The 576,716-nt window shown below is 43.6% G+C and overlaps 2 protein-coding genes and 1 long non-coding RNA gene across 3 annotated transcripts; 1 reads left to right on the forward strand and 2 right to left on the reverse strand.

The window, feature by feature from the left end:
* Positions 1-75,289: 75,289 nt before the first annotated feature.
* On the forward strand, positions 75,290-94,523 carry LMNB1 (lamin B1). Its single transcript, XM_069753889.1, has 11 exons — positions 75,290-75,898; positions 78,638-78,794; positions 81,972-82,097; positions 83,384-83,554; positions 83,957-84,082; positions 84,168-84,388; positions 84,473-84,698; positions 84,776-84,880; positions 85,188-85,307; positions 86,170-86,277; positions 93,991-94,523. Exons 1-11 carry the CDS (start codon positions 75,540-75,542, stop codon positions 94,021-94,023), a joined length of 1,752 nt encoding a protein of 583 aa, XP_069609990.1. The 5' UTR covers positions 75,290-75,539; the 3' UTR covers positions 94,024-94,523.
* A 14,426-nt stretch (positions 94,524-108,949) lies between these two features.
* Positions 108,950-387,498, reverse strand: MARCHF3 (membrane associated ring-CH-type finger 3). Its single transcript, XM_069753900.1, has 5 exons — positions 387,232-387,498; positions 239,221-239,461; positions 209,972-210,176; positions 115,362-115,571; positions 108,950-112,443 (listed from the first exon to the last, which is right to left on the reverse strand). The coding sequence occupies exons 2-5, from the start codon at positions 239,403-239,405 to the stop codon at positions 112,285-112,287; spliced, it is 759 nt and encodes a 252-aa protein (XP_069610001.1). The 5' UTR covers positions 239,406-239,461; positions 387,232-387,498; the 3' UTR covers positions 108,950-112,284.
* A 116,725-nt stretch (positions 387,499-504,223) lies between these two features.
* Positions 504,224-514,855, reverse strand: LOC138657689 (uncharacterized). Its single transcript, XR_011317137.1, has 3 exons — positions 514,744-514,855; positions 508,788-508,892; positions 504,224-504,379 (listed from the first exon to the last, which is right to left on the reverse strand). It is a non-coding gene; the product is annotated as an uncharacterized lncRNA (long non-coding RNA).
* Positions 514,856-576,716: the final 61,861 nt, after the last annotated feature.

The following is a 576,716-nucleotide window of genomic DNA, read 5'->3' on the forward strand; positions in this document are numbered from 1 at the left end:
AGCACTGCGGATTTATCAAATCCGCAGCGGAAAAATCCGCAGAGGACCAGAATACGTGTGCACATTCCTAACCCTAACCCTACCCCTAACCCTACCCCTAACCCTAGCCCTAACCCTAACCCTACCCCTAACCCTACCCCTACCCCTAACCCTACCCCTACCCCTAACCCTAACCCTACCCCTAACCCTACCCCTAACCCTAACCCTACCCCTAACCCTAACCCTATTCTAACATTAGTGGAAAAAAAAAAATTTCTTTATTTTTTTATTGTCCCTACCTATGGGGGTGACAAAGGGGGGGGGTCATTTATTATTTTTTTTATTTTGATCACTGAGATAGATTATATCTCAGTGATCAAAATGCACTTTGGAACGAATCTGCCGGCCGGCAGATTCGGCGGGCGCACTGCACATGCGCCCGCCATTTTGGAAGATGGCGGCGCCCGGGAGAAGACGGACGGGACCACGGCTGGATCGGTAAGTATGATAGGGTGGGGGGGGACCACGGGGGGGGGGATCGGAGCACGGGGGGGGGAATCGGAGCGCGGGAGGGGTGGAACGGAGCGCGGGGGGCGTGGAACGGAGCACGGGGGGGCTGGAACGGAGCACGGGGGGGTGGAACGGAGCACGGGGGGGGTGGATCGGAGTGCAGGGGGGGTGATTGGAGCACGGGGGGGTGATTGGAGCACGGGGGGAGCGGACACGAGCACGGGGGGGAGCGGAGCACAGGGCGGAGGGGAGCCGGAGCAGTGTACCGGCCAGATCGGGGGGGTGGGGGGGCGATCGGAGGGGTGGGGTGGGGGCACACTAGTATTTCCAGCCATGGCCGATGATATTTCAGCATCGGCCATGGCTGGATTGTAATATTTCACCCGTTATAATGGGTGAAATATTACAAATCGCTCTGATTGGCAGTTTCACTTTCAACAGCCAATCAGAGCGATCGTAGCCACGAGGGGGTGAAGCCACCCCCCCTGGGCTAAACTACCACTCCCCCTGTCCCTGCAGATCGGGTGAAATGGGAGTTAACCCTTTCACCCGATCTGCAGGGACGCGATCTTTCCATGACGCCGCATAGGCGTCATGGGTCGGATTGGCACCGACTTTCATGACGCCTACGTGGCGTCAAAGGTCGGGAAGGGGTTAATAAAGGGGATGGGAGATCTACAATACCCAGATAGATTAGCGAAATTAGGATTATTTAGTCTAGAAAAAAGACGACTGAGGGGCGATCTAATAACCATGTATAAGTATATAAGGGGACAATACAAATATGTCGCTGAGGATCTGTTTATACCAAGGAAGGTGACGGGCACAAGGGGGCATTCTCTGCGTCTGGAGGAGAGAAGGTTTTTCCACCAACATAGAAGAGGATTCTTTACTGTTAGGGCAGTGAGAATCTGGAATTGCTTGCCTGAGGAGTTGGTGATGGCGAACTCAGTCGAGGGGTTCAAGAGAGGCCTGGATGTCTTCCTGGAGCAGAACAATATTGTATCATACAATTATTAGGTTCTGTAGAAGGACGTAGATCTGGGGATTTATTATGATGGAATATAGGCTGAACTGGATGGACAAATGTATTTTTTCGGCCTTACTAACTATGTTACTATGTTACTATGTAACCTCGTCACCTGAGGAAGGAAACTCAGAAGCCGCAGCCCTACTCACATCCACCAAAGGAAGCTCATGGACAGAACCAGCCGAAGTACCACTCATGACCACAGGAGGGAGCTTGACCACAGAATTCACAACAGTACCCCCCCCTTGAGGAGGGGTCACCGAACCCTCACCAGAGCCCCCAGGCCGACCAGGATGAGCCAAATGAAAGGCACGAACCAGATCGGCAGCATGAACATCAGAGGCAAAGACCCAGGAATTATCTTCTTGACCATAACCCTTCCACTTAACCAGGTACTGGAGTTTCCATCTCGAAATACGAGAATCCAAAATCTTCTCCACTATATACTCCAACTCCCCCTCACCCAAGACCGGGGCAGGAGGATCAACGGATGGAACCACAGGTGCCACGTATCTCCGCAACAATGACCTATGGAATACATTATGGATGGAAAAAGAAGCTGGAAGGGTCAAACGAAAAGACACAGGATTAAGCACCTCAGAAATCCTATACGGACCAATGAAACGAGGCTTAAACTTAGGAGAGGAAACTTTCATAGGAATATAACGAGACGACAACCAAACCAAATCCCCAACATGAAGTCGGGGACCCACACAGCGCCTGTGGTTAGCGAAACGTTGAGCCTTCTCCTGGGACAATGTCAAATTGTCCACTACATGAGTCCAAATCTGCTGCAACCTATCCACCACAGTATCCACACCAGGACAGTCCGAAGACTCAACCTGCCCTGAAGAGAAACGAGGGTGGAAACCAGAATTGCAGAAAAACGGCGAAACCAAAGTAGCCGAGCTGGCCCGATTATTAAGGGCGAACTCAGCCAAAGGCAAAAAGGACACCCAATCATCCTGATCAGCAGAAACAAAACATCTCAGATATGTTTCCAAGGTCTGATTGGTTCGTTCAGTTTGGCCATTTGTCTGAGGATGGAAAGCCGAGGAAAAAGACAAATCAATGCCCATTCTAGCACAAAAGGCTCGCCAAAACCTCGAAACAAACTGGGAACCCCTGTCAGAAACGATGTTCTCCGGAATGCCATGTAAACGAACCACATGCTGGAAAAACAATGGCACCAAATCAGAGGAGGAGGGCAATTTAGACAAGGGTACCAAATGGACCATCTTAGAGAAGCGATCACAAACCACCCAAATGACCGACATCTTTTGAGAGATGGGGAGATCCGAAATAAAATCCATAGAGATATGTGTCCAGGGCCTCTTCGGGACCGGCAAGTGCAAAAGCAACCCACTGGCACGAGAACAGCAGGGCTTAGCCCGAGCACAAATCCCACAGGACTGCACAAACGAACGCACATCCCGCGACAGAGATGGCCACCAAAAGGATCTAGCCACCAAATCTCTGGTACCAAAGATTCCAGGATGACCAGCCAACACCGAACAATGAACCTCAGAGATAACTCTACTCGTCAATTTATCAGGGACAAACAGTTTCTCCGTTGGGCAACGGCCAGGTCTATTAGCCTGAAATTTTTGCAGCACCCGCCGCAAATCAGGGGAGATGGCAGACAAAATTACCCCCTCATTGAGAATACCCGCCGGCTCAGGCAAACCCGGAGAGTCGGGCACAAAACTTCTAGACAGGGCATCTGCCTTCACATTTTTAGAGCCCGGAAGGTACGAAACCACAAAGTCAAAACGGGAGAAAAACAGCGACCAACGAGCCTGTCTAGGATTCAACCGTTTGGCAGACTCGAGATAAGTCAAGTTCTTGTGATCAGTCAAGACCACCACGCGATGCTTAGCTCCTTCAAGCCAATGACGCCACTCCTCGAATGCCCACTTCATGGCCAGCAACTCTCGATTGCCAACATCATAATTACGCTCAGCAGGCGAAAACTTCCTGGAAAAGAAGGCACATGGTTTCATCACTGAGCCATCAGAACTTCTTTGCGACAAAACAGCCCCTGCTCCAATTTCAGAAGCATCCACCTCGACCTGGAATGGGAGCGAAACATCTGGCTGGCACAACACAGGGGCAGAAGAAAAACGACGCTTCAACTCCTGAAAAGCTTCCACAGCAGCAGAAGACCAATTGACCACATCAGCAACCTTCTTGGTTAAATCAGTCAACGGTTTAGCAATACTAGAAAAATTATTGATGAAGCGACGATAAAAATTTGCAAAGCCCAGGAACTTTTGCAGACTCTTCAGAGATGTCGGCTGAGTCCAATCATAAATGGCCTGAACTTTAACAGAGTCCATCTCGATAGTAGAAGGGGAAAAAATGAAACCCAAAAATGAAACCTTCTGAACACCAAAGAGACACTTTGACCCCTTCACAAACAAAGAATTCGCACGCAGGACCTGGAACACCATTCTAACCTGCTTAACGTGCGACTCCCAATCATCCGAGAAGACCAAAATATCATCCAAGTATACAATCAGGAATTTATCCAGGTACTCTCGGATATTACGCTACACGGAGGTGAGACGACGAGACGTAGTAAACCCAATAGTGGACCCTCTGGGTCACGGTCCCAGAGCCCCCAGGGCGAGCAAACCTGATGGATGCGCCCCCTATACAGGGAGCGTTAGGAGCAGGCCCAAGGAGGATGGTCCCGCAACTGCCGGAGCCAAAGGGACGACTGGGTGAAGCAGCGGAGCAGGAACGCAGAGGGAGACGAGGCAGAGAGCTGAAAAGGAAAAACACAATATAAGGACAAGGCAAAACCAAAAACCAGCAGGAACAGGGAACAGGGGATAACCGGAGGAACAGGGAGAAACTGGAGAAACGGAACACAGAGAGTAATCCTAAGGATGGGCCCAAACACAACGCTGGCGCTAGCAGGAACGCTACAGCGAAGATACACAGGCGCTTACCTGAGGAAGCGCCGAGCAGAAATACCCGGTGGGCGCCGCCATATTGGAGGCAGAGCCACTGGGTCACAACCTCCCAGCAGGCGGAAGAGACCTTAAGGCGCATGCGCGGACCGCAGCTGCGCCGAGAAGCAGAGAAGCCGAGCCGACCAGAAGAAGAAGGGACGTTAGGAGCGCGCCAGCCGGACAGGTAAGTATCGGCGATCGTGACATCGGAAGATGTCATGCATAAAGGACTGAAATACTGATGGAGCATTGGAAAGCCCGAATGGCATAACCAGGTACTCAAAATGGCCCTCGGGCGTATTAAATGCTGTTTTCCATTCATCGCCCTGTTTAATACGCACAAGATTATACGCACCACGAAGATCTATCTTGGTGAACCAACTAGCGCCCTTAATCCGAGCAAACAAATCAGACAGCAGCGGCAAGGGGTACTGAAATTTGACTGTGATTTTATTTAGAAGGCGGTAATCAATACAAGGTCTCAACGAACCATCCTTCTTGGCCACAAAAAAGAACCCTGCCCCCAATGGTGACGACAACGGGCGAATATGACCCTTCTCCAAGGATTCCTTTACGTAACTCCGCATAGCGGCGTGCTCTGGCACAGATAAATTAAACAGTCGACCTTTAGGAAACTTACTACCAGGAATCAAATCGATAGCACAATCACAATCCCTATGCGGAGGTAGGGCATTGGACTTGGGCTCATCAAATACATCCCGGTAATCTGACAAGAACTCTGGGACATCAGAAGGGTTGGATGATGAAATAGACAGAAATGGAACATCACCATGTACCCCCTGACAACCCCAGCTGGACACAGACATAGATTTCCAATTCAATACTGGATTATGGACTTGTAGCCATGGCAACCCCAACACGACCACATCATGCAGATTCTGCAACACCAAAAAGCGAATATCCTCCTGATGCGCAGGAGCTATGCACATGGTCAGTTGGGTTCAGTATTGAGGCTTATTCTTGGCCAAAGGCGTAGCATCAATTCCTCTCAATGGAATAGGATGCTGCAAGGGCTCCAAGAAAAACCCACAGCGCCTAGCAAACTCCAAGTCCATCAAATTCAGGGCAGCGCCTGAATCCACAAATGCCATGACAAAATAGGATGACAAAGAGCAGATCAAAGTAACGGACAAAAGAAATTTCGTCTGTACCGTACCAATGGTGGCAGACCTAGCGAACCGCTTAGTGTGCTTAGGACAATCAGAGATAGCATGAGTGGAATCACCACAGTAAAAACACAGCCCATTCCGACGTCTGTGTTCTTGCCGTTCAGCTCTGGTCAAAGTCCTATTACATTGCATAGGCTCAGGTTTATGCTCAGATAATACCGCCAAATGGTGGACAGTTTTACGCTCACGTAAGCGTCAATCGATCTGAATGGCAAAAGACATAGACTCATTCAGACCAGCAGGCATAGGAAATCCCACCATGACATCCTTAAGGGCTTCAGAGAGACCCTTTCTGAAAATTGCTGCCAGAGCACATTCATTCCATTGAGTGAGCACAGACCACTTCCTAAACTTCTGACAATATATCTCTACCTCATCCTGACCCTGACACAGAGCCAGAAAGATTTTCTCTGCCTGATCCACTGAATTAGGTTCATCATAAAGTAACCCGAGCGCCAGAAAAAACGCATCAATATCACATAATGCAGGATCTCCTGGCGCAAGGGAAAATGCCCAGTCTTGAGGGTCGCCACGTAATAAAGAAATAATGATCTTTACTTGTTGAACTGGGTCACCAGAGGAGCGGGCTTTCAAAGCCAGAAATAGTTTACAATTATTTTTGAAATTCAGAAACTTAGCTCTATCTCCAAAAAATAACTCAGGAATAGGAATTTTAGGTTCTAACATAGGATTCTGAACCACTAAATATTGAATGTTCTGTACACTTATAGCGAGATTATCCATCAAAGAGGACAGACCCTGAATGTCCATGTCTACACCTGTGTTCTGAAACACCCTGATGTAAAGGGGAAAAGAAAGACAAAACACAGTGCAAAGAAAAAAAATGGTCTCAGAACTTCTCTTTTCCCTCTATTGAGAAGCATTAGTACTTTGGGCCTCCAGTACTGTTATGAACTGGTGATTCAGAACCACAATGGACCTGGTGAATACGAGCACAGAAAATGACCTGATAGTTGCTATTCACATAGGACGAGCTCTGAAACGTGGGAACTCTGCTGACCGCAATCCCTAATCCTATCACACCACACTAGAGGTAGCCGTGGAGCGCTCCTGACCAGACCTAGGCGCCTCGGGCACAGCCTGAGAAACTAGCTAGTCCTGAAGATAGAAAAGTAAGCCTACCTTGCCTCAGAGAAATTCCCCAAAGGAAAAGGCAGCCCCCCACATATAATGACTGTGAGTAAAGATGAAAATACAAACACAGAGATGAAATAGATTTTAGCAAAGTGAGGCCCGACTTACTGAATAGACCGAGGATAGGAAAGATAGCTTTGCGGTCAGCACAAAAACCTACAAACAACCACGCAGAGGGCGCAAAAAGACCCTCCGCACCGACTAACGGTACGGAGGTGCTTCCTCTGCGTCCCAGAGCTTCCAGCAAGCAAGACAAACCAATATAGCAAGCTGGACAGAAAAAATAGCAAACAAAAGTAACACAAGCAGAACTTAGCTTATGCAGGGCAGACAGGCCATAAGAACGATCCAGGAGAGAGCAAGACCAATACTGGAACATTGACTGGAGGCCAGGAACAAAGAACTAGGTGGATTTAAATAGAGCAGCACCTAACGACTTAACCTCGTCACCTGAGGAAGGAAACTCAGAAGCCGCAGCCCTACTCACATCCACCAAAGGAAGCTCATGGACAGAACCAGCCGAAGTACCACTCATGACCACAAGAGGGAGCTTGACCACAGAATTCACAACAATGTACATAGCCAGACAACATGAGCTCCCACATAATTTTAATTACCAGCAGAGGGCAATCCGATGTCTGAGGGCTGATGTTAATATTCTGGGAAGGAGCCAATAGCCATAAAGGTTCCCAGGTTATTTATATCGGCTCACAGCTGTTTGCTTACCCTTTACTGGCTAGTTTACAGGGGGACCCCAGAAAAAAATTGACATAGGGTCCCCCTATAAATTATAACCTGCAAAGGCTAGGCAGGCAGATGCAGGCTGATATTAATAGCCTGGGAAGGAGTTATGGATATTGGCCCCTCCCAGACTAAAAACATCAGCTCTAAGCTGCCCCAGAAATTATGCATGTTATAGATGTTCCAATTCTGGCACTTAGCCTCGCTCTTCCCACTTGCCCTGTAGTGGTGGAAAGTGGGGTTCATATTTGTGGGGTTGATGTCACCTTTGTATTGTCAGGTGACATCAAGCTCACGGATTAGTAATGGAGAAGCATCTATAAGACACCTATCCATTACTAAACCTATAGTTGTATGGTAAATAAAGACACAGCCAGAATAAAGTCCTTTATTAATCTTAATTAAACATACTTACTGCATCACCTAATCCCCGACTCCCTCGATCTCCTGCAGCAAAAATAAAATAATAAACCAACATAAATACTCCCTGTCCGCCGTAGTCCATTTAATAATGAGCGTCCCATGACGATCCATGAGAGTGTCCCATGATGATCTCCTGTGTAGAACAGTCACATTGGGAGATGTGACTGCTCCACAAGCCCTCTGGTGATACACTGAGAGGTCACGGAAGTTCGTGCTCTCACTTACAGCACCGCTGCGTGAGAATTTTCTCACGCAGAGGTGCTGCAAGTGACAGCGCGAACTCCAGTGAACTCTCTCACTGCAGCGTAGTGATACACTGCGGGAGATATTAGCTCCTGTCAGTGTATCACTGGAGCCGTGAAGAGCAGTTACATTTCCCAATGTGACTGTTCTACACGTGATTTTGATGTGGGACACTCGTTAAATGGACTACAGCGGCAAGGTAAGTATATGGTGGTTTATTTTATTTTTGTTGCAGGAGATCGAGCGCGTCGGGGTATTAAGTGTTTGGTGAGTATGAATGTTGTATGTGATTATGTAAATGTGGTTTGTTTTTTTACTCTTGAACACAGTCGCTGGATGATGGGACTACTACTGTCCCATCATCGGCTCATGCTGTCACTCTTATATGTGACAGCAGACATAGCCGGATGGGACAGTAATCTCATCAGACGATGCCTGGCTACACACACAGAGGCACCCGCAGACAGACATACAGACCTGCACACAACCGTGCACACAACCGCAGATACCCGCACACACATAGAGACACACAGACACCCACACACAGCCGTGCACACACCCGCAGACACACACACACACACACACAGACACCCGCACACACACAGAGATACACACAGACACCCACAGACAGACCCGCACATATTCTCCGCTCACACATAGTCTCCGCGCATACACTCTTCCTCCTCCCTTTCTGCAGTGTTTGGCACACAAATCCACAGCAAATCCACAAACCTTTTTACACCTGCATTTTTGCTGCGTATTTGACTGACTCAATGGAAGTTAATGGGTGCAGAAACGCTGCATATCAGCAAAAAGAATTGACATTCTGCGGAAAATAAAACGCTGCAAATCCGCTCTGAATTTTCCCCAGCTTGTGCACATCAGTTCTAGATTCCCATTAATTAACAATGCTTGGGCGATACATTGCGGATTTGGTACAATTCCATGCAGAAAAAATGCTGCGGATCCGCAATAAAATCCGCAACATGTTCACATAGCCTTAAAAGTCTTTTTAGCAAAAAACTCGGCACTCAGACTTAACTTAATCAGATAAAGTGATTTAATGGTGTCCACGGTAAATAACAGAAGAAACGTTTCGGTCCTATAATCGTCCTCCACTGACCAGGACACGCAGGCTCTATACCACAGAATGCAATACCGCCGGACTTCTACCCCTGAGACACTGGCTGTGTCCACCTATATCTATGACCTTAATGAAAACCCATAATCTTTCGGGTCCACTAACTTCTGTTCACGATCAAATATTGTGACTGCTGAAGGTCCGGCTATAGGACCGAAACGTTTCTTCTGTTATTTACCGTGGACACCATTCAATCACTTTATCTGATTAAGTTAAGTCTGAGTGCCGAGTTTTTTGCTATTATTCATGGTATTGGAACCTACTCTGGCACCTCCCTAACGGCTGTGCACACGTTTATTCTTATATATTTAAAAGTCTTTTTAGGCATATGCTGGGAAAAAAGGACAACTGGAAATAGCATTGTTACTTGGTGCTCTGAACCTAATAACCTTCTCTATAATCTAGGCAGGATTACATCATTGCCATGTAGCAAGCGAAAAGTAGTTTAGCATTTACTTAGTGGGGTATTATAGTTTTAATAAACGTTATTCTTTGCATAAAAAAGTCATGCAACATTCCAATTTCTCATGGTTTGCTCATGGTTGCAGTCCTTTAATGGAAAAACTTCAAGCCATGTGGATTCCATACTCGAACCCTGCAACTAAAATTCAGTGTTTTCGACTGAAGATTTCTAGACGATATTTATTTATTAATTTATTCTCATTGCTTAAATATTACCAACTTATTCTACAATGCCACGTGGATAACGTAACCATTGTGCTCCTGTACACAATGGTATTTACACTCTAATTTTCCTGCCTGACACACACACAAGGGCACATTTTATTAAATTTGAGACCATGTCACACATGATAGACTTAGATACATTGGCTCGGTGGACCGCATGATACATGACAGAATCAATATCATCCAAACCGAAAACAATGTTGGGACACAAAATAGTGTTATAGTATATAGTACTGGACCAAAAAAACAGACACTCCGCTAACCCTATAACCTAAAGAGGCATGGAGTAACATAGTAACATAGTAACATAGTTAGTAAGGCCAAAAAAAGACATTTGTCCATCCAGTTCAGCCTATATTCCATCATAATAAATCCTCAGATCTACGTCCTTCTACAGAACCTAATAATTGTATGATACAATATTGTTCTGCTCCAGGAAGACATCCAGGCCTCTCTTGAACCCCTCGACTGAGTTCGCCATCACCACCTCCTCAGGCAAGCAATTCCAGATTCTCACTGCCCTAACAGTAAAGAATCCTCTTCTATGTTGGTGGAAAAACCTTCTCTCCTCCAGACGCAAAGAATGCCCCCTTGTGCCCGTCACCTTCCTTGGTATAAACAGATCCTCAGCGAGATATTTGTATTGTCCCCTTATATACTTATACATGGTTATTAGATTGCCCCTCAGTCGTCTTTTTTCTAGAGTAAATAATCCTAATTTCGCTAGTCTATCTGGGTATTGTAGTTCTCCCATCCCCTTTATTAATTTTGTTGCCCTCCTTTGTACTCTCTCTAGTTCCATTATATCCTTCCTGAGCACCGGTGCCCAAAACTGGACACAGTACTCCATGTGCGGTCTAACTAGGGATTTGTACAGAGGCAGTATAATGCTCTCATCATGTGTATCCAGACCTCTTTTAATGCACCCCATGATCCTGTTTGCCTTGGCAGCTGCTGCCTGGCACTGGCTGCTCCAGGTAAGTTTATCATTAACTAGGATCCCCAAGTCCTTCTCCCTGTCAGATTTACCCAGTGGTTTCCCATTCAGTGTGTAATGGTGATATTGATTCCTTCTTCCCATGTGTATAACCTTACATTTATCATTGTTAAACCTCATCTGCCACCTTTCAGCCCAAGTTTCCAACTTATCCAGATCCATCTGTAGCAGAATACTATCTTCTCTTGTATTAACTGCTTTACATAGTTTTGTATCATCTGCAAATATCGATATTTTACTGTGTAAACCTTCTACCAGATCATTAATGAATATGTTGAAGAGAACAGGTCCCAATACTGACCCCTGCGGTACCCCACTGGTCACAGCGACCCAGTTAGAGACTATACCATTTATAACCACCCTCTGCTTTCTATCACTAAGCCAGTTACTAACCCATTTACACACATTTTCCCCCAGACCAAGCATTCTCATTTTGTGTACCAACCTCTTGTGCGGCACGGTATCAAACGCTTTGGAAAAATCGAGATATACCACGTCCAATGACTCACCGTGGTCCAGCCTATAGCTTACCTCTTCATAAAAACTGATTAGATTGGTTTGACAGGAGTGATTTCTCATAAACCCATGCTGATATGGAGTTAAACAGTTATTCTCATTGAGATAATCCAGAATAACATCCCTCAGAAACCCTTCAAATATTTTACCAACAATAGAGGTTAGACTTACTGGCCTATAATTTCCAGGTTCACTTTTAGAGCCCTTTTTGAATATTGGCACCACATTTGCTATGCGCCAGTCCTGCGGAACAGACCCTGTCGCTATAGAGTCCCTAAAAATAAGAAATAATGGTTTATCTATTACATTACTTAGTTCTCTTAGTACTCGTGGGTGTATGCCATCCGGTCCCGGAGATTTATCTATTTTAATCTTATTTAGCCGGTTTCGCACCTCTTCTTGGGTTAGATTGGTGACCCTTAATATAGGGTTTTCATTGTTTCTTGGGATTTCACCTAGCATTTGATTTTCCACCGTGAATACCGTGGAGAAGAAGGTGTTTAATATGTTAGCTTTTTCCTCGTCATCTACAACCATTCTTTCCTCACTATTTTTTAAGGGGCCTACATTTTCAGTTTTTATTCTTTTACTATTGATATAGTTGAAGAACAGTTTGGGATTAGTTTTACTCTCCTTAGCAATGTGCTTCTCTGTTTCCTTTTTGGCAGCTGTAATTAGTTTTTTAGATAAAGTATTTTTCTCCCTATAGTTTTTTAGAGCTTCAATGGTGCCATCCTGCTTTAGTAGTGCAAATGCTTTCTTTTTACTGTTAATTGCCTGTCTTACTTCTTTGTTTAGCCACATTGGGTTTTTCCTATTTCTAGTCCTTTTATTCCCACAAGGTATAAACCGCTTACAGTGCCTATTTAGGATGTTCTTAAACATTTCCCATTTATTATCTGTATTCTTATTTCTGAGGATATTGTCCCAGTCTACCAGATTAAGGGCATCTCTAAGCTGGTCAAACTTTGCCTTCCTAAAGTTCAGTGTTTTTGTGACTCCCTGACAAGTCCCCCTAGTGAAAGACAGGTGAAACTGCACAATATTGTGGTCGCTATTTCCTAGATGCCCAACCACCTGCAGATTTGTTATTCTGTCAGGTCTATTAGATAGTATTAGGTCTAAAAGTGCTGCTCCTCTGGTTGGATTCTGCACCAATTGTGAAAGATAATTTTTCTTGGTTATTAGCAGAAACCTGTTGCCTTTATGGGTTTCACAGGTTTCTGTTTCCCCGTTAATATCCGGGTAGTTAAAATCCCCCATAACCAGGACCTCATTATGGGTTGCAGCTTCATCTATCTGCTTTAGAAGTAGACTTTCCATGGTTTCTGTTATATTTGGGGGTTTGTAACAGACCCCAATGAGAATTTTGTTACCATTTTTCCCTCCAAGAATTTCGACCCATATGGACTCGACATCCTCATTTCCTTCGCTAATATCCTCCCTTAAAGTGGACTTTAGACAAGACTTTACATAGAGACAAACCCCTCCTCCTCTCCGATTTTTACGATCCTTTCTAAACAGACTGTAACCCTGTAAGTTAACTGCCCAGTCATAGCTTTCATCTAACCATGTCTCGGTTATTCCCACTATGTCAAAGTTACCTGTAGATATTTCTGCTTCTAGTTCTTCCATCTTGTTTGTCAGGCTTCTGGCGTTTGCGAGCATGCAGTTTAGAGGATTTTGTTTTGTTCCAATCTCCTCGCTGTGGATTGTTTTAGAAATGTTCTTACCTCCCATCTGAGTATGTTTTCCTGGGTCTTCTTTGTTCAAGTCTAATGTTTTTCTTCCCGTCCCCTCTTCTTCTAGTTTAACGCCCTCCTGATGAGTGTAGCGAGTCTTCTGGCGAATGTGTGTTTCCCAGGTTTGTTGAGGTGTAGTCCGTCTCTGGCGAGGAGTCCATCGTACCAGTAATTCACACCGTGGTCCAGGAATCCGAATCCTTGTTGTCTGCACCATCGTCTTAGCCAGTTGTTTGCATCAAGGATCCTGTTCCATCTCCTGGTGCCATGCCCGTCTACTGGAAGGATAGAAGAAAAAACTACCTGTGCATCCAGTTCCTTTACTTTCTTCCCCAACTCTTCAAAGTCTTTGCTGATTGTCGGTAGGTCCTTCCTTGCCGTGTCATTGGTGCCAACATGTATCAGAAGAAATGGGTGGACGTCCTTGGAGCTGAAGAGCTTTGGTATCCTATCGGTCACATCCTTGATCATCGCACCTGGAAGGCAGCATACTTCTCTTGCAGTTATGTCCGGTCTGCAGATGGCTGCTTCTGTGCCTCTCAGTAGTGAGTCTCCCACCACCACCACTCTTCATTGCTTCTTGGCTGTACTTTTTGCTGTCACTTGTTGCTGTGTGCCCTTTTCTTTTTTGCTTGCTGGTATTGCTTCATCCTTAGGTGTGCCATCTTCATCCTCTACAAAGATTTGATATCGGTTCTTCAGTTGTGTGGTTGGTGATTTCTCCATGGTCTTCTTGCTTCTTTTGGTCACATGCTTCCACTCATCTGCTTCTGGAGGTTCTCTGACACTTTTTTCACCTTCTGTGACCAGTAGAGATGCTTCTGTTCTGCCTAGAAAGTCTTCATTCTCTTTGATGAGTTTCAAAGTTGCTATTCTTTCTTCCAGACCCCGCACCTTTTCTTCTAAAAGGGCCACTAGTCTACACTTCTGACAGGTGAAATTTGATTCTTCTTCTGGTCGATCTGTGAACATGTAGCACATGCTACAGCTCACCATGTAGGTTGTCACATCTGCCATGTTGCTCCTAGATCCTGCTGACTTGCTGTGTGTTTTCCTTCTTGTGTAATCTACTCAGCCAAGCTCTCTTGCAATAATGTCCTACAGGCAAAAATTCACCTGGAATATGCAAATTAGCCTCCTCAAGCTTGAATCCCTGGTTTGGTGATGCTTTCCAAGAAGCTGGTCCCGGCTGTACCCAACGATCTTCTAGCTTAGGGAGACTCTTCGCTTTTCCCAGAAGGCACCTGGAATATGCAAATTAGCCTCCTCAAGCTTGAATCCCTGGTTTTCAAAGTACAAAGTCTAATGTATAAAAGGTATAACAATTTTACTACAAAATACTGACAATAACTCACATAATAAAAGAAAAGGCAAAGGAAAAATGGCGCACAGTGTAAAAAAAAATCTATTGCACAATTCCACAGATTAAAGTGTCGGGCATGAGATAAGAGATGTACAAGTTACATGCAATCTTTGTAATAATATAGCATTAACTAACAGCCAGATTGAAAATATTGCCTGATGATTACTCGGGAAGCCCACGCAAAATGCGCGTTGGGGCTGTTCTCTATTGCACTGCCACACATGGGTTACAATGGGTGAGATGTCCCTTTGTTTATTTGTGTCTGCCTTGGTCTGGTCTTATTGTACAAGTACCTTTGGGATTGCACTTTTCATTATATGTTACTAGCTATTGAACCTGTTCTACGCCCGGGTGGCGAGCATTTATATTGGTATATGGTCTCCATCCTGGTATGTGCTGCTCCATCCTGCATCCCCATCCTGTCATGTGCTGCTCCATCCTGCGTCCCCATCCTGTCATGTGCTGCTCCATCCTGCGTCCCCATCCTGTCATGTGCTGCTGCCATCCTGCGCCCCCATCCTGTCATGTGCTGCTCCATCCTGCGTCCCCATCCTGTCATTTGCTGCTCCATCCTGCGCCCCCATCCTGTCATGTGCTGCTTCCATCCTGCACCCCCGATCTGTCATGTGCTGCTCCCATCCTGCGCCCCCATTCTGTCATGTGCTGCTCCCATCCTGCGCCCCCATTCTGTCATTTGCTGCTCCCATCCTGCGCCCCCATTCTGTCATGGGCTGCTCCCATCCTGCGCCCCCATTCTGTCATGTGCTGCTTCCATCCTGCACCCCCGTTCTGTCATGTGCTGCTGCCATCCTGCACCCCCGTTCTGTCATGTGCTGCTCCATCCTGCGCCCCCATTCTATCATTTGCTGCTCCCATCCTGCGCCCCCATTCTGTCATGTGCTGCTCCCATCCTGCGCCCCCGTTCTGTCATGTGCTGCTCCCATCCTGCACCCCCGTTCTGTCATGTGCTGCTGCCATCCTGCACCCCCGTTCTGTCATGTGCTGCTGCCATCCTGCACCCCATTCTGTCATGTGCTGCCCTATTCTGTCACGTGCTGCTCCCATCCTGCTCCACCGTTCTTTAATCTGCTGCTCCAATCCATATGCCCCATACGCTGCTCCATAAGATGCTCCATAGTATATGCCCCCTATCAGGTGGCGTAAGTAACAAATAGCTGTGGCATGAAGTGCCACAGCCTCATGCCACAGCAATTTGTTACTTGCGCCACATGATTCCTTTCCGCCGCCATTTTCTTGGTCCTCCTGCTGGCGGAATCGGCGCCTGCGCAGTCCACGCTTTCCGGCGCCATTTTCTTGAAGACACACTTTTCTTCAAGAAAATGGCACCGGAAAGCGCGGACTGCGCAGGCGCCGATTTCGGCAGCAGGACAAAGAAAATGGCGGCGGAAAGGAATCAGGTGGCGTAAGTAACAAATTGCTGTGGCATGAGGTGCCACAGCTATTTGTTACTTACGCCATTCCTTTCCGCCCATTTCTTCATCCTCCTGCTGCCGGAATCGGCGCCTGCGCAGTCCGCGCTTTCCGGCGCCATTTTCTTGAAGACACACCTGCAGTGTATCTTCAAGAAAATGGCGCCAGAAAGCGCGGACTGCGCAGGCGCCGATTCCGGCAGCAGGAGGATGAAGAAAATGGGCGGAAAGGAATGGCGTAAGTAGCAAATTGCTGTGGCATGAAGTGCCACAGCATAATCAGGGCGCAAATATGTGCTCCCGACCCCCTGCTCCCGGCAGTCCGCGCCTTCCGGCGCCATTTTTTTTTTCTGACGCTCTATAATGTAACGCTAGGAGCGTCGCGCCTGCGCAGTCTATAAAGGCTTTGGACAGAGTGATGCTCCCAGACATTCCCTTTCCTTTTGTACTAATGATTTTGGTCATTTGACTTTTGGCAGGCTATCCTGCTCATCGGTGACCCTGTCACTTGATTGCGGGTCACTGATGGGTTGGCATGACTATCAGAGGTCTCTAGCAGACCTCTATGGTTATAATAGCCAGATTGCTATGAGAGCCGCCTGGTGGTCGACACTCATAGCAAGTGAGCATTTCTGCTACATACAAGCAATCTGATCATCACCTGTATGTAGCAGAGCCGATCAAAGTACTGCAGCTTCCAGCCCTTACCCAACCCGAGATCACAAAAAATGTAGATGCTATGGGTATTGGAAAATGACCCCATTATATTTTTATTTAACAAACTTTGGAATTTTTTTTCACCACTTAAATAAAAGAGAACCTAGACATGTTTGGTGTCTTTGAACTCGTAATGACCTGGAAAATCATAATGGCTGGCCAGTTTTAGCATTAACCCCTTAGCGACCGCCGATACGCCTTTTAACGGCGGCCGCTAAGGGTACTTAAACCACAGCGCCGTTAATTAACGGCGCTGTGGAAAAAGTGAATAGCGCCCCCCAGAGGCCGATTTTCTCTGGGGTCTCGGCTGCCGGGGGTAGCCGAGACCCCAGAGAACATGATTCGGGGGTTTTTAACCCACCCCGCATTTGCGATCGCCGGTAATTAACCATTTACCGGCGATCGCAAAAAAAAAAAAACGCGATCTCTTTTTAATTTCTCTGTCCTCCGATGTGATCGCACATCGGAGGACAGAGAAAAGGGGTCCCAGGTGGCCCCCCAATACTCACCTAGCTCCCCCGGTGCTCCTCGTGTCTCCCAGTGGGCGCCGCCATCTTCAAAATGGCGGGCGCATGCGCAGTGCGCCCGCCGGCCGGCCCCGTGAGAGTCTTTGGGGTCTCGGCTGCCGGGGGTAGCCGAGACCCCAAAGAGCATGATCGGGGTCGGTTTTACCGACCCCTGTTTTGCGATTGCCGGTAATTAACTGTTTACCGGCGACCGCAAAAAAAAAAAAAAAAGTAAAGTGTAATTCTCTGTCCTCTGATGTGATCGCACATCAGAGGACAGAGAAATAGGGGGATTCGGGGACCCTACAATACTCACCTGTGTCCCTGGATCCTCTTGCTGCTCCTCCTGGCCGCCGGCAGAAGAGAATGGCGGGCGCATGCGCAGTGCGCCCGCCATCTGTCTCCATCTGCCGGCCAGCAGGAGAACAGCAGTTGGGGCTAAAATTAGGGTTAGGGGTAGGGTTAGGGGTAGGGTTAGGGTTAGGGGTAGGGTTAGGGGTAGGGTTAGGGGTAGGGTTAGGGGTAGGGCTAGGGTTAGGGTTAGGGATAGGGTTAGGGCTAGGGTTGGGGCTAAATTTAGGGTTAGGGTTGGGGCTAAATTTAGGGTTAGGGTTGGGGCTAAATTTAGGGTTAGGCTTTTTTCACACTTACGTCGGTACGGGGCCATCGCAATGCGTCGGCCTGACATACCGACGCACGTTGTGAAAATTGTGCACAACGTGGGCAGCAGCTGTAGTTTTTCAACGCATCCGCTGCCCAATCTATGGCCTGGGGAGGAGGGGGCGGAGTTACGGCCACGCATGCGCGGTCAGAAATGGCGGATGCGACGTACAAAAAAAGTTTCATTGAACGTTTTTTTGTGCCGACGGTCCGCCAAAACACAACTGATCCAGTGCACGACGGACGCGACGTGTGGCCATCCGTCACGATCCGTCGGCAATGTAAGTCTATGGGCAAAAAACGCATCCTGCGGGCACATTTGCAGGATCCGTTTCTTGTCCAAAACGACGGATTGCGACGGAATGCCAAACGACGCAAGTGTGAAAGTAGCCTTAGGGCTAGGGTTAGGGTTGGGGCTAAAGTTAGGGCTAGGGTTGGGGCTAAAGTTAGGGTTAGATTTGGGATTAGGGTTAGGGTTTGGATTAGGGTTGGTATTAGGGTTAGGGTTGGCATTAGGGTTATGCTTGGGATTAGGGTTAGGTTTGGGATTAGGGTTAAGGTTAGGGTTGTGATTAGGGGTGTATTGGGATTAGGGTTAGGTTTGAGGTTAGGGTTGAGATTAGGATAAGGGGTGTGTTGGATTTAGGGTTTTGATTAGGGTTATGGTTAGGGTTGACATTAGGGTTGTTTTGGGGTAAGGGTTGTGATTATGGTTAGGGTTAGTGATTAGGATTATGGATCAGGTTGGGATTAGGGTTAGGGGTGTGTTGGGGTTAGGGTTGGAGCTAGAATTGGGGGGTTTCCACTGTTTAGGTACATCAGGGGGTCTCCAAACACAACAGCCAATTTTGCGCTCAAAAAGTCAAATGGTGCTCCCTCCCTTCTGAGCTCTGCCGTGCGCCCAAACAGTGGGTTACCCCCACATATGGGGCATCAGCGTACTCGGGATAAATTGGACAACAACTTCTGGGGTCCAATTTCTCTTGTTACCCTTGTGAAAATAAAAACTTGGGGGCTACAAAATCTTTTTTGTGGAAAAATATATATTTTTTTTTTATGACTCTGCATTATAAACTTCTGTGAAGCACTTGGGCACTCAAAGTTCTCACCACACATCTTTATAAGTTCCTTGGGGGGTCTAGTTTCCAAAACGGGGTCACTTGTGGGGGGTTACTACTGTTTAGGTACATCAGGGGCTCTGCAAACGCAACATAACGCCCACAGACCATTCTATCTAAGTCTGCATTCCAAAACGGCGCTCCTTCCTTCCGAGCTCTGCCGTGCGCCCAAACAGTGGTTTACCCCCACATATGGGGTACCAGCATACTCAGAACAAATTGGACAACAACTTTTGGGGTCCAATTTCTCTTGTTACCCTTGTGAAAATAAAAACTTGGGGGCTAAAAAATCTTTTTTGTGGAAAAAAAAATATTTTTTATTTTCACGACTCTGCATTATAAACTTCTGTGAAGCACTTGGGCATTCAAGGTTCTCACCACACATCTAGATAAGTTCCATGGGGGGTCTAGTTTCCAAAATGGGGTCACTTGTGGGGGATTTCTACTGTTTAGGCACATCAGGGGCTCTCCAAACGCGACATGGCGTCCAATCTCAATTCCAGCCAATTCTACATTGAAAAAGTAAAACCCTTCACTTCCAAGCTCTGCGGTGCGCCCAAACAGTGGTTTACCCTCACATATCGGGTATCGACGTATTCAGGAGAAATCGCACAACCACTTTTGCGGTCTAATTTCTCCTGTTACCTTTGTGAAAATAAGAATTTGTGGGCGAAAAGATCATTTTTGTGTAAACAAAAGCGATTTTTTATTTTCACGGCTCTACGTTTTAAACTTCTGTGAAGCACTTGGGGGTTCAAAGTGCTCACCACACATCTAGATAAGTTCCTTAAGGGGTCTAGTTTCCAAAATGGTGTCTCTTGTGGGGAGTTTCCACTGTTTAGGCACATCAGGGGCTCTCTAAACGTGACATGGCGTCCGATCTCAATTCCAGCCAATTCTGCATTGAAAAAGTCAAACGGCGCTCCTTCAACTCCAAGCTCTGCGGTGCGCCCAAACAGTGGTTTACCCCCACATATGGGGTATTGGCGTATTCAGGAGAAATTGCAAAACAAAATTTATGGTTACATTTCTGTTTTTACACTTGTGAAAATAAAAAAAATGGTTCTGAATTAAGATGTTTGCAAAAAAAAGTTAAATGTTCATTTTTTCCTTCCACATTGTTTCAGTTCCTGTGAAGCACGTAAAGGGTTAATAAACTTCTTGAATGTGGTTTTGAGAACCTTGAGGGGTGTAGTTTTTAGAATGGTGTCACACTTCATTATTTTCTATCATATAGACCCCTCAAAATGACTTCAAATGTGATGTGGTCCCTAAAAAAAAATGGTGTTGTAAAAATGAGAAATTGCTGGTCAACTTTTAACCCTTATAACTCCCTAACAAAAAAAAATTTTGTTTCCAAAATTGTGCTGATGTAAAGTAGACATGTGGGAAATGTTATTTATTAACTATTTTTCGTGACATATCTCTCTGATTTAAGGGCATAAAAATACAAAGTTTGAAAATTGCAAAATTTTAAAAATTTTCGCCATATTTCCGCTTTTTTCATAAATAATCGCAAGTAATATCGAAGAAACGTTACCACTATCATGAAGTACAATATGTCACGAAAAAACAATCTCAGACTCAGCGGGATCCGTTGAAGCGTTCCAGAGTTATAACCTCATAAAGTGACAGTGGTCAGAATTGCAAAAATTGGCCTGGTCATTAAGTACCAAATTGGCTCTGTCACTAAGGGGTTAAGTGAAGCTAGTTAACAAAAACAACTGTGGGATTGTACTTTTTTACAATTTCACCGCCCTTGGATTTTTTCCCCCCATTTTCCAGTACATGATATGTTAATAGTAATGGTGCCATTCAAAAGTACAACTTGCCCCACAAAAATACAAGCCCTCACATGGCCATTTTGATCAAAAAATAAACAAGTTATGGCTCTGGGAAGAATGGGAGCAAAAAATGAAAACGCAAAAAACAAAAATAAATCTGGTTGTTAGGGGGTTAAAGATGCTTGTCATGAAGGGGTTAAATAATATCTGCAATAGTCAGTGAAAGTGGTCTTATGTGTTGAATTTGGAGAAATCACTTGTTATATTACTTGTTTGAATGGTATTTTGCAAACAGTAAAACGTTTGTAAATTCAGGTAATAATTTTGCAAGTTTACCTAATTTACAATGGGAGAGAGAAGAAAAATCATTGTCTTTATCTTTGTGTCATATAAATGGTCTACAAATGATTACACACGCTTCAGTGTAACATGTTCCTATATTAATAATTTATCATGTTTAGTTAATATAGCGTTATCATATTCCGCAGCCCATTACAAATATTGTCATCACTGTCCCTATTGGAGCTCACAATCTAAATTCCCTATCATAATTATAACAATCTTTAGTTGTATAGCGCCAATATATTCCTCAGGACTTTTGACGGTGGCTGTACAAACAAAAACAGACAGTACAGGGCGACATTATTATTTATTTATATAGCGCCATTAATTCCATGGTGCTGTACATGAGAAGGGGTTGCATACAAAGTTATAGATATTGTTTACAGTAAACAAATTTACGATGACAGACTGGTACAGAGGGGAGAGGACCCTGTCCTTGCAGACTTACATTCTACAGGATAATGGGGAAGAGACAGAAGGTTGGGGGTGGAGCAGCTCTGGTGGTGGTAAGGCGGCAGATCGGGTGGTGGTGAGGTGGCAGAATAGTTATTGCAGGCTGTAAGCTTTCCTGAAGAGATGGGTTTTCAGGTTCCATCTGAAGGATCCGGGGGTGGTGGATAATCGGACGTGTTGAGGCGTGGAATTCCAAAGGATGGGGGATATTCTTGGAGGCGGTTGTGTGAGGAACAAATAAGTGTGTAATAGTGTAGGAGGTCTTCAGAGAATCGAAGATTACATGAGGGGAGATATTGGGAGATTAGTTCAGAGATATAGGGAGGGGACAGGTTGTGGATGGCTTTGTAGATCAGTGTTAGTAATTTGAACTGGATTCGTTGGGGAATTGGGGAGCCAGTGGACGGATTTGCAGAGGGGATAAACAGGGGAGTAGAGAGGAAAGAGGTGAATTAGTCGGGCAGCAGAGTTGAGGACAGACTTGAGTGGTGCAAGAGAGTTAGTGGGGAGGCCACAGTAATCGAGGCGGGAGATGATGAGGGCATGCACAAAAGATTTAGTAGATTGAGGGCTGAGGAAGGGACGGATTCTGGAAATATTTTTGAGTTGGAGGCGACAGGAGGTGGCAAGAGTTTGGACGTGTGGTTTGAAGGACAGGACAGGGCAGAGTCGATAGTTATTCCGAGGCAGCAGATTTCAGGTGCGGGAGAAAGTGTGATGCCATTTAACCATAATATATAGATGGGGCAGGGAAGATACTTGAGATGGAGGAAAGATGATGAGTTCGGTTTTGTCTACATTGAGTTTTAGGATGCGAGAGGTGAAGAAGGAGGATAAACACTCCGGGAGTCTGGACAGCAGAGAGGTGACATCTGGGCCAGAGAGGGAGATCTGAGTGTCGTCCACATACAGGTGGTACTGATAGCCTTTGGGACTTTATGAGTTGTCCTAGTCCAAGGGCATAGATGGAAAAAAGTAGGGACCCCAGGACAGAGCCTGGAGGGACACCAACAGAGAGAGGGTGGGATGAGGAGGTAGTGTGGAAGTGGGAAACGCTCAATGTGTAGTCGGAAAGGTAAGAGGTGACCCAGGACAGGGCAAGGTCTTCGATGCCAAGGGAAGAAAGAATCTGTAGCAGTAGGCAGTGGTCGACTGTGTCAAAGGCAGAGGACAGGTCGAGAAGGAGGAGCATAGAGAACTGTCTGTTAGCTTTGGCTGTGAGTAAGTCATTAGTAATTTTGGTCAGGGCAGTTTAGGTGGAGTGGTGGGGGTGGAAGCCAGATTGGAGGTTGTCAAGAAGAGAGTTAGATGAGAGTTGGAAAAAAGTTGAGCATGGACATGCTGCTCAAGGAGTTTGGAAGCAAACAGGAGCAATGATATGGGACGATAGCTGGGCATAGCGGTTGGGTCAAGGTTTTTTTTTTTGAGAATGGGTGTGATGGTGGCATGTTTGAAGGCAGAGGGGAAGGTACCAGAAGATAGCGATATGTTGAAGAGATGGGTTGGGGCTGGTATGAGCGTGTTAGTGAGGTTGGGGAGCAGGTGGGAAGGGATGGGGTCTAGTGCACAGGTGCTGAGGTGTGATTTGGAAAGGAGATAAGTAAGCTCTCCTTCAGTGATATTGAAGAGGGAGGTTATTAGTGAAGGGCAGAGGTCTGGTATATGGAGTGGGGTGGTGGAACAGTAGAGGTTTGCCTTGTTTGGTCAATCTTATTTTTGAAGTAGGTGGCAAAGTCCTCGGCAGAGATTAGGGGAGTTGGAGGTGGCAATGGTGGGTGGAGGAGAGAGTTGGGTGGAGGAGAGAGTTGAATGTGCTGAATAGTTGTTTTGGGTTGTAGGATAATGAAGATACAAGGTTTGTGAAACATATCTGTTTACCAGAGGTGAGGGCTAATTTGAAGGCAAGTGTAACTGACATATAATTGAAATACTATCAGTGAGGGTTTATTATCACAAGAGCTTAAATTTTCCTTTTATCAGATGCTCCTAGAGACAGAGGTCTTCCTTTGTCTAAACGTTATTGAAGATTTAAGGTACCGTCACATTTAGCGAGGCTGCAGCGATATAGACAACGATGCCGATCGCTGCAGTGTCGCTGTTTAGGTCGTTGTGTGGTGGCTGGAGAGCTGTCACACAGACAGCTCTCCAGCGACCAATGATGCCGAAGTCCCCGGGTAACCAGGGTAAACATCGGGTTACTAAGCGCAGGGCCACGCTTAGTAACCCGATGTTTACCCTGGTTACCGTTGTAAAAAAGTTAAAAAAAACAGTACACACTTACATTCCGGTGTCTGTCCCCCGGCGTCAGCTTCCCTGCACTGTGTCAGCGCCGGCCAGCCGTAAAGCAGAGCACAGCGGTGACGTCACCGCTGTGCTCTGCTTTACGGCCGGCCGGCGCTGACACAGTGCAGGGAAGCTGACGCCAGGGGACAGACACCGGAATGTAAGTATGTACTGTTTGTTTTTTTAAACTTTTACAAAGGTAACCAGGGTAAACATCGGGTTACTAAGCGCAGGGGTTACTAAGCGCGGCCCTGCGCTTAGTAACCCGATGTTTACCTTGGTTACCAGTGAACACATCGCTGGATCGGCGTCACACACGCCGATTCAGCGATGACAGCGGGTGATCAGCGACCAAATAAAGGTCCTGATCATTCCCCAACGACCAACGATCTCCCAGCAGGGGCCTGATCGTTGGTCGCTGTCACGCATAATGATTTCGTTAATGATATCGTTGCTACGTCACAAAAAGCAACGATATCGTTAACGAAATCGTTATGTGTGAAGGTACCTTTAGGCTATGTGCACACTTTCAGGTTTTTTAGTGTTTTTTTCGCGCTTTTTATCACGATAAAAACGCTATAAAAACTCATTAAAAATGCATACATTATGCATCCTCTCATTTAGAATGCATTCTGCATGTTTTGTGCACATGATGCATTTTTTTCCGCGAAAAAAACGCATCACGGTAAAAAAAGCAGCATGTTCATTAATTTTGCGGATTTTCTGCGTTTTTCCCGCTATTCTGTGCATTTGGGAAAAAACGCACAAAAAACGCACCAAAAACGCATGAAAAAACGTGAAAAAAACGCATGCGGATTTCTGGCAAAAATGTCCGGTTTTTGTCAGGAAAATTTCTGCAAGAAATCCTGACGTGTGCACATACCCTTACTAACCAAAATTCTGTCTCAAATTGAGTTAGAAATATGGCGCTCATGCCATGAATACTTTTTTACATGAGGCTGTGGCTCAATATGCACCACGTTGCACTAAAGAAAGCCATGAAGAGGAGTCTAATGTGTCTACAATATGTCAATGTTAGAATTCAGCGTGAACGGTGATACATTTAGCCTACCTTGTCAAATTCTAAGGCTGGTTTCACATTTGCGTTTAAAAATGCAGCGTTTTAAACGCTTCCACAAGTGGTGGAAAAAACGCATATAAACGCGTAAAAACGCAGCGTTTTTTAGACACATGCGGTTAAAAAAACGCCGCGTTTGTACGCGTTTACATGCGTTTTTTCCTGTGTTTGCGTTTTTGGTGCGCATGATGATAAATTTCACAAGAGAAAAATAAAGACACCACCAATGGGACTAATGAGGGCGTATATGTTGGGATCTCTATATATAGACCCTATGGCTACTGAAATTTTAACAGTTTGCTACTGTATCCTGTGTCATGATGGATCTTCGCATGGAGAACTTTTATTTCAACCTGGATTTCAGCTTCAAGCTGTTTCTTGTCTGTGCTTTTGCTTGAGAGCAAGACAGAAATCGCGAAAGATGGAGAAGGAGACAACGTAGGCATTTTTGGAGGCACCCCATTATCGAAGTACATGAGAGCCGTGGAGCCTATCACACGCTCTATGCCGAGCTAAATGCCAACCCGGAGAAATTTCATGAATATACAAGGATGTCGCAAGACTCGTTCCGGGATTTGCTTGCTCGTGTCCAATGAACCATACGGAGACAGGACACCCAGCTCCGTAGAGCGATTCCACCAGAGGAACGTCTGCTGGTTACATTAAGGTACGTTACAAATCTAAACCCAATGACAGTCCAAATTTTTTTTTCATACATGTATGTTTTGGCTATTTACCTATCTTTCTTTAGCGTAAACACACCATAAATAGAATAGATTGTAATTTTTTTTGTTTATGTTTTTCTTACAGATTTCTGGCAACCGGAGAGAGTTTATCATCCCTCCACTTCCAATACCAGCTTGGAATATCCACCCTCTCCGGAATAGTTGCGGACACCTGCCGGGCTTTGTGGAATGTACTCCGGGATGAGTTTATACCCCTACCCACCGGGGAAATGTGGCTTGAAATAGCTGAAAAATTCTGGAGTGTGTGTGATTTCCCCAACTGTTTAGGAGCGGTGGATGGAAAGCACATCCGCATTATCAAACCTGCCAGAACAGGATCGGAGTTTTTTAACTATAAAAAATATTTTTCTGTTTTGCTCATGGCAATAGCTGATGCGGATTGTCGCTTCATCGCCGTGGACATTGGAGCTTTTGGCCGTGGCAATGATTCCCAGATGTTCAAGAACTCGGATATGGGCCGACGTGTGTATGGCAAAAATTTCAATTTTCCCCCGCCACAACCTCTCCCCAACACTCAAGTTCCACCTCTGCCATTCGTTATGGTTGGGGATGAGGCCTTCCAGATGTGTGAAAACCTACTGAAGCCCTATTCCAGTCGGGACTTGAACCACACTAGAAGGATCTTTAACTACAGACTGACCAGGGCCCGAAGAACAGTAGAGTGTTCCTTTGGCATTCTGGTCGCTAAATGGCGCATTCTTGCATCAGCCATAAATCTAAAAGTGGAAACAGTTGACGAGGTGGTCAAAGCCTGTGTGGTTCTCCACAATTACATAATGACTAAGGAGCGACCCAACATTGAACTGGATGGACCAGTTGCACACCCACTGCCCGATTTCCAGCATCACCCGCTGCGGTCAACTGCAGCCGTTGGTCACATGCGGGACCAATTTGCTGCCTTTTTTGATTCAGATATTGGACGTGTATCATGGCAGGACAAGGTTGTGTAAATGTCCTGTTGTAATTATATCTGTACCAGTAATTTTATACAATGATAATAATATTTCTCATTAATAAACTTTAGTTTTGTTTGTGTTGACCATCTCTCCTATCTTTTTCCTCTCCAAACCAATTTTGTCCTAAAACTGGCAGTATTTGATCTGTCTTTAATATCATTTTTTGTATTCCAAAACCAGGTGTGGGTGATAAAGGCAGAGGTGATAGTTATGTTAACATCATAATTTACCTCTAATTGTTCAACTCCTTGTTTTGGTTTACAAATACTGATATAAAACACTGGCCACATACTGCTAGTAATGGCAGCCATTTTGCTTTATTGGTAAGCTTGTTGACGTCATTGCGTCAGGATTGTCTTCTCATGTATCCATTGGACACAAAATGGAGACAATCACTGTCACGCTATCTATACTCATCAAGTCAGGTGTCAGAAATAATGAATTCATGATAAACATATACAGGCTCATGAATTCACTATTTCTGACACCTGGGCAGGTATGTAGCGTGTGGCAACCATTGTCCCCTCAATTTGTGTGTAATAGATTATGTATAAAGAAGAGAAAATGGTGGTTATACAAAGCAGTTATCTACTCAACAGGTCAGGTGTCATAACTAATGAGTTTTTTGACACCTGACCTGTTCAGTAGAGGACTGCACTGTATTTCCACCATTTTCTCTTCAGACTGCCACACTAGGCACAGACAAAAAGAGATTATGGAGATAATACATGTAATATTTTTTGGCCCAGCTCATATCTGTATACTAAAGACACACAAAGCTGCAGTCTTTTTATTTTTAACTACTGGAGATATGATGTGGGCTAAAAAATGTGTGGCGACGTTTCTTGGCGCACGGTGTGTGTTGCCAGCGGCGATAGACACAATAAACCAAACATAATTGTGGCAAATCAAACTTTTTTTATTTGGTTAACAACTGAAAAAAAATATTTTTTACTGCGCCGGCTTGGGGTAGAGTGATGTAAAAGGTGGGTGTGAAGAACTGAGGCCTGGCTAACCGTGGACGACGCAGAGGTGGCAGGAGAAGGGGCAATGAAACTAGAAGGGTCTGGAAGTTCGGGGATGGGGCTTGACACATGAGAGGCTTGAGACGCACTGGAAGGGTGAGACAAAACTGACATTACAGACACATTGATAGGTGAAGGGGGAGGAGTGCTAAGAGTCCTCTGTTTTTTTTTTCTGGGTTTTTTTTTTGGGTTTGCCTGGTTGGGGGAGGTCTTGGTGGGCTCATATGCCGTGGCGTGATGGCGGGTGACCTGTCAGGGTCCGGCTGCACTGTGTCACAGTCCATAGCGATTGTCGAGCAGAGGGCCATGCCAGGGTCCTGCTGCATCGTGGTGGGGGCGGTCCGCAAAGCCATGCCATGGTCCTGCTGCATCGTGGTGGGGGCGGTTTGCAAAGCCATGCCAGGGTCCTGCTGCATCGTGGTGGGGGGCGTTCCGGAAAGCCATGCCAGGGTCCTGCTGCATCGTGGTGGGGGCATTCCGGAAAGCCATGCCAGGGTCCTGCTGCATCGTGGTGGGGGGCGGTCCGGAAAGCCATGCCAGGGTCCTGCTGCATCGTGGTGTCAGTGGAGGAGGTCCAAGCAGGAGCAGCGGTTGTCACGGTGGTGGCGGTGGGATGTCCAACTGCACTCGTCATGGTGCTGGCGCTGTAGTGGAGTCCGCCTGTGGAAGGAATAGAGGTGGCCGTCCAGTGGTATGCAGCAGAAGACGGCATTGAGGTTAATCGTGACAGTGAAGGCACAGTTGGATATGCCGCCACTGTCTGCTGGAAATACCGACTCTGCTGCATAGCCTGCACGTAAGCAGCATTGCAGGCCTGCATGACACTCAGCTGGAGATCAGGGTAAGGTGTTCCGACACGCCCTGCTCAATTTGGTTAAAAAAAAATGATGAGCTGGCCTCTGGAGGTCGGCTTTCACTTGATCAAGGCTTTTGGTGACCTCCTGGATACGGGCATTCAAGAGGTTATGTGAAACATCCATTCGGTCACCTAAAGCCTTAATTGCTTCGTGTAAAACCGAGCTCAAGTGCAAAAACTCGGGCATGAGTGACCTGTCCGAAGCCCTCTGCCGGGATGAGCCCAAAAAAAAGGGGGCAGTGGAAGAGGACTGCGAAAGGGGAAGACCTGATGGACCAGCTCCCTGGTCTCCAGTTAGTGTGTAAGGCCCACCTGCTGCTGCGCTGCTGGATGGCTGGGATGGGTCCGTGGCTGTCGGATGAAGGACCGCTCCAGAACCTGGGCCGACAGTCGTGCTGTATGTGCCGTGAAAAAAGGAAAAAGAAAATTAATACCAAAAATTAACCAGACGCAAAATCCTGTGGAATTTAAAAATACAGATTATGCCAATACAACACAACCTAATGCACGTGATAAATACTTACGTTCTCTGGGCAAGGACCGCTCTTAGAAATGCCAGAACTCGATGGTATTTGTATCGTCTGATCCTTGCTCCTGAACCACTGGGAACACGACTCTCTTCACGCAGGTCCTTGTTGAAGCGGTCCTTCATCGAACGCCAACGTGTTTTTACTTTGTCCACTGTTAAAAAAACCTTATGGTCAGAAAATTGACTTTTTGCCGTGCTCATCCAACTGTGTGTGATGAGAGAAACTCCGCAGAGTTTCTTTCATCACACAGAGTCGAGTGAGCACGGCCAAGGTCTCTGCTGCTTCACACTGCAGTGCAATACTTACCAAATGCAGTTCGGACCCGTGTCGTGGCGTTGTCCCAGCCATCCATGCGTTTACATAGACAGCAATACGTTTTTTTGACGCAATTGAACGCATGCGTTTTTTTTGCGGCAAAAAAACGCCTCTAGAAATTACTACATGTTGCATTTCCACACCAAAACGCAAGCATCGAAAAACGCATCTGTCGTCAAACGCGGCAAAACGCATACAAAAAAACGCATGCGTTTTTAATGTTCCATATAGGGAAAAAGAACTCTGTTGTGGATTCGGTGAGAGGCAAATGGGAGGGGCTTTTTCAAGTGAGGAATGGGAGGATATTTTGGAATCACCCCTCAGAGTCTCACCATCAGCCAATAATAAGATGACCCAATTATATATAATCCACCAGTCATATTTGACTACATTGAGACTTTGTCGGATGGGTCGATACTCGACGTCGGAATGTTTGCGTTGCCACTCACCTGACGCTGATTTTGCACACATGATATGGCAGTGCCCCATAATCTCTCATTACTGGAAGGAGGTGACGTCATTATTAGCTTCAATACTATCAATTCCAATTCCTCTTGAACCCTTAATTTGCCTGTTTGGAGTGTGGGACGAGGAGGCCTGGGACCACTATACAGGGATTTTTCTACGAGAAACACTTTTCTTGGCAAGGAAGTTGCTAGCTATGCGGTGGATTGGGAATTCACCCCCCTCCGTTAGGTCCTGGATTGAACTGGTGAATACAGTCGTCCCCTATGAGCGTACCCTTTACCAAAATAGGGGCTACCCGTATAAGTTCAGTAAAATTTGGGATAGATGGAATGCCTCTCATCTCACTCTGTGACCTGATTAAATGGGAGAAATGTGGTTTACCTGGTCCTTTGATCTGTAAATATTGCGCAATGGGAAAAGAACAAGATAAATAATGTATTTGGCTTTGGTCAAGTGGCGGTGTAGAAGCTTTGGAGGTTTAGTTGGGTTGTAGTTTAAGAACCCTATGTTCTGACTGTTTTTCTAAAAGTAAAATGATTGACATATGTATGTTCTGTCCTTTCCAATCCCTGTAATGTAATCACGCAGATTAATGACAAGGACAAATATGTATGCTGTAATTTTATTCTATGTTTAATAAATAAACGAATTTAAAAAAAAAAATATAGGGAAAAAACGCATGCGTTTATATGCGTTAAAACGCAGCGGCAAAAAACGCAAATGTGAAACCAGCCTTTTAGCTGTCTAAATTTAAGACAGTATTAAAGGATTTTTCCTATAGTTAAGCATTACCTCCTACCCATAGGATGGGGGTTATCTTACTGATCCTGAGAGCAGGGCTATGAATGGAGCATAGGTCAATCATGAGCACCTCTGATCCATTCATTGTCATTTTCTGAATGTTTTACTGTACTGCTATTCCAATAAAACACAAATTGCGACAATTTTTAACAGCAAAATAGGACACATTAATGAAGAAGTAAAAGTATGCTGTGTTGGCTAATGTTGTGCTCTGTCCTGCTAGAGAATGTCACAGTAATTCATACCATATGACTACATTATATAACAGCATATCTGGATGCACAGAACTGTTCCCAAGACAGAGCACACAGAAGCTGATGTGAAAAGCATGTGTGCACATAAGCAGGATAAGTGTATGTACTGTATGTATAAATGTATGTATCTATGTAAAGTTCTACTATTTTGTGTAAATTTACGCAGGTTCCAGAAATGAAACAAAAAGTTTTTGTCATAGTCTAAAGTCTGACAGTAGTCGGTCTGAGCACGGACTGCTAAAGCATAGCCCGGCCGCGACTCTCCCAACCTGAGTGTAATAGCTTCATATCATATGTATATTTCTATGAGACTGTCATGCTTGGGTATGGGGGACCCAAAGCTTGTACGTGCATTGTGGTCCGATCTCGAACCGATTTGCACGGATGTCTGAATGATCCTCTCGACTTCCAGCTATAACAATACTTAAAATGCCCAGTCATTCTTTCATCAAACACATAACATTGTTCACACGGTGCAATTTTTGCATAGGTTATTCAAAAGGGGGAGAGGGTGCAAAAAAGCAAGAAAAAGATTTTGTTGGTGTTTGGTCTCACATTGCAATGTGTGACCCAGGTCCTGTGCAATTCCATATAGGAATTGTAACTATGACTAGCAGGATGAAAGCTAGCCCACGCTCAGAATTGTTGGGGTCGCGGCATTAAGACACCCATTAATTAATGGACAATATCAGTCTAGGAATGAAGACTATAATTCCATCACAAAAACTCAGCAGGTCACCCCAGACGGCTGGTTGTTCTCAATTCCGGATCAGCAGCATTCCAATATTATCTTTCTGACAACACATATTTACTTGTTTCCTTTTTTAATTATGTATGCAAATGTAAAATGTTAAAGGCTCATTGTCACGCACACAGATCTCAGCACGTGACGTGTTTTGCGACTGCAACAATTAACTTATCTCCTCTCACTTAATATTGCACTCAGCCTTTGTAACAGACTGCAAAATGAATATGAATCACACCCCGACACAGTTCTCACACCCCACTACACAACACGCTGAAACCACTAATCAACACATGGGATAAAGAGTCCCCAAAATATACACTACTGTCCGACGACTGTCAAGGCCACACACTCTCTCAAAAGCTATGGATTCTTTACAGCATAAAAAGGAACAAAATTATGAAAGTTGTAGGCTTTAATATAAATAATACAGTTTTTACAAGAAAAGGGATTAACCCCTTTCTGTCATTGGAAGTACTATTCCGTCCATGTGGGGTGGGCCTAAATTCCCAAGGACGGAATAGTACGTCCAGCGAGATCGGCCGCGCTCACGGGGGGAGTGCGGCCGAGTGTCAGCTGCCTATCGTAGCTGACATCCGGCGCTATGTGCCAGGAGTGGTCACGGACCGCCCCGGCACATTAACCCCCGGCACACCGTGATCAAACATGATCGTGGTGTGCCGGCGGTGGAGGGAAGCATCGCGCAGGGAAGGGGCTCCCTGCGGGCTTCCCTGAGACCCCCGCAGCAACGCGATGTGATCGCGTTGCTGCGAGGGACTCCTTACCTCCCTCCCTGTAGCAGGCCCAGATCCAAGATGGCCGCGGCATCCGGGTCCTGCAGGGAGGGAGGTGGCTTACCAAGTGCCTGCTCAGAGCAGGCGCTTGGTAAGCCTGCAGTGCTCTCAGACAGATCGCTGATCTGACAGAGTGCTGTGCAAACTGTCAGATCAGCGATCTGTGATGTCCCCCCCTGGGACAAAGTAAAAAAGTTTAAAAAATTTTTTCCACATGTGTAAAAAAAAAAAAAAAATTCCAAAATAAAGAAAAAAATATATATATTATTCCCATAAATACATTTCTTTATCTAAATAAAAAAACAAACAATAAAAGTACACATATTTAGTATCGCCGCGTCCGTAACGACCCAACCTATAAAACTGTCCCACTAGTTAACCCCTTCAGTAAACACCGTAAGAAAAAAAAAAAACGAGGCAAAAAACAACGCATTGTTATCATACCGCCGAACAAAAAGTGGAATAACACGCGATCCAAAAGGCAGATCTAAATAACCATGGCGCCGCTGAAAGCGTCATCTTGTCCCGCAAAAAACGAGCCACCATCCAGCATCATCAGCAAAAAAATAAAAAAGTTAGTCCTCAGAATAAAGCGGTGCAAAAATAATTATTTTTTCTATAAAATAGTTTTTATCGTATAAAAGCAACAAAACATAAAAAAATGATATAAATGAGGTATCGCTGTAATCATACTGACCCGAAGAATAAAACTGCTTTATCAATTTTACCAAACGCGGAACGGTATAAACGCCTCCCCCAAAAGAAATTCATGAATAGCTGGTTTTTGGTCATTCTGCCTCACAAAAATTGGAATAAAAAGTGATCAAAAAATGTCACGTGCCCGAAAATGCTACCAATAAAAACGTCAACTTGTCCCGCAAAAACCAAGACCTCACATGACTCTGTGGACTCAAATATGGAAAAATTATAGCTCTCAAAATGTGGTAACGCAAAAAATATTTTTTGCAATAAAAAGCGTCTTTCAGTGTGTGACGGCTGCCAATCATAAAATTCCGCTAAAAAACCTGCTATAAAAGTAAATCAAACCCCCCTTCATCACCCCCTTAGTTAGGGAAAAATTAAAAAAATGTATTTATTTCCATTTTTCCATTAGGGTTAGGGCTAGGGTTAGGGTTAGGGCTAGGGTTAGGGCTAGGGCTAGAGTTTGGATTACATTTACGGTTGGGAATGGGGTTGGGATTAGGGTTAGTGGTGTGTCTGGGTTAGAGGTGTGGTTAGGGTTACCGTTGGGATTAGGGTTAGGGGTGTGTTTGGATTAGGGTTTCAGTTATAATTGGGGGGTTTCCACTGTTTAGGCACATCAGGGGCTCTCCAAACCCGACATGGCGTCCGATCTCAATTCCAGCCAATTCTGCGTTGAAAAAGTAAAACAGTGCTCCTTCCCTTCCGAGCTCTCCCGTGTGCCCAAACAGGAGTTTACCCCAACATATGGGGTATCAGCGTACTCAGGGCAAATTGGACAACAACTTTTGGGGTCCAATTTCTCCTGTTACCCTTGGGAAAATACAAAACTGGGGGCTAAAAAATAATTTTTGTGGGAAAAAGAAAGATTTTTTTTATTTTCACAGCTCTGCGTTATAAACTGTAGTGAAACACTTGGGGGCTCAAAGTTCTCACAACACATCTAGATAAGTTCCTTGGGGGGTCTAGTTTCCAATATGGGGTCACTTGTGGGGGGTTTCTACTGTTTAGGTACATTAGGGGCTCTGCAAATGCAATGTGACGCCTGCAGACCATTCCATCCAAGTCTGCATTCCAAATGGTGCTCCTCCCCTTCCGAGCCCTCCCATGCACCCAAACAGTGGTTCCCCCCTCCACATATGGGGTATCGGCGCACTCAGGACAAATTGGACAACAACTTTTGGGGTCCAATTTCTCCTGTTACCCTCAGAAAAATACAAAAATGGGGGCTAAAAAATAATTTTTGTGGGAAAAAGTTTTTGTTTTATTTTTACGGCTCTGCATTATAAACTTCTGTGAAGCACTTGGTGGGTCAAAGCGCTCACCACACATCTAGATAAGTTCCTTAGGGGGACTACTTTCCAAAATGGTGTCACTTGTGGGGGGTTTCAATGTTTAGGCACATCAGTGGCTCTCCAAACGCAACATGGCGTCCCATCTCAATTCCAGTCAATTTTGCATTGAAAAGTCAAATGGCGCTCCTTCGCTTCAGAGCTCCGCCATGCGCCCAAACAGTGGTTTACCTCCACATATGGGGTATCGGCGTACTCAGGACAAATTGTACAACAACGTTTGGGGTCCATTTTCTCCTGTTACCCTTGGTAAAATAAAACATATTGGAGCTGAAGTAAATTTTTTGTGAAAAAAAGTTAAATGTTCATTTTTATTTCAACATTCCAAAAATTCCTGTGAAACACCTGAAGGGTTAATAAACTTCTTGAATGTGGTTTTGAGCACCTTGAGGGGGTACAGTTTTTAGAATGGTGTCACACTTGGGTATTTTCTATCATATAGACCCCTCAAAATGACTTCAAATGAGATGTGGTCCCCAAATTAAAATGGTGTTGGAAAAATGAGAAATTGCTGGTCAACTTTTAACCCTTATAACTCCCTAACAAAAAAAAAAAAATTTGGTTCCAAAATTGTGCTGATGTAAAGTAGATATGTGGGAAATGTTACTTATTAACTATTTTGTGTGACATATCTCTGTGATTTAATTGCATAAAAATTCAAAGTTGGAAAATTGCGAAATTTTCAAAATTTTCGCCAAATTTCCATTTTTTTCACAAATAAACACAGGTAATAGCAAAGAAATTTTACCACTGTCATGAAGTACAATATGTCACGAGAAAACAATGTCAGAATCGCCAAGATCCGTTGAAGCGTTCCAGAGTTATAACCTCATAAAGGGACAGTGGTCAGAATTGTCCGGTCCATAACGTGCAAACCACCGTTGGGGGTAAAGGGGTTAAAAGAGAAAAATAAAGTTACACACAAATAAGCAAAACAGTTATAAAATAAAAAAGGAAAAATAACAGAATAACCTAAATATGTTCTTCTAAAGTTATTCTTCTGTCACTGAGGGTAGGAGAAAGGGTTTATAGATCACATATACTGTAGCTCTGGCTGACCCCATCAAGCAAATATCTTGCCATTGCTTAGCCTCTCTTTTATACAGTGGGTACGGAAAGTAATCAGACCCCTTTACATATTTCACTCTTTGTTTCAATGCAGCCATTTTGTAAATTCCAAAAAGTTCATTTTTCACATTAAAGTACACTCTGCACCCCATCTTTACTGAAAGAAAACAGAAATGTAGAAATTTTTGCAAATTTAATAAAAAAAGAAAAACTGAAAGTTCATTGCATATTAACCCCTTAATGACAGCCAATACGTCTTTTAACTGACCTGAGATATAAGAGAATAGCCTCCCCATACAGGTGACAATCCAGCAGCTGTCCGCTGTACACTATAGCTGACAACTTGCTGCATCAGCCACAATCAGTGTTTGCACCATCCAAATTTGTTTAACCCCTTAGATGCTGCTGTCAATAGTGACTACATCATAATAAATGGTTAACAGAGTGTGGGGGCTTTCTATTTATCCCCATCGGCACACTGAGATCATGATTGTGTGGTCCTGATGTTTCATGGCAATTCATGGCCAAATAGCGGCCAAAGGCTAGGTTCACAATGCATTAGTGCAGTCCGTTCAACACATACATTAAACGGACTGCGTTAACGCAAGTGCCGAAAAAGAACGCGATTGCGCTAGCGCAGATGCTCTATCTGTGCTAGCGGTGACGGACCCAAAAACGCTTCAGACTGCGTCCGAGGGTCCGTCACAGAATGACGGCACATCGCTAACGCATGCCGATTATGACATGCGTTAGCGATGCACTACATAATGGCAGTTAATGGGTGCGCTAATGCATCCGTTACCTAGTGTTAGTGCCGCTATGTAAAGGATGCCTTCAGCGCATTGCCATTAACGCAATGTGAACCCAGCCTTAGAGTCTGCTGGCTATATTAATCTGTTCAGAAGTTAGCGGCATTTAGATGGTAAAAATACACATTTTCATTTCTGTCATGCCACTTTGCATGAATTCCTGAAAAGCACCTGAAGGCTTAATAAACTACCTGACAGCAGTTTTCAATATGTCTAGGGGTGCTGTTTCTAAAATGGTATCACTTTTGGGGGTTTCCAATATATGGGACCCCTAAAATCACTTCAAACATGGATATGTCCTTAAAAAAATAAAGTTTGTACATTTCCTTGAAAAAATGAAAAATTACTGCTACATTTTTAAACTTCCTAAAATGCTAACAAAATAAAAGAACATTTTATAAATGGTGCTGATGTAAAGCCGACATGTGGGAAATGTTATTTATTAATGTTTTGCTATGGTATGAGTATCTTGATTAAATGGATAATCATTCAAAGTTTGAAAAGTGCTATTTTTTTAACATTTTTCTCAAATTTCTATTATTTTTTATAAATAAAGGCAAAACATATCAACCTAAATTTACCATTATCATAAAATATAGTGTGTCATGAAAAAACATTCTCAAAATCACTGGGATTTGTTGAAGCGTTCCAGAGTAATTACCACATAAATTGACACTGGTCAGACTTAAAAAATTTGGCTCCGTCACTAAGGTGTTAAATAACTTTTTGGTATATAACTTCCCTGCCATCCATAGAGTAATTAGGAGATGTTAAGCCTGGCCACAACGGTCCACCTGCCCAAGCTTTGAAGCTCCTTCTCACCAGGCCGGAATGACACTCTCTGTAGTCCCATTGATACCCACATTGGTTCTGAGTTTCTGTAATAAGAGTACATAAATATTATGGAACAGCTTCAGGAAGAACTGGGTCACTGGCAGGAGAGGTACTGGACCGTGAGTGCAGACAGACAGGGAACCGAAGGAGTGGACTGGAACAGAAGTGCAGCGCCCCAGGGTCCTGGTCATTGCAGTAATGTCATTCTTCCACCAGGGGGAGTGATATTACGTCTGAAGGCAATAAAGGAGATCACCTTACCAGGTATCACAAACCACACAACACACTTCACACTCCAGCCCGCCAGGGGGAGCCATGCTCCTATCTATTAGGGCACTCCTCACAATTAGGTAAAACTGGTGGTCTGGATAGGAAGTTAGGCAGAAGCTGACTGGGCTTCACCCAGGCAACACCTGTCAGGCAGACAGAGAGGGAGGAAGAACATCTAATAGCTGCTGACAGAGAGGGTCCCTGACAGGGGTGGGATCCTGTCAGAGGCCTAGACAGAAGGCCACGGAGCTGCGCCTGCTTACCAATGCGGCAGCATCCTAAGAAAGAGACATTGAAGGGAATTGCATTGCTGAGAGTGAGAAACGAAGTCATAGCAAAAGGAGAGGATACCAGGAGTTCTGCTCTGTAAAAGGCTGCCTCCTTTTTGAGGCGCAGAAGCCAGTAGCCGGAACACCGAGGGAGTCATCGTCTCCAAGCCTGGCTCCAGAGACCGACAGGACAGCTAGTTCCATATTAGCTGCCCGACCTTATACCCAGGAGGCACGGTGGCAACTGTGGGGGCCGGAGCATGATAGTGTCCCTGTAAAAAGCCTCAGGCCATCAGTCATATGGGTTTGTCCTATCCTTACCATCAGTGAGACAGAGAGAGAACGAGATATAACATCTAGAACATCTACAATAGTTGTGAGGACCTTACCGAGATGCACAGCAGGGAGGTACTACAAGACTCAGGCGCTAGAGGAAGGCTACTGATTTCCACCTGGATAAGGGGACTCTGGATTTGCCTTTAGACCGGCCGGACTCTGCCTGCCCTGTGATCTGGTGCTCTGGACTGTGGATGCTGAACCTTCAGTAAAAAGGTAAAGAGACTGCACCCTTGTGTCCTCGTTCTTCACTGCGCCTCACACCATCCATCATCTACACTCTGGGAAGCCCTGGGGATATACTTCACCTGTGGAAAGGTTGAAGACACAAAAGCGCACAGCGAGGTCAAAAATACTCTGTTGTAAAAAAAAATCACAGTAAATAAGCAAGTGCTAGTCAAAAAATGAAAAAAATACAGGGTATTTAGGTAATACGTTTTTTTGCAAAAAAATGTATATTACGCTGCTCCACCAATCGTCAAGGTATACCCATAATAGAGCAGTCCTATCTAATGTATATAATCCCTATCTGATGTATTTAAAAACCTGATCATCTGTATAGTACCTGTATAAGCAGGGTTCAGAGAGAAAATATCCATGTGGACATGCAGGATGGAACAGCTTCAATGCAAATGACCGACAGAGGAGTGGTGGACTCCCCAGTCTTGTAGAAACAAGAGAACAATTATAGAACTAGAAACACATGGGCTACTTGCACAGTGAACAAGTCTGTAGAAACCTGTTCACACCACCAAGAAACTTGAAGACACAAAAGCGCACAGCGAGGTCAAAAATACTCTGTTGTAAAAAAGTCACAGTAAATAAGCAAGTGCTAGTGAAAAAATGAAAAAAAAATACAGGGTATTTAGTTAATACTTTTTTTTTGCAAAAAAATGTATATTAAGCTGCTCCACCAATCGTCAAGGTATACCCATAATAGAGCAGTCCTATCTAATATATGTAATCCCTATCTGATCAGATCAGGGTTCAGAGAGAAAATATCCATGTGGACATGCAGGATTGAACAGCTTCAATGCAAATGACCCACAGAGGAGTGGTGGACTCCCCAGTCTTTTAGAAACAAGAGAACAATTATAGAACCAAAAAAGGTATACCATCTAGCTGCCATAACATCACCCCAGCGGACCCCTAAGCAGCGTCGGTCACCCTGACCGAATACCACAGGTGGCGTCACGACCATTATCCCTTTAAAGACCTTTCCCCCCCTTTTATCAACCGACGTCCCCACGGACCGGGTCAGCCACCGTGACATCCCCCTTGAGAACTGAAGGGCCCGGCTCCGAGTAACCCCTAGCCCTTGGGGGCGCTCCAGAAGCACAGGTGCGGACAAGTGGAGAATCGCAGGCATGGCCAGATACGGAACCACAGATGCAGACAGGCATGGAACCGCAGACGTGGCCAGGTACGGCCAGGTTTAGGAAAGGAAACTGCCACTGACAGCAAGCTTAGAGTAGGGACTGATACAAAACACAGGTTTGGAGACAGGTATTGATTCAGACACAGCTGGAGTGGAAAGAGGTGCTGATTCAAACACAGAAAGATACAGAGACAGAACCAATTATTAGGCAACAGGTTCAGGGAAAGATCCAGACTTAGATACAAACAGATTTGAGAGTAAGTCGTAATTCAGTGTACCACTTTTTTTGCGGTCTGTTACTGTAATTATATACAGCACTATTTAGCATTAAAAAAATATAAAAAGGCCACATATTTGCCAGTGTGGTATTTCCGTGACAGCGCTCATATATTGTAAGTCCGCAAGGACAGGGTCCTCTCCCTTCTGTACCAGTCTGTCATCGTAAATTTGTGTACTGTAAATGATATCTATAACCCTGTATGTAACCCCTTTCTCATGTACAGCACCATGGGATTAATGGTGCTATAGAAATAAATAATAATAATAATTCTGTCAAGATCATACACAGGTACAGAGTTCAGGCCTGGGCATACAGATCCAGGGACACAGGTTCAGACAACATCAGACACAGAAATATCATATAGAAAAAATGTACTCAGCCCCCCAAAAAGTAATTTTTATTAATAATATAAAAACATAAAAAGTATGAAGGAAAATATGATCAAATATAAATAGGGTCCCTGGCAGTCTTTCTGTGACTACCCACCCAGGTTTGTGTGCACTTGCACGTTACATTTTTCTTGCAGGGAATATGATGTAATGATCTGTATAGATCTAATGGTAACATTTTTTTGCGCAGCACTTGCACCTTCTATTTATAATTATATAGTAGATTAGCATTTCTTGGCTGCATATTTTTATATTCACATTTAGCATTTTGATGAAATTCCTCTGTAATCATGGTTTTGCACATGCACCTTATGTATCGATCATGTAATTAAGTTTTCATTTAGTGATTATACAGTGATTCATTTTAATACTGGTGTTTTTATTTGATCACACTTTCATTGTTGGGATTTTCTATATACCTATATTTTTGTACTTGGATTCGTCATTTTGTATTGGTGGGGTTACACATTGACAGCCACTCTTCTTTTTCATCTCCATATTGCTTGTATTTTCCTTCGTACTTATTATTAAATTAAAATTATACATTTTATTGGGCTTAGTACTTCATTTTTTTCTATAGGATATTTCTGAATTGTTTTGAAATTTGCCTTCAAATATCTGTAGTCCTCGTGTTTTAGGATTTAACATCAGTCACAGGTACAGATTCAGGATTCAGGCCTGGGCGTTCAGGTCTGGGCATACAGACCCAGGAAAACAGTTTCTGGTAAAGAGAGGACTTGACAATGGACAAGCTAGACACTAAAGCCCTTGATGTTGAACAAGCACCTCGAAATAGGGGAGGGTGCTTTAAATACTAGATGCCGCCCAGGTATTGGCTGGGAAACATGCACACTACCCCTTTAAGACACAGGAAGCGTGCATACACTATGCAAGATGACAGAACAGGAGCATGGCTGGAATGGTGAGTACATCGGCGTCCCTTCCAGGGAGAGGAGGAAAGACACTGGTATTAAAATAAGGCAATTGTAAACACCGTTTTTGGTAAAAAAAAAAAATAAGGATAAAAGCCATCCCACCAGTGTCAAGGTGTACCTCAATCAGGGAGGTCCTAACTAGTGATGAGCGAGTGTACTCGTTGCTCGAGTTTTCCAGAGCACGCTCGGGTGGTCTCCGAGTATTTGTAACTGCTCGGAGATTTAGTTTTGTTGACACAGCTGCATGATTTACAGCTGCTAGCCAGCCTGAGTACATGTGGGGGTTGCCTGGTTGTTAGGGAATCCGATGTATTCAAGCTGTCTATCAGCTGTAAATCATGCAGCTGAGGCAACGAAAACGAAATCTCCGAGCAGTTCCAAATACTCGGAGACCACCCAAGCATGCTTGGGAAAACCAGAGCAACGAGTATACTCGCTCATCACTAGTCCTAACCTCTAGTACTAGAGCCTTACCATGTGTCATTGTGAATAAGGGCAGAGCAGGACCAGGTCCTGAATGGATATCCAGCAAATTGAAAGCTATGTAAACGTTAGGTCCAGCTGGGTTGACACGTGGTAAGGTTTTAATACTAAAGGATAGGACCATCCCGATTGTGTTCATTTTGTTTCTGTTTTTGCTTTAGTACAATACAGATGTAACTTGTTATTGACTGAGTGGGCATGTGTGTGGGGAAGGTGGTTGTCAGGGAAAGCTGACAACTACGTATCTGATGTGTATAGCCAGCTTTAGGATTGAAGCCCTATCATGTGAATAGGCAGATGCCACCATTGGTGCTGTTGACACAATGAAGATTTTTAAAATTCTGGTTCATGGCAGCCTAAAACCAAATTAATATTTCCTATGGTGAAAAACATGATTTCCAATTAGCAATTTTCATAACAATGTACAGTATATGTGTATTCTTGGTTATTGAAAACAGGAGATATAGGTATGTTATATACCTATGGTTGAGATATGCGCGTGCGCTTGCCTCTTTGTCTGTGTCCTCCCTCCTCACATTTTGCCATTGTGGCACGGTGCACATGTCCGGGAGCCACGGTTAAGCATCCATGCTGCCAGCATCTGGTGCCAGCAGGGTCTGGGATGTGACGCAGACACATCAGGTGTGCTCGGGCCACTTCTATCACTTCTGAGTCGCCCGCCAGGGCCGTGGAGTACCCGGTACCGGGTCCGGTGTTCACAAAGGGATGTGATGGTGGTGACCCGATCCGTGGCCCTGGGCGCCCATGTAAAAGGGGAAAGTCTTTAACCTGTTCATGACCTTGGGATTTTTTGTTTTTCCGTGTTCGTTTTTCACTCCCCTCCTTCCCAGAGCCATAACTTTTTTATTTTTCCGTCAATTTGGCCATGTGAAGGCTTATTTTTTGCAGGACGAGTTGTAGTTTTGAACAACATCATTGGTTTTAGCATGTCGTGTACTAGAAAACGGGAAAAAAATTCCAAGTGCGGTGAAATTGCAAAAAAAGTGCAATCCCACACTTGTTTTTTGTTTGGCTTTTTTGCTAGGTTCACTAAATGCTAAAACTGACCTGCCATTATGATTCCCCAGGTCAGTACGAGTTCATAGACACCTAACATGACTAGGTTATTTTTTATCTAAGTGGTGAAAAAAAATTCCAAACTTTGCTAAAAAAAAAAAAAAAAAAATTGCGACATTTTCCGATACTTGTAGCGTCTCCATTTTTCGTGATCTGGGGTCGGTTGAGGGCTTATTTTTTGTGTGCCAAGATGATGTTTTTAATGATAGCATTTTGGTGCAGATACGTTCTTTTGATCGCCCGTTATTGCATTTTAATGCAATGTCGCGGCGACCTAAAAAACGTAATTCTGGCGTTTCGAATTTTTTTCTCGCTACGCCGTATAGCGATCAGGTTAATGCTTTTTTTAATTGATAGATTGGGCAATTCTGAGCGCGACGATACCAAATATGTGTAGATTTGATTTTTTTTTTATTGATTTATTTTGATTGGGGCGAAAGGGGGGTGATTTAAACTTTTATATTTTTTTCACATTTTTTTAACTTTTTTTTTTTTTACTTTTGCCATGCTTCAATAGCCTCCATGGGAGGCTAGAAGCTGGCACAACTCGATCGCCTCTGCTACATAGCAGCGATCTGCTGATCGCTGCTATGTAGCAGAAATGGAGGTGTGCTGTGAGCGCCGACCACAGGGTGACGCTCACAGCCACCGGTGATCAGTAACCATAGAGGTCTCTAGGACCTCTATGGTTACCATCCTGACGCATCGCCGACCCCCGATCATGTGACGGGGGTCGGCGATGACGTCATTTCCAGCCGCCCGGCCGGAAGCGGTAGTTAAGTGCCGCTGTCTGCGTTTGACAGCGGCATTTAACTAGTTAATAGGTGCGGGCAGATCGCGATTCTGCCCGCGCCTATTACGGGCACATGTCAGCTGTTCAAAACAGCTGACATGTCCCGGCTTTGATACGGGCTCACCGCCGGAGCCCGCATCAAAGCAGGGGATCTGACCTCGGACGAACTATCCCGTCCGAGGTCAGAAAGGGGTTAAAGGGATTTGGTGAATAGAGTTTATGTTCGTGACGCCACCTGTGGTATTCGGTCAGTGGGGACCGATGCTGCTTTAAGGGGTCCTCTGGGGTGATGTTATGGCAGCTAGATGGTATAACTTCCCACAGGTGAAGTGTAGCCCCAGGGCTCCCAGTGTGTAAATGGAAGATGGTGAATGGCGCAGTAAAGAATGAGGACACAGGTTTGCAGTCTCTTTACCTGGTTTACTGAAGACTTCAGGCAGCCACAGTCCAGGGTACCAGATCATAGGGCAGGCAAGGTACGACCGGCTTGGAAGCAAATCCAGAGTCCCCTTTACCAGGTGGAGTTAAAGGCCTTCCTCTAGCATGGTGGTGTTGTAGTCCCTTACTGCCTATGGCTTCAGATAAAGTCCTCACAGTTTTTCTCTCTGTCCCCCATATAGGATAGGACATAACCCGTATGACTGGTGACTTGAGCCTTTTTACAGGGACTCTAGCACGCCCTGGGCTCTATAGGTGTCGCCGTGCCTCCTGGGTATTAAGGCGGACAGGTAACTTGCAGTTCAGCTGCCCTGCCGATTTCTGCTGTAAGTCATAGAGTTCCTTACAACTTCGGTGGTCTGGCTACCGGTTATCTGCGCCCAGGACTGCCATTAGGAATTTTGGGGCCCCATACTGGCAAAATTTTCGGGGCCCCATTGAGACTCCGCCCAGGCTCCACCCCAGCCCCGCCTCCACCCCTTGAACTGTCCACAGTCAAAAGATTTTTAAAGCCGCCACCACGACAGGGTCGGGCCCTACCCTACTCTAACCTTTTAAACATTTGTTAAAGTATTCAATACAATTTAGGCATATTTTTAACAAATACCGCCACACCATGGCCGGACAACATATTACCACCACATAGTGACTTAATACTACAATACTGATCAGTAATAAAAAAAAACCACAATACTAATATCACCATAAGTGCCAGTATTCAGAGGAGATCTGTAATTAGTATGCAGTGTCTGTGTACAGGTAATACAGTGATCACCGGTGACATTATACACTGGTGCTCTGTATATAGTGTATGATGTAAAGGTAATTCAGGGATCACTGGTGACATTGTACACAGGACCACTGTATATAGTATTCAGTGTATAGCATCAGTGTACAGGTAACACTGACTCACCATTGACGTCTCTAGGTGAAGTCCTTCATCTTTGCTTTTAATCTTCATCTAGCACAGACCGCCGTCACTTCATCCAGCCAGGGCTCGTCTCTGCAGGAAATAACAGTTATCTAGAGCTCCGCTTGCAGAACACATTACTTATTTTTTCCCAAATTCTAAACTACAACAGATGAAGAAAAAAAGCAACAGTGTTGGTCTACACAGTAACAGGACCGCCCCACCCCCATTTAAAACAGTATCCTCAAAAAATAAAATAAATACATTACTGCAGTAATAATATCTTTTAATTAGCTCCTATGGTAACAATATTCCCCATCCTGGCCCCCATGTGTCTCATTCCTGGCTCCAGCCATATGTTCTCCCATTCTGCCCCCATGTGATGTCCCATCCTGCCCTATGATCTTGCCCCATCTGTCCCATGATCTTGCCCCATCTGTCCCATGATCCTGCCCCATCGGTCTCCATCCTGCCTCATATTCCTTCCCGATCTGTCTCCATTCTGCCCCCGCGTCTGCAATTCTGCCCCCGCGTCTGCAATTCTGCCCCCGCGTCTGCAATTCTGCCCCCGCGTCTGCAATTCTGCCCCCGCGTCTGCAATTCTGCCCCCGCGTCTGCAATTCTGCCCCCGCGTCTGCAATTCTGCCCCCGCGTCTGCAATTCTGCCCCCGCGTCTGCAATTCTGCCCACTGTGTCTCCATTCTGCCCCAGTGCGGCTACTGAACCCCTGATGAACCCCCGTTATATCTATGGGGGGGGGGAGGGAAACGCGTCGGGCATTGTTTGGGGAGATTGCTGACTAGCGCCTTATGTATCATCTGAACTCATATAACGGTGTCTCTGGGTCATTTGGATATAACACCACAACTTACAGATGAGTATCAATGTTGGGGGGACGTTATTATCTTTGTGATGACGGGGATGACTGTGTCTCTATACGAGAAGCATTGTTATTCTGAGGGCTCCATGCTTGCTGGTTTTGGGGGACGTATTACATTGCATTATGCACCCTAACATCAATGGTATTATTTATTGATCCATTTGTATACCCGGGACACCTGTTTACGGTTATCGACATTGCGTATTGACATTGTTCTTTAGAGCTTTATTCCTGTTTGAATCCATATAGTTTTGTTTTCCTGGGTTTTAGGAAGGAATACTTTAACCGGCATATGACTAATATAGCTGGTAGTACCCTATTATTCTGAGGCTGGAAGGGATGATTGTATCCTTATACCATAAATATGGTTGCCTATAAGGCTCATTTTCTGTGATTATAGGTGACTATTCACATTGTGCTTAAACATTGTAGCATTGTGGTATTCTCCATTTACTAATTTTTATACCCTGGAAACTATATATGGTTCTTTTTGGACAATATTGACTTCATTACATCCTGTTCACCCGTCTTTAATATATTTTCTGTGGGGCATACTCTATTTTGTTTACAGATGCCCGGTATATTATTGATTATATTATTATTTTTTCTATATAATACTTGAGACATTTTTCTCTTCATTACTTAATATTTGTTTTTTTTCTTTTTATTCATTGTGTGTTTTTATTGGGTGTTAGGGTGTATCGGGACATTTTTCTATCTTTCTATCCCCATTGTAGGGACGTACCCTAGGGTCAGTCGATGCTGAGTGGGGGCACCTACCGTTTCAAATTAGGGTGCCTACCCCCACTGCCAGGTAGTCTTTTTCCTATAGGGATTCTTTAGGACTTTTTTAGGATTCCTGCATTATAGGGAATTCTAGGGATTTTTGAGGGTAAGTCGACGCTGAGTGGGGGCGCCTACCGCAGTAAGTTAGGGTGCCAACCCCCACTGCTAGGCAGGGCAAAGTTTAGCGACTCCCTAGGACCTAAAAGGCACATAACTTGTTTTTTATAATTTATTATTTTTGGAAAGAGACCTTTTAAACTGTTTTCTAATAAAAGTTACATTTTAGGGATCCTTGTTTTTTCTAGGTTTTGTAGTGTGTTCTAGGATTCTGTCATTTTTTTTGTGGTTTGTTCCTTGGATTTTGGTTTAATCATTGTTCTTCATTATGTTTGAAGTTTTTAGCCATCATTAGCTTTTACGTTGAGTAAATTGCTGATCATTGAAAATCATTAAAAATATGAGGGAGAAAGCCCTAAAATAAATAATTATGCAAAATATGCTAACATAATTTTTAGAGCTCATGTATGCTGCAAAAGTGTACACATGGACAAAATTGTTGGTACCCTTCTGTTAAAAAGAAAAAAACCACAATGGTCACTGAACTAACTTGAAACTGACAAAAGTAACTTTCAATTTAAATTTACTGAATATCAACGAATCCAAATCAGACAATGCTTTTTAATTTGCAGCTCAACAGAAAAATAAAATAAAAACCAACACACTAATGAAAATGGCCTTGACAAAAACTTGCAATCAGTCAGTCTGCCCATTTAAAGGGTGAAAAGTAGTCCCTGTGCTTTTTGGCACCATGGTGAGTACCATAGTGAACATAGAGCAAAAAAAAGTAAGGACAGAGCTGTCTCAGGAGATTAGAAATGAAATTATAGACAAACATGTTAACCGTAAAGGCAATAATACCATCTCTCCAAACAGCTTGATGTTCCTGGTACTACAGTTTCACATTTTAGTCAGACGTTTAAGACTACTTTCACACATCAGTTTTTTGCTGTCAGGCATAATCTGGCGAATTTTGGAAAAAATGGATCCGTTGCAAATTTTGAAAAACTGATGCAACGGATCTGGTTTTTTTTCGCCGGATCCGAGTATGTGGATTTGCCGGATATTTTGGATTCTGATTTTGGATTCTGGGGAGGAGAGAGAAGGAGAGAGAGAATGCAAGATTTGTCGCCGGATTCCATCATTTTACCTCATGTTTCATCCATCGCTGTCTGTTTTTTTGACGGACAGAAAAAACTTTACTATGTCAGTTTTCTCCGGCCGCCGGAAAACGAATTTGACGGATCCAGCAAAAAAACGGATGAAAATTGAGGCCATCCGTCACAAATCGGGCGCTAATGCAAGTCTGAGAAAAAAACGGATCCGACGTCAACTTTTGCCGTATCCGTTTTTTTCAAAATTCGCTGGATTGTGCCTGACAGCAAAAAACTGATGTGTGAAAGTAGCCTAATGGGAATCTGTCAGTAGGATCAACACTCCTAAGCCATCCATATGGACATGTAGGTCATAGGAAGCTGAATAAAATGATAACTTGATTTCTGCAATCTAATGCCTTATTTTCAGAGAAATCCATATTATTCATATATGTAACTGACCTGTTACGATCTATGGGTCAGACTCAGATCTGCAGGAGAATCTGTCTCACAAAGTTATTTTAAATAAAAGGAGTGTTACCAGTGCAAGACATAACTAACTAACACAGAACAGTAGAACTGAACTCTGTCTCCTTGGTCCCCTTTCACACATCAGGTTTTTGCTATCAGGCACAATCTGTTCTTTTCTCATAGACTTGTATTAGCGCCGGATGGCCTCACGTTTCATCCCTTTTTTATGCCGGATCCGTCTAAAATGTGTTTTCCGGTGGCTGGAGAAAACATATAGAGGAACATTTTTTGTGTGCGGCGAAAAAACGCACAGCAGTGGATCCGGTGAAAATCGGATGAAAGTGAGGAGAAATGATGGCTCCGGCGACCGATCTCTCTCTCTCTCTCTCTCTCTGTGGGTGTAAAATAAATAAATAATAATCGGATTCAGCAGAAAAACGGATCCTTTGCATCAGTTTTTTACAATTAGCAACGGATCCGTTTTTTCAAAAATTAGCCAGAATGTGACTGACGGCTAAAAACTGATGTGTGAAAGAGGCCTTACAGATTTGCTGCAGCTCTGCTATTTTGCAACACTGGCTCACTGTGAGCTGGAAGCTGAGCGGAACCCGTAGATGTGTCAGGTATAAATCACACACAGCTCTGCAGTAAGATCAGAAGAGAGTGGCTATTACACATCCCACTGGTAATGCGCCATTTTATAACATATGAACTCTGGAGGCAAATTCTCATGCAGATCAGTGTCAGGCCCACAGATCTTATCAGCTCATTTACATACAAGAAATACTTGTATTTCTCTGAAATATGACATCGAATTGCAGATATCAAGGCATCATCTAAGGCTAGTTTCACACTAGCGTTTTGCTGAGCTGCGGACTTCCTCCTTGAAGCCCCGCCCATGGCCCCACCTCTCAGCTCTTCCTACATCTGCATGCGGCCTGCATACCTATCTTTAACATTAGGTACGCAGGTCGTGCGGATGCCTCCGCATGCGTCATTTTGACGATGCGGCGAACCGCATCGAACGCAGCTGGTTGGAATTTCTTTTTTTCTCTGCATCGTCAAAACAACGCATGCGGAGGCATCCGCATACATCCGCATGACCTGCGTACCTAATGTTAAATATAGGTACGCAGGCCGCATGCGGACGTAGGCGGAGCTGAGCAGCTGAGGTGCGGCCATGGGCGGGGCTTCACGGAGGAAGTCTGCAGCCCTCCGCCGCTCAGCAAAACGCTAGCGTGAAACTAGCCTTACTCAGCTTCCTATGACCTGCATAGACGACTTAGTAGAGTTGATATTACTTGCAGATCCTCTTTAAGGTCTATGGGACCGTAAATAATCTCCCCAACGCGTCCGCAAGAGGAAATTTGATGACAAATTGAAGAGATGGATAATACGAATCATAACCAAAGAGCCAGGAACAACTTCCAAAGAGATAAGAGGTGAACTCCAAGGTCAAGGTACATCAGTGTCAGATACCACAATCCGTTCCTGTCTTGGCCAAAGTGGACTTCATGGAAGACAACTGAAAAGAAAATGTTACCAACTGTGAAACACCCAAGCTGTAATGAGCTTGGTATTCGAACCACTATGCCGGAGCCCAAGAAAGACATGGAGGGGTGGGATTAGGAGCCTCACCCAATCTGACCACGTATATGCAGCAGCGTATGATACCAAGATCCGAGGAGAGACAAGTGAAGTGGTCCAGGTGCTAATTCAGGACTGACCTTGGGTAGGCGGCAGCTGACCCCCAAGGAACGGGGAGCTGGGGCGGCCTGAGGGAATGTCCAATAGATGCAGGCAGGCGGAGTAAGATGACAGGTATCACGGATACATACGGGACCAGCTGGTGAGAAGATGGACACTGGCAGGTGCAAGTTGGGTCAGAGGATAGGCAGGTAGGCAAACATGGCTAGTAGACAGGCTGGTATTCAGGAATATGAAAGCTGGGACCTGAGAAGGATGTTTAAGCACACACAATGTTGCAGAGGCACTTCCCACCTGATGGAGGTGCCTTAAATAATAACTGCTCCCCAGCCATTGGCTGGGGACACTTTAGGACAGGGCACGCTGTACCTTTAAGAAGCCGGGACCGAGCATGCGCACCCTAAGGACTGTGCCCGGCGATTTGCCAACAGTGAGCAGATCCTGGCCAGCTGCAGGAGAATGAAGAATGGCATTACAGAAGCTTGGTTATGTTTTGGGTCTGCTTTGTTGCATCTGGTACCATACAAAGTGTCTTGAATCTCCGTAGGGTAAAATGAAATCTTAAAACTATCAAGGCATTATCGAGTGAAATGTGCTGCCCAATATCAGAAAGCTTGGTCTGAGTTATATGTCATGGTTCTTTCAACAGTATAATGACCTAAAACACACGCTAAAAACCTCTAAGAATAGATAAGAGTAAAGCAATGTACTCTTTTGAAGAGTCCTTCTATGAGCCCTGACCTAAATCTTATTGAACATCTGTGGAAAGAGCTGAAAACTGTTGTCTGGAGAAGGCGCTCTTCACTCTTGAGACAGCTGGAGAAGTGTGCTCACGAGGAGAAGGCCAAAATACCAGTGGACAGGTGCAGAAATCTCATTGAGAGTTACAGAAATTGTTTGCAGTGATTGGCTCAAAAAGTTGTGAAACAATATATTAAGCTATGGGTACCATCAATTTTGCCCAGGCTATTTTCAATAGTTTTATTTTTTTTTATTTTCTTGCTAAACCACAATTCAAAAGCGGACTGATTTTCATTGATATTTAACAAATTTAAAATTACTTTTGTCAGTTTCAAGTAATTTCAGTGAATATTGTGTGTACCAACAACTTTGTCCATGTGCATTTGTGAACAGCTCTATAAATTGGCACACAGTCACTCTTCGGTTCCTTTTTAAGATATTCTCACTCATAGCAGTAAGACCTAATAGCAGGCTTTATACACTGATCCATAATACATCAGTGTGCATCAGGCCCTAATCAAAGGAATTTCCTAATTAGTTTATCTCTGCTCAGTCTTCGGATCTTGTGAAATTCCACATTAGATTGCAGAGAAGTGCCAGGTGATCGCTGGTTTGCACTGATGATACTGTCTGTAAAGCGCTGTGGAATTAATGGGGCTATATAAGCGAGTAAAGTAGAATAAATAGATGCCATGCAGCATCGTGGTAAACATGGGGGGAGCATACAATCTCTAAGCAATTTGACCGAGATAACAAGTACATGGAGTTTATATGTTATCTCCATGTTTGAATTTCCTCTGGTTATTCTGGTTTCCTCCCATAGTCCAAATCAATATGGCCGGTTTCACACGTCAGTGGCTCCGGTACGTGAGGTGACAGTTTCCTCACGTACCGAAGACACTGACTCACGTAGACACATTGAAATCAATGTGTCTCTGCGCATGTCAGCGTGTTTTCACGGACCGTGTGTCCGTGTGCATAAAGTCAATGGGTCCGTGTAAAACACGTACCGCACACGGACACTGTCCGTGTGCAGTCCGTGTGCCGTGCAGGAGACAGCGCTACAGTAAGCGCTGTCCCCCCAGCGTGGTGCTGAAGCCGCCATTCATATCTTCTTTCCAGCAGCGTTCGCTGGACAGAAGATATGAAAAATCCTTTTTTTTGTATTTTTCGTGTTTAAAATAAAGATCCCTGTCCCCTCCCCCCTCCCACCCCCTGTGCGCCCGCCCGCTGTTAATAAAATACTCACCCGGCTCCCTCGCAGCGTCCTCTCAGTGCCAGCTTCTCCTGTATGAGCGGTCACGTGGTGCCGCCGATAACAGTCATGAATATGCGGCTCCACCTCCCATAGGGGTGGAGCCGCATATTCATGACTGTAATGGTCGGCACCACGTGACCGCTCATACAGGAGAAGGTGCGGCGCGGAGAGGATGCTTCGAGGGAGCCGGGTGAGTATTTTAGTAACAGCGGTCGGGCGCACAGCGGAGGACAGAGAATGAACTTCAATCCAATATTGCAGCCAGCATGCAGCCAGCGGGTAAAGAAAGGGTGAATCAAACACCCGAAAACCCCGCATCTATGGCTGAAAATTGTTCCCTCCAAATTCAGGTGACAGAGTCCCTTTAAAGCTCTCCTGATGAGTATAGCAAGGCGACTTCAAAATATATGTTTTCCAGTCTTCATAAGGTGCACCCCATCTCTAGCAAGCAGTCCATCGTATAGGTAATTCACTTTGTGATCCAGAAATCCAAATCCTTGCTGATGGCACCATTGACGTAGCCAGTTGTTCACCTGCAGAATCTTATTCCACCTCCTTGCTCCATGGCCATCCACTGGGAGGATGGAAGAGAAGACCATGCGGATACATAGGTGCGAGAAAATTGCATCATCGCATTGCAAACACATTACACACGGATGACCATACAGAGAACACTTGTGCGACTCTCGGCAGGGAGACTCGGACCGATTTGTCATACGTTAAATATAACCCCAGCCTTATACTGAAGCTACAGAGGCAGGGACTGGGGTAAACTATATGCAGATGGGTAAAAAATGTGCTAAATGACAGGAAACAAAGAGTCAAAAAGCAAAAAGAAACAGCGTCCAATACTGGTGAAAAGTAGAAAAAAAAATCTTTATTCTGCCATGATACGTTTCGACCAGTATTAGTCTTTATCAAGTACTTAATATCATACTGGTCGAAACGTTGTATCATGGTGGAATAAAGATTTTTTTTCTACTTTTCACCTGTATTGGACGCTGTTCCTTTTTTCTTTTTGACTGCTGTATCTTCCAGTTGGGTTCCTTGGATTTGGAGCGTGTGTCCCTGCATTGAAGTGCGGTCAGCTTCCTTTTTTTTGTGTAGGAAACAAAAAGTAATTATAAATGGTATGTTCTTCAAATGGGATATAGTCAGTAATGGAACAGCAGGAATCTGTCCTAGGACCGATTCTTTTTAAAGGGAACCTGTCACCCCGTTTTTTCAGATTGAGATAAAAATACTTTTAAATAGGGCCTGCGCTGTGTTTGCATCTCGGCTTTGGGAAAATGGCCGCCACGATCTCTTCTGCGCACGCGCGGCATCCCGCGGCCATTTTCCTGAAGCCCCGTGCAGCAGAGCACTCCATCTGCGCACGCGCGGCCCCAGGAAGATGGCCGCCCCCACCGATGACAGGGGGTAATAGCGCAGATCGCGCGCTGCTTCTTCACGTGCACGCAGTGGAATCGTCACTGCGACATGCGCACACCACTACGCCACCAACGGAAAGCTGGGGAAGAAAAGAGCGATGTCACCACGCCCACCTGACCTGACCAGCCTGATTGACAGGCGAAAACGGCGACTTTGGTAATGTATTGCGCAGCATAGGTGGGGAATCAGGGTACACTACATACACTATTGTAACACACAGCTGTCATGATCCCAATGGCAGGGGATCACTAAAGGACAAGCACAGATACAAACAAGCTCTAGGGCGATGGAACCTGAGCTGACCGCGACCCTGAACCTAACACACAAATAAAAGTAGCCGGGGAACGTGCCTACGATGATCCTAGACGTCTCGCTCCAGCCGAAGATCTAACTTCCCCTATTAGAAGAAACACAGACCTCTCTTGCCTCCAGAGAAATCCCCCACAGAAATAGCAGCCCCCCACATATAATGACGGTGAAATGAGAGGAAAGCACATACGCAGTATGAAAACAGTTTCAGCAAAATGAGGCCCGCTAAAGCTAGATAGCAGAGGATACAAAAGTGAACTGCGCGGTCAGCGAAAAACCCTTCAAAAAACCATCCTGAAATTACTTGAACTCATGTGCCAACTCATGGTACATGAGGAGCAATTTCAGCCCACTAGAGCAACCAGCAGCAAGAATCACATATCTGCAGGCTGGACTAAAAACCAAATAAAGCAAAACACCAAAACAGGAAAATCCAAACTTAGCTTGACCAGAAGGTTCTAGGAGCAGGGAGCAGAGGTAACAAGACACACTGGATACATTGATAACCGGCGAGGAAATGCCAGCAAAGCCAGGTTAAATAGGAAACTCCCATATGCTGATGGAACAGGTGGAACCCAGAAACCCAGGAAAGACAAGTCACCCAGTACCATCAGTAACCACCAGAGGGAGCCCAAAAACAGAACTCACAACACACAGCGCAGGCCCTATTTAACAGTATTTTTATCTCAATCTGAAAAAACGGGGTGACAGGTTCCCTTTAACTTCTTTATTAATGATCTAGTGGATGGGATTGAGAATAAAGTGGCAGTCTTTGCTGACAACACCAAACTATGTAGGATGTTAAAATCTGCCCTCAGCACTACAATTTTACAAAATGATCTGGATAAGATGACTGAATGGGCAAACACTTGGCAAATGAGATTTAATATAGATAAATGTAGAGTAATGCACCTGGCATGGCGTAATACTATTATTGCATATACATTAAATGGGAGAATACTTGGGACTACAGAACAGGAGAAAGACCTGGGTATTCTGGTTACAAGTATGCTGAGCAGCAGTACTCAATGTCAAGTAGCAGCCGCAAAAGCACGCAAGAATTTAGGATGTATAATAAGAGAGATAAAACTCCTTTGTAAATCACTGGTGAGGCCACATCTACAATATGAATCCAGATTTGGGCTCCACATTTTAAAAAGAATATTCTGAAGTTAGAATCAGTTCAAAGGCGGGCAACTAGATTATTACAAGGGATGGAAGGCCTCTTAGGGCTCCTTCTCACTTGCGAGCAACTCGGATGAGTCTCGCATGGTTAAAACCCGGCTCTGCACCCAACACTCAGATCGGAGTGTGCGGGAAAACATGCAGCCGCACACTCCACTCCTCTGTGCCGGCAGCAGCTCCGGGGTATTGCCGTGCGAGACTCACCCGAGTCTCGCACAAGTGAGTATGAGCCCTTATATGATAAGGGGGGGGGAAGAATTGGGCTTGTTTAGTTTGGAAAAAATACGCCTCAGAGGAGATCTCATTTATATGCATAAATATTTGCGTGGTCAGTACAACGGACTGGCACATGACTTATTCCTTACAAAGACCGTACTGAGGACTAGAGGGCACTCATCACGGGTGGAAGAAAGGCGATCCAGCAGCTAAATAGGAAAAGGTTCTTTACAGTTAGAGCAATCAGATTGTGACGGTAGTAATGGCAGACACTATAACAGCTTTTAAAAAAGGGCTGGATGATTCCCTTGATACATATAACATTGAGACACAGATACCAGACACCCACATTGTCTAAATACCTTGCATAAAATTATGCAAAACAAAGCCTCAAAAAAAGAGGACAGCAAAGGAAACCAACTCCATATACTATCTAGAAAAATTAGGAGGAAAAGGGAGTACTTAGGTTAAAAAGAGTATTTTATTGTAATGTAATAAAGTGTAACACACAGTAAAAATTACAACAGGATGACACGAAAGATCATGAGTGCCATATACCCCATGTAGCTGCCAGTATCACATAAGTCAGGAAGGCATGCCATAATGAAAGTGCTAATATAGTGCAATAGTATGGTCTCGTTGAATAAATCCTTAGACAATAGCACTTCCCTACAGCCAGCACCAAACAAAATGAGTAGCACTAAAGAAAAAATGAAGTGCTGACCCAAAGTAACCATTTAATCATCAAAGCAAATAGCTGTAAATGGCTCTTACCAGCAGCTAACACCAGAATGGGGTGGATGGTACCAGAGGAATCCAACAGAGCCACCAACGTACGTTTCGCTTGTTTGTTTGTTGCTTTCTCAAGGGGAAAACTCTTACTGCACACAAGGACCTTTTTATCCTATTGGTAACTCATCTAATGCCGGTCACATGATGTGTCTCGGCCAATAGTTTTGGAATCTTGGCGCATGTGCCCTGCACTCCGCAGGTCCTACAGCGGCCGCCGGCGTCAGGCCCAATCACGCATGCATAAAAACATGTGTGAGAGGCTGGGAAGACGCCGCGGCAGATGAGGAGCAGCTGGATAGACAGGGCACATGCGCCCCACCAAATGCTCCCCTCAGAAGTTACCGCAGGACAGCCCCATATAAATAATTAAATTAATCATACCATAATATCAGACAACACTATTTGCATAAAAATACAGCATATGATAATTAATACAAAAGTAGATGCGAGTGCAAAATCTTCCGATTGATGCAAAGGGTTGGATCCAAATTCAATGGCATATTAAATTCTTCCAATGGGTCAAGTGGCACAGCTGGAGACGTATGCAAATGGGCATAAGATAGTTCAAGCACGGAGAGATTAAAACTGTGAATGTGACAATAAACCAAAGTAGAATAGCTAACATAAGAAAAAAAGGAACAGTTAAAAAATGGATTCAAACATGATCAAGGAGGCGCAAGAAGCTGGTAAACAGGAGGGCATAACACCCGATGGCGAGAGAAAAGGAACAAGGGGGAGGGAGGTAAAGAATATAATTACCCATTTATAAAAAGGGAGCAAAGCTTAAGGCCGGGATCACACATGCGAGAAATACGTCCGAGTCTCGCATGGTAATCCCCGGCCCTGCACCCAACACTCAGGAGCGGAGCTTCGGCTCCATGTATTGCTATGCGGCCGCACGCTCCGCTCCGGAGTGCAGGCGGCAGGGTCGGGGATTACCATGCGAGACTCGGACGTATTCCTCGCATGTGTGATCCCGGCCTAAAGCTTCAGTTAACCCTTTGGAAATGTTAAGTCCTTCTCAGTCCCTGGCTTACTAGAGGTAGGGATCCTGAGTAAATGACACGCAAACAAGGTATTGTGTGATCATATACAAGGGAAGCCCAGGAGCACATCTCTCTCTCTGGGCTTTGCCCTCTCTTTATATAGAAAGAATTATTCTTTTACAGACATGCGCACAAGCGCTCATATTTCACTATCTCTTACATAAACAATCTATACCAGTCTTTATCAGTAGAAAGTTACATCATCTGGAAGGTGAATGAAAGGCTGCTATTGAAAGAAGGAATGCACACATGATTACTTCCATAAAAGGAAATGTCAAGTCAGCAGAAATGTATCTTGTTGTAAGCGAGATTTCTCAGGAAGAAGACAAGATGGATTGCTTTAGTTCAGTCTGATCTCCACAATTCCCCCCTTTGACATTTTCTTTTATTTATTTTATTACCACAGGGCCAAAGACAAAGCCTTTATTTGGTATTACACATGTACATGCTTGTATTCAATAAGAGAATCAAATCTAGTATTAATTCTTCCGTTTAACTCTCGCAACCTTTTCTTTGTTTTGCAATAAGTACAGATATTACAAAGGGATAGCAAAATAAGCGCAATAATCAGTATTAGCAAAGGATAACATAAGAGAAGAAGGAAAAAAAAACTTTATACTCTTGCATCTATTACACAAAGTTTATCTGTGCATACTGAGATACTCTTGAGCACAATCTGGAATAGTACGTATATGACTACAATAATCATAACTATATGTATTATGCTCTGCATAATCCCAGCAACCCACCCACCGATTCCTCTGAACCAGTTGGCTGGGTTAAGAAAAGAAAAGGTATCTGACCACCAGCTATCCTTATTCTGGTCATTGTCTTTGTCATACTGATCTCTGAGTCGTTGTACGTCCTTTAATTTAAATGTCATACTCATAGTACTATTCGGGTCTATATAATGACAGCAGGTGGGTCCGATGATTTGACACATACCCCCTTGTGAGGCAGTTAGGTAATCCAATACCAGGGTATGTTGGTTAGTGACTATTATAAGCTGATTCTGTACAGCTATACTAGTGTTTAGTATATCCAATATATCCCAGATCTGATCATCTAGATAATCCGTGGCTCTAACTAATTTATCCCACATCTGTGTTAACATAGGATAAATAAAAATGGTACTAGCAATTTTGTTGGGAATTCCCATTTGTACTATATGCGGCCTCCCCGAGGGACGTGGTGAGTTATCTGCAGCTCTTTTATACAGTGTGTGCTTGGGCACGGCTTGCATATTCACTTGTTTATTTGAAATTATGAATGTAGCCGGGGTTAGGCGTCCTAATGTACAAGTACCCTTTATACCTACGGGAAGCCATTTATATGCTCCTTCTCCACATATCCAAAATGTACCCTCAGGCAGATCCCATAGAGCTGAGTGCTGCAATACCAATCTGTGAGCCAAGTCCACAAATCTAGATACATTCTGAAGCATACACCAAGAGGGTTTTTGTCCCAAGGGGCTACAGTACCCGGCTGCGGGATTCCCACATACAGGCATTCCTTTGATATACTCATCGGATTTATTACAAACCAGGTTCCCCAGCTTACTTGTACAACTGTTTGCATCACCTTGGGGGAACAATTTAGAATGTTTCCATTTTCTATTATGTATGTATCTTTCCAATACTACAGGTTTGACAGCATCAGAGGGGGGGACGGTTGTACTGAAACTAAGCTGTAGATTTTCTGTGGGGACCTGTCCTAAATTAGTTAATCCAGTCTTATTTCTAGGTACCCATTTTCCTCCCCTAAATGCTAAATATTGTAGATGTGTGTTACTCCCTGAGAGATTACCCTGCCACCAAGGAAATTCTACCCATCCCACAATCGGTATGGCGATTGTAGTATTCCATAGTCTAGTATTACCAGTTTGGTTGTTGGCCAGGTTGTCTGAACAATTAGGCCAAGCGAATATTTCTTCTGCTAATACGGGAACTGCTAGAAAAGGTATACTTGTGGCTGATACCGGCGAATGGGTACAGATCCAACAATCTGTCAGGGTTTGTGTATTGTTTAACAAGTCATGCACTAATTTTCTATGATGTTGTACGAATCTATTGTTCAAAGGGGCTAGAGAATTCAGTCTATCCCACGCCTCCGTTGAGGTTATCATTATTAACATCAATATCATGAGTTTATACTGCTTTTCTTGCAATGGCTTGCATGTATCCATGATGCCTTTCCTTCAAGCTTGACTGATGTAGGTGTTGTCAACAGGACTTGGAAGGGTCCGTCAAACCTTGGTTCTAGAGCCTTTCTGGTGTGTCTTTTTACATAGACTTGATCACCTGGTTCCAACTTGTGACTTCCTTCTGTGTTGTCAGGATCTGGAAGGGAAGCAAAAACTTGTGCATGCACCTTAGTTAATTGTTTCTGAAGATTTTGCACATAAGAAGTCAATGACTCAATATTTAACACAAGTTGCTGTGGAAAATAACATCCTAAATTGGCAGTCCTGCCAAACAAAATTTCATATGGAGACAGTTTAGTCTTACCCCTTGGGGTATTGCGTATTGAGTAAAGGGCCAGTGGAAGGCATTCTGTCCAAGGCTTTCCTGTTTCAGCCATGGCTTTCTGTATTTTTAATTTTAAAGTTCCATTCATACGTTCTACCTTACCAGAACTTTGAGGATGGTACAGAGTGTGTAACTGACTTTCAACACCCAACATTTTCAGTACATTTTGAAATATTTCTCCAGTGAAATGAGTACCCCTATCTGACTCGATCACTTCAGGGAGACCGTAACGGGGTATCAGTTCGGCAACTAGCTTTACAGCAGTGTTTTTAGCTGAAGCCTTCCGAACTGGATAGGCCTCTGGCCACCCCGAGAACATGTCCACACATACCAACACATACTCATACCCATTACTTTTTGGCAGCTGGATAAAGTCTATTTGTAATCGCTGAAACGGGTAGAGAGGTCGGACGTGGTGCTTCATAGGGGTCTTTGTTGTCTGTCCGGGATTATGTGTCAGGCATATAGCGCATGCAGCACAATAGTCTCTTGCATAGTTGCCAAAACCTGGAGCCAACCAGACTTGCTTTGCCAGTAGTGTCATTGCATTTGCAGACACATGAGTAGGGTGGTGCAGTCCACCAACTACAATCGGATACCAGGCTCTAGGTAGACATATTAGTCCATCTTTCTTCCAAATTCCCGCTTGTTCTTCTGCCCCTTCCTTTTTCCACCTGTCCCTCTCCTCTTCTCCTGCATCTTCCTGTGCTTGTCTCAGTCTATCTTCAGTATTTTCTGTGAGGTTTATAGTATGGACCTGTTGTAAGGGTTTGACTGCTGCTGCTTTGGCTGCTTTATCAGCCCTATCATTTCCCCTAGATTCCCTAGTGTCGAGTCTCACATGTGCAGCTACCTTGATTACTGCTACTTCTTTTGTTTCTTGTGCAGCCTCTAAGATCTGTTTGATCAGAGAAGCATGTTTTACAGGTTGTCCTGACGCTGTCATGTAACCTCTAGCTCTCCAGATTACTCCAAAATCAAACACAATACCATGTGCATACCTAGAATCAGTGTATATATTAGCTGTCTGATTCTCAGCTATTTTTAGAGCTTCAATCAATGCTGTTAGTTCTGCTTCTTGTGCAGACTGTTTCGGTGGAAGTGGTTCTGCTTTGAGAGTTTCAGATTCTGACACAACTGCATACCCTGTATGGAAGTTACCTGTGTCATCTGCAAACCTACTACCATCTATAAACAGCTCTAAATCTGGATTTTGAAGTGGTGTTTCGGATACATTGGGTAAGCCTACCGTTTCTTGTAAAATGAGCTCTGTACAATCATGTGTGTCTGTAGGGAAAAAATTTGCGTGTGGATCAGTGTCCTTATTCCCCCCTTCAGACTCGAGAGGTAGCAGTGTAGCTATATTGAGAGTCTGAAGCCTAGCAAATGTGATAGTAGAGGGGAGCAACAAAGAACACTGTAGCCGCAAATGTCTGGCCATGGAAATGTGTTTTGGTTGGACCTGGTTTAATATCCCATAAACATCATGTGTAGTTTGAACTGTGAGTGGATACTCTAGGACAATTTCTGATGCTTTGTCCAACAATAGTGAGACAGCAACAACTACACGTACACAGGTTGGCGCTGCTCTAGCTACGGGATCTAACCTTGCTGAAAGATATGCAATTGGTCTTTGTTTCCCTGCATGCTTCTGGGTAAGAACTCCTGTAGCATGGGAATCAACTTCTGCAGCCATAAGCTGAAACGGTTTGGTGTAGTCTGGTAGCCCTAACGCTGGAGCTGAAACAAGGGCATCTTTTAATTGTTGGAACGAAATCTGACCTTCTTTTGTCAACAAATAAGGTTCACTTTTTACACAGTCATACAGTGGTTGCATTAGTTGACTGGCATGTATAATCCATTGTCTACAATGAGACACTATTCCTAAAAATGCTCGTAGCTGTTTATGATTTCTAGGCTCATTCATCTGTCTTATTGCTTCAGTTCTTTGTGGTGTAAGATGCTTTTTACCTTGAGAAATGCAATGACCTAGAAAGACCACTTTGGTCTGACAAACTTGTAGCTTTTGTCTATTCACTTTACACCCTTCTTTTTCTAAAAAACATAGTAAACTCACAGTGGACCTTTTTGCAGTTTCTAGATCTGGGCAGCAAAGTAGTAGGTCATCCACATACTGCAAAATTACTACCTGTGGTTCGGGTTCAAACCTCTGAAGGACTGTTTGTAGGGCATTTGAATAAAGAGTAGGGGAGTGTATCATTCCCTGTGGAAGGCGTGTCCACGCCAACTGTTTGCCCTTAAATGTAAATGCAAACAAATGCCAACTATCTTGGTGTAAAGGAACCGAGAAAAATGCATTTGAAAGATCTATTACAGTAAATACTTGAGAACTGGCTGGTATCTGTGATAGTAACGTATGAGGATTGGGTACAACTGGGGTGATTGGATCTAGAACTTTGTTTATTTCTCTTAAATCATGTACCATACGATATTTGGGCATAGAACTCTTATCAAGAGTTCTCTTTTTGACTGGATACAGAGGAGTGTTAGCAGGTGATTGTATCTCTACCAAAACTCCTTTCTCTTTATATCCCTCTATCTGTTTTGTAATCGCTAGTTCCTGCTGGGCACTCACAGGGTATTGTCTGAGCTGTGGGAGAACAGTTCCTGGTTGCACAGATAGTTTTACAGGAGAGATATGCAATAGTCCCACATCGGTGTCACCCTGTGCCCACAGTGTTTCTGGGACCATTGAGAGGTCTAGATCTGTGGTGTACTCTTTTTCTTCAGCATAATCCTCAAAAGCCTGAATTCTAACATATTGTTCTAATGTTTCTGCATCATCAGGGATAGTCAGTATAACTGTGCCATCTTCCCTAAAATTGATGTTAGCTTCTAATTTCTTTAGGACATCAGTTCCTAACAAACATGTTGGGGCACCTCTGGCATACAAAAATCTGGATGCAAAACATTTAGGTCCTAATGAGACCTCTAGGGGCACAGTATATGGCAGTGTTCGAATTACCCCATCATAACCCTCAGCAAAAGTTGTTTGTTCTGAAATATCTTCCGGATTCGGAAGAAAATCTTGATTCAAAATTGAGGAAGTTGCACCTGTATCTATCAAAAATGGAATCTCTCTCCCCCCCACATTCACCTGTATCATAGGTCTTCTAGCTGGTAGGGAAGTTTGTAACACATCGAGTCAATCTGAATCTGGTATGGGACCATCTATGATGGTAGATTTCTGCTGGTTGTCCGTTTGGGGAGGGTTATTTCTGGTCACAAATTTGCCTGACTTTATATCTGCCAACTTCTTCCTGCACTCTCTTTGGAAATGACCTGGCTTTTTACAGTAGTGGCAAGGAAAGTTGTGTCTCACTCTTCCTCCTGTATTAGCTTGTGCTATTCTAACAGGCTTACGATTCTCTCTCATATCCATGACTATTCCTAAACATCGTTGTTTCACAATATTTGGTTGTTCAATTGTTCTCCAATCTGGAGTAGAGGATTTAAATTTTTCTCTGATTTTCGGATCTAGCCCCTCTATTAATTGTTTTGTAAAAAGTCTCCTTACTGAAGCATCAGTCAAATCCAATCCTTCATCCCTAAAGCTATTTTCTAATTCTTGACTATATTCTTCAATACTTTGCCCAAATTTCTGCATAATCACACCCGTAGATCCCCTTTCCCTCTGTTTTTCTCTCATGAAAATTATTAATGCCTCTGTGAACTGGGTACCTGATGCTTCTGTCTGTAAGGCACCCCCTTCTGCCACTGGTCTATTGGGCTGTAGGTGTGTCAATAATTCCTGAAAAAGTCCGGGGGACATTTTCATTCTACATAATTCTTCCCCGTCCGCCCAGACCCCAGCATGAGTCTGCATGATTTGTTGTATGTATTGTGCAAATCGGATGGGATATTGAGTGGGATCAGGCGCATTATGCAGGAGGGACATACCTTCAGCAGGGGACCAAGGAAAATACTGTCGGGTCTGGTGATATCTAGTTCCCATTACCCCGTCAGCACCAGGTTCCCTAAAGGGTCTTGGTACTACCCTAACAGGGGCAAGTACAGCGCCATGTCTAGGTGTACCACAGACTAGGCAATCATTTCTCCAATCTGGATTTTGTTGTCCACAGTGTGAACATACCCATCCTCCTACCCCACCAAGATTGGGATACAAGGCTGGAAATTGTTTTCCTCCTTCTGCTCCTCCAGATGGTACAAATGATTGGGCTTTTGGATCTAGGTAAGGTGGTGGGATTATGTCACAACTTTTTCCCTTCCCCATAATCCATTTGGAAGTGTCTGGATCATACTTCCAATTCTCCTCTTTAGCTGTTTTTGAGACCTCTATCATACAGTGTATGATTTCTTCCCACCCATTGTCTTTGATAATTCCACCTCGTTCTTTACTCAGTTTTTCCCATTCTGTACTGAACATAAGTGCTTCTGAAATTCCCAATTTTTCTCTTACCCTTCTAATCTGACTTCTGACTGTCTTCCCACATCTTTCCTGTATGATATCTGCTGCTTCCACTTGTCCTAAGACGGTTTTTGTCTGTTTATTTCCCATTTTTCTTTTTTTTTTTTTTTTCTTTCAATATTAGCTATTTCTACCCCAGGTGACGTTTGGACAATCACTTATCCTAGGTGATGTCTCGTTGCCTTCTCTCCTAGGGAGCTAAAATATTGAAGGGCTGATCTGCTCCATTCTTTCTAATGTGCAGAATGTACTTAAGTGCTATTATGCACGCAAACAGACCCAGCAACACCATACAGATCACAAAACTTTCTGTGTCAGTTAGCATACTTGTCCCAGGCTCATGGACCCGCGTCCTGGGCTCATTCTATCAAACCTTATCCAGAAATGAAGGAGGTTAAGCACTTAAATGAGAGTCAAGCATGGGCGGAGGTCTCCCCGAAAGGACGCAACCACATGACCCAGTTAGGCTGACTTCCGTGTATAAGGCTTATACTCCAACTATTTCGGCTTATTTTTCTACGCACTTTTGCTCTTCTTTCACAACATACCACAACCTTCACACTGTTCACACACTGCCAGGGACAGGACTCATAAATCTATACAATATAGTAACCCGAGTTTTATAGGTATCTACTCACTACTAGACTAACCCAGCGTGACACGGCTCATAGAGATTTTTCGGATAATACAAGGCAGATAAAAGAGAACTAATAATGTCTCTTACCTGGCCAGGTTTTTCAGTTCATTTGCCGTCCATTATCCCAGATCTCCATTGTCCGTATCCGCAGGTGAATCTCGAGCAAATACTCTCATCTCGGGTCCCTGTTCGGTGCGCCAAAGAAATGTTAAGTCCTTCTCAGTCCCTGGCTTACTAGAGGTAGGGATCCTGAGTAAATGACACGCAAACAAGGTATTGTGTGATCATATACAAGGGAAGCCCAGGAGCACATCTCTCTCTCTGGGCTTTGCCCTCTCTTTATATAGAAAGAATTATTCTTTTACAGACATGCGCACAAGCGCTCATATTTCACTATCTCTTACATAAACAATCTATACCAGTCTTTATCAGTAGAAAGTTACATCATCTGGAAGGTGAATGAAAGGCTGCTATTGAAAGAAGGAATGCACACATGATTACTTCCATAAAAGGAAATGTCAAGTCAGCAGAAATGTATCTTGTTGTAAGCGAGATTTCTCAGGAAGAAGACAAGATGGATTGCTTTAGTTCAGTCTGATCTCCACAGGTACCATAGTCTCTAATTGCACTATCCACTTAAGGTACCTTCACACATAACGATATCGTTAACGAAATCGTTATGTGTGACAGCGACCAACGATCAGGCCCCTGCTGGGAGATCGTTGGTCGCTGAGGAAAGTCCAGAACTTTATTTTGTCGCTGGACTCCCTGCAGACATCGCTGGATCGGCGTGTGTGACACCGATCCAGCGATGTCTTCACTGGTAACCAGGGTAAACATCGGGTTACTAAGCGCAGGGCCGCACTTAGTAACCCGATGTTTACCCTGGTTACCAGCGTAAAAGTAAAAAAAAAAAACACTACATACCTACCGCTGTCTGTCCCCGGCGCTCTGCTTCTCTGCACTCCTCCTGCACTGGCTGTGAGCGTCGGTCAGCCGGAAAGCAGAGCGGTGACGTCACCGCTCTGCTTTCTGGCCGCTGTGCTCAGTCATTGCAGGAGGAGTGCACGCAGAGAAGCAGAGCGCCGGGGACAGACAGCAGTAGGTAAGTATGTAGTGTTTGTTTTTTTTTACTTTTACGCTGGTAACCAGGGTGAACATCGGGTTACTAAGCGCGGCCCTGCGCTTAGTAACCCGATGTTTACCCTGGTTACCCGGGGACTTCGGGATCGTTGGTCGCTGGAGAGCTGTCTGTGTGACAGCTCTCCAGCGACCAAACAGCGACGCTGCAGCGATCGACATCGTTGTCGGTATCGCTGCAGCGTCGCTGAGTGTGAAGGTACCTTTAGCCTCTTTTTGTGCCAACAATTTCTTGTTGTTCCCTCCACTTACCCCCATATGTAAACTTTCTATACCCCTAATTCTGAGCGACCTCGCGTCACAATTATGGTGTATCTGAAAGTGGCGCGGGATCGTCTTCAACTCAGAGAGATCGACCACCGTTCTGGCAGCGCAAATGTCACAAACGTGTTCACGTACCCTAACTCTAAGTTCCCTAGCGGTAAGGCCTATATATACCAAAGGGCAAGTACATGTGGCATAATAAATAACATTACTCGTGCCACAAGTAATCCTGATTTATGTGATACTGGCAGCTACATGGTGTATATGGCACTCATGATCTTTCGTGTCATCCTGTTGTAATTTTTACTGTGTGTTACACTTTATTACATTTTCACAATAAAATACTCTTTTTAACCTAAGTACTCCCTTTTCCTCCTAATTCTTCTAGATAGTATATGGAGTTGGTTTCCTTTGCTGTCCTCTTTTTTGAGGCTTTGTTTTGCACCATGGAATTAATTGTGCTATATAAATAAATAATAATAAGCCCCCCCCCCGATGTATCCTGAAAGATGAGAAATAAAGGTGAGATTATACTCACCTGGGCGGGCGGTCCGATCTGATGGGCGTCGCGGTCCGGCACCTCCCATCTTCATACGAGGACGTCCTCTTCTTGTCTTCACACTGCGGCTCCTGCGCAGGCGTACTTTGTCCTGTTGAGGGCAGAGCAAAGTACTGCAGAGCACAGGGGCTGGGCCTCTCTGACCTTTCCCGGCGCCTGCGCACTGCAGTACTTTGCTCTGCCCTCAACAGGACAAAGTACGCCTGCGCCGGAGCCGCAGTGTGAAGACAAGAAGAGGACGTCATCCTATGAAGATGGGAGGCCCCGGACTGCTACGCCTATCGGACCGGACCGCAGCGGGACCGCCCCTGGGTGAGTATAATCTAACCCGTTTTTTCTCATCTTTCAGGATACATCGTGGGCTTATCTACAGCATTCCAGAATGCTGTAGATAAGCCCCTGTTGCCGGTGGGCTTAGCTCATCTTCCATTTTGGGGGTGACAGGTTCCCTTTAAAGGGACACTGTCACCTGAATTTGGAGGGAACAATCTTCAGCCATGGAGGCGGGGTTTTTGGGTGTTTGATTCACCCTTTCCTTACCCGCTGACTGCATGCTGGCTGCAATATTGGATTGAAGTTCATTCTCTGTCCTCCATACTACACGCCTGCGCAAGGCAAGATTGACTTGTGCAGGCGTGTACTACGGAGGACAGAGAATGAACTTCAATCCAATTATGCAGCCAGCGGGTAAGGAAAGGGTGAATCAAACACCCAAAAACCCCGCCTCCATGGCTGAAGATTGTTCCCTCCAAATTCAGGTGACAGTGTCCCTTTAAGATGGCGCACCCATGGAGATTTTCCTAGGTGAAGTAACTTCAATAAAAAGCCAGCTTTCTTTTTCCTGAAGCAGCTGAAAAAAAAGATGTCATTTGCACATACCTTAACCCCTATCTGACCTTGGACGGGATAGTACGTCCAAGGTCAGATCCCCTGCTTTGATGCAGGGCTCCGCGGTGAGCCCGCACCAAATCCGGGACATGTCAGCTGTTTTGAACAGCTGACATGTGCCCGTAATAGGCGCGGGCAGAATCGCGATCTGCCCGCACCTATTAACTAGTTAAATGCCGCTGTCAAACGCAGACAGCGGCATTTAACTACCGCTTCCGGCCGGGTGGCCGGAAATGACGGCATCGCCGACCTCCGTCACATGATCGGGGGTCGGCGATGCGTCTCCATTGTAACCATAGAGGTCCTTGAGACCTCTATGGTTACTGATCGCCGGTGGCTGTGAGCGCCACCCTGTGGTCGGCGCTCACAGCACACCTGCATTTCTGCTACATAGCAGCGATCAGCAGATCGCTGCTATGTAGCAGAGGCGATCGCGTTGTGCCTGCTTCTAGCCTCCCATGGAGGCTATTGAAGCATGGCAAAAGTAAAAAAAAAAAGTTGAAAAAAATGTTAAAAAAATAAAAAAAATATAAAAGTTTAAATCACCCCCCTTTCGCCCCAATCAAAATAAATCAATAAAAAAAATATAAAATCTACACATATTTGGTATCGCCGCGCTCAGAATCGCCCGATCTATCAATTAAAAAAAAGCATTAACCTGATTGCTAAACAGCGTAGCGGGAAAATAATTTGAAACACCAGAATTATGTTTTTTTGGTCGCCGCGACAATGCATTAAAATGCAATAACGGGCGATCAAAAGAACGTATCTGCACCGAAATGCTATCATTAAAAACGTCATCTCAGCACGCAAAAAATAAGCCCTCAACCGACCCCAGATCACGAAAAATGGAAATGCTACGAGTATCGGAAAATGGCGCAATTTTTTTTTTCTTTTAGCAAAGTTTGGAATTTTTTTTCACCACTTGGATAAAAAATAACCTAGTCATGTTAGGTGTCTATGAACTCGTACTGACCTGGAGAATCATAATGGCAGGTCAGTTTTAGCATTTAGTGAACCTCGCAAAAAAGCCAAACAAAAAACAAGTGTGGGACTGCACTTTTTTTGCAATTTCACCGCACTTGGAATTTTTTTCCCGTTTTCTAGTACACGACATGCTAAAACCAATGATGTTATTCAAAAGTAGAACTCGTTCCGCAAAAAATAAGCCCTCACATGGCCAAATTGACGGAAAAATAAAAATGTTATGGCTCTGGGAAGGAGGGGAGTGAAAAACGAACACGGAAAAACGAAAAATCCCATGGTCATGAAGGGGTTAAAGGGACACTGTCACCTGAATTTGGAGGGAACAATCTTCAGTCATGGAGGCGGGGTTTTTGATTCACCCTTTCCTTACCCGCTGGCTGCATGCTGGCTGCAATATTGGATTGAAGTTCATTCTCTGTCCTCCATAGTACACGCCTGCACAAGGCAATCTTGCCTTGCGCAGGCGTGTACTATGGAGGACAGAGAATGAACTTCAATCCAATATTGCAGCCAGCGGGTAAGGAAAGGGTGAATCTTGCCTTGCGCAGGCGTGTACTATGGAGGACAGAGAATGAACTTCAATCCAATATTGCAGCCAGCATGCAGCCAGCGGGTAAGGAAAGGGTGAATCAAAAACCCAAAAACCCCGCCTCCATGGCTGAAGATTGTTCCCTCCAAATCCAGGTGACAGTGTCCCTTTAATAGCCTGGAGAGGGACCATGGTTATTGGCCCCTCCCCGGCTAAAAACATCTGCCCCCAGCCACCCCAGAAAAGGCACTTCTGGAAGATGCGCCTATTCTGGTACTTGGCCACTCTCTTCCCACTCCCGTGTAGCGGTGGGATATGGGGTAATGAAGGGTTAATGTCACCTTGCTATTGTAAGGTGACATTAAGCCAGATTAATAATGGAAAAGCGTCAATTATGACACCTATCCATTATTAATCCAATTGTATGAAATGGTTAAAAAAACACACACAATATTGCGAAGTATTTTAATGAAATAAACACACAGGTTGTTGTAATATTTTATTGCTCTCTCAATCCACCTGAAGACCCTCGACCTGTAACAAATTAAAAATAATAAACCAACAATATCTCATACCTTCCGTCGATATGTCCCACGATGTAAATCCATCTGAAGGGGTTAAAATATTTTACAGGCAGGAGCTCTGCTATAATGCAGCTGTGCTCGTGCCTGTAAAACCCCGGGGAATGAAGGTAATGTAGGTCAATGACCTGTAGTTACCTTCATTTGCGGTGATGCGCCCTCTGCTGGATGTCCTCATATGAATTCGAGCCTGGGAACGTTTTTGAATATTTTCCCATGCTCGAGTTCATATGAGGACATTCAGCAGAGGGCGCATCACCGCGAATGAAGGTAACTACAGGTCATTGGCCTACTTTCCATTCATTCGCTGGGGTTTTACAGCCATGAGCACAGCTGCATTAGCAGAGCTCCTGGGTGTAATATTATTTAACCCCTTCAGATGGATTTACAGCGAGGGACGTGACAGATCATCGGAAAGTATGGGATATTGTTGTTTTTTTATTTTTCCTTTGTTACAGAGCGAGGGTCTTCAGGTGGATTAAGAGTCTAATAAAATATTACAACAACCTGTGTCTTTATTTTATTAAAAGACTTTGTAATAATGTGTGTGTGTTTTTTAACTATTTCATACAATTGGATTAATAATGGACAGGTGTCATAATTGACGCCTCTCCATTATTAATCTGGCTTAATGTCACCTTACAATAGCGAGGTGACATTAACCGTTCATTACCCCATATCCCACCGCTACACGGGAATGGGAAGAGAGTGGCCAAGTGCCAGAATAGGCGCATCTTCCAGATGTGCCTTTTCTGGGGTGGCTGGGGGCAGATGTTTTTAGCCAGGGAGGGGCAATAACCATGGTCCCTCTCCAGGCTATTAATATCTGCCCTCAGTCACTGGCTTTACCACTCTGGCAGAGAATATTGCACGGGAGCCCACGCCATTTTTTTCCGTGATTTAACCCTTAAATTTAATAGCTACAGCGCTCAAATTTTGCACATACACACTACTAACATTAGTAGTGTGGAATATGCAAAAAAATGGGGATATGACATGGTTTACTGCATGTAAACCATGTCTCATATCATGTCGGGTTTAGGAAGGAGAAATGAAAAGCCGGCAATTGAATTACCGGCTTTTCTGCATTATCGCGCTGAAGTAAATATAAATATATAGAGATTTCCCATTGATTTGCATTGGGTTTCGTATTTCGGCCGATCCCCCGACCCCGACTTTTCAAGATAATCGGCCGATTTCACTCGACTCGACTTTTGAGAAAGTCGGGTTTCGTGAAACCCGACTCGACCTCAAAAAAGGAAAAGTCGCTCAACCCTAGTCACCACTTCTGTATTTATCACCCACTCCAGGTTTCAGCTTACAAATACGGAGGTAAAACACTGACTAAATACTCAGCGTGTGCACGTGGCCGTGTTTCCACAATGTGCTTTTGGTGTGGCACTTTTGATATTGCATATTTACTGGATCCATTAAGTAAAATAGGTTACCTACGTTTTTTCAAAAATATGCAGTGTAAAAAAACTCACCACAACCTCATCATGGGAACATAGCCTGTGGGTACGAGCCCATGATCAGGAACTGCTGAGGGTTTGACACTGTGTATTTATGCAGCGTCCAGCATGATGGATGGGATTTCTATCCACTCTTGCGGATCACCCGCGAACACTGACATGCGTCACGTCTTTCCAGACGGCAGCATGTCAGTTTCTCTTGAGGAGACACTAGTCTCCGCAACTGAAATTTCACCTATACAATGTATTGAATGCTGTAAATCTGCACGGTTCAATGAACACACAAGGATTTCCCTGCGTTCAATAGACAGCAGCCATTTTGACGCAGCGAACATACGCTGCTAGTTCCGGATCGCAGGAACGTAGCTTTAGGCTATGTGCACACGTTCAGGAAAGTTTGCAAAATTTTCCTGAGCAAATCCAGACTACTTTTGCAGGAAATCCTGCAATGTTTGCATGTTTTTTGTGCGTTTGTTTTGCAGATTTTCCGCGATGCATTTTTTTCACGCCAAAAAACCTAACATGGACACAAAAATTGCAGAATGCATTAAAATTGATGGGATGGTTAATATAAGCGTTTTCTAAGCGTTTTATCAGCAGAAAACGGATGACAAAATGCGAAAAATCCGGAACATGTGCACATAGCCTTACAGTTTTCAGAGATTTTGCAGTTTGTTTGAAATGTTTTTATTAGCAGCCTTTAGGCTATGTACACACGTTGCGGATTAGGCTTAGGAATTTCTGGTGCAGATTCTGCCTCTCCTGGCAGAAAACGCACCTGCAGATTTGTCGCGTTTTTTGTGCGTTTCCGCTACTTCTTTTAGGCTATGTGCACACGTTGCGGATTAGGCTTAGGAATTTCTGGTGCAGATTCTGCCTCTCCTGGCAGAAAACGCACCTGCGGATTTGTCGCGTTTTTTGTGCGGTTCCGCAGCGTTTTTTGTGCGTTTTTGCTGCGCATTTTGTGCGGATTTGCTGCATTTTTTACCCCTGCGGTTTTCTATAATGGAATGGGTACAAAAACGCTGCAGATTCACAAAAAAGAAGTGACATGCTACTTCTTTTAAACCGCGTTTCCGCAGCGGATTTTCCGCAAAGTGTGCACAGCATTTTTTTTTCTCATTGATTTGCATTGTACTGTAAATCAATTGCGGATTTGCAGCATTTCTACACTGCAAAAAGTGCTGCGGATCCGCAGAGGATCCGCAACGTGTGCACATAGCCTTAGACTTGATGCGTTAAAGGGAACCTGTCACCCCGTTTTTTCAAGATGAGCTAAAAATAGCGTTAAATAGGGGCAGAGCTGGGCTTTACATTAGTGTATTTTGGAGCCTTTATTCCCCACCTAGGCTGCCAAAATACCTTTGTAAAGTCGCCGTTTTGGGCTGTCACTCACGCTGGTCAGGTGGGCGTGGTGACAGCGCTGTTTCTCCCCCAGATCTCCGTTGGTGGCGTAGTAGTGTGCGCATGTCCAACTGGCGAATCCACTGCGCAGCTTGAAGGAAAAGAGCGCGATCTGCGCTATGCAGCCGTTTATCGGTGGGCGCGGCCATCTTTGTGAGGCCGCGCGTGCGCAGATGGTTCTTCTCGGCTTCCCGGGGCTTCAGGAAAATGGCCGTGGGATGCCGCGCGTGCGCAGATCGCGATCGCGGCGGCCATTTTCCTGCAGCCGAGATGCGAACTCGGCTTCAGGAAAATGGCCGCCGAGATCGCCATCTGCGCACGCGCGGCATCCCGCGGCCATTTTCCTGAAGCCCCGGGAAGCCGAGAAGAACCATCTGCGCACGCGCGGCCTCAGGAAGATGGCCGCACCCACCGATAAACGGCTGAATAGCGCAGATCGCGCTCTTTTCCTTCAAGCTGCACAGTGGATTCGCCAGTTGGAGATGCGCACACCACTACGCCACCAACGGAGATCTGGGGGAGAAACAGCGATGTCACCACGCCCACCTGACCAGACCAGCGTGAGTGACAGCCCAAAACGGCGACTTTACAAAGGTATTTCGGCAGCATAGGTGGGGAATAAAGGCTCACAAAATACACTAATGTAAAGCACAGCTCTGCCCCTATTTAACGCTATTTTTAGCTCATCTTGAAAAAACGGGGTGACAGGTTCCCTTTAAGGCCGGTTTCACATTTGCGTTTACCTGATCTGCGGAGGGCTGTGGACTTCCTCCGTGAAGCCCCGCCCTCGGCCGCACCTCCGCCGCTAGCTCCGCCAACTTCTGCATGTGACCTGTGTACCTATCTCTAACATTAGGTACGCAGGTCGTGCGGCTATATGCGAATGCTTCCACATGCGTTGTTTTGACGATGCGGTGACCAGCATAGGACGCAGCTTGTAGCAATTTTTCTTTCTCCGCACCGTCAATACGACGCATGCGGAAGCATCCGCATACAGCCGCACGACCTGCATACCTAATGTTAAAGATAGGTACGCACGCTGCATGCAGAAGTAGGCGGAGCTAGTGACAGAGGTGCAGCCGAGGGCGGGGCTTCACGGAGGAAGTCCGCAGCCCTCCGCAGATCAGGTAAACGCTAGTGTGAAACTAGTCTAAGTCCTGAGCAGATTCCAAAGGGGAATCCGGCTCAAAGAAGTGACATGCAGTTCTTAATTTTCTACCAATGTCTCCATGAGTAGAAATACTGCGTTTTCCCCCATGTTTTCTGTAGGCATTCTTAGGCTACGTTCACATTTGCGGCTTTGGACGCAGCGTCGTGGACGCAACGCATGACGCACGAAAGACGCAAGTAGAACGCATGCATTTTTGACGCATGCGTTCAACCCTTTTTTTAATATATAGGGTATTTTCAGTTTCTCTATTTTTAAAGTAAAGAACGCATGCGTCCTACAACGCACAACAACGCAAGTACTTGCGTCTTCTGCGTTGCCAATACACTTCAATGGAGGATTTGAAATTTCGACGACGCAAATACAATGCAAGTGCGACGCAAGCGTTTTTTAAAAATTTCGGACGCAGAAAAAATGCAACATGTTGCGTTTGCAACGCACTGCCAGGTGCGTCGAAAGGACACATGCATCGCAAAATGCACCGAAACGCATGAAAACGAACGCACATGCGTCCCCAATGTTAAAGATAGGGAAACATGACGCGTGCATTGTTTTGTGGCGACGCCGCTGCGTCCAAAGCCGCTAATGTGAACGTAGCCTAACATGGTTTCACGTGTTTTTTTCTAAAAAAAAAAAAAAAAAATGCACATAAAAAACTGAATGATTGTCATCGGTGTTTTCCATCAGTCTTCATCAGGGTTTGATCAATGTCCGCTTGTATCATCAGAGTTTCAGCAGTTTTTCTTGTCTCATATGTAAAAAAAAAAGCAACTTTTGAAGGCTTCTTTGTATCTACCCCACACCAGCACTAGGATGTAACTAGGTGCCTCATCCCTGTGCTGGGTAGTTTTGATCATTGACTAGAATCAAAATTGGACATATATCCATTGCTTTCTTTTTCTGTAGACATAAAGCAGGTGTGAACAGCCCCGTAGACTATAAGCCGTATGCATGGAAAACACAGAACGCGATGTGTGAAAGGGGCCCAGAACATTAAAGCAATTTGCTTCTCTTATTTTTGTTGCTTTATGTTTTCGGTGCAGATTTGATTCAGGGGTTTTTTTTTTTACATAATTATTTTACATGCATTTTTTCAAGCTTCTGTGGGGGGTAAAAAGGCACCAAAAACCGTCCCACTTTATCTACATACGCACTGTTGGGGTATGTGCACACACTCAGTAACATCTGCAGCAGAAATGTCTGCACCTTGTGCCTCTTGGCAGGAAAATGCTGCGTTTTATCCCCTACATGAGCGGCCATGAGAGGACTGACCATCTGCTAATGTGAAACCGCTTCAGACCCGCAGGAAAATGTAAGCAGCTGTTATTGATGGGACTGTAAACTGCTGCGGTTTCGGTGCAGGAATTTCCGCTGCAAATAGAACGCTGCAGAGTTTACACACAAAACCAGTGTGGAGAAAGGTCTGAAGAAGAAAAAACACCAACAAGATTCTTCCTATGGACAGCAGGGCGGATTTGCCACTGAACTCCATGAGAAGAACCGTCTTCCGGGCGTGTGTGGAGCCGCCCGCTGCCAGGAATGTGCCGCATTTTTCAAACCCCGTGTGGAGCCGGTGCTGTGAGCGGCGCAGAGAATTCCTGCCCCCGTATATCCCGCGGCGGACAATGAGCCCGGCTTTGTGACAATGAGCCCGGCTTTGTGACAATGAGCCCGGCTCCCATCCCCCCGCCATTGTACGGCCGCGGCCCCTCCCCCACTGGTTCCCCGCACCTAAATCTCTACAATTTGAATTTAGTTTCAGGCTCAGAGTGTGGGCGCGTCGCATGTCGCCATTGGCCGCGGGACACCACGTGACCGTTCTGGCGCCATATTGAGGCCAAGCCTCTCACTCGCCGCTGTTCCTAGCGGGGAGATCGCAGCGTCGCTCATTGTGCTCCAACCGGATTTATCCCCAATCACACAGAGGGTCCCGGGACCGGTCCGCCGTCTCCCTCCGCAGCCGGGGGTTATTTCTCTTCCGGAGCGGGCGCTCGGTGCCGCCTCGTCTCATTGAATCGATCGTCGGTGCCGCCGGTATAAAGTTTGTGTGTAGCCGGGCCCTGGTTGTTTTACAGCAGCTTCCGTTGTACCGTAGCCCATGGCGACCTCGACCCCCACCGCCCCCCGGCAGTCCAGCCGGAGGAGCAGCATGAGCACCCCGCTGAGCCCGACCCGCATCTCCCGCCTGCAGGAGAAAGAGGAGCTGCGGCAGCTGAACGACCGCCTGGCCGTCTACATCGACAAGGTGCGGAGCCTGGAGTCCGAGAACAGCGTGCTGCAGCTGCAGGTCACCGAGCGGGAGGAGGTGCGGAGCCGGGAGGTCACCGGCCTCAAGGACCTGTACGAGACCGAGCTGGCGGACGCCCGGCGGAGCCTGGACGACACGGCCCGGGAGAGGGCCAGGCTGCAGATAGAGCTGGGCAAGCTGCGGGGCGACTACGACCAGCTGCAGATCAGGTGAGCGGACCGGGGGAGGGGGACAGGACCGGGGGAGGGGGACAGGACCGGGGGAGGGCCAGACTGCAGATCAGGTGAGCGGACCGGGGGAGGGGGACAGGACCGGGGGAGGGCCAGACTGCAGATAGAGCTGGGCAAGCTGCGGGGCGACTACGACCAGCTGCAGATCAGGTGAGCGGACCGGGGGAGGGGGATAGGACCGGGGGAGGGGGGGGATAGGACCGGGGGAGCTCCGGTGCGGGTGACAGCCGGGGGAGGGGGTGCACAGCAGGGCTGGTGACAGCCGGGGGAGGGGGACAGGTGACAGCCGGGGGAGGGGGTTCATAGCAGGGCTGGTGACAGCTGGGGGACAGGTGCCAGCCCTCATGCCTCCGTGCAGACAATGCCGTGTAGCCCCTCCTGGCCCCGGGCACACCTCCTGGGCTGTCAGCAGTGTCCTGTACCCAGCACAAGGGGCTCAGATGTGAGACCTGGCATGTGATCCCTTCCAGATTTCGGGCTCTCAGTAGTGTGGCTGCTTCCAGAGAGCAATAACCTGCACTGAGCCTTGCAGGCACCGTAGAGTGCAGGCTGTGGGCAGCTGTGTGCTGCCAATCACTTGCTGGGTACTTGGTAAATGGTGTATTGTTTGGGGTGTGAGTGGTGCCCTGTCAGTGACTGTCTCCCCTCCCCCTGCCCATTCAGCTGCACTCTACCCATCATGCACTGCTCACACCCTCTCTACTTCCTTCTTGGAACAAGTGCTGCTTTCCCGCCTCTGTAGCTCTGGACCGTGAAGCTGTTGGTGACCTGGACTCTGGAGTTGTTACTCTTTTCCTTTCCCAAACACGTGGTAGCCACAGGGGCATATGGGGTCATCAGCCGCCGGGATCAGCGTAGTGCCAGATGGCATTGGTGACCCCAGACTACCTTGTGTGGCTTAGGTGGAGATCCGTAAGCGGCTCATATGAGGTCTGAGGGTGATCTCATGAGTGCTACTTATTGTGGGTCCTCAGCAACGCTCTGGGGTAAGGGCCACAAGAAGCAATGGCGTGCTGCGCAATTCATGAAGTCTGCACTAGTATGCAGTGTGTTCGCCTCCTGGTGAGATGAGCACGGTGTGTGCCAGACACTGGATGCGAACAAATGGGCAGAGGTCACAGCTGCACCTACTAAGTCAGGAGAACATTGTGGGTTGCTGTGCCGTCTCCTCCAGACTCACTGCCTGGCTCTGATTTTTGGTGTCTGCTCGTAAATGTAGAGGATGAAGCTTCTGATGAACGCTGGGCTCAAACTTCAAACACAAGGTGCAGAGCTGCAGTGATCGGAGCTGTAAGAAGTTACATCTTTGTGGTAGATACCGTACTTTGAATCTGTTCCTATATTATTCTATATTTTAGCAGTCTTGGAACCTTCCTCCTGTAGTGGGTGCACATCTTGTGCCCTACGGTCTGGGCATCTCCTAGACAGTTTGCCTTGGGACCTAGCGGTGTGTGCTGGAGTCTGCGGTCTTTACTTTCTGCTTAAGTCGTTCTAAAGTCGTCTCAGGTGCTTGACATCTTGCCCTGTTGCTGGACTGTGGCAGCTGCTTCTGGAATGGCGCCCAGTCTGTAATATGAGCCGTGCAGCTGACAGCCACTTGCTTACCCACAGAACACTCAATGCACAAAGGGCTCTTTTGCTAATGTCATATTAAACAAATGTATCCATATAGAGCAAATGTGCTGAGCATCTGCTTGTGCCTCATTGACTCTGGGGTAACTGCGGGGGCTTGTGAGTAGGGCTGTCTAGTCCATAGCCAAAGCTCTAACTGACTCCTCAGTTTCCCCATCCCCACAGCACTGGTCACTACTGAGCATGTACATAAAGTGCAGCACAGATTCATCTGTTAAAAGCAAAGATCCTCGCATCAGGAACAGATCAGACATTTATAGGACATTTCATCACTTTCCAAACTATTCTGAAATCACTTACAGCACATCCTGTATTGTATTACTGTACCCAATTTATTATATATTATAGGAGTCGGTCCACTTTATACAGACTAAGTCCATGGCTCCAATTCCACTCCCCTGCTTGAGACCCCAGGGTTGCGCAGCCCCTAGGCCGGTGAGGCGCAGGGGTTGCAGCACCTGGCCTGCTTTATATCTGCCTTGTATCTACTAACAGATTTTAAAATGGTTTTCAGGCAACCAGAAAATAACTGTGCAGTGGTAGCTGAAGTAATGTTTACTTGGTGGTTACCTGTTTGTGCCCTGTATGGCTTATTTCTGGCGTTATTACATGGGAATTATTCAGGAAGTGGAACACTGTTTATTGTACAATGCTGCCCCTGTGAGGTGACATGCTGACAGTGCAAGCCAAACCATGTTGCTTGCTTATTAAACAATCTGTAGCGATTGCCAGCAGCGGGACAAGATCTCGTGTTATCACAGGTGCTGGTTGATGGATAAAACGTTCAAATATTGAGGACAGAAATGGCTTGTCAGGTAACATGTCATGTTGTTTCCAGTGCTGCTTACTGGCCAAGATGGGTCATGTGATTCTCCAGACCAGGACATTTCTTTACACTCCCCCGTCCCTCCTCATGAACATTACAATGTGAATGTCCTGTGTCAGAATCCACCATTGTAGTAAATGATCTATAGACTTCATCATTCATATCCAGATCGTGTAATGTGCAGATTTCCTAATGTCATCTGACAATATAGGTATATAAATTGTTAAAAACCTAAAATAAAATGCATATTGTCTTGATAGTTTCTCAAAGAAAGAATCCGACTTTAATGCTCTGCAAGCCAAACTCCGGGACAATGAGGCTCTTCTCCACACCTCTGATGCTGCGCTTGTCACTGCGAGGGGGGAGAAGAAGGCGCTGGAGCAGGAAGTGGACAGTCTCCAAGCTGAGATCGGGCAGGTGAGTGCCTGCTGTGACTGCTTCTCCCTGATATTGCATAGTCCGCAGCGTGACTGTTATACACTGCAGCGGTGGCCTTTATTTTATGATGGCTGCCATTGAATAGTTATTGGAATCTACTCTTGACCAGCCGTTTTAGAAAATGGTGGTAAAGTAATTTTTATTAACTGATGTGAAACCGTTTTGCAAATTTAAAAACGTACTTACTGTATCCTCTCCCCACGGTCTTTATCAACTCTGCTTCCCTGACTGATGGACGATAACTCTACTGTTATCCTTCATTGAGCCTCGGGCTTTACCAGGTCAGATTTGTATCACCTGAAGATAATGGTGGAAGTCCCTAGCTGCAAGTGTTAACATTTGTAAAATGTAAAGTTGTCCTCTACTTGGACAACTACTTGTTACACATCTCGCTTGGCCTCGATAAAATAATAAAGCCTATGCACACCTCCTGTGTCGGCGCCACTCCCACGGTGTCTGTCACGCTCCTTGGGGCTCCTGTGACGCCGACACTTGATCAGAACTGTACCTGCCTACTGTTCTACTGTTGCATTGAGCATGAAGAGGAAGTCTGTTTGGCTGCAGCGTGGACTTCATCTTCATGTTCAATTTGTCCCAAGACAGTGATGCCCGTGCTGGTTGGGTGCCAGCGTCATAGCAACCGGATCGATGCAGTCATGGGAGGTGCATATAGGCTTTATTTAAGTTAAAAGCGGGATCAGAGGCTGAGCACTTACCCCGCACCAGGCAACAAAAAAAATCACTAACACAGCCAGGATCCGCCTCTTCAAGTCTCAGGAGGAGCAACTGTTAAGTGAAGCTGTCAGTCTGTGCCGGTCGCACTTACAACTCGACAGCACAGGAGCGTAGCGGTCCACATGACATAATTGAATAGCGCCAACGAGTTGCTGGGACTTCAGACGACCCTGCCATTTTTTTCATATAAATAAGACTGTCTTCCAAACAGAAATCTTGTGTACAGGTGGAAACGAAGAGTAGCCATCTCTATACGTGAATAAAGGTGCACTGTAGTGTTTGCCATGACTGTCTTCTGTTGCAAGCTAGCCTGCGGCTTGGCTTCAAACGAGGCTGTGTGTAGATGGATAGAAATCGAGCAGTCACATAGCTCTCAGACAATAAAAACATTGCAGGTCTCAATTACGGTTATACAGAAAATATTTAACTGCAAATTCCTTCACTTTTTTTTTTTTTTCTTCCTTATTTAAAAAAAAAAAGCTGGACAAGTTTGCTATCTCCATAATCCTACTGACTTAAGGTACCTTCACACATAACGATATTATTAACGATATCGTTGCTTTTTGTGACGTAGTAACGATATCGTTAATTAAATCGTTGTGTGACAGTGACCAACGATCAGGCCCCTGCTGGGAGATCGTTGGTCGCTGAATAAAGTCCAGAACTTTATTTCGTCGCTGGACTCCCTGCTGACATCGCTGGATCGGCGTGTGTGACACCGATCCAGCGATGTCTTCACTGGTAACCAGGGTAAACATCGGGTAACTAAGCGCAGGGCCGCGCTTAGTAACCCGATGTTTACCCTGGTTACCATCCTAAAAGTAAAAAAAAAAACAAACAGTACATACTTACCTACCGCTGTCTGTCCTCCAGCGCTGCGCTCTGCACTCCTCCTGCACTGGCTGTGAGCGTCGGTCAGCCGGAAAGCAGAGCGGTGACGTCACCGCTCTGCTTTCCGGCCGCTGTGCTCACACAGACAGTACAGGAAGAGTGCAGAGCACAGCGCTGGAGGACAGACAGCGGTAGGTAAGTATGTACTGTTTGTTTTTTTTTTTTTTACTTTTAGGATGGTAACCAGGGTAAACATCGGGTTACTAAGCGCGGCCCTGCGCTTAGTTACCCGATGTTTACCCTGGTTACCGACATCGTTGGTCGCTGGAGAGCCGTCTGTGTGACAGCTCTCCAGCGACCAAACAGCGATCCAGATCGTTGTCGGTATCGCTGCAGCGTCGCTTAATGTGAAGGGGCCTTTAGAGGATCTTGTTGCTAAGTAAGTTTTGCCACACAAGGTCATAAAGCAAAAAACGATTTTGAAATTGCATTTTTTTTTTTTGTTCTACATTGTACAGTATAATAAAATAGATGGTATCATTCTAGAGTGCAACTTGTCATGCAAAAAAAAAAGTTCATAAGGCTATATGGATGGAAATATAAATATGTATGGCATTTGCTACCTCCATCATCAAGCGCAAAATTGCTGTGGCAGAAGGGGGGTGCGCAGCAGACTGGCGGATGTGACATTCTATTCCACTGAGCTGCAATGAATCCCTCTATACAGCGTTTTGTTTAGGCCTGACCTGTTTAGTGTCACTCTTCCTAACTTTTACAAACAATGGAAAGTTTGCCAAAGTACCTTCACAGCAAATGTCATTTTCTGCACCTAAAACTGGTACAAATTCTCACGATTTGCATGTTGCTGAATTGTTCTGTTTTTTTTTTTTTTTTTTTTCCATTTGACTTGACATACTGTCTTGGCAAAAAAAAAATGTCATAGGGTGTAAAATGCACAAAAGAAGAAAGCATGCGAGCTCTCAGTAATGTCATAGATTTTTCTGGTCCATTAAAATGCTGTGGACTTTAACCTAAAATATGCAGCTAAACACAATGTGAAGATGCATTTGGGGCTCATATTAATGTTAATGGAGCATGTATGGCACCATTAATACTGTGGTCTATATCTGTTTTTATGCCAGAAAACTTGCGTAAAACACTTTGAATAGTCGCAATATGGAGTTGCATATCAATTTGACCCCTTGTCATTCTCACACCAGACTTGAGCTACTCTACCAAAATGGGTAGGGCTGGGGCGGGGATGGGGTTACTCCAGCCTGGCAAATTCATGGAAAGTGCGGAGTAACATTTCTGGTGAGGTGTACATCAGATGTGCATCTTATTCCTGCACACTTCTCCATTAAGACTGAGTCCTGGTTTTTGTCTTGCAATACCGTATACAAAGTCTGATCATGGCCACTTTGTACATTTTATTTCATATAAACTCAATTCGCAATCAAAACCATATGTAGGCATAGCATGAAGGGCAAGTGTCTCATCTGTCTGAAATTTTTTTGTTATACATGGACCTTGTTTTGGAGGGAGACTAAATTGACACAACGGTCTATAGTAAATGTAATTGTTTTTCAGATTGAGGCTGCATTGGCAAAGTTAAAGTCACAGCTTGGTGATGAAACTCTATTGAAAGTGGATCTCGAAAATCGTTGCCAGTCTCTGAGTGAAGAGCTTGAGTTCAGGAAAAGTATATATGAAGAGGTAATCAAGATTTCTGTGCTCAAATGCTGAAAACCCTGCTGTCCTAACTTTATACTAGTCCAGGCTTCTAGGTGGGCTTTGGTTAACTTGTAAACTCCAACACTTGGACTTGTGGAATGACTTCTGCTGCAGAAACTTAATGTGAACGTGCAAGCACTTATCCCAAGATGGTTTCTCCTGAAGCAATAATGTCTTGTCACACTTACCGTATTTTCTATGGACTATAAGATGCAACGGACCATAAGACACACCTAGGTTTTAGGGGAGGATACTAGATTGAAGCAAAAGTGGTCATGATGCACTATTATGGGAGGGAATGTTTATCAGCTGATCACACTTTTTTTTTTTTTTTTTTTTTTTAGGCTGTGTGCGCATGATGCAGATTTAGTGCAGATCTGCAGCGTTTTTTCCACACAGAAACGCTGCAGATCTGCACTGTGATTTACAGTACAATGTAAATCAATGTGGAAAAAAAAAGCTGTGCACATGTTGCAGAAAAATCCGTGCAGAAACGCTGCAGATTTTAAAGTGCATGTAATTTCTTGTGTGCGGATCTGCAGCGTTTCTGCACCCTTCCATTATAGAAATCCACAGTGGTAAAAACTGCAGAAAATCCGCATCAGTTCCGCACAAAAACCGCGGCAAATCCGCAGCTGCGGATTTTGTGCAGAAAATTCTGTACCTCCTTTTCTTACGTGTGCACATAGCCTTATAGTGGTGTCTCCCAATTCTCTACGAATATCCCCCATCCAGGTATATATGGCCATCCCATTGCACACACAAAAAAATAAGCGATTGTACTTGACTTCCTTGTGCTCCCTTGCAGCATTGTCCTGTTCTGATGCCTGCAGCTGATTTCAGCATGTAACAGTGAATGGTGACACTGCCATGCGCTCCCATACACTGAGGTCAGCCGCTGGAATATTCCCTGCTCCCCAATCCCAGGACTATGGACGTGGAGAGCAGTGAATTTTCATCTTTAATATCAGGCACACTGTTCCTGTAGCGGCTGGGTGATCACATGTGCCCGCTATTGGGGAATGAATGTTCACTGCTCTCCACCCCTATAGTTCCTCTGAGCGCCAGCTATACTGCATACAGGTGGGGGGCCGTGAATATTCACTTTCTTTAACAGTAGGCACACATGTTAGCTGCAGCAGCTACAGCTGGATTAAGGTAAATCCAAGCTATAAGACAAAATTGTGGAGGAAAAAAGTACATCTGAAAAATACGGTATGTTACTTGGCACCTGCTGATGTTCAATCTCTTAAAATGTACTTTTTCAGGAGATCAAAGAGACTAGAAGGCGACATGAGACCCGTTTGGTAGAAGTTGATTCTGGTCGTCTTGTTGAGTATGAATTCAAACTTGCTCAGGCGCTCTCTGATATGAGGTCTCAGCAGGAACAGCAAGTAAAGCTGTATAAAGATGAACTTGAGCAAACTTATCAAGCCAAGGTAAGTCTAACGCATGTGGTGATGTTGCTTGGTTTACGCATACTGTAATTGCAATTTTAATTGCTACTTATGTGTACAAATGTCATGTTTCTTTTGATTAGGAGTAGTTGGCCAAAGCCTGACTTATATATTTTCTGAAAAATGACACTGTGCCCTAAACATCTGACTACATTATAATCTTGGTCTACGTTTGCTATTTCAAGCGTGTGGTGTAGTCATAGGACCTGCCCTATTGTCTCCTGTTTATGTCCCTTAGGTGTCGGGTGTCACAGCTGCATATGAAAGTTGGTGTAATAACTTAATTTCCTTAGGAAATCTTCAGTTCCTGTTTGTGCTGACGCTAGCACAGTGATGTCCACACTAGGTGTGCTTCCCTTTCTGACTTTGACTTTCATATTTCAGCTGGAGAATGCTCGACTGTCTTCTGAAATGAACAGCTCTACTGCCCACAGTACTCGCGAGGAGCTGATGGAAAGCCGCCTGCGCATTGACAGTCTCTCAAGCCAGCTGTCAGATCTGCAGAAAGAAGTAAGCTCAATGGTTTTTTTTTTATACTTTAAATGAGGGCATGATTTTTTTTTCTCACCAGCATAATAAAGGGGCTTCTCTTCAGTCTAGGGCATGGTATGACAGGATGCAAGAGTTGGAAGAATTACTAGCTAAAGAAAAGGATTCTTGTCGAAGAATGCTTGCAGAAAGAGAGCGGGAAATGGCTGACATAAGAGACCAGATGCAGCAACAGCTTTCAGACTATGAACAGCTTTTAGATGTCAAACTAGCCCTGGACATGGAAATCAGTGCATACCGCAAACTGCTGGAAGGTGAAGAGGAAAGGTAAGATGTGTGCAGCTACTCGTCTCTTCCACATCCGTGCTGTTGGGTTTATACACAGATGACGAACTTCTTCTGTCTTTTTAGGCTAAATCTTTCTCCCAGTCCATCATCCCGTGTGACCGTATCTCGAGCTTCTTCAAGCCGCAGTGTAAGAACTACCAGAGGCAAAAGAAAGAGGGTTGATGTAGAGGAATCAGAGGCTAGCAGTAGTGTTAGTATTGCTCATTCAGCTTCTGCAACTGGTAATGTGTCCATTGAAGAACTGGACGTGGATGGCAAATTTATCCGACTGAAGAACAACTCTGACCAGGTGAGCTGTCCTGGTCTACACACTGTGGATATATCTTCGCTATGTGCTGCAGTTGTAATGCTGTTCTATGATTTCAGGATCAACCACTGGGAGGCTGGGAAATTGTGAGAACTATTGGTGAGACATCGGCAAACTACAAGTTTACTTCAAGATATGTCCTCAAGGCAGGGCAGACTGTTACAGTAAGTAACTGAATAGGCTTGTAACTTGGCATAGTATCCCACTCTTATACATAAACTTATCTATAGAAGTTCACCCAATATTGATGTAAAGCCTGAAAAGTGTTCTTCAAAGAAAACAGTCCATACAATATTTTGTGAGCCTGGCCATAAATGCTGTACCGTGATCTTTAGCTGAAGGAATCCTAGTTGGGCATCCATTTGAACCTGTAGCCTATTGTTGCATAGCTTCTCCTGTGGGTCCTATGGATTTCTAATCGGTCAAACGTAATGTGTAAAGAGAATTATATGTATTTTTTTTTACTTCTAGGTCTGGGCTTCTAATGCTGGGGTCCTTGCAAGTCCTCCTTCTGACCTCATCTGGAAGAATCAGAGTTCTTGGGGCACTGGTCAAGATGTTAAGGTTGCTCTGAGAAACTCTCAGGGAGAGGCAAGTTTACCTTCACTGAACCTTAGTTGGGTGCAGCAACTATGCCTTGCTTTTGAAATGTGAAAATAGTATTAAAAGAACTGCCTTATAGCATTCTTACAAGTCTGTTTGCAGCATTTGTCTTCCGTGGGACTATAGTGGCTTGCTGGATTCTACTCGCACCTGCCCTTATGCCAATTTAAAACTATCATTGTTTCTGGATGAGGAGCAATATGGAATTTGTCACTTACATTTCTAGTGACCTTGTTTTTCATAATTTTGAGTCTTTCACTGCAATAAATGATTTGGAGTACTGCTTAATCTCCTATTGTACTCTGCACAATCATTTCCACTGATGCACTGATTGTCACTCACAAGTGGTTTCTCTGGAAAAAAGTTCACAATGTTAAAAATTTACTTTAATCTCTTGATGTAAAAATCATGACTTTGCATGTCAACTTCTCATCTAATTGTTAATAGAGATTATCAATTGGTGCTGCTAATCCTTTTAAATATTTGCATGATGCTTTGCCCCTCCACAGGCTCTACTTGTAGACCTTTTGTCCTGTCTGGGTTCTTCCCCATGAGCTTTAGGAATAATGATAAATAGAAAAAAAACAAAACCGCTTTTGCTTCTGGCATCTCCAGTGCCATTGCGGTCAGCCTGACATATCTGCAGCTGACACATCACAACCACAGCCCTGAGACAAGTAAGGATGACTAAATAAAAACCCCTGCAAAGTCCATTTAACTCCATGTCTTTGTCCCAAACATTACTTGCAGATCAATCTTGCACAGTAGCAAAAGACTAATACCACCTGACTGTCTTGCCTTGTAACCTAATAAGTTGGTTGGACTAAATTATTATTTTTTCTCTCCATAGGAGGTGGCTCACAGGACAACTGTATTCACAACATCTATACCTGAGGAGGAAGAAGTTGACGAAGAGGTAGAGGTTGCAGAAGAGGTTGAAGCCAGACCTCGTCGGCAGGTATGGAGAGGAGATAATCCTTCAGTTATTCATTATTTCTTTTCTGGGGGAAGGGGAAATCTAATGTCATAAGTGATTGCACTGTAGTTATTGTAGAACTTGGTTTGTACACTATGCTGCTTTTTGGGGAAAGCTCATTATTTCAAAAGTGAACCTTGTTTTTGGTCTATTCTGCTTAACTACTGCCAAAATAACACCTAAATTCACTGACAGAACTGCTCGGTGTTCAGGCATCCTTAAAAAGTTTTTCCCACAAAGTGCATTTTAATAGATCTTTCAATAACTCAATTAGATGTGTGGGAAATTTGTTCCTGTGAGATGTGTGCCCCCCTGCTATTTGCTGTCTAATGGCTGTGCATGGAGGTTCCCTTTTCCCGTCTCCCATGACAGCACACATGGGAGAGGGGATCCGCCCAGTCAGGACAGGAAACCTACTGAAATAAAAGGGCGGTACCTCTCCCTCGCTTCAGTTTGGTTTCCTGTCCTGAGGGGAACCCTTGTACTGAATGTACGTTGATTGAAGATTCCACTCACCCACTCCTGTCCCGGCTCTGGAAGAACAGGCAGAATTCCTGTAGGCCGGCCTTCAGGGTGTGGAAGCGCCGTTCGCGGGTCCTGGGGCCTTAGCGCACGTGCGGGCGTTTGGCAGCGCAGTCCGTGGTCCTGTGGCTCTTCTGCGGCTGCCACGCCGCTCTTCCCCCTCTGCTGCTGCCGGCTCTGGTTTCCGGGTGCGCGGCGGTGATGCGCGCGGGGCATGCTGGGAGTAGGCGTGACGTCGCCGCTGTGCGCCGGATCCAAGATGGCGGCGCCCATGAACAAGTGCTGTGGCGTCTCAGGAGTCCCCTGGCGGTCTCCGGTGGGCGCAGAGGTGGGGGGAGGGGCAGTAATGGTACCGGAGGAGGCGGTGAGCAGAATGGATCACCCTTTAAAAGGGTGTGAATCCACAAGAAGAGTGCTCGCATATACAGAGCTCAACTATGGAAGACTGTACAGAGCAACACTCGAACTCATCACCACAGCAGCAGCAGCAGGAGAATTTATCAGGAGTTATGTCTGCTCACCAGCATGCTAGAAGGAGAAGCGGCAGTCGCCCGGATCGGAAATCGCAGGACTCCTCAGCTTCTAGGAGGGACGTTATCCGTACTCCCGATCAGCCTCAAAAGCCGGTACCCTTGAGTGTCAGCGGGTGGTGAGTGATCTTCGTGAATGTCACATGGTGTTAATGGGCTACATATCTCTGCTTGCTTATCAGGCGCCGAGGAAGGCTAGTGCCAAGTCCAAGAATAAAGAATGTGCCCTCTGCAAAGCCCCGCTAGCAGTCCAATGGCAGAAAAGCCTCTGTGCGGACTGCATTCAAAAAACTATTCAAGATGAAACTCCTGACTTTGCCGCTAGCCTCAGGGCCATGATTAGAGCAGAGGTTAAAGGGTCTTTAAAATCAGCCCTTAAAAAGAGAAGTAGCAAGACCTTAGAGACTGTTCCAGATTCTGATACCCCTCAATCTGATGAGGAATATCAAGAAAGACCTCTGTCTCCTTGTTCATCCTCTTCTGTACTCTCGGGCTCCTCTTCGGATAGTGATGTTGGGGGCCGACCATGCTTCCTAACTGAAAATACAGATAAACTAGTTAAATCTGTTAGGGCTACAATGGGCCTTAAGGACGAGAAGGAGTCCAGATCTGTAGAGGACGTTATGTTTGGAGGAGAAGAGGAAGCGTACCTTCCCTGTAAATAATAGAATTAAAACCCTTATAGAAACGGAGTGGAAGAAGCCTGAAAAGTCGGGTAGTCTTCCCTCAGCTTCCAAGAGACTTTATCCTTTTGACGATAAGGATTCAGAAATATGGGACAAACCCCCCCAAAATTGATGGTGCAGTGGCCAGATCTTCTAAAAGGTCTTCCCTACCCTTGGATGATTCAGGCGTCCTTAGAGACCCTCTGGATAAAAAGGCCAACGCTTTTTTAAAACATACCTGGGAGGCAGCCGCAGGAGGTTTAAAGCCGGCAATAGCTGGTACATGTGTTGCCCGCTCCCTTATAGTCTGGCTGCAACAATTAGAGGATCAATTAAAATCTAGAGTGCCGAGAGATGAAATCCTAGCCAATATGGCAATGGCACAAGGAGCTGCGGCCTTTGTAGCGGATTCCTCAGCCGACTCTGTTAGACTTGCAGCCAGGGCAGCGGGATTGTCTAACGCGGCAAGACGTGCCTTGTGGTTGAAAGGGTGCCCAGGGGACTTGCCCTCAAAAAATAAACTCTGTTCCATTCCATGTGATGGCAAATTCCTCTTCGGTCAGAAACTGGAGGACATTTTAGAAAAAGCTGGCGACAAGATAAAAGGTTTTCCCCGTTTTCCAGTGGATATCAGACGGCCTTATTTTCGGAGAGGAAAATTTAATAGAGGTCGCCCTCCGGGGATAGAAGAAACTGGGATTATAGAGGTAGAAAAGGATCAGGGTATATGTTTAAGGGTCCCTCCACATCCACAAAAAAGCCCCCCCCCCCCCCCCCCAATGACGCCATGCTAGAAGTAGGGGGAAGGCTTTCTTTCTATCATCACGCCTGGTTGAATATTTCCCCCAGTCGTTGGGCGTTGAATGTTGTCAACGACTGACTAAAAATAAAGTTTATTCATCTACCTCAACAGACTTGTGTTAACACCTTGCAGGAAGCTTCCAGAAGAACAACTAGCTCTGGAAAGAGGTATTGGGGCTACTTCTAAAAAAGGTCCTAGTAGAAGTTCCAAAAGTAGAGGAAGGAGAAGGGTTTTATTCCCCTCTCTTCTTGATACGAAAACCAGATGGCTCACTAAGGACTATTATCAACCTAAAAAAACTAAATCGGTCAATACAAAATTACTCCTTCAAGATGGAGTCGGTAAGCTCAGCGATAAAGATGCTGTTTCCAGACTGCTTCATGGCAGCTATAGACTTAAAGGACGCGTACTACCATGTCCCAATACATCAAGACTATCAAAAATTTCTGAGGGTAGCTCTGTTCGTCCAAGGTCAGCTCAAACACTACCAGTATGCTGCCCTTCCATTTGGTCTATCAATAGCGCCAAGGATATTTACAAAATTAATGTCAGAGGTCATGTCCTTCCTCCGTTCCCAGGACATAGTCATCGTCCCGTACCTAGACGACTTCCTAATAGGCAGATCAGTGGATCACTGTCTTGCGCAGATAGAAGAAGTGACTACGACCCTAGCAGCATTAGGTTGGGAGGTAAATGTTGCCAAGTCAAGATTAACACCGGTAAAGATTCAATCCTTCCTGGGGTTGATTCTGGATTCCACGCGCCAACTCTGTCTCCTGCCGGAGAACAAAATTTCCAAAATACAAAGTCTCGTGGAACTGGCGATTCATCAACCTGTAATGACATTAAGAAAGGCGATGTCCCTGCTAGGGTCACTAACATCCTGTATTCCCGCTGTAAAATGGGCACAACTTCATCTGAGGCAATTACAGTGGGAGGTCCTGTCAACACAGAGGTTGTTAGAAGGGCATTTAGAGGGAAAAATTCACCTCTCAATAAGCGTCAGAGATTCCCTAGTCTGGTGGTCAGTAAGGGATCACTTGAGCTCGGGGGTTCAGTGGCTGACTCCAATAGAGGATGTGATCACAACAGACGCGAGTGGTACAGGATGGGGGGCACATCTGAGGTCTCTTTCCGTTCAGGGGTCCTGGTCCCATACAGAAAAGCTTCAAACATCCAATTTAAGAGAGTTATGGGCTGTAGAAAGGGCAGTAAAACATTTCCTCCCAATTCTTCAGGGTCGTCATACCAGAATAATGTCCGACAATTACGCGGTAGTAGCATATATCAACCATCAGGGGGGAACGAGGTCCTTTTCACTCATGAAAGCAACATCGGCGCTCCTTCAGTTAGCAGAATCTCGCCTACTGTCCATTACAGCTCTACACATAAAGGGGGTCGAAAACACGAAGGCGGACTACTTAAGTCGAAAAAAACTAAAACAGGGAGAATGGTCACTGAATCCCAGGGTATTCCGACAAATAGTACAGGCCTGGGGAGAACCAGTAATAGACTTGTTTGCCACGCTTCAAAACAGGAAGGTGAAGAGGTTCTGTTCACTAGACCCGAGGGGGAACCCGGTTGCAGTAGATGCCCTTCAAATACCGTGGAAGTTCAGTCTCGCTTACGTGTTTCCTCCAATAGCGTTAATACCGGTTGTAGTGAGGAAGATCAGGTCGGAGCAAGCAAGAGTGATTCTGATTGCTCCATTCTGGCCGAAAAGGCCATGGTTTTCTCTCAAGACAAATGTCGGTAACCGATCTATGGATCCTACCAGAGGTCCCGGACCTGCTTACCCAGGGTCCAGTATGCCACTCTCAAGTGAAGGGCTTCCATCTGGCAGCCTGGAATTTGAGAGGGCATTACTGAGCCGACAGGGATTCTCGCCAGGGTTAGTCTCCACCCTGTTGAAAAGCAGGAAGCCAGTTACATCAAGAATTTATGGTAGGACATGGAAGAGATTTCTAGAGTTTTTAGGACAATCTTTGACAGACGAGGCTCCTGTGGGTGCTATCTTAGAGTTTCTGCAAGCAGGCTTACAGCTAGGACTGGCTACCAATACACTTAAGGTTCAAGTGTCAGCATTAGGAGCTTTATATCATTGCAATTTAGCCTCCAATAAATGGGTTGCTCGGTTCATTAGATCATGTAGTAGGTCTAGACCTGTAGTAATTCAAAAAATTCCTCCCTGGGATTTAAATCTCGTTTTAGATGCTCTAACTAAGAAACCTTTTGAGCCCCTGCAAGAATTATCAATAAAATTTCTTACTTTAAAAACAGTGCTATTGGTAGCCTTGACGTCCGCACGTAGAGTGAGTGACTTACAAGCCCTGTCCATTTGTCCTCCATACACTCAGATATATGACGACAGGGTGGTTCTTAGACCAGACCCGGCTTATCTACCTAAAGTAGTCCTTAAATTTCATAGGAGTCAGGAAATTGTATTACCCTCTTTTTGTGCTAATCCAAAAAATCCAGGTGAGGAGAGGTTTCACACTCTTGATGTAAGAAGGTCTATGTTACAGTACATATCCTTGACTAGTCAGTGGAGGAAGGATCAGTCTCTATTTGTAGCTTTCCAGGGTAGCAGGAAAGGTCATGGGGTGTCCAAAGGTACTATTGCCAGGTGGATTAGGGAGGCCATTAGCTTATCCTATACTGCATGTGGCGTTCCGATCCCTGAAGGCATCAAGGCTCACTCCACCAGGGCCGTGGCTACTTCCTGGGCTGAAAAAGCAGAGGTATCGCTTGATCAGATATGTAAGGCTGCTACCTGGTCCTCACCATCTACCTTCTTTAAACACTACCGACTAGATCTATCCTCCTCTACTGACCTTACCTTTGGTAGAAGGGTGCTGCAAGCGGTGGTCCCTCCCTAAGGTGTTCCTTTCTCCAAAAATCTCTCGTGTGCTGTCATGGGAGACGGGAAAACACCAAGGTTACTTACTGGTAGCCAGTTTTTCCGGAGACCATGACAGCACCTGTATATTCCCTCCCTTTTTTTCACCCTTTGGTGTGCACTTTTAGTTGGGTGTTTTTGTTATTATTATAATGTGGTGGTGGATTACCATGTGTACTAACCAAGGAGGCCTCTCATGCTCTGAAAACCAACTGAAGCGAGGGAGAGGTACCGCCCTTTTATTTCAGTAGGTTTCCTGTCCTGACTGGGCGGATCCCCTCTCTCATGTGTGCTGTCATGGTCTCCGGAAAAACCGGCTACCAGTAAGTAACCTTGGTGTTTCTGTCTTGAAAACATTTTGCCTCACAAAAGAAACTGTGATCCCATGTTGACCTGACTATATTTTAGCACCCCTCCACCATGCCAGGAGCGGTGGTATGATCAGACCATGAACTGGAGCAGCTCTACATGGTTAGACACAGCCATTACATAGTGCATAGCAGGCACACATCTAAGAGTCTTGGCACATGAACTTTTTTTTTTTTTTTAAAGGGAACCTGTCACCCCCTCAGGCGTTTAACTTAAAGAGCCACCTTGTGCAGCACTAATGCTGCATTGACAAGGTGGCTTTTAGTTATGATGCCTGCACACGCTGAATTAAACGTTTATAAAATGTGCCCCCTCTTATCCTGAAATATTCCCGGAGGCAGGTCTTTCCCTCCTAATCAGATGCAGCACAGCTGTTACTCTGGGCCTGTGCGCGCCAGCCGCCGCCGCCTCTTTCTGCATTATCGTCCCCGGCGCCTGTGCATTAATTTTTTTTTTCTGGGCGTGCGCAGTTTCGCTGCCCTTCGTACTTAACAGCGCAGGCGCCGCGGACGATAATGCGGCAAAGAGGAGGAGGCGCCCGGCGCACACAGGCTCGGAGCAATGGCTGTGCTGCGTCTGATTAGGAGGGAAAGACCCGCCTCTGGGAACATTTCACGGTATGAGGGGGCACATTTTATAAGCATTTATTTCAGCGTGTGCAAGGAGCATAACTAAAAGTGCCACCTTGTCAGAATGCAGCATTAGTGCTGCACAAGGTGGCTCTTTAAGTTACAAACGCCTGGGGGGGGGGGGGGAGGTGACAGGTTCCCTTTAATTCAAAGATGCCAGTTAATGTATCCTGCCCAAATGCCAGGCTGTATCCTTGCAGCCAGGTGGTTTTCCCTCTCTAGACATGATCTCTGCCAGATGAGACTATTCCTGCATCACTCTTGTGATGTACACACATGGGTGACAACTGTTAAATCGCCTGGAGTGCTGTGGAGAGAAACCAGCCAATGGTGGTGCTGCACTAGCGTATCTGCCTATGATCCCTGGTTGGGTCTCTAAACTAATTTTTGTGAAATGTCAGCACTTTAGAAAAGCGTGCCTGGATGCAATAGGGCAGCATCCGTAGGCTGACAGGTTCCCTTTAGACTGTCCGTTGGACCGAGTAGATCTTTAGCCTCTGCATGTAGGCTTTTTCAATTTGCAGACAGCAGGTAGCTTCAAAACTGCTGAGACTAAAAGCAATAGGTTGTATAACGTTAAAGGGACACTGTCACCCCCTCCAGCCGTTATAAACTAAGAGCCACCTTGTGCAGCAGTAATGCTGCATTCCACCAAGGTGGCTTTTAGTTTTTGGTGCATTTATTCCCAAAATAAAGCGTTTTATAACTTCGGACTGTTTTCCCATGAAATCCGGCGCCTGCGCTGTTTAGTACTGTGTGGGGCAGGCGCAGCGAGCTCTGGCCGTCTGATGTCACATCCAGGCTTGCAGACTGCGCCTGTGCGGCCGCCTACCTTGGGAATCCCAGCCCCGCAGTGTTGTTCATTATGCCCAGTGCGGGGCTGGGATTCATAGGCAGGGCGGCCGCACAGGCGCCCCCGAAGATTTGACTGACGGCGGTGTGGCGTTTCCAGCAGGGGGTTAAGACCTGCCTCCCTGTCTAAAGACAGGTATTTTGGCGAAGTTATAAAACTCTTTATTTTGGGAATAAATGCACCAAAAACTAAGAGCCACCCTGTTAGAATGCAGCATTACTGCTGCACAAGGTGGCTCTTTTAGTTTATAACGGCTGGAGGGGGTGACAGAGGCCCTTTAAGCAGTTTTGCATGTGCATAAATTGATAGCAGGGCAATAGATTAAGTGTATGATGTGCAGTAGTTAATATTATGTAGATTTTGTGCCTAGACACAGAGGATGACGCTAATGAATATACACTGATCTAGCTTTCTTGTCTTTTGTAGGCTGCCGACAACAGAAGCTGTGCGATCATGTAAAGCAGTTACCAATCTGACCTTGGCCTACAGTTCTGAGCCTCTTGGGAGTATGACCCTTCATTGTTGGTGTACAGCATAAAATGCCCGAGTTAATGGCCTTACCTTTTTTTTATTACAGTGATGGGCATTTGGCCATTTTTAGGAATTGTAAAATGTGAATTGACAGGTTGTACACTGATTCAGGATTAAAATATTAATGTGAAGGCCATGTATTCCTTTCACCTGCCAGTCCCAAGGGACTGCCCTTGAAGGTGCTCTCTAGTTGGAGGCATGCAACCTTTCTGCTTCCAGCAATTTCTTTTGTACTGAATTGTTTTTATTTTCTATTACAATCAGAATTTTAAACCATTTTACTCCTCAGCTTTATTGCAAAGGTGTTATTTGTATTATGTGAAAAATGCAGCTGTTTTATTAGCAATTTTTTTAGACTAGTTTGGGTGGGTAATGTAGCGGTTTTAAATGACACCATGGTTTAAGTAAAATAAAAAAAATATTTCTAATTTAGTTGTCTTGTCATTTTTCTGCCCCAAAACTGGCTGTTCTGTTAAGTTTTTACTGTCAAGAAAAAAAAAATACTGTAGCAGCTTTCTATTAACCCCTTCCCGAGCTCTGCCATACTAGTACTGCGCTGCGGGAGGTGCATTTCTGACCAGCGCAGTACTAGTACGGTGCCGCCATTTTCCGGTCATCGCACGGTGACCGGGTTCCGATGGCTGCTGTCATGACAGCAGACCATCTCCTCACGTAGCCCCGGGGGGCTGCACTGCCCCCCCACATCGGCGATCACTGTGATTGGCTGGTCAATTCTGATGTGGCAACATCAGAGAAAGTTGGAGTACTGTTTGGCATTCATTAAGTCCGTGCCTCAGAGACGGCAAGCTGTTATTAAAGCAAGAGGTGGTGCAACACAATCCTTGTGATAGTTTTTTTTTTTTTTTTTGTTTTTCATGATTCCATAATTTTTCCCCTATGCTTGGTTAAAAAAAAGTAACCATTACTGACTACCACATTTTTGGCTCTTGATTTTTTTAGTGTTTCTTAAAGCCAGAAAGTTGCCATTTGAAATGACTTTAGTTTTGTGCCATGTCTGTGATCTGCTTTTTTTTTTTTTTTTCTACAAAATTAAATAACTGAATGAACATCCTCCAAGGCCATTGATTCCATAATTTTTGCCAGGGGTTGTATAAGAACCCTCTGGCTTGGAGACCAGGAACAAATGGGAATAAAATCTCCTTCCCTGCTGGTCTCATCAGGACATGCTTGGGTAACGGACTCAAAACCTCCAACTCAAGAGCCTCCTGTTGCCAGATGACGAATCAGAAGCACTAGAGGATCCAGCCTGGTCACTACCGGAAGCAGAACTGAAGACAGGGGTAACACTCCTCACAGCTCACCTCCCCAGAAGTGAACTCCAAGAACTTCCAGTTAGGAATGCTGAATGGATAGTGCGCATGCACGGGCCGAAACCGATGGAGCAGGGCGGCTGATGCTCGCACCCTGCTCCACAAGATGATTGCCGGTCTGTTCCTGCACACCGCGTTCCCCATGAGCCAGGGCAGCCTCTCCCGGATCCTGGCCTCATCATCCACCGCTGTGGGGGGAGGGGTTGACAGGCAGGCCTCCCCAGTCGCTGCTTCTGGCGTTACAGCCCCTGCCGTTCCCACAGACACCGCACAGGCCCAGGTAACATTTCCTCTGCAGGGGACCACCCTTTAATTCTGCAGGTTTCCTGTTCCAAGGGACAGATTCCCTCTCAGTGGGTGCTGTTGTGGTGAGAATTTTTTTTTTTTTTTTGACGATATTCTAATTTTGTGAGAAGGTGGTGCTGCCATGGGGGAGAGAGAAGATAGTCCAGGAGATGGAAAGATTTCTCTCAAGATATATTACAAGGTTGATTAATGTCATGGTTGCAGTGGATATATGAAATTCAAAATAAAATTCTTTTAGCACAGTTTAACCCCTTCAAGACCCAGCCTGTTTTCACCTTTCTGACCCTGCCAATTTTTACACTTCTGACTACTGTCACTTTATGAGGTAATCACTCTAGAACGCTTCAACGGATCCTGATGATTCTGACACTGTTTTCTCGTGACTTTGTACTTCAGGTTAGTGATAAAATTTCTTTGATATGATGTGCGTTTGGGAAAAAAATGGAAATATGATGCACATTTCTCAATTTTCAAACTTTTAATTTTTATGCCCTTTAATCAGAGAGTCACATCACACAAAATAGTTAATAACATTTCCCACATGTCTACTTTACATCAGCACAATTTTGGAACCAAAATTGTTAGAAAGTTAAGGGTTAAAAGTTGACCAGCGATTTCTAATTTTTTCAACAAATTTTACAAAACCAATTTTTTTAGGGACCACATCACATTTGATGTCACTTTGAGGGGTCAATATGAAAGAAAATACCCAAAAGTGACACCATTCTAAAAACTGCACCCCTCAAGCTGATCAAAACCACATTCAAGAAGTTTATTAACCCATCAGGTGCTTCACAGCAGCTAAAGGAACGTGGCAGGACAAAAATGAACATTTAACTTTTTAATCAAAAATGATCTTTCAGCAACAATTTTTTTTATTTTCACAATTGTAAAAGGAGAAAATGGACCACAAAAGTTGTTGTGCAATTTCTCATGAGTACGCAGATACCCCACATGTGGGGAAAAACCACTGCTTGGGCGCTCGGAAGGGAAGGAGCACTTTGACTTTTTGAGCGCAAATTTGGTTGGAATTGATAGTGGATGCCATGTCGCGTTTGAAGAGCCCCTGATGTGCCTAAACATTGGAAACACCCCCCCCACCCCCCAAGTGACTCGATTTTGAAAACTAGACCCTTCAATGAACTTATCTAGCCATGTGGTGAGCACTTTGAATTCCCAGGTGCTTCACAGTAGTTTAGAATGTAGGGCCATGAAAAAAAAAAAACACATTTTTTCCACAAAAATGATTTTTCAGCAATGATTTTTTTTATTTTCACAAGTGTAAAAGGAGAACATGGACCACAAAAGTTGTTTTGCAATTTCTCATGAGTACGCCGATACCCCATATGTGGGGGAAAACCACTGTTTGGGCGCACGGCAGGGCTCGGAATGGAAGGAGTGACGTTTGTGATTGCAGATTTTGATGGAATGGTCTGCAGGCGTCATGTGTTTGCAGAGCCCCTGATGTGCCTAAACATTGGAAAACCCCTCACAAGTGACCCCATTTTCGAATCTTAAACCCCTGAATGAATTTATCTAGAGGCATAGTTTTATAGTATTGACTATAATGCTTTTTGTTTTACTGGTGTATGAATTTATAATGCGGTGTTATATGTAAGATGTGTGGGGTACATCAGATTTATAAAAGTGCGTTGTGTCAACAGGGTATAAACAAATTTTTATTAATTTGTGGACGTGTGGTACGCTTTGAAGCAATCCTTAATGCAAAGGCCAGGTTTCACAATGGTAAATTGTGTCCTTTCGGATTCCCCTCTTGGAGCATACTCTCACCGTTTTTGTGATCGTCCTGTCCTCGCTGTTTGGGGAACCTGTCATGGGAAATGTTGACCTGGGACAATACGAGTACTATCAGATTCAGAAGTACTGGGACCCTCGCCTCCCTGAGTGCCAAACCTTATGGCCTTGATGACTGCCTCCTGAAACTGAAGGAACATCCCCATATTGCCTGCAGATCGGGACAGCACAAAAGCATTGTACATGTGCACGGCCAATTTTTGTACCATACTTTGGCTTTTCGCATGGCACTGTATGGTTGGAGGACCTGATCTGAAAGATCCCCCCCCCCCCCCCCCATGTACCGATTGTAATCCAAGATACAATCTGGCTTTGGGACTTGTGTTGTGGTCCCACAAACAGTGACAAGGGTGCTGTTGTCACGGTGTATGGTGGTCAGGATAAGGAAATCCCCTTTGTCGGCCACCGCTAACAGTCAGTGCAGGGAAGCTGACGGCGAGGGACGTGACAGACATCGGAATGTGAGTATGTACTGTTTTGTTTTTTTTAACTTTTACAATGGTAACCAGGGTAAATATCGGGTTACTAAGCACAGGGCCACGCTTAGTAACCCGATATTTACCCTGGTTACCATTGTAAAAGTTAAAAAAAAAAAAAAAACAGTACATACTCACTCACATTCCGATGTCTGTCACGTCCCTCGCCTCAGCTTCCCTACACAGACTGTCAGCGCCGGCCGTAAAGCAGAGCACAGCGGTGATGTCACCGCTGTGCTCTGCTTTACGGCCGGCGCTGACAGTCAGTGCGGGAAGCTGATGGCGGGGGACGTGACAGACATCGGAATGTGAGAATGTACTGTTTTTTTTTGTTTTTTTTTACTTTTTCAATGGTAACCAGGATAAATATTGGGTTACTAAGCGCGGCCCTGCACTTAGTAACCCGATTTTTACCCTGGTTACTCGGGGACTTCGGCATCATTGAAGACAGTTTCAACGATGCAGAAGTCGTTCCCCTGATCGTTGATCGCTGGAGAGAGCTGTCTGTGTGACAGCTCCCCAGCGACCACACAACGACTTACCAACGATCACAGCCAGGTCGTATCGCTGGTCGTGATCGTTGGTAAGTCGTTTAGTGTAAAGGTACCTATCGAGCAGATCTAATTTGATGCAGTTGTTTTTGGGTATGAAAATTTACAGGGTGATTCCATAATTTTTTTTTCCCTCAGAATTGAATGACTCCATAATTTTTTCCCTATGCTTGGTGAAAAAAAAGTAACCATTACTGACTACCACATTTTTTTGTTCTCTATTTCTTTTTAGGGTTTCTTAAAGCCAGAAAGTTGCCATTTGAAATGACTTTAGTTTTGTGCCATGTCTGTGATCTGCTTTTTTTCTACAAAATTAAACTGAATGAACATCCTCCAAGGCCGGTGATTCCATAATTTTTGCCAGGGGTTGTAGAACCATCATTAATTTGAGGAGATTAAATACTTTCCTTTTGATGTCACACCTTCAAAATGCAGTCCACAAGATCAGCTATTAAACTTTTTTATTCCCCATATGCTTCATGGCTGTCCTGGACCTGAAGGATGCATCTCATGTACAGCACCATGGAATCAATGGTGCTATATAAATAAATAATATTACCATCTGGCCATACATGTCGAGTTCCAACAGTACCTCAGAGTGGCATCATGGGAGGTTGGGTCTGACATTTCCAGTTTGCAACGATACCATTTGGTCTTTCCACGGCACCTTGCGTGTTCACAAAAGTAATGTTGGAGGTGATGGCTTATTTCCGCCTATGGGACACGCTTATTATCCCATACTTGGATGATTTGCTGATAGCAGGGAGATTTTCTTCCCAATGTAGGGGTCGCCTTGCTAACACAATTTCATCATTACAGGCGTTGGGCTGGATAATCCAACCTGGAGAAATTCAGACTGGTCCCGTTAACTTTTCAGTCCTTCCTGGGTCAACATCTAGATTCAGTAAGTCAGACGTCTACTCCCAGAGGGGACAAAAATGCTGAGTATAATTAATAAGGTTAGGACAGAAATTGATAGCATCTCGCAGGGACATATGAGGGTTATGTCTCATCTGGGTCCCTTATGTTCTGCAGTCTAAGGGCTCCTTTCCACTTGCGAGAAACACGTCCGTGTCTCGCATGTGAAAACCAAGCTCTGGCGCCGGCACTTGAGAGCGGAGCGTGCAGCTCCATGTGTTGCTATACGGCCGCACGCTCCGCTCTGGAGTGCCGGCGCCAGAGATTGGTTTTCACATTGCGGCCACATGTCAGCTGTTTACAGCTGACATGTCACAGCTTTGAGGTGGGCTCACCGCAAAGCGGGGGAGTGTGCCTGCTGATGTACTATTCCGTCAGCTGGCAGAAAGGGGTTAAAAGCGCTGATGTCTACTGCGGTAGAGATTCTCGAACTGGCCGAAACCCATCTCTTGTCCCTCTCAGCCCCTCACATCAGGGGAGTGGAAAATCTAAAACCGGACTTCCTCAGTCTCCATACATTACATTAAGCAGAATGGGTTCTCTGTCACAAAGTATTCAGGAAGATGGTTGATTTGTGGGGGCTTCTGGAAATAGACTTGTTTGCTAATAGGGACAAAAGATCGGTCCAGAGGTTTGCCTCCCTGAATAGGTCAGATCAGCTGGAAATGGGCGACTCCCTCCAGTTCTTTTGGCAGTTCAGTCTGGCCTATGCGTTTCCCCTAATGATGGTGCTTCCACTAGTCATCAGGAAGGAGAGAGCAAGGGTGATTCTCATTGCTCCCTTCTGACCCAAGAGACCTTGGTTTTCATGGCTGAGCCATGACCATATGTGACCCCTGGATCCTCCCATCAGATCCAGGCCTGCTCTTAGGGTCCATTCAGTCATCCTCAGATGAGGGGTCACCACTTGACGACATGGAACTTGAGAGGCAGTTGTTGAAATTAAGGGGGTTTTCTGGCAACCTGATTAACACCCTTCCGCAGAGTAGGAAGGAATTCACAAGGAAGATATACAGTAGTGTGGAGAAAGTTCCTTGATTTTCATACTGGGCCCTTCTTGAATGAGGTTCCAATTGTGGCAATTCTCAAGTTTCTGCAGAAAGGACGGGAGCTGGGTCTTTCAGTTAACACATTAAAGGTTCAGATATCCGCTTTGGGATCACTATATAGCCATCATATTGCGGGAGATAGATGGGTTGCATGGTTTATTTCAATATGTGAGCGTAGCGACCCTGTACACATTGCTCGGTTGCATCTGTGAGACCTGAACTTGGTCCTTGATGGCCTGACAAGTCTTCCATTGCTTTAACATCAGCTAGAAGTTAGTGACGCACATGCTCTCTATCGACCCTCCTTTCCTGTATTTGCTAATAGGATAGTGCTAAAGCCAGATCCTTCCTACCTCCCTAAGGTAGCTGCCAGGTTTCATACAAGTCAGGAGATTTTCCTTCCCTCCTTTTTTGGTAACCATAACCCTTCTACTCCTGAGGAAGAGAGATTCCACACCTTAGATGTGAAAAGAGCTGTCCTGAGTTATATAGACAGAACTCATCCCTGGGGGCAGATTAGGGCTCTGTTTGTGTCCCTTCAAGGCCACAGGAAGGGGTTTGGAGTCACAAAGAGCACTTTATCAAGATGGATCAGAGATGCAATCTGTCTGGCCTACTCAACAAAAGGTGAAACTCCTCTGGATGGAGCAAGAGCCCATTCGGCACGGGACATTGCATCCTCCTGGTCTGAGAAGGCGGACATCTCGATTCATCTGATATGTAAGGCTGCAACATGGTCTTCACCTTCTATAACCACTATAGACTTGATTTATCATCATCCTCTGACTTGGTTTTCGGGAGATCGGTCCTCAACACTGTGGTCCCCCCAGGTGATGGTTCTCTGAAAGCCTCTTAGTGGATGCTGTCATGGTGAGAAGAAAAAAAACGGATTACTTACTGGTAATTGTGTTTTATGGAGTCCACGACAGCACCTACTCACTTCCCATATATATATATATATATATAATTATATGTGTGTGTATGTATTTTGAATGTTATGACCTCAAATAATGTAAAGAAAACAAGTTCATAATAATTTAGAAGCATCAATACTAATGTTTTAACCCAGGAAGAGTTCAGGAATCAATATTTTGAGGAATAACCATGATTTTTAATCAAAGCTTTCATGTGTCTTGGCATGCATTCCACCAGTCTTTCACACTGCTTCTGGTGCAAAAATGTAAGCCGCTCTTCTTTGTTTGATGGCTTGTGACTATCCATCATCCTCTTGATTACATTCCAGAGGTTTTCAACGGGGTTCAGGTCTGGAGATTGGGCTGCCCATGACAGGGTTTTGATGTGTTGGTCTCTATTATAGATGCATCTCCATTACTAAGCCGTGGGAACCACGGCTGTCTGACCTGCAGTAATGACTTTACAGCCGTTCAGAAGCAGTGTTTGCTGCACATGACAGCATGGCAGACACTGGATGTTCGGGCCCCCCATTCAAGTGAATGGGGTCTGGTTCGGGTCCTGTTCTGGTACCCAAACCTGAATTATTTTTTTTTGTTTAACTGTTGGGCCACACACGAACATATCAGGGTTCCGCCCATCTTTAACTTTTTCCGTGTTTGTTTTTCACTCCCCTCCTTCCCAGAGCCATAACTTTTTTATTTTTCCGTCAATTTGGCCATGTGAGGGCTTATTTTTTGCTGGACGAGTTGTACTTTTGAACGACATCATTGGTTTTAGCATGTCGTGTACTAGAAAATGGGAAAAATATTCCAAGTGCGGTGAAATTACAAAAAAAGTGCAATCCCACACTTGTTTTTTGTTTGGCTTTTTTTGATAGGTTCACTAAATGCTAAAACTGACCTGACATTATGATTCTCCAGGTCAGTACGAGTTCATAGACACCTAACATGACTAGGTTATTTTTTACCTAAGTGGTGAAAAAAAATTCCAAACTTTGCTAAAAAAAAATAAAAAATTGTGCCATTTTCCGATACTCGTAGCGTCTCCATTTTTCATGATCTGGGGTCGGTTGAGGGCTTATTTTTTGTGTGCCGAGATGATGTTTTTAATGATAGCATTTTGGTGCAGATACGTTCTTTTGATCGCCTGTTATTGCATTTTAATGCAATGTCGCGGCGACCAAAAAAAGTAATTTTGGAGTTTCAAATTTTTTTCTCGCTACGCTGTTTAGCTATCAGGTTAATGCTTTTTTTTAATTGATCGGGCGATTCTGAGCGTGGCGATACCAAATATGTGTAGATTTGATTTTTTTTTATTGATTTTATTTTGATTGGGGCGAAAGGGGGGTGATTTAAACTTTTATATATTTTTTTTTCACATTTTTTTACTTTTTTTTTTTTTTACTTTTGCCATGCTTCAATAGCCTCCATGGGAGGCTAGAAGCAGGCTCAGCACGATCGCCTCTGCTACATAGCACTCACAGCTGCCAGCGATCAGTAACCATAGAGGTCTCAAGGACCTCTATGGTTACAATGGAGAAGCATCGCTGACCTCCGATCATGTGGCGGGTGTCGGCGATGACGTCATTTCCGGCCGCCCGGCCGGATGCGGTAGTTAAATGCCGCTGTCTGCGTTTGACAGCGGCATTTAACTAGTTAATAGGCGCGGGCAGATCGCGATTCTGCTCGCGCCCATTACGGGCACATGTCAGCTGTTCAAAACAGCTGACATGTCCCGGCTTTGGTGCGGGCTCACCGCCGGAGCCCGCATCAAAGCGGGGCTTCTGACCTCGGACGTACTATCCCGTCCGTCGTGTCCGAGGTCAGAAAGGGGTTAATTATAATTAATATGTTAATATTAATATTGGAACAGAATTCATTTCAAGCTATTGATTTGACCCTCCTCTCATGTGGCACCTGGGGAAAATTAATTGCCCACCTCTGTCCCAGACCATTTAATTGTTTTAAGTGGTGACTAGAATTTTTTGCCCATAACAGAATTCCAGCACAGATAAAGAAAGTAAATTAAATTGTTTTGATGTTAGATGTGTCATCTAATATATTGAGACCCCTATTTCTTTTAGAAAATGTAATTTTCTTTTTGTTCTTTTTGCCCGAGCAAAATAAGGGTAAAGCAGCAAAAAAGGTATTACCACATGCATCAGAAAGTCTATTTCTTTAACCTATGTGTTCATGAACAAGAATCCCTGAGGAAATTAGGGTTTATTCTACTAAAGCAATGTCTACCTCTTGGGCAGATAGAACTAATGCTACTGTTGAACCTATCAATAAAGCAGCCTAATGATCTACTTTTTTTAGGCACTACCATTTGTATTTTTATTCTCAGCTTTCTTACAGTTATAAAATATTACAAATGATCATCCCTCCTTAGGGATTTTTTTCCTGTGTTTCTCTCGTGTTGCTGTAATGGGTGAGGGGAAAAATTGTAATTAATTACCAGTATTTGAATTTTCCAGAACACAAGACAGCACTCTACTGATAACACTTTCTTTTGCTTTTGCTTAGGCCTCTTTCACACTTTTGCTTTTGCTTAGGCCTCTTTCACACTTTCGTTTTTTACAATCAGTTACAATCCGTCAAAATGTTGAAAAGAATGATTCTGTGCAGATTGTAAAAAACTGATGCACTGGATCCGTTTTTTTTTACGGATCCGTAGCGTTTTCCAAGCAATCTTCAGCATCGCTTGGAAAACTGATTGAGAGGTTGGTTACACTTGTCAAACATAGTGCAGGAACAATATTTACAGGTGTGTGTGTGTGTGTGTGATTGCACAGCAGTGAAGTACATTTACCATCCATTTACCCATGGCCATAGTTGTTTTAGTCATTTTGATATTACTAAGGGCTCATGCAGACATACAAATTGGTGAAATCTCGGACCGCAATTCACAGACTCATCGAAGGTCACACTACCAGAGCAGGACAGCTTCAGGTATTTCCATAAGGGTATCACACTTGGGTCGGGAGACCCGCAGCAAGTCCGTGGATTGCGATCAGACTTCAGATCAATTTGCAAGGATGTCTACATGAGCCTTTAGGCTGCATTTGTGTTAAAGATATTGCACTGAAGACCTCAGTGTTATACACATCTTTTCAGGGAAATTAGAGTATTTGATTTTTGCCGCAAATCAAAGTTTTGGGAAAAATTTGACAAAGCTGATGAGTTCAAATTTGAATAGATTCACTCATCTTCGCTACTGAGGATGTGGGTTCCAGAAAAGACAATTACTGGTGGTAAGTAATCATCATTATTGTATACAGTAATAACAGGTATTGGTATTCAGTTTCAGTGCATGCCCTGAACAGTCCATGATTGATGCACTCAGTAACCAAAATGTCAGTACATTTAATTGAAATATTGGGAGCAAATAAGCGCAAATAGGTTCTTAACTGATAACAACCGGGGTAACAAGGGAAGTGTTACACTCACCTGGTTTAATTGCACTTAAGCAACATAACGCATGGATCAGCTGCTGCAGGACATGGGTCCAAAGACCAAGCGCGAAGGTGAATCCTAGGTATCATGCGTCAAACTCTGCGCTGCTCATAGATTTCCAGTACGATGATATTCTTAATGTTTTATTTCAAATTGTAGGATCGCTACTTCCAACATGTGAAGCTATAGAGTTCAAGTCCTCTTTTTCTCTGAAGAGACAATTTGCATATTATTTCAAATAGGTTTTAAAGTCAACACGTTTCGAAGTCACACAGACCCTCTTCCTTAGGATAAGGTTTTGTCCTGAGGAAGAAGACCTGCAACACTTTGAAACGCGTTGACTTTAAAACCTGTTTGAAATAAAATGCTGGCAATCTATCAGTAGCGCAGTATGACACATGGTACCTGGATTCACTTAATTGAAATATTAGCATAAATAGCCCCCTTTTCCTTTCCAGCCTTCCCAGAAGCTCTTGTATGGAGTGGAGTAAGTCCTTCTGTATGCCAACCACTGGGAACTGGTGCTCTAAAAGTAGCTTCTTCTTGCTCTGCACTGTTGGCACGTGGGCTGGACAGGTGAATTGGGGAAGTGAAACAATCTGGGCAAGTGTGACCACCTGCCCTGGACAGGTTACATGGTTATTCTAAAAAGGAGTGGACCAAGGCCAGTGAGCACCAGAACAAGTATGAAACTAACATATGGACACTGGAGTATTTGTTTAATGGAGTCCAAAATAATTCTGCCATCGTACCTTGGATATTTAAATTGTCTTGCTAATATGGGATAGTCTCATATCATTTTTTTTTTCCTTAATGAAGACCCTGTATGGCAAGCAGTTCCCTGCAGGTCAAACAAGTCCTCTGCTCAAGGCACACATGACTCTCCAGATAGGGCAAGGAAGCTTGAAGAGACCTATGGCTTTTTTTTCTGTTGTGGTCGCATTTAGTATATTTTAGCTAAAATACATTTTTATGGAGGATATTTAATCAGCCTGTGTTCAAAGCCCCCAAGAATTTCCTTTTGGTGTTCTTTATTTACCTGTATCAAGTATCTTCCCCATTATCCCTGAACTAGGCATAACACATGATTTTGTCTGGAAGTCCTTTGAAAAGGAGCAGGCAGTTGTTGGACAAAAAAAAATTGAGTTCTGAAGTTGCATGTGTGCACTGAAACTTCATAAACATTGTTTGACAGCAGGCATATTCCTATCATTTGGAGTTGGGCCCAACTAATGGTCAAGTGGTGCTCAAAATCCAGTGCATTGCTGTATGATTGCAGACCAGCGCAAATCAGTTTACTTTTTTCATTTTTTGACTAGCACTTGCTTATTTACTGTGACTTTTTTACAACAGAGTATTTTTGACCTCTCTGTGCGTTTTTGTGTCTTCAGTTTACTATCAGCCTGTTGTGTGTCTAGAGGGATAATAGCTCCCTTGTCTGATGGACTGACCTTTATGTATTGACGGCCTATCCATTGAATAAGCCACTACTATTCGATCAGAAGGGGTTTTCCAACTAAAGCTGTTTGAAGAGGCTGTGGAGCTCGTGCAAGTAGCTGCAGGTTGATTTGTACTCTCTTGCATCAGATTGTTTTAATGGTTGTACAGTTAATTTGCTCCATTGAAAAGAATGGTATTATGTTGCAGTAACTTGAATGGGTGCTAAAAAAATAAGGCGGAGAAAAGTACAAACCAGTCTGCAGCTGCACGGAACGTTGAAGAGGCTGTGGCACTTCTTCATACAGCTGATCGCAAGGGGCATCCAACAGCCACTGATGTCGTATTTTTAAAGACTGTATAACCACTTTAGTGGCCAATTTCTGTAGGACTGGTGAATCATTACATGAGTATGGAGACCTCCCAATTTCACTTGAGAAATGCAGGCAATTTAAATGCCCACTCCTTATTCTTAGGGAAAATAATTTGCAACTACAGGTGTCTGACAACTTTTTCCTCCTCCCCATGGAAAACACATACAGTATACTCTTTTAGGATATTGGAACTGCAATGATGGGCAAACATCCAGACATCATCATAATTTGGCCCCCAGATTACCGCTGCCTATTTATGTGAATGTTAGTGTGTTTGGGTACATTAGTTTGGCGATGAGTATTTGGTAGTTTGGCATATTTGTATACTTTATGGAGCTAAACATCAGAGAGGCCCGGCGCCTGCGCACTACTGTACTTTGCTCTGCCCTCAACCCTGTGCCGGAGCGTGATGCCGTGGATCCATGAAGCCATCAGGAGGGCAGCATCGCAAAAAGATGAGAGGCGCTGGACCAGGACCTGCGACACCCATCAGACCGGACCGCCCGCCAGGTGAGTATAATAAAACTTATTTTTCTTCTCTTGCAGTTCGGATCAGGGGCTTATATAAGGGATTATAGAATGCTGTATATAAGCCCTGAAAGGTGATGACAATATGTTATATCGGCCAAACCTGGTGACCGGTTCACTCTAAGCTTCTTAAGGTGGTCATACACCTAAGATAGATGGTGGTTAGGCTGACAGCGATTCCTTGCGACCCACCCCATACACAAGCATACTAAGCTTGGAGATGCGTTCATGTGTTCTCAGTGGGGAGAGAACAGCTGCCAGAAACTTGAGGATACTTATCCAACATGCCTGACCTTTCTCCCTCCTGTATTTCATATTGGAGGAGAGCAGGAATAGTGCAATACATATTAAAATGTCAGCTGAAATGTTCAGGTTCATATACGACATTCATGTAATGTGTGTCCAGCCTTAGTGACCTCATTATAGATGAGAACTTACCGTTATCTCTGTTTTGTAAGCTCTGGTATAACTGGAGGTTGTTTGTTTTGGGACATTTAAGACACATCGTTAGGATATGTCACAAATCTCTGATACACACTAGGATCCGAATCTATCTCCAGAATGGCTCAGTTCAGCAGCAATAAGCATTTCTTGATTGATATTTATTCCCTATATCCAATCGTTTAGTCACTCATGTAATTTGAATCTTGAAAACTTCACCAGAATCTGACCTTTTCTCACCTTTGAAACTGCAAAAGCTTTTACTGTCACTCTTCATTCTCATCAGGACTACCACAACTCTCTAGAAATCAGTATCCCTCTTACCAAACTTTCTCCTCTCCAGTTCATTCTAAATGGTGCAGCCAGTGTCATACTTCTGTCCAGCTGCTACACAGATGCCTCCACCTTGTGCCAGTCATTGTACTGGTTACTCATCCGCTACAGAATACAATGTAAACTTATCATTCTCACCCACAAAGTTCTCCACAGTTCTGCACCACCCTACATCTCAGTCTACCAATCTACCCGTGCCATCTGTTTTGCAACTGATCTAAGACTAACATCCTCCATAAACCAAACCTCCCACTTCCGTCTCCAAGACTTATCTTGTGCTACACCAGTTCTCTAGAATGTACTACCCAGCACAATCCTACTAATACCTAGCTCACATATTTGTAAGCATGCTTTTAACAACCATCTCTTTATATAAACCTATCACTTCACTAATGTAACTCTTCCCTGTTCCCCCTTTCTGTATTTTTCTCAGAATCTGCTCCTTCCAATTAATCTGTCTCCACATCCCCCATGTACCCAATAGGACAGGTAACTGTACTTAGACAGATACTGGTTGATGACTGGTTCATGCAGCATTATTCAAAATTAACTTGTGATTCTAATAATGGCTGGATCATACCTGACAAGCACTTTTTACCTTTTGTGTCCTCCCTATTTCCTTACAGATTGTAAGCTTGTGAGCAGGGGCCTCACTCCTCCTGTATCTGTTGAACTACGTGTTACTTTGTGATGTTTTTATTGTTTGTACATGTCCTTTCTTAATTGTATGTAAAGTGCCGTAGAATATATTGGTGCTATATAAATAGAATTATTATATTATCAAAGCGGTTGTTCGTTTTGTCACATTTATGGCACATCGATAGGATAGGTCTCCGATGCATGCTAGGATCTCATTTATCTCCAGAATGGCTCAGTTCAGCAGCAATAAGCATTTCTTGATGGATAAAACACACAGGATACAGGCTACAAATCAAAACTTATGACAACCATATCATGGAGGATTTATTACTTAAATAATGCACAATGTTATAATAACTCATAACGTATATGCGGAGTCATTTTTTAAAAACGGTAATACCCCTGTTATCCATCTTCCAGTCAGTGCTGGTGATAAAGTGTCATATCAGGATCTAGAGGGTTAACGAGTTGATCTGTTTAGAATAAAAAATGTCTTTCTTGTTTTGTGTTCTTTGTTTTCATTCTTGATATGAGCAAACTTGAAGTATTAAGTGAGAAGCAAGATCATAACAGTAAGCATCGCAGCCAAAGTAAAGCGGAGGGGAGCGAAACGATCATCCACTCGGCGAACATATCCGGTAAATGTAAGGCTTGGAAAAAATCGTTTCCTAAAAAAATATTTTAGAAACCATAAATATATTTATATAAAATGTCTTGAAACAAAAATGGAAAAGGAGTATAGGAAAAAAAATGCATATTTTCATATGAGAAGAGTACATCACTGGAGAAAAGTATTGTGCTAAATTCTTCATTTTTAATATGGACGGACATGTCACTTGCACACAGTGGGGGCTGATCCAATATTAGTATGTGGCTGCGTTCACACCCGTGTCCTCCATAATGTCCTGTGACCGATCATTACATGGGATTCAACTGCAGAATAAAATGCTCACTTCATCAGCAGCTTAGGATCCATTTAATAAAAATAGGAAGAAAACACATAGCTAAGGAATAGAACGAAAAGCCATTTAAAAGGAGATTAACTGAGTGGTCTGCTCTTTAACCCCTTACCGGCATCGGACGTACTATACCGTCCGATGCCGGCTCCCCTGCTTTGATGCAGGGCTCCGCGGTGAGCCCGCATCAAAGCCGGGACATGTCAGCTGTTTTGAACAGCTGACATGTGCCCGTAATAGGTGCGGGCAGAATCGCCATCTGCCCGCACCTATTAACTAGTTAAATGCCGCTGTCAAACGCAGACAGCGGCATTTAACTACCGCTTCCGGCCGGGCGGCCGGAAATGACGTCATCGCCGACCCCCGTCACATGATCGGGGGTCGGCGATGCTTGTATATTGTAGCCATAGAGGTCCCAGAGACCTCTATGGTTACTGATGAGCGGTGGCTGTGAGCGCCACCCTGTGGTCGGCGCTCACAGCACACCTCCATTTCTGCTACATAGCAGCGATCAGAAGATCGCTGCTATGTAGCAGAGCCGATCGTGCTGTGCCAGCTTCTAGCCTCCGATGGAGGCTATTGAAGCATGGCAAAAGTTAAGAAAAAAAGTTTAAAAAAATGTGAAAAAAATAAAAAAAACATAAAAGTTTAAATCACCCCCCTTTCGCCCCAATCAAAATAAATCAATAAAAAAAAAATCAAATCTACGCATATTTGGTATCGCCGCGCTCAGAATCGCCCGTTCTATCAATTAAAAAAAAGTATTAACCTGATCGCTAAACAGCGTAGCGGGAAAAAAATTCGAAACGCCAGAATTATGTTTTTTTGGTCGCCGCGACATTGCATTAAAATGCAATAACAGGCGATCAAAAGAACGTATCTGCACCAAAATGCTATCATTAAAAACGTCATCTCGGCACGCAAAAAATAAGCCCTCAACCGACCCCAGATCATGAAAAATGGAGACGCTACGAGTATCGGAAAATGGCGCAATTTTTTTTTTTTTTTAGCAAAGTTTGGAATTTTTTTTCACCACTTAGATAAAAAATAACCTAGTCATGTTAGGTGTCTATGAACTCGTACTGACCTGGAGAATCATAATGGCAGGTCATTTTTAGCATTTAGTGAACCTAGCAAAAAAGCCAAACAAAAAACCAATGTGGGATTGCACTTTTTTTGCAATTTCACCGCACTTGGATTTTTTTTTCCCGTTTTCTAGTACACGACATGCTAAAACCAATGATGTCGTTCAAAAGTACAACTCGTCCCGCAAAAAATAAGCCCTCACATGGCCAAATTGACGGAAAAATAAAAAAGTTATGGCTCTGGGAAGGAGGGGAGCGAAAAACGAACACGGAAAAACGAAAAATCCCCCGGTCATGAAGGGGTTAAAAAAAAATATTGTTAAGGATCTCCGTTTACATGTCGAGAGTATTTCCCGGGGTATGTACGCCACTATATAGCTATACAATGATATAATGCCACAATGATAAAAAAAAAAAAAAGTATAAAGCAAGAATGATAAGTGCATCATACTTTTTTTGTGGTGGCTCTCTATATGGGCTATGTAGTAAATGAATACTTATGCCACCACATCAAGGAAAGGCCTAGGAATACATTATGTCCAACACACTTCAAGCCTTTCTGCTGCATACGGAGAACATAGTATAAAAAAGGGAGATGAATTTCTGCAGAGAAATCAATAAGGTTGTCTGTGTAGGAAAAGATGTGTCCTCGGGCACTCTTCTCTGGCTGATAGATCCGAACATGCAGATTCTTCGGCTTCCTAGGAGTCGGAGCAGTTTCTTTCCCCTTCTTTAATCACAGACAGATTGGACAACCGATAAGGAAAATGCATCAGTTTCTTAATCTGACTTATTATCTGTAATAATGTTTTTTTCTTTGTGAATTGAAGAACGGATTAATAAAATTGATACATTTTGGGCTTCAGTTGTCAAAAATATTTGGTTGTGTTGTATAAAAAAGTGTGATCGCGGCCAAAGTCAGTGAATTATTTGCTCATAGGAAAAAGACAGGAAATGTGAATCGCGCAAAAGTCAAGAGTACTTATAACTTTAATGCAAGTATGGTTAAGACATAGGGTAAAAATAAAATAAAAAGTTGCACCCATGACTGTGACCAATATGTAACATCCTACTGAAGACGTCCAGAGACGATGGTCGGTGTGTAGCCACAGGCTGGATCCCTCGGATGTGAGCAAGTAACAGTACATTACATTTTCCACCATATTTAGTGCATTGGCTCATACGGAAATCCAACTTCTAACACTTTGCTGTATCTTTTTGTCAGAATCCTTTTTTTTTTTCTATAGAAGCTGTAGAAAGTAAAATCATTTTGGAAAAGGATAATGCAGTACAAAAAAAATGTACTTTTAATGTCATAAGAAAACAAAATAAAAAGTTAAAGGCTGCTGGATTACAGAAGTGTAATGTACGATGCCACCGGCTATATGAACAGGTTTGGCAAGTTAGCAGATACATAATTGCAGCATTCATCACTTAAATTAAAACTGGCTCTGTTGCTCCAGGAGAAATGAGGGTTACATATCCAAGTTGGGGGTTAACAGTCTGTGAATGAAGTCCAGGTGATAGCGGAGAGAGATAGTGCTACAGTGCAGGTGCTGCAAGTCCCGGCCGACCTCTCGTCACACTATCGTCTCTTTAGAATTTCTTTTGAGAGAGTGCAGCCCCAGCAACGACTGCTGATTGGAAGGTAAATTGATCGATTTGGGGATCACCAGAATAACCCTCTGATTGGTCCGACGCCATTCATTATATAATCTACAGTGGTATCTAAATGACACCTGGAGGGGAAAGAAGAAAAAACAAAATGATCCAACCATGCTGAAATACTTAATTTTTGGCAGCATGTTTCCCACAGGTGACTGCACTGAAATATGCAATGCCTATCTGCTCTCTCCATCGCGCTTTTGTTGCTTCTTTATTTTTTTGGTGCGGATTTCATGCAGTGTTTTAAAGGGGTTTTCCACTTCTCGGACAACCCTTCTGAATCCCTGCTTCCTCCAGTAAAATAATAACACTTCTAGTCACCTCCGGTGCCGGTGCTGTTCCAGCGGTGTCGGCACTGGCTCTCTTGGGGCTCACTTGACATTATGTCACGCGATCCCTGAAGCTAATCAGCGCTGGCTTCACTTTCTTCTTCTATTGACATAATTGACGATCGGTGGAAGTGAAAGCTGCGTCTTCCCCCTCACTTCCTCCAGATGTCTTAATTTGTCCGCAGGAGGGGAGAGTGAAGTCAGTGCTAATGGGCGAACCAGTGTTGACACCGCTGGAACAGCACCGGCACTGGAGGTGAGTACACGTGTTATTATTTTACTGGGTGGAGACACAGGGATACACAAGGGGTTGTCTGAGTAGTGGAGAACCCTTTATAGCATTTATTAGTGCAGAAACACTGCGATTACGCTCTCACGAGAATCCATAGTTCTGCAGCATTTTTAAATGCATAGTGGGCATGAATTGTCATGAAATCACATCCATTTGTTTCAACCTGTAAATGTTACAGGGGGAAAAATGCAACCTTTACGCTAAACATGACCTAAATGCAGGCGCATTAGCAATAATGGCAACACAAATGTTAAAAAGATATTCTAGCTTCAGGAAAAGAAGTGTATGCTTTATAACATGTATACAGTTTTGTAGTATATGTTTAGCTTCAATTTATCACAGTTTTCTAGAAATTACTTTTAGAAATGTTCATTTACCCGCAGTAAGCAGAATTTAAAAAGCATTTATCTAGACCACATCATTATAATAAAAAGCCGAGTACAAAATTCTGACTCCACATACAATGAATAATAGTAATAATGTCAGAGCTTCAATTATGTCTGCAGATCAATTTGGTTTTATGTTTTTCTACTACCAATCCTATATTATTTGACTTTTGAGCTAAGCGGCCATGGATGAACCGACTTGAACCAACATGAGTGAGACCAAAATGGCCAAGTATTAAACCCTCCCATTGATGACAAGGACCGGAGTGCTGCAGGGACTGAAGCGCTAAGCAGGAGTGGACCGAAAGTGACTTTGGTCCCAAAGTAATAATGGCCATGGACTCATTAAATGGAACCTGTCAATGGGATTTACCTCACATTATATTAGGAGCGCTTTATCAGACTCCTAAGGCTATGTTCACACGTTGCGTTTTTGCTGCTTTTTTATGCAAATCAAAATCTACTTTATAGAGCACCAGCGAAAGCTATGAGATATCAGAAATCTCATGTACCCACATTGGGTTTTTCTTCCTGGCTGATTTGGAAAACTGTAGCATGTCACTTCTTTTAGCTTTTTTGCAGCCATAGAAAGAATGAATAAATGAATAAGTGCAAAAATGCAGCAAAAAATGTTGCCATCAATTTTTCCTGTGTTTTTAGTGTTAAAAAAGCAGGTACAGCAGGAGATGTGAAACTCATTTATTCTTGTGAATTTCCCAAGTTTAAACCATAATGTATTGGTGTTCTCACCTGAAAATGGACCTTAGGATTAGTACAGTTTAATTAAATTAGTGATATGTGAAAAGTAAACATTGGCCTTCATTTTTTTGTACTTTTTATTTTTCATTCAATACTTTTGTTTCTTTTAAATAAAATCTGTCACCTACTTTTTCGTATATAGGCTGCGGCCTTTAGGGGCTTAGCTACAGCATTCTGTAATGCTATAGATAAGCCCCCAATGTAACCTGAAAGATAAGGAAAAGAGGTTAGATTATACTCACCCAGGGGCGGTCCCAGTGCAATCCGATCCGATGGGTGTCGCGGTCCGGTCCGTGGCCTCTCATCTTCATACGATGACGTCCTCGTCTTGTCTTCATGCTGCGGCTCTGGCGCAGGCGTACTTTGTCTGTCCTGTTGAGGGCAGAGCAAAGTACTGCAGTGCGCAGGCGCTAGGCCTCTGACCTTTCCCGGTGCTGCGCACTGCAGTACTTTGCCCTCAACAGGACAGACATAGTACGCCTGCGCCGAAGCTGTGACAGGAAGCAAGGAAGAGGACGACATCGCATGAAGATAGGAGGCTCCGTACCGCGACGCTCAGCGGCCCAAACCAGGAGCGCCCCTGAGTGAGTATAATCTAACTTGTCTTTCAGGTTACATTGGGAGCTTATCTACAGCATTACAGAGTGCTGTAGATAAGCCCCTAAAGGCTGTAACCGCAGCTTATATATGAAAAAGTAGTTGACAGATTCCATCAGATTCCATTTAACTTTTACATTCCATCATTGAGAGCTTTTTTTTTTTTTTTTAAAGGGAATCTGTTACCCAATTTTTGCTTTATAATCTGAGAGCAGCATGATGTAGGGGCTGAGACCCTGATTTCAACAATGTGCCAGTTGCTGAGGTGCATGCTTTAATTAATTTTGATACAATCACTGTTTCATCTGCTGCTGATCTTTCAATTTTCTGAATGCTGAGCTCTGTATAACCCCGTCCACATCACTAATTAGCAGCTTTCTGTCAACGTTTAGGGACGAGACTACACAGAGCAGTTGACTATGAGGCATGAGACACCTAGTTCTGTAGTGATAATCTCCTGCTGATAAAACACTGATTTTATTGAAACCATACATACAGCCTAGCAATTTACATATTGATGGAATAAAGCTCTCAGCCCCTATATCATGCTGCTCTCAGATTACATATCAAAAACCCTGCAGATAAATTCTCATTAACAAATATGGTTTTGAAAATCTTAAGATACTTACAAGTGTCCAAAAGAGGTAAATTGTAAAGAGTGCAACAGTGAGTGCAATAAGTCCAACTGCTTCTAGTCGGCTACTGAAGTGCAGGTGATCCACTGCTCCTCGAAGACATAACCATCCTGAAATGGTGGCAAGTGGTGTTATGAATAAGAAGCACACCATGTCCCCAAACAGTGTCCTCTTCTCATGTTGGGGGCCAGGATTCCTTAACCACTGCATAGCAAAAGAAACAGGGTAAGACCAAGCCAATATTCCATGTGAACAGACACAGAACGTAATTAATCCTCTCTATGACATAAAAAAACCCTTGTTACTCACAATCACGCATCATATTATTTAGTGATCATTCTTTTATTATTCTCCTTAATTTCGGGGTGGAAACAGAAGACAGAACAATGGACGGTATTAATAAAAAAGGAAATGTGTCAGCAGAAAATGACCTATTGTTTAAATACGATTTTTTTTCTCAATATTTGATCTCTATTTTCACATTTCGTATCATTGTTTGTATAAAATTCTGACGCTTTAAAATTTCACACTGCCCAAAATGCCAATAGACAACTTTACTATAAAGCACTTTTTAGCAGTTACATGGACAAAGGCAACAATATCTGGACTCTGACTCACTGACTTGCACAGGAGGGCTTTGCATGTATATGCTTTCATGTGAGAGGGGGCTATTGTGAAGGAAGGGGGAAGAGGTGAGCTGTGACATCACATGTTGTAAATGGGGGATTGTGCGTTATCTACTGTATCTGTCCTGTAATGATAAAGCGGCCTCTGCAGAACCCAATGTATAAGTCTAGTATTAGGCTTAGCGGTCAGTGTCAAAATTGCAAGATTTTAAAAATGTTTTTCTTTAGTTTATACAGTAATATTAACAATTCTAAAAATTAAGACAAAAATACATTTAACATATGAAATAGATGCAAAGAGTGGATTATTTTCTGATGACACATTCTCTTCATGTGATGACTCGGATATAGGGATTTTATGGGCTGCGTTTCACATTTTATCTATTTGAAAAAAACAAACTTTCTACATTAAGATTTTTTTTTCCAGCCAACCATATTTTGCAGGGTCGACAGAGGACAAACAGCAGCAACTTGTAGATATTACATCATTTCACTCCTAAATATGTGAAGTTAACATTCTAGAAATCAGCCCCAAAGTTCGTACGCCATATGCCGGGGGCTACTGTCTTTGCGACACAGAAGTTGTTGAAACAAGTGGTCTTGGACTCTAAGGCTAGGGCTATATGGCGACATGTGTCACAGTACAGGATTCCTCCGAAAATGTGAGCGACATAAACATTATTGCCGCCTGCCTGTGACTTGCAGCCGTACGACTACTTAACAGCTCTGATTCTGCTGTAAGCGAAGCATCAAGTTGACGATAAGTCTCGGGCGATTTGCATTGACGTCCATTGCAAGTTTGTCGTGTGCGTCTTTCAACCAGTGACAGAACATATTCGGAAACATTTGCAGCAGTTTTGCAGTTTGTCACAAGTCACAACTAGAGCTTGGAATTGGTCACTGAATGTGAATGTGCCATATTCGTGCCATATTAGTGCCCTATTCGTGCCGAATTTACGGTATGCTTGATGATCGGTTCCGAACATATTCGGCCATTTCTACTCCCACTGACTCCAATGACGTTCGGCAAATATTGCAAATATAATATTTGCCACAAATCGTAATCGGAACCGAATTTTGAAAAATTCGCTCAAGTCTAGTCACAACACAACGCCATAAGAGATCCAATGCTGCAGTGTGTCGCTGTGAACCATCATGTGATAAATGCTGTGATGATGTAGCCCTAGCATAAAGGTCACAAAAGCATAGAAGGGACTTTCTAATTCTTATTTTGCCGATGTATTTGACCAAAAATGACCCCCACACCCCTCCGCAAAAATATAAAAACATGATCCTCATTGACTACCTGTGGTTGTATTAGAAAACACAGATCGATCTGATCCCAACATGATATATGAACCTCAGTCTGCCGCTCACAGATTCAGCACTGTCCTATGTTAGCTGATTTTTCCTGGGGTCACGCGCTGTCCAGCATGTGACCGCTAAAAATTCAGTGTGACCTTACAGAGCGGTCAGTCTCCCTATATCAAATCTACCAGATGTTTCTTTTCTCTATCTTACATTCAACTTATCTATGGAAAAACTCAATTTTAGTGATATAAAACCTTAAAAAACCATATAACCCTTTGGGGTCTCAAGAAAACAGTATTTTTTTCTATTTCTCATTTCCCTATTCTAAGGGTTTTTTATTTTTGTTCATCATCACCATAAAATGACTTGATTTTTTTTAACTAATTGTATTTTAAGAAGCATCCTTCTCATGTACATAAAGTATAATAAAATATTCTTGGGGGTATAGTGAGTGGAATGGTGGAGTTCACTGTGCTGTGATAGAACAAAGCAGCGCCATACACTGTGGTTGTTGTGGAGGTGGCTCCTGTTTCGGCACCATCAAGCGCTTGGCATTAGTGGTTGTGAACAATATTTTTTTCAACTTTTTTGTTATGAAATTCACTAAAAGAAACACATTATATGGAATCCAGCACCATGTGTGTTTTCCTACAGGCCTATCATAGGGGAAATACCGCTGAACACAGTTCCTATTAAGGACCATTACCAATTCACATAGTGCGGACTGCTCAGTGTAGCATTCTGGCTAATAGATGAGGCCCTCACTGCATTGGTCCAAACCAATGAAATATTTATATACGGAAACTTTACTACAAAAGTTGAGTTTGCAGATACAGGGCAATAATTAGAGGGGTGCTGACAGGGCATGTTCCCTGAGTGCAGTGTGTCACAGGCGGTGACAAGCTTGTTTGCCTACACCAGGGCTATTCAATAGTGGGCTAATGTAGTAAATTAAATCTTTGCCCTGGGTGAAGGAAAGCCAAGTTACCACTCACCTATAGGGCCGTTTATTAATTGCACAATTCTTGTAGAGGTGTATGTCTTAGTAATGGCCAGCAGATGTCAGTATTACCACTCCCATATCAGCACAATCGGAGGATATTACAGATACAGGTATCGCGCCATAGCTGATATTTATGCCGTCTCTTTGCCTTTTCAAGCACGTTAATCTCTTATTTATTATAGGTAATCCGGATGTAATACCTGTATACGAAATATTGGGAAGCTAAACTATTACAATGAATGCCTGAAATGCATCAGGCATTCTTTTCTGTGACATGGGAACAGAAATAGAAATCTAATACGTGTCCGCTACGCCGCAGGTTAGATCTGTGACAGTATTGGAGATGCAGCACTGACGTCCTCAATAAAACTGATATTTTCTAGTGAATAGTAATGTCATTGCACACATACCTATATATACTCTGGAGAAAATGGTTAACAGCTGCTGGTCTTTCAGGACATTGGTGACTGTGGCAGCTCTTGGGGAGTCCCATTGGCCCACCATTGAGCTGATATCATGTGTCCTGATAGTGTGAAACGTTATTAGCTAGTCATAAGTTTTAGCTTTACCATCTGAGAACAGAGACCCTGATTCCATCGAGGTGTAACATCCCAGGTAATCGGCTGTTACAGTGGTATTGCCTTGCTTTCGGGGAGGGTGATGCCATGCTTGGAAGCGAGGAAAAGATCCCTTTAACAGGTAACACATCCATGAAACACGTTCTGACTCCAGGTCAGAACGGGGAGCTCTGATCCAGTTTGGGGGGTGGCTCCCCTATATCTATTGTGGCTGGAGGAAGAGTTAGAGGGTAGTCTGTGAGAGGAGAGTGGAGAGAGAGGAAGCAGACAGAGAGTTCAGGAAGAGAGCTGGGGCTGTGCAGACTAGCAGATCTGCAGCTCCTGGAAATGAAAGAGAGGAACGGAACAGTTTGTAGAGAGTGTGAAGGAGGAAGGAGCAAAGGCGAAGTAAAGAGCTGGAGAGAAGCTGCGACTGAGTTTCCTCCACGCTGAAGCGCAGAATACCGGTAGCCGGAAGACCAAGGTTGTGGGGATAACTTCATATCTCACAGCAGAAACTGGCGGACAGTAGATTGCATGTCGCCTGTCCACCATTAACACCCGAAGGCATAGTAACAAATAGAGCACGGAGTCATCCTGAGAGACCCTGTAAAAAGGCTCGAGTTACCTGCCATGTGGGTAGTGTCCTACCAACAAGGGGGACAGAGAGAACGTGAGGACCTTGTGTAAGGCCTAAGGCAGCAAGGAACTACAACACAGCACTGAAAAAAAGGCTTCCAACCCCACCTGGCTAGGGGGATCTCAGAATCGCTTCCAAGCTGGCCAGACCATACCAGTACCTGTGATCCAGTACCCTGGACTGTGGCTGCCTTACACCAGTAAAGAGGTAAAGAGACTGCAACCTTGTGTCCTCTGGTTTCTTACTACACCATCTTTATCTACTACCACGGAAGCCCTGGGGATCCAGCGTCACCTGTTGGAAGCCATACCATCCCTGCTGCCATAACATCACCCCAGTGGACTCCTTTAAGTAGCATCAGTCATCCCTGACCGAATACCACAGGTGGCGTCACAAACATTCTTATTCCTAAAAACCCCATTTAAAGACCTTTCCTTTAATTTGGATGCCCAGGACCACAGACCGGGTCACTGCCACCGTGACCACCCCTTTAATGACGACCGGACCAGGTACCAAGTATCCCTAAGGCCCTGGTGGGCGCTCCAGATGTATCAATTGCTGGGCTGCTTGTTTCGGTTCACCCAAAGCTGTTAACATGTTAAATGCCGCTGTCAAACTCTGACAGTGGCATTTAACATGCACGCGCAGGAAGCTGTCATTACCTCCTCCCATAGGCGCCCGTGTCACATGACAGCGGGTCGCTGATGGGATGGCATGACAACTCGAGGTCAGCAGGAGACATCTGTGGCTGTCATAGCTGGATAGCTATGAGCGCCGCCCAGTGGGTGGCACTCATAGCAAGTGATGTACTCTGTTACATGTAGGCAATCTGATCATCGCCTGCATCTAGCAGAGCCGATCGGGTTATGGCAGCTTCTAGTCCCCCATGAAGACTATTGAAGCATGCCAAAAGAAAAAAAAGAACAAAAATATTGAAAAAAATATAAAAGCTCAAATCACCCCCCTTTCGCCCCATTCAAAATAAAACAATAATAATAAAAAACACATATTTGGTATCGCCATGTTCAGAATCGCCCTATCAATATAAAAAAAGAATCAAATCAGTAAATGGTGTAGCGAGAAACATATAGGCCAGAATTACATTTTTTTGGTCGCTGCAACATTGCAATAAAATGCAATAATAGGCAATCAGAAGATCATATCAGCACCAAAATGATATCAATAAAAACGTCAGATTGGCACGCAAAGAATAAGCCCTCACCCGGCCCCAAATCCTGAAAACTGGAGACTAGGGTTGAGCGACTTTTAGTTTTTCAGGGTCGAGTCGGGTTTCACGAAACCCGACTTTCTCAAAAGTCGGGTCGAGTGAAATCGGCCGATCCTATTGAAAAGTCGGGGTCGGGGATCGGCCGAAACTCGAAACCCAATGTAAGTCTATGGGTTTTTTTTTTTTTTTACATTTCCTTCAGGGCGATATAGCAGAAAAGCCGGTAATTCAATTACCGGCTTTTCATTTCTCCTGCCAAAACCCGACATGATATGAGACATGGTTTACATACAGTAAACTATGTCATATCCCCCTTTTTTTGCATATTCCACACTACTAATGTTAGTAGTGTGTATATGCAAAATTTCAGCGCTCTAGCTCTTAAATTTAAGGGTTAAATCGCTGAAAAAATTGGCGTCAATTCTGACACCTATCCATTATTAATCCATTTGCATTAAATGGTTAAAAAAACACACACACATTATTAAAAAGTATTTTAATGAAATAAAAACACAGGTTGTTTTAATATTTTATTGTACGCTCAATCCACTCGCTGAAGACCCTCGCTCTGTAACAAATAAAAAATAAACCAACAATATCCATACCTTCCGTAGATCTGTAACGTCCCACGTTGTAAATCCATCTGAAGGGGTTAAAATATTTTACAGCCACAAGCTCTGCTAATGCTGTGCTAATGCTGTGCTTTTGGCTGTAAACCCCAGCGAATGAAGGTAATGTAGGTCAATGACCTATAGTTACCTTCATTCGCGGTGATGCGCCCCCTGCTGGATGTCCTCATATGACCTCGAGCCTGGGAAATTTTCCCACGCTCCAGGGACATCCAGCAGGGGGCGCATCACCGCGAATGAAGGTAACTACAGGTCATTGACCTACATTACCTTCATTCGCTGGGGTTTACAGCCACGAGCAGCGCTGCATTAGCAGAGCTCCTGGCTGTAAAATATTTTAACCCCTTCAGATGGATTTACAACGTGGGACGTTACAGATCTACGGAAGGTATGTATATTGTTGGTTTATTATTTTTTATTTGTTACAGAGCGAGGGTCTTCAGTGAGTGGATTGAGCGTACAATAAAATATTACAACAAACGGTGTGTTTATTTCATTAAAATACTTTTTAATATTGTGTGTGTGTTTTTTTTAACTCTTTCATACAATTGGATTAATAATGGATAGGTGTCATAATTGACGCCTCTCCATTATTAATCTGGCTTAATGTCACCTTACAATAGCAAGGTGGCATTAACCCTTCATTACCCCATATCCCACCGCTACAAGGGAATGGGAAGAGAGTGGCCAAGTGCCAGAATAGGCACATCTTACAGATGTGCCTTTTCTGGGGTGGCTGGGGGCAGGTGTTTTTAGCCAGGGGGGGCCAATAACCGTGGACCCTCTCCAGGCTATTAATATCTGCCCTCAGTCACTGGCTTTACTACTCTGGCGGAGAAAATTGCGCAGGAGCCCACGCCAATTTTTTCTGCGATTTAACCCTTAAATTTAAGAGCTAGAGCGCTGACATTTTCCACATACACACTACTAACATTAGTAGTGTGGAATATGCAAAAAAAAAGGGGGATATGACATGGTTTACTGTATGTAAACCATGTCTCAAATCATGTCGGGTTTTGGCAGGAGAAATGAAAGGCCGGTAATTGAATTACCGGCTTTTCTGCTATAGCGTGCTGAAGTTAATATAAATATATATATGTGTCTGAATGACATATATATATATGTATATATATGTATATATATATATATATATATATATATATATATAAAAAAAACTAAACCCGACTTTTAAGTAGAGATCGCTGACCGCCGACCCAATCCCAGAGTGGGATCGGGTCGGGTTTCACGAAACCCAACTTTGCTAAAAGTCGGCGACTTTTGAAAAGTGCCGATCTGTTTCGCTCAACCCTACTGGAGACGCTACGGGTCTTGGAAAATAGCAACATTTTTTTTTACAACCTCTGGAATTTTTTTTCATCACTTAAATAAAAAAGAACCTAGACATGTTTAGTGTCTGTGAACTCGTAATGACCTGGAGAATCATAATGGTAGGTCAGTTTTTGCATTTAGTGAACACGGTAAAAAAAATCCAAAAAACAATTGTGGAATTGCACTTTTTTTGTGCAATTTCATGCATTTGGAATTTTTTTCCCATTTTCCAGCATAATATATGGTAAAATCAATGGTGCCATTAAAAAGTACAACTTGTCCCACAAAAAACAAGCCCTCACATGGCCATATTTATGGAAAAATTTAAAAGTTATGGCCGTGGGAAGGGGAGCAAAAAATGGAAACGCAAAAACGAAAATACCTCTGAAAGAAGCCTAGTGTTCAGAATATTCAATCTGTATGTTGGTTTACCCTCCCCATAGTATCCAATAATCTCCACAATCATATCTTAATCACCATGTACCAGTATACATTAACCCAAATGCTACTGCAGTGTCAATCAATCAATATTTTCATAATTAAGAGTTGACACTGCAGTTTCTTTGGCGTTACACACTTGTCACTTATGTCCAGCCATCCACATAAATACTTTGCCCTAGGATTTATCTTAAAACCATTACAGCGGACACATAAAGCACGGTACCACCAATGACAAAATTCTGCATTGTTGGCTAGTCGTCCGGCTGGCTTGTAGCCACTGCAGATGAGAAAATAATGGCAAGTGGAAAATGTAATTCACTAATAAAAATGTCACACAAACATGGGCAAACAGCGTATATCGTAATATCTTAAAGTGGCTGTGCAGATTCAACACGGAGGCAGCGCACAATTATATGATACTTGGACAGAAGCAAAGTACAAAAATTCATTTCTAATTATAACAGTAAAGAAGCTCATTAAAGCCATAACCGTAAGTAAAGCCATTACCATCTCCCAAATTGGAATTCTTTAATTAAGAGAAAAGCGCTGAAATTAAATGCAGGAATCCCTTAAAGCCTAGCAGTTCTGGGAGGTAGGTGACTCATGAAATGAGAACGCATAAAGAACATTGTGTACAAAGGGCAAAGATATTCCTAAATCAGAATTATTTCCACGCAAAATCACACCGTAAATCCATGGATACTTATTCTTCATGGACGAGGAGTATAATATGTCGGCATACCAGATATTTTACAATTCTGTAGAGCTATATGTCATTGCCGTCCATGCGAATCAGATGTGGCGTCTACATCGACAGGTCCCATATTTTACTAATGAGAATATGCTGAACACGTAAACGATGATAATATATTTATATACCATAGCGAATGTATAGAAGACTACAATTATTATCTCCAAATACAACATTAAAGAAAAATGCGACAGCCATATCTGTATTTTTTCTTACAGATAAGTATATCATTTTTCTTTCCATATCCCATTTGTATGATCATAAGGTGGATCTAGGGCACTCGTTTAGGAAAATAATAAAAAATACCTTCAGTTCCTTTCTACGGTATTGATGGTTTCTAATACAGGAGAAATCCTAAGTGCGTAAATGCTGCCGACACCTTATAAATTCATGCCAATAGTTATTCTGGAGGTTGGCAAGTGCTTCTACAAGTCACTACAGTGGTAACAAACTACTTGCATGCCACATTTAGGGCTAACTCACATTGTGCCATTTCTGGGGCGGCTGAGGGCCGATGTTGGTAGCATAGGAAGGGGCCAATATCCATGGAGCTGTCTGCATAACCTTTACTGGTTATTAAAAAGGGGGGACCAGTCACATGGGTAGTCATCACTACAGGACAGATAAGTGGGGAGCATTGGAACAGCAACTGATTTGCAGATAAGCAATATGTCTTTCAGCTCTACCTCCCCCCTTCAACTGAAAAGTAATAGGCCAGGATTAAATCTGTTTTGGAAAATGATCATCCCCGTTATCAATGATGAGTGTCCCTATACACTCTGAAACCATGTAATCAATGCTAACACTGTCATCTTATTCAAGCAAAAGGCGTACCTATCTTTGATTTACCAGATATGCCTCTCCCGAGCTAAAAGCCTATATAATGTAAAGGGCAGGTAGGGTCCAGCACTAATAAACAGGCATAGGCCTTCTTCACATGTCTCTGTGTCCAGTTATTTTTGTTGGCAACACAGATGACAAGGGCCAATACAAGTCTATGGGTCCATGAAAAGCACATACAGCACACTGATAACATGTGTGTGCCATCCGTGTTCTGTCCGTCTTTATCATTGCAAAGTATTGGAGACGCTTTGTAACTTATTTATTTCGTTATCCAAACCGGAAAAACACTGATGACACGGATGGTAAAATGGACACACAGATGACACACTGATGAAAAAACTGATGACACCGAAACCGGATTTTTCACATATATGGTTTACACAGACGTGTGAAAGAGGCCTGTGAATGATGGGAAGAGTGCTAAGCCAACAGTAAACTACAAGAAACTGACCAGCACCTCCAAACAGACTAAAGTGAGTGTGAACAGGAGCAAGCTACTGTGACTGCATCGTAGACAAACAAAAGTATTCAGCATCGTTGGGACTGGCGAGCTCTCATGAACTGGCTAAGTATAAGTATATTCCATATAGTTGTACTCCACATTTCATATTTTCATTGTCTGCATACATCTTAGCACGTACGGAGTGCTGCTGTATTCTTTTCTTTGTACAATAAGTAGTCATAGCAGGTTGCAACTGTTCATATTTGGTTTATTCTGTTCGGAGGTGCTAGTCAGTTTTTTATTTCATGTAGTATACTGTCATCTTATTGATATGGGAATAGGAACATCCTTTTGTTAATGCATTCATACATTTTCAATCGGAGTAACAGAGGAACTATACCACACTTTTTTGCCAGTATTCTGGCTTAAAAAGCTTTAATAAGTTGCAAAATTTTGGCTAAATTCAAAGCTGCACTAATATTATTATTATTTATTATTATAGCACCATTTATTCCATGGCGCTTTACATGTGAGGAGGGGTATAAATAATAAAAACAGGTACAATAATCTTGAACAATACAAGCCACAACTGGTTCAGGAGGAGAGAGGACCCTACCCGCGAGGGCTCAAAATCTACAAGGGATGGATGAGGGTACAGTAGGTGAGGATAGAGCTGGTCGTGCAGTGGTTTGGTCGATCGGTGGTTACTGCAGGTTGTAGGCTTGCCGGAAGAGGTAGGTCTTCAGGTTCTTTTTGAAGGTATCGATGGTAGGCGAGAGTCTGATGTGTTGTGGTAGAGGGTTCCAGAGTAGGGGTGATGCGCGAGAGAAATCTTGTATGCGATTGTGGGAAGAGGAGATAAGAGGGGAGTAGAGATGGAGATCTTGTGAGGATCGGAGGTTGCGTGCAGGAAAGTACCGGGAGATGAGATCACAGATGTATGGAGGACACAGATTGTGGATGGCTTTGCATATCATGGTTAGGGTATTGAACTGGAGTCTCTGGGTAATGGGGAGCCAGCGCAGGGATTGACAGAGGGGAGAGGCCGGGGAATAGCAGGGTGGGCAGGTGGATTAGTCGGGCAGCAGAGTTTAGAATAGATTGGAGGGGTGCGAGAGTGTTTGAGGGGAGGCCACAGAGCAGGAGGTTACAGGAGGTCATATTATGTTACTTTTGGCGTTTTCCCACCATTTTCACCCAGCTGCAATAAATTGGGCAAACTGGTCTTCTTGAAGATGATCAGGTATGCATTTTAATTGTGGAGTCAGGAGAGTTACCGTAGTTGTTATCTAAATAAGTCAGCCACAATGCATGATAAAGTAGTGATTACTGTAGGGGGTAGTTTCTGAACTCCCTTTTAGTAATTCCACAACAATTCAGCCAGACCTCCCCTTGAGAAAGCAAGGCTATACAGCGGCGAAAAGTGCGTCGGGGTGCGTCCAGCGGTGTGCCTCAGTCTGGGTAAGATGACCCTTTTATTCAACTTAACATAGGTTGATTTATGTGACCATATGTATTAAGGGGGCAGTATAGGAGAGGAATCCACAGAGAAGATTCTACAACAGCCACTGGGCTATATTGATTATTGTCCTCCCTCCATTAACCTTTGGGAGCAGGTGGATGGACATTGTAGGTGATGGGGTCCTTAAAATATCATGTTGATTGCAGCCCTTTAGTATTACATTTAGTACTGAGTGCAGCCAGTGTTGGTGTCCTTTTTAATCACATCTTGTTTGTTAATATATGTTTGATGGTCTGTTTCAATAAAGGTTGTTATAGAAATATTGCCAAAAACTCCAATGTTTCTCCTTTTTTAATCCAATTATCATGTATATGTAAGAAGCTAGGCATTTATTGCATGGCATACTGAGCAATATGAGTCTGGGTATTTTTGCATTTAACAATTCAGTCACAGTAGTATTCCGTAAAAGCTCCCGCCTGGCATTGCACTTTCAATTGTATCAGCATCCTGTTTGCTGATACAGTTGAAAGTACTGTTGGAAGAGGGAGTTGTCTGCTCCCTTCTCCATCATTCTCCCTGTGCATCTGAGCTCTGACATCTCAGGGCAGCAGGCATGATAATGTCACTACATAGCGCCCTCCATAGCAATGCAGAGCTTCATGCATGTAGGTTAGTATACTATTTGAAGGGCTATCTGGGAGTCATTACACAGTTGTTAGGGCTATGTGGGGGCCATTATACAGATCACAGGGCTACGTGGGTTTTAGAGGGCTAAGTGGGACAATTATACTATTTCACTATTTGGTGGGCTATGTGGGGGTCATGTTTGGAGGGCTACACTGTTGCTATTATACTGTTTGGAGGGCTATGTGGGCAGCGTCGGACTGGAGCACCTTGGGCCCACCAGAGAAAATCATTCTTGGGGCCCACTATGTAGATACATAGAAATAAATACAAGACCACCAATTGTGTGGTAAAACACGCTAATATCAGGGTATAATATAAGGTAGTACACGTCAATTATGTAGCAGGGGTTGGGGTAACCCCCTCATAGAATATAATGCAGCCCCCCTCATGGAATATAATGCAGCCCCCCTCATGGAATATAATGTAGCCCCTCTCATGAAATATAATATAACCCCCTCACAGAATATAATGCAGCCCCTCATACAATATAGTGCAGCCCCCTCACAGAATATAATGTAGCCCCCTCAAAGTATAACACAGCTCCCCTAATAGGGTATAATGCAGCCCCCTCCACCTCCATCATTGTCCTCATCACCACCTCCATCATTGCCTTTTCACCCACAACCCCTATCATTGCCCATTCCACCACCTCCCTCATTGCCTCCTCCCCAACAACCATCATTGTCCTTTTCACCACTACCATCATTGTCCTTTCCGCCACCCCCATCATTGCTTTCTCCCCCAACACCCCAATCATTGCCCATTCCAACAAATCCATCATTGCCTCTGCCCACCACCGCCACCATCATTGTCCTTTCCACCACAATCATCATTACCTTCTCCCCCCAAACTCCATCATTGCCTCTTCCTCCACCACCCCATCATCCTTTCAACCACCACCCAGATCATTGCCAATCTCCAATACACACAAACAGCACCACACACACACACACACACATTCACGCAGGCATACAAAAAGAGACACAGCAACACTCACCTATCCGCATGTTTCCCGCAGCCGAAGCACATCCCGGAAGCAGCATCTTTGGAGCCGAGAACAGATACCACCAATACATGTCATTACATGTTACAGGTATAGTGCCTATTAAAGGGACTTAGTTTTCATAAACTCAAGGACACTCCTCAAATAGATAGATCCTACAAATATCCGCGGAGTAATAGTCCAAATATACTTACTAAAAAACATTGTTTTAATAGAAAATATACAAATCACACAAATCACACATTAAAAACAGCTTATCAAGACAAGGCGTAATAGGAACATCTGTGCAAAGGACACAACCCTTTCCACTGCCATAAATTGCAGAAATTACAGCACAGTATAGCGTCAATTGTGGAGGCAATATGCGAGGAGGAGGCATGAAGGAGTACATTGACCGACGTTTCCTTCCAGTATAGATCGGTTGACATCAGTTTGATGTCAAGAAACGCAATCGTTCGTGGATGATAGTTGTATGTGAGCCTGATGTTGAAGCTGTTACAGTTCAAATCCTGCATAAATGTATGGAGATCTTCCACGGTTTCCTGCCAAATAAACAAATTGTCATCAATGTAATGGTACCACCTCAGAACCTGGGGGATGGAGTGTGCGCCCCCCTGGAAGATGCTCCTCTCCCAGAACCCCAAATAGAGGTTTGCATAGGAGGGCGCACACGCCGTCCCCATCGCAGTACCATGGCTCTGGAGACAGTACCGGTCCTTAAAAGTAAAAACATTATGTGTGAGGATGAACAACACCAGGCTCCTAATCTCCATATCAATGTTACTAGATTCCAGAAAGAAAGCTGTAGCCTGTAGGCCATCATCATGGCGGATGGAGGTGTATAGTGCCTCAATATGCGCTGTGACCAGGAGCATGTCGGGATCAAGAGTCACTCCAATCTCCTCAGGACGTCTGTAGTGTCCCTGACATAGGAGGGACATCTTTGGTGGTGGCAGCTTTCTCTCTGTAACAGCCGCGCTAAATGATGATGTCATCAAGCCGCACTGTGTCAGACAGGAAGCGCCGGGCAACTTGCAGGATGGCATCGGATCCCTGCAGCTCCACTTCGCTGCCAAGCTGCAGAGATTAGACACCCTGCAGAGGCCCACCTCCCTAATGCAGCCACTCTGGACTTACATGTGGGAAGTGTTAGCCTCAGCCTGTGGCTAAGACTGCCCGCTATGTGAAATGAATACTCACTCCTCTCCACGCCCATGGGGGCGCGGGGAAGCGTGAATATTCATTTCTCTTTAGCAGCGGGGATAGGCTCCTGTCCCCAGCAGCTCCTCAGCTGACATCAGGCAACACACCACTGGCTGCGGTCCCCTGGAGCAGTGGGGGCCCTAGGCAGCTGCTGGTCAGTGGTGGACCAGTCAGACCTTGTATGTGGGGACCATTATACTGTTTGGAGGGCTATGAGGCTATTAGACTGTTTGGAGGGCTATGTGGGAACAATTATACTATTTGGAGAAGGGATATGCGTGAACCATTAGACTGTTTGGGAGGCTATGTGTGGGCCATTAGATTGTTTGACTATTTTAAGACCATTATACTGTTTGGAGAGCTAATGGGGTCCATTATACAATTTGGAGGGTTGTATATGGGCCATCATACTGTTGAGGGGAGTAAGGGCCATTATACTGTGTGGAGCGCTGTTTATAAGGCTATCATACTGTGTTGGTGTCACTGTGGGGGTATCATGCTTTGAGGGGTTGGGACTAATGTAGGGTCATAAAATTGCATCTGGAGGATGCTGTCTGGGTATCTTATTGTGTTAGGGTTGCACTTTTGTTGGAATCATATTTTTAGGGGACCATGAAGGTGGTATCTTAATGCGTGGGAACACTAAGTTGCTTCAATAGGCGGAAAATTACTTTGTAAGGGCAGCAAAGTTGTGAGCTATGCTCTTCTGTGACCCCGCAGAATATAATTTTGTTTTGTGCAGAAGGGGAGGAGGGAGGATTCAAATTAGGACTTCTGTTATGGGGCCCCATCATTTCTATGTATACCCCTGTACAGTCAAGCTCTTACCTAAAATTGCTGTGAACAATAGATTATATAATTTTATGTTTAATTGCAACTACAATCAAGCAGGTTTTTTTTTAGCTGTTATCCATGAGTTCCTAACAAGTTCCTAATGATATACTCCAGAATATATTACTGAGCTTTCAGCCTTAGATTTGAAGAAGCTAGTTACAGTGAGATGAAATGCTAATCTCTGACCTTGGTTAGCACCGGATCTGTACCCTTGGGTCTGTGATTATTGAATATATTGTGCCATAAATACAAGAGGTGACAGTAATGCTGTATGTGATTATCACCAGCCTGTCTGTATGTTTCCCATATATCAGGAGAGGCTGGATTCATCTCCCCTTAATTGCAGAACATGTTGGTTTTCAAGTGTCTTACTTACTGTGGCTGGTAATGATGCAGCACACCATATAATACAGGGCCTTGGATAAAGACAATGCATCATCTCCTATGTCAATTGCTATCTAATATATGATCTGATGTACTACCATACATCAACTTGTAAATCTCATCTCTCGAATAACCATTTTTTCAATAATTAGGCTCTGATGGGGGCAGGGGGTTGGTGGAGACTACTGGTTCTTGCTGAAAATATGTTGGAGGTTTATAGAGACTTTCTTCCAGGCCATTCTCTATTGGAAAAAAACTATTCAAAAGAGCTCTCCTTTAGAAGGGAGAATGCTATCTCATAATAGGTAAACCAGACACCGCTCAGTAGACAGCTGCTTCGGGTTTCTTGCCTGCTGCCATCACTACAGGGCAAGGTACTCGGGGGCTGATTGAGATGCCTTTGATGTGGCTTGTGGGCTACTGGTTCTCATTCCATATAATAAATCGTCCACATGTTTATTGGTTCCATCATCCTGCAGGAAAACTAGAAACTATAATTCATAAAATAATAGCAACAAAATGCCAGAATTTTTCCATTTCATGCTGTTCCATAGGATAAAAAACAGAATTAATTCAGCAGGACAGGATGGAATGGAGAAAAATCAGGAATTACAGTTTCATTGGCAGGAACAATGCATGAAGGGTCATCCATCCTCCTAACATTACAGGAAACTTATCCATAAAAGAGGTGTATTAGACCAGAAAAGTTATATTTATTTGCTATGCTTGGAATCAGGTTCAGTAACAAAATTCTTGGAAAAAAAAGTCTGCTGTAAGTAAAATTGTATAATCCGAGATGAGCTGCATCTTCGCAGTACTACAGAGAATTGCATCAAATCATCTGGTCCCTTTTGCATCTTCCTTCCCAGAGATGCATAAAAGACAGGGTCAGGAGAAGCAATCACAAAGGCTAATTAACTCTGCTGGGCTGAAGTTATGGGAAGCAGAACTCCTGGAAAGGTTTGTGAAAAGTGGTAACCTTTATCCTGATGGACAAATTTGGGGGGGGCACCACTCACACTGGGAGGCTTTAACAGGCATTTTTTGTTAAATGGGATATCCGGGACTTTAGAAAAAACAAAAATGCATCTAAGCACTAACAGGCAGAAAGTTGCAACTTACCTGCCTGTTGTGCACGGTGCCGTTCTTCACTGGCATAGAGTTGTCACAGATTGCTCCTGCCGGGGATTCAGCTGCCTCTGCTGATGTCACGTCTACAGAATGGAGGCTTCTTTTCTGGTCCACTCTGTAGACAGGGTGGGATTTCTGAGGTCATTCTGATTGACAGCCATATGCTCGCTGCCTAACTGGGGGTGTCGCCTGTCAATCAGTATAGCCTCGGAAGTCCTGCCCCATCGTGTCAGCAGATGCAGCTGAATCACCGGCAGGAGCGGTCTGTGACCGGTCTGTGGAAGCATGGCGCCAGGCACAACAGGCAGGTAATTGCAATTACCTGACTGTTAGCGCTTAGGTACCTTTTTTGTTTTTTGTAAAGTCCCAGGTACCCCCTTTAAGTTTTACATACGTTGACTGGCAAAAGTGTATCTAGGGTTTCTGGCACCTGGGGCAAGAATTCATTTCGGCGCCCCCCCAAGGACATATGCCCCCCCATCAGCCCCATCATTGCCCTCTCCTCCACCATCCCCATCATTGCTCTCTCCCCGTCAGCCCCATCATTGCCCTCTCCTCCTCCACCATCCGCATCATTGCTCTCTCCCCATCAGCCCCATCATTGCCCTCTCCTCCTCCACCATCCCCATCATTGCTCTCTCCCCGTCAGCCACATCATTTCCCTCTCCTCCTCCACCATCCCCATCATTACTCTCTGCCCGTCAGCCCCATCATTGCCCTCTCCTCCCCCCCACACACACACCATTCACTTCTCTGCACATTCCCCTGCAGCGCGATACACACACACACACACACCCAATACTGAGCCACACACACACATACACACATTCACATACACACACACACACCCAATACTGAGCCACACACACACACATACACACATTCACATACACACACACACATTCTCACACACACACACACACACACACATATTCACATACACACACATTGACATACACACATTCACACACACACACACACACACACATTCACATACACACACACTCACATACACACATTCACACACACACACACACATTCACATACACACACACTCACATACACACATTCACACACACATACACACATTCACACACACATACACACATTCACACACACACACATTAACATACACACACACATTCACACACATTCACATACACACATTCACACACCCCTCTCACCTCTCCTCGCGCTCTGCCGCAGCATCTCATCGCCTTCCTCTGACACAGCTGGCCACTGAATTATGACTTCATCCAGTGGCGCGTCTGTGTGAGAGGAAGCAAGAGGAAGCAGGAAGACCGATCGCTGGGTGGCGGAGCTGCAGGGATTTCTCCCTGCCCGCCGCAGCCACTCTGCAGGGGCTTCCCTCCAGGTACCTCTGCACACGTTGGGAGCCGGCGCTCTGCAGCTTCTCTGTGCCGGCTGTTAGCCAGACCTGGGGCGGCAGAATGCAGCCGCCGGGGGAGACACTGCGGACCGCCAAATGAGACGGCCCGACTGTGCCCCCCTGCCGGCTGCGCCAGGGGCACATGCCCCGGCTGCCCCCCCTAGATACGACACTGTTGACTGGTTATGATGACACTATTTTCCTTATGATTTCATTATTACATAAAAAGCGCACCTGCAAATTGGAGTAATCCTTTAACAGTGTCACATTTCCGCAATAAGTGCATGTTCACACGTTGTGTTTTTGTCACAGCTTTTTTTTTCTGTCGGAAAAAAAAACCGTCGTTGTGCAGAAAACACCATAAAGAAAAGAAAACCTCAAATTGCCAGGATTGTGGGTTTTCAATCATCTTTCCTTCAAGGAAAGGAAGATAAGACGATAAAAAATTTGCACACACCTCCACACCAAGTGGTACCTATAATAACTAGGTACATAGAGCTCGCAATTAAACAGATAATAAATACTGTAAATAAGCTTCATTGAAAGAAAAATAAAAAATGTAGGAGTCTGAGGCTGCGTTCCTACAATGAGTATTTGGTGACTTTTTGATGTACATTTAATGCAGCATTTCTTTAGCTATATAAGGTTACATGCGTTTTTATCTCTGTGGTTTTCATCTCTTTCTTTAATGTCATTTTTTAACCCCTTTCTGCCATCGGAAGAAATAGTACGTCCGATGGCAGAACCCCCGCTTTGATGCGGGCTCCGGAGGTGAGCCTGCATCAAAGCTGGGACATGTCAGCTGTTTGAACAGCTGACATGTGCCCGCAATAGACGCGAGCAGAATTGCGATCCGCCCGCGCCTATTAACTAGTTAAATGCCGCTGTCAAATTCTGACAGCGGCATTTAACTCGCGCTTCCGGCTATTCGGCCGGAAATGCGCGCACCGGTGACCTCCGTCACGTGATCGGGGGTAATCGGTGCATTGGCATGACAACCAGAGGTCTCCTTAAGACCTCTATGGTTGTTGATGCCAGACTGATATGAGCGCCACCCTGTGGTCGGCACTCATAGCAATGCTGCAATTCTACTACATAGGGGCGATCTGAGCATCACCTCTATGCAGCAGAGACGATCAAGTTGTGGCAGCTTCTATTGAAGCATGCCAAAATTTAAAAAAAAATGTTTTTTAAAAAAATGAAAAAATAAAAAGTATATAAAAGTTTAAATCACCCCCCTTTTGCCCCATTCAAAATAAAACAATAAAAAAAAAAAAATCAAACAAACACATATTTGGTATCGCCGCATTCAGAATCGCCCAATCTAACAATAAAAAAAGATTAACCTGATCGTTAAACGGTGTAGTGAGAAAAATGTCAAAACGCCAGAATTACGTTTTTTTGGTAGCCGCGACATTGCAATAAAATGCAATAACGGGTGATCAAAAGATTGTATCTGCACAAAAATGGGATAATTAAAAACATCAGCTCGGCACACAAAAAAATAAGCCCATACCCGACCCCAGATCACGAAAAATGGAGACGCTACGGGTTATGAAAAATTGCACAATTTTTGTTTTTTAGCAAAGTTTGAAAATGTTTTTCACCACTTAGATAAAAAAAAACCTAGACATTTTCGTGTCTATGAACTCGTAATGACCAGGAAAATTTTAATGGCTGGTCAGTTTTAGCATTTAGTGAATCTAGCAAAAAAGCCAAACAAAAAACAAATGAGGGATTGCACTTTTTTTGCTATTTCACCGCACTTGGATTTTTTTTCCAATTTTCTAGTACACGACATGGTAAAACCAATGGTGTCGCTCAAAAGTACAACTCATCCCACAAAAAAACAAGCCCTCACATGGCCATATTGACTGAAAAATAAAAAAGTTATGACTCTGGGAAGGAGGGGAGCGAAAAACAAAAACGCAAAACCGAAAGCTACGGGGGTTAAGGGGTTAAAAAGAGCTGCTATGTTTTCGACACTTCCTGCTATTTGGCTTTGACAAAACTTTACTGATACAGTCATGTGCAGATTACATGCGTTACTGATGAATTTCAACAGTGGAAATGCAATAAATGTTGCGGATTCACTGGAAATCAGTTTATGTGGCATAGAAAATGCAGAATGTGAATGAGATTTCTATAAATCATCTTCACTTTGCTGGAACTAAATGACACTGCATGTACAGCAAACATAAGCAGCATTAAAAACGCACCAAAAACTCATCATGGGAACTTAACCTTAGAAAATAGCAACACAAACCTACAAAAATTATGGCTCATGCAAGAAAAGGAGAAGAAAAACGAAAATTATCCTTGTCAAGAAGGGGTTAATAATGCATGCAGTCTGATTGTAACATGGTGACAGATCGCCTCATAGTTGTAAATTATACACAAGTAATGTGATCTTTACAGCTCAACTATTTAAAGGAACACGTCACCAGTTTTTCATGTCTGAACTAATACTAACACCTTAATCAGTGCCTGCGCTGCATTGCATAAAGGGGTACAGTATATAACCCCTTGACTCCCCTGTATAACTCCCAAAACTTTTTGAAACTCTTGATGCTCTATGTAAGTCCTGCCGATTTGGTCAGATAGGCATACTTGCAGAGACATCTATTCCTCCTCCCGACTTCTCATCGCAATCATCTTGCTTTGATTTACATGGATGATGCCTCTTGCATCATCCACATAGCTGGGCAAAATCTCGCACCTGCACAGAGAAATCGCGGGCTTGCGCCTGAGCACTTTGTTCTGCCCTATCGCGGGCAGAGCCTAAAACATACGCGCACCTGCACTCTTATGTTTTAGGCTCTGCTCACAGTATGGCACATGTGCATCTTCAGTCACGGCTCCGGCGCAGGCGTATTTTGTCTGCCCTGTTGAGGGCACAACAAAGTACTGCAGTGCGCAGGCGCCGGAAAGGTCAGAGAGGCCCGGCGCCTGCGCACTGCAGTACTTTACTCTGCCCTCAACAGGGCAGACAAAGTACGCCTGCGCCGGAGCCGTGGCTGAAGATCAGAAGAGGACGTCATGGAAAGAAGATGGGAGGCGCCGCAGCGGACCAGAGACACCCATCTGACCTGACCAGCAGTGGGACCGCCCCTGGGTGAGTATAATCTAACGTCTTTTTCTCCTCTTTCAGGTAACATCGGGGGCTTATCTACAGCATTACAGAATGCTGTAGATAAGCCCCTGATGCCGGTGGGCTTACCTCACCCGCGATTTTCGGGGTGACAGGTTCTCTTTAAGTCCTGCCCGCAGTAGGGCGCATATGCTCTTATGCTTTAGGCCCTGCCCGCAGTAGGGCGCATGTGCACTTATGTTTTAGACTCTGCCTGCAGTACGGCACATGCGTTATTATATTTTAGGTCCTGCCCGCAGGAGGTCACATGCGCTCTTATGTTTTAGGCTCTGCCCGCAGTAGGGCGCATGTGCTCTTAAGCTTTAGGCTCTGCCCGCAGTAGGGCACATGTGCTCTTATGCTTTAGGCTCTGCCCGCAGCAGGGCGGAAGTGCTCTTATGCTTTAGGCTCTGCCTGCAGTAGGGCACATGTGCTCTTATGCTTTAGGCGCTGCCCGCAGTAGGGCGAATGTGAACTTATGCTTTAGGCTCTGCCCGCAGTATGGCGCATGTGCTCTTATGCTTTAGGCTCTGCCCGCAGTAGGGCACATGTGCTCTTATGCTTTAGGCTCTGCCCGCAGTAGGGCGCATGTGCTCTTATGCTTTAGGCTCTGCCTGCAGTAGGGCACATGTGCTCTTATGCTTTAGGCGCTGCCTGCAGTAGGGCACATGTGCTCTTATGCTTTAGGCTCTGCCCGCAATAGGGCGAATGTGAACTTATGCTTTAGGCTCTGCCTGCAGTAGGGCACATGTGCTCTTATGCTTTAGGCTCTGCCCGCAGTAGGGCGCATGTGAATTTATTCTTTAGGCTCTGCCTGCAGTAGGGCACATGTGCTCTTATGCTTTAAGCTCTGCCTGCAGTAGGGCACATGTGCTCTTATGCTTTAGGCTCTGCCTGCAGTAGGGCACATGTGCTCTTATGCTTTAGGCTCTGCCTGCAGTACGGCACATGCGTTATTATAGTTTAGGTCCTGCCCGCAGGAGGTCACATGCGCTCTTATGTTTTAGGCTCTGCCCGCAGTAGGGCGCATGTGCTCTTAAGCTTTAGGCTCTGCCCGCAGTAGGGCACATGTGCTCTTATGCTTTAGGCTCTGCCCGCAGTAGGGCGGATGTGCTCTTATGCTTTAGGCTCTGCCTGCAGTAGGGCACATGTGCTCTTATGCTTTAGGCGCTGCCCGCAGTAGGGCGAATGTGAGCTTATGCTTTAGGCTCTGCCCGCAGTAGGGCGCATGTGCTCTTATGCTTTAGGCTCTGCCCGCAGTAGGGCGCATGTGCTCTTATGCTTTAGGCTCTGCCCGCAGTAGGGCACATGTGCTCTTATGCTTTAGGCGCTGCCTGCAGTAGGGCACATGTGCTCTTATGCTTTAGGCTCTGCCCGCAATAGGGCGAATGTGAACTTATGCTTTAGGCTCTGCCTGCAGTAGGGCACATGTGCTCTTATGCTTTAGGCTCTGCCCGCAGTAGGGCGCATGTGAATTTATTCTTTAGGCTCTGCCTGCAGTAGGGTACATGTGCTCTTATGCTTTAAGCTCTGCCTGCAGTAGGGCACATGTGCTCTAATGCTTTAGGTTCTGCCTGCAGTAGGGCACATGTGCTCTTATGCTTTAGGCTCTGCCCACAGTAGGGCGCATGTGCTCTTATGCTTTAAGCTCTGCCTGCAGTAGAGTGCACATGCTCTTATGTTTTAGGCTCTGCCCACAGTAGGGCAGAGCAAATTGCACAGGCGCGAGAGGGCGACGTCTCTGTGCAGGAGCAAGATTATGCTCGGCTATAAGGATTACATAGGAGGCGTCATCCACGTCAATCTGAGCAGGAGGACAGCGAGCAGTAGCCATGAGGAGGGATCGACGCCTATCGTACTGGAGTGGCAGGATTTACATAGAACGCAGGAGAGTTTGAACATATTTTGGGGGTAATACAAGGTAGTTATACACTTCTTTATGAAATGCAGCACAGGCTCTGAATAAGGTGCTAGTCTTAGTTCAGAAATGAAAAACCTGGTGACAGATTCTTTTAAAGGCAAAGTCCTCATCAAATACTATAGTTATAAATATTTATTGTAGACACAATGTAAACTATTCGTACGGTAATATGTGCAGGAATATAATGAGAATATGGGAAAATGTGTGTAAATGGGTTAGCAACTGGCTTAGTGATAGAAAGCAGAGGGTGGTTATAAATGGTATAGTCTCTAACTGGGTCGCTGTGACCAGTGGGGTACCGCAGGGGTCGGTATTGGGACCTGTTCTCTTCAACATATTCATTAATGATCTGGTAGAAGGTTTACACAGTAAAATATCGATATTTGCAGATGATACAAAACTATGTAAAGCAGTTAATACAAGAGAAGATAGTATTCTGCTACAGATGGATCTGGATAAGTTGGAAACTTGGGCTGAAAGGTGGCAGATGAGGTTTAACAATGATAAATGTAAGGTTATACACATGGGAAGAAGGAATCAATATCACCATTACACACTGAACGGGAAACCACTGGGTAAATCTGACAGGGAGAAGGACTTGGGGATCCTAGTTAATGATAAACTTACCTGGAGCAGCCAGTGCCAGGCAGCAGCTGCCAAGGCAAACAGGATCATGGGGTGCATTAAAAGAGGTCTGGATACACATGATGAGAGCATTATACTGCCTCTGTACAAATTCCTAGTTAGACCGCACATGGAGTACTGTGTCCAGTTTTGGGCACCGGTGCTCAGGAAGGATATAATGGAACTAGAGAGAATACAAAGGAGGGCAACAAAATTAATAAAGGGGATGGGAGAACTACAATACCCAGATAGATTAGCGAAATTAGGATTATTTAGTCTAGAAAAAAGACGACTGAGGGGCGATCTAATAACCATGTATAAGTATATAAGGGGACAATACAAATATCTCGCTGAGGATCTGTTTATACCAAGGAAGGTGACGGGCACAAGGGGGCATTCTTTGCGTCTGGAGGAGAGAAGGTTTTTCCACCAACATAGAAGAGGATTCTTTACTGTTAGGGCAGTGAGAATCTGGAATTGCTTGCCTGAGGAGGTGGTGATGGTGAACTCAGTCGGGGGGTTCAAGAGAGGCCTGGATGTCTTCCTGGAGCAGAACAATATTGTATCATACAATTATTAGGTTCTGTAGAAGGACGTAGATCTGGGGATTTATTATGATGGAATATAGGCTGAACTGGATGGACAAATGTCTTTTTTCGGCCTTACTAACTATGTTACTATGTTACTATGTAATATACATTGAGTCATCATTTACCGCCGTGCACTGTGAGAAATTAGACAATATCATACGGTTAATATGGCACCTTGCCTTTATCTGCTTGCAAATCAAAACGTGTTGTGAAACATAACTGGTTAAATAAGCAGGTAGAGAGTGAAAAAAGAAATTAAAGTCTATGTGGAATCTACAGAGGAATCATTAATCATGCCAGGTGTCACGTTTTTTGCAGTCACTTGGAGTTAATGATATACTGTATAAAAAAATTATATATTCAGAAACATTCCAGCCACAAACAACGTATATAGATATATATCTTGTATTGTTGATTCTACGCAGGATCTGAGTATGTAATGTTTACTGTGAATGTAAATGATGGCGGTATTATTATAACCGTACTGGAGATTGCACGATGGCAATAATACTGAACCCCTAATAACTACAGATTACAGCTTCAATTCTTTGTCATTGTTAATGTCATTTTTTTAAATGCGTATCATATTATTGTCGGATAGGAAAGCAGATATAAATACAGTATATTCCTTATATATTGATTTCACAATTAATATATTTCCTCATACTGGATTTCATATTGCATTTTTTATTTAAAATTGAATGGGAATAATTCCTATTTTCCTTCATGTTTCTTTTAGGAAATGACAATTATGCTTTAACCTACTTTGGGTTAATGTGTGTAAGCGCTCACCCCAGTAATACAAATCCATTAGCATTGCCGAGAGCCAGATTGAAAAAAAAGGATAACTGTTTGACTTTGGGAACAGGGATAATAAGTGTTGATGGAAAAGCCAGCTTACACAGGAAGGAAAGGTTTTAATATTTTGCTACATGTCTGCCCAGGATCAGCATATGTTATAATCATCAGGATATGGGTTCTGGATACAATACAGAGACAGCCGCAGCCGATCTCATGTGCCATAATACAGTACTGGGGTAGGAAGCAGATCCCCCCTCACTCATACCAAACCAATATCATGTTACGTGTTATATATAATGATGTTCGGCCTGTCACCAGGTCAAAAGTGGACAGCTTTCCTTTTAATTTATTCCCACAGTTTCCCTCAGTATTTGGCTTCGTTCACATGTGGCGTTTTTATATCAATATATATAATTTATTCTATACATTTACAATTTATTATATATATACAGCTGAAATCAGAAGTTTACATACACTATATAAAGACACATATCCATGTTTTCTCAATATCTGACATGAAATCAGACTAAACTTTTCCAGTTTTAGGTCAATTAGGATTACCATAATTATCAATATTTACCAAATGCCAGAATAATGACAGAGAGAGAGAATGTTTTAAGGTATTTTTATTACTTACTGCAAAGTCAAAAGTTTACATACACTAAGATTAGTATGCCTTTAAACAATTCTGGACTGTCCATATGATGATGTCATGTGTTTGGATGCTAGTTGTTTCAACTGTATGCACATATATATATATACATATATATATATATATATATATACATATATATATATATATATATATATATATATATATATATATATATATACAGGTATATATATACTAGATTGTGGCCCGATTCTAACGCATCGGGTATTCTAGAATATGCATGTCCCCGTAGTATATGGACAATGATGATTCCAGAATTCGCGGCAGACTGTGCCCGTCGCTGATTGGTCGAGGCAACCTTTATGACATCATCGTCGCCATGGCAACCATTATGACATCACGTCGATACTGTGCCCGTCGTTGATTGGTCGAGGCGAATTCGCTGCAGACTGTGCCCGTCGCTGATTGGTCGAGGCAACCTTTATGACATCATCGTCGCCATGCTGTGCCCGTCGCTGATTGGTCGACCAATCAGAGACGTGGGATTTCCAGGACAGACAGACAGACAGAAAAACCCTTAGACAATTATATATATAGATATACACACACACACACACATATATGCAAATTTGTATGCATATACATATATACATATATACATGTATACACATATATATATATATATAATATGTGTCTTTAAACAATGGTCTGTATAATGTGTAATGTAAAAATGTTGAACGTCATAGTTCATAGACACAACCTCGTCAGACCCCACTGTATATCCAGTGCAGCACTGCAGTGACAAAGGCCAGAAATACTTACTAAACACACAGATCTATATAGAAAGTTCACCCAAAAAACAATCATGCAATATTATGGATGAATAGCTTCATAGAAAATGGAACCTCATGCACAAACCCCACATGGCGCAGTATTATAGCCGCTGTTCATCATGACAACAATATTAAAACAAAAATCTAAAGCAGATTTTCCTTAACAATCGTGAAGTGACAAAACGCACTTTGATACGATGCAGGAATGTTTTGTACATCTGTCTGTCCGTGTAGGTAGGAATAATTTCTGGTAACAGGGGAAGCCACGGCCTCATTCCTAACAATCAGGGTAAGCATTGAAGCTTATGAACCTATGTTGCAATATTACTGTCTGGTAACAAATGACCCAGCTGACCCACAAGAAATTCATATTCTTATCATGTCTCCTGATGGCTGCACATTAATTAAAGCCGGGAACGAGTCTGCTCCTAAAGCAGACAGGGCCAGGTAGTCTGGATTTCTTTTTCCCCTCGCTTTCCGTTGTATATGGTTTTGTCTGTTAGGTAAACAGAAAATAAACCAATTTGTGTCTCCAATATATTAAATATCTATCTTTTTAGCTAAATAACCTGGAGCCAGGGCTGAAAAAAACCCAGGGCTGAAGCATCTTCGCAAAGAAGGTTAATCCAATAGCTGGTTTATTTTAGCTGGCGCAGCCTCCGGGATCCTTCAAGGAGTCTCCTATCTGCAGAAAGCAATAATATTTGTACATAAACAACACATTGATGTGTGCGGCAGCCGGCGGCGTTGTGTAGGCTGCGGGGTCGGTAGCGGCTGCTTGTGAACATTTGAGGAATACAAACTGCCAGAAAGGAACACGAATACATTCCTTATAATCTGGTTAGTGGTTATGAAGCTATTCGCAATATATTTATGTCCTAACTAGAATTTATATGACGTTGTGCTGCATAGACAGCAGGTGCCTAATGTGATCTTATTTTCGGAGTCACTCCCAGAATATGACATTAATAAGTCATCAGGGCTGCAGGGAATACGTGGCGCGGGAATCTGTCAGCTATGTGCAGGCTGTCATTTCCGTGCTGCTGACCAGTTGACAGGGAGGCCGCAGGAGATATGAATCCCTAGCGGGTTCCCTGTAAAGTTAGCAGACCATTTTTATGCGCTAAAAGCTCTCATTTTTTCATATTTTCAGTGCAGTAATGCAGTTCAAATTTTGTGTTTTCAAGTTTGCATGTTTTGGCGCTGCAGTGTGCTGCCCTATTTACTTAAATACTTGCAACTAATCACTGGCCTCAGCGATCTCGGGTTGCATACAGCTGATCCCAGTGATTGGCTGCAGCCATCATGTAGAGCAGGGGTGTCAAACTGCATTCCTGGAGGGCTGCAAACAGGTCATGTTTTCTGGATTTCCTTGTACTGCACAGGTGATAATTTAATCACCTACACAAATAATGAGTTGGTGATTAAATTATCACCTGTGCAGTACAAGGAAATCCTGAAAACATGACCTGCTTGCAGCCCTCAAGGAATGCAGTTTGACACCCCTGATGTAGAGTGTATGGGCTGTGACGTATGCAGCCAGTGTAAACAGTGTACCAGTAGGGGGCACCCTGGCAGGATGAAGGGTAAGTATTATTCCATTGTTTTAGTGCTACTTTGGCTTCTGTGCAAGCTTTTACATCAGGCACCCCTATTAATGCCATCAAAGTCTCCTTGTCCATTATACTAGTACAAGATGGTCCTGCATTGCTTTGTCCAAAAAAAAAATGATAGAAATGCATTACAGGAATTGAAAAACTCATTATTGTCATGGTAGTGGTTGTCTAGGATTATACATACATAGCTACTTTCTCCAAAACAGTACATTTATCTATAGGTTGCATGTTGAAACACAGCCAAATTATTTCAATCCACTCAACCCATGTATAGGCGATGAAATGAATAAATGAATTATGAAAGAAAGTAGACATATTTTCTAACCTTTGATAACCCACTTAAGTGAAATTATAAGGTAATTGTACATCTTTGGAAAAGCAGAGTAAGGCCGGCGTCACACACAGCGTAAAACAATACGGTCCGTATATTACGGCCGTAATACGCTGAAAAGTCCCGAAAAAAGTGGTCCGTAGCTCCTCCGTAGGCAGGGTGTGTCAGCGTTTTTTGCGCATGGCATCCTCCGTATGTAATCCGTATGGCATCCGTACTGCGTGGTTTTCTCGCAGGCTAGCAAAACCAACATACCGCTATAGAAGTGATCCATGTGTCCCAAAAAGAAAAGAAAATATATATATACTGTCTCTATATATATATATATATATATATGTCAGTAGACACATATATTAGAGAGAAAAGCCGGTAATTCAGTGCGGTGTACAGTAAAATCACACTGACAGCTTACAGTAGAATAGGTAGAATAAATGTGTACACATAGAATAGGTATATATATATATATATATGTCAGTGAGACACATATATGTATATATATTAATATTTATTCCAGCGCTAGACAGCTTGAAAGCCGGTAATTCAATTACCGGCTTTTTCCTTCTCCTTCCTAAAACCCGACATGATTTGAGACATGGTTTACATACAGTAAACCATGTCTTCTCTCCATTTTTTTTGCAGATTCCACACTACTAATGTCAGTAGTGTGTATCTGCAAAATTTGGCCGTTCTAGCTCTTAAAATAAAGGGTTAAATGGCGGAAAAAATTGGCGTGGGCTCCCGCGCAATTTTCTCCGCCAGAGTAGTAAAGCCAGTGACTGAGGGCAGATATTAATAGCCTGGAGAGGGTCCACGGTTATTGGCCCCCCCCTGGCTAAAAATATCTGCCCCCAGCCACCCCAGAAAAGGCACATCTGGAAGATGCGCCTATTCTGGCACTTGGCCACTCTCTTCCCATTCCTGTGAAGCTCCCTGGCTTTCTAGGTAATTTCCCACGATCTATGAACAGCCAGCAGAGGGCGCCTCACCGCAAATGAAGCTAAATATAGATCATTGATCTATTTTTAGCCTCATTCCCTGGGGTTTTGCAGCGAGGAGCAGCCTGCATTAGCACAGCTCCTTGCTGCAAAATGTTTTAACCCCTTCAGAAGGATTTACATCGTTGGACGTTACAGATCTGCGGAGGGTAAGTATATTGTTGGTTTATTATGTTTTTTCTTTCACAGAACGAGGGTCTTCAGTGACTGGATTGGGCGTTGAATAAAATACTGCAACAACCATTGTTTTTATTTCATTAAAATAATTTAAAAAAATGTGTTTGTGTTTTATTTAACCCTTTACTAGTATTGGATTAATAATGGATAGGTGTCATAATTGACGCCTCTCCATTATTAATTAGGCTTAATGTCACCTTACAATAGCAAGGTGGCATTAACCCTTCATTACCCCATATCCCACCGCTACACGGGAATGGGAAGAGAGTGGCCAAGTGCCAGAATAGGCGCATCTTCCAGATGTGCCTTTTCTGGGGTGGCTGGGGGCAGATATTTTTAGCCAGGGGGGGGCCAATAACCGTGGACCCTCTCCAGGCTATTAATATCTGCCCTCAGTCACTGGCTTTACTACTCTGGCGGAGAAAATTGCGCGGGAGCCCACGCCAATTTTTTCCGCCATTTAACCCTTTATTTTAAGAGCTAGAACGGCCAAATTTTGCAGATACACACTACTGACATTAGTAGTGTGGAATCTGCAAAAAAAATGGAGAGAAGACATGGTTTACTGTATGTAAACCATGTCTCAAATCATGTCGGGTTTTAGGAAGGAGAAGGAAAAAGCCGGTAATTGAATTACCGGCTTTCAAGCTGTCTAGCGCTGGAATAAATATTAATATATATACATATATGTGTCTCACTGACATATATATATATATATATACCTATTCTATGTGTACACATTTATTCTACCTATTCTACTGTAAGCTGTCAGTGTGATTTTACTGTACACCGCACTGAATTACCGGCTTTTCTCTCTAACAGCGCTGCGTATTTCTCGCAAGTCACACTGCTTGTCCGTGTGTAATCCGTATTTTTCATGCTTCCATAGACTTTCATTGGCGTATTTCTTGCGCAGTACGGTGACAAACGCAGCATGCTGCGATTTTGTACGGCCGTAGAAAGCCGTATAATACTGATCAGTAAAATACGGCAAATAGGAGCAGGGGCATAGAGAATAATTGTGCCGTATTTTTTGCGAGTTTTACGGACGTAGATTCTGCGCTCTTACGTCCGTAAAACTCGCATGTGTGACGGCGGCCTAAGGTGGCCATCCACTTTCAATAGTTGTTGGGTGAAAGCTCCATTGTTCTTTCAATTGATGTCATCTGACGCAGAGTCTGGACATAGTAACATAGTAACATAGTAACATAGTTAGTAAGGCCGAAAAAAGACATTTGTCCATCCAGTTCAGCCTATATTCCATCATAATAAATACCCAGATCTACGTCCTTCTACAGAACCTAATAATTGTATGATACAATATTGTTCTGCTCCAGGAAGACATCCAGGCCTCTCTTGAACCCCTCGACTGAGTTCGCCATCACCACCTCCTCAGGCAAGCAATTCCAGATTCTCACTGCCCTAACAGTAAAGAATCCTCTTCTATGTTGGTGGAAAAACCTTCTCTCCTCCAGACGCAAAGAATGCCCCCTTGTGCCCGTCACCTTCCTTGGTATAAACAGATCCTCAGCGAGATATTTGTATTGTCCCCTTATATACTTATACATGGTTATTAGATCGCCCCTCAGTCGTCTTTAGTATGGATGGACATCTCCATCCATATTAAATGGCCAGTAAGTTTGACCTTCAAATGTAGAATTCGATGATATTGGCCATTTTTGGTGTATTGAGGATGGGACAGGAAGCAAAGAACAGTGTTAGATAATGTTGGAATGGGATCTTCAGGGTTTCAGAGAGGGGGGTATGGTTTTTTTTGGTGTTTAGAGTATTTCAAGGCTATATGCACACAATGTTTTTGTCAGGTGACATTGCTGTGCACATGTACTGTCTTATGACACCTCTTTTGACTTTCGCAAAGTTAAGAAACCCTGAAGGTCAAAAGAAGTGACATACTCATTCTTCAGGCGATGCCCACTCTCCACAAGAACAATGGCAAAACCACTAGTGTAGCCACTTCAGGAAAATGACCGCTAGTATTTTTCTGAACTGGCTTCTGCTGGAAAAACTCATTGGCTGCATCAGTTTCCAAAAGTCGCAATGTGCACATAGCCTTACGCATTACAAAATTTCTATTCCCTGGAACATCCCTTTAGGTATGTTGCAACTGTTTGCTCAAAAGCCAGATATACTATTACAATCACCCCTTAGAATTCATAACAAAAATTCTAAAATTACAAAGAAACCTTTGGAGGACTATACGTAACTACTGTAAAAAGAAGATGAAAGGGAGGGTAGATTTTGGGAGGCCATCTTTACAGGTTTCAACATCAAAAGCTCGAATCCTGAATAATGTGTAATTATATAAAGATTCTATAAGGAGGATGCACATAGAATATTAATAGTGCAGTACAGATAATTGTTGCCACGCTTTTATTCCAATTGCCAGTTATTATTTATGCCCTATATTATCATATGAAATAAGTTAAATTATGCTCAGATTGAAGCATTTATATTACGATACTCCAAGTGCTGACAAAGAAAAGGATTCTTCGGATTTTCTATTCTATCACTATTCTTGCTGGCCTTTGAAATCCCAATATGAATGATTACAAGGACAGATGCAGTTCTTGAGAGTAAAATTCATAGGACTAAGGCATATAGTATGAAGCTGCCAGTGCAGGTTGTTCCAAGGAACCTTCCCTGCCTGAAGAATTATTGCGACTGGCCCTTCGTAAGTCTTTTACGTGTCAATTTTTTTTGCTTAGAAGAAAAACTACCAAATTTTTCTCAGGGTGCGGGATCCAATTTTCATCCATTCCTGGCTCACTATCTGTTTTGCCAGGTGGTATGACATCTCTTTCGCATATGCAAAAATAAATAAATAAAGGTTTCCCAAGTTTTTCAATGCTTGAGACAGTGAAAAACAGACAGAACTGGGACAAAACAGTTGACATCCGTATGTTGTCTATTTTTTTTTTACAGACTTATTGACTTGAATGGGATATTTTTATCCTCAAATCAGATGAAAATCGGACAGGGTTCCGCTTTTATTGGTCCAAGAGTCCACAAAATAAATGTGCATGTGAAAAGACATATATGATATAATGGTACTTGTTTTATCCATGAAAAATACTGAAATAACATGCATAACAAAACTTTTGTCTGAATGAGGCCTAAAGGCCCCTTCACATTTAGCGACGCTGCAGCGATACCGACAACGATCCGGATCGCTGCAGCGTCGCTGTTTGGTCGCTGGAGAGCTGTCACACAGACAGCTCTCCAGCGACCAACGATGCCGGTAACCAGGGTAAACATCGGGTAACTAAGCGCAGGGCCGCGCTTAGTAACCCGATGTTTACCCTGGTTACCATGCTAAAAGTAAAAAAAAAACAAACACTACATACTTACCTACCGCTGTCTGTCCTCCAGCGCTGCGCTCTGCTTCTCTGCTCTCCTCCTGTACTGTCTGGGAGCCGGAAAGCAGAGCGGTGACGTCACCGCTCTGCTTTCCGGCTCACAGCCAGTACAGGAGGAGTGCAGAGCGCAGCGCTGGAGGACAGACAGCGGTAGGTAAGTATGTAGTGTTTGTTTTTTTTTACTTTTAGCATGGTAACCAGGGTAAACATCGGGTTACTAAGCGCGGCCCTGCGCTTAGTTACCCGATGTTTACCCTGGTTACCAGTGAAGACATCGCTGGATCGGTGTCACACACGCCGATCCAGCGATGTCTCCAGGGAGTCCAGTGACGAAATAAAGTTCTGGACTTTATTCAGCGACCAACGATCTCCCAGCAGGGGCCTGATCGTTGGTCGCTGTCACACATAACGATTTCATTAACGATATCGTTGCTACGTCACAAATAGCAACGATATCGTTAACAATATCGTTATGTGTGAAGGTACCTTAAGTGTCTGAAGTTGTCTAAAATCGCAGCTGCTGCAACTACTTTTCTGCAATTGAACAAAAAATACGGTATATTATAATAAACCTACTGCTGTTAGTTTACTGTGATATTGGTAGAAAACATATACATTCATGGACGAAAGTGTTGACACCCTTGAAAACGTTCCAGAAAGGAAGTATTTCTCCCAGAAAATGATTGCAATTACACATGTTTTGTTATACACATGTTTATTTCCTTTGTATGTATTGGAACACCACAAAAAAAACAAACAAAAAAAAAACGGTTAAATTGGCCATAACTTCACACAAAACCCCAAAAATGGGCTGGAAAAAATTGTTGGCACCTTTCCAAAATTGTAAGTAAACAACTATGTTTCAAGCATGTGATTCTTGTTCCCGCTCACCTGTGGCAAGTAACAGGTTTGGGCAATGTGAAAATCACACCTGAAACCAGATAAAAAGGGGAGAAGTTGACTGAATCGTTGCATTGTGTGTCTGTGTGTGCCCCCTAAGCACGGAGACAGAGAGAGAAGAAAAGAACTTTCTGAGGACTTGAGAACTAAAATTGTTGAAAAAATATCAACAATCTCAAGGTTGCAAGTCCTTCTCCAGAGAACATGATGTTCCATTGTCCACGGTGTACAACATAAATAAGAAGTTTACAACCCATGGCTTTGTAGCTAATTTCCCTGGATGTGGATGGCAGAGAAAAATTGATGAGAGATTGCAACGCAGGATAGTCCGGATCTTGGATAAGCAGCTCTAATCAAGTTCCAAAGAAATTCAACCTGTCCTGCAGGCTCAGGGTGCATCAGTGTCAGCTTAAACTATCCATCAATATTTTAATAAAATTAAGTGCTATTACAGGAGACCCAGGAGGACTCCACTGCCGACACCAAGACATAAAAAGCTAGTCTACAGTTTGCCAAAATGCTGGTGAAAAAGCCAAAATCCTTCTGGGAAAGACCAAGATAGAGCTTTTTGGTACATCATTCTACTGTTTACCGAAAACAGAATGAGGCCTACAAAGAAAAAAAACACAGTACTTACAGTTAAATATGGCAGGGGTTCAAAGTTATTTTGGGGTTGTTTTGCTGCCTCTGGCAATGGGTGCCTTGACTGTGTGTAAGGCATCATAATATCTGAAGATTACCAAAGGATATTTGAGCACGCAAAGCTGGGTTTGTGTCCTAGGTCATAGGTCTTCCAGCAGGCCAATGACCTCATACTTCAAGAAGCAGACACTTTTGGAAAGTTTTAAAATTGTGTTGGGATAAGGCAGCTTTCAAATATGAGAGACTTGGAGCAGTTTGCAAAAGAAGGGGGGGTCCAGAATTCCAGTTGAGAAGTGTTAGAAGCTTGTTGATGGTTATAGGAAGTGATTGATTGCACTTATTTATTCCAAAAGGTGTGAACCAAATATTAAGCTGAGGGTGCCAACAATTTTGTCTGGCCCATTTTGGGAGTTTTGTGTGAAATTATGTCCAATTTGCTCTTTTTGTCTGTTTTTTTTTTGTATTGTTCCAATACACACAAAGGACATTAACATATGTATAACAAAACTTGTGTAATTGCAATATTTTCTGGGAGAAATACTTTATTTTCTGTAACAATTTCAAGGGTGTCAACGCCTTCGACCATGACTGGATCTACCAAGCTCTCAGTGGCTTTCTGTGTCAGTGGCCAAAATGACTGCACACATAATAGGATTGGTAGTAATGGAGGCATTCGCTATACTCTTTGCTGGCTCAAGACCAGGGGTGGGCAATTATTATCACACAATAGACTGTGATTGTTGTGGAGGGTCAAATCAGCAAGCTGAACTTAATTGTGCTCAACATTATTATTATTATTTTATATTTGTATTGCTTAATACTGACCGAATGTTGTATGTTGATTAGCTGCTACTGCTAATACATGTTACATTAGGCCTTATTGTAGTATGTAGTCTTAGTAATCCATACTGATTTGCCTTAAGTGTAAGAAATAAGTATTGATGATCCTTTATCAACAGCGGCCCCCCACACAGTATGATGCCCCTCACACAATATGATACTGTCAGTCTCATCCACACAGTATGGATGCCCCAATATGATACTCCCAATCACACCCACACAGTACGATGCCCCCATTGCCAAGCAAACACAGTGTACCCCTACAAGTACTGACAATAATAATAATAATACAAAACTCTACTCTCCTAGTCCCACTCCACTGATGTGCTGTGCAGTGGCTGGACTGAGGCGCCACACATCAGGCGCGATCTAGTGATGTTATTGTGCCTGCTCTGCTGAGGCTCAGATGTGGAATGGTAGAAGAAGGAGCTGACGGCTCTTCCACCATTGTGTTCAACAGTTGCCATATGAAATTGAGATGCCGAGTTGAGGTACACCAATAATTAGCAGAAGAGGCTGTCAACAAGTATATGATGTCAGGAAAGGTTTTTTTTTTTTAAAGTAAGTGACACTTTGAGGGCAACTACAGATTTATTACTGGCCAAAAAAGTAATAAAAGCAGGATACTGAAGATGTGGAATATGCACTGACAGACGGAATAAAAGATATTGATAGAACATGCCAATTTATAATAAATATGTGTCTTATAACACCGACACTTACATAATGGTCTGATAGCGGTCTAGTCATGGGGCCAGAATAGTAGTGCCATTTATGTGAATAAACCACTGATTTAATTTCCTTAGTGATTTATCTCCACCCGGTTATCAGTGCCAGTCTAAAACCTCTCTGCCTCCAACAACCAACCACACGCAGGACCCCTATGCCAGATAACATCATGTCAGCAAAATTCAGTTTGGAAAGTTTGTGTCAGATAATAGCTACGAAACGTTGTGCAAGTTTTTGATGCTGTGCAATGATGGAGTGTTTGGGATTTAGCAATTATTGACCCCTGACCTGTTTACTGGCATGTCTTTTCTGATGTTCCACATGAATCACGGACGATGTCAGTGCTGCACCTCATCCTGATAAACACTTGCTAACCACCTGCCTTTTTGTGAGGGAGGGAAATCTGTAATATCAATGCCAAAACACAATCACATAAAATCCCATTCAATGGAACATTGAGAAAATTACTAATCCTACGTATTCAGGAAACAACACGCAGATTGCTTTCCTTCCTCACATTTTCCAGGAGTGTATTGTGTTATTAAGCGTAGCTCTGGTCACATTCCTATCATTGCTTCGGGGATCTGCTATTGTTCCATGTTGGACAACTACATCGATTAATGTTCTACTGTATCTTATGAGAGGGGGGGTAACGTGGTTTCTCAGGTCATAACTGTCTGGCCTCTCCTAGGTGACTTAAGGTACTGTCACACTAGACGATATCGCTAGCGATCCGTGACGTTGCAGCGTCCTCGCTAGCGATATCGTCCAGTGTGACAGGCAGCAGCGATCAGGCCCCTGCTGGGAGATCGCTGGTCGGGGAAGAAAGTCCAGAACTTTATTTCGTCGCTGGACTCCCCGTAGACATCGCTGAATCGGCGTGTGTGACACCGATTCAGCGATGTCTTTGCTGGTAACCAGGGTAAACATCGGGTAACTAAGCGCAGGGCCGCGCTTAGTAACCCGATGTTTACCCTGGTTACCATCCTAAAAGTAAAAAAACAAACACTACATACTTACCTACCGCTCTCTGTCCTCCAGCGCTGTGCTCTGCACTCCTCCTGCTCTGGCTGTGAGCGTCGGTCAGCCGGAAAGCAGAGCGGTGACGTCACCGCTCTGCTTTCTGGCTGCCCGGCGCTCACAGCCAGACCAGAGAAGCAGAGCGCCGAGGACAGACAGCGGAAGGTAAGTATGTAGCGTTTGTTTTTTTACTTTTTAGGATGGTAACCAGGGTAAACATCGGGTTACTAAGCGCGGCCCTGCGCTTAGTTACCCGATGTTTACCCTGGTTACCGGGGACCTTGGGATCGTTGGTCGCTGGAGAGCTGTCTGTGTGACAGCTCTCCAGCGACCAAACAGCGACGCTGCAGCGATCCGGATCGTTGTCGGTATCGCTGCAGCGTCGCTATGTGTGACGGTACCTTTATTCTCAGCAAAACAAGGACTTCTGCTCCTATTTTAAGCCATATATCACGCCTTTACTAATGCTGGGCTAAGCTTCTGTAATCACGATGGGATGGGTGAGACTTCCACTTGAAGATCCTATCTTTACGCTGGAAGATTAAAAAAAAAAATCTGGCTATTCTATGAAATATATGGCCTTCAAATATCTGCTTCACTGTATACAGTGGGGAAAATAAGTATTTGATACACTGCCGATTTTGCAAGGTTTCCCACCTACAAAGAATGGAGAGGTCTGTCATTTTTATCGCAAGTACACTTCAACTGTGTGAGACAGAATCTAAAAATAAAAACCAGAAAATCACATTGTATGATTTTTAAATAATTAAATTGAATTTTATTACATGAAATAAGAATTTGTTCACCTACCAACCAGCAACAATTCTGTCTCTCACAGACCTGTTAGTTTTTCTTTATGAAGCCCTCCTACTCTTCACTCATTATCTTTAATAATTGCACCTGTTTGAACTCGTTACCTGTATAAAAGACACCTGTCCACACACTCAATCAATTATAGTCCAACCTCTACACCATGGCCAAGACCAAAGAGCTGTCTAAGGACATCAGGGACAAAATTGTAGACCTGCATGGGATGGGCTACAGGACAATTAGGCAAGCAGCTTGGTGAGAAGGCAACAACTATTTGCACAGTTATTAGAAAATGGAAAGACCACAAGATGATTGTCAATATTCCTCAGTCTGCGGCTACATGCAAGATCTCACCTCATGTTGTAAGAAAAGTCATGAAACAGCCCAGAACTACACGGGAGCACCTGGTCAATGACCTGAAGAGAGCTGGGACCATAGTCTCAAACATTACCTTTAGTAACACACTACACCATCATGGATTAAGGTCCCCCTGCTCGCGCCAGCACATGTCCAGGCCCTTTTGAACTTCGCCAATGACCATCTGGATGATCCAAAAGAGACATGGGAGAAGGTCATGTGGTAAAATGAGACCAAAATATAACTTTTTGGTATCAACTCCACTCGCCATGTTTGGAGGAAGAAGAAGGATGAGTACAACCCCAAGAACACAGTCCCAACTGTGGGGGAATACATAATACTTTGGGGGTGCTTTTTTCAAAGGGGACAGGACAAATGCACCAAAGGATTAATGGGGTCATGTATCACAAGATTTTGGCCAACAACCTCCTTCCCTCAGTAAGAGCATTAAAGATGGGTCGTGCTTGGGTTTTCCGGTATGATGATGACTTGAAACACACACCCAGTACAACTAAAGAGTGGCTCTATAAGAACAATTTCAAGGTCCTGGAGTGGCCTAGCCAGTCTACAGACCTGAACCTAAAAGAAAATCCTTGGATGGAGCTGAAACTCAATGTTACCCAGTGACAGCCCCAAAACCTGAAAGATCTGGTGAAGCTCTGTAGGCAGAAGTGGGCCAAAATCCCTGCTGCAGTGTGTGCAAACTTGGTCAAAAACTACAGGAAACATCACACCTCTGTAATTGCAAACAAAGGTTCCATTACCAAATATTAGGCTCTGTTTTTCTATTGTATCAAATACTTATTTCATGCAATAAAATGCAAATCAATTATATAAAAAATCATACAACGTGATTTCCTGTTTTTTTTTTTAAGATGCTGTCTCTCACAGTTGAAGTGTACCTATGAAAATAATTACAGACGTCTCCATTCTTTGTAGGTGGAAAAACTTGCAAAATAGGCAGTGCATCAAATACTTATTTTCCCCACTCTACATGTGGACATTACCCAGTGAAGATAAAAAGGTAAGAGTGTATAGATGTTTTGCATGCTAATAATCTGCATAGTCAGCTTAGGCTCTGCCATACAAGACAGATCCTCAACAATTAGGAGAAGATCTATATATATTTATATACATGAAGAAATAGAGAGTCAGCATGCTATCTATTTGAGACATCTCTAATACACATCTCCTCTATCCCATCAACCTATAATCTTTCTCACCTGACATTAACAGGGCCATATAGGGCTAGTAGGGTGAGCTGCCATGGAGTTCGGGTGCCATTGCCCAGGTCCCTAGGGTGCCAACCTCTGCTGGTAGGTAAGGAGACTCAGGCCAGCACAGGGATAGGCACCTCCCTGTGGTGTTTATTTCTCATTTTTCCCTCTGGTGTTGGTGTAGTGGTTGTGTTTCTTTTGTATTGTGTCATTTTGATAGTCACAATAAAGGTTAATGGTTTTATCTTATGTGTAAGGAATTACGGTGAGCTCTTCTAATCAATCCTTCCAACTGAATCAGTTTTTTGCTGCGATTAGCCTGGAACATGTAACTTCTTCCCTAACCTTAATTATTATTAGTTACTTCATTTTGCTTTGAAACTAGGGAATTCAGCAAAAAACGACCCTCTCAAATGTATTATGGAAATGAGAAATGATATCTGCTTCTTAAAACCACATTCCAGGAGTAAAGTTTATTCCATTTTTTGAATGTTACCACACAGAGATGAGTTTTACTGCAAATGAGTTTTAGTCATTTGCAAAGAACCACTATAACTATCCAAAAGCTCATTGACTTTTTAGTATGTTTAGTCACTTAGCGAAGATGTTTCCTTATAAATTGTTTTCAATACACCATTGCATGACATTTTTCAATGAGGTAACAGGGATAAGCTCTGGTGCAATGTACACAAATGTTACACAGTAGCACATGAGAGATGCCTTCAGAGTGTTGAGAGACAGGAACAAAAGACACACGTTGTTCATACGCTTCCATGGCTGCCATCACAAATTTCTGGATACCAAACAATCAAATTACCAAGGTCTTGTGTGAATTTGCACCATTGCCAGTTAATAGAATCTAAAAGTGTGTTTCTATTGCTTAAATTTAACACCCATATGTGCTGTTTGCATCAATAGATACCAGCAAAAAATAATCCATATACAGAAATATATACCAGCAGTAAATAAACCACACACAAATATACACCAGCAGGGAATAACTTGCCTGCATAAATATATAGCAACATTGCCGCTAGTCAGACCCCTCAGTTAAACTGTAAATCAAAATGGTTTAGAACAGGTTTGGCTCTAGTGGAGCCCCTTCAGTTTGTGAAATGGCCACCTTAAAGGGACAGCTGATACATGCTGCCCATGGATCAGGCAGAATGTATCAGTCTCTGGCTACATGATTTCAACCATACATTTTCAACTTATAAACACAGAGGTGCACAGGAGCCTAGTCAGACACAAGGATCCCCAGCGGCTTTCATTTCCCACAGCCCCAGAGTGTCAGGTCTCTCCCTATAAACCCATGCAACGAGAGACCTGTCTTTCCAGGGCAGTGGGAGGGGAGAAGAAGTCGGGGACCCGTCTGTCCAATTAGTCTCCTGGAATCTATTACACTATGTTTTCCTTGGAGGAATGCCGCAAAGAATCAGAGTTTAAAAAAAAACATGGCTGAAATCATGCAGGAAACACACACAAGAAACAATAAACCTTAGCAGGCCCCAAAAGACTCAAAACAAACAAAAATACTCACCTACTATGTATATAAACTTTACTAATAAGTAACTAAAAGGAGGGGCTTATAAACTAAACAGGGTGGAGCTGGAAAGGTGAGGAGTAGGGGTACTGACCCTAATATTGGCCTAATTATAACCCTACCATGCCATGGAAGTTGGCACCCTAAGGAACGAAGTGGCGCCCCTGATCAATCACGGCTTACCCTCAATGCCCCTAATAAACCCTGTAAAGAAAAGAACACCACCATGAGGAAAAGGTATAAGTGACTCAATTACACCAGCAAATCAATAAAATATATAAGTAATTCGGATTTATCAGAAAATCAATAGTGGTCTAGTTATAAGACCCAATATTAAGCAGCTCTAGGCAATCCATCCCAACATGGATGACAGAATATGGGATTGTATTTGTCAAAAATAATAAGCCAATAGGTATAAGGAGAAGAAAATATATATATTGATATGGGGGGGCAGTCCTTAGTGTCCTTGCCTTGCTGCGGAGGTTGGCATGATAAGGGAATGAGATGGCGCCCCCGCTCAATGAAGACTCGCCCTGAGCAGCCCTAATGCTCCTGTGGACCATCAAAATAGCCAGCTGATATACAAATAATTTGTTTAGGCTATGTGCACACGTTGCGGATTTGCCTTAGGAATTTCTGGTGCGGATTCTGCCTCTCCTAGCAGAAAACGCACCTGCGGATTTGTCGCGTTTTTGTGCGGTTCCGCAGCGTTTTATGTGCGTTTTTGCTGTGGTTTTCTTGCGGATTTTCTGCGGTTTTTACTCCTGCGGTTTTCTATAATGGAATGGGTACAAAAACGCTGCAGATTCACAAAAAAGAAGTGACATGCTACTTCTTTTAAACCGCAGCGTTTCCGCAGCAGATTTTCCGCAAAGTGTGCACAACATTTTTTTCTTCTCATTGATTTACATTGTACTGTAAATCAATTGCGGATCTGAAGCGTTTCTGCACCTCAAAAAACGCTGCGGATCCACAGAGAATCCGCAACGTGTGCACATACCCTCACAATGGCTGCTTTAAAATCATACCTTATAAAAAATATGGCTGGGTATCACTATAAGAACTGACGCGCACACTATAGTACTAACAATACAAAATGGCCAACCTGAAAATCAATGTGCCAATATTGTACTAATATAGTGTTGTGACTTTAAAGCACAAGTAGCCCGGCCCACACAAAAATCAATTGTAAGACTGCTGGAACAAGGTAGGTAAAGTCTATACCTGTATTGCGCTTAACCCAATGGATGCGGTGAAGTCCCTCTGCCCCCAATAATTTCTGAAGAATTCATTGACTCCAGCAGCGCAGACCATCTACATGTTCATCCAACTGGATCCAATGCAAAGACTGAGGCAACGTCTCCCCTTTTTATCTGGTTTCAGGTGGGATTTTTATATTGTCCACACCTGTCACTTGCCACAGGTGAATTTGAATGAGCATCACATGCTTGAAACAAAGTTGTTTATCCACAATTTTGGAAATGTGCCAACAATTTTGTGAGAAATGAAGTGGAAGTGCAATTGGCCTTTTTCTCTATTTTTTTCTGTTGTTCCAATACACACAAAGAGAATAAACCTGTATAACAAAACATGTGTAATTGCAATAATTTTTTTGGAGAAATACTTCATTTTCTGAAACAATATCAAGGGTGCCAACACTTTCGGCCACGACTGTATATGATGTACAGGTTACAGCTATATTATTCAAGGTGCGAAAATATTTGCCATGAGACAAACTAGTGAAATGAAGTTTGTCAATTTTACTTCCACTCCAGGCTGATAGATGTGAAACCACTCTTCGCCCCTCAAGGAGCCATTTATGTATTTCACCATCATTCAATGCAATGTGTACCCTACATTATCTACACACATTTACTGACACGCTCTAAAGACTATGTTTTGAAGTTACCCAGACTCCATCAATTATTCAGTACCATTTATTGTATGGCTAGTAACAAATGCAAAGAAAGTAGTTTTATGCAATAACCACAAGCTACTTAACACTGTCCATGTGCATCACAGCAGAATGCAGGAAACATGAGGATGATAGGATCCGTATACTCCTCATTCCAAGCAAACTTATTACAGGGATTGTCCATCTATATACATAATTGTCTAAGGGGTACTTCCGTCTGTCTGTCTGTCCTACTGTCACGGATATTCATTGGTCCTGGCCTCTGTCTATCATGGAAATCCAAGTCGCTGATTGGTCGCCGCAAAACAGCCACGACCAATCAGCGACGGGCACAGTCCGGAAGAAAATGGCCGCTCCATACTCCCCGCAGTCAGTGGCCGGCGCCCGCTCCCCGCAGTCAGTGTCCCCGGCACTCCGCTCCCCGTAGTCAGTGTCCCCGGCTCTCCGCTCCCCGTAGTCAGTGTCCCCGGCGCTCCGCTCCCCGCAGTCAGTGTCCCCGGCGCTCCGCTCCCCGCACTGTGTCCCCGGCGCTCCACTCCACGCACGCTCCATACTCCCCTCCCGTCACCGCTAACACAGGGTTAATGCCGGCGGTAACGCATTCCGTTACCGCCGCTATTAACCCTGTGTCCCCAACCTTTTACTATTGATGCTGCCTATGCGGCATCAATAGTAAAAGAAAGTAATGTTAAAAATAATATAAAACAACAAAAAACCTGCTATACTCACCCTCCGTTGTCCGCTGAACCGCTCGCGCCTGCCGCCATCTTCCTGTCCCAGCGATGCTTTGCGAAATTACCCATAAGACCTAGCGGTCTCGCGAGACCGCTAAGTCATATGGGTAATTTCGCAAAGCATCCTGGGAACGCAAGATGGCTGCAGCCGCGCGCCCATCTGCACAGGATCCCAGGAAGCGTAGAAACGGGACGCTGAGGAGCAGCGACGAGAATGGTGAGTATGTTCAACTACAAGGGGCCCTAGGATCGTTAGGTGAGTATGTTTATTTTTTATTTTTTAACCTGTGACATACGTGGCTCGGTAATATAGTACGTCACTGGACAATATCCTACGTGCCTCTGGGCAATATACTACAAGGCTGGGCAATATACTACGTGGCTCTGTGTTGTATACTACATGGCTGGGCAATATACTACGTGGCTCTGTGCTGTCTACTACGTGACTGGGCAATATAATACGTGGCTGAGCAATATACTACATGACTGGGCAATATACTACGTGGCTGGGCGATATACTACGTGACTGGGCAATATACTACGTGGCTGGGCAATATACTACGTGGCTGGACAATATACTACGTGGACATGCATACTCTAGAATACCCGATGCATTAGAATCGGGCCACCATCTAGTTGGATATATTTTTTAAATGGCATAGTTCTGGAGAACTCCTATTATCAAAAGGAGAAGTTTAAAGGGGCAACCCACTGACCCCTTTGGCATTCCCATTTCGATGATTCCCAGATCCCCTCTGGTTTCTACTTTCTGACCCCTCTTGACCTACATGACATGACAGTTTCATCAGTTTGTGGTCACAGTAGTGGTCCATCTCGGCCAGTAATCGGAAAGTAGAGACTAGCAAAAATGTTGGACTCAGAGAGGCAGCATCATCAGTGAGGAAATAATCTCTTCAGTCCCTCTAAAAAAATAATCAGTTGGACAACTCTTTAAAGAGGTTGCTCCTCATGTAGCTAACAAAAGGGGTTCTCTAGAGTTATGACATTGGCCTAATATCAGTGGTAGTCTGAACCCCCGGGACCCCACCAATCAGCACAGTCAAGGCAAAGCAACTCATCAGGCTGACATTTTCTAGCTTCTGCAGGTCAATGTTCAGCTTAGCTAGTCATGGATGGTATGAACAGCGTGAACTCAATATTATCAGTGGTCTGGATAAGACAGAAAAGCAATTCTTTAAAATTAAGCAACTCATTTGTCACGGTGTTGCATCTGGGGAAGGGGCAAATGAGTTGCTTTCTCCTCATTGTGGTGACTGATGGGGGTCCCAGAGATCAGACAGCCACGAATATTACACTAATGTTATAGTTCTAGAGAACCCCTTTTGATATCAACTGTAGGAACAACCCATTAAAGAGTTGTCCAACCAATCATTTTTTAATGTACTCCATTTCCTGAAGACTTTATTGGTTTGTGTAATCTTTTCTGACCAATGACTCCCAATTATCCTATGCAGACAATACAATAAGGATGTTTTGTATGTGGCAGTTCCCCTAGAAATTGTTAGAAATCAATAGCTACGATGCAGGAAATCTAAAATCAGATACATTTTTTCTACATTTTCACAAAGTGAATGGTTAGGAAAAATAGAAATATTCTCATGCTCAGTACTTAAGGCGTTACAAAGAACAGACATCCATCAGTCAAAAGTACAGAAACGAGATGCTATTACCTCCTAATTTCTGTCCTAATTGTTTCCTTCTGCGTGTCGCAGTACAAATATAAGTTTGCTGAATTCAAATTACTTTTCATCACAATGAATCAAAGTTTACACTTCCTAAACTGTGCTGAGCCAACAAAGAGCTGAGAAAGAATACCACCTCGGCAACTCCGGAACGGTAATAGACCATAAATGTGTCGCTGGGAACCAAGGTAAATTCCGCTAAGTTATATTTAGCATAGGACAGGATTATTACACCATTATTTTATACTGCTTCAGTATTAAAAAGAATTCATTCACGAAAACAAAGCATAAATGAGAACCAAGCCATTGAATCTATCACTATGTCAGCACAATGAAAAGTTCTGCCTTCTCATGCCATGAGCTTTGTCTAGATCAGTGTTCCCCAACTCCGGTCCTCAAGAGCCACCAACAGGTCATGTTTTTAGGATTTCCTTAGTATTGCCCAGGTGATCATTGCATTACCTGGAAAGGCAAGAATTCCATCACCTGTGCAATGCTAAGGAAACCCTGAATACACGACCTGTTGGTGGCTCTTGAGGATCGGAGTTGGGGAACACTGGTCTAGATGTTGGACATTTGCTCCCAACATTCCATTACACAAGACTCCAGTGACTGGAACGCTGACGGTTACTTAGAATTTTTTTACTTCTGACCGATACTTTTATTGTTGCAGTGAACATATGTCCATAGTATACAAATATGTGTTATGTGTACAAGGTTCCAAGCTATATGGGCGAAACATTACTGATAGGACTTGCTCACACCACCAACAAAACATCGGATCACACCAACACCAATGTTATTCTATGAGTCTGCGCATATATACAGGGTGGGCCATTTATATGGATATATCCAAAATGGCTGCCTAGGTCACCACCCATCTTGAAAAGTTTTCTTCCTCCCATATAATAATGTGCCACAAACAGGAAGTTGATATCACCAACTATTCCCATTTTATTTAGGTGTATCCATATACATGGCCCACCCAGGTTTATCCCCATATATGGCCCACCCTGTATATTCCTTGGACCAAGCTGGTCCAAGGAAACATTGCAGCCAATCAATGTGAATTGAGGGGGCAACACAAATCAAAATAGGGATCCAGCCTCGGCCTATACAAGAAATGTCAAACAATTACAAAAGGGAAAGGAATAGGCCATTAGGAGGGGATCACCTGAGGCAGAGATACAGCGTAAAATTGACATAATATTATTGAATTAAACACACAAAAAAACCTGCACATTAAAAACACTAAAAATAGTCACACATGTGACCTGACACCTATTAACCAAAAGCCCATAATCGGGCTAATCACCTTAGCTGAACTCCAAGGAAACATTGCAGCATAGCAGAGTTTGATCCAATATTCGGATCACATTGGGCCATGCAAGTCAATTAGTCTGTGGAAAACATCAGACTGCACTTGGATGACATCTGAGTACAGCCCAATTTCCATGCACTGTCATACCAGTGGCCTCATTGTGCTCTTTTGTGTCTTCAAGTTTCTTGGTGGTGTGAACAGGTTCCTACAGACTTGTTCAATGTGCAAGTAGCTCATGTGTTTCTGGTTCTATAATTGTTCTCTTGTTTCTACAAGACTGGGAAGTCCACCACTCCTTATGGGTCATTTGCACTAAAGCTGTTCCATCCTGCATGTCCACATGGATATTCCCTCTCTGAACCCTGCTTATACAGGTACTATACAGATGATCAGGTTTTTAAATACATCAGATAGGGATTATATACATTAGGTAGGACTGCTCTATATGGGTATAACTTGACGATTGGTGGTGCAGCTTAGTATACATTTTGGTGCAAAAAAACATCAATTAAATACCCTGTTTTTTCCATTTTTTGACTAGCACTTGCTTATTAGGCTGCCGTCACACTAGCAGTATTTGGTCAGTATTTTACATCAGTATTTGTAAGGCTAGGTTCACACTAGCGTTGCGCCGCCCTGCGTCGGCGACGCAACGCGCGACGCACGTAAAAACGCGCGCAAACGCGCGCAAAAACGCGCGCGTTTTGCGACGCGTGCGTCGTTTTTGACGAAAATCGGACGCACAGAAAATGCTACAATGTAGCGTTTTCTTGCGTCCGACGCTAGCGTCGTAAACGACGCACGTGGCGAAAAACGCCACCAAAACAACGCACGCGTCCCCTATGTTAAACATAGGGGCGCGTCGCCGCTGCGTCGCCGGCGCAACAGCGACGCACATTGGCGGAACGCCAATGTGAACGTAGCCTAAGCCAGAGTGGGTGATAAATACAGAAGTGGTGAATATGTTTCTATTATACTTTTCCTCTATTTGTTCCACTCCTGGTTTTGGCTTAAATTACCGATGTAAAATACTGACCAAATACTGCGAGTGTGACAGGAGCCTTACTGAGATTTTTTTTTTATAACAGTATTTTTGGCCTCATTGTGCTCATTTGTGTCTTCATGGAGAAGATGAAAAAATCTGGTTCTCCACCTTCTCCTCACAGTATGCTCGGTTGAGAGAATCGGATCACACTATCGTGACACTCTGGTCAGACTGTGATTAGAGTGTCATTTGCATAATTGGCCCAATGAAGCATACTGTGAGGAGAAGATAGACAACCAAATTTCTCTATCTTTTCTATTGTGTCAGTGCATGGAAACTGGACTCCACTCAGATGTCAACCAAGTGCAGTCCGATGGTTTTTAGGGAACATACTGCTGTCAGACCCAAGCTTTAGCTCCATTTGCTCTCCACATTAAAGCATTAGAATTGGGCCTATGGAACAGGTAATGGACATATGGGGATTTTAATATATTTCTAGTATTTCACTACTTTCTTGTACAATGTAGATGTGACGGAGCTTGCAGCATCCTGCAATGTGTTATTGTGCTGCTGACCAGATACGTCCTTGACTAAATCATACGTTTGTTTCAAAGCCCTTGTACCAGATTTTCCGGTTCCATGTTACACGGCCGTGTTTGATAAACTGCTCTATAGGAGGATTACACTGCAGAAGAAAGGCTTTTATTTGCCAAGCAAAATTGCTTGGTTGTAAATGTGTCAAGCGAGTATCAGCATATTACTGTTATTATTCCATTTTTCTGTATCTTGAATTCCGATGTCTCAATTTTGGTTCTACAAAATGCTGCAAAACTAGACAGTTACCCACATTCATTTACTCCTGTCATGAGCCCCAGCTTTCTATTCTTTGCAGGAAGTCATAAGAAGCAAAATGGCTTTTTCTTGTGTAGTGACCTTGAAAATTCAGTTACGTGTCTGGTCTGAACATTCAAAGAAGAATATCCTATATTGCGTATATAATTGGCTATATAACAGCCAGTTATTAAAAATGAAAAATAATGATCATAATAATAACAGAGAGTAGATGACAATAGAGCAGGACATACCCCATCACCGGCCATAAAACTGCCATTTTTTGTCTATTACAGCACTAAGATCGGAGACATTTGACAGTCTGCAAGGCTAACCTCACTTTTCAATTAGGTTTTCAAGAAAAATGTCTTTAGCAACTTTTTTTTATTTTCTATAACATTTTTATTCATAAAGGTTGTCTCTTTTCAGAAAATCCTGGTCTTTGAGCACAGTATGTGTTAAAAAAATAAAAATGAGACTTTCCTGACCATCCAAAGGTCCAGCAGTGAGCATCTGATATTGGCGCTAGAAATAAAGTCATGTTAAGAGTGTGGCAGGCAATCAGTGAGCTCCGCGACTCTGCCCGTGTATGTCCCGCTTAGAGTCAATGAGATGACCGATTAGCTGCTGTGCTGACATGACGCCAATATCAGACACCGGAAGAGTTCGCAGAGGCTCAGTGCTGGACCTGGGGATGGCAAGTAAAGCGGGCTTTTTAATTGGAACTGCACCCAGAGACCGGTATTTCTGAAAAGGTACAACCTCTTTAAAAAAAAATGTTGGATTATAATATGCAAAGATGCAATTGTCCAGATGCAAATACAATGAGTAAGTCCCGGCATGCCCTTAGGCCGGGATCACACATACGCGTGATACAGCCGAGTCTCGCAGGTGAAATCCCTCCTCTGGTGCCAGCACTTGCAATTCAGCTACATATTATTATTATTATTATTATTAGCAGCGATCTGATGATCGCTGCTATGTAGCAGAGGCGATCGAGTTGTGCCAGCTTCTAGCCTCCCATGGAGGCAATTGAAGCATGGCAAAAGTAAAAAAAAGTTTAAAAAATTGTGAAAAAAAATAAATAAAATAAAAGTTTAAATCACCCCCCTTTCGCCCCATCCAAAATAAATCAATAGAAAAAAAAAATAAAACCTACACATATTTGGTATCGCCGCGTACAGAATCGCCCGATCTATCAATAAAAAAGGATTAACCTGATCGCTAAATGACGTATCGAGAAAAAAAGTCGAAACGCCAGAATTAATTATTTTTGGTTGCCGCGACATTGCATTAAAATGCAATAACAGGCGATCAAAAGAACGTATCTGCACCAAAATGGTATTAATAAAAATGCCAGCACGGCACGCAAAAAGTAAGCCCTCAACCGACCCCAGGTCATGAAAAATGGAGACGCTATGGGTATCCGAAAATGGCGCAATTTTTTTTTTTTAGCAAAGTTTGGAATTTTTTTCACCACTTAGATAAAAGAGAACCTAGACCTGTTTGGTGTCTATGAACTCATAATGACCTGGAGAATCATAATGGCAGGTCAGTTTTAGTATTTACTGAAATAACAAGTGTGGGATTGCACTTTTTTTGCAATTTCACCGCACTTGGAATTTTTTCCCCGTTTTTTAGTGCACGACATGCTAAAACCAATGATGTCATTCAAAAGTACAACTTGTTTCGCAAAAAAATAAGCCCTCACATGGCTATATTGACGGAAAAATTAAAAAGTTATGGCTCTGGGAAGGAGGGGAGCGAAAAACGAACACGGAAAAACGTAAAATCCCAAGGTCATGAAGGGGTTAATGTGCGCCTTTTTGTTGCCAACATGATTTTTTGCAGCCCTATTAACTTCTTGCAACAATACTTTTGATGGTTCTGTGATTACGCCCCAATTTCTTAGCAATTTCAAGAGTTCTGCATCTCTCTGTAAGACTTAACAATTTTTGGTCAAAATATTCACTTCACCTCATGCAGACATCATTGATTTTTCTTTCATCAGTGTTTTGGATCAACTTTTCATCAGTGTATTGGGTTTCACCATCCATGATTTTCTCATATGACAAAAAAAAATGCAAATCTTCTGCTACACTTTCAAGTGTTAAAAGCAGACAGCGCACAGATTACTTAAGGATATCTATGTTGTACTATCCGTGCATTTCATGGACCCATAGACTAGGGTTACATTTACATATCTTTGTGACACATTCGTGTGCGATCTGTATTTTTCTTGGACAGCATTCTAACCCATAGAGCTTTATTGACCCATACACACATCAGTTTTGAAAATGGGTCCGTGTTTTCTGGTCTGTTAGGACATGATTTGAGTCTATTCTCATCAGTTTTGCGGATCAGGCTCGGCCATTAAAGTCAATGGGGATCCATGAGATATAGATGAAACCAGGAAGGCATACTGTGTACAGAATTCCATCTGAATTTTATCCATTTTTCATTGATACATTATGAACATTCAGTTGTTAAAAAAGTTTAGACAGTCTACTGCTTCTGGGAAAAAAGGGTAAAAAAAAAAGGAAACAACCCAGTGTTAGGGGTCGAGTTCCCGCCTCTGCACAGGGGGAATCTCGGGCCATCTCTGCTGCGGTTTCCCATTCTTCTCCGGCTGCAGTGGAGCCTGCTCAGCGGAGACATCGGTCCCAGCGTCTTGCTCAGTCTCACTCTGTGCAAAGGGTTACTGCTGTTTTTACCAGCTTCTGCCATTGAAGCCAGTGCTGGGCAGCGGCGAGCAGATGCTTTTTTGGACTAAGTCCTGCTTTTCTTCTTCTGAGCATGCCCGGGGTAAGATCACTGGTTCTCCAGGAAGGTCCTGAAGTTGCTCAAGCTCTGTGGTAGCCTCTCATTGGTCCTTCCAGGAAGGTCCTGTATTTGCTGCAGCTATAAAAGGTTCGCATGGCCGCACGGCCATGCGCTAGTATCAAATCTAAGTGATGTGCTTACGACACTCAGATCTACCTCTCTGGCCCAGACGTCACCACTCTGCTGTCCAGAATCCCAGAGTGCCTATCAGCCATCTCCTCCTTCTTCTCCTCTCGCTTCCTCAAACTCAATGTGGACAAATCTGAACTCATCATCTTTCCTCCATCCCACAAATCTTCCTTACCTGACCTATCTATCGCAGTCAATGACATCATGCTTTCCCCTGTACCCGAAGTCCGCTGCCTCGGAGTAACCTTCGACTCTGCCCTGTCCTTCAAACCACACATCCAAGCTCTTTCCACCTCCTGTCGCCTCCAGCTCAAAAATATCTCCAGGATCCGTCCCTTCCTCAACCCCCAATCTACTAAAATGCTTGTGCACGCCCTCATCATTTCCCGCCTTGACTACTGCAACATCCTTTTCTGTGGCCTCCCTGCTAACACCCTTGCACCTCTCCAGTCCATCCTTAACTCTGCTGCCCGACTAATCCATCTCTCTCCTCGCTACTCCTCTGCTTCCCCCTTCTGCAAATCTCCACTGGCTCCCATTCCCTCAGCGTATCCAGTTCAAATTACTAATACTGACCTACAAAGCCATCCACAACCTGTCTCCTCCATATATCTCTGAACTAATCTCTCGATATCTTCCCTCACGTGATCTCCGGTCCTCCCAAGACCTCCTTCTCTCCTCCACACTTATTCGCTCCTCATCCAATCGCCTCCAAGACTTCTCCCGAATATCCCCCATCCTCTGGAACTCTCTGCCCCAACACTTCCGACTATCAACCACAGTCGGATCCTTCAGACGGAACCTGAAAACTCATCTCTTCAGGAAAGCCTACAGCCTGCACTGACACCGCTGCTGCCTCATCACTATCGAAGCTACCGCCTCACCAACACCGGAGCTACCGCCTCACCAACACCGGAGCTCCTGCAACCCTCAACCTACTGTCTCCTTCCCCATAATCCTGTAGAATGTAAGCCCGCAAGGGCAGGGTCCTCGCCCCTCTGTATCAGTCCGTCATTGTTGGTTTGTTTACTGTATGTGATATTTGTAACTTGTATGTAACCCCTTCTCATGTACAGCACCATGGAATCAATGGTGCTATATAAATAAATAATAATAATAATAATAATAATAATAATAATGTGCTTTGTGCCAGTTTGGTTACATGTGTATGTCTTCAGGGACCCGGCTGAAATAAGCCCCTAGAATACCGGCACCTCCGGTGAGGAGATTGTGTTTATGGATTCAGGGCCCCGGCTGAAATCTGCTCGGCAGTTGCTGTGTACTCCTGTGAGTTAAACAGGACACAGTGCTTTCTTTAGGCGACTCTGTGAAGTAAGAGTTCGCTTCTACCACCATATAGGGCCACCATTTGCCAGCAGCAAATTCTCTCCTGCACGGTGGACCCCGGGCTGCGAACGCACCAAATAACATCTCTCTATTTACTCGGTGCGTTCCGCCAGCCCTAACACCCAGAGGCAATTAGGATATATTAAGCGCACATGGATGTGTAAATCTAGCCTTATATGAGTGATTTTGATCCATGACTTGGATAAAAAAACAAATATAAATCCTTGATTTTTTTTTATGGATACATGGGCCACAAAAAACAGACATGTGAACAGTCCCAAACCAAAGACTATAATGGGTTTCTGTTCTACCCATGAAAAACACATTTAGAATATGGATGTGAAAAATGAACAACTGAATGAGGCCTTACTCTGATATACACTCGTCAAAAAAATAAAGGGAACTCTTAAACAACACAATGTAACTGCAAGTCAATCACACTTCTGTGAAATTAACCTGTCCAGTTATGAATCAACACGGATTGCGAATCAATTTCTCCTGCAATTAGCAAGACTGCCTCTATAAAGGAGAGGTTCTGCAGCTGGTGACCACAGACCATTTCTCTGTTCTCATCCTTTTTGGCGGTTTTGATCACTTTTGCATTTTGTCATTAGTACAGAAGTACAGAAGCATGAGTCTATAACCCACAGAAGTTGCTTAGGTAGTGCAGCTCATCCAGGATGGCACATCAATGCGTGCTGTGACAAGAAAAGTAGCTGTGTCTGTCAGCAGCGTACAGAACATGGAGAAGATACCAGGACACAGGCCAGTACACAAGGAGATGTGGAGGGGGTTGTAGGAGGGCAGCAACACAGCAGCAGTACCGCTACTTCCTCCTTTGTGAAAGGAGGAGCAGCAAAATGACCTCCAGCAGGCCACTAAAACACATGTCTCTGCTCAAACTGTTAGAAACAGACTCCATGAGGGTGTTATGAGGACCCTACATCCACAAGTGGGTGTTGTGCTTACGGCCCAATACCATGCAGGACGATAGGCATTTGCCAGAGAACACCAAAATTGGCAGATTCAACATTAGCGCCCTTTGCTCTTCATGGATGAGAACAGGTTCACACTGAGCACACGTGACAAACATGACAGAGTCTGGAGACGCCGTGGAGAACGTTTAGCTGCCTGCAACATCCAGCATTACCGGTTTGACAGTAGGTCAGTAATGGTGTGGGGAAGCATTTCTTTGGAGGACTGCACAGCCCTCCATGTGCTAGCCAGAGGTACCTTGACTGCCATTAGGTATTGGGATGAGATCCTCAGACCCATTGTGAGACCATATGCAGGTGCACTGGGCCCTGGGTTTCTTCTGTGTGACAGTGTTAGGCCTCATGTGGCTGAAGTGTGTCAGCAGTTCCTGCATGATGAAGGCATTTATGCTATGGATTGGCCTGCCCTTTCCCCAGATCTGAATCCAATCAAGCACATCTGGGACATCATGTCTCATTCCATCCACCAATGACAAATTGCACCACAGACTGTCCAAAAGTTGACTGACTGTTTAATCCAGGTCTGGAAGGAGATCCCTCAGGAGAACATCCGCCACCTCATCAAGACCATGCCCAGGCATTGTAGGGAGGTCATACAGGCACGTGAAGGCCACACACACTACTGATCATCATTTTCTTGTCTTGAGGCATTTCCACTAAAGTTGGATCAGACTGTAAGTTGATTTTCCACTTTGATTTTGAATATCATTCCAAATCCAGACCTCCATGGAATATTAGTTTTGATTTTTATTGATCATTTTAATGTTTTATTGTTCTCAACGCATTCCACTATGTAATGAATAAACATTTGCAACTGGAATATTTCAGATGTAGGATGTGGTATAAAAGTGGTGTCGCATGAAATTTCCAAGCCAAGGTCCTTCACTTGATGATGGATGGGGATGTCACAAAGTGGATGTTGTGCTTGAATATTACCGTATATACTCGAGTATAAGCCGAGATTTTCAGCCCAAATTTGGGGGCTGAAAGTGCCCCTCTCGGCTTATACTCGAGTCATGATCTGCGGTGGGGTCGGTGGGTGAGGGGCAGAGAGGACTGTCATATACTCACCTAGTCCTGACGCTCCTGTCGCTGTCCTCTGCCTGTCCCACGGTCTTCGGTGCCGCAGCTCTTCCCCTGTTCAGCGGTCACGTGGGACCGTTCATTAAAGTAATGAATATGGACTCCACTCTCATAGGGGTGGAGCCGCATATTCATTTCTGTAATGAGCGGTCCCACGTGACCGCTTACTACAGGAAGAAGCTGCGGGCGCCGGAGATCATCTGTCCGGGAGATGGAGAAGCTGCCAGGGACGCTGGGAGCAGGTGAGTATTACATATTTACCTGTCCGCGTTCCACCCGCTGGGCGCCGCTCCGTCTCCCGCGTCCTCTTCCTCTGACTGTTCAGGTCAGAGGGCGCGATGACGTACTAGTGTGCGCGCCGCCCTCTGCCTCAACAGTCAGTGCGGAGAGACGCCGAGACGGGACGCTGAGGAGCTGCAAGCAAGAGAGGTGAGTATGTGATTTTTTTTATTGCAGCAGCAGCATTCTATATGGCACAGCTTTCTATGGATCATTAATGGGGCAATAATCAACGGTGCAGAGCATTCTATATAGCACAGCTTTATATGGATCATTAATGGGGCGATAATCAACGGTGCAGAGCATTCTATATAGCACAGCTTTATATGGATCATTAATGGGGCAATAATCAACGGTGCAGAGCATTCTATATAGCACAGCTTTATATGGATCATTAATGGGGCAATAATCAATGGTGCAGAGCATTCTATGTAGCACAGCTTTATATGGATCATTAATGGGGCCATAATGAATGGTGCAGAGCATTATATATGGCACAGCTTTATATAGAGCATCTATAGGGCCATAATGAACGGTGCAGAGCATTCTATATGGCACAGCTTTATATGGAGCATCTATGGGGCCATAATGAACGGTGCAGAGCATTCTATATAGCACAGCTTTCTATGGAGCATCTATGGGGCCATAATGAACGGTGCAGAGCATTATATATGGCACAGCTTTATATGGAACATCTATGGGGCCATAATGAACGGTGCAGAGCATTATATATGGCACAGCTTTATATGGAGCATCTATGGGGCAATAATGAACAGTATGGAGCATTATATGTGGCACAGCTTTATATGGAACATCTTATGGGGCAATAATGAACGGTATGGAGCATTATATGTGGCACAGCTTTATATGGAGCATCTTATGGGGCAATAATGAACGGTATGGAGCATTATATGTGGCACAGCTTTATATGGAGCATCTATGGGGCAATAATGAACGGTATGGAGCATCTATTTTTATTTTTGAAATTCACCGGTAGCTGCTGCATTTCCTACCCTAGGCTTATACTGGAGTCAATAAGTTTTCCCAGTTTTTTGTGGCAAAATTAGGGGGGTCAGCTTATACTCGGGTCAGCTTATACTCGAGTATATACGGTAGATAAATCTTCAATTGAGTCATAAGTTTACATTTCCTATATGAGTTGGTCATATGTTCACATATCGAATGCACATGAAAATACACACACATTTACATGGATCATACACACATATGGCAGATGACAAATACAAGCATCATAATAACCATTCCAAACAAGGCATCCTCTCATAAACATATTTGCATAAAATTGTGCACACACAACCATTTACACCTGCCATAACAAGAACCAGTAACCTAGCAACAGTTTGCCCCATCAGCACTTTGATATTGAATTTTGTCTCCCTCGGTGCACTTTACAATTGGAAAACTTAAATTGTATTATGTATTATTTTCACCATCTTTCCACACCAGCTTAATCATTTTCATGGTTCTTATGCCTGAAGACATTTCTGTTCTCATCCTGATCATATGCAGAAGAGTAAACATTACAACAGTTTCTCATTTTGGGTCTCAGGGTTGCCATGCACCCTCTCGGTGAGGCTTTCTATAATGTTGAGTTGTGCGTGCATATAATGAGCTGCACAACCGAAGTGACTATTACTAAAGCTCACTGCGGGACTAATTCACTTTTGAGCTTGATTATTGATGTTCTGAAGCTTTTATTTTTTTAAAAAGTGTCAGGTTGATAAATCTAGGCCATGTTTATGATGCATGAAACCTTACCTCTGTTCTGCAATTTATGACGGTATAACGCTCTCATATAAGCACAAATGTTCCACTTTTATGAACTGTATTTAATTAAAACATTTTAATGTGGAATTTCAGATTAGGCTGAGATCAGTTTCCCAATGACATCTTTTGCCAAACCCTTGACCAGATTTATTGGGACAGCTAGACTTGTAGAAAATCAATTACAAAACATAATTTAAAATACAATATTTTTTTTACAATTTTTCATCCATCTGTTAAACCCCCAAAAGAATGTAATGTGCACCAGCCAACTTTTAGAAATTCTCCATCTGGCCAATTAGAAGTACAGCATGCCACTAAATATTTTAAATCATGAATATTTCCCACTTTGCAGACCAAGCCCTGTCTCATAACCTGTTCCCCTCACCTGAATATGCTTGTTGCAGGAGGTCATGTTGCTTTCCATTCCCAGTTCCTGCCCCCTGAATTTGTGATTTTACATTATGACGGACTCTACTGATGCTTTCCTGAAGACTTCTATATGAGAGGTCTCCCCTTTATATCCCTCCTGGATACAAATAAAGCCATACACAAGAGATAACTGATGTATCAGTTGATCATTCATGTAATTTTCATATGCAGCATGGTGGCTCAGTGGTTAGCACTGTTGCTTTGCAGCGTGGAAGTCCTGGGTTCAAGTCAACAAGGACAACATCTGCAAAGAGTTTGTATGTTCTCTCAGTGTTTGTGTGGTTTCCTCTAGCACTTCAAAGACATACAGATAGGGGATTTAGATTATGAGCTCCAATGAGGACGGCGATGATGTATGTAAAGCGCTGTGGAATATGATGACCCCGTTTAACCACTTAATGACAAGGGCAAAGTTTTCAAATCTGACCAGTGTCACTTTATGTGGAAATAACTCAGGAGTAGTGATGAGCGAGTATACTAGCAGCTCGGGTTTCCTCGAGCACGCTCGGGTGATCTCTGAGTATTTGTTAGTGTTCGGAGATTAAGTTTTAATTGCCGCAGTAGAATGATTTACAGCTATTAGCCAGGCTGAGTACATGTGGGGGTTGTCTGCTTGCTAGGGAATCTCCACATTTAATTAAGCTGGCTAATAGCTGTAAATCATTCAACTTCAGCGATGAAAACTTAATCTCAGAACACTAACAAATACTCGGAGATCACGGTCGCTCATCACTAGTCACTATATTTGGAAGCAGGACCCCACAACCATGATCTCAGGGTGCTGATGGAATTAAAGAGGGAGTCCCCCCACACACACTCTCTGTTAACCATCTAGATGCTGTAGTAACTATTGACAGCAGTATCAAAAGGGATTTAACCCCTTAACAACCGGCGATACGCCTTTTAATGGTGGCAGTTAAGGGTACTTAAACCACAGCGCCGTTAATTAAGTCAGAATTTCTCTGGGTTCTCGGTTGCCGGGGGTAGCCGAGACCCCAGAGAACATAATTGGGGTCGGTTTTTACCGACCCCGGGTTGCGATCGCCAATAAATAACCGTTTACCGGTGGTCGCAAAAAAACCAAAACACGATTTCCCATCTAATTTCTCTGTCCTCCGATGTGATCGCACATCAGAGGACAGAGAAATGGAGTCCCCGATAGCCCCCCGATACTCACCCGTCCACCCCCAATGCTCCTCGTGGCTCCCGATGGGCGCCACCATCTTTTTCCAGGAAAAAAATGGCAGGAGCAGTGCGCCCGCCGGCCGGCACCCAGAAGATCTTTGGGGTCTCGGCTGCCAGGGCTAGCCGAGACCCCAAAGAACATGATCGGGGTCGGTTTTACCGACCCCTGTTTTGTGATCGCCGGTAAATAATCGCTTACCGGCGACCACAAAAAGAAAAAAAAAGCGGCGTGTCATTCTCTGTCCTCTGATGTGATTGCACATCAGAAGACAGAGAAATAGGGGGATTTGGGGACGCTGTCATACTTACCGGTGTCCCTGGGTCCTCCTGTGTCCCCTCCTGGCCGCCGGCTTCTTCCTCCGGGAAGAAAATGGCGGGCACATGCGCAGTGCGCCCGCCGTGATGTGTTGGCCGGCAAAGGATTCTTCCTCTTGTTTTATTTTAGTCACTGTGAGATCCTATCACAGTGATCAAAATAAAAAAAATGGTAAATAACCCCCCCTTATCACCCCCTTAGTTAGGAAAAAATGCTAAAATAAAAAAAAGTATGCATTTCAATTTTTCAATTAGGGTAAGGGCTAGGGTTAGGGTTGGGGCTAAAGTTAGGGTTAGGGCTAGGGTTAGGGTTGGTGCTAAAGTTAGGGTTAGGGTTGGGGCTAAGGTTAGGGCTAAAGTTAGGGTTAGGGTTGGGGCTAAAGTTAGGGATAGGGTTGGGGCTAAAGTTAGGGCTAGGGTTAGGGTTGGTGCTAAAGTTAGGGTTGGGGCTAAAGTTAGGGTTAGGGTTGGGATTAGGGTTAGGGTTGGGATTAGGGTTTGGATTAGGGTTACTATAAGGTTAAGGTTGGCATTAGGGTTACATTTGGGATTAGAGTTAGGTTTGGGATTAGGGTTAAAGTTAGGATTGGGGTTAGGTTTGAGGTTAGGGTTGAGATTATGATTAGGGGTGTGTTGGGTTTAGGGATTTGATTAGGGTTAGGGTTGGGATTAGGGTTAGGGGTGTTTTGACATTAGGGTTGTGATTAGGGTTATGGTTAAGGTTGCGATTAGGGGTGTTTTGGGGTTAGGGTTTTGATTAGGGTTATGGATTGGGTTGGGATTAGCATTAGGGGTGTGTTGGGGTTACAGATGGAGATAGAATTGCGGGGTTTCCACTGTTTAGGTACATCAGGGGATCTGCAAACGCAACATAATGCCCGCAGACCATTTTATCAAAGTCTGCATTCCAAAACGGCGCACCTTCCTTTCCGAGTTGTGCCATGCGCTCAAACAGTGGCCCCCCCACATATGAGGTATCAGCGTACTCAGCATAAATTGCACAATACATTTTGGGGTCCATTTTCTCCTGTTACTCTTGTGAAAGTAAAAATCTGGGGGTGAAAAGATCATTTTTGTGGAAAACATGATTTTTTTATTTTCATGGCTCTACAATATAAACTTCTGTGAAGCAGTTGGAGGTTCATAGTGCTCACCACACATCTAGATAAGCTCTTTGGGGGTCTAGTTTCCAAAATGGGGTCACTTGTGGGGGGCTTCTACTGTTTAGGTACATCAGGAGCTCTGCAAATGCAACATGACACCCACAGACCATTCCATCAAAGTCTGCATTTTAAAACGTCACTACTTCCCTTCCGAGCCCCGATGTGTGCCCAAATAGTGGTCCCGCCCACATATGGGGTATCAGCGTACTCAAGACAAACTGGACAACAAATTTTGGGGTCCAATTTCTCCTGTTACCCTTGAGAAAATAACAAATTGCGAGCTAAAAATCATTTTTTATTGACCCCTGAGGGGTGTAGTTTTTAGAATGGTGTCAAGTTTGGGTATTTTCTGTCATGTGCACCCCTCAAAGTGACTTCAAATGTGAGATAGTCCCTAAAAAAATGGTTTTGTAAATTTTGTTATAAAAATGAGAAATCGCTGGTCATCTTTTAACCCTTATATCTTCCTAACAAAAAAAATGTTGTTTCCAAAATTGTGCTGATGTAAAGTAGACATGTTGGAAATGTTATTTATTAACTATTTTGTGTGACACATCTCTCTGATTTAAGGGCATAAAAATTCAAAGTTTGAAAATTGCAAAATTTTAAAAAATTTTCGCCATATTTCCATTTTTTTCATAAATAATCGCAAGTAATCGCAAGTAATATCGAAGAAATGTTACCACTAACATGAAGTACAATATGTCACGAAAAAACAATCTCAGAATCAGCGGGATCTGTTAAAGTGTTCCAGAGTTATAACCTCATAAAGTGACAGTGGTCAGAATTGGAAAAATTGGTTCGGTCATTAAGTACCAAATTGGCTGTCAGAGCAAGTTGTAGAGCTGACAGCTGCTTGATTTTCACCAGTCGGTGGGGGGGGGGATACTATTCTCTTATATCTCAGGTCAGTAAAAAAGACATATTAGTGTTCATTAAGGGGATATAAGTAAACTAGATTGTGGCCCGATTCTAACGCATCGGGTATTCTAGAATATGCATGTCCCCGTAGTATATGGACAATGAAGATTCCAGAATTCACGGCAGACTGTGCCCGTCGCTGATTGATCGAGGCAACCTTTATGACATCGTCGCCATGGCAACCATTATGACATCATCGTCGCTGTGCCCGCTGCTGATTGGTCGAGGCCGCCAGGCCTCGACTAATCAGAGACGCGGGATGTCTACGTCCTTTATGGCATCGTCGCTGTGCCCGTTGCTGATTGGTCGAGGCCTGGCGGCCTCGACCAATCAGAGACGCGGGATTTCCAGGACAGACAGACAGACAGACAGAAAGACAGACAGAAAGACAGACGGAAAAACCCTTAGGCAATTATATGTATAGACTAGATTGTGGCCCGATTCTAACGCATCGGGTATTCTAGAATATGCATGTCCCCGTAGTATATGGACAATGATGATTCCAGAATTCGTGGCAGACTGTGCCCGTCGATGATTGTTCGAGGCAACCTTTATGACATCATCGTCGCCATGGCCACCATTATGACATGTACGTCGATACTGTGCCCGTCGCTGATTGGTCGAGGCGAATTCGCGGCAGACTGTGCCCGTCGCTGATTGGTCGAGGCAACCTTTATGATATCATCGTCGCCATGCTGTGCCCATCGCTGATTGGTCGAGGCCTGGCGGCCTCGATTAATCAGAGATGTGGGATTTCCGGGACAGACAGACAGACAGACAGACGGAAAAACCCTTAGACAATTATATATATAGATATAAATATATATATATATATATATATATATACTAGATTGTGGCCCGATTCTAACGCATCGGGTATTCTAGAATATGCATGTCCCTGTAGTATATGGACAATGATGATTCCAGAATTCGCAGCAGACTGTGCCCGTCGCTGATTGGTCGAGGCAACCTTTATGACATCATCGTCGCCATGGCAACCATTATGACATCTACGTCGATACTGTTCCCGTCGCTGAATCAGAAACGTGGGATTTCTACGTCCTTTATGACATCATCGTCGCTGTGCCCGTTGCTGATTGGTCGAGGCCTGGCGACCTCGACCAGAGACGTGGGATGTCTACGTCCTTTATGACATCATCGTCGCTGTGCCCATCGCTGATTGGTCGAGGCCTGGCGGCCTCGACCAATCAGAGACGCGGGCAACCTTTAGGACATCATCGTCGCCATGGCAACCATTATGACATCTACGTCGATACTGTGCCCGTTGCTGATTGGTCGAGGCCTGGCGGCCTCGACCAATCAGACGTGGGATATCTACGTCCTTTATGACATCATTGTCGCTGTGCCCGTCGCTGATTGGTCGAGGCCTGGCGGCCTCGACCAATCAGAGAGGCGGGATTTCCAGGACAGACAGACAGACAGACAGAAAGACAGACAGACAGACAGACGGAAAAACCCTTAGGCAATTATATATATAGATAATAGTAAATAGGGAAGCAAGCCACTGCCAGACTCATCAAAATGGCTTATGGCCTCTAAAAACAATAGGGTCGGGAATTTGAATTTCAACATCTCAATCCTTATTTAACCAGCCATTATCTGCCATGAGAGAGTCCGGGCTCCCCCACACACATCATATAGTGGACTTTTATTAATATGTATATGAGCCCAAAGAATTGGCTAAATACTTTTTTCAATGAAAAAAACGGGCTGAAACGTCTAATTGGAATTGTGCATTGAAATTAAAAAGCAATTATCCAACATGAGAGTGCTGGGACCTGGCTTCCTTTACTCAGTTATTGTAGTACTGCCATCATACAGACAAAGATAACACAAGTAAACACAAATGCAAAATGGGAAAGCCGACCATGAATGGGGCATGTCACCACTTTTTTGGCATATCATGTAAAAACATAATTCAATTTAGTGTTAGCTCTGCATTATACAAGTACTTTTTATACCCCTTGACTCCCCACCAATGATACATAAATACCGTTTTTATTCCTCCCGCGGTGAATGTAAATATGCTCAGTCCGGTCCGATGGGCAGGGCTTATTGTCCGTCTCTCCCCCCTCCTGGCTTGCTCTACACATTCCTTTCGGGTAATTCCTGCATTTGCGTAGAGCTACCGTGCGTGCGCATTCAAATGGCCTCTCGCGCATGCGCAGTATGCTTTGCCCAACTGTGGGAAAGCCGAAAAACAGTATTACGCATGTGCCGGCAAACGCAATTGCGTTCTATGGCCCGGAAGTATACTTGTATACTTCCAGGCCATAGAAAGCCATAGTGTATGCCGGCGCATGCGCAATACTGATTTTATGCTTTGCCCACAGTTGGGCAAAGCATACTGCGCATGCGCGAGAGGCCATTTGAATGCGCATACGCTGTAACTGTACGCTATCTGTGATATTCACAGAAACGAATACGTACAGCAAAATGAGGAGGGGGTGGAGACGGACAATAAGCCACGCTCATCGGACCGGACCGAGCATATTTACATACACTGCGGAAGGAATAAAGACGGTATTTACAGTGGGGCAAAAAAGTATTTAGTCAGTCAGCAATAGTGCAAGTTCCACCACTTAAAAAGATGAGAGGCGTCTGTAATTTACATCATAGGTAGACCTCAACTATGGGAGACAAACTGAGAAAAAAAAATCCAGAAAATCACATTGTCTGTTTTTTTAACATTGTATTTGCATATTATGGTGGAAAATAAGTATTTGGTCAGAAACAAACAATCAAGATTTCTGGCTCTCACAGACCTCTAACTTCTTCTTTAAGAGTCTCCTCTTTCCTCCACTCATTACCTGTAGTAATGGCACCTGTTTAAACTTGTTATCAGTATAAAAAGACACCTGTGCACACCCTCAAACAGTCTGACTCCAAACTCCACTATGGTGAAGACCAAAGAGCTGTCAAAGGACACCAGAAACAAAATTGTAGCCCTGCACCAGGCTGGGAAGACTGAATCTGCAATAGCCAACCAGCTTGGAGTGAAGAAATCAACAGTGGGAGCAATAATTAGAAAATGGAAGACATACAAGACCACTGATAATCTCCCTCGATCTGGGGCTCCACGCAATATCCCACCCCGTGGGGTCAGAATGATCACAAGAACGGTGAGCAAAAATCCCAGAACCACGCGGGGGGACCTAGTGAATGAACTGCAGAGAGCTGGGATCAATGTAACAAGGCCTACCATAAGTAACACACTACGCCACCATGGACTCAGATCCTGCAGTGCCAGACGTGTCCCACTGCTTAAGCCAGTACATGTCCGGGCCCGTCTGAAGTTTGCTAGAGAGTTTTGGGAGAATATCCTATGGTCTGATGAAACCAAACTGGAACTGTTTGGTAGAAACACAACTTGTCATGTTTGGAGGAAAAAGAATACTGAGTTGCATCCATCAAACACCATACCTACTGTAAAGCATGGTGGTGGAAACATCATGCTTTGGGGCTGTTTCTCTGCAAAGGGGCCAGGATGACTGATCCGGGTACATGAAAGAATGAATGGGGCCATGTATCGTGAGATTTTGAGTGCAAACCTCCTTCCATCAGCAAGGGCATTGAAGATGAAACGTGGCTGGGTCTTTCAACATGACAATGATCCAAAGCACACCGCCAGGGCAACGAAGGAGTGGCTTCATAAGAAGCATTTCAAGGTCCTGGAGTGGCCTAGCCAGTCTCCAGATCTCAACCCTATAGAAAACCTTTGGAGGGAGTTGAAAGTCCGTGTTGCCAAGCGAAAAGCCAAAAACATCACTGCTCTAGAGGAGATCTGCATGGAGGAATGGGCCAACATACCAACAACAGTGTGTGGCAACCTTGTGAAGACTTACAGAAAACGTTTGACCTCTGTCATTGCCAACAAAGGATATATTACAAAGTATTGAGATGAAATTTTGTTTCTGACCAAATACTTATTTTCCACCATAATATGCAAATACAATGTTAAAAAAACAGACAATGTGATTTTCTGGATTTTTTTTTCTCAGTTTGTCTCCCATAGTTGAGGTCTACCTATGATGTAAATTACAGACGCCTCTCATCTTTTTAAGTGGTGGAACTTGCACTATTGCTGACTGACTAAATACTTTTTTGCCCCACTGTATATATCATTGGCGGGGAGTCAAGAGGTATAAAAAGCACTTCTATAATGCAGAGCTGACACTAAATTAAATATTTTTACATGATATGCCAAAAAAGTGGTGACAGATTCTTTTTAAGGATATACTACGAGAATCCTGTATTAAATTTATACTCTCTGGTAATAAAATGTCCAGGAATAAAAAGAAACTACTATGGATAAATAAGACATCACAAAGTTTAATCAGACTAAAACAAAGGGCATTCCAAATCCTGAAGGCCGAGAATCCAGAAATAGCATTTCAGGAGTATAAAAGATCTAAGTAAGAAATTCAAAAAAGAAATCAAGCTAGCAAAGTTATCCACAGAGAAATTGCCAGTGACATTAAAATAAATCTCCCATATTTTTATAAATACATCGATGCCAAAAAGAAAAAAAAGGTCTTAAAGGCCCCTTAAAAGATGATAACAAGATAATAATAGAGGACAAAGAAAAGGCTAAGATATTAAACTCTCACTTTTTATTGGTGTTCATCAATGAACTAACTGTTCCAGTGATCATTCAACAAGGCGAAAATCAAAGTTCACCACCTGATATAATTAGTTTAACACAAGAAGAAGTACGCCTGCATCTGAGTAAATTAAACACTGACAAATCCCCTGGCTCAGATGGCATTCATCCATGGATATTGAGGGAATTGAGCTCAGTAATTGACAGACCGCTGTATCTTATGTTCTTAAACTATCTTGTAACAGGGGTGGTGCCACAGGATTGGAGGATAGTTGATGTGGTACCGACATTTAAGAAAGGTAACAGGGTGGAGATAGGCAACTACCATCCAGTAAGCCTGATATCAGTAGAGTGCAAAATTTTTGAGGGCATTATAAAAGATGACCTGCAGAGATATATTTCAGAGAACAATATAATAACTGACAATCAGCATGGATTCATGAAAGATAGGTCGAGTCTAACTAACATGTTGGGTTTCTATGAGGAGGTAAGGGCAAGTCTGGATGTTGGTAATGTAGCTGATGTAATTTATCTGGACTTTGCAAAGGCATGTGATACTGTACAATATAACAGCCTTATACTGAAGCTCCATACACAGGGACTGGAGGAAAATATATCCAGATGGGTAAGGAATCGGCAAAATGACAGGAAAAAAAGAGTCGTCATAAATGGTATGTTCTCTAAATGGTGTATAATCAGCAGTGGGGTACCGCAGGGATCTGTGCTAGGACCTTTTTATTAATGACCTTTTGGATGGGATTGAGAGTAAGGGTATGTGCACACATTGCAGAAAGGTGTGCAGATTTTCCGCACTGATTTTGGTAAATCCGCAGGAAATCGGAACTGCGGATTTACAGCGGATTTACCACGGTTTTTGTCGTGTTTTTTGTGCGGATTCCACCTGCGGTTTTACACCTGCAGATTCCTATTATGGAATAATAATTCCTATTATTAGATGTAAACCGCTGTGGAATCCCCACAAAGAATTGACATGCTGCGGATTGTAGCTCGTGAGCCATTGCGGGCAGGGTCCTCTCTCCTCCTGTACCAGTTGTGACTTGTATTGTTCAAGATTATTGTACTTGTTTTTATTATGTATACCCCTCCTCACATGTAAAGCGCCATGGAGTAAATGGAACTATAATAATAAATAATAATAATAAACAACACAGCGTTTCCGCATGGTTTTTGTCCACAGCATGTGCACTGCGGATTTTGTTTTCCATAAGTTTACTTGGTACTGTAAACTCATGGAAAACTGCTGCAAATCTGCAGCGGCCAATCCACTGCGGATCCACAGCAAAATCCGCAGCGTGTGCACATACCCTAAAGTGTCAGTCTATGCTGACGACTCCAAACTATGCAGTATACTAAAATCTGATCTTGACATTACAATTTTGCAAAACGATTTAGATAAGATATCTGAATGGGCAAACACTTGGCAAATGAGGTTTAATGTAGATATATGTAGAGTAATGCACCTGGTACGGAGTAATCCTATTGCTGCATATACATTAAATGGAACCATATTTGGGACTACAGTTCAGTAGGACTTGGGTATTCTGCTTACAAGTAAGCTGAGCAGTAGTACTCAATGTCAAGCAGCAGCTGCAAAAGCAAACAAGATTTTAGGGTGTATAAAAATAGAGATAAAATCTTGCGATCCCAACGTATTGTTACCCTTTTATAACTCACTTATGAGGCCACATCTAGAATATGGAATCCAGTTTTGGGCCCCATATCTAAAAAAGGATATTCAGAAATTAGAGTCAGTTCAAAGGCGGGCAACTAGATTATTACAAGGGATGGAAGGCCTTTCATATGATGAGAGGGTGAAAAAGTTGGGCTTGTTTAGCTTAGAAAAAAAGACGCCTCAGAGGGGATCATATTTATATGTAAAAATATATGTGTGGTCAGTACAAAGGACGGGCGCACGACTTATTCCTTCCAAGGACCATACTAAGGACCAAGGGGCACTCATTACGGGTGGAAGAAAGGTGATATCGACAGCTAAATAGGAAAAGGTTCTTTACAGTTAGAGCTGTCAGACTGTGGAAAGCCCTACCACAAGAGGTAGCAATGACAGACATTTAAAAAAGGGCTGGATGATTTCCTCAATACACATGATATTGCGGGTTATAGTTAATTTAGTGACAAAAAAACAATTGGTGGAGAAAGGTTGAACTTGATGGACCTAGGTCTTTTTTCAACCTATGTAACATCATACAAACAGTAAAATATTGAGGTGGTAGTATGATGGTCTGGGGATGTTTTGTTGCTTCAGGACCTGGAAGACTTGCTGTGGTTAATGGAACCATGAATTCTGCTGTCTACTTAAAAATCATGAAGGAAAATGTCTAGCCATCTGTTTGTGACCTCAAGCTGAAGTACACCTGGATTATGCAGCAGGATAAAGATCCAAAACACACAAGCAAGATCACCTCTGAATGGCTTAAGAAAAACAAAATTAAAACTTTGGAGTGGCCTAGTCAAAGTCCTGACCTTAATTCGATTGAAATGCTGTGGCATGACCTTAAAAAGGCAGTTCATGCACGGAAACCCTCCAATGTGGCCAAATTACTGCAATTCTGCAAAGATGAGTGAGCAAAATTCCTCCAGAGCATTGTAAAAGACTCATTGGCAGTTAGTGTAAACACTTGATTGCAGTTGTAGCTGCTAAGGGTGGGTGGCCCAACCAGTTATTAGGTATTGTCGGGCAATCACTTTTTCACACAGGGCCCTGAAGGTTTGGATTTATTTTTCCCTTAATAATGAAGACCTTTGTTTTAAAACTGCATTTTGTGTTTTCTTGTGTTTTTTTTTGTCTAATATTTAAATTTGTTTGGTGATCTGAAGCATTTACGTGTGACATACATGTAAAACCAGAGTGAGAAAGAAATGTGGATATTATCCACACTGGTGATTGAGACATGCAAAAGAATAGTAAATCAGGAAAGGGGCACTTTTTCACTTAACTAAAAGCGGAACCTGTCACCAAGTGTCACATTGTAACGATCTTCGGTAAGGAAGGAGTGGCCTCAAAATGTCCATAGAACCCTCTGTCTCGAGGGTACGCTGAGTCTCTGACCTTACTATGCTCCTGTTAAGGTACCTTCACACATAACGATATCGTTAACGATATCGTTGCTATTTGTGACGTAGCAACGATATCGTTAATGAAATCGTTATGTGTGACAGCGACCAACGATCAGGCCCCTGCTGGGAGATCGTTGGTCGCTGAATAAAGTCCAGAACTTTATTTCGTCGCTGGACTCCTGCTGACATCGCTGGATCGGCGTGTGTGACACCGATCCAGCGATGTCTTCACTGGTAACCAGGGTAAACATCGGGTAACTAAGCGCAGGGCCGCGCTTAGTAACCCGATGTTTACCCTGGTTACCATGCTAAAAGTAAAAAAAAACAAACACTACATACTTACCTACCGCCGTCTGTCCTCCAGCGCTGTGCTCTGCTCTCCTCCTGTACTGTCTGTGAGCCGGAAAGCAGAGCGGTGACGTCACCGCTCTGCTTTCCGGCTCCCAGACAGTACAGGAGGAGAGCAGAGAAGCAGAGCGCAGCGCTGGAGGACAGACGGCTGTAGGTAAGTATGTAGTGTTTGTTTTTTTTTTACTTTTAGCATGGTAACCAGGGTAAACATCGGGTTACTAAGCGCGGCCCTGCGCTTAGTTACCCGATGTTTACCCTGGTTACCGGCATCGTTGGTCGCTGGAGAGCGGTCTGTGTGACAGCTCTCCAGCAACCAAACAGCGACGCTGCAGCGATCCGGATCGTTGTCGGTATCGCTGCAGCGTCGCTTAATGTGAAGGGGCCTTTAATGTCCTAAGCTGTCCCCTCCCCTCTCCAGGAGGCCTTTGACACATATGATAGTATAGATTTCTCAGCTCTGTTGCATTGCTAAATCTAAAAACTCTGATTGTGTCAGAACTGCTACACCCAGTAATCTAACAGATACATCATTGAATTTGGTAGCAAAAATCTGTTGACAAATTCTCTTTAAGATAACCCAGTCTTTTTTATATTCTTCTACCAGAGCTCAAGGTAACGTTTCTACATTCAGTCTTTTTTGCAAATATCAAAACAATATATTTCATAATTATATCATTAAATGTTTGCATCAAGCATAGATTGCATTTCAATCTACAGACGGAAAAACAATCCTAGCAGTTTCATATACACTTTCATCCAATTATCAGATCTCATAGACTCTGCAGAAAAATAGAAACTGACCATATTAACAAACCATTCATATATTGCGCGAATATTCTACATTTAGCTGCATTTCTATTCCCAGCCTAGCATTTAGCTGATGAAGTAAATTGTTGTAAAAATGTACTTTTATACTTGTAGAAGGAAAAAAATCCCACTAGGGAATAGAACATTTTAGGCATTTTATGAGAAGCTTTCATCAGCAGAGCTGGGTGATGTTTTATTTACAAACACAGTGTACCAGTCTGTTCTAGCTATCTGGGACACTGCTCCATAAAAGATATGATACAGCAGAGCTAAAAGGTCACACTATTCTACCAAGTAGGTGATGTGGGTGCAGATATTACATATATTGCATTTAATACCAATATTTACCCTAATTGGGTATTAACTTGACATCTAAAAACCTGCTGGAGTTAAGAAATGGTATTTTAATGTTCCTTACTGGAGTGATATTACATTGAAAGAAAATCCCTATTGACCTATTTTCAGTCCATTTACAGTTGTATGAAAAAGTGTTTGCCCCTTCTCAATTTACTATTCTTTTGCATATTTATCACACTTAAATCTTTCAGATCACCCAAAAAAATTAAATATTAGACAAAGATAACACACATAAACAGAAAATGCAGTTTTTAAATGAAGGTCTTTATTATCAAGGGAAAAAGAAATGCAAACCTACAGGGCCCTGTGTGAAAAAGTATTTGCCCCCGAAACCTAGTAACTGGTTGGGCCACCCTTAGCAGCAACTGCAATCAAGCGTTTGCAATAACTAGCAATAAGTCTTTTACAATGCTCTGGAGAAATTTTGGCCCACTCATCTTTGAAGAATTGTTGTAATTCAGCCACTTTGGAGAGTTTCCAAGCATGAACCACATTTTTAAGGTCATGTCACAGCATCTCAATCGGATTAATGTCAAGACTTTGACTAGGCCACTCCAAAGTCTTAATTTTGCTTTTCTTAAGGCATTCAGGTGGACTTGCTCGTGTGTTTTTAATCGTTGTCCTGCTGCATAACGTAAATGCACTTCAGCTTCAGGTCACGAACAGATGACCAGACACTTTCCTTCATGATTTTAAGGTAGACAGCAGAGTTCATGGTTCCATATACCACAGCAAGTCTTCCAGGTCCTAAAGCAGCAAAACAGCCCAGACCATCACACTACCACCACCATATTTTACTGTTTGCATGATGTTCCTCTTGTGAAATGCTATATTTACTTCCACGCCAGATGTAATTCCAAAAAGTTCAACTTTGTCTCGTCAATCCACAGAGTATTCTCTTAAAAGTCTTGGGGATCATCAAAATGTTTTGTGGCAAAACTGAGACAAACCTTATTGCTCAGCAGTGGTTTTCGTCTTGGCACTCTTCCATTCAGGCCATTTGTCCCCAGTCTCTTTGCTATGGTGGAGTCATGATGAACACTGACCTTAGCTGAGGCAAGCGAGGCCTGCAGATCTTTGGATGTTGTTATGGGGTCTTTTGTGACCTCTTGGATGAGTCGTCGCTGTCATCTTGGGATAATTTTGGTTGGCCACTCCTGGGAAGGTTCACCACTGTTCCATGTTTTCATTATTTGTTGATAATGGCTCTCACTATGGTTCACTGGAGTCCAGAAGCTTTAGAAATGGCTTTATAACCTTCTAAAGACAGATAGACCTCAATTACCGTATTTTTCGCTTTATAAGATGCACCTGATTATAAGACGCACCCCCAAATTTGGTGAAGAAAAAGAGAAAAAAATAATTTTATGTTAAATGGGGGTCTGTCTTATAATGCCAGTGTCCATTTTACAAATCATATATATGCCCCTCCTCCTTGTATATATATAACCCCCATCCTGGCATATGGCCCCCCTATGCTGGCACATTGCCTCTCTGTGCTGCTGGCACACTGCCCCCCTGTGCTGCTGGCACACTGCCCCCATCTCATCCTGGATATGGCCCCCCATCACTATAAGCTCCCCCGCAGGCACACACATGCCCCCCAGTCACTACATGCCCCCCTGCAGGCACACACATAGCCCACCCAGTCACTACATGCCCCCTGCAGGCACACACATAGCCCCCCCAGTCACTACATGCCCCCCTGCTGGCAGGCACATGATAAAATAACAAACACTTAACTCACCTTCTGATAATGGCTCCGTGCTCCCAGCTCGTCGGTTGCACTTCCTGTTTCCCAGGCATCAGATCATGTGACCTGGGCACACAGTGATGATATCACTGTTCTGTGCCAATCACATGATCAGATATCAGCACAGACAAAGGAAGAGCCACAGGAGAACTGGGAGCACGGAGCCATCATCAGAAGGTGAGTTAAGTGTTTATTTTATCATGTGCATGCCAGCAGGGGGGCATGTAGTGACTGGGGGGGCTATGTGTGTGTCTGCAGGGGGGCATATTCATGATGGGAGGAGATGGGGGGAGATGCAGGCACATGTAATATGCACTGCTCCCCTGTCAACCAACTCGGTGTGGCTCCAGCACTGAGGTGATGGACAGCGGGTGCAGTGAATATTACATGAGGCTAATGAGCGGGAGCACAGGACCTCCTGCTGTCTCTGCAGCCTGCAGCCAGCCCTCTCCAGCCCCCTGACACCACTCCAGAGCTGCTCCCCCTCCTCTACAGCACAGCACACAGATTCGGATTATAAGACGCACCCCCCACTTTCCCCCAAAATTTGGGGGAACAAAAGTGCATCTTATAATTTGAAAAATATGGTACTTTGTTTCTAATTTGCTCTGGAATTTCTTTGGATCGTGGTATGATGTCTAGCTTTTGAGGAGCTTTTGGTCTACTTCACTTTGTCAAGCAGATCCTATTTAAGTAATTTTTTGACTGAGAACAGGTGTGGCAGTAATCAGGCCTGGGTGTGGCTAGGCAATTTGGATTCAGCTTTGAGTGTAGATTAATTAAGCATCCTGTTATGATTAGGTAATTCAGTACCACAATGGACATAGAAGTCAGAGCACATACAGTGACCTGACAATAACCCAAAAACATAGAACGAGCTCTGAGACGTGGGAACTCTGCTGACCGCAATCCCTAATCCTCTCCAACCACACTAAAGGCAGCCGTGGATTGCGCCTAACGCTCCCTATGCAACTCGGCACAGCCTGAGAAACTAGCTAGCCTGAAGATAGAAAATAAGCCTACCTTGCCTCAGAGAAATACCCCAAAGGAAAAGGCAGCCCCCCACATATAATGACTGTGAGTAAGATGAAAAGACAAACGTAGAGATGAAATAGATTTAGCAAAGTGAGGCCCGACTTTCTGAACAGAGCGAGGTTAGGAAAAGTAACTTTGCGGTCAACACAAAACCCTACAAACAACCACGCAAAGGGGGCAAAAAGACCCTCCGTACCGACTAACGGCACGGAGGTACACCCTATGTGTCCCAGAGCTTCCAGCAAGCAAGAAAAAAACAAAAAAGCAAGCTGGACAGAAAAAACAGCAAACAAAAATAACAAAAGCGGAACTTAGCTATGCAGGGCAGCAGGACACAGGAACGATCCAGGAGGAAGCAAGTCCAATACTAGAACATTGACTGGAAGCCAGGATCAAAGCACTAGGTGGAGTTAAATAGAGCAGCACCTAACGACTTCACCACATCACCTGAGGAAGGAAACTCAGAAGCCGCAGTACCACTTTCCTCCACCAACGGAAGCTCATAGAGAGAATCAGCCGAAGTACCACTTGTGACCACAGGAGGGAGCTCTGCCACAGAATTCACAACAGTACCCCCCCCTTGAGGAGGGGTCACCGAACCCTCACCAGAGCCCCCAGGACGACCAGGATGAGCCATATGAAAGGCACGAACAAGATCGGGAGCATGGACATCAGAGGCAAAGACCCAGGAATTATCTTCCTGAGCATAACCCTTCCACTTAACCAGATACTGGAGTTTCCGTCTTGAAACACGAGAATCCAAAATCTTCTCCACAATATACTCCAACTCCCCCTCCACCAAAACCGGAGCAGGAGGATCAACAGATGGAACCATAGGTGCCACGTATCTCAGCAACAATGACCTATGGAATACGTTATGGATGGAAAAAGAATCTGGAAGGGTCAAACGAAAAGACACAGGATTAAGAACCTCAGAAATCCTATACGGACCAATGAAACGAGGTTTAAACTTAGGAGAGGAAACCTTCATAGGAATATGACGAGAAGACAACCAAACCAAATCCCCAACACGAAGTCGGGGACCCACACAGCGTCTGCGATTAGCGAAACTTTGAGCCTTCTCCTGGGACAAGGTCAAATTGTCCACTACATGAGTCCAAATCTGCTGCAACCTGTCCACCACAGTATCCACACCAGGACAGTCCGAAGACTCAACCTGCCCTGAAGAGAAACGAGGATGGAACCCAGAGTTGCAGAAAAACGGCGAAACCAAGGTAACTGAGCTGGCCCGATTATTAAGGGCGAACTCAGCCAAAGGCAAAAAGGACACCCAGTCATCCTGATCAGCAGAAACAAAGCATCTCAGATATGTTTCCAAGGTCTGATTGGTTCGTTCGGTCTGGCCATTGGTCTGAGGATGGAAAGCTGAGGAAAAAGACAAGTCAATGCCCATCCTAGCACAAAAAGCTCGCCAAAACCTCAAAACAAACTGGGAACCTCTGTCAGAAACGATATTCTCTGGAATGCCATGTAAACGAACCACATGCTGGAAGAACAATGGCACCAAATCAGAGGAGGAAGGTAATTTAGACAAGGGTACCAAATGGACCATCTTAGAGAAGCGATCACAAACCACCCAAATGACTGACCTTTTTTGAGAGACGGGAAGATCTGAAATAAAATCCATAGAGATATGTGTCCAAGGCCTCTTCGGGACCGGCAAGGGCAAAAGCAACCCACTGGCACGAGAACTGCAGGGCTTAGCCTGAGCACAAATCCCACAGGACTGCACAAAAGAACGCACATCCCGCGACAGAGATGGCCACCAAAAGGATCTAGCCACTAACTCTCTGGTACCAAAGATTCCAGGATGACCAGCCAACACCGAACAATGAACCTCCGAGATAACTTTATTCGTCCACCTATCAGGGACAAACAGTTTCTCCGCTGGGCAACGATCAGGTTTATTAGCCTGAAATTTTTGCAGCACCCGCCGCAAATCAGGGGAGATGGCAGACACAATTACTCCCTCTTTGAGAATACCCGCCGGCTCAGATAAACCCGGAGAGTCGGGCACAAAACTCCTAGACAGGGCATCCGCCTTCACATTTTTAGAGCCCGGAAGGTACGAAACCACAAAGTCAAAACGGGCAAAAAACAGCGACCAACGAGCCTGTCTGGGATTCAACCGCTTGGCAGACTCGAGATAAGTCAAGTTCTTATGATCAGTCAAGACCACCACGCGATGCTTAGCTCCTTCAAGCCAATGACGCCACTCCTCGAATGCCCACTTCATGGCCAGCAACTCTCGATTGCCAACATCATAATTTCGCTCAGCAGGCGAAAACTTCCTGGAAAAGAAGGCGCATGGTTTCATCACCGAGCAATCAGAACTTCTCTGCGACAAATCAGCCCCCGCTCCAATCTCAGAAGCATAAACCTCGACCTGGAATGGAAGCGAAACATCTGGTTGACACAACACAGGGGCAGAAGAAAAACGACGCTTCAACTCTTGAAAAGCTTCCACAGCAGCAGAAGACCAATTGACCACATCAGCACCCTTCTTGGTCAAATCGGTCAATGGTTTAGCAATACTAGAAAAATTGCAGATGAAGCGACGATAAAAATTAGCAAAGCCCAGGAACTTTTGCAGACTTTTCAGAGATGTCGGCTGAGTCCAATCATGGATGGCTTGGACCTTAACAGGGTCCATCTCGATAGTAGAAGGGGAAAAAATGAACCCCAAAAATGAAATCTTCTGAACACCAAAGAGACACTTTGATCCCTTCACAAACAAAGAATTAGCACACAGGACCTGAAACACCATTCTGACCTGCTTCACATGAGATTCCCAATCATCCGAGAAGACCAAAATATCATCCAAGTATACAATCAGGAATTTATCCAGGTACTCTCGGAAGATGTCATGCATAAAGGGCTGAAACACTGATGGAGCATTGGCAAGTCCGAATGGCATTACTAGGTACTCAAAATGGCCCTCGGGCGTATTAAATGCAGTTTTCCATTCATTGCCTCGCTTATTTCGCACAAGATTATACGCACCACGAAGATCTATCTTGGTGAACCAACTAGCCCCCTTAATCCGAGCAAACAAATCGGATAACAGCGGCAAGGGGTACTGAAATTTAACCGTGATCTTATTTAGAAGGCGGTAATCTATACAAGGTCTCAGCCAACCATCCTTCTTGGCCACAAAAAAGAACCCCGCTCCTAATGGCGACGATGACGGGCGAATGTGCCCCTTCTCCAAGGACTCCTTCACGTAACTCCGCATAGCGGCGTGCTCAGGCACAGATAAATTAAACAGTCGACCTTTTGGGAATTTACTACCAGGAATCAAATCGATAGCATAATCACAATCCCTATGCGGAGGTAGGGTATCGGACTTGGGCTCATCAAATACATCCCGGTAATCAGACAAGAACTCTGGGACCTCAGAAGGGGTGGATGACGAAATAGACAGAAATGGGACATCACCATGTACCCCCTGACAACACCAGCTGGACACAGACATGGATTTCCAATCTAATACTGGATTATGGACTTGTAGCCATGGCAACCCCAACACGACGACATCATGCAGATTATGCAACACCAGAAAGCGAATAACCTCCTGATGTGCAGGAGCCATGCACATGGTCAGCTGGGTCCAGTACTGAGGCTTATTCTTGGCCAAAGGCGTAGCATCAATTCCTCTCAATGGAATAGGACACTGCAAGGGCTCCAAGAAAAACCCACATCGCCTAGCATACTCCAAGTCCATCAAATTCAGGGCAGCGCCTGAATCCACAAATGCCATGACAGAATAAGATGACAAAGAGCAGATCAAGGTAACGGACAAAAGAAATTTTGACTGTACCGTACCAATGGTGGAAGACCTAGCGAACCGCTTAGTGCGCTTAGGACAATCAGAGATGGCATGAGTGGAATCACCACAGTAGAAACACAGCCCATTCTGACGTCTGTGTTCTTGCCGTTCAACTCTGGTCAAAGTCCTATCGCACTGCATAGGCTCAGGTTTATGCTCAGATAATACCGCCAAATGGTGCACAGATTTACGCTCACGCAAGCGTCGACCGATCTGAATAGCCAAAGACATAGACTCATTCAGACCAGCAGGCATAGGAAATCCCACCATGACATCCTTAAGGGCTTCAGAGAGACCCTTTCTGAAAATAGCTGCGAGCGCACCTTCATTCCATTGAGTGAGTACGGACCACTTTCTAAATTTCTGACAATATACCTCTATCTCATCCTGACCCTGACACAGACCCAGCAAATTTTTCTCTGCCTGATCCACTGAATTAGGTTCATCGTACAGCAATCCGAGCGCCAGGAAAAACGCATCAATACTACACAATGCAGGATCTCCTGGCGCAAGAGAAAACGCCCAGTCCTGAGGGTCGCCACGTAAAAAAGAAATAATGATCCTAACTTGTTGAACTGGGTCACCAGAGGAGCGAGGTTTCAAAGCCAGAAATAGTTTACAATTATTTTTGAAACTCAGAAATTTAGTTCTATCTCCAAAAAACAAATCAGGAATAGGAATTCTTGGTTCCAACATAGAATTCTGAACCACAAAGTCTTGAATTTTTTGTACTCTTGCCATGAGCTGATCCACACATGAAGACAGACCTTTAATGTCCATCGCTACACCTGTGTCCTGAACCTCCCAAATGTCTAGGGGAAAAAAAAGGCAAAACACAGTGCAGAGAAAAAAAATGGTCTCAGAACTTCTTTTTTCCCTCTATTGAGAATCATTAGTACTTTTGGCTTCCAGTACTGTTATGATTAGGTAATTCAGTACCACAATGGACATAGAAGTCAGAGCACATACAGTGACCTGACAATAACCCAAAAACATAGAACGAGCACTGAGACGTGGGAACTCTGCTGACCGCAATCCCTAATCCTCTCCAACCACACTAAAGGCAGCCGTGGATTGCGCCTAACGCTCCCTATGCAACTCGGCACAGCCTGAGAAACTAGCTAGCCTGAAGATAGAAAATAAGCCTACCTTGCCTCAGAGAAATACCCCAAAGGAAAAGGCAGCCCCCCACATATAATGACTGTGAGTAAGATGAAAAGACAAACGTAGAGATGAAATAGATTTAGCAAAGTGAGGCCCGACTTTCTGAACAGAGCGAGGATAGGAAAGGTAACTTTGCGGTCAACACAAAACCCTACAAACAACCACGCAAAGGGGGCAAAAAGACCCTCCGTACCGACTAACGGCACGGAGGTACACCCTATGCGTCCCAGAGCTTCCAGCAAGCAAGAAAAAACCAAAAAAGCAAGCTGGACAGAAAAAACAGCAAACAAAAATAACAAAAGCGGAACTTAGCTATGCAGAGCAGCAGGCCACAGGAACGATCCAGGAGGAAGCAAGTCCAATACTAGAACATTGACTGGAAGCCAGGATCAAAGCACTAGGTGGAGTTAAATAGAGCAGCACCTAACGACTTCACCACATCACCTGAGGAAGGAAACTCAGAAGCCGCAGTACCACTTTCCTCCACCAACGGAAGCTCATAGAGAGAATCAGCCGAAGTACCACTTGTGACCACAGGAGGGAGCTCTGCCACAGAATTCACAACAGCATCCTTAAAGTGTTCCTCCAGTTCATTTTGGAAATTATCATAATGCTAGACTGTACAAAATAAATGTTTTTCATATAAGAGGTGATTCTGCTTCTTAACAGCAGCACAGACCTGCCATAGTCTGCACTGTGGTCTTTTTATGCAGTATGAAACAAAGCTTTCTGCTCTGCCTTCTAGGCTCTCATCTTCAGTCTGGGGATGATTTGTCACGGGCATAGCTTTGATGACTTGCTGGCACAGTAGGATGTCATTTACTCTTACAGCTCTCGCTGTTGACATATTGACAGTTTTAATATCAATTTCTGAAAAGCTAACTCCAAGGTGACAACCAGTATGGCCGCTGCACTTCCTGTTGCCAGTCTTGCAAAATTGAAAGAAACATTTACTAAACTTTGGCTTCTGCTCTGATCTACTGATATACAATTAATTGTATGTTTTGGGTAAAAGTCTTTTTCTTTTTTTTAAAGTATGCAGACCTTTGTTTTGAGGGAGACTGAACATGAGCAAATTCAGAAAACTTTGGTAGACCTTTACTAAGATTAGCCACATTCTGTTAGATGCTTCTTAGTAGCAAACTACAAAACACCACTTTGTCAGCATGTGTTTGCAGACTATAGATAAGTAGCAAGATAAAAAAGTAAAATTAAAGGGGATAAAAAAATGCCTAAGCACTAACAGACATGTAGTTGTTAACAGAGGTAACTACCTGTCTGTTGCACCCGGCGACGGTCATTGACCGCTCCTGCTGGAGATGCAGCTGCTCCCCCTCAACATAGCAGCAGTTTATCTTCCTATTGACAGGGCAGGACTACTGATGTCATGATGATTGACAGCTTCCCCAATAAGGCAGTGGAGATTGGGCTGTCAATCAGCATGACACACCAGTAGTCCAGTCCTGCCAACAAGCAAATAAATTGCTGCTCTGTTAATGTGACGTCGGAGGTATATCTGTGACCGCTCTATGAAGGCAGAGAATGACGCCGGGCACAACAGGCAGGTAGGTGGCCACTACCTGCCTGTTAGTGAGAGTAACTATCATCAGTCTGGGGCTGACCTTTGTGCAAACCAAGCAGTGCAGCGGACTTTACTAGGCTGTCACCTACCGATAACTGCTATAATGATGTTCTACCATTCGGCAACAGCTTAGAAAAGTGGCAGCGCTGGATAAGTGAAAAGAGCGAACTTTCCCAAGATAATACTCTAGAAGGTCTGCGAAGGTTCTACATCCTGAGATCCCACAATCAGGAAGTTCAGACTTGACTTTTGCTGGCAGAGGTCATTAGGGTTACGCATGAGCACTTTTGACAATAACTTATATTTAGTAAAATCACTAGTGTGGGGTACTCGTTAAGGCCACTAAACACTATCACTGTCATAAAAACTCACAGACCACCAGCTCTTGTATCGCTACTTTGAAAAGCTGATAGTTTGTGAGTTTGATTATGACATGATTCAGACTGTGATAATGTTGAGTGGCCCCAAGTTTACTTTTTTGTTCATCTAGTGAGTACTTTGTGGACTTTTGGTCCCATAAAGGGCCAATTCCACAGAAACTTGACAAAGACTTTATATTTTCAATATTTTGGACGTTTATGGGTCTTTTTATTCCACATTTGTAATATTTTTTTGCATCTTTTTGTTAATGTGTTTAGATCACATAATCTTATTGCTCGGTAATAAGTGAGAGAATTTCTTATAAAGAGTTATGTCCAATAATAATGTACATTATAGCTATGAAATGCTGACATTTAATTGAGGCAAGAATGCCTTTAATTCATATTGTCTGGTCTTTCCAGTTATATAAATGTCATAGCGTATCACAGTGTCTGACATCATTGTCAGTAAGTTCCTCAGTTAAGTGCATTGGCAAAGCATGGGTACAGATTTTTAAATATCCTAATGGTAATTCTCAGCTTATATGCCAATGACATTGACAGTGATGTACAGGGCACATCACATTTAGTCTCATCATGTTCCTTTATCAGTAAGTTCAATATAATGTGTTTCTAGATTGACATGTGGGGACATAAGATGCCCAAGGTGGCAGGAAATGAACAAAGGAATTATTATTTCAGGATCCGTATCACATTTGGAATTGTTACATAATTAGCAGTGAATAATTGAAAGTATAATTATCCCTTTTTTTCTTAATAAATCTGTAACAGTTCACAGACCTTTGATCGCCCTTATTCGGGATTTTCACCTTTCAGAATAATTCTCCAAAACATTAACATAAAAGGTCAAAAAAGACTTTAGACATTTGCAGTGCAGCTTGACATTATGTGAAAACATAAGCTGTAGGAAACCGATATAATGTGGTTCTATATTCAGCCCCCCAAAGACGAGGAAGCTAGGGAAAATAAGCAAAGACTTGTCTTAAATGTCATCACCCCGTAGGTGATATGGGAGATTTTTATGCACTAATCAATAATGCGTTTGATCTGGTTTGGAGTGTAAGGAACCGGAGGCTCGTGATGAACCCTTACAGTGCTGAATGGGTTAATTTCGGAGATGTTAAAGTCAAGATTGAACTGTTATCTTTTGCAGCAGAAAAGCCGGATGACATGAATAATCAGGACGAGCAGGATAAAAAACAATTATAATGATGTGATTTTCTCGGTCTGGACTTTAATCTGGCAAATTCCTCAGCATCCAAGGAACAGACACTGAATCTACATTCTAATTTCAGCTCCTTGTCTGCATCTCTTAGAGGAACGTGGGACAGATATGGAATGATCTCAATCAGTCATGAAGCTTATGAAAAGTAAAATTGGAACAAATTTCCGGCAGGCATTAAATCATGCGAGAATAAGATTTGTATAGAATAAGGGATTTTTGGGAGACGGTATGAGGTCTCTGCGTCTCATGGGGATAAGTGCTTTTAAATGAAGGAACAAACAAAAGTGCCAGGGTAATTTCATATATAAAATGGCAAACAAAAAAACTGTATTCAGATGCCATCAAGTTATTTTACCTTTATTCCACGAGAATAAGCCAAGCATTGTCAAAAGCCATTTTACCGGTATTTATAGCTCACTTTCACCTAAACCTAAAAAGAAAGATTTGACTGGAGCTAAATTATCTATTTCCCCTAAAGTGATAGGAGATCTGGCTGCTGTGTGCCGGTCCTGGTTTGGTCATCCTTCCCCATCGACCAGCTAGCAAACTCTAAAATAAACACTGTCTTTGTTGCCCGTAGCGCAGTTTGCTGCAATATACCTGGTTACATGTGTTCAGTTTCTCTATAGCACCTCCATAGGCTAAGTGAAGTATTACACGATATTCTTTGGGATCAATGGACTATGGCGTAATGCACAGATGTTCTATGAGCTGGAGAGCTAGAGTCACTTTGTAGCTACTCTCCGCTGCGGGTAAATAATTAGGGTTCCACAATGGGGGTTCTCTTGCTAACCTAGAATTTAGTAGCGTAATTAGAAATGGGAGGTTCTCTAAAGCAAATATCCTCTTTATGCTCTCTTAAGACACAAGAAATAACAATCTATATATGTACTTTTTAGATGCGGTGAAAATGACTTGGTGGAAAGCCTTCATCTATCTATATAATAGTCTAAGGGGTACTTCTGCCTGTCTGTTTGTTTGTCACGGAAATCCCACGTCGCCGGCCGGCTGCGACCAATCAGCAACAGGCACAGTCCGGCCGCGAATTCGCCCTTCCCTACTCCCCTCCAGTCAGTGCCACCTCCGCACTCACCCCCAGTCAGTGCCAGTGTGTCGCCCCATCCCGGACCAACTTTTTTACTATTGATGCTGCATATGCAGCATCAATAGTAAAAAGATATAATGTTAAAAAGAATAAAAAAATTTAAAAAATCGTGCTATTCTCACCTTCCGGCGTCCACCGAAGCTGTCCCGCTCTTCGCGATGTGGCCGGCAGCTTCAGTTCCCAGTGCTGCATTGCGAAATTACCCAGATGACTTACCGAGACCGCTACGTCATCTGGGTAATTTCGCAATGCATCACTGGGAACGGAAGCTGCTGGCCGCATCGCGAGGAGTGGGACAGCTTCGGTGGATGCCGGAAGGTGAGTATATAACTATTTTTAATTTTAATTCTTTTTTTTAACAGGAATATGGTGCCCACACTGCTATATACTACGTGGGCTGTGTTATATACTATGTGGGCTGTGTTATATACTGTGTGGGCTGTGCTATATACTAAGTGGGCTGTGTTATATACTACGTGGCTGCTATATACTACATGGCTGCTATATACTACATGGCTGTGCTATATACTACGTGGCTGTCTGTGTTATATACTACGTGGCTGTGCTATATACTACGTGGGCTGTGCTATATACTATGTGGGCTGTGTTATATACTATGTGGCTGCTATATACTATGTGGCTGTGCTATATACTATGTGGCTGTGCTATATACTATGTGGCTGTGCTATATACTATGTGGCTGTCTGTTTTATATACTACGTGGGCTGTGCTATATACTACGTGGCTGTGCTATATACTATGTGGCTGTGCTATATACTACGTGGCTGTCTGTGTTATATACTATGTGGCTGTCTGTGTTATATACTACGTGGCTGTCTGTGTTATATACTATGTGGCTGTGCTATATGCTACGTGGGCTGTGTTATATACTACATGGGCTGTGTTATATACTATGTGGCTGCTATATACTACGTGGTTGTGCTATATACTACGTGGCTGCTATATACTACGTGACTGTATTATATACTATGTGGCTGTGCTATATACTACGTGGCTGTGCTATATACTATGTGGGCTGTGTTATATACTATGTGGCTGTGCTATATATAATGTGGCTGTGCTATATACTACGTGGCTGTGTTATATACTACGTGGCTGTACTATATCCTGCGCCCCGAACCCCCAACATCCTGCGCCCCGAACCCCCGACATCCAGCTCCTCCAACCCCCGACATCTTGCGACCAATCAGCGACAGGCGCAGTCCGGCCACAAATTGGTGTGAGATTTGAACCACGCTTCGCTGATTGGTCACGCCCCGCCGGCCGCGACCACTCAGCGGATATTGGTTCGGGATTTAAACATCGCTTCAGTGATTGGTCGTGCCCGGCCGGCCGCGACCAATCAGCGACAGGCGCAGTCTGGCCGCGTATTGGTGCAGGATTTGAACCAAGCTTCGCTGATCGGCCAGCTGGCCACGACCAATCAGCGATATTGGTGCGGAATTTAACCCCCACTCACAGCGCGACATACATACATACATATTCTACAATACCTGATGCGTTAGAATCGGACCATCATCTAGTGCAATATAAAAGACAATATAATTACAATTTTGTACTCCACTCTACATTCTGATATGCTACCATAGCACCTTGTACACCTCCACCTACAGTTCCATAAAACACATCATATAATATAATATTACCTGACATAAAATTGGTCTCTCTGCTGACATGTCTCCATTCTTCTTGTTATAGAAGAGTTACATTTAGGTAATGGCACCACCTAGTCCTAAATGAAGAGTTCAATGTGAGGTGTAACATCAGTGTGATGTAGCTGATAACAAAAGGCAAAATTTGCATTTGCAGCGCCCCAGTCCTGGTCATTGCAGTAATGTCGTTCTTCCACAAGGGGGAGTAATGTTACGTCTGATGGCACCAAAGGAGTTCACCCTGCCAGGTATCACAAAACACACAGCACACTTCACACTCCAGTCCACCAGGGGGAGCTAAGGATTCTATCCACTAGGCCACTCCTCACATAGGGTAAAACTGGTGGGTTGGATAGGAAGTTAGGGAAAAGCAGACTGGGCTTTGCCCAAGTAACACCTAGGAGAAGGCAGAAGCTGACTGGAAGGAGTAGGAGTAAGAAAGGCGAAGCAGACTGGACTCGGCCCAGGGAATACCTGTCAGGCGGACAGAGGGGACAGGAAGAACATCAGAATAAGTAGATAACCGTAGGCACAGCTTTAGTACAGTGGTGCTCAAGTAGGCGCCCAAACCCTATAATATGAAGGATAAGCTTGGCACACACTCAGTGGAATGCAGTGAAAAAGATTTTAATGAGAAAAGTACATACAGAGTGACGTTTCGGTCAAACATTGACCTTCATCAATGTACCTCTCACAAAACCACAAAATAAAGTGGATCACTATGATGATCATAAGTTGAAGCCCTGCCAGCTGCAGAGAAATGGAAGAGAGGATGGACGGCACAGGTGCCAGAGGAAGGAACGGACGCGGTCCCTGGACTAGCGGCGGAAACTGCGTCCGTTCCTTCCTCTGGCACCTGTGCCGTCCATCCTCTCTTCCATTTCTCTGCAGCTGGCAGGGCTTCAACTTATGATCATCATAGTGATCCACTTTATTTTGTGGTTTTGTGAGAGGTACATTGATGAAGGTCAATGTTTGACCGAAACGTCACTCTGTATGTACTTTTCTCATTAAAATCTTTTTCACTGCATCCCACTGAGTGTGTGCCAAGCTTATCCTTCAGGAAGAACATCAGAGGCTCAGTAAGACAGAAAGACACGGAGCTGCGCCTGCAACCCATGCGGCAGCATCCTAAGAAAGGACACAAAGAGAATTGTGTTGAAGAGAGTGAGCCACGAAGTAACAGCAAAAGGAGAACAAAAACCAGAAGGAGTCCTGTTCTAAGAGAGGCTGCCTCCTTCTGGAGCGCGGGCCGGTGGCCGGAACACTGAGGGAGTAATAGACTCTACGCTTTACTTCAGAGACCGGCAGGGCAGTCAATTCCAAGTTGGCTGTCCGACCTAAACACCTAAGCAGACACGGTGGCAATTGCAGAGGAGGGGCGTCTCTAGGGTCCCTATAAAATAGCCTCAGGCCACCACCGTCATATGGGTTTGTCCTATCCATCTGGGGGACAGAGAGAGAAAGACGTAACATCCACAAAAGTTGTGAGGACCTTACCGAGTTGCTCAGCAGGGGGGTACTACAACGCACGAGTGCTAGTAGGAAGGCTACTGATTTCCACCTGGATAAGGGGACTCTGGAATTGCCATCAGACCGGCCGGACCCTGCCTACCCTGTCATCCGGCACTCTGGACTGTGGATGCTGAAGCCTTCAGTAAAGGTAAAGAGACTGCACCCATTGTGTCCTCGTTATTCACCGCGCCTTGCACCATCCACCATCATCATCTACACTTCTAGGAAGCCCTGGGGATACACTTCAGCTGTGGGAAGGTACGCCATCTAGCTGCCATTACATCACCCTCAGCGGACCCCTAAGCAGCGTCGGTCACTCTGACCGAATACCACAGGTGGCGTCATAAACACTACCGTTATCTACGAACTCTGCCTTTTATTGGGCGCCCCTCATAGGGCAACGGTCCGGGTCGGTTCACCGTGACATCCTCGCTGAGGGAACTGAAGGACCCGGTACCGAGTACCCCATTGCCCTTACGTGGGGGCGATCCACATTCATTTCATATTGTTGTATTTAAAAGTGTTGAAAGGTCTAACTGAATGCAGTGTGAGTGTTAGTCTAGGGTCACATCAGTGTATTTAATCTCATCCGTGAGGATCGGGCAGATTATGCACTCTGATCAGAATGTGAGCACAGTGTTATCCGATTTTCTCTAATGTAAAGAAGATGGAAAAAAAGTCTCCATCTTCTCCATTCGGTCAGTCTGTGAAAATCGGACTACACTCAGATGTCATCCGAGCGCAGACTGATTTTTTTTAACAGACTCATTAATTTACATGTCCAAGTGTGATCCGAATATTGGATGCAAATCGGCCATTATGTGCAGTTTTCCTTGGATAGAGTAGAAAAAATTGTACATGTGCACCACCCCAAATAATAACATTGGTCAGAGTCCGATCCAAATGTGGTGTCAAATCACAGTTGGATCCAGACTATGGTCATCGGCACTAGCCCTTATTGTATGATAACACATTAAAAAGTACAAAGTGTGTTGGGGCTGGTGAACCCTTTTTATAGCACCTTTATTGGCACATTTTGCATAGTAGTAGAACAAATATAACATGACCTGTCCTGTAGCATAAAACGATATATAAGAGGATCACCATTGAAGTTGTGTACCAGATTGTGAGATGCGAATTCAAGAATAACAACCATTATGGCTGATATTCCTGTATGTGTCAAATAAAAACTATTAAGACATTTTATTATCATTCTACCTTGCACTCAAACGTGTATCTTATAACAACCTTTAGCTTTATCATTATCATCCATTGTATGGAATGAATATACACACACGTATATGTGTGCAAGATCAGTGACAACCACGGCTGGACATTAATACGGCTTGCACAGAAGTTGTCACCAAGCCTTTCCAGATTGCCGTTATTAGCAACTATCGTACGTTGGTATAATTCCAAATATTAAGATGAGGGTTGCTGGATCTGACATAAAAATGCTCCTCAAAAATTTTAACATGCGAAAATCTGTGATTGTATATAAACAATCCTGTAAATGTCTCCTGGCTTTTTGTATGTAAAGTAGAGTTGGTGTCTATCAATTTGTACGTCCCAGTCCATCGACTACGAAAGTGGTCATTGGATGGGAACAGGAGAACCGTCTCTTACCTGGCAGCCTCCATATCTATCCTTCTGATTAGCCAGTTTGTTGCGACATCATCAATGCGGAGTGACGTGTCTGATGGACTGGGATGTGTGAATTGGTTTGCACCAACTCTAATGTACTGTGTTTATCTGACTGCTTTATTGCAGATAAGCCATTGTGTATGGAGACTTTGTAATTTAAGGATAAAAACCATGGCAAGAAATAGAAAGAACATTTTCATTTTTTTTTGCCTGTGACATTTGATCTTTTCATTAACGTCTGATTAATATTAATGTCTTAATATATTTCATAGTGGTCAGAGTTCTGCATCTCTAATACTAAGCTCCATATTCTACAGTCGTAGATTTCAGTAAAGAAAGATCAGGCGGCTTGAAGACCCCCATCAGGGAGAGCAATCAGTTTTTACATAGAACTCCATAATGAATCAGTATGTACCGGTAGTTCGCTCCTGGACTTCTTCTAATGGCAGCTGTGGCCAGCCAGAATATTAGTCTTTCAAAGGGAGTTTCTCCAATTGCACTCTGACAACTCATGTTTCAATTGCAGCCATCCCTCATAATCTGTGGATCTCTACAGGTCCAGATTTAAAAAAACCTCAACAATCTGCTAGTAATGCCCATGCATGTCCACTTTAGCAACTAATGCAGGGAAAATGAAGAATTATATGCAAGTCAGTAAAATGAATGGTTGACACTGTGATACTTAAAGGGGTTGTCCAGGACTACTTTTTTCTCATTGGATTAAGAGCTGACAGACAGGTAGTTGCTAATTACCTGCTTATTGTGCCCAGTCTGTAAGGCTACTTTCACACTAGTGTCGGAATCTCCCCGTCGCAATGCGTCGGGCAGAGATTCCGACGCTAGTGTTTAACGCACTGCACAACGGAGGCAGCGGATGCATTTCTCCGGCGCATCCGCTGCCCCATTGTGAGGTGCGGGGAGGTGGGGGCGGAGTTCCGGCCGCGCATGCGCGGTCGGAAAAAGCGGTCCGTCAGGAGCAAAAAATGCTACATGTAGCGTTTTTTGCTCCCGACGGTCCGCCAAAGCACGACGCATCCGTCGCACGACGGATGCGACGTGTGGCAATCCGTCGCAATGCGTCGTCAATACAAGTCTATGGGGAAAAAACGCATCCTGCAAGCACTTTTGCAGGATGCGTTTTTTCTGCAAAACGACGCATTGTGACGGATTGCAGTTAACGCTAGTGTGAAAGTAGCCTAACTGCTCTGAGCTGACTATTCTGCTGCTTCACATCAACAAAGCCGCTCTTCCACTTCTGGGCTGCTCTGTCAATGGGGCGTGACTGCCAATGTAATGCTGATTGAGATCCGGCTCCCCGCAGGAAGCCAGCTGTAAATCAGCATGACCTTGACAATCATGCTTTGTCAACAGAACAGAGTGCAAGAGAAACAGCTGCTCTGTTGGCTTGACATCACCAGAAGCCACAGAAGGTCTGTAACTGCTCTGAGCTGGTAGATATCGGTGCCGGGCATAACAAGGCAGGTACAACCTGCCTGTATATTTTAGGCCCGTAAGAAAAAGAGAAAATAGTCCCAGATAACCCCATTAAATAGGAAAGGTTGTTCAAAGCAAGAGGTGCTCTTTGTTAGTGTTTTCCACTATGACTCATAAAGGGGGATCCTGAGTGGAAAACCACCCTCTATGATGTTCACATCCCCTATTAGGAAACAGAAATGAAATAAACCCTTAAAAGTTTGTAACAAGTTTGTAGGTTATCGCCCGTCACACAGGATAGGTTCTTAACTCACTGGAGGTACCATCCATAGGACCACTACTAATCCTGAGAGAGGGGCTCTGCAGTTCCCCGTTTGAACAGAGTGACAGCTGGGCATGTCCAGCACCACACTGTTTATTGCCTGTGGGAAGGACTGAAATTGCCAAGCTGTGCTGCACTGTAAGTTACCTCCAGCAGTGCCATGGCCAATGAATGGAGAATTGATTCACATACTCGAAAGTTGCTCCAGTAAAATAGGGGACTTCACAGTCATAGTCATAGAACTTCACAGTCCCCTTCTTAGGATCAGTGGGGATCCTAGCGGTTGAACTCTCAACGATCTGTACATTACCATCTATCCTGTACATCCATGGTACAACCCCTTGCAATGCAATGGCATTCAAAAAGGGAGCTCTATCTCCAGTTATATATGAATAAATCCGTAAGGCAGATAGAATCTAAAATGACTTTGTATTAAAACTTGGAGAGTCACAATAACCTTAGTCTGCGAGATTACTGTTGTGCTTTAATTATTAGTAGTGACACTAGAGTAATAAGCAAACGGTATGTGAAACCCTGTAGAACACTTTTTGCGCAATGTGTAATTCTTCACAAGGGCATATAGACATTTCTGTCATTGTACTCAATGAGGTCTGTAGTAAGAAATGAGAATATGATCACCGGCATTATAAGAGTAAAGAATCCTCTTGTGCGTCTATTGTTAGAGCAGAAATAGTGTTGTCAAGAATGGTACGCCCATCTATTGTACCCAGGTATGCCAGCACATATTATTGGGAAATAGAGTAAAAAAAAAGCCCAATGCAACCATCGTAAAGCCAGCGAGCTTGACAAAATACATTTTAAAGAGCCATTATTCTTCATGAAATCACTTAAATGTTCCAATGGGCTATGTCTGAGGTTTAAAGGTGAATATAAAAGTATAGATAAAATTGTGATGACTGGACATAGGGGGTATCGGAGCACGATATAATGACCTTTACTGCTTCTATTTGACATTCTTTTAACCTTAATTTTGGGTAAAATAACATGGCACATGTGAGTTATTATTTCTATATACCAGGTAGTCCAAGAACAGTAAAAACAATAATATTGATAAGGTTTGTTCATGTAAAGGCAGAATATAAGCAATTAAGTCGCAAAAATGCAAGTCTAGATTAACAATTAGCTGTGATCAGCTACGCCAACCCCCACCATCAGCTGTTCATAAGGGATTTTTCTTTAACTTGACAACCTGGTAACACATGTTCACTAATTAAACTGCATTATAAAATGTGAGAAAATGAATTATAAATAGTGATGTGCAAATGTACTCGTTACTCGAGATTTCTCAAGCATGCTCGGGGGTCCTGTGAGTATTTTTTAGTGCTCGGAGATTTAGTTTTTCTTGCCGCAACTGAATGATTTACATCTGTTAGCCAGCATAAGTACATGTGGGGGTTGCCTGATTGCTAGGGAATCCCCACATGTACTTATGCTGGCTAACAGCTGTAGATCATTCAGCTGCGGCAAGAAAAACAAAATCTCCGAGTGCTAAAATATACTCGGAGGACCCCCGAGCATGCTCGAGAAATCTCAAGTAACGAATATATTCCCTCATCACTACTCATCACTAATTATAAAATCTAAATAACACATAAAAATATACCACTGTGGGTTTACAAAGATTCATTTCCAAGATGGATACTGTGATAAGGTGTGATCCTATAGAAATTTCTGTTCAGTAGGCAACTAGTAAGTAGATCTTGCTATAATGAGACATCTTAGTTTGATATAGTGTCTACCTATCTTCAAGGGGGTTGTCCACATTGGACGATAAGGGCTCAGTGGGCTTATAATGATCTGTTTGGGCAGGCTGACTGCATTAGAATGATCTTTCATGCAATCATTCTGTGCACATAGAACGTCATGTTGTCGGCAGCACATCTCGTGTTTACACTGGATGATGTGCTGCTTAAAATAATGATTTTAAAGCCTGCTTAAAAAAAATAATCTCACTACCACAAATTAGTGTTTTGCATGTTTGTCGTTTGATTGCTGGCCTATACAGACAGGCCAATAATTGGGGGATGAGCGTTCCAAGAAATTGGCTTCTCTAAATGGGCAGTGATCACTATTTGCTAATAGGATCTCTTGACAATTAGCTGATCATGAAGTGTTACCCTACTGCGACCTCAGCCAATCTGCTACAATCTGTGGGAAACATTAGCAGTACGTATCTAGTTTTCTTGCAGCGCCACCACAAGGGAAATTAAGCAATACCCACTGCAGATTCAAGTCAACTGGTTGTCTGCTTAATGCAGGACAGGACAGGTCCTCCAGAGCGGAAACACTCTTTGTGACCCTGTTCCTCTGGATAAGAGATGAGAATGTGCTAAGGTTTTTGTAGATACTTTTTCCATGAGTGGTGCAGTTTCCTTCTTCATCAGTTAATGGTATGTGAGAATGTATGCTTTACAGCGCTTGACGTAGAGCAATATTACCGAAATATTACAGACTGTTTATGTGTTTTCAACAAAACACAATGGGTCTGCTGCAAGCTTCATTAAAGGGACAGGAGAAAAAATAGTGGGCCTCATGAGGGCAGCATGACTATTGCATGAAATAGGTTTTCCTAAAATCAGATAAGGAGTGACAGTAAATAATTCCGTCAGTGCCACTAAACGCTAAAGACAGCAGTGAGACTGAAAAAGCACAACATAACTCATAGTATAAAAATTACATCTTTTATTGAACCCAAAATTAAAAACACATACCAATAACAAAAACCAAAAATATCTCAGTAAAGAGGGACCATAGGGGTTACTATCCACATTAAGCGTATAGTTATAGCATAATAACCAAAGGACGGGCTAAATCAATAACTTAGATTCCAATGCCTCAATACTGCTAAACAATCATAAGGAGAGAGTAGGAATCAAAAGCCCACTACCTAACCGGCTCTATGGCAGCCCCAATTCCCCTTTGCCATTCATCTAAAATAGATAAGCAAGAGGCTTTTTAAGAGCCATAGCCAGAATGAAGCCGGACATACAAAATAAACATAGCTACGCCCCCTGATGAAGTGAGGACGAAACGCGCGTCGGGGACGAGGGACCGGGACTCTCCACTTAGCGATGTAAGCATAGCTATGTTTATTTTGTATGTCCGGCTTCATTCTGGCTATGGCTCTTAAAAAGCCTCTTGCTTATCTATTTTAGATGAATGGCAAAGGGGAATTGGGGCTGCCATAGAGCCGGTTAGGTAGTGGGCTTTTGATTCCTACTCTCTCCTTATGATTGTTTAGCAGTATTGAGGCATTGGAATCTAAGTTATTGATTTAGCCTGTCCTTTGGTTATTATGCTATAACTATACGCTTAATGTGGATAGTAACCCCTATGGTCCCTCTTTACTGAGATATTTTTGGTTTTTGTTATTGGTATGTGTTTTTAATTTTGGGTTCAATAAAAGATGTAATTTTTATACTATGAGTTATGTTGTGCTTTTTCAGTCTCACTGCTGTCTTTAGCGCTTAGTGGCACTGACGGAATTGTTTAGTATGGTTAGCACATATTGATTATGGATCATTGATTTGATTACATAAGGAGTGACAGTAGCATGGTTTTTCAGCACCTGGGACAAGGCAAGTATTTTCTGACCAGTATTTGAACAGCTAACTTCTTTCACACTTCAGTTGTTTGGCGTCAGTCACTTCCGACATAGTGACGGATCGACGGATCCGTCACAATTGTTGAGAAAACGGTTCTCACGGATCCGTTTTTTTGACGGATCCGTTACTTGGGGGTTGTCTGGGAAAAGTATACTTTTTGGAGCATGCGCAATTAAAAAAGCGGATTGGGGCGACGGATCCGCCGAAATGGCGGTCGCGACGGATCCGTCGCCCATAGGCGGCCATTCTATGGAATGGCGGACGCGACGTATCCGTCGCGATCCGCCATTTCAGCGTTGACAAAAAACGTTTCAATGTCCGTCTATGGCCTCTTTCACACTTCAGTTGTTTGGCGTCAGTCTAAAACCGCCATTTTCCTCAAATAACGGATCCGTCATTTTTTTTTTGACGGATCCGCGATTTTCCCATAGACTTGCATTAGCGACGGATTGTGACGGATGGTCGTCCGTTCCATCCGCCATGCGACGGATCCGTTGAAATTTGGCGGACGTTGTCTGGACATAGGCCTCTTTCACAATTCAGTTGTTTGACGTCAGTCTAAAACCGCCATTTTCCTCAAATAACGGATCCGTCATTTTTTTTTTTACGGATCCGCTATTTTCCCATAGACTTGCATTAGCGACGGATTGTGACGGATGGTTGTCTGTTCCATCCGCCATGCGACGGATCCGTCGAAATTTGGCGGACGTCATCTAGACATAGACGGACATTATAACGTTTTTTGTCAACGCCGAAATGGCGGATCGCGACGGATCCGTCGCGACCGCCATTTCGGTGGATCCGTCGCCCCAATCCGCTTTTTCAATTGCGCATGCTCCAAGTATCCAAGTAGATACTTTTCCCAGACAACCCCCAAGTAACGGATCCGTCAAAAAAACGGATCCGTTAGAACCGTTTTCTCAACAATTGTGACGGATCCGTCGATCCGTCACTATGTCGGAAGTGACTGACGCCAAACAACTGAAGTGTGAAAGAAGCCTATGTCCAGACAACTTCCGCCAAATTTCAACGGATCCGTCGCATGGCGGATGGAACAGACGACCATCCGTCACAATCCGTCGCTAATGCAAGTCTATGGGAAAATAGCGGATCCGTAAAAAAAAAAATTATGGATCCGTTATTTGAGGAAAATGGCGGTTTTAGACAGACGCCAAACAACTGAAGTGTGAAAGAGGCCTAAGTCCCTAATCACATGTGCCGTATGTTAAGAAAATACCCATGTATAGTAAGGATAAGTTCACATTCACATTTAAAGGAACAAACAGAATAATCAAGCAAAAGTATTCATTTGAATCAGTTATGTGAACAGAAGTAAAGGCGTCATTAATGATTACTATGGGGTCCATCGTTGTTCTGTTTTGTACCAGTTTTTACAACGGAAGAAAAAGTTTTCCTTGCAGGACTTTTTTTTCCCCCTTTGTAAACACTAATGCAAATCACAACTCAGACGAACCCCTTAATAGTCAGTGGGGCCCCTTTGCTTTAGCTTGCATCATTAATGCAACAAATCCTTTCTGTACATGAAGTCAATATCTCTGTTCCTCTAAATGGAAAAGACAAATGGGCTGTTGGCCCGCTTCTGGCCAAACACCTTCCTACCCAAATTTCTGCCCTGCAGCCTGCATGCATAGATTGATCTGCAGAACGAGGCATGTCACATGAATACTCAGTGTGCCCTTGGTTTATTTCCCTATTGAGTATAGTGTGACTGCCTACCCCAGTGCGCTCAGATAATGATGCCCACTGCCATATTCAATATTGACCACAGTCTTCAATCTTAGTCTTTATTCACTACAGACTGCCTGTCTGTCATACAGTGTATCTGTTGCCGACTATGCCCAGGGTGACTTTAACCATGCCTCACTCCCACTGGGGGTCCTAGCGGGTGGCCCCCAAGTAATCAGCAAGTTATCCCCTATCCTAATAAGTTTGGATGATGAAGCATCAAGCTTCAGCCCAGCAAAAAAGACATATCAGAATATCGACGGATATTCGACTTCTGAAGCCAACAATCTGCATCCAAAAGTTTTATGATGTGGTAATAGACAAATCCAAAAACTTGCTTTCTATCATTTCCAGTTTCGTTTTTGGAAGTATCCGTTAGTAAGTTTGGTATTATGCACTATTTACTAACCTCTACTAATGGTCTAGGCTTGCGCTCCACAGAAAACCTGAAGTGACAGAGTTCACAGTAGCTTGTGTTGGAGGATGAAAGCCAGTGCTCTAGGCAGCTGCGGTGTATTGTCCCTAGTGTTCCAGTACATTCACATGGGGAGAGAAGGTCTTCTTGGTTACTTCCTTCATGACAAATCCTGCACATAGGGCGATCATTGAAAGTGCTGTAAGAAAAACAACATACTTTTATTTTGAATCTGACATTATAGATATTTTTAATCTATGTCGTCTGTATAACAACAGATTATAACATACTTATATCCTGATTTGGATCAATTCCAGGTACAGTTGAGAATTTAGCTGCAGCGAATGTAAAACATAGAAATCACAATTCCCTACAACTATCAATTCCAGTTAATTAAGCCCTTTACTCCCAAGGGTGGTTTGCACGTTAATGACCGGGCCAATTTTTACAATTCTGACCACTGTCCCTTTATGAGGTTATAACTCTGGAAAGCTTCAACGGATCCCAGTGATTCTGACATTGTTTTCTCGTGACATATTGTACTTCATGATAGTGGTAACATTTCTTTAATATTACCTGCATTTACTTGTGAAAAAACGGAAATTTGGCGAAAATTTCGAAAATTTTGCAATTTTTTAACTTTGAATTTTTATGCAATTAAATCACAGAGATATGTCACACAAAATACTTAATAAGTAACATTTCCCACATGTCTACTTTACAACAGCACAGTTTTGGCACCCAAATTTTCTTTGTTAGGGAGTTATAAGGGTTAAAAGTTGACCAGCAATTTCTCATTTTTACAACACCATTATGTTTAGGGACCACATCACATTTGAAGTCATTGTGAGGGGTCTATATGATAGAAAATAACCAAGTGTGACACCATTCTAAAAATTGCACCCCTCAAGGTGCTCAAAACCACATTCAAGAAGTTTATTAACCCTTCAGGTGTTTCACAGGAATTTTTTGAATGTTTAACCCCTTCATGACCTTGGGATTTTTCGTTTTTCCGTGTTCGTTTTTCACTCCCCTCCTTCCCAGAGCCATAACTTTTTTATTTTTCCGTCAATTTGGCCATGTGAGGGCTTATTGTTTGCGGGACGAGTTGTACTTTTGAACGACATCATTGGTTTTAGCATGTCGTGTACTAGAAAACGGGAAAAAAATTCCAAGTGCGGTGAAATTGCAAAAAAAAGTGCAATCCCACACTTGTTTTTTGTTTGGCTTTTTTGCTAGGTTCACTAAATGCTAAAACTGACCATTATGATTCTCCAGGTCAGTACGAGTTCATAGACACCTAACATGACTAGGTTATTTTTTATCTAAGTGGTGAAAAAAAATTCCAAACTTTGCTAAAAAAAAAAAAAAAATTGCGCCATTTTCCGATACTCGTAGCGTCTCCATTTTTCGTGATCTGGGGTCGGTTGAGGGCTTATTTTTTGCGTGCCGAGCTGGCGTTTTTAATGATAGCATTTTGGTGCAGATACGTTCTTTTGATCGCCCATTATTGCATTTTAATGCAATGTCGCGGCGATCTAAAAAACGTAATTCTGGCATTTCGAATTTTTTTCTCGGTACACCGTTTAGCGATCAGGTTAATGCTTTTTTCTAATTGATAGATCGGGCGATTCTGAGCGCCGCGATACCAAATATGTGTAGATTTGATTTTTTTTTATTGATTTATTTTGATTGGGGCAAAAGGGGGGTGATTTAAACTTTTATATTTTTTTTATTTTTTTCACATTTTTTTAAACTTTTTTTTTTTACTTTTGCCATGCTTCAATAGCCTCCATGGGAGGCTAGAAGCAGGCACAGCACGATCGGCTCTGCTACATAGCAGCGATCTGCGGAAGCGGTAGTTAAATGCCGCTGTCTGCGTTTGACAGCGGCATTTAACTAGTTAATAGGTACGGGCAGATCGCGATTCTGCCCACGCCTATTACGGGCACATGTCAGCTGTTCAAAACAGCTGACATGTCCCGGCTTTGATGCGTACGCTGATACCCCATATGTGGGGGTAAACCACTGTTTGGGCGCATGGGAGAGCTCGAAAGGGAAGGAGCGCCGTTTGACTTTTCAATGCAAAATTGACAGGAATTGAGATGGGACGCCATGTTGCATTTGGAGAGCCACTGATGTGCCTAAACATTGAAACCCCTACAAGTGACACCATTTTGGAAAGTAGACCCCCTAAGGAACTCATCTAGATGTGTTGTGAGAGCTTTGAACCCCCAAGTGTTTCACTACAGTTTATAAAGCAGAGCCGTGAAAATAAAAATTCTTTTTTTTTCCACAAAAATTAATTTTTGGCCCCCAGTTTTGTATTTTCCCAAGGGTAACTGGAGAAATTGGACCCAAAAGTTATTGTCCAATTTGTCCTGAGTACGCTGATACCCCATATGTGGGGGGGGGGGGCAACCACCGTTTGGGCACATGGGAGGGCTCGGAAGGGAAGGAGCGCCATTTGGAATGCAGACTTAGATGGGATGGTTTGCACGCGTTACATTGCGTTTGCAGAGCCCCTAATGTACGTAAACAGTAGAAACCCCCCACAAGTGACCCCATATTGGAAACTGGACGCCCCAAGGAACTTATCTAGATGTGTTGTGAGAACTTTGAACCCCCAAGTGTTTCACTACAGTTTTTAACGCAGAGCCGTGAAAATAAAAAATAATTTTTTTCCCACAAAAATTATTTTTTAGCCCCCAGTTTTGTATTTTCCCAAGGGTAACAGGAGAAATTGGACCCCAAAAGTTGTTGTCCAATGTGTCCTGAGTACGCTGATACCCCATATGTTGGGGTAAACACATGGGAGAGCTCGGAAGGGAAGGAGCACTGTTATACTTTTTAAACGCAGAATTGTCTGGAATTGAGATCGGACGCCATGTCGCGTTTGGAGAGCCCCTGATGTGCCTAAACAGTGGAAACCCCCAATTATAACTGAAACCCTAATCCAAACACACCCCTAACCCTGATCTCAACGGTAACCCTAACCACACCCCTAACCCTGACACACCCCTAACCGTAATCCCAACCCTATTCCCAACCGTAAATGTAATCCAAACCCTAACCCTAACTTTAGCCCCAACCCTAACCCTAACTTTAGCCCCAACCCTAACCCTAGCCCTAACCCTAACCCTAATGGGAAAATGGAAAGAATTTTTTTTTTAAATTTTTAATTTTTCCCTAACTAAGGGGGTGATGAAGGAGGGTTTGATTTACTTTTATAGCGGGTTTTTTAGCGGATTTTTATGATTGGCAGCGGTCACACACTGAAAGACGCTTTTTACTGCAAAAAATAGTGTTTGCGTTGCCACATTTGAGAGCTATAATTTTTCCATATTTGGGTCCACAGAGTCATTTGAGGTCTTGTTTTTTGTGGGATGAGTTGACATTTTTTGACATGAAATGTGGAAATGGTTGTTGTTTTTGGCACCAAATTCTTCAAAACAGCACATGCAATTTGTGAATTTGGCGCAAAGCAAAAAATTTTCTTTTTTTCTGGTTTGAACTGGTTTTGCAAATTTTTGGCAAGGTCAAAGATTTTGCAAAAAGGTGTAAAATTGGCCCAAAATACTGGTGTGCTCAAAAATACACCATGGGCTAAGAAGAGTTAGTGAAGTTGTGCCAAATTTGGCTACTACTTAAAATGTTCCAATTGATCAATCAAGTAAAAACATCTAAAATCGCTAAACTCTGCCTTCAAAGAGGAAAAAAGTGCCAGCACATACAAAATAGACTCCAAAAAAAGGCTTACGGTAAATAAAATAATGAATTGGGAGCAAAAAAAAAAGATGCAAAACACATAAAAATAGACAAAAAGCAGGAGCAAAAGCAATGATGAATATTAAATCAGATTGAGACGTACTGCAAAACAAGGAACATATAATACAGGTTTACAGGTTACCCATATATGATTAATTTCCACCCAAGATATAGAAGAGGCAGGGTTCCAGCTAGTGATGAGCGAACGTGGTCAGATAAGGTCTTTGAATGCTCGGGTGCTATCCAAGTGTCTTCAGCATGCTCGAATAATATGTTTCGAGACCCTGCAGCTGCATGTCTCGCAACACATGCTGAAATTGTGTAACAAACAGACAATCCCTGCATGTGACACAGCTATCGAATAGTGGTGAGACATGCAGCAACGGGGTCTCTAACATATTTTTTCGAACACATCGAAGACACTCGATTTGCACCCGAGCATGCCAAGACCTTATCCGAGCACATTCACTCAGGACTAGTTCCAGCAGATCATTGGGGGTCCCTTTTAAAGGGAACCTGTCACCCCAAAATGGAAGATGAGCTAAGCCCACCAGCATCAGGGGCTTATCTTCAGCATTCTGTAATGTTGTAGATAAGCCCCCGATGTAACCTGAAAGGTAAGAAAAAGAGGTTAGATTCTACTCACCCAGGGGCGGTCCCGGTTCTGTTTGGGTCCGATGGGAGTTGTGGTCCGGTCCGGGGCCTCCTATCTTCATAGGATGATGTCCTCTTCTTGTCTTCACGCTGTGGCTCCAGCGCAGGCGTGCTTTATCTGCCCTGTTGAGGGTAGAGCAAAGTACTGCAATGCGCAGGCGCCAGGAAAGGTCAGAGCGGCCCGGCACCTGTGCACTGCAGTACTTTGCTCTGCCCTCAACAGGGCAGACAAAGTACGCCTGCGCCGGAGCCGCAGCGTGAAGACAAGAAGAGGACGTCACCCTACGAAGATGTGAGACCCGGACCGGACCGCAACTCCCATCAGACCCAAACAGAACCGGGACCGCCCCTGGGTGAGTATAATCTAACCTCTTTTTCTTCTCTTTCAGGTAACATCGGGGGCTTATCTACAGCATTACAGAATGCTGTAGATAAGCCCCTGATGTTGGTGGGCTTAGCTCATCTTCCATTTTGAGGGTGACAGGTTCCCTTTAATAACTCCATTAAATATGTTCTTCATTTTCTGGGTTGGAAATATTAAAAGAATTTTCACAGAAACTCAAAGCTGGCATATTTATATGGCTTAACAGCGATGTGCTGATCCCCTGGATAATCGGCTTTCCCATTTTTGCAGATATTTTTTTACATGACAGCCAGTAAAACCATGGTGAGAATGTGACACGCTAGCTCTGCTTCTAGTACAGCTAGGATGCTGCTCTTCTCCTGAAACCTTCTTGTAAATGTAGTTGTAACATTTTTTAATAGGCTGTTGCATATTGGCAATTTTGATGCTACAGATTTGTTTGCACACTTTAGAGTAAATGATGTATATAAATATAACAGCCAACTTTTATATTAAGTTTATTAGGCCCTTAATAGGGATTTCATTTTTATTAAGCTTTAACCCTGCTGTTCTGTTCGGTCTGGGGAGACCTATTTTGAACTTTGGTATTTTTTGGGGTGTTCAAGATGCGGTTCTGAAACTTGTGGTTGATTGACTTAAATGAGGATGGGTCGGTCGGCCACGGGTTTCAGAGCCGCATCTTGAATATTTTAAAGAATATTGAAGTTCAAGGTCGGTCATTTTTGACCAACAGAACAGCAGGGTTAAACATATCATTGAGATATTCCAGAATTCCCCCACTGCTGTGCAGCTGTCGCTTTTCTGAAAATTAATGGAGCCTTATCATGCAGTATAAACAAACTTGCCAACTGTAACCCTTTCATGACCAGGCTATTTTCTGTTTTCGCCTTCATTTTTTCCTCCCCTTCTTCCAACAGCAATAATTTATTTGTATTTTTCCATAACTGTATGAGGGCTTGTGTTTTGCAGGACAAGTTGTACTTTTGAATGACGCCATTCATTTTATCATGTGATGAACTGGAAAGACCGAAAGAAATTCCAAGTGTGTTGAAAAAAAAAAGTGCTTGTGTTGCCATAACGTTTTCAGTTTTCGGGATATGGGGCTGGGCGAGGGTTCATTTTTTGAACCCTGAGCTGACAATTTTATTGATATCATTGTGGGTGAGCTATAACGTTTTTATCGCCTCTTATCGCTTTCTATTGCAATGCTGCGGAGCAAAAAAAACAACACAATTCTGATGTTTCTCTGTTTTTTCTCATTAGGCCGTTTACCGAACAGATTAATCTATTTTATATTTTGATAGATTGGACTTTTACAAACGCAGCGATACCAAATCTGTGTATTTTTTCTTCCTTTATTTTTAAAGGGGCAAAAGGGGGTCGGACTTGAATTTTTTTTTTATTTTTCATGTTTATAAAAACATTTTTTTGAACTTTATACTGTATTTGTTAGTTCCCTTAGGGGAATTGAACCTGCATGGGATGCGATTTTCTCAAAGGTGGAGAGAAATAAAAAAAAAGTTTCTCCACTATGTCAGTTTGTGAAAATTAGACAGCAAGCGGATGTCATCCAAGTGCTGTATGATTTTTTTCATGGACCCAGAGACATTGATGGGTTAGTGCAATCTGATTCTCAGGCGCAAATCATGCTTGCTGCAACGTTTTTTCTTTTGATCTCTCGGTCCGAGCAAAAATTGGACATGTGCATGGCAGCATTGAATCGGTCAGAACAACGGACTGCACGGACTCGTCCGATTAAAACGGTTGTGAGCAGGAGCAAATGTACAATTTCTTGCAGCCCCACTGTAAAAACAAAATCAATGCATTAATCAGTTCTTACAATCCAATGCATGAATGTGCCGTGCATATAAAGAGACATAGCCTTTGTATCAGATCACTGTTCCGGCTAATAGATGTGGGTCCTGAATGGGGGACCATTATCTATTTACTGAAATATGGGTTTTCTAACCAAACAGCCACTTTTAGGTTTTCTTTTATACATAGATACACTAAGGCAGATAAAAAGAATATAATATCAACTGCCATTATAAGGAACGATGCATTAGTTCACCCTGAGACGAGGGCATGATATGTGAGCATTGCGACCTTACTCGGAATTCTGTGGCTTGCATGGTAATGCATTTCCATTAATGGCATTTTTCCACTCTAGTAGTCACGGTTGGTTGAAGGCATGTCATTTCGAAATGAGGCCAGCGAAGATACTTCCTTTTTTTAATATAGAAAAGTATCTTCATTCTGAATTGCTGCACACATTGGTGTCAGCAAAGCTTCTAATGTTATTTGACATCTGTGCAAAAGAATTTAAAAGACCTCCGTTTCTCTGAGACTAAAAATCTGCAATGAACATGAATGTTGAAATAAGATTTCAAAAGAACTCAGCTCTTCAGTAAAAAGAAGAAATTGTAGTTCAATATCGATTTGGAAAGCCATACTGATCAAATTAGGGCATAAGTATATGACAAATATGTGTACTAGCCCTCTAAAGTTAGCTTTGCCTTAGGGTCAATTATATTCCGTATTTTGTGGCTTTTGTCACTGTCATGTTATTAGTCAGTAGTTACAGTAAGTGATCTGAATGAATATATTTCTTCAAATGTCTTCTTAAAGCTTTGCTCCACTTCTACTATATTGTTGACCTATAGGAATAAATCTGCAGTACCCACCAGCGGCAACTTAACATTTGACAGAGCTGTGCTTACATCCATCTGCCACCAAGACTGAGAACAGATCATTGTAGGGGTGCCAGGTGTTGGACCCCACCAATCAAAGATTGATGACGTATCCTCAAGAGTGGTCATCAATATAAAAGTAGTGGACAACCCTTTAATGGTCAGATAATTGGAGATTGTGTTAATAAATGTTTTAAAAGAATAAAACCGTCTTGAACGGTGGTCCATCTGTAGACCTAGGCAAACCTGGCATGCATTCAGCAGTGGAGTACCACAAATATTTATATGTTGGGTCCAATTCTTTTAATCTCTTTATTGATAACCTTTTGGATGGTAATAAAAGTGTCGATGACAAAGATCTTTGCAGGATACCTGAAAATCAATATCCAAATAGAAGAAACACTGGCACTGCTGGTATCCTATATATAAAATCTGACGATACACCACAAGAACATGCAGCGAATAGCGTAAGTGGTGCTCACTGAAGATATAGCCATCTTCAGTACACAGGTACTGGCATACTATAAAATCAACTTGATGATATAATATTACAAAACAGCCTAGATGAGCTGGCCACAAGGGCAAAAATATGACAGGTGGACTTTAACCCCTCCAAACCCTCCAGCCTGTTTTCACCTTCTTGATCAGGCCAATTTTTTCAATTTTGACCAGTGTCCTTTTATGAGGTTGCAACTCTGGAACGCTTCAACATACCCCAGTGCTTATGAGATAATTTTTTCAAGACATATTGTACTTCATGTTAGTGGTAAATTTTAGTTGATATAATTGCGTTTATTTGTGAAAAAATAAAAAATGACAAAAAATTTGAACATTTTGCAATTTTCAAACTTTTATTTTGTATGCTCTTAAACTAGATAGTTATATCATGCAAAATACTTAATAAATACATTTAACACAAGTCTACTTCACATCAGCATCATTTTTTAAACATAATTTTCTTGTTCGGAAGTTAGAAGGGTTAACCGTTTATCTTCAATTTCTTGTTTTTATAACAAAAGTTACATAAACAAGTTTTTTAGGGACCACATCCCACTTGAAGTGACTTTGAGGGGCCTATGTGGCACAAAATACCCGAAAGTTACACCATTTTAAAAAGTACACACCTCAAAATGCTCAAAACTACATTCAAGAAGTTTATAAACCCTTTAGGGTCTTTATCAGAATGAAAGCAATGTAGAAGGAAAAGGTTTCTTCTTCACACAAAATATTGCTTTACCCCCAAATTTTGCATTTTAAAAAGTGTAACAGGAGAATATATACCCTAAAATTTGGTGTGCAGTTTCTCGTGAGTACACCAATACCCCATATGTGGTACAAAAATACTGTTTGTGCAGGGCTCGTAAGGGAAGGAGCGCCATTCAACTTTTGGAACGCAAAATTGGCTGGAGTAGATAGAGAATGCCATGTTGCATTTGCACAGTTCCTGATGTGCCTAAATAATGGAAACCCCCAACAAGTGACGCATTTTGGAAACTAGACCCCTGAAGGAATTTATCTAGAGGCACAGCGCAAAGCTCTGAAGGAAAGAAGCACTATATTAGAGTGAAGATTTTGCTGGAACGGTTTGAGGGTGCCATGTCACATGCAGAGGCCCTGAAATGCCAATGCAACAGAACCTTTTCATAAGTGACCCAACTTTACAAACTGTATCTCTCTATGATAAAAAGAAGAACGGCACTTTTTAGATGAAAAAGAGGTGCATAGATAGTGTCCCAACCATTACGATACAATATATAGAAACCAGCCCTCTGTAGACTCCATATACAGAGCCCCTAAGTGCTAAGTGTGGTTCAGGCACAATGGAGCTCAGAAGAGAAGGGGCATTTAGATTTGGCAGTTAATAATTTGCTGGATTTCATTTGGTGAAACCATAGTGCTTCTCCAGAGCCTTTGTAATGTGAAAGCCCCCTTTATTTCCATGGACAAGATGATGGACCTGAGTGGGAAGGTGCTTTTTTGTTGATTGAGTTGAAACTTTTACTGGGAACATTTTACATAACATTTTGGATCACATTTATCCTGCGCTCTATGCTGAGCACTTACAGTACTTCGGGGTTTCTAACTAAATCTCTGAATAACGGAATTGAGATGAATTCTTTGAGTGATCTATTCACTATAATGAGGCAGCATACTTACTCTGGACACTGTTTGGCCTCAGTTAAGTGGTGTCCTCCTTATCAGAGGTGCAAAAAATTGTGGCTGTCCATAATTTTATGCATGCTTTAAAAAAAAGGACACCATGGTATCATAGAACAGACAGAATTGCCTTCTGCCTCATTATCGGGAATCTTTAGATGGGGGTTCCGTCTGAAACTTGAATTTTAGACATTTACACAGAAAACCCGGTGTAAGTGCTCAGCATAGAGAACAGGATAAAAGTGAACCAAGCCTTACTGCGATCTTTGGGAGGCAGAATGAAGAAATCAACAGCAAGTGAAGAATTTGTTCCATTTATTTTTTATGCCATTACCCGTGCGGTATAAGTGACTAGATGACTTTATACTTCAGGTCTGGATGATTACAGTGATATCATATTTATAAAGTTTTTTTAATGTTGGGCCACTATCAACGCACTAAAAAGCATTTAAAAAAAAAGTTTTTGCATTGCCATATTTTGAGAGCTATAATATTTTCTATCTGCTATTTCTATCTGCTGATAAAGTCATGTGAGGGAGTGCTTTTTTGTGCGACGAGTTGACGTTTTTATTGGTACCATTTATTGTTGGAGATGTATGGTGTCTTTTTTTTTTTTTTGAGGGACAAGATGACATTTTGAGTGATACTATTTTTCCATTTCATCGTATTTTATTGCACTTTTTGTTTGGCGGTAATATGAAAAAGCATTGTTTTTGCCACGTTTTTAAATTTTTTTATGGTGTTTACTGTAGGGGTTAGCTAGTGTGACAGTTTTATAGGCTTGGTCATTACAGAAGCGACAATATAAAATATGTGCACTTTTTTGTGTGTTTTTTTGTTTGTTTCCATAAATATACGTATTTATAGGTATAATATTATTTTCATTTTTTTATTTTGTGATATCTTTACAAATATTTTTACTAATTTGTTTTTACTTTTTTGTACTTTTTTTTAATTTGTCCCCCTATTGGACTTTAACTTTTATTACTTACTTACTGTATATACTCGAGTATAAGCCGAGATTTTCAGCCCACTTTTTTGGGCTGAAAGTGACCCTCTCGGCTTATACTCGAGTCAGTGTCAGTGTGGGGTCGGCGGGTGAGGGGGCGCGGCGGCTGTGATATACTTACCTGCTCCTGGCGCTGTCCCTGCATGTCCCATGGTCTCCGGGCAGCGCTTCCTGTGTTCAGCGGTCATGTGGTACCGCTTATTAAAGTAATGAATATGCACGCATATTCATTACTCTAATGAGGGGTACGTGACCGCTGAACACAGGAAGATGCCGCTGGCTCCCGGAGACCATCTGACAGTGAGACGCTTCCAGGGACCGCGCCGGGAGCAGGTGAGTATATCAGGGGAGGGGGAGCATTGCGCGATAGTCACCTTCCACGTTCCATCGCTGCGCGCTGCTCTGTCTTCGGTCCTCTGGCTGTGACTGTTCAGGTCAGAGGGCGCGATGACGCGATTAGTGTGCACGCCACCCTCTGCCTGAACAGTCAGTGCGGAGGATGGAAGATAGAGCAGCGCGCAGCAGTGGAAAGTGGAAGGTGACTATCGCAAGTGCCGGGGGCCTGAGCGAAGAGAGGTAAGTATGTGATTTTTTTTATTTTAATCGCAGCAACAGCAAATGGGGCAAATGTATGGAGCATCTTATGGGGCATATATGAGGAGCATCTTATGGGGCATATATGAGGAGCATTTTATGGGGCATAATGTGTGGAGCATCTCATGGGGCCCCTAGTGTGTGGAGCATCTCATGGGGCCACAATGTATGGAGCCATAATGTGTGGAGCATCTCATGGGGCCCCTAATGTGTGGAGCATCTCATGGGGCCACAATGTATGGGGCCATAATGTGTGGAGCATCTTATGGGGCCATAATGTGTGGAGCATCTCATGGGGCCATAATGTGTGGAGCATCTCAAGAGGCCCCTAATGTGTGGAGCATCTTATGGGGCCATAATGTGTGGAGCATCTTATGGGGCCATCAAACTTTATGCAGCATTGTATGGGGCAAATGTTTCTATGGAGCATCTTATGGGGCCATTATTAACCTTTGTGCAGCATTATATGGGGCATATTTTAATATGGAGCATCTTATGGGGCCCATCATGAACTGTATGGAGCATTATATGGGGCTCCTGATTCAATATGGATATTCAAAAACACTTAACCTACTGATGTCTCAATTAATTTTACTTTTATTGGTATCTATTTTTATTTTTGACATTAACCGGTAGCTGAGGCATTTCCCACCCTAGGCTCATACTCGAGTCAATAAGTTTTCCCAGTTTTTTGTGGCAAAATTAGGGGGGTCGGCTTATACTCGGGTCGGCTTATACTCGAGTATATACGGTACTTACTTTTTTACTTTTTTCCTGCATGGATGTGGCACTATGGTGTCGTCTCCGGTTTTTAATTGTTTCTGTATTGATTGTATTTACTTATTTTTGTAATATTTTGTGAAAAAAATGTATTTCTTGATTTAGCTCAGTTGTCCATTTTTCTTTGGTTATCTTCTTAGTTTCGTATGGTGGAGCTTGCTTATTATATGCCCCTTTTTTGTCTTATTTAACTTTTATTAGTCTGATCACTGGTATAGTGCATTGTAATTGCACCAGCAATGGTTTATACCTGTCAGTGCTGCACTGACAGAAGATTCCTCGACCATGCTCTCAGCATGGTCTAACATGCTTGCCATAGTTGGCAGACCCAGAGGTCATCATGACAACCTCGAGTTGCCATGTAACAGTTGGGCCCTAGCAATGACGTCGCGGGGACACTGTTTGGATGGGAGAGGGAGCCCCCTCCCTATCCTAGCCACCCAAATGCTGCAATCGATATAGATTGTAGCATTTAGGGGTTAAACAGCGGGGCACTGCGGGCAGTGACAGCTCCTGGCGACAGTCAAGACGTAGCCATACTTCAAAGGTCGGTAATCCTTATCTGATGTATCCCTGATGTATGGGGATGTCAAAGGTCGTGAAGCGGTTAATGCTCTGAAATTTACACTGTGTGTGCGATTATTAGGCAAGTGAGTATATTAATGTCTATTGGATGAAGCATATCAGGTGATGCGTATTTGTGTAATGAGGGTAGGTGAGGCCCAAGGATACAACACCCTTTATGAAGGTGTGCAGAATTATTAGGCAGTTTGTCTTAAGGCAAAATGGGTCAAAAGGAGATTTAAATGACTCTGAATAGTCCAACATTATTAAAAGTCTTACAGAGGGATGCATGTGATTATAACAGCAAAGTGTTGGCCATTACATTGATCACACTGGTAATTCCCCCTTTTATTATCCGACAGATTCCCTTTCAAGATGTTCTAATTTACAGGCATTAGTACATGTATAATACAAAGAACTGGCATATGATGTATGCTTTCTAAGAACAGTACAAAAGACCAGTGGAGAAAAAGCAATATAATAAATTGATATATAATGTATATAATATAGGACGTAGTTCCTTACATTCAGAGTAATCAAATAACGGAATACCCCACCCTAAGAGTAGTAACAGCTACGATTAATCTATGAGTGTTCTATAACTGATTGTGAAAGGATGAGTTTGGTGGATGATTTTATTTTTATCAAATGGAACTATGTAATGAGGTTATGAAAAAAACAGTGTTTCTTCACCTCTTCCAGTGAATGCAGAAGTGTAGCAAACATTGAGGTTTGTGCTCAAAATGAACGTTTTCAACTGAATTAACACATTTTGAGGGTGAAAAAATTGCATAAAAAGGTGTTACTAATATGTTCAGTGTTAACAAAAATCTATAACGTTTAATATTGTCCACATGACATAGTATAATGTAGAAGAGAAAAATAAATACAAAACTAGCTTTAAAAAAGGGTTTTTAATAACATACTAAACTATTATCACATCATCGTACAAGAAGCTAGAAACTGCTGAGTTATCAAATGTTGTTTCCAATCACATCATACTGTATCTATATCATCAATGCACGTTAAGGGGGACCTTTCCATTGTTGGGTCCCCGTGTATTTAGTATAGCTGAATCTGTAAAAGTCTGATATACCAAATTAATTACGGTAATCATTACGATAAAAGCTCTAAAATTCAGAATTGTGATTTCTCTGTCGCCATAAATCTACTTAAAATGTAACAAACACAAGCTATCAAACCATTATATCTACCCCAAATGGTATCAATAGAAATGGCAACTCTCAACACGAAAAACAAGCTCACCCATGGCGCCATTGATACAGAAATTGAAAACGTTGTGGCCTGGGTCTCGAAAAATGGTGACATAAGTCAGTTTTATTTTTAACAAATATCTGAAATTTCACTACTTCATTTAAAAAAAACAACCAAGTTTGGTATTGTCAGAATTGTACTGAACTGTAAAATAATTTTGGCAGATTATTTTTACTGTGCAATGAACAACATAAAAAAGGCAATGCGTTTTGTCACTATTTTTCCACGTTTGGAATTTTATTCTACTTTTTCAGTACAGTACATTAACTAGTAAAATGAATGGTGTCATTCAAAACTACGACTTGTCCCACAATAAAATACAAGTCCTCATTTGGCTATGTCTATGTATAGTAGGGAAAAGAAATATTTGATACACTGACGATTTTGAAAGCTTTCCCACCTACAAAGAATGGAGAGATCTGTAATTTTTATCGTAGAGGTAGAATGTTAAAAAAAATCCAGAAAATCACATTGTATGATTTTTACATAACTAATTTGCATTTTATTGCATGAAATAAGTATTTGATAGAAAAGAAAAATAGAACTTAATATTTGGTACAGAAACGTTTGTTTGCAATCACAGAGGTCAGACGTTTCCTGTAGCTCTTGACTAAGTTTGCACACACTGCAGCAGGGATTTTGGACTACTCTTCCATGCAGATCTGCTCCAGATCTTTCAGGTATCAGGGCTGTCGTTAGGCAGCAATTAGTTTCAGCTCGCTCCAAAGATTTTCTAATGCGTTCAGGTCTGTAGACTGGCTTGGACACCCCAGGACCTTGAAATGCTTCTTACGGAGCCACTTCTTAGTTGCCCTAGCTATATATTAGGTGTCGAGTTCCTGCTGCTGAATAGGGGGAATCTCGAACCATGTCCGCTGCGATCTCCTATTCTCCTCCAGCCGCAGTGGAGCCTGCTCAGCGGAGACGTCATTCCCAGCGTCTGGCTCAAGATGATACTGTGCGCTTGGTTACTGCTGCCTTTCCAGGTCCTGCCTTTGTAGCCAGCACTGACCAGCAGTGAGCAGGCATTTCAAGGACTAAGACCTGCTTTTCCCATACTGAGCATGCCCATGGGTCGACCTCCCATTGGAGGTCAGGGGTCACATGCTCAGGTCCTGTTGTGACTCCTATTGGACCATCAGGAAGGTCCCGGAGTGCTACTACTATAAAAGGTTTGCATGGCGCTCGGCCATGCGCTAGTATAAACTTGCAAACGTGTGTGTGTGGATGTATGCCTGACGATGGATGAAAGCTCCGAATCATTCCCATCCCTAGAGTTGTTGACTGCCCGCGAATGGTGGAAGCTACCTTGCGCCTGACAGTGCTTTCCTGCACATCTAGCACACGATACTGCATCTGTTAGCAGTGACCACCAGTGCGGTGCCGTGCACAGATAGTGCGCTTTCCTAGCCCTAGATAGGGTGGTTAGTGGCGTCCGCCAGAGCGGCGTTGTACACACTCTATGCGGTAATCTTTAATCTGTCCTGACTACCGGTAGTGTAGAGTAGGAACTCCTGCTTGATCTCAGCATCTGACTCAGGGCATCCTCAGGCATGGGCTCAAAAAGCCACCGAGAGTCAGAGCGAGATCAATCACCAGCATAGTGGGGGTGAGTTTCAGGGATCCCACTAATGCCCAACTGCTACATCCTGTGACTGCTAACAGGGCACAGCATTTCCTTTGTTTCCCTGTGACTCTGTGAAGCAACAGAGCTCGTATCAGTTCATACCGGGTGACGGAACCCATGTCTATTCTGGTGTAATACCGCCATATAGTCCCGCCATTACCTAGCAGCAGGTTCCATCTCTGCACGGTGGACCCCGGGATGCGAACGCACCTTATTACTATCTCTATATTTATTCAGTGCGTTCCGCCAGCCCTAACACTATGTGTTTCAGGTCATTTTCATGCTGGAAGACCCAGCCACGACCCATCTTCAATGCTCTTACTGAGGGAAGGAGGTTGTTGGCCAAATTCTTGCGACACATGACCCCATCCATTCTCCATTCAATATGGTGCAGGCATCCTGTCTCCTTAGCAGAAAAGCACCCCCAAAGTATGATGTTTCCCCACCATGCTTTATGGTTGGGACGGTGTTTTTGGGGTTGTACTCATCCTTCTTCTCCCTCCAAAAATGGTGAGTGGAGTTTTTCAAAAGGTTCTATTTTGGCCTCATCTGACCACATGACCTTCTCCCATGCCTCCTCTGGATCATTCAGATGGTCAATGGTGAACTTCAAACGGGCCTGAACATGTGCTGGCATGAGCAGGGGGACCTTGATGGATTAAAAATTCATAATCCATAGTGTGATACTAACTGTAGTGTTTGAGACTGTGGTGACATCTCTTTTCAGGTCATTGACCAGGTCCTCCCATGTAGTTCTGGGCTGATTCCTGACATTTCTCAGAATCATCCTTACCCCATGAGGTGTGATCTTGAATGGAGCCCCAGACCGAGGAAGATTGACAGTCTTCTTCTTCCATTTTTCTAATAATTGCATCAATAGTTGTTGCCTTCTCACCAAGCTACTTGTCTATTGTCCTGTATCACATCCCAGCCTTGTGCATGTCTACAATTTTGTCCCTGGTGTCCTTAGACAGCTCTTTGGTCTTGGCCATGGTGTAGAGGTTGGAGTATAATTGAGTGTGTGGACATGTGTCTTTTGTACAGATAACAAGTTCAAAAAGGTGCAATTATTACAGGTAATGAGTGCAGAGTAAGAGGGCTCCATAAAGAAAAACTAACAGGTCTGTGAGAGACAGAATTCTTGCTGGTTGGTAGGTGATCAAATTTCATGCAATAAAATACAATTTAATTATTTAAAGTTCATACAATGTGATTTTCTGGTTTTTATTTTTAGATTTTGTCTCTTACAGTTGAAGTGTGCTTATGATAAAAATGATAGATCTCTCCATTCTTTGTAGGTGGAAAAACTTGCAAAAGTGTATCACATACTTATTTTGCCCCAATGTAAAAGTAAACAAGTTATTGGGCCCATTTTGGAAAAGCTTTAAAACCAGTATTCTGGTGTAAAAAGCTTTGAAAAGTTGCATAATGTTGGCGCATCTGGAGGCTGCTCTAAAATAAAGTGACAGTTGGCATTTTTACGCCATTTTCGCTCAAGCTCCAACAAAGTGGGTGGAGGCAACCACCGTTTATCAAATTCTATGCCACAAATTTTACTCAAGCAGGGACTGGAGTAGAATTTGTGGTGAGGCACACACAAATCTGGTGAGTGTGTACAATGCCGATCTTGATGTATAGGTTTTTGGAAGAAAAGGAGGGAAAAAAAATCGAAAGCACAAACATAGAAAGTCGCCAGATTATGAACGGAGTAACAAAGAGCTATATTGCAAGGTTGGCAACTTGACTTTTTATTTTTTTTCTACTTATCAAAAAATCACAGACAGGCAATATTCGTTATGGACATATAGGAAAATCATGATAAATAATTATGATTATAAATGGCACAAGTCTACTGCCCATAATTCTGATATGAAGACATCAGCTGCATTCACAGTAAACTGTAAAATGATAATTACAGTCAAAATTATCTGTATTAGTTTTTTAAGCTGCAAAAAAATCATGGACGCCTTACATTTTTTTTTTATGGACAGGGCAAAAAAGTTCCCTATTTTTACAGACTATCCTGGAATTTCTGCACAGTTGGCAACACTGCTATATTCTTTAATATAGTTAATGTTACATAATCTAATGTAATAAGAAAAAAAATATGAAACTAACTTTACTTGAAAAGATTTTTTTTTGTATAATAAATGTAAAGTGTCATAGTTATCAGTAACATCATCATAAAAGAAGCTAAAAATTTCTGCTGAGTTAATATACGTTATTTCCAATCACATAATTTCTATGCCATGAATGCACATTAAAGGGAACCTGTCAGCTGTTTCACGCTGCGGAAACTAAGGGCAGGATAAAATCCAGGCAGGTTCCCTCATTATAGAAAGCTATGTTTTAGTCTTAAAAGGCTACAGCATTGCTGAAAAACAAGTCAGTGCGAGGAGTCGAGGCCCCCTCCAGCTTCTCCCTGCCCAGCTCAATTTAAGAATGAAGAAGTCTGTCTAGAATTCATGCTGCCTCTAGTTTGGGCAGCTGGAATCGGCTGACAGGTTCCCTTTAAATGAATACTTTAGGCAAAATATATTTGCATTGTATTATAACTAGTGTAGCGCCTAAAGGGGCGAAGTATGACACAAAGAATATTTCTTTGGTGTAGTTAGAATCCTTGTGTCTCACGCAGACCTTTAGACCCTGCACTAGGCAAAATACAGCACAAGTTTTGTCAGATTTGTTCCTTAAAGATTTTTCAGAAAAGACATGCCTAGCAGTAAGAATAATAAAAATATTTCCCAAGAAAGTCAAAGTAAATAGTAAATGAAATTTGTCAATTCCCACAGCAACCAATCAATTCACTTCTTATGTTTTAAACTGACAAGGAAATAAGGAAAGCCAAACTCTGATCGGCTGATGTTGGCAACAAGTTTTATCTGGCATCTAGCTGCTGCGGCTGCAGGCTGACTCACCATAGACCTCTGTCTAAAGAAAGGTGCGGGTCCCAGAGGAAAGACACACATTTATCTGACATGTATGGCAGCAGTCCCTGTGGATAGCTAATATATATATATATATATATATATTATAATTGCATTCATATCACCCAGTGTGCGCTAGAGTGTCTCCATGCCCGCTAGAGCTACTGCTACAGTAGCACATTCAAGTCAAGTGAGGTTTTAATTGGTTAAAAGGAAGGTAAAGGTACCTTCACACTAAACGATATCACTAGCGATAAGTGACGTTGCCGCGTCCTCGCTAGCGATATCGTTCAGTTTGACACGCAGCAGCGATCAGAATCCTGCTGTGATGTCGTTGGTCGGGGCTAGAGGGCCAGAACTTTCTGTGGTCGCTGGCTCTCCCGCAGACATCGCTGAATCGGCATGTGTGACACCGATTCAGCGATGTCTTCGTTGGTAACCAGGGTAAACATCGGGTTACTAAGCGCAGGGCCGCACTTAGTAACCCGATGTTTACCCTGGATACCATCGTAAAAGTAAAAAAAAACAAACGCTTCATACTTACCTTCGGCTGTCTGTCCCCGGCGCTCTGCTTTCCTGCACTCACTGTGAGCACAGCGGCCGGAAAGCAGAGCGGTGACGTCACCGCTCTGCTTTCCGGCCGCTGTGCTCACAGCCAGTACAGAGAAGCACAGCGCCGGGGACAGACAGCCGAAGGTAAGTATGAAGCGTTTGTTTTTTTTACTTTTAGGATGGTAACCAGGATAAACATCGGGTTACTAAGCGCGGCCCTGCGCTTAGTAACCCGATGTTTACCCTTGTTACCAGCATCGTTGGTCGCTGGAGAGCTGTCTGTGTGACAGCTCTCCAGCGACCAAACAGCGACGCTGCAGCGATCCGGATCGTTGTCGGTATCGCTGCAGCGTCGTTTAGTGTGAAGGTACCTTAAGAGACATTAAATAGTAATCATATAGCAAAGACTTTTCTGGACCCCCTGCCTGTAGTTTCATTAACAAACAATCATGTATTTGTCTCTTCAGCCATAAATGGCAGATAACAGGAAACAATAGACCACATTCAACTTTGAAAAAAACTTAAAGTAGAATTGTCTCTCTGGAAAAGATTTTTGGATAGAGATGTTTATTCATTTACACTACTATGGCATATAGATACAACTAGCTGAAGAGCCCGGCGTTGCCTGGGCATAGTAAATATCTGTGGTTAGTTATAGCACCTCACTTCTCTTATTTTCCCATTACGCCTCTCATTTTCCCAATCACATCTTTAATTTTCCCCCTCACATCTCTCATTTTCTCCCTCACACCTCTCATTTTCTCCCTCACTCCTCTCATTCCCGCCTAACACTTGTCATTTCGACCTCACATCTGTCATTTTCCGATCACTACACTATTTTCCCTCACTCCTCTCATTTTGCACTCACACCTTTTCATTTTCACCTCACACCTCTCATTTTCACCTCAGTATATACATGTTTGTCATCTCCCTTATATATAGTAAACACCTGTATGTCATCTCCTGTATATAGTATATACCTGTATGTCATCTCCCCTGTATATAGTATATACCTGCTGTGTGTTATCTCCCCTGTATATAGTATATACCTGTATGTCATCTCCTCCTATATATAGTATATACCTGTATGTCATCTCCTCCTATATATAGTATATACCTGTATGTCATCTCCTCCTATATATAGTATATACCTGTATGTCATCTCCTCCTGTATATAGTATATACCTGTGTGTCATCTCCCCTGTATATAGTATATATCTGTGTGCCATCTCCTCCTGTATATAGTATATACCTGTATGTCATCTTCTATATATAGCATATACCTGTATGTCATCTCCTCCTGTATATAGTATATACCTGTAGGTAATCTGCTCCTGTATATAGTATATACCTGTGTGTCATCTCCTCCTGTATATAGTATATACCTGTATGTCATCTCCTCCTGTATATAGTATGTACTGTATGTCATCTCCTCCTTTATATAGTATATACCTGTGTGTCATCTCTTCTGTATATAGTATATATCTGTGTGTCATCTCCCCTGTATACAGTATATACCTGTGTGATCTCCTGTATTAGACCTCGTTAACACGTTATTTGCTCAGTATTTTTACCTCAGTATTTGTAAGATAAATTGGCAGCCTGATAAATCCCTAGCCAACAGGAAGCCCTCCCCCTGGCAGTATATATTAGCTCACACATACACATAATAGACAGGTCATGTGACTGACAGCTGCCGTATTTCCTATATGGTACATTTGTTGCTCTTGTAGTTTGTCTGCTTATTAATCAGAATTTTATTTTTGAAGGCTAATACCAGACTTGTGTGTGTTTTAGGGCGAGTTTCGTTTGTCAAGTTGTGTGTGTTGAGTTGTGTGTGGCGACATGCATGTAGCGACTTTTGTGAGAGGAGTTTTGTGTGGCAACATGCGTGTAGCAACTTTTTGTGTGTCGAGTTGCATGTGACAGGTTAGTGTAGCAAGTTGTGTGCAGCAAGTTTTGCGCATGGTGAGTTTTGCGCGTGGTGAGTTTTATGTCTGGTGCCTTTTGAGTATGTGCAAGTTTTGTGTGAGGCAACTTTTGCATGTGTTGCAAATTTTGTGCATATGGCAATTTTTCCGCATGTGCAAGTTTTGCGTGTGGCGAGTTTTCCATGAGGTGAGTTTTGCACTTGTGGCGAGTTTTGCGTGAGCCTATTTTTTGCATGTGGCGAGTTTTGCGCGTGGTGAGTTTTGAGCAGCGACTTTTGTGTTTCGACTTTTATGTGGCGAGGTTGGCGTATGTGTGGTGAAATGTGTGCTGAGGGTGGTATATGTGTTCAAGCACGTGGTAGTGTGTGGCGCATTTTGTGTGTGTGTTCATATCCCCGTGTGGTGAGTATCCCATGTCGGGGTCCTACCTTAGCAACTGTACGGTATATACTCTTTGGCGCCATCGCTCTCACTCTTTAAGTCCCACTTGTTCACATCTGGCAGCTGTCAATTTGCCTCCAACACTTTTCCTTTCACTTTTCCCCATTATGTAGATAGGGGAAAAATAGTTTGGTGAATTGGAAAGCGCGGAGTTAAAATGTCACCTCACAACATAGCCTATGACGCTCTCAGGGTCCAGACGTGTGACTGTGCAAAATTTTGTTTCTGTAGCTGTGACGCCTCCAACACTTTTCCTTTCACTTTTTTCCCCATTATGTAGATAGGGGCAAAATTGTTTGGTGAATTGGAAAGCGCGGGGTTAAAATTTCACCTCACAACGTAGCCTATGACGCTCTCAGGGTCCAGACGTGTGGCTGTGCAAAATTTTGTTTCTGTAGCTGCGACGCCTCCAACACTTTTCCTTTCACTTTTTTCCCCCATTATGTAGATAGGAGCAAAATTGTTTGGCGAATTGGAAAGCGCGGGGTTAAAATTTCACCTCACAACGTAGCCTATGACGCTCTCAGGGTCCAGATGTGTGACTGTGCAAAATTTTGTTGCTGTAGCTGCGACGCTTCCAACACTTTTCCTTTCACTTTTTTCCCCATTATGTAGATAGGGGCAAAATTGTTTGGTGAATTGGAACGCGCGGGGTTAAAATTTCACCTCACAACGTAGCCTATGACGCTCTTGGGGTCCAGACGTGTGACTGTGCAAAATTTTGTGGCTGTAGCTGCGACGGTGCAGATGCCAATCCCGGACATACACACACACATACACACACACACACATTTAACTTTATATAGTAGATATACAGTAGGCTGCATTATATTGCACTCTCCTATGCAGACAGCCTCTCACTGGCAATCTCTACTGGGCAGGCAGCTTCCTGCCGATTTCTGCTGGGCAGGCAGCTTCCTGACGATTTCTGCTGGGCAGGCAGCTTCCTGCTGAATTCTGCTGGCAAACAGCTTCCTGCCGATTTCTGCTGGGCAGGCAGCTTCCTGCTAACCTCTCCTGGGCAGGCAGCTTCCTGCTAACCTCTCCTGGGCAGGCAGCTTCCTGCTAACCTCTCCTGGGCACGCAGCTTCCTGCTAACCTCTCCTGGGCAGGCAGCTTCCTGCTAACCTCTCCTGGGCAGGCAGATTCCTGCTAACCTCTCCTGGGCAGGCAACTTCCAGCTAACCTCTCCTGGGCAGGCAGCTTCTAGCTAACCTCTCCTAGGCAGGCAGCTTCCAGCTATCCTCTCCTGGGCATGCAGATTCCTGCTAATCTCTCCTGGGCAGGCGGATTCCTGTTTTATTCTTGTGTGCAAGAACGTTGCCTGAACAGGAGAAAGAAATATAAGGCCGGTTTCACATTTGCGGTTGTGTCCGCAGCGTTTCATCCGCAGTAATCCGCATGCGTTGTGTATTCCTATATTTAACATTAGAAACGCAAGTGTCTGCATTTGATTGCGCTTGGCCGCGTTTGACGACGCATGTGTCGTTTCGTCGTCTGCGGTTTGGTGCGGTGAACGCTACATATAGTAATTTTGTAGGCGTCAATTAGCCGCCTAGAAACGTATGCGGTTGTTAGCGGCACAAATGCACAAAAAAACGCATTGCTGCCTATGTGAACGCATGTGGCCGCAAGCACATGCGTTTGCTTGCGTCCGTGAACGCATGCGTTGCACCAGAGAAAAACATGTCTAGACACTGATTAGCCACCCCCCACATACAAGGTGATAAAGGGAGGGAGTGGGCATTGCCAGGTCACTACACAGCAGACTGGGAAGCAGACCACACAGAGGAAAGCACCTTGGAGGAAAAAAGACTCTGAACAATGTGAGTATATCAAAGCCAATGCCTGTACTTTCTATTTTCTGTCTCTACATGTCCTAATATCTTCCATTTCTTTCTTTCTGCATGCATCAGAATGTCTTCTTCTTCTTCTGATGAGGAGCAACGTCCTGGGCCTTCTGAAGTCGAACATGTCAGTGAAGTGAGTACTCACCTCGTCAGATTGGTAAGTATTCACTGTCACATCTACACATATGACAATTTTTTTCCCCTTTTTTTAAAGTTCTTCTTCTACTGTGGCAGAGGCTGGGCAGGAGCAGCGGACTCACAGTCGGGTGGCAAGGCGGCAGCGTGTACGTATACAAGGCTGACTGTTTACTATATCCTCACTTTAGTATTCTTGAATCTTCCTTTCTTTACTTTACTCTTTCTTTACATTTTTCTTCTGCACTCCTTTTGTATCTTGACTTTCCTTATTCATGCCATTTCTCATCCTGTTTTCTTTCTTTTCCTTATGTTAATGTATCCAACATTAATGTCTTTATTTATTTTTTAGGTTCCAGAATGGGATGAAGACCTAATAGAAAATGACCTCCTCATCTCCCTGGTCCAGGAGCGAGTCCCGTTGTGGGAAACCCGGGTTCCACAGCACTCGGACAATGTGACGATCTGGCTGGCCAAAGCGATGTGGGATGGCTGGGACAATGCCCCTACTCGGGTCCGAAGTACATTTTGTAAGCATTGCAATGCAATGTGAAGCAGCAGTGACCTTGGCCGTGCTTACACAACTGTGTGTGATGAGAGAAACTCTCTGGAGTTTCTCTCATCACAGACAGTTGTGTGAGCATGGCCAAAAGTACATTGTGTAACCATAATTTTTGTTTTTTTTCAACAGTGCAGAAAGTCAAAACACGTTGGCATTTGGCGGAGGACCGCTTCAACAAGGACCTGCGTCAAGAGAGCCGTGTTCCCAGTGGTTCAGGAGCAAGGATCCGAAAGTACAAATACCATCGTATTCTGGCATTTTTAAGACCGGGCCTTGCCCAGAGAATGTAAGTATTTCTCTCGTGCATTTGGTTGTGTTGTATTGCCATAATCTGTATGTTTCTATTCCACAGGAGTTGGCGTCTGGTTAATTTTTGGTATTAATGTTTTTTTTTCTTTTTTCACAGCACATGGAGCAGTACTGTTGGCCCAGGTTCTGGAGCGGTCCTTCATCAGACAGCCACGGACCCGTCCCAGCCATCCAGCAGCGCTGCAGCAAGTGGGCCTGCCACACTACCTGGAGACCAGGAAGCTGGTCCATGAGATGTTCCCCTTTCCCAGTCCTCTGCCCCCTTTTTTTTTGGGCTCCTCCCGGCAGCGGCAGAGGGCATCAGACAGGTCCCTCATGCCCGAGTGTTTGCACTTGAGCTCGGTTTTTCACGAAGGACTCAAGGCTTTGGGTGACCGAATGGGTATTTCCCTTAGCCACATGAATACACGTATTTAGGAGGTCACCAAAAGCCTTGACCAAGTGAAAGCCGACCTCCAGAGGCCAGCACATCATTTCTTTAACCAAATTGAGCAGGGCATGTCGGAACACCTTATTCCTGATCTCCAGCTTAGTGTCATGCAGGCCTGTAATGCTGCTTCGTGCAGGCTATGCAACAGAGTCGGTAATTTCAGCAGACAGTGTCGGCATATCCACCTGTGCCCTCACTGTCACGATTAACCTCAATGCTGACCTCTGCTGCATACCACTGCACGGCCACCTCTATTCCTAGCACTTCCGGACACCAGCACAGCACCACCACCATGCCGAGTGCTGTAGGACAGCCCACCGCCACCACCATGACAACCGCTGCTCCTGCTTGGACCTCCTCCACTGACACCACGATGCAGCAGCAGGACCCTGGCATGGCCTTCCATACCGCCTCCACCACAATGCAGCAGGACCCTGGCATGGCCTTCCGTACCGCCTCCACCACGATGCAGCAGGACCCTGGCATGGCCTTCTGTACCGCCTCCACCACGATGCAGCAGGACCCTGGCATGGCCTTTCGCTCTACAAGCGCTATGGACTCTGGCATGGCTGCACGCTCTACGAGCACTATGGACTCTGGCATGGCTGCACGCTCTACAAGCACTATGGACTCTGGCATGGCTGCACGCTCTATGAGCACTATGGACTCTGGCATGGCTGCACGCTCTACGAGCACTATGGACTCTGGCATGGATGCACGCTCTATGAGCACTATGGACTCTGGCACAGTGCAGCCGGACCCTGACGGGTCATCAACCACGACCATGCCACAACATATGAGCCCACGGAGGCTTACCAGAACCCGGCGATCCTAGAAGGGGAGGAAAAATAAAAAACACCGTACTCTTAGTATTCCTCCCCCCTCACCTCCCAGTGTGTCTGTTATGTCAGGTTTGTCTCACCCTTCCAGTGCGTCTCAGGCTTCTCATGTGTCAAGCCCTATCCTCGAACTACCAGACCCCACAAGTTTCATTGCCCCTTCTCCATCCACACTTAGCCAGGCCTCACAGCTTCACACCCCCCGTTTCCATCACTCTACCCCATGCAGGCACAGTTAAAGAAATATTTTTGTTGTTCAAAAATAAATGAGTTTTTTGCCCCCAATTATGTTTGGTTACTTGTGTCTTTCGCCGCCGGCAGCACACACCGTGCGCCAAATAAAACACTGCGCCGCACACTTTATTTTTTGGCCACATCATAGCTCCAGTAGTTAGCAAGTGCAAGACTTTGTGTGTCTTTAGTATAGAGCTATGAGGTGGACCAAAAAATGTATACTTGTATTTTCTCCATAATCTCTTCATTCCGCTTAGTCTGTGACTAGTGTTGCAGACTGAAGAGAAAATGGTGGCAATACAATGCAAAACTATACTCTAAAGGTCAGGTGTCCAAAAACTCATTAGTTGGGACACATGCGTCAAAAAAACTCCGCGTTTGTATGCTTTTCGATGCGTTTTTTCCTCCACTTGCGGATGTGGACTAAACGCTGCGGATCCTAACGCAAATGTGAAACTAGCCTAAGGCAGCCTGCACAGATCAGCAGGTGTCTGTCTGACTGCACAGAAGAAAGTAATATGATGCTGTCTGTAGTCTGTACAACAATAGGAACATCAGTATGAGGCTTCCAGAAAAGGGCAATATGATGCGGTCTGTCCAGAAAGAAGCAATAAGAGGCTGCCTACACAGGAGAAGGTAATATGAGGCTGCAGTCTCAGGAATGCCTATATAGGAAGCAGCAATTTGATGTGGTTTCCTGCACATGAGAGGACAATTTGATGCTATTTGCACAGGATACAGGGGTGTTATGATTGCAGTTGCAGAGGGTGTGACTTTGACCGAGCCTGAACGGAAGGGGGGGCACATCGACACCAGTGTTTTGTACACCTGGACGTGTATCCTCAGACACACATTCATCTGAAATGTATTTGGGCACAGAGACCTACCGACTCCCAGCACTTCAATACACACTACTGGCCAATCACAAGAAAGCAGCTGACATCAGTTTGTATGTCATGGGCTGTGCATGGCAATGACATCATGCAGTGCCTATGGTGGTTACGCCAAAGTCAACTACCAGCTTCAGTGCCAGCCATAGAAGAGGGCACTGCATATCATGGGAGCAGGATAAGATAAGAAGAATCATTTGTTTTTTTCTCAAAATGTGTTGGAGAGGAACGGAGAACATTATTACAGGAAAGCGGTCAGCATGGGGACATTGTTATAGCATGGAGCCCAGGATAGGGGACATTATTATAAGATGGGGCTCAGGTTTGGGGACATAATTACAGGATAGGGATATTATATCAGGAAAGAGCCCAGGATGGGGAATATTATAATAGGATGGGGGACATTATAAAATGAAGGGGCAGAATGGGGGACATTATTTCAGGAAGGGGCCAACATGGGGGACAGGAAACCAGGAAGGGGCCCTGGATGGGGGACATTACTACAGGATGGGGGACATTATTAAATTTAGGGGAGAGGATGGGGAAATTATTATAGGATGGGGTCCAGGATGGGTGACATTATTAAATAAAGGGTCCAGGATGGAGAACATTATTACAGTATGGGAGACATTATACCAGGAAGGGGAAGGGGCCAGGATGTGGACATTATTACATGGTGGGTGAAAATGCATGTCAAATTTTGCACCAGGTCCCATCAAACTCTAGTTATGTCACTGGCAGGAGAGGACAATATGAAGTTAAGAGGACAACATGAGATAGCCTGCACAGGAAATGACATTTTAAGGTTGCCTGCACATGAGAGGACAACATAAGGCAGCCTGCACAGGAAAGGACAACATGAGGCTGCCTGCATAGGAGAGGACATTTTGATGTTGATTGCACAGGAGAGGACATTATGAGGCTGCCTGCATAGGAGAGGACATTTTGATGTTGATTGCACAGGAGAGGACATTATGAGGCTGCCTGCATAGGAGAGGACATTTTGATGTTGATTGCACAGGAGTGGACATTATGAATCTGCTTGCACAGGAGAGGACATTATGAGGCTGCCTGCATAGGAGAGGACATTTTGATGTTGATTGCACAGGAGTGGACATTATGAAGCTGCTTGCACAGGAGAGGACATTATGAATCTGCTTGCACAGGAGAGGACATTATGAGGCAGCCTGCACAGGAGAGGACATTATGAGGCAGCCTGCACAGGAGAGGACATTATGAGGCTGCCTGCACAGGAGAGGACATTATGAAGCTGCCTGCACAGGAGAGGACATTATGAGGCAGCCTGCACAGGAGAGGACATTATGAGGCTACCTGCACAGGAGAGGACATTATGAGGCAGCCTGCACAGGAGAGGACAATATGAGGTTGCCTGCACAAGAGAGGACATTATGAGGCTGTCCGCACAGGAGAGGACAATATAAGGCAGCCTGCACAGGTGAGGACATTATGAGGCAGCCTGCACAGGAGAGGACAATATAAGGCAGCCTGCACAGTAGAGGACATTATGAGGCATCCTGCACAGTAGAGGACAATATAACGCAGCCTGCACAGTAGAGGACATTAGGAGGTTGCCTGCACTGGAGAGGACATTATGAGTCAGCCTGCACAGGAGAGGACAATATAAGGCAGCCTGCACAGTAGAGGACATTATGAGGCTGTCCGCACAGGAGAGGACATTATGAGGCAGCCTGTACAGTAGAGGACAATATAAGGCAGCCTGCACAGTAGAGGACATTATGAGGCAGCCTGCACAGTAGAGGACAATATAACGCAGCCTGCACAGTAGAGGACATTAGGAGGTTGCTGCACTGGAGAGGACATTATGAGTCAGCCTGCAAAGGAGAGGACAATATAAGGCAGCCTGCATAGGAGAGGACAATATAAGGCAGCCTGCATAGGAGAGGACAATATAAGGCAGCCTGCATAGGAGAGGACAATATAAGGCAGCCTGCACAGGAGAGGACAATATAAGGCAGCCTGCACAGTAGAGGACAATATAAGGCTACCTGCACAGGAGAGGACAATATAAGGCAGCCCGCACAGGAGAGGACAATATAAGGCAGCCTGCACAGGAGAGGACAATATAAGGCAGCCTGCACAGTAGAGGACAATATAAGGCTACCTGCACAGGAGAGGACAATATAAGGTTGCCCGCACAGGAGAGGACAATATGAGGCAGTCTGTGCCATATGAGGCTGTCCACCGAGAACAGGCTTAGGATACATCCTGCACACACAGCCAATAAATCAGGCAGTGGAACATCTGCCATGAAATATGAAACATTCACCAGAACATACACAACATTACTTTGCGTGCACGTCACTGAAACTTGCAGGAACTTTTAAAATTGTTGTTAGCTTGATCAAGATAAAGACATTATGTAAAATACATTTCACAACAGTTCCCTTATTTTAGATTATGGCAACAATTACACAGGAAATATTTTTCTCATACATTGAAGTCTCACCATAAATACAAGTTACAAATCATTGAAGTTAGGTCTCCCACTGTTCGCTGAAGCTGCCGCGGTCGAGTATCTCATTGTATCAGCCTCCAGAACAGGACGGAGCTTCCCCAGCTCATCTTTTACTCTCACAAAAGCAGAAAATACCTAAAATGGCATTAATAAGTAGTAATTACCTCTGTGTAGTGAGCGTCCGCACTACTGTTGACAGCAGCTGCCCGTCCTTTGCTGAAACTTGCATGACATACTGTGGCTGTCCATTCACAAGACTGCTACAATCTTCGACTGTCTTTCCAGAGGGAGCGGAGCTCGTGCAGTCTGGTAGGACCTCAGGCAGGTGACTGCAGCGGCTTGTTGTCATAGTGACAGACAGCAATTATAGTGCTAATAGCTTCCGTATACGTACTGGATTTCCATCTGTAAAAAAAAGAAAATACACCTGTAAATGTCTCAGATGGTAACAATTTGGCGCGTGGAGAGCGTTTTAGTAACCAGGCCTTGGTTGCCCTCTCCAGGACGTAAACAATAATATTAAGGGCTCGATTACTCACAAACGTGTGTTGCCTGAGAGAGATAAAAAACAAAACATGCAGCATGCACAACACACACCAGCCATAAACGATGACCATTGCCTCGGGAGAGGTGAAGAGGAAGCTGAGGCGTCACATACAGGAATCGCTGCACAGATGTTCGGTGGACGAGAAAAATAAAAGTGACGGTTTAAAAAACAAGCAAATCACAGGAAAACAGACTTAACCCTTCTTATGCAGGAACCGACATGGCCCCCGCAGGCCCACTCCTGTCAGCTGCAGCCACAGTAATGAACGCTCTGATGAGGCAGCGAGTGCCGGCCTTCGGGATAATCCGGAGCATTTCCTAGTGCAACCTAGGCCTAATTTCAATTCATGTCACACACAGGTGACTGGAAACTCTACTTACGGCTGTAAAAAATCAGTTTTCCACACGCCAGGGGCTGTGAGACTGCCTGACCATTAAAAGAACTAAATGAATGTAAAAAGGCTTAATGAATCTGCCTCACTTAACGTCAATTTGTGTTCTCTTTACATCAATTAACGCTGTCTGTCACAGGCGGGAGCACACTCACATTTTGCATAGAATTAATTTTGATTATTTTTTAAGCTTCATGCACCAGTGTGTAATGCGGCTGTAATACTGCACAGTACAGGAGCGCACTGTCGCCCACAGTCCGGATGCATTGCTCTGTGGTTGAAACCCACTTAAGTCTCACTCCGACGTCAGTTCTAGCCGGTTATAGGATGTTTCGCCCCCAGCAGTTCACCCCCGGGTACATCTTGCCCACGCACATTTCGTCCCCAGCATTTGGCCTCCACGATGATACTTACCTGTCGCAGCTGCAGCTCCTTGGGTCACGGAGTGCAGTCTAGCGGTTCCCCGTGACGTCAGATGGAAACAGTTGATTTAACATGTCACAAAAGTGAAGCACTCTGTACAGTACTTTTGTGACATGTGGATTGATGACGGACGGGAATTCATGAACGACCAGAACAAACTGGCGAAACATTCAAACACAAAAATCTGGGGGCAAAACAGGGTACAAGGGCGAAATGTACCCGGGGGCGAACAGCTGGGGGCGAACTGCTGGGGATGAAACGTCCAAATCCCGTTCTAGCCATACCTATTATAGTCTATGGGGCTGTTCGTATGTCCGTGTATTTTTGCAGACTGGTTGGTGCACTCCAAATCACGAAGACAGATCTGATTTCGATCCAAATAATTCATATAACTCGCTACTACAAGTCTATGAAAAAAAATCGGACTGCACTCAGATGCCATCTTTGCTCCATCACTGTGCTGTTCATTTTTCATGGACAGTTTGTTATGTGAAGCTTAAGATATCTCCATAAGCTTTTTTCCAAGAAAATATGATTATAAAAACGTACTCACTGACTAAAATCAGATCAAAAACGTTAATTAAACTCAGATTATTTTTTTGCGATCGAGAAAAATCGCTTAAGTCTCAATGAGGCCTTACATGCACACAATGGCAGACTAGAATCTGTAAATATTTTAGACAGTACATGGCCCCCAATGTTTTTTCTACATGATCTTTAAATAATAAAACAAATAAATACATATACAAATGAATAAAAAGCAATTTAAAATTGTAAAATGTTATATTTTTGCCATATAGTTTTTTACAGTGGGACTTATTTCAGATCTGACATTGTCCAAGTTCTGTGGTGGACTTTGACTGGCAAACTAATGATATGTGATTCTGGCAGTTGGTGAATGTTCTTGCACTCTGGTGTGGAGTGGGCTCTGGATATTTAGAAAAGTAAAATTGAGCACCGTTTTGCAGCTGTGTATGTAGACATCAGATTTTAAATGTACTAAGTCACTTTACAATGTCTTCTATATTCCTGGAAAACTCAAAGAAGCGCTCCTCCCATCAAAAGTTTTATTCTCTTAATATATTACAGTATTCATATTATATAGCACTGTATCCTTACAATTGCTTATTTTGCTTTTCTAACCAGCTAATTCTTCTCTATTCCATTAGGTCTCTGACATCACCTGATTAAAAACGGACTAACTGAATCCTTCTAAGCTCTGTGTAAAAACAGGAGGTCAATTTTCCCTGTGTGAGTCATAAGTCATTGCAAAAGTCCCTGGCAGGAGGGAGGAAAGAGCAACTGGGTCAGGCGTTGAAGATGGGAATGATAAATGCAGGGTCAAGAGACTTTCTGTTTTTACATAGAGCAGAGAAAAGAGAATAATGTATTGGGTAGAAAGGCAAAATGGAGCAATTGTACGTATACAGTGGTATATAATATGATGACTGCAATATATTAAGAGGATAAAAACTTTAATGGTAGCACTTCTTTAAATGGGTTATTTGGTGAAAGAAGTCACATTTCCACAGGATATGTTATAGCTTATTGATAAGGGGAGTCTGACATTACGGCAGTGCACAAGCTCGACTACAACTATGTTCATTCCCTATCCGATTGCCAAGTACTGCACTTGGCTTTTTGAAGAGGCCCACAGAGAAGGAATTGAGGGTCTTGGGCACTGCCGCTCCATACTAACAGTGATAATTGTTGGCACGGCACTGGTTAAGGAACGTGCCACTGACCGCGGTGCCCTCCTTTCCACTCCCCCCAGCTTTCCTTGTGGTCTCCTCCCCCCCCCCCTTGTTATGTTATTTGGTATGGTCCGGTTCCTTTGACCAATGGTAGCCTGTTGGGCTAGTTCCCCGCCCCGAAACCCCTCCTTCACCTGATATACAGTACAGACCAAAGTTTGGACACACCTTCTCATTTAAAGATTTTTCTGCATTTTCATATCTCATCAAGAGAATGCCATGAGTGTGCAAAGCAGTCATCAAAGCAAAAGGTGGCTACTTTGAAGAACCTAGAATATAAGACATAATTTCAGTTGTTTCACGCTTTTTTGTTAAGTATATATTTCCACATATGTCAAGTTCATAGTTTTGATGCCTTCAGTATGAATTTACAATTTTCATAGTCATGAAAATACAGAAAAATCTTTAAATGAGAAGGTGTGTCCAAACTTTTGGTCTGTACTGTAGGTCAGGGTAATAGCCTGGTTCCTCCTCTTCCCTTTTGGGTCCCAGAGGTGCTCGTCGTACGCACTGTCTGGCAAAGAGTGAAATGGCTGATCCGCTGCTGGAGATGCTGCGTGCCAGGGCGTGACAGGAGGGTGAGCAGGGCGTGCAGGCTCTGATTTCAGGGCTTAGTGCTCGCCGCAGTTTCGGGAGGCCGGCGGTCTGCAAAGCACACCCGCCCCCCTGCCCAGCTTTGCCCCATTGCCATCCGCAATCCCTTACCCACAGCTAATTCATCACTCGAGCGGCCTCGGGACCGCCGAGCGGACATGGTGGCTCCACCCACTTCCAGGTCGGCCCACTTCTGGGGCACCGCCACAAATGCTGGAGCCTGTCACGGCTGTAATCTCCTCGCACCTCGCCGGCCGCTCTCGGGAGGTGCGGTCTGCTGTATAGTCCGCACTCTCTGCATCTCTAGCTGACCGGCCACCGCTGGCGCGGTCGGGGAGAGAGGGGAGTAAAGCCCCGCCCCTTCCAGCCTCAGCTCCCCCCTGCATCCCAGAGCTGGCGGTGTTTTTGGCGCCAGCTCTACAGCACCATTAGGGTATTTATTAGAACAGATGGGGTCTAGAGGCAGCACCGCGTCATCTGCGGATGACACCTCCGACCCTAGGCCGGATACAGTACAGCAGGACACTGTAGGATCACGTATGCCGGCAGCTGCTGTCCCCAGCATGACTGATGCTGGCAGGGATGATGCTGGGATAACTGTAACTCCTGCAGTGCCACAAGGTTTATCCTCTCCTTTGCCCTTGGATCCAAATAGGGTAGTGAAGCCATATAGGTGTAGACGCCAGAGTTCCAGTTCCTCCTCATCAGAGTCACCTCACTGTTATAGTCGGAGCAGACACTGCTCCTCACACCGACGCAGCAGGCGTTCCTCGCATGCGCGTGTTAGGTCTCGAGTTCCCGCTTCTGCACAGGGGGAATCTCGAGCCATCTCCGCTGCGGTCTCCCATTCTTATCCAGCCGCAGTGGAGTCTGCTCAGCAGGGACGTCGGTCCCAGCGTCTTGCTCAGTCTCACTCTGTACAGAAAGTTACTGCTGCTTCTTCAGCTTCTGCCATTAAAGCCAGTGCTGGTCAGCAGCGAGCAGACTTCTCTGGGACTAAGTCCTTGTCTGCACACACTGAGCATGCCCAGGGCAAGATCTCCCGTTGGAGATCGAGGGTCATGTGCTCAGGTCCTGCAGCACATTCCATTGGTCCTCTTGGCAGGTCTTGGAAGGGCAAAGTTTCCGTGGCCACTTCCTGTGCTGCAACTATATAAACTGCGCATGACCGCACGGCCATGCGCTAGTGTACATTTGCTTACGTGTGTTTGTTGTGAGTGCAAGTCGTCCTTGGATACCCCTTCCCTATTGAATGTCTGTTCGCGGAAGGTGTATGGTTGCTTTCTAGCGCCCGACTTATCCTACAGCACAAATCACACATTACAGCGTCCAGTTGCTGTGACCGCCAGCACGGCGCCGTGCACTTCCTCTGTGCTTTCCTTACCCAAGCCTGGGTGGTTAGTGGCGTTCGTCAGTGTGGCACCGCATGCACTCTTGTGCCCTAATATTGCTATTTAGCTTCCTTACACACCCAGTTGCGGTGTTGTGCCAGCAAGGGTCTAATCGGACTTCAACCCTAGTTGGGGTTGAGTTCGCTGACTACTTGCTCGCGCTCTATGTGCGGTACCGCGATCCTGTGACGCAACAGGATCGCTTCCTTCACGCTGGGTGAAGTCTAACCCACGTGTGTATACTTATGAGTACCGCCATATAGTCCGTCATTACTTGGCAGCAGGCTCCATCTCTGCACGGTGGACCCCGGGCTGCAAACGCACCATACTCTGTCTGTCTCATTATTTGGTGCGTTCCGCTAGCCCTAACAGCGCATTGGAGGTCCAGATCTCACAGGAGGGGTCGTTGGTCTTGGTCCTCAAGATGGCGCTCTCCGTCATCATCGAAGTGTACAAGCACATCGGCGAGTCCCGACTACCGGCATCGTTCTCGGGGCGAGAGATGAGAGCCAGAAACAGCAGCCGGGGCGTCAAGTCTGGCTGGACCTGTGGAGTCAACCAGGGCTTCCAGCCTGGCCATCACCCACAAATCTGTTTATCCAGGTGCTGAAATTCCTCCTTCGGTCAGAGTCCCTCCTCCTGCGGCAGGTATGGGTGAGGGCAATTTTTCTATTGCAGGTAGCGATAGTAATTCAGATTTCTTGTCTGCCTTGAGAGGTTTAATTGTTCAATACTCAGTACCAAGGGGTGTTCAGCATGTAAATCCAAGTAATCTAGAAAAGAAGAGCGGTCCACCGCTAGCGGGTATATTTAAAGATTCCCTTTATTGTGGTATTAACCCTATAGGGTCTCATTTGGATATTGAGGCTAGAGAGAAAATATGGTCTAACAAATATGTAGATATCTCATCCTTAATATCGGTGGATCAGCATACGGTGGCAAGGAGAGGAGAGTGAATGACAGACCTTTTGACAGGAGCAAACAAAAGGTTGCCAAGACGATGAACAATTGGTTACAAGCTTTCTCGGTTTTGGGTTTGCATCATGGGCCAGCGGCATATGGAAGAATGTTCTGAGTTATTCATTTATCAGGACATGATTTACTCATTGCACAAGGCCCATGGTGGGTCTGCCTGGTGGCCCTACGATGAAGAATTCCGGAGGCGGCTGGCTCTACAGCCTGAAATCAGGTGGGGGGTGAAGGCTACCGAGGTATGGATTAGATTAATATTATCACAGAAACAGCCCCCCTTTCTATCAGCGGCCACTAGCCAATCCTCAGCAACAGCAGGTCATAGCTCAGTGGTCGTGTGGAGACCAGGAGCCTGCTGGCTATTCAATGAGGGACATTGCCGTTTCTCTGGATTGTGTAAATATAAGCATGAATGCTCTGCCAGCGGTGGTGCCCACCCTGCATCCCGCTGCCCGTGACCCAGGGGAAAATTATCAGCCAAGCCCTCTGGCAATGAAAGTAGGGAACCCAAGGACCCCGGAGAGCGTAGCCGCGATGGGCCCTTGGTTAGACCGATATCCTAACAAAGTCGCGGCGGGCCAACTTTGTTTTAGTTTTTCGTACGGGTTTTTTATTCCGTTCAAATTTCACAGTTTCCCTCTTTTGCAACCAATTTGAAGTCGGCCCGTGTCAACCCTGAAGTCCTGTGGGAAAAGATTGGAAAAGAAGTGAGGTTGGGGCGAATTGTGGACCCATTCACATCCCCTCCATTTTGGAACTTTAGAGTCTCCCCATTGCGATTATTCCGAAAAAGGACCCCGGTTCATTTTGTCTTATCCACCATCTATCCTACCCTAAGAGTGAATCTGTGAATGACGGAATTTCAAAGGAGGACACATCGGTTTCTTACATCTTTTTGGACAGGGCGGTTGCTATAGTTCGTCAGGCTGGTGCTGGTGCATTCCTGGCGAAGTCTGATATCGTATCCGCCTTCCGTCTTTTACCGGTCCATCTGGACTGTTTCCACCTTTTGGGCCGTCAAGTGGAAGATGGTTTTTATTACATGTGCCTTCTGATGGGTTGTTGTATATCGTGCTATTACTTTGAGCTCTTCAGTTCTTTCTTGGAGTGGGTGGTTAGATCGGGCATCGGGGTAAGATCTGTCACACACTACTTGGATGATTTTTTGTTTGTAGGTCTGAAAGATTCTGATGTTTGTTCACGGTTGTTAGAATTTTTCAAAGATATAGCATTTCAGTTTGGTGTCCCGTTGTCAGAAGAAAAGATGGTTGGTCCAGTGACGACGTCCTTTTTGGGTATTGAAATCGATACTGTCAGCATGGTTTATCGATTGCCGGGGGAGAAGGTGGAGAAGCTTTTGAACATGATTGAAGGCTTTTGGGCTGTCAAAAAGGTCACCTTGCATCAGATGCAATCGCTACTCGGATTGTTGGTTTTTGCCTGTAGGGTCATGCCGGCAGGTAGGGTTTTTTCAAGATGTTTATCACTGGCTACAAGAGGGCTACCCTTCCCAGCCATAAAATTCGTTTGACAAAACATTTCTGGCTGATTTGGAAATTTGGAAAAGTTTTTTGATTGCTTTCAACGGTCACACGTGTTTCATGTCTTCTGAGATTTCAACCCTGGAGATGAGATTGTTTTCTGATGTGGCTGGATCAGCTGGTTTTGGGGTTATATTTGGTGATCAGTGGTGTGCAGCTGCGTGGCCAGATTCGTGGAGAGAAGTCGGGCTGTGCAAAAATATGGCGCCGTTGGAGCTGTTCCCCATCGTGGTAGCCGTCGAAATATGGGGCACTCAATTTGCTAATAAAAAAATATGTATTTTGTGTGACAACCTCAGTGTGGTGCACTGTGTAAACCACCTGTCTTCTTCCTCTCTTCCGGTCCTTGGTTTGCTACGTCATTTTGTTCTTCGATGTTTGGAAAAGAGCATCTGGATTAAGACTCGCCATGTCCCGGGAAGTGATAATGGTGTTGCTGATACTTTGTCATGCTTTAATTGGCAGGTTTTCAGGCGGTTTCTGCCCAGTGCTCAACCGGAAGGTTCCCCTTGCCCCTCGCTGCTATGGGACATAGTTGCCAACAGCTAATGCTGTTGGTCCGTTCGTTAGTGGTATCATCTACTTGGCAGTCTTACGGTAAGTCTTGGGCTGAGTGGTGCAGTTTGATAAATGGGAGACCGGTTCATGTTTGCTGCCAGGCCAGACTGGAGGTAACAGTTGATTTTGTAACGTTATTGTTTAACTCTGGAATTTCGGGTTTCTCAGCCCAGCAATGCCTTTCAGGCCTAGCCTTTTATTTCCAACTGCTTGACTGGCAGGACGTCACGAAGGCCTTCATAATCAGACAGGCCTTAAAAGGGTGGAAGAGATCCCAACCTAGTAAAGAAAACAGACGTCCCATCTCTATTTCTTTATTGAGCAAAATTATTTTCTTTACCACGGTTACTTGCTCATCGCAATTCGAAGCTGCTCTTTTTTCTGTTGCGTATGTCATTTTGTATTTTGGGGCCTTACGCATTAGTGAATTGGTCCCTAAATCAAAATTTAGGTCAGATAAGGGTCTACTTTTTGAGGATGTGATAGTGGTAGAAGATGCAATACGTATCCTTATTCGCAGGTCCAAAACAGACCATTCAGGCAGGGGGCTTGGATTCTCCTGAATTCAGTTCCAGGTCCCATTTGTCCAGTCAAGCTGGTTGATAATTATTTACATTTCGGACATAGCGGGCAATTTTTTCTTGCTCATGCTGATGGTTCCCCGTTGACAAAATTTCAATTCCAATCGATTTTTCGGTAATGCCTACTGGCTTATGGTGTTCGCCCAGTCGAATATGGGACCCATTCTTTTCGTATAGGGGTCGCTACTGAGGCGGCAAGGGCGGGGGTGCCAGAGGCCGCGGTGCAAAGATTAGGACGGTGGCGTTCCGCTTGCTATGCCAGGTAAATTAGACCTGATTTACTGATATGATTACTTTCCTTTCTTTTCCAGGTTCCACCAGGCCAACGGTGTGGCTGCTAAGACATTCGTACATTTTCTGGGCGGCTCTGAGGAGCAGAATGTTGTCCTGGAGGAAGGAATCTGGGTTATCAGGGTTTAGACATTAATTAGAGAGGCATCAGGGGTTTAAAATGGCCTCAAGTTTTTCAGGAAGTGGTGGATATTGGCCGGCACAGTGCAGGTCCAGTTATCTTAGTCCTACATGTGAGTGGGAATGACTTATGTTCTCATAAAGTTACCAAGTTATTGACGATTATGAGTACGGACTTAGAACGTTTCTCTAGTTTTTTCCCGGAACTCAGGTTAGTATGGTCAGAGATAGTTCCCAGAGCTGTGTGGCAGGGCGCCCGAGATAGGGCAGCAGTGGAGCGTACTAGGCGCACTGTAAATGCACGCATGGCCAAGTTCGTGCGGTGTAAGTTTGGTGTGGTAGTGAGGCACCGGCAGCTAGAAGGGGATAATTCTGCCCTTTTGAAGCAGGATGGTGTACACCTCAATGATATTGGTTTAGATATCCTGCTGTTGGGTATTCAGGATGGTATAGAGCGAGCATTGCACTTGATGGGTGGGGGTCAGAGTCCTGTTTAGTGTTAAACAGGATCCTCCATGGCGTTTTGCAATAAAGGAAGCACTGGAATACTGCGGCTATGTAGACTGACTTGCCTGCAGAATTGCAGGGCATTTGCTACTGGTCTTTTGTAAAGTTTTAAGTGCTTCAGTTTATTATTATTGTTAAATATGTTACGCAAAATTAAAGCTGTGACCGACTTCACCCATTTGTGTTTGTCTGGTTATTTAGTGGGATGGTCTTTGGGGTGGTTTGGGAGAGAGGATTCCCATGGTTGGTGGGGTGTTTTGGTTTGGAAGGGTCACCAGTCTGGTTGGTACGGCACTGGTTAAGGAACGTGCCACTGACTGCAGTGCCGTCCTTTTCCCTCCCCCAGCTTTCCTTGTGGTCCCTTCTCCTTCCCCCCGTTATTTGGTATGGTCCGGTTAGTTTGACCAATGGTAGCCTGTTGGGCTGGTTCCCCGCCCCGAAACCCCTCCTTCACCTGATATAGGTCAGGGTAATAACCTGGTTCCTCCTCTTCCCTTTTGGGTCCCGGAGGTGCTCGTCCCACCCTCCCTCCTTTTTGTATGGTTAATATTATTTTGTCTTTACAGGTTAAAGTCACAGCGGCGTTTTGCAAAAAAGAAAGCACTGGAATACAGCGGCTATGTAGGTGGACTTGCCTGCAGAATGGCAGGGCATTTGCTACTGGTCTTTTGTAAAGTTTTAAGTGCTTCAGTTTATTATTATTGTTAAATATGTTACGCAAAATTAAAGCTGTGACCGACTTCACCCATCAGCTATTTGTGTTTGTCTGGTTATTTAGTGGGATGGTCTTTGTCGTGGTTTGGGAGGGGATTCCCAGGGTTGGTGGGGCGTGTTGGTTTGGAGGGGTCGCCGCAGTCAAGTACTCCATTCTGCCAGTCAGTAAATAAGTGCATCAAGCGGCAGCGACTTGATGAATTTGGTGCCTGGATTTAATGCTTTTTTATGTACAATATTATGTAAACTGGCATAATTGCATTGACAAGTATGTGCCATGTTGAAGGCTATGCATGTCCATACGTAGCGCTTGAAGTTTATTATCTGAGTTCTGGTACACCTAAATGTTCTGTAAGGAGTCTGTCTGCGGTTAAATGGGATCTCAGTGGGAGTCTGCAACTCTGTTCAAGTAGGATTTGATATAGGTCACAGAGAGTGGAGAACGCATCTTTTGATGTCTTACAACTTGGGAAAAGAAATTCACATATTCATGTATCGTGGACTACTGTGTTTATCTATAACATGGGCAGGATAAAATCACGGTCATGTATTGGTTGATGGTAGTTATTAGTTTGCACACTCAGCTGATCATCTGCTTGAAAAGCGTAAACCAAAATATAAAATCAGTGTATCAGGGAATTCCAAACTATTTCATACGTGCGGAGAAGCACTCATCATTAATAATAATGCATGAAGCCGCTGCTTGCCTGCTGGGTGAGCTAGCACATTGTTGGCAGTGGAAGCATCAGGTTCCTATTACATTATGGCAGATAGAGACTGAAAATGAATGAATGCTTTTTCTATTTTGTGGTTTATTAGGAAATAATTTAATACGATTGATCCATCTATAGAGAAAAGTCATAGGATTGTAATTAGGATTGCATCACTGGGCTGAGATGGCAGGTCTCTATTGGTCACTCCAAGATGATGCCATTCTGATAGCTTAGTAGACTACCGATGATGTAATAGTGATCATGCAATAATTAAAATGCAATCTTCCTTTAAAGTTGCACCAAATGCTTTAAAAAATACCCACTCCCATATCTTGGAAATTAGAACTAATTAGCAAATTTCAGAATCATTTTCGCTTTCAGCAAGCCAAATTAGTTAAGTCCACCTATTTTTATGACTAAACAAATTTGACTGTAGACAAGTGTAATTAATTAACCCCCTTCACGCCATGGTTATTTTCCATTTTTTTTAGTTTTCATTTTTTCCTTCCCTTCCTCCCAGAGTTATAACTCGTAGTGTTTCCATTTTTCGGGGGCTTATTTTTTACACCCTGAGCTGATGTTTTTATTGATACCATATTGGGGTACATACGATGTTTTGATCTCCTGTTATTTTATTGCAATGTCGCGGCAGACAAAAGAATGTAATTCTGGAGTTTAGATTTTTCTTCTTGTTACGCCATTTACCCATTGGACAAATGTATTTAATATCTTGATAGATCTGACATTTCTGAGCACAAAGATGTCAAATATGTGCACGTTTTAATTGTTTTATTTTCAACGGTGCAAAAGGTGGGCGATATAAACTTTTGTGGTTTTTTATAATTTTCATAATAAAAACCGGCGACCGGGCACCGATGGGCTGCCGGAATGACGCGCTTCTGACCGGCGTGTGTTAAATCCTGCTGACAGTGATTGACAGCGGGTTTTAACTGGTTAACAGCCGCAGGTGGAGCTTTGATCCACACACAGCTGTTAAAGGCACATTAAAGCTGATTTAGGTGCAGGAAATATGTGGGCTCAGTGACATAAATATACATCATATGTCATGAAAGGGTTAAAGATGATGGCCTGATTCATCAAAGTAGAAAACTGCGGTAAAACGCTTTGAAAAGTAGCAACATATTTGTGTAACGCGAGGCTGCGCAATCATTTTACAGTATGTCTTGACTTTTTTTTACACCATTTTTGCCCAGCTCTGACAAAGTGGGTGGAGCTGAAATGGGGCGTAGTGACCCCCACTCATCAAATTCGTGACGAGTGGTGGTGTACCGCGACTGGAATACGATTTGTGATGAGGCCCAAGGAAGCGTATGCCACTTGTCAGACGGTCAAGCTCAAGCTCAATAAGACCGGCTTTGTTCACACCAGTCTTGATGAACCTCGTCCAATATCTTTTACTTTATAAGAACATCAGTTCTCCTACAACTTTTTTCTACTGTGCAAAAAAAATTTTTTTTTTAGGTTGTGCGGCGTCACACAGAGTCACTATGAATCTGTGCTACAGAGACGTGGCGCTTTATGTGCTGCCATGTGTTGCTCTGTATTTTTGCTACTTAGAAGATGGAACATGCTACATTTGATTTTTTTTTCTGCTGGATTTACATGGAAACTGTTAAATGCATGCCCAGTGGTGTAAATAGTGTATAGATAGAAATATATATATATGCCGAATAAAAAATAGTGTAAGATAACCCCGAAAATCATGACTGTCCAACACACTATAGATTCTCAGCAGAATAATAAGAGACATTCAATGTAATGCTAGAGAACGCAAAAGGAAAGAAACGCACATTTCAACAAAGGGCACTCAATCAATGTCGCCATAGAAGCATAAAGTACCACTTGCAGCATCACACTTAGAAATCAAAGGAGCATAGCTATTCATAAATCCACTTTGTGTCAATGAAACCAAATACTCTTCATCCTGCACTCACGGTTCAGTTGGTTCTGGAAGCAATTCAATTCCTGAGCAAAAAAATTACATACATATATGTATATTCTTTCCTCATTCTTATATGTGTGAATATAAAAATGTATATGTATGAAGAGTAAAATGTATTGGCTTCCTCTGGGTACTTGTATTCCAGCCGCATTCCACACATATATCATACTTATCATTGTAGTTCTACGAAATTGGCCATATGTGGGTGAAATAAGGAAAATAGATAGTGTTACTGGGCAGAAGGACTGATCTGTTAATCACAATATATGCTGGCACTATACAATTGCTCGGAGATTTAGTCCTTTGGTCCCGCAGCTTTACACCAGGTTTACACGCACCAATGTAAATTACAGCTTCTGGGCCCAATACAATCAGCACATACCAGTGTCCACGTAGGAAAAAAGACAAACAGAAGATACCGTAAGGGGATGTATAAAGCAAATGTATATGTCACACATACCGCCACCAACAGCATATACAGTCAATTCTGAATGTTGATTTTGGCCAGTTTCATCAGAGCACAAAATTAATACAGATTCCCAGAACAGATCCTTAACCCCTTCATGACCGGAGGTATTTTCAGTTTTGCGTTTTCGTTTTTTTTGCTCCCCTTCTTCCCAGAGCCATCACTTTTTTATTTTTCCATCAATATGGCCATGTGATGGCTTGATTTTTGCGGGACTATTTGTACTTTTGAACGACATCATTGGTTTTAACATATTGTGTACTGGAAAACAGTAAAACAAAAAAATCCAAGTGCAGTGAAATTGCAAAAAAAGTGCAACCCCAGAGGAATTATTTTTTGGTTTTCTTTTTTTACTAGATTCACTAAATGCTAAAACTGACCTGCCATTATGATTCTCCAGGTCATTCCGAGTTTATAGATAAAAAAGAATCCTAGACATGTTTGGTGTCTAAGTGGTGAAAAAAAAATTACAAAGTTTGTTAAAAAAAAAAAAAATTGCACCATTTTTTGATACCCGTAGTGTCTCGATTTTTTGTGATCTCGGGTTGGGTGAGGGCTTATTACTTGCGAGCTGAGCTGACATTTTTAATGATACCATTTCGGTGCAGAAACTATCTTTTGCTTGACCATTATTGCACTTTAATGTAATGTCGTGGCAACCAAAAAGACGTAATTCTGGCATTTTGACTTTTTATAGCTATGCCATTTAGCGATCATGTTAATCCTTTTTTTATTGATAGATTGGGCGATTCTGAACGGCGACAATACCAAATAGGTGTATTTTTTTTTTATTGCTTTATGTTGAATGGGGTGAAAAAGGGGGTGATTTAAACTTGCTATGAGCGCTGACCACCGGGCGGAGCTCATAGCAATCCGGCAGTGACAACCATAGAGGTCTCCAGGAAACCTCTGGTTGTCATGCCAACCCATCGGTGACCCGCGATCATGTGACGAGGGTCACCGATGGGCGGATTTAATGGGTTAATAGCTGCGGGTGGATCGCGATTCCACCCGCATCTGTTCCAGGCACATGTCAAAACAGCTGACCTCTGCCGGGAAAGATGTGGGCTCACCGCCGGAGCCCACATCAAAGGGAGGGTGATAAAGTTAGAGTTGAGCGAATCAGTAGCGAATATTGTTTTTGAAATATTTGTCGAACAAAGCCGAACGTCATTAGAGTCAATGGGAGTAGACATTACCGAATATATTCGCAACAGATCATCAAACATACATTCGGCACAAATAGGGTACCAATATGGCATGAATATGGCAAATTCAGATTTGGTGACCAAAATCCAAACAAATTTGCTCAACACTAGTTAAAATAATACAGACTCCAGTCTGAATAAATAAAGATCCTGAGTTTGTCAACACAGAATAACTGTTCAAGGCAAGTTCAGGCACTCGGTGCACCGTGGCTTGGCCAAATATTTCAGTGCATTTTCCCACCTGCTAGCTTTCCATCTATCTTTCCCCTTTTCTGGCTCTATAGGGCCAGAGATGTCAATCAAAAAAGAGGAGGGGTGGAAATAGAGGGAAAACAAGCAGGTGGAAAGGTGCACTTAAATGTTTGGTCACATCAAGGGTGCATTGTGCTTGGTTTGAGCAGTCGTTCTGTGCTGACTGACTAATATAGACCACAGTCCGCACTTCCCCTACAGACAAGACTACCCCAGACAAGAATACCATAAACTGAGACTCTCAAAAAACTACCCATTAATATAGGTGTCCCACATCAGACTATGAAGATCTAAAATCACATTGCCCCTTAATACAGCCCCCAAAGCAATGAACCCCTAAATACAGAACCAATAAGAAACTTCAAACACAAGACCACCAAGTTACAGATCCCAGAACAGATTCTACTTTGATACAAACCTTTATTATTATTATAAATTTATATAGCACCATTAATTCCATGGTTCTGTACATGAGAAGGGGTTACATCAAAATACAGATATTGCTTGCAGTAAGCAAACTAACAATTACAGACTGGTACAGAGGGGCGGGGACCCTGCCTTGCGGGCTTACATTCTACAGGATTATGGGGAAGGAGGCAGTATCATTATTACTCGCACCAGACATAGATATTCACCTTTCACCAATCTTGCACTCCTTTTCATTCCTAAATTCCACTAATGACAATGTTCAGTACTGTTTTATCACAGTATGCAAATTGTCTCTTCAGAAAGAGGACTTAAAACTCTAGTGCCACCTATTGGAAGTAGCGATCCTAGAAGTCACTATTGACCCTTTAATGGGCCTTACAATATGAATTAGGATAAAATCCAAATCAGAATTTCAATTTGCAGACACGGTGTTTCCGGTTGTTGCCCCTCGTCAGCGCAAAGTATGAGAACTGAGTGAGAAGCTAAGACTAGGATCTAACGGGTAAGGTTTCTCCTTGTGGAGAGTGACATGTCAAGCCTGGCATCCCAGTATCAGGAGAAATTAAATATGCAAATTGTCTCTTCAGAGAGGAAGAGGACTTGATCTTTCCCCTTATAGAGGGTGGGCTGAAAACCTTTTTATTTTATTGTGTGCATATGGGCTTCAGTGTGAGCTTTGGACAATGTATTGTATAAGATTGTGGGTAAGAAAAACCCCATATACAACCGTAACTATGCAGCCTGGATCAAAACTCTCAGATTTCATTTTTATAGCCTATCAATAACCAAAAAACGCATAAAATGTATTTATTTTATGCCATATATATATACTGTATAGCTGGCATGAAGGTTAATAGCAAGTGTGAATCATTATAATCTTTCACCAAATCTTCCTATTAGTCTTTAGCACAATGAGCGCATCGATCAAGGGCCAAATCTACGACAAAGTGTAAATACGCGATGGCTTTCCCGATACATGGTGCGGTGCGATCCTGGCCAGCTCCACAATGTCCTCACCATCGCTTTGTCATGTTGTTTGCTTTCCTGCTATTGTAGAAATGTTACTGTCACAAAGCGAGAAGTTAAAAGAACATTGGGCTCCTGGTTTCCCTGTAGGAAGCGCCCAATGCTGCGGCATTACGGATTATTCTCCCATGTACAGGAGTACACCACATGCTGGAATTGGCAGTGAGATGTAAAGACAAATGCACATCAAAGCTACTTGCACTTAATATCCCCCTATTGTCCCTGGGACGGGAGAGAATTATTATCTGCTGAGTGCTCACTCCTATACACAAATTGTGGCCAAGTATGTGTCCTGGTCTACACGATACTAAAATTAATGTAACCTTACCAACCCCTGCTGATTGCCGCCGGTCTAGCGCCAAATAGTGGGAAATATAAGAATAATTGTCAGCCTTCAGATAAATGGCCATGGTGGGAGCTGCTTCTAAGCAGGGTTAGTGACATAGCTGGGCCACCTTCCTGGTCTGTCTCTCCCTACAGCACACTTCATTCGGGGCGTAACTGGGACTGAAAGGGCCCCATTGCCAAATAAGATGGGCCCCCGCCTCCTGATGGCATGAAAATGATTGCTACCTATGCAGCGGATACATGCAGCACATATCAGAGAACCCACATAGTATCGCTAGACAGAAGGACAGCAACCAAACAGTTACAATGGTCTTACACCTGGGTGGGCCGACTCAACCCCAGGGCTGCACTATACCTATCGCTACACTTAAGACCTCAGTAGATGCTGTAAGCCAGTGGTGCACAATTTTTGGTGGCCCAAGGGCCACATTGTCAGATTGATCCCAGCGCATGGAATACATTAAAACGTCATAAACATCACAACACAAATATCTAATACGTGCCGTTTCCATTTTGTTCCAGCCTTTTGTTACACCATCTGAGAACAGCATAGTGTAGAGACAGAGACCCTGATTCTAGTGGTATGTCACTTACTGGGCTGTTTGCTGTAATTTGTATAAAATCAAAAGTTTAATGAGCAGGAGATCATCACTAAATGACAACCTGCTGCTCTGTAGTCCTCAAAATTCATGATCTCTTTATAACCCCGCCAACACCACTGATTGGCAGCTTTCTGCCTATGCACAGTGTATACAGAAAGCTGCCAATCAGTGGTGTGTGAGGGTTATATAGCGCAAGAGCTCCGCATTCAGATAACTGGTAAATCTGCAGCAGAAGGAATAATTTTTCTTAATCAAACAATCAACAACCAAATCAAGCAAGCAGCCCACTAAGTGACATCACAGGAATCAGGTTCTCTGCCCATACATCATGTTGCTCTCATATGGGGTAGCAAAAACTTTGTAACATCCCTTAAATAGTTAACCATCCCTATGGTGCTGCCTGACACTCCGCTACTCCCCCAACATGGAAAATAGATGTAAGCAGCCATCAGACACCCCAGGCATGTCTGTGATCAGATATTTGAAGGCCCCAGAGAAAGACATTGGGGCTGAAAGTGGCCCCTGGTCCACATATTGTGCACCCCTAGTTTATCTAACTCTGAATCCACAAAAAAACTATTATGTATAGATTTCAAAGAACGTTTAGGCTTTGTTATATAGAGATCCTATACATGGAGCTATAATAAAGAGAAGAGAAATCGTTCCAGCTACACCAAGCTGCAACACAGCCTTGTGGAAATGTTCTCCTTCACTGCACATGTTTTTCAACAAGATGAAATGTCAACAAGAAGTTTCCTTCCCGTTACCGCTGTTTTTATATTTGACATCTCACAACGTGATCAATCACTGTAATTATTATTTTCCCAAACATCTGTTGGACAAAACGCATATACATATGGAGTAACTACACAATGCTGAAAGGGTTCAATAATATCTATAAAGGCACATTATAGGCACCATGTAAATCTATTTATTTTTTGCTCTTTATATGAAAAATAATAATAGTAATAGTCAAGAGTACCCTGACCGCTGTTAGGTCCGGGATGAAATCCTCCGAGCCATAGTTAGCCCATATGATGGTGCAGTGGATCCTGGGTTCTCCTGATGCTGGACAATGCCCAGCCTTATGCGGCCAGATCCTGGATTCTATTGACTGGCACTCGCTATTCTGAATCCGTTTGAGAACATCTGAAACATTATGCATCTGTGCAGACCTCGGCAAAGTGCAGCCCATGGGCCACATTCAGCCCTTTGGCTATACTAAAGTTTTTGAAATTTAAACAGTAAGTCTTGGGTTTGTATCAATCATGTAAATCATAAATAATTCCCATAAAATACGATTTTTATTTAAACCCTTAAAATGCCACCAACCTGTGGCTGCCGACACACTAAATCACCGTGAAAAAAACTACAAAAGTGCAAACAATAGTGAAAAAGAACGGTGAAAAAACACTGTTTGGGGGGAGGGTTTAGCTGAAACCTATTATGTTATCAAGACTGATGACTACCTTACTGCGGGGGTTGGCACCCTAGGGGGAGCGTTGTGGCGCCCCCGCTCAACAATGGCTTTCCCTAGGGTCCCTAGATATACCCTGCATTGAGTGTCGACCCTTCTACCCAGATACAAAACTGAAGGGTCCCCTGATGTCTATACAAAGATCAATCCTACAGCTAAGGAAAACCTCATCCCCCAATCCTATTAAAAACAATGGAGAACATGTATTACGGCAAGGGTCGACAGTATATCCAGATTTAGCATGCTCCTGGTTATTGCATATATATATATATATATATTTTTATATATATGTATATATATATATATATATATATATATATATATATATAGTACCAGTGCAAAAGTCTCTGTACCACAGAAACATCCCAAGCACCTTAATTCCTCCCTTGATATTGCAGGGATTATCACAATAATGACTTATTATGGTGCGCTCCAAAATATCACCACCTGCTCATAAGTCTATTCAATAACTCTGATACTCATCATAAAGCCGTCTGCCGCCCGCCTTTTCTCGCCTCAACGCGTTTCGCCCCTCTTGCTCATCAGGAGGCACGATTCAAAGCATGTGTCTCGATAAGATGTCATGCATTTCCCAAACTCTTTACTAACCTCGATTTAAAAAGACCCGCTCCTATGCGCACGATGCTGTTCCATTTCCTGTTAATTAGCAGGAAGAGCGCTCCTCCATATGCATTGTGGGTACCAAGCCCAAACTGCGCCTGCTCAAAGTGGAACGCAGCTGCGTTTCAACATGATGAAGCTTAGTGCGTCTGCCCAGCTTAGTTCTCGCATTTCGTGGCCTGCGCCTGCGCTCTACTTGCAGGAAGCTTTGCGCATGTTCCAGGTGGAGCGCAGCTAAATTCACCGCGTTCCAACATTATAGGGACCTATGATAACCAGCATCGGAAGGTCAGGGAGATAATCAACAGGCACTGGGACATCCTTAAAATGGATCCTGATTTGAGAGAAATGATAGGGGAATGTCCGGACATCACCTTTAGAAAGGGGAAGTCATTCAAGGACCTTCAAGGACCTGTGTCTAAATTGGGCTTCAGTTTATGTGATTTTATAATAATAATGCTCTATAGGATCTATTTACTACTTAGAATCAAGTAGCATCAATGTCCAATGTGCATATTACATAATTATTCTTCCACATAGTAGTGATGAGTGAGCGTGCTGGGAAAAGGTGTTATCTTAGCATGCTTGGGTGCTGAGTGTCTTCGGAGTGCTCGAATACTATGTTTGAGTCCCGCGGATGCATGTCTTGCGGAATAGGCGCCTAGTTGTGTTTGCTACTCCTGATGAAAGCTCACTGCCAATATTATGGGAAACGAAAACATGTAGAATTGCCTGCTTCCTTATATCGCTAGTAGACATTGTAATGTTCATTGACAATATGGAAACACAAGAAAACCCCATGATATCATTATGTTTTTGGCCTTGAGGAAAGATTAATGATAAAACGATGCGCAGCAGGATGTAAGAAAATCACTCAATGAAGAACATCAGTCATCTCCCTTTCAACTAGGTACATAGAAACGTTCCCCACTCCAGGCAAAACCACTTGTTGTAGATGTGGTTATTCTAGGCTGCTTCAAATTGTTAAAACCATATTAGGAATGTCAACGAGAAGCAATTGATAGCGCTGTAGAAAAAAATAATAATGACACGGCACGAAAAATACTCCTAAACATTTCAGGTATAGAGCAGAACATTTTATGGCTGCTGCTCTGGAAGTAATATCACGCTGGCTAATTCAATTACAATGTGGCAGTCTAAAGTCTGAGCAGAAGACATTTCACTCTACTGCGCTGTAAATACACCGCGCTATTGTGATTTATGACACATAAAAGACTGCAAAAGTGCCATCAAGTATACAGCGCTAAAGAATATTAAAATACTTTTCCTTTTAAATTGCCAGTTTTGTCGCTGTATGCAACCTGCTGAATTGCGTCCTTAAATACTTTACCCGAGCTTATGTTTGGCAAGCAATTATTTATATTATCAAGGCCATGTTCACACATTCAGTATTTGGTCAGTATTTTACATCAGTATTTGTAAGCCAAAACCAGGAGTGGGTGATAATACAGAAGTGATGAATATGTCTCTATTCTACTTTTCCTCTAATTGTTCCACTCCTGGTTTTGGCTTACACATACTGATGTAAAATACTGACCAAATACTGCTAGTGGGACGGCAGCCTAAGAGCACGATCACATGATTGTATTCATGGTCCGAGTGCTGTCTGTGGAGAAAACTAACCTTACATAGACAGGACTTGGACCAATGTTATTGAGTTGGGCTGTTCAGATGAACGTTTTTTCACATGCACCAAATGTCCTTGTGAAAAAATTGCAACATGCACTATTCTCTTCCTTGTTTCGGATGAGAATTGCCCAGAACTCATGCAAAAAAATCAGATCCCATATGGATTATCCATTCAGCATCTAATTTGAATGGATGTATTGCAATTCTTAGCATTGGAAACTGTATTGTTAAAGGGGTTGTCCAGGCTTGGGGTTCAAGTCTACAGTCAAGCTATGTAACTGCAGACTTGTGAATTCTCACAGCGCACACAGTGCCTCATTCCAATTAGACATGTCTAGTTCCAGCCACATTCCAATTAGACATGTCTAGTTCCAGCCACATTCCAATTAGACATGTCTAGTTCCAGCCACATTCCAACTAGACATGTCTAGTTCCAGCCACATTCCAACTAGACATGTCTAGTTCCAGCCACATTCCAACTAGACATGTCTAGTTCCAGCCACATTCCAATTAGGCATGTCTAGTTCCAGCCACATTCCAATTAGACATGTCTAGTTCCAGCCACATTCCAATTAGACATGTCTAGTTCCAGCCACATTCCAACTAGACATGTCTAGTTCCAGCCACATTCCAATTAGACATGTCTAGTTCCAGCCACATTCCAACTAGACATGTCTAGTTCCAGCCACATTCCAATTAGACATGTCTAGTTCCAGCCACATTCCAACTAGACATGTTTAGTTCCAGCCACATTCCAACTAGACATGTCTAGTTCCAGCCACATTCCAACTAGACATGTCTAGTTCCAGCCACATTCCAATTAGACATGTCTAGTTCCAGCCACATTCCAATTAGACATGTCTAGTTCCAGCCACATTCCAACTAGACATGTCTAGTTCCAGCCACATTCCAACTACACATGTCTAGTTCCAGCCACATTCCAATTAGACATGTCTAGTTCCAGCCACATTCCAACTAGACATGTCTAGTTCCAGCCACATTCCAACTAGACATGTCTAGTTCCAGCCACATTCCAATTAGACATGTCTAGTTCCAGCCACATTCCAACTAGACATGTCTAGTTCCAGCCACATTCCAATTAGACATGTCTAGTTCCAGCCACATTCCAACTAGACATGTCTAGTTCCAGCCACATTCCAATTAGACATGTCTAGTTCCAGCCACATTCCAACTAGACATGTCTAGTTCCAGCCACATTCCAACTAGACATGTCTAGTTCCAGCCACATTCCAATTAGACATGTCTAGTTCCTGCCACATTCCAACTAGACATGTCTAGTTCCAGCCACATTCCAACTAGACATGTCTAGTTCCAGCCACATTCCAATTAGACATGTCTAGTTCCAGCCACATTCCAACTAGACATGTCTAGTTCCAGCCACATTCCAACTAGACATGTCTAGTTCCAGCCACATTCCAATTAGACATGTCTAGTTCCAGCCACATTCCAACTAGACATGTCTAGTTTCAGCCACATTCCAATTAGACATGTCTAGTTCCAGCCACATTCCAATTAGACATGTCTAGTTCCAGCCACATTCCAATTAGACATGTCTAGTTCCAGCCACATTCCAATTAGACATGTCTAGTTCCAGCCACATTCCAACTAGACATGTCTAGTTCCAGCCACATTCCAATTAGACATGTCTAGTTCCAGCCACATTCCAATTAGACATGTCTAGTTCCAGCCACATTCCAATTAGACATGTCTAGTTCCAGCCACATTCCAATTAGACATGTCTAGTTCCAGCCACATTCCAATTAGACATGTCTAACCTCGCTCAATTTAACTGTCTAGTCTAATCAGCACATGACCATATCTATGCAAACGCATACTTTCGGTCATGCGGGAGAATTGGAGAATCCTAACAGTACACACTGTGTGAATTGACAATTCCACAGTCACATAGAGTGACTGCAGACTTGAACCCCAAGTCTGGACAACCCATTTAACAACTGATGTACAGAAACGGGTGCCATTCAGATGAAAAAGCATCTGTGTTTTGTGATGATTTTTTATACGCTCATATAAAGGTATAAGCAGAAACCACTGACACATCCTAAATATCCATGTAAGCTGGCAATGCCAATCTAAAAAAGCCAGCATAGAGTACATAAGGACACTCCCAATACAATATATTCTACAAGACCAACGGAGTTGTAGTCGAGAAAAGTATTTTTTAAAAAACAGTTTATTTAAATAATCAGGCATAAAAAGATGACAAGACAATATATATGATACAGGTCAAGCAGATACAAAGGCTCAGGTGTGAGGAGTGGACCAAACCACATCAGTAACTGTAAGCAGGTTCAGGAAAAGACTGTTCTACCAAAGTTACAATATAAAATATATGGTGCAAATGAAATACCACAGCCAATATCAAGTGTATCAATGTAAAGTCAATTGGCACCCTCTGATCTTAATAATTGCACGTATGTCCCAGACCAAAAAGGGTATCATATACAGCCCTGCCACATTACATGGCCGAAATATTCAAATGAGACACCAAGCAGAAATATAGAAAACAGTCAGGTAGAGGAACAGCTTACCCATGAATATACCTGCATGATGTGCGGTCTAGTGCACCTCCGACGCGCATTTTGCGTGGGCTTCCTCGGGGGGCTCATATGAAGGTAACCTTAAGCTTCCACAGATTAGCTGGACTGGCCTGCATGTGAGACCTAGTCAGTCATAATCTACTGCTGATAAAACACTGATTGTATTGAAACTACAGCACAAAGCCTAACAAGTGACACATCCCTGGAATCAGGGTCTCAGCTCCTCTCAGATTAAATAGAAAACGGTTGAAAGATTCCCTTTAATAAAGTTGCTTTGTTTTGATTCTTCCTAGTATTAGGCTTTGCCAAAACTTTATTGATACAGTCATATTTGGATGTTTTTGACCTGCAGTTTTTCCGCATCTAGTGCAATTTCTGTGTTGAAAATATGCACCTATTTCAAACATGTACCATAGGTCAGTTTATGCGGCATAAAAAAAAGCACAGTGCGCAAATTTCTATAAATGCCATCCATTTTGCTGGAACTGTAAGATACTACTGTCATGATCCAGTCCGGGGTTTGTTTCTGATTATTGTTTCCCCGGGATGGTCATGCGGGGGTTAATCTTCCTTGCCTCATTTTGGGATCTGTCTGGCTATTTCAGTCTGCTGTTACCTGCAGGCAGTGTCAGTTATAGTTCCTGTCTCTGGCTTGAGCAGCTGCCCCCTTTCTACCCTGATTTGTCCTCTGCCCATTTACCTAGTTCCCGTTCCTGTGTTCCCCTGTGACTTCGTTCGTTGTAGTACTCGCTCACCGTGTTGTGTCCCCTTGGTATTTGACTTGGCTTGTTCTCTGACCTGTTTGACTGTCTTGTGTCTCTGGCTTTCCTGTTCCCGATCGGCTCTGACTTCTTTGGCTTGTTTCTGACCACGTGTATTGCTGTGACCTCTGGTACTTCGTTCCATCTCTGTTGCTGACCTGGCTTTTTCTGACTACTAATTCGCCACCTAGTGGCTTCTGCCTGCTGCACTGTGATTTCACTGTGAGTGTAGCCGTTTACCTTCACCAGCACCCCCTGGTGGAGGTTGTGTGCTTCTGTGCTGCAGCAGGCATTACAACTACACTTTTTGCATAGGGAAAATACATATTGTCATAAACTCACCAAAATCTCAACCATTTTTTTGCCATCAGAAGAACCTATTATTTACTGAATAGAACAGTTTAATCAACTAAACCTGGCCAGAGCCAAAATCATGATACTGCCGGTTTAGTGGTCATAGTGACAGTGTTTCTTACCCATTAGATGCCCTGCTAGACTAGCTTAACTAAACCGAACTCTGAAATCTGAAAACACGTTCTTATTATTGGAACACTCCTATAAGAGGAGTTTTCAAAAGCTGAATTTATGGTATTTTTTTTTCTGGCACAAGAGAAAGTGCTGAGGATGTTTAAATTTATTTATTCATGCTGCAATGTGTACCCCGAGTCATGGCTACAGATCAAAACAATTGCTAACAAACCGAAGAGGCAGCTTGAGCTGGTGCATGTCTAAATAAAGCATTGGAGTGTTCCAAATTCAGGGCCGCAAAAAAAAAAATAGAAGTCGACTTGACAGCCAAGTGCAAGATGTAAATAGCTGGAGCACAATGTTTACCTGGAGACTTGGCAAATGTATACATGGCATCGTTACATTTCGGAAGTGCCCGGTCAAAATGAGGTTAGGATCAGAACTCAAGCATATAGTACAAAAAGCGCATTCTCAAAAGAAGTCATTTAAAAAGGAACACTGTGCATATTTACGGTAAGTATTTATAGAGGCTAAAAGTGTTGGAACCTCACAAGAAATTACTTCCAGATTTGATGTGGAAAATGTAAAGATATGGTGGAATGTGTTCATTATCTATCAATTAAAAGACTGATAATCCAGAAATCGAAAAGTGAGAAATTCAGTAGAGATTATCATCTGCTGACATGGCATTTCTCATACTGGATCATAAGGATGTATACATTTGAATGCGATGGAGATTATCCAGAATTCGCACTTCTTGTTAGAAGATTTGTTGCTCATACATTTTAATGAAAAACCGAATGATTGACAAATAGTTGAACTGAACACTCCCGGGTAGATATGAGAGAATTTATTCCAGTGGAATCTAACTACCGTATTTGAATTTTACAAAGATCCTCATTCACTAAAATGTGGATTTTTTTTTGTAATCCGCTTCAACCGTAAAGGGTCATCAAGAGGTAAAAATACCCCCAAAAATATTTGTATGCACCTTACTGTTCAACTTTCTGCGCCTTCTGCAGCACATCTTCTCACTGTCTTCTCACCTCTCTTCACACTAGGCCGAACTTCTGCTTCTATTGAGGTCTCGGACGGTTATGTGCATGCGCATATAAGGTCGTGTTTTCACAGCGTGATCTAACAGCGTGTATGCACAGAACCATCCCGGACCCGGTCTAACATGAAGGAGTCCAGGAATTCAGCATTCAAGGTGGTGATAAGACGATGCGATTAGGACCGTATAGACTGAGAAAGGGCTGGAGACGTAAGCAAATAAATTCAAGTTGAATTGAATTCCACAAAAATCCGTATACTCACCTTACTACTTACCTCTCAGGCCTTCTGCCACTTGTGCAATTCTCGCTGCTTCTTCTTTAATCTCACATGCTGGAATCCCTGGGATAGGAGGGTCCGGTGCATGCAAGGGAAGGTTACGGTGTTGTGATGTCATAACGCCGTGACTCTCCGTGCACTTGCATTGAACCCTCCCGGGGATCATGAAAGCCGAAGTCTCAGCTAAGCGTGAGAGGCCCAGAAATTCCAGCAAGATAAGCAGGGAAATTCTTTTTTTTTCATATTATTTTTATTATGCTATGGGGTCAGGAGAGACCCTAGGGCAGAAAAAGGGACATTCAATTCTTGGAGAATAACTTGGCTGCTAATCAGTTATCCCGGGAAAATACGCGTAATCTGGCAAATTCCAATATTGTTAGATCTACTCATTTCTACTCCTCGTTCTCCACTGTTTCCGATTCCTCTTTCAGCCAGGATGGGCTTATGATTGATGTAGCCAATAACTGAGCAAGCCAAATGACTGAAAGGCCAGAGCAGGATATAAAGAGACAATGGAAAGAAACTTAAAGTGCTGTAAAGTCTTCCATGCATCTATGACCATAATGTAAAAAGATCAACTACGTAAACTAGTATAGAGATTTAAAGTGGAGATATAGTGACATATGATAGCCGTTAACTTAAAATATACCCAAATTAGCTGTTTCCTCATCTATGTTCCAATTTAAAATATTAAAACCAAATGCCACGTTCAAGGCTTTTTGTTGAGTTTAACAATTTGACATTCTGATTGTTAAACACTGTACATGTTGTTAGGGTACATGGAAAACATGATTTCACCAAGACTCAACGGGAACCTAATTAGACCTCATTTTATTTTAGGGAAATTAATTAGTCTTTCATTTCCTTTCTCAGTTTAGCCCTGGTAGCCCATAAATAACATAATGGATGTTGGAAGTGGGAGTTCAACATCATGGAAAGAGAAATAGGTCACAGAAGAAGAAGGTAAAGTAATACAGCAGATCCAAATGCCAAATCGAGCCTTTTATAGCTCAGAGCAATATGCTCCAGGTCCCCTCCAGCTCAGAATTCAGCGTCTTCCACAGGCAATTATTTCCTCTCAGCCGATTTATGATTGTTCACAGCACCAAGTCGTAAATAGTGAAAATGAGATTGTCAGCACTGCCGTTTGCTGATACCACATAGTTCAGATAAACGTTTCTAATATGCAAACTAACACAATTTTTATAGTCCATAAATAGGAGTGACCATAAGACCCCATCAAACGGGATTTTGAAGTCTGAAACATCCTGCTTTACCCTGGCTTCTCCCTGCTAGAGTATCAGGTCTCTCCTTGTACAGATACATAGGAAGAGACCTGTCAGTCCAGCTGAGAAGGCGGGGAAAAGCCGACAAGGACCTGCCCCTTGGACTAGCCACCTCATTCACGGCAGCTTGATCTACTTTGTTTTTCCACAATATTTCAGCATTAAATATAGATGTCTAGAATGCAGAAACTGATCTCTGATTCCTGCTGATCTTTGGCCGAACAGCATGAATCAGTTAACAGGTTCAAGGGAATTTTATATGTTATATATATTTTTTTCTTCATCTTTCTTGGGAAAAATTGAAAAAAAAAAATAGAAAAATGTGGGTGGTTTATCAAATGCCAAGCTTGTTCTGTCATGGACGTTAATACTAGTATTAACTAGTACTAGTACAATACTAGTATATTGGTAGGAGCTTTGCATTTAGATGAGAATAATGCATTGCTCTTGCAATATCTGAACCTGCTTTGGTTCAATTGGATGGAAATGAGATAACCATAAAACCCTATAATGACCCAAGTTGTGTTTAGTAGGCCCTGGAAATTGGGGCAGTGGAACATGTGGCACCCCTAGGGGTATTTGCCACAAAAATAGTTACTGACAGTAAATGCAAATACTAAAATAGCAAGACTGCACTACCACCTCCGGCCAGAAGGGGGAGCTCCAGAGACTCCCCTTGATCCATTCTGGTCTGAGAGAAGAAATGGCAGTTGGGCTAAGGAGCTGAAAGTGAGAGGTCATACAGTTGAATCTCTAACAGCCCTGTGACTGTTACCAGGCCTAAATCACCGGCCTGAGGAGAAGAGGGATAGAGAAAAAGGACATTGTGAGAACCGGGTAGCATTAATCACTACCCAGAACAGGCGCAAAGACGGATACCGGATCCGTGGCTGTATTCATTATATATAATACAGCAACCGGAAAAACGTGAGGTGATATCAGCTTCACTAGGGCCGGACGCAGCAACAGACACAGAGTTCAGCGGTACTCCCGGAGGGGGTAAGCCGATAAAAGGACTCGGGTTGCCCGTCGAACCAGGACCCGGAGGGGACAGATTGGGCCGGCAGCCAGTTCACATACAGCAGCAGGGCCACACAGAAATTGCGCACAATAAGAGGCGAAGACCCCGGCAGGGTCAAAGTAACTCAGAGTTCCCATACAGACTCCGGTGACAGGACTGGTTGTAAATCCTTTTATGTTAAAGTAAACTGGTTAAACGTTTCAGTGCCTCAGTCTTTCATTTGGACAATAGCCATCTATCCAGGATCGGGATCGTCACCGCTGGGAGAACCTGCTGCTGATCAAGTAAGTGCCTGTCCCCTCAAGATACCCCTTACACTGTGCATTGCCTGAGGCCACAGCACTGGGTCAAGCCACCCGTGACACCCCCCTCAAGAGACATACCCCATTGGTCCGGTGCTGGGTACCCCGGTCTCCTGGGCGTCACAATTGGCGTCACGAACAGGATCTAGCCAGCCCGTATACCGGGTATTGTGTGCCGTGATTGGAGCCCAAAACTGTGAAAACTTGGATGAAAAATCTTGAAAATTGACTTTGTTAAAGAAAAATCCATTCCCCATTGAAAACTATTGAAAGTGACTTTTCCCCATTGGTTATAATGGAGTAAAGATGGCCGCCATCCCCTGAGGTAATCACTTCATAACCGTTAGGCACGAGACTGTTAATTGAGCTACGCCATCACCTGAGCCCCAGTCTAACTGAAAAACTTCAGAATCCGCCATTACAGAGCGCGGTGGGTGGGAGCAGCAGGGGGCGTGTCATTGTGGGCGGCACCAAGCCGAGCGCTCTGACATCAGAGCAAGGGGAAAATCGATCCTGCTGCACAGCGGAACGAATCTACACTATCCCGACGGAAGCGGAGGACCGGAAGGGTCCGGATTAACTAAGGGGGCACAGTATGTCGCAGCACGGAGACGCCGCAGCACCCGGCGACGCTAATGCAGCTGAAAGACAGAGTGTCGATAGAGAGTCCGGTAGCGCAGCGGTGCAAGGAGTGGGGCCCATCATGCCGGTGCTGATGCCATATACCCCGGGTGGCCCATGGCTTCCAATGTATGAAGGTGAGCCTAATACCCTTGACGATTTCAGAGAAAAGATGCTGGCCCATTTTGACATGTTCCCTGTGGGTGAAGTTCAGCGTGTTAGTCTCCTGATGATGCAGTTAAGTGGCCATGCTAAGCGAGAAGTCACAGCATGGGCAGCTGATCTAAAAGGCACTGTTGAACGCATATTTGCTGGATTAAAAGCTACATTTGAAACCACTGCCAGCAGCAAAGCTAAAGTACGATTCTTTAATTGCAAACAAAAAGTTAATGAGGGCGTGAGAGACTTTGCCTTAAACCTGCAGGAAGCCCTTAAATCACTTACACTGGCTGAACCCATTTTTAACACCGGAGCGGATAAACTGCTAAGAGATCAATTTATTGAGGGACTCTACACCCCTTCTCACCGGGGGCATGTGAGCATGCTTGTTTTTAAGAACCCTGAATTGACATTTGCCCAATTAAAGGAGAGCGTTATACGTCTCCAGCTGGCAGAGGCACCTCGGGATCAGGATCCTGCGCAACTCATGGCAGAGGCTCCTCAACAACATGGAGTACCAGTGACATCAGCTATGTCCGGGGCCATTGCTAAGCCCCTGGGGCCCAGTACTAATGAGGCTCTTCAACAAAAGCTTGACTCTTTAACTGATGTTGTTGCTTCAATGGCTAAAACCATGCAGGAGATGAGAGGACCCAAGATGGAGTTGTCAAACCGTAGAGAAGGTGTTCCATGGATGAGACCCCGGAGATACCCGACATGGAGAGGACGACCCCGCGACCGCTACCAACCGGATGGACAGCCCATTTGCCGCCGTTGCCAGCAGCCAGGCCACTTTGCACGAGATTGTGATTTAAACGGGAATCCCCTGGGAATGCGGGCCGCTTCGCAGGAATGAACTTTCAAGGCCCAACACCCTGGCACGACAGGTACATCGGAGGACGACCCATTATCCCTATCGTGCTGGACGGAATGCCCCTCAACGCTTTGCTGGACACAGGTTCCCAGATTTCATCTATACCGTATATCCTTTATAAGAGGTACTGGGCTGATGCAGATATTGATAAAGGGCCCTCTGATGTTGAACTAGATATATGGGCCTGTAATGGTAAGTTGGTACCGAAACTAGGATTCAGGGAGATGACCATAAAGATTGGTAAAGTAGAATTGAAGAAACAGGGTATAATTGTTGTTGATGTTGACCGGCAGAACTGTGAACCAACTGTATTGATAGGAATGAATGTGTTAGAGAACTGCTTTTCCGAAGTCATTTCTGTCTTACAGCAAATTGCTGAAACTGCCCAATCCTGCCAGCAGAGAGTTCTCCAGAGGGAAATAAAAGTATTGATGTTAAGGCAACAGGTAGAAGTTGCAGGTGGAGAAATCGGCAGTGTGAGGGTAAGTGATTCAACGTCTATTGTAATCCCACCAAAAACAGAAATGCTGGTATGGTGTAGAGCAGCCATTGGTACTAAGGGACGAGATTATCAAGCCTTAATAGAACCAGTGTACACCGACAGCAGGCCCACTATACTCACAGCACGAGGGATAGTCGAGGTACACCGGGGACGAGTGCCGGTACGACTTTTGAACTGTGGAGAGGAAGAGGTCACTTTGCCAAGGTATGCTACAATGGCAAAGCTATATACTGTTGACAACAATGCCATCACAACCATTGAGCCCTTAGAACCAACCTGTCAGGTGGAAGGCAATGGCTCAGATGGAGAAATGGAGGATTGGTGCCAACAGCTACACGTGGGCATAAATTCAACACCTACCCATCAAAAACAAGGGGTGTATAGGCTAGTGAAGGAATATGAACAAGTCTTCAGTAAACACCCATTGGACTTCGGACGGATACAAAGGGTAGAACACACAATCCCCACCAGTGACCATCCCCCAATAAAAGAAAGATATAGACCCATACCGCCCGCTCACTATCAATGTGCAAAAGATATGCTGAGGGAGATGAAACAGGCTGGGGTAATAAGAGACAGCTGTAGCCCCTGGGCGGCCCCTCTAGTGATTGTCAAAAAAAAGGACGGAACCATGAGAATGTGCGTAGACTACCGGAAGATTAATAACATCACCCATAAAGACGCCTACCCCTTGCCTAGGATAGAAGAGTCCTTAACTGCTTTGAAATCTGCTAATTATTTTTCCACCTTAAGGTACCTTCACACATAACGATATTGTTAACGATATCGTTGCTATTTGTGACGTAGCAACGATATCGTTAATGAAATCGTTATGTGTGACAGCGACCAACGATCAGGCCCCTGCTGGGAGATCGTTGGTCGCTGAAGAAAGTCCAGAACTTTATTTCGTCGCTGGACTCCCTGGAGACATCGCTGGATCGGCGTGTGTGACACCGATCCAGCGATGTCTTCACTGGTAACCAGGGTAAACATCGGGTAACTAAGCGCAGGGCCGCGCTTAGTAACCCGATGTTTACCCTGGTTACCATGCTAAAAGTGAAAAAAAACAAACACTACATACTTACCTACCGCTGTCTGTCCTCCAGCGCTGTGCTCTGCACTCCTCCTGTACTGGCTGTGAGCCGGAAAGCAGAGCGGTGACGTCACCGCTCTGCTTTCCGGCTCCCAGACAGTACAGGAGGAGAGCAGAGAAGCAGAGCGCAGCGCTGGAGGACAGACAGCTGTAGGTAAGTATGTACTGTTTGTTTTTTTTTTACTTTTAGCATGGTAACCAGGGTAAACATCGGGTTACTAAGCGCGGCCCTGCGCTTAGTTACCCGATGTTTACCCTGGTTACCGGCATCGTTGGTCGCTGGAGAGCGGTCTGTGTGACAGCTCTCCAGCGACCAAACAGCGACGCTGCAGCGATCCGGATCGTTGTCGGTATCGCTGCAGCGTCGCTAAATGTGAAGGGGCCTTTAGACTTAACAAGCGGGTATTGGCAAGTCCCTGTGGCTGAGCGAGATAAGGAAAAGACGGCATTCACCACACCAATGGGTCTATGTGAATTTAATCGCATGCCGTTCGGACTCTGCAACGCATCCGGTACCTTCCAGCGGCTGATGGAATGCTGCCTCGGACACAAGAACTTCGAGACCGTCCTCCTGTACCTAGATGATGTGATCGTCTACTCAAAGACTTACGAACAACACTTAATAGACCTGGCAGAAGTGTTCGAAGCCTTATCCAGGTATGGCATGAAAGTCAAGCCATCCAAATGTCACCTTCTCAAGCCAAAGGTACAGTACCTGGGACACATCGTGAGTTCGGAGGGAGTAGCACCAGATCCCGAGAAAATAAGCGCCATAAGTAGTGTTGAGCGATACCGTCCGATACTTGAAAGTATCGGTATCGGATAGTATCGGCCGATACCCGAAAAATATCGGATATCGCCGATACCGATATCCGATACCAATACAAGTCAATGGGACATCAAGTATCGGAATGTATCCTCATGGATCCCAGGGTCTGAAGGAGAGGAAACTCTCCTTCAGGCCCTGGGATCCATATTAAAGTGTAAAATAAAGAATTAAAATAAAAAATATTGTTATATTCACCTCTCCGGCGGCCCCTGGACATCAGCGGGAGGATCCGGCGTCCGGCACGGCTTCTTTCTTCAAAATGCGCGCCTTCAGGACCTGTGGAATGACGTCCCGGCTTCTGATTGGTCGCGTGCCGCCCATGTGACCGCCACGCGACCAATCAGAAGCCGCGACGTCATTCCTCAGGTCCTAGAAGGCGCTCATTCTAGGACTTTAGCTGAGGAATGACGTCGCGGCTTCTGATTGGTCGCGTGGCGGTCACATGGGCGGCACGCGACCAATCAGAAGCCGGGACGTCATTCCACAGGTCCTGAAGGCGCGCATTTTGAAGAAAGAAGCCGTGCCGGACGCCGGATCCTCCCGCTGATGTCCAGGGGCCGCCGGAGAGGTGAATATAACAATATTTTTTATTTTAATTCTTTATTTTACACTTCCGATACCGATACCCGATATCACAAAAATATCGGATCTCGGTATCGGAATTCCGATACCGCAAGTATCGGCCGATACCCGATACTTGCGGTATCGGAATGCTCAACACTAGCCATAAGGGATTGGCCAAGACCTACCAGCGCAAAAGAAGTGAGACAATTCCTGGGATTGGTGGGTTACTATCGCAGATTTATAAAAGGATTTACCAAGTTGGCAGCACCCTTGCAAGACACCTTGGTAGGGCAGAGGAAGAAACCTTCAAACCGAAACCCTCCTTTTCAGTGGAACGACGAAAGGGAAGACTCCTTTGAACAACTAAAGAAGGCACTAACCGGAGAAGAGGCTCTGGCATACCCAGACTACCATCAACCTTTCATCCTCTACACCGATGCCAGTAATGTGGGACTAGGAGCGGTGCTGTCACAAAAGCAAGAAGGTCGGGAGAAAGTCATCGCCTTTGCAAGTAGAAAGCTCCGGCCTACTGAAAGAAATTCAGAAAATTACAGCTCCTTCAAATTGGAACTACTGGCAGTAGTTTGGGCTGTGACTGAACGTTTCAAACACTATCTGGCCGCTGCAGAATTTATTGTCTATACTGACAACAATCCGTTGACCTGGACACAGCCAAATTAGGTGCGTTAGAACAGCGATGGATAGCCCGGTTATCTAATTACAACTTCAAGATCAAGTATCGAGCAGGTCGCAAGAATGGAAATGCCGATGCCCTATCCCGGATGCCACACTTGAGAGATGTAGAAGAAGAAACGGGGGAGCTTGAAGAAATTGAACTACCAGCCTTCCATCATCCCAAGGCAAAACATCATCAGTCAAGTACCTATCAGAAACAACAAGAGGTGAATTTAAATCCGTTAGCACACCATAGATGGGCTGACACCCAAGACAGCAATCCGGCTGTGAAGTTGGTGAAGGAACTGTTAACTGAGCAAAGTGCATATCCCCATGAGGATGCCCCAGAAGAGACGCATCAACTCTGGAAAGAGAGAGGCAAAATGTTCCTGTATCAAGGGAAGCTCTGTAGAAGGTACACCAATCCGAAAACACATGAATTGGTTTGGCAGATTATCGTGCCTAAACAAGATGTCAAGATGGTCCTCGAAGCTTACCATAATGGTGCTGGTCACTTCGGTTGGAAAAAGTTAGAAGTACTTCTAAGAGAAAGATTTTATTGGGTCGGGATGAGAAAATCAATCGAACAGTGGTGCAGAAATTGTGGCCAGTGCAACCTCAGAAGAAACGATCAAAAGAACCAAAGAGCCCCACTGCAGCCCATAATCACCAAACAACCACTTGAACTTGTAGCCATGGACCACGTGAAGTTGACACCAAGCCGGTCTGGCTATGTCTATGCCTTGACCATCGTGGACCATTATTCACGCTTCTTGGTAGTAGTACCCGTAAAAGATCTGACAGCAAAAACAGCAGCCAAAGCATTCCAAACGTACTTTTGTAGACCCCATGGATATCCGGAACAGGTTCTCACCGACCAAGGTACAGCCTTTGAATCAGAGATCTTCAGAGAATTCTGTAATATGTATGGTTGCAAAAAGATCCGGACGACGGCCTATCATCCACGAACAAACGGCTTATGCGAGAAGATGAACCATATTGTAATAGAACTACTAAAGACTTTACCTGAGGCAGAAAGGAATCAATGGCCAGAGAAATTGCCTGACTTGGTGGATCTGTATAATCATGTCCCGGTGAGTTCCACCAATTGCACCCCAGCTTACCTTATGCGTGCAAGACCCGGCCAATTACCAATCGATCTAGAAATGGGAATTCTGAAACCAAACGCAGAAGTCCAAGACTCCAATTGGGATATCATACGGCAAAAGCAGTATCGCCAAGTGCAAGAGAGTGTGGAAAGAAGCCTTCAGCAAACTAGAGAAAGACAAGAGCGAACTTTCAACCAGAATGCTCTAGCGACCCCATTAAGACTGGGTGACCAAGTGCTCAAGAGAAATCGTCGAACCAATAAACTGGACAATCAGTGGGAAGCCGTACCCTACACAGTTTTACCAACAAGAGTGGATAATCCTAAAATGTGTCTCATTAGCAAAAACGGAGGCTTAACGTCTGTACTAGTGTCAAGAGACAATCTTAAATTATGTCCGGAAGCATTGAAAGAGCCAGACGTTGTCCAGCCAGAACCAGAAGTTATTCAACCCATACAGGTTCAACCAGTAAAGGAAAAAGAAGAGGAAGTGTATCACACCTGTATAGGAGACTTTCCCAAAACCCTACTAACATACCATGGTGCAGTAGTGGTTCCCATGGTGGCCTTTTACCCAACACCGAACCCAATACCAGAAGTCCCAAGACAGGAAGAGGCTGACCCCGTACTACAGGAGGTTCCAGGCCAGGAAGAACAGATTCCTGGTCAGAGTAATCCCATTCACGGTGGACTTGCCAACTCCATAGTCATGGAATTATCTTTAGCAGAGCGGGCAGATACTACATCCGCAGTAGACAGTAGTACACCACATGAAGAGACACCGCTATTACGTAGATCACAGCGTAGTACCCAGGGCCAATTACCGGCCAGGTATGCAGATTACCAACTATAAAGCTCATAATGTGAATTGTATATATGTTATGCCATATATAGTTAAACAGAAAATGTAGTATAGTCATTGTTATCAGTCTGCAACGTTTAAGCCCAGTGCCTACAGAGACTTGTCTGTATGAACTTCTTGCATATTCTTCAACTTTTTATCAGCCCGGAGGCACTAAATCAAAGCTCCGGAAAGACTGCTTTTTGAACTTTGCTTTTTTGCTCTTTTTGAACTTTCTTTAGACTTTATATTGATAACTCCGTTGGAAAAATGGAACTAAATTCCTGGACACTAAGTACAGTGCCTTTCCTAATACCTTCAAGGATAGAACTGTATTAATGGACGCTATTTGAAGTGACTTTTTACAGAACTATATTTTTGTTTCCTTGAGTGGTTTTTGTAACTTTTCATTTTTAAGACTCTGTACATATTAATTGTTATTTCAAAATGTTATTGTCCCACAGTCCCGGAGTACTGTTCTTAACTAAGGGGGAATAATGTGGCACCCCTAGGGGTATTTGCCACAAAAATAGTTACTGACAGTAAATGCAAATACTAAAATAGCAAGACTGCACTACCACCTCCGGCCAGAAGGGGGAGCTCCAGAGACTCCCCTTGATCCATTCTGGTCTGAGAGAAGAACTGGCAGTTGGGCTAAGGAGCTGAAACTGAGAGGTCATACAGCTGAATCTCTAACAGCCCTGTGACTGTTACCAGGCCTAAATCACCGGCCTGAGGAGAAGAGGGATAGAGAAAAAGGACATTGTGAGAACCGGGTAGCATTAATCACTACCCAGAACAGGCGCAAAGACGGATACCGGATCCGTGGCTGTATTCATTATATATAATACAGCAACCGGAAAAACGTGAGGTGATATCAGCTTCACTAGGGCCGGACGCAGCAACAGACACAGAGTTCAGCGGTACTCCCGGAGGGGGTAAGCCGATAAAAGGACTCGGGTTGCCCGTCGAACCAGGACCCAGAGGGGACAGATTGGGCCGGCAGCCAGTTCACATACAGCAGCAGGGCCACACAGAAATTGCGCACAATAAGAGGCGAAGACCCCGGCAGGGTCAAAGTAACTCAGAGTTCCCATACAGACTCCGGTGACAGGACTGGTTGTAAATCCTTTTATGTTAAAGTAAACTGGTTAAACGTTTCAGTGCCTCAGTCTTTCATTTGGACAATAGCCATCTATCCAGGATCGGGATCGTCACCGCTGGGAGAACCTGCTGCTGATCAAGTAAGTGCCTGTCCCCTCACGATACCCCTTACACTGTGCATTGCCTGAGGCCACAGCACCGGGTCAAGCCACCCGTGACACCCCCCTCAAGAGACATACCCCATTGGTCCGGTGCTGGGTACCCCGGTCTCCTGGGCGTCACATACATATGCTAGTATTTATTTATTTTACTAACTTACAGTAGGTCAAACATTTTCTGTAAGTCTTCACAAGGTTGGCACACACTGTTGGTGGTATGTTGGCCCTTTCCTCCATGCAGATCTCCTCTAGATCAGTGATGTTTTGGGCCTGTCACTGGGTAACACGGACTTTCTACTCCCTCCAAAGGTTTTCTATGGAGTTGATATCTTGAGACTGGCTAGGCCACTCCAGGACCTTCATTTGCTTCTTACGAAGCTACTCCTTCGTTGCCCTGGCGGTGTGCTTGGGATCATTGTCATGCTGAAATACCCTCCACGTTTAATCTTCAATGCCCTTGCTGATGGAAAAAGGTTTGCACTCAAAATCTCATGATACATGGCCCCATTCATTCTTTCATGTACATGGATCAGTCGTCCTGGTCCCTTTGCAGAGAAACAGCCCCAAAGCATAATGTTGTCACCCCCATGCTTCACAGTAGGTATGGTATTCTTTGGATGCAACTCAGCATTCTGTCTCCTCCCAACACAAAGTTTTGTTTTTACCAAACAGTTCTACTTTGGTTTCATCAGACCATATGACATTCTCCCAATACTCTTCTGGATAATCCAAATGCTCTCTAGTACAGGGGTGTCAAACTGCATTCCTGGAGGGCTGCAAACAGGTCATGTTTTCAGGATTTCCTTGTACTGCACAGGTGATAATTTAATCACCAACTCATTATTTGTGTAGGTGATTAAATTATCACCTGTGCAGTACAAGGAAATCCTGAAAACATGACCTGTTTGCAGCCCTCCAGGAATGCAGTTTGACACCCCTGCTCTAGTAAACTTCAGGCGGACCTGAACATGTCCTTGCTTAACTAGGGTGACACATCTGGCACTGCAGGATCTGAGTCCCTGGCGGTGTAGTGTGTCACTGATGGTAGCCTTTGTTACGGTGGTCCCAGCTCTATGCAGGCCATTCACTAGGTCTCCCCATGTGGTTCTGGGATTTGTGCTCACCTTTCTTGTGATCATTTTGACTCCACGAGTTGAGATCTTGCGTGGAGCCCCAGATCGAGGGAGATTATCAGTGGTCTTGTATGTCTTCCACTTTCTTATTATTGCTCCCACAGTTGATTTCATCGCACCAAGCTGCTTGTCTACTGCAGACCCAGTCTTCCCAGCCTAGTGCATGGCAACAATTTTGTTTCTGGTGTCCTTTGACAGCTCTTTGGTTTTCACCGTAGTGGAGTTTGGAGTGTGACTGTTTGGCGTTGTGGGCAGGGGTCTTTTATACTGATAAGTTCAAACAGGTGCCATTAGTACAGATAATGAGTGGAGGACAGAGGAGCCTCTTAACGAAGAAGTTACAGGTCTGTGAGAGCCAGAAATCTTACATGTTTTTAGGTGACCAAATACTTACTTTCCACCATAATTTGCAAAATAAATCTTGCCAAATCAGACAAGATGATTTTCTGGATTTGTTTTCTCATTTTGACTCTCATAGTTGTGGTCTACCTATGATGTCAATTACAGGCCTCTCTCACCTTTTTAAGTGGGAGAACTTGCACAATTGGTGGCTGACTAAATACTTTTCTTCCCCACTGTATATAGCGTCATTAATTCCACAGCGCTTTACACACATTATTACTGTCCCCATTGTGGCTCACAATCTACATTCCCTATCAGTATGTCTATGAAGTGTGGGAGGAAATCTGAGAACCCGGAGGAAGCAATCACAAATACAGGGAGAACATACAAACTGCTTGCAGATATTGTCCTCGGTCATATTTGAATCCAGGACACCAGAGCGGAGATGCCCTGCAATAACCTTCAGGACTATTATGCCCATTAGGGCTATTTTTTAGCAGGTTGAGTACACCAATGGACCTGATTTTGTATGATTTATGATTTCATGTACAGTCATGGCCAGAAGTTTTGAGAATGACACCAAAATTATATTTTCACATGATCTGCTGCCCTCTGGTTTTTATTAGTGTTTGTCTGATGCTTATATCACATACAGAAATATAATTGCAATCATATTATGAGTACCAATAGGTTATATTGACAGTTAGAATGAGTTAATGCAGCAAGTCAATATTTGCAGTGTTGACCCTTCTTCTTCAATTCCTCTGCAATTCTCCCTGGCATGCTCTCAATCAACTTCTGGACCAAATCCTGACTGATAGCAGTCCATTCTTGCATAATCAATGCTTGCATTTTGCCAGAATTTGTTGGTTTTTGTTTGTCCACCCGTCTCTTGATGATTGACCACAAGTTCTCAATGGGATTAAGATCTGGGGAGTTTCCAGGCCATGGACCCAAAATCTCTATGTTTTGTTCCATGAGCCATATAGTTATCACCTTTGCTTTATGGCAAGGTGCTCCATCATGCTGGAAAAGGCATTGTTGGGCGCCAAACTGCTCTTGGACGGTTGGGAGAAGTTGCTCTTGGAGGACATTCTGGTACCATTCTTTATTCATAGCTGTGTTTTTAGGCAAGACTGTGAGTGAGCCGATTCCCTTGGCTGAGAAGCAACCCCACACATGAATGGTTTCAGGATGCTTTACAGTTGGCATGAGACAAGACTGGTGGTAGCGCTCACCTCTTCTTCTCCAAATAAGCTGTTTTCCAGATGTCCCAAACAATCGAAAAGGGGATTCATCAGAGAAAATGACTTTGCCCCAGTCCTCAGCAGTCCACTCCCTGTACCTTTTGCAGAATATCGGTCGGTCCCTGATGTTTTTTCTGGAGAGAACTGGCTTCTTTGCTGCCCTCCTTGAAACCAGGCCTTGCTCAAAGAGTCTCTGCCTCACAGTGCGTGCAGAAGCACTCACACCAGCCTGCTGCCATTCCTGAGCAAGCTCGGCACTGCTGGTAGTCCAATCCCACAGCTGAAACAGTTTTAAGATACGGTCCTGGCGCTTGCTGGTCTTTCTTGGGCACCCTGGAGCCTTTTTGACAACAATGGAAGCTCTCTCCTTGAAGTTCTTGATGATGCGATAGATTGTTGACTGAGGTGCAATCTTTGTAGCTGCGATACTCTTCCCTGTTAGGCTATTTTTGTGCAGTGCTATGATGGCTGCATGTGTTTCTTTAGAGATAACCATGGTTAACTGAAGAGAAACAATGATACAAAGCACCAGCCTCCTTTTAAAGTGTCCAGTGATGTCATTCTTACTTAATCATGACTGATTGATCGCCAGCCCTGTCCTCATCAACACCCACACCTGTGTTAATGGATCAATCACTAAAATGATGTTAGCTGCTCCTTTTAAGGCAGGACTGCAATGATGTTGAAATGTGTTTTGGGGGTTAAAGTTCATTTTCTGGGCAAATATTGACTTTGCAAGTACAGTCATTGCTGTTAAGCTGATCACTCTGACATTCAGGAGTATAAGCAAATTGCCATTAGAAAAAATGAAGCAGTAGACTTTGGAAAAATTAATATTTGTCTCATTCTCAAAACTTCTGGCCATGACTGTATTGCCATAACTTGACATTTATAGTCAAAGTCACAATAATCACAAGAAGAGGGATGCATCTACTGTGAGACACAATTAGTGCCATATCCCCCAATGGCTCCAAATAAGAGCAGGTTATTGAACAATGTTACTTGGAATTAAAACTGTGTTTTGTCCACCGATCTCTATTAACATGGTGCTCATAACAGAAACGAATGCACCTTAATTATATTAGTAAATTTCTCCCAATGGGTACATCCAGCCTAAAATTGGTGAAAGTGTATTTTAATCCAACTGTAATTTACACCAATCCTTCATTGTCTCCTCATTATTCTCCTCCAAAAAGCTCATTAGTCACTTATCTTTGGAAACTAATACCAGAATACCAAAGCACAGATTTTTAGGAACGATTTCTCATAAGTTTTCACTACCTGGAATCATGTGACATAAAAGATGATCTTATAAACCAGCTTCCTTTTAGATTGTAAGCTCTAACAAGAAGGAGCCTTTCACCTTCTGTACCATAATGTACAACATTGCCGCGAAGAAAGCTATAATAAGGGAAGGGTAAAAGGTAACAAATGGAGTCTGATACTCTATCATTGCAATGGTGGATTGAAAGAAAAAAAAAAAGACTTTGAGTATTAGGCCGGGGACACACACAACTTATAAAAAAACGGTCCGTTTTTGACGGAGGAGAATCGCACAATTTTTTACAAAACAGTGATCCGAGTGCAGTGCGAGGATGCGATTTTCTCGCATCAAATGAGCCGTTTGACATCCGTGTGACATCCGTATGGCATCCGTATGGCGAGAATTTCTCGCAGGCTTGCAAAATGGACATATAACGGTTTTTCCACCTGAAAAAATTTAAATCATCACCAAGAACATTATTTAATGGCCCAAAACACAGGTGCCACCCACCAATCTATGCAGTAGAGTCCCTGCTTGTGTTGATGCACTTCGGATTGATGAGCAACATGTCTGATCGACTGACTTTCAACACCACAGAGCATGTGCTTTTCAACTGGGTACTTTCCCAACGTTTTGGGCAGCCATACCCAGTTATTGTAGATCCGAGGAGGCGGAGACGGATGTGGGTACATCCACTTATCAAACAACGTATTAATAAAGGCCATTTCAGCCGTCTGTATGCTGCTCTGAGGACTAATCCGGACAAGTTCTTCAACTATTGTCGGATGAGGATTCAAACCTTTGACATTTTGTTGGAGATTTTGCGTCCAGGGATCACGAAGAAGGACACCAGGATGCGCAAATCTATTTCAGCTGAGGAGCGCCTTATCCTTACCTTGCGGTATGCCTTAATACTAATTGACCCAATATGTTACTCATTTTTTTGTCGATACCCCTTATTCAAATTATATACTTAAATGGTTAAGTAACTTCAACATAATTTGTCCTTATTTTCTTAATGTAATTTTTTTTAAAGATCAAAGCCATAGCATCTTTTTTTTTTAAATTAATAAAAAGTGTTTGATTGCCCCATATCACCTTGTATTGTGTTAATTTTATATTTGATAAAAATATTATTTTGTCTTTTAGCTTCCTTGCCACTGGCCTATCATATGCGGCCCTGCATTTAGAGTTTTTATTGGGCAAATCTACAATTTCTGGGATTGTGCGGGATACATGCACGGAAATCTGGAGAAGACTCCATCAAGAGGTGATGCCTGAACCAAAAATTGCAGACTGGTTACGTATTGCTCAAGGATTTCAGGACACATGCCAGTTTCCGCACTGTATTGGGGCTCTTGACGGAAAGCACATCCGTGTGCGTAAGCCGCCAGGTTCAGGGACCCAATTCTATAATTATAAACAGTTTTTCTCTGTAGTGCTGTTGGCCCTAGTCAACAGCAACTACAGGTTTATAATTGTAGATATTGGGGCCTATGGGAGAACTGGAGACTCTAGAGTCTTCAGTTCTTCCATTATGGGTCGGCGGCTGCGCAACAATGAATTGGATCTCCCACCCCCAAGTCACATACCAGGTGCTAATTTGGATGCGGTGCCTTACATGATGGTAGCAGATGAGGCCTTTCAATTATCAAGGAACGTCATGAGACCCTATCCACGGAGAGGCCTGGACTACCGGCGCAGAATCTTTAATTTGCGTCTTTCCCGTGCCCGCCGTCTGGTCGAGTGTTCATTCGGCATTCTCAGTGCATTCTCAGGTCCTTCAGTCTGCAATCCAACTGAGTGAAGGCAATGTAAATGGTGTGATTAAAGCATGTGTTGTTCTTCACAACTTTACAAGAGACCATGATTGCCCATCATCTGCTGCAGATGACATTGATTATGCAAATACTGTCTTGACAACTACACGTGTTCGTCCTTCACGTCGTCAGCCCTCTGGCCTAAAAGTTCGTGATGTTTTAACCAATTTTTTTGTGTCACCAGAGGGATCTACGGTTTGGCAAGACAATGCTGTTTTGCCTTAATTTTTGTTTAGATTCTAAGTTAATAATTCACATAATTTCCTTCAGAAATTGGTGTAATATGTATCTGATGATGAAAAGATGTAAGTGTGTAAAGTTGACAAATCATGTATGTAGCTGGACCAAGACATAAGACTCTGTTTTCAGAACAAATTTTTACTGCTCTGCGCATATATATATGTATTCCCAAAACATATTTCAATTTTCATATGTAATTTAAACAAAACAAACAACACAGCTTTACATGCCATGGTCACAAAAAACTAAGGCCAACAAAAGGCCAAAATGACAGGCAAAATCTAACATCCAAAACATTACAGGTTATGGTAGGTTGGGGGTGGTGATGGTGATGGCGGGTGTCCAGCATGTGCGGAACTTGGCCTGGGTGGTTGACCAACCACTCTGTCTACCTGTGTTATTGCAGATAGAAATTGCGGGTGTTGCTGCAAGCTGCGATCATGTGTATGACCTAACACTTGATGTGGAGGGTAGAAGGGCATCAAGTCCTGGCTACTGGCTTGACCCATTTGTTCCGAACCCCCAATATGGCCATGTCGAGCAGACACATGTTGGGACCAGCCTCCAAACATGTGTCTGTTCAAGTGGTCAGATTGGGGATGTGCTGCAAAATCATAAATACCCCTGTTTTGGCCTTGTTGTGTGGTTTGTGCAGGCTGTTGTTGTGGAGCTATAGGTTGCGGGGGTGGTGCTGACACAGTTTGTGATTGGTCCTGTGGAAGGTCTTGCACCGCCAGAAGGTTGGTAGATGACATTTGCCACCGTTCAAGATAATTAAAGATATTAGTCGGGTTGTTTGGGGGTGTTGCCGCATCTAGCAAAATTTGGATGCAACCTCTGGTCCGCAGCCTGAGCGAGCGGGGAATGGGACGTAAATAGCGGGCAAGACTGCGGAAGTAAGCTTCCTCCACATCATCATTGGCAGCTCGGGACAAATAGTCCAACACCCCGGTATCAACTTGCCTCCTGGTGCCAATGTTCAAAGCCACCCTTCTGCGACGACCACGGTTTGGTCTGGTAGTAGGCTGTGGTGATGTATCCAGAGCCAATGTTGGACTGCTGCTCTGGCCTCCTTCATCAACCTCAGGATTTGCCTCCTGTGGAGCGGTAGACGCTGCTGCTGGTTGTGGTGGTGGGGGAGGGTGGTTGCTGCCTGTTGCTTGCCCAGATGGTCCAGCCAATTCTGCATCTTCAGCAACAGGGTCAATCAGCAACTCAGAGTCAGATCCAGTCTCTCTTTCAGTCAGATTTGACTCTGTTCTGTATTTCACAAAACATTATTTATATTAAAAAATACATACATATTCACATCATAAAATGTGTTAAATATTTGTACACATGCATGCACTTACGGTCGTAGCTCCATCACCGGGGCAAGAAAATTTAGACGGTCATAATAAAGGTATTTCCTTTTTTTGGGGGCTGCATCACCACTCCGCCCATGAACTTGACGCTCACGCCGGTATTGGTCCCGGCAACTCCGCCAGCGTCTATTTACATCATTGACTGCAAATATACAAAACATTTGAGATAAATATCACACACAAACAGTTACAGGCTTTGCCAAAACACATAGGCCCAGGAGGCTAGGGGGACATAAAATTCCTTTGGCCCTATATTAACGGACTATAGCTAAATTAATTTAAAGCCATATTTGTGTCTCTTGGGAATGTTTTGGCATCTTCAACCAAGATCATGGATGATTTACTAACATCATAAGCAAAACACATATGATGCTTTCAGGCTTACATGAAAAAAAAAATAAAATTTTGAAGAATGGTACTTACATATTTCTTGCTGAACCTCTTGAGGTCGCTCATCAAAATCGGGGAACATGTGGCGACATATTGCCCTCCATGCTGCGTCTTTACGTGCACGGTCTGCATAATGTGCGTCGCGTTGGTCCCATAATTCGGGCCTATCATGGACCAGAGCAATGAGCATCTCCACATTAAGGCTACGTTCACATTAGCGTTGCGCGCCGGTGCGTCGGCGACGCAACGGCGACGCACCAAAAACGCGCGCAAAAACGCTGCGTTTTGCGACGCGTGCGTCGTTTTTTGACGAAAATCGGACGCACGAAAAATGCAACTTGTTGCATTTTCGTGCGTCCGACGCTAGCGTCGAAAACGACGCACATGTCGAAAAACGCAAACAAAAAAACGCACGCGTCCCCTATGTTAAACATAAGGGCGCGTCGCCGCTGCGTCGCCGCTGCGTCGCCGACGCAACAGCGATGCACATTAGCGTAACGCTAATGTGAACGTAGCCTAATATGCCTGGCCATGCTGCTACTACAGAACACTCCGTGGAGGCGTGCTTCCTGGTTTGCAATCCAGCGTGGGCCAGAAATTAGCATTCCAAAGCTTCCTGATAATGGATGATTCAATTTCCTGTCACCTGGAGAAGTCTTCCGTATTTCTCGCAATGCACACGCATGGTCCGTATGTAATCCGATGTTTTCTCGCACCCATAGACTTTCATTGGCGAGTCTCGCCCGAGATACGCTGACAATCGCAGCATGCTGCGATTTCACTCGGATCCTGAATACGGCCGAGAAAATATCAGATGATGGGAGCTGCCCCATAGATTAACATTGGGGCGAGTGCTATGCGATTTTTTATCACATTGCACTCGTCCGTATTACGGTCTAGTGTGACCCCGGCCTTAATGGTGAACCGGAAAATGCTCAAGGAAAGTTAGAATTAATTATGTCACCACCATATACAATATCACTAAAAACTTATAAAAATGTACTTAACCCCTTGCTCACCAATGTCCAACTGATTTAGTGCATTACTAATATATCTGCTATGTAACAAATCTTCATCTGCAGTCAGCAACTGATACAAGGAGACTTGCTGAATTGCAAGAGTTCTTTGTTTTTCTTTCAATTTAACTCTGAAGAGAAGTGTAGTTTTTTTTGTTCATGTAAGTGTTTTCCAAACTTCTTGACTTGTGTGATAAGGCAAGAACACACATGTCATCATTTTGTATATATTTTCTCATCTTGTCTCTACTGTCTATCAATAAGCAATTCTGGCGGAGGAAGGTAGTTACATTGCTTGATTCGTCAACTCGGGAAGGGAACAAACAGTTGAAATCTCAAGAGTGTTTTTCAATCTGCCTTAGGCGAGAGACATTTCAAATAGATAAGAAAGCTTCAACTAGAAAAAGTGTCTGTCATGTTTAGAAAACTGACATGGATACTTATCATAAGATGTGTCCTAATTAAATTTCAAGACTAATGTGTTTATATAGACAGAATGTATTTAATAGAATTGATAACCAATATTGAAAAAGTGTCCAATGTCAACCGGATAAAAAAAATTGGGCAATAGTGTGTTCAAATAAATTTATACATAATGGCTTGTCTGAAATATAAAAAAGAAATTTTAAAGGTAGGGGAATGTGCTATGTTAAAAAATATCTTGCGCTCACCTGCTAATACCCCCATTCCTCTAGAGCAAGCAATCTATTGGCCCCAACCAGTCTTTCACTTGTCCAACAGTAATGACGTGACAATCATGCTCATAAGATCATTGCAGCCATTTAGCGGTGATGATACCACAGACTGCTGAGGGCAGTCCATGGGCCACATGTAGTCCAGGATAGCTGTTAATGAAGCCCAAAACAGATTTCCAGTGGACCATCTGCAGGGTCTTTGTAAGTCTACAGTATATAGAGCAGTCTCAGTGTATCATGTGATGTATACCGCAGTCTCAGTGTCTCCTGTGAGATGTATATACATATACAGTATATGCGATGTGACGTATAAACAGCAGAATCTCCATGTCATCTATGTAATATACACAGCAAAGTCTCAGTATATCCTGTGCTTTATATACATCAGAGTTTCTCCAATGTGATAAATATACAGCAGTCGCAGTGTATTCTATGTGATGTATGTACAGTAGAGTTTTAGTGTATCCTATGTGATGTATATTCACCACTCTGTGGATACTATGAGATGTATACAGCAGTCTTAGTGTATCCCCTGTGATGTATAATCAGCACTATCCCACTGTATCTTTTGCCATTTATACACCAGCTTCAGTGTAGAGCTTTATTCTACATTTTCTGTGTTAGTGATTACAATCATAAGACTTGCTCGTCGATTTTAAAACATTCTATGAACGGGCCGCTGCATAATTAGGTTTATTATTTGAGAATGTTTTTGCTTATCTATGGTGGCAGAAATTCTGAAAATTATGCATGGATCTTTTATTTTTTACTCATCAGCTTGCCTTAGTTTTTTTATAGTTAATGTATGGACCAAGACAACTGTTTTTATTCCAACGTAGCCCAGAGGTGCCAAAAGGTCGGACACCTATAATTTAGCTGCTGTGTTCGTATGGTTGGTATGTCCTCATGGCAGGGCAAGTGATCTGCCACGAACCACTGATCACTTTTTCATTTTAGAACATTCCCTGCTTTATTTTATATATTTTTTTATCCTTAACAACCTTTAATATTTATCATCCAACAAAAGTAATCATCTGCATAAGGAAGAGTTTAAAGGGAACCTGTCACCTCAATTTGGCGGGATATTAAAATGAGTTTTTAACGGTCCGATGGGCGACGTTTCCTCTTCATTTACCCACCCCGTCCGTCCCTGTTTTCCGCAGTGTTTTAGTGAATTAGAGTATGTGAGCGCCACAGTTGGCGCATGCGCAATGCAATCCTTGTGGCGCACGTGCAGTATGCTTTGCACAACTGCGGGCAAAGCTGAAAAGCATTACTGCCCATGTGCCCGTGCACTATGTCCCCGAAGTATTTTGCTGTGTTCCGGGACATAGTGCGCGGTCGCATGCACAGTAATGCTTTTTGGCTTTGCCCGCAGTTGGGCAAAGCATTCTGCGCATGCGCCACCGAGGATTGCATTGCTCATGCGCCAACTGTGGCGCTCACATACTCTAATTCACTAAAACATTGCGGAAAAGAGGGACGGACGGGGTGGATAAATGAAGAGGAAACGCCGCCCATCGGACCGGTAAAAACTCATTTTAATATCCCACCAATTTGAGGTGACAGGTTCCCTTTAAATATAGCTTTGAGTAGTTTCTGAGAGTTCTATGGATATCTTAATATAGGACAAAAAAGCTTACAATGAGTTGAGGGTATGGGAAGTGGTGCTAATAAAAAATACTAATGTTAATGATACCACAATTTTCTATGTAACTAATCCTATGTTTAAAGGCATGGACAGTGAATGGTATTGTAGCCAGGTTACACTCACTTGAATAATAATAAAGAGCAATACTAGACAGAACTCATGGACACGATTTGCACTGTTACTTCTGAAAATCTGAAGAAACTTTTTAAGTCATAGACAACACTTTCAGCACTTTCAATATACGGAAGAAATTTTCTTTAGCTACATAAAAAAGCAAGATAACCCAGGAAATCTAGACATTTAATACACAGAACCCTGAAACACTTGAGCCTTAGTACACAACTTTCTATGATCTTTGAGTTAATTTTTACTCTCTTGTCTATAGGTCTGTGAAGAAGGGATTTGTGCCACCAATTAAAATGAAGGATAAAGTCAACATGATGTGGGCTCCATTTATCCAAAAATCTAACAGCAGCTATATAGTCTGTCTCTACAGTACACATGCCTTAAGTGAAGGGCTCATGTAAGTCATGTAACACACATACTTCTTATGATTTGTAGAAAAGAAAACCAAGTGGATCTAGGGAGCGCTGCCAAGGATGTAGAAGATCCAGAGGAGATATGGTAAAGAAAAACCTTTATTAACACATCTGCTATGCGTTACAGAGTTGATCCAACTCCGTTATCATTCATATGCTGATTGTAAGCCTGATGAAGGAGTTGGACCAGCTCCATAACACGTAGCAGATGTTTTTAATAAAAGTTTTACACCTTATCTCCTCTGGATCGCCTACATCCTGGGCAGCACTCCTTAGATTGGCTAGGCTTTTTTCTGCAAATCAATTGATCTATAGTTCGGGCAGTTTCGAGTTCAGGAACCAGTGGTCGCAGCAGAAGCTATTTGGAGGAATTAACCCTGGCTATACAGAGGGTTGTGCCTGCCTACCACAACCAGACTAGGCGAGATAAACACTATTCACCTACCAAAGTTTATCACTGTTGATCCAAACAAGGAGCGCCCTACTCTTTACCTTTCTACATAATCTTCATGACATTCACTTGGTGTTTTACATTAGTAACTTTTTTTCTTGTTTTTACAACACCTCAATAGGATGGTCTGCCGCACTCTTTGTCAATGGCTGAGAATTACACAACAACATAGACTGTCTTCTCATCTCGTGAAAGCAGGCAAAGCATGAGGAAATGTTTCAGCCTTATTAGGAAACATGAAAGGCTTCAATATTTATCCTGTACAGATGGCAGCACATAGTTCATCATTTTATATAAAACAGGCGTGCCAGATGTACAGCTCCTATTCCAGAAACATTACACCAGCAAGAAACAGGCACTGCCTTTAAATCTTCTAATAGAGGACTGCCCTAAGGGTGCAACCGACTTCTCATAAAAATCTAGAGGGAAACTAAAAGCATGCAAAAATCTGTACTTGGACCACTGCCGTAAACTGGCAAGAGATCTTACAAATGTGGCACATATCATCCAGTAACAACTCTACATTATAGATACACGCTATTATTTTTCTTTTAATTTTTTAAAACAAACTTTGCAATCACATGTCAATTAAAAAAATGCCATTTGTGGGACTTACATATAAAGCAAAATTAATAGGCGTAAATGCACCCACCAAATGGCCAACCAAGTGCCTATGAAAAAGCTCCTCTCAAACACCAGTTGGCATGGCGAGTAAAACTCTCCTGACATACTTCTAGACTTGCTTTTCTAAAGGGCTTGTTTCATGATAACTTCAGTTGATATGACTTATTATTGCATATAGACCTAATAAATGGTTGGGATCCCCTCCCTGCTATGTGCCAGAACAAAGTGATGGACCCAGCGAACCTATGCTTCCTTAGATAAGCCCTTTCCTGGTGATAACAGCTGATTGCCAGAAGTGAGAGAACCTAGCCCTGGGTCAGTTAGCTGATTGTTGCTTCAGTCATTAAAAAAAAACATAATAAAAAACCAAAACATGAACATATGTCCTTATGCTTGTGGTGGGTAGATTTTTCTGTGCGTTTATTTTTACAGTTGGGCACATCAATGAAGTTGTGAACGGGCGTGTTGACATTTGGTAGCAAAGCGACTTGTTTCCCTGTAGACCAGTAATGCAATGAACAAAACTTTATAAAATAATAACACTAACAAAATAAAAACTTAGCAAGGAAACATAATATAGGTCAGGTCACGGAGAGGAGAGGAATAGAACCCAGGAAAAAGAAAACTATTGAGACATTTGAGATGAGTCAAGACATCTGAGTAGACAGATGGGACAGATTAGTGAATAAATTGGTAGAGGAAAGAGAAAAGATAATACAACAAGCACTGGGAAGAAGGGCAGACAGAATGTAGACGGCAGATTTATTCCATAGAGCATTAGTGTGAGTAAAGAGAGACAGAGAAAAAATTGAATAAAACCCAACATTTTAAAGAGGGTAATTACTGTAGATTAGTATAAGTGAGCTAGAGTTCTATTCCTACTTATATTATAGCCATTTGTGATTGATTGATTGATTGATTGATGGATATAAAGTATCTATTTTATATATTATATCTGCCAACATTAAACTGTCTTGAGAAAATACATCAATAATGGTCGATGGTAGACATACAGTATGTTCAGCTGCACAGAGGTCCTAAGAGTAGACAGACTTATCTCCATTATGCTGAATTAATTAAAATTGATTTTTTTATTAAAGGGACTGTCAGCACAGAATGACTGTTCAAACCAAGTACAGGTGCTCGGTGCATCAAGACGGAGCCAAATATTTAAAGGGACTCTGTCACCTGAATTTGGCGGGCTATGTAAACGCCCTGTGCCCGGTCCGATGGTCAGTGTTTCTTCTTTTTTCCTCCAGCCCATCCTTCCCCGCTGTCCACAATATTTGCCGGAATCGGAGTAGGTGTCCTCCATAGTACGCGCGTGCGCAATGCAATCTTGTTTTGCGCACGTGCAACATGCTTTTCCCACCTGCGGGCAAAGCCAAAAAGCATTACTGCGCATGCGCCGAAGTACTATGTTCCCGGAACACAGAGAAATACTTCTGGAACATTGTGTGCTGGCGCATGCGCAGTAATGCTTTTCGGCTTTGCCCGCAGATGGGCAAAGCATACTGCGCATGCGCGAGACAAAATTGCATTGCGCACGCGCGAACTACGGAGGACACCTACTCCAATTCCGGAAAATACTGCGGACAGCAGGGAAGGATGGGGTAAAGGTAAAAAGAAGAAACACCGCCCATCGGACTGGACACAGGGCATTTACATAGCCCGCCAAATTCAGGTGACAGAGTCCCTTTAAATACGCCTTCCCATGTGCTTGGTTTCATCTATTTATGCCTTTCTCTGGCTCTATGAAGTCAGAGGTGTCAATCATGAGGGGCAGGTGGGATAGAGGGAAAACAAGCAGGTGGGAAGGTGCATTTAAATGCTTGGCCCCGCCATGATGCACCGAGCGCCTGTATTTGGTCATTCCGTACTGAAAAAGTCCCAAAAGTGTAGTATGTCCTTTTGTAACTACACCTGTGCACCGTGACACTGCCTTTGCTGACATAATACTTGGGTACATGAAAAATTAGGACTTTTGATATGTGGCCCTACAATTTTATGTATACACCTGATCAGCATGGAACTGGAGCACCTTGGGCCCACCAGAGAAAATCATTCTTGGGGCCCACTATGTAGCTACATAGAAATAAATACAAGACCACCAATTGTGCGGTAAAACGCGCTAATATCAGGGTATAATATAAGGTAGTACATGTCTTAATTATGTAGCAGGGGTTGGGTTGGCCAGCTCAAAGAAAATAAAGTAGCCCCCTCATAGAATGTAATGTAGCCCCCTCATAGAATATACAGTAGCCCCCTTCATAGAATATAATGTAGCCTCCCTCATAGAATATAATGCAGTCCCCCCTCATAGGGTATAATATAGCCCCCCTCATATAGTATAATGCAACCCCACCACAGAATATAATGTAGCCCGCCAAATTCAGGTGACAGAGTCCCTTTAAATACGCCTTCCCATGTGCTTGGTTTCATCTATTTATGCTTTTCTCTGGCTCTATGAAGTCAGAGGTGTCAATCATGAGGGGCAGGTGGGATAGAGGGAAAACAAGCAGGTGGGAAGGTGCATTTAAATGCTTGGCCCCGCCATGATGCACCGAGCGCCTGTATTTGGTCATTCCGTACTGAAAAAGTCCCAAAAGTGTAGTATGTCCTTTTGTAACTACACCTGTGCACCGTGACACTGCCTTTGCTGACATAATACTTGGGTACATGAAAAATTAGGACTTTTGATATGTGGCCCTACAATTTTATGTATACCCCTGATCAGCATGGAACTGGAGCACCTTGGGCCCACCAGAGAAAATCATTCTTGGGGCCCACTATGTAGCTACATAGAAATAAATACAAGACCACCAATTGTGCGGTAAAACGCGCTAATATCAGGGTATAATATAAGGTAGTACATGTCTTAATTATGTAGCAGGGGTTGGGTTGGCCAGCTCAAAGAAAATAAAGTAGCCCCCTCATAGAATGTAATGTAGCCCCCTCATAGAATATACAGTAGCCCCCTTCATAGAATATAATGTAGCCTCCCTCATAGAATATAATGCAGTCCCCCCTCATAGGGTATAATATAGCCCCCCTCATATAGTATAATGCAACCCCACCACAGAATATAATGTAGCCCCCTCAGAGTATAATGCAACCCCCCATAGGGCATAATGCCGCCCCCCTCATATACAGTCATGGACAAAAATTTTGAGAATGAGACAAATATTAATTTTTCCAAAGTCTACTGCTTCATATTTTCTAATTGCAATTTGCATATACTCCTGAATGTCAGAGTGATCAACTTAACAGCAATTACTGTACTTGCAAAGTCAATATTTCCCCAGAAAATGAACTTTAACCCCCAAAACACATTTCAACATCATTGCAGTCCTGCCTTAAAAGGAGCAGCTAACATCGTTTTAGTGATTGATACATTAACACAGGTGTGAGTGTTGATGAGGACAGGGCTGGCGATCAATCAGTCATGATTAAGTAAGAATGACATCACTGGACACTTTAAAATGAGGCTGATGCTTGGTATCATTGTTTCTCGTCAGTTAACCATGGTTATCTCTAAAGTAACACGTGCAACAGGGAAGAGTATCGCAGCTACAAAGATTGCACCTCAGTCAACAATCTATCGCATCATCAAGAACTTCAAGGAGAGAGCTTCCATTGTTGTCAAAATGGCTCCAGGGCGCCCAAGAAAGACCAGCAAGCGCCAGGACGTATCTTAAAACTGTTTCAGCTGCGGGATCGGACTACCAGCAGTGCCGAGCTTGCTCAGGAATGGCAGCAGGCTCGTGTGAGTGCTTCTGCACGCACTGTGAGGTGGAGACTCTTTGAGCAAGGCCTGGTTTCAAGGAGGGCAGCAAAGAAGCCACTTCTCTCCAGAAAAAACATCAGGGACCGACTGATATTCTGCAAAAGTTACAGGGAGTGGACTGCTGAGGACTGGGGCAAAGTCATTTTCTCTGATGAATCCCCTTTTCGATTGTTTGGGACATCTGGAAAACAGCTTATTCGGAGAAGAAGAGGTGAGCGCTACCACCAGTCTTGTCTCATGCCAACTGTAAAGCATCCTGAAACCATTCATGTGTTGGGTTGCTTCTCAGCCAAGGGAATCGGCTCACTCACAGTCTTGCCTAAAAACACAGCCATGAATAAAGAATGGTACCAGAATGTCCTCCAAGAGCAACTTCTCCCAACTGTCCAAGAGCAGTTTGGCGCCCAACAATGCCTTTTCCAGCATGATGGAGCACCTTGCCATAAAGCAAAGGTGATAACTAAATGGCTCATGGAACAAAACATAGAGATTTTGGGTCCATGGCCTGGAAACTCCCCAGATCTTAATCCCATTGAAAACTTGTGGTCAATCATCAAGAGACGGGTGGACAAACAAAAACCAACAAATTCTGGCAAAATGCAAGCATTGATTATGCAAGAATGGACTGCTATCAGTCAGGATTTGGTCCAGAAGTTGATTGCGAGCATGCCAGGGAGAATTGCAGAGGAATTGAAGAAGAAGGGTCAACACTGCAAATATTGACTTGCTGCATTAACTCATTCTAACTGTCAATATAACCTATTGGTACTCATAATATGATTGTAATTATATTTCTGTATGTGATATAAACATCAGACAAACACTAATAAAAACCAGAGGGCAGCAGATCATGTGAAAATATAATTTTGGTGTCCTTCTCAAAAATTTTGGCCATGACTGTAGTATGATGTCGCCCCCCCAGAATATAATGTAGTCCCCTGAGAGAATAATGCAGCCCCCACACAGAATATAATGCAGACCCCCTCATAGGGTATAATGCAGCCCCCCTCCACCTCCATCATTGCTCTCCCCCTCCATCCCCATCATTGTCCTCATCGCCACCTCCATCATTGCCTTCTCACTCACCACCACCATTGTCCTTTACACCACAACCATCATTGCTTTCTCCCCCACCCCCCATCATTGCCCATTTCAACACCTCTATCATTGCCTACCCCCACCACCCCATCATTTTTCTTTTCTACCACAACCATCATTGCTTTCTCCCCCACCAATAACATCATTGCCCATTTCAACACCTCCATCATTGCCTCCCCCCACAACCATCATTGCGTTCTCCCCTACCACCCCATCATTGCCTATTCCACTACCTCCATCATTGCCCATTTCAACACCTCCATCATTGCCTCCCCCACCACTCCATCGTCCTTTCCACCACCATCAACATTGCCTTCTCCCCCACCACTGCTCTCTCCATCACCCACTCCATTGCCCTATCCAACACACACACACACCACACACACAGCACCACACCACTCTCTCACACACACACACATATAGCACTGCACCAAATACACACACGCAGACAGACACACAGCATCACTCACTTCTCTGCACGTTCCCCTCAGCTGCAGCACATCCCAGCAGCATCTTCATCGCCGGCAGCTTTATGTCTGAAACAGCCACGCGTTGAATGATGACGTCATCCAGCCATGCTGTGTCAGACAGGAAGCGACAGGCAGGAAGCAGGACGGCATCGGATCCCTGCAGCTCCACTCCGCTGCCAAGCTGCAGGGATTGCTCCCTGCCCACTGATTGCACTCAGGGTTAGCCGCCCTGCAGGGCCCACCTCTGAGGACCAGATGCAGCCAAACTGGCTTTACATGCAGGCAGTTTTAGCCTCAGCCTGAGGCTAACACTAACCGCTATTAAAGTGAAATATATGTTCACTCCTCTCCATGCCCATGGGGGGTCTCCTGTCTCCAGCTGCTGCTCCGCTGGCACCAGGCGGGCCCCCTTGACTCAGGGGCCCCATAGCTGCTGAGTGTGCCACTATTAGTGACATGCCACTGGTTGGGGACGCCACTGGTTGGGGGCACCTGGAGCAGTGGGGGCCCTAGACAGCTGCTCGCCAGTATGCCAGCAGGTGTCAGTGTCAGGGCCCACCGGAGAATCCTCCGGTTCTCCGGTGGGCCAGTCCTACCAGGTCCCTGATGTGTATGTTGGAGGGTTATTCTCAACATGAGACTGGAGTACCATACTGCTTCATAGTCTTTTTCACCTCCTTGTTGCTGTTACTTGAGCGTGCTTTCCTCATTGAGTGACAGTTCTAATTCAGTAGTTTCATCCTGCTAGTGAGCTTCCTCCTATTACTGTGACATGTTAATGGTCAGTCAATACTTGTTCTGAAGTTTACTCTGTTATCGCTATATTTGCATCTAAATATAATGGGGGGAGTTAACTTGACAACATGCTGTACATAGATAAAAGCCCTAATTGCAGGGGAATTATAGCAAATAGAAAAAGCAAGTCAATTGCAAACTTGCTTATTTTCATGCTGTCTAAAGCAATTTATTTACAATTTAATAACATGAGAATAACTCTGCAATAATTTTCTTGTGAAATACCAGAGCTATTGGCTCTCTAGCATTTTTAGATACTTAATTACGGTGTTCTATTATGTTTTTTAATCAGTTATTTAACTACAAGGTACCCATTTCCGCTTTCTGCACTGGGGCCCTTATCAACCCATATCTAACACAAAAACTATCCAGTGGTTGGTATGCATCAGAAAAACTGCCACAAAAATAAAAAGATTCCAACCTAAAGGAATGAAGTAAACACTATTTTAACTCACTCACAATACAAAACATCATATACATAAAAGTGTACTATATTGTGACACCATGACAATATAGCAGAGCACAGTTCACAAAAACTGCTGGGACATGGTTATGACAGAATATAGCTTAAAAATAAATAGCAAAATTGTAGTGACATCACAATAGAGCACTCAGTTCAGTCTATGTATTGAGAAAAACAAAAGCATAAACACTAAGGACAAACATTTACAACATCATCAAAAATAAAACAGTCTAGAAAGAAAAGAACGACACTACTGTAATATCATCATAATACAGCAAAGTCAAAGAAGAGAGGCAAACACAATTGTGACATTATCACAGTAGAACACAGACTATATATTGTACCATAATCAAAATAGAACACAGCTACAAAATAAATAAATAATAAATCACAATACATATAGTTGTGCTCAAAAGTTTACATACCAGAATTTTTGCTTTCTTTGCCTTTTTTTCAGAGAATATAACACCAAAACTTTTTCTCCACTCCTGGTTAGTGGTTGGGTGAAGCCATTTATTGCCAAACTACTGTGTGTTCTCTTTTCAAATCATAATGATAACCCAAAACATCCAAATGACCCTGATCAAAAGTTCACATACCCTGGTGATTATGGCCTGATAACATTCACATAACTTGACACAATTGGGTCTGAATGGCTACTAAAAGTAACATCCTCACCTGTGACCTGTTTGATTGTAATCAGTGTGTGTGCATAAAAACTGTGAGTCTCTGGGATCCAGACAGACTTTTGTATCTTTCATCCAGCCACTGACATTTCTGGATAGTGAGTCATGGGGAAAGCAAAAGAATTGCCAACGGATCTACGGGAAAAGGTAATTGTACTGTATAAAACAGAGGAGGGATACAAAAAGATATCCAAGGAATTAATAATGCCAGTCAGCCTCATTCAAACTGTGATTAACAAATGGAAAATCAGGGGCTCAGTAAAAACAAAACCACGGTCAAGTAGACCAACAAAAATTTCGTCCACAACTGCCAAGAAAATTGTCCAGGATGCAAAGAAAAACCCACAAATAACATCAGCTGAAATACTGGACTCTATGAAAACTAGTGTGGCTGTTTCAAGATGTACAATAAGGAAGCACTTGAAGAAAAATGGGCTGCATGGTAGTGTCGCCAGGAGAAAGCCATTACTGCACAAATGCCACAAAGTAGCTCACGTACAATATGCAAAACAGCACAGAGACAAGCCTCAAAACCTCTGGAACAAGGTAATTTGGAGTGATGAGACCAAAATAGAACTTTTTGGCCACAACCATAAACGTTACATTTTGAGAGAGGTCAACAAGGCCTATGATGAAAGGCATACCATTCCTACTGTAAAGCACAGAGGTGGATCACTGATGTTTTGGGTATGTGTGAGCTACAAAGGCACATGAAACTTGGTCAAAGTAGAAGGATAGATGAATACAGCACGTTATCAGCAAATACTGGAGGCAAATTTGCACTCATCAGCCCAGAAGGTGCACATGGGACGTACTTAGACGTTCCAACATGACAACCATTCAAAAGACAAGGCCAAATCGACCTGTCATTGGCTACAGCAGAACAAAGTGAAGGTTCTGAAGTGACCATCTCAGTCTCCTGACCTCAATATCATTGAACCACTCTGGGGAGATCTCAAGTGTGCAGTTTGTGCTAGACAGCCCAGACATTTACAGGCACGGGAGGCTTTTTGCCAAGAAGAGTGGGCAGCTTTAAAAATCTGAGAAAATAAAGAACCTCATCCACAACTACCACAAAAGACTTCAAGCTGTCATTGTTGTTAGAGGGACAAAAAGAAATGGGGTATGTGAACTTTTGATTAGGGTCATTTGGATGTTTTGGGTTATCATTATGATTTAAAAAGAGAAAACACAGTAGTTTGACAATAAATGGTTTCACCCAACCACTAACCATGAGTGGAGAAAAAGCTTTGGTGTTATCATTCATATTCTATGAAAAAAGGCCAAGAAAGCAAAAATTCTACCGGGTTATTTAAACTTTTGAGCACAACTGTAACAGGTTATACAATGGCCTAGGGATAACTTCTATAATCACAATATATCACAACCTAGTAATAAAAACCAAAACCCTGATTCATCAAAGTGACTACGCCAGTAAATCGCTTTCAAAAGTCACAATATTTTTGTACAGCGCAGTGTGGCACAAAAATGTATTGACTTGGCCTTTATACACCAGTTTTGCACAGCTACATCAAAATGGGCAGAGCTGGGGCATGACAGCATGGTTTGCCTAATTCATGACGAGCTGTGGCGTACCTTACATCAGAAATCTCACTCTAGTCTATCACTGGAGGAAGATTTGTGACAAGCCACTTGTCAGATGCTCCTGATTAATTAACAGGCATTTGCCTCTTAATGAATCAATAGTGTCTGACTCCAGAACCCCTCTACCAGTCATCTAGACAGGGGTAAACATTGGGGCCAAACTGTTGTGACTGATCACAATTGAACACAGCCCAGGGATAATGGTAAACACTATTGTGACAATATCACAATAATATACAGCTTAAAACCAAAGGTATGCACTTTTATGAAATCATAATAATAAAACACAATTAACAAATAGCAAACAGTTTTGTGACCTATCAGAACAGAACATTACCTATAAATTAATACATAGGGGTCGATTTATCAAGACTCCTGCTCATGCTACGTCAGTCTTGCTGATGAACAAGGTACCAAATTCATTAAGAGGTGCATGCTACTTGGTGAATTTGGTGCATCTTCTGAGTGGCATGTGCCTCCATGTGCTACACCAGAAATACTACTTTAGGAAGAGAGTGGAGTAGCATTTCTAGAACACAACACACCAGCACTTTTGTTGAATTTGATAGGCGAGTGGCCACGCTCGGTCCCATCCTGGGTCCACACCAGCTTGTCTGAGCCTGCAGATGTTCTGTATGGTACAGGAAAATCTCCCAGAAGAACAAAATGATCCAGAGTTATAGTTCATAATGTACAATTCTTTCGCCTGACATCATTGTTGAGGCAGGTCATGGCTGGTGCTTGTCAAACTGTTAGGCTGACCTCACACGTGAGGTGCCCCATAGTTTTGGTCAGGTGTAGATAGGGAGCAAGTTATCATAGAATTGATTATGTATTACACAGTTCTTTCTATGGCTGAAGCAAAATTTAATTTAGCAACATAATTGACTAATTTTGTTGTTATGTTATTGTTAAATTGGATTTTAGGAGACAAAAAGTAGGAGAACTGATGGGGTGTAGACATCACCTTGGCCTGTCTGATGAGGTCCCAGTAGAACTGTTTGAGAACTCCTGAACTCTATCTTTACAGCTGAAACTCTTCTTTGAGACACAATAACTTTTATCTTTTGTATTGTATGGGGAGTGTGGGTTGTATAATATTTTCCAATGTCTAAATACATTTTGCCAGCACAGAGCTTGTGCAAACCTTGTGTCTGGTTTATGGCAGGAGATTTCACAATTAAGACATCTATCATGAGCCTTGTCACACTTAAATACACACGTGAGTGTCATTATTTGTCAAAGACTGTCAAATAGTGTCATTTTTTATATGGTGCCAGAACACGCTCCTGCTGAATCTGACTATCTCCATGCTTTGATATGTAAAATATCTACTTTATTATTTTACAACCATTTGTAGAAGGTATACCACATACTGAAAAAGAATTAATTGCTGATTTCAATGGATCAAAAACAGCACCATGATTGTCTGCCCTGTGTTGCACATTGTGTGACAGACACTGAATTTCCTTCCTTATGAGGTTTTCACATTCTGTGAACTTATTTCTTTATCCAATTCACCAGTAAATGCCTTTGCTGCGTCCCTAGTATGTAATTGTTGATCACTCTTTTTATATCTGGGCCCATAAACAATGAGCAATCACATGCTTTATGGAGAATTACAGTATGACTACTAACACGGCGGAGCATGTTGAGAACCTTTCATGAGCCGAGCAAGCAGCAAACAATGGAAGTCATGCTGTAATATAAAACCTTTATATAGAAATCTCTTCCCGTCATCATGGCTTAGACACGTTTTCTAGGTTTGGTCATGACATGTACATTCCTGCTTTGTTTTATATGTGGAGGGTTCAGTTACCCTAGTTCTCCATTATATCTCCTATAAAGGGTCAGAGTTTATGTGGCATCATCAAGACAATGTGTTATTTATTTTTTAACAATCTCGAGCCATGGTGACTTGATGGATGAACGCTGTATAGGAAGATTAATATTGTGCAAGCCTAGAGAGATCCACCAGGTTATCTTCAGAGCATCAAGCCATCAAGGTTGCTACTATCGTGGTGGCAACGGGTTATATCGCTACCTAATTCATTGGCCGTTGCAAAAAGGACCCGGTTTGATATTGATAGTTGTCATTTAGTTGCTGGACCATGGATTCATGTTATGCAACATTTATTGTAGTACTAGAACAAATGCCAGATGAAAATGGCAATGTGGATGGGCAGCTTTACAATGGGCCAGTGTTATGCATTATAAACTGTATTTGGAAAAATAAATGTTGCAGTTTGCTGATTAATAGGGTCAGATGTTATTTTGAAGCTCCTGGGCCTCATTGTAAAATCTGTAATAGGATCCTTAATTATCATGCATAATTAAATGGAACCTGTAACTTGATGCATACTTCCCAATCCAAGGCAGCCTAAGATCGGGGTGCCATAGATTCTCTTATGCGAGATAATCTGGCCGATTATGCTAATGTCACTAGGATCAAACTTTGTCAGCGTTTGATCCTAGTGTCATGTTAGTGTGATCTGATTGCAACACAGATGCGGAGAAGTTGGAGAAATTAATTTCTTCATCTTCTCCATTGTCTCTATGCGCTTACATCAGACTGCATTCGGATTACACATCAAACATTATATTTTCTGTTGGACATAATTTGGTACGAGTCATGTAATCTGACAAATAGACAACGCACACTAAGTATGGAATAATATGGCTAGTACATAATAGTGATTAACACTACAATTAACTGTAAGTAGCATAAAAACCAGCTCAGAGAGTGTGACATCTGCAGAACATGTCATTCTCCAATGCCAGAACAGGTTCTATCAGGATCAGTAAGGCTTGTTTCCACTGGTGACATCATTATATTCCAGAATCATTGGATTATTCTGAACACCTTGTCATCATTTCTTATTTAAAAGCCAATACTTACAATTGTCTTGGATTCCTTAAAGTTACTGTCACACTGCGGCATTGCTATCTTAAATACTTTTGTTATAGTAAGGCAGAGCTTCTATCATCGTGTTTCAGACTGTCCTGAAATGATGGAAAAGTAAACCACCGATGTCCCTACAACCTAACTTCAAGTAACACAGAATAGGTCAAGCAGTCATCCCTCTCTTCTACTGCTATATGCATGTTCAATCAATCTAAACAGTATGGTAAGGTTGGTGGGAGACACTGGTTACGCCAAACTGCGGCGCGTGTGGACTTGTGAACCCACTGTGCCATAGAGTCAGGCCTACCCAGGAAAGAGTGCAGCTAAGCGGCTACATTTTGTACACTGTAGCTCCTGATGATGGAGACAGACTGAGCTGCAGGTAGCCACCACGTTCCACCCTTGGGCAGAACCTGGTGCTGCAGTTGCTGACCCCAGGGGTCAAGTACACTGATTTAGGGCTTAGTTCAGACACACTGGTCTATGATACTGGATTCAGGATTTGATGACTCATGGACCAAGGGATAATGTTCATACACTGGCTGCACTGGGACCAGGGAACTTCAGGAACAAGACTGGCCACATCAGGACCAGAGGACTTTGTGTGCAGGACTGGCCACACCAGGACCAGGGGAAAGTGTTGAGGCACTGGCTGCTAACAGACAAGGGACAATGTTCAGGGACTGGCTGCTTCAGGACCAGGGGATGAGGTTCAGGTACTGGCATGCTCCGGGACCAAGTGACGAGGTTCAGGCACTGGCCGCTTCGGGACCAGGGGACAAGGTTCAGGCCCTGGCCGCTCCGGGACCAGGGGAATAGGTTCAGGAATGGCCGCTCTGAGATCGGGAATACAGGTTCAGGACATTTGCCAAACCAGGACAAGGAGACAAGGTTCAGGCACTGGCAGCTCTAGAACCAAGGGGCGAGGTTCAGACACTGGCCACTCAGGGACTACGGATACAGGACTGGCCACACCGGGACCAGAGATACAGGGTCAGGACTCTGGCCACACCAGGACAAGGAGACCTTGCAACTCACTAGTAGTACACCTTACTAATGATTCTACATGTTGCTTGACGTGTATCTTGCAGGTACACAACATTGTACTAAATGCGTCTCAACAACAAGCTGAGAGCATTTAGAATATGCACGAGATACACCTTTAACCCCTTTCTGACCTCGGACGGTATAGTACGTCCGAGGTCAGATCCCCTGCTTTGATGCGGGCTCCGGCGGTGAGCCCGCACCAAAGCCGGGACATGTCAGCTGTTTTGAACAGCTGACATGTGCCCGTAATAGGCGCGAGCAGAATCACGATCTGCCCATGCCTATTAACTAGTTAAATGCCGCTGTCAAACGCAGACAGCGGCATTTAACTACCGCATCCGGCCGGGCGGCCGGAAATGACGTCATCGCCGACCCCCGTCACATGATCGGGGGTCGGCGATGCTTCAGAATTGTAACCATAGAGGTCCTTGAGACCTCTATGGTTACTGATCGCCGGCAGCTGTGAGCGCCACCCTGTGGTCGGCGCTCACAGCACACCGGATTTTCAGCTACATAGCAGCGAACAGCAGATCGCTGCTATGTAGCAGAGCCGATCGCGTTGTGCCTGCTTCTAGCCTCCGATGGAGGCTATTGAAGCATGGCAAAAGTTAAAAAAAAAGTTAAAAAAAATGTGAAAAAAATAAAAAAATATAAAAGTTTAAATCACCCCCCTTTCGCCCCAATCAAAATAAATCAATAAAAAAAAAATCAAATCTACGCATATTTGGTATTGCCGCGCTCAGAATCGCCCGATCTATCAACTAAAAAAAGCATTAACCTGATCGCTAAACGGCGTAGCAAGAAAAAAATTTGAAACGCCAGAATTACGTTTTTTTGGTTGCCGCGACATTGCATTAAAATGCAATAACAGGCGATCAAAAGAACGTATCTGCACCAAAATGCTATCATTAAAAACGTCATCTCGGCACACAAAAAATAAGCCCTCAACCGACCCCAGATCATGAAAAATGGAGACACTATGGGTATCGGAAAATGGCGCAATTTTTTTTTTTTAGCAAAGTTTGGAATTTTTTTTCACCACTTAGCTAAAAAATAACCTAGTCATGTTAGGTGTCTATGAACTCGTACTGACCTGGAGAATCATAATGGCAGGTCAGTTTTAGCATTTAGTGAACCTAGCAAAAAAGCCAAACAAAAAACAAGTGTGGGATTGCACTTTTTTTGCAATTTCACCGCACCTGGATTTTTTTTCCCGTTTTCTAGTAAACGACATGCTAAAACCAATGATGTCGTTCAAAAGTACAACTCGTCCCGCAAAAAATAAGCCCTCACATGGCCAAATTGACGGAAAAATAAAAAAGTTATGGCTCTGGGAAGGAGAAAAGTGAAAAACGAACACGGAAAAATGAAAAATCCCAAGGTCATGAAGGGGTTAAGAACAGGGGAGCGCAAGTACTAGGCACAACAGGAAACAGGAAGGACACGCCAGAAGACCACACTATGGGGCTGGGGCGATGAGTAAGTCATCGTCCTTGCATGCAGGTGGAAAGGGACACCATGCTGGGGTGCCGTTCATAGCGCTACAACCAATGACCAATATTTTGGGTTGCCAATAATCCCAAGTTATTCAATATATAAGATAATGTAAACATATCATAACACTGAACACTTTATATTGACAGTGTTGCCTTACTTCTTGCCAAGGGAAATTAAATTATGGGATTGGATAGATAACTAGATAGCTACATATAATCAACGTAATGTTATAGAACAGCTGTATCAAAGCCTGACCATAACTATTCATTTCTTTGGAGTTCCCATATCCATTTTCCCTCACCTTCAATAATTTTTAGAGTCTCTCTTGTGACGATGTCAAAGTGATGCCATAGCAGCATTGTGATGTCAGAAGACTATGCCACTACTGATGTCAGAGCATGCTTTATTCTCCTATCAATGAGAAATATAACCACTAGGTATATTTACTGTATGTGGCTTAATAATTGAGATATTTTGCCACATATTTTATAAGCTATTTAATGAAGGTTTACTTCTACTGCCTAATGTGATTATTAAATTGGCATCCCTATTTTTAAGGTCATAACTCCACACAAGTCTGTGTTAATAGTGTAGAGAATTATACGCTACATCATCCTTCAGTATACATAGTTGATTGCTATTTTTTCTCAAGCAATTATGCTGTTGTTAAAATGTCAAACTTGATGTATTTTCCCCATTTTCTTCAAGCAATTAAATGGAAATGCTCTCCAACAGTCTATGTTAGCGTCGCAATAATTTATTAATATTATGCCAACAAAAGGGTCACTTTCTATAAACACCGATAGATTTGTAGCCACAAACTGAGCTTAGTGTTGACAAAAAATTGAATATTTTATATGTAAATGACATATAGGCACTATCGCTAACACTAGGAATTTGGAATTCCAGCACTGACTTCTCAATAGAGCATTTTCTTGTATGCATTTATGGTCTTATATTGAATCCCCCATGGATGATCATAAGAGGACAGTAGTATTGAGCTCCGCACTCTACCTTTCAGCTCTGATCAGCCGGTATTCCTGTTAAAAATAATGAGCATTTTGTGCTCATCATGTGGCTTTTTGACATGGAAAGGCAAATCAATGTGAAAAGACTCCATGTGACCATACCCCAAGTCATTTACACGTGAGAGAACACGCCAAGTTTTCCAAGAGGAAGATGTTTTAGCACACGCTGGGGTATTGTCCTGAAGTGTCATTTTTTTGCATCTTTTTGGTCATTTCCTAAGTGCTTGGGCTTGGTCATCATTTTTTACTTCTGGCAGTATTTTTTTTAGCCTTTTTCCATTGCATTTTGATAGGAAGAAGATCTCTAACCCCGCACTGAGTATGAGGTGTCCAGCTACTGAAACAGTAGGCGCCTGTCATCACGGGGTGAGGCTTTCACGGTAGTGTCACAAGATTAGTGTGAAACCCTGATCAATGAATGACCAAATCTGTTTAATATGATAGGTACATGATAGCACAATAGTGATAACTGAATCCATGATAACTGAATATTTTTGTATGGAAATAATAAGTAAAATGTTCACCAAAAGCAAATTTGTAGCCAAAATGCACTGAAGCAGTGATGACAGCTGCATGAGGACATCGGCTTTCTCTTCCTTTCATTGAACTGGGTTACCAGAAAGAAAAAAAATATCCTGAACTGGACCAATGCCAGTATTAGAGGAAACGAGAAGAACTGAACCTGGAAATTATACAGATTGTTCTTGTTTTTGTTGTTTCCGTCCCGCTCGCTCGATCGTTAACGTTCTCAAAATAATTTCTAAATGCTGTTAGCGGCTTGTGAGCACAGAACAATGATTAATAGAATGTGATGTTCTTCCGGCTGTCTGATGTAAACCACGTTTCACTGGTCTTTCCCACCAGTTTCCATTGTCTGAGCGTTTCATAATGCTGGATTAAATGGCATGATACTGGCCATTATTTCTAAGGCGTTTCTATTCTGGTCTATCGTTCTTCACACATCTATTTTTATTACTTTTTTTACTTTACTATATCGCTGCCTTGCAATTGTTAATCCAGTCACTGTATTCCTGATGCATATCCATATCACTGGTCCTCAATCTTGAAGTTCATTCATATATTTACCCTTACTAGATACCATTTTACAATACATTTATCAAAACTTAAGCTACATAAACAATTGAAAATACACAGATTTCAATATTCTGTAATAATCCGGTGTTGCAGCCTGTCCAGAGCTCCACTCACAATGTTGTGGGCTTCAGAGGGGAAATCTCCCATCACTTTGGGACATAAAGGACAGTCACCTGATTCCGCAAAGCTTTCACAACAGAATTCTGTTGTAAAACAGCTTTGAAAAGTTGCAAAATTTTTGTGCAGCGCGAGGCTGCATTCAGATTTAGTGAATTATGGTGTTCTCACACCATTTTTGCCCAGTTCCGACAAAGTGGGCAGAGCTTGAGGTGGAGTCGGGGTGTGATGAACCCTAGCTCATCAAATTCATGACGAGTGGCAGCATTCCTTACACCACAAATCTTATTCCAATCCCCGACTGAAGTAAAATGTGTGGTGAGATGCCCCCCCCACTTGTCAGACACTCCTGATTCATTAATGGCCTTGCATCTCTTAATGAATAGATATGACTCTAGTATGCCTCCTAATCAAGAAGATCAGCATGTTTAATGCTGGTCTTGATAAATTGAGGCCATAACCTGTAATCTGGTTATGACAAAATCAACTTTGACATTACTAAACTGTTAAAGGGACATTCTGAACACACGCTTTGTACAAGATGAGCAAGACACAGGGATTCTCTCTATGTTGTTCTCTAAATCCCTGTCATGCACTGCCCCCTGTGGCCCTGTACAAGGCCATACACAGGGTTAAAAGTTTAGCTCAGTGTTCCTATAAAGGACCACTCTTGCATTTGTTTTATTGCCCCCTCTGTTACTACGGCAATCAGTAAAGTGTGTATAGAGCTCCATGAAAGTACTTACCGGTTGCTGTCTTCCAGCACCGCTCCGCTTTTCTCCTGCATCACGTGACCATAGTTGTGACCTGCCATCTCACACATTTCAACCTAAGTCTATGAGACTCAGAACAAGGCTCTCATAGACTTAGATTATGAAAGGAATTAATAGCCTGTAGAGTGATCTGGCAAGAAAGCACTGCAATCACATGATGTAGGAGAGGATCCGGAGCAGCATTTTAATGCACAAACTTCACACACATTACTGACTGATAGCAAACGGGGCAATGAAAAGAAACAAATTGCAAGAATACTGCTTTAAAGGGGTTAACGCAGGCTACAAGTCTGCAGTCACTCTGGGACTGCAAACATGTAGCCTATTTATGAATCCTCACACTCTATGAGGATTCTCCGTTGCTAGGAGCGGGAGGTCATGTGACCACTTGAATGACATTTGCATGCTTCTGGGCACATTCCAACTAGACTGTCTGGCCTTGTTGAATGCACTTGCATTAAGCGAGACTGCGCTCATCTAGTTGGCATGTGACCACATGTATGCAAATCACATACCTGCAGTCACGCGTCCGCTAATTTCAGCTCCGGCACCGGAGAATTGTTGAAGTGCGCATAATGTGAGGATTTAGAAATCTGTAGTCACAGAGTGACTGCAGACTTGTAGCCAAAAGCTGGAAAACCCCTTTAAAGAGGGTGTTTATTGAAAAGTGAGTCAACTATTCTCAGCAGCAGCCATAAAAAAATTGTGAACATGCATGGTTATTTTCACACCATATAATTGCTGTTTCAAAAATGCTATGGCATCATCATTGCCTTTGCACCTTTTTTCTGGGTAAAAATAGTTCTTTTGGTGACTTTTTATTTTTGTACTTTATTGATTATTTATTTTGCATCTTTTTTAGCTTACTATTACTTGGTTTTGTCTATTTCTCTATCTTTGTTCGACAACATTGGAGTGTTTTCCATTTACCAAATCTTTTATCCTAATTCATTTTTTTTAAATATCATAACATTTATTCGTAACTTTACTCCAGGAGTACAAAATCTCACTTTATTTTGGGGCAGTTGAAGAATAATGGTCAGCATTTTAAAGGATTATGCGACATTCTGATCCAAAAGGACCTAAAAAATGTAAAAGAACATTTTTTTTTACTGTTACGTCATTTCGAAGAATTTGGCACAAAAAAGTGTCATTGAATGGCACAAGATTAAAAAGAAAATTCACTTATATAAAACAGAAATCGTAAATCGGGATTCACTAGAGGTTAGGACTATCCTGAATAGGGTCACCTTGACGCGGTGGGATGGATTTTACTTTTCTGATCAAAATTATTTTATTTATGCACCCTATACTATTTTCACACATTATTGCTCTTTATTTATTTACTTAAGGGTATTTGCTTGTTATGTTTTTACTTTGGGTTTGTGTCTGCTTAGCGGTCAGTGTGAACATATGCCTAGACATTGCATGCACACCAACTTATACTCCAGTTCATTTCTTTAGGTTTTTGTCATAGAAGTAAAAAGAAAAGTCACCCTTCTTTGTTCAAATGTAATTTTCTGTAAAACACATTTATATTTGCCTAGGCTGATTATAAAAGCTTTAACTCCCGAGGTTTCTGTATGGGAATACTTAATGCATGGTAAGAAAAATATTTTAATTTCTAATGAATAGAAAGTTTCTTTGTTGGCCATTGCGCTTTCAGGTATGTTATGTAAATGGATTTTCACTGCATGAAGTATTTCTTGATTAATATTCCACATAAGAATGTTTTAATGGAAATTTTAGCAGCTCTGTTATCGCCGCTGCATGACTCCATGGAAACTTGTCCGTGCAAATAAGTTTTAAGTAGCACAAAATATAAACTGATGCTTCAAATATTCCTCCACACAAAGCCAAAAAAATATTCCACTCTGTGTATTGTTTTATCCCACTGTCATTAGCTGTAGCACACAATGTGAAAACTCAAAAATGCAAATAGTAGTATTCTTTGGTACTGTATGGCAATTTTGAATAATTTGTATTACTGTATATACACTGCTCAAAAAAATAAAGGGAACTCTTAAAAAACAGAATATAACTCCAAGTAAATCAAACTTCTGTGAAATCAAACTGTCCACTTAGGAAGCAACACTGTTTGACAATCAATTTCACATGCTGTTGTGCAAATGGAATAGACAACAGATGGAAATTATTGGCAATTATCAAGACAAACTCAATAAAGGAGTGGTTCTGCAGGTGGGGACCACAGACCACATCTCAGTACCAATGCTTTCTGGCTGATGTTTTTGTCACTTTTGAATGTTGGTTGTGCTTTCACATTCATGGAAGCAGGAGACGGACTCTAGAACCCACACAAGTGGCTCAGGTAGTGCAGATCATCCAGGATGGCACATCAATGTGAGCTGTGGCAAGAAGGTTTACTGTATCTGTCAGCGTAGTGTCCAGAGGCTGGAGGCACTACCAGGAGACAGGCCAGTACACCAGAAGACGTGCAGGGGGCCACAGGAGGGCAACAACCCAGGAGCAGGACCGTTACCTCAACCTTTGTGCAAGGAGGAACAGGAGGAGCACTGCCAGAGCCCTGCAAACTGACCTCCAGCAGGCCACAAATGTGCATGTGTCTGCACAAACGGTTTGAAACTGACTCCATGAGGATGGTCTGAGTGCCCGACGTCCACAGATGGGGTTGTGCTCACAGCCCAACACCATGCAGGATGCTTGGCATTTGCCACAGAACACCAGGATTGGCAAATTTGCCACAGGTGCCCTGTGCTCTTCACAAATGAAATCAGGTTCACACTGAGCACATGTGACAGACGTGAAAGAGTCTGGGGACACCATGGAGAGTGACCAGCAACATCGTTCAGCATGACCGGTTTGGCAGTGGGTCAGTAATGGTGTGGGGTGGCATTTCTTTGGAGGGCCACACAGCCCTCCATGTGCTCGCCAGAGGTAGCCTGACTGCCATTAGGTACTGAGATGAGATCCTCAGACCACTTGTGAGACCATATGCTTGTGCGGTTGGCCCTGAGTTTCTCCTAATGCAGGACAATGCCAGACCTCATGTGGCTGGAGTGTGTCAGCAGTTCCTGCAAGATGAAGGCATTGGAGCTATGGACTGGCCCACCCGTTCCCCAGACCTGAATCTGATTGAACACATCTGGGACATCATGTCTCGCACCATCCACCAACGCCAAGTTGCACCACAGACTGTCCAGGAGTTGGCGGATGCTTTAGTCCAGGTCTGGGAGGAGATCCCACAGGAGACCATCTGCCGCCTCATCAGTAGCATGCCCAAGTATTGTATGGAGGTCATACAGGCATGTGGAGGCCACACACACACACTACTGAGCAACATTTCCTTGTTTTGAGGCATTTCCACTGAAGTTGGATCAGCCTCTATTGATTTGATTTTCCACTTTGATTCTGAGTATTGTTCCAAATCCAGGCCTCCGTGAGATATTAATTTTGATTTACATTGATAATTTGTATGTTTATTGTTCTCAACGCTTTCCACTATGTAGTGAACAAAGATTTACAACTGGGATATTTCATTCAGTGATATGGTACATTTGTCACCATACAGAATTTTCTTTTAATTAAATGATTTCTGTTCTTTCACACGAAACCTTTGATCTTGCCTCCAACATTTTCCATAACAAGTTAAAACATGGCTCTGGTGAACATCCTAGTGTAAAATGTCACAATCCTTCATGTCTTTCCTTTCTTTTTTTTACTGAGAATCTCATTATTAGAATTCTGCCAGCATTATTGGAGCAGGAACTTCCTGGTCTTCACCTCTCATTGCATTGTGCCTACCACTGGATAATAGCTGTAATTGTGCTGAACAGAAATGCAATTTTTCTGTATCCAGTGTGACAGACAAGAGCCTGGGTGCTTAGAGACAAAAAGCCCCTCCAGCTTCCTGTAATTCGTCTTTGCTGCTAAAGACAGATTGGACTTGACAACTGGCAGTGGACAGCCAAGTTATACAGAAAAGAGATGTCTAAAAGCTGGGATTTTAAAATGACTGTTCCTTTTTAAATAGTTATTTAGTGACCTTTTAATCAGTATCAAATGCCACAGCTTCTGCCTCTCAGATATGGCTGATAACATGTTAAACATAGTAAATTTAAGGTTTAATAATGTTAAATTACGGTACTTATTAACCAGGTGTATAGCCTGCATTCAACTGACCGTCATTATTTTGGCGTTTGGTCATATTTCATTTATGCATTACTCAACCATGTAAGCGAACCAACAATAACACATCTAAAAAAGCAATTCTTCACCATTCTGTCTACCTTATGCAAAAAGCCAGGCGGAAAATTGTCAGAGGGAGACAGAAAACCTTCCCGACCTTCAGATAACAAGTTAACATACATCAAAACAATTCTGTTTTTTCCACCAGTGAAACATTTCTCTGTAAGGTTATTTCTCAGTAATATATTCGGAAAGCAGAAACAGTACGCAATCACTTCTCCTGCATCACGAGTTTGTCTACTGACAGCACGTCAAATGATCCAGGCAACGTTTCTGAGGTAACCGTGTCCTTCTTCAGTAGTAAAATAAGTTGGATTATAAAGTACCACAATATATACCGGTGTATATATATACATATATATATATATATATACAGTGGGGCAAAAAAGTATTTAGTCAGTCAGCAATAGTGCAAGTTCCACCACTTAAAAAGATGAGAGGCGTCTGTAATTTACATCATAGGTAGACCTCAACTATGGGAGACAAACTGAGAAAAAAAAATCCAGAAAATCACATTGTCTGTTTTTTTAACATTTTATTTGCATATTATGGTGGAAAATAAGTATTTGGTCAGAAACAAAATTTCATCTCAATACTTTGTAATATATCCTTTGTTGGCAATGACAGAGGTCAAACGTTTTCTGTAAGTCTTCACAAGGTTGCCACATACTGTTGTTGGTATGTTGGCCCATTCCTCCATGCAGATCTCCTCTAGAGCAGTGATGTTTTTGGCTTTTCGCTTGGCAACACGGACTTTCAACTCCCTCCAAAGGTTTTCTATAGGGTTGAGATCTGGAGACTGGCTAGGCCACTCCAGGACCTTGAAATGCTTCTTACAAAGCCACTCCTTCATTGCCCTGGCGGTGTGCTTTGGATCATTGTCATGTTGAAAGACCCAGCCACGTTTCATCTTCAATGCCCTTGCTGATGGAAGGAGGTTTGCACTCAAAATCTCACGATACATGGCCCCATTCATTCTTTCATGTACCCGGATCAGTCGTCCTGGCCCCTTTGCAGAGAAACAGCCCCAAAGCATGATGTTTCCACCACCATGCTTTACAGTAGGTATGGTGTTTGATGGATGCAACTCAGTATTCTTTTTCCTCCAAACACGACAAGTTGTGTTTCTACCAAACAGTTCCAGTTTGGTTTCATCAGACCATAGGACATTCTCCCAAAACTCATCTGGATCATCCAAATGCTCTCTAGCAAACTTCAGACGGGCCCGGACATGTACTGGCTTAAGCAGTGGGACACGTCTGGCACTGCAGGATCTGAGTCCATGGTGGCGTAGTGTGTTACTTATGGTAGGCCTTGTTACATTGGTCCCAGCTCTCTGCAGTTCATTCACTAGGTCCCCCCGCGTGGTTCTGGGATTTTTGCTCACCATTCTTGTGATCATTCTGACCCCACGGGGTGGGATTTTGCGTGGAGCCCCAGATTGAGGGAGATTATCAGTGGTCTTGTATGTCTTCCATTTTCTAATTATTGCTCCCACTGTTGATTTCTTCACTCCAAGCTGGTTGGCTATTGCAGATTCAGTCTTCCCAGCCTGGTGCAGGGCTACAATTTTGTTTCTGGTGTCCTTTGACAGCTCTTTGGTCTTCACCATAGTGGAGTTTGGAGTCAGACTGTTTGAGGGTGTGCACAGGTGTCTTTTTATACTGATAACAAGTTTAAACAGGTGCCATTACTACAGGTAATGAGTGGAGGAAAGAGGAGACTCTTAAAGAAGAAGTTACAGGTCTGTGAGAGCCAGAAATCTTGATTGTTTGTTTCTGACCAAATACTTATTTGCAAATAAAATGTTAAAAAAACAGACAATGTGATTTTCTGGATTTTTTTTTCTCAGTTTGTCTCCCATAGTTGAGGTCTACCTATGATGTAAATTACAGACGCCTCTCATCTTTTTAAGTGGTGGAACTTGCACTATTGCTGACTGACTAAATACTTTTTTGCCCCACTGTATATTACACATGCACACACTTATACACTGTATATCTCATACGTATAGTCACATTGTGTTTTAGCCTTTTTTCTAATGATACATTCACATGACTTTAGGGTATGTGCACATGGTCAGTAAACTCTGCGTGTTGGGCGCTGCGTACTTCTTCCAGATGTTACAGTGTAGCATAGTGGATGGGATTTCAAGAAATCCCATTTCCACTATGCGTGCACTGACCCCCGCGGATCTCCCGTGGAGACGGACATGTGGCGTGTCTTTCCAGACCGCAGCATGTCAATTTATCTTGTGAAGACGAGAGACTCTGCAAGGTAAATGTCCCCGTGCAATGTATTGGATGCTGTGATTTTGAATGGTTCAATGAACACATGCAGATTCCTATGAGTTCAAAAGCCGGCAGCGATTTTTACAGATACATTGAAATTTGTAACATAAAAAATTGTATTTGGTCTAGTAAATCTTAATAACTGCTGATATATAAAACTGGTTGCCACATAGATTGGGTACGCATGACGATATAGAGGGAGAAAGCAGCAGTGGAATAAAATAAGAGCCAAAACTGGTGATATTTTACCTGGCGACAGGCACTTCCTAAATTATTTTGACTAAAATTGTACATACTATGCTAATACTCAGTAAGCGGTTGCCATTTCTTCTGGTTTTACACTTTACTATAGTAGGCAATTCATTGCTGTGCTTCTCTAGTTGTCCATTCCCAATATGGCTGTGGCCACAATGCGCCTCATTTAATTCACCTGTAAGGCACATACAGCACTATAGGCACATTGCCGCCTCTATATATCGCCTATTCTTTCTTTGGGGTTATCTGTAGTATTGATGTTGTCCTTGACAAGATGCTTTACCATACTTTATACTATGAATATTGATCACTATCACGTCTATGTCATTTATTTCCCGATATATAATAGCCTGTAGCTGGCGCCTTTACATTAAAGGCATCGTGGTACACATCACTTGCCACTTTATGACGCCTATGCAATGCTACACATGGGTAATATCTAAATGGCATATGTTGCTGAGATTTTACTACCGCCCCCTATATTACCTATCTCTGGTTTTCAGTAAGACTGGCACTAATCATTACCTTACTAGCTGAAGATATTCTGATTGAGTCCCTTGTTCATCTTATAACACTAGACTAGACTTTCTATAGATGTCTTCACTGTTGAATTGGGGTGCAAATGGCCCACCAGTAACCAACTCCAGGGACCTACTTTAAAGCTACAAGCAAATGTGGCATTATCCTCAATCACAAATATATAACACTGAACTGGGTAGATTGTTAAATGAATCAGGTGCTGCCTTTGTCTGTATATAGTGATTCCAGTATATTGTGCGAAGTACTTCTCATAGAGGGTGGTGGCCCACTGGAGGATTCTCCTGTTCTACTGCGGGCCAGTCCAAACCTGGATGTCTTCCATACCTGCTGCATCTTTTCATATATTTTACATTGTCACCTGCCCATTCATTACACTGACTGATAGATGCCAGTATTTATGCTCGTATGTTCTCGTGTTAGTTATTGCTAATATATGCACACCGTATTATCTTGCTTCTTCACTTTGATTTCAAGATGAATTGTTTTATTAACACAATATATTCTGGCCTCACAATATCCTTTCTGACCTTTAAAGCTTGTCTCCATGTTTAGAGCAAATCTTCTGTCATATCTGCTGATTTGGCCGTTTACCCGTCTGTTTACGATTTGCATATGGTAATCGTATTGGCAACAGAACCTGTTTTTTTTCAGTGGTCATGGACATATCTATCCCCTTACTAGAGGCTGTGCTACAACTTATTACATCCGTATAGACGGAGATCTATAAAATGTCACATCGTGCATACTGAGAAAGGCATGATCAGCCCGGACGTGTGATAGCCAAAGCAGTAATTATGACTCACATAAAGGGTGAAAAAATACTGCGGATTTTGACAAAATATCTGATGCTTCTACTTCATCCAAACTACCGAAGGACGCAACCAAAGCAAGTCCAATTATTTAAGGAGTTAATTATTGAACCCCCTTAAGGACCAAGGAATTTTTCGTTTTTGCACATTCGTTTTTTCCAAGATCCATAAAAAAATTGTATTTTTGCATTGACATGGATATATAAGAGGGCTTGTTTCTTTGCGGGATGAGTTGCAGTTTGGATTGACCTTCATTTCAGCATATAATGTACTGAGAAATAGGAAAAACATTCTAAGTGGGATGAATTGGATGGTAAAAAAATGCAATTTCGCTTTTGTTTTTTCCATTTTTTTATGGTGTACTTTGTGTGGTAGAAATTATCTAAACACAACATTGATCAGGTCAGCATGATTTCGGCAACACTACACCTGCATTAAGTTTTTTTCTATTTAAGTGATGAAAAAAAATTCTGAATATTGTAAGAATTTTTTTTCTAGCTTTGTGTTGCCATTTTCCAGACCTATTGCATTATATTTTTCTGTGATGGGCCTTGTTTTTTGCAAGGTGAGTTAAACATTTTTATTGATACTCACTTTATATAAAGAAGATACTTTGATTGCTTATTATTACTGTTTAATAGGGAGGCAAAAGACGCAATTCTGGCATTTTGATTTTTGTTCTCTTTACACTGTGTACCAACTCGGTTAATTTTTTTTTTCATAAATCCTACTTTTACAAAAGCTGTGAAACCATATATATTTATTTTTTCCATTTTTTTTCTTTAAGTTTATCTCAGTATATAAGATAAAACCAGGGGTGAAACAAATCAGAGGAAAAGTATAATAGAAACACGTCACCACTTCTGCATTTATCACCCACTCCAGGTTTTGGCTTAATAAAAAAACAAAGATGTAAAATACTGACCAAATACGTATACTGTGAACATGGTGAACATGGCCTAATACTTCAAAAGCAAAACACCAAAAATAATGGAACTGTGTTTGGTTTATATGACAGCAAAGAGGGCGCCATTTTAGTTGTTGCAGTAGGAAAGATAGAATTGGCCCTGAGCACAGTCATCTACAAACAATGATGCTGGGAAAATTCTAAAATAATGGGCATAAATAATAATATAATTGGAAAGATTCGGATATATCACAGAGTTATGTAGGAACAGAGCTGGTTCTTTCTGTTGCATTACACTTGATACTTACAGATTTATTTTGCGTATATAATCAGAAGCTAGGTTTATGCTCTAGCCAGCCTCAAATCCCCAAGCTGCTGATGTGCTGCGCACAATGTGAAATAGAACAGGGCTGACCAACAACTGGCATTACTCCAAAGGTTTAACGTGATCCCGGCTTCTCTAAGAACCTGCAAAGATTTCACTGCATGACAGATATAGTAACTTCACTCATATGGACGATACAGTCCAATTACACAGATACAAAACCATACGGATCTCGGACTGGCTGCCGGACGTGTCATGCACTTTGTCTAATCAGTATGTAATAAAGGCCCATAAACACCCTAAATAGTGAAAACTTTACTATTATTGGCGGCACATGCTGAAAACTAATTAGAAATAATTCATGATGTGCATAAGCAGGGTATCCAATAATACCCAGGCAAATCTGCTTGGGCTTCCAAATCCAAAATAGTCAATGAATTCCAGACTACGGTCTGCCATAAAATGGTGCACTCTATGAATATTATCCACTCTATGAATATTATCCAACAATTTACATTTCTAAAGATAATGAAGTAATCAAATATATGACAAAGTGGGAATAATAACAAATCTATACAAGAGGCAGAATGAGTACTGAAGGAAACATCTCTATATTAATTATCAAATATTACAATTGATTTTGGTATAAAGAGGTATTGTGTGTACAATGTACTGTATGTAATCCAGTCTGGAAAGTTTAAAGCAGAGTTCCCCGCTACTTAGAGAGCTATCTGTTACCATCTGTGAACTTGAAGGTTTATTCCCATCTTCATAGATGGGTATTTTCAGACAGGCACGTAACAACAAGCACTTTTGCATTTTACGATTTGCAAAATTTTTCAGTTGTTCTTGAGACATTAACACTTTTCTTTTATTTACACATTGTTGCCTAGGAGACCGACCATGGCTGCTGCCTAATTTTAAAGTACTTTACTGAAGCTAGGGGTATTAGGAGCTAACAGCATCGTCTAAAGGTCTCAGCCAGCTTCAAAGCATTGCTAACAAGCTTAATAGAAAAAAAAACTTGTGAGCACTGTACATGTAATGGTGGTCGGTCTCCTAGGCAACAAGTTGAAAACAAAAGAAAAGTGTTAATATCTCAAGAATGATTGCCGATATCTGAAGAATGACGAGCATTATCCGACAATACGCATGTATGAAGATGGGAATAACCATTTAATACAAATGGTCAAAACAACAGTATTGGCAGTAAACAATATGAAAGAGTCATATCAATTGATTATATCTGGTTTTCCCAGAATCAACATTTGACCAATTCACTGCTGAGATGTCCCCAATCATGGAAACAGAAATCCTCCGATACTTGTGAAGTGGTGGCCCAACATGCCTACAGCTGGTGTATTCAACGCCCGTAGGACCGATGAATAAAGCAAAGTATAGCATGATATTATAGTTAGACCCAAAGACTGAGTTGAGTGGCTGCGCACATGCTTGACCGCGAGATCATTTAAACAAGGAACCGCAGACCAGTCCATTCCTGGTCTACAGGACTGCAGAGATAGCTGAGTTAAACATTTGACTGTAGTTTTAAGCTGTTTCTTAAGGGATGAATGAAATAGTGGTGTACATAAGTGACCACCTGTCCATTCGACAGGTCATCCAAGAGCCTTGTTTTTGAGATTGGTAGGCTCAAATTTTTTGGAACCCCAGTGATCCACATGTTATCCCCTAATCTGTGGATAAGTAGTAACTTTTAATGTTGTGGATAATGTGTTAATAACCTATAAAAGGTTTGGGAACACTGGGATAAATAATTGTATTGTATCGGGAACAAAATACGTGGATGTAGGCTCCTATGCACACTGTAATAGACATACATCTGATTCCAAAAAACCTAAATCAACTCATCAAGTCAATTTTGGACTCCAAGTTATACAGTGGCCATAACAAAAAGATCACAAGTTACAGGTAGGCAGCTAAAAAGCAGCATGGACTCCTCAAAACTCAAGCACTCATTTTTTTTCTATCTATTTTAACAAAAAAAAAACATTTTGATACTGTCAGACTAGTCCAAAATACTAAAAGCACTTACAATAATAGGCAACCTGAGTGATTGTTAGTTCAGTCCAAGCAAAAGACTCCCTACGGCCGCTCAGCATGTTACAGAAATAGAACACTTTGCAAACAGTGTGCTTCTGACATGTTCTACTAATATAATAAGAAGTAAGACACCTTATGAGATCTTACTTACCTTACAAATAAGAAAAGCGGACACGTTCAGGTCTGCACACGCTTGGCAGATACATGTGTATAATTCAAGCTGTGGGCTTTAAACCTCTTCAAATGTCAGATGTGAGCCAACGAGTAATTAGACGTTACATTAAAGGTTTCATTCTCTAATCTCATATGGGTTAGATGTGATCCTACTACATGAAGAACTATTCAATTTACTATTGTGGTCCAACCTCTTTACTGAACTGAGGCCCCCAGAGAACATCCATGTGACAGGAGGACTGTGAGAAAATCACTGTCTTCATTTAATATACAGAAGTACCACATTCTAGACCTCTGGGAAACGCACCAGGACAACAAGTCAAAAAGATAGCATTATAATCTAAACAAATTACATTAAGTTTGCTTCTTTCTTTGAAGGATTCTTAATAACTTTTAAGTGTCATTCAGTGTAGGCTTATGAGACTATTTTTGGTATATGTACGCTATGTGTCATATGTATTCATAGAGATTATGTCTTGAGGTGAGAACATTAGAAAATTAAATGTCCCCTGCCCACACAAAAAAAAAATTACCCAAAGAATTGTTTTGTGATTCATAGGAAAACGTCTCAGAATGCAGAATACGGCAGCAGATGGGACTTAACACTAAAAGACTATGTTGGGATCTGCTGAGGGCAGCCAAAACCAATAAAGATTTGGCCGCAGTACGCATGCTGTTACATAGCCAGTTTTACAACAAAATAGGTTCCTGGGCAACAAACTAAGTAGGGACAGTGTTAAAGGAAGTCAAAAATAGTGAAAGGGTTAGTTGCAAATTCCTTGGTTACCTAAGACCAAGAGGAGATTCATTTTACATTCCCTGGTAGTCTAGAGTATTGAAAGAGTTGCGGAAAAATTTGGTTACTTATGAGTATTTTTTACTCTCATGCTCGCCCAATCAGGACCATTTGCTGTTTCCCAGTTTGCCACCCCCTAAAAAAGTTGTGCTTTCATGAAAACTAGAACTTATGAATGATGTAATCACTATTTTGACGCCAGTAAGTATGAAGATGACATGGATAGCATGTCCAGTTGGTACCATCCAAAATGTTATTTGAAGGTCACTGTTCTATAAAGTCTTTCATTTTTAGCCGATCAATTTCTAATGGATAAAAAACATAACAGAACACATAGAAATCCATTCTATTTGATGGAATCCCTAAGGCTATGGCTCTATTTTACTAGGAAGAATAGTAATGCAGGCTAGACTGTTGTCTCTGCCTGGTGAAAGAGCGAGTAAGTGTAGGCAACTAATAAAAACATTTCTCTACATCTTTATATAAAAAAAAGACAGTGATCATAACACAGATGGAATTTCTAATAAATCATTTGTGAAGCCATATTAGAATATTTTTATTACCATAAAATAAAGCCTACTGAGCCATGTGAATAATTTTTTTTTCTTTTTTTATTAAATAGTCCTGAAGAATACGTATGGATCCAGCTGCAATATATTAAAAATAGAAGCGGTGATCAAAATACAATAAAAGTCATAGTAACAGCCAAGATAGCACAGGTCTAAAATAAGATGTGTGTTTGGCGCACTCTTGCTCCCCTTTTAAAATGACTTGCTACTTAATATTTTAACATCTTAACCTCAGATATGATTAGCCTCTGCCCGTGCTGGGATTGTAACTGTAGAAACAAGACTATATCAACAGAAGGCTCAGAGCTGGCTGGCTGAGATTCATTTTGGACGCTTTTCTTGGCAGTGCAGTGGAAGAAATTCTTATTTAGCTCTGCCAGGAGAGCTGTAATCAAATTGACCACAGGACATAATGTGAAAAAAAGTAGCAAAAGCTACTAGTAATGGTAAAGTATCGCTGATTCTTCTTTATATCTCTTTTCTCTACCTGGATAGGATTGTTGAGGAGTTCAGAATGTAGTAGGTCTAGAGCGCTGTTAACTATGGGAAACAGTGATGAGTTGGGTCTCCCATATGGTTGCCGGCCAAAGTCCTGGTGACAGAAGCTAAACATTTTTTTTAAGGCAATACAATACTGATGAGGATGTAGACTGTAATTAGTAGTGGCACTAAAATATAAAATGGAGTTGACAGGACTGTTTTGTTTCTATCATATTCCAGTTATCAACTCCTCAACAAATGCCTTGTGGGATTTAGTTTAATTCACCAATTGTTCACAGTGCTTAATTTGAATGAAGCCGAAAGACAAGCAAGATATCAGTAGTAATGCCAGCACGTATGATGGAAAAAGCGGTTCTCAAATTTTTCAAATAACTATATGCAAAAACCCTGTATATCCCACATAGAATACATTTTGTGTTTTTTTTTATTACAGTCTATGGTAGATGCAGGTACTTCTCACAAAATAAGAATATCATTAAAAAGTTAATTTATTTCAGTTCTTCAGTATAAAAAGTGAAACTCATATTATATAGAGTCATTACAAACAATGCAATCTATTGCAAGTCTTTATTTCTGTTAATGTTCATGATTATGGCTTACAGCCAATGAAAACTCAAAAGTTATTATCTTAGTGAATTAGAAAAAGAAACAAAAAACACTTGCAAAGGCTTCCTAAGCATTTTGAAAGGTCCCTTAATCTGTTTCAATATGCTCCATAATCATGGGGAAGACTGCTGACTTGACAGATGTCCAGAAGGCAGTCATTGACACACTCCATAAGGAGGGTAAGCCACAAAAGGTCATTGCTAAATAAGCTGGCTGTTCACAGAGTGCTCTATCCAAGCATACTAATGGAAAGTTGAGTGGAAAGAAAAAGTGTGGTTGAAAAAGATGCACAAGCAACCAGGATAACCGCAGCATTGAGAGGATTGTTAAGAAAAGGCCATTCAAAAATTTGGGGGAGATTCACAAGGATTGAACTGCTGCTGAAATCATTGCTTCAAGAGCCACCACACACTGACGTATCCAGGACATTGGATTCAAGTGTCGCATTCCATGTGTCAAGCCACTTATGACAATAGACAACGCCAGAAGCCTCTTACCTGGGCAAAGGAGAAAAAGATCTGGACTGTTGCTCAGTGGTCCAAGGTGTTGTTTTCAGATGAGAGTAAATTTTGCATTTCATTTGGAAATCAAGGTCCCAGAGTCTGGAGGAAGAGTGGAGAGGCCACAATCTAAGCTGCTTGAGGTCTAGTGTGAAGTTTCCACAATCAGTGATGGTTCGGTGAGCCATGTCATCTGCTGGTGTAGGTCCACTGTGTTTTATCAGGGACCAAAGTCAGCGCAGCCATCTCCCAGGACATGTTAGGGCACTACACGCTTCCCTCTGCCGACAAGCTTTTTGGAGATGGAAATGTAATTCTCCAGCAGGACTTGGCACCTGTCCACGCCGCCAAAAGTAACAATACCTGGTTTAAAAACAACAGTAACACTGTGCTTGATTGGCCAGCAAACTCACATGACCTTAAGCCTTAGAGAATCTAGGGGGTATTGTCAAAAGGAAGATGAGACACCAGACCCAACAATGCAGACGAGCTGAAGGCTGCTATCAAAGCAACCTGGGCTACCATAACACCTCAGCAGTGCCACAGGCTGGTCGCCTCCAAGCCACGCCGCGTTGATGCAGTAACTGATGCAAAAGGAGCCCTGACCAAGTATATAGAGTGCATTTACTGAACATATATTTCAGTAGGCCAACATTTCAGCTTTTAAAATAATTTTTTAAACTGGTGTTATAAAGTATTCTAATTTACTGAGATAATGATTTTTGGGTTTTCATTGGCTTTAAGCCATAATCATCAACATTAACTGAAATAAACACAAAATAGATCACTCTGTTTGTAATGACTATATATGAGTTTAAATTTTTGTATTGATGAACTGAAATAAATTAATTTTTTTATGACATTCTAATGTTGTTAGAAGCACCTGTATATAGGCATATACAGTGTCGGACTGAGATGCCAAGGGCCCACCAGGAACACCAACTTCAGGGCCCCACTTTTCAGCTACATGCAAATACAACTTTATTCTCATTCACAAGCTTATATAGTCATAAATTGGTTTGACTGTTAAATAAGATGCAACTTTTTTCTGAATGTAGTGAATCAAGTGTATTTTTCCAACTACTGCTCAAATAAGAGGGTGGTGGCCCACTCCTGCACAGAAGCCCCCCTGATAATCTCCTGTTCTCCTGTGGGTTACTAAGAGCCTGGTCATATAGGTGAAACAGGACCATTTCAAATAATCCTGCCACACATAACCACACAATGGAGTCTGAACATTACCTTATTTGAACAGATCACAAAACTGTGGGACACAAAGCTACATAAATACTATCACAACAAAACATACAGTATATCATACGTGATTTTGAAGTTTTCAAATCAGAGGTCCATAATTCTTTGACTGCAAATCCAACTTTTTTTTTTTAACTCTTTTACCATTGTCTTTTTCATTGTATCCAAAGAAAACCTTAAGCTTTTATTTGACAGGTGCGATAAGTCTCTGTCAGAGTAGGTGGCAATGGAAAGCTGGGACACTGATTCTGAGAATGGGGCTCTCTGCCTGAAAGGAGCAGAGGTTGATCATGGAGTTCTGTACTCCGTCCCATAATGATAAAATGCAGGCGCACACATGCCCGATCTCTGCTCCCTTCAGAATGAACTCTATAGAACACCATACTCAGAATCAGGAGGGTCCCAGCAAACCAACCCTACTAATCAAGACGTATTCTCCATTCTCATGGATAGGAGATAACTTCAAAACTTGGCACAAACTCTTTAAACTGTATCACTTTTATTGGCCCGGTAACAAAATATATCATCTATCCACAGGTGAGAAAAATGGCAGTAATGGCCCCCAGCACTGACTGACTGACTGACAGCTGACCCCAATGCAGAGCCAGTGTCAGTCAGGGTCGGGGCACGGTTACAGCCGCCGCTCGTGGCTGAAACCTGAACGCTGCAGGGGAGAATAACGTTCATTTTCTTCCCATAGCATTCGACTAAGTTCCGGCTCTGGGCAAGTTAGCAACGCTGCAGATTAGCCCCATATCTGCATGTTAATAGCATTATTTTCTGGTGACAGGTTACCGTTAAATGTGGATTTCAGACTAAATAAGGAGAATATGAGAAAATCAGAAACATTTTCTCCTATAGACCGCTATGTGCCAGTCCACTAATGTACTCAATTTTTTTATATTTTCTCTTAAAGGGAACCTGTCACCCCGTTTTTTCAGTATGAGATAAAAATACTGTTAAATAGGGCCTGAGCTGTGCGTTACAATAGTGTATTTTGTGTACCCTGATTCCCCACCTATGGTGCCGAAATACCTTACCAAAGTCGCCGTTTTCGCCTGTCAATCAGGCTGGTCTGGTCATATGGGCGTGGTGACATCACTGTTTCTTCCCCCAGATCTTGCATATCTTTCCGTTGGTGGCGTAGTGGTTTGCGCATGCCCAACTGCTGAATCCACTGCGCAGGTGAAGAAAAAACGCGCGATCGGCGCTATTTCCCTGGTGATCGGTGGGGGCGGCCATCTTAATGAGGCCGCGCGTGCGCAGATGGAGTCCTCTGCTGCCCAGGACTTCAGGAAAATGGCCGTGGGATGCCGCGCGTGCGCAGATGGAGATCGTGGCGGCCATTTTCCTGAAGCCGAGATGCGAACTCGGCTTCAGGAAAATGGCCGCCACGATCTCCATCTGCGCACGCGCGGCATCCTGTGGCCATTTTCCTGAAGCCCCGGGCAGCAGAGGACTCCATCTGCGCACGCGCGGCCTCAGGAAGATGGCCGCCCCCACCGATTACCAGGGAAATAGCGCCGATCGCGCGTTTTTTCTTCACCTGCGCAGTGGATTCAGCAGTTGGGCATGCGCAAACCACTACGCCACCAACGGAAAGATATGCAAGATCTGGGGGAAGAAACAGCGATGTCACCACGCCCATATGATCAGACCAGCCTGATTGACAGGCGAAAACGGCGACTTTGGTAAGGTATTTCGGCACCATAGGTGGGGAATCAGGGTACACAAAATACACTATTGTAACGCACATCTCAAGCCCTATTTAACAGTATTTTTATCTCATACTGAAAAAACGGGGTGACAGGTTCCCTTTAAGAAACATAGCAAACAGCTTTTTTACGTGACCTATACAATGAAGGGTTCACATTTTCTGTGCACAAGAAATCAAATAACCTACTTAATGGTACCTGAAATTACCTAATGAAGATGATTACATTAATAACCAGTCTTAAAATGTTTTTCATCTGCCTGGTAAGACAGCTTCCTGCTTGAACTCATCATGTCTTCTGGCTCGACTGTACTAAGGTCTTTCAATTTAATAACCTCAGAAGGAAGATTGCTCTATTTTCATCCACTATCTGGAAGTACACAAAGCCCCAAACATCATTTACTGTGTAAACAGCAACAACGTCTTGCAATAGGGTTAAGGCATGTGTGGAGAGGACAAGTGAAAAGTGGAGACATCTGATCCCTGGTCTGTCCAATTCGGCTGGTTGCTATTGGAAACAGTTGACAGATGTATTTTTTCTCTGACAGGCACAACCCTGACAGCCACGCTCAGGCGCTATAATTCTGTAGCTTTCTATGCATGTGTTTTAGACACGGTCTGTGTCTTGTCTGACAAGAGGGTGTGACCTCACTGAAAATGGGTGCGGTCTAAAGGGTAACATCATTCACTATATTTTGTGTTGGATATTTTTTCCACAAAGTGAACTAAGGTAGTGATGCAAACTTAGACTGGACAATCTAAATCTGATACTTTTTAAATAAATTATGTAGTCTTACCCCCTGAAGAATTACACCAAGATGCGGCACACAAGGTGTATCCCTTCTGTCTGACCTGTTATTCCACTGCCTGTTGTGTAATTTGTCCATGGCATCAGAGACAACAAGCGTTTTCAAGATCTTTCCTTTACTGGAATCCAGCTATTCACATTTCTAGGTCCAGTAAAAGTGTCACCGACAGCGAAATAGCTGTCGCCAGTGAACGCTCCCCGTCTCCATCCCTTATAGTGTACTGCTGTCACTGACCATGAAACAGCTGTCACCACGACCGCTCCCCGTCTCCATCCCTTATAGTGTACTGCTATCACTGACCACGAAACAGCTAAATAAAGCAAGCAGATGACCGACAGCACTCACTTATATGGGCGCTCGTTCCATATCCAGGGAACCCTCCTGGGTAACACTTCAATATCCGCACAAAGGAACAGCGCTCCACCGGGTGTAATAATCCAAAAAAGAAATCTTTATTTAGCCATACAGCATCAGCAACGTTTCGACCATATGCAGGTCTTTTTCAAGCATGCTTGAAAAAGACCAGCATATGGTCGAAACGTTGCTGATGCTGTATGGCTAAATAAAGATTTCTTTTTTGGATTATTACACCCGGTGGAGCGCTGTTCCTTTGTGCGGATATTGACCACGAAACAGCTGACACCAATGACCGATCCCTGTCTCTATCCCTTATAGTGTACTGCTGTCACTGACCGTGAAATGGCTGTCAACAATGACCGATTCCCGTCTCCATCCCTTATAGTGTACTGCTGTCACTGACCGTGAAATGGCTGTCACCAATGACCGATCCCGTCTCCATCCTTTATAGTGTACTGCTGTCACTGACCACGAAACAGCTGTCACCAATGACCACTCCCCATCTGCATCCCTTATAGTGTACTGCAGTCACTGACTAAGAAACGGCTGTCACCAGTGAACGCTTCCCGTCTCCGTCCCCAATGGTATAATGCTGTCACTGAACGTGAAACGGCTGTCGCCATTGAACGCTCAAAGTCTCCATCCTTGATAGTGTACTGCTAATTTTAACCGTATTCCAATAAAGGATTGAAGTTGAGAGCTGGTGAGTGCCACCGTGTTTGTTTTCTTCTCTGATGTCTACTTCAAGTTTGTTATCCACATGTACAGACCAATTAAATACAAGGCAGGTCCAGATGGGTGTATTTCACAATTTGTAAATGGACTGCAATGCCGGGACTGACCCTGGGACTCCTGACCTGAACTTACAGCCTTGTTTTATACGGTATATGGAACGCAATGCCCAGACTGACCGCAGGACTCCGAACCTAAACTTAAAGCCTCATTCATTATATGGAGTGCAATGCCCAGCCAGAACTTAGGTTTCTAGACACGAACTTCGAGCCTCACATGTACAGTATCTATGATGCTGTATGTTCAGGTCTGGAGACCCACAGCCATTCCAGGCATTGCAGAGAGAGAGATTCAGAAAAAAGAGGCAGCACTCCAGTATTTTCCAAAATACAAAAGGAACAGTAGTCCTGGTGGCTAAAGTTCCTTTTGTATTATGGAAAATACTGGAGTACTGCCTCTTTTTTCTGAATCTATATCCTTTTGCATGGAGGGGACTCCTTGCCAGAGAGGCCTTGCACCCGAAGTATTGCTAAATGTGTGGTGTTCCAATTTTTTGTCTTATATATATAAACTCTAAAAAATAGTCAATTATTATTTTTATTAATAATCTCAAATAAGCAAATCCACCCTTCCCAAACATTATGTTATATTCAATCCGTTACTCACAAATTAATTCTATAGTTTATTGACCTGTACAAAAACATTCAAAGTGCAGTCATGTGCATTCATATGAAACTTGAGATTTGTTTTTTAAAAATCTTGTTTTCCCAGAAAGAGCAGCAGTCTCATCCATAGACTGTGGTTGTTATTTCAGCTCAGTCCCATTCAAGTGAGTGGATTTGAGATGGATACAGACCATGCGTCACAATACATTAAAATCTGTTTAAAATTAGCTATCCGTCCAAAAAATAGAAATTGGTCACCAACAGATCCACCACCATTCCTTTCCTTGTGGTGACCAAAACATCACCACTGCAGTCACTGATTGTCTGCAGCCATGATGTGTCGCACAATGACCAGCACTGGGGTTGGACAATCACTCTAGTAGGTTATTTTATATTGCAATAGCATCCGCAGTACAATAGGCTCAAACGATTGGAATAATTCAGATAGGATAAAAATATTCTGATCGGTTTTGTAAATATTACAAAAACTGCTCTAATTCAATATCCCCCGCAAAAAAATATTCCCCTTAAAAAATTGATAGTTTCATATCTGCTTTCCACAGGGACTGTGGTACTGAAGTTAAAGAAATGTAGTTCTTGTGCGCTAAAAATATTTTCTATTTCTGGATCAAGCTTCCAACAGATTCTTGGCCATCTGCCATGTGGACCAGGTGGTTTCAGGCCTTCTATCTTTACCTAATCACTTTTCAGGTTCCTTGTGTGTGCCAAGTGCAGAAGAAATGTGTTGAAAAGAAACTTGCCCGTCGGATCAGCTGCGAACCATTAACTTTAGTAAGAGACGTATTTAACATGTTAGGGTTTCTTCACGCCTCGCTGTCATGCCACAGATTTTTACATTGCACGTCGTGGTCTTGTTGCAATTTTTTTCTCCACTCTTCACAAAAGTAAACAGGGCCTTAGGGTGTAATTCACATATTGCAGAAAAGTCACTTTTTACTATATTTTTAGATAGAAATTGCCAGAAAAGTGCACATTGTAGCTGCATTACCTCTGCCAAATATGTAATTAACCCTCAATATGTGATCATAAAATGAGTGTAAGTGTACAGAAGGGTAATCTGATGAATCCCATTCATTTATGTAGAAGGCAGACATATTTAAGTTTACTAAGATTTCAGCCTTATGTCAGTCAGGCTTATCGCACAGATAACCTGTAAGCTTAATATGGAGGTACAGCAGAGGCTTAATGTAACTCTATAGCAGCACTATCTTCTATATATATAATTGTCTAAGGGGTACTTCCGTCTGTTTGTCTGTAACTTCCGTAATGGAAATCCCAGATCGCTGATTGGTCGCGGCCGGCCGCGACCAATCAGCGATATTAGGGCGGGATTTAAACACTGCTTCACTTTTTACTATTGATGCTGCCTATGCAGCATCAATAGTAAAACCATATAATGTTAAAAATAATAATAAAAAAAACAACATTATATTCTCACCTTCCGGCGTCCGCGGCACCCATTCCGGCTCCTCGCGACGCTCCGGTCCCAAGAATGCATTGCGGCAATGACTCGAGATCACGTAGTGGTCTCGCGAGATGATGACGTAGCGGTCTCGTGAGACCGCTACATGATCACAGGTTATTGCCAAAAGGCATTACTGGGAACGGAGCGTCACGATGAGCATCGCTAAAGGCCTGGGCTGGATCCGGGGGCCGCTGGAAGGTGAGTTTATAACTATTTTTTATTTTAATTGTTTTTTTTTAACAGGGATATGGTGCCCACTCTGCTATATACTACGTGTGTTATATACTACATGGCTGTTTTATATACTGCGTGGGCTGTGTTATATACTAAGTCTCTGTGCTGTATACTACATGGGCTGTTTTATACTGCGTGGCTGTGCAATATACTACGTGGGCTGTGTTATATACTGCATGGGCTGTTATATACTGCATAGGCTGTGTTATATACTACGTCGCTGTGCTATATACTGTGTGGGCTGTGTTATATACTATGTGGCTGTGCAATATACTACGTGGGCTGTGTTACATACTACGTGAGCTGTGTTATATACTGTGTGGGCTGTGCTATATACTACACACATATTCTAGAATACCCGATGCATTAGAATCGGGCCACCATCTAGTTTCGATTAATAATCCTGCAATATTCATGTGCTCTCACTGCTCTAAACAAGAGGTTCCTCACATTGTGTGGTAAGGGGCTGCTTTTTACAGTACCAGCAAAGCCTATGAGATTTCAGAAATCTCATGCACCCACACATTGGTTTTTTGTTTGATCAGTATTTTGTGCTTTGCTGCATTTTTTGGACATAGAGCATGTCACTTCTTTCAGCGTTTTTGCTGCGTTTTTTCACCCATTGACTTGAATGAGTGTTGAAAAAAACGCAGCAAAAACGCAGGTACCATTATTTGCCGTGTTTTTGCTGCTGAAAATCCAATGACATTAGCATGGACAAAGAGAAAAAAAAAACGCACCAAAAACGCACCAAATACACAACAAAAAACGCACCAAAAACGCACCTAAACCTGCGTTTTTGACGCAGCTTGTTTACTGCCAAGATGATCAGGTTTTGCTGCAGAAAAAAAAACAACAAAAATAACCTGTGTGAACTTACCCTAAGAAGTGACATTAACTTATTTTTTACCAGGTCTTTTTCAATACCTGAAGGAAAGAAATAAATTAAAAACTGACCATGTGAACAGCAAAGTAGGTTAATAATGCAATGAATAGGAAGAGTATTTCAAGCATTTTTTAAGCAATTTTTTTTAGCTGGCTTTTAAGTGGCTATTCAGTGAGAACATATCCTTATGGTTGGGTCCAAACCAATAGCTCACGATAACATTTTGGTGGCGTTTCTATAAATATTATAAATATTATTTTTAGCTATTATTATTTTAACTCAAGTTGAGCTTGAAACGTATTAGCAAAAACATGCAAATGGGGCTTTATATTGGAAACGGCTTGAAATCCCATATTGGATGAATTATGACATATTTTAGTAAATCAATTTTTTAGCACTTCCATTAAAAAAATGTTCTGATTGTAACCTCATGGTCCACATTGGTTAAGCAAAGCACACTTATATTTGGTACATGATGTGCAAACATTTTCAACATTTGAGTTTAAAGAAAAAAGTGAGAAAGGTTGGCATGTGATGTGATTGCTGTAAATGTAATTAAAGATTCATTTATTGGGCAAAGATTAAAAGAAGATGCACATAAGTGCATAAGTAACAATTTTCACATGCACCCAATTTATTAAGAGGTCGATCCTTTCAATAAATTAGACACAATTCTCCTCAACCACATTCTCATGTGTCATTGGTGCAGAACATGCCCTTATTGGTAAAATGTGGGCAAATGTGTTCGTCATGTATACGCCACGTATTATTAGAATTTTGTGCCTCATTTATCAAATTGTTTTATTGCCATAGTAACCAGATGGTTTTCATAAATAAGACTTAATGTATAATTAGTGTTCTTACTGTAATAATCACAGCTTAATCTAATGTCACTTACGTATTAATATTCCTTTATTTTTATGTTCGGTTTTTTAATAAATCACGTTGGTTTATTTGTTTCCCTCCGTAGGTTACATAGATACGGCAATATATAAAAATATGCTGGAGAGGCAATCCATTTTTCTTGTGATAGTATCAGGAGAGGCTGTGTGTTATGGAGTTGCCCTTAGCAGAATAAAATTAGTCTTTCTAAGATTAGGACTCCTGTTTGTGTCCACGTCAATACTGTTGTGGAAACTGATGGAAACAAGTCTTTGCTGTTGTCATTGTTTCCCAAGAGATTATGCACTAAATACTGCACTGTTATTATTGGGGTCAATCCACAGAACACTTCTGGGGGTCACTATGAGCCCGTGCGTCTTCACGTAGACCATCAGAACATTAGACACTAAGGACATATAACAAAAAATGTATGCAATCTATATATTTGTCATTCATTTTCTTTATAAAACTTTTTATTAAAGGGGTTACCGGTTGCAATTAATGGATTAAGATTGGTTCAGATGGACATACATGGTCCGAACATGGACCGCAATGCTTGGCCTGATCAAGGGTCTCCTGACACATACAGTTAGGTCCATATATATTTGGACAGAGATAACATTTTTCTAATATTGGTTATTAGAAACTCCTAAACCCTTCATATCCAATTTTAATGTGGATACCCTCAAATGAAAGCTGAAAGTCTGAACTTCAACTGCATCTGAATTGTTTTGTTTAAAATTCATTGTGGTAATGTCTATAACCAAAATTAGAAAAATGTTGTCTCTGTCCAAATATATATGGTCCTAACTGTATGAGATGGTGAGTTTGAGTAACGAGACTGTTGGTCAGTCCGGGCATTGTGGTCTGTATAGAAACCCTGAAAAACGCCCATCCATATACTACCTTATCCTTAGCATAAGCCCTAAATATTATATCTGTTTATCTGTTGGGGTCCAACTCACATGAATAAGACTGAACAACAAAACCAAGCATAGCTGCCATTAGAGATGCAGACGTCTGCTATACAGAGCATCATAAGTAATGAAGGGGGGTCACATGGCAGATTACTGCGGGTCCTTCAGACAGCTGTACGTCTGGGGGTGCTGAAAGTGGGAACTCCATCGACTTAACATTGCTGGCCTCGTATATGGATAATCTATCAATTTGTAGTTGGGATTAAAAAACTTCATTTTTTTAAATTCTCTTTTTCTAAATCATAAAAGCAGAACAATAAAATGAATTGTAGTGTTGGAGGTGTTACATGACATAAATCCAGCAATGCCCAATGGATCCCATTGACAACATGGAATCTGTTGGGTTTCTGTCATGCCGTTAGCCATTTTACTAGATAAAAATAGCCTTAAAAGCTGATGAGAAAAGAGCCTAAAGAACTGGAAAACACTATTAAGTCTATGTGCACACAGCACCCTATTATTACGGACTGCCCTGGAATTCTGTACAGTTGGCAACCTTCATGCTCATTCTTGAAAGGATAGAATAAAAGGTGCAGCAATAATGACTGCAAAACCATTGTGAATCCGCATCAGGAAAATTACTTAAAGGGGTTGTCCGGTCTAAATCCTCCCTACACCTGTATTGAGCGAGGCTGCATCACTAGACGGGGTGTGGCCTCACTCAATACAAGTGTAAGGAGCGTGGTCGCGCCCACTAGGATTAAGCATAATGCGTACGTACCCGTCAGTCCCGGCTCAGAAACTGGTGGATCCTCACAGCGCACAGGCGTGTGCTGGGAGGGATTCATAAGTCTGCAGTCGCACAAAGTGACTGCAGACTTATCAATTTAGACTGGGCAACCTCTTTAAAAGAACTATAAAATCTATTGGCTTCAGGAATCTAAAGTGTAAAATAGTCAAAATGAGCATTGTTGTCTGGGTCTTGTGGCCGTCATATAGCCCATAGAATGTGGTTGAAACGGATTTATGTAACAGCAGACTAGTCTTGTTATAAGCGGATAGTCTGGCAAATGAGAACCTGTCAGTGATTGTACTACAGCCATCATACAGTGTTCACCGAAAGGAGCTCCCGGACTAATGTGCTTTGTCCAAACCCATTTATTAGAGCCTTCTTGTATCCTACACCTCAATTATCACTGTATAGGAGATATGTACAGATCACAGCTCTCTCACATCAACGTATACGTGACTGCTAATGTAATTCTTTCACCCAGTGTAATCATTAGAAGCTCAATATTTTTCTTTTATATTCTATCACAGACATGTACAGTATCATTACACATGATTAGCGCATTGGTTTATTGCATTAATGAACAGCACCGACTGCTATAAAAACATATATTAAAGTTTCATTATGTGTGACTCTGAAGCCTTGTCCTCTATATTTGTGTGTACATTATATAAATATGTTGCACAGTAGGTTCATAAAGCGCAAATTTTTTCAATGATTTCAATTGATGCATCTGCCCCTATGAGTCATTAATAAGAGGCGGTTTTGTCTTGTTATTTTTTTATACACTGACTATGTTTTATGTGGCCCAGCAGTTCTGTGAATGACTTTTTAATACATTCATTTCTGTGTCATGCAGACATGATTTAAATGATAGATGGAATTGCAGCTTGGAGACTTATTGACTGTGTGGGGTTGGAGATTACATTTTTAGGAATCCCTTGTGTAACATTGCACAAGCTGGAATCCCAGAGACATACTGAAGCATGGGTGTGAAGATTATCTCAAGTCTCAGAACCAATCATGTAAAATAATACAATTTATAAGACTGGGAGATATTAAAGCATTTAACTACATTAACAAAGAAGGCTTTTTAAACAGAATTTTTTAGCTAAAAACATTGCAGCCTAATGGTACTTTAACAAAAATATACACACGCCTTAAAAGACATGCGATACATGTAAGAAAAAGTGTCATAATGAATTTCTCCATGTAGCATAGTAGATTAGGTGAAAAGGACCTTTACAAAATAGAAAATTTAGGGCTGATAAATGTAAGTTGATAATGTAAAGTGCTGCAGAATATGATGACGCTATAGAAATTCAAATTATTATTATTATTATTAAAATAGAAAGCAGCAATAAACATATAGATATGGACACCACTTTTTTTTACTTAAGTGTATGCATATTGAGCTAAAAAAAAATTTTTTCTAACTGGGTTTCATTACAAATGTTGCGCTATAATAATAATATAATAATAATTTTATTTATATAGCGCCAACATATTCCGCAGCGCTTTACAAATTATAGAGGGGACTTGTACAGACAATAGACATTACTGTCTATTTGTCTGTTTGTATACCAGTTCATTGCTGGCTGTGGATTGAGATTAAAGCAGTGGTCTGGCACCTAAATTGCATTTTCCAACTATCTACTTTAGTAATTTACTTTATTACATAATGCCGTACACTTCTCCTTATCTACCTAATTTCTAAATGTGCTTTTTTTTACTGTACTTCCAGTGACGTTTCGTTTGAGTGGAATCTCAAACTTGAAGCCACAGGATGCTGGGGCTGCACTCACTTTGCTGCAGCGTCCATCGCCCCCCCCCCCCCCCGGAACACGATGTCATCAGGAGGCAGCGCTAGAGTTACTTACTAGTTCCTTGCATCGCCATACCATCTGAAGACATCCTGGATCCTAGGTAATGGACACTGTGGCAGATGTGAGTGCAATGCTGACAATCTGCTTCTATCTCCGCCACCACCATATCTTCTGGGAAAGAAGACGTGGTCAGATGGCAGCAGTGAGTGACATCATCGCCACTCCAAAGCTTCTAGCACCACCCTGAAATGAGTTGTCAGCACAGAGCTGCACGGGTATTACTCACTGCTTCTATCACTTCCCATTGATTAAGACTTATTTAAGGGTGGTGCTAGAAGCTATGGGGCAGCACTGGTGTCACTTTTTCTATCTCCACCCCCTGACCATATCTTTTTTCAGAGTAGCTATGGCAATGGCGGAGACAGAAGCAGAGTGTCGGCGTTGCACTCACATGTGCAGCAGTGTCCATCACCCAGGACATCTTCAGAGAGGCCAGCGATGAAAGAAACTTGTCAGTAACTGCAGTGCTGCCTCTGGTGGCATCCTGCTCCAGGAGGGGCAATGGATGCTGGGGCTGTGGGGAGTGAGTGCAGCCCCAGCCTCCTGTGATGTAATGTTTGAGACTACTCTCTAATGAAAAAGTCACAGGAAATACTGTAGAAATCACCTTTAGAGATTAGATAGATGACAAGTGTACTGTATTTTATAATAACGCTAACTGCAAAAGTTGATAGGGTGTAAAGATCGAAAGTTAGAAAATACAGTATAGGTGACGGACCACCCCTTTCACGAAAAGTCAGTCGATGAAAAAAATTACTGTTGAACGTGTCGATAGTCTGTAAACGTTTAACTACGTGAAAAAGGGTAAACACGTTCTCAAACCACGTAGGGTCAATAAAAAGAAGAAATGTTCATTATAGTTTGAGAGCAAAAAATACGCAAAAGTTAAGCAAAAACCCCCAAAATGCTTTCTAAAAAGACAAGTTCATGGAAAACATTATAGCTTTTGAGTACATTTTTGGGGATAACCTTTTTTTTTTTTGTCCAAACTTCACACTTAGTACATGCTGCATTTTAGAAATGAAAACACCTCAATAAGTTATGAACTTCATATTACAGGGAACTTGTCACCCCCAAAATGTACATAAGCCCCCGATGTATCCTGAAAGATGAGAAAAAGAGGTTAGATTATACTCACCTGGGAGGCGGTCCGGTCCAGTCCGGCGCCTCCCATCTTCTTACGATGACGTCCTCTTCTTGTCTTGACGCTGAGGCTCCGGCGCAGGCATACTTTGTCTGCCGTGTTGAGGGCAGAGCAAAGTACTGCAGTGCGCAGGCGCCGGGAAAGGTCAGAGCGGCCCGTCACCTGTGCACTGCAGTACTTTGCTGTGCCCTCCACAGAGCAGACAAAGAACGCCTGCGCCGGAGCCGCAGCGTGAAGACAAGAAGAGGACGTCATCCTATGAAAATGGGAGGCCTCGGACCAGACCGCGACGCTCATCGGACCGGACCGCCTCCCAAGTGAGTATAATCTAACCTCTTTTTCTCATCTTTCAGGATACATCGGGGGCTTATGTACAGCATTACAGAATGCTGCAGATAAGCCCCTGATGCTGGTGGGCTTAGCTCATCTTCCATTTTGGGGGTGACAGGTTCCCTTTAACCTGTGATTGCCGGCAAATATCTGGCTGCTGAGTTTCTAGAATACAAAAGCCTGTAAAATCCCAACCAAAACACTGTATGTGAATTCAGCCTGCTGGCTAGATTCACACTCCCTTGTTGAGGCTGTGTTTTACCGTCCATGTTATAGTTGCAATTCATGTTCTGACTACGATCCTCCTGACCTGATCTAACATCCTTATAGGCATACAGAATGCAGAAAATTTGGGTTAGGAGATCCGCAGTCATACTAGTACCTAGAGCTGTAATGTGGACCATAACATCCGGCCTCTGTATCGTCATGTGAAACTAGCCTGGGGTTAATATCAGGCAAAGTGTTTTAATGCATTTTTTCACAGCGTTGTCTGCCATTTTTCACAATTTTTTTTAGTTAGAAAATGCTGTGCAACATATTAAAAAGCTAATACACACAGCATTTTTGGGGGGCATTTTTGTTTCAGTTTTGGTCTTATTGGCTTTTTTTCCCCAAAATATCGCATGCCCCCGGGTACAGTATTATTCCCATAGCCTTCAAGGTTTTCTATGAATTAAATGTAATATTTAAAAATGCTTAAAAAAAGAAGAATCCAAGAACGGGAAATCAAAACTGCATATTTAGTCAGTGCTTAACAGACTATTATCTTCCCCATGCCTCCCAAAGATACATAGCCAAACAGCTGTAGTATACTTTATACCTTGAAGGTGTTCACCCTGAAGATACCATGTATATACAGTCAGTAAAGAAGGTAATGAAAACAGCACTCCACATCTGGACCTATCCAATATCCAGCATTGGACGGATAAAGAATAAAAAGACATCTACCGAGTGCCGCCTTCTTTCCCTTCTTTACAGACTGAAAAAAAAAGACCCTGACAGAGCTTTGGCTATAGGGTTCAAATATTTTCTTAGTAAGAAGTAAAACATTGAATCAATGAATTGTGAAATGGGAAGAACACAAAGATGGAACTAAGGGGAAAAGGACCCTTGTGCAAGAAATATGCATGGGACCACTCCAAGTAGATGTCGTACACATGTATGACAAGCAGAGCACACACATTGGACAGATAGACCAGACCAGTGAAACACACATATCAGAGACACACAGCAAACTCATGGATGTGCACTACACACATTAGACATACACAGCACGCATATTGGACACAAAATGCCATCACACAGTTGGACTCAGGCCACTGGCACAATTCTTATATTACCAGTATACCCAATCATTAAGTTGTGAAGTCATCATCAAGTTGTGATACATTGTATGGCCAGCTTTGCCGGCCATACAATCTATCAGTCTACCTCCTGGTGAGAAGGGTGGATGCATGGGCAGACAAATAAATAGATAGACAGCCAAAAACATCCGCAACACATTCAATTTGTAGCTAAATTGGACTCTAGACAAGCAGAATTTTGGGAGCACTGAGAACTGAACTGATTTATTTCTAGCAAATTTGATGTTTGTTTTTATAGGACAGAATACATGAAGTCACCAAGACTGAACCTGCACTTTAAGGAATTTTACTGCTTATTAAAGTGGTAAATTGTGTGGAATTGAAGCGTTTTATGAAATGAAGCCTTCACGTACAACCTTATCCATCTCTGTAAGTGCAGCACAATTTTAGATCAGTCACGAGCTGTCAGTGTGGAACATGGCTTGATAAGTGAGGCAGTAAACTGTGTTCAGGGATAGCGGTATTGCTTTTCTTTGCCTTGTAAGCTGTCAGTGGCTGGACAGGTGAAAGAACTCAGTCCCGCTGCATTGTTTATACTGAATAAGACTGACATGCTTGGATTAACGTCACTCAATGGAATTCAGTGGTTAAATCTTCCAACAGACAGAAGCAGAAGTGTGAGGGAAGCATCAACAGACCTTTCTACACTGGATATATTCCTACATTGCCATTCATTAATATCACTAATCTGCACAGAATTATACAGAATCTGAAATTACTAGTAAAAGTATCTCTATGCAGCTGTCCGGCTCAGGTCACTAGAGCCGCCAGCCAGTCCGTGCACTGCGATACCTTATACGTTCATCTGAGTGCACCCTTAGGCTGGGTTCAGATAATAATATGGAAAAAATGGGCCAAATCCTTCTACAATTTACATTGTGTGCAGCTCCGTGTGCTTGTGTGATGCCCCAAGGTCCTGGTTGTCTCAGTGGCATTGCTTTCCTCACGGGGAGAGTGATATCACGCTTGGAAGCGATGGAGGATTCCTTTTTGACAGGTAATCAGCACATACAACACCGTTCTGACTCCAGGCCAGAAGGGGGAGCTCTACACCCGACTTAAGGAGAGCTGCTCTCTCTCTGGTCGGGAGGAGGAGTTAGTTGCTAGGCAGCTGCTAGGCAGTTGGGAAGAATTAGACAGTTGGTGCTGGACAGCAGACTGAAGCAGTATGAGGCAGAACGATGGGTGAGGGGCCGTACAGCCTGAGGTGCTGTAGCTCCTAGATAGCGATATACAGAAGGAAGAACAGTCTTTAGCTAACGTGCAGGAGAGAAAAGCACAGGAGAGTGACAACAAGGGAGAATAGCAGCGACTGGGCTACCTCCCTGACAGAGCGCAGATACCTGTAACCGGAATGCCGAGGTTGAGTCATACTCTATGAGGCACAGCAGAAATCGGTAGGACAGCTAGACTACATGCAACTTGTCCGCCCTTACACCCAGGAGACACAGTGACATAGAGCCCGGGTCATGATAGAGACCCTGTAAAAAGGCTCAAGTCACCTGTCATATGGGTTTGAGTCCTACCTAAAGGGGGACAGAGAGAACTGAGAGAACCTTGCCAGAAGCCTTAGGCAGTAAGGGACTACAATACCACTGCACTACAAGGAAGGCTTTTAACTCCACCTGGTTAAAGGGGACTTTGAACTCGCTTCCAAGCTGGCTGGACCCTGCCTGTACCTGTGATCTGGTGCCCTGGACTGTGGCTGCCTGCTACCCTCAGTAAACCAGATAAAAAGACTGCACAACTCGTTCTTTACTGCACCACTCACCATCTTCCATCTATTCACCGGGAGCCCTGGGGACCAACTTCACCTGTGGGAAGTTATACCATCTGGATGCCGTAACATCACCCCAGAGGACCCCTTTAAGCAGCGTTGGTCATCCCTGCCACAGGTGGCATCACGAACTTTCTTCATTTCAAAAACCCCGTTAAAGACCTTCCCTTTAACATGGGCACCCAGGGCCACGGACCAGGTCGCCGCCACCATGACACATCCCTTTAAGTAACGGATCCAGTACCGAGTACCCCACTGCCCTGACGGGTGACTCACTTGTCCATATAGCAGATGGGTACACATCTGCCTGCATTTACAACCATTACCTGGTCCATAAAATGGGTTGGACTAGTGTATACTGCAATTTTTTGGTCTGTGTGCTTCTTATGAGCTTCACCGACAGCACCGTGGCCCAATAATACTCAATGTGTCTGTTCACACCAGTAATTTTTCACTGATGGTCCAGGTAAAATTTACTGGTGAGTGAAAACACACCAGTTATTATTGGACCAGTCTGTGTCCGTGAAGCACACGAAAAGCACACCAAAGACCAAAAATATGGCTGTCAGTACCTGGCCATAGAGCTCCTGCAAATGAGTGTATAAATCAGACGTGTGCTGTCTGATTTTTGAGCGGACGGTACATGGACAGGAAACTGACGCATCTTATAGGATAGGGCTGTTAGATTAATTGTTTCACTCTTGGTCCGACTGTCCGTGAAGAGAAGATTGCAGCACGCACTACTCCATTCCGAGTCTCGGATGAGATTTACCCATTAAAGTCTATGAGTGCATAAAAAAAAATCAGATCCCACACAGAGCATCCGAGTGGCATCGATTTTTATGGATTCACTTCTACCTGGGAAACTGTATTTGATCATGTACACGTTTTAGTATGGATATATAAAAACAGATTGCATCACAGACGTCATGGGGATGTCATACAGATGTAAAAAATAGAGGCATGAATGGCACACGGGTAAAAGTCGGATGAAAATGAGATGAAAAGTATCCGAGCTTTCTGAATGATACTGGAACAATTTTTCATACGCTTGGCAGAGGCCGGCCTGACCCTGAGCTTAATCATCTGCAGCGTTAGATTATTCTGCAACTCGAATATTTCAAATTAAAGGACACCTTCTGAAATGAGAGTACGTGATGAATGAGTTGAGTGTTCAACATCTGTACCCAAGAAAGTAAGCCTCATAATTATTTTCTTTTTCTTGGATCCAAGTTCTGTTTTGTCTTAAAAACACACATCAAAGATTGAACTGTGTGAATCTTGTCTGAAAATCGTCGTTCATCTATTTGGATCGCAATGTGATTGAAAAATGTTGTTGCTTATTTGCTCTACCTTGCTAGACATGGATTCAATTCCTGGGATTGCCCCTGGCTGCAGAAGGTGGGAGGTTTGGGTACAATTATGCCATGTTGTAAGGTCCATCAGCTGTATGATCGGCCCTACGAGAATGGCTGGACTGACTAAATAATATTGTCCCCATGTTTGGCACCTTCCACCTCCTTGCACTCCCTTTATATATAAATATTACAGTATTTGTATACGTTCGATGACAACGATTGCTCCCATCCTCTCATATAAGAACACATACCTGTACATCTGACTAGAAGAATGAAATAAGTACGCTGCACATTTATAATAAGAATATAAAAACATCTTGGTGTTAAAGCAGAATGCAGCCAGGTGCGGAGACATAATACACCCACGCCAGCTTACTACTAATTGGGATCTGACAGACTGCAGCTTTCTGAAAAACTAGAGTTCAAGGAAAAAATGAGGAAATAATTAGCTGTGCGTTTTCTGTTTTTGAAGATCATCATTTATTGTTGTTATTAAGTTTGTGAGAAACACCGACCCTGAATTATTAGTCATGGACATGTTTACTTTATCGGAACCTTACTAGATTTACAGGTATATACATGATTAGGTAGGAAACACGGGGTTACACATCGCCCATGTATTGTAGGGCATCTCCTCATGTTCTAGAGATTACAACGTGTCTAGCTGGGATGTCACATACATATATCAAAGACTGCGTTCTTACATTTTATTCATTCCAAATAATGAGATTGTTGACTTCAGCAGCACACAAAATCTAAGGGACGTGATTTTATTATGGCTCTGTTCATGAATTTTGGATATGGGTTGGACCCCCACTCCATCTTAAAACAACCATAACTACAGTAAACCTAGACACTGGAATAAATACACAAACACATTATTTTGGCTGTCAAAATAGCCACAGCTTTACTTAAATCACAGGATTAAAACAATCACAGTAGGAGTCAGGTGACGCGCTAGTACATTGGGATTCACAAGTACTGTGATATCCCCAGCTGTCTGACATACAGCACCAGGACAGACAGCCATAAAGGGGCGGCACGCACTGTGGGCCATTCAAGCACAGCCAGTAAACCTTCATGGCACCACTGACCCCATTATCCTCACTCTTCTGCTTAACCACTGTGCCCGCCCCTGATTGACGTTACCATTACAACGTCCTTGTGGCTGGCCACCAAAGCCGAGCCTGCTCACCACCATGAGGTTTTTCATCCTCTATTAGTTAAAATGAGTCCACGTTAACTCGTCTGCAACTTCCACCTGACTCCTAAACCACAAAGCCATGACAGGTTATAAATTCCAAGTCACATATGACACTTTTAGCCTTTTTTTTAATAAATCACTTTAGTAAAGTTAAAAACTTGGCAAACCTCCGACTCACAAAGAGTCATCCTACAGCGCTCAGAAGAGGAAAACCCCATGTGGAGGAAACCTCTAGGGAACCATGGCTGAAGGATTACCCTTTCCTTGGGCTTAGAGGTTAATGCTAATGTTAACTCTTTATAGCCATGATAAAATTGGACCTGGTACAAGATATACAATTGCTAATTAAACAAATACAGTAAAGCATTCCTCATTGTACAAGTAATGGTTAAATAAAATGTAGGACATTGATTATAACAGGGTGGGAGGGCAGGGGATGTTTCTGTCCACTTCATCCAGTGAAAGAAAGAGGGAGAGAGACAGAGTTACTTCCTCTATATAAGCCCTATCCTCCTCATAGTAACACACCAGGCACAGACATATTGTGCTCCTTCTTGTTAAAGCAACATCACTCTTGATTAAAGTCTACACTGCTATACAAACAAAGCTGCAGGAGTTAAATGTCCACCCCTCCCAAAGTCATGTCCACCTCTACTTAGTGCTCCAGGGGTTTCTCATCTGCAAAAATAACAGAACTATCAGACACCTTGATTGGCAGATGCCAGCGATGGCAGAGGGACTACATAAACTGTAATGGGTCCATATGGTTTCTGTCAACGTGTCTGGATCGGACAAAATGGTGCAGCATTATTATGTGGTTTTTTTTATTAATGCTGATTATTGTCTAATACCATGTTATAGAGTTTGCAACTAGGGATATATTACGATGGCCTAATTTTTAATTTTTTTTTACAATGGGCCTAAAAACTAACAAGCAGGTAGTTGCTACCTACCTGCCTGTTATCCACGGCACCGATCTTTACCAGGACAGAGAACTAACAGACAGCTTCTGCCAGTGATTCAGCAGCTTCCGACAGAGCAGCAGTTTTTTTGCTCTGCTATTTTGAATGACCGCTGATGTCATGCTGATTGACAGCCAGCTCCCCGCTGACTAACTGTGGGGAGCCAGTTGTCAATCAGCATGATGTTGGAAGTCAAGTCCCATTGACAAAGCAGCCTGGAAGAAGAGCTGCTCTTTTGATGTTGAGTAGCTAAATCACCTTCAGGAGCGGTCAAATACTACTCTGTCCTGTCCCTGGATAGAACAATCAGGTAGTTAGCAACTACCTGCATATTAGTTTTTAAGCCCATAATAAAAAGAAGTAATGAATAAAACTAAGTTTTCATTGTAATAATACCATAGGGTGGAAATTTCTGGCACATGTTGATAAATATGATAATTCTAATGCTGTCTTTTACAACACATTTGTACTATCTTTCCATAACATGCAGTCTTCTAGAGAGCTTTTGCTCCACTGACAAACATTCACGTCATGTCTAATCATGCTATACAGATTGTGATCATGTCAATAAAATAAACACATTAAAATAGTATGTCAGTTCTGGAAATTCCCTCTATTTGCCCTTGAGCTTTTCATTTTTTATTTATGCCTGCAAAAATTACATCCAGCACATACAGTTGGTTCATACCATATATAGTAATAAAAGGCAATCCCAATGATTCCAATAAAGTTCTCCACACAAATACTAAATCCAGATATTTACCAGATGACAACATAACCGACTGCCACCCAGAAAAACATGTAATAAAAAGGAAAATGTTGTTTTATCCTTTTTCGGGAATGTTTGTATTTGGTTTAATTATAAATTACTCATTAATTTCAGAAATTGCATGAGTTTTACTAGGAATGTTAACTATCAAGATGAAAAGTACTAAAAAGATGCAGCAACTCTGGCTACACAATGGGGACACTAAAAAGATGAAAAATACTATGTAGCCATGCAACTATTAGAATAGTCATCTGAAGATGCGAATTTTGGTTGAACTGGACAACTATCTAATATGTACAGTATGTGGACCTCCCCACAGATGTTAGGAAAGACAAGTATCAGGCATGTTGAGTTACAATGATTTTTTTGCTCACCCAGGAAATAAGCCACTGCCGGGCTGTGTAGCAGAGAAGCCCACTTACACACTTACATGGGCCGATAATCAACGAGCAGTTATAAGATCCTAGATTCCTGATCATTCGCTTGGATAAACTTGCCACCAATCAGTCAACAAAAGAGCAAAACGTTTGTGTGGAATGGAAGCGATATATTACATTTTAAGAAATGGAGCATATTAGAGCAGGTGAATGATCACCTGTTTTACTTAGGGAGCAAAAATAGGAAGTTTAGACCTTGTATAACTTGGCAAAGAAATCATTAAAGCCTCACTCCAGCGGTTTTTTTTTCAATTTCACCAATGGAGTGGTAAAATTAATTTTAGTTCCCTGACCCTAGTATTATACTCCCCAGCCATTGTCTTCATCTGCTGTCAGCATCACTCCAATCCCGCACCGCCATCATGTGACCGCATTTTCTGATTGACCTGAAGTCAAACGTAACACAAGCTCTCAGTGTAGGTCTATGAGAACCCGGTTCTGACCTCATTCTGGTTCTTACAGACTTACATTGAGTTGTGACTTCTGGATCACCCAGCAAACACTGGAGCCATCCAGTTTATGAGAAAGCTGCTGGCTGACACGTCCCCTTACACATTAGACCTCCGTCTGAACTCGTCAGTACTAGCAATTTCAGAAAACCTAAGTAGTGTTCATGGAGGCGTTTAAATGAAATGGTAAATGTTACATTGCCTCATTTGATTTTTTCAGACAATATAATGTTAGCTAAGGTGCCCACACACCAAAATAAGTGTTAGTCAAATGCTCATTGTACACCTTAGAAGGTTTGCCGAGCTCACCGAAATCAGCAGGTTCGGCTAACTTTTTACTAATGTGTAAGGAGAATTTACTATCATAGTCTTTGTCATCAAAATACAATTTAGTGGCATCCAATAATAACTGCTCCAAGACTGTCGTGGGTCCCTATTGGACCTCTGTATAATGGAGGTATTCTACCCATCATACAGCAGAAGCCACCACAAAGCGGCACACCAAGTGTTGGTTCAGGCATTCTGTGCACTGCCATTGATGGTCCATTCATGTAGCCAGGATTGTATAAATTACAGGGATGGTATTCAGGAATCGTCCTCCTGGGTCTCTGCCAGCTAGCAATATATGTATGGCTATGTCCCCCAGAGTAAGAAGATCTTATTAGTAGCTCTCCACTTTGGCTTATAAAGGATTAGTAATAAGAAGGATAAGAAACTTACTTATCACTGAAAATCTGACAACAATGTGGCTCTATAATCCGTAAATTGGACCCTGCAAAGCCCCACCTTGAATGGAGTAGAGGACCACATGCTCAGTCTCAACTCTTTTCATAGCAGGGATCTGCAAAGGCAAGTTCCCAGGCTCCAGACAGCCATTCTTGGGATTTCTAATGGATCCAGAAGTTGGACCTTTAGTGATTAGCAAATTATCTTCTACATATGGATTGGGGATAACTTATCATATATACTTATACAGGTCCTTCTCAAAAAATTAGCATATAGTGTTAAATTTCATTATTTACCATAATGTAATGATTACAATTAAACTTTCATATATTATAGATTCATTATCCACCAACTGAAATTTGTCAGGTCTTTTATTGTTTTAATACTGATGATTTTGGCATACAACTCCTGATAACCCAAAAAACCTGTCTCAATAAATTAGCATATTTCACCCATCCAATCAAATAAAAGTGTTTTTTAATAACAAACAAAAAAACCAACAAATAATAATGTTCAGTTATGCACTCAATACTTGGTCGGGAATCCTTTGGCAGAAATGACTGCTTCAATGCGGCGTGGCATGGAGGCAATCAGCCTGTGACACTGCTGAGATGTTATGGAGGCCCAGGATGCTTCAATAGCGGCCTTAAGCTCATCCAGAGTGTTGGGTCTTGCGTCTCTCAACTTTCTCTTCACAATATCCCACAGATTCTCTATGGGGTTCAGGTCAGGAGAGTTGGCAGGCCAATTGAGCACAGTAATACCATGGTCAGTAAACCATTTACCAGTGGTTTTGGCACTGTGAGCAGGTGCCAGGTCGTGCTGAAAAATGAAATCTTCATCTCCATAAAGCATTTCAGCCGATGGAAGCATGAAGTGCTCCAAAATCTCCTGATAGCTAGCTGCATTGACCCTGCCCTTGATGAAACACAGTGGACCAACACCAGCAGCTGACATGGCACCCCACACCATCACTGACTGTGGGTACTTGACACTGGACTTCAGGCATTTTGGCATTTCCTTCTCCCCAGTCTTCCTCCAGACTCTGGCACCTTGATTTCCGAATGACATGCAAAATTTGCGTTCATCAGAAAAAAGTACTTGGGACCACTTAGCAACAGTCCAGTGCTGCTTCTCTGTAGCCCAGGTCAGGCGCCTCTGCCGTTGTTTATGGTTCAAAAGTGGCTTTACCTGGGGAATGCGGCACCTGTAGCCCATTTCCTGCACACGCCTGTGCACGGTGGCTCTGGATGTTTCCACACCAGACTCAGTCCACTGCTTCCTCAGGTTCCCCAAGGTCTGGAATCGGTCCTTCTCCACAATCTTCCTCAGGGTCCGGTCTCCTCTTCTCGTTGTACAGCGTTTTCTGCCACATTGTTTCCTTCCAACAGACTTACCATTGAGGTGCCTTGATACAGCACTCTGGGAACAGCCTATTTGTTTAGAAATTTCTTTCTGGGTCTTACCCTCTTGCTTGAGGGTGTCAATGATGGCCTTCTTGACATCTGTCAGGTCGCTAGTCTTACCCATGATGGGGGTTTTGAGTAATGAACCAGGCAGGGAGTTTATAAAAGCCTCAGGTATCTTTTGCATGTGTTTAGAGTTAATTAGTTGATTCAGAAGATTAGGGTAATAGGTCGTTTAGAGAACCTTTTCTTGATATGCTAATTTATTGAGACAGGTTTTTTGGGTTATCAGGAGTTGTATGCCAAAATCATCAGTATTAAAACAATAAAAGACCTGACAAATTTCAGTTGGTGGATAATGAATCTATAATATATGAAAGTTTAATTGTAATCATTACATTATGGTAAATAATGAAATTTAACACTATATGCTAATTTTTTGAGAAGGACCTGTATATAAGCCGAGTTTTTCAGCACATTGTTTAGTACTGAAAACGCCCTCCTCGGCTTATACACAAGTTATTGTCCCAGAAAGACGGCGGAGGAGGGGGACTTGCGGGTCATAGAGGCAGGAGCCGGCGGCTGCGGCTGAAACTGTGCCTGCTGCTAAAGAGAAATTAATATTTACTGCACTGGCAGTGAATATTCATTTCTTTTATAGCGCGCACAGTTACAGCCGCAGCCTACATACTTTCCCTGCGCACCCTCACTGCATCTCCTTCCGGTGCCAGTCTTCCAGCCGAGCGATCACGTGTACCCCACTCATTAAGGTAGTGAATATTAAACCCTTTCAACTCCCATAGGTGTGGTGTGAATATTCCTTACTTTAATGAGCCGGGACATATAATCGCGAGGCCAGAAGAGCTGCTGGCGCCAGAACGAGATGCAGCGAGGGCGCACAGGAAAGGTTAGTAGGATGTTTTTGTTTTTTTTTAATAGGAGCCATGCATACAAGGACAGGGAGCCATGCATACAAGGATGGGAATGGGGAGCCATGCATGCCAGGATGGGGATGAGGGGAAAATGCTTACCCGGCTTATACTCGAGTCAATAAGTTTTCCCAGTTTTTCGTGTCAAAATTAGGTGCCTCTGCTTATACTCTGGTTGACTTATACTTGAGTATATACGGTACTTTTTTATAACACTTTAAATTTGAAAGAGACACGCACCTTTGAAGACCTTCTAAAATCATGTACTGCAATTGTTAAAAGTAGTAGGATTACAGACAGCATTAGCGCTATTCTCAAGTTTGTGAACCAATATATGACTATTCTACCTTTTTATGTTCTGATTTTTATACAATTTCCAGTAAGAATTTATGTGGTCTTACAATGTACTTAATATTTCATACACGGTTCTTCAAATCACTTAACTCAAACTATTTTCTTGTGAGTACATGTCCCCTTAAAATATGCACTGAATGCTGACTAGAGCTACAATTGCATAGATGCCATGTTGGGTTCCTAATCTGAATAGCCAGATAATAACCTCATATACAAAAATGTCTATTAGTAAAACCAGCACATCATTCTTTGCTCAACCAGATGGAAAAAAGTCATAGGAAAATCAATCGCAGTCCTAGATTCGGTTAATGGTTCTACAAAGCTTTATTTTTAGAGATGATATCAAGATGGCAATATATCTTAGATACATTACATTTCATGTTAATTTCTGAACATGTAATGATGATTCTAAGCGCTGAGAAAGTACATGAAGCACATTTCGCTGACAGCAATATATAAGAGCATTATAAAACCATCTTCGGACAGCACAATATTTTGTACTATGGTCTTATCATAGCCAAGCCATGAAATCTGTTCCATCCAATTACATCATCTACTGTATGTGGAGCAGCATTTAACCTCTTCCTGACATTTGAAGTACATATACACACACAGATACATCATGGAAGGGAAGGACTTCCCGACCAATGAAATAAATATATATATCATGGTAATCGCATGACACGCAGGAGCTGTGCATGGCCGATCGCTACTGGGTGTTCCAGCTTACATGACAGCTTATACCTGGCTCTCACTGTAAGGCCGGGGTCACACTTACGAGTTCAATACAAGAAACTCGCACAAGTCTCTCGCATCAAGTCCCGGCAATGCCGCCGGCACTCGGGACTGGAGCGTGCAGCTGCATGTATTTCTATGCAGCTGAATGCTCCGATCTCGAGTGCTGGCGGCAGTGTTGGGACTTGATGCGAGTTTCTCGCATTGAACTCGCAAGTGTGACCCCGGCCTAAGAGCGGTGATTGTCCAGGCAGTTTATCCCCCTAAATGTTGCGATCGATATTGATCACAGCACTTAGAAGGCAGGGAGAGGGAGGGAGCTCCCTCTGCCTTCCGATCGGCACCCCCGCAATGTCATCGTGAAGGACCAATCATTGCAATGGTGATCCAGGTCACCAAGCTCTAGTAAACTTGTTAGGCTGGTTTCACACTTGCGTTTTGATCTGCAGCGTTTTAAACGCAAACGCATTTGGTGCAAAAAGCGTTTAAACGCTGCGTTTTTTAGGCGCATGCGTTTTTGCATGTTTTAAAGCAAACGCAGCGTTTTGCTGCATTTACACGCGTTTTTTCCTGCGCTTGCGTTTTTGAAATGCATGATGAGAAGTGTGTGACAGCTGCCAATCATCAAAATCAACTAGAAAACCCACTATAAACAGAAATACCTAGGGTTTGGGTTAGGGTTAGGATCCCTAGTAACCCTAGGGATCCTAACCCTAACCCTAACACAAACTCTAACAAACTCTAACACAAACTCTAACCCTAACACACAAACTCTAACCCTAACCCTAACCCTAACCCAAACTCTAACCCTAACCCAAACTCTAACACTAACACAAACTCTAACAAACTCTATCACAAACTCTAACCCTAACCCTAAAACACAAACTCTAACCCTAACCCTAACCCAAACTCTAACCTTAACACAAACTCTAACAAACTCTAACACAAACTCTAGCCCTAACCCTAAAACACAAACTCTAACCCTAACCCAAACTCTAACCCTAACCCTAACACAAACTCTAACCCTAACCCTAACACAAACTCTAACACAAACTCTAACCCTAACCCTAAAACACAAACTCTAACCCTAACACACAAACTCTAACCCTAACCCTAAAACACAAACTCTAACCCTAACCCTAACACAAACTCTAACCCTAACCCTAACCCAAACTCTAACCCTAACCCTAACACAAACTCTAACAAACTCTAACACAAACTCTAACCCTAACCCAAACTCTAACCCTAACCTTAACACAAACTCTAACACAAACTCTAACCCTAACCCTAAAACACAAACTATAACCCTAACCCAAACCCTAACCCTAACACAAACTCTAACACAAACTCTAACCCTAACCCTAAAACACAAACTCTAACCCTAACCCTAAAACACAAACTCTAACCCTAACCCTAACCCAAACTCTAACCCTAACCCTAACACAAACTCTAACACAAACTCTAACACAAACTCTAACCCTCATCCTAACCCTAAAACACAAACTCTTACCCTAACCCTAACCCTAACACAAACTCTAACCCTAACCCAAACTCTAACCCTGACCTTAGGGATCCTAACCCTAACCCTTAGGGTTAGGATTAGGATCCCTTAGGGTTAGGGTTTGGGGGTGGCTTATCAGTGTGTATTCTTGTGTTTTTCTATAAAAACGCATGCAAACGCATGTGCTTAAAAACGCATGCGTTTACATAGACATCAATAAGTTTTTTTGCCGCAAAAAAAACGCATGCGTTTTTTTGCGGCAAAAAAAGTCGCTAAAATTACTACATGTTGCATTTCTGCAATACAACGCATGCAGAGAAAAAAACGCATGCATTGCAAAAATGCATCAAAACACATGCAAAAAACCAATGCATTTTTAATGTTAAGTATAGGAAAAAAACGCATGCTTTTTTTGCGTTTTTTAGCGCAAAAACGCAAAACAACGCAAATGGGAAACCAGCCTTAGATCATGCTAAGTGCATGATCTAAGGCCAGTTTCACATTAGCGTTTTGAGGAGCTGCAGAGGGCTGCAGACTTCCTCCGTGAAGCCCGCCCTCAGCCGCACCTCTGCCGCTAGCTCCACCTACTTCTGCATGCGGCCTGTGTACCTATCTCTAACATTAGGTACGCAGGTCGTGCGGCTGTATGCGGATGCTTCCGCATGCGTCATTTTGACGATGCAGCGACCAGCATAGGACGCAGCTGGTTGCAATTTCTTTTTTTCTCCGTATTGTCAAAACGACATATGCGGAAGCATCCACATACAGCTGCATGACCTGCGTACCTAATGTTAAAGATATCAAAGCAAAAGAGGGGACATAAAGTGAAAATGCACATATTGATTTCTAACTGTATTTTCAAAATGAGACATTTAGCAAACAATTGATCAATTCTTTGAGCCACCCCGCCACTTCACTGAATTCTCATATTGGGGCAGTCCTACTCTACGTTTTTTATATTCGCTGTGCCATAAAGGCCTCCTAAATGAATTAAAAGCAAGACCACATTAAATGCAAGTCTTAACCATAGGCAGCGCTGGCTTCTTCCCTCTTTTGCTTTGATATTGGTACCAATAAAAATGAAAACTTGATCTGCAAAAAACAAGCCCTCACATGACTGAACAGAAATATGGAAAAATTAAATCTCTAAAAATATGAAGATGTAAAAACTAGTTTTTGCACACAAAAAAGGAAAATCTGGTATCGCTTTAATTCCACCGACCCCAAGAATAAAGTTGTCTAATCACTTATACTGAGGAATGGCGTAAAAAATAAAACCAATTTTTCATCCGCTGTTGATTTGTTTATTCTGCCTCCCAAATATGGCAGTAAGGCTCAGCGCACATTTATCCTGTGGTCTACGCTGAGCGCTTACATCGGGGTTTCTGCGTAAGGCTATGTTCACGCGTTGCATTTCTTTAGCTTTTTTAATGCAAATTTTCAGCTGTGTTTTACAGTGCCAGCAAAGTCTATGGGATTTCAGAAATGTACAGCTTGGTTATTTTGGCCTCCGTATTTTGTGTAAAACCTTGGGTTATGCAAATGGGACATGTCACTTCTTTCATTGTTTTTTCAGCGTATTTCACCCATTGAAAGCAATGGGTGGTGCAAAAAACGTTGAAAAAATGCTGAAAAAAAGCAGGTATCAGTTTTTGCTGCATTTTTGGGCCAAAACCTGATGAAGTAGAATCAGATTATTTTGGGGGGGCTAAATGTTGTCAGTATGCATCAGAGACAAATGTGCCATGACAAATACGCAGGAAAAAATGAACCAAAAAAGCAGCAAAAAGACAACAAAAACTAAGTAAAACCTGCATTTTTGTAGTAAGATTCTTACTGCCATGACAGCAGGCTTTGCTGTAAATTAAAAAAGCAAAGCAAAAACACAAAGTGTGAACATAGCCTTACTCTGAAATATGTTATTCAGATGGAACCTCCGGTGGAAGATTACCTATAATGAGGCAGATGTAGGGACTGTGGACACTGTCTGGCCTATGATCCAGCAGCGTCTGTCTTTTTAGACGTGCATAAAAGCATGGTTCGCCACAGTTTTGTGCACTTCTGAAAAGAAGGAGACGTCTGAACAGAGGCCAGACGGAGTCCAAAGTAACTCTGCTGCCTCACTATAGTGAATGAATCCCTTGGGGGTTTCATCTGAATAACGTCATTCAGAGATTTAGATGGAAACCCCAATGTAAGTGATTAGCATAGAGCACAGGATAAATGTGATCCCAAGCATTATATAAAATGCTCCCAATAAAAGCTTCAACTCAATTCACAAAAAAATCCCCCACTCAAGTCTGTCATCTGTTAATGGAAATATAGGGGGCTTCCTGGTTACAGGTAGCACAAAGTCTCTGGAATAGCGCTATGGCTCCTCACCCACCAAAAGAGATTAAGCAAGTTCTGCGCTCCCAAATCCAAATGCCTCTCTCCGCTTTGAGCACCACAGTGTGCTTAAACCACATTTAGCGTCAACGTTTGGCATTTTTGTAGCGATGTGAGCCTACTTAACTTACGGGGGCATGTCTCCAGAAGCGTGAGCTGGGCACTACAATGTACTGGGCACTTGAAGACTCAAAAACGCACAGAGAGGTAAAAAATACTCTGTTGTAAAAAAAAGTCACAGTAAATAAGCAAGTGCTTGTCAAAAAATGAAAAAAAATACAGGGTATTTAAATGTATTAACTAAATACCCTGTCTTTTTTCATTTTTTGACTAGCACTTGCTTATTTACTGTGACTTTTTTACAACAGAGTATTTTTGACCTCTCTGTGCGTTTTTGTGTCTTCAAGTTCTTTGGTGGTGTGAACAGGTTTCTACGGACTTGTTCACTATGCAAGTAGCCCATGTGTTTCTGGTTCTATAAATGTACTGGGCACTACAATAGCAGATTTGCCATTTTCACTCAGCAACATTCACTGATGCTTATTTATTTCAGTTGTTCAGTACAAAGAACACAGATTTTCTATGGGGTTAAACTCAAAATCTTGCGTCCATGATTATCTTCCCGAATATTCAATTGGACAGTGTACAACCATCAAAGAATCCTTACAACTATAGGAGTAATATTTTCTACGCTAAGCTTGACAGTTATCTTCACAAATTCCCTCCATCACGTTTGTGAGTTACGCATTTTCCCCTTTCTATTACCAGATATCACAAGATTGACAGTACTTCGTCATTATAGCGGTGACTGCCCTGTCTAGGTGGTCAGATGATGCAACTCTTCTTGTGAAGAGAACAAAATGACATATGAACCCTGCGTCACAGATGAGAGAACGCCATCCTATTACCTCCTGCATGGTTTGAGCTGGCTTCAGCTAATTCCCACACAGCCAACTATAAATTTCATCAGCCCCAAGTCACATTTACTGCAGACAGCACAAGAATCAGAACACTGCAAGCCGTCACACTGTCAGCGAAAGAATGATTCATACATCACGTGCAGACAGTGTACTGCAGAGGAATCAGAAAGACAAAAGCAGAGGGAAGCGGTGCACACCATGGAGGTTACATTAACCAAACATACAATAAAAGACATGATATGATAACAGATAACTTTTCCAAACACTTAATTCAAATAAAATATTACTAGTATTGTTTATCCACAGGCTAGGGCAAACCTTTCTGATAGCTGGCAGCTCAAATGCTAAAACCCCCGCAATCCAGAGATCGGGGCTTTGGAACCCCAAAAGCCAAGCAGACTGCTTTGCCTTTTCCAGCAGTCTCATAGACAATGAATAAAGTGAAGGACAAATATGGGCACCTCTTCTCCATTCAAGATAATACACAAGAGCCCTGATCTTGGAGATCGCAATGGGCAGGCTTGGACTGGCCCACAGGAGAACAGGAGAATCCTCCGGTGGGCTCCTGTGCAAGAGTGGGCCACCACCCTCTTATATGTGCAGTCCTTGGCACTATATACTTGATTCACTATGTACAGACAAAGGCAGCATCTGATTCATTTAACAATCTCCCCAATTCATTGTTATATAAATTGTGATAGAGGATAATGTCACATTTGAATGTAGCCGAAAAATGGAGCCCTGAAGTTGGTTACAGTGGGCCCTAGGCACCCCAGTTCGACAGTGGCAGGGGGTATCAGCTATCTCAGGCTTAATATTTTGAAAATATCCCTTTAAAATGAATCATGCTACTACATTCATGTTTCTTGAACCATCGGCAGTATAAATCAGAACCTGGCTGCACGATTTCAGGCAAGTATGACCTTCTCTAAAATGTAGCGGCAGGTTCCGTGCAGGACCATTCACGTCTCTTCTTATGGTCCCTATGGTCCCAGGCCATATTTTTCAAATTACGCTTCAAGGAAAGATATTCATGACTGAAATCGTGCAGTCAGGTTCAGATTCAGGCTACCTGTGGTTTAGACAGCATGAATCTAGTAACAGGTTCCCTTTAAACAGATTATATTTTTATTCCTAGAAATGAAACACATAAAATAGATTTTTAGGGTTTTGAATTTATCAGCAATGATGCAAGTGTGCAATTAATACGTGATAATTGATTGTCCCACCGATGGATCTTTGTGGAGACGTGCTCCTTCTGCTACAATCTAGAATCTGCCTTCAGATATTGGGAAACATTTTCATGGATTTTTTTTATAATTTTATAATCTCTATTAATTTTAAGGGTCGCAAAGAAGAACAAAGAGGAGTGCTTCAAATAGTAAAAGCATAAGACGTTGAAAGTAGTGTGGGGAACAACATATTAGCTCCTGTAAATGTGCTGTAACATGTCTCACTTATTGTTTTAGCTGCAGCACAATGTCATATACAGCAAGGCATTAGGAAGGGCCGGAGCGAGACGTCCCCTCCCCCCCATGGCGTAAGAGAAGGCCAACATGAAAATGGGTTGGAGGGGTGGGGGCTGGTAGTGGGTATAATGGGGGGATTGGGGGCGGGGCCAGGTCAGTTCCCACTTTCTGGGTCCCAAGTAGTACCTGACATGTCCAGCGTGGACGCCATGCTGGAGAGTCTGAGGGCGGCAGCAGCTTTGCGCCCTCCTGGCTGGCTCGAGGCACATGTGGCGCACATCATGGATGGCAGCGGGGGGTCTTTGCCAGTTGGCCCCCCCTCTGGAGCGCCGATTTCGGCGGATGTGGCCCCCCGAGTGGATATCCCTGGATTCTGCTCCCCAAGCCCCCCGCAGGTGCAGGAGCCCCTCTCGGGACCCTCCAGGCCAGGCGCCGGTAAGAGCAGCGGCGAACAGGCCCCGGCCTGGGAGGAATCCTACGGCCAGGCGAGGCTCAGCAGCGGTTACTAGGCCCTCACTTCGTAGCGTGGTGGGGGCGGAATCAAGGCGCGCCGGACAGCGACAGGGGCCTGTGAGAGCGGGAGGCCACGGCGGTGACGTACGTATCGCGCGGCCTGCCTCGGCTTCTTCCGCGGGGTCTGGAAGAGCAGCGGATGCTGGTGGGTCGGGCGGTCCCAGGCCAGATGGTGCCGGGCTGGCCTCTTCATTGGTGACAGGGGATCCTCCTGCTCCCGGGTTGCTGGTTAGAGGGACCAAGTGCCTGTGGCGTTACAGAGCACTCAGCCTGATGAGCAGCGCCAGCAACAAGTGATGGATGGGTCGGTGGCAGACTTCGCAGTCCGTGGACGTCTGGATGCCACCACTCCGGCTTGAGGGACCACAGATCCCTTGCAGCCCAGTGAGTATACGTCTGTCACGTTTATGTCCTCCAGATTCATTGTTACTTGCCTTTAGTGGTTGTCGAGGGATTCTTAGTGGATCAGTGGTGGTGCCAGGTGGCGGGGAAGCGGCAGGGGTCCGCGAGATTTTGGTTAATGTGCAGGATTTGTAGGCTAGATTAGATCGTGGTATAGTCGCACAGAGACATTTGGGAGCTTGGTTGGGCTCACAGCCGGGGCCGGTTAGTTCAGCAGTGGCACCAGTTTTAGCTGCAGAGCCGGTATCCATTTCAGTGCAAACGGATAAGGAGTGTAGGATCCACCTGGATGATAGGGCGAACGGGAAAGTATACGTGTGTTTTGAGGGTCCTTTGGGGGCCCATCTTAAAAAAGAGGTTAAGGAAAAGATTGCAAAAGACGAATATGTTGATATTTTTTCATTGCTTTCCTTAGAAAAATTTAATCTTGATAAGGGAAAGAAAGAGGATAGTAAAAAGGAGGAGGAAGAAAAACGGCGGTGGCGTTTGGTTCCTCAGACTTTTGTTAACTGGCTTCAGGCTTTTGCCATTTTGGCCAGCGTTTTTGGCGAAAAGGTGCCCAAGAATTGTTCAGGGTTATTCTGTTATATGGATTCCATCAGTGAGGCTCACAGGGTGTATGGCGGTCAGACTTGGCTTAGGTATGATGAGCAGTTCAGACAGAGAAAAGCCGTCCGGCAGGCTATTAGATGGGACCAGAAAGATATCGGACGGGTTACGGGTGATGGCGCAGTACAAGTTCGGCCATCCCTTTCACGGTGGAGCCGGGGGTTCCGGCCAAAGTTCTCAGTCCGGTGCTTCAGGGTCCTCAAGTAACGCAGGTCAGGCAGGCGGGCAGAAATTGTGGGTGTGCTGGCAGTTTAATAAGGGAGAGTGCAAATTTGGAGTCAACTGCAAGTTTAAACATTTGTGCTCCCACTGCAGCGGGTCCTCTCATGGGGCCGCCAAATGTTTTAAGAAGGGCAAGGCAAAGCCGGGTACAGGTAATACCCATGGGGGAGACACCGGTGAAGTGGGAAAGGATGGTCACTTATCTAAATAGATATCCGGATAGGGAGAAGGCGTTTTTGTTGTTGTCTGGCTTTAAGGAGGGTTTTGGTATTCCTGCTCCTTCTTTTGCTGTTCCCTGTGTTAGGAAAAATCTGCGGTCAGCATTGTTGCACGCCGACGTGGTCTCTGAAAAATTGCGTAAGGAAGTGGTGCTGGGTCGCATGGTGTGCCCCTTTGAGCGGACTCCTTTTGATGATTTAGTCGTTTCCCCATTGGGGGTTGTGCCTAAGAAAGAGGTGGGAAAATTTCATCTGATCCAGCACTTGTCGTACCCTAGGGGTTTGTCCATTAACAATGGTATCGATCCTGAGCTTTGCTCGGTGGTGTACGCATCTTTCGATGAAGCAGTGAATTGGGTGCAAAACTGTGGAAAAGGGGCCCTTCTAGCCAAGACGGATATAGAATCAGCCTTTCGTTTGTGGCCGGTTCATCCGAATAGCGTTAGACTTCTAGGTTGTTTTTGGGAAGATTGTTTCTTTGTGGATAAATATTTGCCCATGGGCTGTACGCTATCCTGTGCTTTGTTTGAGGCATTTATTTCCTTTATTTCTGGTTGTGATTCTGTTCTGCATTATCCAGACGATTTTTTGTGTGTCGGCACTTGTTGGTCGGACCGTTGTTCTAGTATTTTGAGAGCAATTGATTGGGTGGCGCATCGTTTTGGAGTTCCTTTGGCTCCCGGTAAAACGGAGGGCCCGAGTACATGTTTATGCTTTTCGGGCATCGTCATTGATACTATTAAGTGGGAGTTTAGATTGCAGAAGGAGGTGGTAGGTCTTCAGGAAGACGTGCGGCGGGTTTGTCGTCTGAACAAATTGCCGTTGCGGGATTTGCAATCGCTGCTAGGGAAGCCTAACTTTGTCTGTCGGGTCATGCCGATGGGTAGTCTTTTCTAGGAGGTTGGCCAGTGCTACGGCAGGAGCTAGGGCTCCCCATCATTTTGTACGGTTGTCAGCAGAGCACAAAGAGGATTTGGCGGTTTGGAGTGTTTTTTTGAATTATAACGGTAGGTCTTTGTTTATGGAGGGAGTGATCGATAATGAGTCTTTGGAGTTGTTTACTGATGCAGCAGGTGGGTCAGGTTTTGGAGTGTATTTTTAGGGACAATGGTGTGCGTCGAAATGACCGGCGCCTTGGATTTCTTCTGGCCTGGTTCGGAACATAGCGCTTTGAAGATTTTTCCCATTTTAGTAGCGGTGCGTTTGTGGCAGGGGGTTTTTTGGAACAGGCGGGTTCGTTTTCACTGCGATAACATGGGGGTGGTTTGTGCGATTAACAGCTTGTCCACAACGTCGCCTCCGGTTGTGCGCGTGTTGAGGCAGTTGGTGTTATTATGTTTGAATTTGAATGCACACGTCACAGCGTTGCATGTGCCAGGAGTACATAATTCCATGGCTGACTCTCTTTCTCATTTACAGTTTGATCATTTTCGGTCATTGGCTCCGGATGCGGAGGTCGTCGAGTTGGAGTGCCCTGCAGAACTCTGGCTTGTGGTATCCGGGACGCTGAGACGTTGATCAAGGCGTTGTTGGCTACCAGAACTTGGGAGGCATATCAGGCGATTTGTCTTGAGTGGGAGGATTTGTTATCGGTGGCGTCATGTGGGACGAGCGAGCAGGACCAGGCGGGTATTTTGTTATCTTGGTTGAGTCGTGGGGCATCGGCAGGATGGTCTTCCGCTAAGGTGTCACGAGTCATGTTGGCTCTGGCTTTTGGGTTTAAATTGCGGGGTCAGCACGATATAACCAAGATCTTTTTGGTGCAACGGGTGGTAAAAGGTTTTCGGCGGTGGCTGGGACAAATGGATGTTAGGCGGCCCGTTTCTTTCAATTTGTTAGAACAGTTGGGTGAGGTTTTGTCTTGTTTATGTTTTTCGGCTTTTGAACTTTATTTGTTTCCTTTGGCTTTTCTTTTGCTTTTTTCGGGGCGTTGAGAGTTGGTGAGTTGGTATCGCCTAGCAAAAAGGTGATGGGGTACTTTTGGCTAGAGATGTGTTATTGTCAGCTGGTCGTGTGGCGCTGTGGTTGCGGTGATCAAAGTCGGATCAGGAAAGCAGAGGTAGTAGAATTGTTTTGGGTTCGGTTGCCGATTCTGCTATGTGTCCGGTTACCTGTCTTAACAGATTTTGGGGACTTCGGCCTAGGCAAGATCGGTCATTGCTATGCCATCAGGATGGTTCCTTTTTGTCTCGCTATCACTTTACGGTGGTTTTTAGAAAGGCTATTGCATTGTTGGGTTTGGATGTTGCTTGTTTTGCCACTCATTCTTTTCGGATTGGGGCCGCGACAGATGCAGCGTTGGGGGGCCTAGGGGCTGCCGCCATTCAGCGGATTGGTAGGTGGCACTCGAACATATATCGTAGCTATGTGCGGCCGCATGGGGTGGTCTGTGATGCTTTAGTAGGAGTCGCACCGTAGTGTTGGCATATGGTTCGTTTTATATTTTGAGATTGTGTTTTTGTTTTTCCAGGTCCCCAGTCATTATTGGTGTGGTTTCTCGGCCACTCATATGTCCATTGGGGAGCTCTGCGTGCCGATGTGCGGACTGAGGGCAGACAGCTTGGATTTGATCGGAGAGTGGCGGTAATTCAGTGGCTTGGTTTTTGGGGGATGGCCTGGAATAGAGTGTTACAGGAGATCCATAACAGTGTTAGGTTGGATAAGGTTCCAAATATTTTAGTTCTACATGTTGGGGGTAATGATTTGGGGGTTCGACCTTTTCGGGAATTAATAAAGGATATAAAACAAAATTTTTTGTGGTTATGGGTTTTTTGTATCCGGGCTTGACCATTATCTGGTCCAAAATTATGCCGCGAAAACGTTGGAGGAATATGCGGTCTTTGGATAAAATAAACAAGGCCAGGATAAAGGTTAATAGGGCGGTGTCCGCATTCGTGTCTTGGAATGGGGGTGTGGCGTAAGACATTTTGATTTGGAAAAAGGGGAAGGGGCATTTTGGTTGGCTGACGGCGTTCATTTGAACGCTGTGGGGATGGATTTTTGGGCGCTTGGATTACAGGAGGGTATCGTAAGGGCCATGGCTTTTCGTTTTGGTGGGGTCTCAGGCCTTTGAGGTGTTCAATGGCCTCTCATTGTGGTGGCTGGGGGGAGTCCTTGGAGTTGGTGGAAATTGGTTTGGGGGATCCATTGGCATATGGCTCCTCTGTTTTTTGGAGTTTAATATGTTTCGGATCTGGTGTATGGTGGTGGGGAGTTCCGGCAAGGGTGGTCGGATCTCCTGGAATATTACCGTGAACAGTGAACCCTCTTGTGGGTTTTTGGTGCTCCCGAGCCAGGGTTGGAACGGCTGGGAGTAAAATTGATGTTGTGTTATGTTCACTTTATGGGTCGTTAATCACCAGATTCTTGTGGGCTCCTAGGACTCCTTCTAGTTTAAAAGTTAATGTATTTAAATTCATTGTATTAATTGTTGTATGTTAAATAAAAAAAGCTGCTGTGGCCTCCATCATTCCAAAAAGAAATCATTGGTCTTTGTCTTTATTAGGGTTGGGCTGGCCGAACAGTTATGGTTGGTGGGAAAAGGGGGGTCCAAAAATTGGTTGGGCTGGAGTGCAGTTTTACTCCTTCATATACAACACCTTCGACAATACCAGTGTCAAGGAAATTCTGCACCCTTGTTTTTCTCCATGCTTGATGTCGTCTTCCACCTAGCCACAAATCCAGAAAATTAAACAAATCCACAGTACTGGAAACTGTTTGAATAACTTTGGCCCTGATTTATCAAAGCTTTTACACCCAAAAAGTAACATAAAAATTTGAAAAGTCGCAAAATTTTGCAACTTTTGGCATTTTATACCAGTTTCTCCTAGTTCTGCCAAAACAAGCAAACTTGTGTTGGGGACACAATGCCACAGTTCATCTAGTTTATGACGAGTGGTGGCGTTCCCTATGTCACAAATCTCACTCCTGTTCCTGACTGGAGTAAGATTTCTGGCGTAGTGCATGGATGTGCACGCCACTCATCAGATGCTAAAGATTCATGAAGAGCCGAGCACCCCTTCATAAATCAGGAGCATCTGACTCCACCACATTGACTCATCAATACCAGAGAGAAAATCGCTAGTCTAGATGAATCGGTGTCTTGTTGGTTATTAATCTCATTAAAAATATACAATGTTTTGGCCATTCAGGGCATTTTTCCAAGCAAGGCCAAGTACAAACATGCATGTGTTTTTCATATCTTCTCAACTTCCTACAAGGCAAAATGTAGATTTTATGATAAAAATAATATTTGCTAATGTGGAAGTTTGTGGTTCCTTGGATTTCATCAAATCAGCAGTCCAGGGTCAGTCAAATGATTAAAGGAATACCATCATTTCGATGACAACAGCAAAAAAGATGGAACATGAGTCATTTCTGAGCATTGCTGCCTATTATTTACATTTTAGGGGCACAGTGATGACTATAAATTCCTTAGTAAGACTTTACAGTTACAAAACTCATTTACTAATAAAACAGTTTCTCACAATGCCTCAGTCATTTTTAGTAGAAAATTCCTGTTCATGACATTCCCTAACATATGGTTTATAGTCATTCCAAAAGTGGACCTCTTCTACCAAGATTGCAAGATGTAATAAGTATGGAATAAAACTTCAAATACAAGACAAAAAGGATCGCAAACTCTGGTGCTACAACCGAATGACATTCCCCAGAAGGGATGGGTAAAACTTGACTCCAGCTGTTGTGGAGTGTGGGACCATCACAGAAGATGATTAGAAACAGCTGGACGCTGACAGTTATCCTCTTCTACGAGGAGCTCTGCCTTATTAAGAGTCCCTACTAGGTTAAGCCTGAACAGGTGTAGCCACTCCTAGCGAATCAGACCACTGGATTTCTTGGATCTAGAAGATGCATCTTCTCTCTGGGCATTAAAGCTCTAGTATCTTGGCTGCCGCATTCACTCACATTCACTGCCCTTGCATAAACTCTTTACATCCATATCGGCCCCTCTGTCCTTGCCTCTCCTATGTATAGCACTCATGCTCTGTTCACATTGCTCAACAGCACAGAACCATTCAGTCCCACCATCCAACACAAGAGACGCTCTCACAAATCACTTAACCATCTGCTCACTCTTTCTATCCTCCTTCTCCTAGTCGCTGGAGACATCTCTCCCAACCCCGGCCCCCCATGTTATAGCCAGTCAAACCTCCCAACTCCTACACTCAGAAACCCCTCTAACCTTATTAATATTCCATGCATGCCTTCTGTCTTTTTCAATTGTGCCCTTTGGAATTCTCGCTCTGTGTGTAATAAACTCTTCTTCATCCATGACTTCTTCCTTTCTAATTCTCTTAATCTCCTGGCTCTTACTGAAACCTGGATCCAGCAGTCAGACACTGCTGCTCTTTCATATGGTGGACTACACTTTTCTCATACCCCAAGATTGGACAACAGAGCAGGTGGAGGCATTGGTCTGCTCATTTCACCCAAATGTACCTTCCAAGTTACCCCCCAAGTACCCTCACTTGTCTTCCCTTCCTTTGAAGTCCATGCTGTCAGACTCTACATCTCCTTCTCCATTCGAGTGGCGGTGGTGTATCGTCCTCCCGGCCCCTCTCATCAGTTCCTGGATCACTTTGCCACCTGGCTTCCACACTTTCTCTCCTGTGACACCCCCACCCTCATCATGGGTGATTTCAACATCCCCATTGCTTCTCCCCTCTCCCCATCTGCTTCTCACCTTTTATCTCTAACCTCCTCTTTCGGCCTTTCGCAGCATACTAATTCTCCAATGCATGAAGATGGAAACTCCCTCGACTTGGTCTTCTCCCGACTTTGCTCAGTGGATGATTTCACAAACTCCCCTCTCCCGCGCTCTGACCGCAACCTTCTTTCATTCTCTATCAAGAACTGCCATCCCACTCAGGTCACCCCCACTTTCCACACTTATAGAAACATACAGGCCATTAACACCCAGAAACTTGTGAAGAACTTGCAGTCCTCATTGGCCCCAATCTCCTCCATCTCATGTCCTGATTCTGCTCTGAAGCATTACAATGAAACCCTGCAAAGTGCCCTGGATGAAGCTGCACCTCCTATACATAAAACAACTCAGCACAGACGGCAACAACCGTGGCACACGCTGCAAACACATTTCCTGCAGCGGTGCTCCAGGTGCGCCGAACGTCTGTGGAGAAAATCTACCCGAAGATTTCATCCATTATAAGTTCATGCTAAAAACATACAACTCTGCCCTTCACCTCTCCAAACAAACATATTTCAACACCCTCGTCACCTCGCTGTCCAATAACCCTAAACGTCTCTTTGACACTTTCCAGTCCCTACTCAACCCAAGGGTGCAGGCCCCAACCACGGATCTCCGCGCTGACGATCTGGCCAATTACTTCAAAGAAAAAATTGACCACATTTGACAGGAAATCATCTCCCAATCTCTTCATACCATGCACTGTCCTCCCTCCCCCACTGCATCTAGTTCACTCTCTGACTTTGAACAAGTTACAGAAGAAGAAGTAATCAGGCTCCTTGCATCTTCTCGCCCAACCACTTGCACTAATGACCCCATTCCGTCACATCTTCTCCAATCCCTTTCCCCGGCTGTCACCTCTCACCTAACAAAAATATTCAACCTTTCTCTCACTTCCGGTATTTTTCCATCCTCATTTAAGCATGCCATCATACATCCCTCGATCAAAACTGTGCCGCTAATTATAGACCTGTCTCTAATCTTCCCTTCATCTCTAAACTCCTCGAACGCCTGGTCCACTCCCATCTTACCCGCTATCTCTCAGATAACTCTCTTCTCAACCCTCTTCAATCTGGTTTTCGCTCTTTACACTCTACTGAAACTGCCCTCACTAAAGTCTCTAATGACCTACTAACAGCTAAATCTAATGGTCACTACTCCATGCTAATTCTCTTGGATCTCTCCGTAGCATTCGACACTATGGATCATCAGCTCCTCCTCACTATGCTCCGCTCCATCGGCCTCAAGGACACCATTCTCTCCTGGTTCTCCTCCTCTCTCTTTGACCGATGCTTCACTGTATCTTTTGCTGGTTCCTCCTCCTCTCACCTTCCCCTTACTGTTGGGGTTCCTCAAGGATCAGTCCTAGGCCCCCTCCTCTTTTCTTTGTATACTGCTCCTATTGGACAAACAATCAGTAGGTTTGGTTTCCAGTACCATCTCTATGCTGAGGACTCCCAATTATACTCTTCTTCTCCTGTTATCACGCCGACCTTTTTAGTAAACACCAGTGATTGTCTTACCGCTGTCTCTAACATCACGTCCTCCCTCTATCTGAAACTGAATCTGTCAAAAACTGAACTCCTCGTGTTTTCTCCCTCTATTAACCTACCTTTACCTGACATTGCCATCTCCGTGTGCGGTTCCACCATTACTCCAAAGCAACATGCTCGCTGCCTTGGGGTCATACTTGATTCTGAGCTTTCATTCACCCCCCACATCCGATCACTGGCTCGCTCTTCTTATCTGCATCTCCAAAACATTTCTAGAATTCGCCCTTTTCTTACTTTCGACTCTGCAAAAACTCTTACTGTTTTACTTATTCATTCTCGTCTGGACTATTGTAACTCTCTACTAATCTGCCTCCCTCTTATCAAACTCTCCCCGGTCCAATCTGTCCTGAATGCTGCAGCCAGGATCATATTCCTCACCAACCGTTACACCGATACCTCTACCTTGTGCCAGTCATTACACTGGTAACCCATCCACTCAAGAATCCAGTACAAAACTACTACCCTCATTCACAAAGCACTCCATGGCTCAGCACCACCCTACATCTCCTATCTGGTCTCAGTCTACCACTCTACCCGTTCCTTCCGCTCCCCTAATAACCTCAGGTTAGCATCCTCAATAATCAGAACCTCCCACTCCCATCTCCAAGACTTTACACGTGCTGCGCCGATTCTTTGGAATGCACTACCTAGGTTAATATGATTAATCCCCAATCCCCACAGTTTTAAGCGTGCCCTAAAAACTTATTTGTTCAGATTGGCCTACCGCCTCAACACATTAACCTAACTATCCCTGTGTGGCCCATTAAAAAAAAAAAAAAGAAAACAAAAAACCATAATCAGGGTCCTCGCATCATGTTCTCATACACTTTATGCAGTTAATAGCCCTCTGTGTCTGTACTGCTACATACTTATGCAGTTAACTGGTTCATGCAGCTTTACATGAACATGTGAGCCTTACACTATGGCTGGTCCGAATAACTAAAGCAATTGTTACCATCCACCTGTCGTGTCTCCCCTTTTCCTCATAGTTTGTAAGCTTGCGAGCAGGGCCCTCATTCCTCTTGGTATCTATTTTGAACTGTGATTTCTGTTATGCTGTAATGTCTATTGTCTGTGCAAGTCCCCTCTATAATTTGTAATGCGCTGCGGAATATGTTGGCGCTATATAAATAAAATTATTATTATATAGTTTCATCCGATCATAGAAGATGTAACCCCCATCTCTGCATGGGCGTTGTAGTTCTTCACATTTTATAACTTCATGGCATGAATATGAGCTATAAAACTGTGAAATGTCATCAGGCAGGCTTATTAAGGTACTGTGCTAAGCAATGCTACCTTGGCACCATCTGCTAGGTGTTTTAATGCTCTGAGATGTTTCCTTCTTAGAGACCAGAACATACCAGTTTAGTTGATATGAAGTTAGCACTAGCGCCCATAATCCTTATACAAGGGTGAGATTGTACTCTCCTCTAAGGGCAGTGACTGATGTGAACAGCTTTATTGGCTATGCATCACTGCTGAACATGTCAGTACTATCTAATGTAAATCAACCATAATATCATTGATACCTAATAAAAATTCTATACGCGATTCAACGATCACACATGTACTTAGTGTGAGATAGCGCTGCCTGAGTGGGTTGGGGAAACTCGCTTGGCAATGAGATTAAAGCACTCAGGCACGGCTTCTCCACAAAAACAGTCTATCTGGTTTATTAAACATCATAGACCGCACCACGAACAATTCATTATTTACATCGCCGGAACAAACCACCGTCAGTCTGTTCCAATGGCAGATACGTCTCTGCCCGTAACCCCCACCACTCCAGGACATTCCAACACACAGGCCGTGCACTATGAACATGTGACCCAAACCCTGGTCACATTATGTAGCTGTAACCACTTCCATAAATGGGTGGTGTGTGGGGTTAGCCAGTCCTGCCCAGCTCACTAGCTAACCCTGCAAGCCTCCCTTTGCAAACTATACAAATACTCGTTGGACTACAGGTCCCAGAACAACAAACCTACAGGCTTACAGCGCAGACTCCCTCTGCGACACATACCGGCCATTTACAATCATGCCGGACACTGTTTCATTATCACTACTACAGATATGCCTCCATGCGTATCCTGAGGAGCACATACAGCGCCCCCTGGCTGTAACATGGGTCACTGCAACACAGACAGAAAAGGGCCCCTGTGCAAGTACAATATATGGGCCCTTTGCAGTCCAAGAGCTCTGAGGCTAAGTTCACACTTGCATGTGGCTGGTCTGCGTATGTCCTCCCTTAAGCTCCACCTATTCCGCATGCGCCCTGTATCATCCTACGTACCTATCTTTAACATTGGGTACGCAGGGACATGCGTTGTATGCGAATGTGTGCGGATACTGCGTTTTGACGTGCCCGCACGGGAATGCAACTTTTTGCGTACCTAATGTTAAAGATAGGTATGCAGGATGACGCAGGAAGCATGTGGAAGTAGGCGGAGCGCAGGCGGAGCTTAAGGGAGGACATACGCAGGCATGCCTGATGAAGCGACCTGAGTAGTCACAAAAGCTTGCAATTTGTTACCATCTTTTCAGTTAGCCATTAAAAGGTATCAACCACTGAGGACTCTCATTTCTAAATATTTTTCTACCTACTGGCTAACACAGTACCAAGATATATATCTTTCCTATACCTTTTTTTTTTTTTAGCAAACCAAAGGTTAATATTTAATATGCTGGCATTTGCATTGAAATATAATATTTCTTTATTATATGATTATGCTGACTATCCAGTTATGTGTTGCAACTCATTTCCCTGACTTTGTGAAGCAAGAGAAGAAACAGCATGGAGAATAACAATTCTCTGGCATTACCATGTGCATATTAACTATGTATTAATCTCCTATTATCAGAGCAGAATACTTCTGACAGAATAACAATTGTAGATTTCTCCTTCATGTTGAGTACAGCGAAATTACTATCATTAGAACAATTTACACAGATAATATTGAACATTTTCTCTACATAAATCAGCAGGGATTAAACAAAAAAGAAGGCATCCTATATGAAGCATTAGAGTGGGGTTTTGCTGTTCATGTATTCAGAGTAAAGCAACGGCATATTTCTAGTTTTCAACATATAGTTTAAATGTCACTTAGCACCACAGGTTAAAAAGAGTCTAGAAAATAACGGTCAAGCACAGTGTAGGAAAGACTGAGTGCAACACGAAGGGATGAGGGGAAGGGAGCCCAACACTAGGGAAGGGGAGAGTGGAGACGCTTAGGTAGATCTAAAGTCACCCTATCTGCCCTAAATGTTCTTATACAGGTTCTACACCTATCGCTGAGCAGGAACCTAATCCCTGCCTGACCTGTTTAGGGAATGACGGGTCAGACACTATTCGATCCCCACTACCACTAAAGACAGCTGGGATAGATAAACAAGGGGAACACCTTGAGAAGACTTAGACATCCTCAAGCAACACCAAAGAGGAAGACAGCTGACTTCTATAGCTCCAAGCCTCAACAGGGGTAAGTAGAAATATCCCCAGCAACTCCCAGCAGCAGGCTGGGAATCTATAAACACCCAGGTCCAGGTGTGTCAATTGAAGCTGGAGAAAGGTTGCCATTGGGTCAAAGAGTCAGAAGGGTTAAGAAGGTGTCTGCAAAGCCAAACGCAGAGACCTTCTGCAGCTAGATGCAGTGCGACTGTCTGCAGCTTCTGACACACCCGTGACAGTAATACATTGACACATCTTGGCAAAATGCCCACAATATTAAAGACTGAGGCCCCAAACCATTAAAACTGGTGTTTTCTTTGCCTGTTTAAGGCGAGTCCAAGAATAAGATGCACCAAATTCATAATGAGTAGCACACCACTTAATAAATTGGGTGCATCTTATCAGTGGCATGTGTCAGGGACTGGAATAACATTTCACGGAATAAGAAGCGCCATCATTTATGATGATTTTGACCAGCGGCTCCATTCCATCTTTGCCCATTTTGGAGCACCATATGGCAGAACCACACAGCATGCTTTTCTAATGCAAAACTGGGCATGAGTCCCAATTCAAAGAGTCATACAAAGAGAGAATTCACTTACACATAAAGAGCAGGCGCAGCTAGTGATGGCCAGAACATGACAGGGGTTTGTAAGTAGAAGGCTAGGTAAGGTAATCAGGTTATAGGTAGAGTATTTGAGTATCTTATTTAAAAAAAAAAAAAAAAAAACATGGATCCTGGGGGTGCAGCTGCCATTCAAGATACAGGACCAGGAAGCCCAACCTTTTTTTTCAGGTTTGGTTGGTATTGACCAATCTCCGGTGGTGGGTGAGGGATTTTCGTGTAAAGTATGTTTATGTCATAGCAGTCGGGGGTGAGGAGGTCAGATATGGCCTTAGATAATGGGACCGGGTTCCCATTGGAGGTATGGTGACCCCTCATTATTATGTGTTGTTAATTCCCGCTGGTACGGTTCCCTGGGATCAAGAAAATGGCTTGGGTAGTACCATGATGATTTGTCAACCCCGAGTTGGAAAGGTGCAACTGGGGAGTGTGGTGTTCCAGTACTGCCAAGTGTTGGGCGCCATCCAGGATCGCCTCAGAGAAATTAATGGTGATATTCTTATTCAAATAAGTATGATTAATAAAGGCTGCTGTGGCCATTTATATTCCATCGTCACTTAGCGTTATGTTGTCATTCATTAATGTCGTCAACACTTTGCAATACCCTAGTCATGACATTCTGAATTTTCGATGCAGAAGGTGGCACGAACATTTTTCATCAATGTGCAATACATCCGAATTCAATAATCTGCAATGGAAAACATTTACTCATGTTCATCCGTTTGTAACAGATCCAGTGTAAAAAAAAAACAACATTTTCATTACAAACAGAACAAATACAGATGGAAGATGGAAAAATTCCATTATGAGATGTTTTCCATGGACTAATTCAGCTGCTGTTTTATTTTTTTGCTCAGTCAAAAAAGTAGAGCAGATCGAGCGAAAAAGCAGACCTGGGCTGGAAAGAAAATGGTAAGACACTTCATGACACTTCCTTTCACATCCAAATAAATGGGTCCTGTGCTAGAACATTTCCCTAAATGGATCCTAATATGGAAATAACTAGTGGACATGTGTATAGAGCCTTAGCTTTGTTTTCTCACATAAGATCTGACTTCATGTGATGGGAAAATAAGTTATTTTTGACGAATATGGAAATAAGAATTTTTCTGAAATTTATGTCACTATAGCATTCTCTAAAATACAGTGTGCAGTGAGAAGTAGCTGTGATGGCGGCACATTACTTTACCTCCCCACAGTCTCCTGACACTCACTGTATGATGTAACACGCACATCCTGTTCAGAGCGACATCAGACCCTAATGAATGCTACGTATGCTTACAGCATGCTTGTAAAAGAGGTAGTAAAATGTGAGGAAATGAGTAAGGGTGTTTATATGATAGGACATTCTTTGACTGTACAGAACCAGCCCCATTCCTTAGCATTTATCGGTGATTTTGATCTTGGGCTTGCAGTTGTTAAGCAGATCCAAACACATGAAGTAATCGGAGAACTGCATGTTGGTAATGAAGCCTATACAGGGATGGGAGAAAGTCTGCAAGCTCAACAGACAAATCGGTGATAAGAGATGAGTGAATACATCCAGAAAGGCAAATATAGTGATGACGAGGAACAACCCAATATATTGTGGAGACCCAAATTGCCCCTTTGGCCATTATTGAGAAAACCGTAGTATGTGCAACATACAATAACTTTGGGGAGATTCCAGTTACTGATTTTCCTTTAGGTTACATTTATTCCAAGTAACAGCAATGAATCCTCTTCTCCAGTTTTGCCAACTCACAGAATAAAAAAAAACAGATTTTTCTTGTATAGCATAGGTGAGTATAAGGAATTATTTCAAAATTTTAATGGCTTTTTACAGCTCAGTAAAACGATGGCCAGCTAAATCTGCACTGAGGCGAATTAGGAAAATATCTGCATTTGCCAAATGTAGATTTTTGTAAAATTCCAGTGGAAATCAATTCCACTCAAATATATTCAGTCATCTGTAGCGATAACTTCGTCTGGCGTCCAGTCGGTTACAGCTGGACCAGGACAGTCTTCAATTCTCCTTTGTTGACATCCTTGTCCCCTCGAGCTTATAATGCCCCACAATCTCATGATGATGTCACGTGAGGCCTAGTGAATAGGCTTCATGTGATGTCTTGATGTTGTGGGGCCTAGTAAAGGTACCTTCACACTGATCAACTTTCCAACAATCACGACCAGCGATACGACCTGGCCGTGATCGTTGGAAAGTCCTTGTGTGGTCGCTGGAGAGCTGTCACACAGACAGCTCTTCAGCGACCAACGATGCCGAAGTCCCCGGGTAACCAGGGTAAACATCGGGTTACTAAGCGCAGGGCCGCGCTTAGTAACTCGATGTTTACCCTGGTTACCATTGTAAATGTAAAAAAAAAAAACACTACATATTCACATTCCGGTGTCTGTCACGTCCCTCGCCGTCAGCTTCCCGCACTGACTGTGAGCGCCGGCCGTAAAACAGAGCACAGCGGTGACATCACCGCTGTGCTTTACGGCCGGCGCTCACAGTCAGTGCGGGAAGCTGACGGCGAGGGATGTGACAGACATCGGAATGTGAGTATGTAGTGTTTTTTTTTTACATTTACAATGGTAACCAGGGTAAATATCGGGTTACTAAGCGCGGCCCTGCGCTTAGTAACCCGATGTTTACCCTGGTTACCAGTGAACACATCGCTGGATCGGCGTCACACACGATTCTCTAGTGTCATTTAGCTAACTGGGTAACTGGCTAGTTACCCAGTTTTTACAGAGATCCTAATCTATCTACTGTGTTTTAAGGACTATAAGACACAGTGGACCATAAGACGCACCCCAAATTTTGAGGTGGAAAATAGCAGAAAAAAATATTTTTATAAGATGGGGTCCGTCTTATTGTCTGAATTTAAGGTATCTTACCTTTGGGCCAGCGGTGGTAGAGTGGAGTCACAGGAGTCATTATGGAAGCCAGAGGCGGCAGAAGTGATGCAATGCTGCAGTCCCAGGGTGCGATGCTGCGGGTCCGATGTCGACGGGGATGCAGAGCATGGAGCAGGGTCCCTTCCTCAGGATGCCGGCGGCAGAAATGTGGCGATACCGTGGCTGAGATCCATGGCAGCAGAGCCAAGTGCATCACCGGTTTCCCGGCGGCCATCTTCCTGAGGCCACACGCACATGCGCAGATTGAGATCTCGGTGACCCTCGGCTTCAGGAAAATGTCCACCGAGATCTCAATCTGCACACGCGTGGCCTCTGGCAGCCATTTTCCTAAAGCCGAGGACCGCAGAGATCTCAATCTGCGCATGCACAGCCTCAGCTTCAAGAAGATGGCCGCAGGAAAACCGTTGATTCACTCGGTTCTGCTCGCTATGGACACCGGGCCACGGCGTCACCACATTTCTGCCACCGGCATCCTGAGGAAGGGACCCTGTTCAGGTACACTCCGCACCACCCACACCAAGCCTCAGCATCGCTACACCTCTGCCACCGCCGGTTCTGCTGCTACATCACTGCCGCAACCCCCCGGTAAGCCTGCGTTCGGACTATAAGATGCACCCCTCATTTTACTCCCAATTTTTTTTGGGGGAAAAAGTGCATCTTATAGTCCGAAAAATATGGTAATTTAGCAAAAAAAATAGGGGAATTGTAACTGCATTACTAAGTAGCTTTATTATCAGCCACTATGGGGATGAGCTGTGCCATAGTGGTTTTCATCCAACTTAACCAGAAACATATGGAACTGTGAAACAGATACATAAATTACAAGGATTTAAATGTAGGGCTTATGTCCATCTGTATGGAGTTGTAATCTAGCTGACATTGTGGTCCACGTGTCCTCTGCTGTAGGTCTCTAAACCTGAGGTTATAGACCATTGTATATCAAGCACCATCGAACTCCGTTTGTATAAAGTGTAGCAAAGTCAGGTAGGCTAGGGTTAAATCATAGCTCTACAGTTTCTGATTAGATCACCTGGCTAGCCCTGCACTTAACAAGGCTAGCTGTTCTCCTTGGTCATTCAGCTCAGGGAAGCTGACCAGATTGGATGTGTCTTGGAGTTGAGGAGAAAGACAGGCCAGAATCCCTCTCTGAGAAGAGTCTGCACAGTCTGTGTGCAGAGAACTGCAAGTATCAGCAATTGCTTTGGACAATAGCTGTTTTGTGTGATTGAGCTGGGGCTAGCTCAGCCGTGTATGTAGCCCGAAGTCTGTTCTGTTTAGTTACTGTCTGGACACAGCTAGCGATTAATGTATCTGATTCTGGTTTGGTGCTGTGCAACCTGCAGAAAGCAATAAAAACTGCACGTTTGGACCAAAGCTATATTGCCTGTGTGAATGCTACCTAAGGCCTAATGCCTACCAGAGAGAGTGAATCACTACAAAAGGGTATTGTTTCCTACATGCATTGCTTCCAGGGGACAAAAAAATATCTGCACACACAGAATCCGAGAAGGTCTGAACAGCAATACACAAAGTCTGTACATCTCCGTATAAAGAAGCTGTACATTCTTTTTCTAGTCTGTGTGAGTGTGCAAGCACCTTTACAAGTGTGTGCTATATTTTCTACGAATGATGTAGAATATAAAGCTCAGATACAGAATTAAACCAACTGACAGCTGATTTGTTCTTTATCTTTTTTTTACTAAGAAAAATCCTAAACCATATTCTAAACATATATGGCATCCAGAAAGGTTAACGAGGACCCAGCTTTTTTCTTATAACAAATAGTGCACCGTGTTCATTGTCTGTTTTCAGGCCGGCGGTGTCCCGCTATCCAAAGAAAACAGTATTGATCTCGTAACAGACACATACATCCATAAATTACACCTGTTCTGCTCGGTCCTCTATCAAAAACAGTGAACCATTTGTTCAAGCAAATAGATCAATGTAGCTCAATTTACTGTTTAGTCTCCAGGTCTGAATATACGAGCTGCTAATAACAATGCTTGAATGTGATGCTGAATTTTACACCAATTCCACTCATGTTCAGCACTATTGGTTGTATAAGGCCACGTTCACACTATCAGTATTTGGTCAGAATTTTACATTAGTATTTGTAAGGAAAACCAGGAGTGGAACAGTCAGAGGAAAAGTATAATTGAAACACATCTGTATTTATCACCCACTCCTGGTTTTGGCTTACAAATACTGATGTAAGATACTGACCAAATACTGAATGTGTGAACGTGGCTTTAGACCATCTCATTCTTATATAATTTTATAACAATTAAGCTGAGCAGAGCATAAAAGAGCCACATTCACCCTGGACAATCTTCGGCAGCACCCCAAGTCATGGCAATCATGGAAGATGTAGGGGGGTCCTTCCTTGTTATATTATTTATGCCTTTAACAAGTATGTACGTTTCTAACACAGGCCTGAATTTATGGCGCACACCATTCATAATCTAGAAAAGTTATAACTAGTCTCACTGGGGGAAGCATAAGCGGTCGGCATGCGATCACCTGTATGTATACAGCGGTCCTGTGATGAGCGCAGGATGTGTTGAAACAAAGGAATCCTAACAGTGAGTATATTACATGCTGCTAGGGTTCCGCGAGTCGGAGTCCCTGTCAAATTGTATAGCTGTCCTTGACAACCACTTTAATTAGCAAAGTATTATATCAGATTCCTAAAATGAAGAAACTTAGTAATACTAGCGGACTGTTCTAAGATATAGCAGTGAATTTACAGGTAGTATATGACACTCCTTGGGAATATGGCGCTGGCTACTTAACAATGACAAATAATGGTTTAAGCCTTTAATTAAGCAAAGAAAATGAACATTCCAGCTAGCAGGTAGAAAGTCATCCAATTTATTCAGTAATTTTTTTAAAAAAATTTTATCGTATGAATAAACAATAGAGATAAAAAAAACAACGCGTTTCAAACGCAGAAGGCGTTCTTAGTCATGGTTTTGACCTGTATCGTTTGATGATAAGATGGGAATTTAACAAAATTTATTAAATTATTTGGATCCTTTTATCCTTGCGATCCGGAACATTCATATTTTTTGTTTCTATCATTGAAGACGCACAGCCATTACGATTTTCGTTGTACTGAGGATTGCATCCCGTTCATCGGAGGCAAAATCGTTAAATTTCCTCTTTTCTTCAAGCTATGAAGCTTCATTGGTTTAAGCTTTAAAGGGGTTGCATCCAATATTGATGACCTACCCTGCTGACATTCAGAATCATCATCTTCTAGCTGTTATTTGCTCCAGCACCGGCCAGATGTGAACACGGAGTTGAGCGTAACAGCACAGCTCCCTTCCCCGTGTAGCGGCCGCTGCAGAGACCTGCAGATCAGCTACTACTCAATGACAACTGCTATGAAGAGGTCATCAATATTGTTTGCACAGGCAACAAAAAGATCAATATGACTGGCATTCCCTTTAACGCAGACAACGTTCCCAATTAATGTACATTAATAAATCTGTAATTTTCTGAATAATTCATGACAAATGCTATTTTATTTTTACACTCCTATTCCCACAAAGTATAGAAACATGCCACTAAAGCCTGACGATCTCATGTTGTGGGTCAAAAAGGCAATGTAAGGGGAATAACTTGGGATAGGCTCTTACAACACTTCCTTTCTTTTCACAGAAACGTCTTGCGTAGTTTACGGTATTAATAATCAGGAAATGTTTAAAGTGATGTTTCAATCACAATAATTTCTACATATGATGGACACTGATATTCCTATTTTTTGCTTGTAATTTAATCAACTATATAATTGTCTAAGGGTCACTTCCGTCTTTCTGTCTGTCCTTCTATCTGTCACGGATATTCATTGGTCGCGGCCTCTGTCTGTCATGGAATCCAAGTCGCTGAATGGTCTCGCCAGCTGCTTGTCATGGCTGCCGCGACCAATCAGCGACAGCCACAGTCCGATTAGTCCCTCCCTACTCCCCTGCAGTCAGTGCCCGGCGCCCGCTCCATACTCCCCACAGTCACCGCTCACACAGGGTTAATGCCAGCAGTAACGGACCGCGTTATGCCGCGGGTAACTCACTCCGTTACCGCCGCTCTTAACCCTGTGTGACAAAGTTTTTACTATTGATGCTGCCTATGCAGCGTCAATAGTAAAAACATCTAATGTTAAAAAAAATAAAAAAAATAAAAAATCATTATATACTCACCCTCCGCCGCCTTTCCGGCTCCTGGCTACTCTCCGGTGACCGCTCCATGCAAGCGGCAGGTTCCGGTGGCAAGGATGGTATGGGAGAAGGATCTGCCATGACGTCACGGTCATGTGACCGTGACGTCATCACAGGCCCTGCGCGCCTGCGTGAGAAGGACCTGCCATGACGTCACGGTCATGTAACCGCAACGTCATCACAGGGCCTGCGCGAGAACGACCGGCCATGACGTCACGGTCATGTGACCGTGACGTCATCACAGGTCCTGCGCGCCTGCGCGAGAAGGACCTGCCATGACGTCACGGTCATGTGACCGAACTACAAGGGGCCCTCGGAATGTGAGTATATGTTTATTTTTTATTTTTTAACCTGTGACATACGTGGTTGGGCAATATACTACGTAGCTGGGCAATATACTACGTGACTGGCCAATATACTATGTGGCTGGGCAATATACTATGTGGCTCTGTACTGTATACTACGTCGCTGTGCAATATACTACGTGGCTCTGTGCTTTATACTACGTCACTGGGCAATATACTCCATCGCTGGGCAATATACTACGTCACTGGGCAATATACTATGTCACTGGGCAATATACTACATAACTGGGCAATATACTACGTGGCTGGGCAATATACTACGTGACTGTGCAATATACTACATAACTGGACAATATACTACGTGGCTGGGCAATATACTACGTGGCTCTGTGCTGTATACTACGTCGTTGTGCAATATACTGCGTGGCTCTGTGCTGTATACTACGTCACTAGGCAATATACTCCGTCGCTGGGCAATATACTACGTCACTGGGCAATATATTACGTGGCTGGGCAATATACTACGTCACTGGTCAATATACTATGTCACTGGGCAATATACTACATAACTGGGCAATATACTACGTGGCTGGGCAATATACTACGTGACTTGGCAATATACCACGTGACTGGGCAATAAACTATGTGGCTGGGCAATATACTACGTCACTGGGTAATATACTACATAACTGGGCAATATACTACGGGGCTGGGCAATATACTACGTGGCTGGGCAATATACTATGTGACTGGGCAATATACTACGTGACTGGGCAATATACTACGTGGCTGGGCAATATACTACGTGACTGGGCAATATACTACGTGACTGGGCAATATACTACGTGGTTGGGCAATATATTACGTGGTTGGGCAATATACTACGTGGCTGGGCAATATACTACGTGGCTGGGCAATATACTACATGGCTGGGCAATATGCTACGTGGCTGGGCAATATACTACGTGACTGGGCAATATACTACATAACTGGACAATATACTACGTGGCTGGGCAATATACTACATCACTGGGCAATATACTACGTGGCTGGGCAATATACTACGTGGCTGGGCAATATACTACGTGGCTGGGCAATATACTACATGGCTGGGCAATATGCTACGTGGCTGGGCAATATACTACGTGACTGGGCAATATACTACATAACTGGACAATATACTACGTGGCTGGGCAATATACTACGTGGCTCTGTGCTGTATACTACGTCATTGTGCAATATACTGCGTGGCTCTGTGCTGTATACTACGTCACTAGGCAATATACTCCGTCGCTGGGCAATATACTACGTCACTGGGCAATATATTACGTGGCTGGGCAATATACTACGTCACTGGTCAATATACTATGTCACTGGGCAATATACTACATAACTGGGCAATATACTACGTGGCTGGGCAATATACTACGTGACTTGGCAATATACCATGTGACTGGGCAATAAACTATGTGGCTGGGCAATATACTACGTCACTGGGTAATATACTACATAACTGGGCAATATACTACGGGGCTGGGCAATATACTACGTGGCTGGGCAATATACCACGTGATTGGGCAATATACTACGTGACTGGGCAATATACTACGTGGCTGGGCAATATACTACGTCACTGGGCAATATACTACGTGACTGGGCAATATACTACGTGGTTGGGCAATATATTACGTGGTTGGGCAATATACTACATCACTGGGCAATATACTACGTGGCTGGGCAATATACTACGTGGCTGGGCAATATACTACATGGCTGGGCAATATGCTACGTGGCTGGGCAATATACTACGTGACTGGGCAATATACTACATAACTGGACAATATACTACGTGGCTGGGCAATATACTACGTGGCTCTGTGCTGTATACTACGTCGTTGTGCAATATACTGCGTGGCTCTGTGCTGTATACTACGTCACTAGGCAATATACTCCGTCGCTGGGCAATATACTACGTCACTGGGCAATATACTATGTCACTGGGCAATATACTACATAACTGGGCAATATACTACGTGGCTGGGCAATATACTACGTGACTTGGCAATATACCACGTGACTGGGCAATAAACTATGTGGCTGGGCAATATACTACGTCACTGGGTAATATACTACATAACTGGGCAATATACTACGGGGCTGGGCAATATACTACGTGGCTGGGCAATATACTATGTGACTGGGCAATATACTACGTGACTGGGCAATATACTACGTGGCTGTGCAATATACTACGTCACTGGGCAATATACTACGTGACTGGGCAATATACTACGTGGTTGGGCAATATATTACGTGGTTGGGCAATATACTACATCACTGGGCAATATACTACGTGGCTGGGCAATATACTACGTGACTGGCCAATATACTATGTGGCTGGGCAATATACTATGTGGCTCTGTACTGTATACTACGTCGCTGTGCAATATACTACGTGGCTCTGTGCTTTATACTACGTCACTGGGCAATATACTCCATCGCTGGGCAATATACTACGTCACTGGGCAATATACTATGTCACTGGGCAATATACTACATAACTGGGCAATATACTACGTGGCTGGGCAATATACTACGTGACTGTGCAATATACTACATAACTGGACAATATACTACGTGGCTGGGCAATATACTACGTGGCTCTGTGCTGTATACTACGTCGTTGTGCAATATACTGCGTGGCTCTGTGCTGTATACTACGTCACTAGGCAATATACTCCGTCGCTGGGCAATATACTACGTCACTGGGCAATATATTACGTGGCTGGGCAATATACTACGTCACTGGTCAATATACTATGTCACTGGGCAATATACTACATAACTGGGCAATATACTACGTGGCTGGGCAATATACTACGTGACTTGGCAATATACCACGTGACTGGGCAATAAACTATGTGGCTGGGCAATATACTACGTCACTGGGTAATATACTACATAACTGGGCAATATACTACGGGGCTGGGCAATATACTACGTGGCTGGGCAATATACTATGTGACTGGGCAATATACTACGTGACTGGGCAATATACTACGTGGCTGGGCAATATACTACGTGACTGGGCAATATACTACGTGACTGGGCAATATACTACGTGGTTGGGCAATATATTACGTGGTTGGGCAATATACTACGTGGCTGGGCAATATACTACGTGGCTGGGCAATATACTACATGGCTGGGCAATATGCTACGTGGCTGGGCAATATACTACGTGACTGGGCAATATACTACATAACTGGACAATATACTACGTGGCTGGGCAATATACTACATCACTGGGCAATATACTACGTGGCTGGGCAATATACTACGTGGCTGGGCAATATACTACGTGGCTGGGCAATATACTACATGGCTGGGCAATATGCTACGTGGCTGGGCAATATACTACGTGACTGGGCAATATACTACATAACTGGACAATATACTACGTGGCTGGGCAATATACTACGTGGCTCTGTGCTGTATACTACGTCATTGTGCAATATACTGCGTGGCTCTGTGCTGTATACTACGTCACTAGGCAATATACTCCGTCGCTGGGCAATATACTACGTCACTGGGCAATATATTACGTGGCTGGGCAATATACTACGTCACTGGTCAATATACTATGTCACTGGGCAATATACTACATAACTGGGCAATATACTACGTGGCTGGGCAATATACTACGTGACTTGGCAATATACCATGTGACTGGGCAATAAACTATGTGGCTGGGCAATATACTACGTCACTGGGTAATATACTACATAACTGGGCAATATACTACGGGGCTGGGCAATATACTACGTGGCTGGGCAATATACCACGTGATTGGGCAATATACTACGTGACTGGGCAATATACTACGTGGCTGGGCAATATACTACGTCACTGGGCAATATACTACGTGACTGGGCAATATACTACGTGGTTGGGCAATATATTACGTGGTTGGGCAATATACTACATCACTGGGCAATATACTACGTGGCTGGGCAATATACTACGTGGCTGGGCAATATACTACATGGCTGGGCAATATGCTACGTGGCTGGGCAATATACTACGTGACTGGGCAATATACTACATAACTGGACAATATACTACGTGGCTGGGCAATATACTACGTGGCTCTGTGCTGTATACTACGTCGTTGTGCAATATACTGCGTGGCTCTGTGCTGTATACTACGTCACTAGGCAATATACTCCGTCGCTGGGCAACATACTACGTCACTGGGCAATATACTATGTCACTGGGCAATATACTACATAACTGGGCAATATACTACGTGGCTGGGCAATATACTACGTGACTTGGCAATATACCACGTGACTGGGCAATAAACTATGTGGCTGGGCAATATACTACGTCACTGGGTAATATACTACATAACTGGGCAATATACTACGGGGCTGGGCAATATACTACGTGGCTGGGCAATATACTATGTGACTGGGCAATATACTACGTGACTGGGCAATATACTACGTGGCTGTGCAATATACTACGTCACTGGGCAATATACTACGTGACTGGGCAATATACTACGTGGTTGGGCAATATATTACGTGGTTGGGCAATATACTACATCACTGGGCAATATACTACGTGGCTGGGCAATATACTACGTGGCTGGGCAATATACTACATGGCTGGGCAATATGCTACGTGGCTGGGCAATATGCTACGTGACTGGGCAATATACTACATGGCTGGGCAATATGCTACGTGGCTGGGCAATATACTACGTGGCTGGGCAATATGCTACGTGGCTGGGCAATATGCTACGTGGCTGGGCAATATACTACGTGGCTGGGCAATATACTACATGGCTGGGCAATATGCTACGTGGCTGGGCAATATACTACATGACTGGGCAATATACTACGTGACTGGGCAATATACTACGTGGCTGGGCAATATACTACGTGGCTGGGCAATATGCTACGTGGCTGGGCAATATACTACGTGGCTGGGCAATATACTACCTGGCTGGGCAATATACTACGTGACTGGGCAATATACTACGTGGCTGGGCAATATACTACGTGACTGGGCAATATACTACGTGGCTGGGCAATATACTACGTGGCTGGGCTGTATACTACGTGACTGGGCAATATACTACGTGACTGGGCAATATACTACGTGACTGGGCAATATACTACGTGGTTGGGCAATATATTACGTGGTTGGGCAATATACTACGTGGCTGGGCAATATACTACGTGGCTGGGCAATATACTACATGGCTGGGCAATATGCTACGTGGCTGGGCAATATACTACGTGACTGGGCAATATACTACATAACTGGACAATATACTACGTGGCTGGGCAATATACTACATCACTGGGCAATATACTACGTGGCTGGGCAATATACTACGTGGTTGGGCAATATATTACGTGGTTGGGCAATATACTACGTGGCTGGGCAATATACTACGTGGCTGGGCAATATACTACATGGCTGGGCAATATGCTACGTGGCTGGGCAATATACTACGTGACTGGGCAATATACTACATAACTGGACAATATACTACGTGGCTGGGCAATATACTACATCACTGGGCAATATACTACGTGGCTGGGCAATATACTACGTGGCTGGGCAATATACTACGTGGCTGGGCAATATACTACATGGCTGGGCAATATGCTACGTGGCTGGGCAATATACTACGTGACTGGGCAATATACTACATAACTGGACAATATACTACGTGGCTGGGCAATATACTACGTGGCTCTGTGCTGTATACTACGTCATTGTGCAATATACTGCGTGGCTCTGTGCTGTATACTACGTCACTAGGCAATATACTCCGTCGCTGGGCAATATACTACGTCACTGGGCAATATATTACGTGGCTGGGCAATATACTACGTCACTGGTCAATATACTATGTCACTGGGCAATATACTACATAACTGGGCAATATACTACGTGGCTGGGCAATATACTACGTGACTTGGCAATATACCATGTGACTGGGCAATAAACTATGTGGCTGGGCAATATACTACGTCACTGGGTAATATACTACATAACTGGGCAATATACTACGGGGCTGGGCAATATACTACGTGGCTGGGCAATATACCACGTGATTGGGCAATATACTACGTGACTGGGCAATATACTACGTGGCTGGGCAATATACTACGTCACTGGGCAATATACTACGTGACTGGGCAATATACTACGTGGTTGGGCAATATATTACGTGGTTGGGCAATATACATCACTGGGCAATATACTACGTGGCTGGGCAATATACTACGTGGCTGGGCAATATACTACATGGCTGGGCAATATGCTACGTGGCTGGGCAATATACTACGTGACTGGGCAATATACTACATAACTGGACAATATACTACGTGGCTGGGCAATATACTACGTGGCTCTGTGCTGTATACTACGTCGTTGTGCAATATACTGCGTGGCTCTGTGCTGTATACTACGTCACTAGGCAATATACTCCGTCGCTGGGCAATATACTACGTCACTGGGCAATATACTATGTCACTGGGCAATATACTACATAACTGGGCAATATACTACGTGGCTGGGCAATATACTACGTGACTTGGCAATATACCACGTGACTGGGCAATAAACTATGTGGCTGGGCAATATACTACGTCACTGGGTAATATACTACATAACTGGGCAATATACTACGGGGCTGGGCAATATACTACGTGGCTGGGCAATATACTATGTGACTGGGCAATATACTACGTGACTGGGCAATATACTACGTGGCTGTGCAATATACTACGTCACTGGGCAATATACTACGTGACTGGGCAATATACTACGTGGTTGGGCAATATATTACGTGGTTGGGCAATATACTACATCACTGGGCAATATACTACGTGGCTGGGCAATATACTACGTGGCTGGGCAATATACTACATGGCTGGGCAATATGCTACGTGGCTGGGCAATATGCTACGTGACTGGGCAATATACTACATGGCTGGGCAATATGCTACGTGGCTGGGCAATATACTACGTGGCTGGGCAATATGCTACGTGGCTGGGCAATATGCTACGTGGCTGGGCAATATACTATGTGGCTGGGCAATATACTACATGGCTGGGCAATATGCTACGTGGCTGGGCAATATACTACGTGACTGGGCAATATACTACGTGACTGGGCAATATACTACGTGGCTGGGCAATATGCTACGTGGCTGGGCAATATGCTACGTGGCTGGGCAATATACTACGTGGCTGGGCAATATACTACCTGGCTGGGCAATATACTACGTGACTGGGCAATATACTACGTGGCTGGGCAATATACTACGTGACTGGGCAATATACTACATAACTGGGCAATATACTACGTGGCTGGGCAATATACTACGTGGCTCTGTGCTGTATACTACGTCATTGTGCAATATACTGCGTGGCTCTGTGCTGTATACTACGTCACTAGGCAATATACTCCGTCGCTGGGCAATATACTACGTCACTGGGCAATATATTACGTGGCTGGGCAATATACTACGTCACTGGTCAATATACTATGTCACTGGGCAATATACTACATAACTGGGCAATATACTACGTGGCTGGGCAATATACTACGTGACTTGGCAATATACCATGTGACTGGGCAATAAACTATGTGGCTGGGCAATATACTACGTCACTGGGTAATATACTACATAACTGGGCAATATACTACGGGGCTGGGCAATATACTACGTGGCTGGGCAATATACCACGTGATTGGGCAATATACTACGTGACTGGGCAATATACTACGTGGCTGGGCAATATACTACGTCACTGGGCAATATACTACGTGACTGGGCAATATACTACGTGGTTGGGCAATATATTACGTGGTTGGGCAATATACTACATCACTGGGCAATATACTACGTGGCTGGGCAATATACTACGTGGCTGGGCAATATACTACATGGCTGGGCAATATGCTACGTGGCTGGGCAATATACTATGTGACTGGGCAATATACTACATAACTGGACAATATACTACGTGGCTGGGCAATATACTACGTGGCTCTGTGCTGTATACTACGTCGTTGTGCAATATACTGCGTGGCTCTGTGCTGTATACTACGTCACTAGGCAATATACTCCGTCGCTGGGCAATATACTACGTCACTGGGCAATATATTACGTGGCTGGGCAATATACTACGTCACTGGTCAATATACTATCTCACTGGGCAATATACTACATAACTGGGCAATATACTACGTGGCTGGGCAATATACTACGTGACTTGGCAATATACCACGTGACTGGGCAATAAACTATGTGGCTGGGCAATATACTACGTCACTGGGTAATATACTACATAACTGGGCAATATACTACGGGGCTGGGCAATATACTACGTGGCTGGGCAATATACTATGTGACTGGGCAATATACTACGTGACTGGGCAATATACTACGTGGCTGTGCAATATACTACGTCACTGGGCAATATACTACGTGACTGGGCAATATACTACGTGGTTGGGCAATATATTACGTGGTTGGGCAATATACTACATCACTGGGCAATATACTACGTGGCTGGGCAATATACTACGTGGCTGGGCAATATACTACATGGCTGGGCAATATGCTACGTGGCTGGGCAATATGCTACGTGACTGGGCAATATACTACATGGCTGGGCAATATGCTACGTGGCTGGGCAATATACTACGTGGCTGGGCAATATGCTACGTGGCTGGGCAATATGCTACGTGGCTGGGCAATATACTACGTGGCTGGGCAATATACTACATGGCTGGGCAATATGCTACGTGGCTGGGCAATATACTACGTGACTGGGCAATATACTACATGGCTGGGCAATATGCTACGTGGCTGGGCAATATACTACGTAGCTGGGCAATATACTACGTGGACATGCATATTCTAGAATACCCGATGCGTTAGAATTGGGCTACCATCTAGTCAGGCAATAAACACCACAAGTCTAAACATTTGGAGAGAAATATGTTGATGTAGCATTTTTGCTTCCAGCTATAGACGCCTTGTGTCAAAGCAGCTGTGTCCGGCTCAGGCATAAAACAATTAGCCAGACACCACTGATGCATGTGATCCCAGTACAAACCATAACACATAACGTTCAGATTTCTCTCAGTTATGTCTGGAGTGTGACCACACACGCACTGCTACCTCTCCGTCAGGAACACAGACAGCCAACTCCTATGTATGTGGATCCATGTGGATCTTTAGGTCTTAAAGAGACGGGACAATGATCAGACAAACTGGTGGTCATAAGAACATTTGTCCCAATCATTGACCCTAGCAAACACGGCAGCAATAAGCCGATGAGTTTATGTGATGGCTGATGAAATATTTTATACTGGCTGTTGGTCGGCAGCTCAACCCCCATGTAAACACAGGATGTAGAGCCGAGAATATGGAATCTGTACAGGAACTGAATGATTGCGATAGTTTGTCCCCACAAAATTTATATCAACTCCTGTAAAAAAAAAAGTGCTGACATGCAGATTCACACTGCCCGAATGATGGTCAGCATCAGCATGAATGAGACATGGGCTGTTGCAGAATCAGACACGTTTTGTTACAGCCACATATCATATGCATTATTCTGAAATCTGCAGTGCTTCAGAGAAGACATGGATGGAAACCATGCATCTTGGATGGCTACTCCGAGGAAGGTCTGCAGCATCTTCTCCCCACCCAGCTCCCCTAATCTTACGGGTCTCTCCTTACGTGTGTGTATAAGGAGAAACCTGTCAGTCGAGGGGAGGAGGGAGTGGAAAAAGCTATGGAAAGCGTCCCCTGGGACTAGTCAAGTGAACAGCATAGTCTATGGCTGGCTTCTGATTGAACGTCTTATCGGAAACTCTGCACAGTTACACAGTAATGGCTGCAATAGCCCAGCCATTGTAGGATTCATGCTGACAGTAGTTCGGACAACGTGATTAGTTTTTAGAGTTTACTTAGCACCTCTCAATCCCTATGACATGTGCCTGCCAAGACATGTGCACAGCCACCAGGCCTTAGACTAGGACAAGTGCATGATACTTGTTGGTCGTACATATGTCCCGACAGGCACCTGTCAGTGCCATTCATCTCCCAATGTGGCAGTGAGCAGCACCGAAGTAACCCTATAACTGAACATGCAATAAAATGTTATCAGTGACATAGAATACTCAAATCCTATGTGCAGTGATCGCCTAACATTGGATGTACAAAATGCTACAATCTGCTCCATCTCTTCTTCCAGGCTGCAGAATGTATGGCTTCCTTAATGCTCCACAGCTCCTAATACAGAGGCTAAAAATATGCGCAGAAGGTAATTATAGCTACGATCAATATTCTCTCTCTGTTACGTGTTTCATTCAATGGTTCTGTGTACCAATAAACAATACCAGTCCATTTTAGACTGGAGCTTAGCTGCCCGGTCTCTCTACAGTTTCTTATGCACTGCACGAATTTTACAGCCTACAAAGTCATCTGCCTGGCATGCCAGTGTATGCTGGCAGTGGTAGTTTATGTTGTCACAAATCACTGCTCTGTGCAAATGCTGGGAGTTTATAAGGTGACATATAACAAGCCACACTTGGCAGCGCTCCTGTGCTAATCTGTCATGTGCATGGAGCTGAGACCATTGATAAGGGGGCTCCTAGATGTGAGGGCGGTGGAGGACGCTCGCTCTAGATTACACACTTTATATCAAAGTATTAGACAATATTTTCCAGCCAATTACCCGTACGACAGCAAGTATACTATGCAGGTAGTAAGATAGATGATGGCCTTATGTTTCCTCATTTCACTCTTTACAAGTCATTTATCAAAGGCGACGGCCTGACTGAGACATAATACCTCCAATATACATTCACTTCTACATTATATCGATTTCTGCAGATACAATTCAAAAGAAGTTGGGGTATGTGCACACGTTGCGGATTCTCTGCGGATCTGCTGCGTTTTTTTGCGGTGCAGAAACGCTGCAGATCCGCAATTTATTTACAGTACAATGTAAATCAATGAGAAAAAAAACACGCTGTGCAGATGGTGCGGAAAATTACGTGTTGAAACGCTGCGGATTAAAAGAAGTAGCATGTCACTACATTTTTGTGGATCTGCAGCGTTTTTGTACCCATTCCATTATAGAAATCCGCAGGGGTAAAAAAAACGCTGAAAATCCACAAAGAAGATGCAGCAAAAAACGCACAAAAAACGCGACAAATCCGCAGCTGCGTTTTCAGCCAGGAGAGGCAGAATCTGCACCAGAAATTCCTAAGCCTAATCCGCAACGTGTGCACATAGCCTTAATGTGCGCTATGAAGTCTATGAATAGGAAAAGTCACATTGGTATAATTCACTGTCCACAATCCGGGGAAATGGCTCCTGCTATATCTTACGAAACGTCGTATCAATGTTTTATTTCCAAACTTTTGTATTTGATTTTTCCAGAGTAGTTTTCAATACAGATCCAATGAAGTACCGGGGGGGGGGGGAATTTAACAGGAAAAAATGAGATTACCGCCATTATCAGCATTGTCCACCTGATGACATAGGTGGCAGTAATGTAAATGAGGCACGAATATCAAGATCTAGAATGTAGACGGGGTGGCGGTTTTCCGACACCCAGAAGAGCGCTGCAGATGGCATAGGCTGGAGTTCGCCTAGCTGAATACTGAGCATTTATACATCCACAGAAAATGCAGGAGAGTACACAGAATCTTAACACATGGCGAATGGAAGATCATTCTGTGTCACGGCACTTTCTCAGTGCGATCGTCGCTTGAAATGTGTGACTTGACACATAGTATACAGAATAGGGGGTTCAAAGTCAGAAGATAAGTTTGGAGCTTTCCTCTGGTCCTTTCAGACACCATTGAATAGGTTGCTTTAACAGATGGGTTGTAAAGCAGGAGACAGTAGCAATGAGGGATCTGAATTACAAGAGCTGTGCTTGGTCGTAAAGTTTAAGGACAAGGGCACAGATGTAGACGAAAGGAAGCTGTTGACCCCGACAGTGCCCACGAGAAGACCCCCTGCGGCCATTGTTCATGGGACAAGTTCAAGATTAACACCCAACTTCAGCACATAGAAAGCTGGGACTGGCTGGTGTCACCGGCGGGGACACGGACGTGGCACACTGCTGCCACCTACTACTGCGGTGGTCCTGAGGTAACACACGTACAACTGACGAAAAGTCACAAGTCCATCAAGTTCAACGTCTCATAAATCTAGCAATAGGTTCTACGCGAAGACCTAAAATCAGAAGATAATTGTGATTGAATTCTCAAAAATATATTCTGGACCCTCCAAGGATAAAAATGCCCAAATTCACCGACCCCAGAGAATCCACAGACACAATGCAGTACAATGCAGAAGCCCAGGTATAGACAGACCAGAGGATAATGCATAGAAAACAGAGGGAAACTCACCCTAGAAAGCCAGCATGTATCAATGGAGGGAGGAGGACGGGGTCAGGGCTGTCTTCTGATTCCACTCCTGACCCAGAGGGAACGTGGAGAAGCTGTGCAGCAGCAGCGGCGGCAGATTCCTCGCACTCAGCGCTGAGCCCCGAGCTCTGACAATTCATTGACCTGCTGAGAAGGAGGCTGAGACTCCTCTCTGACTGACATGTGCAGGAGCCAATCAGAGCCCGTCCTTCCAGCAGACAGCAACAAAGACAGACAGGCCCTCTGTGCAAAGAGGCGGAGCAGCAGCTGGGATTCATTCACCACTGCTGGCTGTGGGAAAGTAATGTGAGGAGGGAGGTGTGACCTGCAGCTGAGGACAGTATGGTAGGGGGAGTGTGGACCCCTGCTGGACGCAGCCAGGCAGATGACGAGACGTGGCACTGCCAAGAGGGTCTGCTCTGTGGCACCTTGGATGCAGGTTCAAGCTATTGCCAACCTGATTTTTAGTTTTTCTGGACAACATGTCCAAAAATCACAGTCCCTATTTTGTATGCGCACATAATTCTGTGTCTGGCTGTAGGGAATAATATGAGCAGCTCAGCTGCATTTACTGTGAACTGTAAAATGATGATAATTACAGTCCTAGCAACCTGCACAATGTGCACACTGTCCTGGGCTGCGCTGACGTAAGTACACGTGCGTGGTCTCCGCGAGGAGAGGCGAGTAACGGCAGTGTAGGCTACGGAACGTGCCCGGACCTCTGATGGTGGAGAGACCTCAGTCACCACCGTCACACACATTAGGTGCTCAGCCAGTGCCACTAACATTGGGGGATTTAGTAGACATTTCAAGTATAAGGCCAGACTAACAGTAATCACTACAGCGCCTAACCCATGGCGCCTAACCCATGTCTTCCGTAGCCGCAGCACAACGGTGTACTTATCAATTCCCAGAGATCGATGCAGGAGGCACGATCAGTACTGTCATATCCAGGGCCGGCTCCAGGTTTTTGAGGGCCCCAGGCGAAAGAGTCTCAGTGGGCCCCTCCCTTTAACACATACCACGATTCATGATCGCATATAAACACAGCCATGTAGTTTACAACACAGCCATGTAGTATATAACAGCCCACCTAGCATATAACACAGCCACGTAGTATATAGCACAGCCCATATAGTATATAGCACAGCCACATAGTATATAACATGGCCCACGTAGTTTATAGAACAGCCATCTAGTATATAGCACAGCCCACGTAGCATATAACAGCCCACGTAGTATAAAACACGGCCCACGTAGTATATAGAACAGCCATGTAGTATATAGAGAGACACTTGCCCCATATAGTGCTGCACAAACGTTATGGCCCCATAAGGTGCTCCATACAGACACTTGCCCCATTTGCTGTTGCTGCGATTAAAAAAAAAAAAAATCACATACTCACCTCTCCGTCGCTTAGGCCCCCGGCACTTTCAGTATTCACCTGTCCTCATTCCAGCCGCCGCTCCATCTTCTTCAGCGTCTTCTGCACTGACGCTCAGGCAGAGGGCGCGCACTAGCCACGTCACCACGTCCTCTGACCTCAGCGTCACTGCAGAAGACGTGGAAGACGGAGAGGCGGCTGGAGCGAAGAGCAGGTGAATATCGCGCAGCGCTGCGCTCCCCTCCCCGTTATACTCACCTGCTCCTGGCACGGTGCAGTCCCTGCTTCCCGGTGCCGGCAGCTTCTTCCTGTATTGAGCGGTCACCGTTACCGCTCATTACAGTAATGAATATTCGGCTCCACACTTATGGGAGGTGGAGCCGCATATTCATTACTGTAATGAGCGGTACCATGTGACCGCGCAGTAGCTGGGGAGCCAGGGACCTGCAGGGACCGTGCCAGCCGCCAGGAGTAGGTGAGTATAAGTAAGGTACCGTCACACTAAGCGACGCTGCAGCGATACCGACAACGATCCGGATCGCTGCAGCGTCGCTGTTTGGTCGCTGGAGAGCTGTCACACAGACAGCTCTCCAGCGATCAACTATGCCGGTAACTAGGGTAAACATCGGGTTACTAAGCGCAGGGCCGCGCTTAGTAACCCGATGTTTACCCTGGTTACCAGCGTAAAAGTAAAAAAAAAAAAAACACTACATACTTACGTCACCGCTCTGCTTTCCGGCCGCTGTGCTTACACAGGGCAGAGAAGCAGAGCGCCGAGGGACAGACAGCGGAAGGTAAGTATGTAGTGTTTTTTTTTTTTTTACTTTTACGCTGGTAACCAGGGTAAACATCGGGTTACTAAGCGCGGCCCTGCGCTTAGTAACCCGATGTTTACCCTGGTTACGAGCGAAGACATCGCTGAATCGGCGTCACACACGCCGATTCAGCGATGTCAGCAGGAAGTCCAGCGACGAAATAAAGTGCTGGACTTTCTGCAGCGACCAACGACATCACAGCAGGATTCTGATCGCTGCTGTGTGTCAAACTGAACGATATCGCTAGCCAGGACGCTGCAACGTCACGGATCGCTAGCGATATCGTTTAGTGTGACGGTACCTTTAGACAGACCCCGGCCGCTCCCCCTCCCCTGCTGAGTCAGCTCTGTGATGTGCCGCTAGCTGAGGGCCCCTGGGGGAGCGGTGGTCCTAAGCACTGGCAGCTGCCTGCCCTTAACGCCAGCCTTGAATGGGCCCCCCTGTCTCGCCAGGGCCCCGGACAGATACTATAGTTACACATCTATCTATTAAAAGGAAACACAGCAGCACCCTGTATGAGCAAAGATATATGCAAACACTGAAAACATTAAATCTAAACTATGTTGCTACTCACTAATATGTACTTACAAGAAATGAATGCTCTCTTACCACATTCAATGTTTGCATATATCTTGGCTCATACAGAGTGCTGCCGTGTTTCCTTTTTATATATAATGCAGTCATCCCAGCTTGCAACTATACCCTTGGCCTAGGACAACTCATAAAGTCCCATGGCTTCCAGTACCACCTGTATGTGGATGACACTCAGATCTACCTCTCTGGCCCAGATGTCACCTCTCTGCTGTCCAGAATCCCAGAGTGTCTATCAGCCATATCCTCCACCTCTCGCTTCCTAAAACTCAATGTAGACAAAACCGAACTCATCATCTTTCCTCTATCTCACGCACCTCCCCTACCTGACCTATCTATTATGGTAAATGGCATCACGATCTCTCCCTCACCTGAAATCCGCTGCCTCAGAGTAACTCTCGATTCTGCCCTGTCCTTCAAACCACACGTCCAAACTCTTGCCACCTCCTGTCGCTTCCAACTCAAAAATATTTCCAGAATCCATCCCTTCCTCAGCAATAAATCTACTAAAACTCTTGTGCATGCCCTCATCATCTCCCGCCTCAATTACTGCAACAGCCTCCTCTGTGGCCTCCCCGCTAACTCCCTTGCACCTCTCCAGTCTGTCCTCAACTCTGCTGCCCGACTAATCCACCTCTCTACTCGCTACTCCCCTGTTTCTCGCCTCTGCAAATCCCTCCACTGGCTCCCAATTCCCCAACGAATCCAGATCAAACTACTAACACTGACCTACAACGCCATCCACAACCTGTCACCTCCTTATATCTCTGAACTAATCTCCCGATATCTTCCCTCACGTAATCTTTGATCCTCACAAGACCTCCTACACTACTACACACTTATTCGCTCCTCACACAACCACCTCCAAGATTTCTCACGAATATTCCCCATCCATAGTTCTTCATGTGGTATAATGCACAGCTCATAGTCCTCCATATAGTATACTGCACAACGCATAGTCCTTCACTTAGTTTGATACACAGTTCATATCCTTCATGTAATATTATGCACAGCCCATAGTCATTCATATAGTATAATGCACAGCCCCTAGTCATTCATATAGTATAATGCACAGCCCATAGTCCTTCATATAATATAATGCACAGCCCATAGTCATCCATGTAGTACTATGGCCGCCGTGTACTTACTGATGAAAAAAAATACTCACCTTCCATCCCCACCACATGGCATTCTCTTCTGAAGCTGGCAGGTGACTTCAGCATGCAAACTACAGGAGGGCATGACTTCACTGCCATGCGCCCCCAGTCATATGGGCGGCGATGTCAGCTGCTGTTCTCTGATTGGCAAGTAGCATAGCATGTATTGACATGCACGGACCTGATAGTCTGTGCGACGTAATTCACATTAACTGGATGTCCGTCCGAGGATGCACATCCAGTTGAAGTTTCTGCTGGAGTCGGTGGGCTCTCACTCACATGGTCCCGGTTGCGGCCTCTGCAGACTGCAGTCGTTACACTGCTGCTTTGCAGCAGTGGGGTCCTGGATTCTCCTGTCGTATCCCACACTCCAAAGAAATACTGGATCTAGATTGTGAGTTGCAATTGGTGCAGTGATGGTATCATGGTGCTATATAAGCATAATAATATATACAATCATGGCTGAAAGTGTTGGCATCCTTAAAATTGTTCAAGAAAATTAAGTCTTTCTTTCAGAAAACTATTGCAATTACACATGTTTTGTTATTCACGTTTATTTCTTTACTGTATATTGGAACAACACACAAAAAAACGAAAAAAGGCAAAGTGAACATAATTTCACACAAAACAGCAAAAATCGGCCAGACAAAATTGTTGGCAGTGGCACCTTTCCAAAATTGTGGGCAACTTTGTTTCAAGCATGTGATGCTTGCTGAAATTCACCTGTGACAAGTAACAGGTGTTGGCAATATGAAAATCACACCTGAAACCAGATAAAATAAAGAAGTTTACTTAATCTTTGCATTGTGCTACTGTGCGGGCAACGCTATGAGAAAAGAAAGAGGAAAAGAGAACTTTTCGGAGAAATTGAGAAGCAAACAAAATTTTTGATAAATATCAACAATCTCAAGGTGACAAGTCCATCTCCAGAGATCTTGATGTCCCTTTGTTCACGGTGCGTAACATTTTCAAGAAGTTTACAACCATTAGCATTGAAGCTAATTTCCCTGGATGTGGACAGCATGAAGAATAATTGATGAAAGGTTGCAACGCAAGAGAGCCCAAATAGTGGATAAGCAGCCCCAATCAAGTTCCTAAAAAATTGAAGCTGTCCTGCAGGCTCAAGGTGTATCAGTGTCAGCACGTACTATCCGTTGACATATGAAAGAAATGAAACGCTATGACAGGAGACCCAGAAGGACACAATTGCTGACAAAGACTCATAAAAAAGCTAGACTGCAGTTTGCCAAAATGTACATGAGAAAGCCAAACTCATTCAGGGAAAGTGTCTTTTGGACAAATGAGAGAAAGATAGAGCTTTTTGGTAAAGCACATCATTCTAATGTTGACAGAAAAAAGACTGAAGCCTGAAAAGAAAAAATACATTACCTACAATCAAATATGGTGGAGGCTCAAAGATATTTTATGGTTGTTTTGCTGCCTCTGGCACTGGGTGCCTTGACTGAGTACAAGGCATCAGGAAATATGAAGATTAATGTCACGACCTCAGATACTTACCTGCCTTCTCCCATCCCTCGGCGTGCTCCCGATTCAGTCCTTCGCCGCTCCTCCTCTGTCTTCTCCAGGTCTCGGCGCGTCCTAGCCCTGCGCATGCACAATTGCGCCTCCTCTGCCACTGGGCTCCCTGGAAGGTTGCAACCTGATGGCTCCTCCCCAATATGGCAGCACCTGGCATCTTCCTAGGTAAGACACCTGTGCTTCTTAGGGTATCTTGTAGCATATCTTTCCAGCGCCCTCTTTATCCTCAGGCCCCTCTTTGTCTCTTCTGTTCTAGCCCTGTGTCCCAGCCATTCCAGTCCTATGTCTCTCCTGTGCCTGTCCTGAGTCTTTGTCGTGCCTGCCTTGTGTCCCTGCTGTTCCAGTCCTGTGTCTCTCCTGTGCCAGCCCAGAGTCTCTGCCGTGCCAACCTTGTGTCTCTGCCATTCCTGTCCTGTGTCCCAGCCCAGAGTCCCAGCCGTACCTGCATAGTGTCTTTGCCGTTCCTGCCCTGTGTCTATGCCGTACCAGCCCAGAGTCTGCTGTTCCTGCCTCGCGTCACTACTGTGCCAGTCTTGCCACTGCCGCACTCGCCCTGTGTCTCTGCCATATCTGTCCTGTGTCTCTGCTGTGCCACACCTGTACCTCAACCCTACCAGTCAGGCATCAAGTCTAGCCTCCCAGTTCTCCCTGCTTGTATCCTTTACCTCCTGTCCTCTGTCTCCTTTCCCTTCCTCCTTGTAGTCTCCCCTTTGGCTCTAGTAGTTGTGTCTCCATCCCCCTAGGGCCTGCTCCTAACGCTCTCTGTATAGGGGTGGTTCCATCTGGTCTGCTCGCCCTCGAGGGCTCTAGAGCCACGACCCAGAGGGTCCACTCTCGGGTTCTTCCTGAATCCTAATAATTACAAAATGAATTTGGGTTGTAATGTAGTGCCCAGTGTCAGAAAACCAAGTTTGCATCATGGGTTTTCCAGCAGGAAAAAAATAACCCTAAATATACTTCAAGAAGCACCCAGAAATGGATAAAAACAAAGTTGTGGAGAGTTTTGAAGTGGACAACTATGAGTCCTGATCTAAATCCAATTGAACACCTGTGGAGAGATATTAAAATTGCTCTTGGGAGAAGGTTCTCTTCAAGTATGAGAGACCTGAAGCAGTTTGCAAAAGTGGTTCAAAATTCAAGTTGAGATGTGTAAGAAGCTTGTTGATTGGAGCACCCCCAGTAGGGCAGTGGGGTACTCGGAGCCGGGCCCTTCGGTTCTCAAGGGGGATGTCTCAGTGGCTGACCCGTCCGTGGCCCTAGGGACATCCATTAATAAATGGGGGGAAAGGTCTTTAAAGGGATAATGTTCGTGACGCCAACTGTGGTATTCGGTCAGGGTGACCGACGCTGCTTAGGGGTCCGCTGGGGTGATGTTATGGCAACTAGTTGGTATACCTTCCCACAGGTGAAGTATGTCCCCAGGGCTTCCCAGAGTGTAGATGGTGGATGGTGTGAGGCGCAGTGAAGAACGAGGACACAAGGGTGCAGTCTCTTTACCTTTTTTACTGAAGGCTTTGGCATCCACTGTCCAGAGCACCAGACCACAGGGCTGGCAGAGTCCGGCCGGTCTGACAGCAAATCTATAGTCCCCTTATCCAGGTGGAAATCAGTAGCCTTCCTCTAGTGCCTGAGTGTTGTAGTACCTCCTTGCTGTGCGTCTCGGTAAGGTCCTCACAACTGTTGTAGATGTTCTAGATGTTATGTCTCTTTCTCTCTCTGTCCCCCTGATGGATAGGATAGGACAAACCGTATGACTGATGGCCTGAGGCTTTTTACAGGGACTCTATCACACCCCGGCCCCCACAGTTGCCACCATGCCTCCTGGGTATAAGGTCAGGCAACTAATATGGAACTAGCTGTCCTGCCGGTCTCTGGAGCCAGGCTTGGAGACGATGACTCCCACAGTGTTCCGGCTACCGGCTTCTGCGCCTCAGAAAGGAGGCAGCCTTTTACAGGGCTGAACTCCTTCTGGTTTCCTCTCCTTTTTGCAATGACCTTGTTTCTCACTCTCTGCAATGCAATTCCCTTCAATGTCTCTTTCTTTGGATGCTGCTGCACGTGGGGCAGGCGCAGCTCCGTGGCCCTCTGTCTAGGCTTTTGACAGGATCCCACCCCTGTCAGGGACCCACTACCTGAGTGAAGCCCAGATAGCAGCTCACTGGGTGAAGCCCAGCCAGCGTCCGCCAGACTGGTGCTGCCTGGGTGAAACCCAGCTCGCTTCTCTCTACTTCTTGTCCAGCCCACCAGTTTTATCTGATTGTGAGGAGTTACCTAATAGATAAGGGCATAGCTCCCCCTGGCAGACTGGAGTGTGAAGTGTGCTGTGTGGTTTGTGATACCTGGTAAAGTGATCTCCTTTATTGCCTTCAGATGTAACATCACTCCCCCTGGTGGAAGAATGACATTACTGCAACGACCAGGACCCTGGGGCACTGCATTGATCATTATAGGAAGCGATTGACTGCAGTTATTTATTACAGAGGGTCTAAACAAAATATTAAGTTGAGGGTGCACTGCCAACAATTTTGTCCTGCCCATTTTTGGGGTCTTTGTGTGAAATTATGTGCAATTTGCCTTTTATTTTTGTGTTGTTCCAATTCATCCAAAGGAAATAATCATGTGCTTTACAAGACGTGTAATTGCAATAATTTTCCAGGAGAAATACTTCAGTTTTTGGAACAATTTCAAGGGTGCCAATATGGGTATTGGTATTATGGATATGTTTCCACGGTCCGGAAGCTCTGTGCTTTGGAAACAGCGGATTCCCCGCTCCGCCAAAAGTGCCACCCCCTGTTGCACGTGCAGTGATTCCGGATGTGTTCTATGAACACATCCGGAATCACCGCATCATATTCATAGACTGGGATAAATAGACATACTGCGGTCTGGAAAGACGCGCCGCTTGTCCAGTTACGCAGGGCAGCAGGATGCTGCCCTGTATGCATAGTGGAGATGGGAGTTCATAAAATCCCCTCCACTATGCTGTAACATCTGGACACTGCGGATTGGACGCTAGGGCTGTATGCAGCGTTCAATCCGCAGCAAATACTGAAGAAATCCGTACAGTGGAAACATACCCTAACCAAGGCAGGGTGATGCAGTAATAGCAACTTGCAGCTGTTCACATTTGCTTTATTCTGTTTAGAATTGCTGGTCAGTTTGGTTGGTTTTTGGAGTATACAAAGTGAGATGACGACTGCCTCCTTTTCTGACTGAGCACTCCAGCCATGGGGCTAAGGTGGTTTTTAATTAGTGCTGGATCCTTCCTGCCCTTTACATTTGTAGGCTTTTAGCCCAGGGGAGGTATGATCAATATTAGGTAAATATTACAATAAGTATATTCCATAGAGCAGTAGTGCAGTACACATTTCATATATTCATTGTCTTCATACATCTTAGGCCTCTTTCACACTTCTGTTTTTTACAATCAGTCACAATCCGTCAAAATGTTGAAAAGATGGATCCTATGCAGATTGTAAAAAACAGATGCACTGGATCTGTTTTTTTGACGGATCCGTAGCGTTTTCCAAGCGATCTATAGCATCGCTTGGAAAACTGATTGATAGGTTGGTCATACTTGTCAAACATAGTGTTTGACAAGTGTGACCAACTTTTTACTATTGATGCTGCCTATGCAGCATCAATAGTAAAAAGATATAATGTTAAAAATAATAAAAAAAAAAAAAATCTTGATATTCTCACCTTCTGGCGTCCCTCGCAGCCTTCCCGATGCTCATGACGCAAGCGATGCTCCCATTCCCAGTAATGCCTTGCGAAATGACCCAATGAAGTAGCGGTCTCGCCAGACTGCTACGTCATCACAGGTCATTCTCGCAATGCATTACTGGGAGCGGGAGCATCGCGAGCATCGGGAACGCTGCGGGGGACGCCGGGAGGTGAGAATTTCAAGATTTTTTATTTTTTTTATTTTTTTGAACATTATATCTTGTTACTATTGCATAGGCAGCATCAAAAGTAAAAAGGGAGAGAGAGAATTTCCCTGACTTGAAATTCTTCCTCGCATGCTCAGTTTCAAAAGACGGAACCCGTCGCTGGATTCCTGCTTTTGACACACAGCGATTTTCCGACGTGCACAAAAACGTTTCTATGTGCGTTGTTTCCTCCCAACGGACCGTGACTTTACGATGGATTCAGTGCACGACGGATGAAACGGAAGGCCATCCATCACAATCCGTCACTAATACAAGTCTATGAGAAAAAAACGGATCCAGCAGAAACATTTGCTGGATCCGTTTTTTTCACAAAACGACATATTGTGACGAAAAAAGAATGACGGAAGTGTGAAAGAGGCCTTAGCATGTACGGAGCGCTGCTGTATTCTTTTGTTTGTATATTATGCAGTGACAGCAGCATGCACCTGTTCACACACGCTTTATTCTGCTCAGAGATGCTGGTCAGTGGTTTTGTTTTCGTAGTATACATTTATATTTAAGTCATAAGCATATACCCACTGTCACGGGGTTACCGCAAGGGAGCAGAGCCAGAAGACAGCAGAGTATGGTTGCTCCTACTCCGGTGCTGAGAAAAAGCACTTCTTTTACTACTACTCCTACTCCAGCTGTGATCGGTTAGCCACTCCTTTTCCCTACATAATCTGGGCTCTATTACTAATCCATGTCAGAGTTACCTTTATGCTGCATGGCTAAAGGAGGGAGAGAAGTTAGTATGAGAAGGAGTGCTGGAAGAGTTGTAAGCAACTGTTTGGTTTGCACGCTTGGTAATTCCTTATCCTTCCCTATTTTGGTTTCTTTCCTTTCCTGCACACCTCGGTTGATTCCTCTGTAATATTAGAGTGAATACTTTGTGTGTGTGGAGTTTTCAGTTACCCATTGTCTTTGTCGCCCTGTTTGTCGGGTTGGTGTACAGTGGTGCACAGTAGCGCCCCTTCTTCCCTGGGTAGGGGAAGAGAACAGACGGAGGGCTAATTTAGAAGATAAGACAAGAGCAGAGGCCCCGGCGTGTTCGCCATCTGAAGTATCTTGGGAACAGGGCAAGCTAAGGCGCCCCTTAATTTTAGGGCCAGGAGCCCCTGGTCACCCAACAGCTGTGTCGTGACACCCAAATACATTATATCTGTGGATTACGTCACAATATGTGGTAAAGAAATTCCACAAAGAGAGGTAAAACCACTCCAAGGAAGCATAGTAATAGCATATAAGTCTTTGGGTGCGTGTGAAACATCACACTGCTCTCGGATATTACCCAAGTGCAGTGCGATTGATGCTGGCAATGGAGGAGATGGAGAAATTACATCGGAGCACAGAACACTAACAATCATCTCACACTTGCAGCAGAGCAGGAGCCGAGGTGTCATTAACATATTGCATCCGATGTTCTTGCATTGGATGTGATTTGCAAGTGGGACCCCGGCTAAGACAGGAGGAAAACTTAGAGTAAAAAAAGGTTAAAAAAGCATATTTTATTATTACAAATATATTAAGAGAATAAGTCATTGCATAGTCCAAAAAAGCCTGACAGACAACAGTTGCTGGTAAGACATACATGAGGTAGTTATCATGATATGCCAAAAAAGTTGTATTATTTTAAGTCAACCTGTCAGCAGGATTGTGCACAGTAACCCACAGTGTCAGGGTGACGCTGATAAACTGATTAAAATACCTTGGTTGATGAAATCCATCTTGTGGTGGTTCTTTAATCTTTATTTTCAGTTTTGCATTAATGATATACTCATGCGCCGTGGCGGGCCTGTGAGAGGGGGTGGCTTTATGTGGTGCAATGTTTAGGTATTCATCTGTATGGCTTCTGACAGGTCACTAATCTCTCAGGGCGAAAGGGTGCAAGACATGCACATGAAGGGACTAAAACATATTTTTCGAGCACGCCAAAGTCACTCGGTTAACTCCCGAGCATGCTCGGATAACACGTTTGTTCGGTCATCACTAATCCTGGCCAAATCCCAAACTTCTTTTACTGAAATGCACCCTCAAATTTGCAATGAATTTCCACCTGCTTCACATTTGCCTGCTAACACTCAGTATTGTACCACACTCCACCAGCCCTTTGGTGAACAAGCTGACTTCTGTTATAGCCAAATATTTTAAAATTAGAGTCATCAGTATAGAGCACCAGCTGTCATTTTTCTGCACACCAGTTCCTATTTTTTTCTACTTAGTTGAGTCACATGACCTTGTACAAGGTTTTGTTTTTCTGACCACAACGCTTCCAGGAAGACAACTTCTGACAGGACTTTATTGAACAGTAGATGGGTATAGCTTGGTCCACTGTTTGCTGCCAATTCTGAGATGATGCCACTGCTGGACATTTTCCGATTTCAAAGGGAAGAAAGCATGATGTATAGTTAATCTGCCACAATACGTTTTCACGGGCCAGAACTGCATCTATTGTGCTCAACATTGCCCATTTGCTCATTTCTTGGTGCTTCTTCAAACTCCTTGAAAAGCTCAGTGTGATTTGAAATCTTAGCCTGAGAGTGGCCTTACTGATGCAATATAACTACCTTGTGAATTATTGCTGTGCTTAGTCTTACCATATTGTATGACCTGCGACCTGAAACTGTCTTCCAAAACTTCACCTTCTTAGTAGATATTTTAGTAGAGTAGCTTAGCGCTGCATTTGGCTTTCTCAATTGGCCCCGTTAAGAATAAATGGAGCAGCAGTGCCCATAATTGACCATAGCTCCTTTCACCAGGATTTCTCCAGAGCGCCGATTCTTCTGATCTGTGCGATTCCCAGTGTTTGGACTCAAAGCAATTGGAAAGTTATCCTGTATGGATAATAGGTAACTTCCAATCTTGAGACCACCCCTTTATGTTCAGACAATGTGATGCAAAGATATATTTTCAAAAAAACAAGAACTACAGCTCATATTCTAAAGACATCAGTTAGCAGTATGGTGAGTTAGCACTGTTGCTTTGCAGCTCTGAAGTCCAGGGCTCAAATCTCACAAAGGACAACTTCTGGAAGGAGTTTGTATGTTCACTTCATGTTTGCATGGGTTTCCTCCAGGTAAAACCAAGGTGGAGATGTTTTGTCTCAGTGCCCTGTGGCACATTTGGTGAAAACCAAACACAGCCTATCAGTACAAATAACTCATACAAACTGATAGGCATGGTGGTTGACAGCTTATGCTTTGGGCTTGTTCTGCGTCCACATGACCTAGGCACAGGGGTTGACACTGACATCTTGGGGCCCTGTGCAAGAAGTGTGTCTGTGCCCCCCTCCTTATGGCGATAAAGATATATATATATATATATGTATATATATATATATATACTAGATGGTGGCCCGATTCTAACGCATCGGGTATTCTAGAATATGCATGTCCACATAGTATATTGCTCAGCCACGTAGTATATTGCCCAGCGACATAGTATATTGCCCAGCCACGTAGTGTATTATCCCAGCAACGTAGTATATTGCCCAGCCACGTAGTATATTGCCCAGCCACGTAGTATATTGCACAGCGACGGAGTATACAGCACAGAGCCATGTAGTATACAGACTTAAAATAAAAAATAAACATATACTCACCCTACGTTGAAGTCCTGGCCCTGTGTGCGGTGCACGCGGCAGCTTCCGGTCCCAGGGTTGGTATGGGCGCAGGACCTGTGATGACGTCGCGGTCACATGACCGTGACATGATGGCAGGTCTTTCTCAAAGGACCTGTAATGACGTTGCGGTCACATGACCATGACGTCATGGCAGGTCCTTGTCGCATACCATCCTTGCCACCGGAACCTGCCGCTTGCATGGAGCGGTCACCGGAGCGTCGCGAGGAGCGGCAAAGGTGCCGGAATGTGAGTATATGATGATTTTTTATTTTTTTTAAATTATTTTTAACATTAGATCTTTTTACTATTGAGACTGCATAGGCAGCATCAATAGTAAAAAAGTTGGTCACACAGGGTTAATAGCAGCGTTAATGGAGTGCGTTACACTGCGGCATAACGCGGTCCATTAGCGCTGCCATTAACCCTGTGTGAGCGCTGACTAGAGGGGAGTACGGAGCGGGCACTGACTGCGGGGTGGGTGTTTTGCCATGACCAATCAGCGACTTGGATTTCCATGACAGACAGAGGCCGCGACCAATGAATATCCGTGACAGAAAGAAGGAAAGACAGCAGGACAGACAGAAAGACGGAAGTGACCCTTAGACAATTATATAGTAGATATATTTACATACACACATATATGTATATATATTACATAGTCTCCTTTATTATGTATATTGCCGTCCCTTAATACACAGTGTCCTCTCTTGTTATGTACAGCTCTGTCCCTTACATATCGGATTATGTAGAGCCCTGTCTTTGTTACATACGTCCTCTCTTGTTAGCTATATAATGCAATGACAAGTGATAGAGCATGGGAAAGCTTTTATAATGGAGGAGCTGATGGACTGGTTGTCTGGTAACCGCCTGCTCCTCCAGCAGTCATTTTATATCTAACAAGAGAGGGGACTATGTAATAAAAGAGGGCGCTTTGAATAACAAAAATAACAAGAATGCACTATGTAAGAGACAGTACTGTACATAACAGAAGGAAAAGCTATATAAGGGATGGTGTTATACATAATAAAAGAGGAAACTATGGAACTAAGTACGGTGTTATACATAATAAGTGAGTACACTACTCAGGAATTCAGACTTCAGTCTTAGAGAGGTTTTTACATTAAATACGTTAAGACCCATCAGTTTTGAGACCACCTTGTTGTTGCTTGATGAGCATGCATGAAGTGGCCAAATTATGTGCTAAGCATCTCATTTTTTTCCTAGTATCCAGAAGCCGTATTGCTTTTCATATTTCATGCATTTCACATTGACATGCCTTAGCGCTACAGTGTGCAACTTTTTTGTTCATTATCAGGTACTGAGCATCCTCCGTCACCACCCAATTCATTACATGTCCCTGACAGCATCTTAATCCACCTTTCAGTTCATTATAAAGTGTCCTATGCACCTTATCGCCACCTCGCCCAATCCCCAATAAATATTAAGTCCCTGATAGCATCACAATGAATTGTGAGATGGGGGAGAATTCTATCAGGGACATAGGACTCTCCTCCACCACCCAATTCATTTTAAATCCATATTTAACATCTTCCTCCACATCCCCCTGTTTGTAAGTCCATTATCCGTACCCCTTCCTCCCATCCCATCCCTCACACCCCTCATTTTCCTCCCCCTGCATCCCATCATTGTCCTCAAACCCACCTCCATCATTGCCCTCTCTATCACCCCTATCATTGCCCTCTCCACTACCCCATCATTGCCATCTCCACCACCCCCATCATTGCCCTCCCCATCACCTCCATCATTACCCTCTCCACCCCCTCCATCATTGTCCTCCCCTCCACCTCATCATTGTCCTCTCCACCACCTGCATCTTTGCCTACTCCTGCACCACCTCTATTGTTGCCTTCTTCTCCCACCACCCCATCATTGCCCTTTCCACCACCTCCATCATTGACATCTCCCCCACCACCCCATCATTGCCCTTTCCACCATCTCCATTATTGCCTCCTCCCCACCATCCCATCAATGCCCTTTCCACCACCTCCATCATTGTCATCTCCCCAACCATCCCCATCATTGCCCTTTTCACCACCTCCATTATTGCCTCCTCCCCACCACCTTCATCATTGCTTTCTCCCCCACCACCCCATCATTGCCCTCTCCACCACCTACACACACACTACTCACTTCTCTGCACAGTACACAGACACACATCTCCACCACCTACACACATATACACACACACCACTCACCTCTCCGCATGTTCCCTGCAGCCGCAGCATCGTCATCGCCGGCAGCTTTCTGTCTGACACAGAAGCGCACTGAATACTGATGTCATCCAGCCATGCTTCTGTGTCAGACAGGAAGTGCGGCTAGGAAGCAGGACCTTGCAGCTTTGCTCCATTGCCATTTTCTCCTGTAGACAGCGGAGCTGCAGGGATCGCTCCCTGCCCGCCACATATGAGGGCAATCTGGCCAGGGGTCTACCGGAGCCTCGGGGCCAGAGAAATGTCAGATTGCTTTCAGTGTTAGCTGCCTTGCAGGGGCCCCCCTCCACCTTCGGGCCCCAGTGCAGCAGTACCAGCTGCACATGTGGTATGTCCGCCCCTGCCTAGGCACCTTGTAGTCATTGAGTTGACCATGAACTCCAGTTGACCATGAACTCCTCTATATATTACAGAATTGTAAAGTCGAATGTGAGGCCATATATCCAAAACCTGAAGCTTGACTGAAACTGGATCAAGCAGCATTATAATGATTCCAAGCACAGGAACAAATCTACATCAGAATGTCTAAAGAAGAAAATTTACATATTCTTGAAAATGCACACCAACCCGTTCTCTAATCTTGGACTTTTACTGAGATGTAACTTTATCACAAACATCCATTATTACAGAAAAGATATATTCACTGCAGTTTTAAACATGATTGCAAATTCCGTAATTCCAATGTCCATTATTCTTCAGCATTTGTAGAAGGCAGTAATAATCTCACACAGAATCGGCTTCATTTTGTGGGCCTGCCACTTTTCTCAAACAGACTCCTGAGACATAAAATGTTAGAACACAGGAATACTGTAATAGATGAAATATATACAGTGGGGCAAAAAAGTATTTAGTCAGTCAGCAATAGTGCAAGTTCCACCACTTAAAAAGATGAGAGGCGTCTGTAATTTACATCATAGGTAGACCTCAACTATGGGAGACAAACTGAGAAAAAAAATCCAGAAAATCACATTGTCTGTTTTTTTTAACATTTTATTTGCATATTATGGTGGAAAATAAGTATTTGTTCAGAAACAAACAATCAAGATTTCTGGCTCTCACAGACCTGTAACTTCTTCTTTAAGAGTCTCCTCTTTCCTCCACTCATTACCTGTAGTAATGGCACCTGTTTAAACTTGTTATCAGTATAAAAAGACACCTGTGCACACCCTCAAACAGTTTGACTCCAAACTCCACTATGGTGAAGACCAAAGAGCTGTCAAAGGACACCAGAAACAAAATTGTAGCCCTGCACCAGGCTGGGAAGACTGAATCTGCAATAGCCAACCAGCTTGGAGTGAAGAAATCAACAGTGGGAGCAATAATTAGAAAATGGAAGACATACAAGACCACTGATAATCTCCCTCGATCTGGGGCTCCACGCAAAATCCCACCCCGTGGGGTCAGAATGATCACAAGAACGGTGAGCAAAAATCCCAGAACCACGCGGGGGGACCTAGTGAATGAACTGCAGAGAGCTGGGACCAATGTAACAAGGCCTACCATAAGTAACACACTACGCCACCATGGACTCAGATCCTGCAGTGCCAGACGTGTCCCACTGCTTAAGCCAGTACATGTCCGGGCCCGTCTGAAGTTTGCTAGAGAGCATTTGGATGATCCAGAGGAGTTTTGGGAGAATGTCCTGTGGTCTGATGAAACCAAACTGGAACTGTTTGGTAGAAACACAACTTGTCGTGTTTGGAGGAAAAAGAATACTGAGTTGCATCCATCAAACACCATACCTACTGTAAAGCATGGTGGTGGAAACATCATGCTTTGGGGCTGTTTCTCTGCAAAGGGGCCAGGACGACTGATCCAGGTACATGAAAGAATGAATGGGGCCATGTATCGTGAGATTTTGAGTGCAAACCTCCTTCCATCAGCAAGGGCATTGAAGATGAAACGTGGCTGGGTCTTTCAACATGACAATGATCCAAAGCACACCGCCAGGGCAACGAAGGAGTGGCTTCGTAAGAAGCATTTCAAGGTCCTGAAGTGGCCTAGCCAGTCTCCAGATCTCAACCCTATAGAAAACCTTTGGAGGGAGTTGAAAGTCCGTGTTGCCAAGCGAAAAGCCAAAAACATCACTGCTCTAGAGGAGATCTGCATGGAGGAATGGGCCAACATACCAACAACAGTGTGTGGCAACCTTGTGAAGACTTACAGAAAACGTTTGACCTCTGTCATTGCCAACAAAGGATATATTACAAAGTATTGAGATGAAATTTTGTTTCTGACCAAATACTTATTTTCCACCATAATATGCAAATAAAATGTTAAAAAAACAGACAATGTGATTTTCTGGATTTTTTTTTCTCAGTTTGTCTCCCATAGTTGAGGTCTACCTATGGTGTAAATTACAGACGCCTCTCATCTTTTTAAGTGGTGGAACTTGCACTATTGCTGACTGACTAAATACTTTTTTGCCCCACTGTATATATATATATATATATATATATATATATATATATATAAAATTCAAGAATAATTCCTATATTTATTATTTCTGTGTATATATACTCCTGTATGCCTCACCATTAGGGACATATACCACTCAAGTACTCTGTGTAAAGCGGTGACTACCGCAGGACCCGGCTACCCTAAATGTATATACCGCTACAGTGGGGCAAAAAAGTATTTAGTCAGTCAGCAATAGTGCAAGTTCCACCACTTAAAGAGATGAGAGGCGTCTGTAATTTCCATCATAGGTAGACCTCAACTATGGGAGACAAACTGAGAAAAAAAAATCCAGAAAATCACATTGTCTGTTTTTTTAACATTTTATTTGCATATTATGGTGGAAAATAAGTATTTGGTCAGAAACAAAATTTCATCTCAATACTTTTCCTTTGTTGGCAATGACAGAGGTCAAACGTTTTCTGTAAGTCTTCACAAGGTTGCCACACACTGTTGTTGGTATGTTGGCCCATTCCTCCATGCAGATCTCCTCTAGAGCAGTGATGTTTTTGGCTTTTCGCTTGGCAACACGGACTTTCAACTCCCTCCAAAGGGTTTCTATAGGGTTGAGATCTGGAGACTGGCTCGGCCACTCCAGGACCTTGAAATACTTCTTACGAAGCCAATCCTTCGTTGCCCTGGCTGTGTGCTTTGGATCATTGTCATGTTGAAAGACCCAGCCACGTTTCATCTTCAATGCCCTTCCTGATGGAAGGAGGTTTGCACTCAAAATCTCACGATACATGGCCCCATTCATTCTTTCATGTACCCGGATCAGTCGTCCTGGCCCCTTTGCAGAGAAACAGCCCCAAAGCATGATGTTTCCACCACCATGCTTTACAGTAGGTATGGTGTTTGATGGATGCAACTCAGTATTCTTTTTCCTCCAAACACGACAAGTTGTGTTTCTACCAAACAGTTCCAGTTTGGTTTCATCAGACCATAGGACATTCTCCCAAAACTCCTCTGGATCATCCAAATGCTCTCTAGCAAACTTCAGACGGGCCCGGACATGTACTGGCTTAAGCAGTGGGACACGTCTGGCACTGCAGGATCTGAGTCCATGGTGGCGTAGTGTGTTACTTATGGTAGGCCTTGTTACATTGGTCCCAGTTCTCTGCAGTTCATTCACTAGGTCCCCCCGCGTGGTTCTGTGATTTTTGCTCACCGTTCTTGTGATCATTCTGACCCCACGGGGTGGGATTTTGCGTGGAGCCCCAGATCGAGGGAGATTATCAGTGGTCTTGTATGTCTTCCATTTTCTAATTATTGCTCCCACTGTTGATTTCTTCACTCCAAGCTGGTTGGCTATTGCAGATTCAGTCTTCCCAGCCTGGTGCAGGGCTACAATTTTGTTTCTGGTGTCCTTTGACAGCTCTTTGGTCTTCACCATAGTGGATTTTGGAGTCAGACTGTTTGAGGGTGTGCACAGGTGTCTTTTTATACTGATAACAAGTTTAAACAGGTGCCATTACTACAGGTAATGAGTGGAGGAAAGAGGAGACTCTTAAAGAAGAAGTTACAGGTCTGTGAGAGCCAGAAATCTTGATTGTTTGTTTCTGACCAAATACTTATTTTCCACCATAATATGCTAAAAAAATGATAAAAAAAACAGACAATGTGATTTTCTGGATTTTTTTTTCTCAGTTTGTCTCCTGTAGTTGAGGTCTACCTATGATGTAAATTACAGACGCCTCTCATCTTTTTAAGTGGTGGAACTTGCACTATTGCTGACTGACTAAATACTTTTTTGCCCCACTGTATATGATTTATATCAGTCCCAGCTTGTTATTTGCACACGTCTGTTTCAGCACAGGTCTTAGCTCATTTAGAGCAGTAGTTAGCACATTGCATCCTCTTGATACAATTGAGTTTTCTCTGCACTTGGCACCTTATATTAGTCACTGTGGATCCTTTTATATACATTATGGTTTTTATATTATGGGTTAATGAGAGTGGCTATTTGGATATTCATGTATGAATTTCTACTCTAGGGATTTTTTTTTACATTTTTTTACACTGTTTTCTAGTTGGGATGCATTGTGCAATATTGGGTTTGCCGGTATTCTACTATATGTAGAAGTCCTGTGTTACGCACAGATTTGTTTTTATATGATGTTTTATTATATTATGTACTGTCATCAATTATAATTTAATAAAGATATATTTTGATATTTATCCTGATCTGGGTACTTTCTAGTGTTCCATATAGAGAGTGATTGGGTACTTTTCTCCTGAGACATAGTAGATTCTGGGAACCCTGAAGAATAATGGACACTGAGAAGTCTTGGAATTATGGACATTGTGTTTACCTTTAAAATCGGTATGAATATAGTGTACCTTGTCTGCAATAATGGAATAGGATGTTTGTGATGAAGCTATATACTCTCAGTAAAAGATTTTTAGTTAAACATAAGAAAAAGCTGTGCATTTTGTGATTATGTTTTGATGTGGAGATCAGGAGAGCCCAGTGCACACACATTTGACGTTTAGTACTAAATTAAGTACTTTTCTATACTGTATTGGTATAAAATGAAAATAATCAAGGGGTTGCATTGATTCCAGTCAAAGTACATACCTTAACCCAGTTGAAATGCTGTGGTGGGACCTTAAAGGAAATCGGTTAGCAGGTTTTGCTATCTAAATGGTGAGAACCAATACAAAGCATGTGCCAAGACTTAGATCAAAGCAATAATTGGCTTAAAAGATTTTTAAACTTTATTAAGTACAAAATGTTAAAAATGATAAACATAAAATACCAACATGTAGACATAGATACAAAATGGTAGGAGATCGACTGTGGGAACCCCAGTAGTAAAATACTCCAATCATAAATAATGTATATAATGAATAAATAGTTAAGAATGAGTCATAAATGTATATGCAAATTGCCTCTTCAGAGAAAAAGAGGACTTAAACTCTATAGCGCCACCTGTTGGAAGTAGCGATCCTACAAGTCACAATCAACCCTTCAACGAGTCGTGCAATATGACTTAGGATAAAAGCCAAATCAGTATCTCAATTCGCAGACACGGTGTTTCGGGCTGTTGGCCCTCGTCAGTGCGAAGCATGAGAACTAATTTGGCTAGATGAGAGGCTCTGGACTGGGGTCTAAGGGGTAACATTTCTCCTTACGGAGAGTGACATACCAGCTCTGGCTTGTGAAGGTAAGGAGGTTTAATCATAAATGTATTAAGATATGATCATACATTAATTATAACAATATCATGGAGATTGGAAACGAAAGCAAAGTCAAGTCCGCAGAGAAAATCCAAGAATGTTAAGAGTAAAGACAACGTGTGTTGATAATAAGAAGCTCACCCACCAAACACCCGACCCGCAGCAACCACCGCCTTTAACTTTGTCAACGTGTGCAGCACACCAAAACAGTTTAACTCTGTGGTAGAACAGGGAGACATGATTTCCCTGCACTGCCACTCTCTGTTCTGTAGGCCGAGGTTACTTTAGTGCTTAGGGGGCCCTCATACATTGTGGGGCTACTAAGGGGGCCATGATGCAGAGTGGTGGCTACTAAGGGGGCCATGATACAGAGTGGGGGCTACTAAAGTGGCCATGATACAGTGTGAGGGGTACTAAAGGGATCACCATATTGCATGGGAGCTACTAAGGGGACTATGGTACAGAGTAGGGGCTCCTCAGGCGGCTCTCTTATAAAGGGGTGGCTACTAAAAGGGTCCTCATACAGAGTGGATGCTATTAAGGGGACCCTCATACAAAGGGAGGGCCACTAAGGGAACTCTCATACAGAGTGGAAGCTACGAAGGAGGCCACCATTCTGAGTGAGGGTTACTAAGGGGGCCATCGTACAGAGTGGGGCTACAAAGAGGGCCACCATACAGAGTGGGGGTTACTAAGGGGCCATCATACAGAGTAGAGGTTACTAATATGGCATCATACAGAGTAGAGACTACTGTGGAGACCATAATACAGTGTGGAAGCTAAGGTGGGGTCATCACACAGTGTGGGGGCTACTGCAAAGCTATTGTACAGTGTGAGAGACATCAAACAGTGTGGTGGCTACTAAGGGTTCATTATACCATGTGGGGCCCATTGTACAGTTTAGGGGGCATTATACTGTGAATAGGGAAGCTGTGGGTGCATCATGCTGTGTAAAGGGATCTGTTGGGACATCATACTGTTTAGATGGGAGTTGTGGACCCATCATACTGTTTAGAGGGGGGCTATGGGCCCATCATTCTATATATAGACAAGATATGAGAACATCATAATGTCTAGAGTGAAGCTGTAGGCAACAACAAACTGTATAGAGGGGAGCTGCATGGGGGTCTGAGGTGACATTATTAAATATTAAGCGAACACTTATGGGGGATTCAGGGTACTGTGACTGTCAAAGGGGAACACAGAGGCCATTATTACTTTATATGGAGCAAAATGTGGGCACTGTTTTCTAGGGTGCTTGCACAGAGCATTAATATAACATTAGTAAGCATTAATATATTCTAGGTATCAGTTTTACCATCTAAGGGGCACAAGAGGACACAAAGGGGGGCATTTTACTTTGTAATGTGCACAGTGTTTGACATTATGTGGGGCAGTAATAGGAGCTCTGTTTTTGTACCTCACAGCAGGTGCAGTAATAGGGACACATGGCATCAACGGTTCAGCATTGGGTTATGAAAAGGATGAGTCATCTGTGCAGGTTGGGGATAGATGGGATGGTGCTGGAAATGTGAAAAGTCAAATGTGCCTTTTTTTTAAACTTTGCGGATGATTTATGGCTGTAAGTTATCATGTCAGTCTAGGCAAGATAGAAAGATGGGAAAATGTCATGCCTCAGGATTCGATCCGGCAGTCTTGTGTTTGTCTGCCGACATCTCTTTCCATGACCCTGAGCTACTGGAGATCCTGTTGCTGTTTGGGTGCTGATTACCCTTTGCCTTTTCGTCCACTCTTTTCTAAAGGTACTGTCACACTAAACAATATCGCTAGCGATCCGTGACGTTGCAGCGTCCTGGCTAGCGATATCGTTCAGTTTGACACACAGCAGCGATCAGAATCCTGCTGTGATGTCGTTGGTCGCTGCAGAAAGTCCAGCACTTTATTTCGTCGCTGGACTTCCTGCTGACAGCGATGTCTTCGCTGGTAACCAGGGTAAACATCGGGTTACTAAGCGCAGGGCCGCGCTTAGTAACCCGATGTTTACCCTGGTTACCAGCGTAAAAGTAAAAAAAAACAAACACTACATACTTACCTTCCGCTGTCTGTCCCTCGGCGCTCTGCTTCTCTGCCCTGTGTAAGCACAGCGGCCGGAAAGCAGAGCGGTGACGTCACCGCTGTGCTTTCCGGCCGCTGTGCTTACACAGGGCAGAGAAGCAGAGCGCCGAGGGACAGACAGCGGAAGGTAAGTATGTTGTATTTGTTTGTTTTTTACTTTTACGCTGGTAACCAGGGTAAACATCGGGTTACTAAGCGCGGCCCTGCGCTTAGTAACCCGCTGTTTACCCTGGTTACAGGCATAGTTGGTCGCTGGAGAGCTGTCTGTGTGACAGCTCTCCAGCGACCAAACAGCGACGCTGCAGCGATCCGGATCGTTGTCAGTATCGCTGCAGCGTCGCTTAGTGTGACGGTACCTTTACACCAGGTGTTTACCTTTTGCTATTTGACCTATCCTATTACTTAGCAGGGGCTTCTAATAAAACCTCACTGTTACCTCTGTTCCTTGCTGGTGATAGCTAACAAGTATCCAGTTTGGTGGTGAAAGAGTAGTCCTTTTGTGACAGTCTGTTAATGTTTTCTCTAAAAGTTATCTACGTGGTTTTCGTTGTGTGTCTATTTCCTTTTCCTCTCCCATTTGGTTGGTCGCTCCTACTATACTCTTGGTTTCCACTTTTTTGTATGACTGCAGTTTCCTTTCATCCCAGTCTGTTATCCCTGTCTGTTCAGTTTGTGCTATCTGTTTCATGTCAATCTCATACCTCCCTCGGTGGGGAAGGGAATAGTTTTAGTGTGCATTCAGGAGCATAGTAAGGTCGGAGACCCAGGCCTCTCCACCTTCAAGAGTACCCATGGGACAGGGATAGCTCCAGGCACAGTTACTTCAGAGTGGCACATCGTGACAGAAAAATGAACAACTCCATCAGAAAGAAAATCCATTGTAAGTCACCATCTATAACTGTGTTGTAATCTCTTATATGTTCTGTATGACTGGTGTCTACCACTTTATGATCACCATAGGGAGGTTATATCAGTGTTGGTCTTTGTATAGTGATTTATTTTCAGTAACAGCATAGTCATCTGCTGAGGTTCCCTTATACCCACTATTAGGGTATGCCACTGTAATTGTCATGAGGGTTAGCTGGTTAGGGGCCCATTCGAAAGTTTTACACACCCTCATCATCCCCAAGCTAATCACCTAGCTACATCTCAGGGAGGAAATGGTTATATCTTGTTGTCCATCTCGGGTTGTATTTACCTAATTTTAATATCTTCTAAGGACCAGGGGGCCGATTCATTGAGACTAGCATAGCACATGCCAGTCTTAATGAAGGGCTTTCTGGAGTATGATGTGCCTAATTCATTAAGAGGTGCAAGAAACTTAATTGACACATCTTCCCAGTGGTGTGCACCTCCACGCATTTTGCCAGAAATACTCAAATTAGGAAATAGGGTAGCATTTTCGCAGTACAAGACACCAGTATTTTTAATAAATTGGAAGGGTGTGGTCTTGTCCCTGCTCTCCCCTAACTGTGCAAATTTCTGCAGAACTACTTAAATTAAGCATAGAAACTCCAAAACTCGCAACGTTTTTGTTTAACTTGGCATTGCACAAACATTTTTAAACTTTTTCTAAGCTTTTATGTCAGTTTTCTTGTGTAAAAGCTTTGGTGAATCCAGCTCCATATGTTTTTTTTTATTATGTTCTGATTTGTAAACCCATAAAATTTAAAGAGGATGAATTTAATTTTTCTCATGGCTAGATAGATAGATAGATAGATACAGTGATGCACATACACCTTTATAGGGTATTTATATTTTAATGAAAACTAAATACAATCTAGTATTGTCTTTCTCCTCTTCTTCTCTTTTTACACCATTAGTTGACTGCAGAAATAAATTGATAGCTTTAGGCAAAGAGAATGTACAGCGGCACATGGGGTCCCCAGGGTTCTGCATTACAAAGCTATAGATTGTCCTAATGTAAGAGACCATATTCTCCTCCTGAAGCAATGCTTATTACTAGAGAAGAAATCACTCACAATACTGCACTGTCTTTTCTCACACAATTCATATGAATGCATACAGAGCTGCAATTTGGACAGATTGTGTGTTATGAGGGATTTGTGCAGCACAGATCCTTAATACTGTCATGTGCATGAGTCCTTATTCTAAAGGTGACTTGTTTCCTCACCTTGTTCAGAAATTTCTTTTTGCATATCTAATAGAGACATGATTAGCAGATACCTAGAAAGCAAAAATGTTCAGTCTACGCTAAAGTCGCATTTCTTACAAGGCTTTCCAATGCCAAAAGTGGTAATTTACAAGTAAGGGGCTTCAGGACTGGAATGCAATGTAACCCAGACCTTGTAAAATTGAAAAATATGATTTAATTGTTATCTAAAGAATGTGAAAACAGACACCCCAAAAGCCACACATATACATAAGTGGAAAATTGCTTTAATCCACCATTTTTGACAGGACCAGCTGATCACCTGACGAGTACATGGGCCTCTTGACTTTCCCCTCCAGATCATATCAGGTACAGAAGGGTTGGGCCATTGAAATTTGTGATCCTTTTGGTTTCATGGGAGTTAAGCAGCTGCCAGAGGTGTTTGGTTACAGCTTTCTCCTTTCTTTCTGTGGAAAGCAAATCAACGCTTTGCCGAGCTGAAACTGATGTTCATTGGGGAGTCAGGAGAGCAGTTCGTCTGACAGCTATCCCATTTGTATGGCCAACCTTAGCATAGTAACTTGAGGACCCTTGAACATTACCAGATATGTATTGTTACCACTAGTGATGAGTGTTGTGAGTTCTGTTGTCGGGCTCCCTCCTGTGGTCATGAATGGTACTGCATGCTCGCAAACGCCAGAAGCCTGACAAACAAGATGGAAGAACTAGAAGCAGAAATATCTACAGGTAACTTTGACATAGTGGGAATAACCGAGACATGGTTAGATGAAAGATATGACTGGGCAGTTAACTTACAGGGTTACAGTCTGTTTAGAAAGGATCGTAAAAATCGGAGAGGAGGAGGGGTTTGTCTCTATGTAAAGTCTTGTCTAAAGTCCACTTTAAGGGAGGATATTAGCGAAGGGAATGAGGATGTCGAGTCCATATGGGTCGAAATTCATGGAGGGAAAAATGGTAACAAAATTCTCATTGGGGTCTGTTACAAACCCTCAAATATAACAGAAATCATGGAAAGTCTAATTCTAAAGCAGATAGATGAAGCTGCAACCCATAATGAGGTCCTGGTTATGGGGGACTTTAACTACCCGGATATTAACTGGGAAACAGAAACCTGTGAAACCCATAAAGGCAACAGGTTTCTGCTAATAACCAAGAAAAATTATCTTTCACAATTGGTGCAGAATCCAACCAGAGGAGCAGCACTTTTAGACCTAATACTATCTAATAGACCTGACAGAATAACAAATCTGCAGGTGGTCGGGCATCTAGGAAATAGCGACCACAGTTTCACCTGTCTTTCACTAGGGGGACTTGTCAGGGAGTCACAAAAACACTGAACTTTAGGAAGGCAAAGTTTGACCAGCTTAGAGATGCCCTTAATCTGGTAGACTGGGACAATATCCTCAGAAATAAGAATACAGATATTAAATGGGAAATGTTTAAGAACATCCTAAGCGGTTTATACCTTGTGGGAATAAAAGGACTAGAAATAGGAAAAACCCAATGTGGCTAAACAAAGAAGTAAGACAGGCAATTAACAGTAAAAAGAAAGCATTTGCACTACTTTTACCTGCGAGTCTCCGCATCTAATGCAAGTTTATAGAGAAACTCTGCACAGAAGCACAGACGACATGAGATTTCTATAAATCCTATCCAGGTTGCAGGTACTGTAAAATGCTGCATTTTAGCCTCAGCAAAAATATGTAGCATCAAAAATGCGATAAAATGTCATCATGGCCACATAGACTTATGTTTCCAGTAAAGAAATGTAAGGTACTGTTAAAATGTGCAAGGAAAAACTAAAATGAAAAACATCATATTAATGCATTTCTGGTGCAATAGCACCCTTATTCACGATCTGAGCTAAGGGATAGTTCTTAAGGTCTTCATGGATATATCTAACCCCCACCACTTTCCCAAGGACTTTCACATGCGGAAGTGTGGCCATTCCCAGGGTCACCAAACTCCCTGAGTCCAAAATCCCATAACTTGGACATTCTTCATAGGCACCTGACTTTACTGAGGCCCCTCGCCAGGATGAGGAACAGAATTGCAGGCAGGGTAGGAGAAATAGGACTAGCACCGGCCTATGGAGCAGTCTACTGGTTCTGAGACCAACAGACAATGGGCTAATATATAACCTGACGCCGGACACTGCCAACAGAAAATGGTATGTACCCCTTGAACCAGGCTCTAGCTCCTGCAGGGTCTTTATGCGCCCCATTAGATGTGGACTTGGACCCTCTCTTTCGAGTATCCCAAAAAGGTGACTTCAGGCTCTCATGATTACTCAAGGAGTTCTCCACGAGGTTCACAAGGTCATCCACATTCTAGAGATCGCCCTGGGCAAACCAGCTTTGCACTGATTTAGGTACTGAGTGGATAAATCTGTCAACAACCACTGTTCCCACCATTTGTGCTGGAGAGCAGGTATCAAGCTGCAACCATTTTTGACCCAAGTGCAAGAGGTCGAACATCTGGGACTGGGGCGGCTTGTCCTTTTGGTAGCTCCATAGGTGCACCCTGACTTCCAGGGTTACTCCCATATGTGCCATAACCTCCGCCTTCAGCTTGCCGTACTCCTTGTCATCTTACACCGCAAGGTCGTAGCATGCTTTCTGCAGTTCCCCAGTAAGGTATAAAGCTAAGATCTCTGTCCATTGCTCTGGAGGGGCAGTTTCTCCCTGTCTACCACTCAAAGACAGGAAAGCTTTCACGTCATCCTCCAAAGTCATTCTCTAAGAGGCCTTCCGTTCTTCTCTCTTCACTTGGCTGGTGGAAAGTGCAGTCTCCCTGGCCCAGACAGCTTCTATAAGGAGAGCCATCTGCTTCTGCTGTACCTGAACCAATTGCTTAACAAGCTCCTCTATGGTTTAGTTTGTGTTTTTTAAAGATGTTGCTGCCTTTACTCAGGACATTTAAACTTTACACTGTAATCACCTGTGCTTTTTGGTACTTCTAGCCCTCATTCAAGTATCAATTGTAGGGATTGACGCTTAGCAGTAGGTAATGCTCACTCAGGCGTTGGATTCTTGTGTCAAAACAATGTGGCATTTATTTCCACTGATTGGACAGTACCAAAACAAGACCATAAACTTAAATCCCTAGCCTTGTTCAGGCGCTAACAAAACGATATGGAACCTGGCTTCTTCAGAAACTGCTGAACTAGTCCCAGTTCAGTCCCACAAAACAGCTAGTGTCCATAAAAATCAGTGATACTTGTAGTTTGGTGACAACGGACTGTGCAGTATCTTATCAGACGAGACTATGGCTTGTTTCTCTCATCAGCTCCAACACAATCCATTCTGCTCAGCTCCCTCCAGCAGCCTGACACAGGTGAACACCTAGCCTGGTTCTATGCAGAATTAGTCAGGTTCACTATTCAGAACCTGCAGAGCCAGGATTTAACCCTAGCCTACCTGACTTTGCTACAACTTATATATTCTTGCGAGTAGGATCCTCACGTCTCTTGTTTGAATTGTCAATTAGCTTGTTACTATGCAATGCCAGATTTTGTCTGTCATTCCCCTAAATATTCCCTGGTGTTGAATATGTCGGTGCTTTATAAATAAAGATGCTATTAATAATAATAAACCATTATTTTTGATTATTATTCAGGGACCTACTTTTCACAGAAAATGTAACATTTTAACATGTAAAAGGAGGCTTCTTTTCCTCTAGCATTATCTAATGTAGTTTGGGTTTGCAGGACATTTGGGGGCATAATGACCGCCCCCAGATGACAGATGTCAGGAAACATAAGTTGGACTTCTGAGTCTATGATACGCTGTTCTATCAGGACTGCCAGGAAGATAAGCTGGCCAAGAGTGCATGTTCACAGGGAGGGTCAGGATAGATAGCTGTGACTACCAGTCCTCGGCCAGTAGCTATCTTATATGTATGGCCAGCTTAATACCTTCAATAGATAAACCGGTGCTAATCTGTTGTGCGCGACCACACAAACCACAAGAACTAGCTCAGAGTAACATTGCAGACATCGAAACAAGGTGACTGCACTCACAGTGAATGTTTAGAAAAATATATTACAACTAAATGACTGTTTAATAACATTTTTGAGTTACTATTACATAAACAGGATATTTCATAGTGCAACATAGGTACAAGGTGACCTCCTAATTAACTGTTATAGGGGCCTAATGATCAATGTTTGACAATATCTCTTTTATCATTCTATTTATAAAAAGCTTTTTTTTTATTTTAGCCTCAGAAAAGAAAAACAAGTGTTAGTTTTCTACATAATTAATAAAGTGAGTGAAACTAAAATAAAGACCTAAAACCACCATTCACATATTTTTATGTTTGAAGCATGATATGTGGGAAAAGGTTGAAATGTTCCAGGGGGCCGAATACTTTCGCAAGGCACTCTATAGTGTAGATTTGTGTATATAATATGGTGCTGTTTATATAGCATTTAATGTTGGCTACATACTATATACACTCCCTGACAGAAGTTACCTCGCTTGTCCATTTTATGTAAATAAAAGCTTATAACCTGACATTAAATTCATCCATTGGTTATATAAATTATTCTTTTGAAAGCTGAATCCCTCCGAAATGTGGTTTAGGTTAAAATAAATTGGCATCAATGCAGAAATATTGATCTGTTAGTGGACACAGAATGGTCAGATTTTGGCAAGACAAAAGTTTTGTTGCCTGGTCATATAATGTACCCAATTCTAGTTTACATCCTCACCTGTGCTCAGTAAATGATCGGTTAATTAGTGTGTATGTGTATAAAAAGAAACCCAGCACCCAAGACCTTCACTTGAACTGCACCTTGAGCTCCGACAACATGCCAAAAATCCACCCTGCGACCAAAGCCTGGATTATCAAGAGGCTGAAGACCAGATCCACTGCAGAGGTGACTGGCACCTTTAATGTGTCTCAACGTCAAGTACAAAGAATTAAAAAAAGATTTGAAGAGACTGGAGATGTGTTTGACAAGCCCAGGTCCGGCAGACCCTGCAAGACAACTGCTCAGGAGGAACGTTTGTTGGTTAGAAAATCCAAAGCAAGCCCCTCTTCCATTGCAGCCGAGCTCCAACAGGCCTGGTCACCTCAAGTCCCTGTGTCAACTAGAACAGTTTGTATGACTCTGTCTCGAAATGGCCTCCATGGTCGAATCAGTGCCCAGAAGCCAGCACTATACAAAAGGCAAATAAAAAACGTGTGGCATTTGCAAAGTCCCACAGCCTGCTAAACAGATGGACGCTGGAAAAGTGGCAGAAGGTGGATTTCTCTGATGAATCTTCAGTAGAATTACACCACAGCTGCTGCAAATACTGCAGGAGATCTACTGGAGCCCGTATGGATCCAAAATACACCCAGAAAACAGTTACATTTTGTGGTGGAAAGATCATGGTCTGGGGTTACATTCAGTATGGGGGGTGCGAAACATTTGCAAGGTGGAAGGCAATATCAATAGCCTAAAATATCAAGAAGTATTAGCTACCTCTTATATTCCAAATCATAAAAGGGGTCAAATTCTGCAGCAGAATGGTGCTCAAACTCATACATCCATCTCTACAACAAAGTTCCTCCAGGCAAAAAAGATCAAGGTGCTCAAGGACTGGCCAGCCCAGTCACCAGACATGAACATCATTGAGCATGTTTGGGGTAGGATGAAAGAGGAAGCTTGGAAGACAAAACCAAAGAATCTAGATGAACTTTGGGAGGCATGTAAGACTGCATTCTTAGCTATTCCTAATGACTTCATGAATAAATTGTATGAATCATTGTTGAACGGCATGGATGCAGTCCTTCAAGCTCAACCACGTATTTCAGTATTGGTATAATTCTCAGTGTCCACATTATTCTGTATATATACACTGAACAGTACCACTTCTCCTGTCCTGCATACTGGGTGTAAGTCTCAGTATTTGCATTATTCTGCACATACACTGCACCGTACCACTTCTCCTATCCTGTACATATACACTGCACAGTACCACTTCTCATGTCCTGTATATGTACACTGCACAGTACCACTCCTCCTGTCCTGTATATATACACTGCACGGTACCACTTCTCCTGTCCTGTATATAAGCACTGCACAGTACCACTCCTCCTGTCCTGTATATATACACTGCACAGTACCACTCCTCCTGTCCTGTACATATACACTGCACAGTACCACTTCTCATGTCCTGTATATGTACACTGCACAGTACCACTCCTCCTGTCCTGTATATATACACTGCACGGTACCACTTCTCCTGTCCTGTATATAAGCACTGCACAGTACCACTCCTCCTGTCCTGTATATATACTGCACAGTACCACTTCTCCTGTCCTGTATATATACACTGCACAGTACCACTCCTCCTGTCCTGTATATATATAGACAGTACCACTTCTCCTGTCCTGTGTGTATACACTGCAAAGTACCACTTCTCCTGTCCTGTATAAAAACAATGCACAGTGCCACTCCTTCTGTCCTGTATATATACACTACACAGTACCACTCCTCCTGTCCTGTATATATACACTGGACAGTACCACTTCTTCTGTCCTGTGTATATACACTGCACAGTACCACTCCTTCTGTCCTGTATATATACACTGCACAGTACCACTTCTCCTGTCCCGTATATACACTGCACAGTACCACTGTCAAGATCCATTTTTGGATTTGTTGCAGATCTGGTTTCCCTCAGATTAAAACTTTTTTCCTTTTAGGTCATCGGGGGTTAATGCAGTTTCCCCAGGTGGCCTGCTGGTGCAATTGCATTGCTGCTGGGTCAGCTGATGTGAGTGGCGACCACTCCCACCATCCTTCAAGAGGTCATCTGATGCATCAGCTGACTGTGTTAGAGTTCATTCTGCAGCCACGAAGCTGGGAAAAGGAGCTTGCTGGGAGCAGTTCTTCAGCAGAGTCTAGTGTTTCATTCCTGCTGTGCAGCAGTGAACTAAGTGTTGTTTTCCTTTACTTTGTCTGTCATACCTTCCCTTTGTGTAGTATTAGTGCAGCGGTGAGACCAGTGTACTCACTTGCCAATTCCCTACCTAGCGATAGGTGCAGTGCAAGCGAGGGCTTAGGTATCCTGCTCGGCGACAGGCTGAAAAAACCTGTATAGGTACGTCAGGGAGATCAGGGCACATCCTTAGGAGAGTGCAGAAGGTATCCATTTCCCCATTCCCTATCGCAGGGCCAACCTTTGTAATTGTGTCCCCGATGTTCCCTTGTTTGTTGTGCTGTTGCTGACCGACCTACGGTTGGGTCATTTCATGCCGGGAAAGTCACATCGTGACAACCACTTCTCCTGTCCTGTATATATGTAAGGTGGCCAGGGTGGTAGTCATGGCAATGGGCTGTAGTGTTCCCATACCCTGGCGCCCCACAGATGAAATACAATGTCCCTTCTGCTGCATGTGCAGCATGCGCAGCAGAACACTCACCTTTACGGTCATAGTCCACTTGGCTTCTGTCAGTCCTGCTCCGCATTACCGAGCTCCACAAACCATTTCAGAGACAATGTCCTTTTTCAACAGTTTAACTTTACTGAGCAGTAGGGTATTCATCACTTATGCAGCACAGTGTACAAAGAGTGGCATCTCTCCAACTTTCCCTGCCTTCCCGGTAACCTCTGTTCCTTCTGCCTTGCTTCTTGCAATCCCTGCCTTACTTCTGGCAATTCCTGCCTCACTTCTGGACAATCTCTGTCCTGTCCATGCCTTTAGGCCCACCAGCTTCCTACCACTCCCTTGTCTGGCTTCAAAAGGAAAAGGTGCCAGGCTCGCCATCTCAGCTTCACCTGCCCCGGTCGTAGACCTCAGATCCTCTTTGGGTTGGTTCCTATTGCCTGCACGCAACTCAGCCTGGGGCCCCTTCCTGCCTTAACAGCCTTATCCTCACTGCTAGCAGACTCTTTCCCTTCACTGCTGCATCCTGACTGACTCAAAACCAGGAGGTGCCTCCCTATATCCCTCTGCTCTATGCTGCACTACCCTATAGATCCTCTCAACTGGCAAACCCCTAATGCTCACTATACCTACTCTAAAAGTCTGATTCTCTATCACTAATGGGCCCCACTTATCTAGCCCCCATATTATCCTATGCTAACTTCCATCCTATCCCTAAGCTCATAAACAGTACATAAACACAGTGACATTACATGAATATATTAACATTAGTAACTGGTCACCTCCTTGCACTCCTCCCTCCTAAAATATGGTTGTCCTCGAAAATGGCAGCACCTGTAACTTAAAACTGTTAGCTGTTAACACCATGCCGGAGTCCTGCTCTGACAAGCAGGGTCTCCAGCATGTCACTTCACTCACCCTTGCTGCGGTCAGTTCTTCCATTTCCCATGCTCTACATGCTTCCAGCTGGTCCTCTAGCCATGTCCTTAGGGCACAAGCACGTGCAATCCCACCCTTTTAAAGGGTCAGCACATGCACTTGCTATTTCCTCCCCAGTCAATTGCTGAGGGACATTATGTATATATTGCTTCCTCCCCACTGGGGAGGTGCCTGAGCAACCTTCCTATTTTGCAGTCTAAGTTGTGTAAGGTTGCGTACCTTTCCCTGTTGCATTCTCGTGCAGATCCTGCCTGCTGCACTCTGATGCAGATCCTGCCTGCTGCGCTTTGGTGCAGATCCTGCCTGCTGCGCTCTGGTGCAGATCCTGCCTGCTGCGCTCTGGTGCAGATCCTGCCTGCTGCGCTCTGGTGCAGATCCTGCCTGCTGCACTTTGATGCAGATCCTGCCTGCTGCACTCTGGTGCGAACGCGAACTCTGTCTGCTGCATTCTAAATCAAACTCTGCGAGCTGTTCCCTCCAGTCTGTCCTCTGAGTCCAGCTGCTGCACGTCCGTTGGTCTGTCCTGGAGTGGCACTTGGCATTCATTGGGAGACAAGTCTAACCTCACCATCAGAGGCTCTAGTGAACAGGTTCTCCACGGTCCATGGCACAGTGGTGCCACAAACCATGTCCGTAACATTAGCATTTTTAAAACATTTATACAATTAATATAGTCCATGTCCAACACTGCCGGTGGGTTACCGGTGGCCGTGGTCCAACTTGGATGGAACCCTGGAACACAGAGTCCAAGTCCTTTGCTCCTTGGACCCGTACACATAAGGTGCTTACTAACAACAGTTCAGGCCCGTGGGCCAGTCCTTTTACATGCTGTTGTGCAAATGGAATAGACATCAGATGGAAATTATTGGCAATTATCAAGACACACTCAATAAAGGAGTGGTTCTGCAGGTGGGGACCAGAGACCACATCTCAGTACCAATGCTTTATGGCTGATGCTTTGGTCACTTTTGAATGTTGGTTGTACTTTCACACTTGTGGTAGCATGAGACGGACTCTACAACCTATACAAGTGGTACAGGTAGTGCAGCTCATCCAGGATGGCACATCAATGCGAGCTCTGGCAAGAAAGTTTGCTGTGTCTAATAACGTAGTGTCCAGAGGTTGTAGGTGCTACCAAAAGACAGGCCAGTACACCAGGAGATGTGGAGGGGGCCGTAGGAGGGCAACAACCCAGCAACAGGACCGCTAACTCAGCCTTTCTGCAAGGAGGAACAGGAGGAGCACTGCGAGAGCCCTGCAAAATGACCTCAAGCAGGCCACAAATGTGCATGTGTCTGAACAAATGGTTGCCAACAATTCTCGATCTCCCACAGAATAGTTCCTTTCAGAAGTGGAAAAAACCTTCGAGGTAAAAAAAACACAGGTGACCATATGACCAGTAGACTTCTGGGTGAGAACCGCTCCAGCACCTATGGAGGAAGCATCACCCTCTAGCAAGAATTGCTTATCAGAGTCTGGTCGATTGAGAACAGGTGCGGAAGAGAAACAAAAGCTTCCTCTGCCTCGGGAGTCCAATCCTTGGCGTTTGCGCCTTTCTGGGTTAAAGCCGAGATGGGTGCCACTCGGGTGGAAAAGTGTGGAATGAATAGACGGTAGTAGTTGGTGAACCCCAGGAACCATTGTATGGCTTTCAGCCCAGATTGGCGAGGCCACTTAAGGATGGTGAAACAGCTAGCATAGAAAAACTCAAAAAAACACAACTTGAAAAGCAGACTCACCACAAACTTGTCAAAAGACAAATGCACTCTCAGGGTGCAGCAGGCCCCCGATACTAAATGCTAAAGCAGCACAGGTGCAAGCTACTGATGAGAGCAACTACCCACTCACCCAAACATTAGAGGGGTTGGCTGCCTAGTAGCAAAAATACACATAGGTAAGGCTCGCATAAGACACTATTCACACAGATAAATGTGATGCACAGTGTCTGAACAACCTATTGATCACGCCCATAGTATTAGCAGGTGGGCCATCCAGCACTATATATATATATACATGCAACACACAGGGAACAACATAAAGGGGCCCTGCCGCACCCTGCAAAAAGATGATAAAACATTTGACAAGTTTGTGGTGAGTCTGCTCTTCATGTTGGTGCGCATGCCCGCTGCCATCCACTGTGCTCGCCTTTCGCTATGGCTATCACTATCAGCTGAGCATGCGTGTCACTGGACGCCCTACGGCGGAGATCCACCTCCATGCACGCCCTGCTGTGACGGCCCTGGTGATGGTGCGCCCTGGATGCCACCACGCATGCGCCGTTTTCCGGCGCCATTTCCGGTTTTAATTATATTTAAAGACAACGAGACTGGCTACAACTAGACCCTGTTGAAAAAGCTAGAACACGAAATGCGCGTCCGGGGGTGCTGAGAGAGGTGGGGGTGTTTGCCCTGATGATCATAAATGGGTAAGCATGGACCTTTGAAATTGTGAGATGTTATGTATGTGGCTAGCCTGATTATACATACTGTCACTGATGATATTGGGGATCCGTAGGACCTTTTATAGATTTGGGATTGGCTCATGCTGTCATGTCGCCTCCTTGTTGTCTTCTGCTATATGCATAGTACATACAGCACTTATATGCAGATTTGTAACATTTCTTGTATTGATACACTATTTATATTGATATAATTAATAAAACTTTACATACTTTTCTATATAATTATGTTGTTGTGGATGTTTCTGCTCCATTTTCTTGCATTTGTTTCTACTTGGAGTTGTCCTGGTGATTTGGCGCCTGTGGGGTGCTTTGGGAGAGCTAGTGTTATCTGCTCTTGGTTACAACACACGTTGGTGCTTCACGATTGTGTTATTAAATACTATGGGCGTGATCAATAGGTTGTTCAGACACTGTGCATCACATTTATCTGTGTGAATAGTGTCTTATGCAAACCTTACCTATGTGCATTTTTGCTACTAGGCAGCCAAACCCTCTAATGTTTGGGCGAGTGGGTGGTTGCTCTCATCAGTAGCTTGCACTTGTGCTGCTTTAGCATTTGTTATCGGGGGCCTGCTGCACCCTGCGAGTGCATTTGTCATTTGACAAGTTTGTGGTGAGTCTGCTCTTCATGTTGTGTGTTTTTTTTTCACTGAAGGATGGTGGACACCTTCTCTGGATCCATCTTTAACCCCGTTGACGAGACTAAATAACCGAGGAAAGACAGAGAAGATTGTTCAAAGAGGCACTTTTCAAATTTGGCATGAAGTCTGTTCTCCCTGAGTCTTTGTAAGACCTGACGTACTTGCCTCCAGCGTGAGGCTAATGGTACCGTTACACTAAACGACTTACCAACGATCACGACCAGCGATGCGACCTGCCCGTGATCGTTGGTAAGTCATTGTGGTTACCATTGTAAAAGTAAAAAAAAAAAAAACAGTACATACTCACATTCCGTTGTCTGTCACGTTCCCCAGCGTCAGCTTCCCGCACTAACTGTGTCAGCGCCGGCCGTAAAGCAGAGCACAGCGGTGACGTCACCGCTGTGCTCTGCTTTACGGCCGGCTGACGGGTGCTGGCACAGTCAGTGCGGGAAGCTGACGCCGGGGGACGTGACAGACAATGGAATGTGAGTATGTACTGTTTTTTTTTTTTACTTTTACAATGGTGACCAGGGTAAATATCGGGTTACTAAGCGCGGCCCTGCGCTTAGTAACCCGATATTTACCCTGGCTACCAGTGAACACATCGCTGGATCGGCGTCACACACGCCGATTCAGCTATGACAGCAGGTGATCAGCGACCAAAAAAAAAGGTCCTGATCACTCCCAGCGACCAACGATCTGCCAGCAGGGGCCTGATCGTTGGTCGCTGTCACGCATAACGATTTTGTTAACGATATCGTTGCTACGTCACAAAAAGCAACAATATCGTTAACGAAAGTCTGCAGAGAAGATCAGGATATCATCCAGGTAAACAACAACACAAGAATAGAATAGAGCAGATGTCTAAAAATGTAATTTACGGGGGCGTGGCTATGTAGCTGAAGAAGAAGGAGGCATCCTAGGAGAGCTCCATACATCCTGAGCTGATTTTTGCTATAAATATTGTGCATGACCAAGCGGTACTAACCCGGATCGGGACCCCATGCACCGGAGGGTCTGGTGGACCTTCTGGGAGACCGCTGTGGAGATTCGTGGAGCCGGGAGCTGCAGAAGCCAAAACAGGCAGGAGAACCCCATGTGCAGCGGCGGCCATCTTGGGAGCGCGCGCTAGGGAGCACAAGACACCGCGCTGTTTATTGCCGGAGCTGGACCTCCTACCATCTCGGAGGCAACGGTGACCGACCGCACTGGTGGGCGCGACGAGGGACCTGCAAGGGGAAGCAGGAAAGACATACGGGACGCGGTGCTGCTCTCTGCTAGAGCCGGGTCCCCCTCATCTTGGAGGCGGTGGCGGTGGATAGTGCCGGTAAGCCGTGAGAACTGATGCAAGTGGCGGTACGTGCCTGGGGCAGCGGCCATCATATCAGCGCACACCCTGACAGATAGGGAAAGTGCGCTTCTAATCTTATCAGCGGCGCTGGGCGGTGAGTGTACGCCTGAAGAAGTAGGGGTGGTGCAGTGTGTGCCCTGAGAAAGTGGGACCTGCGCCCCCCCTGTCGGGTGGACATTTTCCCTGCTAACGCCGTAACATTACAGGGATTAACCCCTTTTCAGCTGCTCCCCTTATGGTAACTGTGGAATTGCACGGCTTGAGTGTTACAGCGGCTATCTTTATATACCGGATACCCTAAGCTGCCTGCCCAGTGGACTCCTGTCTTATAACCTCGGGCTCCATAATACAAGTCTCAAAATCGGAATACAGCTTATCCATAATTACTCCTTGGGTCGCTTTGTGAAATCCCCTTGTGAGTATCCATCATGCAGCACCCTAGAGGAGCATCGGCTGCTGAAAAATTAAAAAAATATGCCAAAGATGATCCTCATGATAATGTGCGCAATCTTAGAAATAATCCTACACCGTCTCAACGTAAAGGACGCCCCTCTGACAGCAATGAGGATGGAGGAGAGGATGAACTGACTCTTAAACAGGCATCAGAGCAGTTGATGCAGGCTATCTCCCTCACTAGATCAGCTCTTACGGAGAAAATAGAAGATGTACATACTGAGGTGGGACGCCTGCGTCATGACATGCAAACTATGAGAGGGCGCATCACGGAGGTTGAAACAAGGGTGTCTCATATTGAAGACACTATCACCCCTATGGAGGCTAAACTGACCAAAGCTGCCGGATCCGTAAATGCCTGGAAGCAAAAGGCAGACGACTTGGAAAATAGACTGCGCCGCAATAATATCCGAATTATAGGTCTCCCGGAGCGGTCGGAGGGTCAGCAGCCTGAACAGTTTCTGGAGGAATGGCTCAAGTCATCACTGGGAGATGGATTCTCCTCGACATTCGCGGTGGAAAGGGCCCATAGGGTCCCGACCAGGCCTCTTCCTCCTGGAGCCCCGCCGCGGCCTTTCCTGGCGCGTCTCCTTAATTGTAGAGACAGAGATATCATCCTCCGCTTGGCACGACAGAAGGGCCTCATCAAATTCGATAATGCTACCATATCGATTTTTCCAGATTTTTCCATGGAACTTCAAAAGCAGCGAGCATGATTTATGGATATCAAGAAACAACTTAGAGATAAGAACATCGTTTACTCCATGCTTTATCCGGCCCGGCTTCGTATCGTTCATAAGGGCTCCTCCTTATTCTTCACGGATCCAGCGGAGGCGACCGAGTGGTTGCGGTCTCGCGGGGGGTCGAATGCAGAAGACTCCTAACCTGAGTTCCCTGATTAATGGCAACATAGATAGAGCTTTCTGCCTGGGTGCGGAAAATATCAACCTTACCGGACACTGAGTCCAGTGAGGGTATCCCCTATTCAATTTGACTGTGGGAGTATGGAAATATGCTCCCCTACTGTTCAAGTTTTGTTTAGTTTGGTTTTATATACTAGTTTTGGATGTTTACTAAGCATGGTTGCCTCTAATGCTAACTCTTTGCTCTGTGTGATGCCGCTAGACTGCACCCGAATGATAATGATATGTATCAATGCTCCCTTTAAGAGTACATATGGGGGCTGAACTTATATGTATGACCTGGAACATACGAGGTATAAAAACTCCTCGAAAGAAAATTAAGGTGTTTTCGCAGATTAAAAGATATCACCCTCAAGTTGTAGCTCTGATAGAGACACATTTGACAAGAGACACGGCTCGATGTATGCAAAAGCCATGGGTACAATGGTCCCTACACGCATTCCACACTAGCTATTCAACAGGGGTCTCTCTGCTGATACACAAAGAGGTCAGATGGGAGGCTAAAGAGGCGAGACGTGATCCGGAGGGTCGTTTCGTCTTTGTGCATGCATTTATTAACTCACGAGAGTATGTGTTGTTGTGTATCTATAATCCCCCTCCTGCTAACATGTCAATCCTACGTATGGCTCTGGGCTTCTCCTTAAAATATCCGGAAGCCAATGTTATCTGTATGGGAGACTTTAATTTAATAATGAATCAGTCCATGGATAGATTGAGATTGGACGATGTGGACTCAGGGGAAGCTGTGCCTCAACACCCCTCACAATTAGCACTGTTTATGGAAGGGAGTGGGTGGTTAGATTTATGGAGAATAAACCATCCAGAAGTTAAGGGGTACAACTGCCACTCGTCTACTAGGCAGTCTTTATCTCGAATAGACTATATATTTGGGTCGGGTGGCTTGGCGTTACGGGTGGATAGCATTGAACATGGTAACCGGGGGATCTCAGATCATAGCCCGATCATTCTTAAACTTAAATATGGGCAATCCGATAATAGCAATAGGTCCTGGAAATTAAATCCCTTTTGGTTAAAATTGATAGACTCTAGTGATAGGACGGTTGATCAGTTGAATAGCTTTGTGCTGACACATTCGGAAATCCAAAACCTTGGTCTATTCTGGGATACCCTGAAGGCATACTTGAGAGGATGCTTGTCTTCTACTATTTCCTATATTAAGAGGGTGACGGCGAGGGAGGACGAGGAGATAGAGCAAAGATTAAAAGACTCGGAGGCCACTTATATAGCTAATCAGTCCAGCAGTAACAGAATTGAGTGGCTTACTTCCCAGAGATTGTATACCCAACATACAGATGCTAAGTCAAAGCGCAAATTATTTTTTACTCGTCAGTGCTACTTTGAGCTAGGGAATCAGGCCAGCACACTCCTGGCCTTCTTGGTGCGCCAACATAGCACCACCAACACAATATTGCAGATCCAGGTGTCCGATGGCTCATTGGTGTCCTCTACTGATGGAATACTTCAGGGCTTTTATGATTATTATACTTCGTTGTATAAGTCTAAGAGTGGTTTAGATGTCGACGAATGCCTGGATTATTTATCGGATATAACATTCCCCTCGCTGAGTCCATCCCAACGAGCTCTTATGGAGGCTGAATTTACTCTGGAAGAGGTAGAACATGCTATAGCAGATATGGCTACTGGGAAGGCCCCGGGACCTGATGGATTTCCCATTGAATTTTATAGGAAATACCGTGATAAATTAGCACCTATATTGCTGAAGGTACTTAGGGGAATATGGGAGGGAGAATCGGTACCCGAATCGTTTTATGATGCTAATATTATCGTGCTTAGGAAGGAGGGGAAGGATCCTCTGGATTGTGGATCATATAGACCAATTTCTTTAGTGAATGTGGACTACAAAATTTTCACTAAAATTCTGGCTACTAGATTGAATGCGATCATATTAGATCTCATACACCCAGATCAAACTGGCTTTATGCCCGGGAAAAATACCTCTATTAATATTAGAAGAGTGCAATCGGTCATTCAATATAGTTCATTAGAGCCGGACAATAAGTGGGCATTGGCTTCGTTGGATGCAGTTAAGGCTTTTGACTCCCTTGAGTGGTCCTTTTTAACTGCATGCCTACGGAAATATGGGTTTGGGAATAAATTTCTAAGAGGGATAGGTACACTATATGCGAAACCTGGGGCACGTATGGTGGTAAACGGTTCTGTATCTGCACCATTTTCCTTGCATAGGGGAACTCGCCAGGGATGCCCTCTCTCCCCAGCTCTATTTGCCTTGGCTATAGAAGCCCTGGCAATACGGATGAGGTCCTCTGTAGACATTAACCCCTCTGTGACCTTAGACGTACTATCCCGTCGAGGTGCCCTGGGCTTATCTGACCCTGGACGGGATAGTACGTCATAGCCGATCGGCCGCGCTCACGGGGGGAGCGCGGCCGATCGCGGCCGGGTGTCAGCTGCTTATCGCAGCTGACCTCCGGCACTATGTGCCAGGAGCGGTCACGGATCGCCCCAGGCACATTAACCCCTGGCACACCGCGATCAAAGATGATCGCGATGTGCCGGCGGTGCAGGGAAGCACCGCGCAGGGAGGGGGCTCCCTGCGGGCTTCCCTGAGACCCCCGGAGCAACGCGATGTGATCGCGTTGCTGCGAGGGTCTCACCTCCCTCCCTGCTCAGTCCAGCCCCGGATCCAAGATGGCCGCGGATCCGGGTCCTGCAGGGAGGGAGGTGGCTTCACAGAGCCTGCTCAGAGCAGGCACTGTGAAGCCTGCAGCGCTGCATATCAGATCAGTGATCTGACAGAGTGCTGTGAAAACTGTCAGATCACTGATCTGTGATGTCCCCCCCTGGGACAAAGTAAAAAAGTTAAAAAAAATTTTTCCAAATGTGTAAAAAAAATAAAAAAAAATATTCCAAAATAATGAAAAAAAAAAAAAATATTATTCCCATAAATACATTTCTTCATCTAAATAAAACAAAAACCCAATAAAAGTACACATATTTAGTATTGCCGCGTCCGTAACGACCCGACCTATAAAACTGTCCCACTAGTTAACCCCTTCAGTAAACACCGTAAGAAAAAAAAAAAAAAACGAGGCAAAAAACAACGCTTTATTATCATACCGCCGAACAAAAAGTGGAATAACACGCGATCAAAAGGACAGATATAAATAACCATGGTATCGCTGAAAGCGTCATATTGTCCCGCAAAAAAAGAGCTGCCATACAGCATCATCAGCAAAAAAATAAAAAAGTTATAGTCCTGAGAATAAAGCGATGCAAAAATAATTATTTTTTCTGTAAAATAGTTTTTATCGTATAAAAGCGCCAAACCATAAAAAAATGATATAAATGAGGTATCGCTGTAATCGTACTGACCCGAAGAATAAAACTGATTTATCAATTTTACCAAACGCGGAACGGTATAAACGCCTCCCCCAAAAGAAATTCATGAATAGCTGGCTTTTGGTCATTCTTCCTCACAAAAATCGGAATAAAAAGCGATCAAAAAATGTCACGTGCCCAAAAATGTTTTCAATAAAAACGTCAACTCGTCCCGCAAAAACAACACCTCACATGACTCTGTGGACCAAAATATGGAAAAATTATAGCTCTCAAAATGTGGTATTGCAAAAAATATTTTTTGCAATAAAAAGGGTCTTTCAGTGTGTGACGGCTGCCAATCATAAAAATCCGCTAAAAAACTCGCTATAAAAGTAAATCAAACCCCCCTTCATCACCCCCTTAGTTAGGGAAAAATAAAAAAAAAAGTATTTATTTCCATTTTCCCATTAGGGCTAGGGTTAGGGCTAGGGTTAGGGCTAGGGTTAGGGCTAGGGCTAGGGCTAGGGTTAGGGCTAGGGTTAGGGCTAGGGTTAGGGCAAGGGCTAGGGTTAGGGTTAGGGCTAGGGTTAGGGCTAGGGTTAGGGTTAGGGTTAGGGCTAGGGTTAGGGCTAGGGCTAGGGTTAGGGCTAGGGTTAGGGCTAGGGTTAGGGCTAGGGTTAGGGCTAGGGTTAGGGCTAGGGCTAGGGTTAGGGCTAGGGTTAGGGTTAGGGTTGGGGCTACAGTTAGGGTTAGGGTTTAGATTACATTTACAGTTGGGAATAGGGTTGGGATTAGGGTTAGGGGTGTGTCAGGGTTAGAGGTGTGGTTAGGGTTACCGTTGGAATTAGGGTTAGGGGTGTGTTTAGATTAGGGTTTCAGTTATAATTGGGGGGTTTCCACTGTTTCGGCACATCAGGGGCTCTCCAAACACGACATGGCGTCCGATCTCAATTCCAGCCAATTCTGCGTTGAAAAAGTAAAACAGTGCTCCTTCCCTTCCGAGCTCTCCTGTGTGCCCAAACAGGGGTTTACCCCAACATATGGGGTATCAGCGTACTCAGGACAAATTGGACAACAACTTTTGTGGACCAATTTCTCCTGTTACCCTTGGGAAAATACAAAACTGGGGGCTAAAAAATAATTTTTGTGGGAAAACAAAAAGATTTTTTATTTTCACGGCTCTGCGTTATAAACTGTAGTGAAACACTTGGGGGTTCAAAGTTCTCACAACACATCTAGATAAGTTCATTGAGGGGTCTAGTTTCCAATATGGGGTCACTTGTGGGGGGTTTCTACTGTTTAGGTACATTAGGGGCTCTGCAAACGCAATGTGACGCCTGCAGACCAATCCATCTAAGTCTGCATTCCAAATGATGCTCCTTCCCTTCCGAGCCCTCCCATGCGCCCAAACGGTGGTTCCCCCCCACATATCGGGTATCAGCGTACTCAGGACAAATTGGACAACAACATTTAGGGTCCAATTTCTCCTGCTAACCTTGGAAAAATATAAAACTGGGGGCTAAAATATAATTTTTGTGGAAAAAAAATATTTTTTATTTGCATGGCTCTGCGTTATAAACTGTAGTGAAATACTTGGGGGTTCAAAGCTCTCACAACACATCAAGATGAGTTCCTTAGGGGGTCTACTTTCCAAAATGGTGTCACTTGTGGGGGGTTTCTACTGTTTAGGTACATTAGGGGCTCTGCAAACGCAATGTGACGCCTGCAGACCATTCCATCTAAGTCTGCATTCCAAATGGCGCTCCTTCCCTTCCGAGCCCTCCCATGCGCCCAAACGGTGGTTCCCCCCCACATATGGGGTATCAGCGTACTCAGGACAAATTGGACAACAACTTTTGGGGTCCAATTTCTCCTGTTACCCTAGGGAAAATACAAAACTGGGGGCTAAAAAATAATTTTTGTGGGAAAAAAATTTTGTTTTATTTTTATGGCTCTGCATTATAAACTTCTGTGAAGCCCTTGGTGGGTCAAAGTGCTCACCACACATCCAGATAAGTTCCTTAGGGGGTCTACTTTCCAAAATGGTGTCACTTGTGGGGGGTTTCAATGTTTAGGCACATCAGTGGCTCTCCAAACGCAACATGGCGTCCCATCTCAATTCCTGTCAATTTTGCATTGAAAAGTCAAACGGCGCTCCTTCCCTTCCGAGCTCTCCCATGCGCCCAAACAGTGGTTTACTGCCACATATGGGGTATCAGCGTACTCAGGACAAATTGGACAACAACTTTTGAGGTCCAATTTCTTCTCTTACCCTTGGAAAAATAAAAAATTGGGGGCAAAAATATAATTTTTGTGAAAAAATATGATTTTTTATTTTTACGGTTCTGCATTATAAACTTCTGTGAAGCACTTGGTGGGTCAAAGTGCTCACCACACCTCTAGATAAGTTCCTTAGGGGGTCTACTTTCCAAAATGGTGTCACTTGTGGGGGGTTTCAATGTTTAGGCACATCAGTGGCTCTCCAAACGCAACATGGCGTCCCATCTCAATTTCTGTCAATTTTGCATTGAAAAGTCAAACTGCGCTCCTTCCCTTCCGAGCTCTCCCATGCGCCCAAACAGTGGTTTACTGCCACATATGGGGTATCAGCGTACTCAGGACAAATTGGACAACAACTTTTGAGGTCCAATTTCTTCTCTTACCCTTGGAAAAATAAAAAATTGGGGGCAAAAATATAATTTTTGTGAAAAAATATGATTTTTTATTTTTACGGTTCTGCATTATAAACTTCTGTGAAGCACTTGGTGGGTCAAAGTGCTCACCACACATCCAGATAAGTTCCTTAGGGGGTCTACTTTCCAAAATGGTGTCACTTGTGGGGGGTTTCAATGTTTAGGCACATCAGTGGCTCTCCAAACGCAACATGGCGTCCCATCTCAATTCCTGTCAATTTTGCATTGAAAAGTCAAATAGCGCTCCTTCCCTTCCGAGCTCTCCCATGCGCCCAAACAGTGGTTTACTGCCACATATGGGGTATCAGCGTACTCAGGACAAATTGGACAACAACTTTTTGGGTCCAATTTCTCCTGTTACCCTTGGTAAAATAAAACAAATTGGAGCTGAAGTAAATTTTTTGTGTAAAAAAGTTAAATGTTCATTTTTATTTAAACATTCCAAAAATTCCTATTAAACACCTGAAGGGTTAATAAACTTCTTGAATGTGGTTTTGAGCACCTTGAGGGGTGCAGTTTTTAGAATGGTGTCACACTTGGGAATTTTCTATCATATAGACCCCTCAAAATGACTTCAAATGAGACGTGGTCCCTAAAAAAAAATGGTGTTGTAAAAATGAGAAATTGCTGGTCAACTTTTAACCCTTATAACTCCCTAACAAAAAAAAAAATTGGTTCCAAAATTATGCTGATGTAAAGGAGACATGTGGGAAATGTTACTTATTAAGTATTTTGTGTGACATATCTCTGTGATTTAATTGCATAAAAATTCAAAGTTTGAAAATTGCGAAATTTTCAAAATTTTCGCCAAATTTCCGTTTTTTTCACAAATAAACGCAGGTACTATCAAAGAAATTTTACCATATCATGAAGTACGATATGTCACGAGAAAACAATGTCAGAATCACCAGGATCCGTTGAAGCGTTTCGGAGTTATAACCTCATAAAGGGACAGTGGTCAGAATTGTAAAAATTGGCCTGGTCATTGATGTGCAAACCACCCTTGGGGGTAAAGGGGTTAAAGGGATACATATTGCTGATCGGGTGGACATTATTGGTTTTTATGCAGACGATATGGTGGTGTTTATGGACCAGACAGAAGATACATTACCAAAAGTAATAACGATGATTGATAAATTTAGTAAATTTTCTGGTCTATATATAAATTGGGATAAACCTGCTTTGATGCCTCTCTCCCATACCCCAATGCCATGCCTTGAAACCCTCTCGCTGCTGCCCATTGTCTCCAATTTTAAGTACCTTGGAATACATATGTCTCAATGCAGTCACCAAGATTTGTATCTCAATATATATCCACTACTGGACGTGGTTAAATCTAAATTTGCTACTTGGGACAAGCTCCCGCTATCTGTGGCTGGTCGTATTAACCTGATCAAAATGATATTACTCCCAAAATTGAGCTATTATCTTCAACATAGTGCCGTTTTAATACCAAAATCTTTCTTTGCAACCCTGAATTCCCTTACCACATCCTTCATATGGGGGAAGGCTTAGACTTAAATTATCCACTCTGCAGAGACCCAAACAGGGGGGTGCGGCGGCCTTGCCGGACTTCTATCTGTACTACCTTGCTGAGCAGGCTAAAATGATAAATAAGTGGATGCCCGGGGAGTCTCTTCCCAACTCTGAAAGCCATGTATTACATTCAGCTCAAATTGATTGCCCGCTGGGTTTTTTTGGAAATGGAGAAAATTACTGTCCCTTGTTTGCTTCCTTTGCTCCGATTGGCTCGATCGATATGGAGGCAAATTAAAAAAGTTACAAAATCTGTTGATATAGCAGCCGAAATGCCACTGTGGAACAATAGCTATTTCCCGGGATTATTAGGCCATCCATCTACTGAATTTTGGATATCGTATGGTGTCCTCACAGTGAGTGATATACATAGCCAAGGAATTTTTGTTTCTTTTGAACAATTACAAAATACTCACAATATACCGAGATCTCAATTTTTCCGCTATTTACAATTAAGATCTGCTTTCCAATCATATGTACGGCATACGGGTGCAGGTAGAACTATTTCAACTTTACCATTAATAGGAATTCTCAAATCACAAGGGCCTCAGGGACTCATCTCCTCTTTATATACCTATATGTTATCCATAGGCGAAGAATCCACCTTAGATTTAATTAAGGGAAAATGGGGGAGGCTACTTCCAGATACACTAGGAGAAGAATGGGATGAAATCTTGGAATCCCCAACTAAGGTCTCCCCATCAATCAATAATAGGATGACCCAACTGTATATTATATATCAATCCTATTTGACCCCGACTCGTCTATTTAAAATGGGCCATCTTCATTCATCAGACTGCTTGAGGTGTCATTCCAGTGACGCAGATTTCATTCATATGATATGGAAATGTCCTGTTGTTTTTCAATTTTGGAGAGAGGTAACGGTACTATTGACATCCTTGGTGTTGATCCCTGTTCCACTTGAGCCACTGGTATGCCTGTTTGGGGTGTGGGGGGCAGAGACTTGGGATTACCACACGGGAATCTTTCTGAGAGAATCGCTATTTATGGCACGAAAGGTGTTAGCAATGCGTTGGATGGGAGGTTCCTGTCCATCTCTTAGAGCATGGATTGACTTAGTGAACTCAATTATTCCATATGAGCGGACGCTGTATCAAAACAGGGGTTGTCCAGCCAAATTTGAGAAGATATGGGGAAGATGGAACTCATCCTGTCATACTGTTTAGGTCAAGATAACTCAGTATACGCATAAAAAAGGGTATATGATTATGCAGACACTATTCACTCACAGGGCGGAGTCTATTTAGAACTCTCCTGCAAGAGGCACTATGTTATGTTAGTTTTGGAGGCTTTATTAGAAGTTAATGTAGTTAAGGTTCAAATAAGATGTTAATGATTAACATACACAGTTTATTATCTTTATAATATTTTATACATGGCTATGTATGGTAATTTTCTGTAACTATCTAATGGATAATGATGAATACAAGCAAATGTGTGTATGATCTGTCCTGTAATTAATAAACGAACTTAAAAAAAAAAATGTAATTTACGAATTCCTGGAAAACTGCGGGTGCATTACTTAGGCCAAACAGCATTACCAGGTATTCGTAGTGTCTATCCCGGGTGTTAAAAGCTGTTTTCCACTTGTCTCCTTTACGTATACAAATCAGGTTGAAGATGACTTCCAGATAAATCCTCTGGCCTGTGCGGAGGTAGTCTCTCTGCTTCCTTTTTCCCAAAGACATCAGCGAAGTCCCAGTAAGAGGAAAGTAGACCTGGCAGGGCAGTTAGCTGGACTGGAGCTGGAACAGGTTGAACAGGGATGATACACCGGTCTGAGCAGGAATCCCCACCAGCGCAGAACCTCTCCTGTCTTCCAATTTAAGACTGGTTCATGCATCCTGAACCAGGGTAGATCTAAAAGCAAGGGGTCAGACAAACCAGGCAACACATAAAAACAGATTATTTCCAAATGCATTAGACTTACCTGAAGTTCCACTGCCACAGTCTGGAACCGAACGGGCTCGGTCAGGGGTTTTCCATCTACGGATGTCACCTGCAACGGATCTGGAAGATTCTGGACTAGTATCTGGTATCGTTCCATGACCGTCTGCTGAATGAGATTTCCGGCAGCTCCAGAGTCCAGGTGACCGAGTTCCAAAAATGTTACCGTGCCGAAGGACACAGAGAACGTTATTTGTAGTGATGGAGAGAGATGTTCCTTTACCTTGGGTAGCCTCTCCAACAGACCCTAGACACTGGAGTTTCCTGACTTCTTTGGGCAGGCGTGGATCAGATGCTCAGAACTGCCACAGTAGAAACAGCTCCCCTCCAGGCGACGCGCCTCCTGGCGGTGGTTTGCCATGCTTACTTGATCCACTTCCATAGCCTCAGGAGAGGAGGACGAAGTTAGGGAGGCCGCAGGTTTTGATGAACTAGAAAGCAGGCGGTAGAGCCTCTTATCACGTTTGATCTCCTTGGAACGTTCCTGAAACCGTAGGTCTATCCGGACTGCCAGCGAAATCAGGTCATCCAGAGTTGTAGGCATGTCCCGTCCCGCCAACTCATCCTTTAATCTCCCCGAAAGACCTTCCCAGAAGGCGGCCACCAAGGCCTCATTGTTCCAGGATAACTCAGATGAAAGGGTACGGAACCGAACAGCATACTGAGCCACTGTAAGAGTCTCCTGGCGTAGCCGAAGAAGAGCCAAAGCTGTACACGTGACACGACCGGGTTCATCAAAGGTCCTGCGGAATTCTTCTAGAAAAGACTGAAGATTAGTAGTAACCAGAGGATTTCCTCTCTCCCACAACGGATTCAGCCAGGCGAGGGCCTCTCCAGCAAGATGAGATATAATGAAGCCCACCTTGGCCCCATCAAAAGCAAACATATGCCCAAGGAGTTCAAAGTGCAGCGTGCACTGGTTAATGAACCCCCGATACTGAACGGGGTCGCCATGGAAGCGGGTGGGGGCCACCAGGCGAGGACCTTTACTTGATGTGCAACCTGATTCCTGGATACTGGTAGCAGAGACGATCCAGTCGAAGAAATCAGGGAATCCATGCGAGTAGACAAGTTGCGCAGATAAGTCGTGATCTTGTCCTGTTGATCCCTCAAACAGGTAACCTCTTGAAATAGCTCCACGGCCAAAGGTACCTGGGATCCAGCGGGTTTCATGGCTAGAGCAATCTGTAGCTAATGGAAGCGGAGGCACAGGTGGTGAAGTTCACATTCGTTTTTCATTGATATTTTTGTGAAGCCTCGGGACCACGGATCGGGGGGCCCCGAAGGGGGCGTGACTACGTGAGCTCCAGGCACCTGTGGTAAGTCCCCTCAAACAGGGTGGGAATGGAATGCCTGGGGGACACGGGTGCTACCTCCAGTTAGACACCTGACATGTGGTATCTGTCCCAGTGGGATAGGTGGACAAGCAGGGTTAACAGATGTCGTGGAGCTGACACAGGTGGTACTGGCGTTGTCCAGAGGCACGGATGGCTGAATGGCGGGACATAATGGAACTTGCGTAGACAGAACGGACGTCGTCCAGGATTGACGGGTAACAGGTAGCTGAGTCTGCGGAGACAAACAGTGTAAAGCGGAGAACTGGCAGAACACTTCAGAAGCTAAAGCACACACTAGCCCAAACCAGAAGCTAGCAACAGAGGATACTTGTTGCTCCGGTACCCTCCCTATGGCGAAGGGGCTAGAAATAGTAACTACTAACACGCCATTGGTCAGAAGTACTTTATGAAAACTGCGCGCTGTCTCTTTAAGAGACCGGGAGTGCACGCGCACGCGACCTAAGCACTCTACCTGAGAACCTGCTGGCCGCACGCCAGGAAGCAGGGGGAAGAGAGGAAGCAGAGGCTGCAGCAGGATGGCGTGGGGCCGGCACAGAGTGGGAGTCCCGACAGGGACCCCACGAAGGTACAGGACCGAGTGTATCACTTCTCCTGTCCTGTATATATACACACTGCACAGTACCACTTCTCCTGTCCTGTATATATACACACTGCACAGTGCCACTTCTCCTATCCTGTATACTGGGTGTAATTCTCAGTATCTGTGTTATTCTGTATATATATGTAAGCAGGTTACTTGGAGGCAACAGCGCAGACAATGAGGAGACAGTGCTACTTAACCAACACTATTTATTTAACAAACGCAAAAAGGAAAATCTATTTCTAAGTACTGTAGGCGACTAGCAGGGAAGATACTGGATGGAGTATACAATTGTGCTCAAAAGTTTACATACCCCAGCAGAATTTTTGCTTTCTTGACTTTTTTTCAGAGAATATGAATGAATACCCCAAACCTTTTTCTTCACTCATGGTTAGTGGTTGGGTGAAGCAACTTATTGTCAAAATACTGTGTTTTCTCTTTTAAATCATAATGACACCCCCTCCCCCCTAAAAAAATGAGTCCAAAACAGAGAATAGTACATGGGTAAGAAATGTAATGATTTTTTTTGTTTACAAAACACAAAAAAGTAACACAAATCATGTAATGCTCGATGGATCAAAATAGTCAATTTTTTCACCTCCTCCCCCCCCCAAAAAAAAAGCTGCAGCTATATATTTGCTGATGGACTGCACAGGCTTTATCCCCATCTACAGACTGGATTCTGTCACTCTCCCTACTCCTGCAACTCTCTCTCCCTCCTTAGGCTAAATGTACATTGTATGTGATAGAAACTGCGAAGCACATGATTATTCCTTGAAACAGCTGTTAGTATCATGGCTCAGCCAGGGCTGCCACTAGGAATTTTGGAGCCCCATACTGACAACATTTTTGGTGCCCCCTTGAGACTCCGCCCAGGCTCCACCCCAGTCCTGCATCTACCCCTCCAACTGTCCACAGTCCCTCCGCTCTCTCTTGGAACAACTCCACTTTACACACACACACACATTAACATCACCAGATCACAAACATTATTATTATTATTTATTGTTATAGCGCCATTTATTCCATGGCGCTTTACATGTGAGGAGGGATATACATAATAAAAACAAGTACAATAATCTTAAACAATACAAGTCATAACTGGTACAGGAGGAGTGCGGACCGTGACCGCGAAGGCTCACAATCTACAAGGGATGGGTGAGAATACAGTAGGTGAGGATAGAGCTGGTCATGCAGCGGTTTGGTCGATCGGGGGTTACTGCAGGTTGTAGGCTTGTCAGCAGCTTTTGTTTTGGCCAAAAGATTTTTTTAATCTGCCACCACAACAAGGTAGACTCTTTTGGCTGGGCCATACTCTATTGTAACTTATTAAACATTTGTTAAAATATGCAATACAATTTAGCTATATTTTTATTTATTTTTCAATTTTTAAAGTGACCAATAATATCACATACAAGGGACAATACCACCACACCATGACCAGATGACATATTACAACCACATAGTGACTGAATACTACAATACTGATCATTAAAGGGAACCTGTCACCCCCAAAATGGAAGTTGAGCTAAGCCCACCGTCATCAGGGGCTTATCTATAGCACTTTGGAATGCTGTAGATAAGCCCCCGATGTATCCTGAAAGATGAGAGAGGTTAGATTATACTCACTTGGGCAGGTGGTCCAATCCGATGGACGTCACGGTACGGTCAGAGGCATCCCATCTTCTTATGATCACGTCCACTTCTTGTCTTCACGCCGCAGCTCCGGCACAGGTGTACTTTGTCTGCCCCGTTAAGGGCAGAGCAAGGTACTGCAGTGCGCAGGCGCCAGAAAGGTCAGAGAGGCCCGGTGCCTGCGCACTGCAGTACTTTGCTCTGCCCTCAACAGGGCAGATAAACTATGCCTGCGCCGGAGCCGCAGCGTGAAGGCAAGAAGAGGATGTCATCCAATGAAGATGGGAGGCCCCGGACTGGACCGCAACGCCCATCGGACCGGACTGCAGCGGGAACACCTCTGGGTGAGTATAATCTAACCTTTTTCTCATCTTTCAGAATACATCGGGGGCTTATTTACAGCATGCTGTAGATAAGCCCCTGATGACGGTGGGCTTAGCTCAACTTCCATTTTGGGGGTGACAGGTTCCCTTTAATTAAATAAAACCCAATATTAATATCACCATAAGTGCCATTATATACAGGAGATCTGTACTTAGTATGCAGTGTCCGTGTACAGGTCATACAGTGATCACTGGTGACATTATAAACAGAAGCTTTGCACAGGATTAGTGTACAGGTAATACAGTGATCAACAGTGACATTATACACACGAGCGCTGTATATATTGGACAGATTATACATTAATCAATGATACTATACACAGGAGCTCTGTATACAGTGTCAGCGTACAGTCAATACAGTGATCAACAGTGACAGTATACACACGAGCGCTGTATATATTGTACAGGTTTTACAGTAATCAATGACACTATACACAGGAGCTCTGTGTACAGTGTTAGTGTACAGGTAATGCAGTGATCACTGGTGACATTGTACACAGGAGCTCTGTATATAGTGTCAGAGTACAGGTAATACAGTGATCACTAGTGACATTGTACACATGACCTCTGTATATATTATACAGTGTATAGATAGCACACTGACTCACCAGTGACGTCTCTAGATGAAGTCCTTCATCTTCCCTTTTCATCTTCATCCAGCACAGACCACCATCACTTTTTCCAGCCAGGGCTCATCACTGCAGGAAATAACAGTTATCTAGAGCAGAGGTCCCCAACTCCAGTCCTCAAGGCCCACCAACAGGTCATGTTTTCAGGATTTCCTTTGCATTGCACAGGTGATGCAATTATTACCTGGGCAAGACTAAGGAAATCCTGAAAACATGACATGTTGGTGGGCCTTGAGGACTGGAGTTGGGGACCTCTGATCTAGAGCACCGCTTGCAGAGCACATTGGTTAACTTTTTTCTAACTTCTACACTACATCAGATGAATAAAAACAAGGCAACATAGTGTCGCTCTGCACAGTAACAGGACCTTCCCCCATTTAAAACAGTATCCTCAAAAAATAAAATAAATACATCACTGCAGTAATAATATCCCGTAATTAGCCCCTACAGTAATAATATCCCCCATCCTGGCCCCCCATGTGTCTCATTCCTGGCTCCAGCCATATGTTCTCCCATCCTGCCCTCATGAGCATCCATTCTGCCCCATCTGCCACATGATACTGCCCCATCTGCCTCCATCGTATCCATCCTGCCCCATGATTCTGCACCATGTCTCCATGCTGCCCCATGTCTCCATGCTGACTCATGATCCTGCACAATGTCTCCATCCTGCCCCATGATCCTGCACCATCTGTCTCCATCCTGCACCATCTGTCTCCATCCTGCCCCATGATCCTGTACCATCTTTCTCTATCCTGCCCCATGATCCTGCACCATGTATCTCCATTCTGCCCCATCTTGCCATATTATCCTGCACCATCTCTCTCCATCCAGCCCCATGATCCTGCACCATGTATCTCCATCCTGCACCATTTCTTCATCCTGCCGCATGCTCCCACACCGTGTTTCCATCCTGCCCCATCTGTCCCATGACCCTGCCCCATCTGCCCCATGATGCTGATCCATCTGCCCCATGATCCTGCCCCATCTGTCTCCATCGTATCCATCTGCCCCATGATCCTGCCCCATCTGTCTCCATTGTATCCATCCTGCCCCATCTGTCTCCATCCTGCCCCATCTGTCTCTATCCTGTCCCATCTGTCTCTATCCTGCCCCATCTGTCTCAATCCTGCACAATGTGTCTATATCCTGCCCCATGTCACATGGGGCAGGATGGAGACAGATGGGGCAGGATGGAGACTCATGGTTCATGTGTCTCCATCCTGCCATTGAAACATATTGTGGCTTGCCGCTTTCCATAACAAAAAACAAACAAAAAAAACCTTTCTCTTTACCTGGCTGCAGTCCAGCGATGATAGACCCTTGGACTGTTGAAATCTTAACAGTGTGCTACTGTATCCTGTGTCATGATGGATCTTCACATGGAGAGCTTTTATTTCAACCTGGATTTAAGCATCAATCTGTTTCTTGCCTGTGCGTTTTGCTTGGGAGCAACACAGAAATCGCGAAAGATGGAGAAGGACACGTCGTAGGCGTTTTTGGCGACACCCCATTATCGAACTATGTGAGAGCTGTGGAGCCTATCACACACTATATGGCGAGCTTAATGCCAATACGGACAAATTCCCGGAATATACAAGGATGTCGCAAGACTCTTTCCGGGATTTGCTTGGTCGTGTCCAAGGAGCCATCCGGAGACTGGACACCCAGCTCCGTAGAGCGATTCCACCAGAGGAACGTCTGCTGGTTACATTAAGGTACGTAACAATTCTAAACAAATGCCAGTCCTAATTTTGGTTGTTCTGACATGTATTCTTTGTATTTTCCTTAATGTCTTTAGCAGAATAGCACCATAAATATAATTGATTGTACATTTTTTATTTATTTATTTTATTACAGATTTCTGGCAACCGGAGAGAGTTTATCATCCCTCCACTTCCAATACCGGCTTGGAATTTCCACCCTGTCCGGAATAGTTGCGGACACCTGCCGGGCTTTGTGGAATGTTCTCCGGGATGAGTTTACACCCCTACCCATCACGGACATGTGGATTGAAATTGCTGAAAAATTCTGGAGTATGTGTGATTTCCCCAACTCTATGGGAGCGGTGGATGGAAAGCACATCCGCATTATCAAACCAGCCAGAACAGAATTGGAGTACTTCAACTATAAAAAATATTTTTCTGTTCTGCTCATGACAATAGCAGATGAGGACTGTCGCTTCATCGCTGTGGACATTGGAGCTTTTGGCTGTGGCAACGATTCCCAGACTTTCAAGAACTTGGATATAGGGTGCCGTGTGTATGGCAAAAATTTTAATTTTCCATGGCCATGACCTCTCCCCAACACTCAAGGTCCACCGATGCCATTTGTTATGGTTGGGCATGAGGCCTTTCAGATGTGTGAAAACCTACTGAAGCCATATTCCAGTCAGGACTTGAACCACAATAAAAGGATCTTTAACTACAGACTGACCAGGGCCCGAATAACAGTAGAGTGTACCTTTGGGATTCTAGTCTCAAAATGGCGCATTCTTGCAACAGCAATTAATCTAAAAATGGAGACAGTCGATGAGGTGGTCAAAGCCTGTGTGGTTCTCCACATTTACATAATAGCTAAGGAGCAACCCAACATTGAACTGGATGAACCAGTTGGAAACCGATTGCCAGATTACCATCATTACCCGCTGCGGTCAACTGCTGAAGTTGGCCACATGCGGGACCAATTTGCTGCCTTTTTTGATTCTGATATTGGACATGTGGCATGGCAGGACAATATTGTGTAAATGTCCTGTTGGGATTTTTTCTGTACCAGTTATGTTTTAAATGTTGCTAATATTTGTTTTTAATAAACTTTATTTTTTTGGTATCTTGACCGTGTCTCCTATGTATTTCCTCTACAAACCACTTAGGTTGTTAGTGGTAAGGTTGTTGACGTCATTGCGTCCTGATTCTGTTTTGCAGTATCTATTGGACGCAGACTGAAGAGACGATAGCTGTTTAATACAAAACAGATCTATACTCATCAAGTCAGGTGTCAGAAATAATGAATTCATGATGCACATATGCACACATGTCCAGGTGAGCATAGATATGCCTTGTATGACCGCCATCGTCCCACTTTGTGTGAAATAGATTACGTTACATACACAGAAGAGAAAATGGAGGTTATACAAGGCAGTTCTCTGCTCACCAGGACAGGTGTCCTAACTAATTAGTTTTTGGACACATGACCTGTTGAGTATAGTTCTGCATTGTATTGCCGCCATTTTCTCTTCAGTTTGCAACACTAGTCACAGCCTAAGCAGAAGGAAGAGATTATGGAGAAAATACAAGTATAAATTTTTTGGCCCACCTCATATTTCTATACTAAACACACACAAAGCTACAGTGTTGTACTTGCTAACTACTGGGGCTATGATGTAGCCAAAAAATAAAGTGTATGTTTACAAATGTGTTTGTATATGTGACTCACCTGCAGTGAAGTGTGCAATCCTCAAATTTGCCTGAAATAAGCTGGGCAAGCACTTCGGCAAGCTGGAAAGACCCCAAGGCAAATGCCACCTGCAGGTAATTTGACCTTTGAAATGGTGTATCATTTGTGTGTGTTGGTGGAGTATAAACGAACCAAGTGTGCAATTGAATAGGCAGTGCATGTTTAGAAATGTGATTGTGCCTGAAATCAGCTGGGCAAGGAGTTCGGCAATCTGGAAAGCCCCCAAGGCAAATGATAGGATTTGTTTGTGATGTCTGTAAGCAGCTTTGTGGTAGTGTGCTTTGAGGTAGTGTGGTGCCACCTGCAGGTCATTTTTCCTTACTCCAGGTTTATGAAAATTAATGTTTAAACTGTATTTTGTGATCACATCTTGCATGTGTGTTTTGTTTGCTGAAGGGGGCAAGTTTACCTATCAAATGGTGTATCATTTGTGTGTGTGGTTGCGGTATGAACGGAGATACAAAGGAACCGAAAAAGAGTATTTAGAAATAATATAAAAGGATACTGTCAATGAAGAGAAAAAAAAGGTATTGCTGCACAGCCTGAATGTAACGTACTGGTAAGAACACAGTCACTTGTGGGTGTAGGGCTTCAGTAACTGGAGGTGCTCGCATACGAAAAAACAAACAATCCAGTATAAATATGAAAAAAGAAGAACTGCGGCAGCACTCACCAGATTGCGTAGATCAAACCTTTATTGAAGGTAAAAAATCCATCATGACGTGTTCACGGCTCGGGGGAGTGCGGACATAGTGGAAGTGAGCAGGGGAAGACAACAGCTGTTTCGCGCTCTACCAGCGCTTCTACAGGTCTAGCAAACTGGGAAGTGACGCCGGCTGAAGTAGGTGAGTCACAAATGGACCCTCCCACTCAAACCATGCACACCAGATCCAGTAATTGCCAGGTACACCTTTGTGAAAAGACAAACACATGACTACATCAATTACATCATGTTACAAAACACATTTACAATAAAAACAAATGTACAGAAGACACCTGAATAAAATTAGTACAACCAATAAGAGGACCAACTGATGAAAAATCATCTTTCCCTATAAAACAGTCTGGAACTAATCCAAAATAATTATAAGCATTAGAAGGGATAATAATGAACCTGAATACAAAGGACAACCTTCCTCCTGACTAGCCTAGTTTCAACGAATATTCTATGAAAATGCTGCGCAGAGACACTATGCATTTGGTAGCAGTCATTTGTGTTTGTATTTATCTGCTCACACACAAGAGGCAAACTAAACAACATGAAGCGGCCAGGAAAAAAAAAAAAAAAAAAAACCTTTTTCCAGCAAAGTAGCAATGTACGGCACCAATCATAAGAACACCGACAGGTCAGTTCTTTCATTCAGCCCGGCAGCACCTGCTGCTTGTGTCTGTAGGATCCACCATGCTTCACGTCTCAGGAGAAGTCTATGGAGGTCACCACCTCGAGCAGGTAATTTAACCCTTTCTATCCCCGCAAAAGTGAGGACCTCAGACTTACCATCATGTGTGTTCCTAATATGGTCAATCAGCCGAGATACCCCCTTACCTGTCCGGATAGATCTAAGGTGCTCTCTAAAGCGCACAAACATCGGGCGTTTAGTTTTTCCCACATAAAATCTCCTGCAAGGACAGAAAATGACGTAAACAACATAGTCCGTCCTGCATGAGATGAATTGTTGAACTGTGTGTTGTACCGGGCCCACACTAATAGTACGCCCAGTAATATGGCAACTGCAATAGTTGCAATGGCCGCAACGAAAATTGCCTTTAGGAGGCAATTGTTCCAACCAATTAGACCGTGTATCTGACAACCGATTATGGACCAATATATCCCTGATCCGAGTGCTCCTTCTGTTAGAGATCAAAGGACCCCCTACAGCCTTCCCCGCAAGATCTTTATCTCGTTCTAAAATGTGCCAATGCCTACGGAACGAGGCTCGTAGTGCTTGATCTAATGGGCCATACCTAAAACAAAAATTGAACCGTGGTTCATTACTTTTTTTATGAATGTGGGCTTGTGAGCCCTCTTGCACCCGGCTCCTAGCATCTTGTAACAAAGACTCCGGATAACCTCTTTCTCGGAATCTTTGGCACAATTCCTCAGACTGTTGTTCGAAACCTTCTTGTGTGCTATTTATTCTCCGTGTCCGGAGTAGTTGACTAAAGGGTAAGGCACGTTTAGTGTGGGCAGGATGATAACTGTTAAAATGCAGGAGGGCATTGGAGGCAGTTGGTTTTCGATAGATGGATGTACATAAATCCCCATCCTGAATTGTGACCGACACATCTAGAAATTCTAATTTATCTACCCCAAACACGGAGGTGAAACGCATCCCCATATTGTTGGTGACATTAAGATAATCCACAAACTCTCCAAAAACCTCCTCGGTCCCGTCCCACACCAGGAACACGTCGTCGACATATCTTAAGAAAAGTTTTATGTGTTTCAGGAAGGCATTCCTTTCAGAGTAAACAAAATCTTCCTCAAAAACCGCCAAATATAAATTAGCGAAAGTGCACGCAACCGGGGTCCCCATGGCAGTCCCAGTGGTCTGGAGATACCAATTCTCCAAAAAAGTAAAAGCATTGTGAGTGAGGATGAAGGTTAACCCCCCACACACAAAGTCAATAAAGGCACCACTCCTATCAGTCGTGTTCAGAACATGCCTGATAGTGTCCACCCCCAGACGCTGTGGAATGCTAATGTACAAATTGACCACATCAATGGATGCCATGGAGAACCCCGGCTGCCATGCAAAATCGCGGATATGTTTCAAAAACGAGTCAGTGTCCCTGATGTAGGACGGGACAGAGTGAAGCAAAGGATGCAAAATCCATTCTAAATATTGGGAGAGTGGTTCGGTCAGGGAACCCAGACCCGACACAATAGGTCTGCCTGGGGGTTGGGTGACTGATTTGTGTACCTTTGGGAGGTAATACCAGTACGGTTTGGTAGGGAATTGTGGAAAAAGTTTTTCAGCTTTTTTCTGGGTTATAATTCTCTTTTCAACAGATACCCTAAGAAACGACTGTAGTTCTTTTTTGAATTTGTTAATAGGGTCGCTAGGCAATCTTTGGTAGATATCACCATCCGAGAGTTGCCGACCAGCTTCCATTAAGTATGCCTCCCTTGGTAACAAAACTGTCTTTCCACCCTTGTCGGCCGGACGTATAATGGTATCGGACCAACTTGCCATCTCCTTCAATGCTGCCCTTTCTGCACCATCCAGATTATGTGGTGCTCTTTTATACACTAATGCCTCCATATCCTTCAGAACTAGAGTCTCAAACAGGTCTATCATATTGCCTGGAGATGTCTGTGGCATATATGTGGATGGAACCCCCCCTAAAAACGGGGTCGAAGTTTCAGGCAAAACTACACTAGATGGAATGACCTGCTCCCCCAAGCTCATAAGTAAAGCGGCATCCTCATGAAAATCAGCGAGTGCTTCTTCAGTAGATCCTGCAAGGAAGCCTAAAGGTCCTATTTTACACGGTTGTTCCCCTTCTAACACAGTGTTATTACTAGTACCATTAAGAAAAGCCTTATACAAATGTATTTTTCTAATGCCTTTAAATAGATCTATCCGAAATTCTGAGAAATTAAATTTCTCAGGGACACAATAATTTAAGCCTTTTGCTAATAAGTCTGATTGCGCTGGTGTTAAAACGCGGTCCGTTAAATTGATGATACATTCCTCCACTGGTATGGATACTACTGCCCCTGTCTCCAGGAGACGTTCTTTCTTTTGTACCTCCCGGTGGGAACATAATCTCTGTTTTCTCTTCCCCCGACGAGTGCGCCTCCTAAAGGGAGGGCCGTAGTTGCTGAAGCCTCTGTGGTAGATCCTTCTGTTTGTTCCAAACCCGTAGCTCCTCCTTCGCTCAGACTGGAGTCCGACTCTGTTGTTAAATAATCTTTGCGGCGATATTGATTCCGCTTTTTGTGTCTACGTCTCTTGTTGTTTGATTGACTTATATTAGAGGAAAAAGTCCGACTCTCCCTTTGTTGCTTATGCCAAGAAAAGACTTGTCCTGCATCATAGTCACTTTTATCTCTTAAGAATTTGTCTCTTTTTTTCTGCTTAATCTCCGCTTGGAGTGGAATGAGTTTCCCATCCAGTTTCTTTGTAAATGACGCCCATTGACTCTCAGTAAGTCTGCTTTTCAATTCAGACTGAGTTTTCACAATCTCTGTATTCAAAACCTCATAGTTCTGGATGTTAGATTTCAAGACTAACGCCAGTAACTCCTGAGAGCTCTTTAACATTATCTGCTCCCATTCAGACTTGAAAGTGGCATCGTGATTGAAGTGGGATATCTCCTTCCACACCCGAAGTCCTCTAGGGACCCGGTCATTGTCCACATAAGACTGCAAAGAATTGTTGGTCCAAAAAAGCCGAATTTCTCTCAGTTCAAAAATGTGTTTTGTAACATGATGTAATTGATGTAGTCATGTGTTTGTCTTTTCACAAAGGTGTACCTGGCAATTACTGGATCTGGTGTGCATGGTTTGAGTGGGAGGGTCCATTTGTGACTCACCTACTTCAGCCGGCGTCACTTCCCAGTTTGCTAGACCTGTAGAAGCGCTGGTAGAGCGCGAAACAGCTGTTGTCTTCCCCTGCTCACTTCCACTATGTCCGCACTCCCCCGAGCCGTGAACACGTCATGATGGATTTTTTACCTTCAATAAAGGTTTGATCTACGCAATCTGGTGAGTGCTGCCGCAGTTCTTCTTTTTTCATATTTATACTGGATTGTTTGTTTTTTCGTATGCGAGCACCTCCAGTTACTGAAGCCCTACACCCACAAGTGACTGTGTTCTTACCAGTACGTTACATTCAGGCTGTGCAGCAATACCTTTTTTTTCTCTTCATTGATTGGATTTTCATGCTGTTTTTGGGCTAGCACGCCTGGTTTTGAACTGAGTGGGTTGTGTGTCCATTGATATACAGTGATTGCTGTGTCATGGACCCTGAGGTTTCTTCAGTGTGTGTGGGTCTACTAGCCGGCCGGGAGGATGTAGCCGGTTATTTTAAGGAATGTGAGCAGGCGGATCAGGTACAGATGCTAAGTACCAAGGGCCTGGAATACAAATTAATTAATTTATCTGAAAGAGAAATTCGGCTTTTTTGGACCAACAATTCTCTGCAGTCTTATGTGGACAATGACCGGGTCCCTAGAGGACTTCGGGTGTGGAAGGAGATATCCCACTTCAATCACGATGCCACTTTCAAGTCTGAATGGGAGCAGATAATGTTAAAGAGCTCTCAGGAGTTACTGGCGTTAGTCTTGAAATCTAACATCCAGAACTATGAGGTTTTGAATACAGAGATTGTGAAAACTCAGTCTGAATTGAAAAGCAGACTTACTGAGAGTCAATGGGCGTCATTTACAAAGAAACTGGATGGGAAACTCATTCCACTCCAAGCGGAGATTAAGCAGAAAAAAAGAGACAAATTCTTAAGAGATAAAAGTGACTATGATGCAGGACAAGTCTTTTCTTGGCATAAGCAACAAAGGGAGAGTCGGACTTTTTCCTCTAATATAAGTCAATCAAACAACAAGAGACGTAGACACAAAAAGCGGAATCAATATCGCCGCAAAGATTATTTAACAACAGAGTCGGACTCCAGTCTGAGCGAAGGAGGAGCTACGGGTTTGGAACAAACAGAAGGATCTACCACAGAGGCTTCAGCAACTACGGCCCTCCCTTTAGGAGGCGCACTCGTCGGGGGAAGAGAAAACAGAGATTATGTTCCCACCGGGAGGTACAAAAGAAAGAACGTCTCCTGGAGACAGGGGCAGTAGTATCCATACCAGTGGAGGAATGTATCATCAATTTAACGGACCGCGTTTTAACACCAGCGCAATCAGACTTATTAGCAAAAGGCTTAAATTATTGTGTCCCTGAGAAATTTAGTTTCTCAGAATTTCGGATAGATCTATTTAAAGGCATTAGAAAAATACATTTGTATAAGGCTTTTCTTAATGGTACTAGTAATAACACTGTGTTAGAAGGGGAACAACCGTGTAAAATAGGACCTTTAGGCTTCCTTGCAGGATCTACTGAAGAAGCACTCGCTGATTTTCATGAGGATGCCGCTTTACTTATGAGCTTGGGGGAGCAGGTCATTCCATCTAGTGTAGTTTTGCCTGAAACTTCGACCCCGTTTTTAGGGGGGGTTCCATCCACATATATGCCACAGACATCTCCAGGCAATATGATAGACCTGTTTGAGACTCTAGTTCTGAAGGATATGGAGGCATTAGTGTATAAAAGAGCACCACATAATCTGGATGGTGCAGAAAGGGCAGCATTGAAGGAGATGGCAAGTTGGTCCGATACCATTATACGTCCGGCCGACAAGGGTGGAAAGACAGTTTTGTTACCAAGGGAGGCATACTTAATGGAAGCTAGTCGGCAACTCTCGGATGGTGATATCTACCAAAGATTGCCTAGCGACCCTATTAACAAATTCAAAAAAGAACTACAGTCTTTTCTTAGGGTATCTGTTGAAAAGAGAATTATAACCCAGAAAAAAGCTGAAAAACTTTTTCCACAATTCCCTACCAAACCGTACTGGTATTACCTCCCAAAGGTACACAAATCAGTCACCCAACCCCCAGGCAGACCTATTGTGTCGGGTCTGGGTTCCCTGACCGAACCACTCTCCCAATATTTAGAATGGATTTTGCATCCTTTGCTTCACTCTGTCCCGTCCTACATCAGGGACACTGACTCGTTTTTGAAACATTTCCGCGATTTTGCATGGCAGCCGGGGTTCTCCATGGCATCCATTGATGTGGTCAATTTGTACACTAGCATTCCACAGCGTCTGGGGGTGGACACTATCAGGCGTGTTCTGAACACGACTGATAGGAGTGGTGCCTTTATTGACTTTGTGTGTGGGGGGTTAACCTTCATCCTCACTCACAATGCTTTTACTTTTTTGGAGAATTGGTATCTCCAGACCACTGGGACTGCCATGGGGACCCCGGTTGCGTGCACTTTCGCTAATTTATATTTGGCGGTTTTTGAGGAAGATTTTGTTTACTCTGAAAGGAATGCCTTCTTGAAACACATAAAACTTTTCTTAAGATATGTCGACGAGGTGTTCCTGGTGTGGGACGGGACCGAGGAGGTTTTTGGAGAGTTTGTGGATTATCTTAATGTCACCAACAATATGGGGATGCGTTTCACCTCCGTGTTTGGGGTAGATAAATTAGAATTTCTAGATGTGTCGGTCACAATTCAGGATGGGGATTTATGTACATCCATCTATCGAAAACCAACTGCCTCCAATGCCCTCCTGCATTTTAACAGTTATCATCCTGCCCACACTAAACGTGCCTTACCCTTTAGTCAACTACTCCGGACACGGAGAATAAATAGCACACAAGAAGGTTTCGAACAACAGTCTGAGGAATTGTGCCAAAGATTCCGAGAAAGAGGTTATCCGGAGTCTTTGTTTCAAGATGCTAGGAGCCGGGTGCAAGAGGGCTCACAAGCCCACATTCATAAAAAAAGTAATGAACCACGGTTCAATTTTTGTTTTAGGTATGGCCCATTAGATCAAGCACTACGAGCCTCGTTCCGTAGGCATTGGCACATTTTAGAATGAGATAAAGTTCTTGCGGGGAAGGCTGTAGGGGGTCCTTTGATCTCTAACAGAAGGAGCACTCGGATCAGGGATATATTGGTCCATAATCGGTTGTCAGATACACGGTCTAATTGGTTGGAACAATTGCCTCCTAAAGGCAATTTTCGTTGCGGCCATTGCAACTATTGCAGTTGCCATATTACTGGGCGTACTAAAAGTGTGGGTCCGGTACAACACACAGTTCAACAATTCATCTCATGCAGGACGGACTATGTTGTTTACGTCATTTTCTGTCCTTGCAGGAGATTTTATGTGGGAAAAACTAAACGCCCGATGTTTGTGCGCTTTAGAGAGCACCTTAGATCTATCCGGACAGGTAAGGGGGTACCTCGGCTGATTGACCATATTAGGAACACACATGATGGCAAGTCTGAGGTCCTCACTTTTGCGGGGATAGAAAGGGTTAAATTACCTGCTCGAGGTGGTGACCTCCATAGACTTCTCCTGAGACGTGAAGCATGGTGGATCCTACAGACACAAGCAGCAGGTGCTGCCGGGCTGAATGAAAGAACTGACCTGTCGGTGTTCTTATGATTGGTGCCGTACATTGCTACTTTGCTGGAAAAAGGTTTTTTTTTTTTTTTTTTTCCTGGCCGCTTCATGTTGTTTAGTTTGCCTCTTGTGTGTGAGCAGATAAATACATTTCAAAAAACCTGATCTGCACATCCAAACATAGACACAGTGTGAACAGGTGCTGAACCCAGAGTCGCCAACTCGTATATATTTAAGTAAATAGGGCAGCACACTGCAGCGCCAAAACATGCAAACTTGAAAACACAAAATTTGAACTGCATTACTGCACTGAAAATATGAAAAATGAGAGCTTTTAGCGTATAAAAATGGCCAACCCCATGTGTACCTCGTAGCCACGATAAGGCATCTCTCCTATACGAGGCCCTAACGCTTGACCTACCTCTCTGAGAATAAACGTCTCCATCTGAATGGGTACATGTGAAACCTCTCCTTGGACTCAAATTCTCTCTCACTGTGGAGGGGTATTGGACCTATTATAATTAAAACACCTGAAGCTAGGAGGCGGGGAGTGCACGATCAGAAGGCTAGAGAATACATTTCAAAAAACCTGATCTGCACATCCAAACATAGACACAGTGTGAACAGGTGCTGAACCCAGAGTCGCCAACTCGTATATATTTAAGTAAATAGGGCAGCACACTGCAGCGCCAAAACATGCAAACTTGAAAACACAAAATTTGAACTGCATTACTGCACTGAAAATATGAAAAATGAGAGCTTTTAGCGCATAAAAATGGCCAACCCCATGTGTACCTCGTAGCCACGATAAGGCATCTCTCCTATACGAGGCCCTAACGCTTGACCTACCTCTCTGAGAATAAACGTCTCCATCTGAATGGGTACATGTGAAACCTCTCCTTGGACTCAAATTCTCTCTCACTGTGGAGGGGTATTGGACCTATTATAATTAAAACACCTGAAGCTAGGAGGCGGGGAGTGCACGATCAGAAGGCTAGAGAATACATTTCAAAAAACCTGATCTGCACATCCAAACATAGACACAGTGTGAACAGGTGCTGAACCCAGAGTCGCCAACTCGTATATATTTAAGTAAATAGGGCAGCACACTGCAGCGCCAAAACATGCAAACTTGAAAACACAAAATTTGAACTGCATTACTGCACTGAAAATATGAAAAATGAGAGCTTTTAGCGCATAAAAATGGCCAACCCCATGTGTACCTCGTAGCCACGATAAGGCATCTCTCCTATACGAGGCCCTAACGCTTGACCTACCTCTCTGAGAATAAACGTCTCCATCTGAATGGGTACATGTGAAACCTCTCCTTGGACTCAAATTCTCTCTCACTGTGGAGGGGTATTGGACCTATTATAATTAAAACACCTGAAGCTAGGAGGCGGGGAGTGCACGATCAGAAGGCTAGAGAATACATTTCAAAAAACCTGATCTGCACATCCAAACATAGACACAGTGTGAACAGGTGCTGAACCCAGAGTCGCCAACTCGTATATATTTAAGTAAATAGGGCAGCACACTGCAGCGCCAAAACATGCAAACTTGAAAACACAAAATTTGAACTGCATTACTGCACTGAAAATATGAAAAATGAGAGCTTTTAGCGCATAAAAATGGCCAACCCCATGTGTACCTCGTAGCCACGATAAGGCATCTCTCCTATACGAGGCCCTAACGCTTGACCTACCTCTCTGAGAATAAACGTCTCCATCTGAATGGGTACATGTGAAACCTCTCCTTGGACTCAAATTCTCTCTCACTGTGGAGGGGTATTGGACCTATTATAATTAAAACACCTGAAGCTAGGAGGCGGGGAGTGCACGATCAGAAGGCTAGAGAATACATTTCAAAAAACCTGATCTGCACATCCAAACATAGACACAGTGTGAACAGGTGCTGAACCCAGAGTCGCCAACTCGTATATATTTAAGTAAATAGGGCAGCACACTGCAGCGCCAAAACATGCAAACTTGAAAACACAAAATTTGAACTGCATTACTGCACTGAAAATATGAAAAATGAGAGCTTTTAGCGCATAAAAATGGCCAACCCCATGTGTACCTCGTAGCCACGATAAGGCATCTCTCCTATACGAGGCCCTAACGCTTGACCTACCTCTCTGAGAATAAACGTCTCCATCTGAATGGGTACATGTGAAACCTCTCCTTGGACTCAAATTCTCTCTCACTGTGGAGGGGTATTGGACCTATTATAATTAAAACACCTGAAGCTAGGAGGCGGGGAGTGCACGATCAGAAGGCTAGAGAATACATTTCAAAAAACCTGATCTGCACATCCAAACATAGACACAGTGTGAACAGGTGCTGAACCCAGAGTCGCCAACTCGTATATATTTAAGTAAATAGGGCAGCACACTGCAGCGCCAAAACATGCAAACTTGAAAACACAAAATTTGAACTGCATTACTGCACTGAAAATATGAAAAATGAGAGCTTTTAGCGCATAAAAATGGCCAACCCCATGTGTACCTCGTAGCCACGATAAGGCATCTCTCCTATACGAGGCCCTAACGCTTGACCTACCTCTCTGAGAATAAACGTCTCCATCTGAATGGGTACATGTGAAACCTCTCCTTGGACTCAAATTCTCTCTCACTGTGGAGGGGTATTGGACCTATTATAATTAAAACTAAAACGTTAGGGCCTCGTATAGGAGAGATGCCTTATCGTGGCTACGAGGTACACATGGGGTTGGCCATTTTTATGCGCTAAAAGCTCTCATTTTTCATATTTTCAGTGCAGTAATGCAGTTCAAATTTTGTGTTTTCAAGTTTGCATGTTTTGGCGCTGCAGTGTGCTGCCCTATTTACTTAAATATATACGAGTTGGCGACTCTGGGTTCAGCACCTGTTCACACTGTGTCTATGTTTGGATGTGCAGATCAGGTTTTTTGAAATGTATTCTCTAGCCTTCTGATCGTGCACTCCCCGCCTCCTAGCTTCAGGTGTTTTAATTATAATAGGTCCAATACCCCTCCACAGTGAGAGAGAATTTGAGTCCAAGGAGAGGTTTCACATGTACCCATTCAGATGGAGACGTTTATTCTCAGAGAGGTAGGTCAAGCGTTAGGGCCTCGTATAGGAGAGATGCCTTATCGTGGCTACGAGGTACACATGGGGTTGGCCATTTTTATGCGCTAAAAGCTCTCATTTTTCATATTTTCAGTGCAGTAATGCAGTTCAAATTTTGTGTTTTCAAGTTTGCATGTTTTGGCGCTGCAGTGTGCTGCCCTATTTACTTAAATATATACGAGTTGGCGACTCTGGGTTCAGCACCTGTTCACACTGTGTCTATGTTTGGATGTGCAGATCAGGTTTTTTGAAATGTATTCTCTAGCCTTCTGATCGTGCACTCCCCGCCTCCTAGCTTCAGGTGTTTTAATTATAATAGGTCCAATACCCCTCCACAGTGAGAGAGAATTTGAGTCCAAGGAGAGGTTTCACATGTACCCATTCAGATGGAGACGTTTATTCTCAGAGAGGTAGGTCAAGCGTTAGGGCCTCGTATAGGAGAGATGCCTTATCGTGGCTACGAGGTACACATGGGGTTGGCCATTTTTATGCGCTAAAAGCTCTCATTTTTCATATTTTCAGTGCAGTAATGCAGTTCAAATTTTGTGTTTTCAAGTTTGCATGTTTTGGCGCTGCAGTGTGCTGCCCTATTTACTTAAATATATACGAGTTGGCGACTCTGGGTTCAGCACCTGTTCACACTGTGTCTATGTTTGGATGTGCAGATCAGGTTTTTTGAAATGTATTCTCTAGCCTTCTGATCGTGCACTCCCCGCCTCCTAGCTTCAGGTGTTTTAATTATAATAGGTCCAATACCCCTCCACAGTGAGAGAGAATTTGAGTCCAAGGAGAGGTTTCACATGTACCCATTCAGATGGAGACGTTTATTCTCAGAGAGGTAGGTCAAGCGTTAGGGCCTCGTATAGGAGAGATGCCTTATCGTGGCTACGAGGTACACATGGGGTTGGCCATTTTTATGCGCTAAAAGCTCTCATTTTTCATATTTTCAGTGCAGTAATGCAGTTCAAATTTTGTGTTTTCAAGTTTGCATGTTTTGGCGCTGCAGTGTGCTGCCCTATTTACTTAAATATATACGAGTTGGCGACTCTGGGTTCAGCACCTGTTCACACTGTGTCTATGTTTGGATGTGCAGATCAGGTTTTTTGAAATGTATTCTCTAGCCTTCTGATCGTGCACTCCCCGCCTCCTAGCTTCAGGTGTTTTAATTATAATAGGTCCAATACCCCTCCACAGTGAGAGAGAATTTGAGTCCAAGGAGAGGTTTCACATGTACCCATTCAGATGGAGACGTTTATTCTCAGAGAGGTAGGTCAAGCGTTAGGGCCTCGTATAGGAGAGATGCCTTATCGTGGCTACGAGGTACACATGGGGTTGGCCATTTTTATGCGCTAAAAGCTCTCATTTTTCATATTTTCAGTGCAGTAATGCAGTTCAAATTTTGTGTTTTCAAGTTTGCATGTTTTGGCGCTGCAGTGTGCTGCCCTATTTACTTAAATATATACGAGTTGGCGACTCTGGGTTCAGCACCTGTTCACACTGTGTCTATGTTTGGATGTGCAGATCAGGTTTTTTGAAATGTATTCTCTAGCCTTCTGATCGTGCACTCCCCGCCTCCTAGCTTCAGGTGTTTTAATTATAATAGGTCCAATACCCCTCCACAGTGAGAGAGAATTTGAGTCCAAGGAGAGGTTTCACATGTACCCATTCAGATGGAGACGTTTATTCTCAGAGAGGTAGGTCAAGCGTTAGGGCCTCGTATAGGAGAGATGCCTTATCGTGGCTACGAGGTACACATGGGGTTGGCCATTTTTATGCGCTAAAAGCTCTCATTTTTCATATTTTCAGTGCAGTAATGCAGTTCAAATTTTGTGTTTTCAAGTTTGCATGTTTTGGCGCTGCAGTGTGCTGCCCTATTTACTTAAATATATACGAGTTGGCGACTCTGGGTTCAGCACCTGTTCACACTGTGTCTATGTTTGGATGTGCAGATCAGGTTTTTTGAAATGTATTCTCTAGCCTTCTGATCGTGCACTCCCCGCCTCCTAGCTTCAGGTGTTTTAATTATAATAGGTCCAATACCCCTCCACAGTGAGAGAGAATTTGAGTCCAAGGAGAGGTTTCACATGTACCCATTCAGATGGAGACGTTTATTCTCAGAGAGGTAGGTCAAGCGTTAGGGCCTCGTATAGGAGAGATGCCTTATCGTGGCTACGAGGTACACATGGGGTTGGCCATTTTTATGCGCTAAAAGCTCTCATTTTTCATATTTTCAGTGCAGTAATGCAGTTCAAATTTTGTGTTTTCAAGTTTGCATGTTTTGGCGCTGCAGTGTGCTGCCCTATTTACTTAAATATATACGAGTTGGCGACTCTGGGTTCAGCACCTGTTCACACTGTGTCTATGTTTGGATGTGCAGATCAGGTTTTTTGAAATGTATTCTCTAGCCTTCTGATCGTGCACTCCCCGCCTCCTAGCTTCAGGTGTTTTAATTATAATAGGTCCAATACCCCTCCACAGTGAGAGAGAATTTGAGTCCAAGGAGAGGTTTCACATGTACCCATTCAGATGGAGACGTTTATTCTCAGAGAGGTAGGTCAAGCGTTAGGGCCTCGTATAGGAGAGATGCCTTATCGTGGCTACGAGGTACACATGGGGTTGGCCATTTTTATGCGCTAAAAGCTCTCATTTTTCATATTTTCAGTGCAGTAATGCAGTTCAAATTTTGTGTTTTCAAGTTTGCATGTTTTGGCGCTGCAGTGTGCTGCCCTATTTACTTAAATATATACGAGTTGGCGACTCTGGGTTCAGCACCTGTTCACACTGTGTCTATGTTTGGATGTGCAGATCAGGTTTTTTGAAATGTATTCTCTAGCCTTCTGATCGTGCACTCCCCGCCTCCTAGCTTCAGGTGTTTTAATTATAATAGGTCCAATACCCCTCCACAGTGAGAGAGAATTTGAGTCCAAGGAGAGGTTTCACATGTACCCATTCAGATGGAGACGTTTATTCTCAGAGAGGTAGGTCAAGCGTTAGGGCCTCGTATAGGAGAGATGCCTTATCGTGGCTACGAGGTACACATGGGGTTGGCCATTTTTATGCGCTAAAAGCTCTCATTTTTCATATTTTCAGTGCAGTAATGCAGTTCAAATTTTGTGTTTTCAAGTTTGCATGTTTTGGCGCTGCAGTGTGCTGCCCTATTTACTTAAATATATACGAGTTGGCGACTCTGGGTTCAGCACCTGTTCACACTGTGTCTATGTTTGGATGTGCAGATCAGGTTTTTTGAAATGTATTCTCTAGCCTTCTGATCGTGCACTCCCCGCCTCCTAGCTTCAGGTGTTTTAATTATAATAGGTCCAATACCCCTCCACAGTGAGAGAGAATTTGAGTCCAAGGAGAGGTTTCACATGTACCCATTCAGATGGAGACGTTTATTCTCAGAGAGGTAGGTCAAGCGTTAGGGCCTCGTATAGGAGAGATGCCTTATCGTGGCTACGAGGTACACATGGGGTTGGCCATTTTTATGCGCTAAAAGCTCTCATTTTTCATATTTTCAGTGCAGTAATGCAGTTCAAATTTTGTGTTTTCAAGTTTGCATGTTTTGGCGCTGCAGTGTGCTGCCCTATTTACTTAAATATATACGAGTTGGCGACTCTGGGTTCAGCACCTGTTCACACTGTGTCTATGTTTGGATGTGCAGATCAGGTTTTTTGAAATGTATTCTCTAGCCTTCTGATCGTGCACTCCCCGCCTCCTAGCTTCAGGTGTTTTAATTATAATAGGTCCAATACCCCTCCACAGTGAGAGAGAATTTGAGTCCAAGGAGAGGTTTCACATGTACCCATTCAGATGGAGACGTTTATTCTCAGAGAGGTAGGTCAAGCGTTAGGGCCTCGTATAGGAGAGATGCCTTATCGTGGCTACGAGGTACACATGGGGTTGGCCATTTTTATGCGCTAAAAGCTCTCATTTTTCATATTTTCAGTGCAGTAATGCAGTTCAAATTTTGTGTTTTCAAGTTTGCATGTTTTGGCGCTGCAGTGTGCTGCCCTATTTACTTAAATATATACGAGTTGGCGACTCTGGGTTCAGCACCTGTTCACACTGTGTCTATGTTTGGATGTGCAGATCAGGTTTTTTGAAATGTATTCTCTAGCCTTCTGATCGTGCACTCCCCACCTCCTAGCTTCAGGTGTTTTAATTATAATAGGTCCAATACCCCTCCACAGTGAGAGAGAATTTGAGTCCAAGGAGAGGTTTCACATGTACCCATTCAGATGGAGACGTTTATTCTCAGAGAGGTAGGTCAAGCGTTAGGGCCTCGTATAGGAGAGATGCCTTATCGTGGCTACGAGGTACACATGGGGTTGGCCATTTTTATGCGCTAAAAGCTCTCATTTTTCATATTTTCAGTGCAGTAATGCAGTTCAAATTTTGTGTTTTCAAGTTTGCATGTTTTGGCGCTGCAGTGTGCTGCCCTATTTACTTAAATATATACGAGTTGGCGACTCTGGGTTCAGCACCTGTTCACACTGTGTCTATGTTTGGATGTGCAGATCAGGTTTTTTGAAATGTATTCTCTAGCCTTCTGATCGTGCACTCCCCGCCTCCTAGCTTCAGGTGTTTTAATTATAATAGGTCCAATACCCCTCCACAGTGAGAGAGAATTTGAGTCCAAGGAGAGGTTTCACATGTACCCATTCAGATGGAGACGTTTATTCTCAGAGAGGTAGGTCAAGCGTTAGGGCCTCGTATAGGAGAGATGCCTTATCGTGGCTACGAGGTACACATGGGGTTGGCCATTTTTATGCGCTAAAAGCTCTCATTTTTCATATTTTCAGTGCAGTAATGCAGTTCAAATTTTGTGTTTTCAAGTTTGCATGTTTTGGCGCTGCAGTGTGCTGCCCTATTTACTTAAGCAGATAAATACAAACACAAATGACTGCTACCAAATGCATAGTGTCTCTGCGCAGCATTTTCATAGAATATTCGTTGAAACTAGGCTAGTCAGGAGGAAGGTTGTCCTTTGTATTCAGGTTCATTATTATCCCTTCTAATGCTTATAATTATTTTGGATTAGTTCCAGACTGTTTCATAGGGAAAGATGATTTTTCATCAGTTGGTCCTATTATTGGTTGTACTAATTTTATTCAGGTGTCTTCTGTACATTTGTTTTTATTGTAAATGTGTTTTGTAACATGATGTAATTGATGTAGTCATGTGTTTGTCTTTTCACAAAGGTGTACCTGGCAATTACTGGATCTGGTGTGCATGGTTTGAGTGGGAGGGTCCATTTGTGACTCACCTACTTCAGCCGGCGTCACTTCCCAGTTTGCTAGACCTGTAGAAGCGCTGGTAGAGCGCGAAACAGCTGTTGTCTTCCCCTGCTCACTTCCACTATGTCCGCACTCCCCCGAGCCGTGAACACGTCATGATGGATTTTTTACCTTCAATAAAGGTTTGATCTACGCAATCTGGTGAGTGCTGCCGCAGTTCTTCTTTTTTCATATTTATATAAGGATACTGTATTGCCATGGCTCAAAAGAATTTTAAACTTGGAACTTCTTTGGCAATCTTGAAATCCCACTATGGTGATTTTTTTAAACTTGTTTCCCTAATTAGGGATCATATATGTAAGTGTCATCCAAGCAGTGTCATACTTACTGGTTGCCTTCTTCTCCTGGTTTCAGCAGCGCTCCAGTATGTTGCAGCACCACATGACTACGTTTGAGACCTACGAAATCACCCAGTGTCTGCTGTGTCGAGCGGAGGTCACTTTTTACGTTTTCTCCTGTGTAAATCTATGATTCTCATTCTGAGTCTCATAGATTTACATTGAGATAATAACTGTCACTCCACTCAGGGATCTGGCTGCTTACCATTACCGGTGCAGTCACAAGGTGCTGCTGAAACCTGGATGAAGAAGGTGAATGGTGAGTATGCTACTTGAAACTATCTTCATGGCGCTTACACACATGATAACTAAGAAAAGGAAAAATAAAATAAAAATATTAAATTTCTTCACTAGGATTTTAGTTTTGTAATATGTTAAAGAGACATCGAACATATTTGTATTTATTTCAAAATAACACCTAATGAAACATGTAAAGTAAACTATAACTACTCTAAAATGAAGGAAAAAAGAAACATCCACAGCAATAATATACTATAAAATTTCCAATATGCAGCCCTATAAATATATTTAACCATTTCTGTAAACACTTTATTTTTTCTTAGAGACAGTTCTCCTAAATATTATTGATATATATTCTTAGATTTTATGACAATCAAACAAAATCCTCGATTAATTTAAAAAAAGTAATTACAATTTGGAAGTGTCCTGCAGATTCTACTTTACTTTATATTCAGTAGTTTCTTCTAATATTATATGAAGTTGCGAAAACAATTACTACTGTAGTAAGTATAACAAGAGAAACATGACTGATGAAGGATGAAAGCAAATTCATCAAGTGCATAAGTCTAGATAATACATGTGAGTCTGAACAGCCGCATCCTGCAAGTCACAGATAGTGGAGGATTCTGCCAATGTAAGTGATCCCTATTAATCTTAGGGATGATGCTATCACAGCCAAGTTTTAAAGTTTTATAAAAATTGCATCAAACTGAATGTTCAAATCTCTCAGAAGTATCTCTGTTGCATGATAGTGTCACTTTTCAATTTTAGCTAAAAAATGTAAGATTTATGCTAGTTAAGTGTAGCACAGTGACTACACACCACGAAGTCGTTCACTGAGTATATGATATTAATTATATATGTGTATTACATGTGTCTCCCTAATGTTAAAAGAAAAAAAGGTTTGGTACCATGTTAGTTAGTTGAAAAAAAACAATGCTCTCAGTGTGGAAAACAAGATAATCTTGTAGTTATAGTAACATAGTTTTTAAGGTTGAAGGAAGACTTTAAGTCCATCTAGTTCAACCCATAGCCTAACCTAACATGTTGATCCAGAGGAAGGCAAAAAAACCCATGTGGCAAAGAGTAAGCTCCACATTGGGGAAAAAAATTCCTTCCCGATTCCACATACGGCAATCAGACAAGTTCCCTAGATCAACACCCTAACAAGGAATCTAGTATATATACCCTATAACATTATACTTTTCCAGAAAGGCATCCAGTCCCCTCTTAAATTTAAGTAATGAATCACTCATTACAACATCATACGGCAGAGAGTTCCATAGTCTCACTGCTCTTACAGTAAAGAATCCACATCTATTATGCCTAAACCTTCTTTCCTCCAGACGTAGAGGATGCCCCCTTGTCCCTGACTCAGGTGTATGATTAAAAAGATCATCAGAAAGGTCTTTGCACTGTCACCTCATATATTTATACATTAAAATAAGATCACCCCTTAGCCTTCATTTTTCCAAACTAAATAGCCCCAAGTGTAATAACCTATCTTGGTATTGCAGACCCCCCATGTTGTGAATTCTGTGGCAGAGCTCCCTCCTGTGGTCACAAGTGGTACTTCGGCTGATTCTCTCTATGAGCTTCCGTTGGTGGAGGAAAGTGGTACTGCGGCTTCTGAGTTTCCTTCCTCAGGTGATGTGGTGAAGTCGTTAGGTGCTGCTCTATTTAACTCCACCTAGTGCTTTGATCCTGGCCTCCAGTCAATGTTCTAGTATTGGACTTGCTTCCTCCTGGATCGTTCCTGTGGCCTGCTGCTCTGCATAGCTAAGTTGCTCTTGTGTTATTTTTGTTTGCTGTTTTTTCTGTCCAGCTTGTTTATTTGGTTTTTCTTGCTTGCTGGAAGCTCTGGGACGCAGAGGGTGTACCTCCGTGCCGTTAGTCGGTACGGAGGGTCTTTTTGCCCCCTTTGCGTGGTTGTTTGTAGGGTTTTGTGTTGACCGCAAAGTTACCTTTCCTATCCTCGCTCTGTTCAGAAAGTCGGGCCTCACTTTGCTAAATCTATTTCATCTCTACGTTTGTCTTTTCATCGTAACTCACAGTCATTATATGTGGGGGGCTGCCTTTTTCTTTGGGGTATTTCTCTGAGGCAAGGTAGGCTTATTTTCTATCTTCAGGCTAGCTAGTTTCTCAGGCTGTGCCGAGTTGCATAGGGAGCGTTAGGCGCAATCCACGGCTGCCTCTAGTGTGGTTGGAGAGGATTAGGGATTGCGGTCAACAGAGTTCCCACGTCTCAGAGCTCGTTCTATGTTTTTGGGTTATTGTCAGGTCACTGTATGTGCTCTGACTTCTATGTCCATTGTGGTACTGAATTACCTAATCATAACAGTACTGGAGGCCAAAAGTACTAATGATTCTCAATAGAGGGAAAAAAGAAGTTCTGAGACCATTTTTTTTTCTCTGCACTGTGTTTTGCCTTTTTTTTCCCCTAGACATTTGGGTGGTTCAGGACACAGGTGTAGTGATGGACATTAAAGGTCTGTCTTCATGTGTGGATCAGCTCACGGCAAGAGTACAAAATATTCAAGACTTTGTGGTTCAGAATTCTATGTTAGAACCAAGAATTCCTATTCCTGATTTGTTTTTTGGAGATAGAACTAAATTTCTGAGTTTCAAAAATAATTGTAAACTATTTCTGGCTTTGAAACCTCGCTCCTCTGGTGACCCAGTTCAGCAAGTCAGGATCATTATTTCTTTTTTACGTGGCGACCCTCAGGACTGGGCATTTTCTCTTGCGCCAGGAGATCCTGCATTATGTAATATTGATGCGTTTTTCCTGGCGCTCGGATTGCTGTACGATGAACCTAATTCAGTGGATCAGGCAGAGAAAAATTTACTGACTCTGTGTCAGGGTCAGGATGAGATAGAGGTATATTGTCAGAAATTTAGAAAGTGGTCCGTGCTCACTCAATGGAATGAAGGTGCGCTCGCTGCTATTTTCAGAAAGGGTGTCTCTGAAGCCCTTAAGGATGTCATGGTGGGATTTCCTATGCCTGCTGGTCTGAATGAGTCTATGTCTTTGGCCATTCAGATTGGTCGACGCTTGCGTGAGCGTAAATCTGTGCACCATTTGGCGGTATTATCTGAGCATAAACCTGAGCCTATGCAGTGTGATAGGACTTTGACCAGAGTTGAACGGAAAGAACACAGACGTCAGAATGGGCTGTGTTTCTACTGTGGTGATTCCACTCATGCTATCTCTGATTGTCCTAAGCGCACTAAGCGGTTCGCTAGGTCTGCCACCATTGGTACGGTACAGTCAAAATTTCTTTTGTCCGTTACTTTGATCTGCTCTTTGTCATCTTATTCTGTTATGGCATTTGTGGATTCAGGCGCTGCCCTGAATTTGATGGACTTGGAGTATGCTAGGCGTTGTGGGTTTTTCTTGGAGCCCTTGCAGTGTCCTATTCCATTGAGAGGAATTGATGCTACGCCTTTGGCCAAGAATAAGCCTCAGTATTGGACCCAGCTCACCATGTGCATGGCTCCTGCACATCAGGAGGTTATTCGCTTTCTGGTGTTGCATAATCTGCATGATGTGGTCGTGTTGGGGTTGCCATGGCTACAAGTCCATAATCCAGTATTAGATTGGAAATCCATGTCTGTGTCCGCTGGGGTTGTCAGGGGGTACATGGTGATGTCCCATTTCTGTCTATTTCGTCATCCACCCGTTCTGAGGTCCCAGAATTCTTGTCTGATTACCGGGATGTATTTGATGAGCCCAAATCCGATACCCTACCTCCGCATAGGGATTGTGATTGTGCTATCGATTTGATTCCTGGTAGTAAATTCCCAAAAGGTCGACTGTTTAATTTATCTGTGCCTGAGCACGCTGCTATGCGGAGTTACGTGAAGGAGTCCTTGGAGAAGGGGCATATTCGCCCAACATCGTCACCTTTGGGAGCGGGGTTCTTTTTTGTGGCCAAGAAGGATGGTTCGCTGAGACCTTGTATAGATTACCGCCTTCTAAATAAGATCACGGTTAAATTTCAGTACCCCTTGCCGCTGTTATCTGATTTGTTTGCTCGGATTAAGGGGGCTAGTTGGTTTACCAAGATAGATCTTCGTGGTGCATATAATCTTGTGCGTATTAAGCGAGGCGATGAATGGAAAACTGCATTTAATACGCCCGAGGGCCATTTTGAGTACCTAGTAATGCCATTCGGACTTGCCAATGCTCCATCAGTGTTTCAGTCCTTTATGCATGACATCTTTCGAAAGTACCTGGATAAATTCCTGATTGTATACTTGGATGATATTTTGGTCTTCTCGGATGATTGGGAGTCTCATGTGAAGCAGGTCAGAACGGTGTTTCAGGTCCTGCGTGCTAATTCTTTGTTTGTGAAGGGATCAAAGTGTCTCTTTGGTGTTCAGAAGGTTTCATTTTTGGGGTTCATTTTTTCCCCTTCTACTATCGAGATGGACCCTGTTAAGGTCCAGGTCATCCATGATTGGACTCAGCCGACATCTCTGAAAAGTCTGCAAAAGTTCCTGGGCTTTGCTAATTTTTATCGTCGCTTCATCTGCAATTTTTCTAGTATTGCTAAACCATTGACCGATTTGACCAAGAAGGGTGCTGATGTGGTCAATTGGTCTTCTGCTGCTGTGGAAGCTTTTCAAGAGTTGAAGCGTCGTTTTTCTTCTGCCCCTGTGTTGTCAGCCAGATGTTTCGCTTCCGTTCCAGGTCGAGGTTGATGCTTCTGAGATTGGAGCGGGGGCTGTTTTGTCGCAGAGAAGTTCTGATTGCTCGGTGATAAAACCATGCGCCTTCTTTTCCAGGAAGTTTTCGCCTGCTGAGCGAAATTATGATGTTGGCAATCGAGAGTTGGTGGCCATGAAGTGGGCATTCGAGGAGTGGCGTCATTGGCTTGAGGGAGCTAAGCATCGCGTGGTGGTCTTGACTGATCATAAGAACTTGACTTATCTCGAGTCTGCCAAGCGGTTGAATTCTAGACAGGCTCGTTGGTCGCTGTTTTTTGCCCGTTTTGACTTTGTGATTTCGTACCTTCCGGGCTCTAAAAATGTGAAGGCGGATGCCCTGTCTAGGAGTTTTGTGCCCGACTCTCCGGGTTTGTCTGAGCCGGCGGGTATCCTCAAGTAAGGAGTAATTGTGTCTGCCATCTCCCCTGATTTGCGGCGGGTGCTGCAAAAATTTCAGGCTAATAAACCTGATCGTTGCCCAGTGGAGAAACTGTTTGTCCCTGATAGGTGGACGAATAAAGTTATCTCTGAGATTCATTGTTCGCTGTTGGCTGGTCATCCTGGAATCTTTGGTACCAGAGAGTTAGTGGCTAGATCCTTTTGGTGGCCGTCTCTGTCGCGGGATGTGCGTTCTTTTGTGCAGTCCTGTGGGATTTGTGCTCGGGCTAAGCCCTGCTGTTCTCGTGCCAGTGGGTTGCTTTTGCCCTTGCCGGTCCCGAAGAGGCCTTGGACACATATCTCTATGGATTTTATTTCAGATCTTCCCGTCTCTCAAAAAATGTCAGTCATTTGGGTGGTTTGTGATCGCTTCTCTAAGATGGTCCATTTGGTACCCTTGTCTAAATTACCTTCCTCCTCTGATTTGGTGCCATTGTTCTTCCAGCATGTGGCTCGTTTACATGGCATTCCAGAGAATATCGTTTCTGACAGAGGTTCCCAGTTTGTTTTGAGGTTTTGGCGAGCCTTTTGTGCAAGGATGGGCATTGACTTGTCTTTTTCCTCGGCTTTCCATCCTCAGACTAATGGCCAGACCGAACGAACCAATCAGACCTTGGAAACATATCTGAGATGCTTTGTTTCTGCTGATCAGGATGACTGGGAGTCCTTTTTGCCTTTGGCTAAGTTCGCCCTTAAAAATCAGGCAAGCTCGGCTACCTTGGTTTTGCCGTTTTTCTGCAACTCTGGGTTCCATCCTCGTTTCTCTTCAGGGCAGGTTGAGTCTTCGGACTGTCCTGGTGTGGATACTGTGGTGGACAGGTTGCAGCAGATTTGGACTCATGTAGTGGACAATTTTACCTTGTCCCAGGAGAAGGCTCAATGTTTTGCTAATCGCAGACGCTGTGTGGGTCCCCGACTTCGTGTTGGGGATTTGGTTTGGTTGTCTTCTCGTCATATTCCAATGAAGGTTTCCTCTCCTAAGTTTAAACCTCGTTTCATTGGTCCGTATAGGATTTTTGAGGTTCTTAATCCTGTCTTTTCGTTTGACCCTTCCAGATTCTTTTTCCATCCATAACGTATTCCATAGGTCATTGTTGCGGAGATACGTGGCACCTATGGTTCCATCTGTTGATCCTCCTGCCCCGGTTTTGGTGGAGGGGGAGTTGGAGTATATTGTGGAGAAGATTTTGGATTCTCGTGTTTCAAGACGGAAACTCCAGTATCTGGTTAAGTGGAAGAGTTATGCTCAGGAAGATAATTCCTGGGTCTTTGCCTCTGATTTCCATGCTCCCGATCTTGTTCGTGCCTTTCATATGGCTCATCCTGGTCGTCCTGGGGGCTCTGGTGAGGGTTCGGTGATCCCTCCTCAAGGGGGGGTACTGTTGTGAATTCTGTGGCAGAGCTCCCTCCTGTGGTTACAAGTGGTACTTCGGCTGATTCTCTCTATGAGCTTCCGTTGGTGGAGGAAAGTGGTACTGCGGCTTCTGAGTTTCCTTCCTCAGGTGATGTGGTGAAGTCGTTAGGTGCTGCTCTATTTAACTCCACCTAGTGCTTTGATCCTGGCCTCCAGTCAATGTTCTAGTATTGGACTTGCTTCCTCCTGGATCGTTCCTGTGGCCTGCTGCTCTGCATAGCTAAGTTGCTCTTGTGTTATTTTTGTTTGCTGTTTTTTCTGTCCAGCTTGTTTATTTGGTTTTTCTTGCTTGCTGGAAGCTCTGGGATGCAGAGGGTGTACCTCCGTGCCGTTAGTCGGTACGGAGGGTCTTTTTGCCCCCTTTGCGTGGTTGTTTGTAGGGTTTTGTGTTGACCGCAAAGTTACCTTTCCTATCCTCGCTCTGTTCAGAAAGTCGGGCCTCACTTTGCTAAATCTATTTCATCTCTACGTTTGTCTTTTCATCTTAACTCACAGTCATTATATGTGGGGGGCTGCCTTTTCCTTTGGGGTATTTCTCTGAGGCAAGGTAGGCTTATTTTCTATCTTCAGGCTAGCTAGTTTCTCAGGCTGTGCCGAGTTGCATAGGGAGCGTTAGGCGCAATCCACGGCTGCCTCTAGTGTGGTTGGAGAGGATTAGGGATTGCGGTCAGCAGAGTTCCCACGTCTCAGAGCTCGTTCTATGTTTTTGGGTTATTGTCAGGTCATTGTATGTGCTCTGACTTCTATGTCCATTGTGGTACTGAATTACCTAATCATAACACCCCCAGTCCTCTAATAACCTTGGTCGCTCTTCGCTGCGCCCGCTCCAGTTCAGCTATGTCTTTCTTATACACCGGAGACCAGAACTGTGCACAGTATTCTAAGTGTGGTCGCACTAGTGACTTGTATAGAGGTAAAATTATGTTCTCATGAGCATTTATGCCTCTTTTAATGCATCCCATTATTTATTTGCCTTTGTAGCAGCTGCCTGACACTGGCCACTAAATGTGAGTTTGTCATCCACCCATACTCCCAGGACTTTTTCATTGACTGTTTTGCCCAGAGTTTTAGAATTAAGCACATAGTTATACATGTTATTACTTCTTTTTCCAAAAGCTTTATTGGGGTTTTATATTTTGACCGGGGAGGGTAGACGAGGGAGGGGAGGAGGGTAGGGAAAGGGATATGGGAACAGGGAAAGAACCCCTATTAAGATAGGAGAGAGGAGAGACAAGCAATCACAAAATTGAGTAAAATTTACAAGGTATACGTAGCATAAAAATATTACTTGAGAGAGGATTGAGTAAGATATGCGTTGACAAGGATAATGTTATGTGTAGCTCTCTTATGGTAAGTAGTAAAAGACAATTATATTAACTTTGAAGTTGCAGTAGGCTATGCAGGAGTGCTATCCCCCATCCACTAAGGGTATTAAGCCTACATGTCCACCAGCACGACGCAGATGCGCCGCTGTTACCCCTCTACAAGGCTTTATCCAGAACTGGCAAATCCATTAAACCACATACAACTTACCAGCAATTTAAGGCTGATACGCTGGCACCTGCAAAAAAGGTTGTCTCCAGTGACATACCAACTCTCTATATGAATCGCATATGCAAACAGCAGCAAGACGCTAATGCACCACTGCTATTCCTCAACAAGGTCACACTAAGAGAAAAATCAACTATTAGGCCATACTCGGTATCAAAGGGACTGTACCTGCCCCCTGACACTACAGGGACAACATCCTCTTTACCATAAGAGCCACTCATAAATCCTGGATTAAGTGAGACTTTAGAGTAAGACCCGGGAGGGTCGAAACGTCACATCAGATTGAGTCACTTGTACCTACTATTTGATCTGTCACATTTGATTGATTTCTGTTTTTCACTTGAATAAATTAGCAAGTTTCAAAAAATCCTTTTGTTTCTAAGATATTCCACACAGGGAGTGCGGTGGATTTCAATAATACAATCACATGCTGAGACGTGGACTATACGGAGAGAAAAGAAATATTCCTCAAAATTTTCAGTTCGGTTTGGGTTTGGAAGAGGGGCCAGAAGGAGATCCGGGAGGACCTATTCCCGCGCAGTCTAGGAAGTCTGCCGCCTCAGCTGGAGAAGTTAAGGTACGCCATTTTGCCGCAAAGAAGAATCTTAGACTGGAGAACTGGTGCCAATTGTACTGTATTCCAGCCTGCTGCAGTCTATTGGTGGCGTACTGAAACATTTTTCGTTTTTGTAAGGTATCCTTACACATATCCCTGAAGAAGGTCAAGTGTCTATATGGGGAAGAGAAGAACCTTGGCTCCCTTGCGATGTCGAGCAATGAGTCTCTTAGCCAGTTGGGATGAAATGAGACAATAACATCTGCGGCTAAATTCGACTGAAGAGAAGGTGGTCTGCGTATCCTGAATGCTTTCGCAACTAGGTTTTTCCCTTTAGTATCGGGGAGCAGGTAAGATATCATAGAGGAGACGTAGTCTCCCAGCTGAGATTTTCCCACTGATTCCGGGATTCCTCTGACTTTCAGGTTGTTCTTTCTTTTAAAGTTTTCGAAGTCTGCTAAGTTATTCTTGAATGAGACTATGTCATTCTTTAGATTGACTAGAGGGTTCGATCGCACAGAGTCACCTCCTGTATCATTAAAAGACGCCAACTCATGATGTTTACTTGGAGGGTTAGACTTTTTTGGGGTGTTAGGAGGTTTGTCAGAGGTCATGTTAAGGTCAGGGAGTGGGACAGCATTTATTTGTGAAAAGATGCCTTTAAATAGTTTTTTGAAGGTTTTCTCAGATGTTCTAGCTCCCTTTAGGTCGATAGATGTTAGGAGAGCCTTACATAGGTTGACCATGAATTTCACTGAGGGGTAGTCGTCAGAGGCTGAGATTTTGTCTATCAGGGAGTAGTTAGGGGCCTCAGAGCAAAACTGCTCCTGCTGCATGTCGCTAGTATTTGAGGTATTTTACATGTCATCTGAGCCGCTCGGGTCCTCTATGTCGCTAGACCCCTCTGAGTACACGTCTGGATATGTAAGACCCTCATCATCAAATTCGTCAGAGGAGTCGTTGTAGTCATGGTCAGAGGAGACTGAAGAGTCCATATAGTTGTCTGAATCTGCACATTTCTCCTCTAGTGGTGACATAGGCGGGTCAGGGACCGAATGAAAATTGTCAGTGTTGGACTGTTCGTTAAATATTCTTCTGGTAAGGGTCTCGAGTTTCTCTGAAAACCGTGAGGTGAGCGACTCAATAAATGTCTGGGACATTAATGCAGCCTGCTCTAACATTTCTCCAATTAAAGGTGACTTATTCCCACGCAGGTTGTGTTTACTTTTTGGGGATAAACAGTCATTGGTGGTGTTGAGCTGGATCCCTAGCTCCAGAGATAGTATCTCTTCCTCATTATCATTATGGCAATGGTGACGATAGGAGGTTGTCTCTGAGGTAGTGCCCCTGTTATGGGTTCGATTCTCCCCCATCCTGAAGGAGTCTGTCCCAGTCTGGTGTGTTATACATATTGCCGCTTCTCTTATCAGAGAATAATTCCCCCCTCCTGCTCTGGAGAGATGTGCGGCACCCAAAATGCCCTCCCTCGGAGTAGAGTGCAGCCGGCGGGCCTCGCCGCTGCTCTCTGACTTCTCTGTCCTCTGCCGCCATTCCCGGCGTCTGATACTTTCTGCCCCCCTCGTTTCCGGGTACGAACTCCTGTGCATCGTACCTTAGCTTGCTTCGGCGTGTCGGGGAGATCACTCCGCGGCTGGGCTGCGGTGCTGCCGGTGTGTCGTCCATCTGCTCCCTCAGCGTCGCCGTGGCTTGTGGTGCAGGAGTGGTCCTTCGGCGCTCCTTCCCCACCTGGCATCGATGTCTTGATGGGCGCTGGGATTCTTGTCGCTGGCATTGCTGTGTTGTTTGTGATATCCCTCCGCCGCGTCACTGCACAGTAGATCTCTGCGGTCTCTCTGCTTCTTGCCGGTTCTCCCGCAATCTGCACCAGGGTTGAGGCAGGGGCAGGGGTCTTCCACGCAGCTGTCCGGGTGGTCGTCAGTGTTCTTTTGGGCTGCAGGTCCGCCAGTTTTCGGCCGACAGCTCCACTGCTCTGACTCACGGGACTACTTCTTCCCTCACCAGAGGGAAGCCTGCCGCCATTGTATTTCTCCCGGGGACTTCTCTGCCCCAATGAGGGCGTTTTCATTGGTGTGCCATCTTTTTTCTTCTCCCCTCTTGTTCCTGGCATGTTCTTGTATGTTGAGGAGTCAAATAATCCACGTTTGGGTATACTTAATCAGTAGCAAGTAAGGGATTAACAGGAGCCCCGCAGAAGCACGTTCACTCCTGTCCCTTGGCAAACCACGCCCCCACATGTTATTACTTCTACCCAAGTGCATGACCTTACATTTATCCCCATGAAAGCTCATTTGCCATTTATCAGCCCAAGCTTCTAGTTTACATAAATCATCCTGTAATTTAAAATTATCCTCTCTATTGATTACCCTGCAGAGTTTAGTGTCATCTGCAAATATTGAAATTCCACTCTGTATGCCCCCTACAAGATCATTAATAAATGTGTTAAAAAGAAGAGGGCCTAATACTGACCCCTGTGGTACCCCACTGTTATCCGCGACCCAGTCTGAGTGGGCTCCATTAATAACCACCCTTTGTTTCCTATCCCTGAGCCAGCTCTTAACCCACTTACACATATTTTGCCCTATCCCCATTCTCATTTTATGTATCAACCTTTTGTGTGGCACCGTATCAAAAGCTTTTGAAAAGTCCTTATACACTACATTCACTGCGCATCCTTGGTCCATTCCGGAACTTACCTCTTCATAGAAATTGATGAGATTAGTCTGACAGGAACGGTCCCTAGTAAACCCATGTTGATATTGGGTCATGAGGTTATTCCTCTTCAGATACTCCAGCATAGCATCCCTTAGAATGCCCTCCAGGATTTTACCCACAGTAGAGGTTAAGCTTACTGGCCTGTAATTTCAGAGTTCAGTTTTAGTCCTCTTTTTGAATATTGGCACCACATTTGCTATACGCCAGTCCTGTGGTACAGACCCTGTTACTATGGACTCTTTAAAGATTAAAAATAATGGTCTATCAATTGATCAATGACCTACTAACTGCCAAGAGCAAGCGACACTACTCTGTCAATTGACCAATGACCTACTAACTGCCAAGAGCAAGCGACACTACTCTGTCCTCCTCCTCCTGGATCTGTCTTCTGCCTTCGACACTGTGGACCACTCCCTCCTGTTAAAGATTCTCTCCTCTCTTGGCATCACAGACTTGGCCCTATCCTGGATCTCATCATATCTAACGGATCGGACATTCAGTGTCTCCCTCTCCCACACCACCTCCTCATCTCACCCCCTGTCTGTCGGTGTTCCCCATGACTCAGTTCTAGGACCCCTACTCTTCTCCATCTACACCTTCAGCCTGGGACAGCTCATAGAATCCCACGGTTTACAATATCATCTCTATGCTGATGACACGCAGATCTACCTATCTGGACCCCACCTCACTTCCTTACTGGCCAAAATCCCACAATGTCTGTCTGCTATTTCATCCTTCTTTTCTGCTCGTTTTTTAAAACTGAACATGGACAAAACAGAATTCATCATCTTTCCCCCACCTCACTCTACCCCTCCACCCGACCTATCCATCAATGTCAATGGCTGCTCACTTTCCCCGATCCCGCATGCTCAGTTCCTCGGGGTGATTCTTGACTCTACCCTCTCTTTCAAGCCACATATCCAAGCCCTTGCCTCCTCTTGCCGATTCCAGCTCAAAAACATTTCTCAGATCCGTTCATTCCTTGACCATGAAACCACAAAAACACTAGCACATGCCCTTATGATCTCCCGCCTTGACTACTGCAACCTCCTACTCTCTGGACTCCCCTCTAGCACTCTGGCACCACTCCAATCCATCCTACACTCTGCTGCCCGACTAATCTACCTATCTCCGTTACTCCCCAGCCTCTCCTCTCTGCCAGGCCCTTCACTGGCTTCCTATTGCCCAGAGGCTTCAGTTCAAAACACTAACAATGACATACAAAGCCATTCACAACCTGACTCCTCCATACATCTGTGATATGGTCTCCCGTTACCTACCTACACGCAACCTTCTATCATCTCATGATCTTCTTCTCTACTCCTCTCTCATCTCTTCCTCCCACAACCGCATCCAAGACTTCTCCCGTGCTTCCCCTATACTCTGGAACCCTCTACCCCAACACATCAGACTCTCGCCTACCACGGAAACCTTCAAAAGGAACCTGAAGACCCACCTCTTCCGACAAGCCTACAACCTGCAGTGATCCCCAGTCTACTGAACCGCAGCATGACCAGCTCTACCCTCTCCTAGTGTATCCTCACCCATCCCCTGTAGACTGTGTGCCCTCACGGGCAGGGTCCTCTCTCCTCTTGTATTTGTGTATGCCTTGTTTTACTCCTGTTTATTGTACTTGTCTATATTTGCCCCGTTCACATGTGAAACGCCATGGAATAAATGGCGCTATAAAAATGTATAATAATAATAATCAATGACTGTACTTAATAACTGCAGTACTCGGGGGTGTATTCCATCCGGGCCCGAGATTTGTCAATTTTAGTGATTTTTAGACGCCGACGTACTTCCTGCTGGGTTAAGCAGGTGACACTTACTGGGGAATTTTTGTTATCACTGATCATATTGTCTGCCATGGAATTTTCTTGTGTGAATACTGATGAAAAAAGTCATTTAGCATATTGGCTTTTTCCTCATCCACCATTTCACCCAGACTATTTTTAAGGGGGCCAACACTATCATTTTTTTAGTTTCTTACTATTTACGTAGTTAAAGAATATTTTGGGATTATTTTTATTCTCTCTGTGTTGTGAGTTCTGTTTTTGGGCTCCCTCTGGTGGTTACTGATGGTACTGGGTGACTTGTCTTTCCTGGGTTTCTGGGTTCCACCTGTTCCATCAGCATATGGGAGTTTCCTATTTAACCTGGCTTTGCTGGCATTTCCTCGCCGGTTATCAATGTATCCAGTGTGTCTTGTTTCCTCTGCTCCCTGCTCCTAGAACCTTCTGGACAAGCTAAGTTTGGATTTTCCTGTTTTGTGTTTTGCTTAATTTGGTTTTTAGTCCAGCCTGCAGATATGTGATTCTCTGCTGCTGGTTGCTCTAGTGGGCTGAAATTGCTTTTCATGTACCATGAGTTGGCACATGAGTTCAAGTAATTTCAGGATGGTTTTTTGAAGGGTTTTTCGCTGACCGCGCAGTTCACTTTTGTATCCTCTGCTATCTAGCTTTAGCGGGCCTCATTTTGCTGAAACTGTTTTCATTCTATGTATGTGCTTTCCTCTCATTTCACCGTCATTATATGTGGGGGGCTGCTATTTGCTGTGGGGTATTTCTCTGGAGGCAAGAGAGGTCTGTGTTTCTTCTAATAGAGGAAGTTAGATCTTCGGCTGGAGCGAGACGTCTAGGATCATCGTAGGCACGTTCCCCGGCTACATTATTTGTGCGTTAGGTTCAGGGTCGCGGTCAGCTCAGGTTCCATCGCCCTAGAGCTTGTTTGTATCTGTGCTTGTCCTTTTTGTGATCCCCTGCCATTGGGATCATGACAGTATAACCGGCCCCCAAAGTGTTAATTGTATTGGCTGAAGTAGGAGGATAAGTAGTCTGAGGAAGTTTTTTTTTTTTTTTTCTTTCTCTTTCCCTCAGAGTTTGCTGCCTAGCCTTATTGCAGTCTGGCTACTTCCTCCTCCTCTTAATCTTTGAATGGCTCTGATCCCAGCTGTTTATCATGGACGTCCAGAGTTTGGCTTCCAGCCTGAATAATCTTGCCACTAAGGTTCAAAATATACAGGATTTTGTTGTACATGCTCCTATGTCTGAACCTAAAATTCCTGTCCCAGAGTTTTTTTCTGGAGATAGATCTCGTTTTCTGAATTTTAGGAACAATTGCAAGTTGTTTCTTTCTTTGAAATCTCGCTCCTCTGGAGACCCTGCTCAGCAAGTCAAGATAATTATATCTTTCCTGCGGGGTGACCCTCAGAATTGGGCATTTGCATTGGCACCAGGGGACCCTGCGTTGCTTAATGCGGATGCGTTTTTTCTGGCATTGGGTTTGCTCTATGAGGAACCTAACCAAGAGATTCAGGCTGAAAAAGCTTTGTTGGCCCTCTCTCAGGGGCAAGATGAAGCAGAAATTTATTGTCAAAAATTTCGGAAGTCGTCGGTGCTTACTCAGTGGAATGAGTGCGCTCTGGCTGCAAAGTTTAGAGATGGCCTTTCTGAGGCCATTAAAGATGTTATGGTGGGGTTCCCTGCGCCTGCTGGTCTGAATGAGTCTATGACTATGGCTGTTCAGATTGATCGGCGTTTACGGGAGCGCAAACCTGTGCATCATTTGGCGGTGTCGTCTGAACCGTCACCTGAGATAATGCAATGTGATAGAATTCAGTCCAGAAGTGAACGGCAAAAGTATAGGCGGAAAAAAGGGTTGTGCTTTTATTGTGGTGATTCAGCTCATGTTATATCAGCATGCTCTAAACGCACAAAAAAGGTTGATAAGTCTGTTGCCATTAGTACTTTACAGTCTAAGTTCATTCTGTCTGTGACTCTGATTTGTTCATTATCATCCATTTCCGTCGATGCCTATGTGGATTCAGGCGCTGCCCTGAGTCTTAGCGATTGGCAAATGACCAATCCATGTGGGTTTAGTCTGGAGCCTCTGGAAGTCCCTATTCCTTTGAAGGGAATTGACTCTACAACTTTGGCTATGAATAAACCTCAGTACTGGACACAAGTGACCATGCGTATGACTCCCGTTCATCAGGAGGTGATTCGCTTCCTGGTACTGTATAATTTGCATGATGTTCTAGTACTTGGTCTGCCATGGTTACAAACTCATAATCCAGTCCTTGACTGGAAATCAATGTCTGTGTTAAGCTGGGGTTGTCAGGGGGTTCATGATGATGCACCTCCGATTTCTATCGCTTCATCTACTCCTTCTGAGATTCCTGTGTTTTTGTCTGACTATCGGGATGTTTTTGAGGAGCCTAAGCTCAGTTCGCTTCCTCCTCACAGGGATTGCGATTGTGCTATAAATTTAATTCCAGGCAGTAAATTTCCTAAAGGTCGTTTGTTCAATCTGTCAGTGCCAGAGCATACTGCTATGCGGGATTATGTTAAGGAGTCCTTGGAAAAGGGACATATCCGTCCATCTTTGTCCCCTTTGGGAGCAGGTTTTTTTTTCGTGGCCAAAAAAGATGGTTCCTTGAGGCCTTGTATAGATTATCGTCTTTTGAATAAGATTACCGTAAAATATCAGTATCCTTTGCCATTGTTGACTGATTTGTTTGCTCGCATTAAGGGGGCTAAATGGTTCACTAAGATTGATCTTCGGGGTGCGTATAATCTTATAAGAATAAAGCAAGGTGATGAGTGGAAAACCGCATTTAATACGCCTGAGGGCCATTTTGAGTATTTGGTAATGCCTTTTGGACTTTCTAATGCTCCTTCAGTCTTCCAGTCCTTTATGCACGATATTTTCCGTGAATATCTGGATAAATTTATGATTGTGTATTTGGATGATATTTTGGTTTTTTCTGATGACTGGGAGTCTCATGTTCAGCAGGTCAGGAAGGTGTTTCAGGTCCTGCGGGCCAATTCCTTGTTTGTAAAAGGCTCAAAGTGTCTCTTTGGAGTCCAGAAGATTTCTTTCTTGGGGTATATTTTTTCCCCTTCTACTATTGAGATGGATCCCGTCAAGGTTCAGGCTATTTGTGACTGGACGCAGCCTACATCTCTTAAGAGTCTACAGAAGTTCTTGGGCTTTGTTAATTTCTATCGTCGTTTTATAACTAATTTTTCTAGTGTTGTTAAGCCTTTGACGGATTTGACTAAGAAGGGTGCTGATGTTGCTAATTGGTCTCCTGCGGCTGTGGAGGCCTTTCAGGAACTTAAGCGCCGGTTTTCTTCTGCTCCTGTGTTGCGTCAGCCAGATGTTTTGCTCCCTTTTCAGGTTGAGGTTGATGCTTCCGAGATTGGAGCGGGGGCGGTTTTGTCACAGAGAAGTTCCGATGGCTCAGTGATGAAGCCATGCGCGTTTTTTTCTAGAAAGTTTTCGCCGGCTGAGCGGAATTATGATGTTGGTAATCGGGAACTTTTGGCCATGAAGTGGGCATTTGAGGAGTGGCGTCATTGGCTAGAGGGTGCTAGACATCGTGTGGTGGTCTTGACTGATCACAAAAATTTGATTTACCTTGAGTCTGCCAGGCGTCTGAATCCTAGACAGGCTCGTTGGTCACTGTTTTTCTCTCGTTTCGATTTTGTGGTTTCGTACCTGCCAGGTTCAAAGAATGTGAAGGCGGATGCTCTTTCTAGGAGTTTTGTGCCTGACTCCCTTGGAAATTCTGAGCCCTCTGGTATCCTTAAGGATGGGGTGATTTTGTCTGCTGTCTCCCCAGACTTGCGACGTGCTTTGCAGGAGTTTCAGGCGGGTAAACCTGATCGTTGTCCGCCTGAGAGACTGTTTGTTCCGGATAATTGGACCAGTAGAGTCATCTCCGAGGTCCATTCTTCTGCGTTGGCAGGTCATCCTGGAATATTTGGTACTAGAGACTTGGTGGCCAGGTCTTTTTGGTGGCCTTCCTTGTCGAGGGATGTGCGTTCTTTTGTGCAGTCTTGTGAGGTTTGTGCTCGGGCTAAGCCTTGCTGTTCTCGGGCCAGTGGATTGTTGTCACCTTTGCCTATCCCGAAGAGGCCTTGGACGCACATTTCCATGGACTTTATTTCGGATCTCCCTGTCTCTCAAAAAATGTCCGTCATCTGGGTTGTGTGTGATCGCTTTTCTAAAATGGTTCATCTGGTACCCTTGCCTAAGTTGCCTTCCTCCTCTGAGTTGGTCCCTCTGTTTTTTCAGAATGTGGTTCGTTTGCATGGGATTCCTGAGAACATCGTTTCTGACAGGGGATCCCAGTTTGTGTCTAGATTTTGGCGGACGTTCTGTGCTAAGATGGGCATTGATTTGTCCTTTTCGTCTGCATTCCATCCTCAGACGAATGGCCAGACTGAACGAACTAATCAGACCTTGGAAACTTATTTAAGGTGTTTTGTTTCTGCTGATCAGGATGACTGGGTTACCTTTTTGCCGCTGGCCGAGTTTGCCCTTAATAATCGGGCTAGTTCTGCTACCTTGGTTTCTCCTTTCTTTTGTAATTCGGGGTTTCATCCTCGTTTTTCCTCTGGTCAGGTGGAACCTTCTGATTGTCCTGGAGTGGACATGGTGGTGGATAGGTTGCATCGGATTTGGAGTCATGTGGTGGACAATTTGAAGTTGTCCCAGGAGAAGGCTCAGCAGTTTGCTAATCGCCGTCGCCGCGTGGGTCCTCGACTTCTTGTTGGTGACTTGGTGTGGTTGTCTTCTCGTTTTGTTCCTATGAATGTCTCTTCTCCTAAGTTCAAGCCTCGGTTTATCGGTCCCTATAGGATCTTGGAAATTCTTAACCCTGTGTCGTTTCGTTTGGATCTCCCGGCATCGTTTGCTATTCATAATGTGTTCCATCGGTCGTTGTTGCGGAAGTATGAGGTACCTGTTGTTCCTTCGCTTGAGCCTCCTGCTCCAGTGCTGGTGGAGGGAGAATTGGAGTATGTTGTGGAGAAGATCTTGGATTCTCGTGTTTCCAGACGGAAACTCCAGTATTTGGTCAAGTGGAAGGGTTATGGTCAGGAGGATAATTCTTGGGTGGTTGCCTCGGATGTTCATGCTGATGATTTGGTTCGCGCTTTTCATAGGGCTCATCCTGGTCGCCCTGGTGGTTCTCGTGAGGGTTCGGTGACCCCTCCTCAAGGGGGGGGTACTGTTGTGAGTTCTGTTTTTGGGCTCCCTCTGGTGGTTACTGATGGTACTGGGTGACTTGTCTTTCCTGGGTTTCTGGGTTCCACCTGTTCCATCAGCATATGGGAGTTTCCTATTTAACCTGGCTTTGCTGGCATTTCCTCGCCGGTTATCAATGTATCCAGTGTGTCTTGTTACCTCTGCTCCCTGCTCCTAGAACCTTCTGGTCAAGCTAAGTTTGGATTTTCCTGTTTTGGTGTTTTGCTTTATTTGGTTTTTAGTCCAGCCTGCAGATATGTGATTCTTGCTGCTGGTTGCTCTAGTGGGCTGAAATTGCTCCTCATGTACCATGAGTTGGCACATGAGTTCAAGTAATTTCAGGATGGTTTTTTGAAGGGTTTTTCGCTGACCGCGCAGTTCACTTTTGTATCCTCTGCTATCTAGCTTTAGCGGGCCTCATTTTGCTGAAACTGTTTTCATACTGCGTATGTGCTTCCCTCTCATTTCACCGTCATTATATGTGGGGGGCTGCTATTGCTGTGGGGTATTTCTCTGGAGGCAAGAGAGGTCTGTGTTTCTTCTAATAGGGGAAGTTAGATCTTCGGCTGGAGCGAGACGTCTAGGATCATCGTAGGCACGTTCCCCGGCTACATTATTTGTGTGTTAGGTTCAGGGTCGCGGTCAGCTCAGGTTCCATCGCCCTAGAGCTTGTTTGTATCTGTGCTTGTCCTTTTTGTGATCCCCTGCCATTGGGATCATGACACTCTGGCAATGAGTCTCTCTGTCTGAATCTTTGCTGCCTTGATTTGCTTTTTACAGAATGTATTTAATTTTCTGTATTTATTTAATGCCTCATCACTACCTACTTCCTTTAATTCTCTAAATGCTTTCTTTTTGTCACTTATTGCGCCCCTTACAGCTCTGTTTAGCCATATTGGTTTCCTCCCATTTCTAGTATGTTTATTCCCATACGGTATATACTGTGCACAGGTCCTATCCAGGATGCTAATAAATGTCTCCCATTTTCTTTGTGTATTTTTTATGTCTCAGGATATCGTCCCAGTTAATTGCACTAAGATCTTCTCTCATCCGTTGGAAATTTTGCCCTCCTGAAGTTTAGTGTCCTTGTAACCCCTCTATTACACATCTTTTTAAAGGATACATGAAAACTTATTATTTTGTGATCACTATTCCCCAAGTGACCCCCAACCCTTATATTTGATATGCGGTCTGGCCTGTTGGTTAATATTAGGTCTAGCAGTGCCCCCCTTCTTGTTGGGTCCTGAACCAATTGTGAAAGGTAATTGTCTCTCATAGCTGTCAAAAACCGATTACCTTTGCTGGAACTGCAGGTTTCTGTTCCCCAATCTATTTCAGGGTAGTTGAAGTCCCCCATAATAATGACTTCTCCTTGAGTCGCAGTTTCATCTATTTGCTTTATGAGGATATTCTCCGTTGCTTGCATTATTTTTGGAGACTCATAACAAACCCCTATCAGTAATTTATTATTTTTTCCCCCTCCCCTTATCTCCACCCACAGGGACTCTACATTTTCATTAGATTCACCTATATTATCACGCAGGATGGGTTTTAAGGATGAATTTACATATAGACACACCCCTCCCCCTCGCTTATCCGTTTGGTCATTTCTCAACAGGCTATAGCCCTGCAAGTTAACAGCCCAGTCATGGCTCTCATCCAGCCACGTTTCAGATATCCCCACCATGTCATAATTATGCTCCAACAACATTAATTCTAATTCGTCCATTTTGTTGGTGAGGCTTCTGGCATTAGTATACATGCACTTTATGTATCTCTCTCTGTACCTCTATTCTTTCTTAAATTATTAATTGTTCTAACCCCACCCTCCATGCCACCGCCACCCCCAACTTCCTTATTTGTGCCCAGGTCCCTATCTGCACTATCTTCCCCTCCTATAAATTGAATACCCTCCCCCCATTCCCTAGTTTAAACACTCCTCCAACCTTCTAGCCATTCTCTCCCCCAGCACAGCTGCACCTTCCCCATTGAGGTGCAGCTCATCCCTAGCGTAGAACCTGTAGCCAACTGAGAAGTCGGCCCAGTTCTGCAGGAACCCAAACCCCTCCTTCCTACACCAATTCTTGAGCCACTTATTAACCTCCCTAATCTCCCGTTGCCTCTCTGGCGTGGCACGTGGTACAGGCAGTATTTTGGAAAATACCACGTTGAGGTCCTTGCTTTCAGCTTGCAGCCTAATTCCCTGAAATCGTTTTTAAGGACCTTCCACCTACCTCTAACTTTGTCATTTGTGCCAATGTGCACCATGACCGCTGGGTCCTCACCAGCCGCTCCCAGTAATCTGTCAACCCGATCAGCGATGTGTCGGACTCGAGCGCCAGGAAGGCAGCACACCGTTCGACGATCCCTGTCTTTGTGACAGATTGCCTTATCTGTTCCCCTAATAATTGAGTCCCCCACTACCAGCACCTGTCTGGCCTGCCCTACTCTCCTATTTCCCTCCTTACTGTAGCAGTCACTCCTCCGGCTTTCAGAGGACATGCCTGGCTGCAGCAGTGCTACCCCTGTACTGGCACCCCCCTCATCTGCCAACTTAGCAAACTTATTGGGGTGTGCCAGATCAGAACTAGCCTCCCTGACATTCTTCCCTCTACCGGGCCTTCTAACTGTCACCCAGCTTGCTGCTTCAATGTCCTGCGGCTCCATCCTACCATCCCCCTCATCTATCCTATTGAGCGTCTGCTCAGTGAGCAGAAGACTCCTCTCCATATTGTCAATGGATCTCAGTGTTGCCAGCTGCACATTTAGATTCAGAATCTGGGTTTCCAAATGCTCAATGTGCTCACATCTCGCACAGCAGTATGCACCCTCGACCGGCTGATCAAGGACTGCATACATGTGGCAAGATGTGCACTGGATGGCATTAACAAGAGTGTAGCACATTTCCTAATGGGGATTGCACCACACAGAAACATTAAATAAGAAATAAATGCAAAGTATCAATAAAACACAGACAGCAATTCAGTAATTCCTCCCTTGGAAAGTCCCTGAATCCAAAGTCACTGAATCACAAGTCACACACTTACCGCCGTTCGCACTTACACTCAGGTCACACTCAGCTCGCTCACACTCACGATTTACATCTGTTAGCCTACTTGATTACATGTGGGGATTCCCTAGCAACCAGGCAACCCCCACATGTACTTATGCTGGCTAACAGATGTAAATCATTCAGCTGTGGCAAGAAAAACTAAATCTCTGAGCACTAAAAAATATTCGGAGGACCCCCGAGCATGCTCGAGAAATCTCGAGTAACGAGTTTATTCGCTCATCACTACTAAGGAGTCTTGGGCAAGGACTAATTGTGTTCTATGTTTGTCTCGCGTTTTACTCTGCTCCAACCCAATCAATATATAAAAATAATGGTTATGGAAAGAAAAATACAATTTTACATATTTTTCAGTGAACCATTGTGGTTGTGAAAAACAATGCCAAATTACCTTTATTTTGCTTTCACATTACATTCTGTGTCCCCATTGGGGCATACATCTGAAATCCCCAGCAAAACGGGATCCGGACATACAGGTCCTTCTCAAAAAATTAGCATATAGTGTTAAATTTCATTATTTACCATAATGTAATGATTACAATTAAACTTTCATATATTATAGATTCATTATCCACCAACTGAAATTTGTCAGGTCTTTTATTGTTTTAATACTGATGATTTTGGCATACAACTCCTGATAACCCAAAAAACCTGTCTCAATAAATTAGCATATCAAGAAAAGGTTCTCTAAACGACCTATTACCCTAATCTTCTGAATCAACTAATTAACTCTAAACACATGCAAAAGATACCTGAGGCTTTTATAAACTCCCTGCCTGGTTCATTACTCAAAACCCCCATCATGGGTAAGACTAGCGACCTGACAGATGTCAAGAAGGCCATCATTGACACCCTCAAGCAAGAGGGTAAGACCCAGAAAGAAATTTCTCAACAAATAGGCTGTTCCCAGAGTGCTGTATCAAGGCACCTCAATGGTAAGTCTGTTGGAAGGAAACAATGTGGCAGAAAACTCTGTACAACGAGAAGAGGAGACCGGACCCTGAGGAAGATTGTGGAGAAGGACCGATTCCAGACCTTGGGAACCTGAGGAAGCAGTGGACTGAGTCTGGTGTGGAAACATCCAGAGCCACCGTGCACAGGCGTGTGCAGGAAATGGGCTACAGGTGCCGCATTCCCCAGGTAAAGCCACTTTTGAGCTACAGAGAAGCAGCACTGGACTGTTGCTAAGTGGTCCCAAGTACTTTTTTCTGATGAAAGCAAATTTTGCATGTCATTCGGAAATCAAGGTGCCAGAGTCTGGAGGAAGACTGGGGAGAAGGAAATGCCAAAATGCCTGAAGTCCAGTGTCAAGTACCCACAGTCAGTGATGGTGTGGGGTGCCATGTCAGCTGCTGGTGTTGGTCCACTGTGTTTCATCAAGGGCAGGGTCAATGCAGCTAGCTATCAGGAGATTTTGGAGCACTTCATGCTTCCATCGGCTGAAATGCTTTATGGAGATGAAGATTTCATTTTTCAGCACGACCTGGCACCTGCTCACAGTGCCAAAACCACTGGTAAATGGTTTACTGACCATGGTATTACTGTGCTCAATTGGCCTGCCAACTCTCCTGACCTGAACCCCATAGAGAATCTGTGGGATATTGTGAAGAGAAAGTTGAGAGACTCAAGACCCAACACTCTGGATGAGCTTAAGGCCGCTATTGAAGCATCCTGGGCCTCCATAACATCTCAGCAGTGTCACAGGCTGATTGCCTCCATGCCACGCCGCATTGAAGCAGTCATTTCTGCCAAAGGATTCCCGACCAAGTATTGAGTGCATAACTGAACATTATTATTTGTTGGTTTTTTTGTTTGTTATTAAAAAACACTTTTATTTGATTGGATGGGTGAAATATGCTAATTTATTGAGACAGGTTTTTTGGGTTATCAGGAGTTGTATGCCAAAATCATCAGTATTAAAACAATTAAAGACCTGACAAATTTCAGTTGGTGGATAATGAATCTATAATATATGAAAGTTTAATTGTAATCATTACATTATGGTAAATAATGAAATTTAACACAATATGCTAATTTTTTGAGAAGGACCTGTATGTGCTTACTGGAGGCAGATGCTCAGACATAGTTTGTGGGGGATTTCGGACGCATGCCGCAACGAGGACACAGAACGCAATGTGAAAGCACCCTTATCTATGACATAAATTCTGGAGGAACAAATGGCCAATACAACATAATTACTGATGAAGGTAAAGCACCTTGGATAGCTTCATGGATTGATAGATGTAGTTGATCTAATATATCTTGACAGGTACAAAATTGCCCTGGTTAATAACAAGGTAGAACATTCACTAGTGATATGTTTTAATTGCTTATGTTACTAAGATGCTCATTTACACAGTCAGGTATGTCATCACACCATAGAGTATGTGACAATTACCCTCATCATGCAGCAGGAAATCTGTTATCAGGAAAACAAAAGGGGCTACTGTGGCAGGGATAAAATTAAATTATGTGTACACATGATGACAAGAGTGATTAATGTTTTCTACATTATTGGAATGTTGGTTGTGCATTACATACAGTGGGGCAAAAAAGTATTTAGTCAGTCAGCAATAGTGCAAGTTCCACCACTTAAAAAGATGAGAGGCGTCTGTAATTTACACCATAGGTAGACCTCAACTATGGGAGACAAACTGAGAAAAAAAAATCCAGAAAATCACATTGTCTGTTTTTTTAACATTTTATTTGCATATTATGGTGGAAAATAAGTATTTGGTCAGAAACAAAATTTCATCTCAATACTTTGTAATATATCCTTTGTTGGCAATGACAGAGGTCAAACGTTTTCTGTAAGTCTTCACAAGGTTGCCACACACTGTTGTTGGTATGTTGGCCCATTCCTCCATGCAGATCTCCTCTAGAGCAGTGATGTTTTTGGCTTTTCGCTTGGCAACACGGACTTTCAACTCCCTCCAAAGGTTTTCTATAGGGTTGAGATCTGGAGACTGGCTAGGCCACTTCAGGACCTTGAAATGCTTCTTACGAAGCCACTCCTTCGTTGCCCTGGCGGTGTGCTTTGGATCATTGTCATGTTGAAAGACCCAGCCACGTTTCATCTTCAATGCCCTTGCTGATGGAAGGAGGTTTGCACTCAAAATCTCACGATACATGGCCCCATTCATTCTTTCATGTACCTGGATCAGTCGTCCTGGCCCCTTTGCAGAGAAACAGCCCCAAAGCATGATGTTTCCACCACCATGCTTTACAGTAGGTATGGTGTTTGATGGATGCAACTCAGTATTCTTTTTCCTCCAAACACGACAAGTTGTGTTTCTACCAAACAGTTCCAGTTTGGTTTCATCAGACCACAGGACATTCTCCCAAAACTCCTCTGGATCATCCAAATGCTCTCTAGCAAACTTCAGACGGGCCCGGACATGTACTGGCTTAAGCAGTGGGACACGTCTGGCACTGCAGGATCTGAGTCCATGGTGGCGTAGTGTGTTACTTATGGTAGGCCTTGTTACATTGGTCCCAGCTCTCTGCAGTTCATTCACTAGGTCCCCCCGCGTGGTTCTGGGATTTTTGCTCACCGTTCTTGTGATCATTCTGACCCCACGGGGTGGGATTTTGCGTGGAGCCCCAGATCGAGGGAGATTATCAGTGGTCTTGTATGTCTTCCATTTTCTAATTATTGCTCCCACTGTTGATTTCTTCACTCCAAGCTGGTTGGCTATTGCAGATTCAGTCTTCCCAGCCTGGTGCAGGGCTACAATTTTGTTTCTGGTGTCCTTTGACAGCTCTTTGGTCTTCACCATAGTGGAGTTTGGAGTCAAACTGTTTGAGGGTGTGCACAGGTGTCTTTTTATACTGATAACAAGTTTAAACAGGTGCCATTACTACAGGTAATGAGTGGAGGAAAGAGGAGACTCTTAAAGAAGAAGTTACAGGTCTGTGAGAGCCAGAAATCTTGATTGTTTGTTTCTGAACAAATACTTATTTTCCACCATAATATGCAAATAAAATGTTAAAAAAATCAGACAATGTGATTTTCTGGATTTTTTTTCTCAGTTTGTCTCCCATAGTTGAGGTCTACCTATGATGTAAATTACAGACGCCTCTCATCTTTTTAAGTGGTGGAACTTGCACTATTGCTGACTGACTAAATACTTTTTTGCCCCACTGTACATTATATACATGCACAGAAAGCACACAACTGATATTTTCAACTATTTTATTGAAATGGTGTAAATTATTGCAAAGACAGCAGCCATTGTGCTCCTTCAACGGGAGGTCACAAAAGGCCATCTCAGGTTAAATGTTGGCTTGAGGAAGGGATGATTTTTCTTGTATGAAACTGGTTACCCATATCAGTGACAGAACCTTGAAGGTAACTGTAACACCAATATAATAACAATACCTGAAAACCTAAATCAAGGAAACCTGAATACGGCTTGGTGTAAAAGAAAAACTGAAAAAAACTCCGAAAAATCCTATTTTAGGCCTCCTTCACACGTCCTGGACAGGAACAACCAGTGCTGGTGAGATCACTGGTCCGTGTGCCATCCATATGTACTTATGTGACATCCAAGTGACATCCATGTGTTTCACATCAGTGTGGCATCTGTGTACCATCTATGTGCCCGTGTGACACGTACCGGCGCATGGGAAGTAGGGGTACAATTTGCGCTGTTTCCAGGTGCTGGCAGCTGAAGACAATTCTTTTTGTCTTCTGCTTGCGCTGAGATCAGCGTGACCAGGCAACAATGATGGGAGTTGTATTTACCACCCACTGTGTCCCTCCTGTATAAAATAAAGAATTAAATAAAAAAAATGTTGTTGACTCCAGTGCAATTTTCATAGCCAGCAGAGGGAAAGCCCACAGCTGGGGGCTGATGATCATAATCTGGGAAAAGGGACACTATCCCATAAGGTTCCCCGGCTATTAATAACAGCTTACAGCTGTTTGCTTAGCCTTCCCTGGTGAATTTACGGGGAATCCAGAAAAAAATGATGACAAGTTCCCCTATAAATTCAAGCTAGAAAAGGCTAAACAGACAGCCGTGGATTGATATTAATGAGTTGATGAAACCGGCCTTCAGCCGCTGACATCTGGGAACAGCACAAACTGTGCAAATTGTATGGATTCTTCCCATGCGCCGATACATGTCACAATGATGACACATGGATGTCACCTGTGTGTCAGTGTGCACGCCTTTTGTCTGTGCAGCTGATAAAATACTGACATGTCTGCAGGTTTTTCACATGGACACACTGTCCGTGTGTAAAACCTGACATGTCTGCATCACCATTGAAAACAATGTGTGTGCATGTGTCTGTATTTGTGGCCTTATAAAGCAGACCTCATACGGACACAAAAAACAGACGTTTGAAGAAGGCCTTAGTGCAGGTACAAAATGGTGTGCAACTGTTATATCTGCACCAGCAGGGATGACAATGTAATTAGAGATGAGTGAATCAATTCTGCGCAAATCGAATTTGATGCAAATTTATCAAAATTCCTCAGTTTGTGAATCCAAATAATTCTTGATGTAAATCAATCACCTAAGAGTGCCATCGCCATATAGCAGGTAAGACTTGAGGCAGAAAAGAAAGATCACATGACCATGGACACAGCCCCATGAGCTTTCCTTTAGGGCTCTTTCAGACATCTGTGATTATCAATCCGATCTTACTGTTACTGGTGCATGTGCAGCGCGCATGCAGATATGTTATCAGTGTGGTTTTGTCCTGCTGAAGAGGTTTGGGAATCTTGAAAAGCATTGACAAACCGCATTCATGCGTCACCTCGCATTTTTGGAACCTTGGGCAGTGAGGCCTTTGAAGCACCGTATTCCTCATTCATTGAATTGTATCTCCTTGGTGGTCCTGCTGCAGCCTTTTACATGCTTCTATAGCTGTTGTGACTGTCACAACCCTATCAGTTGAGTGTACCTACAATATAATATCTTATACCACTTGGCTTTCAGATAAGACCCTATTTGCGCTTTTATCTCTCCAGTTTTACCTTTTGTTGACATCTGATAGCCGCCACGTGGCAACAGCAGGAATTTTTCCTATTGTTTCTTTTTGATCACTGTGATAGACCCTATCATAGTGAACAAAAGTCAAGAATTAGTAAATCATACCACCCTGTCATCCCCTTAGGCCTGAGTCACACTTGCGAGAAACTCGCACAAGTCTCACATCTCAATAACCAGCACTCGGGTCCCGAGTGCCGGTGGCAGTGCCAGGTATTGAGACGTGAGACTCGTGTGAGATTTCGCAAGTGTGACCCCGACCTTAGTCAGATAATTTTTTTAAATTTTATAAACATTTTTTTTCATTCTTTGCCGTTAGGGTTAGGATTGTTTTTTGCTAAAAAAAAGTTTAAAAAAAATGATGATGATATAACGACTAGTGTTGAGCCCAAGTACTCACTACTCAAGCTTGCTTTTCGTGCCCAGTTATGCACCGAGTATCACCTGCCATACCCGGGCACTCCCCACGTTTTTTTGGCTGTCTTAAAATGTGGGTGGGGACTCGAGCATGTCACTTGAGCACTTGTTATATTCGGTGCATACCAAAGCACCCGATCCAAGCTAGAGTAATGAGCACTTGCACTCAACACTAATGAAGACTTATTCAACATGATGACCTAATTTTATCACTTCTGTGTAGTACCTGTGGGTTCAAAATCCTCACTATACCCCTAGATAAAATCTTTGAGGGGTGTGGTTTCCAAAATGGGGATAGTTGTGGTGGGTTTCTGCTGTTTAGGCACTTTAGGAGCCCTGCAAATGGGGCATGGCACCACCATCTTTCAGCCAAATTTGTGTTCCAAAATTCAAATATTGCTCCTGCCGTTTGTCGAAACAGAAATTTTTGACTACATGTGGGCTATCACCGCTCTCTTAAGAAAGTGGGTCACAAACTGTGGGGTCCACCTTCTGGTATTAGTGAGAAATTTGGGGCTAAAGCAAGATTTTACAGATAAAATGTTAATACAAAAAATTAATTCCACTTTGCATTAAATCCTGTGTATCAACTGAAAGGTTAAAACATTTCCCAACAACAGTTTTAAAATATTTCAGGAGTGCAGTTTTTATAATGGTATCACTTTTGGGGAGTTTACAATATATAGGCCCCTTAAAGTCAACACTCCTAGTTGGTCATGGTATCTGTAAACCATAACAGTAAAATCTTTTTACAGTTTTTCACTGTGCCTCAAAAGTAGTTCACAATTACATCAAAGGTACCTTGGAAAAATTGCACAACAAACTGAGAGGTCCATTTTTTTGCTATTAGCCCTTATAGAAATGACAAATTTGGGGCTGAAACAACATTTCAGCACTAAAAATTAATTTTTTCTATCTTTACCGATCAATGGTATACATTTCTGTGAGACACAGGTGGTGTCTACATGCTCACTGCACTTCTAGATGAATTTCTTGAGAGGTGTAGTTTGTAGTTTCTGCTATTCTGACACCTTGGGGGAGCTTCCAATGTGACATGGCACCCTCAAATCATTCCAGCAAAATCTGAACTCTAATCTGGTGATTATTCCCCTCTGAGCTTTGCATTGTGCTTCAAAAGTAGTTTTAGACTACATATGGATTATTAATGTACTCAGGAGAAATTACACTACAAATTATATGGCCTTTGTGAAAATGAAAAATTTAGGGCAAAACCAATATTTTTTCATTTTCCCAGCTCATCGTTATAAACTTGTGTGAAGCACCTGTGGGTCAAGGTGCTGAGTTCCTGCTTCTGCACAAGGGGAATCTCGAACCATCTCCGCTGCGGTCTCCCATTCTTCTCCAGCTGCAGTGGAGTCTGCTCAGCAGAGACGTCAGTCCCAGTGTCTAGCTCAGGCTAATACTGGACGACTAGTTACTACTGCCCTTCCAGGCTCTGTTCTTGTAGCCAGCAATGTTCAGCAGCGAGCAGGTCTTTCTGGGACTAAGTCCAGATTTTCCCTTTCTGAGCATGCCCACGGGATGACCTCCCATTGGAGGTCGGGGGTCACATGCTCAGATATTGCAGCAGATCCCATTGGTCCTTTATTGGAAGGTCCTGAAGGTGCTAAACTTCTGTGGCAGCTTCCCATTGGTCCTTTATTGGAAGGCCCTAAACATGCTGCAGCTATATAAGCTTCGCATGTCCGCACGGCCATGCGCTAGTATACAATTGTTATCGTGTGTGTGTTGATGAGTGCAAGTCGTTCCTTAAAAAACCCATCCCTTGTGTATGACTGTTCGCGTAAGGTGTATGGCTGCAATCTAGTGCCTGGCTGAACTCTCAGCCTTAACGCACGAAACAGCGTCTAACTGCTGTGACCACCAGTGCAGCGCCGTGCGCTATTAGAGCGCTTACCTTACCCAAGTCTGGGTGGTTTGTGGCGTCCGCTAGTGTGGCACAGCATGCACTTCTGTGCATATTAGTTACTCTGGTACCCCAATTGTGGTGTCGATCGCAAGAGGTCTACACTAACTCTAATCCTGTGTCCTGGGATAGAGTTCTGTGGTTCCTTGCTTGCGCTCTCTGTGCGGTACCGCGACCCTGTGACTTAACAGGGATCGCTTTCTTCATACAGGGTGAAGTTAACCCATGTGTGTATCCTCATTGTACCGTGATATAGTCCATCATTACTTAGCAGCAGGTTCCATCTCTGCATGGTGGACCCCGGGCTGCGAACGCACCTTATAGTATCTATTTAATTATTTGGTGCATTCCACTAGCCCTAACAGGTGCTCACCACACATCTATATACATTCAATGAGGGGTCTAGTTTCCAAACTGGGGTCACTTGATGGGGGTTTCCACTGTTTAAGTATATCAGGGGCTCTCTAAATGTCCTTTCATGATTTTAGCAACTTTTGTGTTCATAAAGTCAAATAGCACTCCTTCTCTTGAGCCTTGCCATGCGCCCAAGCAGTTTTTTCCCCCCACATATGTGATATCGGTGTACTCAGGAGAAATTGCAGAACAACTTTTAGGGTCCATTTTCTCCTGTTACTTTTGTGAAAATAAAAAAAATGTGGGGCTATAAGAATATTTTTGTGGGAATAATTTAATTTTTTTTTAATTTTCATGGCTCTATGTTATAAACTTCTGTGAAGCACCTTGGGGTTAGAGGTGCTCATCATACATCTAGATACATTCCTTAATGGGTGTAGTTTCCTAATCAGGGTCATTTGTGGGGGGTTTCCATTGTTTAGGCACATCAGTGGCTCTGCAATCGCGGCATGGTGACTGCTCTCAATTTCAGCCATTTTAGCGTTCAAAATGTCAAATGCTGCTGCTTCCCTTCCCAGCCATGTACTCAAATAATATTTTCCCCCCACCTATGTGGTAGTCAGAAGAAATTGCACAATTACTTTTGGGGTTCATTTTCTCATGTTCCCCTTGTGAAAGTAAACAATATGGAGCTAAAACAAATTTTTGTGGAAAAAAAAAGTTAAAATGTCCATTTTTTTCCTTCCACATTCTATTAATTCCTGTGAAGCACTTGAAGGGTTAATAAACTTCTTGAATGTGGATTTGCAGACTGTGAGGGGTGCAGTTTTTAGAAGGTTGTCACTGTTTCGTGTTTTCTGTCATATAGGTTCCCCAAAGTCACTTTAAATGTTATGTGGTCCCTGAAAAGAAATGGTTTTGTAAATTTTTGTTGTAAAAATGAGAAATTGCTGGCGAGCTTTGACCTCTCCTAACTTCCTAACAGAAAAAATATGTTTCAAAAATGATGCCGATGTAAAGTAGACATGTGAGAAATGTTATTTATTAATTATTTTGTGTGGTATAACTATCTGATTTAAGGGCAAAAAAAATTGAAAGTTTAAAAATTACTAAATTTTTACAAATTTTTTATCAAATGTTCAATATTTTGATTAATATACACAAATCATATCGCTAGCATGAAGTACAGTATGTCACACAAAAAAAACAGTCTTAGATTCAGTGGGATCCGTTGAAGTGTTCCAGAGTTATTAACATATAAAGTGACAGTGGTCAGATTTCTAAAATTTGGCCGAGTCATTAAGGTCAAAATTACCTGTGTTACTAAGGGGTTAATTACACAATTTAATAACTTTTTGTGGGGTTGGCCCTATGTGAGGCACACATTTCCTTCCTGTACGGTCAGTATGGCAGGGGGTGTGTGCTTCATTGCAAGTGGAATGAATGGCATTCAGCTTTGTACATTTTTAGTCTCCAAATCCCTACCTGTCCCTCCCCCAGTGTGCACAGAGCTTTACCTGTGTATGTAGTGTGGTGTTACTATCCAGCAGTACAAAGATGTTGTCCTTAAGTTACCTATAGGCCCTCTGATCATTAGTTATCTAAATTCTAAGCTCTGTGTAACCCCGCCCACACAACTGATTGGCGGCTTTCTGCCCATGCACAGTGTATTCAGAAATCTGCCAATCCGGGATGGGGGTGGGGTTATACAGATCTTATGAATATAAAGGACTACCTGACAGCACGTTTACGAATCCTCTAGTGATAATATCCTGCTGATAAAACAGTGATTTTATCAAATCTACAGTAAGCAGCCCAATATGTGATAAATAGCTGTCTCTGCCCGTATAGTACGCTGCTCTCAGATTAGGTGACAAAAACCTGCTGACAGATTCCCTCTAAAGATTTTTCCACGATTAGAAACTGTATCACTCTTGCAATAGCAGGCTCCATTGATATGACTGGAAATATGCAGTACAACCAGACAGAGCCCTTGGACAGATGTTGGAAAAATGGAAACTTTTTTTCTGACCCTGGGGAACATCTTTAAAGCTCTAGACTGGGCTCTAAATTCAACATCGGCCACTACTGTATTCTAAATAAGCATTACGGAGTCCATTATCAGCACAGCTGGGGTTTAGGTGGTCCTATTCTCGGTATAGATGGGGTCTCAGTTGGGACAACCCCTTTAACGTAGAGCTTTTTTCTTTTTCAAAGTATTTTTTAGACCTTTTAGGATATTTACCAAATGATTAAACTTTTATTTTGTCTAGGATATCCATCAGCTACAAAGACTTGACTTCTTGACTTCTACCTAATCTGTAGTTCTGTAGTTGGAGGGGGAAGTGAAGTCAGATTTGTGAAGGAACATGATGGAATTTTGGAACTCGGCCTGGCTGGGTCACTGATTTCTGTGTGATTTATTTCTCTGCTAATTGTTTGCTTGATTGATTGATAGATAGGCAATGCTGAGTACTTAATAAAAAAAGTAAAATGTAGAAATATTAGGTAAATAGTTACACATTATAAGGAACATTGCAGAATATACCTCAGCAGCAAGTACATAATGCCAAGCCTATAAAAATAATATCAATTATTCACGTAAATTGACTAGAAAAACTGATTGGTTACTGTGAGCAAGACAATTTTTCATTTAATTTTGGATACAGGTATTTTAAAGTAATCTGTAAGTTAAGAATGTATGGAAAGTGTTCATATTAACCCCTTAAAGGAGTTATCAGGTACTTTTTTTTTCACCCTACGGGTCTAAGCATTTGTTGGCAGGTTGCTACTAACCTACTGCCAGTTCTGCATTGCAATGATCTCTCCTGGGTCAGAGCAAACTCTCAACAGGTCGTTACTGCCAATATCATGTTGATTTGTAGCCGGTTCCCCACAGTTAGTTGGGGGCTAGCTGTAAATCAACATGACATCTGCAGTGCCACCCAGTCAACAGAGCAGAGCTGAAGAGAAGGAACTGCTCTGTTGATATGACGTCACAGGAAGCAAAAGAATTAGCGGCAGGAGTGGTCTGAGTGTTCTGAGACGGAAGAGATCATTGCAGGGCAGAACAAGCAGATAGATAGCAACTACCTGCCAGTAAGTGTTTAGCTCAATAGGAGAAAAAGTCTTGGATAACCCCTTTAAGGACTTGCTCATTAGAGCAAAAATTATAATTTTTTTTGTTTTCCTTTTGCGCTTAAAAAATAACACTTTACAACTTTCCATTGAACGAGCTATGTCAAGGCTTATTTTTTAATGACAGGATGTAGTTTTCGATGATACCATTTTCTTATACATATGACTTTTAGATCAACACGAAGCAAGAAGAGATGAGGCGTCGGATCAAGAACAGCGACGCACATGGGACTGAACTGCGCCGTAGGCAAGTATAATAAAAGCTATTTTTTGTTTAATGGAGAGCGCATTGGAGACTTATAGACAGCATTCTAGAATATTGTCACATAGGGCTTACAAGTGCTGGCTCTACTTTATATGAGTAAAACCTGGTGATAGGTTCCCTTCAATAGGTAAAAAGACTTTTGGTTTTAATTTTTTTTCCAGCAATAGTTATTTATTCAAACTGGCTAATAAGGTGCTTGGTGCACTCTGGGAGTGGACAAGCAGTTCACCGCACATTTGCACCTGATTGTTTCCATCTATCCCAGTGACCCTCTTCCTCTATTGACAGCTCTGGACCCAAATAGATGGAAGACACGTGGGACAGACCTTTACATTGACCTCTGGATTGCTACAGTACGTGGTCAATGGAAGGAAATGTGGCACCCTAGGGTGTTGTGAATTCTGTGGCAGAGCTCCCTCCTGTGGTCACAAGTGGTACTTCGGCTGATTCTCTCTGGGAGCTTCCGTTTATGGAGGAAAGTGGTACTGCGGCTTCTGAGTTTCCTCCCTCAGGTGATCTGGTGAGGTCGTTAGGTGCTTCTCTACTTAACTCCACCTAATGCTTTGATCCTGGCTTCCTGTCAATGTTCCAGTGTTGGACTTGTTTTTCCCTGGATCATTCCTGTGGCCTGCTGCTCTGCATAGCTAAGTTCTTCTTTGCTATTTGTTTGCTATTTTTTCTGTCCAGCTTGTCTAATTGTTTTGCTGGAAGCTCTGGGACGCAAAGGGTGTACCTCCGTGCCGTTAGTTCGGTACGGAGGGTCTTTTTGCCCCCTTTGCGTGGTTTTCTTTAGGGTTTTGTGTAGACCGCAAAGTTATCTTTCCTATCCTCGCTCTGTTAAGAAAGTCGGGCCTCACTTTGCTGAATCTATTTCATCCCTACGTTTGTCTTTTCATCTTAACTCACAGTCATTATATGTGGGGGGCTGCCTTTTCCTTTGGGGTATTTCTCTGAGGCAAGGTAGGCTTATTTTCTATCTTCAGGCTAGTTAGTTTCTCAGGCTGTGCCGAGTTGCATAGGCAGAGTTAGGCGCAATCCACGGCTGCCTCTAGTGTTGTTTGGAGAGGATTAGGGATTGCGGTCTGCAGAGTTCCCACGTCTCAGAGCTCGTTCTATGATTTTGGGTTATTGTCAGATCACTGTATGTGCTCCGACCGCTATGTCCATTGTGATACTGGATTGCCTTTCATAACAGTACAGGAAGCCAAAAGTGCCAATGATTCTCAATAGAGGGAAAAAAGAAGTTCTGAGACCATTTTTTTTTCTTTGCACTGTGTTTTGCCTTTTTTTTTCCCCTAGACATTTGGGTGGTTTAGGACACAGGTGTAGCAATGGACATTAAAGGTCTGTCTTCATGTGTGGATCAACTCACGGCAAGAGTACAAAGTATTCAAGACTTTGTGGTTCAGAATTCTATGTTAGAACCGAGAATTCCTATTCCAGATTTGTTTTTTGGAGATAGAACTAAATTTCTGAGTTTCAAAAATAATTGTAAATTATTTCTGGCTTTGAAACCTCGCTCCTCTGGTGACCCAGTTCAACAGGTTAGGATCGTCATTTCTTTTTTGCGTGGCGACCCTCAGGACTGGGCATTTTCTCTTGCGTCAGGAGATCCTGCATTGAGTAATATCGATGCGTTTTTCCTGGCGCTTGGGTTGCTGTACGATGAGCCTAATTCAGTGGATCAGGCAGAAAAAAATTTGCTGGCTCTGTGTCAGGGTCAGGATGAAATAGAGGTATATTGTCAGAAATTTAGAAAGTGGTCCGTTCTCACTCAGTGGAATGAAGGTGCGCTCGCAGCTATTTTCAGAAAAGGTCTCTCTGAAGCCCTTAAGGATGTCATGGTGGGATTTCCTATGCCTGCTGGTCTGAATGAGTCTATGTCTTTGGCCATTCAGATCGGTCGACGCTTGCACGAGCGTAAATCTGTGCACCATTTGGCGGTATTACCTGAGCTTAAACCTGAGCCTATGCAGTGCGATAGGACTTTGACCAGAGTTGAACGGCAAGAACACAGACGTCTGAATGGGCTGTGTTTCTACTGTGGTGATTCCACTCATGCTATCTCTGATTGTCCTAAGCGCACTAAGTGGTTCGCTAGGTCTGCCACCATTGGTACAGTACAGTCAAAATTTCTTCTGTCCGTTACCTTGATCTGCTCTTTGTCATCGTATTCTGTTATGGCATTTGTGGATTCAGGCGCTGCCCTGAATTTGATGGACTTGGAATATGCTAAGCGTTGTGGGTTTCTCTTGGAGCCCTTGCAGTGTCCTATTCCATTGAGAGGAATTGATGCTACGCCTTTGGCCAAGAATAAGCCTCAGTATTGGACCCAGCTGACCATGTGCATGGCTCCTGCACATCAGGAGGTTATTCGCTTTCTGGTATTGCATAATCTGCATGATGTGGTCGTGTTGGGGTTGCCATGGCTACAAGCCCATAATCCAGTATTAGATTGGAAATCCATGTCGGTGTCCAGCTGGGGTTGTCAGGGGGTACATGGTGATGTTCCATTTCTGTCAATTTCGTCATCCACCCCTTCTGAGGTTCCAGAGTTCTTGTCTGATTACCAGGATGTATTTGATGAGCCCAAGTCCGATACCCTACCTCCGCATAGGGATTGTGATTGTGCTATCAATTTGATTCCTGGTAGTAAATTCCCAAAAGGTCGACTGTTTAATTTATCCGTGCCTGAGCACGCCGCTATGCGCAGTTATGTGAAGGAATCCCTGGAGAAGGGGCATATTCGCCCGTCATCGTCGCCATTAGGAGCAGGGTTCTTTTTTGTAGCCAAGAAGGATGGTTCGCTGAGACCTTGTATAGATTACCGCCTTCTAAATAAGATCACGGTTAAATTTCAGTACCCCTTGCCATTGTTATCTGATTTGTTTGCTCGGATTAAGGGGGCTAGTTGGTTCACCAAGATAGATCTTCGTGGTGCGTATAATCTGGTGCGAATCAGGCGAGGCGATGAATGGAAAACTGCATTTAATACGCCCGAGGGTCATTTTGAGTATCTACTGATGCCATTCGGACTTGCCAATGCTCCATCAGTGTTTCAGTCCTTTATGCATGACATCTTCCGAGAGTACCTGGATAAATTCCTGATTGTGTACTTGGATGACATTTTGATCTTCTCGGATGATTGGGAGTCTCATGTGAAGCAGGTCAGAACGGTTTTTCAGGTCCTGCGTGCTAATTCTTTGTTTGTGAAGGGATCAAAGTGTCTCTTTGGTGTGCAGAAGGTTTCATTTTTGGGGTTCATCTTTTCCCCTTCTACTATCGAGATGGACTCTGTTAAGGTCCAAGCCATCCATGATTGGACTCAGCCGACATCTCTGAAAAGTCTACAAAAGTTCCTGGGCTTTGCTAATTTTTATCGTCGCTTCATCTGCAATTTTTCTAGTATTGCCAAACCATTGACCGATTTGACCAAGAAGGGTGCTGATGTGGTCAATTGGTCTTCTGCTGCTGTGGAGGCTTTTCAGGAGTTGAAGCGTCGTTTTTCTTCTGCCCCTGTGTTGTGTCAGCCAGATGTTTCTCTTCCGTTCCAGGTCGAGGTTGATGCTTCTGAGATTGGAGCAGGAGCTGTTTTGTCGCAGAGAGGTTCTGATTGCTCAGTGATGAAACCATGCGCTTTTTTTTCCAGGAAGTTTTCGCCTGCTGAGCGAAATTATGATGTGGGCAACCGAGAGTTGCTGGCCATGAAGTGGGCATTTGAGGAGTGGCGTCATTGGCTTGAAGGAGCTAAGCATCGCATGGTGGTAATGACTGATCATAAGAACTTGACTTATCTCGAGTCTGCTAAGCGTTTGAATCCTAGACAGGCTCGTTGGTCACTGTTTTTTACCCGTTTTGACTTTGTGATTTCGTACCTTCCGGGCTCTAAAAATGTGAAGGCGGATGCTCTGTCTAGGAGTTTTGTGCCCGACTCTCCGGGTTTGTCTGAGCCGGCGGGTATCCTCAAGGAAGGAGTAATTGTGTCTGCCATCTCCCCTGATTTGCGGCGGGTGCTGCAAAAATTTCAGGCTAATAAACCTGATCGTTGTCCAGCGGAGAGACTGTTTGTCCCTGATAGGTGGACGAATAAAGTTATCTCTGAGGTTCATTGTTCGGTGTTGGCTGGTCATCCTGGAATCTTTGGTACCAGAGAGTTAGTGGCTACATCCTTTTGGTGGCCATCTCTGTCGCGGGATGTGCGTACTTTTGTGCAGTCCTGTGGGATTTGTGCTCGGGCTAAGCCCTGCTGTTCTCGTGCCAGTGGGTTGCTTTTGCCCTTGCCGGTCCCGAAGAGGCCTTGGACACATATCTCTATGGATTTTATTTCAGATCTTCCCGTTTCTCAAAAGATGTCAGTCATTTGGGTGGTCTGTGATCGCTTTTCTAAGATGGTCCATCTGGTACCCTTGTCTAAATTGCCTTCCTCCTCTGATTTGGTGCCATTGTTCTTCCAGCATGTGGTTCGTTTACATGGCATTCCAGAGAATATCGTTTCTGACAGAGGTTCCCAGTTTGTTTCGAGGTTTTGGTGAGCCTTTTGTGGTAGGATGGGCATTGACTTGTCTTTTTCCTCGGCTTTCCATCTTCAGACTAATGGCCAGACCGAACGAACCAATCAGACCTTGGAAACTTATCTGAGATGCTTTGTTTCTGCCGATCAGGATGACTGGGTGTCCTTTTTGCCTTTGGCTGAGTTCGCCCTTAATAATCGGGCCAGCTCGGCTACCTTGGTTTCGCCATTTTTCTGCAATTCTGGGTTCCATCCTCGTTTCTCTTCAGGGCAGGTTGAGTCTTCGGACTGTCCTGGTGTGGATACTGTGGTGGACAGGTTGCAGCAGATTTGGACTCATGTAGTGGACAATTTGACCTTGTCCCAGGAGAAGGCTCAACGTTTTGCTAATCGCAGACGCTGTGTGGGTCCCCGACTTCGTGTTGGGGATCTGGTTTGGTTATCTTCTCGTCATATTCCTATGAAGGTTTCCTCTCCTAAGTTTAAACCTCGTTTCATTGGTCCGTATATGATTTCTGAGGTTCTTAATCCTGTGTCTTTTCGTCTGGCCCTCCCAGATTCTTTTTCCATACATAACGTATTCCATAGGTCATTGTTGCGGAGATACGTGGCACCTATGGTTCCATCTGTTGACCCTCCTGCCCCGGTTTTGGTGGAGGGGGAATTGGAGTATATTGTGGAGAAGATTTTGGATTCTCGTGTTTCAAGACGGAAAATCCAGTATCTGGTTAAATGGAAGGGTTATGCTCAGGAAGATAATTCCTGGGTTTTTGCCGCTGATGTCCATGCTCCCGATCTTGTTTGTGCCTTTCATGTGGCTCATCCTGGTCGGCCTGGGGGCTCTGGTGAGGGTTTGGTGACCCCTCCTCAAGGGGGGGTACTGTTTTGAATTCTGTGGCAGAGCTCCCTCCTGTGGTCACAAGTGGTACTTCGGCTGATTCTCTCTGGGAGCTTCCGTTTGTGGAGGAAAGTGGTACCGCGGCTTCTGAGTTTCCTCCCTCAGGTGATCTGGTGAGGTCGTTAGGTGCTTCTCTACTTAACTCCACCTAATGCTTTGATCCTGGCTTCCTGTCAATGTTCCAGTGTTGGACTTGTTTTTCCCTGGATCATTCCTGTGGCCTGCTGCTCTGCATAGCTAAGTTCTTCTTTGCTATTTGTTTGCTATTTTTTCTGTCCAGCTTGTCTAATTGTTTTGCTGGAAGCTCTGGGACGCAAAGGGTGTACCTCCGTGCCGTTAGTTCGGTACGGAGGGTCTTTTTGCCCCCTTTGCGTGGTTTTCTTTAGGGTTTTGTGTAGACCGCAAAGTTATCTTTCCTATCCTCGCTCTGTTAAGAAAGTCGGGCCTCACTTTGCTGAATCTATTTCATCCCTACGTTTGTCTTTTCATCTTAACTCACAGTCATTATATGTGGGGGGCTGCCTTTTCCTTTGGGGTATTTCTCTGAGGCAAGGAAGGCTTATTTTCTATCTTCAGGCTAGTTAGTTTCTCAGGCTGTGCCGAGTTGCATAGGCAGAGTTAGGCGCAATCCACGGCTGCCTCTAGTGTTGTTTGGAGAGGATTAGGGATTGCGGTCTGCAGAGTTCCCACGTCTCAGAGCTCGTTCTATGATTTTGGGTTATTGTCAGATCACTGTATGTGCTCTGACCGCTATGTCCATTGTGATACTGAATTGCCTTTCATAACACTAGGGGTATTTGCCACAAAAATAGTTACTGACACTAAATACAAATACTAAAATAGCAAGACTGCACTACCACCTCCGGCCAGAGGGGGGAGCTCCAGAGACTCCCCTTGATCCATTCTGGTCTGAGAAAAGAACTGGCAGTTGGGCTAAGGAGCTGAAAGTGAGAGGTCATACAGCTGAATTTCTAACAGCCCTATGACGGTTTCCAGGCCTAAATCACCGGCCTGAGGAGAATAGGGACAGAGAAAAAGGACATTGTGAGAACCGGGTAGCATTAATCACTACTCAGAACAGGCGCAAAGATGGATACCGGATCCGTGGCTGTATTCATTATATATAATACAGCAACAGGAACGTGAGGTGATGTCAGCTTCACTAGGGCCGGACGCAGCACCAACACAGAGTTCAGCGGTACTCCCGGAGGGGGTAAGCCAATAAAAGGACTCGGGTTGCCCGTCGAACCAGGACCCGGAGGGGACAGATTGGGCCAGCAGCCAGTTCACATACAGCAGCAGGGCCACACAGAAACTGCGTACAATAAGAGGCGAAGACCCCGGCAGGGTCAAAGTAACTCAGAGTTCTTATACAGACTCCGGTGACAGGACTGGTTGTAAATCCCTTTATGTTGAAGTAAACTGGTTAAACGTTTCAGTGACTCAGTCTTTCATTTGGACAATAGCCATCTATCCAGGATCTGGATCATCACCGCTGGGAGAACCTGCTGCTGATCAAGTAAGTGCCTGTTCCCTCACGATACCCTTACACTGTGCATTGCCTGAGGCCAAAGCACCGGGTCAAGCCACCCATGACATCCCCCTCAAGAGACAGACCCCATTGGTCCGGTGCTGGGTACCCCGGTCTCCTGGGCGTCACAGGAGCAGAGCTCAAACTCTTATTCCTCCCATCACTTTGACTGTATCCACTCAGCCTTGAGGTTTCTTAAATTATCAGAGTTGTCAATTTAAGACTAAGCTTCTAAAGTGCTACAGATCTCAGATTATGTTGAGTGTGTAACAACACCCTTGATTATTTTTGGTGGAGTCCATCCTCTGTTAATGTCATGTCTCTAGTTGGTTCGGAAATGAATGGACGATATAAAAGGTTATTTTTTCCAATTACAGCTTTTGAGTTTTTCCATCTTCTTGAAACATTTTCCTACCTCAGCCTTGAGGAGACAAGTAATCATAATCTTCCACAGGTGAGATACAAAAAGCTCTGTACTATTCTCCAAAATGAGATTGTGTTTTCATTTAGCTGCACTTAGCACAAAGGAACAAAAGCACAATTATTCTATACAACAGGTGGATACGGCAAGTGACTGGAACATCTGCCTCCTTGTCTCTAATCTCTTTTCATCGCAAAACTTGATTTCTTGTCAGTGATTTCTCAGTTTACACTATTTTAATGCTCTGTATTAGGAAGGATTATTCTTTTGAAAAAATAGGGATATTACAACGACATCTGTAGTTATATTTCTACTCCATGGATCTTTACTGAAATCTATGTACAGACATAAACCAAGCATGCCAGCTCTCCATGTACTTTACAATTTCTAATCAGGCTGTTTTTTGTAATATGGAAACTTATTTTTCAAATAAAATAGGTATCCATACATGAAAAGGACAGCTGCCATTACACGTATAAATAAATATGGTGCACATTTCACTCAATAGTAGCAAGTTTCCATTTTCTTACTAATACTTTCTTATAATTTGTGTGTATGTGGGGTTAAGAAGGATATTATGTTCACTGCAAAACACAACAAAACTTGTTACAATTGTACATTCAAGGAACGGGGCAGCACAGTGGCTCAGTGGTTAGCAGGGGTCCTGGGTTCAAATCCCACCAAAGGCAACATCTGCAAGGAGTTTGTATGTTCTCCCCGTGTTTGCGTGGGTTTCCTCCAGGTTCTCCGATTTCCTCCCATACTCCAAAGACATACTGATAGGGAATTTAGATTGTGAGTCCCATTGGGGACAGTGATGATAAAGTATGTAAAGTGACATGGCATAGTGCTATATAGATAGTGCTATATAAACAAAGCATAATAAATAATAAATAAAAATCAGTAACCCTCAAAATATGTATGTCTGATCAAAATCCAAAGCCACCATCTGTTAATCAGAGTGAGGACCGCCATTAGAAAAAGATAATGTCACGCAAGACACAGAGGAAAATTGTAATAAATTAAAGGAATATGAGCAGTCTCTGTCCATCAGAGAGACAGGGTGGACAGCAGTGTGAGCAGCCTCTTCTCACTTTAGGACTAGTGGACAGTGTTGTAAGCTGCCTCTTCTTACCTCAGCACTGCTGGTGTGTCCAGCATTAGATTTGAAAGACAGGTTGGACAAATGTGTGAGCAGCATATCCTTACCTCAGCATCCATGGCATATCTAGTCTTAAATCAGAAAGGCAACGTGGGCAGCAATTGGAGCTTCACTTTCTAACCTCAGCATTCATGGTATATCCAGTATTAGATAAGAAAGACTGGTGTACAGCAGTGTCAGCAGCTACTTCTTACCTGAGCACCACTGGTATCTCCAGTAGTAGATCAAAAAAACATGGTAGACAGCAGTGTGAGCAGCCACTTCTAACCCGAGCACCCCTGGTATATCCAGTATTAGATAAGAAAGACTGGTGTACAGCAGTGTCAGCAGCCACTTCTTACCTGAGCACAGCTGGTATCTCCAGTAGTAGGTCAAAAAACATGGTGGACAGCAGTGTGAGCAGCCTCTTCTTACCCGAGCACCCTGGTATATCCAGTATTAGATAAGAAAGACATGGTGGACAGCAGTGTGAGCAGCCACTTCTTACCTGAGCACCGCTGGTATCTCCAGTAGTAGGTCAAAAAAACATGGTGGACAGCAGTGTGAGCAGCCTCTTCTTACCCGAGCACCCTGGTATATCCAGTATTAGATAAGAAAGACATGGTGGACAGCAGTGTGAGCAGCCACTTCTTACCTGAGCACCGCTGGTATCTCCAGTATTAGATAAGAAAGACATGGTGGACAGCAGTGTGAGCAGCCACTTCTTACCTGAGCACCGCTGGTATCTCCAGTAGTAGATCAAAAAGACATGGTGGACAGCAGTGTGAGCAGCCACTTCTTACCTGAGCACCCTGGTGTCTACATTATTACATCAAAATATACACTGGGCCTCTGTCCTGTTAACATTCTAGGACACGGTTTAGGGCAATCTAACAAGTCATTTTAATTCTATAGTCTTTAGACAATTTGAGTGTGATTTGCTGATATGCAATCTCCTGGAGAAAGTGCCACTAAGTAACATTGTGCAAATTTAATGTATAACAGCAGTTGATCTTCTTAGTTGGCACAAAACTTTCCTGATTTCCTGAAAAGAAAAATACAAAACAAATAATAAATAATCTGCGCAGTGCACAACATAAACATGTTCAGCCTATCCTTATTCTTGCATCTTGCACTTGCCTATTGTGTGTACTCCATCATGGTACATAACAAAATACAGCCCGTGTTACAAAAAATAAAAAATAAAACATCTAAAATGGTGAAACAAAAACTTTCTTTTTTTTAGAAAAGCATAAAGATTACAGCAATTTTGCGGCATTGCATACACAACGTAAACGTGATATGTCATCTATAACATGAAACAGATAAACAATGACAAATCTGAGGTTATTTGTCCAGAGCATGAATGAAAAGTGATTAAAAAATACACTATGTACCTTTAATAGAATCTCTTACAGCTCCATCAAAGGAAAAATAATTAGGCTGAATTCAGATTTGTTCAAGTGCTTCTCATTAAATTAGAATATCATCAAAAAGTTAATTTATTTCAGTTCTTCAATACAAACAGTGAAACTCATATATTATATAGAGTCATTACAAACATTACAAGGGTGATCTATTTCATGTGCTTATTTCTGTTACTACTGATGATTATGGCTTACAGCCAATGAAAACCCAAAAGTCATTATCTCAGTAAATTAGAATACTTTATAACACCAGCTTGAAAAATGATTTTAAAATCTGAAATGTTGGCCTACTGAAATGTATGTTCAGTAAATGCACTCAATACTTGGTCAGGGCTCCTTTTGCATCAATTACTGCATCAATGGCGGAGGCATGGAGGCGATCAGCCTGTGGCACTGCTGGGGTGTTATGGAAGCCCAGGTTGCTTTAATACCAGCCTTCAGCATGTCTGCATTGTTGGGTCTGGTGTCTCTCATCTTAATCTTGACAATAGATTTTCTATGAGGTTAAGGTCAGGTTAGTTTGCTGGCCAATCAAGTTCAGTGATACTGTTGTTTTTAAACCAGGTATTGGTACTTTTGGCAGTGTGGACAGGTGCCAAGTCCTGCTGGAGAATGAAATTTCCATCTCCAAAAATCTTGTCAGCAGTGGGAAGCATGAAATGCTCTAAAATGCCTAGTAGACAGCTGCTCTGACTTTGGCCTTGATAAAACACAGAGGACCTACACCAGCAGATGACATGGCTCCCCAAATCATCACTGATTGTGGAAACTTCATACTAGACCTCAAGCAGCTGGGATTGTGGCCTCTCCACTCTTCCTCCAGACTCTGGGACATTGATTTCCAAATGAAATGCAAAATTTACTTTCATCTGAAAACAACACCTTGGACCACTGAGCAACAGTCCAGATTTTTTCCTCCTTGGCCCAGGTAAGACTCTTCTGGCGTTGTCTATTGGTCATGAGTGGCTTGACACAAGGAATGAGACACTTGCAGCCCATGTCCTGGATACATCTGTGTGTGGTGACCCTTGAAGCAATGACTCCAGCAGCAGTCCAATCCTTGTGAGTGGAGTGTATCAGTGACTGCCTTCTGGACATCTGTCAAGTCAGCAGTCTTCCCCATGATTGTGGAGCCTAATGAAACAGACTAAGGGACCTTTTTAAATGCTTAGGAAGTATTCTAATTTACTGAGATAATGACTTTTGGGTTTCCATTGGCTGTAAGCCATAATCATCAACATTAACAGAAATAAACACTTGAAATAGATCACTCTGTTTGTAAAGACTCTATATATGAGATTCACTTTTTGTATTGAAGAACTGAAATACATTAACTTTTTGATGATGTTCTAAATTAGTGAGAAGCACTTGCATGTATGTAAATGTATGATGTACACCTCAGATGTTTATGTCAAAAACGTATGCCATATGTTCAATGTATCTATCTATGTCTATACATGATTTTTTTTAAATGTATGTTCTTTAAAATTCTTTTACAAACTAGTTTTTACTGATACAGACATGAAAATGTATTACTACATACAGTTGTGGCCAAAAGTATTGACACCCCTGCAATACTGTCAGATAATACTCAGTTTCTTCCTGAAAATGATTGCAAACACACATTCTTTGGTATTATTATCTTCATTTAATTTGTATTAAATGTAAAAACACAAAAAGAATTGTCCTAAAGCCAAATTGGATAGAATTCCACACCAAACATAAAAAAGGGGGTGGACAAAAGTATTGGCACTGTTCGAAAAATCATGTGATGCTTCTCTCATTTGTGTAATTATTATCACCTGTAACTTACCTGTGGCACCTAACAGGTGTTGGCAATAACTAAATCACACTTGCAGCCAGTTGACATGGATTAAAGTTGACTCAACCTCTGTCCTGTGTCCTTGTGTACCACATTGTGCATGGAGAAAAGAAAGAAGACCAAAGAACTGTCTGAGGACTTGAGAAACCAAATTGTGAGGAAGCATGAGCAATCTCAAGGCTACAAGTCCATCTCCAAAGACCTGAATGTTCCTGTGTCTACTGTGCGCAGTGTCATCAAGAAGTTTAAAGCCCATGGCACTGTGGCTAACCTCCCTAGATGTGGACGGAAAAGAAAAATTGACAAGAGATTTCAAAGCAAGATTGTGCGGATGTTGGATAAAGAACCTCGACTAACATCCAAACAAGTTCAAGCTGGCCTGCAGTCCGAGGGTACAACAGTGTCAACCCGTACTATCCGTCGGTGTCTGAATGAAAAGGGACTGTATGGTAGGAGACACCGGGAAGACCCCACTTCTTACCCCGAGACATAAAAAAGCCAGGCTGGAGTTTGCCAAAACTTACCTGAAAAAGCCTAAAACGTTTTGGAAGAATGTTCTCTGGTCAGATGAGACAAAAGTAGAGCTTTTTGGGCAAAGGCATCAACATAGAGTTTACAGGAGAAAAAAGAGGCATTCAAGGAAAAGAACACGGTCCCTACAGTCAAAAATGGCGGAGGTTCCCTGATGTTTTGGGGTTGCTTTGCTGCCTCTGGCACTGGACTGCTTGACCATGTGCATGGCATTATGAAGTCTGAAGACTACCAACAAATTTTGCAGCATAATGTAGGGCCCAGTGTGAGAAAGCTTGGTCTCCCTCAGAGGTCATGGGTCTTCAAGCAGGACAATGACCCAAAACACTTCAAAAAGCACTAGTAAATGGTTTGAGAGAAAGCACTGGAGACTTCTAAGGGTATGTGTCCACGTGCAGTAAACGCTGTGTGTTTGACGCTGCATAGAGACGCAGCGTCAAACACGCAGCGTCCAGATGTTACAGCATAGTGGAGGGGATTTAATGAAATCCCGTCTCCACTATGCGTGGTAACACGCACCCGGCGGCCCTGCGACTCCGGACATGCTGCGCGTCTTTTCAGATCGCAGCATGTCCGTATATCGTGCGGCGACGCTGCGTCGCCGCAAGATATAGCACAGGGCCCTATGCGATGGGTGCGATGATCCCGGATGTGTGCTATGAACACATCCGGCATCATCGCGTCCCCAGAAGGGGCGGAGCTTAGCGCAGAGCGGCAAAGCCGCTCCCACTAAACCGCCGGCCATCCTGAAGGTGGACACATACCCTTAGGTGGCCAGCAATGAGTCCAGACCTGAATCCCATAGAACACCTGTGGAGAGATCTAAAAATGGCAGTTTGGAGAAGGAACCCTTCAAATATCAGGGACCTGGAGCAGTTTGCCAAAGAAGAATGGTCTAAAATTCCATCAGAACATTGTAAGAAACTCATTGATGGTTACCGGAAGCGGTTGGTCGCAGTTATTTTGGCTAAAGGTTGTGCAACCAAGTATTAAGCTGAGGGTGCCAATACTTTTGTCTGGCCCATTTTTGGAGTTTTGTGTGAAATGATCAATGTTTTGCTTTTTGCTTCATTCTCTTTTGTGTTTTTTCATTTAAGACAAATTAAATGAAGATAATAATACCAAAGAATTTGTGATTGCAATAATTTTCAGGAAGAAAATGAGTATTATCTGACAGAATTGCAGGGGTGTCAATACTTTTGCACACGTTGTGGATTTACTGCGGATCCGCAGCGTCTTTTTCCATGCAGAAAAGCTGCAGATCCGCAAGTGATTTACAGTACAATGTAAATCAATGTAAAAAAAATTGCTGTGCTAATGGTGCAGAAAATTCCACACGGAAAACACTGCGGATCAAAAGAAGGAGCATGTAATTTATTTGTGCGGATCTGCAGCGTTTTTGTACCCATTCCATTATAGAAATCCGCAGGGGTAAAAACGCATGAAATCCGCACAAAATCCACAGTAAATCCAGGCAAAATCCGCATAAAAAACGCATCAAATCCGCACCTGCGCTTTCTGCCAAGAGATGCAGAATCCGCACAAAAAATTCCAGAGGCAAATCCGCAACGTGTGCACATAGCCTTAAGCAGTAAAACTAAAAAAAATTATACTTAAATGTGATGTAACTGCAATTGTTATTGACCCAGAGAATAAGCAAACATGTCACTTACGTTGCATAGTACATTTTTTCACTCCCTCCTAAAAAAACAATCCAGTTTTTTTTTCATTATCTTCCAGGTATCCCAAAATGTTGTCATAAAAAATTAAATGTCATCCTGCAAAGATAAAGAAAAATGAAAAATGTTATGGGGTGATCTTTATTTGAAATAGGCTCAATTCTATTATTTTTAATGACCGATTTTAGATAGATGAGACTTAGGTTTCCCTTGCACTAACTAATGTGTATTTATTAAAGGAAATCTATCAGCAAGTTTTGCTATGTGATCTGAGAGCAGCATGATGTAGCGGCAGAGAAGCTGATTCCAGTGATGTGTCATTTACTGGGCTGCTTGCTGTAGTTTTCCTAGCATCCCAGCTATCTCTGCCGTAGATGTAGCAGTGGTTAGAATGCTGAGCTCTGATAACCCAACACACACCCCTGATTGGCAGCTTCCTGTACAAGCTGCCAATCAATAGTAGGGGCGTTGTTGTACAGATTAACTGTACTGGCTTGCATATGAGACCTAGACCTGCAGCTTCAATCTCTTGCAAACAGGGTTGGACTAGGATGTCTGGGGCCCATAGGAGTAATTGACCCTAGTGGCCCACGCTACAGCTATATGCAAATAACTTAGCCGTTATCCCCGATAAAGTGGTGCGTCCACTGTAAAACACAGGCAGCTCCTGCACATCTACTGTGCGCCCAAAAAACTGGAATGTACAATTACGGTAGTTTGCATTAAAGGCTACTTTGATGAAAGCAAGTTATCACCGATCCACAGGTTAGGTAGGCAATAACTTATTGATCGGTGGAATCTGACCATTAGAAACCGCACCAATTGGAAGAATAGGGAACTTTTATCCACATTTTAAAATAGAGTGGCAGATGGGATGTCTTACCATAGCTCCATTCATCCTCTTTGGTGGCTTCCAGAAAAAGCCAAGTGCAGCCCCTTAGGGAATGAATGGATCAGTAGTCAAGCCGTACATGCCGCTCTATACTAATGGATGGGGATATAAGTTTACATTCTGCAGATCGATGCAGATCTCAGCAGTCAGATGGCCACCAATCTAAAACTTATCACTTATCTTTTGGCTCCATTTACATGTTCAGTATATGGTCAGTATTTTACATAGGTATTTGTAAGGCAAAGCCAAGAGTGGAACAATCAGAGAAAAAGTATTCAAGTGACAAACAAATACTTAGACAAAATACTGACCAAATACTGAATGTGTGAACATGACCTTAGGATAGGTGATTACTTGTTTTCACCGTAGAACCACTTTAAGTGCATATATGCTACTGTGCAATAATCACAGGACAGGGAGGGGTTAAACATCCAAGTATTTAATCTCTACTGGAAATCAAGAATCTTCCCCTTATTGACATCAGAGAGAACAAGTGACCTCCATATACAACACAATCCACTGTACCAAGACCAATAATACCATAATACCACATACAAAGGAACAAATACCGCAACACCGTGACCAGACCACTTATTACCACCACATAGTGACCGAATAATACCACCTACAGGGGACAAGTACGGCCACATCATGACCAGACCACATAGTGACTGAATAATACCACATACAGGTGTTTAATACAGCCACATCATGACCAGACCACATAGTGATCAAATAATACCACATACAGGGAACAAATGCTGCCAGACCATGACCAGACCACATATTACCACCATATAGTGACCGAATAATACCACATACAGGGGACAAATATGGCCACTAGGGTTGAGCGACCTTTACTTTTATAGGATCGGGTCGGGTTTCACGAAACCCGACTTTTTCAAAAGTCGGGTCGAGTGAAATCGGCCGATAATATAAAAAACTCGGGGTCGGGGTCGGCCGAAACTCGAAACCCAATGCAGTGCATTGGGTTTCCAATGGTTCCCAGGGTCTGAAGGAGCAGAAACTCTCCTTCAGGCCCTGGGATCCATATTTAAGTGTAAAATAAAGAATTAAAATAAAAAATATCGCTATACTTACCCTCTGACGCGCCCTGGTACTAACCGGGAACCTTCCTTCCTTCGAATCAGCCCTTCCAGGACCTTGCGGTGACGTCGCGGTGACGTCGCGGCTTGTGATTGGTCGCGCGGCCGCCCATGTGACCGCTCGCGTGACCAATCACAAGCCGCGACGTCACCGCGACGTCACCGAAGGTCCTGGAAGGGCTGATTCTTAGGAAGGAAGGCTGCCGGAAAGAAGCAGGGCGCGTCCGAGGGTGAGTATATACCTAATAGGAATATACTCCGTACAGTACATCATGGTGTCATGGCATGGCATCATGGTGTCTCCGTACAGTACATCATGGCCCCATGTAATGCTCCTCTATGCAGTACATCACAGGAAGGAAGGCTGCCGGAAAGAAGCAGGGCGCGTCCGAGGGTGAGTATATACCTAATAGGAATATACTCACCCTCGGACGCGCCCTGCTTCTTTCCGGCAGCCTTCCTTCCTAAGAATCAGCCCTTCCAGGACCTTCGGTGACGTCGCGGTGATGTCGCGGCTTGTGATTGGTCGCGCGAGCGGTCACATGGGCGGCTGCACGACCAATCACAAGCCGCGACGTCACCGCGACGTCACCGCAAGGTCCTGGAAGTGCTGATTCGAAGGAAGGAAGGTTCCCGGTTAGTACCAGGGCGCGTCAGAGGGTAAGTATAGCGATATTTTTTATTTTAATTCTTTATTTTACACTTAAATCTGAATTCCGATACCAATTCCCGATATAAACATATCGGGGACGCGTTATCGGAATTCCGATTCCAGATTCAGAAGATCGCCGACTTCATGGCCGACCCCACACAGGGGTCGGGTCGGGTTTCATGAAACCCGACTTTGCCAAAAGTCGGCGACTTCTGAAAATTGCCGACCCGTTTCGCTCAACCCTAATGGCCACATCATGACCAGACCACATAGTGCCAAAAATGTCGCATACAGGCGATTAGTACAGTCACACCGCGACCAGACCACATAGTGACCAAGTAATACAACATACAGGGGATAAATACTGCCACACCATGACCAGACCACATATTACCACCACATAATGACTGAATAAAACCACATACAGGTGGTTAATACAGTAACATCCTGATCAGATCACATAGTGACCAAATACTACCACACACAAGAGAAATACCACCAAATCATGACCAGACCACATATTACCACCTTATAGTGACCGAGTACTACAATACCGATCATTAATAAAAATGACAATACTAATATTACCACTGATGACATTATACACAGGAGCTCTGTATATAGTTTTAGTGTACAGGTAATATAGTGATCACCAGTGACATTATACACAGGAGCTCTGTATATAGTGTCAGTGTACAGGTAATACAGGGATCAGTGATATTAGAGCAAAGCACCTGGTCACAGCTGCAGCTGGCTTTCCATATTGATGTTCATCATTGCCAGGGCCGGCTACAGGTTTTCGTGGGCCTCAGGCGAAAGAGTCTCAGTGGTCCCCTTTAACACACGCCACGATTCCTGATGCACAGATATGGCAGAGAAATACAGGTATAGTCCAATATATGGGCACCACATAGTCCTCTACACAGTATTATTGGCACCTCATAGTCCTCCAGTATTATAGGCACCACATAGTTCTCCATACAGTATATCATGGGCCACATATAATGTTCCTTCATACATTATATCATGGGCCCCATATAATGTTCCTCTACACAGTAAATAATAGGCTAGTTCCCATATAAAGCTCCTCCGTACAGTACATCATGGCTCCATGTAATGCTCCTCCATACAGTACATCACGGGCTCCATATAATGCTCCTCCATACAGTTCATCATGGGCCCCATGTAATGCTCATCCATACAATTCATCATGGGCCCCATGTAATGCTCCTCCATACAGTACATCATGGGCCCCATGTAATGCTCTTCCATGCAGTACATCATGGGCCTCATATAATGCTCCTCCATGAAGTACATCATGGGCCCCATGTAATGTCCCTCCATACAGCACATCATGAGCCCCATGTAATGCTCCTCCATACAGTACATCATGGGCCCCATGTAATGCTCTTCCATGCAGTACATCATGGGCCTCATATAATGCTCCTCCATTAAGTACATCATCATGGGCCCCATGTAATGCCCCTCCATACAGCACATCATGAGCCCCATGTAATGCTCCTCCATACAGTACATCATGGGCCCCATGTAATGCTCCTCCATACAGTACATCATGGGCCCCATGTAATGCTCCTCCATGAAGTACATCATAGGCCCCATGTAATGCTCCTCCATACAGTACATCATGGGCCCCATGTAATGCTCCTCCATACAGTACATCATGGTCCCCATGTAATGCTCCTCCATACAGTACATTATGGTCCCCATGTAATGCTCCTCCATACAGTACATTATGGGCCCCATGTAATGCTCCTCCATACAGTACATCATGGGCCCCATGTAATGCTGATCCATTCAGTACATCATGGGCCCCATGTAATGCTTTTTCATGCAATACATCATGGGCCTCATGTAATGCTCCTTCATACAGTACATCATGGGCCCCATGTAATGCTCCTCCATGAAGTGCATCATAGGTCCCACATAATGCTCCTCCATACAGTACGTCACGGGCCCCATGTAATGCTCCTCCATACAGTACATGATGGGCCCCATGTAATGCTCCTCCATACAGTACATCATGGGCCCCATGTAATGCTCCTCCATACAGTACATCATGGGCCCCATGTAATGCTCCTCCATGAAGTACATCATAGGCCCCATGTAATGCTCCTCCATACAGTACATCATGGGCCCCATGTAATGCTCCTCCATACAGTACATCATGGTCCCCATGTAATGCTCCTCCATACAGTACATTATGGTCCCCATGTAATGCTCCTCCATACAGTACATTATGGGCCCCATGTAATGCTCCTCCATACAGTACATCATGGGCCCCATGTAATGCTGATCCATTCAGTACATCATGGGCCCCATGTAATGCTTTTTCATGCAATACATCATGGGCCTCATGTAATGCTCCTTCATACAGTACATCATGGGCCCCATGTAATGCTCCTCCATGAAGTGCATCATAGGTCCCACATAATGCTCCTCCATACAGTACGTCACGGGCCCCATGTAATGCTCCTCCATACAGTACATGATGGGCCCCATGTAATGCTCCTCCATACAGTACATCATGGGCCCCATGTAATGCTCCTCCATGAAGTACATCATAGGTCCCACATAATGCTCCTCCATGAAGTACATCATAGGCCCCATGTAATGCTCCTCCATACAGTACATCATGGGCCCCATGTAATGCTCCTCCATACAGTACATCATGGTCCCCATGTAATGCTCCTCCATACAGTACATTATGGGCCCCATGTAATGCTCCTCCATGCAGTACGCCATGGGCCCCATGTAATGCTGATCCATTCAGTACATCATGGGCCCCATGTAATGCTTTTTCATGCAATACATCATGGGCCTCATGTAATGCTCCTTCATACAGTACATCATGGGCCCCATGTAATGCTCCTCCATGAAGTACATCATAGGTCCCACATAATGCTCCTCCATACAGTACGTCACGGGCCCCATGTAATGCTCCTCCATACAGTACATCATGGGCCCCATGTAATGCATCATACATAAAAAGTAATCAAATACTCGCCTCTCCCATTCCCGCGGCAGGCCCAGTATACTCAGCGTCTCTCCCGACTCTGCAGTGCTCCGGACAGAGAGGCTGAGCACGCAGTAATGACGTCATCGCACCCTCTGCCCTGAGATGTCTGTTATAGTCATAGGGTGCTGAAGGCACTGCAGTTACCGGTGAACGAGGAGAGGTGAGTATTTGAGGGGGGCCATGCTAGCGCTGGCACCGGGCTCCCCAGACTCACGGGCCCCATAGTGTGTGTCCCCCCATTCGCCCAAGGCCCCAGCACTTACTTGGGTTTGCCGGGTGGTGCCGCTGGCCCTGGTAATGGCGGTGGGTCGGGACTGCGGTCGTTTTCTTCCTCCTTCTCTTTGAGGCCCACCGGGCATTTCATTGGTGTCCCGATGGGCCAGTCTGACCCTGCTTGCACATAAAACATTGATTGTTTTGAAACTGCAGAATACAGCCTAGTAAGTGACACATCTCTGGAATCAGCCTCTCTGCCCCTACACTATGCTGCTCTCAGATTACATATCAAAAACCTGCTGACAGATTTCCTTTAAATCAATACACCAGACAGGAGAATTCTTGGATTTTACTTCAGGTGAATGGACTGCAGATAATTGGCTATAGACCAGAGAAGCAGATGATAACAAAAATGTACAAAATGTTTTAATCTATAGCTCTCCCTTTGGCATGTTGGGTCCTTAATCCACTGTCTGGTGCTTCTCCAGTATTGGGTCCCAAGCTGCAACAAAGGCAATAAATGATTGACCTTGATCTCAAGAAGGCAGAGAATGAAGCTCCCCAGTGAGTCTGGAATGTCTGCTGCAGAAATGTCAGATGACCTTACGACAAAGCAGTGTTAAGTAACAAGCTGTGCTGAAAGCTTATTGAGTGAAATAACACTACAGCTCATTAGTACACATGTAAGTATAGGAAAAGCAGCAACTAGAAATTAGGAAATAAATAGATTAATAAAGAATTCATTTTTTCACTTGCAACGGTTCATTATTTTTCTAAATATAAATCGACGTAAATCAGAATTAGAAGAAAAATTAAAAGAACATATATAATTAGATACGCTGTCATAGACATCATGGAGAACTGACAGGTGTTCATTTATCTACTAAACAGCTGGAATCGGGGGGGGTGGGGGATATGGTATAGCAGGAAGTGAATGCTAATGATCTCCTTATATATAGAGCACTGGCATATCGAACTAGACCATGATTACACTGGTACTGTTATAGGGAACCCATCATCAGGATTTTCATGAACAAAATCGAGGCTATGATGAATCAGAGTTTGTACTTTTAGAATCCTTCCCTATTGAAATCATAAATTTTATGATGGAAAAATTAGGAATCAGTGACTACTTTATCTAAATAGCTTACTAGGAGTCATCTGGGAGATGCTGAGGGCATGAGGAGTCTTCTAGGCGGTGCTGAAGGCACGAGGAGTTATCAGGGCGGTGCTGAAGGCACAAGGAGTCATCTGGGTGGTGCTGAAGGCACGAGAAGTCGTCTGGGCAGTGCTGAAGACACGGAGTCATCTGGGTAGTGCTGAAGGCACGAGGAGTCATCTGGGCGGTGCTGAAGGCACAAGGAGTCATCTGGGTGGTGCTGAAGGCACGAGAAGTCGTCTGGGCAGTGCTGAAGACACGGAGTCATCTGGGTAGTGCTGAAGGCACGAGGAGTCATCTGGGCGGTGCTGAAGGCACGAGGAGTCATCTGGGTGGTGCTGAAGACATGAGGAGTCATGTGGGTGGTGCTGAAGATACGAGGAGTCATCTGGGCGGTGCTGAAGGCATGAGCAGTCATCTGGGCGGTGCCAAAGGCACGAGGAGTCTTTTGGGCAGTACTGAAGCATGAGGAGTCATCTGGGCGTTTGAGGACCCATTCTTCCTTGATTGATGCCGTGAACAGCTAGCGCTGACTTTGCATTCCCACCTTAAGGGCATGTTCACACCAGATCATCACAGGAGGAAAAAAAGAAAGAGTACAAAAATTGCCAATATATTACAAATATAACAATATTTAAACAATCAAACACTAGTTTGTACATTAAAAATTCATAATTTTACAAAAAATAAATAATGTGTATGGATTTTTATCATCAATGCGACTACATTCATAGATGCAAAGAATGACCCAGGAATACAGAACGGGACATATAATATCACAGCAGGATCAAGGAATTATGCAAAAAGACATGGTGTCCATATTATTATAAAGTGTTAAGTGCATATACCTAATATATAGCGATTTTGTAAATAATGCATTTATATAAACAATTAATCAATTAATCACTATATGCCTCTGTGCAGGTAATCCAAAGTAGTATAAGTGAATAAACGGGATAATTACCCATAAGTGTAGAACTCTCATCTGGACCCTGGTCACCTTACCCCAACGCACGTTTCACGTCAAATCGTTACCGCTTCCTCAGGGGGCGTGGCTTTATCAGGATCTCAGTCCTCCAGTCACAAGACCACATAAAAAATTTGTGTGCGCTTATGTGGAACGCAAGCATACCTCCTCCCTGCGTCTCAAGCCTCAGGTCACCCAGAAGAACTCCGATCACGTGATTACGCCCACACCGCGAGATACAGGTCTATTGCTGATTCAGGAGTGAGACAAAGAGGATTTCGCCTGCGTGTGTATGTATGTATAACATACAGTATATTAAAGTGACAAAGTGCAAAATATACCGTGCAGTATAAGATATTATTCCTAAATTAATAAAAAAACACCTACTTGTGAAAATAAGCCAATAGATGATATTATTACAATATACATAAACAAAACATATTACAATAAATCTGGAAATAAAAAACAAACACCAATATTGCTACCGCAAAAGATGGAAAAGAAGAAGAAAGCATTTATATGGGGACAAATATAGAATACTAGATGGTGGCCCGATTCTAACGCATCGGGTATTCTAGAATATGCATATTCTAGTATATTGCCCAGCCACGTAGTATATTGCCCAGCCACGTAGTATATTGCCCAGTCACGTATTATATCAGCCACGTAGTATATTGTCATGATTAAGGGAGCCTAGTCTCCAGAAACGCGTTGAGATTCTTACCCATATGGTTGTGCTGAAGTCTGTATCCTCCATGTTTAAAGTTTGTTAATAAAGAAATCGCTTTTTTACGGACTCGGTGAAGCTGGACATTTCTTTCTTTTTTTTATTCTAGAATATGCATATTCTAGTATATTGCCCAGCCACGTAGTATATTGCCCAGCCACGTAGTATATTGCCCAGTCACGTAGTATATCAGCCACGTAGTATATTGCCCAGTCACGTAGTATATTGGTCAGTCACGTAGTATATTGCCCAGCCACATAGTATATTGCCCAGCCAAGTAGTATATTGCCCAGCTACGTAGTATATTGCCCAGCCATGTAGTGTATTGCCCAGCCACGTAGTATATTGCCCAGTCACGTAGTATATTGCCCAGCCACGTAGTATATTGCCCAGTCACGTAGTATATTGCCCAGCCATGTAGTATATTGCCCAGTCACGTAGTATATTGCCCAGCCACATAGTATATTGCCCAGCCACATAGTATATTGCCCAGTCACGTACTATATTGCCCAGCCATGTAGTGTATTGCCCAGCCACATAGTATATTGCCCAGCCACGTAGTATATTGCCCAGCTACGTAGTATATTGCCCAGCCATGTAGTGTATTGCCCAGCCACGTAGTATATTGCCCAGTCACGTAGTATATTGCTCAGTCACGTAGTATATTGCCCAGCCACGTAGTATATTGCCCAGCCACGTAGTATATTGCCCAGCTACGTAGTATATTGCCCAGCCATGTAGTGTATTGCCCAGCCACGTAGTATATTGCCCAGTCACGTAGTATATTGCCCAGCCACGTAGTATATTGCCCAGCCACGTAGTATATTGCCCAGCCACATAGTATATTGCCCAGTCATGTAGTATATTGCCCAGCCACGTAGTATATTGCCCAGTCATGTAGTATATTGCCCAGCCACGTAGTATATTGCCCAGCCACGTAGTATATTGCCCAGCTACATAGTATATTGCCCAGCTACGTAGTATATTGCCCAGCCACGTAGTATATTTCCCAGTCATGTAGTATATTGCCCAGCCACGTAGTATATTGCCCAGTCATGTAGTATATTGCCCAGCCACGTAGTATATTGCCCAGCTACGTAGTATATTGCCCAGCTACGTAGTATATTGCCCAGCCACGTAGTATATTGCCCAGCCACGTAGTATATTGCCCAGTCACGTAGTATATCAGCCACGTAGTATATTGTCATGATTAAGGGAGCCTAGTCTCCAGAAACGCGTTGAGATTCTTACCCATATGGTTGTGCTGAAGTCTGTATCCTCCATGTTTAAAGTTTGTTAATAAAGAAATCGCTTTTTTACGGATTCGGTGAAGCTGGACATTTCTTTCTTTTTTTTATTCTAGAATATGCATATTCTAGTATATTGCCCAGCCACGTAGTATATTGCCCAGCCACGTAGTATATTCCCCAGTCACGTAGTATATCAGCCACGTAGTATATTGCCCAGTCACGTAGTATATTGGTCAGTCACGTAGTATATTGCCCAGCCACGTAGTATATTGCCCAGCCAAGTAGTATATTGCCCAGCTACGTAGTATATTGCCCAGCCATGTAGTGTATTGCCCAGCCACGTAGTATATTGCCCAGTCACGTAGTATATTGCCCAGCCACGTAGTATATTGCCCAGTCACGTAGTATATTGCCCAGCCATGTAGTGTATTGCCCAGCCACGTAGTATATTGCCCAGTCACGTAGTATATTGCCCAGCCACATAGTATATTGCCCAGCCACATAGTATATTGCCCAGTCACGTACTATATTGCCCAGCCATGTAGTGTATTGCCCAGCCACATAGTATATTGCCCAGCCACGTAGTATATTGCCCAGCTACGTAGTATATTGCCCAGCCATGTAGTGTATTGCCCAGCCACGTAGTATATTGCCCAGTCACGTAGTATATTGCTCAGTCACGTAGTATATTGCCCAGCCACGTAGTATATTGCCCAGCCACGTAGTATATTGCCCAGCTACGTAGTATATTGCCCAGCCATGTAGTGTATTGCCCAGCCACGTAGTATATTGCCCAGTCACGTAGTATATTGCCCAGCCACGTAGTATATTGCCCAGCCACGTAGTATATTGCCCAGCCACATAGTATATTGCCCAGTCATGTAGTATATTGCCCAGCCACGTAGTATATTTCCCAGTCATGTAGTATATTGCCCAGCCACGTAGTATATTGCCCAGCCACGTAGTATATTGCCCAGCCACGTAGTATATTTCCCAGTCACGTAGTATATTGCCCAGCCACGTAGTATATTGCCCAGTCATGTAGTATATTGCCCAGCCATGTAGTATATTGCCCAGCTACGTAGTATATTGCCCAGCTACGTAGTATATTGCCCAGCCATGCAGTATATTGCCCAGTCACGTAGTATATTGCCCAGCCACGTAGTGTATTGCCCAGTCATGTAGTATATTGCCCAGCCATGTAGTATATTGCCCAGCTATGTAGTATATTGCCCAGCCACGTAGTATATTGCCCAGCCACGCAGTATATTGCCCAGTCACGTAGTATATTGCCCAGCCACGTAGTATATTGCCCAGCCACGTAGTATATTGCCTAGTCACGTAGTATATTGCCCAGCCACGTAGTATATTGCACAGCGACGGAGTATACAGCACAGAGCCATGTAGTATACGGACTTAAAATAAAAAATAAACATATACTCACCCTCCGTTGAAGTCCTGGCCCTGCGTGCGGTGCACCCGGCAGCTCTCGGTCCCAGGGTTGGTATGGGTGCAGGACCTGTGATGACGTCGCGGTCACATGACCGTGACGTCATGGCAGGTCCTTGTCGCATACCATCTTTGCCACCGGAACCTGCCGCTTGCATGGACTGGTCACCGGAGCGTCGTGAGGAGCGGGAAAGGTGCCGGAATGTGAGTATATGATGATTTTTTATTTTTTTTTTTATTATTTTTAACATTAGATCTTTTTACTTTTGAGGCTGCATAGGCAGTAAAAAAGTTGGTCACACAGGGTTAATAGCAGCGTTAATGGAGTGTGTTACACCGCAGCATAACGCGGTCCATTAGCACTGCCATTAACCCTGTGTGAGCGCTGACTGGAGGGGAGTACGGAGCGGGCACTGACTGTGGGGAGGATGGAGCGGCCATGTTGCTGCCGGACTGCGCCCGTCGCTGATTGGTCGTGGCAATGGTCATGGGCGTTTTGCCACGACCAATCAGTGACTTGGATTCCATGACAGACAGAGGCCACGACCAATGAATATCTGTGACAGACAGAAGGACAGACAGAAAGACGGAAGTGACCCTTAAACAATTATATAGTAGATAGAGACATATAGTATCCCATCAAATGAGAGAATGTAGCACATCAGTGTATACATGGATTATTATGTTTTTAAATCCACATAAACAAACTTAAATTAGTCCCATGTTGTAAATTTTAAACTTTAACATTTTAACAAGTCTTCTCATCGACGGGTGCTTCACTCACTATAGTTGTTCCTCATTCTTCCTCACATTTCAAATAAGTATCCCCGACATCAGCAGGCCATATGAATGCGGTCAACAATACTGCATGCTAAAAAATGTATAATAATAAAACACTGACATACATAATTAAAATCCAATGGAAACATGGTAGAGACAAAGAATATAAATGAAAAAGGAGGATCCCTATAACAATTATTATAAAAAGTAAGAAAATCCCTGTGCTTCATTCATACCCATGGTGTTCATGGTGCCCAGGTTGGTGATCCAATGGCACTCCCTTTGTGCAAGGAGGCGCTTAATATCGCCCCCCCCCCCCCCCAATGCCGCACCGGACATGATCAATCTCTCTTACTGAGAGGAACTTAGGGTTACACCTATGAAATTGTCTAAAATGATGTGGTAATGTTTTCAATTGTGTCAAATCTATCTCATTCTCCACTGCCATTATATCACGCACATGTTCACGTGTGCGTGTGCCCAGTTGTCGTGACGTCAGTCCAATATAGATTTTAGGACAACTGCATCTGGCATAGTATATAACCTGAGTCGTGTTGCAGGTTATATGATGATTAATAGAGAACACTTTATTGCCATCAGCAGAGTCAAATGTAGTGGCCCGACAAATATTTTTACAAGAAATACAGTCTCCACATGGAAAACACCCATTAGGTGGACCACCAGATCCAAAAACATTTTTACTCAATGCTGGAACTTAATGACTTAAATAAGTCCTTTAGAGGTTGATTTTCTAAATACGTCAGTTTGTAAATACCAATTCTCATCAACCTCAATTTTAGTATCAAGAAAATCCACCATGGTCCTACTTATCTGAAAAGTCAATTTAAAGTTGTATCTATTATCATTCAATTGCTGCATAAATTCATGCAAAGTGCCTTCAGGTCCCAGCCATATGATGAACACGTCATCTATATAACACAGCCACGGCTGCCACTAGAAATTTTGGGGCCCCATACTGGCAAAATTTTCAGGGCCCCCTTGAAACTCCGCCCAGGCTCCACCCCAGCCCCGCTTCCAGGCTCCACCCCACAAACTGTCCACAGTCCCACCGCTCTCTCTTGGAAAATCTCCACTTCTCACTTATCACACATTGACAGTTCCCATCACCAGATCATACATATAGCCGGCAGCTTTTGTTTTGGCCAAAAGATTTTTTAAGCCGCCAACATAACACGGTAGACACTTTTGGCCGGGCCCTACTCTGCTGTAACCTATTAAATATTTGTTAAAATATGCAATACAATTTAGGTATATTTTTATTTATTTTTCAATTTTTAAAATTACCTACAATACTACATACAAGGAACAAATACCACAGCACTATGACCAGATGACATATTACCACCACAGTGATCGAATAATATAAAATACAAGGAACAAATACCGCTACACCATGACCAGACCACATATTACCACCACATAGTGACTTAATACTACAATACTGATCAGTAATATAAAAAAAAAACCCCACAATACTATCACCATCAGTGCCATTATACACAGGAGATCTGTAATTAGTAAGCAGTGTCTGTGTACAGGTAATACAGTGATCACCGGTGACATTACACACAGGAGCTCTGTATATAATGTATAGGTAATACAGTGATCACTGGTGACATTGTACACAGGACCTCTGTATATAGTATACAGTGTATAGTGTCAGTGTATAGGTAACACGGACTCACCAGTGACGTCTCTAGGTGAAGTCCTTCATCATTCATCCAGCACAGACCGCCATCACTTCATCCAGCCAGGACTCGTCTCTGCAGGAAATAAAACAGTTATCTCGAGTTCCGCTTGTAGAACACATTACTTAATTTTCCCAACTTCTACATTACACCACATGAAGAAGGCAACATAGTATCATTCTACACAGTAACAAGACCGCCCCCCCATTTAAAACAGTATACTAAAAAAATAAAATAAATACATCACTGCAATAATAATATCCCTTAATTAGCCACTATGGTAATATTCGCCATCCTAGCCCCCATGTGTCTAATTCCAGGCTCCAGCCATATGTTCTCCCATCCTGCCCTCATGAGTATCCATTCTGCCCCATATGATCTCCCCATCCTGCCCCATCTGTGTCCAGCACTCTGCCCCATCTGTGTCCAGCACTCTGCCCCATCTGTGTCCAGCACTCTGCCCCATCTGTGTCCAGCACTCTGCCCCGTCTGTGTCCAGCATTCTGCCCCGTCTGTGTCCAGCACTCTGCTCCATCTGTGTCCAATCCTGCCCCATCTGTGTCCAGCAGTCTGCCCCGTCTCTGTCCAGCACTCTGCCCCGTCTCTGTCCAGCCCTCTGCCCCGTCTCTGTCCAGCACTCTGCCCCGTCTCTGTCCAGCACTCTGCCCCGTCTCTGTCCAGCACTCTGCCCCCTCTCTGTTCAGCACTCTGCCCCGTCTCTGTCCAGCACTCTGCCCCGTCTCTGTCCAGCACTCTGCCCCGTCTCTGTCCAGCACTCTGCCCTGTCTCTGTCCAATCCTGCCCCATCTGTGTCCAGCACTCTGCCCCGTCTGTGTCCAGCACTCTGCCCCATCTGTGTCCAGCACTCTGCCCCATCTGTGTCCAGCACTCTGCCCCATCTGTGTCCAGCATTCTGCCCCATCTGTGCCCAGCACTCTGCCCCATCTGTGTCCAGCACTCTGCCCCATCTGTGTCCAGCACTCTGCCCCGTCTGTGTCCAGCACTCTGCCCCGTCTGTGTCCAATCCTGCCCCATCTGTGTCCAGCACTCTGCCCCATCTGTGTCTAGCACTCTGCCCCATCTGTGTCCAGCACTCTGCCCCATCTGTGTCCAGCACTCTGCCCCATCTGTGTCCAGCACTCTGCCCCATCTGTGTCCAGCACTCTGCCCCATCTGTGTCCAGCACTCTGCCCCGTCTGTGTCCAGCACTCTGCCCCGTCTGTGTCCAGCACTCTGCCCCATGTGTGCCCAGCACTCTGCCCCATCTGTGTCCAGCACTCTGCCCCATCTGTGTCCAGCACTCTGCCCCATCTGTGTCCAGCACTCTGCCCCATCTGTGTCCAGCACTCTGCCCCGTCTGTGTCCAGCACTCTGCCCCGTCTGTGTCCAGCATTCTGCCCCGTCTGTGTCCAGCACTCTGCCCCGTTTGTGTTCAGCACTCTGCCCCGTCTGTGTCCAATCCTGCTCCATCTGTGTCCAGCACTCTGCCCCATCTGTGTCTAGCACTCTGCCCCATCTGTGTCCAGCACTCTGCCCCATCTGTGTCCAGTACTCTGCCCAATCTGTGTCCAGCACTCTGCCCCATCTGTGTCCAGCACTTTGCCCCATCTGTGTCCAGCACTCTGCCCCATCTGTGTCCAGCACTCTGTCCCGTCTGTGTCCAGCACTTTGCTCCGTCTGTGTCCAGCACTCTGCCCCGTCTGTGTCCAGCATTCTGCCCCGTCTGTGTCCAGCACTCTGCCCCGTCTGTGTTCAATCCTGCCCCATCTGTGTCCAGCACTCTGCCCCATCTGTGTCTAGCACTCTGCCCCATCTGTGTCCAGCACTCTGCCCCATCTGTGTCCAGCACTCTGCCCCGTCCGTGTCCAGCACTCTGCCCCGTCTGTGTCCAGCTTTCTGCCCTCCCTGTGTCCAGCTTTCTACCCCCCCTGTGTCCAGCTTTCTGCCCCCCCTGTGTCCAGCTTTCTGCCCCCGTGTCCAGCTTTCTGCCCCCCCTGTGTCCAGCTTTCCTCCCCCCTGTGTCCAGCTTTCTGCCCTCCCCTGGGTCCAGCTCTCTGCCCCCCCTGTGTCCAGCTTTCTGCCCCCCTGTGTCCAGCTTTCTGCCCCCCCCTGTGTCCAGCTTTCTGCCTCCCCCTGTGTCCAGCTTTCTGCCCCCCCTGTGTCCAGCTTTCTGCCCCCCCTGTGTCCAGCTTTCTGCCTCCCCCTGTGTCCAGCTGTCTGCCCCCCCCTATGTCCAGCTTTCTGCCCCCCCCCCCCCCCGTGTCCAGCTTTCTGCCCCCCCCTTCCTGTGTCCAGCTTTCTGCCCTGGCCCCCCCGGATCGCCGCTCTCAATAAAAAAAAAAAAAAGGTTCTGCTTACCTGCCTCGCTCCTGCTCTCTCCACGCAGCTGCAGCGTGCACTCGCCGGCGACTGACAATGACGTCAGACGCCGGCGACCTACACGCTGCGACTGGCGGCTGTTAACTATTGAATAGCGTTAAACAGCTGTAGCGCCGGCTGCCGCGTAAGGGCCCGGTTCAGCCTGCGGCTGCCGGTAGGGGCCCGGTGAGCAGGTAAGAGGGGGCCCGATGCGGGCCCCCTCTGTTCACCGGGCCCCATACGCCAGTCACGGCTGTAATGCCCTGATGGCGGCCCTGAACACAGCCAGCACTGCACATGGTCTGCGGCCTGCGGTTCCACCCGCCAAAAATCTCCCTCTCCCAGAACCCCAGGAAGAGGTTGGCAAAGGAAGGCGCACAGGCCGCACCCATGGTAGTGCCGCGCCATTGCAGGTAAAAATATCCTTAAATACAAAAACATTTTTGGCAAAATTAAAGTCAATAGTTCCATGATCAAATCACAGTTTGCACCATCCCAGTTACTGGCATCCATGAAGAAGTGGACCGCCTCCAACCCATCCTTGTGACCAATACAAGTATACAATGATTGTATGTCTGCAGTAACCAGGCACATATTGTCCTCCAACTGAATCCCATTGATTCTACACAGGATGTCCGACGTATCCCAGGCATAGGAGGGGAGCGACTCCACCAGGGGTTTCAGATAGTAGTCTACAAATTTACATATGGGGTCACTTAGCCCCCCAATGCCCGAGACTATCGGACGGCCCAGTAGGTCAATGGGATTTTTGTGGATCTTGGGGATAAAATATAGAGTGGGAACTCTGGGAGATTTTGTACGCAAACCATCCAATATTTGTTTTGGAATAATGCCCCTCTCATGAGCATCAACCAGAATGCCCTCCAGTTCATGAAGAAAATCATTCAATGGATTATAGTCAAGTTTACTATACGTATCCTTATCTCGCAGATGTTTTAATGCCTCCTTTTCATAAAGATTCTTCGGCCACAAAACCACGTTTCCCCCCTTGTCTGCTGGTTTAATTACAATATCCTCATAGTCCTTTAATTGTTGCAGAGCTACACACCAGGGCAGTGTAGAGGACATGTGCACCCCAGCACCTGATGTATCACGTAACATCATGATTTTCTTAAGAAGTCATGTGATAGGTCACGTGATGAACACAGAAGTGCTGTATGTGGGTACAATGCCACACATAACAGCACTATATGCAATAGAGGATACTATGCAATAAGAAATGGTGCTATATGTAACAAGAGGACAATATGTAATACGGAACAGAGCTATATATAACAAAAGGGACAGCTACAGTTAGGGCCAGAAATATTTGGACAGTGACACAATTTTCGTGAGTTGGGCTCTGCATGCCACCACATTGGATTTGAAATGAAACCTCTACAACAGAATTCAAGTGCAGATTGTAACGTTTAATTTGAAGGGTTGAACAAAAATATCTGATAGAAAATGTAGGAATTGTACACATTTCTTTACAAACACTCCACATTTTAGGAGGTCAAAAGTAATTGGACAAATAAACATAACCCAAACAAAATATTTTTATTTTCAATATTTTGTTGCAAATCCTTTGGAGGCAATCACTGCCTTAAGTCTGGAACCCATGGACATCACCAAACGCTGGGTTTCCTCCTTCTTAATGCTTTGCCAGGCCTTTACAGCCGCAGCCTTCAGGTCTTGCTTGTTTGTGGGTCTTTCCGTCTTAAGTCTGGATTTGAGCAAGTGAAATGCATGCTCAATTGGGTTTAGATCTGGAGATTGACTTGGCCATTGCAGAATGTTCCACTTTTTGGCACTCATGAACTCCTGGGTAGCTTTGGATGTATGCTTGGGGTCATTGTCCATCTGTACTATGAAGCGCCGTCCAATCAACTTTGCAGCATTTGGCTGAATCTGGGCTGAAAGTATATCCCGGTACACTTCAGAATTCATCCGGCTACTCTTGTCTGCTCTTATGTCATCAATAAACACAAGTGACCCAGTGCCATTGAAAGCCATGCATGCCCATGCCATCACGTTGCCTCCACCATGTTTTACAGAGGATGTGGTGTGCCTTGGATCATTATATCCAATTTGGATTTAGGACAATTCTTTTTGTGTTTTTTTTATTTAAGACAAATTAAATAAAGATAATAATACCAAATAATTTGTGTTTGCAATCATTTTCAGGAAGAAAATGAGTATTATCTGACAGAATTGCAGGGGTGTCAATACTTTTGGCCATGACTGTATATCCCCAGGGCTCCCGGTGTGTAGATGGAAGATGGTGAATGGAGCAGTAAAGAACGAGGACACAGGTTTGCAGTCTCTTTACCTGGTTTACTGAAGACTTCAGGCAGCCACAGTCCAGGGTACCAGATCACAGGATATGCAGAGTCTGGCCGGCTTGGAGGCAAGTTGGGAGTCCCCTTATCCAGGTGGAGTTAAAAGCCTTCCTCTAGCGCTGTGGTGTTGTAGTCCCTTATTGCCTATGGCTTCTGATAAGGTCCTCACAGTTCTTCTCTCTGTCCCCCATATAGGATAGGACACAAACCGGTAAGATAGATGACTCGAGCCTTTTTACAGGATCTCTATCCTGACCCAGGCTCTATGCGTCACTGTGCCTCCTGGGTATTGAGGCAGACAGGTAACTTGCAGTTCAGCTGTCCTGCCGGTCTCTGCTGTAAGTCGTAGAGTCCCTTACAACCTCGGTGTTCCGGCTACCGGTTATCTACACCTATTCACAGCTGGTCTCCCCTGCTATCACTCTCCTATGCTTCGCTCTCCTACACGCTCGCTGCAATCTGTTCTGCTTTCTGTATTATCTCTGTCCAGGAGCTGCAGCACTTTATTGTGGCTGCACGGCTCCTCATACTTTCTTCCTGCCTCAGACTGCTCCAGCCTGCTCTTCTGCCTGTCTGACTAACTTTCCCTCCAAACCACAATATATATAGGGGAGTCACCTAGAAATAGGATCAAAAGCTCCCCCTTGTGGCCTGGAGTGTGAACATGTTGCATGTTTGTGTTTACCTGGTGAAAGTTATCCTTCCTTGCCTCCAAGCGTAACATCACTCTCCCCATGATGAAAGCAATGTCACTGTGACGACCAGGATCCTGGGGCATCACAGATGTCTAAAATGAGTGTCCTTTTTTTATTGACCCCTGCCCATAGACTTCAATGACCGAGTTTGATATGCAAAAACAGATGACAAAAGGACATGCACTGACACATTGATAAATGAAGAAAAACTGACCTAAACTTTCTAGGTGAGTGTGCTGCCCATATAAGAAATGGACATCAAATAGATGTGTCAAAGTCTTTCCTTTATATTCCCTATTCCTTTTAAAGTGACGTATGGTTTTGAACAAAGAAATATTTTCAAGATATAAAAAGAGCTACAAGAATAGACAGAAGCCTGAAGATAAAGATATTTGTAGACTTCATTAACGCAAGCACCAAAGCCAACATACAATCACGGCACTTGTATCTTCTCTGATGTAGCAATATAACTACTCAGCTGAATTGATTACCTCCAGTAAAACACATCACTGTCCTGCTAATATGTAGCCCCCCATTAACATATTCATTATTACATGTGTGTGTAGATGCACGTAATGTAGTGTGTGTATTACAATACTCAGCTGCCGCCATTTCCTCCAGGATCCAGGACCGCTATTCTCCTCTTCTCAGTGACGTCGCCACAATTCAGACTAACCGGCTCATTCTATGCTTGAGCCGGAAGTCTCTTTCACAAAGTGAGTATATGGATTCTCGTTTTGACGCTCTGACTTACATTGTAAAAGCCACTGCCAAGTCAAGCAGAGCGAAGCGTGATCCGGACAGTCTGACAGTCTACAGATCGGTGATGGATCTCAGTGAAACCAACGGTAGTTGAGTATATTAATACACTCACACATATGAACTCATTTAACCCCTTAACAACCGCCAATACACCTTTTAATGGCTGCAATTAAGGGTACTTATTCCTCAGCGTCGCTTTTTAACGGCGATCGCAAAAAAAGTCTGATTTCCCATTCATTTCTCTCTCCTGTGATATGATCTAGCATACCAGAGGAGAGAGAAATGGTGTTCCTCTGAGCCCCCCGGTTACTCCACCATCCCCGGACCCTCCAGCTCCGTCCCCCAGCCCTCCGTGTCTTCTTCCTGGAAGAAAATGGCAGGCACATGTGCAGTTCGCCCACCGAGATCTGCCGTCCGGAACGGCAACAATAGGAGATTTGTCCTATTGATTCATTTTGATCGCTGTGATAGATTTGAGCACCTTGAGGGGGTGCAGTTTTTAGAATGGTATCACTTTGGGGTATTTTCTGTCACATTGACCCCCCAGATTCCCTTCAAATGTCAGGTGGTCCCTAAAAAAAATGGTTTTGTAATTGTTGTAGTAAAAATGAGAAATAGCTGGTCAACTTATAAGTTTATAACCATTATAACGTCCTAACAAAAAAATTATGTTTCCAAAATTGTGCTGATGTAAAGTAGACATGTGGGAAATGTTATTTATGTTGATTTAAGTGCACAAAAATTATAAATTTCGTTTTTTTCATAAATAAGCGCAAGTCATATTGAATAAATTTTACCACTAACACGAAGTACAATATGTCACGAAAAAACAGTCTCACAATCACCGGGATCCGTTGAAGCGTTCCAGAGCTATAACCTCATAAAATGACAGTGGTCAGAATTGCCAAAATTGGCCTGGTCATTAAGGTCAAAATGGGCTCGGTCACTAAGGGGTTAATACAACAGGTATTCATGGAGGGCTTCTATAACTTCTGATTCAGGTGAAGATTCCAAAATGTCCAATTGGCCACAATTAATGTTCAGGATCACTTCTAGAATTTAGTTCAACATTTTTTCAAAATACTTTGGAAGAATAAATGATTTTATAATTAGAAATCCTCCTACGCTCTCTGATTCTCAGTCCAATCATCTAGGTCTAAGTATCGTATGGTGTATTATGGAGTATGGCCATACTGAAAACAGGGAAAGGTGAGAGGACTGAATGTAGAGGAGCAGTTTACAGATTGCATTGGGTATAAACTCTTAATTCTAGAAGTTCTCTGAAATGATAAAAAACACATTTTGTAATCAAGTGCTGTATGTCTTGTGCATAAACAGTGTTGGGAAATGAAGATGCTCTGTGCAAATGTTTTACATCATCCTTCTGCAATGTCTTGTGAAAGACAGGATGGCTTAGCTTGCTTAAGCTTGTATATCGTATTCATGAACTGCTTGATATACTAACAGAAGGCTACAGCAGCCTCTGTATTATTATTATTATTATTTATTGTTATAGCGCCATTTATTCCATGGCGCTTTACATGTGAGGAGGGGTATACATAATAACAACAGGTACAATAACCTTAAACAATACAAGTCAGAACTGGTACAGGAGGAGAGAGGACCCTGCCCGCGAAGGCTCACAATCTACAACGGATGAGTGAGAATACAGTAGGCGAGGATAGAGATGGCCGTGCAGCAGTTTGGTCGATCGGTGGTTACTGCAGGTTGTAGGCTTGTCGGAAGAGGTGGGTCTTCAGGTTCTTTTTGAAGGTTTTGATGGTAGGCGAGAGTCTGATATGTTGTGGTAGAGAGTTCCAGAGTAGGGGTGATACGCGAGAGAAATCTTGTATACGATTGTGGGAAGAGGAGATACGAGGGGAGTAGAGAAGGAGATCTTGTGAGAATCGGAGGTAGCGTGTAGGTAAGTACCGGGAGACGAGGTCACAGATGTATGGAGGAGACAGGTTGTGGATGGCTTTGTACGACATGGTTAGGGTTTTGTAGTGGAGTCTCTGGGCAATGGGGAGCCAGTGAAGGGATTGACAGAGTGGAGAGGCCGGGGAATAGCGGAGGGACAGGTGGATTAGTCGGGCAGCAGAGTTTAGAATAGATTGGAGGGGTGCGAGAGTGTTAGAGGGGATGCCACAGAGCAGGAGGTTGCAGTAGTCAAGGCGAGAGATGATGAGGGCATGGACTAGGGTTCTTGCAGATTCATAGTTGAGGAATGAACGGATTTGTGAAATATTTTTGAGTTGAAGTCGGCAGGAAGTGGAAAGGGCTTGGATATGTGGTTTGAAGGAGAGATCAGCGTCAAGGCGCTAGGATTTATGCAAACAATGAATATATAAAATGTGAACTCCATTACTGCTATATAGAATACACTAATAAAATTAAGGTACTCAGCGCATAAATTGGACAATTCTTGTGTGCCCACCAGCCACGACAATGTGCATCTTTCTTTGATGGCACCCTAAACCTAATATTGATCAGACATGCCTTTCCTGAACTAAAAGCCTACAAATGTAAAGGTAGGATCCAGCACTAATTAATAACAGCCTAAGGGCTCATGCAGACATACGTGGATTTTGGTCTGACCTCGGACCGCAATGTATGGACTAACCGTGACTCTCCTGACCAGAGCATGACAACTTCATATATTTCTATGAGGCTGTCATGCTCGGGTCAGAGGGCTGCTGCCAGTCAGACAGCCACCTCATGCCCTCTCCTGCTTCCACCTGCTAACACTTTCTCTGCTCCTTCTCACTACTCTCTCTCCAAATCCTGGTCCTCCACACCACATCCCCACAGTCATTTCTATCTACCATCCACGCTCTATCACAAATTTATGTAACCTCTCTAACATTAGACCCATTCGCCCGGCCCCCGCTTCCCCAATCCCACTAACAGGAGCTCTGTGGAACGCTCGCTCTGTCTGCAACAAGCTTTCCTACATCCATGATCTTTTTGTTTTTGTTACTACAAACTTTCCTTCCTCGCCATCACCGAAACCTGGCTCACCCCTTCTGACACTGCCTCTCCTGCTGCACTTGAAGCGATGGCCGGGGACCACCACGGTGCAGGAAGACTACCGTACACAAGATGAGGTGCAAACAACAAGGGTAGATTTATTAGAAGGCAAGGAGTGAAGTGGATGAGGAAGATGCAAACAGGGATATACAATGGCAAAAGATAATTTACAAGAGTTATATTCTTTAGCTTGTCCGTAAAATAGCACGGTGCTCCAACTATTACAGAATCAACATACGCCACACAAGTAAATGCAAACAATAAACAAATAATGATGCTATATATATCATTATTCTCGGTATTTTCGTGGCTTCTCAAACTCACAAAAGACAGCCACTCTCGCTGCACCTGGAAAAGTCTGTCAAATTTCACAAGTCCAATCTGTTACAGGCTGTGAGTCCTCTCTTGCAGAAAACAGCACAAAGTTCTCTCTGCAGCAGCTTCAGCTCACACATGCTGTTCAGGCTCCACCCCCACCCTCTGCAGAGTCCAGTTCATTCACAGTCTATTGCAGGGGAGAAGAAAAACACCAGACAAGGGGTTGCAGTCTCTTAAAGTGAAAGCGTGTTCCTTACTGTCCATAACAGCACCACCCTCTTACACACTTTAGTATCTTGGATTCCACCTTTCTCACACACCCCGCCCCAGCAGCAAGCATGAGCAGTTGGTTTTCTCCTGTTAGATAACTGCTCCTTCACCCCAATCCCACTACCACCCTCTGTTACCCTCTCTTCCTTTGAGGTGCACTCTGTGCGCATCTACTCCCCCTCCATCCTCCAACTGGCTGTTATTTACCGCCCCCCAGGGCAAGTCACCACCTTCTATGACCACTTCACCACCTGGCTACTTCATTTCCTCTCCACTGACATCCCCACTATCATCTTGGGCGACTTCAACATCCCCATTGACACTTGCCTCTCAGCTGCCACTAAACTTCTATCTCTCACTTCCTCCTTCGGCCTCACTCAATGGTCTTCTGCAGCCGCTCACAAAGATGGTCACACACTGGACCTCATCTTCACCCACCTCTGCTCCCTATCTAACCTCTCTAACTTACCTCTTCCTCTTTCTGACCACAACCTACTCACATTCTCTTCCCTCTCCAGTCCTTGTCTACAATCCCCACCTCACAAACTTGCACACCCTCGCAGAAATCATAAACACCTTGATCTACATTCACTCTCTGAATCCCTCCTCCCTCTCACAGACCTAAGTTCCCTACACAATGCGGATGCCACTCTATATAACACCACAATAGCTGTAGCTTTGGAATTTGTTGCCCCTTTCACACATACCAAAGCTTGCAAAATCAACAGACAGCCCTGACACACCAGCCTGACCAAAGAACTGAGGTGAGCTTCCAGGGCTGCTGATGGAAAAAATCCCACTCCAATGAGCACTTTATCGCATTCAAACAGTCCCTCACTACTTTTAAGACCACACTCGCTACAGCTAAACAAACCTACTTCTCATCTCTCATATCCTCCCTGTCTCACAACCCTAACCAGTTATTCAACACCTTCAATTCTCTCCTCCGTCCCCCAGCACCTCCTCCCTCCCCACTCATCTCAGCTGAAGACTTTGCCTCATTTTTCAAGCAGAAGATTGATAACATCAGAGACAGTTTTGGTCAAAACCCCCCAGAGCCCTTCCTCCCAACTTCCCAGCCCTCCATCTCCAAAACCATCTTCTCCATCATTACAGAAGATCAACTCTCCACTCTACCATCAAGATCGCATCTCACCACCTGTGCACTTGCCCCGATCCCATCCCACTTCATCCCAAAGCTCACCACAGTCTTCATCCCAACACTAACCCATCTCTTCAACCTTTCACTAACAACTGGTGTTTTCCCCTCAAGCTTTACCATGCCTCAATCACACCTATCCTCTAAAAGCTGTCTCTTGACCCATCCTCTGTATCTAGCTATTGCCCTATATCACTTTTCCCTTATGCCTCAAAACTACTGGAACAACACGTCCATCTTGAACTGTCTTCCCATCTCTCTTCCTGCTCCCTCTTTGACTGCGTAAAATCTGGCTTCCGGTCACACCACTCCACTGAAACTGCCCTAACTAAGGTCACCAATGACCTATTAACCGCCAAGAGCAAGCAACACTACTCTGTCCTCCTCCTCCTGGATCACTTCTCTGCCTTTGACACAGTGGACCATTCCCTATTACTATAGACCCTCTCATCCCTTGGCATCACAGACTTGGCCCTATCCTGGATCTCGTCATACCTAACAGACCGGACATTCAGCGTCTCCCACTCACAGACCACCTTCTCACCTCACCCCCTATCTGTCGGAGTCCCGCAAGATTCAGTCCTAGGACCCCTGCTCATCTCCATTTACAGATTTGGCCTGGGACAGCTCATAGAATCTCACGGCTTTCAGTATCATCTCTATGCTGATGACACACAGATCTACATCTCTGGACCAGATATCACGTCCCTACTAACCAGAATCCCTTAATGTCTTCCTGCTATTTCATCCATCTCCACTAGATTTCTAAAACTTAATATGGACAAAACAGAATTCATCATCTTTCACCCATCTCACGCGCCCCCCCAATGGACCTATACATTACAATAAATGGCTGCCCACTCTCCCCAGTCCCACAAGCTCGCTGCCTCGGGTAATCCTTGACACTGATCTCTCCTTCAAACCACATATCCAAGCCCTCTCCACCTCCTGCCGCCTTCAACTTAAAAATATTTCACGCATCCGTACATTCCTAAACCAATCTGCAAAAACCCTAGTCCATGCCCTCATCATCTCTCGCCTTGACTACTGCAACCTCCTGCTCTGTGGCCTCCCCTCGAACACTCTTGCACCCCTCCAATCTATTCTAAACTCTGCTGCCCGACTAATCCACCTGTCCCCCTGCTAATCCCTGGCCTCTCCCTTCTGTCAATCCATTCACTGGCTCCTCATTGCCCAGAGACTCCAGTACAAAACCCTAACCATGACATACAAAGCCATCCACGACCTGTCTCCCCAATACATCAGTGACCTCGTCTCCCGGTACTTACCTGTACGCAACCTCTGATCCTCCCAAGATCTCCTTCTCTACTCCCCTCTTATCTCCTCTTCCCACAATCGCATACAAGATTTCTCTGTCGCATCACCCTTACTCTGGAACTCTCTACCACAACACATCAGACTCTTGCCTACCATTGAAACCTTCAAAAAGAAACTGAAGACCGACCTCTTCAGACAAGCCTACAACCTGCAGTAACCACCAATCGGCCAAACCGCTGCACGACCAGCTCTACCCTCACCTATTGCATCCTCACCCATCCCTTGTAGATTGTGAGCCCTCGCAGGCAGGGTCCTCTCTCCTCCTGTGCCAGTTGTGACTTGTTTTGTTTAAGATTATTGTACTTGTTTTTATTATGTATACACCTCCTCACATGTAAAGCGCCATGGAATAAATGGCGCTATAATAATAATAATAAATATGGAGGCAGTCACCACCTCCAATAGTATACGTATACCACAGAAAACAAAGACTGGCTGGCATCTCCCAACACAGTAAAGCAAGTGTGAACAGGTACAAGCTGCTCTGACTGCATAATATACAAATAAAGTAATACAGTAGCCTCTTTAAGCGCTAAGATGCATGCAGACAATGAGCATATGATATTTGGATAGCATTACCTTTATATAGAATATGCTTATAAAATGGAGGTACTTAGTACAGATGAGATGAGCATATCCTTTGAAATTCAAATCCCTGGCTTTGCCAAATTTTCCCTCAAAAATCTATTTGCGGTGAATAAATTTGCACATATCTCAATACTGGAAAACTTGCAGTTGCTTGGAAAATACACATTGGGGGAGAGGAGAGAGAACCCTTCTGACCATAAGAGCTTACACTCTACAGAAGAAAGATACTCTGAAAATGGACAACTACTCTGGTGTACAAACTGCTCCACTGTGAACCACTGATCGGTAATGGCCCAGGCCCAGGTACTGACCACCGCTGTACGATGGTATGGTCAGTGGTGAGGTCAGGTATGAAAGTTCGTAAAATGTCATAGATGTAAGGCATTATAAGGAAGCCTGCAAGGTCAAAATGACATTAGCCCACTGTATGATGCTTCAGTAGTGGGAAATGGTGCCAGGCAAGTTTTTTTTTTATCGAATCACGAGTCAAATTTCATAGTGTTCGAACTTGTGCGAAACCAACTATTTCAGAACATTCAATTCAAACTTGATCCTCTGCTGATCGACCTGCACATCTCTAGTGCTTAGTACTTAGTACACAAATTAGCCAATTCATGTGAGCCCAGCAGCCACAACATTTCAGACTTATTTAATTTGAATATTCATGGTATAGTAATTTCCTAGAGGTTCATTCGAGTACGCACTGCAATGTTCGGACCAGTCATGGGTCTCCTGTCCTGAACTCAACAGCCTCGTGCCCATTATATATGGAACATTATATGGGGCCCATTATATACAGGAGCATCTTAGGGGGCTCATTATATATGGAACATTTTATGGGGCCCATCATATACTGGAATATCATATGGGGCCCATTATATATGGGGCATCATATAGGGCCCATTATATATGAAGCCCATTACATATGGAACATTATATGGAGCCAATTCTGTTTGAAGCAATATATGGGGCTCAGTATACTCTATGGAACAATATATGGGGCTCATTATTCTGTATGGAGCAATATATGGGGCTCATTTTTCTGTATGAAGAAATATATGGGGACCATTATACTGTGTGGAGCATTATATGGGTCCATTATTCTGTATGGAGCAATTTATGGGGCTCATCATTCCGTGTGGATGGGGTCCATTATACTATGTGGAGCATTATATGGGTCCATTACTCTGTATGGAGCAATTTATGGGGTTCATTATACTGTATGGAGCAATATATGGGGCTCATCATTCTGTATGGAGCAATATATGGGGTCTATTATACGGTGTGGAGCATTATATGCAGTAGCGTAGCTACCACGGGGGCAGAGGGGGTGGTTGCCCAGGGCCCTGCGCTCTGAAGGGGCCCCCCGGAGCTACGCTACAGTCACGGCCAGTGTTAAGGGCTCCTGCCTCCGGTCAATGATTCTTTTATTTCCCTTGCATTTGTACTGCGCATGTATCTAAAGTAACATGCACGGTACAAACACGATCACACTGGGAGTCAGAGAGAAGGAAGAGAAGGCCTCCAATCCGAGTGCAGGGAGTGAGTCATGTGACCGCTCTTCTGCAGTCTGTGGAGGAGAGGGGGAAGGGGAAGTCACTCACCCAATCCTGGCTGAGCGCGCTCTCCTTCAAAGCTCCCTGCTGCAGAGAAGATCAGCTCCAGCAGCAGCCGGGACACAGGGGACTCACTATCTCCACCTGTCTGCATCTGACTAGGAGGAGCAGCACCCAGGACCAGAGGACACGCTCCACACAGCATGTGGACTGATGAGTATTCTGGCACATGTCATTTACTATGTGCTATGTCTGATCTGTTGCCTTGAATACACACAGGCGCAGTATATAAAGCAATGAAGGGGCTAAAACTTGTATGTCTTGTTTAACCTGCAAGCTGGACAGACTGAAAACTGACAGTGATCGATAAGTGTCTTGGCACATAATTTAATTCATGTGTTTACTATAGCACAAATGTATGTCAGATCTGTAGGTGGGACTATACACATACTAGTTTTTGGAACGTTTCTTGCCTGACATAACACTGAAAGACTGATATGTAGATTGACAGGTATCTTGGCAAATTACCTTTATTATATGTAGGCAGACCAAAGCATAAAAAGATATATCTGATTCACCATCTCTCCAGCCTTGATTGGCATGACTGACATCTCCTATGTCATCCACTGTCTGTCCGTCTCTCGCACCTGCACAGGAGGGAACAGGAGCTGCGCAGCGCAACAGACTGGATGACATAGGAGACGTCGGTAAACGCAGGAGGATGGCACTTGTGGGGTCAGAGGAGGCACTGAGCAGCGACCACAGACACTCATCCGATTGGACCCTGCAGATTAGCTTACGAGAAGGAGAATGATTATTTTTTTAAGTTTGCGAGCAGCTGGAATCTTGCAGGATGGCTTTTACATGTGGCTACAGGTGTTACAGATTAAAGGGAGCCTGTCACCGTATAAGGTCTGGCCAGCATCTGTACGCCCTCACATAGTGTTCTAGAATGCTCTATATGTCCCCAATCCTCTACGCAAGGCACAAAAAAGAGCTTTTATTATACTCACGGATGGCGCGGTCTGGGCGTCTCTAGTCTTGATCAGACACCTACCCTCTTCTTGTGATCGCTGTCCCGCTTCGTGTGGAAGATGCGTCCTACATCATGCAGTGTCCTCTATCGTACTCCTGTGCAGGTGCACTTCTCTTTGCCCTGCTGAATTCAGAGCACAGTATTGTAGTGTGCATGCGCCAGCTTTACTTCCAGCTCATCAGCGCCCTTTGGCCTTTCCCAGCGCATACGCTTAACAGTACTTAGCTCTCCTTTTAGCAGCCCAGAGACAAGTGCACCTGCACAAGAGCGCGATGGGTCACACTGTGTGGATGACGTAGGACGTGCCCATAATACTGCATGGAGGAATATACCGTCCAGTTTCTGAGCTATTGTAGAATTTACAATAGATATCACTCATATGTAATGTAAGAAGTAAGTGAAATCTTTGGCATTGTACTGTATCTACAAAAAAAGACACAGTACAATGCCAAAAATTTCACTTACGGTACTTCTTACATTACATGAGTGATATCTATTGATACATCGCTGATGTATCTGTGCATCATGAATTGTGGTATGTGTTAAAGGGGTCCACTGAGACTTTTCCGCCTCACGAGACCGCTACGTCATCATCTCGCGAGACCGCAATGCAAGGCCCGGAGTGTCGCGATAAGCGGGAAAGGCGCCGGAAGGTGAGTATATAATGATTTTTTATTTTGTTTCTTATTTTTAATATTGGATCTTTTTACTATTGATGCTGCATAGGCAGCATCAATAGTAAAAAGTTGGTCACACAGGGTAAATAGCAGCGTCATAACACTGTTACACCGGTCACACAGCATTAATAACACCGCGGCATAACGCAGCCATTAACCCTGTGTGAGCGCTGACTGGAGGGCGCACTGACAGAGAGTAGGAAGGGGCGAATTCGCGGCCAGACTTCGGGACGTGGGATTTCCATGACAGACAGGCAGAAAGACAGACAAACAGACGGAAGTACCCCTTAGACGATTATATATATAGAGGAGTTTCACTTTTTGTATTGAAGAACTAAAATAAATTAACTTTTTGACGATATTCTAATTTTGGGAGAAGTACCTGTACTCACTGCATAATACATTGATAGTCACCATAGTCAGTAAAATATTAACAGATTTACTGTATTAGGTGTTAAGATAGATTGTGTTACAGTCCGGAAAAACATAATATTCAGCAAATGATGGGATTTGGTGTAAAATGTATCAGCAAAGATGCAATCCTGCACTACTAACATAAGGCTGATTATAAGTCTGAAATATGTTTGAGACATTTTCTGAGATGTAAAATGTCACCTATGCAAATGTGACTCTAATTTCCCTTTATTGGAATAAGATGGATTAAACAATATCAAGAGAGCAATAACAAGAAACAGGAAAGTAATCACACGCTGCAATCAGATCCACATATCCAGCTCCGATCTCATTAGGAATTGATGCGGCACAGCGTACCATGCAGCGCTCAGGATACGCACGGCCACAGATGGTGAGCAGTTGGGTTTGCAGTAGAAGGCACGTCTAGAGAGTCGTCACCAATACTATACCAGTATCTACAGACGTTTCCTTGTCCTAAAGACCCACATTAATATCGGAATGAAAGCTCCTTGGCAACACATGGCTATATTTATAAGTCCTGACAATGATATGGATTGCTTGGTAGAATACCTTTCAAAATTGTTCATTCTCGCTGAGCTGAAGCTATAAATCTGTCACAACAGAACAGCTCATTTGGTGAGCGCAGAATAAAAGATGAGATCATGTCTGTTCATATGAATGGCCATCTTTTTCACAGATGGTTCCCAATCCCCTGGATGCTTACCAAGTTGTGGCTCTTAGCGGACTAGGTGACTTGGCTTATTTCTCCGATACCTTGAAGAGATACCCGAGCTGCAATGAATTGGTAGCATGATTTATAAGGTGTGCTCAACAATATATATATTTGCAGTTAATAGGCACCCTTTGGTTTTAGCTGGAGTACAATGCCGTGCGGAGTCCGTCTTAGGTCTACTCGCAATGACAAATGCTTTACAGTTTCACATTTCTTTACATTTGCTTATATTCATGGTAGAAATGGAAGCACAGAAGTTTAAAAGCCAAGGGACCTGTTATCATAATGGATGAATGTGCTAAATACGGGTTATACTCAACCCACTGCAAGATGAGCTGCACTATTCAATACAATATTCGGAAATTCCTCCATTCAATTTGTGGTGTGACGTACGATGAGAGATAATATCCCAAAATATACACAGGATGCTAACATGCGGAAACGAAAACGAAGAAATATAGCTATTGATGAGAAAATGTGCAAAAATATTACAAGGTTGCTTCTCTGAAAGCTTATAAAGCTACTTTACTTACATGACTATGAACTGCAATTGATAGCAATTTACTAATGCACTGTCATAATGGAAGTGTGGAAGTAATCTAAAAGTAATACCTAAGGATAAGGGAACAGATTGTGCAAATAATTTTCGATTTTCTGCAGATTAATGTACAGTTATTGACTTCAGTGTTGCAATAACATACTCAGACTGCAATTCATCTGTTTAAAGAACCCAATCCAGTGGTTTATTTGAATTTCAGCGCTAAAATGGTGCTACTAATCCAAGTTCCCGGTGCCGATCCAGTCCCAATTTGCCAACTTGTGACCATAAATTCTGACTGACTGGAAGTGAGAGGTAACGGTCACAAGCTCTCTTATATTGGATAGTGACTTCCAGATCGTTCAGCAAATGTTGGAGCGATCCAGCAGCTCTAACCTGAAGAAGACAACTGCAACAGTTCCAAAAACAGATGAAGATGCTGGTAGGTAATATATACACTATTATATAGGTATATATATATATATATATATATATATATACACACACATGCATACATACATATATATATATATATATATATATATATATATAGGTATTATATATACTAGTGGCAGAGAACCTACATTAATTACACCTCTTCTGCGGTGAAAAAAAGCCACTGGAGTGGTGCTTTAAAGAGAACATATGAACCGCCTGGCAGTAGCCGTGGGCGAGGTACTCGTCTGTTGTGCCCTGGCATGTTACATGAAAGTAGGAGTCCTGGCTGGGTGTGTGGACTTGTACTGTAAGGGCTTTACACCCATCCAGACCTTGTTTAACGGTTGTTGCTGGATTGCCAGGACCAGATGTGTCACAATTCAAAGAGGGAAACTACCATTCAATTAACAAACTCTTTACTGAACAGTAACTTGATAAGGGTTATACACAAGGGATAGCGAGTACACAGTCTTATGAACATTTCCTTTACAATGCAAATCATTTTCCACACAGTTTCTTCCCTAGTTTACTCCAGGGTTTTCTATGTCCACTATTTCTCACTACTTTACCACGACCCAGCTATAAAACAACAGTCTGATTAACAAGTGTCATCTACTTGTTCTGCATCCTCTTTTTCCCTCAGCTTGTCAGTATGGCTGGTAAAGCTAACACTCTGGGACTCCCGTCATGGAAACTTTGCTCGTTCCCCATGCTCAGTCCTGTTTAGACCTGTTACCTACAAGCATTATAAGTTCGGGATCTTATGGCTAAGCATCCTCCTCTACAACCTGTTTCCAGAAGGTCACTCTGTCTCTTAGTAACTCCTGATCTTGCTATCCCTTTTCTTTGGTCTTCTCTCACTTAGTCATCCCAGAATGTGTCACTGCTCATTTTGGACCTTTAGGTCAACTCACTATCTCGCTATCCATTCCAGGCTCTATCTGACTCTCTGACAGGAACTTGTCACTTTCCTTCAGCTTATCCTCTTCCACTCTGGGCTGGTCCCAAAAAATTAACTGTAACTATCCCTATGGTAAAACTACACACCAATAACACATAACACTATTCTCATTATATAATACAGTTCACATTACATCACATTTTATAACAATGACAATAAAAACTTGTTTCTTCGAGAGGGAAATGGGGGCAATATGTCCATATCCTTACACATATTCCTGTCATGTCAGTTTTAGTGAACACTTGCATATCCCATAATACCAGAATGGTATCATATATAGAGTATAATTTTTTAGAACTCTGCATTATGTTCTGTATGTAGCATGATACAGTCAATGATTGAAAAGCAGAAGCGTGTATATGGATATATTATTATTTATTTATATAGCACCATTAATTCCATGGTGCTGTACATGAGAAGGGGGTTACATACAGGGTTATAGATATCGTTTACAGTAAACAGGTTTACAGTGATGGACTGGTACAGAGGGGAGAGGACTCTGTCCTTGCGGACTTACATTCTATGGGATAGTGGGGAAGAGACAGAAGGTAGGGGTGTTGCGGCGGCTCTGGCGGTGGTGAGGCAGCGGCTCTGGCGGTGGTGAGGCGGCGGCTCTGGCAGTGGTGAGGCAGTGGCTCTGGCGGTGGTGAGGTGGCGGCTCTGGCGGTGGTGAGGCTCTGGCTCTGACATATGGCATCTAGGAGGTGCAGTTTATCTTTAAGGATAGCACAAAGTTGGCATGGGAGAACTTATAGGCCATGAAATGCTCTCTGAAGAAAAGGGTATTCAATAATTTCTTCCAAGAGAAAAAAAGCTTCCCTACTGATGCCATCATTTAGAAGTAGTCACCCTGTAAGTCAATGTCTACTCTATAATAACTGTGACTTAGGATATTCAGCTAGATAAGAGACCTCAATCTCCAAACAGCTGTTTTGGAGATCTTGTTCATCAGCCATAGAATACTAATTGAATGAGAAAAAAGGCCTTCAAAGGAGGTCTAAGGGGTAAAGTTTTTGCTTGAGGATAGCACCATTCTTACAGACTTATAGGCCAGGTAATGCTCAGAATGCAAAGCTTTAAGAAATGCTCCAAATTAGTAAATTTTGATCATGGATTCCACATAAAATGACAAACATAGGCATGTCAGGAGAGCCAACAGGTTCTGTGGAAACAAATGACTAGTTAAGTATTCTTATGCTGGACATGGTCAGCTCCATAGATAACAATTTGGAGTATCAAGGTAACAAGGGAAGTGAAAAGTGGCTACACCATGCCCAACTTATGTAGTAAATACAGTCATAGCCGAACATGTTGGCATCCTTGAAATTGTTTCAGAAAATGAAGTATTTTTCACAGAAAATTATTTGAATTACACATATTTTGTTATACATATGTTTATTTCCTTTGTGTGTATTGGAACCACCAAAAAAAAACTGAGAAAAAAAGGCAAATTGGAAATCATTTTACACAAACCCTAAAAATGGGCAGGACAAAATTGTTGCCACCTTTCCAGATTTGTGTGTAAACAACTTTGTTTCAAGCATGTGATGCTCATTTAAACTCACCTGTGGCAAATAACAGGTGTGGGCAATATGAAAATCACACCTGAAACCAGATATAAAGAGAAGTTGACTCAACCTTTGCAATGGGTGCCTGTGTGTTCCACACTAAGCATCAAGAACAGAAAGAGGAAAAGAGAACTGTCTGAGGACTTGAGAACCAAAAGTGTTGAAAAATATCAACTATCTCAAGGTTACAAGTCCATCTACAGAGTTTCTGATGTTACTTTGTTCATGGTGTGCAACATAATCAAGACGCTTACAACCCATTGCACGGTAGCTAATCTCCCTGGACATGGATGGTGGAGAGAAATTGATGAAAGGTCGCAATGCTGGATAGTCCAGATGGTGGATAAGCAGCCTCAGTCAACTTCCAAAGAAATTCAAGCTGTCCTGCTGGCTCAGGGTGCCAGTGTCAGCGCAAACTATTGGTTGACATTTGAATGAAATGAAGCGCTATGACCGGCGACCCAGAAGGACCCCTCTTTTGACACAGAGACATAAAAAAGCTAGACTGCAGATTGCTAAAGTATGAGTAAACCAAAATCCTTCTGGGAAAGCGTCTTGTGGATAGATGAGACCAAAATAGAGCTTTGTGGTTCAGCACATCATTCTACTTTTCTTACTGAAAATGGAATGAGGCCTACAAAGAAAATAACACAGTGCGTACAGTCAAATATGGTGCAGGTTCAAAGATATTTTGGGGTTGTTTTGTTGCCTCTGGCACTGTGTGCAAGGCATCATGAAATCTGAAGATTATTAAAAGATTTTGGGTCACAATTTAGTGTCCAGTGTCAGAAAGCTGGGTTTGAGTCCTTGTTCATGGGCCTTCCTGCTGGACAATGACCCCAAACATACTTCAAGAAACACCCAGAAATGGATGGAAACAAAGTGCTGCAGAGTTCTGTAGTAGCCAGCAATGAGTCCAGATCTAAATCCCATTGAACACCTGTGGAGAGATCTTAAAATTGATGTTGGGAGAAGGCACTCTTGAAATATGATAGACCTGGAGCAGTTTACAACAGAATAGTGGTCCAACATTCCAGTTAAAAGGTGTAAGAAGCTGATAGTTATGGGAAGCGATTGATTGCAGTGATTTATTCCAAGGGGTGTTCAGCCAAATATTAATTTATAGTAAGATCTCCATCACTTCACTAAGCACAGGACCCGGTGAAGCGCAGAAAGCGCAAAACCGCCATCGACTATCAAGTATCCACTCAATTCTCTCGCTGTCATGTTTTAAGGATTTGAAATAAAGGATTTTAATACGGTCAGCAAGCTCCACCTTTTCTTTGTTTATCCAGGACTGTGGTTTACTGATTCTCCTTCTGGTGTGCACCCGAATTCCCTTCAGATGGGTGTTGTCATACTGTCCTATGAGTCAAAGTTAAGTGGCAGTGAAGAGAGATCTTGGTGCCAGTTTCTACTTTCTTGATTTTTTTGGCAACCAAATATTAAGTTGAGGGTGACAACAATTTTGTCTCGTCCATTTTGAGGATTTTGTGTGAAATTATTTCCAACTAGTTTCTCCTTACAGAAGGGGTCTTCAAGCGGTTGTCACCAAGAAAGGTTTTTGTATGAAGCATTAATTAAATTTCAGTAAGTGTATTCAATACTTTTTTCTTTTTAAATTTCTCATTATGACACATAACTTAATTTATTGATATCTATGGCTTGATTTATTTGCCTGTGTGGAATGGCTGTGTTGTTACCGACATCAGGAGAGAATTTCATGTCAATAGCACTTTTAAAAATATATTTACTTGAAAAATTGGTAATGTGTTGAATACGTATTTCACCTGCTGTGTAAATATACAGTGGGGAAAATAAGTATTTGATACACTGGATATTTTTGGTACAGTATTTTGATACACTGCGATGCATGACCCCATGCATCTTCCCTTCAATACAGTGCAGTTGTCCTGTCCCCTATGCAGAAAAGCACCAAAGTATTATGTTTCCCCCACCATGCTTCATGGTTGGGAAGTTTTTATTTGGATTGTACTCATCCTTCTTTTTCATCCAAACACAGCGAGTGGAGTTGATACCAAAAAGTTCTATTTTGGTCTCATCTGACCACATGACCTTCTCCCAAGTCTCCTCTGGATCATCCAGGTGGTCATTGGTGAACTTCAAATGGACTTTGACATGTGCTGGTATGAGCAGGGGGTCATTGCGTTCTTGGCAGGATTTTAAACCATGACGGTGTAGTATGTTACTAACGGTAATCTTTGAGACTGTGATATAATCTTTCTTCAGGTGAATGATCAGCTCCTACCATGTGGTTTTGGGCTGATACCTGATCTTTCTCAGAATCATCCTTCCCCCACAAGAAAGAGCTTGCATGGAGCCCTAGACTGAGAAGATTGACAGTCATCTTTTGTTTCCTTCATTTTCTAATAATTGAGCCAATAGTTGTTGCTTGCTCATGAAGCTGCTTGCCCATTGTCATGTAGCCCATCCCAGCCTTATGTATGGTCTACAAATTTGTCAATGGTGTCAAACAGCTCTTTGGACTGGGATATTGTGGAGATGTTGGGGTGTGATTGATTATGTGGACAGTTGTCTTTTATACAGGTAATGAGGTCAAACAAGTCCAATTAATACAGGTAATGATGAGTGCAGAGTAGGAGGTCTTGCTTAAGAAAAACTAACAGGTTTGTTAAAGCCAGAATTATTGCTGGTTGGTGATAAAATACTTATTTCATGTAATAAAATTATTTACAATCCATGCAATGTGATTTTCTGTTTATTTTTTATTTTTAGATTCTTCTGCTCATAATTGTTGTATATGTAAGGTGGCTGCTCCTAGTTCACACGAGTTTTCTGACTTGGAAGTGCCAGTCAGTTTTTTGCTATTTGTATAACAGCCCTCTGACCAAGCACTAAGCCCTCCAGCCTGTGGCGGTCTTAAATGTAGCAGGATCCTACCTACTCAGAAATTCAGGTTTTAGCCTAAGAGAGGTATTCACACTAGACACGTAAGTTCCCAGCAAACTGAAAACCGCCTTGTCTTTGGCCGCTGGGCAAGCATGAATTGGTCAAATTATGTGCTAAGTGTCTCCATTTTTTCTTATTATCTACGAGATCAGTAATTCATATTTCATATATTAAATATTTACATGCTTTAGCATTACATTGTGTAACTTTATTTTTGTGTCACAACTAAAGAGCACGATAAAAATTACAGACCTCATCATTCTCTGCAGGTGAAACTTTGAAAATCAGCAGTGTGACGCTAGTCACTTCTCACGGCCAAGCCGTGAGTCACAGTGGTCATGGAGTCCAAGGTCAGAAGATAGGAGAGTGCATCAAACAGAAGGAAGAGACAAAAGAGTAGACAGGTAACATTCCGAGGTCAGAGTACCGGGAGGATAACGGATGAGAGCTGAAGGGGTTAAACAGGCGGGTAGTCAGAACAAAGTCCAAGGTCAGGCAGCAGATCAAACATATAGAACTCAAGGCACAGAGAGCACAGCACAAACCTCACAAGACGAATGTACATCTGGCAGTGTTCTGAGAAACTCAGCTCAGTTAAGTAGCATGGCCATTAAGTGGAATAATGAACACATGAGACAGCCGATGCCTCACAGTCTCAGACTGGATAGTCAAGCTGTCAATCAACACACTGTCAGCTCAGCACGCCCCTGTACCAGATTGGATCACCAAGCTGTCAATCACAGTACTGATAGCTTCAGCACACCCCATACCAGATTGGACTGCTGAGCTGTCAGTAAATGCATCCCAGACACCCTGAGGAATGGAATCATAATAACAGGCAGTGTATCAAATACTTATTTCCCTACTGTGTGTTTGTATATGTATATGTGTATATATATATGTACAGTACAGACCAAAAGTTTGGACACACCTTCCCATTTAAAGATTTTTCTGCATTTTGCAGATTCACACTGAAGGCATCAAAACTATGAATTAACACATGTGGAATTATATACTTAACAAAAAAGTGTGAAACAACTGAAAATGTGTATTATATTCTAGGTTCTTCAAAGTAGCCACCTTTTGCTTTGATGACTGCTTTGCACAATCTTGGCATTCTCTTGATGAGCTTCAAGAGGTAGTCACCGGAAATGGTTTTCACTTCACAGGTGTGCCCTGCCAGGTTTAATAAGTGGGATTTCTTGCCTTATAAATTGGGTTGGGACCATCAATTGTGTTGACCAGAAGTCTGGTGGATACACAGCTGATAGTCCTACTGAATGGACTGTTAGAATTTGTATTATGGCAAGAAAAAAGCAGCTAAATAAAGAAAAATGAGTGGCCATCATTACTTTAAGAAATGACAGTCAGTCAGTCTGAAAAATTGGGAAAACTTTGAAAGCGTCCCCAAGTGCAGTTGAAAACCATCAAGCGCTACAAAGAAACTGGCTCACATGAGGACAGCCCCAGGAAAGCAAGACCAAGAGTCAACTCTGCTTCTGAGGGTAAGTTTATCCGAGACACCAGCCTCAGAAATCGCAGGTTAACAGCAGCTCAGATTAGAGACCAGGTCAATGCCACACAGAGTTCTAGCAGCAGACACCAGATACATCTCAACAACAACTGTTAAGAGGAGACTTTGTGCAGCAGGCCTTCATGGTAAAATAGCTGCTAGGAAACCACTGCTAAGGACAGGCAACAAGCAGAAGAGATTCATTTGGGCTAAAGAACACAAGGAATGGACATTAGGCCAGTGGAAATCCGTGCTTTGGTCTGATGAGTCCAAATTTGAGATCTCTGGTTCCAACCACCGTGTCTTTGTGTGACGCAGAAAAGGTGAAGGATGGACTCTACATGCCTGGTTCCCACTGTGAAGCATGGAGGAGAAGGTGTGATGGTGCTTTGCTGTTGACACTGTTGGGGATTTATACAAAATTGAAGGCATACTGAACGAGCATGGCTACCACAGCATCTTGCAGCGGCATGCTATTCCATCCGGTTTGCGTTTAGTTGTACCATCATTTATTTTTCAACAGGACAATGACCCTAAACACACCTCCAGGCTGTGCAAGGGCTATTTGAAGGAGTGATGGGGTGCTACGCCAGATGACCTGGCCTCCACAGTCACCAGACCTGAACCCAATCGAGATGGTGTTCATGTGTTTATTCATAGTTTTGATGCCTTCAGTGTGAATTTACAATTTTCACAGTCATGAAAATACAGTAAAATCTTTAAAGGAGAAGGTGTGTGCAAACGTTTGGTCTGCACTGTATGTATGTATATATATATATATATATATATATATATATTCAATGCTCACAAAAAATAAAGGGAACCCTTAAACAACAGAATATAACTCCAAGTAAATCAAACTTCTGTGAAATCAAACTGTCCACTTAGGAAGCAACACTGTTTGACAATCAATTTCACATGCTGTTGTGCAAATGGAATAGACAACAGATGGAAATTATTTTCAATTATCAAGACACACTCAATAAAGGAGTGGTTCTGCAGGTGGGGACCACAGACCACATCTCAGTACCATGGCTGATGTTTTGGTCACTTTTGAATGTTGGTTGTGCTTTCACACTCATGGTAGCATGAGACGGACTCTACAACCCACACAAGTGGCTCAGGTAGTGCAGCTCATCCAGGATGGCACATCAATGCGAGCTGTGGCAAGAAGGTTTGCTGTCAGCGTAGTGTCCAGAGGCTGGAGGTGCTACCAGGAGACAGGCCAGTATACCAGGAGATGTGGATGGGGCCGTAGGAGGGCAACAATCCAGCAACAGGACCGCTACCTCAGCCTTTGTGCAAGGAGGGACAGGAGGAGCACTGCCAGAGCCCTGCAAAATGACCTCCAGCAGGCCACAAATGTGCATGTGTCTGCACAAATGGTAAGAAACCGACTCCATGAGGATGGTCTAAGTGCCTGACGTCCACAGATGGGGGTTATGCTCACAGCCCAACACCGTGCAGGACAATTGGCATTTGCCACAGAACACCAGGATTGACTGATTTGCCACTGGCACCCTATGCTCTTCACAGATGAAAGCAGGTTCACACTGAGCACATGTGACAGACGTGACAGAGTCTGGAGACACTGTGGAGAGTGATCTGCTGCCTGCAACATCCTTCAGCATGACCGGTTTGGCAGTGGGTCAGTAAAGGTGTAGGGTGGCATTTCTTTGAAGTGCAGCACAGCCCTCCATGTGCTCGCCAGAGATAGTCTGACTGCCATTAGGTACCGAGATGAGATCCTCAGACCCCTTGTGAAACCATATGCTGGTGCGGTTGGCCCTGGGTTCCTCCTAATGCAGGACAATACCAGACCTCATGTGGCAGGAGTGTGTCAGCAGTTCCTGTAAGATGAAGGTATTGAAGCTATGGACTGGCACGCCTGTTCCCCAGACCTGAATCCGATTGAACACATCTGTGACATCATGTCTCGCACCATCCACCATAGTCACATTGCACCACAGACTGTCCAGGAGTTGGCGGATGCTTTAGTCCAGGTCTGGGAGGAGATCCCTCAGGAGACCATCCGCCGCCTCATCAGGAGCATGCCCAGGTGTTGTAGGGAGGTCATACAGGCACGTGGAGGTCACACACACACACAACTGAACATCATTTTCTTGTCTTGAGGCATTTCCACTGAAGCTGGATCAGCCTGTAATTTCATTTTCCACTTTGATTTTGAGTATGATTACAAATCCAGACCTCCATGGGATATTCATTTTGATTTACATTGATCATTTTTATGTTTTATTGTTCTCACCACATTCCACTATGTAATGAATAAAGATTTGCAACTGAAATATTTCATTCAATGATATCTAGGATGTGGTATTTTAGTGTTCCCTTTATTTTTTTGAGCAGTGTGTGTGCATATACAGTACAGACGAAAAGTTTGGACACACCTTCTCATTTAAAGATTTTTCTGTATTTTCATGACTATGAAAATTGTAAATTCACACTGAAGGCATCAAAACTATGAATTAACACGTGTGAAACAACTGAAATTATGTCTTATATTCTAGGTTCTTCAAAGTAGCCACCTTTTGCTTTGATGATTGCTTTGCACACTCTTGGCATTCTCTTGATGAGCTTCAAGAGGTAGTCACCGGGAATGGTTTTCACTTCACAGGTGTGCCCTGTCAGGTTTAATAAGTGGGATTTTTTGCCTTATAAATGGTGTTGGGACCATCAGTTGTGTTGAGCAGAAGTCTGGTGGATACACAGCTGATAGTCCTACTGAATAGACTGATAGAATTTGTACTATGGCAAGAAAAAAGCAGCTAAATAAAGAAAAACCAGTGGCCATCATTACTTTAAGAAATGAAGGTCAGTCAGTCCCAAAAATTGGGAAAATCTTGAAAGTGTCCCCAAGTGCAGTTGCAAAAACCATCAAGCGCTACAAAGAAACTGTCTCACATGAGGAAAGGAAGACCAAAAGTCACCTCTGCTTCTGAGGGTAAGTTTATCTGAGACACTAGCCTCAGAAATCGCAGGTTAACAGCAGCTCAGATTAGAGACCAGGTCAATGCCACACAGAGTTCTAGCAGCAGACACCAGATACATCTCAACAACAACTGTTAAGAGGAGACTTTGTGCAGCAGGCCTTCATGGTAAAATAGCTGCTAGGAAACCAATGCTAAGGACAGGCAACAAGCAGAAGAGACTTGTTTGGGCTAAAGAACACAAGGAATGGACATTAGACCAGTGGAAATCTGTGCTTTGGTCTGATGAGTCCAAATTTGAGATCTTTGGTTCCAACCACTGTGTCTTTGTGCGACGCAGAAAAGGTGAACGGATGGACTCTACATGCCTGGTTCCCACTATGAAGCATGGAGGAGGAGGTGTGATGGTGTGGGGGGGCTTTGCTGGTGACACTGTTGGGGATTTATTCAAAATTGAAGGCATACTGAACCAGCATGGCTACCACAGCATCTTGCAGCGGCATGCTATTCCATCCAGTTTGCGTTTAGTTGGACCATCATTTATTTTTCAACAGGACAATGACCCCAAACACACATCCAGGCTGTGTAAGGGCTATTTGATCAAGAAGGACAGTGATGGGGTGCTACGCCTGACCAGAACCCAATCGATATGGTTTGGGGTGAGCTGGACCGCAGAGTTAAGGCAAAAGGGCCAACAAGTGCTAAGCATCTCTGGGAACTCCCTCAAGATTGTTGGAAGACCATTCCCGGTGACTGCATCTTGAAGCTCATCAAGAGAATGCCAAGAGTGTGCAAAGCAGTCATCAAAGCAAATGGTGGCTACTTTGAAGAACCCAGAATATATGACATAATTTCAGTTGTTTCACACTTTTTTGTTAAGTATATATTTCCACATATGTTAATTCATAGTTTTGATGCCTTCAGTGTGAATTTACAATTTTCATAGTCATGAAAATACAGAAAAATCTTTAAATGAGAAGGTGTGTCCAAACTTTTGGTCTGTACTGTATATGTATATATATATACACACACACACACATATACACATACACTGTATATAGCGGTTAATTATTGTTCTGGCTATGAGGGGCACTACTATGATAATAAAGTATTTGCATTAGCAGTCACTCAGGATATATAAGAAATCATGAATGTAATAAATGTGTTCATTGTAGTCTAGGACCCGCGATGACAGTGAGTGAATGGTAATAGTCCAATCAGTCTCATTATAGGTGTATTACATAAAGAAATTGCCTGTCCGGCTAAGACATCATTTACTTTTATAGGGTTGCTTCACTACAGCAAAATCAATAATGAAAGACATACAAATCTGCTTAAAATCTGCTCAAGTCACAGCTTGAAACATATCCCTCTGGAAAGCTTGCAAAGTGATGTGACCTATGTACCGGAGAACATCAGGAGTATGGGGGTTCAAAAGCTGTATGAATTTAATTTACTTCTTGTCAAAAGGTTAATATTTTACTAGAATATGTCCGGTGTGGAAATACTCCTGGATGAATCACATCTGACAATTTAGAGACTATAAAAACTCTGAATTTTTTGCCAAAGGCATATTATCACCAGTGTTTTCAAGGATGTCTTAGCACAGTGCTGTCAAAAATATTAAGCACATCTTGGAGTATCTACCTTAGCAGAAATAACAGATGTTAAGAGGTTTAACAACTGGAGGGCTGCATTTCCACTTAGACAAAAGGTCCAATTCTAATAACTAAGGAAAAAGTCAAGGTATTACTATGGAGCCCATTGAATAACCCTGCTGTGTTCTGTATCCCTCCTCTGAAACATTACCATTTTGCATTATCCCTGTAATATATACCATTATGTGAGCATTATACAGTATCAGTCAAAAGTTTGGACACATATGTTCATGCAAAGAGTTTCCTTGTTCATATTGAACTGTGCAAGTTGTAGATTCAGGCTGAAGATAGCATCATAACAATGGATCAAACATTTGTAAAACAAAAAGAATGTGTGTTAATCGGCACATTCCTCAAAGTATCCCCCTTTTACTCTGATGACAGCTTTTCGCCCTCTTGTTTTTTCTCAAGCAGCTTCATCAGTTAGTCACATAGAATGGCCTTCCAAAAGTCTTGAAAGAGTTCCCAAATTGGCAAAGCACTTGGTGATTGCTTTGGCTTCACTTTGTGGTCCAACTCTTCCCAAACCATCTCAATTGGGTTAAGGTCGGGTGATTGTGAAGGCCATGTAATCTGAAGCATCCCTCTCCTTCTTAGTCACATAGCCCTTACATAGACAGTAGGTAATAATAATAATAATACACTTAACAATTAGGCGGGAACATATAAAGACAATAAATTCAATGCAAGATAAGACAGTTTAATTAGGAGTGAGGGCCAAACATATGGACGCTAATTATGGTTTAGGCATACTGGGGCTCAGAAGGTTGAGAGGCATTTGGATTTGGGAGTATCTTATTGGGGGTTCCAGAGCCAGTAATGTGGAAGCTCCCTATATTTCCTTTGACAGATGAGGAATCTGAGTGAGGACTAGAATCTTTTTGGACTTAGTTCAAACTTTTGTTGGAAACATTGTACATAACATTTTTGAACACTTTTATTCTGGGTTCTACGCTAAGCACTTCCTTTTGGGTTTCCATCTAAATCTACTATTGATGTGTTTTAGATGAAACTCTAGAAAGATCCATTCACTATAAAGATACAGCAGAGTTACTCTGGATTCCGTCTGGCCTCTGTTCAGTGGTGTCCTTCTTTTCTGAAGTACACAAAACTGAGGCGGACCGAGATTTTATGCACACCTAAAAAGACGGACACCGACAGATCACAATCCAGACAGCATCCACAGTGCCTTTATTTGCCTCATTATAGGGAGTTTTCCGCTGAGGATTCCATCTGAATCATGTATTTCAGAGATTTACATGGAAACTCTGGTGTAAGCGCTCAGTGTAGAGCGCAGGATAAATGTGCGCCGTGCCCTACTGCCATCTTGAGGAGGCAGAATGAAAAAATCAACACCATGTGTTAAAGGGAAATTTTTACCCCCAGGGCATTTTTAAGTAAAAGAGCCACCTTCAGCAGCACTAAGGCTGCATTTTGTGAAGGTGGCTCTCATGTTTAGTATTCCTAGGAATGCTGAAATAATCACTTTTATAAATTTCACGCCATACCGGTATTGTGTCCTGGAGGTATGTCTTCTCCCCAGTGTCAACCGCTTCCGAGACATCAATTATCCCCCTGTATCCTCCGGGCGCCGCCTCCTCTCTATGTCATGACGTCACCGGAGCCTTCGTGTAGTGGAGGCCCCAGATCCCTCCCTGCAGTGTGTTATGATGTATTCACAATGCGGGGCTGGGAATCTGGTGCCTGCACTGTGGAGCAGGTCCCCGTGCTCCATTGAAGATAGTGCTGATGTGTCGCGAGATTTGTGAAGTCTTGCGAGACTTTGGCACTATCTTCATTCTATTTTTTTCCAGCCTTATGATGAAAAACCATAGTTTGTTACGTTTTTTATTTTTATTTCTTTTACAGCGTTCACTAAGATTAAATAGTGTGATTGTTTTATAGATCGGCAAAAAGAGATTTTTATGTTAAAAAAATAAACACAAAAAGTACACATATTTGGTAGTGCCCCGTTGGGAATCAGATCTATAAATTACAAAAACTTGACCAGCACCTCCTCCTCCTGACCAGCACCTTCAATGACTATATAATATACAAAAAGAGAGCACAGCAGCATTCTATAAGGTGCTGGCACCGTCCCTGGCTGTCACTGCGGGAGCTCGACCATTAGCAACGCTGAGATCCTACTGTGATCATGCAGGAGGTGATGATATTTCAGCACCTCCTGCTCAATCATGCTGCTATTGGTCAGTCAAATTGACTGACCAATCACAGCCCTCTGAGTGCTGGGACCAATGGCATGAGTCCCCGCACCTCACTGTCAATCTCTGACATTGGCATTTAACATGCACCATCAGGGGTGTGCTATTCCATGCTCCCATCGGATGCATCTGTGACATATTGTGGGGTGCCAATGGGTAGTCATGACAGCAGAGGGTTTGCAGAAGACCCTCGTGCCTGTCAATATGATTCTCCTGTGAATGTGAGCCCATGGCTGGCATTCATAGGAGATTGTGATTTTCACTATACGTAGCTGTGATGATGCACTGCTATGTATAGTACAAGCGATTGGGTGATAGCAGCTTCAAGTCCCTTAAGGGGCCTATTAAATCCCGTTAAAAAAAATCTTGTACTGCAAAAAACAAGCCCTCATATGGCTGTATTGATGGAAAACTAAAAAAGTTTTAGCTCTTAGAAGAAGGGGAGGAAAAGAATGGAAAAAGAACATGGAGTGAAGGGAGTTAACCCCACTCAGCTCCGCTGTGCTCCAGCAGATGTCATCACTCTGCAGAGTGAGGAGAGCAGACTGTTGGTCAATGCTATTGTGGCTGCATGTTCTTCTTCCCCCAATGTGCTGCTGCTGGATTATGATTGGTCAAAGTTAGAAATAGAAAAAATACACAACCCCAAGGTGAAATCTCTCTGGTAATACAAGTTTGATCTTAAAAATTTTTCAAAAGTTTTCTCCTGCTCTGCAGCCACTATTACATTGTGTTCAACATAAAAAAAATATGATTAAAGGGAGTATGTACATCCTGACTTTGTAGGAGTGTTGTAACTAGAAGATCAGGGCTAGAGCTTTGGTATTTTGAAGCCCAGGCTGTGAAGTAGCTTCAAGTCCGAATAGCTTTCCACTGACCCTAGTGATTATTTAGATGAAGCCCAATCAATAACCCATCAGGGAGGATATTTTATTTGCAGTCTCGTGCCACTTACATTAGTATCTGAGTCCAGTTATTGGTTGCTCCATAGACATACAGGACAGGTAGGCCCCAAATGTATACCCCAACCAATGTCCATGTCTCCCAATGTATACACTTATTTGCAGACCCCCTTATACTTAGAAGCATAATTGTGTATGCTTTTCAATACAGTTATAAATATAAGAAAGGGCATGTCAATGGCTTTCGTGTGAACATATGTCAAAAGGACATTATAGGGCACATCACACCCTATGGACCTGTACAATGTGTGCATTGGGGGGCATTCCACGATGTATAAGACAAATGTACAGGTAAAATAACATGCGATGATTGACATATTTCCTTTAAAGGCATTTTTCTTTTTTCAATATGATTAACGCGTAAGCCATGCCAGCGTACTTATAAACACATTACACCGACACATTAATTTCCTGTTGGCACACTTCTATTGTTTATGCTCCTGAGACACTTAATATTTACAGGCTCATATTTAATATATACTTTTTCTAACATTTTACCTAGCTATTTAGACAGAATGCAAATTAGTTCTGTATCATTAATCTTCACAGTAAGATGATATTGATTTTTTTCATATGGTTTACGCTAATCTGGCAAGGTGCACCTGAATAGCTGTCAAATTTGCAAGATCTGTGAACTATAATTTAATTCACGATTAGGAATGCCTTGATTTACAAGATGTCTGGGACTATGGCGTATCTATAACTCTTCCTTAATCGATAAGGCTGCTCGATTTTGAAAAGCAATAATCTCTAAAATTCCCATTGATACAGCAAACAGAATCGCTGTAGTAAGGGTTCGGTTGTAAATGGAATGTAGATTGTAGGCACCATTTAACTCTACCAAAAAATTAAAAGATATTTGTATTCTGTATGCTGCATGGATAGCAGTCTGTTATTAAAGGGAATCAAACATCATAATGGAGAGAAGGAAATAAATACGTGCATATAGATTCAAAAAATAGAAATCTTAATTACCGTAATAATAAAAAGTCCAAATGACATATCAAAAACATATGAAAAAGATATAAAATATCAGCACATATTTATCAATTATTTTTGCCATTGTAGCTCAAAAGTTTCAGAAAATTGAGAAACACTAAAAGATATATTTAGGTTGTGGCTACATAGCAACTTTGGCTGTAACACCTGTTGAACGACCAAAGTTTGCTATGTGTCACTGCTACATTGCAGCTTATTACAAGTGAATAGGGTCACATTGCGACCATACTCATTGCTGTGACCATGACAAGCAAGTCACAAGAAGTCAACCACGAAGTTTGCAAGCTGCTTGTCACAGTCACCACATTCACTTGAATTGCACTGCGATGTAGCAACGACACTTAGCGATCTTTGGTCATACAGCGGGTGAAATAAATATGTAGCCATTCACCAATTTTCTAAGTAAATATATTTCTAAAGGCGCTATTGACACAACATCTTCACCAGATGTTGGTAAGAATCCACACAGGTAAAGAAATCAAACCACAGATGTCTATAAATTAAGTTATGTATAATAAAGAGAAATGACATAAGGAACAAGTATTGAACACATGAAGAAAAATAGGAGCAAAAAGCCATGTAAAGTCATGACACCAGCTGAAATCTTTCAGTAATTATAAAACAATCCTGTGACTTAGTGAAAAATAATATCAGCTGGTTCAAATGATGGCCTCTAAAAAGGTGTTTCGTTACCAGGGTGCCACACATGAAACATTTCATGATGGGTAAAATCAGTGAACTGTCTCAAGACCATCAAAACCTTATTGTTGTAAAACATACTGATGGCATTGGTTACAGAAGAATTTCTAAACTACTGAAGGTTCCAGTGAGCATTGTTGGGACCATAATCTGGAAGTGGAAAGAACATCATTTCACCATAAACAGGACACAACCAGGTGCTACCTGCAAGATTTCAGACAGAGTAGTAAAATAGTTATTAGAAAACTTGGCCAAGAGTCAAGGGTTACTTGTGGAGAACTACAGAAAGACCTGGAATCAGCATGTACAATTGTTTTAAAGAAAACAATGAGTGAATCCAAACAACCCTGAGGATAGGGGAAAAAGGGAACAATGCCATGCACGATCTAAGTGCAGTAGAAACTAGGTGTAAATTGCACGCTTATATCATTGCACTCACCTAGTCAAAGACGAAAATGAATGATCCGACAGGAATCCAAGGGGAACGGTCTGCAGCTCAGCCGACTGGGCACACGGAAGAGGCCCTCAGACATCCGTGGTAAAACAATAGATAGCAAGGAAAATCCCAGTATGTAGCCGGCGCTCCCGTATAGAGATTCTCATAGATGTTATATATAAATATCTGCTTTATTGAGGTAATAAGAAATAGTTTTTTTCCTTGCTATCTTCGAAAACAATAAGAAAAACACTCAACCACAATGGACTATATGCTTGCTCACCATGCAAGCTCCATTGCTGAACAAAAAGCATGTTCAGGTGCCTTTAAAGTTTCCTCAACAACATTTAGACAAGCCTGTGAAATACTGGGAAAAAATTGTTTGGTCAGATGAAACCAAAATTGAACTCTTTGGTTGCCATAATACCCACCATGTTTGGAGGCCAAAAGGCACTGCATATCACCCCAAAAACTCAATACCGAAACAACAGCGCACTGCCTAATAAGTGACACGTCGCTGAAATCTGTGTCTCAGCCCCATACCGTACTAAGATTAGCAAAAACCTGCTGACAGATTCCCTTTAAATAATAATTGACTGTAAGGAAAATGCTGCTTTATATTGTAAATAATTATAGAATGTCATAAACCTTTATCTTTTTCAAGCTTTCATGTTTATTTTTTTTGCTGCTATGCTCTATTGAAATATTAGCAGGAGAACTAATATGGTGAATTATGGGTATGTGCAGCTTTTATTGCCATATTTCTACATATTGATAAATGGCAGCAATGTCCATGGATGCCCTGTCTGCAGCTGCATCCGACACCAATGACATTAATGAGTGATTAATGATTAGTTAAGTATAGTGATCCCAGCAGATTTGTGTAAGTTACTGACATTCTCAATGTTGGTCTGCACGATAAATCAGCTATATGAAACTATTTGTAACCAAATTAATTTAATAATATGATAGATTTATGGTTTGCAAGAAAATTAGACTCATGACATTTTTTAGATCTAATTAGATTAATTGTTGATTTGGTGACTGGATTTAATGATTTCTACCTCATCGCTAAAATAGGAGACATTCACACACAAAGCTGTGCTGACACTGTTAAAAATGAGAGATTTGTATTTGATGTGTTCGTCCTGTTCTCTAAAATTGCAAATATCACAAACCTCACTAGTAGGTCCTGCAACCTTTGAATATAATTTATAATATAATAATTTATAATAATACTAGCTGAAGAGCCCGGCGTTGCCTGGGCATAGTAAATATCTGTGGTTAGTTATAGCACCTCACTTTTCTTATTTTCCCATCACGCCTCTCATTTTCCCAATCACATCTTTCATTTCCCCCCTCACATCTCTCATTTTCTCCCTCACACCTCTCATTTTCTCCCTCACTCCTCTCATTCCCCCCTAACACTTGTCATTTCGACCTCACATCTGTTATTTTCCGATCACTCCACTATTTTCTCTCACTCCTCTCATTTTTCACACATTCCTTTTCATTTTCACCTCACACCTCTCATTTTCACCTCAGTATATACATGTTTGTCATCTCCCTTATATATAGTATACACCTGTATGTCATCTCCTGTATATAGTATATACCTGCTGTGTGTCATCTCCCCTGTATATAGTATATACCTGTATGTCATCTCCTCCTATATATAGTATATACCTGTATGTCATCTCCTCCTATATATAGTATATACCTGTATGTCATCTCCTCCTATATATAGTATATACCTGTATGTCATCTCCTCCTATATATAGTATATACCTGTATGTCATCTCCTCTATATAGTATATACCTGTATGTCATCTCCTCCTCTATATAGTATATACCTGTGTGATCTCCTGTATTAGACCTCGTTAACACGTTATTTGCTCAGTATTTTTACCTCAGTATTTGTAAGATAAATTGGCAGCCTGATAAATCCCCAGCCAACAGGAAGCCCTCCCCCTGGCAATATATATTAGCTCACACATACACATAATAGACAGGTCATGTGACTGACAGCTGCTGTATTTCCTATATGGTACATTTGTTGCTCTTGTAGTTTGTCTGCTTATTAATCAGATTTTTATTTTTGAAGGCTAATACCAGACTTGTGTGTGTTTTAGGGCGAGTTTCGTCTGTCAAGTTGTGTGTGTTGAGTTGTGTGTGGCGACATTCATGTAGCGACTTTTGTGAGATGAGTTTTGTGTGGCAACATGCGTGTAGCAACTTTTTGTGTCGAGTTGCATGTGACAGGTTAGTGTAGCAAGTTGTGTGCAGCAAGTTTTGCGCATGGCGAGTTTTGCGCGTGGTGAGTTTTATGTGTGGTGCCTTTTGAGTATGTGCAAGTTTTGTGTGAGGCAACTTTTGCATGTGTTGCAAATTTTGTGCATGTGGCAATTTTTCCGCGTGTGCAAGTTTTGCATGTGGCGAGTTTTCCATGAGGTGAGTTTTGCACTTGTGGCGAGTTTTGCGTGAGCCTAGTTTTTGCATGTGGCGAGTTTTGCGCGTGGTGAGTTTTGAGCGGCGACTTTTGTGTTTCAACTTTTATGTGGCGAGGTTGGTGTATGTGTGGTGAAATGTGTGCTGAGGGTGGTATATGTGTTCAAGCACGTGGTAGTGTGTGGCGCATTTTGTGTGTGTTCATATCCCCGTGTGTGGTGAGTATCCCATGTCGGGGCCCCACCTTAGCAACTGATCGGTATATACTCTTTGGCGCCATCGCTCTCATTCTTTAAGTCCCCCTTGTTCACATCTGGCAGCTGTCAATTTGCCTCCAACACTTTTCCTTTCACTTTTCCCCATTATGTAGATAGGGGAAAAATAGTTTGGTGAATTGGAAAGCGCGGGGTTAAAATTTCACCTCACAACATAGCCTATGACGCTCTCAGGGTCCAGACGTGTGACTGTGCTAAATTTTGTGGCTGTAGCTGCGACGCCTCCAACACTTTTCATTTCACTTTTTCCCCATTATGTAGATAGGGGCAAAATTGTTTGGTGAATTGGAAAGCGCGGGGTTAAAATTTCACCTCACAACGTTGCCTATGACGCTCTCAGGGTCCAGACGTGTGACTGTGCAAAATTTTGTTTCTGTAGCTGCGACGCCTCCAACACTTTTCCTTTCACTTTTTTCCCCATTATGTAGATAGGGGCAAAATTGTTTGGTAAATTGGAAAGCGCGGGGTTAAAATTTCACCTCACAACATAGCCTATGATGCTCTCAGGGTCCAGACGTGTGACTGTGCAAAATTTTGTTGCTGTAGCTGCGACGCTTCCAACACTTTTCCTTTCACTTTTTTCCCCATTATGTAGATAGGGGCAAAATTGTTTGGTGAATTGGAAAGCGCGAAGTTAAAATTTCACCTCACAACGTAGCCTATGATGCTCTCAGGGTCCAGACGTGTGACTGTGCAAAATTTTGTTGCTGTAGCTGCGACGCTGTTATGTTTGCTAATGACAGGTGTTATGAAGGCAATCCAGAAACACAGTGTGCTTAGCGATCAGAGCGCACACAGTGATCTGAAAAATACCCAAAAATACAAGAACGAGCTCTGAGACGTGGAAACTCTGTAGACTGCACACCTGATCCTATCCTAAACACAACTAAAAGCGGCTGTGGATTGCGCCTAACAACTACCTAGGCAACTCGGCACAGCCTAAGAAACTAGCTAGCCTGAAGATAGAAAAATAGGCCTGACTTGCCCCAGAGAAATTCCCCAAAGGAAAAGGCAGCCCCCCACATATAATGACTGTGAGTAAGATGAAAAGACAAAACGTAGGGATGAAATAGATTCAGCAAAGTGGGGCCCGATATTCTAGGACAGAGCGAGGACAGTAAAGCGAACTTTGCAGTCTAGAAAAAACCCTAAAGCAAAACCACGCAAAGGGGGCAAAAAAAACCCACCGTGCCGAACTAACGGCACGGCGGTACACCCTTTGCGTCTCAGAGCTTCCAGCAAAACAAAAGACAAGCTGGACAGAAAAAAAGCAACAAAAAAGCAAAAGGCACTTAGCTATACAGAGCAGCAGGTCACAGGAACAATCAGGAGAAGCTCAGATCCAACACTGAAACATTGACAAGGAGCAAGGATAGCAGCATCAGGCGGAGTTAAGTAATGAAGCAGTTAACGAGCTCACCAGAACACCTGAGGGAGGAAGCTCAGAAGCTGCAGTACCACTTGTGACCACAGGAGTGAATTCAGCCACAGAATTCACAACACGAAGCTTCCAACACTTTTCCTTTCACTTTTTCCCCATTATGTAGATAGGGGCAAAATTGTTTGGTGAATTGGAATGCGCGGGGTTAAAATTTCGCCTCACAATATAGCCTATGATGCTCTCAGGGTCCAGACGCGTGACTGTGCAAAATTTTGTGGCTGTAGCTGCGACGGTGCAGATGCCAATCCCGGACATACACACACACACACATACACACACACACACACACATACACACATTCAGCTTTATATAGTAGATAATCTGTGGTTCAAATGTTATATCTCTGCTGGCTGTCTGTGCAATGAAACATTCAACCGTACATTGGGAAGCTGAAAAAACAATCCTGTTCGTATCCAAATAACATGGCTGTTAGGCTCCCAAAAAGAAAATGATTTTACTGTCATCGTGCACAAATGACAGTGGACAAGATCTGGATAGGTTTTCAGAAAATGGATGTAAACAACGATGGAATGTTTCTATTCATTAAGGAGGATTGCAAGGCTTAAAAGTCTCCTCTCCTTGACATGTCAGGCTTGACATGTCACTCTTTGCAAGGAGAAGTGTTACTCCTTCTATTCACTAACAGAAAGCCAAGATCTCGAAAATATTGAGGAATTTAACCACAATAATTAGAAAGCTGTAACTCTTCAACAGGGCCGGTTATCAACAAAGTGGGGCCCTGGGCAAAATGCTAAGAAATTGCTCCATATATCCCACACCAGCTATGCTATAGATACATAATCTACGGTACTTCATATCCACTTTATCTACACTACACACACAGTAATATTGTAGCGAGCTCACCAGTCTCTCTCCTTCGCTCCTGTTCCTCCAACAGGGTGAAAGATCTTTGGTGACATCACCATGGTGTCACCAAATGTCAGTCATCCCTTCTAAACTCAGAAACTGCACTATCAATATTGCAGGACTGGCATTATTACTGCAGTTTTAGTTTTTTTAACCCCTTTCTACCATTGGACGTACTATTCTGTCCATGTGGGGTGGGCCCTACTTCCCATGGACGGAATAGTACATCCAGCATGATCAGCTGCGCTCACGGGGGGAGCGCGTCCGATCGCGGCCGGGTGTCAGCTGGCTATCACAGCTGACATCCAGCACTATGTGCCAGGAGTGGTCGTGGACCTCCCCCTGCACATTAACCCCAGGGATACTGCGATCAAACATGATCGCAGTGTTCCGGCGGTATAGGGAAGCATCGCGCAGGGAGGGGGCTCCCTGCGTGCTTCCCTGAGACCCTCAGAGCAACGTGATGTGATCGCGTTGCTCCGAGGGTCTCCTACCCTGCAGGCCCGGATCCACAATGGCCGCGGGGCTGCATCCGGGTCCTGCAGGGAGGCATCTTCACAGCGCCTGCTCAGAGCAGGTGCCGGGAAGCCTCCAGGAGTGCACGTCAGATTGCTGATCTGACACAGACACCAGCTATAAAGAGTAAATCAAATCCCCTTCATCACCCCCTTAGTTAGGGAAAAATAAAAAAATTTAAAAAATGTATTTATTTCCATTTTCCCATTAGGGTTAGGGCTAGGGTTAGGGTTGGGGTTAGGGCTACAGTTAAGGTTGGGGCTAAAGTTAGGGTTAGGGTTGGGGCTAAAGTTAGGGTTAGGGTTTGGATTACATTTACGGTTGAAAATAGGGTTGGGATTAGGGTTGTGTCAGGGTTAGGGGTGTGGTTAAGGTTACTGTTCAGATTAGGGTTAGGGGTCTTTGGATTAGGGTTTCAGTTATAACTGTGGGTTTTCCACTGTTTAGGCACATCAGTGGCTCTCCAAACACGACATGGCGTCCGATCTCAATTCCAGCCAATTCTGCGTTGAAAAAGTAAAACAGTGCTCCTTCCCTTCCAAGCTCTCCCGTGCGCCCAAACAGGGGTTTACCCCAACATATGGAGTATCAGTGTACTCAGAACACATTAGACAACAACTTTTGGGGTCCAATTTCTCCAGTTACCCTTGGGAAAATACAAAACTGGGGCCTAAAAAATAATTTTGTAGAATTTTTTATTTTTTATTTTCACGGCTCTGCGTTATAAACTGTAGTGAAACACTTGGGGGTTCAAAGTTCTCATAATGCATCTAGATAAGTTCCTTGGGGGGTCTAGTTTCCAATATGTGGTCACTTGTGGGGGGTTTCTACTGTTTAGGTACATTAGGGGCTCTGCAAATGCAATGTGACGCCTGCAGACCATTCCATCTAAGTCTGCATTCCAAATAGCGCTCCTTCCCTTCCGAGCTCTCGCATGCGCTCAAACGGTGGTTGCCCCCCACATATGGGGTATCAGCGTACTCAGGACAAATGGGACAACAACTTTTGGGGTCCAATTTATTCTCTTATCCTTGGGAAAATAAAAAAATTGGGGGCAAAAAGAAAATTTTTGTGAAAAAATATGATTTTTTATTTTTATGCTCTGCATTATAAACCTCTGTGAAGCACTTGGTGGGTCAAAGTGCTCACCATACCTCTAGATAAGTTCCTTAGGGGGTCAACTTTTCAAAATGGTGTCAGTTGTGGGGGGTTTCAATGTTTAGACACATCAGTGCTCTCCAAACGCAACATGGCGTCACATCTCAATTCCTGTCAATTTTGCATTGAAAAGTCAAACGGCGCTCCTTCCCTTCCAAGCTCTCCCTTGCGCCCAAACAGCTGTTTACCCCCACATATGGGGTATCAGCATACTTAGGACAAATTGTAAAACAACTTTTGGGGTCCAATTTCTTCTCTTACCCTTGGGAAAATAAAAAAATTGCGGGCAAAAAGATCATTTTTGTGAAAAAATATGATTTTTTATTTTCACAGCTCTGCATTATAAACTTCTGTGAATCACTTAATGGGTCAAAGTGCTCACCACACATCTAGATAAGTTCCTTAGTGGGTCTACTTTCCAAAATGGTGTCACTTGTGGGGGGTTTCAATGTTTAGGCACATCAGGGGCTCTCCAAACGCAACATGGCGTCACATCTCAATTCAAGTCAATTTGCATTGAAAAGTCAAATGGCGCTCCTTTCCTTCCAAGCTCTGCCATGCGCCCAAACAGTTGTTTACCCCCACTTATGGGGTATCCGCTAACTCAGGACAAATTGTATAACAACTTTTGGGGTCCATTTTCTCCTGTTACCCTTGGTAAAATAAAACAAATTTATATGAAAAAAATGTTCATTTTGATTTAAACTTCCCAAAAATTACTGTGAAACACCTGAAGGGTTAATAAACTTCTTGAATATGCTTTTGAGCACCTTGAGGGGTGCAGTTTTTAGAATGGTGTCACACTTGGGTATGTTCTATCATATAGACCCCTCAAAATGACTTCAAATGAGATGTGGTCCCTAAAAAAAAAATGGTGTTGTAAAAATGAGAAATTGCTGGTCATCTTTTAACCCTTATAACTCCCTAACAAAAAAAAAATGTTAGTTCCTAAATTGTGCTGATGTAAAGTAGACATGTGGGAAACATTATGTATTAAGTATTTTGTGTGACATATCTCTGTGATTTAATTGCATAAAAATTCAAATTTGGAAAATTGCAAAATTTTCTAAATTTTTGCCAAATTTCTGTTTTTTTCACAAATAAACGCAGGTAATATCAAATAAATTTTACCACTATCATGAAGTACAATATGTCATGAGAAAACAATGTCAGAATCACCAGAATCCGGTGAAGCGCTCCAGAGTTATAACCTCATAAAGGGACAGTGGTCAGAATTGTAAAAATTGGCCCGGTCATTAACGTGCAAACCACCCTTGGGGTAAAGGGGTTAAAGCAGACAGCCCCTCAGAACTGCAGCTGTGTAAGGTCTGGCAGTGCAGGGTTATCAATAGTGTTGAGCATTCCGATACCGCAAGTATCGGGTATCGGCCGATATTTGCGGTATCGGAATTCCGATACCGAGTTCCGATATTTTTGTGATATCAGGATTCGGTATCGGGATTAAGATTCATGTGTAAAATAAAGAATAAAAATAAAAAATATTGATATACTTACCCTCGGACGCGCCCTGGTTGTCACCGCTGCAACCGCCATGCTTGCGTTCCTAAGAATGAGCGCGTTAAGGACTTTCGTGACCGCTCAGCGCCCAATCACAAGCCGCGACGTCATCGAAGGTCCTTAACGCGCTCATTCTTAGAAAGGGAAGCATGGCGGTTGCAGCTGTGACAACCAGGGCGCGTCCGAGGGTAAGTATATCAATATTTTTTATTTTTATTCTTTATTTTACACATGAATATGGATCCCAGGGCCTGAAGGAGAGTTTCCTCTCCTTCAGACCCTGGGAACCATAGAGGATACCTTCCGATATTTGTGTCCCATTGACTTGTATTGGTATCGGTATCGGCGATATCCGATATTTTTCGGATATCGGCCGATACCATCCGATACCGATACTTTCAAATATCGGACGGTATCGCTCAACACTAGTTATCAACCTTCTTCATTTTTTTCTGTACAACTGAATCACTGAGAGCCCAAATTTTTTACGAACATGCACTCACCCTTTTTATATAGGCCATGCTTCACTGAACCATTCCTTTTAGGTTGTAGTCACATATGCAATTTTGGAAACAAGTTTTGAGTCAAAGTCATCAGTGTTTGTAAAAGGAAAGAAAAATAAAAGGTAAGGACTCATACTTCTTTTTCTTGCTGGATCTACTTCTAGCTTTGACTCAAAAAACAGCAAACTAACTAACTTTCCCTCCAAACCAGAATATATAAATAGGGGAGCCACCTATAAGCTGGATTAGAGCTCCCCCTTCTGGCCTGGAGTGTGAACATGTATGTCTGTGATTACCTGATAAAGAAGATCTTCGCTCGCTTCCAAGCCTGACATCACTCTTCCCATGAGGAAAGCAATGCCACTGTGACAACCAGGACCCTGGGGTGTCACATATGCCCATAGGGAGAGACCAGGCATTCACCTGCAGTGGACCTGGGAGAACTAAAATATATTTTCTCTGAAACATTGGAGCATTTCACTGAATACTAGACCTGCTGGCAGTCATGCAGCCAGGCTGTGATTCATTCTGCCTGTGGTTTGAGCAGCACGAATCTCCTGACAGGTTCCCTTTAATTGCCGCAGCCCTTTTACATGTTTGTCATGATTCTGCTCCTGCTGGGATCTGTTAAACAGTATACATGAGGGATTTACTGGTTTTGAAAGAAATTCATTTTTATATGAAAGCTAATCAGCCACGTCCAGACTGATGAGCGCTTCCTCTGACTCTATACTTGTGACTGATGTCTCATATGTCACCCACAGTCTGTTGTGCCTGCACAGCTCCTGTTCTCTACTGTGCAGGCATCAGAGTAGAACAGACTGTGGATGAGACAGGAGATCCTCATGAGTTTCCTGTCAAAGCATTTTATTTCATTCAAACGTTGACGGATAGTTCACACTGACATTAATGAATCCTGAGCTTGCAGGACAGCTTGAATTTCTTTGGAACTCAATTGAGTGTGCTTATCCACCATCTGGACTATCCTGCGTTGCAACCTTTGATTAATTTTTCTCTGCCGACCACGCCCAGGGAGATTAGCTTGACTGCCGTGGGTTGTACACTTCTTAAATATGTTGTGCACAGTTGGCAAAGGAACATCAAGATCTCTGGAGATGGGCTTGTAACCTTGAGCTTGTTGATATTATTCAACAATTTTGGTTTACAAGTCATCAGACAGTTCTCCTCTTTCTGTTCTCCATGCCTAGTATGACACATGCTGACACAATGCAAAGATTGAGTCAACTTCTCCCCTTTTTATCTGGTTACAGGTGTGATTTTCATATTGTCCACACCTGTTACTTGCCACAGGTGTGTTTGAACGAGCTTCATATGCAAAGCTGTTCACCCACTAATTTGAAAAGTTGCCAACAATTTTGTCCTGCCCATTTTGGGGGTTTTGTGTGAAATTATGCCCAACTTGCCCTCTTTCCCTGAGCTTTTTTGTTGTTGTTCCGAAACACATAAAGGAAATAAAAATGTGTGAAGCAAAACGTGTAATTGCAATAATTTTCGGGCAGAAATACTTTATTTTCTGGAACAATTTCAAGGACTGTATACTGTTAATGGAAACACCATTTGTCTTTTCAACACCTAACCTTGAAATGCAATCAGTGTATCTAATTGTTAAGTATGGCTGCCATTTTTTAGTAACAGCAACCAATTTGTAATTTGTAATACAACATACTAATGCATTAATTATTAAATGTGAACAAACCCCTCTCCAAAATAGGACATAAAAGTGGTAGTAATATTACGTCCTATTTAAGATGCAAGTGAATCGAGCAGGCTCAGCTGTATTATACAGCCAGCATCCATTGCTACCAACATAACCATCACTGTTAATAAAAAAATAAATTAAATTCTGTCTTTAATTCCAAAATGGTTGCATCTTTAAGGGGTAAAAGTAACGAATATAAGGTCACTCAATATATCAAGTGCAGGAAGCAAATTCCATAATTATTTTATTATTCCAGGTACTGGTCCAATTAGTCATGTGGGACCTACTAGCAGATTAAATGAAAATCCTGCCACAGTCATCCACATACGTGATGGAGACATTCATTCAATGCTGACTTCCCAAACAGACATTACAAATGATAAAGAGATGTTCTTGAGAGATCTGTACTTGGTCGTATGTGTAATTCATAGGATGAAGAATGGTAACAGGTCTTTTTTGAAGGAATTTCCTTCACCCATAAATGATCAAAAATAGCAAAAACAAAAATAATTTTATGTCAGTGGAACAAAAAGGACTGAAATAAACAATAAATAAATATAAATCATTTTTTTCTGACACTTCAGAAAGCAGAAAACATTGTTGTTTCACAATTTACAGAGCTAAGTCATATACATTTTCTCCAAAAATGAAGAAATCTTGGCCGTTTCACCAGTACAATATCTAAATTTACTGTGGCGTTGACAGCCCTGGTTTGTCATCTGGCAAGATATAAACTGCACTCCATAAAAAGTGCATAGAAATTACATCAATAAAATGGAATTATAATGGTATATATATTCTTTGCTACATTTTAACCTGAATGGTTAATTAACGCAATAAAACGCATACTTCCTTCCAGGAATATCTCCTAAAAAAAATGACACAGTAAAAAAAGGCCAATACGTACAGAATAAACGAGCTAGGATTTCTTTTCCATTTATTCCACACAGTAATAAGCCTCATCATCATTATAGAGGACAATGTAACAATAAATCTAAGCGCAGAGTATTGCCACATAAGGTTATTTTTGTCTTTATTTTCAAATTATGTATTGCATTGACTTTATTTGTTTTCCCAGTGGCAGTAATGCAGTTAGATATGGATTAAATGGAGGTATAATTTTCCTTCTGTATTGATCATAGGCTTATGATTATACTTTTCCTTGCCAAGATAGTTTTCCTCTTGATATCTCAAAGTATAGCACATTCTTTAGTTATTATGAAAGTCAATCTAATGAAAATATAAGCACTGATCATTAAGACGAGCATATTGTACTCGAGTCTAAAAGAGGGACATGCATGAATAAGATGCACCGAATATATAAAGAGGGTTGTCCGGTCTCAAGCGACAAGTCTGCAGTCATTCTATGTGACTGCAGGTTTGTGAATCCTCACATCGCGTGCACTGCATTCTGTGAGGATTCTGGGAGAGGAGGGGCCTTGACAGCAAGAATGCAATTTGCACACATGTGGTACATGCCAAGTAGACTGTAGACTGAGCAAGGCCAGATAAAGACTAGTCAGAATGAGGCCAGAAGTATGCAAATTGCATACTTGAGGTCACATCCCCGCCGGTGCCAAAGATTCTTCACAGTGTGCATTGCGCGCGATGTGAGGATTCACAAGTCTGCAGTCACTATGTGACTGCAGACTTGTAGTTTTAGATGACACCTTTAATGAATTTGGTGCATGCTCCTGACCAGAAATGTTACACCTGTCAGAGTGGATTTGACAGGCCAGTATAGCCAGACCTCTTCTAAACCCTAGCCCCTCTCCAACTCCAACTTATTTTTGCTGAGCTGCCTGAAAAGGGTGTAAAAATCCCCAAAGTCTCAAAATTTTAAAGGCTTTTTAAGCCAAAAGACATAAATACATTTATGTATCGGGGCGATAGTGTACACAAAAAGTACATACACCAAAAGTGTCATGCTACGCGTAGTATCCATAGATCCATCACCAGATTTTCTATACTGACAGTTACAAGTGCTTCTCACAAAATTAGAATATCATCAAAAAGTTAATTTATTTCAGTTGTTCAATACACAAAGTGAAACTCATATATTATATAGAGTCATTACAAACAGAGTGATCTATTTCAAGTGTTTATTTCTATTAATGTTGATGATTATGGCTTACAGCCAATGAAATCCCAAAAGTCATTATCCCAGTAAATTGGAATAATTAACAAAAAAAAACCTGCAAAGGCTTCCTAAGTGTTTAAAAAGGTCCCTTAGTCTGTTTCAGAATTCTCCACAGTAATGTGGAAGACTGCTGACTTGACAGATGCCCAGAAGGCAGTCATTGACACACTCCAAAAGGAGGGTAAGCCACAAAAGGTCATTGATAAAGAAGCTGGCTGTTCACAAGAGTGCTGTACACAAGCATAATAATGGAAGTTGAGTGGAAGGAAAAAGTGTGGTAGAAAAAGGTGCACAAGCATCTGGGATAACCCCAGCCTTGAAAGCATTGTTAAGAAAAGGCCATTCAAAAATTGGAGGGAGATTCACAAGGAGTGGACTGCTGCTGGAGTCATTGCTTCAAGAGCCATCATACACAGACGTATCTAGGACATGGGCTACAAGAAAAAGAACTGGACTGTTGCTCAGTGGTCCAAGATGTTGTTTTCAGATGAAAGTAAGTTTTGCATTTCATTTGGAAATCAAGGTCCCAGAGTCTGGAGAAAGAGTGGAGAGGCCACAATCCAAGCTGCTTGAGGTCTAACATGAAGTTTCCACAATCAGTGATGGTTTGGGGAGCCATGCCATCTGCTGGTGTAGGTCCACTGTGTTTTATCATGGCCAAAGTCAGCACAACAGTTTACAAGTTAATTTTAGAGCACTTCATGCTTCCCTCTGCCAACAAGCTTTCCACACTGTCAAAAGTACCAATACCTTGTTTAAAAACAACAGTATTACTGTGCTTGATTGGCCAGTAAAAACGCCTGACCTTAACATCATAGAGAGTCTATGGGGTATTGTCAAGAGGAAGATGAGAGACAGCAGACCCAACAATGCAGATGAGATGAAGGCAGCTATCAAAGCAACCTGGGCTTCCATAACACCTCAGCAATTGATGCAAAAGGAGCCCCGACCAGTATTGAGTGCATTTACTGAACATACATTTCAGTAGGCCAACATTTCGGATTTTAAAATCATTTTTCAAGCTGGTGTCATAAAGTATTCTAATTTACTGAGATAATGACTTTTGGGTTTTCACTGGTTGTAAGACATAATCATCAACAATAATAGAAATAAGCACTTGAAATAGATCACTCTGCTTGTAATGACTCTATAAAATATACGAGTTTCACTTTTTGTATTGAAGAGCTGATATAAATTAACTTTTTGACGACATTCTAATTTTGTGAGAAGCACCTGCATATACCTCGTACATATACAGGAGCCACTTCGTCTTGTGAATTTTTTTCAGTGACTTTTCTTTTTTACTTCTGTTATTCATTGGCTGTTTTTGAGACTGTCTTTAAAAATGTGCATGCAGTGTAATGAATTGTGTGCAAAATTAAACATGCTTTTTTTGTCTTTTAGCCCTTTATGTGGCTTTTTACATCAAAAAGCTGTACTACATTCTAAAATGTCATGTTAGTGTTCAACTGTGTAAAAATAAAATTATACAGTTTGTTTTCCACGAAGGTAGTAGAGTACAATTACACAAAACTGTTGTGACATTTTTAAAAAAAATGCATATAATTAATTAGGTTATAGCATCTGTATAACCAAAACCACACCAATAATACCGAAAAAAAAGACAAAGCCAAGTACAGTTAGCTTAAAGATTTATTGTTGACATTTTTAGCAGCACGGAGTTCTTAATTTTCTTGTAGCCAAGAGGGAGGCGGGCACTCCTCTGTGACTGACAGCTCTAATTCAATAGCTTCATACCTTCTGCCGAGCTTTATCATGCTGTGGCACATTAACAGTGTGCGCTTGTTCTGAAGTACCATATTTTTCGGACTATAAGAGGCACCTAAGTTTTAGAGGAAGAAATTAGAAAAAAAAATTGAAACAAAAAATGTGGTCAATTCTATACTTAATAGCTTCCATCATGGTATGCATGGCTCCCTTATCTCTATCCTGGTATGCAGGGCCCCCATCTCTGTCCTGGTATGCATGGCCCCATCTTTATCCTAGTATGATTGGCCCCAATCCCTATCCTGGAATGAATGGCCCCCATCCCATCCTGGAATGCATGGCCCCATCTTTATCCTAGTATGATTGGCCCCAATCCTTATCATGGTATGTAGGGACACCATCTCTTTCCTGGTATGCATGACTCCCTTATCCCCATCCTGGTATGAAGGGCCCCCATCTCTGTCCTGGTATACATAGCCCCATCCTTATCCTGATATGATTGGCTCACATCCCCATCCTGGTATGATTGGCCCCAATCACTATCCTGGCCTGGTATGCAGGGACCCCATCTCTGTCCTGGTGTGCATGGCCCCATCCTTATCCTAGGCAGCTTCACAGGAGAACCAAGCTGGTGATGGGAGTATTTTAGTGCAGGTAGCACGCTGCAGCTCCGGCCGGATGCCTCAGAAGAGGATAAGACTGGATGAAGTAAAAATGGACCGGTCATATGGAGCGCAAGCGACACAATTCAGCTGGTATTAAAGTCTTCATTTTATATTTCCACAAATATTAAATGAAGACTTTTTAATACCAGCTGAACTGTGTCACTTGCGCTCCATATGACTAGTCCATTTTTACTTCATCCAGGCTAATAAAAGGAAGGAATATTCATTGCATTTCATGACTATGGGAGTGGAATGCAGTGAATATTCATTGCCTTAAGTAGCCAGCACACTTGATCGCCGGGTAGCTGCAAGAAACCAGCTGCTGCGGCTTAAACAGTGCTCGCTATTAAAGAGAAATGAATATCCACTACTTTCCACGCCCATGGGAGTGGAATGGAGTGAATATTCATTTCTCTTTAGCAGCGGGCACAGGAGTTAGCCGCAGCAGTTGCCTCCAGCCTCCTGTGACCGGCTGCCGCTCCCCCACTTCCCCATCACAGCAAGAAAAGGGACATCTGGACAATAAGATGCACCCCCCATTTTCCTCCACATTTTTGGAGTAAAAAAGTGTATCTTACAGTCTGGAAAATATGGTGTATGCTTATAACTATGTTTGCACATATAGATAACAGTGCTTTTTAACAGTGCTCTTTTTTTTTTTACTTTTTTTACTTTTTTTAGTGCTTTTCTTAGTGCTCTGAAAGGAGAATTGCTCTGAAACTGCCAAAGTGAGGGGAGGGAATGATACTTGTGATTTTGCAAGACTGATAATAGCTAACTGCTGAATAGTAATCAATGGGCTGGAGAAAGATAAATGGGATCTTAGGAGTTAACACCTCATACAGCTACTGCACATACTTGCAGCAAAAACACGGCACTCTGACAAGGTGAGAGTTGGTGCTCAAGTAGGGTGTCCAACCCAGTAACCAATTTGTAGCAATAACTTGGCACTCAAACGGTTATAAAGTGAAGATTATTGTTTTTTTATTGCACGTCCAGACACAGATTCATTGGTTAAACGTTTTCAGTCCCGAGTGGACCTTCCTCAGAACAGTTTCAATTTATCTGAGTTGCTGGAATAGCTCATATGAGCAGAAGGAAAAGACACCTTCTGGGTTAATGCTGTGAGACGTTGCAATATGCGGGTGTGAGGGCTCTTGGCGTACTAAGCCGCTAACGTATGCTGTGGCCCATATTCAGAGTAGGAAGATATAGTGCTGGTGGCGCTCTAGCGCCAGTGAGGATGCCAATTCACCAATGAATCTGTGTCTGGACGTGCAATAAAAAACCAATAATCTTCACTTTATAACCGTTTGAGTGCCAAGTTATTGCTACAAATTTACTGCACATACTTGGTCAGACTGGTGGTTGGTCTCCTTGGCAACAAGCTGTACACTGTATGAGATGAAATTTGTAGTAGTAGATCAACAGCACATAGAAAAAGTAAGTTAATTGCAAACTTGCTTACTTGTATGCTAACTATACTAACTTGTCAACATGAGACTAACCCTTTCAAAAAGGAGCAAAAAGGATCAAATTAAATAATTAATAAGTCTGAAACATAGTAGTCATTACAAGAACCGTTTTACTTAAGAAAAGAAGGCGCAATGAGAACACTGAATTGGGTCTAGCAGTGACGAAAATTAAAGATTCTGATTCTTAAATTTCTTAAGAATATGAGATTATTACATCTCACTGACAGTAAACAACATACTTCAATAATACTTACATTGTGAAGAGGTAGGTAATCTTACAATGTGTCAATTAAAAGTAGCACTTCAGCACATTCTTTCTTTTCAGCAAAATTCTAGCTGTGTATTTCTTTCATACCAGCTCAGTCACATTCATTCATTTTGAATCCTTCATTGCATACAGCCGGGTCATGTGATTTGCTGTTGGACCACCAATCCAGTGCATGCTTTCTACACAGGAAGTCAGTCTCTGACTTCCTGTAAGCTACCAACCTATCAAATCCTTCCTGGCAGCTATCTTTCCGCAGAGTCCCACCTTCTTAGTTGCTTAGTATGCTCCCCTCATACATATTGTCATGTTGAAGCGTAGTGATATAGTAGATGGGTTCATACACTGATTAGCTGCAGATGACAAAACTTCTGTGATACCTGCTGTCCATCTGTAGTGTCTGTGAATGCTCTGCTCAGGATCTCAGATGGTTCTTACAGGCAGTCACATCAGCATTCAAAAAAGAGAAAAGTCAAGAGGCAAAAGCATTGTAGAGATGAGTGGAAGTTAATGTCAGCCAAGGGGAATTTAACCAATAGGAATCGAGCAGTGAGAGAAACCATAAGCATTAAGTGGAAGGAAAAATAGTGAATAAACAATGATGTAAAGTACTTGATAGGGATGAAAACCTATGGATGAATGAGTAGGCACAAAAAAGGAATATACAAACCCAATGGAATTCAGAGATCATTCAGAAGAGGACCAGCAACTATAATGTTGAAAATAAGGAGAAATAACAATAAACATTAGGAATATAAGACAGCACCAATATAAAAAGTAACACATGGTTCTAATAAATAATTTTATTTAATAAATATTTGATCCGTAAATTAAACAAAAAATAAAAAATTGTTACTAGGTTATCTACATTGTTAGTGTCTGGTCCATTTACTGGGTTTCCTAAAGGCAGTCTTTATATGTATGCCATAACTATAACTCATCCAGAGTGAACGCCCAAATCTAAACATTTGACATCTAGAAAATAGTGTAATCACTCGGTATACCTCCCAGGATGCAGCAGGAAATCACATACATATCTACAGCACTGCTGTTCATACCTGCCTGTATTTTGCCTTATAAGCAGCAAACACAAACGATCACCCATACCATTTCTTATCTACGTCATAGATTTTTTTTTATACATTTTGAATGTATATCCTGCCAAATATTTCTAACTTTTACTGGTTGAAAAAAATGCATATTAGACTTAGACTGCAATACCTACTGTTTATCAATATTGAATAACAAGTAATACAGTGATTGTGTCTAGGAAATGGTAAACACAAATGTATGGATTATCCATTAACCCCTTCGCGCCATGCGCCGTACTAGTACTGCGCTGCCGGCACTGCATTAGTGCCAGCCGCAGTACTAGTACGGCGCCGCCATTTTCCGGTCGCGATGCCGCGCGGTGATCGGGTTCCGATGTCTGCTGTCCCTGACAGCAGACCATCCCTGCACGCAGCCCCGGGTGCCTGCACACCCCACCCCCCCCCCCGCATCAGCGATTGCTGTGATTGGCTGGTCAATTCTGACCAGCCAATCACAGCGACATGACAATAAAGTTTCAAAAAAAAAAGCATGTGACAGGCTGTGATTGATGCTGTGTGACGTCGCACCAATCACAGCCGTCACAGTAGGTGGGGTGATTCACACGTCACCTCACCCGATTAACCCCTATGGCGCTGATTGGCTGAACAATAGCTTCTGGCCAATCAGCGCCAAAGAGGTTAATTTAAAATACCGATCACCGCCCTGCACGCCATTTTTCCCTCAGATTTGGCGTGCAGAGCGGTGGTCTAAGCCCCTCTGTGTCACCTTAGTGAAGGAATCCATTGGTGGCCAGTGCGATCCTCCCTGCGATCTCCTGCCTCCTGTGCTGATCCCCTGCTCCAGCTTGTGCTCCGTGCTGTGTGCTCTCTGCTGCCATCTGCCTGCTGTATGACTCCTGTGATCACAGCAGCAGCAGCACCTCCCCCATCCCTTTCCCATCCCCCCATCCCTGTTCCAGTACCCCCTCCCTCCCCCACCCTCCAATTCAAATTTTTTTGTGCACTTTTTTGCGCTTTTCTTCCTGTGCGCGGCGTCCCGCGCAGAGCATTCGTGCTCTT

Source organism: Ranitomeya imitator, chromosome 1 (genome assembly GCF_032444005.1).
Source record: "Ranitomeya imitator isolate aRanImi1 chromosome 1, aRanImi1.pri, whole genome shotgun sequence".
NCBI classification, from domain to species: Eukaryota; Metazoa; Chordata; class Amphibia; order Anura; family Dendrobatidae; genus Ranitomeya; species Ranitomeya imitator.

Bases quoted from the DNA above. Each gene is read 5' to 3' on its own strand.
- LMNB1 (XM_069753889.1), top strand. From the start codon at position 75,540: ATGGCGACCTCGACCCCCACCGCCCCCCGGCAGTCCAGCCGGAGGAGC. The intron at 75,899-78,637 runs GTGAGCGGACCG...TTGTCTTGATAG, and splicing joins TACGACCAGCTGCAGATCAG to TTTCTCAAAGAAAGAATCCG. The intron at 84,083-84,167 runs GTAAGCTCAATG...GCTTCTCTTCAG, and splicing joins TGTCAGATCTGCAGAAAGAA to TCTAGGGCATGGTATGACAG.
- MARCHF3 (XM_069753900.1), bottom strand. From the start codon at position 239,405: ATGACAACAAGCCGCTGCAGTCACCTGCCTGAGGTCCTACCAGACTGC. The intron at 210,177-239,220 runs GTAATTACTACT...TTTTTCTTACAG, and splicing joins CGGACGCTCACTACACAGAG to CACTTTCAATGATCGCCCTA. The intron at 115,572-209,971 runs GTTAGTAAATAG...TTTGCTATGCAG, and splicing joins AGCCTAGACCATTAGTAGAG to TGGTTAAGGAATCCTGGCCC.